Here is a 573299-nt window from a genome sequence, read left to right on the forward strand (position 1 = left end):
GAAAATCTTTATTATACTGGATGCGATCAAATGATATATAACTTAAAAGGGGAGGGTAGTTTTGGAGATCTTTATTGTTTGAAGGTTCTGATTAAACACTAGGTACTGCAGTATCAGTCTTAATTAGTACCTTTTAAACCATTTGGAAATCTTTGTTTTAATTTAACGTAGGAGCCCAAATTTGAAAACCGAGGAAGCATTTTCTGGAATGGTCCCATTCGAATTCCCCTCAATGTGGACGTTTAAGGTGTAGCGGGACCAGTAATGGAGAAGCCCCGTTATTCAAATGAGACCAAATCAACGTGATTGCCCTTCGATGCTGGAAAAGCGTGGGGTGGTGAAATTTCCGGCTCACAAGTTTAAGCTGATCCTACCTGCATGATCTCCCCGCAAACCATAAGACAGGCCACAAGCAATAAGACTTCATTCAGTCCCTGGAACCCATCGGGGTGTTGGTAGTGCTAAGGTTCAAAGGTCTCATCCACCCGTACTTTACAAGAAGTCCGACTATCTGCTTCAATAACATGATTGGGTGCTTGTTGCATACCCCCACCACCCTTTGTGTAAAGAAATGCTGCCGCCCCCCCCCCCCCAATGCACGCACCACCTTAGAACTGAAGCATCACTGAATAAGTAATAGAAAAACACTGGGCTTCTAGAATCAAGTGAAAAACATGGTTTCAACCAATTACAGTACCTCACCATTGCATAAAGCGGAATTTATTTGTCCAAATAATAAATAAAAAAATATTTTGTCCGATAAGGGGAAAAAACAGCCGGAATCTAAAGGAAAGACGGAAGTAAAAGATGTTGCTCTTTATTAAAAGCGTTGAAGTGCAGTGTTTTATTGTAATCCACAGTTCCCCCTCGCTCCTCAGTATCTCTTGTAAGTGGGCAGGGTTAAAACAGAAAAAAAAGACGTGCGCTCACACAGGACGACACAGGGAGCGATTTCAAGACGATAACTGATTGAGATGCTGACGCGCCGTGGATGGCAGATACACCTTTCCTTTAACCCCACCCCCCCCCAAAAGTATCTTCTGTAATCTGAGGATTATGTGAATTTTTTTTCACGTATTTTTGACGTAACCCTCACACGATCGTTGATCATTTTTCAGAATGGTTGACGAGAAGAAGAGTAAGAATACGTTTATTTCTCTTTGACTCTGAGAGCAAACGCCTTTGTTGGCTGGTACCCACACCCAGAAGCGAAGCCTGGGCCGACTCGACCCTAGATGTGCAGTTTTCCTCTACCGCCATCGGCGATCATAGTGCTCTCCCTAGGTCATTGTTGCAGTTTAACTACAGCTTTAATTAAAACACAATTGCCTGGCGAGGCGTAAGTGACTCTGGGTGGGGGTGAGCGGTGTTGGAGAGGGAGTGGACAACACGGCCTCGGTTTTTTTTTTTAGGGTGGGGGGAGACCCGGTACTAATCCTTTATTTTCATTGAGTTCAACGCGGCCAGCATTCTGGGGTCGGCCGCTCACTGATCTCCCCTTGACACCCTCTATTACCACATGAATGCGCGCCGGCCCCTCCGACAGAAGGCAAGAGATTTGCAATTCAAACTGCCCTGCACCAGTCCAAAACTGACACGGGGGCTCAACACGCACGGAGAGGGACTGGCGTGGGTGGTGGGGGGGTTGGAGAGGGTGAGACAGAAGAGGAAGGCGAGGAGGACAGCGAGATAAACATATCACAGAATCGCAAAGTTAGGACGTCCACAGACATCACGTTTTGAAAAGTTACAACACCGACTTGGTTTGCTTATATGTTTAGGCTACGAGGTAGCTTTCCATATTCTAGTTATTTTCAGATGACCCTGAAATATTTTCTGCATACTTCAACAAAAACGCTCAAATAAAAGTAAAGGCGTTAATAGTGGAGTGTGCAGAAAAGCGCTGTATAAGTAGGAGGAATTATTATAATCAATAATGAAAAATGTATTCAATCTCTTCCACGAAATATTACACGTGTGCATTGTAGTTGTTGAAAATTATTTTAAAATTCTAAAAATCCCCTTTTCCCCAATTATTAGTAATCTTCTAAACGCCTCCTAGCTATAACTTGCAGTTTATACATTTAATTCAATTAAACACATCTTGGCTGTGACGTGAACGGTACTTTACGTCATTTCCTCTATTTCGGTCGAAAACTTCCGGGATTCGGTGGTAATATGGCGGCGCCCATATCCTTACATCTGGAATTCGGGTGAGTCTTAATATGAGTTTCTAAACCCAGTATTGCTCATAGGACGTGTGTGCTCTGTGGTGCATGATTTATAAGTCTGGTGCATTTTTATAGATGCGTTTCCGTATCCCCTAACTAATTATCGTGTTGTTATCACTCTGCTGTTTGAAACTTACGTCTTTGATGTGCATGTGAGCGCGGTAGGAAAATCGTTTGAAATTGATTAATCTGGCACTTTCACTGTCTTGAGTATGGGATGGTTTCCCTTTTACAAACATAGTATGAAGGTATTTTGGAGAGTGGCCAATGACTGGTAGCTAAAGCATCAATGAAAGATTGATAATTCCGAGAAAAATTCACCTTCATGCCTCAGTTCGATTTGAAGGGGTTCATAAAATGTTCATAAATTAACATAAACATGTTCAGACGGGGGCAGTAGCTACATCCTGATTTTATTCTTACTTATTTAGTTGTGGAAATTGGGTATTATTGTCCACACGTGTACAGAAAATGAAATTTCATCGCTGTGGAATTGAAATGCGCATCACACTGCGTTTAGTATTCAGATGAGAATTGTGCCGGTTTTGAACGGGTAGGCTGGTGACAGTCGGCTTTATTGTGGATGTAACTTGTAGATCCTCAACAGAACTTGAGTTTCAAAGTCTTTCAGTTTCAGTATTTAAAAGTTCAAAAACCCTCCTCTGTAGCGTCATCAAATGCTTCACTACGACATTATCTTCTGTCTCACAGCTCAACGGTCGCATATTGCCGATTCAGAAAGTATGAGTTGGGGAATAAACTGTTTGTTGTCACGCTTAAGGTGCTCAAACCGGGCACTGTGCCTTATTTTAGCTCTGTATATAATAATAATTGCTTACACTTATATAGCGCTTTTCTGGACACTCCACTCAAAGCGCTTTACAGGTAATGGGGATCCCCTCCACCACCACCAGTGTGCCGCCCCACCTGGATGATGCGACAGCAGCCATAGTGCACCAGTATGCTCCCCACACACCAGCTCTCAGTGGGGAGGAGAGCACAGTAATGAAGCCAGTTCAGAGATGAGGATTATTAGGAGGCCATGATTGGTAAAGGCCAGGGAGAAATTTGGCCAGGACGCCGGGGTAACACCCCTGCTCTTTATGAGAAACGCCCTGGGATTTTTAGTGACCACAGAGAGTCAGGACCTCGGTTTTACGTCACATCTGAAGGACAGCGCCTGTTTACAGTACAGTGTCCCCGTCACTATACTGGGGCATTAGCACCCACTCAGACCGCAGGGTGTGTGCCCCCTACTGGCCCTACTAACGCCTCTTCCAGCAGCAACCTCAGTTTCTCCCAGGAGGTTTTCCATCCAGGTACTGACCAGGCTCACACCTGCTGAGCTCCAGTGGGCTGCCAGTTGTGAGTTGCAGGGTGATATGGCTGCTGGCTAGATCTGTTACAACTTAATTTATTTGAGCAGTTCTTATATTCAGTGTGACTTACATTTGTACAGTGTTGGACTGAAGCTGTCTACCAAATGTTGATTGTTCAGGGGTACAATAGTAGCTCCTCGCCCAGGATGTCAGCTTTACTGGTACAAGCTCAGAGCCCTGATCACAACTCCACTCTACTAACTATATATTATATGATTACCTCATGTTTTTTTATATTTAAATCATTATATTTTAAGCAGGTACTTAAATCCCGCTTGAGAAACAGAGCAGTTGGATTAGTTTTGCTGCTTTTCTACGCTCGAAGGTTTGGAAAAAGTGGAGGTATGTGTGCCAGAGATGAGCACTGTACCCCTGATCAGGGCACATCTTGGACTGCCTAAAGTAGTAATCTAGTCCAGGGCTAATACTGAAGTAACTGATAGCAGCACTACCACCATGAAGACTGATCATATCAGATCTTAGAAACTAATCAAGTCTGATTTGGTCAATACTGGGAAGCCAGCATGCTGCTGTAATTAATGTTTGTGGACCAGTAGGTGATGCTGTTTCCTGTGGCCCAGACTTAGCAAAAAAAGGAGGCGTTGCTCTTCAGATGAGATGTTAAAGTGCTTTGCTGCTACTTTGGTCGTGACTGCTTTGGTTATTAAAGATCTGTTCATAAAAGTGGTAGTGTTAAGGGAGTTCTTGATCAATTCCAGTCTGTATTGGCATGATTTGTCTTGCTTAATTTGTCTGAATTCGCCTATTAGAATTCCTTCCTTCCCCTGCTGTGTAAGGATCTGCTGGCCCATAATGGGTGCTGTGGGTTACCCACATGGGTGAATAGCTCCGGTGTTGGATGAAGTCGGTCTCCTCCTGTATGTTTAGTGTTTTGAGATCACTTGAGTTGAAAAGCTCTGTACAAATGGAATTTATTTTTATTAACTGATCCACTTCTGGGCTCATTGTAATCTAAGGACAAATTCACAATTTTACAGTCAAGCTAAGAGTCACGATAAGGATGGGGTTTTAAACCGTCCGAAGTTATTGCTGAATGAAGATGACATTTCTGACATTTGAAAGTTAGTATTGCAGCAATAATTTTGGAAGAAGTTATTAAATTATTTCATTCATTCATTATTACATCACTCATAAGCTAGTTTTAAGGACCATACGCATAAGTTTGTAAACCTGGCCTGAAAGGTAAACGCATTATACGGTGTATCTTCTAGTTTATATTTGTAGTATAATATTTTAGCCCACCTTTCACCTTCATATTGTGGACATTTGTTCTGGTGAGCTCTTGCGGTTGCATGTTATGTTAACAGTATCATCTTATTGTGCCCCAGACCACTATAGATTTTCAAATGACAATATATTTTATTATATAATATATATATGGGGTGGAGAGGTGGCACTGTGGCTCAGGATCTGCGCCTGTGGCTGGAAGGTTGCCGGTTCAAATCCCGCAGCCGGCAGAGGAATCCTACACTGTTGGGCCCCTGAGCAAGGCCCTTAACCCCAGCTGCTCCAGGGGCGCCGTATAAATGGCCGACCCTGCACTCTGACCCCCAGCTTCTCTCCCTGTCTGTGTGTCTCATGGAGAGCAAGCTGGGGTGTGTGAAAAAGACGAATTCCTAACGTAAGAAATTGTATATGGCTAATAAGGTGATCTTATCTTATTTGAAATTTCGACACAAAACATATTCTTAAAACCATTCTTTCTTTAATGTTTTTGACGGAAATTTCAGGGAAATTTCTTGGAGATGTTGTCTCAAGCAGTAAAATTGGCAGAGTATAATACTGTACTGAAGATGTTTTTAGCTGCTTTACTTTATTTTATGATCTCATATTTTGATATAAATGTGATAAAACAGCATCGTAAGAATACAAAAAAAATCTTATTTCCATTGACACTTTTATAGTGTGTTTTATTATGAGGGTACAGTAATCCTCTCTCTTTTATACAGTGTCCTGAAATTTGAACAGACAAAAAGATTTGTAGATGCAAAGCATAAGAATAGGTAACATGCTATGAATTGCCTTCACTATTTGTGGTTTAATTTCTATTGCTGTATTTCTTAAGATTTATTTAAATTAATAGCAAGATGTGTGTGGGTTGCATTATTTACTGTGTAAACAGTAGCCTTACTAGATATATCTATGTCATATATCAGCTTAAATCTTTAATGGATCCAAAAGTTGATTTCAAATGAGCTGTGTTCAATTAAGATCTGACCTTTGAAGATGTACCGGTGCGTAATCAAGGCAGATATGTTATGTGCACTGATGTTTCTTGTCAATAAAATCCTTTTTCCCGTCGTCAGTTTTGCTCTGTGTACGTTCCTTGACTTAATCTGGAAAAACAGGACTTAAAGGTAGAATTTGGCACATTAGCACATAGCATTCCTGGAACTCGCTGTTTCTGTCTGACTAATCCGTTTAATGTTTTGACTGAAATCTACTTTCAGACAGATTCCATCGAATAATGGCTGTGGTGTTTTTGTGAATAAAACCGACGTGTATTTCAACATCCACATTCAACGTTCCTTGTCCATCACAAGACAAGCTCCCAGTAAGGTGCATTTGCTGAGGTATGGTAGGATGCGTCACTTTGCAGCCAGCAAGACCAGATGCTTATCTCCCAGCCTGCATTTTAAAACAGTGACTTATCAACAGAGTGCAAAAAAAAAAAGAGCTATTCTTGAATATTTCTTGACCCGCTGACCAAGTGGCGATACCTCCAGTGTGTCATTGATTGTGCAGAATTAAGCTCCGAGCACTCTTAAAGTAATGGCAGTTTTAATTACCCCCTCTCCTTCACTCCCATTTAGAAGAAGATAAAAAGACAAGAAAGGAAGTGAACAAGCTCAATAGCTCCCCGGCCTTTCACGTCCCCTTCGCCATTGGTAACCCTGTCCCTCTCTTTGTATGCCACCCTCCTAAAACAAGCTGTTGTTTTCTGCACTACAAATAGGATTCTTTCAGGAGCATATCTGTTTTGGTCTTTCACCCTTCCTTCCATTATGTTAGCTCTAATTGAACTGTAGCACAAAAGACGAGGGTTAATCGTTAATGGCAAAGAGTGTTTAAATGACTGCTGACTGCCAGAGAATACTTAATGCTCTTTTTTTTGGGGGGGGTAGGATTTCAAAGGGCCTTTTATATACCACCAGCGCTGATAGTTTATATCGCTAAGAATAGGTGTGTACAGTAGTTTTGGAAAGACAAAGGGTCTTTCTGCATGCTACTCGGGGGCGAATCCGAAATCAGTCTTAAATCATTCCAGGGTTCTCCGCAGGCCCGTCAGAGTAGCGGTCGTTGCATAAGGGAAGTTTTCCAGGCGTCTGGGTGACACCAGCTAATTGAATTCCATTTGTCGTTTGCAAGCTTTTTTTAAAAAGGTGATTGGCCTTTTAAGCTGTTTAGAAAATGAATCCAATTGTGTGTTTATGGAGTATAATACAATTGCTTCGAATGGTTTCCCATTATGGGAATGGAGGTGGATGCTGCACATTGGTGGTGGTAGTGGGATTCCCCATTACCTGTAAAGCGCTTTGAGTGGAGTGTCCAGAAAAGCGCTATATAAGTGTAAACAATTATTATTATTATTATTATTATTATTATTATTATTATTATTATTATTATAAGACTACTGCAGGGATTATTGTGGTTATGATGGAGACTATTGCAGGTGGATGCCAGTGTTTTCTGATACTCCGGTCTCCCATGTTTTATTCCTTCATTGAAAGCGAGTGTGTGCTGAAACCTCGGTCTTCGCCGATTTTGTCACCTGACTAGATCTCCCTGCTCGACGGCTCAGGGGTGCTTGTCGGCGCTGAAGAGTGCTGCTCTGGTACACACAGGCAGTGGAGACAGTGGACTCCTGGTCCGCCTCACTGAGCAGCTCAGACAACAGCTCTTCTTTGCCGATATCATGGGTTTGGCAGCTGTGCCGATCTTTAAATATCTGGGGCACACAACTGCACAGTTTTCTCGAGATGTGAAGCGGTCTTTATTGGGCCCGCACCTGCTCGATGTGGTCTCACACTTGGACCCTTTCTTTTCAGACAGACAAAGATCGGCACTTATTGGACTCCTGATTTCTGTTTGAATAAGGCATGCCTGTTTTCTGTGCGAGCGAGGAACATCTGTGTGGGCTTGTATGGAGGAAAGCATCTCTTAACCCGTTCCTTGCGTGTGTGCGTGCAAATTGGGGAGCAATTTTGTTCCTCCCATAAAGCAAAATCAAAGGGGAGGGCTGTTTTCTAACACAATGACACTGATTTCAGGTTCTGCTGATATTGCGCTGGAGGCAGCTTGCAAACTGTACTCCCTCTGTCTCGTGTGCTGCGGTATTGCCTGTTTTAATGCTCGAGTGGCATGCTGCAAAATTCGTTTGCTCGAGATCAAATTGCCGTTTTGTTAGCGAAGCGGTTGTCGGTTTTAGTCTGTACTGCGTACCGTAATGTTGAATTTTCAGTCGGCTTCAAGAGAACCACACTGCAGTTTACATTGCCGAAAATAAAGTGACTTGGAATTACACGCTTATGCTGAAATCCTGTGTGTTTGAGAGAATTAAAGAGACGGACATTGACATTTTTTTAGCGGCCCTGAAAATAAAGAAAAAGTGTGTGTATGTGCTGGGGAGGTCTTTTAAAGTCCACCGAGCTGAGCGACAGAAGATACAAAATGGATCATTAATGCATTGCTGCATATCCAGTAATTGCAATAAGCATATTGAGTTAAAAGGCTTGGATTGCATTTTGCATGACAAAATGACCCATTACTTATAAGCTGTTCGCTCATCCGTTCACTTTTATGGGCGAGCTGGCCCAACCTCCGTTGTCTAGAATGGACCGTGTCGGAGTAATGCTATGACAAATAAAGGTTTTCCATGGATGCTACCATTCAGTGTGTTCATTAATGGAAATCCAGGAGTTGGGGGGATTTCATTATGGGCATTGGGCTACGGAGCTGTCTTTATTTGCTCTTTTCTTCCCCCCCATCTCCTCTTTTTTTTTTCCTCTCTCTTTCTTAATCCCAGCATCCTGCTTTTCCCCCCGCATCGGGGTCACAATGGAGATTATTGCTTAGCTGGCCAAAGGGGATTGATCTCCCCGTCTGACCCTGGGGGTCTCTCCTGAATGCAGGCGATTTACTCCGTACGTCCAAGACGGACCAGGGGGTGAGGGGGTGGTCCTGCAGGCCGGGACATTGGACTGCACATCAAACATTCCTGGGGGATCCGGTCACGGAGGTGGGATCTCTGCATTGTGCGTGGCTGCCATTAAAGGTCATGTCCAGCCCTGGCTGTAGGAGATCAGCTTAAAAGGGGGGGGAGGAGGGAGGAGTCCCCACAGTTCCCTTCCCACGATGTCGGTGCGGAGAGCTCGAGGACACACACCTTGATAGCTGAGCCCGCTTGATCCCTGGATCAAAATGAAAATTGGTCTTCAGGATAAAGGACCACCAACACAGGCGGGCCTTTGTCTGCGCACTGAGCCTCCAGTCCCGCCGAGGCCAGAATTCGTGTTCCTTTTCAAAAGCAGTTTGTAACTCCACAGAATATCAGCGGACATTCTAAGGTTCCTCAGTGATAAAGTGGGGGTACAAAGCGGGACAAACAGTAACAGATAAGAGCAGGCCATTTGGTTCAGTAGTCAGCGGACAATTGATTCGGGGTTTCTTATCTAGCTGTTCCTTGAAAACGCCAGGGCATTGGCTTCAGCAACGGGCTTCTTTCTGACTCGCACAAACCTTTATGTAAAGAAACGCCTCCTGTCCTCGGTTTAAAAGCACTTTTCCACCCATGTCCCCTGGTTGGTGTTTTCGCTGTTCGTAGGTCATGTACACTAGCCGGTTAGGCCATCTCATCGCAGACCAGAGGGGGACACGTGAACATCCTGTTCTCGTGCACTGTGCAGGGCCTGATGTCGACGATCACGCAGAAGGCTTTGAGTAAGAAGCAGTCTATGAAAACCCCCAGCCTGTGAGAATCGCCAGCACGAGCTGAACTTGATCGCGTGGTTTAACTTTTTGTTTTCACTGATTGGAAAAAAAAAAATGAAGAGAGATTCCATAATAATTTGCCCCTTGAGTATTATTCTAATACATTCCGGCTCTCCTTTTGAGAAAAAGAGGTGTGAATTTCAGACGTATCCCCAGGGCTCAGCATATGCAGTCCTGTTGCCGTGCTCGAATTATGTATGTATGTTTCATGTCCTGGTTTGTTTCAGAAGCAGTCTTGTACGCTTTGGAATCGCACAATTGGAAATTGCATTCGCCAGTCGTCCATAAATCCATTTTGTGTTTTCTTCTCAGGGGTGGCGCAGAGCTGCTGTTCGATGGGGTGAAGAACCATCACGTGACGCTGCCGAGCCAGTCTGAGCCCTGTGAGTAACGTTTCCTCGAGGTTCTGTTGGTAGAGTACTGACATGGTAACAACACATGTCGCGTCATGAAGGCGTTACTTGGAGATCTGTATGCGTCAGAAGCAGAGTACCTGTTTTGTGATTGTAACTGATTCTTTGAGCACATAATAGTGGTAAACACTAAGAGGTACTCCTGGGTCCTGGAAAATCAAAAAACCGAAAGACGAAAATATGTACTGTACTGGATACATTTAGTCATTAAATGTGTCCAGAACACCTATTTGTCCTGGGTTTGTCCAGTGGTATGTGCAGGGCTGTCTTCTTTTTTTCTTGTAACCCAGAGAGACAAGCAGAAGGCAGTCATTAGGCCACTTTAACTAATTTAATTGCTAAGATCCCCGACATCTTATCCAGCTGCATCTTGAAAGTTCCCCAGCTGTCAATTTCAACGACCTGTGCAGTGTAACCCTGCCCGTGCAAAGACACGCACCCCATTTTGGGTTCTGATTCCCACCCGTGACCCCGGTTCACTGATGCAGATAACTGACGTGGAAGTGCTCTCTCCCTTCCCGGCCCTTATCCACATCATCCAGGTGGGGGCTCCACATTGCTGGTGGTGGAGGAGAGTCCCCATTACCTGTAAAGCGCTCGGAGTGGAGTCTCCCGAAAAGCGTGATATAAGCGTAAGGAATTATTAACCCTTCAGCTCCTTTCAAGTCTGCAGTCTCAAGATAAAAACGGTCATCTTCCAAACTTTTTTTTTCTGGGTTGTTATTTTTCTGTCCACTTAAATGAAAGTGGAGAGCGCGGATATCTTCGGGCTGTATCTACCCACCAGCGTCCATCAGGAAATTAAGAGCTGGTCTTCAGGAAATGAGTCGCTTGAGTGTTGCTTCAAGCACAGACATGTATGTACGCGCTGATAAGAAGCCTCTTGCCGATGTGACAAAAAAACGACACATTTATGGACCTGATTGTTCCGCGAACGGGAGAGCGACTGTGTGCGAAGGATTTAGAAAGAAAGGCAGCTCTGTCCTATGTGGACAGCTCCGAGCGGCCTGTTTTTCCTTCTCTCGTTTCATCATTCTCAGCAAACACACTGACGCACAGCCCTGAAGTGGCAGATTGATTGGTGCTTGGAGGTAGAGTTATGCCTCGAACCAGACAGGAGCTGTAGCCTGTTCACACTATTTAGAACTTCGTATCACTGGGGTTAAAGGAAACTGTGAGGGTGGGGGGAAATGATTTTTGCGGGTTTCTCTTTCACGTAGCGCTTTGGATATTTTGTTGCACAAGCCGTGATCCTGTCCCTGAAGATCAAACTGTTGTGCTGTCGTAAATATGTGGCTACTTTTTTTTTAAAAGATGTGATCCCCCAGCTGGCCACCCGTACCCTACTGACGTCTGAATTTCGAGATCTCGGCTTGCATTTTTTTTTTGACAGCCTTTAGACTGCAGCCTCTTCCTCGAAGGGCTCCCGAAAAGGTGCAGCCGCATCTGAAATTTCTTTCTGGCTGTTCATTCCAAAAAAAGGTCCTTTGATTGCACAAGTGGTGCTGGGCACCAGCCATTTAGAAGGAGGTGCCCAGAAGCAAAATGCCGACATTCAGCAAAGCTCTGTTTGAGGGCACTGTGGGAAACTGTGGCCTGTCCACTCTTTCTGATGTCAGTGGAGCCAGGAGTGCCTTTTTATCTGCCTTCCTGTGGTAGGAGGTTTTTTTTGTCCCCAACACACACACAACAAAAAAAAAAACGCAGCTCATCAGATATTTTGCGCTGATGACTTCATTAAATATCGTCCCTTTGCCCCCCACGGCAGGTGTGCCAGCGGGGCAGGAGCAGAACATGGGGAGCGGGAGTGTGCGTGCCCTCTTCACCTCTGAAGCCGGAAAAAGAGCAAGGTTCTCGCTGCTTGGCAATGGGGAACAAACACACACACACACACCCACACAGACACAAATAATAATCATAAAAAAAAAAAGTTTGGAGCTCAACCCCCTTCCCCATCCACCCAACCCCTTTCCCCACTCTCCCTTTCCCAGCTTTTTTTCTTTTCCTGACCTCATTGAGATGCCTTTCACACGCTCTGCAGCGCCAGCTGTTCCTCTGTGCGGCCGCCCAACACAGGCACTGTTTGCCCATCTCAGGGACTCCGTCGCAAATCGTATTTAAAAAGGCGCTGCCGCCCCCCTCCTCCGTTTCCACCCAATTTAACAATAGGCCGCAGCTCCCTCCCAACATCTGTGAGCCCCCTTCTGCTGGCCCATTCTTCCCCTAACTGCTCCATTATTGCCAGGCATTCACTTGTAAATGGCGTCAGTGATACTGCTGATGGGTCTTTTATACACAGCTCCAGGGTCAGAGGAAAGGTAGGCATTGGGGGGGAGGTGTGTGGACGCATTCGGGCGCTTGGACGGTGCTGCGGGGACAATTGTGTCAAAGACTTAAATCCTTCTCGGAGCACTGGGAGGGCAAGCCAGCGGCCCTCTCTCTCTCTCTCTCTCTCTCTCTCCCCACTCCCCAGCTTCCCACACGCCGTCGGCAGTGAGCTTCGGCTCTGCCACCTCCGCCGGAGGCTTTTTTGCGCCCTTCCGTGCGGAGGTGGGCCGTGCGGAGCGCTCGGTGTTGCCCCGGCGGTCGCGGTGGGCCTTGTGTGGCCAGAGGCCTGCGGGCGGGAGGGGGTGGGGGGGGGGGCCCACGGTCTTGCTTGTGGTCTCCCTCGACCGCGAGGACGGGGGCTGGCCGACGTTAGCGCTGTGGAGCACATGGAAGGTGAAAGCGGGTTCTGTGATTCCGCGCTTCAAAAAAGGGGGCGATCAGGACAGATGTTGATCGCCTATCTTCAGTCCTTTGGGTTAGGTGTGTCCTTCTGTCTTCTTGCGTACACGGGGTGCTGCTAGTTGGCAATATTCCATCATGTGAAACAGCCCCTCCTAAACCATCCCAAGTTATTAATTTTCCCCCTTATAAGCCTGCCTCTTGATAACATCTGAAGGGTTCATCTCGAAGAACATGAGCGATGGACTTGGTTCTCAGTGGAAAAACGGTCACTCCCAGCTTCTATACATCTGCAGTTACGGGAGAAATAAACGTGCCAATGGCTCTCGTTAGAATTTTGCATGATCAGGCTCAACTCTCTAAATATATATATTTTTTTTTAATCCCAGATTCTAGTAAAAGGCACAAGCAGCGAATACGAAATGTATCGCCAAGAATAGTTTCATCTCACAAAAGCCTTTGGGGGAAAAATAGTGTCCATACGTGTTCTGATGCGGCAGTCTTGAATTATAGGAATTTAATTCTAATTTTTTTTTTAATTGAAAAGGGAAGAGGTTTTTAGCTTGTGGCTAGTGGGATTTGGAAGAGTAAAACGTAGCCTATTATGGGTTACTCAGATATTTTGCTTCTGCGCACGGTGCTTAGGCCTGGACACAGATCGCTGCCACACAGAATGAGAATATGAATTTATGTATCCATACCGTGAAAGGCCATTGTATTGGACTCATGGCTTTTTAACCTGGTGGGAAAGGGTGGCTGAGAAAGAGATTATCTGACATTTTACCTTCTGTCCTAACCCCCCCCCACCAACGAAACCACAGCACCCAACAAAAGAGGTCGCCTCCGTGGCGATGGGGTCTCCACGGCAACCCCTCGACAATGGGTGACCGCCAGGGGGAATGTGGGAAGGGGAACTGGGAGACTGACCTTGGCCGATCGCTGGACAGAATGGTCAGTGATAAATGACCGGCTGTTGATCGGGGGGCAGTTATCTTCCCTGGGAAATGAGGAGCACAGAGGGGAGTGTATGGCGGGCGGGGGGGAGGGTTGATGGTGGATGGTCTGCATAATTAGAGATGAGGTCTTTCTTTCCAACCTCTTGGTGATTAATGACCACCTCATGATTCCCCTTCCCCCCTCCCTTAGCAAAACTTCCTCCTGCCTTCTATAGATACCAGGCGAGAACCCCATTTTGAGAAAGAGAAAGGCGCGTGCCTGAAAAATAATAATAATAATAATAATAAAACCAGAGAAAATAACATTTCCAGATGTTCTTTCACTGTCGTGAAACCCGCCGGCTGTACAGCCATGGTCTCCCTCTTGCACCAGTGCTATCCCATCCTGCACTGCAGCCGCATGACGCATGCTGTTGGGCGGACCTGGCTGCTACAGTGCGCGGTGCGTGTCGGGAGCGCAGGACATTGCAGAGATGCTGGGGAGGGGGGGGGGGGGGGGAGAGAGAAAAATCACGCCCCGTCCCCTTGCGTCTGTGGAATGGGAAATGTGACGATGGCGGCGGGGTCCGGGAGTCGGAGCAAAAAAATGTTCCGATGACGAGCGTGGAAGAGGTTGTCCGGTTTTGACTCCGTTATGTTTCAAGCCTTAAAAAAAAAAAGGGCATTAATTGCTAGCTGCTGTGTGCTAAGCAGATGGACTGTTATTCTTAACTTCAACAGTACAATAACCTGAGCGAGCAACCCGCCAGATTTGCAGACAGCTTTTAAAACATAGCATAACCACATAAAGAGCCAGATACTTAGGATACAACAGGTCAATTCAGGCGTTCGGTATTTTCCTGGGTCAGTGGTATTACCCCAGGAAAAGCCTGATTTCATATTTCCGTTTAATATCCTCAGGACAGGCGGGATTGTGTGCTTTACGATGTTTTGCCTAAGTAAAAAAAAAATCAGAAAACATTGAAATGATACTTTTATCAAAACCGTGAAATTGAATATTTCTGCAAGAGCATTTCTTGCATTAGCTGAAGTATTATAAGGCAATTCAGAAGGGGAGCCCCCATAGTTTTAGTGTAGTGGAACAGCAGAAATGCCATTTGTCTCGGACAGAGCACTGAATACCTCTGGTCTCTTTTATGTGCCAGTACTGCATCAAGAAGGCCACCTTGAGAAGGTCTGAGTCGTTCCCAGTGACACATTTTTGAGAGAACAATTTGAAGTGAGGCCGAAATTTAGCCGACCGGTAGACTGCTCAAAGACTTGTAACTTTTCTTTGTAGTTCGAGCCTTGGAGCTGCATCAGCACGCGAAGGCTGCAGAGGAACAGGTAAAGGTTTCTTCCCTGCTGAAAAGAGCAGGAAAGAAACCCAGCGTTTCGGCTGTGGAGTCTTCTATGGCCTCACCTGAGGGAGGCTCCACAGCCGAATTGTAACTTTTGCCCCTCTCCGTTTGTGCTCTGCTGACTCTTCTGGAAGGCTGCCTTGATGCGATAAGAAAGGAGAAGCAGCCAATTGACCCATCTCGCTAGTTGGGTGGCTAGAGGCTCAACAGTCCAAGAGTCCCATCATTACAGTGCTTCTTAGCCTGGTACACAGGTCAGAGGTTGTCCAGTTTTGACGGCGTTATGTTTCAAGCCTTAAAAAAAAAAGGCATTAATTGTCTCAATTCTTTATTTGTCATTCTACTTACACAGGTGCATAGTAGAGTGAAAAGGGTTTCTCGTTAATCACCCAGGTGCAGTATATAAATAGAACAGAAGATAAGACAATAGGCAGTAACACAATACCAATAACAGTGTAATAACATAACAGATCATCAAAACCGTGCAAATACGCAAACAGAGAAAGAATACAACAGGACAAAAACAGTGCAAAAGTAACTAATACAGTTTTAAGTACAATTTCGGCCTACATTCAGTTGTCGGGTGTGTAGTGGTGTAGGAGTACAGTCATTGTGGCTACAGGAAGAAGCGAGGAGAGATCATAGTATGATGGGAGGGAGTGGGGCCGTCACCAGCTTGACGCCTCTCGGGAAGAAGCTGTTTTGGAGTCTAGTTAATTAATTAATTGCTAGCTGCTGTGTGCTAAGGAGATGTACTGTTATTCGTAACTTGCAACAGTACAATAAGTTGCGGACAGCTTTTAAAACATAGCATAACCACATAAAGAGCCAGATACTTAAGATACAACAGGTCAATTCAGGCGTTCGATATTTTCAGTGGAATCACCCCAGGAAGAGCCTGATTTCGTATTTCCTTTTAATATCCTTAGGCCAGGCGTGATTGTGTACAGTTGTACCCGAGCAGTAGTAGCTGTGCAGCTGTCCAGTGCACTGCTCATCTAGTACTGCCTAGGCTCCACCCCCTGCCCCGCCCCCTCCCTCCAGAGAGAGGCCACTGTACCCCCTGGGAATCCTCCGTGTCCGGATTACCAGGACGGATTATCAGTGCTGATCATCAGTTCCGCCCGTCCGTGTGACGTTCCCAGACCCCGAGCCGGGATTCGGAATGGGCTACCCCCCGTAATGCGATCGCTTACTAAATTTGTTTTTGTTTTGTTTTTTTTTGCACTGTTGTGTTTGACCACGGAGGTCAGTTGTAAGGTGTGGGGAGGGAGGGAATATCTCTGAGACTTCCCTTTTTTTAGCGCAGTTGCTTTTAACCCGCATAAAAGACCCAACCTTCTAAATTATAAATTAACTGGCGAAAGAAGAAGTGCAAATTTTAGCTTAAAAAATTGGCGCGTTAGATAGGCCTTTTGGTCTATCTAACATGTTTTAATGCTAACAGGTAATGGATCCAAGGATCTGACCCAGCCATTTCTTAAAGCCAGGGTGCCGGCTTCAATAACATTGCTGGGCTCCTCCGGATTCTTCCGTGTAAGGAAGAGCTTCATCATCACAGTCCTATTTGCTCTTCCCTGTCGTTTCCACTTGTGGCTTCTGGTTTGTCTTTCACTGTTGGTCTTGATGTACAATTGGCTTGATTTTATGTAAGATTGATTATTATAGGTAATAATGATTTTGCCTTTTTGGGCATTTTGATGACTAGGATTCAGTTTCCCGTGTCGCTGTCAATATTCAAGGCTAAAAAGATTCACTTTTTTTTTCCGTCCCGTCAGTGAAGGGCATTCCTAAAATCCCAGGCACGCACCTGGTCGAACTTCTCCGGGCCTGCGCCAGAGAAGACGTGTCTCAGTCTGGCGTGCATGAAAAGTTAAGCAGGAAAAGTGAAGCCTGAGAAACGAGGCACAGACCCAATTGAGAAATCCACTGACCGAGGGCAGCCGATGATGGCCGTGGCCCTGGTGTTAACCTTTATTGATCTCCCATGTGTGGAAATCCTTTTAGCTCACTGTCTCCTGCTCTTGTGCACGGCCACATGGTAACAAGACTATGAATGTCTCTCCATTGGAAAGTAGGGGGAGGGACGATGAGCACATTTGGAATGCTGTGGGGTTTTTTTCTGTCTAACTTGCTCAATGAAAATAAAAGGGACCACAAGCAGATGCAACAAGAAAAAGATCTATAAGAAGGTCTCATAACCTTTGATAAAGAGATATAGTTCCAAGTCCTCTTTACTGTATGATTCAGTCTTAATCATTCAGTGATAGTTTTTCAACTCAAACGGAATCAGCTGCTCACAATGCGTTGTGCCGTATGTGCTGTGACCCTACCTGATGATGCTCTGGTCTTTCTAGTTTAACATTGTTCTGCAGACGTCTTAGGATTGTAGGAAAGGTTCTGAAATGAGCGGAGGTGAGGAGGACATTTGACTCATCGTGCTCGTTTGGTTACTAGTAGCTTGTTGTCCTAAAGATCTCAGCCCAGTGCTTCTTGCATGCACCTTGTCCGAGCAGTCCAGTGGTTTTTTCAGGCTTTTGGACACCTGTATCAAGTCCTCTGTGTAATCTTCTTCATACAAGGCTGAATCCGTTAATGAATTTTTTGTGATTGCCCTTTGTTGATTTTTTTTTCCTTGAGCGGCCAGTATCCTTTTTTTTTTTATATATGACCACCAAAATTGTTGGCAGTCTCGTAAACGAGGCTCCTCGAGATCATCAGCCGATGGAGACCTATGGGAGGATAAAGGTGTCTGTAATTGCCTATCAGTCAGGTCATGCTGAGCTCAGGCAGAAAGAAGACGGGAAGAGACAGGTTCCTGCAGAGCCCGGAACGGAGGACTCAGGGTTAACAACATTATTAGGTGAGATAACAAGAAGGACTTTGAACTTGCACAGCTGTGGGAAATACACCCCCAGAGCTTGAATAGTCCCTGTTCTGTATTGGGATTTCCGCCAACAGCGAGTACTTATACAGTGTAGTACTGTATTTATTTTCCTGCTGTTGTGCTCATAGATTTTTTGTTTTCTGCCACAGCTAAATCCTTTCTGGAACTAGGATGATATTTAACATGGCAGCGTAATGTAGTATTTGTCTTAGCTATATTTAGGGGACGAATAAGTGCTGGGTGGCTGACTGTAAATTTAGGGATAATGAAAAGCAAATGGCACTCCCCAGGAATTGCTGTTCGTAGCGAGGGTTTAAGATAAGATCAGATCACTTTATTGGGCATATACAGTTTCTTGTTTTAGGAATCTTGTCTTTTCGCAGACCCCAGCTTGCTCTCCATGAGACGCACAGACAGGGAGAAAGAAGCTGGGGGTCAGAGCGCAGGGTCAGCCGTTTATACGGCGCCCCTGGAGCAGCTGGGGTTAAGGGCCTTGCTCAGGGGCCCAACGGAGTAGGATTCCTCTGCCGGCTGCGGGATTTGAACTGGCAAACCTTCCAGCCACAGGCGCAGATCCTGAGCCACAGGGCCACCGCTCCGCTCACGGCCACCGGCGTAATGCTCAGCTCCTTGTATTTGCGCACCCCGGAAATCGAAATGTAAGTCAAGAGAGGAGTGAAGGAACGCACCAAGGTAGCTGCTGGGGACGAGTGTAAGTCGCTAAACGGCAGAGGCCAGAACGACACCAATGACGGCTGTGAAGCTCTTGCCACTTTGCTCTCTCTCAACATTGCACGAGCCGCGCACAGAGGAAGAGACATCTGTCAGAAGTCAAAATGGACACAGCGCTGTGTTATCAAAGCATTCATTAGAAAGCGCTCCAGGTTGAGGCGATGGTTCATTAGCATGCAATTAAATACATAACACAGCTCTGAGTTTTACTATGTAGTGGTGCATCCCAGTGACAGAAACGCATTAATAATGAATTGTAGCGGGACTTGCTGCCTTAGACTTCCTATTCTGCTGTGGCAGTCGGATCTGTTTTCCCGCAACTCCTGTGGGTTGTGAGCAGGGACCGTACGGGACCCTAGATCGGCCCGCATAGGATTAACATGGGTCAGAGGTGGTGGGTTTTTTTTCCACCCCCTTTTGTGAAGTCAAAGTGAATGGGATTGCGATTCAGCGTCTGAAAATGAATTATAGAAGAAGGTCACCGAAAGCTGGGGTAGCGAACCGCAGACTGTGTAGAAGAAGGAGATTCGCACAAAGCACAGCCCAAACCCCCCCCCCCCCCCACCCCACCACCGCCTCTGCCTCCTTTTCTATTCATGACTGGGTTCTCAGTGCTGCTCTTACATAAATTCAGCTCCCCGTGTTCCACCCCTCTCGTAATGCCACAACGCAGCCAGATGTTCGTTTTTTAGGTTGGCGTAAGTCAGTCTAGGCTGGCACCAGCCTGCTCCGACGCCACCATGCGCCGCGAGAGGATAGGAGAGGGTGAGTGCTAGCCAGGGACCCGGACCGCGCTCCACCCCCCCTTAACACACACATCTCCCTCCTCTCCCTGAGCCGAGAACAGGAATCAATTGTGAGAGGGACAGCAGAAGGGGGCTGTCTCCCCTTCCTTCGTTCACGCCATTCCTTCTCTCTCCCTCTCTCCGTCTCTCTCTTTCCGTCCGCACCGCCGAGGAGCAAACTGGCTGGAACCGGCAGGAAAGGCTCGTGGCTGGTGGTGGTGGTGGTGGTGGTGGTGGTGGGGGGAGTTGGGGTAGGGGGGGGTGGGCACCCGCGGATGCAGGCAGCCGCAGTTTCAGCCTCACTCCTGCCTGCCAGTGCAGGGAGAGGGGGTGCTACACACACTGATGCGGATGCACTGGAGACGGGAGAGGGGGCCTGTCTGCGGTGTGCACATACGTTGCAAGGCCCCGACTCTGGCTTGTGCGCTCCACTCCGCCTGCTGCACGCTGATGGCTCTGCTGCAGGGCTCTCCGTGAGGCCGCCCCCCTCGTGTGCAGGTGCACCAACACGAGCGCTCAGAGTGTCGGCAATCAAGAACGTGCACCAAGTGCACCATTCTAGTGAGCCGGGCTGAAAACGACCTGGTTCTGCTGCATCAGGCTTCAAATCTAGTCTTGCTCGTTCTCGGTGCACTTCAGCCTGCAAATCCGTTCGCACAGCTTCTGAGAATCATTTTCTTGATGCGGCGTGATGGGTGGTGCCACCCTTTCATTTTGCACGTTCAGCTGTCGCTTGGAGGGGGGGGGGGGGGGGGACAGGGTTTATTTCCTCCTTCCCGAGGAAGAGGAGGGTGAGGATCCCCAGGGATGAGCAGTGGGACATCCACATGTGTCGACGCAGTGGGCGATTTAGCTAGGTTGCAGTCATTAGACGAGAATCATCCTTTCAAAAATGCAAAAAGACAGCACCTGGATTCTAATTCTGAATTAGGTTTCCTGTGATATAGCGATTCCAGACAACTTCCACATTCCTTATTTACTGACTGGTCGCCCTGCGCACTGATCCTGAGCTTTATGCTTTCTGTGCAGCCTCACGGAAGCTGGAGGAGAGAGTCTTCCCAGCCTTGAAAGGACAGGCTCTGATGATAGCGCCGCTGGTCTGTTTGAGGACACGTTCACTCTTCACAACATCCGCTAAATGTAGCATTGCACGAGTATCGTGCTTTTTGAGCGCTACAGACAGTCGCTCTCCATACTGCGTTTGGAAAGGGTCCCAGCCCACCTGTCTCTTCTTATTGCAAGTAGCTAAGTGATCCCAGCCTTTCCCTGAAGGAATGGCGGGGTATCAACTTCAACCACAGGGCATGCCACGCTCCAGACTCGTGCCTTCCCTGGGGTGAAGAAATGCCTCTTGTTCTCGGTTTTCAAAAATGTTTCGGCAATGCATTTTGTCTGGCTGCTCGTCTGTGAGAAACGTTGCCCGGAGAATGGGATGCCAGCTAGCACCTGACTGGGTCATCGCGAGGGACAGAGCCGCATCCTGAAAGTCAGAGGGTCAGCCCGCTGATCTGGACCGTCGCCTTCAGACTTTAAGGGCTACAGCCCAGGCAGTTTCCACACAGTCGGCAGAATGACTGCAGCTCACCTCCTGCGTGAAAATGATCGCCTTGCCTGCAGGCCATTAAGGTGTAACACGGACGGCTGAGAGATGCAGTTGCCGTCTTCTGTGGGCTACAGAGTATCTGAGGCAGCAGGGAGAGTGGAGAGAGACGGAAGACCACAGGTAGAGGTGTCGCGGTGAGCATTCTTGCTGACTGATGTGGTGTTCAAGTAAGCTGGAGAAAGTGTGACGAGGGGAGACACCTCCTTTAGCACAGGAACGCCTGTGATGCAGACTGCAGGCATCGCGCCGCTCGGAGAGCAACACGATCAGCTTATCTGAGTCCAATAGAACATCTGTGGGACCAATTCCCTAATGCCATCAACAGAATTAAACTGTCTGGCTTTGAAACTAGTTGATGGATAGAAAACAGAAAATACTAGTGTTCAAATCTGGGAGTTGTAATTAGTGGAGCACCACAGACATATGTATTAGGATCACTAAAAGACCTCCCTTTTTTATAAATGATCTAGGATCTCGTTTTAGCTGACTGTCCAGATGATACCAAAACAGTAGGTTTAACAAACACTATAAAAGTTGCAAAGAAAATTCAGAAGGATTTAGACATTTATTGTTGTGTGCTGAGAACAACAACTGTAAAGACAAAAGGGGAATCAGAGCTTGAATAAGGTCCCTTTGGGGAAAAAAACAAAGGTGTTAATATTGATTCATTTTCTTCATCTAGACAATGTGGGGAAACGATATAAACGGACAGTCACAGTTTTGAGTTATCATTGGCCTTCGGGATTTGAAAGTCCTGCCAGGAGAAAACTATGAACACTAAAACGGGGTTTCAAAGAGGAGGAGTGGAAGATTTCAAGTGAGCAAGTTGCTCTCCCAAAGAGGTGAAGATCTGAGCAGTGGGCTTCAATAAATGGGCTCTTCTTTTATTTAGACCCAAAAAAAAAACAATTTCAGGCCACGAAGGCGTAGAATATTAATAAAACGGATTTTAATCTAAAACTCTGCAATGTACTCTTCAGACCTCATTTAGTATAACGTGTTCTGCTTTTGTCACAGTGATACAGAAATGTGGTCTTTGCTGACCTGACATCAGTCCAGTGGAAAATAACCACATACCTTTCCAGGCTCAAAGAAATGTCCGTCATTGACAGGTTAAAAGAACCAAATCTTTTTAGTTCAGGCAGAGAAGATGATGATGGGACCTGATGGTTTTGAAATTGTTACCCCATCTTCTTCTAAGACAAGGCTGGGTGAGATCTTTGGATCAGTGACACAGGAATTGCCGCCACACATCCCACAGCAGTCTGACTGAGGCTGATCAGGGCTGTGTGTCACTGCGCTCCGGGGTTGTGTTAATACGCAGAGAAGTCGCAGCCAGCCTTTGTAATGTTTTCTGTTTCAGTGTTGTTTCAGATTTTCTGCTGTAAACTATCATTATTTTTCTTCTCCATTTCTTTATTTATTTTGTAATAATGTTCTCACACCTGAAGAAGGCTCCATGGCCGAAACATTGTTTTCTTTTCAGCATGGAATAAACCTATTACTTGTTCCTTATCATGTAAAAGTATTTGATATCTGAATTTAGCATATTTGATTACATTCATTAAACCTTGGTGTTGTGTTGCTTGTATAGTAATGGGCTATAAATGCATTGTTAATTTTAGATGCCCAATTGTGACTGTGTAATCCCTGTTTTTTTTACTATTGGAGTATATGTTTCCTTTTATAAGGTAATTAAAACTATTACACATGATGTGGAGCTTCTGAATCGTCTTTCAAAAGACTACGCAGTTTGGCTGTTAGTTTCATTTATTGGAACTTTGCATCAGTCAAGATGGAAGTAAATGAAAACTTGATTTCAAAATGCTTAGGCACCTGTTTCCCTTTCATAGCTAAGGGCTGTTACACAGAATTGTATTTTAATGATTTGTTGATCTACTTTGATTTAAAAAAAAAAATTTGGTGTCTTTGGAACATTTTTGTTGCTTAAATATTTCTCCTGGGTTTCAAGCTGTTTTTAACTTTTACCTTTCAATTTCTAAAGATGTTGAAGATTGCTGCTATATGTTTTTTTTATGTCTTTTGAAATACTTGAACAAACAGCTGATTGAAATCTTGTATTGAATTTTAAAGGGCACCATGGGAGACCCGAATGAGTAGCCTGGTGGGATGTTATGCACAGACGGTCTTTATTCTTTGAAGTGTTTTCTGTGTTTTATAGGGAACATGAAGCAGTTACTCCTGTGGATCAAGGGAAACCTGTTGAAAGAGAGGCCTGAACTCTTCATACAAGGGGATACAGTGTAAGTACATATAAAATGGTACAATTTAAAACCTGGATGGATGTTGTTTCATTTCTGATCTTTGCTGTATACATTTATCTTCCAGAACCAGTGCAATTCTTTCACGATTCCTACTTAATTTGTTACACAAAAGTGGCTCAAGAAATGTGTAATCCATCCCAATGCTGTTTCACAAGCAAAAAAACCTACTTCTGCCGGGCTTCCGAAACAGTGTTCCGACTTCAGATGCAGCGTCGATAGGGCTTTTGACAAAACTTTCAGTTCATTGGACTTTTTATGGGTCGCCTTGAATGAATTTCATTCCCTTGAATGAATACCGAATTTTGCAGTCGCCACCGAGTGTTAAAATCCAGGAGTTGAAATGAATTTGAAGTCTCTGCAGGAGAATATTTGTCCACGCACAATTCCAAACTGAGCTGTGATTATTTTTATTTCTGTGTGTTATTCACGTTGATTCTCCTTTTTCTATTATGCCGATGTGTCTGGGTGATCTGTCCCTCTTAAGCCCACGTTATCTTGCCTCTCTGGTGTGTGCACTAGGACAGAAACGGTGGAGTTGTAGCAGGAGCCTCGGCCTCTCTGTGGCCGAGGGTGACGCGGTTTCAGTGTCTGATTAAACAGCGGTTTTCCTGGAGAGGCCCCGGATTGTGTCCGTGTAGGAGGGATTTCCCCCTCTCCTGCTCGGAGACGCCCGCAGTGGGAATTCATCTCACCTCACTGACTCTCTTTCTCTCTCCTTCTGCCCTGTCCCCCCCCCCCCCCCACACACACACACATACACCGCCCACCCCTTAACCTTCAGCAAATGAAATGAAAAAAAAATGAAAATGCCACTTTACAGATTCTGCAAAAGGCAGAAGATGAGGCCGCGTTCAGTGATAACAGCTAAGAGATCTTGCGTGCTTCCAAGACACTTTCAAGACACTTTTTCCTTTTACATCCTGTAACTGTGCACTGCAGATACACCAAAGCTCACACAGTCCGAAGCCAAGCAGCAGACGATTACAGCATGTAGGAGATCAAACAGGATTTCCTTCAGCTCTGATCATTAGCCGATATCGCCTACCCCCTCCTTTTTTCCCCCTCTCCATTCTCTCTGCTTCGGTAGGAAGCTTGGCTCGAAATTAATAGAACAGATCAAATTGTCACAGCCAGTTTTTCTTTCTTCCTCCGCTGTGTAATTAAGTAATAGCACTCTGATGAACAGGCGTTGCCTTGCAGTAAGTGCTTAAAGAGTGGGAGAGCCAGAAAAGGGACATATTGGGTCAGACGGCAGCCCTGTGCTGGTTGATTATGGGGTTTTTGTAGCCAACGTTGTTTTTCTTGAGCATCGCTGTGTGTGATTGCATATATAAAATCTTCCCTGTTTTTCTGGTGTTTTTTAATTGCGTTGGATCCCATTAAAACATGTTTTTCTCCAACGCCCGAACGTGACTCGGAATTTACTACGCTTTTATAGCTGGGAGTTGAAAAATGAAGCCCAGCAGTTTTTGCTCAGTCAGGGGTTCCCTGCACCTCTCTGTCACTCTAAAGCAGAGCCTCCCTGATGTTATTACAAATGTGGTTTTTTTTTTTCAGCCTACTTAACCTAGATTAAATTGTTGCAAGGTTTCTTTCCTTTGCAGGCAAAGAAATCTTTGCCAAGATCAGGTTTTGTGCTGACAGTTATTGCCAAGACAGTATAAGTGCTGCTTTCAAGCCAGCTCTTCATAGATCCTGCAGTGGGCTTTTTCTGGGCTGGGATGGCACTAATGTGATGTGATGTTATGAGTCAGAAATCCTTTTGACGCTGCTCTGAACAACGCGATTTATTTTGATTTGTTTTTTTTTAAAAAAAAACCCAGCTACAGCTTTGAACGTACCTGGGTATCCTTGCAATTTCTAATAGGTTAGGAAAAAATGTCAACTTTTCCTGCGTAAAAGTTGACATTGCAGGTTGTCTGCAAGCTGCTATTTTTTTGTTCGTTTTCACCTCATACCCCCGATACTGTTGATGAAAGCAGACTGCGCAGCATTAAATTCCATTAAACAACAAAAGCGGTATCTGTTTACGATGCATGTCGGCTTAAAGAAATTATGCCGTGCTAAGACGTCTTATCATTTAATGATTCGGTTTTGTTTTCTTAAAGGCCCCTTGCACGAACCCCCTGCTAAGCCACTTCTTTTTTCAAGATTTTCCTGAAATCCGTGTAATATGCCCAATACCTTGATATTGGATTAAGAGATTATCATGCCTTCAGTCAGTTGCTGATGTACAATGCATTGTGCTTTTTTTTCTAGGAGACCTGGCATTCTGGTGCTCATTAACGATGCAGATTGGGAACTGATGGTTAGTACTCTTTCGCAGTTTTTACTTACACAAACGGCTTTCTTTTGCTAGTGACGTTATGTGCATCCCTACCAGAGCTCACAGAATTAGTCCAGGCTTGACTAGTTACCTCCCTGAGTCGGCTGCTGAGTTAATGTATCTGTCCAGTAAACACGTAAACTTTGAATAGCACCTTGAGTTTTGCAACGATGTTCAAGCTGTTACTTTCCTTTCTTGCTCAGTGAGCACTTTTGTCGGTATGGGCATGAGCAAAACAGCTTAAGGCAACGATAAGCGCTCTTGGCCCATTCTGTAACTTCAAAGGGGACCTACAAATTTGGAAGGAGAATTTCCGGGTCGAAGATATGAAATGAATAGATGTTAGATCTTAAGATGTGAATTTGGCGATCCCAAAACCCATCATGTTCACACTTTTGGCTCTGCATGTCGGGCCATTCGACACATCAAAGCTGCCACAGCGCTCTCAGTTGGTTGCAGCGTTTTCAAGTTTAATGATCACGGGCGCTGCTCTCGATAAATTAAATTGGAAAGATTTTGGAACTTCCTGTTACCGTGAAGGTATGCAGGAAATTAAGGGTTGAGATGTAGCCATCTGCTGTTTACGCACAGTACACGGTCCTGGGATAATTTATTTTGAATCTGTCGCTGATAAAATACAAAGCCACCTTCATTATTTCAGTTGTGCTCCTTTCTTACAGAATTTGAAGGACACTGCTGACATTATTTCTGTGTTTTATGCAGCTTGTTTTTTCTCTCGGCTAGGAGAATTAAAATCGCCAGACTTTGTCTCCGTCATCCACTTTTTAAATACTGTTTCTTCTGCTTAGTGAACTCATTTTTACCAGGGCCCAGTGTTCAAGCAGTGCCTAGCCTTCTTTGGCAAATGCCTATATGGCCAGACCAGAAGGCTCATTTGCTACTGCAGTAACATTACTGTTCAGATCCCTGCTTAACCCAGTCGGTCAGCACACCTTGGCCAGTGGGGTGAGTCACAGCTAGTTCCCTCATTGAGGAGACCTGCACTCTGCAGTGAGTTGCATATTCATTTATTTCTGCACAGAACCACCGGGCCCATATAACCTCAAGGGAGCTCTGTTGACTGGTTATTCCACTGCAAAATGACAAACCGTGTTGCTCCTCTCCCAAACTCTGCTGTATCAATAACAGCCAAGGTTGTTGTCATAGCAGAAACCACTATTGGTGGGGGGGGGGGGGGGGTTTGAGAAAAATTACTGATGTGCACAACATAAGATTGCGTTTTGATATGATTGTGATAGTGATATGCACAACCGTGTATATTTCGGATTTCTTTTTTCTATAGCAGAATAACACATCTCTAAGCATTTGTATTGGCTCCTATTTATTTTTTTTATGCTGGTAAATCTGTTTTTGTCTGATTGTGCGCCTGGTGTAGATTATGCAAAAGGACCGTAACTTTCTCTGTAGATTTCCGAAGAAATCTAAAAAATTTTTTTGTGTGTGTGTGTGTGCATATTCCTTCTGTAGGGTGAGATGGATTACAGACTTCAGCACCGGGATAATGTGGTGTTCATATCCACACTGCACGGGGGTTAGGAGAGACCCGCAGAGTTGGAGCACAAAGGATTCCTGACCCATTCGCCAGGCGGCTAGGCATCCCTGTGCTTTTGTGTCAAACTAAACGGGCACTTTCCTCGGGAAAGACCCTCTCCCTTTAAAGAGCGCTGTGGCCTTGCTCGTTAAATACATGAGTGATTTAACCCACTAAACGGCTGGATTAGGGAGGGGGGGACATTTTGGGAATTTCGTTCGGAGAGTACTGTAGGATTAAAGGAAAGTATCCCCATATTGTGATCTTTAAATCGAGTAACCCACTCCCTCCTCCCCCAGTGTTCAAGAACTGGTTTTCTCTAGGATCTTCCTGTACTGCAGAAATTTGGGATAATTCACTGTACAGTGACACCTGCATCATCATCATCCTTGAAATGTAATATTGTTCTAGATTTTTTGGCACAGGAAATTCTTCGTCTGCCTGAAAAAAATCGGTTTGGTAACATTTCGATTTTTTATGTTTGTACAACTATGTGACACAGTCGATACAAATGGACATAAATAATAATTTAATGTGTGTTAACAGGTTTTTCCTCTAATGCTGTTTACAGTGTGCATGAAAGAAGCTATGTAATATCTTTAGTACCCTATTTAAACCTAAACACTTAAATTACTCTTCTGTTAGTAAATTACATTTGAAAAAAAAACGATTTTCCTTTTCAGCTGTTATTTAATTGGTGCAGCTGGAGTGTTCACCTTAGAGAGTGTTTCCTTTCGAATTCCCTATTTTAAATACATGTAGAAAATAGCCATCGTTACTACAGGAAGGGTACCAGCGCAGAAAAGTCATGCGACTCTGTTTTTGGTTTCTGTCGGTATCTGACCCGGTCCTTTGAAAGTTTCAAATATAACCAAAATAAATTAAACGGAATGTGAAATAAATAAGAGCAGAGCACACGTTATATACACCTTGTAATACGACTTCTATCAATAAGTGTGTAGCCTTCCTAACGCAGTGCTAACTGAAGGACATTAATGAATTGTGGATATGTTTGTTTTTTATCAGACGAAATTTCACAAGTCTGTCCAGCTTGCGGTGGCTTGTCTTATTTTAATAAAGCGTCTGTGACAAATGTCGTGTCTGCGAATCACCTTTACGTAACGGAGCATCTTCTGAGCTCTTATTGATAGCCGCGTCTATTTTTATGATTGTGTTCTGTGTTTTTTTTAGCTCACGCCTGGAAAAGGATTCTCGCTTTTACGTTTATAGAAAATGCATACAGTACGAAGGCAGCAGACAGAAAAACGCACAGTATAGTGCTCACACCTAATATGTTAGAAGGATCTGGCTCATCAGAAAGGTTGCGCATGCCCGAGGTTAGATGGTTGGATTCATGAATCTGATTTATGTTACATTTTCTATAGGCTTACAACCTTAACCAATCACTGCGCAATGAAAGCCTACGTGCCTTGAACTTACTAGCAGGGATGCGTTTGCGAAAGCTTTTTTTTTTTGTCTTCCGGTCTTGTGTTGGTCCTTATATAACGGTGCTTTGGGAGAGCTATTCGAGAGAGAGGAAAAAAAAATGTCATCAATAGATGCGGGTTTTAAAACAGTGTTGTGGATTTATCACCAGGATGTAGGTGCGGCGTTTGAAACAGGCGTCTCACTGAGATTTGTCGAATGTGCATTGCACAGTGCGAAAATAAAAAACTTTCAATATGAGGGTTAAATAGTATACACCTGGTGACAAAGATATTCAAACAATTTGAGCTTCTGATTTATAGCTCTCAAGGGCTGTTTGAGAAATGCACCACCGATAAGCATTAATTGGCTGTCGAGAGAGCGCGTTAATGGCGGCCCGTTTTGCCTGTTTTTATTTATTAAGAGTTCAAACGGAACACTCTGTACCTGCCGCCCACCTTAGAGAATTCATTAGGACCACCTACGGGACCCCAGACAGGAGGGCGTAGTGGCGGAACTGACGTCCAGCCTCCGGATCTGCCTGCAGACAAGCGGTCGGCGGTCACACCAGGCCTGTCATTGCAAGGGACTGGATAAGAACTGGCTAGTAACAGTAATAATCCTAATGATAATTAAACACGCGGGGGGGAGGGGGGATTGGTAAGGAAGGACTATTCTCCCAGCCCGTGGACTGGCCCCGAATACTTCTCTTACAGAACTGTAACATGTGTGACTTATCAGTCTTGTCTGTCCTATAGCGCCCTTCGAAACCGTTTCCATAGAGGGCTGTTCCAGATGAGTTCTGCAGTAAACAACACAAAAACAGCTGAGCGTGTGGGCACGTATTACAGCAGCGTTTACAGTAAAGCTGAAGTATCCCCGAAATGTTTTGAAAAGCATGTTATAGCCCGACTAGATCGTTCCTTCTTTAAGTTCCATAGCGGTATCGATTAATCATCGACAATTAGTTGTTACATATTAATTAAACGTGAGGTGGGGAGGGAAACGAATTTGAGAGAGCCACGACACGTTTGTTTTCGTTTGGGAAAATCCCAGCAACCGGCTGGAGGAGACAGAAGAACACTTTGATTTGTAGTACTATATTAGTAAACCGCTTTTATTCGAATGATGCGATCGAATGGTCTTATTGGTTATTGGTTGCATTCCTCTTAATTCGAAATTAATTACCAAAGAGGTATTGAACCGGGAAAAAAAAACATTCTAGAAATAGCACTCGCATCCAAGGTTGCGAAATGTATTTGTGTTGGTGTGAACTCTGTCTAAATCGGAAGCCTTTTAACTTTTGTTGTTGTTTTTTTAATACCACACAGAAATCGCCATTAGCTCGACAGTCATTTTATCTAGCTTTAAGAATCCTTTCTTTTCTTAATTCGATAGATTTATCGTTTGTTGGTGGTCCTAAGCGGAATAGGAAAAAACATATTTATGACTCCAGGAGCAAAATTAAGCAGCGTCATTATATTATCCTAACGATAACGACATTATATTTACCCTGTAGCCAAATAAAATATTTAAGATAACAAAAGGAAAGATATCCAAGGCACTTTGGATATTCTTCATTCTTATGTAATTAAAGCCTTTTTCTGGTGTCGTTTCTTAATCAGTTTGGCTTGAGGTTATTTAATTAAATCATTTATTTTAATGTATAGGCTTTCTCCGTCACGCGAGCCCTTTATCGAAATCGGTGCGGCAATTTTGCGACGTGCGGTTTTAAGACAGCGCCGAGAAGATTCATCCTCGCTCACCTTTACAAATAGGTCTCCTTAAACCGTCAAAACGAACTAGCAGCTAGCGTTTCCAGACAGATTTTTTTTTTCCCCCCGAGAAATACGTTTATTTTTCACCGGGATCTGCGGGTGCGTCGTTTCTTTGCATGTTTATGCAGCGCAAAGAAAGAATGTCTGTAGAAAAAAAAAATAAACCACCTAGCCTTATTCAAACAGCACACCCGTGTAATGCAGACCTCATTCGAAAATGAAGGTAAAAGCCAGGAATCTCACGTGTAGGCCTGCATTTGTGCCGCCATACCTCTCATTAGTCGGTCGGGGTGCACTGTTAAAGAGCCAGAGCATCTGTGAGTTCTAAAAGGAAAAATATCTTAGCGTTGGCGGTTTTTCCCTTGTCTAAAGGCCAGCGAAAGACGGGCAGAGTTTTTCTCTTAACATATCGACTGGGCCCCACCTAACACGCTAGGACTTCCTAAAATGTTTGCATTTGTGTGCTAATCCCATTACAATTGTTCAATAAATTATCCATGAACGGATTAATGAGTATTATTATTATTATTATTATTATTATTCGAAATACTGAGAGGAGCCGCGTTTTTCAACGTTTGCTTTTTCGTGAACACTTCGAGATTGTGCCCTCGCCAGTTCGTGAGGACGCGCGAGTTCTTGACGGGACCCCCAGCGAAAACTTCACCTCCATCTCTCCGGCAAAAATTGGCTCCCGAGTTTCGTGAGAAATTCGGCTAGCAAAGGAGGCTGCCCAGCTGACCGCTAACAGCCTCCACAGTCCATCTTCGAATGAATGGTGTCGTTATTTCCGAGTGCCTTGCTTTGTATACCATTTTTCGCGGTGGTGAATTCCGTCAGTTTGGTTTTTAATAATTATTCTTGAGTTGTTGTTGTTGTTGTTTTGTTTTTGTTTTTTGTGTGTGTGTGTGGGCTTTGCATCATTCTTTGCATTCCCTAATCGGTTTATTGGTTTCGGTTATTGAGCAACTGTTCGGCAGCAATGCGACTTGAGCAAGCGCGGTTCGGTTTTGTTTTTATACGTTTATAAACGTCAGCCGTTTATTAATGCCGTCACGCGCGGTAGTTTATGGGCGCCGCAAGGTGCGCTCCTCGTGCCCGCCACGAGCCTGCCAGCAGGTGCTGCGGACGCACCGGGGGAAGGTTTCTCATGACGATGAGAGAAACTTTGCTTATTTCGTCATTTTGCTTAACACCATCACACTTTGATGACGATTATGCTGTTATTATTAGCCGTAATAATAATAATAATAATAATAATAATACAGTGGCACTTTTTTCCACTTGTAATCGCAGATGAAGAATGACCAAAACAGCCCTATTCGCCTCTAAAAGAGATTCGTCCGTTGCGTCCAGCCTATTCAAATATCTTTTTTTAAACAGCTCTACGAATATGTTTCCCCAAAGACGGACAAGGAACCTGCTTGCTTTTTGACCTGGCTCATTTTGAACCAGTTCCTGTGCACGTACACATCTGTCTTTGTGACTAGCAATAAAAATAATTCAGGTACGCCGTCGTGAGTTGTATTGGAAATCTTCACAGGATTCGCATGGGATATAAAAACTCGCGTCAAACTATATATTTAGCATCTGAAAAAAAAGACTCGCAGATTTTGTTTTAAAATGCTTCTCTTAGCCTTTAGACCTGTGTGATGAGGTGCTGTCATTTATTGTGATACATTATTACCGTATCGAATCATCGACGTGTTGTGTCGAATTTGTGTGTGTTTGTTTGGGGGGAAAGACGAGAGTTAAAAGATCTTGGTGTGAGGTTTTCGATTTTGTAACTTGCTGAGTCTGTAACATCCAACCGGATTAGTGCCTTAAGAAATTGTGCGTGACGGCTACAAAATAATAGGGAGACGGGTTGTGGCCTAACTGTTGTACACTTACAAACACGGCTCATCGTATATAGGCCTATGTATGAAGAAAACACTTTATAAAAAATGGCTTAGGGACACCTGCATGTTTTGGCGCAAACCTGCGGTGAATACTAGAATAACACCCCCTCCCCACAAACATAACCGAAAAGGAGAAACGCGTGGGGTGTTAAATGATTATATAGGCCAACCAACCCAACCCCAAGTTCTTTATAAACCTTAGCAACTGGGTTTTGAAGCTAAACGGTTTTAACACCATTCCGGACGTACTCACTTCTTTTTGAAATATTAATCAACATAATAACTACTAATTTAACCGGTAGAACTTGCATGCACTAAAATTCGAAGAAGGCGTTAAGACTCAGAAGGGGCTACAGCTAACCGCTCCTTCAAGAGAAATGATCTCGCAACGATTACAATTTAAGAGGTCTTTTTAGGGCAAACCCTTCGGCTTCAAAAATAGCTTTTTTTCCCCCCTTCCCCCCTATCCTCGAATGGTCACAGCCATCATGTTCACTGTACACAGTCTGTGTGAGAAGCTTTTTTAAGACGGATACAGTTCGACACCACCTGTTTCAGGCTTCGCCTGTGTTCGGGGAATTGGGGGGGGGGGAGTTGGGTTTTAGAGTTTTAATTCAAAATAAGGGTACAGGCTTATTTGTCATCTTTGCGTCTAAATAAACCGAGTAGTTGATGTATTTCTGCGCAATCTTTTTTTTTAATCAAGTAACGTTATCACTGGTATGGTACCGGCGCCGACGTGAGGCCTAAAAGACCGTCCTCTCCGCCTCTCGCCAGAGCCGGAGGCTCACACGACACCACCGTTCATTTTCGCTAATGGTGATTGTTTTCAAATGTCGGCCCCGAATTGAGGCATCGCCTCCGTATCTCGTACGGAAGACTAAAAGACGGGCGGAAGTAAAGAAATCGCGGTTTTTTCATATATATATATATTTAAAATATTTTTTTTTTCTGGCGACGAGTCGCCGTGTTTTCAACGTCGCAATCCGCGATTTTCGCTCGAGCAGGAGGAGCCCGGCGGGCGCGCGGCGGTTTATGGCGCAGTTTTTTAATGGCGGCCGCTGCCGCAGACCCGCAGCTCCGTGTCGCGCCGAGGAAGGGAGGTGAAAAACAGCGGCCTGTCCCGGAGGACAGCCGAGCCGCTCCACGCCAGCCTGATGACTGTGTGCCTTAGGCCCGTGCGCGGTTTAATTTAGCTCATGGCACGCCTTACTGACGGGAAAACATTCAGCTCAAAGTTGTGTAAGATTTTGCTGCTGTCCGGGTCCATCTTGCTGGAGTCTTCTTTCTGAAAACGCACTTCATTGAATGAAGTGCAATTCTCGAAGAGGGCACCGCGCCATTGGTGTAAAAATATCAAAGGCGATTTTTTATACCCGCGTTAAATGTTCCAATTACACAATTTCATCCTAGTTCAATACCGTATGAACAATAACGCCACCAATTCAGTGGTCTGTAAAAGTTAGGATCTTTCTGCCCATCTCCTAACAGGCTGTCAAGTCAAAATCTCCGCGAAGAAGTATTTTTTTTAACATATTAATAGGTTTAGTATTATAAAAACTTCTTCCCGTATGTGTCGGTTATTTAACAATATGTGCACCCTTCCGAAAGGGAGGGGATAACGTCCAGTCGGTTATAAATGCAAGTGTGTCAATGAGCAAGGCTGAGTTCACAAAATGTTTGCCAAACGTACACGTCGAAAGATGTCGTAACAGTTGTTCTTTGCACTAGAATGCATTCGTTTTGGGGGACGAGAGAAAGATCAGAGAGGGGGGAAAAAGTTCAACCTGAAAAAAATTTGACACAAGGCCCACCATTTTGCTGCCCACGTGGTTAGAAGAGCCCCTGTATCTAAGCTACCAGCCATTTGGCTCCCAAGTAACGTCACCCAACTGACAGCAGAGCACGCTTTTGACTGTGGCGCCGGTGGCTCGGATATGCAGATAGTTCTGCATATATTTACTCATTAAAAACTCGTTTGTAGTACAATTCTCATTTTTTATTTAAGTAAACAAAAAGGAATGTCAACGGGCGTAACACTTAAGTATCTTGCTTCACATTTCCCTCCCCCATCTACCAACAATTCCGTGAACAATGTAAAATATAAAAACCAAGTTTTGTTTCCCAATTTTTTTTTGTCAAACTGTGTCTTAGCCGAACTATATATATTGTTCCAAATATAACAGAATTTAAAAAAAAAACTACGAAGCTGGGTATTTATCAATCAACAACAGAATAGCGTATTTCCCCCCTCCAAAAAGTTGGATGGCTTGACATTATGGAACATCGAAATGAACAGAATATGCACGTAAATGGCATGTTAAATTCAGCGTTATTTTCTGAATGTCCATTAACCGCTCAAACACAGTGGAGAATGAGAAAAATAAAAAGGCCTTTTAAAAAACGCCTCAATTGATAACCATACAGGCGGATACCACTGAGGAAATTCTCTGCAACCCAATAAACACGTGCTGTGAACAGCTATTTAGGCTTTTTCCTTTATTATAGACAGTCGGCTAGCCTTGATTGTTTCCAAAAGGATTAACAAAACCCCGTTGAGTCCTTCATTTCCAGCTGTAACATATTCTATAATTATCCGTGTGCGTGTGTCAAATGTTTCTTTTTGCGGCTTTTTAATTCTCTTGGTCAGCGCAGGTTAATTTTGTTACTTTTCTTTTTCGAATTCGTCAAAAGAATTAGTTTTCACACGGATAATAAATGCGACCCTAATGAGTGAGAAAGATTCGAGTTCTCGCCATGAAACGCTGTATTTCCCAATGCTTTTGTAAGATGTGGTTGTCTAAAGTACTATGAATTACAACACTTTTCTGTTTCGAACGAAATGACCTGCAGATTCGGGGATATCGTGCTAATATACTCGTTTTTCATCTATATCATCGATATTTAGCGAAACGATTCTTCAATATACATATAGCCTGTTTCGAAAGTTGAAGAACATACCATAGGTGAACAAATCGTAAATGAATTATCCTAAATTAAACATCCTCGATTAAGAATAAATAACTTGTATTCCGAAAGTACAAAATAGATATGAAATGTATAAATATTTGATTATGTAACGCATAGTAATTACTCTTCATAAAGTATTGATGTTCAAACTAGCTCTTGAGGAATTTTTAATCCCTTAAAACATGTCCCAGTAAGTAGCCAACATCGTAAGTCCTTTGCGTTTTGTAACACTGCGAAAATATAAATCACTTGTAACTTTCTTCAGGTTTAAACGGGTTTCAAATCCATTTTTGTCTCTTTTTGCTGTAGCTTGAAAGCTACAACGTACGTGTTTCTGGCTGCCTGCAAAATTAAACAACATACAATCTTTTGATCGTTTGAGAACAATAAGAGCAATTTAAGTTGAATATGAACCTCCAGCAACAGATGTCCAGCCACAATTCTTGGATTTTACTTCAAAATTGCACAAGAATTGCGTTTGGACAATCAGTTTCTAGGATTCCAGTCTCAGAAATAAAGCATGTCCCATCCACAGCAGAAATCCTGAAATATTCAAGAGTAAATAAAAATAAAAAAACAAGTTAAATTTCCCCAGTGCAGGATCTAAATGTGCTGTCTAAAAGTACCAATAAGCAAATGTACATTTTTTCAAAATAGGCAGAATAACAACTATAATTCATACCACATTTAAGCAGCATCGTTATCTAGCGTTTAAACCCCTCAAACTAAAATGTAAAACTTATTTTTTTTGCTCCAATTCCTGTCACGACAGCTGTCCACGGTACGTCGATTTTCCACTGTGCATATCCTTTCCGTGCACCTACTAAATAATTTACTGTAGGCCTACATAGGTGGAAATTAAAATATCGACTTTTCAGCCGCGAATTTCTCAAACGTAAAATTAAGTTTTTAAAACAACCAGTTTAACAGGTCGTCCTCGCCTTTATGAAACCTACCACATCACCAATACAAGGCACGAGCTAATATTCAAACGGAGAGAGAAGATGTGTTTTTTGGGGGGGATTAAATAATAAATACTTTGATACAGTAACATTTAGACATTCCGAGCCTCTTCAACTGTTTCAGAATTGGAACCCGCATATTTTACGTCAGTGTGTCTCACAATTCTGTAAAAAAACAAAACAAAACAACTTTACAACGAGTTAAATATAGATTATATAAATAAAGATTAAAAAGGCGATTTATGTTATCCGCTCTTGCGTATTCACATTCTATCTCGAGAATAAAAGAGAAACTTAAGGAACAGTTGTCGACACTTGACTACAATCTTTGCTGTCCACCAGCACCGTTTAGTATGGCTTCAGTGCTATTTTGCATCAGTACACAATTAAGAAACAAGACTCTTAAAAAATAATAAAAATGAAATAAAAGACACGAGGCGTTCTTCAAAGTCCAGACTGTGGTGGATCGGCGGCTTTTCGCTATGTCTGCACCTGTGCTAAAAAACGTTCATTTTCCACATTGGCGAGATCGAGAGGGATGAAAGAATTTCAGTCCCCCGAGCAGTCCTGCTAGCTGCGATTCAAAAAGACCAAAAAAAAAAACGGAGAGAAAACAGTTGCGTCTTAGTGGCGAGTGTTAGGCTTAAGGTTTTTTTTTAATCAGAATGATCGTTCTTAGGCAGGAAAAGAGATTAAAAAAAATCTAAAAAAAAATAAAAATAAAACAACGATCGCCCTGCATTTCTTTTTCCAGATTCCCATGCCCTTATAGCTGTATCCTCACTCCTTTTGCTCGCAGGGAACAGAGAGGCAGAAAAAAAAATGGATAGGAGGTGGAAAAAGAGGTAATATTTATCAGGAGAAGACCCGGAGTCCGCAGAACCCGGCGCTGGCTGGATGGGACGCCTCTTTTGGAATAACACTGAGTCGCCGCTCTCTCCTCCGACGGCTTTTCTGTAGCTCCTCAAACAATAACTGTGTTGCTCTGGAGAGTCGAGGGAAGCGAATGGGGATGATCTTCGCTTGGTACTGAATTTGAATAACACCACGGGGTGATAAATGTCCATTGTGCTTTGGAAGTAATGAATCTCCACTGTCTTGCACAGCACACAAGCCAGCAGCTGCAAACCAGAAACCAGCAGCTTCTTAAAGACACAACAGCCTTTTTTTTCCCTTTTTTCCCCCCTATCCTACTCTCTCTCTCTCTCTCTCTCGCCTCTACAATCCATATACTGTGTGTTCAACGGCAAACGCCTTGTTAAAACTACATGACGTTTGTTTTCACCACTCGGAGAGGCAACAACTTGTGCAATGCCGTAACCAGGCACTTCTTAAAAAATGCACGTTTTTGTTTCTGTCCGAGGTGCACAGTTGTGTACGTTCACGTCAACAATTCAATGTAAAATAAGGAATCATTTTGTTTTCGATGTGCATACGAAAATGATACATTATTATTATTATTATTATTATTATTATTATTATTTTATTATTATTATTACTGGTATATTTCTTTCCCTGCAGTTACCTCTTCAACTTTGCACCTGCCAAGTTTCGATGTGTCGAAAGCAACGCCACCATTAGGCTGAATTTAACTATGGCTGAAGCAAAGACATTTTTGTACACACTCGGGCGCCCAGGGAGAGAAAATGCCCCAAAAATTGTAAAAAGCAAATTAGACGTGGGACTGATTCAAAGTCTCTTTCAGTGAATTGTACTATATGTTTTTGACCTTCGGTGGAATTTGCACGTAGTCCGGACTTGGATAACGCTCCAGGTTGAAGATTAGTTCTGCAACTGCTGACATCATTTTTTATTTGTTTATTTTTATTTTTAATTATTGACATTAATACTCCCATTCATTTTCCTTACTTTCTGAATGTTCCTAAAGACCGACAGGCTGTCGTTGGAATACTGTTAAGTGACATCAACTGGATATAGATATCCAACAGAACAGTTACAAAATGACATTCGGCACATCACAATTACACACAGAGATCATTTAACCTAACATGGGGGGGGGGGGGAGCTGACAAGATGTTGGCATTAAGTTCTGAAAAACCCACAAATTAATCTAATGGTGGACTTTATATGACCTGAACGAAATATCCCGAGAGTTCCAGTTTAATTGAATAAGTGTTCAATTGACACAGGAGGAGCAATTTTGAAAACCAGAGTTGAGAATGAATGCTTTGTGGATCTTCAGACGTTGCTGTTCGGCTTAGTATAAATGATTCACAGCGCTACTATAAAGTGTTTTAGCAAATATTTCACCGTTGAGTCTGGCGCTTCTTTGACGTCCATCATGAAAAGTAGTTAATTACAGACGTTATTGCGTTATCGACACTGAGGGTGGAAAAACAGGGACGAGTCAAGCAATTTGTCAAATAACTTTGGTTCCGCCGCCGAAATGAACATACTTTGTTGTGATCTAGGCACCGAAGCTTTCGGGTTTAGGATACCAGTGCACAGCAGCACAAACACGACAGGAGAGCGATGGATCTACCGAGGCCGTTTAGAAAACGTTACTCGCCGCTAAACCACCGCTAATCGCTGACTCGTTCCAACTCGAACCGCTTTCAGGCGTGAAGCGCGGCGCCACCTCGATTTCTACCCGCTTGCCTCCCAATCAGTACTGGTCCCAGAAACTGGTAGCTGAGCCCGAGCTGCACTATTTATGCAACCGGGAGAAAACTCAAGAGAACTGACGGAGCATCTGGCGCACGGTGAGTCGACTTTCCCCTTTAAGAAACCCTCCACAGTAACCAGGTCTAATTCGGGAGGCTGGGTCTGCGCCCCGTATCTCCGGCGCTGGCCATTTGCACTGATTAATTGAATCAAACGGCGGAATGATACTTCTTGCGCCCGCTGCAGTTTTTGCAGCCAACCCGTCACTGAGCCCTTTTTTCATTTCTCTGCGCACTGACCACCGATTAATCATCTCGCAGCGACCGCCTTCGATCCCGGACCCTCCTTCTTAAAGCCACCCCGCTCTCTCCTTTCACCCGTCTCGCTCTCAAAAGAAGGGGGCAGGTTAACCTTTGCTTTGCTCGGGGAGGAGGGGGGGGGATAACTTCCCAGCGCTGGTTTTCCCCATCGACTCGCTCCTTAAAGAGCTGCCGCCTTTTCTGCTCCGTGTCAGAATAATTTACCGAGGGGGAGCCTTAGATATATAGAGATTATGGCGATGTGACCCGCCTGACGCGTTAATAATACCAGATCCTGGGAACACAGCGATATGAAAAATCTCGATTAATCAAGTTCCAATTCATTCAGCATCTCAATGTGTTTTGTTTTTTTAGCCTGATACAGTCCCCCAAGCCCCCACATCATTGTTAAATTCTTCTTTATGAAGTTGTAACATTTTGGAATAACAAACTATCCCGTTTATTGGGTCTGTTGCCTAAATTACAGTGCATCGGCCAGGCTTTCGTTAATTGCAATTTGCCGCGTTCCTCTACCTAGAAGGAACCAGAAGGACATTTTCTTGAAAATGTGATGTGTGGTGTCGGAACTCCACAAATACCGACCAGTTCAAGAGTTCTGTTGCTGTGCCGAGAGTCTGTTCGGGCTGTTCCTCGTCATCAGTAAAGATCAGGAGTTTATAGATACCAAAACATAAAGGATCTTTTCATCGGGGATTTTGTTGTGATAGTATAGACAGACGACAATTCATCCCTGACAATGGGATGGGGGAAATGACAAGAACGAACTGTCACGGATCCTTACAGTAAACCATTTTTTTATTATTGTGCTGAGGGGATTAGGAAAGCGCTCTCAGTTGTCTCTATCTGCATTTAGTGTTCTCGTAAAACCTTTAAGGGGTGTCCGTCTCACTACTGCTCATCACCGACATACTAGTTTTTCTCCCAGAAGAAAAGGTGAGAATCCCCACTCCCTGGTGGTCAGTCCTTTGATGCTTTTCCATAGTGGACCGATCCCGGGCTATGGAACTGTTAATCGAAACAATTCTTGAAAGCCTCTTTCTTTTAAGTACCTCTACAGCACGTCCGATGAAAACCGGATTCGTGTGAATATCACTCATAATTTAGAAACTTGCCCGTTATCGCCTCCGTGGGCAGTCAGAACATCTCCAGTGAGGATCTCAAAGTTGTTGTTTTTTTGCTTTGGAGTACAGTGACGGGGTTTCTGAAAGAGATTTTCCCCCCACTGTGCCACGGAGACGAAGTCTTGGGAAATTAACGGGGGTTTATTTGGAACTAGAAAAGATGGACGAATTGCGCAACAGAGCACTTTGAAAGTTGCCCTGTAGGTATCGGGCATTGCAGATGTGTCACAGGGTCCTAAACAGATGAGCCTTCTTCCTTCTGCTTCTAGCTCTGCTTATTTACGCCAGTAAAATAAAAGTAGCAGCTTCTGATTTCACCAATGCTTAGCAGTCATGCTTAGAAGAGTGTGTCGCGACACCATATTTCTGATTCAAAATGATAACACTTCGAAACAACGATCTCTTAAGTTAAACGTCAATAAGCATAATGTAATCTGGGTTTGTTAAAGCCTGTCTCCGATTTCTTGGGGACATAGCGTTCTCATCCGTTCATTACTGATTTCGGATCACAGGCGTTCCCGTGAACGTTTGATAAATCGAATAAATCACTGTATTCTTTATTTGGCAATCATTTAATTTTAGGAGGTTGATTAAATAATGCACGAACAATCGTTTTAATGCATTAAGATCCCCAGTATACTCCAAGATGCTTTTCTGTAATCGAATACACCAGTTTGCCCCTTTCTGAAAACTGAAAAGAAGTCAGAAATGAGTGTCTGAACGCATGTAGAAGTGGTCAGCAACTTTTTCGAAGGCAGTCCTAAAAACTTCAAAGTGCAAATATTAAGCCAGAAGGGCGAACGGTAAGATCTGTCTTTAATGGCGATTCGGGTTTTTATGCTCTTCACTCAACCTGACATGAAATGGTATTTGTTTCAAAGGAATTTCAATTACTCGGCTCCCCAGATTCTCAAGAGCTCGCGTTTGTTTTCCCTTTCTTTGTTGTTTCCCTCCCGAACGCAACAATTGTGCTTTTCTCAACGCAACAATAATGCAATAATGTCTATTGTGTTCTGGGTAATGAATCTTTCACAGTCCTCACCAAGCACAGCTGCAAATGGAAACGTTACTCTTAAAGCCACCGTGTCTCACAGAAAGTGCTACATTTTTGGGGGGCAGTGTACTGTTAGAACAGTAGAACACTATGTTTGCAAGCCCAACGTTATTCCACGGTTTGAAAAACTGCATCACGAAACCCGTGGAAAGATTCACAGAGAGACATTTACGTGCACACAGCGTTTTCTAGCTTTATAGCTTTGTAATTCTGCAGTAAAATTTAAGGATATGTTCCCCCATGGACTAGAAGTTGTAACTATAAACTGAATATACAGTATATAGTACTTTTCTTCAAAACTGAGATCCTCTTAGAGACTCACAAGACACCCTAGCTTAAAACAGTAATCACAAACTACACAAACATTAACAGCTTCAGAGAGTGTGATTCCTGTGAGCCTTAATACGGGCTGTCACAAACTGCACAGTGATTCTGTTGTTTGAACACCTAGGCTGGCAAACGAAATGAGAATTTTTATCAAAGGCGCCCTTCGTACTTAACTTGACAACAGCTGCTAGAGCACCTGTGGTTAAGTTCAGCAACATCTTACCATCCTGAAAATTCCCGTCTGCCCCTGTTCTCCAGAATTAATGTTGCGCATATGTGTCGGTGTCAATGTTATCAGTGTAAGGCCAATGCAAAACGAGACCTAGAAAGGATGGTGCTCAGTGTTTTTCCAGTTTGGAGCGCATTTTATGTGCTAAGAAAATTATTCATTAATTGAGACTGATTTTATGCAAGTTATGAAATATTAATGGCATTACAGATAGTTGTTGAATTCTTAATACAGAAGTTTGCATGGGAACTGCTCTCTTGCCTTTACAGTGGATAATAACAGTAACTCACAAGTTAATAGGTCAGGACTAATTGCCAATGACAGTAAAAGTTGGTAAACGCCAGGACAAAGGACGCTAGTAATATTCACAAGAGGTTCTAACTGGCGTTTGTTATGTTTGTTGTCTTGTAATGAACAATTTGCATACTCTTGATTTCCCATCTCAACTCAAACAAGCAGAAGAAAGCAAAGTTGCTTCTTAAGTGAAAATATGAAGCTTGAACTTCTGCAGATGTTTCAGGTGGGTAGCTGCATCAGCGTGAAACACAGCCTTCTTCAGGTGTGAGCGGCTTCAGGTGGGTGAAGGCCTCGTGGCCGAAACGTTCTGTTTTCTTTCTTCTCTTTGCAGCAAGAAATAAACCTATTACTTGTTCCGTACCTGAAAAGGCTCAGTTGTGAATCTACAGAAAGCCAGCAGAGGCAACACTGAAAAAGCACATTCATTGGCTAGCGAATGCTCTTTCAGTAAGGCTAGGCTTTTAATTTTCCTAGTAGGATTGCTTTTTAATGGAAAATTGCAAACTCTTAGACATATCCCAGGTTTTCAGGTTCCAGACTGTGTCCGATCAACAGTCTGGGCAAAAGGCATCGGAGTCATTGTCCGGCGCAAGCCCGCCTTTCAGAAATCAATTTTTAACTTGGAAGATTTAAAGTTCCGTGGGCTGAAAAATTAAAAGCAGCAGGACTGGCAATAAAACAGAACTACTGAGGGATGAGTAACCGAAGAGAACAAAACAGCCAAGCTGTCCGTTAATAAGCCCGTCCTGAAGGGAGGCATTTCAAAGACTGTGTGTGTGATAGCTAATTTCACAATGCACTTTTAAGGTGCGAAGGATTATTAGACTTTCGGCTTTTCCGTAGCAACTATTTGGCAGAGCAGCAAGAGGGACTTGGAGGAGTTTTTTTGGAATTTGGAAAATCCCATGTGTGGGCAAATGGATTTCCTGATTGATAGATCCTCCCATGACCAGTAGTAGAACTTATTCTTATTCCCTCTTCTTACAGTAAAGACAGCTAGGATGGCACTGATTCAAAAGAGAGGGCAAATCCCCGTATGGTTTTTGTGACTATTGGATTGCGTTTTGTGAGCTCAATTGAGAATTATATTACATTAATTCAGTGTAGCTTTTGATCAACATGCAGGTATAGGATCGTGGTAACTGAGTCTCATTCACAGCTGAAACTAAGTATTGTTTAAAATAATTTCAGCATCCCTGCTGTATCTGAAGAATTCTGCGAACTACAGATAGTAGTGAGTGTTTGAGGTCTCAGGTCTCTGATGGCTGGGCATTAAAGGTTACTGAAGGAGATGGCTGGCAATGAAAAGCAATCTTTTCTGTTCCTTCGCCGGCTGTTTCTGATATCATCTGACTGAGAGGAGAAGTTTATGATACTTCACCGCCTGCCTACTTTGAAATTCGAAATATCCCCAATATTTCAAATCAGACGTTTCTGGTAAGAGAGGGTCCCCCATCCCTGGTCCCGGAGAGTTACGGACATCTCCGGTTTTTATTCCAAGCAAACATTCAGTTTCTTAATTGGACCTGTTATCGATTGGTCAAGGCTAACGTGATCTTTAGGCACAGATTGATGACACCTATAGGCTATAGCATTATTTTAAGGAACTGTCAGACACACAGGAAGCGAATTCCCCTGCACGTCAACCAATAAAATACTCCAAACAAACTCTTATACACAAGTATTCACCTTCAGTCCTAGAGACCCCCAAAATTTATAATCTCTTAAAAGGAGAAGCACCAATTATAAGCTTAATTGGCACGTTTAAGAGTTGGGCTGGAATGAGAATGTGCAAATACAGCCTTCTCCACAGCCAGAGTTACGCTGTCTTGAGGATCCATGGGGATGCATGTTGGAGTTCAGGAAGTGCCTCTGACTGACGATGACCAGTCTTACTAGCTGGGATGGAGTTGGCGAGGAAGCACAGGACAGTGCTGTGCAGAACCTGCCGGCAACTTCTCATCTCCTGCGGCTGTGAGCCCTGAGGATAGACAGACACTACCTGCAACTGGAGAGCAGGAGGTGGGCTAGAGTCTGTCTTCCAGTTGGCATTACGTCCCCTGTGTCTCAAAATCACAGGGCTTCTGGGAGAGCAGTGCAACTAGCAGTGTTTTAGGTGAACAAAAGTACTTGGTTGACTTTATTGGCAATATACAATTTCTTGTATTAGGGATTTGTCTTTTTGCAGACCCCAACTTGCTCTCCATGAGACACACAGACAGGGAGAGAAGCTTGGGGTCAGTGCGCAGGGTCAGCCATTTATACAGCGCCCCTGGAGCAGTTGGGGTTAAGGGCCTTGCTCAGGGGCCCAACGGAGTAGGATTCCTCTGCCGGCCACGGGATACGAACCAGCAACCTTCCAGCCACAGGCGCAGATCCTGAGCCACAGAGCCACCACACCGTTTAAAATAAAAGCGCATGTGTGCACAGATATTTATGAAGCAAAGCTTATAAGCGTACTTAGGGGAAGTTTCTGGTTGTGGCAGTTTTGGGGTGTTACGCTGTATTGTGTCACATCGGAGATGTGCAGAGAGGCAGCTGTTTGAAATTGAGAGTGGTTTATTAGTTCTGTGAGCAATAATGAACACTAGGGAGACCGAAGACTCTTCAAACCTCAAGGACTAATCAATAATACATTCTCTGGCAGCAGCATGCTATTATGCAGTGTCAATATGTTACTTTTTGCCCAGGGCTGTCCTCTATCAAAACTAGGATATAGATTTTCTTCTTATAATTGCAGACTCTAAGTAATATGTGATAACTGCCCCAATATAGGGGGTCATACATAAAGCTGATAGAAAAACCTGTGGGTGAAAAAATTCGTACAGCGATTTATTTAATATAACATAATTAAATGTGTAAAAGTGGATCAAATGACTGTAGGTCAGAATGAGAGGTGTGAACTGTGCATGGGGATGTATATGGTGTATATATGTATATAGGAGCTGAATGTTTGTGACTTTTAGATTTCGGCTTTGTATGCGACTGGCATACAAGGAGACAGACACTTTAGATGGAAAAAAAACAAAGTGAATAATGTTGACCCCTAACAGGTCAGAACATGTCAGTCGATGTAACAGATATTGTGACGTTTAAACTTTTTTTTTTTCAACAGGAACAAATAAGGGAACACAAATCCCACAGGCCCAAGCAAATCCAGGCCTGTAAACTATATTGTGAGTTACTCTAGTCCTTTCCCGGATGTTGCTTTAGACATTACTGCTGGGATGTGTGGAAGAGCTCTACGCAGTGAGTCAGGAAAAAGTGGGCATATCCTCCTCTGGCCTCATCTCGGCCTGGTTTGTTTTCGTCCCTCTTGACTTAGAGCAGAGACGCATTCCTTCGCTTCTGCAGGGAGGTTGCCAGGCAACTCCAGGGGGAAAAGCGCCCACAGTCCGAGGTGAAAGAAACTCAGGGTTGTCTGTCCTCATCCTCACTTAAAGTTGAAATCCCAGCTCTTTCCGTTTCGGCGAAGGCGATCTGGTTTTGGGCGACATGGCAGATCGAGGTGACAGTGCTCATCAGGGGGAGTAAGGACCAGTTTTGAGCCGTTGGGTTTCAATGCGTAGGTGACATGTAGGATATCAGGGCATATTCGAAAGAGATTTTTCACTGCACTGTTGACGTCTTTTTTCTGCAAATGAAAGAAAGGCTACTGGACCCAACAATCCTGTTTTGCTCGCTAGTCGTGCGTTGATCTGAAGATCTTGTCTTTCACTGAAAGAAACTAAGGTATTGGCTTTATCCTCCTAGCCAGATAACATGTTCCACACTCCCACAACACTCCTGATTTTGAATCATTGAGTGATTATCGACTAATTACATTCTCCTCCTAATCTCTGCTGAGGACTTCAGGGGCTGAGTTCTTTTAACAGGACACGCGTTTGGGCGCGGGAAGATACCAGTCCGTTCTCCTTCGGGCTGACTCCAGAGTAGCTGCAGACGTTTCATGACTGCCCTCATTCACCTCTCAGCGCAACCTGTTGCTAGGACACATGTGGCCCTGACGCTTGGGTGTTTTAAGGCACAGTGAAGGCTGAAGTGCCAACTTGAGTGTGAACGCACACACAGCGGCTACGACTGATCAGAACATGGACGGTAAACCAAAGAGAGGAAGCCATTCTGTTCATTTCCTTGGCTGTGCCACCTTGACTCAGGGATCTCCTCCAGGCATTTCGTGAAGTTATCGGCTTCAACAACATGGCCTGGAAAGGGTTTATTCTTCTCCCGGACAGCGTCATCCTTTGAGTAAAGACGTGTCTGCCGTTGTTCAGTCCAAATAAGTCAAACTAAGCAACAGACTTCATTTAAGCTTGACTGGCCTGTAATGCTAATCCATCAACATGCCGTACCTTAGCCTAACCTTATCCATCCACTGGATATATGAGACCCATTGGATGGAAACCTGGAAACCAATTCAAAAGACAATGCTTTGGATTCATTTGGAAACTTTGAAATGAACCGACAAACCGACAGCAGAGTTTTGAAGCAGAACATGAGTTCAATGTCTTGTCCCAGTTATCCAGACACTGAATTGTAAGCAAAGGTGCGATACATTGCTCTCTAGGGTGCACACAAAGTGGGCAGTGGCCACAGAGGGTAACAGGACAAGAGCCTCCTCCGCAGGGAAAGGACTTGTTTTTCTTGTGCGTTTACAAAGCGGATCCCGCACACAGTTCTCCTCGGATGTTTTATTCAGATCACATCAAATCAAAGTTTATTTATCAAATGCACAACAATACAGCGTGCAGCAGTAGTTGCTGGCACTGAAATGTCTTTTCTGCGAGCTCACAAAAATCACCAAAATCACAAAATTAAGGTTACATGATAATAGATAATAATGTAATAGAAATTGAATACAACTCAATATGAATAGAGCTGCTATGTGTCCTTGATGTATGCAATATTTTATGTCCAAGTAGTGCAGTTATGCTGAATACAATGAAAACTGTATGTCCATGTAGCCATTACAGGTGATTTGCTAAAGGAGCTGCAGGTTGGCTGTTTAGCAGTCTTACTGCCTGGAGGTAGAAGCTGTGCCGTAGTCTGTTGGACTTGGACCGAATGCTTCGGTACCGTTTACCAGACGGTAGGAGAGAGAACAGTTTGTGACTGAGATGACTGGGGTCCTTGAGAATGGACCTGGCCTTCTCAAGACACCTAGCTGAGTAGATATCCTGAATGTGTGGTAGCTCACAGCCGGTAATGAGCTGCACCACCCTCTGCAGTACTTTGGGATCCCGGGCGGGGCAGCTCCCATACCAGGCAGTGAGATGCTTTCGCGCAAAAGCACCACAGACAGAGGTATCCTCTGCTGTTTTTCCCCCCTCCTGTATAAAGCCACAGCGCTCAGCAGTGCGCTACGGCTGAAATATTTGCACAGGGCCCTGTCCTGAAAGCACCTCTCCGGTGCGGTATTTGGAAAATACTGTGAAGCAACAGCAGTCTCACTTTAGCTTCCCCGGGCGGGTCCCGCCCGTTCCCTGAAAACCTTCTCATCTCTCCGGGAGAGAACACGATTGCCCAGAATGAACTGTGTGTAAGGTGGTAGTTATCGATCACACGGCACCAACCATGAGGTCTTGGTTTTGGCCCAGAACCAAGCAGCTGGTCTCCTAGGGGTTAGCTCTTTGTGATGAAGAGTTGGGGGGGGGGAAGTGGGGAGGAGTGAGTGGATTTGAGGGGGGGGTCAAATCTCTTTTCTCTCTTTGTGTCCACTTTGGTCGCCGGCACACATCTGTAAACCAAGCGAGAGGGGGGGTGGGGGGGGACCCCCCACCAGGCCTGGGATCCTGCACCTCGATTCGGTCGTCCAGGGGAAATCATTTCGGAATAAATGCTGGAAGTGGCCTCGCCCTCTCCACCCCGGGCCCCCTCGCCTCACCTCGCTGCCCCCCGTTCGGCTGACCTCTGACCCCGCAGTGAAAAGTTATTGGAACTCCGGCTGAACTTTCACAGCCTTCTGCGGCTGGGAAAGTGCCCGGCTGCCGGGGAGGGGCTGCGAGGCGCTGGGGAGAGTTTAATCACCGGAGAAAAGAGAGGTGGCGGAGGGGGGTGGGGGGCGGAGGGGGCCTGACTTGAATGGAGACCCCTTTTGAGTCACGGCCCCTGTCCACAAGTGTGTCACTGACTCCATTGTCACACACAGTGTGGGTGTGGGAGGGTCTTCTGAAGCTCTCTGGTCCTCACGTGCTCACTCTCTCTCTCTCTCTCTCCCTCCCTCCTCTTTTTCCTCCTTCCTGCTTTCTCTGTCCGGTCCAGCAAGGGGCATTTTTGGACGAAATGCACCTGTTCACCTTTCCCCATCGCTGATCGACAGCGAGCGCGGCGGGGCGTCATCGATGAAACGCAGGAAGGGGGGGGGGGGCTCTCTCTTCTGCCTTTGCCCCCTCTCCACCTTGGGGATTCGGGAGGGGTCTTGTGTCCTTTTGCAGTGAAAGGACAAATCCAAGAAATCGCTTCCCGAAAACGGCTGAGTCTGACCGGCTGAGAATCCCACCAGCTGGTTTCGATTCTTTACACCTGAGGGCAGTTGCGTTCTGTAGTTTTTGAGCAGACGGTCACCCAAATGATGGAGGTTTCTCGTGCCGCTCGGAAGTGGCTTGGGATTCATGCGCAGTCTGGTCAGTTCTAAAGATGGAATTATTGTGTAAACCATGTTATCAAACCTCACACCGTTGTACAAACAGCACATATAGAAGCATGTCATTTAATACTTGTTACATTGGTATCGATGTGTCATATATGAAATTTAAGGTGGATTTGATCTCCTGTGCAGTGGCAGTGCTCCAGTTGACAATGTTCAGATAAACTGCTTTGAATGCATCAAACACATGAAGTGTTTTAAGACCAGTGGCCTGGTCTACATGGTCTATAGGTGGTCTTATGGTGGATTGTGTCAAATCCTTGCGTACCACATTCCTGTAAGTCTTAAAGGCACATTTCAATTGGCTTCTCTGCTTAATTGCTTCAATTAAATCAGTAAGGTCTACGATAGAATGAAAAGAGGAAACAACCACAGGCGAGGAACAGGGTTGCCTGTCTCTGCGTTAGAATAATCTGTTGCACATTAAAGCTGGGGGTATTCATCAATCCCATGTGTTATAGGGGCAGAAGAAACTTTTTGGATCATCTTGAATCTCCTCCTTAATAGAATTAGCATGAAACCATCTTGTGTCACGGTGTATCCTGATTAGAACAAGGGCTTTTACTACTAGGCCACAGACCACCTGGTTTCATAGATAATGTATGATCCTCAACACGTTAAGGCCTGGAAACAGCAGTGATAGAGGCCAGTTCAGTGACCAATTGATTCAAATAAAAACCATTAGGAGTCCAGGGTGAAATTTAAACCAGAAGACACGACGCCCCCTCCAGGAACATCTGACTGATGTTGCAATCCAAAATTACTTTCTAGAAACAATCTGAGAAAACATGCCTTACTGAAAGGTATAACAGCAGTGAATCGTGCGGGGTGTGAACAGGCAATTTTCTAACTGCGAGTCAAGGACCCGAACCACTACTGCACGCCACTGCTTTCTGAAGTTATTGATTAGAGATCACAAAGTTGTGCAGTGATACCATCAGCTCCTCGTCTAAAGAGAATTAACGCGCAATAGCGCCCTCTGGCGGGGGTGACCCAATACTGACGCTTACCAGTTTTTTTCCAGTTAAAACTTCTGTCCTTGCACAGAGTGCAAAGTGTGTTTTTGTCTTTACAATGTTTACAGATGTAGGGGAACGATACTCACGACAAGCCCTTGTTTTGAAAACAATATACAGTTTCCTATTTTCTGATGTCATTTTTCGATATCTGAACATTTCCTTTAAAAATATTAACGTGTATTTAATAACACGGATGCGAATTACCGGCTGTTTATTTATAAATGAACTCACAGGCACCTCTCGAAAACGTGATGTTTCCTAAAATGAGATACAACCTACAGGAATGTAGGCTAGTTGTAAACTAAAGACTTGGCAGTGATGTTTTATTTGTATGAACGCTTGACGAGCTTCGTGGAGCGAGAAATAACGTCCAGACATTTTACGTGTTTTCCTATATTTCCTTTATTGGGCGGCAAGTTGTGAATCCTGAAACAGATACATATTAATTCCATATCATTTCTGGGGGAAAAAATGCTGTTTCAAATACCCTGAATGTCTGATATTATAAGCTCAGAGAAAAAGTAAGACCGTCAAGTGATTGTCTCCTAATATATTCATTACTTTAACATGCCACTATGTTTGTCCACTTTACCATTTGTAATACCTATTTTCTACTTATCATATGACATGTCTCGATTTGTTTTGTTTTTTAAATGTTTGTGTCTTGTATTTTCCATATTGTTGTCTGCCCAGTGACTACAGATTAACTAGTTGATTTTTTGTCGTTTTAAGAAGCTGTGCGCCGACTTCCTTTCCTCAACGGGCGTGGTTCTTCGGAAGACATTTTTGAAGAGCGCATCTGCTAGAGCGGGTTTGGGAAAGCAGGTCATCTTTGGATATCTGAACATTTCCTCAAAAAAATATTTACGTGTATTTAATAACATGGATGCGAATTACCAGCTGTTTATTTCTAAATGAACTCACAGGCACCTCTCAAAAACGTTATGTTTCCCAATATGAGATACAACCTACAGAAGTGTGACAGCTATAGTATACAACAGCGTATTTGTGATTCGGTATTGATTATCTGAAGATCTGGGATTATTCTAGTATTTTTCTATTAGTATTACTAATAGCAATAGACTATAGCTGTGTTCAGTCTAAGTGCATTTTAAACCTCCGAGTTTTAAGTTCTCTCGTGCACAGAATTACCATTTGCTGGGAGACAATACATATCCTACCCAGATATATTCATACTTTTTATTACGGTAATAATTATTTGTGTAAACACCTCTCTTGATCTTGCTTTTGCCTCGTTTTATTTTAAATCACGTTGCGCCGATGTGTCATGAGAGGCGCTATAAGAAAAGATGATCTTTGATCATTTCCATTGCTATGCATACTGTTGGGACGTGTCAAACCTCTCTGTGTAGAATTATACAGGTGAATGGAAAGGTACACATGCAAGTTAGGTTTAGATTAGATTTACATAATTTTAGATATAGCAGTTTTTGTAGACGTGTGTGTTTATTTCGGGCCCCGATGTAGAAGTTAATCAGGATTTTATGAAGAACCGGGAATAAGCTGTAATAGGGAAATTCAGACTATTGCAGTCTCTTGTACAGCCCAACACCATCGAAAAGAAAAAAAAAACGTTTCTCTTGTGTACCCGAAATATATATATAGCTCATGCATTAACATACATATGATATTATTCAACATAAAATTATCCGCTGTGCACTTTTCCTCGTCTTGAACAGTACAACCCAAAAAGTTCCTGGCGTCCTCTTCCACTGTAGTTCTTGGCGGAGGTTTCCGAGTCAGAAAGTACAGTTCCGCCGGCCCAACACCTCAGCACCGCTGGACAGCTGCCACACCGGGCGATATCGCTGTTTCCACGACCAGACTTTGAGATAGTTAGATCCAGCCGGAAACTCACGTCGATTCTGGCGGTATATACCGCAGAAACTCTTGGACACCCCTCAAGTCCTGAAGGCTTGCCTTGTATCATTCGACATTGACGTCCATCACAACGCCCATATGGATGTCAAAGGAATATTATTTCGAACAGTCATCAGTACTACGAGTCGTGTTCATTGTAAATCTGTATTCAACATTTACGTTTTTGATCTATCCTGTCCGTAGCGCATAGACGTGCGCTTGGAAAATGCACTTTCTTCTGTGGTTTATGATATGCAGTCAATTATCGTGGCGACCGTAGATACGATTAGATTACCATCGGCAGCCGCCCGTGAAGCGATGGCATAGCTGACTCATCCAGACGGACGCCGATTTCTCACTCGGACAGCAGCTGGTCTAACATCACCCTTGACCTTCACTTAATTTACCCACACCAGCACGGGTCAGCTTGACTAGACAACCGTGACCCCACGTGGGCTCAGTGCCTGGGACAGCTGAAATCCCTATCCGGGAAGGTCGAAGCAATTATGCTGTAATTGCCTTGAAATCTAGACTTCAAACCCTCTCTTTCTCAGAAAGAAAGGGTTTTACTTAATTAGTGGCTGTGTCCGCTCCCTTTTCTGACTTGTCGTTTCTACATGTTCTTCCTTAGTAATTTAGTATCCTAATAACTGTTCTACACCTACTGTAAGGCACTTTGAGGTGCAACTGTCAAAGGCGCTGTATGAAATTGAGTTTTATATTACGACTATGTTTTTTTTTGTAATTATAAGTAACAGGGAATGAGAGGTGTGCTGGTACGACGCGTGTTGTTTCCATTTTTTTTGTTTATTAAATATTACGAGGTAGTCAAAAAATTATTGTACATGTTTAAAGAGAATTACGATGAAATTAAGAGTGAAAAAGTGAAAAACAAATTCAAAAAGAACCCCGACCCCCCCAACGGTACAGTCAAAGACGATGCGCGTTTTACGTATAATTTCGCTTCTTAACACATGAGGGGTGAATCAGCGTTATTCCGAGGTTTATCAGTGATATCGCCCTGCAACTCACAACTGGCAGCCGGTGAAGCTCAGCGGGTGTGAGCCTGGGTGGGAGACTTACTGGGAAAGCTGTTGTTGGAAGAGGTGTTAGTGGGGCCAGCAGGGAGCGCTCACCCTGTGGTCTGTGTGGGTCCTGATGCCCCTGTATAGTGACGGGGACACTATACTGTAAAAAGGCGCCGTAATTCGGAGGAGACGTAAAACCGAGGTCCTGACTCTCTGTGGTCATTAAAAATCCCAGGGCGTTTCTCGAAAAGAGTAGGGGTGTTAACCCGGTGTCCTGGTCAGATTTCCCCCTGGCCTTTACCAATCATGGCCTCCTAATAATCCCCATCCCCGAACTGGCTCCATCACTCTGCTCTCCTCCCCACTGAGAGCTGGTGTCTGGGGGGAGCGGACTGGCGCATCATCCAGGTGGGGCTGCACACTGGTGGAGGTGGAGGGGATCCCCATTACCTGTAAAGCGCTTCGAGTGGAGCGTCCAGAAAAGCGCTATGAAAGAGTGAATTGAATACAGTATTTGTTTTCCAAGACAGTTAATGAATAAACCCCTAAGGGCCGTTGTGTTTGTGTATCCGCTAGGTGGCGATGTGCTCATATATAAATTCTTAATTTACGAATAGACTCATATATGGTCGCTCTGAATTTTGTAATAAAAAATATGTTTGAAGCGATGTATGCTGTGGTGTGAGTATAAAACCGTATAAAAGCGGTTAATATTTTAATATTAATGTTTTTTTTCAAAAGGTAATGGGGATATAAAACCAACAACCAAGACATTGTCCGTTTCTCTAAATGTTTATTGAAAGAATGCAAAGAAGGGCCATTTCAGGTTTACGAGCAATTGATGGTACGAATCCGAGACATTCTGACATTCGGCACTGATTCTCGTTTAGCATAGCGTTGTTCATATTGACCAAAGAATGCAGAAAATATAATACGTGCACCCATGCTTATTTATTTTTATAGTAACCATTACACAATCTTTAAAAACAATACAGCATTCAGCTACAGTATTTACTCACCAATATTAATGCATAGGTTAACATAGATATGTAACAAGTGTTTTATTATAATACAATATAACCACCAGTAAATTTATTTACGTTTTGCATTTATGCAGACGTTATGGGAAACCAGTGCCGTCACTGGGCTTTACAGCTCCCTAGAAAGCCTTTTCTGGAATCTCTCGTTGTTTCTCTCTCAAATCGTAGTTAAAAGCTACATTCTACACACGATCCAAAAGGCGCCTGTCCAGTGCCGTGGGTCAACATCCCGGTGTCCTATCCAATCCGTTGAGGTTCCGTGAAGGGAAAGTCTGTAGAATGAGATATGTAACGTGTTTATGCTTTATACACATAGCAGGGATATTATTTCCACATTTTTGTGGACCCTTGGGTGTAATTTAGTGTCTGCTTTGCTATGGTTTAACTGCGAGTTTAAAAATAGTATTTTGTATAAGTATACCGTATATACAAACAGCAACTAGACTTCTACAAGGAGAAAACCCGTTCTGGCCTATTAACTTGAAAGTGTCGACTCTGCTTTCCGACTCGTTTGTTGATCCGGGTTTAAGAGCAGTTACAAAGGCTAAGAGGACCGTGTGGCTCGTCTGACAGATCCGAGTTAACTGATAGACCCCAGACCCCAGAATCTCATCCTGCTGTTTCAACATTCCTTTCCAAAAGTCCATTTTAATCTATCAATTTGTAAAGTAAATGTATAACAGGTCAAGAAGGACGCGGAGCACAAAGAAAGAAGACTCGCTTTTGATTTACAGCCCAGTTTAAGGCTACTTTTCGCGTATTTTCCACACAGTTTGGGGTCAGCGGACTTAAGACAGGTGGCTGCATCCGTTTAGATGTGTACCTGTTTGATTGAAATGACATGGAATAGCAGTGTCCGTGACTTGACGGAATTCGGCGGCTTCAACAACTCGGCTGGGCAGCCTGTTCCACACTCCTGCAACTCTTCGCGTAAAGACACGCTTGCAGCTCTCAGTTGTAAAACGCGCTTAACACGTAGTTTCCCCTGGGGCCCCCTGGTTGGCGTTTCACAGTTCATTCTGAAGAAGTCTGCTGGGTTGGTTTTGGCAATGCCTCTGACGATGTGAACATTTGGATCTCTCCCTCTTATGGTCTTCTCAGGTGAGGATTGTTCCTTCAGCCCGCCATTGCAGTATGTTAAAATATATAACATCCCTTGACATATGTCCTACTTCTAACTACATATCCTAACATGTGTTTGCCTTTTTATCGCTTTCCCAGATTGTCTGCAGAATGTTAATAACGTGTCATCATACACAGCCTTTTTCATCTTTTAGCTCAGTGTTGCGTTTACAATGGCCGATTTTGCTTAAATAGACCATTTGCTGGTAATTATTTATTTTTTTCAGTTTATGAGGTGCAGCATTTTTTTTCTCGCAATACTCGAGAGAGATTTTCACGCCGAGAAGCGTGACATCATCGGACTGTTTGTGGGTTCGGTGGGGGGAGTTAGGGAGCTCAGCGCCCGGGACGTGATGCCGGTCACACAAGTGGTACGTAGCAACACAAGTAAAAATCTGGACAGGATGTTCGAATTCGTACAAGAAAAAGTACGGAAAGCCCTTGTAATTTAAAACCGAGGAGCCGCACCGCGCACGGCAGCCGGAGTACACCAGTGAGAGAGGGGAAAAAAAAGTCAGGAATTTTGTCTGAGTGGAGAAGTGGTGACGCGGACAGCTGAGGGCGAGGAAGCGTTGCTTTTCAAGGGAGAAGAGCAGACGTGCGTTCGTGGGTACAATGTTGCCTTTCCTGCTTGTTTCGGCTTTGCTGGCTGGCGCACAAGGCTACTTTTCCGAAGAGAAACTTCACCAAGAATCGAAAATACAACCGCCGACCGTGGTCGTAGCCATCATTGCGCGTAACGCCGCGCACTCGCTGCCTTACTATCTGGGGGCGATAGAGAGACTGAGCTATCCCAAAGACCGAATCTCGATATGGTAGGTGGGTTTAGCATTGTTCTTGATGTACAGACGGACTGGAGGCCAGCCCCCCGAGCCATTGCAGGTTATACACACGCTCAATGTCGCCAGTAATCTTCTATTATTCCGCTTTCCTTAGTTTCTTCTGGCTCTTCGCTTCCAGAGTCATCACAGTCCTCCCCCCTCCCCCTCATTCTTTCCTTTTCTTAAAAAAAAAAAGTTCTTGCAGTCGGTTTTAAGATCTTAGCACGCCGCTGGTGTTGTGCATTTGATTTTTGGATCGGGGCAGTAGGGGGTCAATCTCTTGTCTTGTCAGCATGGTCAGAAACAGCGGACAACATCATCATGACACGAAGTTATGTGCTAATCAGACTCTGTAGTCAAAACTGGCTGTACGATTGTGAGCTGCATGCGTTTTATGGAATTAAACCACACCACGATAATCCCTACCATTCCAGGGCTATAATACCGCTCCGGAGAAGCAGAAATACACTGCGCGTTGCTAAGCGTGTCAGGCTGGAAATTCATTGTGGTGTCGGTGAGGAAAAAAGAGAATCCGTTTTTACCTTTCATTTCTAGTGACAGAAATAGAATTCGAGAGGAAGGCATGGTCTGTGCAAGTCAGGGTTCATTAAATCAAATCTGTTTGTACCGGCAGGACGTTTCACCCAGGCACTGCGAGTGCAGAACTTTGCTTAAGGTTATAATAGCCAAGCCCCACCCTGGCTTTGAAACCACAAGCTTGAGGTAGCAGGAGCTCCCAATACTTCAAGCTGTGGTTGGTCGCTTAGTGATTTCGGGCGAAGCATTTGTTTGCTGATGCTCTGAAACTACACAGAGCAGAATGTGTTTTGTTGTAGATATCGGTGTTTTTCACCGCTTTGAAACGACAATCTTAACTTCTCCCTTCGCTTACTTGAAACCTGTGCACTGTTTCACAGGGGGTATGCATCATCACCAACAACTGAAGCGTCGAGTTGGGGATAGTGGGCAAGCAGCGTTAAAATACGCTCACGGCGCGGTGCTTTTGCAGAGTAATCACCAAGAAACAACCGCTAATGATGCGATAATTGTTTTTTTTTCTTTCCGACTGATTCGCATCACGAAAGCCCATCAGAGCCAAGGAGAAAACAATGTAAGCGTTTAAACAGCATATTTACTCTAAGTCTTACCGTCAAGGCGTCGTAAACGCCTACCGTTCAATGTTTGAAGGTTAGGCAAAACCCTGTGTACGGTACGTGTGTCCGTAGTTTCACACGAAGGATAAAATGCGTTCCTAAGACCGCGTCATTTCTGCTTTTCACAGAAATGGTGGAAAAGGCTAGCGTGTAACCCAGGAATGCCCACTGACAGGGTGGTCTACTTCATGTATGCAAAAGACACTACACGTGGGTCCTTGAGAGCCGTTCATTTGCACAAAGAGGAGTGTGACGATGTTCTTCTGTTGTAAAAGACAGTGCTACTGTGCATGGGCTAATTACTGTTGTGTGTGTATATATATATGGGAAGATATGAATATATTAGGCAGTAAAGGAACAAGTAATAGGTTTATTTCAAGCTGAAAAGAAAACACAACGTTTCGGCCGTGGAGCCTTCTTCAATATCGTTCGTGTTTTGCAGCAAAATGATCAATTCAATTTATTTTTATATAGCGCCTTTCACAACCAGGTTGCCCCTGGTTTCTTTTTTTGCTGCCGCTAACGAATTCAATTTTGCTACACCGCGCCCCCTATTGCCTTCGCTGTGAAATGACACGTGTGTAGGAACACGATTAAAACCCTTCCGAGTGGAAGGTAGTCTGCAGGTGTGACAGCACACCGAAGCTTTTACTAACGTGTTTATGAGTCTTAAAGTGTCCGTCGTTTGTGACGTGCCTTTTCCATTGAGTGTACAAGTTATTAATTATCTGGAATTCTATTTTTTTCCAACGATGTCCTCATGACATACCTCAGTATGGTTTGTTATTTTGAGAATGCTGTGGAATGAGAAGACGCAGTTAATTGTGTCCGAAAAATAAGTCATTGAAAAAAACTGTCATTAAAAGGAGGTGAATAGTAGTTCTGTGGCTGGCTCTGTGGCTAAGGATCTGCGCCTGTGGCTGGAAGGTTGCCGGTTCAAATCCAGCGGCCGGCAGAGGAATCCTACCCTGTTGGGCTCCTGAGCAAGGCCCTTAACCCCAACTGCTCCAGGGGTGCTGTATAAATGGCTGACCCTGTGCTCTGACCCCAAGCTTCTCTACCTGTCTGTGTGTCTCATGGAGAGCAAGCTGGGGTCTGCGAAAAGACAATTCCTAATGCAAGAAATTGTAAAGGGTTAATAAAGTGATATTATTATTATTTCCACCTGCAGGGCGGCGACGGATCACAATATCGACAACACCACTGCTATCCTCAGGGAATGGCTGACCGTCATGCAAAAGTATTACCACTACGTGGAGTGGAGGCCGATGGACAAGCCCACGTGAGTCTGTTGGGCATAGCGCCCCCCCCCTACAGCTGCTAAAGCAAGTCTCAAAGTCGGTTTCTGGAGGCCTGGTGTCTTCTGGCGTTTGTCCCAGCTGAGGGCTGAGCCGAATAGCTGGTCTTTGAGTCTAATGAGCTGCAGTTTCACTCACCAGCCTCCGAGGTGTTTTAAAGTTTTTGCCTCTATCGCTCTATAGGATATGTGTTTTAAGAGAATAATTATTTGAATGAGTTGATTTGGCTGGTTGGAACCAATACCAGTACCTTCAGCAACTGAGTGTGAGACTCAAGTTGTAAGCTGAAATATTGCCGTGCCTTAAGCTTAACACGACTGGCATCTTAACCAATATGTTACAAGTTAAGGCACGGGGAGGAGAGGAGGGAGTTGAGATGTTCTCCATCAGTGGTATTTATGGAGCTCCTGTTTCAAAAGTGCAGCTGCGATTCTCCTTAGAAATACGGTGTTAAGTTTCCTCAGGTGAGAGTGCGACAAGAGAGCTCACTTTATACGAGCAGATGAAATCTGGGCAGCACGGATCTCCACCCGAATGAGCATTCTGCCTGGTGCATTGATTCAGCCTGATAGCCTCAGGACAACAGTATCTCATTAAGTGCATTCCATTGCCTCAGGAAGCATAATGGAGAGGAAACTGTGCTCACATGCCAATGGAAACCTCCAGCAAGTCTCGGCTTGGCTTAGTGTGAATTTATTTTTTTCTTCTGGAGTGAATTGTTGGAGTGGCCCTGTCAGCAATGCTGTGTTGTAATGCTGTTCTTAGACTCCACACACTGCATCTTTAAAAAGAGAGAGAGACAGAAGCTTGCACTGCAACCCCCCTCTTACCTGGGCTGTGCTTGTACGAGCCCTCCTGTGCTACCAGGATAAATGTTTGACGGCGATGCTTCTGTTAGAATGTGGTTCAAGCAGGTTAAGCTGGAGAGATGATGTGTTTTTGCAGTCACAGTGCTCAAAGGACCACCTCCCTTAAAGGCATGAGATGCACTCAAGTCCTTTTCCAGTTGATCTGTGAGGTCAGACCTCTTTCCCAGCAATGACTTTATAAAAGCTGGTGTGTGGGGAAGCGTTCTGGCGCACTATGGCTGCTTCATCATCAAGGTGGGGCTGCACATTGGTGGCGGTAGTGGGATTTCCCATTACCTGTAAAGCGCTTTGAGTGGAGGGTCCAGAAAAGCGCTATATAAGTGTAAGCAATTATTATTATTATAATTATAAAATATGCTTGCTAGCCTTAATGGGGCAACATACTGTAGATACTTTCTAAGACTGCAAACTCTCAAGCCTGTGATGTTTCAAAGATGGGTGCCGACACACTGTGCTGCTTTTCCTCCTTGTCTGCATTGTGCAGGTCGTACCCAGGGGAGATGGGACCCAAGCACTGGACCAATGGGAGGTATGAGTACCTCATGAAACTCAAGCAGGCCGCACTCAACTTTGCCAAGAGGCGTTGGGCTGACTACATTCTGGTAGGTGCCCCAAGAGCCCCGGTTTTTCCCATAAATATCTGAAACGCAAAGGCCTGGGACACCTCAGACAGTTACTTTTGATGTATTCAGTAGTCGCACAAGAGCTTATTTTCTGCTCCTCCTTGCTCTGTGAAAGACCCGTCAGTTCTGGAGATTTTGGAAACAAGAAGTGTATTTGGGCGGTAATGCAGTTACCAAAAAACAAAAGCAATTGTGTTGGTGAGAAAACAAGATTAAATGTGGATAGAAGAGATCTGATTTTTGTCCGGGGTTACTCATCATGTGACCCTTCCAATCCACTCCGTTACAGCATATAACTAAAGTCAGCTCCCTGACGATTTCTGTGATAATTAGTAAGACTGGTATGACTATTAAGGTGCTGGTGGCGTCAAAGTGCACTCATACCTCTGTATAAGAATGTTCGGTAAACAAATTTCCGCTAATCCAAACGTTAAGAATTTTTGTGCCTTGTTATAATAACGAAATTCCGCTAATCCGAGCTCTGAAGTTCGAAAGCGACCGATTTTGGCCGAGAACCTTCTGTGAACATCTGGATTGAGTGCCAGCGAACAGCCTCTGCTTGTGTCTGCGCGGATGACGGGCGTTGTGCTGAACGACGCCGTGAGGCAGCAGTGCTTTGTTTACGCTCGGAGTGCAAGTGTAGTTTTTGTGGTTGCTGCTCATCCTGGGGTCTTCGGGAAGAGAAAAGGATTCTTCAGTGGAATAGTCGACAACAGTATGCACATCGTTCTAGCCGCTCGCTTGGATAGCGACCTATTACTAAAGAATGAAAAATGTAAATATGAAATCATTACTTATTTTACAGCTGTTGTTGGCTTGTTTGAGTAGAGCTGCGTTGTTCACTAGCTAAGCTATAATGGTCTGTATGGTATTATATGTTTATGGTGGACTTGTCTTCGGCTCGGAACGGGGTGGAATTTTTTCCCGTGCGAAATAATGGAGTTTCTATTTCCGATTTATAATCTCCCGCCTTCCAAACGGATTTTCGGGAACAAATTCGGTTCGGATACCGGGGGGCATGAGTGTACTGTAATGCACCGCTGGAAGGGAAGGCCATTCCCTGACCTGCCTTTGTCCTGCTCCTCAGTATTGTGACACGGATAATATCCTGACCAACCCTGAGACCCTGAGTCTTCTTGTAGCCGAGAACATGTCGGTTGTTGCTCCCATGCTGGACTCCCAGACGGCCTATTCCAACTACTGGTGTGGCATTACCCCGCAGGTAAGGAGAGCCCCCCGCCACTGTCCGGTCCACTCCACAGGCACCTGCCCCATTTTCTGGGCACCTGATTTTCTCTGCGCCTGTCACGACTCTCTTCCTTCCCCTAGAGGGCGCTCCACCTTTCTGTCCTCTTCCTTGCTTCCCTGTGGCCGTTCCTGCGCGTCTGGTGGAGGTTGGCTATTTATTTCCGGTCTGCCCTGTCCTCCTCGCTCGGCATTGGGATCGGATGTCAGGAGGCTCGCTTCACCAGGTCGCCCCACGTCCGCTACCTGAGGGCTTATGTGTCGTCCCCGACTCCGCCCGATACCTCGAGTCCGGAGCGAACCCCTATCGTTTGCTCCGTTCCTGCCGCTTCCCATAGGGTCTTCCTATCTCGCTGGTCTCTCTCTGCGGATAGCCCCCGGCTTCCGTGACGGCGCCCTTATCTCGGGCGCGTCTGTCCGTCTTCAGGGCTATTACCGGCGCACGGCGGAATACTTCCCCACCAAGCACAGACACCGGAGCGGCTGTTTCCCAGTCCCCATGGTGCACTCCACCTTCCTGCTGGACCTGCGCAAGGAGGGCGTCAAGAAGCTGGCCTTCCACCCCCCCCACCCTGACTACTCCTGGCCCTTCGATGACATCATCGTCTTCGCCTTCTCCTGCCGCGTCTCAGGTACAGGGCGGTCTTGCTGGTTTGCGCCAGCGTCCCATTCAAAACCCGGCTGATGAGGTAAACGCCGTGGAATGAAGACACAGGATGTGTGCCATGTTGAATTTCCATATAGTTTTCCTACGGTTTTGTCAAGCTTTCACCATGCACTTACTCTGTTTTACTTGTACAATAACAAATAATAACAATTTCTTACAAGTACATAGCACTTTTCTGGACACTCCACTCAAAATGCTTTACAGGTAATGGGGAATCCCACTACCGCCACCAATGTGTAACCCCCCCACACCTGGGTGATGTGACGGCAGCCAAAGTGCGCCAGTCCATTCAACACACCAGCTCTCAGTGGGGAGGAGAGCAGAGTGATGGAGCCAGTTCAGAGATGGGGGATTATTAGGAGGCCATGATTGGTAAAGGCCAGGGGGAAGTTTGGTGAGGCCTCCAGATTGAACCATGCTTTCCCATGCCTCTCTGTGCATCGCCTCTCTCTTTGCTCTGGTTTTACGGGTGTCTGTTCTGACCCAGAAGTGCAGATGTACGTCTGTAACAAGGATCGCTACGGGTACTTGAATGTCCCCGCCAAGCCGCACCAAACTATCGAGGACGACCGCGTCAACTTCATTCACCTTCAGCTAGAGGCGATGAGTGAGTGTCAGCGACTTCCGTCGGCACAATTCTCTTTCTGGAAGTGAAATGTTTGATTCGTTTATTCAAGATTTCATTTGTTTCCTGCAGGCGATGGACCCCGCATGCATCCCTCCCAATATGTGTATCTACCTCCCAAACAAATGGACCGAATGGGGTTTGATGAAGTAAGAACCTTTCCCTTGGACACAGTAGTTTGTTTTTTCCAGCAGGCTGCTGCTTTGAATTTTAAACAGGGTGAAGGTTTTTGAGTGTCCACCTCCTCTTCTTGGGAGAAATGATTTCAGGGTTTAGCCAAAGACAGAGGTATGGTTTTTGCCATATGCGGTGAAATGTCTCATGCTGCAGCAATCTGAATAATTAACGAATGCCAAACATCCATCCACATAGGGCCTGATAAGATTCTGCTTGATAATAATGGGTTCCTTCACTGATTGGATTTGCAATCAGTCCCCCAGTCTGAAATAAGGAAAAAAGATGACATTGCTTCTCCCTAGATTTCTATGAAGGTGAATTAGCTCCTGTTGTGGATGGATGAAAAATGTTGGTATCCCTGTGTAAACGGCTGCCCTTCTGCAGGTGTACTTGATCAATCTTCGCCGCAGGCCGGACCGCCGAGAGAGGATGCTCTGGTCCCTGTACGAGCAAGAGATCGATGCCAAAGTCGTGGACGCAGTGGATGGAGGGTATCTGGTCTCCTCTTTCTGCTCTCTTGTATCAGTCGCCTGCTGGCTCTCTCCTTTCCTCCACCTCTCCCACTTCTTCTCCTGTTTCTTCCCTCCTTCTGAAAGCCCGGAGTGACGCAGCTTGGGCAGAGAGGTCAGCAAACAGACACATGTTTTGTCCAAGATCTACAAGACGAATTGGACACCGTCTCACGAGACAGTAACTCCCCCCCCCCGGCTTCCCTGACACGTGTCAGGCGGTCACAGGAAAACGCAAAGCTTGAATTGCTTCCGAAAGGTGGCCTATAATGCTATTGGCTTGGGACCTTTACAGATAAGATCACTTTATTGGCCATATACAGTTTCTTGCATTAGGAATTTGTCTTTTCGCAGACCCCAACTTGCTCTCCATGAGAGACACAGACAGGGAGAGAAGCTTAGGGTCAGAGCGCAGGGTCAGCCATTTATACGGCGCCCCTAGAGCAGTTGGGGTTAAGGGCCTGGCTCAGGGGCCCAACAGAGTAGGATTCCTCTGCCAGCCGCGGGATACGAACCGGCAACCTTCCGGCCACAGGCGCAGATCCTGAGCCACAGAGCCACCGCTCCGGCAGACCCCTCTGTTGATCAGTCCTGTTGATGACAAGTCGTAATCAACATACCGAGTTTACCAGTGTCTGTTCAAGTAAATGGCAGTGCACCTGCTACAAAAAAAAATAGATTTTCCTTACGTTGACTTTGTGAATTTGTTGTGGTTATGAGAGAGAAGTTTCTTTTGCTGTTCGGTGCAGTTTACAGTATTATTCACTAAACCCCAACGTGTTTTCAGTCACATTGAAGAAAGCAATGAGTTTTGGCTGAGGATACCAGTCACTGATTCTCCTTTTTATTTCAAAAATGTTATTTTTTTAAAATCTCGTTTCTGTGCCCCTGCAGCGCCCTGAACAGCAGTGACATCAAGCTCTTGGGAGTGGACCTCTTGCCGGGGTACTATGACCCTTTTTCGGGCCGGACTCTGACCAAGGGTGAAGTGGGCTGCTTCCTCAGCCATTACTACATCTGGAAGGAGGTGAGAGCCAGCTGTCACGCTGAAGAACACAAAACCTCATTTTCAGAGTGCACAACCCGCTATACAGCCAGCAGCCATATCGCTCTGCAGCTCTCAACTGGCAACCCACTAGAGCTCAGCAGGGTTGAGGCTGGCCAGTACCTGGATGGGAGACCTCCTGGGAATGCTATGGTTGCTGCTGGAAGTGGTGTTAGTTTTAGTAGGGGGTGCCCACCCTGCGGTCTGTGTGGGTCCTAATGCCCCGGTATAGTGATGGGGACACTATACTGTAGTGGGTGCTGTCTTTCGGATGAGACGTTAAACCGAGGTCCTGACTCTCAGTGGTTATTAAAGATCCCCGGGCGTTTCTCAAGAAGAGTAGGGAGTTATCCCAGTGACTAGGCCAAATTTCCCCCCTCAGCCTTTACCATGACCTCCAAATTGTCCCCATGTATGATTGGCTTGCACTGGCCCTGCGATGGACTGGCGTCCTGTCCAGGGTGTACCCTGCCTCTCACTTGTTGCTTGCCGGGTAGGCTCCGGCTTCCCACGACACCGTACAGTATGAAGCGGTTTGGCAAATGTCATGACTTGACAAACCTATAGGGGCAGTATGGTGGTGCAGTGGTTAGCATTGCTGCCTCACAGTGCCGAGAGCTTGGGTTCAATTCCAGACCTAGGGTGCCATCAGGGTGGAGTTTGTTTATTCTCCCTGTGTTCACATGGGTTTCCTTGAGATGCTCCAGATTAGTCCCACAGTCCAAAGACGTACTGGTTTACTGGTTAATTGGCCCTGGTGTAAGTGTGTGCATGTCTGTGCCCTTGTTTGTGCCTCTCTGCCCTGCAATGGACTGGCGTCCCATCCAGGGTGTATCCTGCCTTGCTCCCCTTGCTTGCTGGGATAGGTTTTGTCTCCCCTGTGACCCTAAATTGCAAGAAGAGGTCAGGCTGCTGTAGATTTTCTCACCAATGCAAAAGTGGACAACTCTGGCCTTGGAGGTCTGTTCGTCAAGCAGATCTTATGGGTCACTGTACAGCTTTGCATTTCTAACATCTGGGAAGAAACGTACACTTCTTCCGACTGACCACACAATTAGATCAATAGGTAACCAAGAGCTCAGATGAAAACGAGACCTTAAGTTCTCCAGTGCCATAGGCCATCCTAGATCACAGCACATTGCTCAAACCCAGTCCTCAAGGCCCAGAATCCAGAACCCGGAGGTATTCGACAGCTGGAGAACCTTTCCAAAAAAGGTTATGTTGATCCGTCCGAGCTAGTGCTCGGGTCAGTGAGGACATTAAGAGCCTAGGTGCAACACCACCCCACAGGGACTGTGGGCTCAGCGGTGCTACAGCTGTGATTGCGGTCCGATCCCTAGCCACGTCTCCGGCTATTACAGCCCTCACCGATCGTGCAAAGCTGAAGGCCAGACAAGGAGAGGTAAGACAAGGCCGCCATCGAACCACGGCTGCTGCGTTCGGGAGAAAGGGGATTGTGAAGCCCCCCCCCCCCTCCGGTGCATGTCTGGGGAGGACCACCGGGTGATAGACCAGAACGGAACAAGAGCACGTGAGAGCTGACGGGGACCTCTGCCACTCCCCCCAGATGGTCGACCAACAGCTGGACAAAGCCGTGGTGTTCGAGGATGATGTGCGTTTCCAGGGCAACTTCAAGAGGCGGCTCATGCGCATGATGGAGGAGATCGAGAAGGTGGAGCTGGACTGGGACCTCATGTGAGTCATGTCATGTCGCCACTAACGAGGCCTAATAAGCTCACTGGCCAGAATATTAGCCAATAACCTGTATTGGTTCATGAGGTATTTGCAGTCTAATTCCAGCTCGTTGTTGTAGGAGTAGCATTCCCTCAGTCCAGTCACACATTAAAAACATCACTTTATTGGCCCTTTACAATTTCTTGCATTAGGAATTCGTCTTTTCGCAGACCCCAGCTTGCTCTCCATGAGACACACAGACAGGGAGAGAAACTGGGGGTCAGAGCACAGGGTCAGCCATTGTACAGTGCCCCTGGAGCAGCTGGGGTTAAGGGCCTTGTTCAGGGGCCCAACGAAGTAGGATTCCTCTGCCGGCTGCGGGATTTGAACCGGCAACCTTCCAGCCACAGGCGCAGATCCTGAGCCACAGAGCCTCTGCTCTGCCCCGTGCATGCAGGGAGTCTATTCTTGTGACAAAGGGGGTTCCTAATATTTTGTGCCAGGGTGGGGAGTATATTATTCTCCCAAGACAGACGGTGCACTAAGACCTTGCTCTGTACATTTACAAGGTGAAAAAAAAATAGGTATGTTGGTAATTAAATTCACATGGAGAATTAGGTCTGAGTTGCGCGAAGATTGGACAACCCGTGGTTATAAAACAGCATGTGTATAAGCGTCGCTGTTTGCCGCGGCATTCAGTTCTCTGCTCGGTGAGCACTCAGTTTTCATTTTCCTTTTATTGAGAGGGTGGCACTTGAAAGAAAGCTGGTTGATTTTGCACAACACCAATAAAGGCTCTTGCGTAATTAGTGCATTTTAGGATGAGACTGAATAGGACGATTCGGGTTACTGCTGACCCAGCTGGGGCTGCCATCTGCCACTGGCTTTTCTCCTTCGTCTCCTTTCGCAGATACCTGGGCCGCAAGCAGGTGAACCCCACAGAGGAGCAGCCTGTGGAGAATGTGAGGAACCTGGTGGTGGCAGACTACTCCTACTGGACCCTCTCCTACGCCATCTCGCTGCAGGGCGCCCAGAAGCTCCTGAACGCCGAGCCGCTCTCCAAGATGCTGCCCGTGGATGAGTTCCTGCCCATCATGTACGACAAGCACCCCAAGTGAGTCCCACCCCGAAATTCTTGTTGTCTTTAATACTGCTGGGCTGTTGCAGAATTTTCACTCAGAGGCTTGCAGGTGGGCAACCTTCTTTTAATGGTAATGGATAATATGAGTTTACAGCCGGGCTCTATTCTGTCTGCCAGACTGAAGTCGAACACCAATCGGCAAGTGATGCTACTCTCCATATCTGGTCTCGTGTTCTTTTCATTGTGGTATATATCCCTCTGTGTTTCATCTACTTCCGTTCATGATGGGTCTCTCTCTCTCTCCTTGGCGTCACAGCCCACTGTGGGCCCTGGCCTGCTGCACCACATCTCGCCGATCATCTCGATCTAGGGCCTCCACCTGCGCACCCCCACTTTCCTCAGAGCACCCTCGGCGGCGTCGATCCATCGCTTTTGGGGCCCTTGTCTCTTCCTGCCTAGCCTTCCCTCTAGTATTTTTTTTAGGGCATCTGTCCTGGGACAGTCCCTGTACATGCCCCAGCCACCTAATCCGCTCCACTTTTACTTTTGCTGGCAATATCAGGATTGGGATACAAGATCTCCGGTTCTTGATTGGTCCGAATTCGTCATTGACAGTGCCGAATATCCTCCTTAGAATCCTCCCTTCCCATCTTCTCAAAAACTCCACGCCCCATACTACCAGGGTCCAGGCATTCTGACAGGCCGCAGGATCGTCCTATAAACGAGTACCTTGGCGTTTCGATGAACATTCTTTGACTTGGACGTGGGTCATGATTTTCTCGGATTGTGGTGTTCATTCTGTGACCTGCGGTAGAAAGTACCGTGCAAAATCTTATGGACTTCTCGGGCGGTGTGGTGGCTCTGTGGCTCAGGATCTGCGCCTGTGGCTGGAAGGTTGCCGGTTCGTATCCCGCGGCCGGCAGAGGAATCCTACTCCGTTGGGCCCCTGAGCAAGGCCCTTCGCCCCAGCTGCTCCAGGGACGCTGTATAAATGGCTGACCCTGCGCTCTGACCCTCCAGCTTCTCTCCCTGTCTGTGTCTCATGGAGAGCAAGCTGGGGTATGCGAAAAGACAAATTCCTCATGCAAGAAATTCTATATGGCTCATAAAGTGATCTTATCTTATCTTCTGCTCAGGTCAGTCACGGTATCAGGGTCTCATCTAAAAACACAAAGAGGGAGAGTAAAATAAAGGAATAAATTAGAGCAAATGAATTTGCTCGCAGCGTACTGCGACGTTAAATGTGCGACGTTACCTTCCAAGTGTAGGTCGTAGTTCGCTTTCAGAAAGCTCGCGCTCCATTCGCAGTCTGTGAGCAACAGCTGCTCCCGGATGTTCACAGTAAAGGTCAGGTATCCTTGAGCGGCGCTGTCTCGCTGTCTTTGTTACAATCGCCAACTCTGATTGCGCTGGGCCCGATGCCGTTCTGAAAGTGTTCGGCATTTTTGTACTTGGAGTTAAGGGGAGGGGGTTTATGCAGGAGGCAATTGAAATCTGTGCTTGAACGCTGAGGTCGATGGGAGTGGTTTTCCAGTGCTTGTATTGTAAGGTGTTTCAGGCTGTTCTTTTGCCAAGCAGATCCTGCCAGGGTAGATGCAGTTAGCACCCAGATCTCCCAGCATCCTCAGGAAACAGTAGAGCAAACGTTCCTCATATGTCTTGGTTTCTTTTTTGACGCTGAAAGCATTATTTACCACTTTACAGTTGCTCATGTTTTGTTTCCTGGTTTCTTGGATCTCATGCATGTTACGTTTTGACATTTGTGCTCTGCTGTTAACTTATTGGGCTTGATTGAGATCTCTGACCTGCTTTTCCCCCCCGGTATACCACCGTAAACATCTAACTATAATGCTGTGTGGATTTTTTTCAGTTCTGGAGAAGGAGATTGCTCGTCTGCGTGAAATTACCAGACAATCCAGTCACATGTTCCAAAGCAACACAACTTTTCCCGAGTGAATGATTTGGTTTGGCGTCCTGCCTCTGTAGACACTGTGTTCGATTTAAAGATTCTCTTCTTTCATCCTGACAATGAATACATTGCTCTGGCTGTTTGTAGCATAGTTTTTTTTCCCCATGTAAAAGCCATCTGCACGAATGACGCGCTGTATTGCAGGGAAACCGAGACAGATGTGTGAAAATATGAGAAAGGCAGGAGCAGCTTGGAGCTCTGTGAAGAGTCTTGTCTGATTTCCTCCAACTCTGACGAAGAGAGCAACATGGAAATATGATCATTGCTGCTGCATCTGTTTTTTAATTGTTGTAGTTGTTATCCTTTTTAGTGGGTGGGTGTAGTCCCGTCAGGTCAGCTGAAAAACTGTTAAAAACAACCCTGACCCGTACAGCTGTTTTTTATAGTGCCTGAGTCATATTCTTTTTAAAATATAGGGTACAAACTCCCTGAAATACATTGGACTGTGTTAAAAGAGTCAAGATATTTTAGAAAATGTGGAGTATCATTGTGGCCACAATACAGTTGAGACATTTCTCCACACAATTTTTCTTGGCATGTCATTTACCCCAACGTACAGTTGATCTTGCTAAGTTGGCGTGCAGGCCTTGAGTCCTGCTGTTGACTGATTTTGACTTTACTGCACATTCCTGATGTGGGGAGCTGATCTGTAACTTTTTTTTTAGGAAATTTTAAAAATCTGAAAAATATCGTGTGCCCGTTGAGACGTTTGATACATGAGTCCCCTACTTGTGAAGGGATCAACACCTACTGTATAATAAGTTGTCGATGTTAATCTGAAAGCTTTCAACGCCTTAAAGACATTTCACATTCACTATTTGCGATTGACGGATTGGGAAATGAAGGATATTATTATTTCTAAGAGCAAAAAGAAAAGCCCCAAATTGAGAAATTCGTGCACCTCTATAGTCCACAACCCGTATATTTGCGCCATCAGATCTGACTGACGTCACAACAGCTGTGTGTTGCAGTGGCAGTGTTCTGATCTTGAATTTGGAAGGCTGAGGGTCCGAATGTCCAGTAGGTCACTGTGACATTACCCTCAATTGGAAATAATAGATGGGTGCACATGCAAATCAACTGGATAAACCCAAGTATGTGAAAAATAATATAAAATACTGAAATGAGATGAGAAGCACAGAAGTGTCAATTATTCATTAACAAGTGCTAGTTATGAGAGACCTGAGCCGTGGTAGCTCAGATGGCAAGGGCATCTAGCTCTTGACAGGAAGGTCCTGGGTTCAATCCCAGGTAGGGGTGAGGGATGTAGCTCCAATTCCTTCCAGATGGCTCCCAGGTCCACTTGTACTCATTTGGAAAGCAGTCCCAGGGGTTAATCCTTCTGGCCAGCCGGAGCGTGATACTGACCACATCACCTCCACCTCCAGTGTCGGATGGTTGAGAAAAATGGTGGCCCTTGCTCCCTGTTTCCCCATGGGCCTTGATGGCCTGAAAAGGGGACCTACCTACCTTACATTACCTTAGTTATGAGAGACCTGCACTACAGTTAAACCATTGAAATATAAGCATAGCCTGAAGTGGGAGTTTTCAGTGTGAATGTTCTTCTTGCACAGAGAGATACTAAGGGATTTGTCAGGTTAGGCAAGGGAAGCTATGTATTGGCACCAATGCTCTACATTCCTGTAAATCATTCTGCAGATGTGTCGGAGATGGTGGGGCACTCTCTTAACCTTGGATGTTTAGTCACGACGGGCTTGTGACTAAGATTCACTTTAGAAGCGTTTTTTTTCAGAATTTGTAAGAAGTTATGCTCCTTACCTCTAAATTTATACTGAATATTAATGATAAGTTTAGATTTCAGCTGATCACTTTGTTTCCTAATATCCCTGGAAGCACCTCTACGTCTCCTGGCTGCTGTGCTTAATACTTGTTCATATGGGATATGCTCAGTATTTATGAGCTGAAAAGGTCAGGATATATGCATGAACATGCTAAGCAGAGTAAGAAAAATTAGTCTGTAGAGAAGAAGAGCCAGATTGACTTGATTCCAAGAGCAAATGCTATATAATGTTTAGTGTGTTGATCACTTGTTGCAGACAGGAAACTGAAATACATCTTTTTTTGCCATTTCTAGCTGTTAGGTGCTGAGGTCATTGTACAGCTATGTTTGGTCCCTGCTGCCAAAACACAGATCACTCCTGGAAAAAAAAAATACTTTCCAAGTTATTGAGACAGCAGGGAGAGTTCTGAACACCGAGCTAGAGGAGACTAAGAAACAGCTGGTGCAAGGTTTTTTTTAAAGTGTGTGAGCACAGATGTTGGGATTGGAGTAGAAATGTGCCTTTGATAAGGTCAGAGGGAGCCTTTATCTATCTACTCTACTATGAAAGAGTGAGCTTGCAGTCTGCGAGTAGCCCAAGAGTACAGCACCAGTCAAAAGTTTGAGTACGCCTCCTTGAAACCAGGTTTTCCATGATTATCTGTGATTATACCTGTCTATAAACACCTAATACTTAATTACAGGACGTGTGCTTATAATCTTAAGTGAACTGCATTGAAAATGTGAATTTTTCATTTGCAATAAAACGAACACCCAAAGCAAGTGGATTTCAGTCTGAAGCCCTGGCTAGTTAGTTAAAAGTCAGAAATGTGTAGAACGTGGTGTTAGAACACTAACAGAAGTTAAAAATTGTCTAGTGAGATGTTCTCACGGTTTACAAGCATGTTACCTCATTAACCTTTTGTCATCAATTATTGGTAAGCAGGTGAGGGTCCAAGATTACTATAAATATAGAGAAGTTTGCTCAGCATGCGAGGAAAAAAAGACAGTCTGTAATTACTTTAAGAAATGAGTGTCAGTCTTGAAGACAAATTGCAAACACTTTGCAAGTGTCAGTAACTGCTTTTTATAGACTCTTTTTTCCTTGCTTGCTGAGCAACTTTTGCCATGTTCATTCAGGAATGACAAACACAAATTTTGCCTGTGCTCCCTATATTTATAGTTTGCTTTGGGTGTTCATTTTGTTGAAAATGAAAAAATGAACATTTTCAATGCAGTTCACGTAAGATTATAAGCACACGTTATGTGTGCTTATAATCTTAAATATTAGGTGTTTATAGACACGTTTATACCGTTTAAAGCACAGATAATCAGGGAAAAACCTGGTTTCAAGGAGGTTGTACTCAAACTTTTGACTGGTACTGGTACTGTAGATCTCAGTATTTGGGACATGTATTTGACGTGCTGACTGGGACTGAAACAGACGCTGTTTTCTGTTTTCAGCGCTGTATTAAAGTGTTTTTACAGCACCTGCCACAAGGGGCTTTTTTTCCCCCTAGTTGTTAAATTTTGATTTAAATCGCTCTGGCGTACATGCCTTTTCGCCTCTAAATGTCTGTCTCAGGGGCAGTGCCGAAACTCTGGTTTGCTGCCATCGTGGTGCCAGATGTGATATCCATCAGCGGCTGCTGCAGTGTTCTGGAAGCGATTACAGGAGCGCTGTTCGGCATGTCCTCACCACTTCCTCTTCAATCCCCTCCCCTGCGCTCTCTTCCTGTTTGTCGCTTCTCCTTCCAGCTCCAGCGCTCTCTCTGCTGCCCCCTGGTGTCTCGAGTAATTATACTCCGCTAGTGTGTAACGTGCAGAGGAACCGGTAAATAAATCCCCGCTGAAAGGAAAAGAAAAGAGAGGGCTACGTTTCGGCTGTGGAGCCTTCTTCAGGGGCGGCACGGGAATAAACCTGGTCCGCTGCCTGCTCCAACGTAAGATAAGATCACTTTATTGGCCACATACAATTTCTTGCATTAGGAATTCATCTTTTTGCAGACCCCAGCTTGCTCTCCATGAGACACACAGACAGGGAGAGAAACTTGGGGTCAGAGCGCAGGGTCAGCCATTTATACGGCGCCCCTGGAGCAGTTGGGGTGAAGGGCCTTGCTCAGGGGCCCAACAGAGTAGGATTCCTCTGCCAGCCGCGGGATTTGAACCTGCAACCTCCCAGCCACAGGCACAGATCCTGAGCCACTGGGCCACTGCTCAGACTGCTGTCGTTTCCTCCTGGCAGTGAGAAGTACAAGGAGCATTTCCCCAACCGCAACCTGCAGGTGTACTCCACACGCCCTCTGCTGGTGCAGCCCTGCCACTACGCCGGGGACCCGCAGTGGGTGAGCGACACCGAGACTTCCACGCTGTGGGACGACGATTCGGTCCGGACGGACTGGCGGGGGTCCCACAAGACCCTGAAGGGCTCCCCACCCAGCGCTGGGCTCCAGAACGCCTACCGGGACGAACTCTAGCCACAAGGTGGGTGTCTGTGAACTGTGCCCTGCTGATGCCCAGTTGCAAACAGACGTATTAGTGCCTTATATAGGCAACAGGGGTGATGCACTAATTTAATAGGTTTATTCAGTCATAATTCTCTCTGTGAGGTGCTGGTGTGGATATTCCACGGTGTGAATACATCCAAACTCATTATAGAATGGAAAATGCAAAATAAAAAAGATTCAAAATCTGAATATTGTAACGGTGCGTACTTATAAATCAAGTCATGCTCTTCGATGTCTTTTGTAGGCAGCGGCGCTGGAGGTCTGCTTACTTGAACTGGGGGGTGATGAGCGACAGTACAATCTACAGGCTGTGGCTGTGAGTTTGGGACATTTCGTGGGCTCCCTCGTTGTGTGTGGGGGGGGGTCCTCTTTTATCAGCTGGACGGCTGGACACACTATTGCAACTGGGTTTGCTCCAGGAATGAAGACTCCACTCATGCCAGTCCTTTCGTGCGCGCCTGTGTATGTGTGTGTCTGCGCGCTTGTATAGGTGTGTGTGTGTGCGCATGTTTGTCGAACAATATTTTAAACTTTTTTTTTTCCGTGATAGCAGCTCATTCATCTGATCGGTGTGAAGATCAGCTCTTCAAGGGTGTGTAATATCACACACGTTTTTTTTTTGTGGCCGGTTCTGGACAAGCAGAAGCTATAGACGCATCTCCCAAATTGAACCTTTGTTTTCTATGAGCTAACTTTAAGCGCAGTGGGTGTTTCTGCTTTGCTGCTGGGAGAACACGCTCTCCGCCGGCTGCACACAGGCACCACAGAAGCACGCAACACTGACGAATACGGAGGTTCGACTCATCTCATTCTGTGAACTTCACTGTGCAGGCGAAACAAAACAGCGCCCCCCACTGGCTCCAGCCCCGCACCGACTGGAGATATTCGTGTTGCTGGCCTTCCGTGATGAGCCGTTGGCATTAACTTCCAAAACAATGAGCTCTGTCCCGAAGTGAATAATAAAGTGATATTTATTTCAAGGTTTAATGTAATGTGGTTGCGTCTGTTGTTGAGTGCACCATTTCTGTTCTCATTGAAGCAGTTTAAAAAAACAAGGCTTGTAATGAACGTAATTAGAACTTACTTTATTACTTTAAGAAATTCCTTAAAGAGTTACACTTCATTGTGGCCGTCGAGGTACAATTTATCTAACTTGTCCCTAAACCGTCAGGTCTTTCACAAGGGGTTTGAGCAGTAAGGTGTGAATAATAATAAAATAGAAGTAATTTTAAATCCAAATGTATGATTGAGGCAGCGTGGTTCCTATTACAAAGACAAACGTTTTCAAGGGATGAAACATGTCAACAATTGTTGAAGAATTTTAGTTGTTTTTTTTAGACTTTCGAATTTGATAGTCTTAATATTAGCGAGGTTAATGCCCGATTCGACGTCAGCTTTAGTTTTTGTCGATATCGGTTGGTCGTTGTTTTAAGTACATGCAGCATGTAAAATAGGAAGAAGAAATATTGCTTTTGAGCAATGAACCTGATATGATTTGTTAAGTTTTTATAGCAAACAGTTTGGTGCATTATGGGGAAAAACATTGCACTTGAAGACAAAATGTTTCGTGGAACGTCCCTCAACGTCATTTCCATTTACAAATAATAATTTTCGTCTAACTGATAATCTTTGCTTCCAAATGTCTGTTAAAAACGAGAGCCGTACTCTCCTATATCCGTCTCTTTAAATACACGCGGCTCTCTGGCACAAAACTTTAGAGCTTGTTGCTATGTACCTGACGTCATCCATAACAACGGGAGAGGCAGGTTTCCTAAAATCCAGAGCGCTCGCTGGGTCTTCTCCATGTAAAGAGAAGGAAAAAAAAAAAGTTTCCGAAACTTTTAAATCGCCACCGCGATGCCCCCGAAGAAGAAGGGAAAGAAAAGCGGAGAGCAGGCAAGTAAAAAGGAGAAGGATGGACCCGGTCCCGGAGCTGGGAGTCTGGAGGAGCCGCTGTCGGAGCTCAGTAAGGAGTTCTACCGGGTGCAGATCCGGGACCTGGAGGACAGGCTGGAGAGGTGAGCGACCGCTTTCACCCCGCTTTGCTGTTTAAATCTCCCGAAGCAACAACAGCAGAGCTACAATGGCTGATAAGCTGGAAAATGAGCAGAGTATTCAGCAGATATTAGGTCACTGTGCACGCTGAACGTAAGCATATGGCAGTGATAAACGATACTGGTAACAGATTTAGTAATAGTGCAGGGCTTATTATTTAGAATACCACACATCTCGTTTTTTTCTGTGTTTTTCGCTGGTGTAAACCACCGTCTGCACGTTGTTCGGATGGCTAGACGGTTAGACACAGCTTTCCCTGCAGCGAAGGAACAGTTTGAAAGTGGAGCTGACCGGTGGGATTTATACTGTGGTTGCCAACACTGAAGAAAGGCTAGAGAGCCGCTCTTTACTTAAATCCCATCGCTTCAAGCCCGAAAGTTTGACCGGTCAGACCCCTTGGAACATACAAGAACATATAAGATATATATATATAAGTCCAGATAAGGACTTACAGTTGTATTTGAGATTTTGTGCGTTAACCGAGTCTTTGTGTTTAACATCGCTGCTGTGTACCTTGGAACATATTACTATATTGTCATGTTATACAATATTGATTATATACTATATATTATATATCATATATAATGCTATTATTATTAGTTCCTTACACTTATCATGCTTTTCTATACACGCCACTCAAAGCACTGTACAGGTAAAGGGGAATCCCACTACCGCCACCGGTGTGCAGCCCCACCTGGATGATGTGACGGCAGCCAGAGTGCGCCAGTACGCTCCCCACACACCAGCTCTCAGTGGGGAGGAGAGCAGAGTGATGGAGCCAGTTCAGAGATTAGGGGATTATTAGGAGGCCATGACTGGTAAAGGCCTGGGGGAAATTTGGCCAGGATGCCGGGGAAACACCCCTACTCTTTTTGAGAAACACACTGGGTTTTTTATTGACCGCAGAGAGTCAGGACCTCAGTTTTACATCTCATCTGAAGGACGGCGCATTTTTACAGTACAGTGTCCCTGTCAGTATACTGAGGCACTAGGACCCACACAGATCACAGGGTGAGCGCCCCCTACTGATCCCACTAACACCTCTTCCAGCAGCAACCTTAGCTTTCCCAGGTGGTCTCCCATCCAGGTCCTGACCAGACTCACACCTGCTGAGCTCCAGTGGGGCTGCCAGTTAGGAGTTGCAGGGTGATATAGTTCCTAATGATAGGATGATGGCCTTCCCTCAATACCTGAATTTCTCCAGGCGCACCAGTGTCATTCGCACTGCAGCCTGGGAATGTGCAGTACAGGACGGTCTTCCTCCTTGTTGCCTCCGGTCCCCCGCAGGTATCAGCGCAAGTGTGACGAGCTGGAGGTGTGCGAGAAGGACTTCGGCTCCCGCTACGAGCGCCTCGCCAAGGACAAGAGGGAGATCGTGTCCTTCCTGAAGCGCACCCTGGACCAGAGGGCCGACGAGCTGGCCGACCTCACCGACCGGCTCCTGGGGCTGCAGCAGGCCAAGGAGGCGGAGAAGGACTCCTTCGAAGCTCAGCTGGCCCAGCTGCGCCACGAGTTCCAGGAAAGCAAGGACCAGCTGACCTCCGAGAACATGGTGCTAGGTGAGGGGGAGAGGTCCCTGGGCTCACACTGTGCACTGTCTCCCCCTGCTGGCTGTAACAAGCTAAGCAGTCTCTGTTCTCTGATGGTGTTGTGGGCAATTCTTCATCAGAGGAGCAGGACACAGTCTTGTGCAGATTCAGTTTTATCGAGCTCAATAATGACAGCAACATGCGCTGGGTCTGCCCCACAGAACAGACAAACTGCGAGGGTTTCCCAGCTCTTATATGCAGTCAGAAAGGAGTCTGTTTCACAAGCTGAGTGCTTGTCCTGTTCTTTGATATGGGGGGTGGAGTATGTGTCTTCCTATGATGCAAAATATGTGAATAGCAAATCAAAAAATGGCTTTGGGATCCTTTGAGATGAAAAGCCTTCTATAAAGTTAATCAGGTTACCTAGCTGTGGGTTGAGTCAAACTCCTGCAATGGAATGGAACCTGTGCAGTGTGAGATGCTGCCTGACCTCGGACCTACTGTACCCGCAGCGGGGAAGCTGGCCTCTCTGGAGGAGTTCAGGGTGCAGAAAGAGGAGCTGATGGCGCATCTGGCCAGCTTGGAGGAGCAGCTGATCAAGCAGAAGCAAGAGCACCAGGTTGTCATCTACAGCTTGGAGAGGAAGGCAGTGCTGGACAATGACAGGTCTCCGACATCCCACTCTCTCGCTGCACCTCGGTCTCGATTGCTTGCAGCTGTTGAACAGATGGCAGCAGCCTGTTGGCTTTGCTAGTTAGTTATCTGTGGCAGCTGGCTGTGAAGTTTCGTATTTGATAGCCAAGTCTATTATCTATGTCTGTAAATGCAAACCACACGTCGCGTGTCACAGTCGGTCAGCTCAGTGTTATTATTTTAGTTTTGCTGAAACGCCATAATTAATGGCAAAATGAATCAAACTTTAATCAAATCGGTTAATCAAACGGTTGTTGTCCTACAAGATTTCCAGGAACGTTTAAAATATTCTGGATATCTGGCACAAAGTACCATATTTCCCATCTTGCAAATACGTGTTCTGGCTACGTATTTTCTAGTAGTGGTGGAAACACTGGATCATGGTGTATCATCTTTTATAAAATGTGTTGTTACTATAAAAAAGGTCAGCTGTATGTCCTTGGTGACCAGTTTCCATTGCACCGCCAACCTGACTGATGGTCGGGTTGCTCACCGTCCCCCCCTGCAGGCTGAAGAAGGAGATGCTGGTGCGGGTGGCCGCCGTGGCCGCCGAGTTCCGGCGGGTGTCGGACCGGCAGATGGCGGAGACGACGAAGAGGATGATCCGGGAAAACGCGTCGGTGACGGCCCAGCTGGGGAAGCTGTCGGACAAGAGCCTGGAGCTGCTGGAGGAGAACCAGGCCTTGAGGGAGCAGCAGGGGCAGAGCAGGCAGGAGCTGGGCGTACTGGAGCTGGGTCAGAAGGAGCTGGCCAGGAAGAGTCTCAGCAATCAGAAGGTGCCCCCTTCGGCACAGCTGCTCGGGATAAGCTTCAGCTGGCTGCATCTAGTGCGGATCAGCTCCTTTCTTTTCCATCTCTCTCATCTTTCTTGACCTTAAACCACTGTGGCCCTGAATATCCACAAAGAATTAGATATTGAGTAAGTTACATGTATATAGACATTAGTGGGAAATGCTCTAGTTGCATTAATGTTGCACTGAGAAGCTGATCTGGACGGCATTTCTCATGCAAGAGGTAACATCTTCTCCGATATTAGTCCACCTTTTGTGGAACATGGCCGTCGTTTTTGTGCGTGGCAGCAATTGTAAATCGGAATAGTAGAATACCTAGGAAAGGTGTAAAAGCTTAAGTAGAACTGGGTTTTTCCACCTAAGTTTCAAGGCATCTTCAGAGCTTCCATCAAGTGTTTATCGAAGGAGTTTATTGCAGGAGTTTTACAGGACAACCTGTTTATTGAGTAAGAGCTTCCCTTGCCCTTGAGCTTTAACGCATCCACAGCAGGTACCCAAATCACATCGTTGGCAGCGACAGTCCTGCATGACCGTTCAAGACAGAGGTGCATGACTCCAGGCCTGGAGGGTCAAAGGTCACTTGGGTCTCTCCTGCAGTATCTAAAGGACTGAAGAAAGATTGGGATCCCAATTAAATCTCTAATTCTGGAAGCAAATTGGAGTGGGTTCACTCCTATTTGTAAATGCAATATCCTACATGTACATTTGGTAGGAGTAGCTCAGATGCAATGAAAACCTGCAGACACTGGCCCTTCCAGACTGCAGCTGAAGACGTGAAGAGCTTCACACTGGGTGGTCCAACTCTGGGCCTGTGACGTCTGCAGGTTTTCATTCTAACACTGCTCTTTATGGCTTAGAGCAGCTCAGTTTAGACACAAGTGGGCAAATTTAGCCACTCCTCCCAGCTCTTCAGGTCCTGCTGTGGTTTCAGTTAAAACAATCTGCAAACGGTGGCTTTCCAGGACCAAAGCTGGACGCTGCCTATATCAGCTCAGCAAAGTCTTTCTTCTAATCTTACAAAAGTCCTGCTGGAATGTGACCCTCAAGGGCTAAGACTTGAGACCCCAGTCTTGAAACTGCGGATCGGTCTTCTTACTGTAACGCCACCTCTGTCTGCCTCAGGTGGTGCTCATGCTGACAGAGAAGTGCAAACAGCAGCAGGCTGAGCTGGAGGAATATGCCAAGAGCCATAACGAGTACCTCCAACTGCAGGCTGAGCACAAGGCCCTTCAGCAAGATGTGGAAGCTCAGAGGTAGCAGATATCCTCCTTGCAATCTGCTTGAGGATTTCAACCCTAGAAGGATTGCTTTACAGGATCGCAAAACATTTTTCTTTGATTCCTTCCATATTGCATTTCTTATGATTGCAAATGTTTGTCATGGTGACGTTAGGTGGGGTCTGGAGTGAATTGTATTGCCTTTAAGTAACACTTCATGTTTTGGGCTATTGATTTTCTGCAAATGATTAGTTAATACTACCTCTTAAATGCTGACAACTATAATGACTTGATTTTAAAATGCATTAAATGGGCTTTCAGAGAAAGGGCCCGACTCCTAGTCTTACCTACCGATGACTGCCACTGGATTGTGTTTGTGAAGACAGGAGCTGGCCTTGGCGAGGGAGGAGAGGGAGAGGAAGAGGGTCGAGGCTGAGGAGCTGAGCAGACAGCTGGAGGATGAGAAGGAGATCAGGGCACAGCTGCAGGGAATCCTCCAGGAGGCTGCCCATGCCCTCCAGGAGGCCTTAATGGTAAGGAAGGAACGCATCTGTTTATTCAACGAGCAAAGCTGCACTCTCTGGAAAGTCATTCAGGTGTAACACTAAAAGAGTAATTATCTATCCCAGTGGTTCTCAAACCTTTTGGACCAAGTACCCCCTCTGATCAAACCAAAGCATCCAAGTACCACCTACAAGTCATCTTCTCATCTGAACCACAGACAATCTCAATGACCAACATGAGTGCACACACGCACACAGATCATTTGGATCCTACCACCTTATAGCCGTTTTCCAATGCTTCCCAACACCAGCAGGGCTGTCTGTGTCAGGTTCAGCAGCAGAGCTAGTGTCAGTGGCCGATGTATAATCCTCCTCGTTCTCAACAGGTGTGCGTGACCTATCAGAGCTGGCGTTGGTACTCTTGGCGTCTATTCCTTTCAGCCATGACATAATGCTTGGTTTTTGCGAGGTATTCATTTTTGATCGATTGTTCTGTCTATGAATGTGGCATTAAGCTGTGTCTCTGAAAGCTCCAGAGGAGTATGAACACTCAAGTATTAGTGCACGCTGTACCGACATAGGCTGCATTTGTGACACAGAAACTAATTTTATTAAAATAGAAATTATGGAAACCCGTCTCAAACTTTCTGAAACCAATTAAGTGAATTACAGATGAAAAATGTTTAATTACATTTTTAATTCCCAATTTTTCAGTGCACACAACAAATTTCCAGGGTCATCTGGCATACCACCTGAGGGCACTCCGCGTACAGTGGTACGCGTATCACGGTTTGAGAACCACTGACTCTATCCTCTTTCTTGTAAATTAGCTTCAAAGGGAGGGAAGTAAAATTTGCCTTGCTAGGAAATCACTAAATTTGAACAGGTTGTCAAGTCCCAAGCCTGCTACTGTTGAATGATGGCCAACACACTGTGCTGTGAGAGACAAAACGGTAAACAGGGGCATTATAAACTCTATGGGATTGTCAACAGACTTCTTTTACAGGTCAGTATGGAGGGATCAGAAATTCCCTGCGAAAGCTGGGGTTGATAAATGCTCTTGGCTTACAGGAGGCGCCCAGCAAGGAGGCAGATGCAGAGCTCGCCGCCCTTGTGCGCCGAAGTCAGATGATGCAGAAGCTCTTAACCCTGCTGGATAGCGCCGCCCTGCTGGGGATAGGACCCACCCTGCAGGAGTTCAGAAAGGATGCGGCCTGCTTCCGCGAATACAAAACCGGCCCCGAGAGGTACAGTACAGCCTTCCATCTCCGATGCAAAAGGGGCACCGTCTTCATAAAGGTCATTACGGTCGGAGGAGAAACATATGACAGTGAGTCACATCACTGGTGTGGAAACACAGTGTGTTTCAGGAGTAGCCTTTTCATTGACGAGGGTTAGAATAATAAAGTGAATGTCTTCTCTTCTGCAGGGCTGGCATTCTCTCTCCCTTGCTCAAGGCACCGAAACTCCTGCCCCACTACAGGATAGGGGACCTGGGGCTGGTGCCCCGGCCCAAGCAAAGCCTCAACACTGCCCTGTCCAAAGTAGGGCCACTATCCAGCAGCACCCGGCTCAACCTGCAGAGACATCCTCCTGGCCAGCCCACAGAGGTAACCATGAGATTCAGCGTGAGGCCCCACAGTGGGCAATCAGGCCGATTTAGTTTCTGGCTGCTGCTGAGAATTAAAACTGAGCTCTGACGCACGGCATGTAAAAACTGTGCTCAGGATGCTTAGGCCAGCCACTTATTCAAGGAAACCAGGATGACAGGACTGCGGTTGCTTGCATGTTTCCTGCACGGAAACTCGGAATTGCATTGAGCCAGCGGAGAAGGCGGATCTTGGCAGGGTGGTACACGTAAAAAAAAAAAGCAAAATGGAGTTTCTTTAATAAAAAAGGGCTTTTCTGTTAATCAGGTTCCTCTTTGAAAGAACCGAGTACCTCTGAGTACCTTGGTACTGTTGTCTTTGTGCACTGTCCATTCTGGTTTATTTTGTATTGTGTGCAATTCTTTACCATTTATAATTGCATTTCTTACTGACTGTATTTCTTGTGTTGTATTATTGTATTATTACGTTGTACTGTGCTTGGTTCATTGTGCCTGGCTACTGGTGCTGTTGCAATGCAATTAGGGGATTAATAAACTATCTCTGTTTTATACTCTCTCCATCTCAGGACACAGCTGCTCCAGCAGTTGCAGCAGCAGGGGGCGCTACAGTCCTCCTCCCTGAAACCAGCTTGCTACCTCCCCTCCTCAGGGCTAAATGACTGGAGCTCTGCCACCTTTCCCTTCCTTCCTGTGATCCAGTACTACTGAAACCCCTTCCACAGCCCCAGCTGTAGTGCCCAGGTATTTAAGTGTTGCCTCGCAACGTTAGCCCACTGTATAGCATTGAAGATTTAAACACTGTGAAAGGTTATAAATAATGAATAAAAAAAAGATATGGAAGCAAAGAATATTTTTGAATATTTCTCCAACTTTAACCTTAGAAGGCATTTATACTAAGAGACATTTCTCATCATTTTACAATTTTGTTCATCTCGGAAGACAAGTGAGACAGGCCAAAATAAGACGACAAAGTTTGAGCTTCCTGGGTTCAGATGACTTTGTAAAACAGCTTTAGATGTTTTTATTGTAGCCTGCCTCTTAAGTGTTCTCACTAAGTTTTTTTTCCCCCAGAATTCTTTCTTGGTTCATTCTGCTTTTTCTCATTTATGGTAATTTTGTATTGTTTCAATGTTTCAGATATAAAAATAATCATAGTATTGCAGTACATTAACAACAGAAGGCCTCATCACAACTACAAGGAGGTAGGATCGTTGCAATTGCAAAACCACAGATCATTATGATCAGAACAGTAGTATCATTATACTCTTTTCTCTAACTGTTCTTCATCAGGACTTTGTCTTCTTCTGTGCACAATGAGACCACAGTCTTCAATTGCTTTTTTCTGTACTACTGAGTCAGTATGTTTTCTTTTGCTCGATTTCTGCTTGCAACATTCCTTGCAGCCTTATACCACTATATCCAGGCCCACCAGCATCTCCACCATGGGTTTTGCAGTTCAGGTTTTCTCTGCGACACTGCCCCCTTGTGGTGGAGTTTTGAGCTGCAGCTGTGTGTCTGTTCTGTGCTCCGTGAGGTGTCTCAGGAGAAGGTCCACGCTCTGCTCCTGCACTGCCCTCAGTATTTCCTGTTCCTCCTTGGAAAACCTTCCCAAGACGTGGCGCTCCACAGACAGCTTGCCCACAGGCCGGCCAATACCAATTCTCAGCCGGGGCATCACCTCAAAAGCAAACACCGGTACTAAGTTACAGGGTCATTGCATCCACAGTGAAGACATCGTTTGATAAAGATCTGCTGTCGTTATTCTTTAGCTCTTGTAAGAGAGATGTATCAGAGTATGAATTCAAATCCTTCTAATTTGGGGAAAGCAAAACATCAATTTCTGTATCATGTTCTTTATTTTTGTGTTTAGTGTAGAATGAACTCCCTCACCTTAAATGGTAATTAAGTCATTTTCTTTTTTAGATCCTACTTTAGCACAGCTTGCTCACTGCCCTCTGGATGTAGGATACTATTTTTACCATGAACCATACTCATTTAAAAAGACAGTAATGTGGTTTTGTTTATTGTACACTACCTATGCATTCTGTTAAAAAGATGTTTATGCACATATGTGATCATAAGCCTCTGTGAAACTTCTGGGCTGGATCTGAAATGCTCGTCTACTTACATCAGTTTTCAGACACTCGATGCAAGAACGCACGCCGTTGTGACCCCTGCAAATCGAAAAAAAAAAACCCTGCTGATCTGGACACTCAAAATACTTTACAGTAGTGGGGATCCCACTACCGCCACCAGTGTGCAGCCCCACCTGGATGATGCGCCAGTACACACCAGCTCTCGGTGGGGAGGAGAGCAGAGTGATGGAGCCAGTTCAGAGATGGGGATTATTAGGAGGCCATGATTGGTAAAGGCCAGGGAGGAATTTGGTCAGGATACTAGAGTAACACCCCTACTCTTTTCGAGAAGCGCCCTGGGATTTTTAATGACCACAGAGAGTCAGGACCTCAGTTTTATGTCTCATCTGAAGGACGGTGCCTTTTTTTACAGGACAGTGTCCCCGTCACTATACTAGGGCATTAGGAACCACACAGACCCCTACTGAGCCTCACTAACACCTCTTCCAGCAGCAATCTTAGCTTTCCCAGGAGGTCTCCCATCCAGGTACTGGCCAGGCTCCCACCTGCTGAGCTCCAGTGGGGCTGCCAGCGGTGAGCTGCAGGGCGATATGGCTGCTGCTAACACACTGTGGAATATTCGCAGTCTACCACAAAGCAGGAACAGTGTTATGAATAGCTCTTACCTAGCGCTGCCCCCGTGTTTCATTGCAAATTTCCCCAGGGGCTTGTCCAGTTCGTCGTGTATTAGAAAAATATCTTCGGGCTGGATCTGAAACTTGGCCGCTGAACACAGAGATCAGATCAGATCAGATCAGAGCGTTACAACGCTCTCAATATTTTCATTGAAATTGAGCAGGACAGTATTTAAAAAGACACAAACTACAAGGGAATATGTTTCCAAGTAGCATTTATCCTCCTGTTGCTGCAGGCCGCTTTATCTCACCTGCCTTGGCCACACTGACGCCATTGATGTTCATGAGGAGTTTGGGTCTCAGCAGCACCAGCTGGCTCTGCCCAAGCTCGGACAGGATCACCTCTCCAGACACCTGCCTGTCACCCTTCCAGCGCTCGGCCACCCCCAGCCTGCTGGCCAGAGCTGCCAGCACCTCCATGCCCACACTGTGACGGGTGCCACCCATTCCAGGGTTGCCCAGACCCACCAGCTGCAAAAAAATCCAACGCCAGCAAATCTTAGCAGAGAAGTTATCCGCCTGAGCCCATAACACAGCAGACAGCTGCAAGACAGGTGTGGCAGTAAGGTGATACAAAATTCTAAAAAAGGTCATGAACCCCAAGGAGTTTTTCAGGATCGACAGTCAAACACAGACTAAAATGCACAAGTGGAAAAGGGGGGAGTGCACACATGATGGAGGGCAGGAGGCACTACTTTACACAAAGGATTGTAGGAGCCTGGAGCAAATTACCCCCCCCCCGCTCCTAAAGCTGACACGCAGGGAATCCTTCATAAAGTGGGTGTCAGAGACCCTCTGCCTCCTCTCATCTGTAACTTATCTCAGGAGTTCGCAAATTCCAAGAAATTGTTGTGCTCCTTGTTAAAAGATCTATAGGATTAGCACCCATAGCACAGCCAGTCAATCAGCTCAGAGCAACACTCTCGAGAAACAGTCTCATTCATATCTTTCTGGGGTGTGAGTCTTTGCCCTTTGGCTCTGCACGAAGCCCGAATTAGGGTTTATAATGGCATCAGTGTCGTCGGGTTCTTAATCTTCAAATTTAACGCCAGTGTTTTAGTGAAGGATCTTCACGTGCTTTTTGATTATCGAAAGTATGAGTCGAAGGAACACAATTATTGAAAGCCCACTTGTCAGAGGAGGTGGTTTGATCAACATTTATCGCATTTCAATACGGAATACACCATAGCCTTCCTGCAGTTGTAAATGTCCTGGAAAATGACATTCACGTTACCGTTCGACAGCTATTTATTAGTAGTATCTCGATACTCCAAAGTTCCCATTTAGAATTTGATTTTCTATACAATACTAACATTTAGTTTCGTTTATACTATACAACATCAAAAAGTATTTAACGAAGAGTATTTAAACGGTAAATTAGAAACAAATTTTACAGCCTACGTTCAATGACACTACAGCTTCACGGTCCATCCTTTTTCGTTGTGCTGCTTAACCTAGTGGGGACTGCGGACTACAGCTCGTGTTTACAAAAAAAATACAATCTACACAAATATCAGAATAGTGAAAAATGTTCTTTGATCTCACCAGTCTGCGGCGCATTTTAGGATTTAGAGACAAGTCCCTACTCAGTCTCGGTGAAAAAGGTTTATACAGTAAAACCAAGTTCATAAACCTTGTTATCCAGCGCCTCATGCTGAGTGAAAGGATAAGGTAAACCGGCTTAAATAAAAGTTGCAACAGAAGCTGCAATTTATGAGTAACGAACATGTGAATGACCCAGATTACTCACACCACTGTACCTCTAACCTGCATCATATTCTGTCGCATGATTATGACGTCTTTAGCAAGAGACGCGATGACTGGTATAGGGTTGTGAAAATACGGTACTCGCCGTAGTTTGAAGATTTAGAGAGAAAACCTGGAATCTTGTATTTCCAGATGCTTGTATAATCGTATTCGCAAAACAGAAGTTAGGTGCTGTATGGTGACACTGCAAAAAAGTAAATACAAAGGGCACATGGTTATATGGCGAAAATATGAGGTATGATGAGATGAAGCAAAATAGAAACGAGAATAGAAATGAGTCAGAAACAAATCCTTTAATAGAATTTATAACTGTTCTTACTTTCAGTAGCATCAGTCCTGGTTTGCCTTTTTGTTTTGTAAGACAAAGGGACGAATTCTACTGTGTAACCATCTCTCGACAGAGGAAGCGATATCAAGTGGACTTATTGAACTCAAAGGCTGTTTACTGTTCCACTCGAACACTCCACCAAATATTTGAACCTTTAATACCCACAATGATACATTTAATTAGAACTCCCTGATTGCTTTCAGTTCCTAATGGTTTGGAAGTTTCCTTTTATAGTGTAACGTATACGGCCAACATTGCAGGTTGTGCGAGCCGGTTTACCAGCGCGGTGACGTCACCGCCCTTCTCTGTGAATAGCAGGGACCACAGCTAATGGGAGTTTTCCGTTTAGCTCAACTGGCTGGGTCCCTGTTGTTACGCCGGAGGCCCGTGTTCGAGTCCCCGACGGTGGGGGGGGCGCATACCCATGTGAACCCGAGAGAGCTACAATATTTTAACTCATGCATTTCTCAAGAGACGCAAACGTTCCAGTCACCAAGATGAGGTCGGGCTTCTAACTGGGCAATTTCTTGATCCAATTTAAGATTCATTTAAATCAAGAGCTCATCTGAACACCAGCAGGTGTGGGGGTCTCCACAACTAGGACTGAGAAACTCTGGTCAGACAAACCACATTAATCCAGGGGCATTAGGACCTGGTGGGGCTGGTACATTCCTTCTGCTCCATCTGGTTGGGCAAGACACACCTGTGGTGATTTTACCTGACAAAACTTCCCTGTCAGGCCAGCCAGGCAAGCATAGCATCTGAGGCCTGTTGAGGGCTGTAAGGTTTTGCTGCCTTGAGTCTTCCAGTCCTACTTACAACCACTAAGTGAGACAAACTGGAAGTGTCTGTCAAACAACAGAGAATATCGGTACCTGTGTTGCCCAAGCAAATAGAATTTACTCCTGTAAGTATTAAAATGTTGCTTACTAGGTGGTTTGTGGTGGTGCTTTTACTTTTCCTTCTCTGTAGGCTTTCCTCACAACTGACTGGTTGTGGTGCACAACATTACATGAATGTAGCACAGATCCAAAGTTTCACATTGCAGGCATGCAAGTGGTGTGCACATGGTCTGGGGCTGTCATTACAAGCAAACTTAGATAATGGACATCTCTACAATGAGTTTATTTTCAGTAGGATGCTGGTTGGTGTGTGAATAACTGTCTCCTTAAATAATCTGTAAAAATGTAGTCTGGAAAGTACCAAGTGATCTGCAACTGGGGTCTCAAATTCCGGAGAACGTTTTCCAGGTTTTAAAAGATTGGACACTTAGATCAAGTTACTGGCCAATTAAACAAGTCATTCGTTAGGTAACTTTAGTCCTTCAGGGCATTTTTTTTCCCCGAATAATCACTACATGTGGCAGCATGGTGGCACAGTGATTAGCACGGCTGTCTCGCAGTGTTGGAGCCCTGGGTTAAATTCCACGCCTGGGGTACTATCTGTGTGGAGTTTGTATGTTCTCCCTGTGTTTGTGTGTCTCCATTGGGTGCTGCTGGTTAACTCCTGCAGTCCAGATATACTGGCAGTTTAACTGAGCACGTTCAGCAATGGACTGATCCATCCGCGGTGCAACAGGGAGCGCTACAGGAGGTCATTCTTGCCTTCTGCCATGAGACTGTACAACGCATCCACCTTGCGTCTGGGCAGAGGCAACAGTGACAGTGATCTGTTTCTGCCCTGAACAGTAAACTGCTACATCTGTTCTTATTCTTTTTCCCATTTACAACCGTTTTTGTGCAATATATGCCAGGGACCTGTGCAATACATTTATATTTATATTGTGCAATGTGACTTTTTTGTGTACTGTTCTGTTCTGGTTTGTTCTTTGTGTGTTCTGGACTGTGAGTAACTCTTCTTAGTGCACTTCTCACTGTACTGGTTGTATTGTATTATTATTATTATTATTATTATTATTATTGTATCATTCGTTACACTGTTGCTGTGTTAAGCTGCTGTTGCACTGCAATTTCCCTCACGGGATCAATAAAGTATCCATCTATCCATCTGTGTTTGGGGATAAGTTCACCTGGTGTGAACGTATATATGTTTGTTTTTTTTGTGTGTGTGTCTGCCTTGTGATGGGTTGGCATCCAGTCCGGGGTGTATCCTGCCTTGTGCCCGTTGCTTGCTGGGATAGACTCCAGTTCCCCTGAAACCCTGTACTGAATACAGCAGTTAGAAAATGGATGGATGGAAGGATGATCTCCAAATTTCTTATTAAATCACCTGCTTAACCATATTACAGTTAAATTATTCCAGTTCCATAGGAACTGAAGACTTAGTGACAATCTATCAATTTAACTGTATCTCGACAAGCGCAGGACTGGTGACCCCCTGGTCTATAATTTGGTATCATTCTGCAAGGATGTGTCAAGAATACATTTTTAAAACAATTTGGTGGTTCAAAGCAAAAGTAATTATGTTTTTTCCCACACCTGAAAGCAAAAGATTTATTAAACGTTTGACTTAATTCTCTTTTTGTGTTTTAAAACTAGAAAAAAAAAATAAGAAAATGTTGTACTGTCTCCTTTGAGAACTGTATAGCCCTTAAGTGGAGTTAATGAATCCATCTGTACTACAGCTAGCGATATTACAGTATAATTAATGTTTACCACATGCAGTACTTACTTGTCACAGAATTGTTCGGTCAGGTGGCATAACATGTTCAAGTGAACTCGTCGTTTTGGATATACGAAGAACTAAATAAATTAGTAATATGATTTGTGGGGGGGGGAAGGCTGAGGCAGCTCATGGTATAGAGAGATCTGTCTTTCTGAAGTGCTGCCGAGCCTTGAACATTTTCCACGCGCGCTCAAGAACAGTTCTGCGTGTTCGCTCACAGCACGGTGCCGATATACTGTGTCTTTGTTTTTGAATGTCGTGCCGTTTGTTATCGGGTGCGCCACATGCAAATTCGGAAAAATCAGAAGACTGACACCTCATAGTAGCTGTGTTTATTCACCAAAGCACCGGCCAAAGATTGACACAGGCTCTTGCTCCTCTTTCTGATAAATCTTTCTCTTGTGCCCTTTTCCCTTATTTACCTGGGAGATCCCTTGACTCCACCTGCTGGACCTTTTCTTCTTTAGCCCTGGTTGCCTGCACAGACCTTTCCTTTATGTAACATGACCCCATCTGTTGTGGAGTTGCCCGGTTCTGTTGTCTGAGAGATGGGTGATTGTTTGGCTTTCTTTCCATAATAGAGCAGGTGACACGAAACCTGCCCTTGTCGTCCGCTGCCTTGTTTGCTGCGATGTGATTTCACGGCCCTCCCCAGCACTCTGACACTGTAGAAGAACAAAGTCCTGTCAGCAGATCTGTTTTCCTTTGGTGTTCCGTTACCATGCGGGTGAAGTTGTGGGCGATCTGTTTGTCACGCACCGAGAGAGACGCGTTTGAGACATGTGGCTGTTAAGACAGCTCCTACAAAGCTGAAGTGATCTCATTATTAATTGACTTGACTGTTTTGCTGATCGAAAATGAAGCAACGATTTAAAATTAAAAATTCGGTACCCCTTTGCACGGCTGGTTGCGTACCAGTGCAATGCAAGTAAAGCATTTGACTTGGAGATACAGTAGCTGTGTCTGCACCTGAGATTCGAACCCACATCCCTGGAGTCAGGAGTCCATGCTGCCCTAACCTGTATTTCACGCTAATATTGGCTTGCATTGATAGTGACATATAAGTCTAACTCGCCAAACAGAAATTATGGAACTTTCTGATCGCGCACATGTTTCTGTCTTGGAGCCTCTATGGTAAGCTTTGATTAGTTTTATTTTTACTTGATTGCTTTAACGCTGCCAGCAGGTATATCACCCTGCAGCTCTCAACTGGCTTCCCACTGGAGCTCAGCAGGGTTGAGGCTGGTCAGTACCTGGGTGGGAGACCCCCTGGGAAGCTATGGTTGCTGCTGGAAGAGGTGTTAGTGGGGCCAGACCCTGCAGTCTGTGTGAGTCCCAATGCCCTAGTATAGTGGTGGGGACACTATACTGTTAAACCAAGGTGCTGACTCTCTGTGGTCATTAAAGATCCCCAGGCATTTCTCAATAAGAGTAGGGAGTTATCCCTGTGTCCGGGCCAAATTTCCCCCCTCAGCCTTTACCGTGGCCTCCAAATTGTCCCCATGTATGATTGACTTGCACTGGCCCTGCGATGGACTGGTGTCCTGTCCAGGGTGTACCCTGCCTTGGGCTCGTTGCTTGCCGGGTAGGCTCCGGGTTCCTGTGACACCGTACGGTATAAAGCGGTTTGGCAAATGACATGACGTGATTTAACATTTTTCAGGCCCATCACATTGACTCTATTAGATTTTGGTGTGGGTGGTGTGATGACATGGTAGATGCAGTTTCTGCTCCACAGCTCCTGGGCCCTGGGCTCCGGGTGTTCTGTGTGGGATTTGCGTGAGCTCCCTATGTCTGTGTGGGTTCTCTCAGGGTGAAATTGTCTATCAGTTTCCCAGACCTTTTTTAACGGTTTGGATTGTTTTGGACTCATTTAGTTTAGTTTGAGGAACATTTTTTTTTAAATTTGATGCTTGGAACTCTTCAGAGACAGATTGCAGGATTGCTCTGTTAAAGCCCTAGCTAGGGTTAGGGTTAGCATTTCCACACTCCTTAGACATTTTTATGCTAAATGCTGGATTTGGGGTCCCAATGGAACCTTAGGATGAGTGATATTTAACTCCTATCTCAAACTTTTTTTTCCAGAGACTTTTGGCCCCTTAGGTCTATAATGCTGCCCCTTGTAAACGTATTCGAAATCTGAGTCAGATCAAAAGTTTTAAGAAAATTTGTTCCACTCAAGTCCATTCGTTTCCCAAAGTTTCTTTCAACAGCTTTGATTGTTTTAGGCTCATACGTTTTGGTTTGTGGAAGGGTGAAAAATCTGGGTTTCTGTGTGTGTGTGTACTCAATGATGACTAGTATTCTGTCTGGGAACAAGTAATAGGTTTATTCCCTGCTGGAAAAAAAGAAGAAAGAAAACGCAACGTTTCGGCCATGGAGCCTTCTTCAGGTGTGAGAGAGACAAGGCAGTAGGCAAAGGTAATGTAGTGGGAGAACAAAGGCTGGGAGGGAGGAGGAACGAGAGGCGGGAGCAGGGGACAGAAAGAGAGGCCAATCAAGAGATGTGAAGTCAAAATGGGTGTAGAGAGGTGTGAAATGAAACCTCCAATGAATGTTGAAAATTTAGAAGAAAAGTAGTCTGTCGTTAAGAAAAGGGGGAAGGTGTGATCTTAGCTGCAGGATAATTTTGGTTTCGGTAGTCTTTCTGGTGTATGAGTTTGGAAAACCGTCTTTGAGAACACAGACAGAGAGATTAGAGTGGTAATCTGTCTGTTGCCTATATCCTTTCTTGAACTGCTGGGTTAGGCCCCAGCTTTCACTAGTATTGCATTGTGCCGGTTTGTTATTGAAAATACAGGGATGTGTGGACCTGAAACCGGAAATCTGGGTCATCTGGCAATCTTTCTCTTCTAATTGATTACCTTCAATTTTTTTTTTGCCCCTTCCAGAAAATTCTGGCCGAAAGGTCCCGGGACACACGCTGGGGGATTTGGAAATTCTCAAGGCTTTGCTGTGTCCACAGAGGCTCCTGCGTAGATGGCAGTGATTTCCAATGCAGCTGGTATGTTTCTGCGCAGACCTCTCCGACGTTTGTAGCTGCTCTCTGATACTGTCGGTAGCTGCAACTTTAAGAGTTTTCAATCCCTCAGGTGTTGATTTTGTAATTGTTATGTAAACACAGTCAGTGAGCCAACCACACTTTTGTGTGTACCAACCTGTGTTATGTTGAAATATAGTGCTTTAAAGACGGTTAATATTGAGCGGAGTGGTGGCTCTGTGGCTCAGGATCTGCGCCTCTGGCTGGAAGGTTGCCGGTTCAAATCCCGCAGCCGACAGAGGAATCCGACTCCGTTGGGCCCCTGAGCAAGGCCCTTAACCCCAGCTGCTCCAGGGGCGCCGTACAATGGCTGACCCTGCGCTCTGACCCCCAGCTTCTCTCCCTGTCTGTGTGTCTCATGGAGAGCAAGCTGGGGTCTGCGAAAAGACAAATTCCTAATGCAAGAAATTGTATACGGCCAATAAAGTGATCTTATCTTAATATTGAGCATCAGTAGGTTTATCTGTAAGTAGTGTATTTTGACTCCTTGGCAGGTCTGGGCAAGCAGCGTGTCACCCCTGAGAGAAGGGTAGCAGGTGTTCAGAGCGACATTCCCAAAGAGAGGCCCGGCTCAGGAGAGAGGAACGATGGGAGAGTTCAGCTCCCCAGCCAGCAGGAATCGGACTTCCTGCCCTCGGTGTGCCTGGCTGCCCTGCTCCTGCTCATCTTCTCCGTGGTCTCGTGCGTGTTCATCTTTTCGGACCCCGGCTCGCTCCCTTCCCCACAACCGCCTGCTGTGCCCAGGCCCCTGCGCCTGGCCTCCTCCTCCGACGGGCGCCTGGCTCACCTGCGCTTGCTGTTCCCAGGCCAGCGGGAGGCTCTGTGGCACGGCTTGGGCCTAGCCACCCGGGAAAGGCCTCTGAGCCACGCCTTGGTCCTGCTGGGCAGCTGGGAATCCCAGAACACTCTGCTCCATTTTACCAGGAGCCTCCTGTCTGCACTGGGCGGCTGCGGCGTGCCCACCAAAACTCTGCGGCTCGGATACCTGCCTGCGGGTCAACAGGTCTTGCCCACCCAATGGGGTGCCGCGTTTACGGTCGTCATGGAGACCATGAATGGAGTAGGAGGGGTCATGGTGGAGTTAAGGCGGGAAGGAGAGGGAAAGGCTGTTGCCTTGGTGACCACGGTTGTCATCCTTCCCGAGAGTTATAGTGCTGAAGAACAGAACCAGCTCTTAGAAGCCGGGGTCTCTGCGGTAGAAGAGTTTCTGCAAACCCTCAACCGCACAGCGCTGGGCAGTGCTGGGGGTCTCGGAACGGACAAGACTGTCTTAATTGTGGAACCAGAAGGATTTCCTGACAGCCTATTTGATTGCTAGGTGTGCGCAGGAAGTGTACAGAAAATTGCAGGTGCTTTTGAAGGAGATCTTCCAGAGGGTTTTATTTTTATAGATTTTTTTTATGAGCCTTGTTATATACATAAAATGTGATGAAGGTAAATTTTTTTTAGGGGGGGGACTTACCCCAGTATTTCTTATCTATCATTCCACTTTCTGTTGCTCTTCTCCCAACAAAGGTGGTCGATGAAATTCTGCATTCAAAGAGGTTGAGCTGGGGATCAGAGGACAGTCTGATGCATTTACCCTCACTCTAATCTTCGCATTACTGGTGTCTGCAGCAGGCTAAGATGATGAAATCACTATAGCTACCAGGGAAGTAAGTCAGGTCAGGGTGGGGTATGAGATCCAAACTGATTTGTTTTCTTCTGGGTATTGCTTATGGCAGTGAGAGACAGAACAGTCCTTGTCGCCTTAAAGATACACTGTGTATGAGTGCCCTGTGAAGACCTGGCATCACATCAGGACGTGCCCTGCCTTGCTTGCCAGTTTAGGCTCTGGTTCACCGTGACCCAGCATTGGACTAAGTTGAGTAGATTTCAACCAGATGCAATGTTCTCCGACTTTGGACACTGAACACGCATGAAAGGCAGGACAACCCTCAGAGACGCTGCACTTTTTCGCAAAACCAACGTCGCACTGTAAGTTGGCAATACGATGGTCTTTATTGCGGCAAAAACATGAATTCCAGTTTCAAGCTCAAACAGAGGTGAGCAATGCACAGTAAAAATGCAAAAAAAATTTGGTTTGGAATAGCATTATTATTTACGTAATGTATTCCAATGTTTTGATTGGCATTATTTATTATGGGAAAATTCAGCAGCTATCTATGGTATTTTGCAAGCAACCTGTTTTATTAAGGCTGATATGTTTGACGTGTGGATGTTCTTGCCCTCAAAACCTCTCAGCTTCCGACTTCGGAGACCTGGAGTTGGGCCTCCGTGAGGTCTACGCCTGTGGGCAGGGGGCGGCGTCGGCGATGGGCTGGCAGCGGTCTACCACGGCGTTGATCTCCCCGATTTTGACGCCATCGTACACCCCGGTAATGGATGTCCACTGGGTTTCTCCGGTGTGGTACGTTCGGCTCAGCCGCGCCGTGAAGGGAATGTCCGCCGTCATTTTCTTCCCTTCCATCCGGACGGCGCAGGAGAAGTTGGGAGGCACGTCGAGCGCGACGGAGATGGCGTGGCTGACCGACTCGACGAGCGTGGTGCCTTCGGCGAACTGGATGGTCTGCTCCTTGGTGAAGTCCACCCCATTGCCACTGATGATGGGGATTTTGGCACTGAGGCTCGACTGGGTGCCGTTCCTGGTCGCTCGCCCGATATCCCAGCTTTTCTCGATGGTACTGGTCTTCTCCAGCAGGACGGTCTTCTGCACGCTGTGGCACTCGTTGTTCGTGACCCTAGAAAACTGCAGGGTCTCGGGCGGGTGGTGGAACAACGCGATCTGGTCGACGCCGTACTCCACATGGGAGATGTGCTGGCTGTAGGCATCGGTGTTGATGGCGAGGACCTGGTAGCGCTTGTACCAGTACTCGTACCCTTCCCAGGGCAGGAAGAAGGCTTCGTGCTGGGGGACGACCTTTCCTAAGCCGTACTTGTTCTTCCCGACGTAGATCCCGGCCCTGGCGCAGGTCCTGACGGCGGTGGGAGGGACCGATCCGTAGGATCCCTCCTTCCACTCCAGAAACTCGAAATTGTCCTCGTTTACCAAAACCTCAAACTTGGAGGCAGAGTATTCCTTATCGGCGTAGGGATAAAAACAGTAAGGGCCCTTGTTGGCGTTGTAGAAGCCGGCCTCGCAGTTGAATTTGCAGACGTAGTCCAGACGTGACGCGTAGCCATTCCAGATGCCCACCGCCCCGTTAGGGAGGGAACCGTTCCAGCTGACCCACTTCAGGCTGACGTTGTCTCCGAAGATCGACACGGACTTCTCCCCCTCCTGGGGCACGAGCTCAGCTGGGGGTTCCAGCCGCTCTGACGCAGTGCTTGGGGCCAGCGGAGGAATGACATCTGCCAGATGAGGCTTCAGTAGGGGCTCTGAGAGAAGGAAAAGGTGCCTGTTAACTCCCAACCCCACTCGAGGGATGACTAAGAAGGAAAACCTAGAAATACAGATGAGGTACCACTTCCCGATCTCTCCGCTGATGTAGCGGAGCTCGTTTGGGCACGGTGACATCATCACCCTCCCTGCGCGTAGCAGGGACCTCAGCCGCCTGGGCTGGGGGAGGTCTCCTTTAGCCCGCTCGGCTGGCTCCCTGTGGCGTTACGCCAGAGACCCGGGTTCGCATCCCAGGTGTTGCGGGATGAACCGGTGGGGTGCAGCAGCGGAGGGCATGAGACGGTCACACGGACACACTGCAAACCGAGGGAATTGGAAATTACGGGCTGCCAAAATAAATAGACTTGACGCTTAAACGTAGCGGGTCTGAAATTCAAAGTGTTTTGCAGAACTGACAGCCTAGTGTGTGTCTCTTAATTGTTCCGGTGGGTTTGCGTGTCCTTTGATAGACTGGTGTGCCTTCCCCCTGTGCATCTAGGATTCTGAGATTACTGGGTGTTGTTTCACAGCTGTTTCTATCCCTTTCGAATCTAGAGATTGCAATCTAGATCCTAATCCAGCAGCCATTTCACCCTGAAACTCACTACTGGCAGCTCCACTGGAGCTCAGCAGGTGTGGGCCTGGTCAGTACCTGGATGGGAGACCTCCTGGGAAAGCTAAGGTTGCTGCTGAAAGAGGTGTTAGTGGGGCCAGCAGGGGGCGCTCACCCTGTAGTCTGTGCGAGTCCAAATGCCCCAGTATAGGGACGGGGACAGTATACTGTGAAAAGGCGCCGTCATTCGGATGAGACGTAAAACCCAGGTCCTGACTCTCTGTGGTCATTAAAAATCCCAGGGTGTTTCTCAAAAAGAGTAGGGGTGTTGTCCGGGCCAGATTTCCCATTAGCCCTCACCAATCATGGCCTCCTAATAATCCCCCTCTCTGAACTGGCTCCATCACTCTGCTCTCCTCCCCACTGAGAGCTGGTGTGTGGGGAGCAGACTGGCGCATCATCCAGGTGGGGCTGCACACTGGTGGTGGTGGAGGGGATCCCCATTACCTGTAAAGCACTTCGAGTGGAGTGTCCAGGAAATGTATAAGTGTATGGAATTATTATTATTACGTATGGATTACAATTCATTTGGAAAACCAGCTTTTACTCTTTTAACGGCATTAATGTTAGTCTTCACCTAAATTTAATGATTAAATTACTAATTCGCTTCATTAATCTGCTCTCCTCCCCACTGATAGCTGGTGTGTGGTGAGTGTTCTGGCGCACTATGGCTGCCGTCACATCATCCAGGTGGGGCTGCACATTGGTGGTGGTAGTGGGATTCCCCTTTACCTGTAAAGCGGTTTGAGTGGAGTGTCCAGAAAAGCGCTATATAAGTGTAATTATTATTATTAATGTAACGCATGGTAAGTACCACTAGAGGGCAAAACACGACACAACGGGTCGTTCTCAGTCCCTGCGTGACACGGGGCGCCGCTTCACAGATCCCCCTCCTGCAGCCCGAGAAACGTTTGATTTCTGCTGTAATTCGTTATCTGAACCCCGTGGGGGGGGGGGATGGAGCGCCTACTGTATGCTTATGGTGATGCATTTTATTATTGTGCTCAACAGATGAAACAATAAGTACACTACGTGTTAGTATTCAAACGCCGGTTAATATTATGTGATTACTAAGGACAAACCACTTTTAAAGAGCCTGGGAATGTATAGGAACATTGCTTACCGCGATCTCTTCTCCCAGCGTTTGTTTCCAGCTTGTTGGCCGTAAGGGGCGTTGAATGAGTGCGGGGTAAAGCGAGGTGGATCACCGCTAAAAGCGCTACCGTAGCTGGCCTCATCTGCAACGGAGAGTAAGAGGGTTTTGTACCGTACTGTAGACAGTCATCCACACTTTCCTTTTCTGAAACGCCGCTAAAACCCCGGCTTGCTTTTCCTTCTTCGTCTTTTCGCCGGAACTTATATTATATTACCGTTACTGTGAGGTGGTAACACTAGCTTCAATCTACACCCTAAAAAAATGACCAAGTGGACATCCCGAATGAGCATGACAGTCACAGAGCTGTCCGCACTTTGTAATTCGTACGATGTTCCGCGGATAAAGAAGAAATCTTCAGGGAGTTTTAAAATACATTTTAAAATCATATTCTGCTTATTGAACCCCAGCTCTTTAAACAGAAGAAAGCCCCCCCCAGAGCAATAATTCCCGAGAACCGTAAAGATCTTTTTTATTTTTTACCTTTCCCAGCTCCTGTTCAAGTGCAAAGATTTCATCGCCGCTCGGGTCTTATAAACCTCGCCTGATTACCCCCTCATAAATGCTGGCAGCAGGGTTCAAGGCTGGAAATCAGACCCTGACAGCACTACTTCATCTGGCAGCACAGGAGGGACAGGACCTGTGGGGAAAATACTGTACATTCCTGCATTTCATGGGGGAAAAAAAAACTTGGTAGTTGAAGTGCTTCCATCTTATTTCTATTCCTTTTTATCAATCGCATTTAAAGACGGACAAATGGTGAAGCCACTTTTTAGGAGGCAGTTGTGAACTTGATGAGATTTGTTAATATAAGTCGGAAAGCAACACATCCAGTAGGCTTGTAGGAAGCTTATTAGCATCTTTGTAAGAAATTAACCTTTCACCAGACCCACAGAGAGTATTATAAAGGATGTCTTAAACCCACGTCCATTGGCTTATTCCTGTTTCATGATTTTAGCTCACAGATTCTCAAATTCTGATTTTGCCAAGCTGGTTTGATCCAATACTTGACTGAGGAAGTAACGAGAATGGCATTTCTTTCTAAACATGCAGCATTCTGCAGCTATTTTGAAGGACATTCCAGTCGTTCTCCCAGCCAGTGGGAATGTTTTTGACTTTGCATAGCAGTGTGGCAAAGCGTGTTGGAGAGGCACAGGCGAAATGCACACGCTAAGTTGTTAATCTCAAAAGGTAGAACCTTGAGCTGTTGTTTTATAATAGGTAGCACCCGCTGGACCTAGTAATAAGGCATATACTGTATGAGGTCTAGATCTTGGAGCCTGATATCTGTTATCTTTCAGCTGACTTCAACATTGTGAATTCAGTCAAGGCTGGTAATGTGTGTGTGTGTGTATATAAGACTCTTGGGGAAAACTCCCGGCATAAACTAGTATCGGAGCATCAGGCATAAGAAATAAAGTGAGGTGGCCATTCTGCTCATGGTTTCTTGAAAGAGGGCAGTGTTTCAACTTTAACAATATGGCTGGGCAGCTTGTTCCAGACTCCCACAAGCCTTTGTGTAAAGAAGTGCTTCCTGTTCTTGGTTTCAAAAGTGTGTCCATGTAGTTTTCCGCTCGGGACTTCCGGTTCGTGTTTTGTCAGTGACCTTGAGGAGGTGGAATGCTGGGATTGGGGTTCCCATGATGCTCGGGTCGGGCTCTGTCTCCCAGATGTCGCTGGCTCAGGGGGGCTTGTTCAGGCAGTCAGCTGTTGGTTCCCAGGGAGGTCAGTGGGAGATCATGCAGTCTCCCTTTCCGTGCTGGAAGGAGGCTGTGGAGCTGCATGGTGTCGGTGGTCCTGACAGGTGGGCGTTATTGGGGCCGGAGCATGCTGGATACATCTGCTGGCTGTTTCAGTCTGAGTACGTCCTCCCCTGACTTCAAGTCTGCCATTCCTCTTTCCTGTAATCCTCAGAGTGCCTCAGACTTCCTCCATCTTCTTTGCCTCTGCCCCTATGTGTAGCTTTTTTCCTTCGCTAGGCCTTTGAATTGTTGCTGAGCTAACAACCACTCCTCCTTTAATAATACTGTACTTAAAAAGGATCAACCAAATCTATGATGTGTATCACGATCAGTGCTGAACGTGTAATGTCTGGAAATGTTTGAAAGCACAATGTAAATCCACATCTTTTCAGCAGGCAATGGATTTCTTTTTTTTATTTTTAATTTAAAAAAATCTGTTTTTGGAGCATAGTATTCATTTTTTTTTCTCAAATATATGAAAGTTCAGTTTTTTTCCATCCATCCATTCATTTTCTAGCTTAAATCGTCCAATTCAGGGTTGCAGGGGAGTCTATCCCAGCAAGCAATGGGCACAAGGCAGGGTACAACCTGGACATGATGCCAGTCCATCACAGGGCACAAACATTTTGGGCTGTGGGAGGAATCTGGAGGCGTTCCGTTTTTTTGAATTTCTTAATTCTGACCTATACAGCATACGCTGTTTCTGTCTCTGGCTGTATGAAGACACGTTTTATTATATATGCTTACTTACGATTCACCTCTGGGAAGTGTTAGCATGAATAATTTTCCTGTAGTTTTGTGAGAATACCGCACTCAAGATGTCTGGGAGTCGTAGTCTTAGGACTTGCTTATGAAAAGAGATCTCAAGAACAAATAGTTTGCGCATTTGTATAAATGTTGTCGCCAATTACCAAGCATAAGGAAATGCTGCTCAGAAGGTGAATCTCGTCACATTCAATGTTAGCCATGAATTTCAGCTGGCAGTGCAAGTATAAGTAGAAAAGTAATATGATTAATTTTGAATGATAGGAAGTAACATATAGACCAGAAAACAATTGTTTTGTTATGTTTTATGTTTGTCTATCTGCTATTTTTCTGGTGAAGTTTGCTCTGAGTGGAACACTGAAAACTAGCTCTGAAATGTTTCCAATATACTGATGTACAGCCCCTCATTATGCTTTCTTTCATAATCATAGTAGTAATAGTGGTGAGGAGGTAATGAGCAAAATGCTATGAGAATAGTTTAATTTCTTAAACTACAGAGAAACCCAAAGCAAAAAACCACACGCAAACAAAAGGGGGAGTTTCGAGATTTATTGTACAGATCTTTGTTACAATTGATCTAATTTCAGGATTCACCTTTTCGGATCACTTTTCTTATTCTGCCCTTGTTTGTTTTTTTTTCTACCTTGAGTTTAGAATACAGCAGTTGGGTATTATGCCAAACGATTGCGATTCGGGTTCTTGGGAACAGTTGCCTGCTATGAATTCTGGGTAGCATACTTGCGATCCATTAGAGGGGGCGGGAGAGCATTATCCGGTTTGTGGATCTAAGCAGATGGGCACGGTTGGGCGTCTGCGACGGGCTCACAGCGATCCACCACTGCTCTGAACTCCCCTATCTGCACGCCATCGTACTTGCCCGAGACGGAAGTCCAGTGCGTCTCTCCGTTGGCGTAGGTCCGGCTCAGCCGGGCGGTAAAGGGAATGTCGGCAGTGATCTTCTTCCCCTCCATTCTCACGGTGCACGAGTGGTTGGGCGGGATGCTGAGCTCCACGGAGACGGCGTGGCTGATGGACTCCACCAGGGTGGTGCCCCGGGAGAACTGGAGGGTCTTCTCGGCTGTGAACTCCACCGAGGCCGTGCCTATGAGCGGGATCTTGGCGCTGATGCTGGAAGTGATGCCGAGCAGCGTGGAGCGGCCGATGTTCCAGCTCGTCTCCACTTCGGTGGTCTTTTCAATGCGGACCGTCTTCTTCACCGTCTGGCACTCGTTGTTCGTGACGCTGGACAGCCTGAGGGTCTCGGGCGGGTGGTGGAACAGCTCGATCTGGTCGACGCCGTACTCCACGTGGGAGATGTGCTGGCTGTAGGCCTCCCTGTTGATGGCGAGGACCTGGTAGCGCTTGTACCAGTACTCGTACCCTTCCCAGGGCAGGAAGAAGGCTTCGTGCTGGGGGACGACCTTTCCTAAGCCATACTTGTTTTTCCCTACGTAGATCCCGATCCCGGCACAGGTCCTGACGGGGTTGGGAGGGACCGATCCGTAGGATCCCTCCTTCCACTCCAGAAACTCGAAATTGTCCTCGTTTACCAAAACCTCAAATTCTGAGGCATAGTACTCTTTCTCGCCGTAGGGGTAGAGACAGTAAGGGCCCTTGTTGGCGTTGTAGAAGCCGGCCTCGCAGCTGTACTTGCAGACGTAGTCCATGCGCGACGCGTAGCCATTCCAGATGCCCACTGCCCCGTTGGGGAGGGAACCGTTCCAGCTGACCCACTTCAGGCTGACGTTGTCTCCGAAGATTGACACGGACTTCTCCCCCTCCTGGGGCACGAGCTCGGCGGGGTTTTCTGGGTGACCCACCGCATTGTCGGTGGCAGGAGGAGGCTCTACGTCCTCCAGGTTAGGATTCAGAAAGGGCTCTGCAAGATGAGAACGTGTACATGTTCTTAATGATGTATATCTTAGTTTTCAGTGGAGAAATACGTGTAATACAGTAGTGCCGGCTGGCTCTAGTCTACTGCAAAGAGGAATAGGGCAAGGTTTAAAAATCACAGGCTTGTTTATTATACTGTAAGGGTGGCTGAGTGTTAATGTTCAATAGAATTTATAAGTGAGAAGTGAGAGATCATCCTGGTTTCTTACTTTTCTCTCCTCTTCCCTCTGGTACGCACTATAGGAGCATAAAGGCATGAACCTCCTGATTCAGAGACAGTTTCTTCCCACAGGCTGTCAGATTACTGACTGTTTCTCTGACTTGCTTTTTAGGTTTTATGTTATTTAACTTTTGTTGCTGCTGCTGTTCCGCGTTTATGTTTTGGTGACTCCTTAATGTCTTTGCATCAGAGCGTACACGCAAATAAGCATTTCATTGCTTGTGCCAAGAAGCAAAAAAATAAGTGAGCAAACAATGTGAGCTCCTACAGGTTTTAGGAAAGGTAATGCAGAAAGTCTCTTTAGAGGAGTCTGCTTTATAGCTTTGTGAAACGGTTTAACCTGATTAATACCCAAATACATATAAGCCTGTTTTATTGGTCAAAGTACATCTGTCTCACATAATGATGAGTCCTAATAAGGGTATCACAGCCATCCATGGCTGCTAACGATTAATAAAGTATGCAAACTAGAATTAAAATACATTCCTAATGTTGTGATGTATGCTTTCTCTTAAAGATACCATAGACCTGTGAGGTAGAATAACACGCTATATATAGATTTGCATGAAGTGCTCACTAAGGACAAATAAATCTGTCATTGTTCTCTGGATTTGCTTTTTATCATCTTCAACTTTTAATTTTAGAAAGTAAAACAAAAGGATATGCACAATTAGAAAAGTTCTATACCCCATTCCAGCCCATCTAAGAAAAAGCTCTGTGATCAGTAAGGAATGGTACTGTTTACCTTTCTTGGCTTGTATGGTCTTCTCCACAATCTCCTTCAGATTTTGGGGCACGTTGGGATCTGACTGGAGGCATGTTACACTCCCTTGCAAGAGAGCAAAGACAACTAAAACCGTCAGCTTCATCTGGAAGGAGCAAAGTCAGGAGAGATGGCAAAGAATTATCAGTATTTATCGGTGATCATTAGTGTCGGATCTACAAAGAGAAAAGGCAGGCATGGTTGCAAGTGGTAGAAAAGCAGAGACAAAATGCGCTGTAATCTTCGGTACGAACGTGTGGTGCTTTGAGCTGTATGTAACGAGGAACTAATTTGATGCCCCTTTGTCACAGCACACCTCTTTAAAATAACTAGATTTGCATAACCTTTTGTTTCTTGAAACAGAATATGTTTCGCAAGTCATTAAAAGCAGAGAAAACCTTCAGTTTGGTAAGGGTTTTGAACAATTCAAGGCTTTTGCCGACCGAGGACAGACTCCACGTGTGGACAAGACATGTAAGAATGAAGTCCTCTTACCTTGACAGCTCCGCTTCTAGTGCAGGAACTTTCACTCTTCCCCCAGCTTATATATCTTCTTTATTGCAGCTCATAAATCATACTTTCTTTTTAACTAGAAACCCTAGCGTGTGTCAGACGCACAGGAAATGATAGAAAATGGTACTTTTGCGACCAGCTCTTTTAACTTTGGGCTTTGCTTTCTGTGTGGTCATTTTTAAAACGTAAGAGGAACAGGTGTCAGGGAGGGTTTTAACCAGTTTTTAACTGGTTTAACCAAACTGGGGTTAAACAGGGGAGGACAGCGACGATCTCTGTCAAACGCGCCCCACGTTTTCTCCACACGCGTTGGCCCCACGTTGCCTGTAGTGAGGCTTCTCACAGTGCAGCATTTCAGCAGTGTCTCTTACCTTGTGGACAAGGCCAAGCCTCCATTTCTGAGAGAAAAACGATACTGTACCAGCAGTTCCTTTTCTGCGCGCACTGTTTAGTGGGCTCCACGCCACGATCATCTTGTTACTTCCATTCCTTGCTGTGTGTTCTGTGTCATTTTAGGGATTTTATTTTTGTTCGCCAAGTAGAAGTGTAATCATGAGAGATTTGTCATTCTTGGAGACAGTGTCATGGTGGGCTACCAAAAAAAACAATGTTTTTTAAGGCTAGAACAGCATTTAAAAAGGACAGACCATGCTGAATTCATGACCTATTCTGTTTCTTTTTTTTAAATACTGACTTCTTAACTCAGATGGCTGGCCGGCCCACACACGCAGTTGCCCAGCAAACTGGCTTGAATTATTGACAGAGAGAGAGAGAGCTGAATATGCCCGGAGGAAATTAAGGATTCTGGAGTGCTTGCTCTGGTCTTGAAAGTTTCCCGAAGGAAGCTTTACTGGAAGAGTGATTCGGTAAAATGAGCCCCCATCTGTGTGTGGGCAATAAAGGTGAAAAATCACCTTACAAGTGAAAAAAATGCATACAAGTGGGAAACTACTTAGGAATATTCACATGATATGATCTGTTCCTTTCAAGCTTCCTTCAATTAAAACTATAAATGAAACTGTGTACACTTTGCAGTAAATCAGGTGGCTCTGACTCAATTAAACATTGATGAATTACATGGGAATCTTTAGGTTGAGTTCTTTGGGTTTAGGTTTAGGTTTAGGTTGTGCACAAAATGCCTTTGAACAAAAAAAAATTTTGGATGTTTTCAAGGACAGAAAAGGCTCCCTTTTTCCCACAAGGTGTGCTGTTCAAAGCCTGTTCATGAGCTGATTTATATGCTGCATTTAAAAATGGATCTTGCTCTGCTCATAAGACAGAGCTGCCATTAAACCGTGGATATAGATTTGAGTCAAACGTTCTGGTAAATCATTACACTGTTATCATCCTGAAATTGTTGATGATTATTGATCAGCATAGATTTATTGCACTCTCACTATTGATAATGCATTCTGTGTCCCCATTGCACTTTGAAAGTTTTATAACAGCATTTAATAAATTTAGCTTCACTATTCATCAATTTGTTTATTTAGTCTTAATGAAAATGAGTATTGTTTGTGCAACTGTCACATAATAGGGCATACAGTGCATGTCTTAATAGTTTTTAGTGTGAAATAGCACGAAAGACTAAAACAGCAAAAGTTATGCACTGATTCCTGGTTTCTCTATATTTTTATATAGTTGATCAGCTGGAAACTGTGCATGAGTCTTTTGCATTTTACCATCTGTGGGTGCAATTTCACATTAAAGCTGCATGGGTGGTGCATGAAACACATGAACATAACCGGGAATATTTTAGATATATTTTCCAGGATTTTTAGTCTCCTTTGGTTTATTTGTTTGTGCAACAAATGGCTACATTTCCATCTGTAACAGTGTGAAATTACAGACCATTTGAGGTGTTCTAAAAAGAAAGGCAAAGTACTGCACTCTGAAGGTCATATTTCCTGATTAGCTCTCAAAGACAAGTTCTTTTTTTTATCGGGAAGATAAAAATGTACAAAGTAGTGGAATTGGCACAGGCAGTTGATCTATGGGGGATCATTATCTGATCTGCAGGTGGAGATGAATGTTATCAGGAATTAAACTTTGTACATGTCTCTCTCCTTGTTGCTTCAATTTTATTACACGATTTTTTAAAAAATAAGGGCAGATGATGGTCATTAAAGAATTTTGTATGGGATATCTGGGACTTTGGGATTTTGAAGGAACTCCTGCTTCCTGGGTTAGTTTCTTATGTTTTGGGCAAACTAAGTCTCAGTTACATTTGGCTCGCTGGCATTTCTGACAGTGTTTCTGACCTAAAAAATTAAATATTGAAAAGCAACCAGAATAACAGGCAAATCTGCCTTTATTCCAGCTGCACTGGAATTGTGCTATACTCAAAAAAGACATTATTAGCCTCTCTGTGATCGATTGCACTCATGATGCTTTTAATTTAAAGCTCGGTTTATGTTGTTCCTCGACATTATATTAGTTTATATACAGTTGAGTGCAAACGTTTGTGGTGCCAAATTATGTTTTGTTGATTTCCTAAGCGAACATGACGTCTGCAGCGAACAAACTTAAACTTGACATATTTCTGCAGATTTTAATGCACAGTTACTATTTATTTGCTGAATTTAACAGACTGAAAAATATAAAACCGTAACTGTGGCATTTGCAAACGTTTGGGCACCCTATCAGTCAGTACTTAGTAACGCCTCCTGTGGCAGAAATCACAGCCTCCAAACGTTTCTTGCAGCCAGCTAGCAGTCTTTCTATTCTTGTCATCGCCCGACTTAGATTCAAACCTAATGAGTCAATTACGTTCGGAGACCTTCCAAAAAAAAAAATAACACTAGTGGATCAACTGGATCCATTGGACCAAACTTTTGCACATGCCACATTTACTGTTTTATTTCTTTCAGGCTGTTAAATTCAGCAAATAAATAGGAACTGTGCATTACAAGTTGCAGAAATATGTCAAGTTTAAGGTTGTTCGCTGCAGAGGCTGTGTTCACTTCCTTTCACTTAGAAAATCAACAAAACATGTCATTTGGCCAGGGGCACCTGAGCTTTTGCATACAACTGTAGCTCAGTTAAAGTCATAACAGGCAAACTGTGCATCACCTAGTTCTGCTGTTATTACTACCACTTGCAACAATGCCTTGGGTTTATATCACATCCTACAGAAGGAGCATTCAAGGCAGTTAATATAACTGGCTCCTGTTCTCACATTGAGATTCAGTGAAAAGTAGTGCATTCCTTGAGCCTCTTAATCTTTATACATTGTGGGCAAAGCTTGATAATAAAACCTAGGTAATTTATAATAGGAACAGATAAACATACACTCTTTAATTGTACACAAGCTCCTGTGATTGCAGCTGTTTTACACTTAAAGAAATGTAGTTGTCAGTGCTTTTAAGCACTTGAAGACTTAAATGCCTAATAAACAAGCAGGTTACCCAATTTTACATTTCCACACCGTAAATGTTAAGGTTAGGTAATTCCACATAGGCTGGGTCAATACTTTGACCCTAACTGGTCCTCGCAGACTGAAGTTGTAAGAGGGAGTTCGTTCGCTGAATTAAAGTTTTGTGCTTTTGTGTTTGGTAGTACGGTATCGCCCTCTAGTGTTAGGAATGTTTTTAAAAGTTTCAAAATTATTTTGAAATCGGGATTTATGCTTCTTCTACCTAGTAACAATATGAAATTCATAAATAACTCATGAAAAACAAACATTTTCAGATATTTCAGATACCCCCGCCCCTTTTTGTGTTTCCTGTGTTGGAACATAACGCAAGAACAAAAACGACATTGCAACAGGTAGCTGGAGACGGTGCAGGTGTGTACAGTAAATACAATAGATTATTCAAACGTGAATTTTAGCTGGATATCACAAAAGTGGAGCAAATGCTATTTCATCCGAGCAAAAAGCTTTGCAACTCGTCCAATTTACTGTACGCGTTAAAATTTCCTCAAAGATGGTATTAAGTAGTGTAAGCAGAGGAAGAGAGATATGCAAGCCCAGGAAGAAAGTAGCTTTTGTGTGTTTTTATTTAAACACCAGAAATACAAAAAAGGAGACAAAATATTGAAATAGATACAGAAATAGTCACTTCACGGCCAGAGGAATTCACATGTACGAACTAAAAAATGATACTTTTTACATATTTCCTTTGAATGTCTTGCCTTTTGATTCTCTAAATTTCTAATAGAATTTAAATAAAGACGGAATTCAACTTTAAAAGCATGAATAGAGGGAGCAGTATTAGACCATTTACTTCTGGGGATAAAGTATTCAGCCAAAATAATGAACAGATCAATAATAAAAACATCCTTTATCCCAATCAGATCTAACAAAATATAAAATAATATCAAAATCTTTCAATTTAACATTTACCTTTAAATGTTGAACAATAACATTTTGCAGATCTATCCAAAACAGTTTTGTACATATGCAGTTAACTAACAGATGTAACAAAGATTCCTTCTCATTATTACAAAATAAGTAACCTTGTTCATGTTTAAATCTGTGTCAATTTAACAGGATAAAATCTATGAACTATCTTAAATGAAATTTCTTTAAATTTATTTGTAAGACAGTATTTATTAGCAATTGTCCAAACGGATTTCCAAATTATATACCTAAACATAGTGAGAGGTTTTGTGTGTCTTGATAGAAACATGCACTCCGGTGACGTTTCGGGCAGAGTTCAGTTCCGGGAGCTGGCTAATTCTGGGGGCCGAGACCGGATGTGAAGTTCTGATTGGATCTCTCTGAAAGGCAGGGTTGCTCTGCTCTACAAGTTCAGCAGCAGCTGTGGTTGCCGAGGGTAAACAAGGGGAGAGAGAGCTTAGATGAGTAAATGGAGTACAGGGTCTAGTGTGTCCATATATATAACTCTTGAGCGTAGACTCCTAAATACACCGCAAGAATCGTCTGGGACTTTTAATTAGACCTGGATTGCTGTGCTCTGATCCTTAAGAGCTGATATCCTGCTGCATTACCAGCCAGGAACAGCTGCTCAGTCATGGTGAAACAGCTGTTCCTGGATGCTAACTTTGACTTCAAATGTTGCAGAATCAGATTTATATTTAGACTTCCCCGCCTTGCACCGCCGTGAACAGATAAGTGGTGATGCATGCTCCTTACCGTGAGACATGGAAGTTGTTGTGATGTATCAGCGTTTTTAAATGAATATAGATCATTTTGTTTCAGGACAAAGGAACCTTACGCGGCCCAGCTTTTGTCCGATAGGTTCCAAAACAGGTGACGTTTTAAAACCATTGAAACAAAAACACCCCTTTCTCTCAGTCTTTTATTTGGACACTGCAGATCAAAGTATCCTATCTTCCAACTGCTCTCATTTTGCTTCATGACAGATGTTGCCTCTGTCGTTTCAGGCATGTGCGAGTGCACAATTCCGTCGTGCTCTGCTGCACTGCCGAGCTACAACTGCAGAGTCTCGGTCTAGTAGAGACAAGTCTAGGCAGCGCTCAAACGCGGTGTGGAGGAGAAGACTTGAGGGGAATATTTGAACCTGCGCTGTCAGATCAGAATGTCCCGGTTGTCATGTAGCTTTTATTTCAACACAAGCTTCCTGTATATGCAGACGGCAGTGACCGCCTATAGCTAGCCGGTCCTGGAGTGGCGCAATTGCGCAAGTTCCATGTCCAGCCTGATATGGTCAGTAAAAGGGTAACTCCTCTTAAGCAACTGATTTGTCAGAGGAAACCGTTTCGAGATTACAAGATTAATAATTTTTATTAATTCCGTTTGCTTATTCCTCTGACTGCCGATTTCACTTTCCCTGTAGCACACGTCATTTGGAATTTGGGAATGTTTTTTGGTTTAGAACGCGACTGTATTCTTCCGTCTTTACTATTTTTTACACTGCAGGACCGATGTGTCTGTGTTACATAATCTAGGAATAAACAGGTATTGTGACACGTCACATGTGCCAGTCCCTCTGCCAAAAATGGTGTTTTTGGTTAAAGGATGCGTGCTTTTAGTACAAAACGTCCGTTTGGCATTTTCTGTTCACGCTTTTCCGTTGTCTCTGATACATTTATCCGAAGAGAAAGTAAGTAGGAGTTTAAACTGAATACGAAATAAAATGTGGATCAGTTAAAAACGTGCAGTAAGTATAAACTCTAATTTGACAACGGGTTTGAGCTGTGCGCAGAATGGGAACTAACAATCCACAAATTAGTGGTTAATTATTAATAAACCTCTACTGGCACAGAAGTATTCGTAATCGGCACAATAGGAAATTTCCAGTGTTAATAAAAGACTAAATCGGACTTCTATTTTACAGTTAAACATATGGAATCATAGTTTCAGACACCCTTGCAAACCACACAGAGCGAACTTGATATCTGCCCGCATTTCATTTATCCACGTAAAAAGCGCAACCCCGCGTGTTCCTGCAGCTTTGTAATTAGTTAAATTGTGACAATGTGTGTCTCTACCCCTTTCCACCGATGTATCGGAATCGGTTTCAGTGTGGCGAGCTCTCCTGTCGGCGGAAATAACGTCTGCTTGCTGCTCCTCTCTATTTCGCCGCATGGAGTCTTGACATACACATATAGCCATTTTAACGGGACGCTACTGTGTTGCTTTGTTTTACACGTTTGTGGCGTGTTCTTCGCTTGCGACACGTTGTGTGAATGTAGAAGCGATCGCCAAGAGGAAGAAAGTAAGTTGGCGGGGGAGGGAGACCGTGTCATACAGCCATATGTAAAGACTTCAATTTCACATAAACTTCGCCAAGTCAGTGAAACTGGAGACCTCTCCGCCTGTTTCAAGACCGAATGGCACCGGTGCACCTGAATGTCTTTGTTATGCATGTATTTCTTGAGCGGATTTCCAGTGCTCTGCTGTCCTTTGGATGGTGGATGTCTATCCGATGTTGTCTGAATCTGTTGTTTTGCACGTGGCGTGTGTAATTTTGTAAATGACGTCTCCTGACGGTGGGCTCCGCAGTGAAGACTTAAGCAATACAGGCAAATAAGAATAAAATATCTCGGTGTTGTGTATTGGCGTATTATCGTTTATTAGTATTTATTTTATGCAGTGTTGCACTTAAAGGTCCACTGTAAAATCATCTCTCAGTACTGTACTTTATACGGGCTAGCCTGTTCAGACGTGTCCGCTTATGACGGGTTTTTAACTTCAATCTGACATTAACCGGAGAGAATACTTTTGTGTTGTTGTCAAACGGGGAAAAAGAGAACCGAGCACGGGGAAGGTTTTTCTAGCTCCCTAAAAATCACGTCGACACGACCGACGACTTCATAGCCTCGTTCGTGGTCGTCATCTTTTTGATGATACTTTGTGAATGTCCATTATTGCATTTCATGATCATTATATCCAGTCCACTTTTGATCGGAAACTATGGCATTGCCTAGCAGTTACGGACGTTCTGGACAATCGAACAGGGTCTGCAAATAATATTGGACTGATCCGTGTTCCTTTTCGCTTTAACTCCTTTTCAATACCTGGATCACAACAGTTCTTTGCCCAGTTGAGAGGCACTGATTGCCATAGTTTTTCTAAAGAAACTAAAAACTTTATCTTGTTAACTATGTCCACCTGCAAGATATTGCATGCAGCCATGACAAGAAGCCACCTGTGCTTCCTAACTTCCTCATGCAGCATTGTACATGCCTGTATTAACCAAGTGATAAGTTACACTACAATAGCTGGGCTAATGATGCTCTGGAAACCCCTGAACAAAATCTTTATATTTGCCCATGAAAATAAATTGATCCATTTTTCATTATTCATGTATTATTTTATTATGCACTAGAGATCTCAACTTGGCTTTCTGAGTGAGACTAAAGGGGATTTCCCATCGTCAAGCAAGCTTGATCAATTTCTGTTTTTGTGATCGTGTATAAACGGCGCAAGCTTGGCGTGCCTGAGAGGTACCACGTCTTGTTGTCCTCAGAGGTCTGAAAGTTGCTGCTGCTGACCTCTGACCCTTGGCCCCTGACCTCTGACGGCCTCTTGTCTTGTGTTCTAGTATAAGAAGTGTCCATGGCCTTTCTGGCAACAGCAGTGAGGAGGGCTGCCGCCTACAGGCCTTCCCTCCTGTCTCTGTGCCCCCCCGTCACGCGCTGCTACAGCAGCCCGGGAGAGAAGCCGACCGAGAAGAGTGTCCCTTACGAAAAAACCCTGAAACAGGAAGGGGGGGCAGCCAGCGGGCCCACAAGACCCCTGCCTAAGTCTGCAGATGCTGTTGTGATCGGAGGAGGAAGCCTGGGGTGCCAGACCGTGTACCACCTCGCGAAAATGGGCATGACCAATGTGGTGCTCCTGGAACGCGACCGCCTCACAGCTGGCACCACGTGGCACACGGCGGGTAAGAGCTGGCACCCCGTTCTCAAGTGCGAACAGGCCGTTGCTTCAAGGGGAACTGCAGTCCCGGTTCCTCTGACCGGTTGTTAAATTTCGGTAACAAAATAGTCATTGATGGTCTAGGATGTTTTTTTTTTTAGGCCTTCTGAATCGAGCACAAGATAGTGAACTTTGTGAAAGTCCTGGAAGCTGCCATGTTGTCACGAACCCCTGGTCTCGCCACAAGCGCGAGCTCCCACGCATTGTGCCCTTCCTGCTCACTAGTCACTGTACTGACTGATGTACTGTGATGCACGAGCGAATAAGTACAGGTTGTGCAGCAGACGTTTCACCACAGAAAGTTGTTTCTTTTCTTCTCTTTTCAGCATGGAATAAACCTATACTTGTGCCGACGTGGTTACCTACTTGAACTGCTTCATTTAATATTGTTCTTCTTGGTAAAAGGTTCTAATGCGATCTGCTTGCAAAGTTAATAGGGCGGAGCGGAGCGGTGGCTCTGTGGCTAAGGATCTGTGCCTGTGACTGGAAGGTTGCCGGTTCAAATCCCGCGGCCGGCAGAGGAATCCTACTCCGTTGGGCCCCTGAGCAAGGCCCTTAACCCTAACTGCTCCAGGGGCGCCGTACAATGGCAGACCCTGCGCTCTGACCCCCAGCTTCTCTCCCTGTCTGTGTCTCCATGGAGAGCAAGCTGGGGTCTGCGAAAAGACGAATTCCTAATGCAAGAAATTGTATAGGGCTAATAAAGAAACATTATTATTATTATTATTATTAATAAGTTCCATTTATCGGCAAAATCTCAAGGTCGAGAGCAATAATTCTATTGGATTAAACAAGATGTATTCACAAGCCTGCTTGTTTATAGTGTCATGGGGCTGCTTCACCTCACTGGAAGTTTGGTTGCCTCGTTCTGAATTGCAGAACATGGCACTGTGCATATTTGGAAATTTTAATCTATCTGTGGTGCAAATTGGAGGTTTTACAAGTTACTGTGTACATTTGACTCTTATTGCGGTGTTTAAAATTCCCACGTATTGCCCTCATCAGTGCTGATTCTTTCTAACCTCGGAATGTAAAAACAGCATTGCAGTTCCCCTTTAAGAAGCAGCTGGTTGTCAGTAACGGGGAGAATGTGGAGGGGTCGGCTGTGCACTGACTGCGAAGGGTCCCTCTGTGCAGGCCTGCTCTGGCAGCTGCGGCCCAGCGATGTAGAGGTGGAGCTCCTGGCCCACACCCGGCAGGTGGTGAGCTGCGACCTGGAGCAGGAGACCGGCCTTCACACAGGCTGGATCCAGAACGGAGGCCTCTTCATCGCCTCCAGCAAGCAGAGGCTGGACGAGTACAAGCGGCTCATGTCGGTACGGATGCTCCCACCGAGAATCGCCTTCACCCAATCCGGAACGGTGGGACTGGAATGGAGGAGGAGGACCAGCAAACGTGCTCTTCTGACACGCCCACCATTCAGACACGCTCGCCTTTTCACATGTACAAGCTCAGTGGGGTCATACAGGAGAGTTAGCACTGATTGGAGGAGGGGTGTGTCTCTCATTGTCTCACTGCAAGGAGCCCAGTTGCTGATTGGGGAATTCTGGTCACATGACCCAGATTCTAACCAGCAGTTTCCTGCTTCTGTTTCTTGATACTCTCAATTCCAACTGTGCTCTTGGCTTTGCAGTGTAACCCATAGATGATCTAGCCCTTTGCCCGTTAGGTCTGTTTTTCTTGCTTTCCATTAACATCTGGAAGCAGCGGCAGCTGAAAACATTTGGAGAGGTCTAATTAAGCAATGTTGTATTAATCCGTTAAGAATTTGACAGCTCAGTGGGACACACTGAAGTCTCCTGAGGTACTTGTGGTCATAACAGTGGTTTCATTTAATATTGAAGAAAAGAAACGCAACTTTTCGGCTGTGGTGCCTTCTTCAGCTTGACACCTGAAGAAGTCTCCACAGCCGAAACGTTGTTTCTTTTCTTCTCTTTTCAGCATGGAATAAACCTATACTTGTGCCGACGCGGTTACCTACTTGAACTGCTTCATTTAATATTGTTCTTCTTGGTAAAAGGTAGAGAAACACTGGACACAAACTGCAGGCACCTCTACGTTTGTTGTAGCAGTCATAAACATCTTGTAATTAACAGTGGCGTTTTCCTATAAATTGCTCTGTGTTACACGGAAGAACATTACAAATGCTGGGAGCAGACAAAAGCAGTTGGCCAGTCAGGTGGGCAAGTCTAGTGTGTTAGATTCTGCCTTGGAACTAGAGGAATTCAAAGTGTTGTTTTCCCCCCAAGATCAGAGTGTTTCAAGTGTTATCACCTGTGCTTCTGCCCACTGAGCCCCTGTGTTGGGTGGGTGTGGTGTTATTTTTGTATTTCCAGCTGGGGAAAGTGTACGGCATCGAATCTCATGTCCTGTCCCCTGCCGAGACCAAGGACCTGTATCCCCTGATGAATGTGGATGACCTATACGGCACGCTGTATGTTCCCAAAGATGGCACCATGGACCCAGCGGGCACCTGTACCACCCTGACCAGGGCAGCCAGCGCCAGGGGCGCATTAGTGAGCCTTTTTTTTTTGCTTGCCCTGCTCAGTTTAACCCCCTTTCAAGTGTCTGAAGTCTCCTTCTTTCCTGTTACTTGTACTTTCTCCTTGAATGCCATCGTCTGCAGTGTTGTTGGTTCTGTGTTCTGGTTCGATGCTGTTAGCTGCGCTGAAATCCAGTCCACCTCTGCATTGGCCCATGCAAAGCCAGCACTCGCCCATTTGCACAATTGGTGATTCTGTTAGTGTCCGTTTTAAGGGATCAATAGGCATCTTTTTGTTCGGACCAAAAAAGGAGAGGGAGCATGTGGCCAGCTGTTCCCCAGGCTGTGAGACAGTCAGTCTCTGGTGGTTCCTTCCTTAATCAGCATCTGTGCTGATGAGCACAACTGCCCTTCAATGCTTTGTGCTGTCAAGTACACAATAACCTTTTCTTTAAAGTCGTGGTGATTGCACACAGCAGACAAGAGAACAGACAAAATATAGATGATCAATTTGAGAAATAGTTTGGATTATTAGAGAAAGGCTTTAGCCATTGGCAGTGTAGTGTGATCCTCCGAGCCATTGGCTTCTAACTAGCAAATCAGCAAGATAGAGTAATAAAAGACCATGTTGTTAGTAACTGTTCTCATGAAGCTTTTAAATATAATATTCTTATGTCATCAGTGCCACTGGTGGCATAATAAAAAATCTTTGGAACTCCAGTAATCAGGAATCAGTCATAGAGAGACCCAAAGAAAGAGAACGGTACACACCAATAATCATTAGGTACGAAAAAGCCTCATTCCACCGAAATTATTCATCTTTTTGTTCTTAAGTTGTTCTTGGCACTCATCCCTGAAGTCCGCACAGTGCAATAACCAGCAGGGAAAATCCATTTTTTAATAGTACCCAAAGCGTTTGGGGGAAGTTGAGTGTTTCTTGTGTGTGCAATATTCAAAATACAGACAGGCGCCAAAAACATCTTCAGTGATCAGGTAAAAATGGCAACTGCTCCCTCTGTCTATCCCCTCTAAGCTCTATTTTACTCTAAACTCTATTTATCCCTCAGCTAACCTCTCACATTGGAGACATAGAGGTATTTCGAAAAATTGCTGTGATTTTGCTCAAAGTCTCGCGTAGCAAGGCAGGTAACTGCAGAATGAGAACCGGCTTTCACAGGCACTGGTAAGCAGGGAGGTTTGCTTGGATGAGGGTGTTGAAGGTATGATGTTCCCCTCCCTTCCTCACTGAATATACCACACTGCTCTGAATGAATGTGGCCAGTCTCCTTGTCCCGCTGGTCACAGGTGATCGAGAACTGCCCAGTGACGGGAATCCAGGTAGAGACGGACGATCTTGGGTTGAGGAAGGTGAAAGCTGTGGAGACACCTCATGGGACTATCGGCACTCCCTGTGTTGTCAACTGTGCAGGTAAGAATCACCCATTCTTGTGCCTCTGCATTCTGTAGGTTAATGGCCGAAATGTACTGAATAGGCTGTGTAGTTGTACTGTGCAACGCATCCTTGATCTGATTAATCCCGGCCTCAGCAGGAGTTATAATCATTCCTCTTTCATTTTATTGACACAATGCCTTGTGCTTTTTTGCAGCTCTTATCTGTATTCATTCTGTTCTGAAGTCTCTTGTGTGCTGTTCTTTTATAAGAAATCTATATCTTTCTGTCATTGGTTTGTGTAACTATTAGATCTCTTTACATGCATCTTCAGGCTGTTTTAGCTCTGATGGGTATGGGTGTGCGTTTGTTTTGTTTTTTTTGCAGATTTAGCAGTTTTTAGACAAATGCTTGATTGCTCATCTCTGAAGCAGTGCTCCAAAAGCCTGACTTGTCGGGCATTTTAAAGAAAAAATTCCTAATCTTGGTTTTACAAATATTCTAGGCTGGAGCGCACCTCATGAGTTTTTTTCAGGGCTTTCAGAAAGGTGTGAGGTCAGCGCTCAAATGATGTGCCTCAGAGGTTTGAAGGTGAACATTTTAAAACTAGTTCAAGTCGTATAAAATCCACAATTTTTTCACAGCTGTTTACACTGGTCATCTCTCGATGAAAGAACAGAGAGGAGATAGTTTTAGACCTGGACTGAGCTGGAAGATTTATTTCATGCCATCCGGGTGAACTGGATCTCTAAAAAAAAGCAGAGTAGAATTCTCAATATCTTCATTCCCTATACATTTCACAAGTAGGAGGCAACTCTACACTTTGGACCAGAATGTCTAAAAACTATTGGCCCAGTATAGTGAGAGGGACAACTGCTGTAGAATGTGCTGCTCTTTGAATGAGACATTAAGCTGAGTTTCTGGCTACTCGGTCATTAAAAATTCCATGGCAGTATTTGTAGATTCAGGGTTGTTAACCCTGGTGTTCGGGCTAAAGTCCACTCTGGGTTTGAGCAATCTGACCTCCCCTGAGTTTTGTCTCCGTTCACCTGGAGAAGCAGTTTGTTAAGACTCCCCCTGGCTGCTGTCCAGTGGGATTGCTGGTGCAGAATGGCCGCTGTGTGTCTCCCAGGTGGGGGCTGCTGGTGCAGAATGGCCGCTGTGTGTCGCCCAGGTGGGGGCTGCACCTCACTAGTGGAGGAAATGGGTCCCCATTTATTGTTAATCTAAAATGCTTTGGGATCCATTGGGATAAAGTTTCCTATATGAATGCAAGATTTGTTTCCATCATTCTTAACTGTATTTCATGATCGCATTTGGCAAACTGCTGGTGGAAATGATTGTGGCTATTTCAGAAATTAATGGACAGGACACCAAAATCGCATTGTTGATGGGTGAGATGGTTTCTTTTGCCTCTGATCATTTTGAAAAGGCCTTTTAAGACCAGGACTTTCTGCAGTACTCACTGGTAGGAGTCTCTCTGGGCCACAAGGTGGCAGACTGAACCAGCTGTTCAGTTGCTCTCTAAAGAGCATCAAGCGCAAGCAGAACACATTACAGCCCTGCTTTCCATTGCTCGTTCAGGCAGAAAGGTCCCGTTGTTGAGGAGAGGTTTTGAAATAAATGAGATAGATTTGCCCCCTTAGAGGGGGATAAGCAGATTTATTCTAGGGGTGCATTTTCAGAGATGTGGAGCATTTTCTGTGGGGGAAGGAGTTCCCCCACATGTGCCTCTGTCTTGTGGACCTGATGTGGATGAACCCTATGACTGTATGTGTGCCAGGCTGGTAAAGTGCCAGTCGTTAGAGCTCAGTGCGTCTTTGTTGTGGGCTGGGAGCTTCACCTCTTCTCTGCAGGAGCCAAAGCGTCAGCATAATAATAATGGGTTACAGTTATATAGCACTTTTCTGGACACTCCACTCAAAGCGCTTTATAGGTAATGGGGAATCCCACTACCGCCACCAGTGTGTGGCACCACCTGGATGATGTGATGCCAGTCTGCTCCCCACACACCAGCTCTCAGTGGGGAGGAGAGCAGAGTGATGGAGCCACTTCAGAGATGGGGATTAGTAGGAGGCCATGATTGGTAAATGCCAGTCGGAAATTTGGCCAGGGGGTGGGGGGATGACACCCATGGGGTGACCCCTTGTCCCCTTGATTTCGCAGGGGTCTGGGCGCGGAAGCTGGGCGGAATGGCGGGGGTGAACGTGCCTCTCATCGCCATGCATCACGCCTACGTGGTGACCGAGAGGATCGAGGGGATTCAGGTAACCAGAGCTCAGAGATCCTTTTACATTTTGTGCTAAAATTCCGCAAACGTCAGCTGGTGCTTACAGCTTGTCTTGCAGGGTCACCCTGTCTTTTGGTTTTCGTTCCGTCTTGCAACCTTAAGAACTTGATCTGCATCATCTGTTCATTTAATTGTCCACTGTTTCTGGTCTACGTATTATAAATGACCTAGCAAATGTGGTGAATTGCAGCACTTCATGACCAGCAGTGATCTACTGCTATAATAATAATAATAATTGCTTACACTTACATAGCACTTTTTCTGGACACTCCACTCAAAGCGCTTTACAGGTAATGGGGAATCCCACTGCCACCACCAATGTGCAGCATCCACCTATAGTCGGTTATGAAAGATTTTACGTATTGCACAGGGCAATGATGTCAGAGCTGCATTTTTTTTTGTTCTGCGGCGTGCTGTCTTTTTTTTTGTTAAATTTTGTCCTGGTCCCATTTTTAGCGTGACCCTGAAGTTAGTATTAATATCCAGATCATGGCTGAAATCTGAAATGCGTGGATGTATAAAGAGTGGACCAAGAGCAGCAGTAAATGTCGAATTTATTCGACTTGTGATCAGAACTTTGGTGTCTGTAGTCTTCTGATTAATTGATCAACAATGTTTAGAGCTAAATGTTTGAACTTCAGTGGCATTGAAAATGTCTATATTACTGTACAGTTTTTAGTAACTGTCTTTTATTTTACAAGGAGCTTAATGTCATTACATCATGTGCATATCTGCTGTTTATTTACTTGTCTGGCTTCAATAGGACTGTCTCTGCCAAGCCCTCTCTCATGCTGTCGGGTGCCAAAGGACTTCTGCTGGGCTTTTTTTTGAGAGTTTCACCCTGGATCTTATTCTAAAGACAGCTGTGATTGAGGGGATCGTGTCCAGCAGCACCATAACCTGAAATTGCAGTTGCTGATCCATTATGTAAACCCCATTTTTTTTCAGCCTCTTTTTTTGGGGTACGAACTGATTACTCAACCTTTCCTAGGAAGTGCAGTCAGACTGTGTTCTCCCGGTGGATGGTACTGTATGCTCTGTTGTTCCTCCTTTTGCAATTGGCAAAGGCGATCATTTCTGTTTTCAGGAGCGATGCCTACTGCGAGACGCAGCTGTGCCAATTGTTAGCGCGCAGAGTTATGTACCAGCAGGGGGCAGTCTGCCATTGCATTGAAGTGGGTGGCATATAGATCTAGAATCTACATTCATAGGAGACGTGTACTGATCTGTGTGGGAGAGAGTCTTTTGTGATGATTCTGTTTATGGATGGTTGCTTGTCAAGCTCAGTGCTCTAAAGGGGATTTTTTTAATCTTGTCCACTGTTGTTAGGTTGAAAGTGAGTGTTTTTTTTGATGATTGTTTTCCTACCAGCCCCCAGCAGATCGGAATGAAACCAGGTTAGAAAATCTTCTAGCATGTGGACAGCCAGTGCCCTCATGGCTCTGGTTGTGTTGCACTGTAATGGATGAAGCGTGAGGCTACATGCAGAGCCCTTCTAAAAACCACATGCTCCATTAACTCTGTAAATGCCAGAATTTCACTCAGTCCTGCGTTATTTGAGCCGAAACAAGAACACTATCTGGCGAGCGGGGCTGAGTGATGCATATTGGCTTGGATCGCCTTTGATTTCTTGATCTGTGAAACCTGGCTGATAGAAAATGCTTGGTTTCTTTTTAGTTTTTGTTTGCCTTGAAGCAGGTTTGTCGTATAGCTGGATGATCCTCAATGAAGCAGCTGCTACAAGGTCTTCGGGTTTTCATACCACCCAAGCTTTTAATGAGTTAATTTAAACAATAATGTATATTAATTTCAAGCTTTTAGTCATTGAGGCACTTGGGTTCACTTTAAAACCATACAGGCCTGTGGTTCCAATAGCAGGTTATGGTACGCCAGTTTAAGGGGCTGCAATTGCAACCTGCCTGCCACTAGAGGCTGCTAAAGGGCATCTAATTGCTGTAAAAACACACACTGGGTGTTAGTTTTTGCATTATTAGATTTTTGGTGATGGGTGTTGAAATGCACATTCATAAAGCTTCCTGCACCTACTTTGATGTTTTTATTTGCATGAAACTGCCCTAGGTAAAGGGGTAATGTGGGGTTGCTTAAAAACTATCTCTCATACCAGTAAGAGATGCCTAAATCCTTGTTGGAGGATGTTTGGAGGATGTATGTTTAGTGTTAGCATCTTAAGAATTCACAAAACCCTTTAATCTATTACGTGATATTTTGTGGATCTTCATTGTATCCCAAGGTCCAATTTGATTTTAATTATTTTAAGGGTTCCTTTCTAATCAAAACAGACCTGCCTGTAATAATCTGGCATTTTTGCGTTTTCCATGCTACATGCTTTTGGGATGGTAGATCAGGTGTAATCAAACACCAAGTGAATCTTTTTAAGTAAAACCCAGGTAGTGGTAGGCTGAAGATAAGAACAAGCTTCTTTACGTTGTGAAATGCTGTGCTGCTGTGGACAGAAATCTAATGAATGTTATAACTGGGGGGGAAAAAAATCTTTTTAAGGTGATGCGTGACTTTCACCTGCTCAGAGGCAAAACCAGTCTTATGTAGAAACTCTCTCTGAACACCCCTTGTTCCCAGACTCTTTTCCCTCTGCAGCCATTCCAGTTTTCTTTCCTGTTAGCTGCTTATTCTTATTGTGGCTTTTAGTGGCAAAGTGATAATACAAGTCAATCTTCTGCAATTAAAAATCCTTGTCTGCGATTGCAGTAATTACTCGCCCCTAATCAACCTCGTTTGACACCTCCAAATAATCGGATTAACTTCTTACCGTCTGTCCTGAGCATTGGCATACTGCACACCTGAAATCTTTGTCTGAAGTGAGCGCACGTCTCCGAGATCCTCACATTGTAATACGTCTTAAATTGTGACATTAAATTTGTTTAATGTTTGTGTTTGAAGCTTATATCCAGTGAATTCCCATAGCGAATTTCGGTCGGTTATTGCTATCAGAGATCATAATCTTTCAGGCCCAGCAAATATTTTTTTTTCTGCTCTCTCCACAGAACATGCCCAATGTCCGGGACCATGATGCATCTGTGTACCTCCGTCTCCAAGGCGATGCTCTCTCTGTTGGAGGTTACGAGCCAGATCCTATCTTCTGGAATGAGGCAAGTTGGAGTGTGTGACCCTCTCTGCCCAGAATCGGAAGCTTTGCTAAATTTCAATGTTAGGGCAGTCCCATATGTGGCTTTACAATTTAATTGCAAGCAATGCTTGGTTAAAAAAATTCTCCTCTCATCCCAGCTGATTTGACTCTGCTACCTGTTTATATTCGAAAAAACTCCAGCAAAACCTTCAGCACATCATCATCCTTAGTGTATCTTCCACCTGGGAGCCAAAACTGCACTAGACAGCCAGTTCTGATCGGTTATGACAGAGCAGGCAGGCCTTAAAAAATTAAGAACTCTGTGGGCACTTGAACCTGTCAGATCCAGTTGAAAGCAGTGGAATCTTTAGTGTCTGGTACTGAGAAAGCCTTTCTAAGTAGAGATTGATTTTACTTGTGTGTTCAACACCTACAGCCCATTTTGGCATCGCGTGATTTAACCTGAAAAGGCAGCCCTTAAAGAAAAAGAAAATCACTGTAGCAAAATAAAACGTGCTGCGTATTTATCTCGCTCTCTGTGAAAACTACAGCAAAATTGCTCGATCGAAGGCCTGTTGTGTGATGGGTAAATAAAAACTGAAACCCTCTTCTTATGCCAGTATTTGTGCGCTGAAAGCAGTGCAAAGGGCAGAAATGCGATGTGAGACCATATGCTTTATTTGAGAAAAGTAATTTTGAGAAACATTTATCTGAAAAGTGCTGGACAAATAAATCCTAAAATAGCGCCAAGTTATCCAGGCAAAATGCACTGATAGCTAGTGAACATTGTGAAATCTATAGAAAGTCACTTGTAAACATGTTTGAAAATGAGACCCAAAACTGCTGATCTCGGGCTATATTCCACAGCAGACAGGCTGGGCAGAGAGTAACTGCAGAGGGAGGTGTGTAATTGATCAGGTCAGCAGTAAAAGGGGGAAAGATCCCCACTATGATTTTAAACTAGGTGTTCCCATTCCTGGTTTTGGGGAACTTCCACACCTGCTGGGTTTTGTTCATCCTGAGCACTGAAATAATTGAACTCTTAACAGACCAGGTTTAACTACTTAAAATGAATTGTTTCATTTGAACTTTTTAATTTCTTCCAGTCCCTAAACACACAGGAGGTCGACTTTGAACTATTGAGGTTTGTGAGTAACTTCAAGTCTCCGAACCTTTGAGTAGGAAAAAATACCCAAGGCGCTAACCAAGGAACTTGTTTCAGTTTAGGGTTCATTGTCTAGGCAGCTGAGCTCTTTACGTAAAAACAGCAGGTGTGGGGGTCCCCAGTCCTGTTACTGTGTTAACGAATCGGCATGGCAAAGCTCCAGGCAAACCTGAATACTCCAGGGTTTGGGCAATCGCAGCAGAGCAAGGTGGCCATATTGAGAAACCTTCACAAATACCTGAAAAATGACTTTAGTAACATTCAGTAATGACTTGCACTCGGGTTCCCTGAAACCTGCTCTTTCAAGTCACTCATTCTGGGTCTACCAACGTAGCCGGTGTTTGTGAGACAGCCTGTGACCAGTTGGGGTTCATAGGACAGATGGAGCCGGTTCTCTAACAGTGATACAGTGGAGGATTAGACACGGAACTTGCCAATCTGATCCTGTCTGCTCTACAGGATTCTACACCCAATCATGACAGCACACAGCATGTTTTTTGGGGTTCGCTATGGTGATCCCCAGCCTGTGCTACCAAGTCGCGGAATTGGGGTATTGAGTGATTATGGATGCTCACGACGGTCGGTCTCGTCCTGAAGTCTGGATGAAGTCTCCTGATTGAGCTAGTTTTCGTCTTCCAGATCTCTTCCAAAGGCCTTGTGGGAGTGTTCATTTTGATCAGACTTTTCACCCTGGATAAAGATGAATCAATAGGTGGGGAAAAAAAAAGAGGCAAAAGTATCTTCGAACTTGCATAGTAAGAGCCCTCTAGACTGATTACCTACAGAAGGTCAAGCCTCACAATTAGACATTTTATCTCCGCACTCAACAGTATCCATACAAGCTAGTTTGAATTTTTTATGCATTCAGCATAACTGTCAACAGCCGCAGAATATCTGGCTGACTAATGGGGTTTATTGAACTGCCACTTGTCTGAAACTTCAGTTGCACCGGTCCAATGTAGGCCAAAACTGTCAGGGAGAGCAGAAAAGCAGTTCAAGGAGTCTGTTGGGATCACTCATGTGAAGTGACATCTCAGGATTCTAATGGCTGAGGTGTTGGAGATAAGGCTTTGAATGAATGAGGTGGGGGGGACATGTATCGTGTAGTTTGCCAAGGGCACACTTAAACCTAAAACGAATGAATCAGTAAAACTTGGTAAGAAACATCCCATCCTCACCCATCGTATTTTGTTATCGCTCCTGATGATCCATTTCAGGACAGGAAGGCAAAGGATCTGTGGTAGCACTGTGTTAGCATGTAAAACTACATTCATTACAGAATCCTGGCGGTTCGCCTGTTTCTCGGATCGAGTTAGAAAGGCTGTGATCCTTAATTTACAGGTTAAGGGTTGTTATGGGTGAAGCAGCAATTTTGAGGGCTCGGGTCACTTGACTGTAGGAAACATGCATTTCCAGCTCTCTGCATTTAACATGAAACTTCTTCCAGTCTCAAAATAGCCGACATTAAAGGATTAAAAAGTTTACTTTTGTTCTGGGATGGCCTTCCTGAGGGGGAGTGATTGACTGGTTTGATGGTGGGGGGGGAAAACACTGGTCTGTCAGCCAGAACGTGCGAGACTCTCTGGTTTCCAGTCCGAAATATATTGTCACTTGAGGGTGTGCTTACTGGGTTAGCTAGGGCACTGATCTGAAAGCACATCAGGCCAGCTAAACTTGGAAGAAGGATGTCACAGAAATATTGCTCTGTTCACGTACTGAACTGTTGACTTGCAGGTGTCGGATAAATTTGCCTTCAGCTTGTTCGATCTGGACTGGGACGTCTTCATGCAGCACATTGAAGGAGCCATCAACCGCATTCCTGCCTTGGAGAGTACTGGGATCAAATCGACGGTGTGCGGACCAGGTACCGGAGAGCCCAGCGGGGTGGGGGGGGGTGTATTTCTTCTTTCTGTTCCTCGAGGGGTTATTTTGAAAGTCGTCCATTTTTTATATTGCTCGTCCTCGGATAGTTTTATCTAAAAAAAAAGTGCCTGTCGCAGCTGGATCGTCACAGCCTGTCACAGATGAATCTTCTGCGCTGAGTACTAGCCTGGAAGTGTAAAAGGTTGTACAGTAGGTAAAAAATTAAGTTATATACAGTACCAGCGTAGGTAATAAGTTGTTGTGGGTGTGATTGTTAGATTTGGATCTGCAACAAACCACTGTCGGCAGATAAATTCAAGATTTAATCATAAATATTTTCACTTTACAAAATGCCTTTAAAAAATAAATGTACAGTATATAAGTACCCAGTGTGCTGTATACATTATTTTGCTTATTGGATAGGGTAAATGGTCTTAATGTGTATTTTGAAAATAGGTACCTAAAAGACCTCAAAAACAGTACATAAAACACTAATATTTGTAAATATTATAAGTATATACATATAAACATATTCCACTTATTTTAGAACCACAACCCATCTACATTCATATTTTACTTTGTTTTTCAGGGTACTTCAGTTATTTATTTTTACAGTCTGACTATAAAATAATTCAAGAGCTTTCTTCTTCCCCCCTATCGCTCACATGGTGATTTCTGAAATGTGCTGTATCGCTACCTTCTTGATAGGCATGACAGACCTGAAGTTAAGTAACAACTTGATTGATGTCGGTTTTCTTTCTGGAGTCGCCTTGAATTGGTCATTTTTAGTGTTCCAGAGATTTTAATATTTACTCTGAGCAGCTGCTTGCTGAACAACAATCCGTGTGCTTTGCATGCGTGTTCTTGCTAGCTGATACAAATGTATGTATATAGTACAGTCAGGACTTAATAATAATTCCTTACACTTATATAGTGCTTTTCTGGACACTCCACTCAAAGCGCTTTACAGGTAATGGGGACTCCCCTCCACCACCACCAGTGTGCAGCTCCACCTGGATGATGCGACAGCAGCCATAGTGCGCCAGTCCGCTCCCCACACACCAGGTCTCAGTGGGGAGGAGAGCAGAGTGATGAAGCCAGTTCAGAGATGGGAGTTATTAGGAGGCTGTGATGGGTAAAGGCCAGGGGGAAATTTGTCCAGGACACTGGGGTAAGAACCGTTCTCTTTTCGAGAAACACCCCGGGATTGTTAATGACCACAGTGAGACAGGACCTCGGTTTAACATCTCATCCGAAGGACGGCACCTTTTTTACAGTACAGTGTCCCAGTCACTATACTGGGGCATTAGGACCCACACAGACCGGATGAGCGCCCCCTACTGGCCCCACTTTCAACTCTGCCAGCAGCAAACCTCCATTTTTCCCAGGACGTCTCCCATCCAGGTACTGACCAGGCTCGCACCTGCTGAGCTTTAGTGGGATTGCCAGTTGTGCAGGGTGATACGGCTGCTAGCTAGTTTTATTCAGCACAGGCCTCTAGCGCAATACCTGCAATGTACAGTATTGTTCCAAAGGCCGTGTAGTTTGGTGTGTTTATTTCTTGGAGATGAAAGCAATTTCTCACAGGTCACGGTGTCTCCCCTACCTCGACAAGCTGTGTCCCCAGTGGTGGCGGCATAGATCCTTTTTCCAGCTGCTCTAGTGATAAGACAGAGCGCACAGATTCTTCCTAAATTTGCGTTTGACACATCCTAAAGGGCTTTCGAATGAAACAGCTTCTTACCTCATTGAACCGACACTTATTAAATTACTGTCTGTGCCCAGGACAGCGAAGCCCAGTGTTTTCAGACTTTTTCTCATAACAGAGGGAATTTTCCTGTTTGTAGGAACCTCTCTTTGACATTAAGTAGTGCTGACATTCTCTTTAGCCCTGAGTTATTTTTTAGCAGTGAAGATTTAATTACATGTTTGACTTTTATTGTGGACTGAACTGTAACATAGACTGTGTACATAATGTGTATATATATAGTATTTGGTTACATATGAGTTTGATACTTTTTACAGTACAGGATGCTAAGCCTACTAAATTTGATATGCATCTTATCAAATTGTTAGAATTTTGATGGAGGTCATATGGTAATAGCCTGTATTTTTTTTAACAATTTCCTACCTTATGCAAATAAAAAAATGTTAATAAAGCCAGGGTATTGGCTTCAAAAACATGGGTGGATAGCTTGTTCCATACTCCCTCCACCCATTGTGTAAAGTAGAGCTTTATATCCTTATTGGAGGAGCTGTTTCATGAAAGAAGCCAGGATATTGACTACAACAATGCAGCTGTGTACCTTGTTCCAGACTCTGATGGATGTGTCTTTTTGCTCACAGTTTGTGTTTACGTAGCTGAGTGATGTCTGAAATACCAGTGTTCAATAGCGTTAAAACAAGCAGACTAAGGGGCCTTAAAGATCAAAGGCTAGCGAAACACTACAGGATATCGGTATCTCAAGACACCACTGAGAAACAACCCTAAACATCATTGATATCAGTGCTAGAGTGTCGTTTGCATATTTAACGAATTACTGGTTCTGTGTCTAGCTGCTCTTAATATCAATATAGCCAAGAATCCTCTTCAAAAAAATTAGAAAGGGGGGAAAAAGCTGCAAACAGAAACTGCTGTTAAACACTTTTGTTTTGTTCAATAATGTTTTAGTGGTTCTTACTCACTCCCCAATACTTTTAGCAAGTAATGTGTGACATGACATTGGCCAGCGCCAAATCACACTGCGACTCACAACTGACAGCCCACTGAAGCTCAGCAGGTATGAGCCTGGTCAGTACCTGGATGGGAGACTCCTGGGGAAAACTAAGGTTGCTGCTAGAAGACGTGTTAGTGGGACCAGTAGGGGGCGCTCACCCTGCAGTTTATGTGGGTCCTAATGCCCCATTATAGTGACGGGGATGCTACTGTAAAAAGGTGCCGTTCTTCAGATGAGACTTAAAACCAAGGTCCAGACTCTCTGTGGTCATTAAAAATCCCAGGGCGTTTCTTGAAAAGAGTAGGGGTGTTACCCCGGTGTCCTGGCCAATTTTCCCATTGGCCCTTACCAGTCATGGCCTCCTAATAATCCCCATCTCTGAACTGGCTCCATCACTCTGCTCTCCTCCCCACTGAGAGCTGGTGTTTGGGGAGTGGAGCGCTACGTAAGTGTAAAGAATTATTATTAATAATTATTTTCCTGTTGCTCTCCTCCTTGCAGATGAAAGTCATCCGTCATTGTTTTGTTATAGTTTATATATGGCATTTACAGGGATTTTACCAAAGTTACAGGAGTTCTGCTAGAGGGCAGTATTCCAAGACGCACCTTTTTCCTTGTTAAGAGAAACGATTCTCATGTTTCATCTCCTTTGCATCTACTGTAAGTGTGGTCCCTTCGTCAACAGAACTAGATTTGAAGATGAAAGTCAAATTCCTTAGATCTCAGGCTCACGGTACAAAAGCATTGTGTGAGCGTTTGACTTTCTGCCACCCATCAAAGTCCAGGCAGATGTTTGAGATGTGCTTTTGAGCAAAGCGAGGAACGTGTCAAGGAGAATGACAGTTTTCGAGACTGTGGCCTCCTGCCTTTAGTGTTAGATTGTTAAATTAGGGGAACAAGAAAAAAAGAGACTTTGACTCGTTAATGAGGACAAGATGGTGGATTTGAATTCTATAGTGGTAGTCATCTGGTTCATATATAACATCACTTTATTAACCCTTTACAATTTTTTGCATTAGGAATTATCTTTTCGCATACCCCAGCTTGCTCTCCATGAGACACACAGACAGGGAGAGAGCCTGGGGTCAGAGCGTAGGGTCTGCCGTTGTATGGCACCCCTGGAGCAGTTGGGGTTAAGGGCCTTGCTCAGGAACGGAGGAACGGAGTAGGATTCCTCTGCTGGCTGCGGGATTTGAACTGGCAACCTTCTAGCCACAGGCGCAGATCCTTCGCCACAGAGCCACCGCTCCATATGGTACTGTCAGTTGAAGAACTCTCAACAGAAGAAGCAGGGCCAAAGAACTCAATGCAAATGAGGTGCAAGTAATTTTAGGTCTGAAACCAGAAAGCATTATTTTTACACAATGGATTTCTGGGTAGTTTGGAAGAAAATGTCAAGTCATGTTTCATGTGCTGCTGGATCATGGTGGTGTTCTCAGCTCATTAAGCTGCTGACAAGGTGGGCAGAAAGGCCTGGTGACATCTTTTACCTTGCTGCTGCTCCTGAAGTCAAACTGTCGCGCTAGCAGAAATCTGAAACCTAGAAAACCGTCTGGCTAAGGAACGTTCTGACATCTGCCTCCCTCCCCTTTTGCTTTTTCCTTGTCATAGGATAGGGGTTAATCAGCTCACGAATTGTTTCTGCAGCTGGGAAATTCCAAGTCAAAACACTGTGTACAATGTTAAAAGATGTACATCAGCTGGCCATGAGTTACAGATACACAAGTGTTGTACAACACACCATTGGTCATGTCATGTCATTTGTCAAACCTCTTTATACCGTATGGTGTCGCAGGAAGCCGGAGCCTACCCGGCAAGCAACGAGCGCAAGGCAGGGTACACCCTGGACAGGACGCCAGTCCATCGCAGGGCCAGTGCAAGCCGATCATACATGGGGACAATTTGGAGGCCACGGTAAATGCCGAGGGGGAAAATTTGGCCCGGACACGGGGATAACTCCCTACTCTTATCAAGAAATGCCTGGGGATCTTTAATGACCCCTGAGAGTCAGGACCTCAGTTTAACATCTCATCCGAAAGACAGCGCCCACTACAGTATAGTGTCCCCGGGCACTATACCAGGGCAATAGGATGCACACAGGCCGCAGGGTGGTCCCACTACCACCTCTTTCAGTAGCAACTATAGCTTCCCAGGAGGTCTAACAACCAGGTACTGACCAGACTCAGCCCTGCTGAGCGTCGGTGGGTAGCCAGTTGAGAGCTACAGGGTGATGTAGCTGCTGGCCCTTACACACCATTGGAATGAATTATTTTTATTTTAATAAATAACCGTAATTTCTGTTGCACATTTTAAATGAAATCTTTGCAGCAGGCTAGGTTTATTTCATTTTCTTAACTAGGATGGAAGCCTTCAACGTTCTGTAGGGCATTCTGTATTCAAGCCATTGACAGGCTAGTGTAATAACGTGTCCAAGATGAGTGCTGGGCTACATCCCAGAGGCCTGAAGAACACAAATCTACCACCTGCTGTATTATTAAAGAACTGCTAAGCTATAAGTAACTAAAACCACTTCTACTATCAAAGATCCTGCCACAGTATGACAGTTCCCAGAAGCATTACAGAATCGTGATCTTGTTCTTATAGAAAAGATGGCTCCACAGATTTGTAAGGGGCTTTTCACCAAGCTCTCGGATTTTTCTTAACAAAACAATCTCAGGCGTGCTGTACCTGATCTATCTGTGCTACGGTCGACGGCGTTTTTCTCCTCTTAGACTTTTAAGATGTAAAAGCTGTACATCAAAGCTGGTGTAATAGAGCTTTGGAGAGATCGAGAACTTGTCAGCTGGAGACTTGGCTGAAACCTAGCATTTTATTTAGAAGGAAAAAAAAACTTTTGATCATTTTCATTCACCAGAGTACCGGCTTCAGTAATGAACGTGGCTGTGTAGCTTGTTCCACACTCCCACAACTCTTAGTGTACAGAAGTGCCTCTTGTCTTCAGCTTTAATGCACTTCCATGTAGTTACAGTACCACTTGGTTGCTCTGGTTTGTGGGTCACTGTTTAATAGGTGTTGAATAGGTCTGTATCTGATGCTGCGCATGTGTATCTGTTGACTTATGGATGCTCCCGAATGTTAGGTGAATTGCAAAACACTTTTCTTACCAACGTGTCCACTGAGGTTGTCCGTTTCCTGCGTTTCCTGGGAAGTTTCAGTGTTCAGTCTGTGAGGGTATGCCTACCGTGCTGTTATTCACAGTCCCATGGTGAATTTGTCATGCCACGTTCCCACATTTACTGTGATTTTGCTTTTACTTCTGCTGTGGTTAAATCCATAGGAAAACCACCTACCCACTGAGTGATATTGTGGCGCCATATCATGACGGATACGAGCAGCCATCTCGAAGGGATGTTTGCTTCAGCATGAGGGTTTAGTCAGTAAGTCAAGCAAATCTGTGAATTCTATTCTAAATAAGGGCAGCTGGCAGTGCAGCGGTTAGCATTGCTGCCTCGAAACGCTGAGATCCTGGGGCCGAAGCTGGGCCTGGGATGCCAGCTGTGTGGAGTTTGCATGTTCTCCCCATGCTTGAGTGGGGTTCTCCCCCCCCCCCCCCCAAGTGCTTCGGTTTTCTTCCCACAGACCAAAGACGTGCTGGGAGGTTGAGTGGCTTCTGGGAAAACTGGGCGCTCTGCGATGGATTGGCGTTTCTGTCCCGCGTCAGTAATTATTTATAGCGCAGGTACCTTGGCTCAGGGAAAAACTGCGTCTTATCATGAGGAACAAGGGAAGGTTTATTTCAATCCCGAAGAAGGCTCCACAGCCAAAACGTTTTCTTTTTCTTCCCCCCCTCTTTCAGCGCAGAATAAACCTTTACTTGTTCCTTGGCAGCCTACCCATGCTGCCGCAGCTCCCTACTTGTCTTATGAGGGCATCCCCAACGTTGTGAAGTGGTGGTTAAGTGTGTGCATCTGCCAGGAGCGGATCCTGAAGAATTCAACAGCAGTGCCCCGTCGTGTGAAGCAGGCTTTGCCAGTTATTCACGCCAGCCGGTTTTTCTTGTGGTCTACCGGCGGTTAGCCGGGTGAAAGCATGTTAAACCTCTTCGACAGCGTACAAGTAGCGAAACCGACGACACCACAGTTGAAATTTCAGAACTGCCTGGCATCCCTCTCCAGGGTAAACCTTATGGGCGGTATTTTGAAGGGCACAGAGTTTCAGAGCTCCCATCCCCCTTGAATAAGGAACCGTGCCTCTGGTGGGGAAAAATGCTGCCTCATCCATCACCCTGATCTTTGCTTGTCGTGGTCACTGTTTTAGTTTGGGGACCATCAGATTTCTCACAAGGTCATCGGCCTGTTGTAGAAACACCAGGTTGCTGGGAAGCTGACCTCTGGTTTATTTGAGCAGGGTCACGAGCACTTCCTCCTCCTCCTCCTCCTCTTCGAGGTCGCCTTTGCTCTGCTGTCACTTGACTTTGTGTCGCCCAGAACCTCTTTTTTTTTTTTTTCCCTGCTCTCGCATGTCTTCCAAATAACCGCGATCGCGCCACCGTGCCTCTCGGCAAAACCAGAGGCGCGTTTGGGATCTTGTCTTCGGCCCTGCAGCAAGAAACTTCCAGTTTTTCTTTCAGACCTCTGCTGAAGAGAAAAAGATGTCTATTTCGAGCAGACTTTTTTTTTTGCCCTGGCTGTTGGTCTGCGATGCAGGTGGACTGGCCATTAAAAGTGAATGAGGAACCTTTAAGTCGAGAGAGCCGCTGCTCGTCTCCGGGGTCTGATCTATATCAGCTCTGCCTGGGAAGAAGGCCGGGGCACTCAGCCCCTCTTAATGGAACATGACAGCTACACAGGGCCACTTTCGCCACAGAGCCCTGCCTGGCTGACTGAGTTGTCTGCGAGAGGAAACTTGTAGAGATTCACAAACCTGCTCCCCAGAAAAAGACCAAGAAAACCCATCTTCCCATTCCCAGGTGCTGAAGGGGGGGGGGATACAGAGGATTTGATTTGGGGGGGGAAAAGTACAGTTTATTACTTAAATAAACACTTTTATGGTACTGCTGTTGCTGTACTGTAGCATGGCACAGGTGAAACAGGAGAATATAGGAATTATGCTAAAAACATATTCAAGTAGCCAGCAGCTATATCACCCTGTAGCTCTAAACTGGCTACCCACTGAAGTTCAGCGGGTGTGAGCCTGATCAGTACCTGGATGGGAGACTCCTGGGAAGCTATGGTTGCTGCTGGAAGAGGTGTTAGTGGGACCAGTGGGGGTCCTAATGCCCTGGTATAGTGGCAGGGACACGATATTGTAGTGGGCGCCATCTTTCGGATGAGATGTTAAACTGAGGTCCTAACTCTCAGGGGTCATTAAAGATCCCTGGGCGTTTATTGAGAAGAGTGGGGAGTTATCCCAGTGTCGGGGCCAAATTTCCCCCCTCGGCCTTTACCATGACCTCCAAATTGTCCCCATGGGCTTGCACTGGCCCTGCGATGGACTGGCGTCCTGTCCAGGGCGTACCCTGCCTTGCGCTCGCTGTTTGCTGGGTAGCCTCCGGCTTCCCGCGACACTGTACGGTATAGAGCGGTTTGGTAAATGACATGACGTATATCTGAGTAGCAGGGGTTGTGATAAAGCCTGCAGCAGAAGAGGTCAGATGTGGGAGTTCATGGAGTAGGTGTTGTGAAACGTTGAGAGAACTGGGGTGGCTGTTCCTTGCTCAACTTACTGAAGGCGATGCTCTCCTTTTGCAAAGCGTTTTCTTCACACTGACCGACGACGCCTGCCACTGGAAATTCTCAGCCCTGCTTAGGCAGATGTATATTTTTGTTCTCTGACCCTCCCTCTGGTCGAAGGCTCTGCTTCTTGAACCACATGCTCTGCTGAATTTCCATTCTACTGCTCATACCTGCAATTTGGTGTCGGAAGATGTTAGATCTGTGTTAGTATGGTTCTTCCCACGGTTGATACCCCCCGGCTCGCCTGACCCCTCCGTGGTGGCACAGAAATGACACGGTCTCGCCAGCGCGTCTGACCGCCGTTTCTGGCCAGTCTAAAATAACGATGGAGGGTTTGTAACAAATTTGGACGAAGCAGCAAAGGAACACCAGCTCGATATCTTATGCATTGCCTGTGAATGCTGAAGTCGATGTCTAATCCTAGCCCTCACCCAGATGTGATCAATTCTGGAGGGGGCTACATGTTACACTCGGGTGTTATTGGAATGGATCATTCATTTGTAGCCCTTATTTTAAGAGACCATGGTTTTCCTCCATTGTCTGGACTAACCCAAGCATCACTGTGCATCTAAAAAGCTGCACCAAGCACATTTATGCTTGCTTTCTGGGCTTCTGGATGGCAGTGGTTCAGTGGGAGAATGAGATCAGAAAGCCGAGTCATTGCCCTGTGTTGCACTTAAGACAAGATGAATAAAATATGTGCTTTTCCCAGTAAATTCAATTTCCCCTCTCTTGTGTTTTTTTTTTTTATCCTCCCATCTGAGAGAAAGATGTGCTTGCGGAGGTTTTTTTTTTTCTCCAGAGGAATAATGGAAAAGGCGTGTTACACATCTCGAACCGGGCTTTTTTCCCTTCGTTGGTTTCTGCGACTGTTCCCTTTATTTGATGGGTTTTGTGCACTTTTATGGCCCTGCGTCCTGGAGTTTGGAGAACGTGCGACGCGCCATTAACAGTTTTGGTTTTGAACTGGTTGTACTCTAAATTAATCTCGCGAGGCAACGAGTTAACAGCGGCGGATGTTCCACGTGGGACATGTGAAGATTGGATTGACATCTGTGCATTTATTATCTCGTTGCTGGATATGAATAGGATTTAAAAATGGTGTAAATAAATTAGGAGAAAAACTGCAAAACCTGTTTTCGAACATTACCGCTTTGACAGAACCCAATCTGGAAAAGCTAAAATAAGAATTTCTGTTTTGAGAATTGAGGTCCTATTTGGCTTTTTGCTTCCAAACACGAGAAAGGTGAAGGAGCGAGACTGGAACTCCAAGGGTTAATGGTACCTTGACGTATTTTTTTTTTCTCCCCCAGAATCCTTCACAGCCGACCACAAGCCCTTGATGGGCGAGGCTCCGGAGGTCAGAGGGTTCTTCCTGGGCTGCGGTTTCAACAGTGCAGGTAAGAATCAGAAGACTGATTCTGAGAAATATTTTAAAAGGAGGCTGCTTTTCTACTATCTGCTTCCCAGACAACTCGGATTAACTTTTAAACCTGTACTTACCAGCTTCACCCAGTGACACAATTTATATACAACATGGAGCACACAAACCAGATCCATTATTCAAGAATAATGCCAGTTATTTGACCTGGAAAATGCCAAAGGAGATGGTTTTCTTTGAAGCCCCCTAGTGGCAGGCTCATGGAAATGACGACAGTCCTTCTATGGGACTGGTACCCTAGCAGCCATCAACAAGTGAGACAAAGAGAGATGTTGGGGAAGGGGCAAATTATGTGAAATATGTTCACAGATATACAAATTTGTGAATGAGTTGGAAAGGGCAGGATACTGATGCAATGAGGAAAATTAAGAAACGGTTACAGCAATCAAGCCAAGAGATGATAAAATGCTATTTACGACAGACGGTGCTTGAGGACAGCTCTAAGCATCATCAAAGACCCCACACACCCCAGCTACAGACTGTATGACCTCTACCATCTGGAAAATGGTACCGGAGCATTCTGGCCCGGACTACCAGACTCAGAGACAGTTTTTACCCCCGTGCTGTCAAACTATTAAACTCCCAGCCTCTCTCTCCTATGATCTGAACCTCACAGTGCCTTCTTTCTTACCAACAACTCAAACACATTGAAATCTACCTCTACCCTACATGTCAAAAAGCCCAATCCCCATAATTTTCTATCCTTTATTTAATTCTGTTGATGCATGTTTTTGCACATCTTTTGTTATTTTTGCACATTGCCTGTTGTCTCTGTCTTTCTTTTATGATACAATTGTATTGTTGTTTTTTTGTACTACTTATCGTCTGAGAGCTAGCTAAATAGCATTTCGTTATACCATATACCTGTATAGGAGTATAATGACAATAAACTTGAACTTGAAGAGCTTAACCCAGTGTAGTCTTGCACTTTTTCATAACCCTTTAATTAGTAGAGTCCCAGGAGAATACTGTTGCTTTCATGGCTCTTGAGATAAGAGTCCAGTGAGCCCTAGGATCAGTTAGGGACCCTATTGTACCCAAGCACAAATGACAGAGCGTTCTGGGCTCTGGATTGCCAGAAACAGTCCCACAAGGCTTTGGAACAAAAGGCTCATTAGCAAACTGTAAAAACACTGCCTTGGAATGCAGATCGCTGGAGCATGTTGGATGATTGAGACGTGCAGAGAACCGATGCAGAAGTGGCGCTTTGCTGTTGCTGAAGACCTTGCCTTCGGTATTTTCACTCTCTTTGGGGGGGAAATGTCAAAGATCCGTTATACGAGTTGGGAGATCACCATAACGATGCACTTGGAAGAATTATGTTTTTCAGCCCTGATTTCGACACTTTTAAGTACTTAGTATTAATGTCTGCGCTTGACAAGCTTCGCCATTAAAAGGCATTTAATGAATTTTGCATTTTATTTCTTTCTGGTTCAGAGGTTGAAACGCTGACTTCTTGGTTATCCTTGAAGCCTGAATCTGTGAAGCCTCTTAGATTAACTGTTACATGACACGTGTGATCCTATAAATGTTTAAATGGCAGATATGAGTGATATTGTGCGCCGGAAATGGACTCAGAATCTTTTCTCTAATAGGGGTTGGTCCCTCTCTGAGTAGAGAAAGTACTTTGAGAGAGAGCTTTTTAACCTCGCCCTGAGGAAAACATAGTTTAGAACTAGATTTTATGAAATGACATATTTTCTTAGAGATTCTCATAATGTAGAAGGTTGCAAATTAAAGAAATTTGTAAAAAGTAAGAATTTGTGACAAAAAGGTACAGTAAACACAGTTCTGATTCTATCAAGCAGAATCATTTTTGGAGCACAAGGCTATAAATCTGAGTGGAATCTTTAAATTCTGGACTTTCCCAAGGACAGTCTAAACGGGAGAATGTGTAGCTCTGCAGAACTCTTCACGAGCACCGGAGACACTCGGACTTTCACAGTGAAGGATCTTGCTTTTATTCTTGTTGGCGCCACATCGCACAGCTCTTGCACGAGGGAAAGTATTCCCAGATTTTCCTTTAAGTCCATATGAACTCTGTTCTTATGAACAAACGCCTTGTACTCTTACACAGCCCCCTCCCCGTGTTCTTGAACCAGCTTGTAAGTAGCATTTGAAACCGAGAACAAAAAGCACTTATTTGCACAAAGGGTGGTGGGGGTGTGGAACAAGCTGCCTAGCCATGCCGTTGAAGCCAGTCCCCTGGCTGCTTCTTTGATTGAAACAGCTGGATGAGATCTATGGATCAGTTAGCTCTTTAACCAGATGGACTGAGCGGTGCCCTTATAAGATCACTTTATTGACCATACAATTTCTTGTATTAGGAATTTGTCTGTGGACTTACATGCGCTGTCCACTCCTGTTGTAATTGTCCTGTACTTGAAGATCTCTAGAACTCATCAGACTCTTGCTGCAGCTTCTGAGCAGGAGCTCAGACCTGCAGCTGTGTCTGTTGCTCTTGGAGCTGAGGATATTTAAGCTAGGTTATTGTGCTCATTTTAATAGCATAGTTTTGATGCAAGCTCGTCCAATCCTGCAGGGTTTCATTCCAGCTTGGCTCTTAATGACCTCCATCAGCTCCTTACTGTCTTAACTGGACCAGTTGAACAGCTTTTCCCAGCTCTCCATGTGCTGCTGCTTCCAGAGACTTGGAGAACCTGCAGAAACGCTGGCCCTCCAGGACCCGGACTGGACACCCCTGCTCTGAAGGTTACTCTTGGCAGGAAATTGCCTACTAGTGTGAATTTGTCGTCGGCTCATTCCAAACGCCGAGGCACAGGAGTGGAGCTGCTTTTCCGGCCTGAATTCTGCATTTTTTGTCTTTGCCTTCATCCCGAAAACAGTTCAGTTCCGGCCAAGCGTGCAGCCGAAGTGATGCACCGGACACGGCCAGCAGATTTGTAGCTGGAGGAGAGCAGGCTGTGTGTGGGGAGAGGGTCACTGAGACAGAATGACAGCGCAGGGGAGGGAAACAGCTCACTGCACTCGTCTCTCTCTCTCACACACACACACACACACACACACCAGGGGGACAGCCGCACATCAATGATGAGCAATACAGCAAAGGCTTCTGCCGAGTCTGAATATTCAAGAGAGTTTGTGTCTATTTTCAGCTACCCGCAGCTGTGTCGCAGCCTGTCTGTCTCCCTTTGCAGTTGGATATTTTTTGTTTTAAGAAAAGTTGAAGCAAAACTGCCCCCCCTTCCCCCCATCACCATCACCCCCTCATTTCTGTGGTGCTAAAAATGTCTGTCCAGAGTGGCTTGAATCGGACACTGCCGTCACTAGCGACTGCTTGAAAACCTGTCCCTCCTCGTCGTCTGGTGTGGAGATCCATGTAGAGAAAAATAAAAAGGTGTTCAATTAGAGCTGGTACTTTCATTTTTAGTGCAGTTTAGGCTCTAAGGATAACGGGGCGAGTCATATGGTATGGTTTTGGATTGTGTTTCGTTAAGGGGGTAGGGTTTCGGTTCCTTTTGTGAAACCAAGACTTACCAGTTCCAGTACATCCCTCCCTCCACCCTTTCCGATCCTTAATTTTCAGTCAGCTCAGTTTTACTGCTATGACTCCTACCCAACTCCAACTCCTGCCACAGGCTCTGGAGGTGGGTAGGAGGGGGCAGCCGCCTTTTCTGGACGTGTGCGGCATCTCCGCTGCCACTCTCGTAAAAGAGCAGGACAAAAAACAAACGCGTTCATCTGTCATCCAGCTTCCACCCCCTCCTCCTGCTGCCCACTCACCCCCCCCCCCCCCCCCCGTATCTCATTCCCTGTAGCGGAATTACTCATCCTAATCCCAGATCTGCCGTTCTGCATAGGCCGCCTTGAAATCGCCATGCTTTCGGACAGCCCCCGATAGCGGAGAGGCGTTGATCTGTCTGCCAGGAGCCTAAAACAGTTCCCAAAGCTCTGGAGTCTCTAGAACTCCGACTTTGGTCACACTTATAACATCCAACACAAATAATAGCTGCCTGTTTCTAAACAACCTGTACAGTATCGCCAAAATATCTGCCCTGTCCGTGGATTTTCAGTGGGTGTCAGTTTGGTTGTAACCCTAATCTGCACGCTAATTTTAAAGGTTTGTAGCTGGCGGCCGAATTTGCTTCTAAAATAGATCTGGTATTTATACAGTATGGTTAATATATCCCTGGTGCAATGTTTAAGGCTACCGAAGTGCAAGAAAGCAGACTGAAGTGATAGTGGGACCCTTCAATTTTAATTAGTCAAGAAAATTTATATAACCTCCGACGTTTTAATGAGCCTCTCCCCCCTGAATTATTGCAAAGCTATAAATACATTTCTGAAAGGCCCACACTGCTCATGGCAAACTCAAGTGGGATGTGGCTGCGTTTTATTGTGCGTTTTGTTTCACTTAGTGAACTTGTCCTCATCTCTCCCTGTCTAATTATTCATTTCCTGCGGTGCCATAAGACATATTACTCGAAATGTCTTTCTCTCGCTTCAGTGGGCTCGGTTCCTGGGCATCTGTCAGTCTGCCCTTACAGACCTTTTGAAACATCTCAGGGCGAATTTGGTCTCCGTCTGAGAGGAGCAGAGGCGTTCTGCACCGGCCAGAAGGAGATGCGTGGAGATAAAGGGGGACTGAAAACGGGAAGCACTCGGTCAACCAAAATTTGGCAAAGTGTCTGGAAACGCACGTTTGCAGACCGGCTTCACCTGCCCTGTAACCTTTTTTCACATTGCTGTTGCCGTTCCTGGTGCGACTCATGTTGTGCCTAATTTTGTCATTTTGCAGTGCAGAGTGTTTATCAATGAGGAAGAAGCTCTCCAGTACTATTTTACTGCTCGGAGTCTTTGCTTTGTGGCTTGGTTGTGTACTTATATGCATACAAAGATGGCCTCTATTGGTACGTTGAAAAGTCATTGTTCATCCTTAGTCTTACACATGGGAATATAATTCTGCTTAAAGCAGCTGGTAGTGTAACATTGTGTGTAGCATGCAAGAGCAGAATGGTTCATTGTTTCAAAGATAGGGGGTACTGATGACAGCTGAATTAGAAGCAGAAATAGAAATATATTTTGTTAATATTTTTGAGGTGTAAACTGCCTGGTTTGATTAGACCTTTTGGAATTATTATTAGACCCACTGTCTACGGTGGCTTCAGCAAGCAGCGCTTCTGGAAGTAATTTTCACAGTTCTAAAGAGAGGAGGTGTCTGGGGGACATAATGTAATCTCGCACCACCATGTTTGTTCATGGCACGAATCTGGCTGCTTGTGTCCTCTGTGCACGTCCTACAGTAAGGTGTGAAGAATGCGGTTTTCTACACCTGTTATTTCTGGAATAGTTACTTGACTCTGAGACTAAAAGGCTAGGCAAAACCCCCCAGTCTCTGAATATGCTTAGACTTTTAGAAAATCAGAAATACAGATCATCAGATTTCTTGTTCAAGGTTTTTAGGTGGTCACCCAATTCAAACACCTGCGTTTGTGAGTTAATTCTCTCATTATTTCACAGATACTCATTGCCCAACGGATATTTTCCCGTTTCATTTCACATGCAATGCAGGCTTCCAGAAACCAAGCCTAATTCACTTCAATCGTCATGCAAGCAACGCAGCAGAAACACTCCCAACACATTTGCTCCTGAAAGGAAGCTGTATAGTACAGTATGTATGGTTTAATTTGCACAAGAAATGAAACACATCTGTCTCATTGGCTGTTGATTAGGGTTTTGAAGGCAGGTCGAGCATTCTGTTATAAAGAACGGAAAGCTCTTTTTTTTATTATTGATGAAACGAAAAAAACACAAGAAATAATAAGTTTGAATTGGGCAATGGCATTAGAAGATTTTAATTGGCAGTGGATTTGATAGTCAATTGATGGAAATAGGTCATAGGTCACTGTCAATCCTGAAATGTGAAAATTCATTTAAAGTTCAATTAAAAAAATATAGGTAGATAACACTGCCAGCTACCTCTGGCTTTTTGTTTTCCTTGGTGAAAAAGTGTTCTTGATAACTATTCCTAAAAATAGGAGTACTAGTAATCTAAAAGTGTCGTTTTTTAATTTAACATTCAATTTTAAGTTAGGTGCAGTTTCTTTTGGAAGGAATGGCAAAAAGCACAGACAATACTGTGCTGGCGATGTTATTATGAAGTGGGGAAAAATTGTTTTAAATGACACGCGTTCATTGGTGGTATTGTGGATAGGATTGCTTTCACTGGTCCAGGGACCGACACCATCCTTGTGTGCCTGTCTGTGTGGAGCATGCATGTTTACCTTGTGTTGGCATGGAGATTCTACTTGTTAGGTTTCATTAGCTTATTTCAATTATTCCTCCCAGGATCTGATCCCTGATCCCCATGAGCAAGGCAGCTGGAGACCTCGATCTTAGTGCCTGAAATCGGCTGGTTAAACAGATGTATTGGTCACTGCATAATAAAAATAGTGATCTATGTATACTGGATACTGCATTATTGTGAAACTCTGGCCATCTTGGACTAGTGGGTTGTCTTGCATGTTTCTTTCAAAAAAGTTTGAGTTCCTCAGTTGGTTTTCTTATGTGTTTTATCTTCCCTAACTCTGTGCCCCGAGGTACCCTGTAATGCCTATTCTTTAGTGTGTCCCCTGGAGATAAGGAAATTTCTCTCCTTATTGCAAGACATTTCTGTCACAAGCTGGTTGCACAAACACCCTGAGCCCTTGTCTTTACCAGAGCTTGTTTCTCAAGACCCTGGTCGCACTCTCACCTTGACTCCTTTCTCTTCTTTCGAGTTTGTTGGCAGAAAGCTTTGCTTCTGCATGTCTCTCTCCTCTGCCCGTTAAACTCTCACCTTCCGTCCCAGAGAGCTGTGATTGACACCAGCTTTTTCACCAAAGCAGAAGGTTTCCCTGACAGCCAGGTCAACACTGGTCTTAATTAGTCAGATGGACAACCTCGTTTCTCAGTTTTCTCCCTTGTTTATTCCTCATAATGCAGGTATTCCATTTTGTATTTGCCACTTTGTGTTGATGGGATTTCCTCTGTGATATTATTATTATTATTTTATTATTAATAATAATAATAATAATAATTCCTTACACTTATATGGCACCTTTCTGGGCACTCCACTCAAAGAATCCCACTATCGCCACCAATGTGCAGCCCCACCTGGGTGATGTGACGGCAGCCAGAGTGCGCCAGTACACTCCCCACACACCAGCTCTCAGTGGGGAGGAGAACAGAGTGATGGAGCCAGTTCAGAGATGGGGGTTATTAGGAGGCCATGATTGATAAAGCCCAATGGGAAATTTAGCCAGGACGCTGGGGGTAACACTCCTACTCTTTTCGAGAAACGCCCTGGGATTTTTAATGACCACAGAGAGTCAGGACCTCGGTTTAACATCTCATCCGAAGGATGCATATAAGATGCCATACTGTGTCATTAGGACCCACACAGATCGCAGGGTGAGCGCCCCATAGTGGCCCCCTAATACCACTTCCAGCAGCAATCTTCGCTTTCCCAGGAGGTCTCCCATCCAGGTACTGGCCAGGCTCACACCTGCTGAACTCCAGTGGGGCTGCCAGCGGTGAGCTGCAGGGTGATATGGCTGCTGGCGAACGTAATCCTCACAAAGTGACTTGGAAAGGTCTTGAGGTTAGGATGGAGTGCGAGAGTGTGGAGCAAGGTGTTGAGGTCGGACTGACCGACAGTCCTGTCTCTTCCCCTCAGGCATGATGCTCGGAGGCGGCTGTGGGAAGGAGCTGGCTCACTGGATCATTCACGGCAGGCCGGAGAAGGACATGTACGGATATGACATCAGGTACTGCAGTTTTCCACACGGAGAGTCTTGGAACGAGTCGGGATATAACGCGAATGAGCAGCCTGAGAGCGTGCAGTGCCATTAAGCTCATGCACTTCCATGCCTTAAAGAACCAATAGGGAGCTGCGTCCGCATGCGAAGGCAGCAAATGAGCAAGTCAAGGTTTATTCCCCTGCTGAAAAGAGAAGAAAAGAAACAGAACGTTTCGGCTGTGGAGCCTTCTTCAGGTGTCAAGCTGACGAAGGTTTTGAAGGCTTACTTGTTCCTTTGAAGAACTAGTTAGCTAGCATTTCGGATTTGTTGCTCTAAAGGACACATTTTCTGCATTTTTTTTGCCAGGTGGATATATCTTCCCAACAGCGATTTGTAGTTTGTCGATAATTATATTGTCTATGTGGCCGATCCTGACAGTTTTGTATTTGACAGGCTTATGGCAAAAGTCCACTTACACGTAAAGGCTCAACAAAATGAATTTGAAATTGCTGCAATACACACTATTAAATAATAGTCTTACCTTCTATAGCATTGTCATACACTAATTTCCTTTACCTTATAGCAATAATAGCATAACCTGTGAAAGGGAATTTGAATTCTTGCTGTTGACCGCTTTCTGAGTGATTTACCAATCGGCTTTCAACCTCGTGAGCCAACCATTTCCTCCGCTGGAAATCGCATTGGTATGATATAACTGTATCGGAAGGGAAAATCGGGGTCGCTCGGCAAAATGATCGATTGCTGAAGGAGGACATGTCTACAGCAAAGATGTTCAATAGCGCCCCCTGCAGGGGCAGTTGAGATAAATAAGCTGCTGATTTAAAGTGATGCTTGGGGTGGGGAGGGGTGTAAGACTGTGGTTTCTATAACCTGCTCATTGGATCACGGGGACAGTGGCTCAGTCTGAACGTTGATCTATTAGCTAAGTGTTGCCATTAATAGTTAATTAATTGTTATAATTAATTAATTATTCAGGTGGGCAGCTGCATCAGCATGCATAGGCTGCAAAGGAACAAGTAATAGGTTTATTCTGTGCTGAAAATTCCATGCTCCACGGCCGAAACGTTGTGTTCTCTTTCTTCTTTTTTTTTCCAGCATGGAATAAACCTATTACTTGTTCCATTAATTAATTATGCCATTAATAGGTTGTTTTTAACAGTAATAAGGAAACTGATTAGATTTGCTGCTGCTTTTAAATTTGAAATTTTTCCAACCTGTTCTCTGTTCAGGGGAGCTCAGATTTTACAAAAACCTAATAAGGTGTTTGAAGTATGTGGCTTTGGCGGTCTGAACTCCTCCACCTCCTAGCCCTGTGCTTGTCTATAGTGTCTTCTGTAGGTAGTCATTGTTTTTCCTGTCTTTGCCGGTACGATCTGTAGCTGATTTATATTAATCACCAGTGCTTTACAACACCCACTTAGCTGTTACCCAGCTAGCGGTGTGCGAGATGCTAAACTGGGTTTCTAAAGATAAACCATAAGTGGAATGAGCCAAATATAAGCTTATGTAACTTTCAAATGTTATATAATGATTTTTTTTCTTTCTTGTTACCTTTTAAATGCTGACTGCCAGCGGGCATGTCTTATGGGGCGTCGGTATCGACTGACTGAACAGCCCCTTTTGACAACAGAATTCCTTCTGCCATGAAGCCTCAAGTTAAATGACAGGCAGGTTCAGAAAACAACAAAGCTTGCTTTATATCCTGCTGGCAGCTGTATCACCCTGCAGCTCACAACTGACTGGAGCTCAGCAGGCATGAGCCTGGTCAGTACCTGGATGGGAGACCACCTGGGAAAGCTAAGGCTGCTTCTGGAAGAAGTGTAAGTGGGGCCAGAAGGGGCGCTCACCCTGCGGTGTATGTGGGTCCTAATGCCCCAGTACAGTGACGGGGACACTATACTGTAAAAAGGCGCCATCCTTCAGATGAGATGTAAAACTGAGACCCTGACTCTCTGTGGTCATTAAAAATCCCAGGACGTTTCTCGAAAAGAGTAGGGGTGTAACCCTGCGTCCTGGCATTCCTATTAGCCTTTACCAATCATGGCCTCCTAATAATCCCCATCTCTGAACTGGCTTCATTACTCTGCTCTCCTCCCCACTGAGAGCTGGTGTGTGGGGAGTGTACTGGTGTACTATGGCTGCCGTCGCATCATCCAGGTGGGGCTGCACATTGGTGTTGGTAGTGGGATTCCCCATGACCTGTAAAGCGCTTTGAGTGGAGTGTCCAGAAAAGTGCTATAAAGGTGTAAGTAACTAATTAAAATCCTGGATTGTGAAGAGATGGGTTTAGGCTGTAAATGGCTTGATGAGGTGATAAAAATGCCTCGCTCCAAGGAGTTAGTTCAATTAGGGCCCTCCTGTCCTGACCCTGTGGGGCCATAGTCCAGCAGGGTTTACCTGTGATAAAGCAGGCAGGTGTGCTCAATGCTGTGGGCAAAGTTGCTCCCGTTCCTGAGATGGGGGAATAAGGAGGTGGGCTGTCCGTTTTGATTCCATTGTGGGGACCAGACGGGTAGGGGCAATTAAGAGTCAGTGTGCCCTGTCTTCCAGGCTCTTAGGAAGGTAGGTGGAAGCTGGCATGCCAAGAGGAAAGCCATGCAACCAGGGAGGCCAGTGAGACACCACACAGACACCCAGGCCAGGAAGTGAACCAGGAACCCTGGAGCTGGAGGACAACAGTACTAACCACCTCACTCATACTCCATGTCATCCCTAAAAAGGTCTCTTAAAAATAATAATTAATCATTCCTCCTAATTATGTACTAGTACTATCTCTAAGGACCCTAATCCACTTTGTTTTGGAAGGGACCATTTTTGGGACAGAGAGGTGGCACTGTGGCTAAGGATCTGCGCCTGTGGCTGGAAGGTTGCAGGTTCAAATCCCGCGGCCGGTAGAGGAATCCTACTCCGTTGGGCCCCTGAGCAAGGCCCTTCACCCCAACTGCTCCAGGGGTGCCATATAAATGGCTGACCCTGCGCTCTGACCCCAAGCTTCTCTGCATGTCTGTGTCTCAAGGAGAGCAAGCTGGGGTCTGCGAAAAGACAAATTCGTAATGCAAGAAATTGTATATGGCCAATAACGTGATCTTAATCTTAAACTTTTAAGGCATACCAGTCATTGGCAAAACCTTAAGCTCGGGGTGGACACCCCTGATTTCGACCAATAAGATTTATAAGGCACCTATTCAGAAAGCAAGGAGTGAAATTCCCTGCTCTCTTATTTTTTGTTTGCGAAAAGTGTGCAGATAAATACTCCCGAGCTCATGAGAGCAGGCAGTAGCTGAGAGGCAGGACGTAGGTGGAATAATATCTTCACGTTACAGGAGGTGGGAGACTGTGATGGGCCTCCTGTCACCGTCTCAAGACACGGCAGCTCAGATCGACAGCGTCTGCCTTTGCTATCTGTTCCCCGCATGTTGTGCACAGAATTAGCCAGGAGGTATTTTGCAAGCTGCTGCTTTTTTTTTTTTTTTTTTTTTTCCAGTGGTATAGAATCTGCCGGGCTATTTCTGTCTGCAAGTGTGTGGAAGTGAAGGAAGAAAAAAAAAGCATGTTATCTCCTTGAAATAAGGACCTTGAATGAGTGTGGTGAACTGGAAAGAAAGAGGAGGAGGAAAAAAAAGCAGTCAAGGACATGATGAGCAAGAGGTTGTGTGCGACAGGGGGACTCTGTCTGACATCCTGGAGAAACACACAGACGAGCTGTATCTTATCCCTTGTTACATGGATGGCTCACAGACCGGCTTCATGAAATTTCTGTTCCCTCGTGGTTTTGTGACAGTAAGGGCCAGTTCGGAGATGTTAACTTTGAAACATTCGCTCCCCCCTTTCCGATCTGTCCTCTGTATAGTGAGGGGTTGAAATTATGCTAGTATGTAATGAGGATTTTGGTGGATGTAGCTCTGACAGTCTATCCTCCAACTCGGAGCACAATACACGTCTATATTGGCTTCAGTAAAAAGTCGTATTTTTTTTTCCCCCAAGTGACATTTTTCACCGGCACAGAATCTGCCGTGCTATTTCGGTCTCCATGTGTGGTTTCCAAAACTCTTCGAGAGGAGGGGAAAAAAAAATCTCGGTCAAGGTGCTGTTCCCTGGCAGTTTTGTGACAGCCTGGGCCAATTTCATAAAGCACTTTGTCATGGTGGGGTGGTAGCCATATCACCTTGCAGCTCTCAACTGGCTACCCACTGGAGCTCAGCAGGTGTGAGCCTGGCCAGTATGGGAGATGGATGGGAGACCTCCTGGGCAAAACTAAGGCTGCTTCTGGAAGAGGTGTTAGTGGGACCAGTTGGGGGCGCTCACCCTGCAGTCTGTGTGGGTCCTCATGCCCCAGTATAGTGGAGGGGACACTATACTGTAGTGGGTGCTGTCTTTCGGATGAGATGTTAAACCGAGGTCCTGACTCTCAGGGGTCATTAAAGATCCCCAGGCATTTCTCGAGAAGAGTAGGGAGTTATCCTGATGTCCAGGCCAAATTTCCCCCCTCTGCCTTTAATATGGCCTCCAAATTGTCCCCATGTATGATTGGCTTGCACTGGCCCTGCGATGGACTGGCGTTCTGTCCAGGGTGTACCCTGCCTTGCGCTCGTTGCTTGCCAGTGATGGCTTCCCTCGACACCGTATGGTATAGAGCGGTTTGGCAAATGACATGACTTTAGGAAAACTGGAAACAAGGGTTCGATTATCAGCTGAAACTAAATAAGATTATACTCCAGCCGCTTGTGAGATTTTGCCCTCATAAGGGAGGGATCTTGGAGGTAAAGAGAAGGGCTTATGAGTAATGTGCAGATCTGGGGTTGCTGTCTTTCTTTTACTGATCAAAAATGCATTTTGTTAAATTTTTTATGCCTTTCGAGAAGCTCCTGCCTTCGAGTGCAAGTACCCGTCACCTGGCTGCATTTTTAACATTTCCTCTTGGAGATTCACACACGTTGACATTCCCTAGATGAATTAACACTCACAGATTTCTGGGTCATTGCTGGTACTTTGTGTTGGTTACTGTGATTGTACTAAGAGTGAATTGTGGACTGCTCACAGGTCAGGAGACTGTCAGTTGTGTAGTCACCTATGTCCTTTTGAAAGAAAACATCAGTAGAATACTCCATTAATTTGAGTGATATTGGGTCTGAACCCAGTATTTGAAAGTTCAGGATGCACATGACTGAGGAAGCTAAAAAAAGAATGATTCTGTCTCTTTTTGAAACTTTAATAAGATATCTTCTCTCGCTGTACCTGTGCATTATTATAAAAAAAAAACATTATTTGAGAATCCTTATCCAGGTGGATAATGGTTGTTGCTGGTGTTTGGATTTCATTAAAGGTTGCTTCTGTCTCAGTGATGAGAAAGGCTTATCATGCTGTTCAGTTTTAATAAAACTAGGTTTAAACTTGTTTAATAAGCTTTTCAGAAAGTCACACTGTTTTTTATCAAGTTATTTGGTGGCACTGTAATGTTTATAAGAAAAGTACTACAAGAAAACTCACAGTAAGAAATTTCCCCTATGTGTGACTTTGGGTTTAGAGTTTGTAACTGACATTAATGGAGACCTCATTAACAGACTTAATCCAGTAATTTGTGGAGATGTTAATAGAAGCCAGGATGAATTCTTCACCGACAGTTCAAATAAAAGGCAACTTCATTCTAAATGCTATAAATATCGAGCCACAACTTCTTTATTGAATTCCATCCAAGTGTTAGATGGGTGAAGTAATTCTTGGTGAATCGACAGTATTTTTCCCATTTGTTAAAATGGTTCATTATGTTGTCCTTCGGTAACTAAGAAACGTATACTGTAAGCAAAGATATCTGCAGCACATTTGAGTGAGGTCACGTCATCACAGTTGGTCCATTTAATAAATAAAAAATTGAAAATATTTTGAATTTTTGTAGGTCTCCCACACGCGTGGCTCTTAAAAAAAAAAAGTGTTAACTTAAAAAAAAAACGGCATGTAAAAGTATTAACAGCAATTTAATCAGTATTCACTGACACAATGAGTCATAGACTTACTGTGAGAAGGCAGTAAGCCAGAATGCACTAATAAATACAGTTTCAGAGTTGCAGGTTTTTAAGGAATGGATTTCCACACATTTGTTATCCTTGAGGGTGTCTCAGTCATGTCTCAGTCATGGGGTATTTCCTGCTACCAACAGCATTGGAATAGGTGCGTATTCAGTCATTCACCAATTTTGAAAGCCATCCATCCGTTTTCTCACCACTGTATCCCATTTGGGGTTGCTGGGGAGCCATAGCCTATCCCAGCAAGCAACGGGCGCAAGGTGGGGTACACCCTGGACTGGACGCACACCCACACACACTCGCACCAGGCCCCCTTTTTTCCAGAACTTTCTCAGGAAAGACAAATGAAACATTATTTTTTTTAAAGGCTCGTTTTTCCCTGATGGCATTTTGCAGTATTTTAAATGTTGTGGTATTTTCTAGTAGTTCTGCGCTTAAACCCCCCATAAGGTTGAATTTCACTTACAGTGCAGAAACAAAAGGGAAGGTGTTCAGTGTTTTCCAGGAAAATATGCCACTGGTTTTACTGGGAGCAAACGCTTACTGTATAAATGCGGTACATTTATCATACAGTTTTTATCAGGCTTGGTTATATTACTCCAAGAGCCTAATTTGTGATCCTTCAATTCCTTTCAATACATCTTTAATTTAACTATTTTTGATCATTTTCTTATTTCTGTCTAGTCCCTATTTTTTTTAAAGTCATCAGCAAGGCGCCCTGTTTCAGAGTGCACACTGCAGTGGGGTGCGAATTTAAAAAAAAAAAATGCAGCGTTTTGAAGGTTGCTGGATTTTCACCGCCTCTTCGGTAAGAATCTCCAAGGCGGGTGATGTTCTTGTCAAGTGGGAGAGTGTCTTTTACCGCAGTCTGTAGGTGTTCAGAAATTGTTCTGCTGAAAAGCCTGTGACAAGCCAGAAGCAAGAAAAAAAAAGTCTCGTGCACTGCACTGCACATAAAATTAGTTTTTAAGCATGAAGAAAATGGAGGAGGTGTTTGGACTTTGCCAGCTAAAAGTAGTAGCGATTGTTTTTGCATGCGAGTTCTTCAAGTGTTTTTTTTTATGTTTTCAGCTGCTGAAGTTTGAATTAATCAAAAGAATTGCAAAAAGGCAGTGTGCACTACTATACCTGCCTGTCAGGGCTCTTCTCGAATCTCTGGAAATTATTTGCTTTTCAGCCAGGAGATGTTTTGACAAATAATGAATCCCCAGCTCCATCAGGTCTAGATTGTGAGTAAAGCACTACACCCTGTTGTCTTCTTCAACAGTGCAACGCTGAGGAGAATGTTCTCGGTCAAAAAGGATTATTTAAAAATTATTTTTAAGTCTGCAGCAGGACTTTTTGTTTGGTTGTACAGACGGAAAGTAACACCAGACAATCGGAAGAAAAAATGCTTTTTTAAATTTTGTTCTGCAGCAGCCAGAGACAGAGACTCTCTGTTTTGGTTGCTGTTGGTCTGTGTAAAAACACATATGTATTCAGGGGGTAAAATGCAGCAGAATCATAAGAGAACTGCCTGTAGGGCAAGTCTTCTAGTTAGAAGTTTCATTTCCTCTTTAGGATTTGCTAAAATTATGCTATAGAAATTTGCTTTGGCTCTGCAAGCCAAGTGTTAAATTCCAGTTGCTTTTCTTCCTGCTTAATGAACAAAAACGTTGACTTAATGTTTCACCTACGTACTGGAATATTAGCAGCTGTCACAGTTCAGCGCTGCTTGAGTTTCTGCTATTCCCCCAGGAGTTTGGTCACATACTGTAGTTTCCTTTTTTAAAAAATAAAAAATGGAATCAATTTGGTGCCTGCGTGGTCAGTGTCCCTTCATTCTGCTATTTCTTTGCAGGCGGTTCCATCATTCTCTCACGGATAATAACCGCTGGATTCGGGAACGAAGTCATGAGTCCTATGCCAAAAACTATTCTGTGGTGTTCCCCTTCGATGAGCCTCTGGCCAGCAGGAACATGAGGAAAGACCCCTTGCACCAGGTACTCTCCTACACGCTGACCTTTCTTTTCAATGACTCGTTTGACAGAAAGATTTTTCCAAGTCTGCCTGTCTGTATGCCTGTATTAGTGCGTCTTAAAAGGAACGCCATTCAGGTTTAAAGTATATTTTGCAAGCAGCAGCTATGAACTGTTGGAACGTCAATATTAATGATGAAATTGGAACATAGGGGTAGTGTGGTGGCTCTGTGATCAAGGATCTGCGCCTGTGGCTGGAAGGTTGCTGGTTCAAATCCCGCGGCCGCAGAGGAATCCTACTCCGTTGGGCCCCTGAGCAAGGCCCTTAACTCCAACTGCTCTAAATGGCTGACCCTGCGGTCTGACCCCAAGCTTCTCTCCCTGTCTGTGTCTCATGGAGAGCAAGCTGGGGTCTGCGAGAAGACAAATTCCTAATGCAAGAAATTGTATATGGCCAATAAAGTGATCTTATAAGATTTGCAAAAGAAAGGAGGTGACATGATATAAAATTAAAAACCTAGTTAGACGGTTCTTCTTTTCAGCTTTGTAAAAGTTTGAGAGCTAATGAATATTTGCATTTCCATAATTCATGGCTCCTGCTTGCTCCTAAAACACCTTACCTCTGAAAGCTTTTCCGTGTACCGTAAGACACACACTCATATATACAGTATAAGCATTTCAGCAGTTAGTCAGCTGTGTTCTGCCGATGAGCCACAGAAGAGGTGAAATAACTAACTTATGCAGTATGGATCCATGAGCAGAAGAGGTCTTTTTGTCTAGATGCCTCTTTTTTTTTTAGTCTTGTGAGACAGTGACAGCTGATTGATATTTACAGTCCCGTATACAGTATATCTATCGGCCTGTTTATCTGTCTGCATACCCACATATACTGTACAACACAGGTTGACAAATTGATATTTATTGCTCTTTTGCTGTGCTTTAGACCACAGATCTCCAACGCTGATCCTGGAGAGCTGGATGTCTTTTAGTTACCTTTTCTACTGTGATCTTTCTGTTTCAAAACGATTGTCTTATTTAGTCCAGATTAATATTAGTTTGAGACAGTGATTAGATATTAAATATTTAATCCCTTCATATCCTCATTTTGTATAGGATGCTCGCAGTGAATTAATGTTTCTTGTCAGGTGAAAGTGCTTTTACAAGTAGGTATTTAAACAGTTCCCAAAAAAGGAATATCCCGTCACTGCGTTGACACTAATATGCAAACATTTAAAAAAAACTTAATAACCGTTCATTAATGATGCTTAAACCTGTCCTATTACAAATAACGCTTTTAGAAATGAAGGAAAATTAAATCGTTTTTCCTCCGAGTACCTTAGAGAGCACATGTCAACGTGAAAATAATGAAATTAAAAAATGCATGAGAATTTTGATTGTGGTCCATTAATACCGTCAATTTTATTCTTTCAATACCCTAGAAAAATCTTTTTTTCCCTGCCCTCGAGCACATTTACGGTATCCGCTGTGGCTTTGACAAGAGGCTCCCTCTGAGAAGTTAATTCCAGGAATAAAAGAGGATAACAGGCCTGGCAAAGACTGGGCCCCAAGTGGTTCAATCAGGGCTCCTTTTGCACTAGTTCCTATCCAGTTTGTTCAAATTTCCCTGAGCAGAGTTAATGTCAAATTGCACACAAGGAGACTTTATCAGAAGCTTAATTTCAGGGAATACAGTATGTTTCTTGACTTCCTCTTTCTCTCCTGCTTTCCTGTGGTTTGAATGGGATGACCTGTCTACTTTTAATCGTAGTCAGTTATCCCAGAATACCAGGCCTAGAGAAAGGGCTACAGTAGTGTTGGTTTTCTGCGTAGTTGGAACAGTAGCTTTCTCTGCAGTGGGGCTACTTATTAATGTCTTGTAATTTGTTAATAGGCCCAATCTATGGGCCTGTACTATTAGATTAAGGTCTAGTATATAATAATAGGTCTCTGTATCAATAGAAATATTTATTATATCTGCTTTGCAGCTCTTAGATCAATTTCGCCCATGTTTATGCAAGCCAGATAGACTGTCTCATGTAGCATTACATGGCCATTTCATTACATGGAGTTGCTGTCCTGGTGTGACATTGCACTTGCACAGTATTCCCACTAGACCTTTCTGATCAGCTGTCGTACGAAAACCTTTCCTTATTGTGCACCACGTAGCTAGTGAATGTGACTGAAGCTGTCGGGCCGAGTTTAGAACAGACATCTGCGCTTCACAATGATGCTAGATTAGGTCACAACACACCACCCTTAAGGAATCTGATTAGTCACTGCTCAGTCCTGAATGCTATAAGAAAGATGCTTGGATTTCTGGTGATTTTATCTTGGAGGCTGTCTTAGCTCAGTTCAGTTTCAGTATACTGGGGCACCTAATTAATAAATATGTCTGTGACTCCATTAACATACACTTTTGACATTCGGGATGTAAAACGTCTTTTGTCTGCAGTAAATCTGAAACAGCCCAGCTTTGAACAATATAAACAACCAAGGGGAAACTAACCAGATTAGAAATGAATTTGAAAAACAACCAAATTAGAAATTAATTTCTAATTTGCCAGGGCTTCAGATCCTTTAAGGATACGGCCCATATGAGGTCTTTGTTTTTCATCAGAGGTAGAAGAATTAGGAATTAGCCATTGGTTAAGGTGTGTGGATTAAACAGCCACTATATATCACACTATCCTGAATCCCATCTGTTTTTTAAAAAGAAAAAAAAAAACTACCTCTCTGCTTTGTGATTGTTCTGGTTTGGCGCAAAAAGGAAAAGACAATTGTTGATTGACACAGTTGATGGGTCATTGCTTTTTGATGCCAAATTTTTCATTTGCAGGCTCTTAAGAAAATGCATTAATTGCATCAATAAAGTCTAACAATGGAGTCCTGCAGCAGTGATAGGTCCAGACCTTCTGTTTATCTGTGTGCGTGAGTGTAGGTGGGTGTACAATTGTGTATCTGAACCTGTTGCTAAGCTACTGTTTAAAGTGTATTCTTTAGTGTTTCCAAAAATAAATTCTGGCTTGCTTCTCCAGTGCGAACAGACTGTTTTGAGTCTCTAGAAGCTCGTCTCCGAAGATCAGATGTCTCTCAAAGAAGTTACTCCCTTCTCACAAACACCTTAAGTGTCTTGTATATTTACCTTTCACAGGCTTTTAAGTATTCACATTTGGGGTTTTTAAAATGAGTATCTTTACGTAAGTAATTTTTATTAAAAAAAACCTTAAAATAATCTGACCTAAGAACAAAGCCTACTCTAGATTCCACTCAATAAAGATCTCTATTATTCAAAGTTTTTTTTTGTGTGAGGAAATTTTTAAAAGCTCTCCATAGCCTTTTTTTTAATTCTTCCACGTGTGAGCTTTTTAAGTTCAAGAAAGTCAAACCTGATGTCAAAATGATACTCTTACCATCCCAAATGACTGCTGTCACAGTACGTTACAGTTGGCTTTGAAATTCTCATCTGGCAGATGGATTAAATTTTTTATTTAACCCAGTCCGAGTTTTCCTTCTACCGCCAAAGAAGCATGCAGCACAATTACAGTTCGCCCTGCAACTCAAGTATACAGTAAATTGCACCAAGTGGAACTGAGGCATTTGGAGTCAGTGACCTTTAAAAAGGAACTGCAGTCCCAGTTTCTCAGACCAGTTATTACATCTTGGTAACAAAATAAATTCACTGACGTTATAGGAAAAAAAAAATACAAATTTCGAATTAAGCACAAAAATCGTGAAACTTGTGAACTTTGTGAAAGTACCGTGAGTCACCGAACTCGCATTTGAGTTCCCACAAATTACGACAATGCGGCCCTTCCTGCTCACTAGTCACTGTGATGCACGAGCGAATAAGTACAGGTTGTGCAGCAGACATTTCACCGCAGAAATGTTCCAAGGTGATCTGCAGGCAAAGTTGACAAGTAAGTTCCATTTATCAGCAAAACAAAGATGAGAGGATAAGGAAAAGAGCTGTATTCACAAGCCTGCTTGTTTACAATGTCACAGGGCCCCTTCACCTCACTGGAAGTTTTGTTGCCTCATTCTGAATCGCAGAACATGGTGCTGCGCATACAGAGCCTGGAAATTGCATCTATTTTGTGATGTAAATTGGAGGTTTTACGAGTTACTGTGTACATTCCACTTTAAGTGCGGTTTGAAATGCAGGGGATGATTTTTTTCAAAAAAGATGAGAACGTCACCAGAAAGAAATCTTTGAATTATAAAATGTAGGAAATCGTCAAATGGCAAAGCAGACGGGTATAGCTCTGGACTTTCCCTTTTTTGTCCGACTCTCAAAAATAAGCTCTTAAAAACGGCCCGGATTGGTAGCTTTCTTCAAGGAGCAGGGTGACAGCTTGGCAGTGCCCTGGGTTAAGGACATGAATAAGGACACACTGCAACGGAACGTAATTAACACTCAAAAGGAATGTTGCCAGCGGGTATAATTTATTGAAATAACTTCTGCCCCCACCCCGCCCCTCCACATCTTCTTTAATGAAGAGAGATTTTTTTAAATGCTTTCCAAGAGACCGGCAGTTCAGTCTCCCTGTGTCTCTCCTCCCCCCCCCCCCCCCCCCCCCTTTGGAATTTTAAGACTATTTCTTTGTCTTATTGAAAGAATTCCGCAAGATTAGGCCTCTGCTAGGCACACTAAGGGTTGCTTGCAAGGATCTGTTGGAAGATGAGAGATGGCAAAGACCGTATCCCACTAACAGGTGATCTGATGCATCCCGGCTCGTCCTCTGACGGATATAGATTTACATGCGGAGGAGAAAAGCCTGCTCATGCATTAGGCTGATTTTATGTCTTCCTTTCCCCCCCTGTGTCTAATTAGCCCTAATGGATGTAATGTGACATATGTAAAAAGGGGCCCAGCAGTAAATGGATGGTAGCTTTTTTTGTGCCCAGGTTGCTATGGCAATCTCATTTGTAATATTTGAATTGTAACAATACTGCGTTCTTTATTTTTAAAAGAAAAAAAATAAAAAAGTGCCGCTGAACGTGGAACTTTTAGGACCTCAAACCTGGCTGCTGACTTTTAGAATGAGATCCTTTTTAATAGTCCCTCATTTCCAGATTTGAAGCTGTGTCCGGTGAGCTGTAAGCAGTCTGGTACAATACCTTTTCAGCCGGAAAATATTACGGGACTGAAGGACCGTCTCTGGTCAGTTGCGAGGACAGATAAGCTTACTGACCGTAGAATAAACCCTTTGCTATTAAACACAGTTTCACGTACCAGCAAATTGGTAATTTCATGTTAGTTAATGCAATTCAGAGCATTGCCGTCAAAAATTAAACTTAAAGCTGACACCATAACAGCAGAACTAGAAACCAGAGAGGCTAGAAATAGCTGCACAAATAACAGCAATTTTTCTATTTGAAAGGCCATTAATTATATATATGTGTGTGTGTGTGTACATAAATAAAATCACTCTTGGTACTGAGTTGCATACTGTACAGTATGTGGATATCTGAAATGTTTTGTATCAAATGCTTTTTATTAAAATTCTTATTATTTTATTATCTTTTTATTATTTTAGCCAGTGCTCCAAGTGCAGCTTTGTTTCATACAGTATATCACTGTTATCTGAACATTTTTTGTCCTGACATACAGATATATGACCATATACTGTGCAGTGCATTGTCCTAAAGGGGAATGCTGTCTAATTTGCGCTAAAAATAATAAAATTGAAAGAAATTAATGACGCTAATCAACTCATTTGCATTTTGCATTTTATTAACAAATAAAACCAAAACGTATTAGGTAGTCTTGCCTGTTACTGTAGCTAAACCTAATACCAAGCTCCCTGAAAACACCATTCAACACAAACGTTCCAATTAACAGTATACTTGTCCAAAAACAAAAAGTCTGACCTTTTTGATATGTTCTCCTCAGTTTGGCTTGGATGCTTGGTCACTTTAGGTGAACATTTTTTTCCGGACATATACTGGATGGCCCTATACAGTGCACTGTCCTGAAGGGGAATTTTGTCGAATTTGCCCCAAAATCCAATGTTTGGAAGAAATTGATGACAATAATCAAAGTTCTAGCAGTTTGTGTTAAATGTAGAGGTATTTTTTAGAAATTAAACCATAATTTATTAGGTTTTCCAGACTTTTACCATAGCTAAACCTGATACCAGGCTCAGTGAGAACACCATTCAACACAACAGGTCCGATTAACAGTATAGTTGACCAAAAAGAAAATTGTGCCAGTTTGGATATGTTCTCTTGAGTTTGGCTTGGATGCTTGGTCACTTTAGGTTTATGTTTTCATGCAGTGAAGTATATTTTGTGCTGAAATGAGTGGAAGACTGTGGATCCTCTCAAGAAGGTCTGAACCCTAACCCTAACCCAAATCCCCAGCTAGGGTTAGGGTTAGGAATCCACAAAACGTAGACTGTTTTTGATGGTATTGCTGTGCTTTAGGACAGAAATGATATTTAGGAATGGTGTTATATCAATGTTATCTGAACATTTTTTTTCCGGACATATACTGGATGGCCCTATACAGTGCACTGTCCTGAAGGGGAATTTTGTTGAATTTGCCCCAAAATCCAAAGTTTGGCAGAAATTGAGGACACTAATCAAAGTTCTAGCAGTTTTTGTTAAATGTAGAGGTATTTTTTAGAAATTAAACATAATTTATTAGGTTTTCCAGCCTTTTACCTTAGCTAACCCTGATACCAGGCTCAGTGAGAACACCATTCAACACAACAGATCCGATTAACAGTATACTTGACCAAAAAGAAAATTGTGCCATTTTGGATATGTTCTCTTGAGTTTGGCTTGGATGCTTGGTCACTTTAGGTTTATGTTTTCATGCAGTGAAGTAAATTTTGTGCTGAAATGAGTGGAAGACTGTGGATCCTCTCAAGAAGGTCTGAACCCTAACCCTTACCCAAATCCCCAGCTAGGGTTAGGGTTAGGAATCCACAAAACGTAGACTGTTTTTGATGGTATTGCTGTGCTTTAGGACAGAAATGATATTTAGGAATGGTGTTATATCAATGTTATCTGAACATTTTTTTTCCGGACATATACTGGATGGCCCTATACAGTGCACTGTCCTGAAGGGGAATTTTGTCGAATTTGCCCCAAAATCCAAAGTTTGGAAGAAATTGATGACACTAATCAAAGTTCTAGCATTTTGTGTTAAATGTAGAGGTATTTTTTAGAAATTAAACCATAATTTATTAGGTTTTCCAGCCTTTTACCGTAGCTAAACCTGATACCAGGCTCAGTGAGAACACCATTCAACACAACAGTTCCGATTAGCAGTATACTTGTCCAAAAAGAAAATTCTGCCATTTTGTATATGTTCTCTTGAGTTTGGCTTGGATGCTTGGTCACTTTAGGTTTATGTTTTCATGCAGTGAAGTATATTTTGTGCTGAAATGAGTGGAAGACTGTGGATCCTCTCAAGAAGGTCTGAACCCTAACCCTAACCCAAATCCCCAGCTAGGGTTAGGGTTAGGAATCCACAAAACGTAGACTGTTTTTGATGGTATTGCTGTGCTTTAGGACAGAAATGATATTTAGGAATGGTGTTATATCAATGTTATCTGAACATTTTTTTTCCGGACATATACTGGATGGCCCTATACAGTGCACTGTCCTGAAGGGGAATTTTGTCGAATTTGCCCCAAAATCCAAAGTTTGGAAGAAATTGATGACACTAATCAAAGTTCTAGCATTTTGTATTAAATGTAGAGGTATTTTTTAGAAATTAAACCATAATTTATTAGGTTTTCCAGCCTTTTACCGTAGCTAAACCTGATAGCAGGTTCAGTGAGAACACCATTCAACACAACAGATCCGATTAGCAGTGTACTTGTCCAAAAAGAAAATTCTGCCATTTTGGATATGTTCTCTTGAGTTTGGCTTGGATGCTTGGTCACTTTAGGTTTATGTTTTCATGCAGTGAAGTATATTTTGTGCTGAAATGAGTGGAAGACTGTGGATCCTCTCAAGAAGGTCTGAACCCTAACCCTAACCCAAATCCCCAGCTAGGGTTAGGGTTAGGAATCCACAAAACGTAGACTGTTTTTGATGGTATTGCTTTGCTTTAGGACAGAAATGATATTTAGGAATGGTGTTATATCAATGTTATCTGAACATTTTTTTTCCGGACATGTACTGGATGGCCCTATACAGTGCACTGTCCTGAAGGGGAATTGTGTCGAATTTGCCCCAAAATCCAAAGTTTGGAAGAAATTGATGACACTAATCAAAGTTCTAGCATTTTGTATTAAATGTACAGGTATTTCTAGAAATTAAACCATAATTTATTAGGTTTTCCAGCCTTTTACCTTAGCTAACCCTGATACCAGGCTCAGTGAGAACACCATTCAACACAACAGATCCTATTAACAGTATACTTGTCCAAAAAGAATCTTCTGCCATTTTGGATATGTTCTCTTGAGTTTGGCTTGGATGCTTGGTCACTTTAGGTTTATTTTTTCTTGCAGTGAAGTATATTTTGTGCTGAAATGAGTGGAAGACTGTGGATCATCTCAAGAAGGTCTACACCCTAACCCTAACCCAAATCCCCAGCTAGGGTTAGGGTTAGGAATCCACAAAACGTAGACTGTTTTTGATGGTATTGCTGTGCTTTAGGACAGAAATGATATTTAGGAATGGTGTTATATCAATGTTATCTGAACATTTTTTTTCCGGACATATACTGGATGGCCCTATACAGTGCACTGTCCTGAAGGGGAATTTTGTCGAATTTGCCCCAAAATCCAAAGTTTGGAAGAAATTGATGACACTAATCAAAGTTCTAGCATTTTGTATTAAATGTAGAGGTATTTTTTAGAAATTAAACCATAATTTATTAGGTATTCCAGCCTTTTACCGTAGCTAAACCTGATACCAGGCTCAGTGAGAACACCATTCAACACAACAGATCCTATTAACAGTATACTTGTCCAAAAAGAAAATTCTGCCATTTTGTATATGTTCTCTTGAGTTTGGCTTGGATGCTTGGTCACTTTAGGTTTATGTTTTCATGCAGTGAAGTATATTTTGTGCTAAAATGAGTGGAAGACTGTGGATCCTCTCAAGAAGGTCTGAACCCTATCCCTAACCCAAATCCCCAGCTAGGGTTAGGGTTAGGAATCCACAAAACGTAGACTGTTTTTGATGGTATTGCTGTGCTTTAGGACAGAAATGATATTTAGGAATGGTGTTATATCAATGTTATCTGAACATTTTTTTTCCGGACATATACTGGATGGCCCTATACAGTGCACTGTCCTGAAGGGGAATTTTGTCGAATTTGCCCCAAAATCCAAAGTTTGGAAGAAATTGATGACACTAATCAAACTTCCAGCATTTTGTGTTAAATGTAGAGGTATTTTTTAGAAATTAAACCATAATTTATTAGGTTTTCCAGCCTTTTACCGTAGCTAAACCTGATAGCAGGTTCAGTGAGAACACCATTCAACACAACAGATCCGATTAGCAGTGTACTTGTCCAAAAAGAAAATTCTGCCATTTTGTATATGTTCTCTTGAGTTTGGCTTGGATGCTTGGTCACTTTAGGTTTATGTTTTCATGCAGTGAAGTATATTTTGTGCTAAAATGAGTGGAAGACTGTGGATCCTCTCAAGAAGGTCTGAACCCTATCCCTAACCCAAATCCCCAGCTAGGGTTAGGGTTAGGAATCCACAAAACGTAGACTGTTTTTGATGGTATTGCTGTGCTTTAGGACAGAAATGATATTTAGGAATGGTGTTATATCAATGTTATCTGAACATTTTTTTTCCGGACATATACTGGATGGCCCTATACAGTGCACTGTCCTGAAGGGGAATTTTGTCGAATTTGCCCCAAAATCCAAAGTTTGGAAGAAATTGATGACACTAATCAAACTTCCAGCATTTTGTGTTAAATGTAGAGGTATTTTTTAGAAATTAAACCATAATTTATTAGGTTTTCCAGCCTTTTACCGTAGCTAAACCTGATAGCAGGTTCAGTGAGAACACCATTCAACACAACAGATCCGATTAGCAGTGTACTTGTCCAAAAAGAAAATTCTGCCATTTTGGATATGTTCTCTTGAGTTTGGCTTGGATGCTTGGTCACTTTAGGTTTATGTTTTCATGCAGTGAAGTATATTTTGTGCTGAAATGAGTGGAAGACTGTGGATCCTCTCAAGAAGGTCTGAACCCTAACCCTAACCCAAATCCCCAGCTAGGGTTAGGGTTAGGAATCCACAAAACGTAGACTGTTTTTGATGGTATTGCTTTGCTTTAGGACAGAAATGATATTTAGGAATGGTGTTATATCAATGTTATCTGAACATTTTTTTTCCGGACATGTACTGGATGGCCCTATACAGTGCACTGTCCTGAAGGGGAATTGTGTCGAATTTGCCCCAAAATCCAAAGTTTGGAAGAAATTGATGACACTAATCAAACTTCCAGCATTTTGTGTTAAATGTAGAGGTATTTTTTAGAAATTAAACCATAATTTATTAGGTTTTCCAGCCTTTTACCGTAGCTAAACCTGATACCAGGCTCAGTGAGAACACCATTCAACACAACAGATCCGAATAGCAGTGTACTGGTCCAAAAAGAAAATTCTGCCATTTTGGATATGTTCTCTTGAGTTTGGCTTGGATGCTTGGTCACTTTAGGTTTATGTTTTCATGCAGTGAAGTATATTTTGTGCTGAAATGAGTGGAAGACTGTGGATCCTCTCAAGAAGGTCTGAACCCTAACCCTAACCCAAATCCCCAGCTAGGGTTAGGGTTAGGAATCCACAAAACGTAGACTGTTTTTGATGGTATTGTTGTGCTTTAGGACAGAAATGATATTTAGGAATGGTGTTATATCAATGTTATCTGAACATTTTTTTTCCGGACATGTACTGGATGGCCCTATACAGTGCACTGTCCTGAAGGGGAATTTTGTCAAATTTGCCCCAAAATCCAAAGTTTGGAAGAAATTGATGACACTAATCAAAGTTCTAGCATTTTGTATTAAATGTACAGGTATTTCTAGAAATTAAACCATAATTTATTAGGTTTTCCAGCCTTTTACCTTAGCTAACCCTGATACCAGGCTCAGTGAGAACACCATTCAACACAACAGATCCTATTAACAGTATACTTGTCCAAAAAGAATCTTCTGCCATTTTGGATATGTTCTCTTGAGTTTGGCTTGGATGCTTGGTCACTTTAGGTTTATTTTTTCTTGCAGTGAAGTATATTTTGTGCTGAAATGAGTGGAAGACTGTGGATCATCTCAAGAAGGTCTACACCCTAACCCTAACCCAAATCCCCAGCTAGGGTTAGGGTTAGGAATCCACAAAACGTAGACTGTTTTTGATGGTATTGTTGTGCCTTAGGACAGAAATGATATTTAGGAATGGTGTTATATCAATGTTATCTGAACATTTTTTTTCCGGACATGTACTGGATGGCCCTATACAGTGCACTGTCCTGAAGGGGAATTTTGTCGAATTTGCCCCAAAATCCAAAGTTTGGAAGAAACTGATGACAATAATCAAACTTCTAGCAGTTTGTGTTAAATGTACAGGTTTTTCTTAGAAATTAAACCATAATTTATTAGGTTTTCCAGCCTTTTACCTTAGCTAACCCTGATACCAGGCTCAGTGAGAACACCATTCAACACAACAGATCCGATTAACAGTATACTTGACCAAAAAGAAAATTGTGCCATTTTGGATATGTTCTCTTGAGTTTGGCTTGGATGCTTGGTCACTTTAGGTTTATGTTTTCATGCAGTGAAGTATATTTTGTGCTGAAATGAGTGGAAGACTGTGGATCCTCTCAAGAAGGTCTGAACCCTAACCCTAACCCAAATCCCCAGCTAGGGTTAGGGTTAGGAATCCACAAAACGTAGACTGTTTTTGATGGTATTGCTGTGCTTTAGGACAGAAATGATATTTAGGAATGGTGTTATATCAATGTTATCTGAACATTTTTTTTCCGGACATATACTGGATGGCCCTATACAGTGCACTGTCCTGAAGGGGAATTTTGTCGAATTTGCCCCAAAATCCAAAGTTTGGAAGAAATTGATGACACTAATCAAAGTTCTAGCATTTTGTATTAAATATACAGGTATTTCTTAGAAATTAAACCATAATTTATTAGGTTTTCCAGCCTTTTACCTTAGCTAACCCTGATACCAGGCTCAGTGAGAACACCATTCAACACAACAGATCCGATGAACAGTATACTTGACCAAAAAGAAAATTGTGCCATTTTGGATATGTTCTCTTGAGTTTGGCTTTGGGTGCTTGGTCACTTTAGGTTTATGTTTTCATGCAGTGAAGTATATTTTGTGCTGAAATGAGTGGAAGACTGTGGATCCTCTCAAGAAGGTCTGAACCCTAACCCTAACCCAAATCCCCAGCTAGGGTTAGGGTTAGGAATCCACAAAACGTAGACTGTTTTTGATGGTATTGCTGTGCTTTAGGACAGAAATGATATTTAGGAATGGTGTTATATCAATGTTATCTGAACATTTTTTTTCCGGACATATACTGGATGGCCCTATACAGTGCACTGTCCTGAAGGGGAATTTTGTCGAATTTGCCCCAAAATCCAAAGTTTGGAAGAAATTGATGACACTAATCAACGTTCTAGCATTTTGTATTAAATGTAGAGGTAGTTTTTAGAAATTAAACCATAATTTATTAGGTTTTCCAGCCTTTTACCTTAGCTAACCCTGATACCAGGCTCAGTGAGAACACCATTCAACACAACAGGTCCGATTAACAGTATACTTGTGCCAAAAAGAAAATTGTGCCATTTTGGATATGTTCTCTTGAGTTTGGCTTGGATGCTTGGTCACTTTAGGTTTATGTTTTCATGCAGTGAAGTATATTTTGTGCTGAAATGAGTGGAAGACTGTGGATCCTCTCAAGAAGGTCTGAACCCTAACCCTTACCCAAATCCCCAGCTAGGGTTACGGTTAGGAATCCACAAAACGTAGACTGTTTTTGATGGTATTGCTGTGCTTTAGGACAGAAATGATATTTAGGAATGGTTTTATATCAATGTTATCTGAACATTTTTTTTCCGTACATATACTGGATGGCCCTATACAGTGCACTGTCCTGAAGGGGAATTTTGTCGAATTTGCCCCAAAATCCAAAGTTTGGAAGAAACTGATGACACTAATCAAACTTCTAGCAGTTTGTGTTAAATGTACAGGTTTTTCTTAGAAATTAAACCATAATTTATTAGGTTTTCCAGCCTTTTACCTTAGCTAACCCTGATACCAGGCTCAGTGAGAACACCATTCAACACAACAGATCCGATTAACAGTATACTTGACCAAAAAGAAAATTGTGCCATTTGGGATATGTTCTCTGGAGTTTGACTTGGATGCTTGGTCACTTTAGGTTTATGTTTTCATGCAGTGAAGTATATTTTGTGCTGAAATGAGTGGAAGACTGTGGATCCTCTCAAGAAGGTCTGAACCCTAACCCTTACCGAAATCCCCAGCTAGGGTTAGGGTTAGGAATCCACAAAACGTAGACTGTTTTTGATGGTATTGCTGTGCTTTAGGACAGAAATGATATTTAGGAATGGTGTTATATCAATGTTATCTGAACATTTTTTTTCCGGACATATACTGGATGGCCCTGTACAGTGCACTGTCCTGAAGGGGAATTTTGTCGAATTTGCCCAAAATCCAAAGTTTGGAAGAAATTGATGACACTAATCAAAGTTCTAGCATTTTGTATTAAATGTAGAGGTAGTTTTTAGAAATTAAACCATAATTTATTAGGTTTTCCAGCCTTTTACCTTAGCTAACCCTGATACCAGGCTCAGTGAGAACACCATTCAACACAACAGATCCGATTAGCAGTGTATTTGACCAAAAAGAAAATTGTGCCATTTTGGATATGTTCTCTTGAGTTTGGCTTGGATGCTTGGTCACTTTAGGTTTATGTTTTCATGCAGTGAAGTATATTTTGTGCTGAAATGAGTGGAAGACTGTGGATCCTCTCAAGAAGGTCTGAACCCTAACCCTTACCGAAATCCCCAGCTAGGGTTAGGGTTAGGAATCCACAAAACGTAGACTGTTTTTGATGGTATTGCTGTGCTTTAGGACAGAAATGATATTTAGGAATGGTGTTATATCAATGTTATCTGAACATTTTTTTTCCAAACATATACTGGATGGCCCTATACAGTGCACTGTCCTGAAGGGGAATTTTGTCGAATTTGCCCCAAAATCCAAAGTTCAGAAGAAACTGATGACACTAATCAAAGTTATAGCAGTTTTTGTTAAATGTAGAGGTATTTTTTAGAAATTAAACCATAATTTATTAGTTTTTCCAGCCTTTTACCGTAGCTAAACCTGATACCAGGCTCAGTGAGAACACCATTCAACACAACAGGTCCGATTAACAGTATACTTGACCAAAAAGAAAATTGTGCCATTTTGGATATGTTCTCTTGAGTTTGGCTTGGATGCTTGGTCACTTTAGGTTTATGTTTTCATGCAGTGAAGTATATTTTGTGCTGAAATGAGTGGAAGACTGTGGATCCTCTCAAGAAGGTCTGAACCCTAACCCTTACCCAAATCCCCAGCTAGGGTTAGGGTTAGGAATCCACAAAACGTAGACTGTTTTTGATGGTGTTGCTGTGCTTTAGGACAGAAATGATATTTAGGAATGGTGTTATATCAATGTTATCTGAACATTTATTTTCCGGACATATACTGGATGGCCCTATACAGTGCACTGTCCTGAAGGGGAATTTTGTCGAATTTGCCCCAATATCCAAAGTTTTTAAGAAATTGATGACACTGATCAAAGTTCTAGCATTTTGTATTAAATGTAGAGGTAGTTTTTAGAAATTAAACCATAATTTATTAGGTTTTCCAGCCTTTTACCTTAGCTAACCCTGATACCAGGCTCAGTGAGAACACCATTCAACACAACAGGTCCGATTAACAGTATACTTGTGCCAAAAAGAAAATTGTGCCATTTTGGATATGTTCTCTTGAGTTTGGCTTGGATGCTTGGTCACTTTAGGTTTATGTTTTCATGCAGTGAAGTATATTTTGTGCTAAATTGAGTGGAAGACTGTGGATCCTTTCAAGAAGGTCTGAACCCTAACCCTTACACAAATCCCCAGCTAGGGTTAGGGTTAGGAATCCACAAAACGTATACTGTTTTTGATGGTGTTGCTGTGCTTTAGGACAGAAATGATATTTAGGAATGGTGTTATATCAATGTTATCTGAACATTTTTTTTCCGGACATATACTGGATGGCCCTATACAGTGCACTGTCCTGAAGGGGAATTTTGTCGAATTTGCCCCAAAATCCAAAGTTTGGAAGAAACTGATGACACTAATCAAAGTTCTAGCAGTTTTTGTTAAATGTAGAGGTATTTTTTAGAAATTAAACCATAATTTATTAGGTTTTCCAGCCTTTTACCGTAGCTAAACCTGATACCAGGCTCAGTGAGAACACCATTCAACACAACAGGTCCGATTAACAGTATACTTGACCAAAAAGAAAATTGTGCCATTTTGGATATGTTCTCTTGAGTTTGGCTTGGATGCTTGGTCACTTTAGGTTTATGTTTTCATACAGTGAAGTATATTTTGTGCTGAAATGAGTGGAAGACTGTGGATCCTCTCAAGAAGGTCTGAACCCTAACCCTTACCCAAATCCCCAGCTAGGGTTAGGGTTAGGAATCCACAAAACGTAGACTGTTTTTGATGGTATTGCTGTGCTTTAGGACAGAAATGATATTTAGGAATGGTTTTATATCAATGTTATCTGAACATTTTTTTTCCGTACATATACTGGATGGCCCTATACAGTGCACTGTCCTGAAGGGGAATTTTGTCGAATTTGCCCCAAAATCCAAAGTTTGGAAGAAACTGATGACACTAATCAAACTTCTAGCATTTTGTATTTAATGTAGAGGTAGTTTTTAGAAATTAAACCATAATTTATTAGGTTTTCCAGCCTTTTACCTTAGCTAACCCTGATACCAGGCTCAGTGAGAACACCATTCAACACAACAGATCCGATTAACAGTATACTTGACCAAAAAGAAAATTGTGCCATTTTGGATATGTTCTCTTGAGTTTGGCTTGGATGCTTGGTCACTTTAGGTTTATGTTTTCATGCAGTGAAGTATATTTTGTGCTGAAATGAGTGGAAGACTGTGGATCCTCTCAAGACGGTCTGAACCCTAACCCTTACCCAAATCCCCAGCTAGGGTTAGGGTTAGGAATCCACAAAACGTAGACTGTTTTTGATGGTATTGCTGTGCTTTAGGACAGAAATGATATTTAGGAATGGTGTTATATCAATGTTATCTGAACATTTTTTTTCCGGACATATACTGGATGGCCCTATACAGTGCACTGTCCTGAAGGGGAATTTTGTCGAATTTGCCCCAAAATCAAATGTTTGGTAGAAACTGATGACTCTAATCAAAGTTCTAGCATTTTGTATTAAATGTAGAGGTAGTTTTTAGAAATTAAACCATAATTTATTAGGTTTTCCAGCCTTTTACCTTAGCTAACCCTGATACCAGGCTCAGTGAGAACACCATTCAACACAACAGATCCGATTAGCAGTGTACTTGACCAAAAAGAAAATTCTGCCATTTTGGATATGTTCTCTTGAGTTTGGCTTGGATGCTTGGTCACTTTAGGTTTATGTTTTCATGCAGTGAAGTATATTTTGTGCTGAAATGAGTGGAAGACTGTGGATCCTCTCAAGAAGGTCTGAACCCTAACCCTTACCGAAATCCCCAGCTAGGGTTAGGGTTAGGAATCCACAAAACGTAGACTGTTTTTGATGGTATTGCTGTGCTTTAGGACAGAAATGATATTTAGGAATGGTGTTATATCAATGTTATCTGAACATTTTTTTTCCGGACATATACTGGATGGCCCTATAAAGTGCACTGTCCTGAAGGGAAATTGTGTCGAATTTGCCCCAAAATCCAAAGTTTGGAAGAAATTGATGACACTAATCAAGGTTCTAGCATTTTGTGTTAAATGTAGAGGTATTTTTTAGAAATTAAACCATAATTTATTAGGTTTTCCAGCCTTTTACCTTAGCTAACCCAGATACCAGGCTCAGTGAGAACACCATTCAACACAACAGATCCGATTAACAGTATACTTGACCAAAAAGAAAATTGTGCCATTTTGGATATGTTCTCTTGAGTTTGGCTTGGATGCTTGGTCACTTTAGGTTTATGTTTTCATGCAGTGAAGTATATTTTGTGCTGAAATGAGTGGAAGACTGTGGATCCTCTCAAGAAGGTCTGAACCCTAACCCTAACCCAAATCCCCAGCTAGGGTTAGGGTTAGGAATCCACAAAACGTAGACTGTTTTTGATGGTATTGCTGTGCTTTAGGACAGAAATGATATTTAGGAATGGTGTTATATCAATGTTATCTGAACATTTTTTTTTCCGGACATATACTGGATGGCCCTATACAGTGCACTGTCCTGAAGGGGAATTTTGTCGAATTTGCCCCAAAATCCAAAGTTTGGAAGAAATTGATGACACTAATCAAACTTCCAGCATTTTGTGTTAAATGTAGAGGTATTTTTTAGAAATTAAACCATAATTTATTAGGTTTTCCAGCCTTTTACCGTAGCTAAACCTGATACCAGGCTCAGTGAGAACACCATTCAACACAACAGATCCGAATAGCAGTGTACTGGTCCAAAAAGAAAATTCTGCCATTTTGGATATGTTCTCTTGAGTTTGGCTTGGATGCTTGGTCACTTTAGGTTTATGTTTTCATGCAGTGAAGTATATTTTGTGCTGAAATGAGTGGAAGACTGTGGATCATCTCAAGAAGGTCTACACCCTAACCCTAACCCAAATCCCCAGCTAGGGTTAGGGTTAGGAATCCACAAAACGTAGACTGTTTTTGATGGTATTGCTGTGCTGTAGGACAGAAATGATATTTAGGAATGGTGTTATATCAATGTTATCTGAACATTTTTTTTCCGGACATATACTGGATGGCCCTATACAGTGCACTGTCCTGAAGGGGAATTTTGTCGAATTTGCCCCAAAATCCAAAGTTTGGAAGAAATTGATGACACTAATCAAACTTCTAGCATTTTGTGTTGAATGTAGAGGTATTTTTTAGATATTAAACCATAATTTATTAGGTATTCCAGCCTTTTACCGTAGCTAAACCTGATACCAGGCTCAGTGAGAACACCATTCAACACAACAGGTCCGATTAACAGTATACTTGACCAAAAAGAAAATTGTGCCATTTTGGATATGTTCTCTTGAGTTTGGCTTGGATGCTTGGTCACTTTAGGTTTATGTTTTCATACAGTGAAGTATATTTTGTGCTGAAATGAGTGGAAGACTGTGGATCCTCTCAAGAAGGTCTGAACCCTAACCCTTACCCAAATCCCCAGCTAGGGTTAGGGTTAGGAATCCACAAAACGTAGACTGTTTTTGATGGTATTGCTGTGCTTTAGGACAGAAATGATGTTTAGGAATGGTTTTATATCAATGTTATCTGAACATTTTTTTTCCGTACATATACTGGATGGCCCTATACAGTGCACTGTCCTGAAGGGGAATTTTGTCGAATTTGCCCCAAAATCCAAAGTTTGGAAGAAATTGATGACACTAATCAAACTTCTAGCATTTTGTGTTAAATGTAGAGGTATTTTTTAGAAATTAAACCATAATTTATTAGGTTTTCCAGCCTTTTACTGTAGCTAAACCTGAACCAGGCTCAGTGAGAACACCATTCAACACAACAGATCCTTTTAACAGTATACTTGTCCAAAAAGAATCTTCGGCCATTTTGGATATGTTCTCTTGAGTTTGGCTTGGATGCTTGGTCACTTTAGGTTTATGTTTTCATGCAGTGAAGTATATTTTGTGCTGAAATGAGTGGAAGACTGTGGATCCTCTCAAGAAGGTCTGAACCCTAACCCTAACCCAAATCCCCAGCTAGGGTTAGGGTTAGGAATCCACAAAACGTAGACTGTTTTTGATGGTATTGCTGTGCTTTAGGACAGAAATGATATTTAGGAATGGTGTTATATCAATGTTATCTGAACATTTTTTTTCCGGACATATACTGGATGGCCCTATACAGTGCACTGTCCTGAAGGGGAATTTTGTCGAATTTGCCCCAAAATCCAAAGTTTGGAAGAAATTGATGACACTAATCAAAGTTCTAGCATTTTGTATTAAATATACAGGTATTTCTTAGAAATTAAACCATAATTTATTAGGTTTTCCAGCCTTTTACCTTAGCTAACCCAGATACCAGGCTCAGTGAGAACACCATTCAACACAACAGATCCGAATAGCAGTGTACTGGTCCAAAAAGAAAATTCTGCCATTTTGGATATGTTCTCTTGAGTTTGGCTTGGATGCTTGGTCACTTTAGGTTTATGTTTTCATGCAGTGAAGTATATTTTGTGCTGAAATGAGTGGAAGACTGTGGATCCTCTCAAGAAGGTCTGAACCCTAACCCTAACCCAAATCCCCAGCTAGGGTTAGGGTTAGGAATCCACAAAACGTAGACTGTTTTTGATGGTATTGCTGTGCTTTAGGACAGAAATGATATTTAGGAATGGTGTTATATCAATGTTATCTGAACATTTTTTTTCCGGACATATACTGGATGGCCCTATAAAGTGCACTGTCCTGAAGGGAAATTGTGTCGAATTTGCCCCAAAATCCAAAGTTTGGAAGAAATTGATGACACTAATCAAAGTTCTAGCATTTTGTATTAAATGTACAGGTATTTTTTAGAAATTAAACCATAATTTATTAGGTATTCCAGCCTTTTACCGTAGCTAAACCTGATACCAGGCTCAGTGAGAACACCATTCAACACAACAGATCCTTTTAACAGTATACTTGTCCAAAAAGAATCTTCGGCCATTTTGGATATGTTCTCTTGAGTTTGGCTTGGATGCTTGGTCACTTTAGGTTTATGTTTTCATGCAGTGAAGTATATTTTGTGCTGAAATGAGTGGAAGACTGTGGATCATCTCAAGAAGGTCTACACCCTAACCCTAACCCAAATCCCCAGCTAGGGTTAGGGTTAGGAATCCACAAAACGTAGACTGTTTTTGATGGTATTGCTGTGCTGTAGGACAGAAATGATATTTAGGAATGGTGTTATATCAATGTTATCTGAACATTTTTTTTCCGGACATATACTGGATGGCCCTATACAGTGCACTGTCCTGAAGGGGAATTTTGTCGAATTTGCCCCAAAATCCAAAGTTTGGAAGAAATTGATGACACTAATCAAACTTCTAGCATTTTGTGTTGAATGTAGAGGTATTTTTTAGATATTAAACCATAATTTATTAGGTATTCCAGCCTTTTACCGTAGCTAAACCTGATACCAGGCTCAGTGAGAACACCATTCAACACAACAGGTCCGATTAACAGTATACTTGACCAAAAAGAAAATTGTGCCATTTTGGATATGTTCTCTTGAGTTTGGCTTGGATGCTTGGTCACTTTAGGTTTATGTTTTCATACAGTGAAGTATATTTTGTGCTGAAATGAGTGGAAGACTGTGGATCCTCTCAAGAAGGTCTGAACCCTAACCCTTACCCAAATCCCCAGCTAGGGTTAGGGTTAGGAATCCACAAAACGTAGACTGTTTTTGATGGTATTGCTGTGCTTTAGGACAGAAATGATGTTTAGGAATGGTTTTATATCAATGTTATCTGAACATTTTTTTTCCGTACATATACTGGATGGCCCTATACAGTGCACTGTCCTGAAGGGGAATTTTGTCGAATTTGCCCCAAAATCCAAAGTTTGGAAGAAATTGATGACACTAATCAAACTTCTAGCATTTTGTGTTAAATGTAGAGGTATTTTTTAGAAATTAAACCATAATTTATTAGGTTTTCCAGCCTTTTACTGTAGCTAAACCTGAACCAGGCTCAGTGAGAACACCATTCAACACAACAGATCCTTTTAACAGTATACTTGTCCAAAAAGAATCTTCGGCCATTTTGGATATGTTCTCTTGAGTTTGGCTTGGATGCTTGGTCACTTTAGGTTTATGTTTTCATGCAGTGAAGTATATTTTGTGCTGAAATGAGTGGAAGACTGTGGATCCTCTCAAGAAGGTCTGAACCCTAACCCTAACCCAAATCCCCAGCTAGGGTTAGGGTTAGGAATCCACAAAACGTAGACTGTTTTTGATGGTATTGCTGTGCTTTAGGACAGAAATGATATTTAGGAATGGTGTTATATCAATGTTATCTGAACATTTTTTTTCCGGACATATACTGGATGGCCCTATACAGTGCACTGTCCTGAAGGGGAATTTTGTCGAATTTGCCCCAAAATCCAAAGTTTGGAAGAAATTGATGACACTAATCAAAGTTCTAGCATTTTGTATTAAATATACAGGTATTTCTTAGAAATTAAACCATAATTTATTAGGTTTTCCAGCCTTTTACCTTAGCTAACCCAGATACCAGGCTCAGTGAGAACACCATTCAACACAACAGATCCGAATAGCAGTGTACTGGTCCAAAAAGAAAATTCTGCCATTTTGGATATGTTCTCTTGAGTTTGGCTTGGATGCTTGGTCACTTTAGGTTTATGTTTTCATGCAGTGAAGTATATTTTGTGCTGAAATGAGTGGAAGACTGTGGATCCTCTCAAGAAGGTCTGAACCCTAACCCTAACCCAAATCCCCAGCTAGGGTTAGGGTTAGGAATCCACAAAACGTAGACTGTTTTTGATGGTATTGCTGTGCTTTAGGACAGAAATGATATTTAGGAATGGTGTTATATCAATGTTATCTGAACATTTTTTTTCCGGACATATACTGGATGGCCCTATAAAGTGCACTGTCCTGAAGGGAAATTGTGTCGAATTTGCCCCAAAATCCAAAGTTTGGAAGAAATTGATGACACTAATCAAAGTTCTAGCATTTTGTATTAAATGTACAGGTATTTTTTAGAAATTAAACCATAATTTATTAGGTATTCCAGCCTTTTACCGTAGCTAAACCTGATACCAGGCTCAGTGAGAACACCATTCAACACAACAGATCCTTTTAACAGTATACTTGTCCAAAAAGAATCTTCGGCCATTTTGGATATGTTCTCTTGAGTTTGGCTTGGATGCTTGGTCACTTTAGGTTTATGTTTTCATGCAGTGAAGTATATTTTGTGCTGAAATGAGTGGAAGACTGTGGATCATCTCAAGAAGGTCTACACCCTAACCCTAACCCAAATCCCCAGCTAGGGTTAGGGTTAGGAATCCACAAAACGTAGACTGTTTTTGATGGTATTGCTGTGCTGTAGGACAGAAATGATATTTAGGAATGGTGTTATATCAATGTTATCTGAACATTTTTTTTCCAGACATATACTGGATGGCCCTATACAGTGCACTGTCCTGAAGGGGAATTTTGTCGAATTTGCCCCAAAATCCAAAGTTTGGAAGAAATTGATGACACTAATCAAACTTCTAGCATTTTGTGTTAAATGTAGAGGTATTTTTTAGAAATTAAACCATAATTTATTAGGTTTTCCAGCCTTTTACCGTAGCTAAACCTGATACCAGGCTCAGTGAGAACACCATTCAACACAACAGATCCGAATAGCAGTGTACTGGTCCAAAAAGAAAATTCTGCCATTTTGGATATGTTCTCTTGAGTTTGGCTTGGATGCTTGGTCACTTTAGGTTTATGTTTTCATGCAGTGAAGTATATTTTGTGCTGAAATGAGTGGAAGACTGTGGATCATCTCAAGAAGGTCTACACCCTAACCCTAACCCAAATCCCCAGCTAGGGTTAGGGTTAGGAATCCACAAAACGTAGACTGTTTTTGATGGTATTGCTGTGCTGTAGGACAGAAATGATATTTAGGAATGGTGTTATATCAATGTTATCTGAACATTTTTTTTCCGGACATATACTGGATGGCCCTATACAGTGCACTGTCCTGAAGGGGAATTTTGTCGAATTTGCCCCAAAATCCAAAGTTTGGAAGAAATTGATGACACTAATCAAACTTCTAGCATTTTGTGTTGAATGTAGAGGTATTTTTTAGATATTAAACCATAATTTATTAGGTATTCCAGCCTTTTACCGTAGCTAAACCTGATACCAGGCTCAGTGAGAACACCATTCAACACAACAGGTCCGATTAACAGTATACTTGACCAAAAAGAAAATTGTGCCATTTTGGATATGTTCTCTTGAGTTTGGCTTGGATGCTTGGTCACTTTAGGTTTATGTTTTCATACAGTGAAGTATATTTTGTGCTGAAATGAGTGGAAGACTGTGGATCCTCTCAAGAAGGTCTGAACCCTAACCCTTACCCAAATCCCCAGCTAGGGTTAGGGTTAGGAATCCACAAAACGTAGACTGTTTTTGATGGTATTGCTGTGCTTTAGGACAGAAATGATGTTTAGGAATGGTTTTATATCAATGTTATCTGAACATTTTTTTTCCGTACATATACTGGATGGCCCTATACAGTGCACTGTCCTGAAGGGGAATTTTGTCGAATTTGCCCCAAAATCCAAAGTTTGGAAGAAATTGATGACACTAATCAAACTTCTAGCATTTTGTGTTAAATGTAGAGGTATTTTTTAGAAATTAAACCATAATTTATTAGGTTTTCCAGCCTTTTACTGTAGCTAAACCTGAGACCAGGCTCAGTGAGAACACCATTCAACACAACAGATCCTTTTAACAGTATACTTGTCCAAAAAGAATCTTCGGCCATTTTGGATATGTTCTCTTGAGTTTGGCTTGGATGCTTGGTCACTTTAGGTTTATGTTTTCATGCAGTGAAGTATATTTTGTGCTGAAATGAGTGGAAGACTGTGGATCCTCTCAAGAAGGTCTACACCCTAACCCTAACCCAAATCCCCAGCTAGGGTTAGGGTTAGGAATCCACAAAACGTAGACTGTTTTTGATGGTATTGCTGTGCTGTAGGACAGAAATGATATTTAGGAATGGTGTTATATCAATGTTATCTGAACATTTTTTTTCCGGACATATACTGGATGGCCCTATAAAGTGCACTGTCCTGAAGGGGAATTTTGTCGAATTTGCCCCAAAATCCAAAGTTTGGAAGAAAATGATGACACTAATCAAAGTTCTAGCATTTTGTATTAAATGTACAGGTATTTTTTAGAAATTAAACCATAATTTATTAGGTATTCCAGCCTTTTACCGTAGCTAAATCTGATACCAGGCTCAGTGAGAACACCATTCAACACAACAGATCCTATTAACAGTATACTTGTCCAAAAAGAATCTTCTGCCATTTTGGATATGTTCTCTTGAGTTTGGCTTGGATGCTTGGTCACTTTAGGTTTATGTTTTCATGCAGTGAAGTATATTTTGTGCTGAAATGAGTGGAAGACTGTGGATCCTCTCAAGAAGGTCTGAACCCTAACCCTAACCCAAATCCCCAGCTAGGGTTAGGGTTAGGAATCCACAAAACGTAGACTGTTTTTGATGGTATTGCTGTGCTTTAGGACAGAAATGATATTTAGGAATGGTGTTATATCAATGTTATCTGAACATTTTTTTTCCGGACATATACTGGATGGCCCTATACAGTGCACTGTCCTGAAGGGGAATTTTGTCAAATTTGCCCCCAAATCCAAAGTTTGGAAGAAATTGATGACACTAATCAAACTTCTAGCATTTTGTGTTAAATGTAGAGGTATTTTTTAGAAATTAAACCATAATTTATTAGGTTTTCCAGCCTTTTACCGTAGCTAAACCTGATACCAGGCTCAGTGAGAACACCATTCAACACAACAGATCCGATTAGCAGTGTACTTGTCCAAAAAGAAAATTCTGCCATTTTGGATATGTTCTCTTGAGTTTGGCTTGGATGCTTGGTCACTTTAGGTTTATGTTTTCATGCAGTGAAGTATATTTTGTGCTGAAATGAGTGGAAGACTGTGGATCCTCTCAAGAAGGTCTGAACCCTAACCCTAACCCAAATCCCCAGCTAGGGTTAGGGTTAGGAATCCACAAAACGTAGACTGTTTTTGATGGTATTGCTGTGCTTTAGGACAGAAATGATATTTAGGAATGGTGTTATATCAATGTTATCTGAACATTTTTTTTCCGGACATATACTGGATGGCCCTATACAGTGCACTGTCCTGAAGGGGAATTTTGTCGAATTTGCCCCAAAATCCAAAGTTTGGAAGAAATTGATGACACTAATCAAAGTTCTAGCATTTTGTATTAAATATACAGGTATTTCTTAGAAATTAAACCATAATTTATTAGGTTTTCCAGCCTTTTACCTTAGCTAACCCAGATACCAGGCTCAGTGAGAACACCATTCAACACAACAGATCCGATTAACAGTATACTTGACCAAAAAGAAAATTGTGCCATTTTGGATATGTTCTCTTGAGTTTGGCTTGGATGCTTGGTCACTTTAGGTTTATGTTTTCATGCAGTGAAGTATATTTTGTGCTGAAATGAGTGGAAGACTGTGGATCCTCTCAAGAAGGTCTGAACCCTAACCCTAACCCAAATCCCCAGCTAGGGTTAGGGTTAGGAATCCACAAAACGTAGACTGTTTTTGATGGTATTGCTGTGCTTTAGGACAGAAATGATATTTAGGAATGGTGTTATATCAATGTTATCTGAACATTTTTTTTCCGGACATATACTGGATGGCCCTATACAGTGCACTGTCCTGAAGGGGAATTTTGTCGAATTTGCCCCAAAATCCAAAGTTTGGAAGAAATTGATGACACTAATCAAAGTTCTAGCATTTTGTATTAAATATACAGGTATTTCTTAGAAATTAAACCATAATTTATTAGGTTTTCCAGCCTTTTACCTTAGCTAACCCTGATACCAGGCTCAGTGAGAACACCATTCAACACAACAGATCCGATGAACAGTATACTTGACCAAAAAGAAAATTGTGCCATTTTGGATATGTTCTCTTGAGTTTGGCTTTGGGTGCTTGGTCACTTTAGGTTTATGTTTTCATGCAGTGAAGTATATTTTGTGCTGAAATGAGTGGAAGACTGTGGATCCTCTCAAGAAGGTCTGAACCCTAACCCTAACCCAAATCCCCAGCTAGGGTTAGGGTTAGGAATCCACAAAACGTAGACTGTTTTTGATGGTATTGCTGTGCTTTAGGACAGAAATGATATTTAGGAATGGTGTTATATCAATGTTATCTGAACATTTTTTTTCCGTACATATACTGGATGGCCCTATACAGTGCACTGTCCTGAAGGGGAATTTTGTCGAATTTGCCCCAAAATCCAAAGTTTGGAAGAAATTGATGACACTAATCAAACTTCTAGCATTTTGTGTTAAATGTAGAGGTATTTTTTAGAAATTAAACCATAATTTATTAGGTTTTCCAGCCTTTTACTGTAGCTAAACCTGAGACCAGGCTCAGTGAGAACACCATTCAACACAACAGATCCTTTTAACAGTATACTTGTCCAAAAAGAATCTTCGGCCATTTTGGATATGTTCTCTTGAGTTTGGCTTGGATGCTTGGTCACTTTAGGTTTATGTTTTCATGCAGTGAAGTATATTTTGTGCTGAAATGAGTGGAAGACTGTGGATCCTCTCAAGAAGGTCTACACCCTAACCCTAACCCAAATCCCCAGCTAGGGTTAGGGTTAGGAATCCACAAAACGTAGACTGTTTTTGATGGTATTGCTGTGCTGTAGGACAGAAATGATATTTAGGAATGGTGTTATATCAATGTTATCTGAACATTTTTTTTCCGGACATATACTGGATGGCCCTATAAAGTGCACTGTCCTGAAGGGGAATTTTGTCGAATTTGCCCCAAAATCCAAAGTTTGGAAGAAAATGATGACACTAATCAAAGTTCTAGCATTTTGTATTAAATGTACAGGTATTTTTTAGAAATTAAACCATAATTTATTAGGTATTCCAGCCTTTTACCGTAGCTAAATCTGATACCAGGCTCAGTGAGAACACCATTCAACACAACAGATCCTATTAACAGTATACTTGTCCAAAAAGAATCTTCTGCCATTTTGGATATGTTCTCTTGAGTTTGGCTTGGATGCTTGGTCACTTTAGGTTTATGTTTTCATGCAGTGAAGTATATTTTGTGCTGAAATGAGTGGAAGACTGTGGATCCTCTCAAGAAGGTCTGAACCCTAACCCTAACCCAAATCCCCAGCTAGGGTTAGGGTTAGGAATCCACAAAACGTAGACTGTTTTTGATGGTATTGCTGTGCTTTAGGACAGAAATGATATTTAGGAATGGTGTTATATCAATGTTATCTGAACATTTTTTTTCCGGACATATACTGGATGGCCCTATACAGTGCACTGTCCTGAAGGGGAATTTTGTCAAATTTGCCCCCAAATCCAAAGTTTGGAAGAAATTGATGACACTAATCAAAGTTCTAGCATTTTGTATTAAATATACAGGTATTTCTTAGAAATTAAACCATAATTTATTAGGTTTTCCAGCCTTTTACCTTAGCTAACCCAGATACCAGGCTCAGTGAGAACACCATTCAACACAACAGATCCGAATAGCAGTGTACTGGTCCAAAAAGAAAATTCTGCCATTTTGGATATGTTCTCTTGAGTTTGGCTTGGATGCTTGGTCACTTTAGGTTTATGTTTTCATGCAGTGAAGTATATTTTGTGCTGAAATGAGTGGAAGACTGTGGATCCTCTCAAGAAGGTCTGAACCCTAACCCTAACCCAAATCCCCAGCTAGGGTTAGGGTTAGGAATCCACAAAACGTAGACTGTTTTTGATGGTATTGCTGTGCTTTAGGACAGAAATGATATTTAGGAATGGTGTTATATCAATGTTATCTGAACATTTTTTTTCCGGACATATACTGGATGGCCCTATACAGTGCACTGTCCTGAAGGGAAATTGTGTCGAATTTGCCCCAAAATCCAAAGTTTGGAAGAAATTGATGACACTAATCAAAGTTCTAGCATTTTGTATTAAATGTACAGGTATTTTTTAGAAATTAAACCATAATTTATTAGGTATTCCAGCCTTTTACCGTAGCTAAATCTGATACCAGGCTCAGTGAGAACACCATTCAACACAACAGATCCTTTTAACAGTATACTTGTCCAAAAAGAATCTTCGGCCATTTTGGATATGTTCTCTTGAGTTTGGCTTGGATGCTTGGTCACTTTAGGTTTATGTTTTCATGCAGTGAAGTATATTTTGTGCTGAAATGAGTGGAAGACTGTGGATCATCTCAAGAAGGTCTACACCCTAACCCTAACCCAAATCCCCAGCTAGGGTTAGGGTTAGGAATCCACAAAACGTAGACTGTTTTTGATGGTATTGCTGTGCTGTAGGACAGAAATGATATTTAGGAATGGTGTTATATCAATGTTATCTGAACATTTTTTTTCCAGACATATACTGGATGGCCCTATACAGTGCACTGTCCTGAAGGGGAATTTTGTCGAATTTGCCCCAAAATCCAAAGTTTGGAAGAAATTGATGACACTAATCAAACTTCTAGCATTTTGTGTTAAATGTAGAGGTATTTTTTAGAAATTAAACCATAATTTATTAGGTTTTCCAGCCTTTTACCTTAGCTAACCCAGATACCAGTCTCAGTGAGAACACCATTCAACACAACAGATCCGATTAACAGTATACTTGACCAAAAAGAAAATTGTGCCATTTTGGATATGTTCTCTTGAGTTTGGCTTGGATGCTTGGTCACTTTAGGTTTATGTTTTCATGCAGTGAAGTATATTTTGTGCTGAAATGAGTGGAAGACTGTGGATCCTCTCAAGAAGGTCTGAACCCTAACCCTAACCCAAATCCCCAGCTAGGGTTAGGGTTAGGAATCCACAAAACGTAGACTGTTTTTGATGGGATTGCTGTGCTTTAGGACAGAAATGATATTTAGGAATGGTGTTATATCAATGTTATCTGAACATTTTTTTTTCCGGACATATACTGGATGGCCCTATACAGTGCACTGTCCTGAAGGGGAATTTTGTCGAATTTGCCCCAAAATCCAAAGTTTGGAAGAAATTGATGACACTAATCAAACTTCCAGCATTTTGTGTTAAATGTAGAGGTATTTTTTAGAAATTAAACCATAATTTATTAGGTTTTCCAGCCTTTTACCGTAGCTAAACCTGATACCAGGCTCAGTGAGAACACCATTCAACACAACAGATCCGAATAGCAGTGTACTGGTCCAAAAAGAAAATTCTGCCATTTTGGATATGTTCTCTTGAGTTTGGCTTGGATGCTTGGTCACTTTAGGTTTATGTTTTCATGCAGTGAAGTATATTTTGTGCTGAAATGAGTGGAAGACTGTGGATCATCTCAAGAAGGTCTACACCCTAACCCTAACCCAAATCCCCAGCTAGGGTTAGGGTTAGGAATCCACAAAACGTAGACTGTTTTTGATGGTATTGCTGTGCTGTAGGACAGAAATGATATTTAGGAATGGTGTTATATCAATGTTATCTGAACATTTTTTTTCCGGACATATACTGGATGGCCCTATACAGTGCACTGTCCTGAAGGGGAATTTTGTCGAATTTGCCCCAAAATCCAAAGTTTGGAAGAAATTGATGACACTAATCAAACTTCTAGCATTTTGTGTTGAATGTAGAGGTATTTTTTAGAAATTAAACCATAATTTATTAGGTATTCCAGCCTTTTACCGTAGCTAAACCTGATACCAGGCTCAGTGAGAACACCATTCAACACAACAGGTCCGATTAACAGTATACTTGACCAAAAAGAAAATTGTGCCATTTTGGATATGTTCTCTTGAGTTTGGCTTGGATGCTTGGTCACTTTAGGTTTATGTTTTCATACAGTGAAGTATATTTTGTGCTGAAATGAGTGGAAGACTGTGGATCCTCTCAAGAAGGTCTGAACCCTAACCCTTACCCAAATCCCCAGCTAGGGTTAGGGTTAGGAATCCACAAAACGTAGACTGTTTTTGATGGTATTGCTGTGCTTTAGGACAGAAATGATGTTTAGGAATGGTTTTATATCAATGTTATCTGAACATTTTTTTTCCGTACATATACTGGATGGCCCTATACAGTGCACTGTCCTGAAGGGGTATTTTGTCGAATTTGCCCCAAAATCCAAAGTTTGGAAGAAATTGATGACACTAATCAAACTTCTAGCATTTTGTGTTAAATGTAGAGGTATTTTTTAGAAATTAAACCATAATTTATTAGGTTTTCCAGCCTTTTACTGTAGCTAAACCTGAGACCAGGCTCAGTGAGAACACCATTCAACACAACAGATCCTTTTAACAGTATACTTGTCCAAAAAGAATCTTCGGCCATTTTGGATATGTTCTCTTGAGTTTGGCTTGGATGCTTGGTCACTTTAGGTTTATGTTTTCATGCAGTGAAGTATATTTTGTGCTGAAATGAGTGGAAGACTGTGGATCCTCTCAAGAAGGTCTACACCCTAACCCTAACCCAAATCCCCAGCTAGGGTTAGGGTTAGGAATCCACAAAACGTAGACTGTTTTTGATGGTATTGCTGTGCTTTAGGACAGAAATGATATTTAGGAATGGTGTTATATCAATGTTATCTGAACATTTTTTTTCCGGACATATACTGGATGGCCCTGTACAGTGCACTGTCCTGAAGGGGAATTTTGTCGAATTTGCCCCAAAATCCAAAGTTTGGAAGAAATTGATGACACTAATCAAAGTTCTAGCATTTTGTATTAAATATACAGGTATTTCTTAGAAATTAAACCATAATTTATTAGGTTTTCCAGCCTTTTACCTTAGCTAACCCAGATACCAGGCTCAGTGAGAACACCATTCAACACAACAGATCCGATTAACAGTATACTTGACCAAAAAGAAAATTGTGCCATTTTGGATATGTTCTCTTGAGTTTGGCTTGGATGCTTGGTCACTTTAGGTTTATGTTTTCATGCAGTGAAGTATATTTTGTGCTGAAATGAGTGGAAGACTGTGGATCCTCTCAAGAAGGTCTGAACCCTAACCCTAACCCAAATCCCCAGCTAGGGTTAGGGTTAGGAATCCACAAAACGTAGACTGTTTTTGATGGTATTGCTGTGCTTTAGGACAGAAATGATATTTAGGAATGGTGTTATATCAATGTTATCTGAACATTTTTTTTCCGGACATATACTGGATGGCCCTATACAGTGCACTGTCCTGAAGGGGAATTTTGTCGAATTTGCCCCAAAATCCAAAGTTTGGAAGAAATTGATGACACTAATCAAACTTCCAGCATTTTGTGTTAAATGTAGAGGTATTTTTTAGAAATTAAACCATAATTTATTAGGTTTTCCAGCCTTTTACCGTAGCTAAACCTGATACCAGGCTCAGTGAGAACACCATTCAACACAACAGATCCGAATAGCAGTGTACTGGTCCAAAAAGAAAATTCTGCCATTTTGGATATGTTCTCTTGAGTTTGGCTTGGATGCTTGGTCACTTTAGGTTTATGTTTTCATGCAGTGAAGTATATTTTGTGCTGAAATGAGTGGAAGACTGTGGATCATCTCAAGAAGGTCTACACCCTAACCCTAACCCAAATCCCCAGCTAGGGTTAGGGTTAGGAATCCACAAAACGTAGACTGTTTTTGATGGTATTGCTGTGCTGTAGGACAGAAATGATATTTAGGAATGGTGTTATATCAATGTTATCTGAACATTTTTTTTCCAGACATATACTGGATGGCCCTATACAGTGCACTGTCCTGAAGGGGAATTTTGTCGAATTTGCCCCAAAATCCAAAGTTTGGAAGAAATTGATGACACTAATCAAACTTCTAGCATTTTGTGTTAAATGTAGAGGTATTTTTTAGAAATTAAACCATAATTTATTAGGTTTTCCAGCCTTTTACCTTAGCTAACCCAGATACCAGTCTCAGTGAGAACACCATTCAACACAACAGATCCGATTAACAGTATACTTGACCAAAAAGAAAATTGTGCCATTTTGGATATGTTCTCTTGAGTTTGGCTTGGATGCTTGGTCACTTTAGGTTTATGTTTTCATGCAGTGAAGTATATTTTGTGCTGAAATGAGTGGAAGACTGTGGATCCTCTCAAGAAGGTCTGAACCCTAACCCTAACCCAAATCCCCAGCTAGGGTTAGGGTTAGGAATCCACAAAACGTAGACTGTTTTTGATGGTATTGCTGTGCTTTAGGACAGAAATGATATTTAGGAATGGTGTTATATCAATGTTATCTGAACATTTTTTTTTCCGGACATATACTGGATGGCCCTATACAGTGCACTGTCCTGAAGGGGAATTTTGTCGAATTTGCCCCAAAATCCAAAGTTTGGAAGAAATTGATGACACTAATCAAACTTCCAGCATTTTGTGTTAAATGTAGAGGTATTTTTTAGAAATTAAACCATAATTTATTAGGTTTTCCAGCCTTTTACCGTAGCTAAACCTGATACCAGGCTCAGTGAGAACACCATTCAACACAACAGATCCGAATAGCAGTGTACTGGTCCAAAAAGAAAATTCTGCCATTTTGGATATGTTCTCTTGAGTTTGGCTTGGATGCTTGGTCACTTTAGGTTTATGTTTTCATGCAGTGAAGTATATTTTGTGCTGAAATGAGTGGAAGACTGTGGATCATCTCAAGAAGGTCTACACCCTAACCCTAACCCAAATCCCCAGCTAGGGTTAGGGTTAGGAATCCACAAAACGTAGACTGTTTTTGATGGTATTGCTGTGCTGTAGGACAGAAATGATATTTAGGAATGGTGTTATATCAATGTTATCTGAACATTTTTTTTCCGGACATATACTGGATGGCCCTATACAGTGCACTGTCCTGAAGGGGAATTTTGTCGAATTTGCCCCAAAATCCAAAGTTTGGAAGAAATTGATGACACTAATCAAACTTCTAGCATTTTGTGTTGAATGTAGAGGTATTTTTTAGAAATTAAACCATAATTTATTAGGTATTCCAGCCTTTTACCGTAGCTAAACCTGATACCAGGCTCAGTGAGAACACCATTCAACACAACAGGTCCGATTAACAGTATACTTGACCAAAAAGAAAATTGTGCCATTTTGGATATGTTCTCTTGAGTTTGGCTTGGATGCTTGGTCACTTTAGGTTTATGTTTTCATACAGTGAAGTATATTTTGTGCTGAAATGAGTGGAAGACTGTGGATCCTCTCAAGAAGGTCTGAACCCTAACCCTTACCCAAATCCCCAGCTAGGGTTAGGGTTAGGAATCCACAAAACGTAGACTGTTTTTGATGGTATTGCTGTGCTTTAGGACAGAAATGATGTTTAGGAATGGTTTTATATCAATGTTATCTGAACATTTTTTTTCCGTACATATACTGGATGGCCCTATACAGTGCACTGTCCTGAAGGGGTATTTTGTCGAATTTGCCCCAAAATCCAAAGTTTGGAAGAAATTGATGACACTAATCAAACTTCTAGCATTTTGTGTTAAATGTAGAGGTATTTTTTAGAAATTAAACCATAATTTATTAGGTTTTCCAGCCTTTTACTGTAGCTAAACCTGAGACCAGGCTCAGTGAGAACACCATTCAACACAACAGATCCTTTTAACAGTATACTTGTCCAAAAAGAATCTTCGGCCATTTTGGATATGTTCTCTTGAGTTTGGCTTGGATGCTTGGTCACTTTAGGTTTATGTTTTCATGCAGTGAAGTATATTTTGTGCTGAAATGAGTGGAAGACTGTGGATCCTCTCAAGAAGGTCTACACCCTAACCCTAACCCAAATCCCCAGCTAGGGTTAGGGTTAGGAATCCACAAAACGTAGACTGTTTTTGATGGTATTGCTGTGCTGTAGGACAGAAATGATATTTAGGAATGGTGTTATATCAATGTTATCTGAACATTTTTTTTCCGGACATATACTGGATGGCCCTATAAAGTGCACTGTCCTGAAGGGGAATTTTGTCGAATTTGCCCCAAAATCCAAAGTTTGGAAGAAAATGATGACACTAATCAAAGTTCTAGCATTTTGTATTAAATGTACAGGTATTTTTTAGAAATTAAACCATAATTTATTAGGTATTCCAGCCTTTTACCGTAGCTAAATCTGATACCAGGCTCAGTGAGAACACCATTCAACACAACAGATCCTATTAACAGTATACTTGTCCAAAAAGAATCTTCTGCCATTTTGGATATGTTCTCTTGAGTTTGGCTTGGATGCTTGGTCACTTTAGGTTTATGTTTTCATGCAGTGAAGTATATTTTGTGCTGAAATGAGTGGAAGACTGTGGATCCTCTCAAGAAGGTCTGAACCCTAACCCTAACCCAAATCCCCAGCTAGGGTTAGGGTTAGGAATCCACAAAACGTAGACTGTTTTTGATGGTATTGCTGTGCTTTAGGACAGAAATGATATTTAGGAATGGTGTTATATCAATGTTATCTGAACATTTTTTTTCCGGACATATACTGGATGGCCCTGTACAGTGCACTGTCCTGAAGGGGAATTTTGTCGAATTTGCCCCAAAATCCAAAGTTTGGAAGAAATTGATGACACTAATCAAAGTTCTAGCATTTTGTATTAAATATACAGGTATTTCTTAGAAATTAAACCATAATTTATTAGGTTTTCCAGCCTTTTACCTTAGCTAACCCAGATACCAGGCTCAGTGAGAACACCATTCAACACAACAGATCCGATTAACAGTATACTTGACCAAAAAGAAAATTGTGCCATTTTGGATATGTTCTCTTGAGTTTGGCTTGGATGCTTGGTCACTTTAGGTTTATGTTTTCATGCAGTGAAGTATATTTTGTGCTGAAATGAGTGGAAGACTGTGGATCCTCTCAAGAAGGTCTACACCCTAACCCTAACCCAAATCCCCAGCTAGGGTTAGGGTTAGGAATCCACAAAACGTAGACTGTTTTTGATGGTATTGCTGTGCTGTAGGACAGAAATGATATTTAGGAATGGTGTTATATCAATGTTATCTGAACATTTTTTTTCCGGACATATACTGGATGGCCCTATACAGTGCACTGTCCTGAAGGGGAATTTTGTCGAATTTGCCCCAAAATCCAAAGTTTGGAAGAAATTGATGACACTAATCAAACTTCTAGCATTTTGTGTTGAATGTAGAGGTATTTTTTAGATATTAAACCATAATTTATTAGGTATTCCAGCCTTTTACCGTAGCTAAACCTGATACCAGGCTCAGTGAGAACACCATTCAACACAACAGATCCTATTAACAGTATACTTGTCCAAAAAGAAAATTCTGCCATTTTGGATATGTTCTCTTGAGTTTGGCTTGGATGCTTGGTCACTTTAGGTTTATGTTTTCATGCAGTGAAGTATATTTTGTGCTGAAATGAGTGGAAGACTGTGGATCCTCTCAAGAAGGTCTGAACCCTAACCCTAACCCAAATCCCCAGCTAGGGTTAGGGTTAGGAATCCACAAAACGTAGACTGTTTTTGATGGTATTGCTGTGCTTTAGGACAGAAATGATATTTAGGAATGGTGTTATATCAATGTTATCTGAACATTTTTTTTCCGGACATATACTGGATGGCCCTATAAAGTGCACTGTCCTGAAGGGAAATTGTGTCGAATTTGCCCCAAAATCCAAAGTTTGGAAGAAATTGATGACACTAATCAAAGTTCTAGCATTTTGTATTAAATGTACAGGTATTTTTTAGAAATTAAACCATAATTTATTAGGTATTCCAGCCTTTTACCGTAGCTAAATCTGATACCAGGCTCAGTGAGAACACCATTCAACACAACAGATCCTTTTAACAGTATACTTGTCCAAAAAGAATCTTCGGCCATTTTGGATATGTTCTCTTGAGTTTGGCTTGGATGCTTGGTCACTTTAGGTTTATGTTTTCATGCAGTGAAGTATATTTTGTGCTGAAATGAGTGGAAGACTGTGGATCATCTCAAGAAGGTCTACACCCTAATCCTAACCCAAATCCCCAGCTAGGGTTAGGGTTAGGAATCCACAAAACGTAGACTGTTTTTGATGGTATTGCTGTGCTGTAGGACAGAAATGATATTTAGGAATGGTGTTATATCAATGTTATCTGAACATTTTTTTTCCAGACATATACTGGATGGCCCTATACAGTGCACTGTCCTGAAGGGGAATTTTGTCGAATTTGCCCCAAAATCCAAAGTTTGGAAGAAATTGATGACACTAATCAAACTTCTAGCATTTTGTGTTAAATGTAGAGGTATTTTTTAGAAATTAAACCATAATTTATTAGGTTTTCCAGCCTTTTACCTTAGCTAACCCAGATACCAGGCTCAGTGAGAACACCATTCAACACAACAGATCCGATTAACAGTATACTTGACCAAAAAGAAAATTGTGCCATTTTGGATATGTTCTCTTGAGTTTGGCTTGGATGCTTGGTCACTTTAGGTTTATGTTTTCATGCAGTGAAGTATATTTTGTGCTGAAATGAGTGGAAGACTGTGGATCCTCTCAAGAAGGTCTGAACCCTAACCCTAACCCAAATCCCCAGCTAGGGTTAGGGTTAGGAATCCACAAAACGTAGACTGTTTTTGATGGTATTGCTGTGCTTTAGGACAGAAATGATATTTAGGAATGGTGTTATATCAATGTTATCTGAACATTTTTTTTTCCGGACATATACTGGATGGCCCTATACAGTGCACTGTCCTGAAGGGGAATTTTGTCGAATTTGCCCCAAAATCCAAAGTTTGGAAGAAATTGATGACACTAATCAAACTTCCAGCATTTTGTGTTAAATGTAGAGGTATTTTTTAGAAATTAAACCATAATTTATTAGGTTTTCCAGCCTTTTACCGTAGCTAAACCTGATACCAGGCTCAGTGAGAACACCATTCAACACAACAGATCCGAATAGCAGTGTACTGGTCCAAAAAGAAAATTCTGCCATTTTGGATATGTTCTCTTGAGTTTGGCTTGGATGCTTGGTCACTTTAGGTTTATGTTTTCATGCAGTGAAGTATATTTTGTGCTGAAATGAGTGGAAGACTGTGGATCATCTCAAGAAGGTCTACACCCTAACCCTAACCCAAATCCCCAGCTAGGGTTAGGGTTAGGAATCCACAAAACGTAGACTGTTTTTGATGGTATTGCTGTGCTGTAGGACAGAAATGATATTTAGGAATGGTGTTATATCAATGTTATCTGAACATTTTTTTTCCGGACATATACTGGATGGCCCTATACAGTGCACTGTCCTGAAGGGGAATTTTGTCGAATTTGCCCCAAAATCCAAAGTTTGGAAGAAATTGATGACACTAATCAAACTTCTAGCATTTTGTGTTGAATGTAGAGGTATTTTTTAGATATTAAACCATAATTTATTAGGTATTCCAGCCTTTTACCGTAGCTAAACCTGATACCAGGCTCAGTGAGAACACCATTCAACACAACAGATCCGATTAACAGTATACTTGTCCAAAAAGAAAATTCTGCCATTTTGGATATGTTCTCTTGAGTTTGGCTTGGATGCTTGGTCACTTTAGGTTTATGTTTTCATGCAGTGAAGTATATTTTGTGCTGAAATGAGTGGAAGACTGTGGATCCTCTCAAGAAGGTCTGAACCCTAACCCTAACCCAAATCCCCAGCTAGGGTTAGGGTTAGGAATCCACAAAACGTAGACTGTTTTTGATGGTATTGCTGTGCTGTAGGACAGAAATGATATTTAGGAATGGTGTTATATCAATGTTATCTGAACATTTTTTTTCCGGACATATACTGGATGGCCCTATACAGTGCACTGTCCTGAAGGGGAATTTTGTCGAATTTGCCCCAGAATCCAAAGTTTGGACGAAATTGATGACACTAATCAAACTTCTAGCATTTTGTGTTAAATGTAGAGGTATTTTTTAGAAATTAAACCACAATTTATTAGGTTTTCCAGCCTTTTACCGTAGCTAAACCTGATAGCAGGCTCAGTGAGAACACCATTCAACACAACAGATCCGATTAGCAGTGTACTTGTCCAAAAAGAAAATTGTGCCGTTTTGGATATGTTCTCTTGAGTTTGGCTTGGATGCTTGGTCACTTTAGATTTATGTTTTCATGCAGTGAAGTATATTTTGTGCTGAAATGAGTGGAAGACTGTGGATCCTCTCAATAAGGTCTGAACCCTAACCCTAACCCAAATCCCCAGCTAGGGTTTGGGTTAGGAATCCACAAAACGTAGACTGTTTTTGATGGTATTGCTGTGCTTTAGGACAGAAATGATATTTAGGAATGGTGTTATAACAATGTTATCTGAACATTTTTTTTCCGGACATATACTGGATGGCCCTATACAGTGCACTGTCCTGAAGGGGAATTTTGTCGAATTTGCCCCAAAATCCAAAGTTTGGAAGAAATTGATGACACTAATCAAAGTTCTAGCATTTTGTATTAAATATAGAGGTATTTTTTAGAAATTAAACCATAATTTATTAGGTTTTCCAGCCTTTTACCGTAGCTAAACCTGATAGCAGGCTCAGTGAGAACACCATTCAACACAACAGATCCGATTAGCAGTGTACTTGTCCAAAAAGAAAATTGTGCCATTTTGGATATGTTCTCTTGAGTTTGGCTTGGATGCTTGGTCACTTTAGGTTTATGTTTTCATGCAGTGAAGTATATTTTGTGCTGAAATGAGTGGAAGACTGTGGATCCTCTCAAGAAGGTCTGAACCCTAACCCTAACCCAAATCCCCAGCTAGGGTTAGGGTTAGGAATCCACAAAACGTAGACTGTTTTTGATGGTATTGCTGTGCTTTAGGACAGAAATGATATTTAGGAATGGTGTTATATCAATGTTATCTGAACATTTTTTTTCCGGACATATACTGGATGGCCCTATACAGTGCACTGTCCTGAAGGGGAATTTTGTCGAATTTGCCCCAGAATCCAAAGTTTTGAAGAAAGTGATGACAATAATCAAACTTCTAGCATTTTGTGTTAAATGTAGAGGTATTTTTTAGAAATTAAACCATAATTTATTAGGTTTTCCAGCCTTTTACCGTAGCTAAACCTGATAGCAGGCTCAGTGAGAACACCATTCAACACAACAGATCCGATTAGCAGTATACTTGTCCAAAAAGAAAATTCTGCCATTTTGGATATGTTCTCTTGAGTTTGGCTTGGATGCTTGGTCACTTTAGGTTTATGTTTTCATGCAGTGAAGTATATTTTGTGCTGAAATGAGTGGAAGACTGTGGATCCTCTCAAGAAGGTCTGAACCCTAACCCTAACCCAAATCCCCAGCTAGGGTTAGGGTTAGGAATCCACAAAACGTAGACTGTTTTTGATGGTATTGCTGTGCTGTAGGACAGAAATGATATTTAGGAATGGTGTTATATCAATGTTATCTGAACATTTTTTTTCCGGACATATACTGGATGGCCCTATACAGTGCACTGTCCTGAAGGGGAATTTTGTCGAATTTGCCCCAGAATCCAAAGTTTGGAAGAAATTGATGACACTAATCAAACTTCTAGCATTTTGTGTTAAATGTAGAGGTATTTTTTAGAAATTAAACCACAATTTATTAGGTTTTCCAGCCTTTTACCGTAGCTAAACCTGATAGCAGGCTCAGTGAGAACACCATTCAACACAACAGATCCGATTAGCAGTGTACTTGTCCAAAAAGAAAATTGTGCCATTTTGGATATGTTCTCTTGAGTTTGGCTTGGATGCTTGGTCACTTTAGATTTATGTTTTCATGCAGTGAAGTATATTTTGTGCTGAAATGAGTGGAAGACTGTGGATCCTCTCAATAAGGTCTGAACCCTAACCCTAACCCAAATCCCCAGCTAGGGTTTGGGTTAGGAATCCACAAAACGTAGACTGTTTTTGATGGTATTGCTGTGCTTTAGGACAGAAATGATATTTAGGAATGGTGTTATAACAATGTTATCTGAACATTTTTTTTCCGGACATATACTGGATGGCCCTATACAGTGCACTGTCCTGAAGGGGAATTTTGTCGAATTTGCCCCAAAATCCAAAGTTTGGAAGAAATTGATGACACTAATCAAAGTTCTAGCATTTTGTATTAAATGTAGAGGTATTTTTTAGAAATTAAACCATAATTTATTAGGTTTTCCAGCCTTTTACCTTAGCTAACCCAGATACCAGGCTCAGTGAGAACACCATTCAACACAACAGATCCGATTAACAGTATACTTGACCAAAAAGAAAATTGTGCCATTTTGGATATGTTCTCTTGAGTTTGGCTTGGATGCTTGGTCACTTTAGGTTTATGTTTTCATGCAGTGAAGTATATTTTGTGCTGAAATGAGTGGAAGACTGTGGATCCTCTCAAGAAGGTCTGAACCCTAACCCTAACCCAAATCCCCAGCTAGGGTTAGGGTTAGGAATCCACAAAACGTAGACTGTTTTTGATGGTATTGCTGTGCTTTAGGACAGAAATGATATTTAGGAATGGTGTTATATCAATGTTATCTGAACATTTTTTTTTCCGGACATATACTGGATGGCCCTATACAGTGCACTGTCCTGAAGGGGAATTTTGTCGAATTTGCCCCAAAATCCAAAGTTTGGAAGAAATTGATGACACTAATCAAACTTCCAGCATTTTGTGTTAAATGTAGAGGTATTTTTTAGAAATTAAACCATAATTTATTAGGTTTTCCAGCCTTTTACCGTAGCTAAACCTGATACCAGGCTCAGTGAGAACACCATTCAACACAACAGATCCGAATAGCAGTGTACTGGTCCAAAAAGAAAATTCTGCCATTTTGGATATGTTCTCTTGAGTTTGGCTTGGATGCTTGGTCACTTTAGGTTTATGTTTTCATGCAGTGAAGTATATTTTGTGCTGAAATGAGTGGAAGACTGTGGATCATCTCAAGAAGGTCTACACCCTAACCCTAACCCAAATCCCCAGCTAGGGTTAGGGTTAGGAATCCACAAAACGTAGACTGTTTTTGATGGTATTGCTGTGCTGTAGGACAGAAATGATATTTAGGAATGGTGTTATATCAATGTTATCTGAACATTTTTTTTCCGGACATATACTGGATGGCCCTATACAGTGCACTGTCCTGAAGGGGAATTTTGTCGAATTTGCCCCAAAATCCAAAGTTTGGAAGAAATTGATGACACTAATCAAACTTCTAGCATTTTGTGTTGAATGTAGAGGTATTTTTTAGATATTAAACCATAATTTATTAGGTATTCCAGCCTTTTACCGTAGCTAAACCTGATACCAGGCTCAGTGAGAACACCATTCAACACAACAGATCCTATTAACAGTATACTTGTCCAAAAAGAAAATTCTGCCATTTTGGATATGTTCTCTTGAGTTTGGCTTGGATGCTTGGTCACTTTAGGTTTATGTTTTCATGCAGTGAAGTATATTTTGTGCTGAAATGAGTGGAAGACTGTGGATCCTCTCAAGAAGGTCTGAACCCTAACCCTAACCCAAATCCCCAGCTAGGGTTAGGGTTAGGAATCCACAAAACGTAGACTGTTTTTGATGGTATTGCTGTGCTGTAGGACAGAAATGATATTTAGGAATGGTGTTATATCAATGTTATCTGAACATTTTTTTTCCGGACATATACTGGATGGCCCTATACAGTGCACTGTCCTGAAGGGGAATTTTGTCGAATTTGCCCCAAAATCCAAAGTTTGGAAGAAATTGATGACACTAATCAAAGTTCTAGCATTTTGTATTAAATGTAGAGGTATTTTTTAGAAATTAAACCATAATTTATTAGGTTTTCCAGCCTTTTACCGTAGCTAAACCTGATAGCAGGCTCAGTGAGAACACCATTCAACACAACAGATCCGATTAGCAGTGTACTTGTCCAAAAAGAAAATTGTGCCATTTTGGATATGTTCTCTTGAGTTTGGCTTGGATGCTTGGTCACTTTAGGTTTATGTTTTCATGCAGTGAAGTATATTTTGTGCTGAAATGAGTGGAAGACTGTGGATCCTCTCAAGAAGGTCTGAACCCTAACCCTAACCCAAATCCCCAGCTAGGGTTAGGGTTAGGAATCCACAAAACGTAGACTGTTTTTGATGGTATTGCTGTGCTTTAGGACAGAAATGATATTTAGGAATGGTGTTATATCAATGTTATCTGAACATTTTTTTTCCGGACATATACTGGATGGCCCTATACAGTGCACTGTCCTGAAGGGGAATTTTGTCGAATTTGCCCCAGAATCCAAAGTTTGGAAGAAATTGATGACACTAATCAAACTTCTAGCATTTTGTGTTAAATGTAGAGGTATTTTTTAGAAATTAAACCACAATTTATTAGGTTTTCCAGCCTTTTACCGTAGCTAAACCTGATAGCAGGCTCAGTGAGAACACCATTCAACACAACAGATCCGATTAGCAGTGTACTTGTCCAAAAAGAAAATTGTGCCATTTTGGATATGTTCTCTTGAGTTTGGCTTGGATGCTTGGTCACTTTAGATTTATGTTTTCATGCAGTGAAGTATATTTTGTGCTGAAATGAGTGGAAGACTGTGGATCCTCTCAATAAGGTCTGAACCCTAACCCTAACCCAAATCCCCAGCTAGGGTTTGGGTTAGGAATCCACAAAACGTAGACTGTTTTTGATGGTATTGCTGTGCTTTAGGACAGAAATGATATTTAGGAATGGTGTTATAACAATGTTATCTGAACATTTTTTTTCCGGACATATACTGGATGGCCCTATACAGTGCACTGTCCTGAAGGGGAATTTTGTCGAATTTGCCCCAAAATCCAAAGTTTGGAAGAAATTGATGACACTAATCAAAGTTCTAGCATTTTGTATTAAATGTAGAGGTATTTTTTAGAAATTAAACCATAATTTATTAGGTTTTCCAGCCTTTTACCGTAGCTAAACCTGATAGCAGGCTCAGTGAGAACACCATTCAACACAACAGATCCGATTAGCAGTGTACTTGTCCAAAAAGAAAATTGTGCCATTTTGGATATGTTCTCTTGAGTTTGGCTTGGATGCTTGGTCACTTTAGGTTTATGTTTTCATGCAGTGAAGTATATTTTGTGCTGAAATGAGTGGAAGACTGTGGATCCTCTCAAGAAGGTCTGAACCCTAACCCTAACCCAAATCCCCAGCTAGGGTTAGGGTTAGGAATCCACAAAACGTAGACTGTTTTTGATGGTATTGCTGTGCTTTAGGACAGAAATGATATTTAGGAATGGTGTTATATCAATGTTATCTGAACATTTTTTTTCCGGACATATACTGGATGGCCCTATACAGTGCACTGTCCTGAAGGGGAATTTTGTCGAATTTGCCCCAGAATCCAAAGTTTGGAAGAAAGTGATGACAATAATCAAACTTCTAGCATTTTGTGTTAAATGTAGAGGTATTTTTTAGAAATTAAACCATAATTTATTAGGTTTTCCAGCCTTTTACCGTAGCTAAACCTGATAGCAGGCTCAGTGAGAACACCATTCAACACAACAGATCCGATTAGCAGTGTACTTGTCCAAAAAGAAAATTGTGCCATTTTGGATATGTTCTCTTGAGTTTTGCTTGGATGCTTGGTCACTTTAGGTTTATGTTTTCATGCAGTGAAGTATATTTTGTGCTGAAATGAGTGGAAGACTGTGGATCCTCTCAAGAAGGTCTGAACCCTAACCCTAACCCAAATCCCCAGCTAGGGTTTGGGTTAGGAATCCACAAAACGTAGACTATTTTTGATGGTATTGCTGTGCTTTAGGACAGAAATGATATTTAGGAATGGTGTTATATCAATGTTATCTGAAAATTTTTCTTCCGGACATATACTGGATCGCCCTATAAAGTGCACTGTCCTGAAGGGGAATTGTGTCGAATTTGCCCCAAAATCCAAAGTTTGGAAGAAATTGATGACACTAATCAAACTTCTAGCATTTTGTGTTAAATGTAGAGGTATTTTTTAGAAATTAAACCATAATTTATTAGGTTTTTCAGCCTTTTACCGTACCTAAACCTGATACCAGGCTCAGTGAGAACACCATTCAACACAACAGATCTGATTAGCAGTGTACTTGTCCATAAAGAAAATTCTGCCATTTTGGATATGTTTTCTTGAGTTTGGCTTGGATGCTTGGTCACTTTAGGTTTATGTTTTCATGCAGTGAAGTATATTTTGTGCTGAAATGAGTGGAAGACTGTGGATCCTCTCAAGAAGGTCTGAACCCTAACCCTAACCCAAATCCCCAGCTAGGGTTAGGGTTAGGAATCCACAAAACGTAGACTGTTTTTGATGGTATTGCTGTGCTTTAGGACAGAAATGATATTTAGGAATGGTGTTATATCAATGTTATCTGAACATTTTTTTTCCGGACATATACTGGATGGCCCTATACAGTGCACTGTCCTGAAGGGGAATTTTGTCGAATTTGCCCCAAAATCCAAAGTTTGGAAGAAATTGATGACACAAATCAAACTTCTAGCATTTTGTGTTAAATGTAGAGGTATTTTTTAGAAATTAAACCATAATTTATTAGGTTTTCCAGCCTTTTACCGTAGCTAAACCTGATACCAGGCTCAGTGAGAACACCATTCAACACAACAGATCCGATTAACAGTGTACTAGTCCAAAAAGAAAATTGTGCCATTTTGGATATGTTCTCTTGAGTTTGGCTTGGATGCTTGGTCACTTTAGGTTTATGTTTTCATGCAGTGAAGTATATTTTGTGCTGAAATGAGTGGAAGACTGTGGATCCTCTCAAGAAGGTCTGAACCCTAACCCTAACCCAAATCCCCAGCTAGGGTTAGGGTTAGGAATCCACAAAACGTAGACTGTTTTTGATGGTATTGCTGTGCTTTAGGACAGAAATGATATTTAGGAATGGTGTTATATCAATGTTATCTGAACATTTTTCTTCCGGACATATACTGGATCGCCCTATACAGTGCACTGTCCTGAAGGGGAATTGTGTCGAATTTGCCCCAAAATCCAAAGTTTGGAAGAAATTGATGACACTAATCAAACTTCTAGCATTTTGTGTTAAATGTAGAGGTATTTTTTAGAAATTAAACCATAATTTATTAGGTTTTCCAGCCTTTTACCGTACCTATACCCGATACCAGGCTCAGTGAGAACACCATTCAACACAACAGATCTGATTAGCAGTGTACTTGTCCATAAAGAAAATTCTGCCATTTTGGATATGTTTTCTTGAGTTTGGCTTGGATGCTTGGTCACTTGAGGTTTATGTTTTCATGCAGTGAAGTATATTTTGTGCTGAAATGAGTGGAAGACTGTGGATCCTCTCAAGAAGGTCTGAACCCTAACCCTAACCCAAATCCCCAGCTAGGGTTAGGGTTAGGAATCCACAAAACGTAGACTGTTTTTGATGGTATTGCTGTGCTGTAGGACAGAAATGATATTTAGGAATGGTGTTATAACAGTGTTATCTGAACATTTTTTTTCCGGACATATACTGGATGGCCCTATAAAGTGCACTGTCCTGAAGGGGAATTTTGTCGAATTTGCCCCAAAATCCAATGTTTGGAAGAAATTGATGACACAAATCAAACTTCTAGCATTTTGTGTTAAATGTAGAGGTATTTTTTAGAAATTAAACCATAATTTATTAGGTTTTCCAGCCTTTTACCGTAGCTAAACCTGATACCAGGCTCAGTGAGAACACCATTCAACACAACAGGTCCGATTAACAGTGTAGTTGTCCAAAAATAAAATTCTGCCATTTTGGATATGTTCTCTTGAGTTTGGCTTGGATGCTTGGTCACTTTAGGTTTATGTTTTCATGCAGTGAAGTATATTTTGTGCTGAAATGAGTGGAAGACTGTGGATCCTCTCAAGAAGGTCTGAACCCTAACCCTAACCCAAATCCCCAGCTAGGGTTAGGGTTAGGAATCCACAAAACGTAGACTGTTTTTGATGGTATTGCTGTGCTTTAGGACAGAAATGATATTTAGGAATGGTGTTATATCAATGTTATCTGAACATTTTTTTTCCGGACATATACTGGATGGCCCTGTACAGTGCACTGTCCTGAAGGGGAATTTTGTCGAATTTGCCCCAAAATCCAAAGTTTGGAAGAAATTGATGACACAAATCAAACTTCTAGCATTTTGTGTTAAATGTAGAGGTATTTTTTAGAAATTAAACCATAATTTATTAGGTTTTCCAGCCTTTTACCGTAGCTAAACCTGATAGCAGGCTCAGTGAGAACACCATTCAACACAACAGATCCGATTAGCAGTGTACTTGTCCAAAAAGAAAATTGTGCCATTTTGGATATGTTCTCTTGAGTTTGGCTTGGATGCTTGGTCACTTTAGATTTATGTTTTCATGCAGTGAAGTATATTTTGTGCTGAAATGAGTGGAAGACTGTGGATCCTCTCAAGAAGGTCTGAACCCTAACCCTAACCCAAATCCCCAGCTAGGGTTAGGGTTAGGAATCCACAAAACGTAGACTGTTTTTGATGGTATTGCTGTGCTTTAGGACAGAAATGATATTTAGGAATGGTGTTATATCAATGTTATCTGAACATTTTTCTTCCGGACATATACTGGATCGCCCTATACAGTGCACTGTCCTGAAGGGGAATTGTGTCGAATTTGCCCCAAAATCCAAAGTTTGGAAGAAATTGATGACACTAATCAAACTTCTAGCATTTTGTGTTAAATGTAGAGGTATTTTTTAGAAATTAAACCATAATTTATTAGGTTTTCCAGCCTTTTACCGTACCTATACCTGATACCAGGCTCAGTGAGAACACCATTCAACACAACAGATCTAATTAGCAGTGTACTTGTCCATAAAGAAAATTCTGCCATTTTGGATATGTTTTCTTGAGTTTGGCTTGGATGCTTGGTCACTTTAGGTTTATGTTTTCATGCAGTGAAGTATATTTTGTGCTGAAATGAGTGGAAGACTGTGGATCCTCTCAAGAAGGTCTGAACCCTAACCCTAACCCAAATCCCCAGCTAGGGTTAGGGTTAGGAATCCACAAAACGTAGACTGTTTTTGATGGTATTGCTGTGCTGTAGGACAGAAATGATATTTAGGAATGGTGTTATATCAATGTTATCTGAACATTTTTTTTCCGGACATATACTGGATGGCCCTATACAGTGCACTGTCCTGAAGGGGAATTTTGTCGAATTTGCCCCAAAATCCAAAGTTTGGAAGAAATTGATGACACTAATCAAACTTCCAGCATTTTGTGTTAAATGTAGAGGTATTTTTTAGAAATTAAACCATAACTTATTAGGTTTTCCAGCCTTTTACCGTAGCTAAACCTGATACCAGGCTCAGTGAGAGCACCATTCAACACAACAGATCCGATTAGCAGTGTACTGGTCCAAAAAGAAAATTCTGCCATTTTGGATATGTTCTCTTGAGTTTGGCTTGGATGCTTGGTCACTTTAGGTTTATGTTTTCATGCAGTGAAGTATATTTTGTGCTGAAATGAGTGGAAGACTGTGGATCCTCTCAAGAAGGTCTGAACCCTAAGCCTAACCCAAATCCCCAGCTAGGGTTAGGGTTAGGAATCCACAAAACGTAGACTGTTTTTGATGGCATTGCTGTGCTGTAGGACAGAAATGATATTTAGGAATGGTGTTATATCAATGTTATCTGAACATTTTTTTTCCGGACATATACTGGATGGCCCTATACAGTGCACTGTCCTGAAGGGGAATTTTGTCGAATTTGCCCAAAAATCCAAAGTTTGGAAGAAATTGAGGACACTAATCAAAGTTCTAGCATTTTGTGTTGAATGTAGAGGTATTTTTTAGAAGTTAAACCATAATTTATTAGGTTTTCCAGCCTTTTACCTTAGCTAACCCTGATACCAGACTCAGTGAAAAAACCATTCAACACAACAGATCCGATTAACAGTTACTTGACCATAAAGAAAATTGTGCCATTTTGGATATGTTCTCTTGAGTTTGGCTTGGATACTTGGTCACTTTAGGTTAATGTTTTCATGCAGTGAAGTATATTTTGTGCTGAAATGAGTGGAAGACTGTGGATCCTCTCAAGACGGTCTGAACCCTAACCCTAACCCAAATCCCCAGCTAGGGTTAGGTTTAAGAATCCACAAAACGTAGACTGTTTTTGATGGTATTGCTGTGCTTTAGGACAGAAATGATATTTAGGAATGGTGTTATATCAATGTTATCTGAACATTTTTTTTCCCGGACATATACTGGATGGCCCTATACAGTGAACTGTCCTGAAGGGGAATTTTGTCGAATTTGCCCCAAAATCCAAAGTTTGGAAGAAATTGATGACACTAATCAAACTTCCAGCATTTTGTGTTAAATGTAGAGGTATTTTTTAGAAATTAAACCATAATTTATTTGGTTTTCCAGCCTTTTACCGTAGCTAAACCTGATACCAGCCTCAGTGAGAACACCATTCAACACCACAGATCCGATTAGCAGTGTACTTGTCCAAAAAGAAAATTCTGCCATTTTGGATATGTTCTCTTGAGTTTGGCTTGGATGCTTGGTCACTTTAGATTTATGTTTTCATGCAGTGAAGTATATTTTGTGCTGAAATGAGTGGAAGACTGTGGATCCTCTCAAGAAGGTCTGAACCCTAACCCTAACCCAAATCCCCAGCTAGGGTTAGGGTTAGGAATCCACAAAACGTAGACTGTTTTTGATGGTATAGTTGTGCTTTAGGACAGAAATTATATTTAGGAATGGTGTTATATCAATGTTATCTGAACATTTTTTTTCCGGACATGTACTGGATGGCCCTATACAGTGCACTGTCCTGAAGGGGAATTTTGTCGAATTTGCCCAAAAATCCAAAGTTTGGAAGAAATTGATGACACTAATCAAACTTCTAGCATTTTGTGATAAATGTAGAGGTATTTTTTAGAAATTAATCCATTATTTATTTGGTTTTCCAGCCTTTTACCGTAGCTAAACCTGATTCCAGCCTCAGTGAGAACACCATTCAACACAACAGATCCGATTAGCAGTGTACTTGTCCAAAAAGAAAATTCTGCCATTTTGGATATGTTCTCTTGAGTTTGGCTTGGATGCTTGGTCACTTTAGATTTATGTTTTCATGCAGTGAAGTATATTTTGTGCTGAAATGAGTGGAAGACTGTGGATCCTCTCAAGAAGGTCTGAACCCTAACCCTAACCCAAATCCCCAGCTAGGGTTAGGGTTAGGAATCCACAAAACGTAGACTGTTTTTGATGGTATTGCTGTGCTTTAGGATAGAAATGATATTTAGGAATGGTGTTATATCAATGTTATCTGAACATTTTTTTTCCGGACATATACTCGATGGCCCTATACAGTGCACTGTCCTGAAGGGGAATTTTGTCGAATTTGCCCCAAAATCCAAAGTTTGGAAGAAGTTGATGACACTAATCAAACTTCTAGCATTTTGTGTTAAATGTAGAGGTATTTTTTAGAAATTAAACCATAATTTTTTAGGTTTTCCAGCCTTTTACCGTAGCTAAACCTGATTCCAGCCTCAGTGAGAACACCATTCAACACAACAGTTCCGATTAGCAGTATACTTGTCCAAAAAGAAAATTCTGCCATTTTGGATATGTTCTCTTGAGTTTGGCTTGGATGCTTGGTCACTTTAGATTTATGTTTTCATGCAGTGAAGTATATTTTGTGCTGAAATGAGTGGAAGACTGTGGATCCTTTCAAGAAGGTCTGAACCCTAACCCTAACCCAAATCCCCAGCTAGGGTTAGGGTTAGGAATCCACAAAACGTAGACTGTTTTTGATGGTATTGCTGTGCTTTAGGACAGAAATGATATTTAGGAATGGTGTTATATCAATGTTATCTGAACATTTTTTTTCCGGACATATTCTGGATGGCCCTATACAGTGCACTGTCCTGAAGGGGAATTTTGTCGAATTTGCCCCAAAATCCAAAGTTTGGAAGAAATTGATGACACTAATCAAAGTTCTAGCATTTTGTATTAAATGTACAGGTTTTTCTTAGAAACTAAACCATAATTTATTAGGTTTTCCAGCCTTTTAACTTAGCTAACCCTGATACCAGGCTCAGTGAGAACACCATTCAACACAACAGATCCGATTAACAGTATACTTGACCAAAAAGAAAATTCTGCCATTTTGGATATGTTCTCTTGAGTTTGGCTTGGATGCTTGGTCACTTTAGGTTTATGTTTTCATGCAGTGAAGTATATTTTGTGCTGAAATGAGTGGAAGACTGTGGATCCTCTCAAGAAGGTCTGAACCCTAAGCCTAACCCAAATCCCCAGCTAGGGTTAGGGTTAGGAATCTACAAAACGTAGACTGTTTTTGATGGTATTGCTGTGCTGTAGGACAGAAATGATATTTAGGAATGGTGTTATATCAATGTTATCTGAACATTTTTTTTCCGGACATATACTGGATGGCCCTATACAGTGCACTGTCCTGAAGGGGAATTTTGTCGTATTTGCCCCAAAATCCAAAGTTTGGAAGAAATTGATGACACTAATCAAACTTCCAGCATTTTGTGTTAAATGTAGAGGTATTTTTTAGAAATTAAACCATAATTTATTTGGTTTTCCAGCCTTTTACCGTAGCTAAACCTGATACCAGCCTCAGTGAGAACACCATTCAACACCACAGATCCGATTAGCAGTGTACTTGTCCAAAAAGAAAATTCAGCCATTTTGGATATGTTCTCTTGAGTTTGGCTTGGATGCTTGGTCACTTTAGATTTATGTTTTCATGCAGTGAAGTATATTTTGTGCTGAAATGAGTGGAAGACTGTGGATCCTCTCAAGAAGGTCTGAACCCTAACCCTAACCCAAATCCCCAGCTAGGGTTAGGGTTAGGAATCCACAAAACGTAGACTGTTTTTGATGGTATTGCTGTGCTTTAGGACAGAAATGACATTTAGGAATGGTGTTATATCAATGTTATCTGAATATTTTTTTTCCGGACATATACTGGATGGCCCTATACAGTGCACTGTCCTGAAGGGGAATTTTGTCGAATTTGCCCAAAAATCCAAAGTTTGGAAGAAATTGAGGACACTAATCAAAGTTCTAGCATTTTGTGTTGAATGTAGAGGTATTTTTTAGAAGTTAAACCATAATTTATTAGGTTTTCCAGCCTTTTACCTTAGCTAACCCTGATACCAGACTCAGTGAAAAAACCATTCAACACCACAGATCCGATTAGCAGTGTACTTGTCCAAAAAGAAAATTCTGCCATTTTGGATATGTTCTCTTGAGTTTGGCTTGGATGCTTGGTCACTTTAGATTTATGTTTTCATGCAGTGAAGTATATTTTGTGCTGAAATGAGTGGAAGACTGTGGATCCTCTCAAGAAGGTCTGAACCCTAACCCTAACCCAAATCCCCAGCTAGGGTTAGGGTTAGGAATCCACAAAACGTAGACTGTTTTTGATGGTATTGCTGTGCTTTAGGACAGAAATGATATTTAGGAATGGTGTTATATCAATGTTATCTGAACATTTTTTTTCCGGACATATACTGGATGGCCCTATACAGTGCACTGTCCTGAAGGGGAATTTTGTCGAATTTGCCCAAAAATCCAAAGTTTGGAAGAAATTGAGGACACTAATCAAAGTTCTAGCATTTTGTGTTGAATGTAGAGGTATTTTTTAGAAGTTAAACCATAATTTATTTGGTTTTCCAGCCTTTTACCGTAGCTAAACCTGATTCCAGCCTCAGTGAGAACACCATTCAACACAACAGATCCGATTAGCAGTGTACTTGTCCAAAAAGAAAATTCTGCCATTTTGGATATGTTCTCTTGAGTTTGGCTTGGATGCTTGGTCACTTTAGGTTTATGTTTTCATGCAGTGAAGTATATTTTGTGCTGAAATGAGTGGAAGACTGTGGATCCTCTCAAGAAGGTCTGAACCCTAAGCCTAACCCAAATCCCCAGCTAGGGTTAGGGTTAGGAATCTACAAAACGTAGACTGTTTTTGATGGTATTCCTGTGCTGTAGGACAGAAATGATATTTAGGAATGGTGTTATATCAATGTTATCTGAACATTTTTTTTCCGGACATATGCTGGATGGCCCTATACAGTGCACTGTCCTGAAGGGGAATTTTGTCGAATTTGCCCCAAAATCCAAAGTTTGGAAGAAATTGATGACACTAATCAAACTTCCAGCATTTTGTGTTAAATGTAGAGGTATTTTTTAGAAATTAAACCATAATTTATTTGGTTTTCCAGCCTTTTACCGTAGCTAAACCTGATTCCAGCCTCAGTGAGAACACCATTCAACACAACAGATCCGATTAGCAGTGTACTTGTCCAAAAAGAAAATTGTGCCATTTTGGATATGTTCTCTTGAGTTTGGCTTGGATGCTTGGTCACTTTAGGTTTATGTTTTCATGCAGTGAAGTATATTTTGTGCTGAAATGAGTGGAAGACTGTGGATCCTCTCAAGAAGGTCTGAACCCTAACCCTAACCCAAATCCCCAGCTAGGGTTAGGGTTAGGAATCCACAAAACGTAGACTGTTTTTGATGGTATTGCTGTGCTTTAGGACAGAAATGATATTTAGGAATGGTGTTATATCAATGTTATCTGAACATTTTTTTTCCGGACATATACTGGATGGCCCTATAAAGTGCACTGTCCTGAAGGGGAATTTTGTCGAATTTGCCCCAAAATCCAAAGTTTGGAAGAAATTGATGACACTAATCAAACTTCTAGCATTTTGTGTTAAATGTAGAGGTATTTTTTAGAAATTAAACCATAATTTATTAGGTTTTCCAGCCTTTTACCGTAGCTAAACCTGATACCAGGCTCAGTGAAAAAACCATTCAACACAACAGATCCGATTAGCAGTGTACTTGTCCAAAAAGAAAATTCTGCCATTTTGGATATGTTCTCTTGAGTTTGGCTTGGATACTTGGTCACTTTAGATTTATAGTTTCATGCAGTGAAGTATATTTTGTGCTGAAATGAGTGGAAGACTGTGGATCATCTCAAGAAGGTCTACACCCTAACCCTAACCCAAATCCCCAGCTAGGGTTAGGGTTAGGAATCCACAAAACGTAGACTGTTTTTGATGGTATTGCTGTGCTTTAGGACAGAAATGATATTTAGGAATGGTGTTATATCAATGTTATCTGAACATTTTTTTTCCAGACATATACTGGATGGCCCTATACAGTGCACTGTCCTGAAGGGGAATTTTGTCGAATTTGCCCAAAAATCCAAAGTTTGGAAGAAATTGATGACACTAATCAATCTTCTAGCATTTTGTGTTGAATGTAGAGGTATTTTTTAAAAGTTAAACCATAATTTATTAGGTTTTCCAGCCTTTTACCTTAGCTAACCCTGATACCAGGCTCAGTGAAAAAACCATTCAACACAACAGATCCGATTAACAGTTACTTGACCATAAAGAAAATTGTGCCATTTTGGATATGTTCTCTTGAGTTTGGCTTGGATACTTGGTCACTTTAGATTTATGTTTTCATGCAGTGAAGTATATTTTGTGCTGAAATGAGTGGAAGACTGTGGATAATCTCAAGAAGGTCTACACCCTAACCCTAACCCAAATCCCCAGCTAGGGTTAGGGTTAGGAATCCACAAAACGTAGACTGTTTTTGATGGTATTGCTGTGCTTTAGGACAGAAATGATATTTAGGAATGGTGTTATATCAATGTTATCTGAACATTTTTTTTCCGGACATATACTGGATGGCCCTATACAGTGCAATGTCCTGAAGGGGAATTTTGTCGAATTTGCCCCAAAATCCAAAGTTTGGAAGAAATTGATGACACTAATCAAACTTCTAGCATTTTGTGTTAAATGTAGAGGTATTTTTTAGAAATTAAACCATAATTTATTTGGTTTTCCAGCCTTTTACCGTAGCTAAACCTGATTCCAGCCTCAGTGAGAACACCATTCAATACAACAGATCCGATTAGCAGTGTACTTGTCCAAAAAGAAAATTCTGCCATTTTGGATATGTTCTCTTGACTTTGGCTTGGATGCTTGGTCACTTTAGGTTTATGTTTTCATGCAGTGAAGTATATTTTGTACTGAAATGAGTGGAAGACTGTGGATCCTCTCAAGAAGGTCTGAACCCTAACCCTAACCCAAATCCCCAGCTAGGGTTAGGGTTAGGAATCCACAAAACGTAGACTGTTTTTGATGGTATTCCTGTGCTGTAGGACAGAAATGATATTTAGGAATGGTGTTATATCAATGTTATCTGAACATTTTTTTTCCGGACATATACTGGATGGCCCTATACAGTGCACTGTCCTGAAGGGGAATTTTGTCGAATTTGCCCAAAATCCAAAGTTTGGAAGAAATTGATGACACTAATCAAAGTTCTAGCATTTTGTATTAAATGTACAGGTTTTTCTTAGAAATTAAACCATAATTTATTAGGTTTTCCAGCCTTTTACCTTAGCTAACCCTGATACCAGGCTCAGTGAGAACACCATTCAACACAACAGATCCGATTAACAGTATACTTGACCAAAAAGAAAATTCTGCCATTTTGGATATGTTCTCTTGAGTTTGGCTTGGATGCTTGGTCACTTTAGGTTTATGTTTTCATGCAGTGAAGTATATTTTGTGCTGAAATGAGTGGAAGACTGTGGATCCTCTCAAGAAGGTCTGAACCCTAACCCTAACCCAAATCCTCAGCTAGGGTTAGGGTTAGGAATCCACAAAACATAGACTGTTTTTGATGGTATTGCTGTGCTTTAGGACAGAAATGATATTTAGGAATGGTGTTATATCAATGTTATCTGAACATTTTTTTTCCGGACATATACTGGATGGCCCTATACAGTGCACTGTCCTGAAGGGGAATTTTGTCGAATTTGCCCCAAAATCCAAAGTTTGGAAGAAATTGATGACACTAATCAAACTTCCAGCATTTTGTGTTAAATGTAGAGGTATTTTTTAGAAATTAAACCATAATTTATTAGGTTTTCCAGCCTTTTACCGTAGCTAAACCTGATACCAGGCTCAGTGAGAACACCATTCAACACAACAGATCCGAATAGCAGTGTACTGGTCCAAAAAGAAAATTCTGCCATTTTGGATATGTTCTCTTGAGTTTGGCTTGGATGCTTGGTCACTTTAGGTTTATGTTTTCATGCAGTGAAGTATATTTTGTGCTGAAATGAGTGGAAGACTGTGGATCCTCTCAAGAAGGTCTGAACCCTAACCCTAACCCAAATCCCCAGCTAGGGTTAGGGTTAGGAATCCACAAAACGTAGACTGTTTTTCATGCTATTGCTGTGCTTTAGGACAGAAATGATATTTAGGAATGGTGTTATATCAATGTTATCTGAACATTTTTTTTCCGGACATATACTGGATGGCCCTATACAGTGCACTGTCCTGAAGGGGAATTTTGTCGAATTTGCCCCAAAATCCAAAGTTTGGAAGAAATTGATGACACTAATCAAACTTCTAGCATTTTGTGTTAAATGTAGAGGTATTTTTTAGAAATTAAACCATAATTTATTAGGAATTCCAGCCTTTTACCGTAGCTAAACCTGATACCAGGCTCAGTGAGAACACCATTCAACACAACAGATCCTATTAACAGTATACTTGTCCAAAAAGAAAATTCTGCCATTTTGGATATGTTCTCTTGAGTTTGGCTTGGATGCTTGGTCACTTTAGGTTTATGTTTTCATGCAGTGAAGTATATTTTGTGCTGAAATGAGTGGAAGACTGTGGATCCTCTCAAGAAGGTCTGAACCCTAACCCTAACCCAAATCCCCAGCTAGGGTTAGGGTTAGGAATCCACAAAACGTAGACTGTTTTTGATGGTATTGCTGTGCTTTAGGACAGAAATGATATTTAGGAATGGTGTTATATCAATGTTATCTGAACATTTTTTTTCCAGACATATACTGGATGGCCCTATACAGTGCACTGTCCTGAAGGGGAATTTTGTCGAATTTGCCCAAAAATCCAAAGTTTGGAAGAAATTGATGACACTAATCAAACTTCTAGCATTTTGTGTTGAATGTAGAGGTATTTTTTAGAAGTTAAACCATAATTTATCAGGTTTTCCAGCCTTTTACCTTAGCTAACCCTGATACCAGGCTCAGTGAAAAAACCATTCAACACAACAGATCCGATTAACAGTTACTTGACCATAAAGAAAATTGTGCCATTTTGGATATGTTCTCTTGAGTTTGGCTTGGATACTTGGTCACTTTAGATTTATGTTTTCATGCAGTGAAGTATATTTTGTGCTGAAATGAGTGGAAGACTGTGGATAATCTCAAGAAGGTCTACACCCTAACCCTAACCCAAATCCCCAGCTAGGGTTAGGGTTAGGAATCCACAAAACGTAGACTGTTTTTGATGGTATTGCTGTGCTTTAGGACAGAAATGATATTTAGGAATGGTGTTATATCAATGTTATCTGAACATTTTATTTTCCGGACATATACTGGATGGCCCTATACAGTGCACTGTCCTGAAAGGGGAATTTTGTCGAATTTGCCCCAAAATCCAAAGTTTGGAAGAAATTGATGACACTAATCAAACTTCCAGCATTTTGTGTTGAATGTAGAGGAATTTTTTAGATATTAAACCATAATTTATTAGGTTTTCCAGCCTTTTACCTTAGCTAACCCTGATACCAGGCTCAGTGAAAAAACCATTCAACACAACAGATCCGATTAACAGTATACTTGACCAAAAAGAAAATTCTGCCATTTTGGATATGTTCTCTTGAGTTTGGCTTGGATACTTGGTCACTTTAGATTTATGTTTTCATGCAGTGAAGTATATTTTGTGCTGAAATGAGTGGAAGACTGTGGATCCTCTCAAGAAGGTCTGAACCCTAACCCTAACCCAAATCCCCAGCTAGGGTTAGGGTTAGGAATCCACAAAACGTAGACTGTTTTTGATGGTATTGCTGTGCTTTAGGACAGAAATGATATTTAGGAATGGTGTTATATCAATGTTATCTGAACATTTTTTTTCCGGACATATACTGGATGGCCCTATACAGTGCAATGTCCTGAAGGGGAATTTTGTCGAATTTGCCCCAAAATCCAAAGTTTGGAAGAAATTGATGACACTAATCAAACTTCTAGCATTTTGTGTTAAATGTAGAGGTATTTTTTAGAAATTAAACCATAATTTATTTGGTTTTCCAGCCTTTTACCGTAGCTAAACCTGATTCCAGCCTCAGTGAGAACACCATTCAATACAACAGATCCGATTAGCAGTGTACTTGTCCAAAAAGAAAATTCTGCCATTTTGGATATGTTCTCTTGACTTTGGCTTGGATGCTTGGTCACTTTAGGTTTATGTTTTCATGCAGTGAAGTATATTTTGTACTGAAATGAGTGGAAGACTGTGGATCCTCTCAAGAAGGTCTGAACCCTAACCCTAACCCAAATCCCCAGCTAGGGTTAGGGTTAGGAATCCACAAAACGTAGACTGTTTTTGATGGTATTGCTGTGCTGTAGGACAGAAATGATATTTAGGAATGGTGTTATATCAATGTTATCTGAACATTTTTTTTCCGGACATATACTGGATGGCCCTATACAGTGCACTGTCCTGAAGGGGAATTTTGTCGAATTTGCCCAAAATCCAAAGTTTGGAAGAAATTGATGACACTAATCAAAGTTCTAGCATTTTGTATTAAATGTACAGGTTTTTCTTAGAAATTAAACCATAATTTATTAGGTTTTCCAGCCTTTTACCTTAGCTAACCCTGATACCAGGCTCAGTGAGAACACCATTCAACACAACAGATCCGATTAACAGTATACTTGACCAAAAAGAAAATTCTGCCATTTTGGATATGTTCTCTTGAGTTTGGCTTGGATGCTTGGTCACTTTAGGTTTATGTTTTCATGCAGTGAAGTATATTTTGTGCTGAAATGAGTGGAAGACTGTGGATCCTCTCAAGAAGGTCTGAACCCTAACCCTAACCCAAATCCCCAGCTAGGGTTAGGGTTAGGAATCAACAAAACATAGACTGTTTTTGATGGTATTGCTGTGCTTTAGGACAGAAATGATATTTAGGAATGGTGTTATATCAATGTTATCTGAACATTTTTTTTCCGGACATATACTGGATGGCCCTATACAGTGCACTGTCCTGAAGGGGAATTTTGTCGAATTTGCCCCAAAATCCAAAGTTTGGAAGAAATTGATGACACTAATCAAACTTCTAGCATTTTGTGTTAAATGTAGAGGTATTTTTTAGAAATTAAACCATAATTTATTAGGTATTCCAGCCTTTTACCGTAGCTAAACCTGATACCAGGCTCAGTGAGAACACCATTCAACACAACAGATCCTATTAACAGTATACTTGTCCAAAAAGAAAATTGTGCCATTTTGGATATGTTCTCTTGAGTTTGGCTTGGATGCTTGGTCACTTTAGGTTTATGTTTTCATGCAGTGAAGTATATTTTGTGCTGAAATGAGTGGAAGACTGTGGATCCTCTCAAGAAGGTCTGAACCCTAACCCTAACCCAAATCCCCAGCTAGGGTTAGGGTTAGGAATCCACAAAACGTAGACTGTTTTTGATGGTATTGCTGTGCTTTAGGACAGAAATGATATTTAGGAATGGTGTTATATCAATGTTATCTGAACATTTTATTTTCCGGACATATACTGGATGGCCCTATACAGTGCACTGTCCTGAAGGGGAATTTTGTCGAATTTGCCCCAAAATCCAAAGTTTGGAAGAAATTGATGACACTAATCAAACTTCCAGCATTTTGTGTTAAATGTAGAGGTATTTTTTAGAAATTAAACCATAATTTATTTGGTTTTCCAGCCTTTTACCGTAGCTAAACCTGATTCCAGCCTCAGTGAGAACACCATTCAATACAACAGATCCGATTAGCAGTGTACTTGTCCAAAAAGAAAATTCTGCCATTTTGGATATGTTCTCTTGACTTTGGCTTGGGTGCTTGGTCACTTTAGGTTTATGTTTTCATGCAGTGAAGTATATTTTGTACTGAAATGAGTGGAAGACTGTGGATCCTCTCAAGAAGGTCTGAACCCTAACCCTAACCCAAATCCCCAGCTAGGGTTAGGGTTAGGAATCCACAAAACGTAGACTGTTTTTGATGGTATTGCTGTGCTGTAGGACAGAAATGATATTTAGGAATGGTGTTATATCAATGTTATCTGAACATTTTTTTTCCGGACATATACTGGATGGCCCTATACAGTGCACTGTCCTGAAGGGGAATTTTGTCGAATTTGCCCAAAATCCAAAGTTTGGAAGAAATTGATGACACTAATCAAAGTTCTAGCATTTTGTATTAAATGTACAGGTTTTTCTTAGAAATTAAACCATAATTTATTAGGTTTTCCAGCCTTTTACCTTAGCTAACCCTGATACCAGGCTCAGTGAGAACACCATTCAACACAACAGATCCGATTAACAGTATACTTGACCAAAAAGAAAATTCTGCCATTTTGGATATGTTCTCTTGAGTTTGGCTTGGATGCTTGGTCACTTTAGGTTTATGTTTTCATGCAGTGAAGTATATTTTGTGCTGAAATGAGTGGAAGACTGTGGATCCTCTCAAGAAGGTCTGAACCCTAACCCTAACCCAAATCCCCAGCTAGGGTTAGGGTTAGGAATCAACAAAACATAGACTGTTTTTGATGGTATTGCTGTGCTTTAGGACAGAAATGATATTTAGGAATGGTGTTATATCAATGTTATCTGAACATTTTTTTTCCGGACATATACTGGATGGCCCTATACAGTGCACTGTCCTGAAGGGGAATTTTGTCGAATTTGCCCCAAAATCCAAAGTTTGGAAGAAATTGATGACACTAATCAAACTTCTAGCATTTTGTGTTAAATGTAGAGGTATTTTTTAGAAATTAAACCATAATTTATTAGGTATTCCAGCCTTTTACCGTAGCTAAACCTGATACCAGGCTCAGTGAGAACACCATTCAACACAACAGATCCTATTAACAGTATACTTGTCCAAAAAGAAAATTGTGCCATTTTGGATATGTTCTCTTGAGTTTGGCTTGGATGCTTGGTCACTTTAGGTTTATGTTTTCATGCAGTGAAGTATATTTTGTGCTGAAATGAGTGGAAGACTGTGGATCCTCTCAAGAAGGTCTGAACCCTAACCCTAACCCAAATCCCCAGCTAGGGTTAGGGTTAGGAATCCACAAAACGTAGACTGTTTTTGATGGTATTGCTGTGCTTTAGGACAGAAATGATATTTAGGAATGGTGTTATATCAATGTTATCTGAACATTTTATTTTCCGGACATATACTGGATGGCCCTATACAGTGCACTGTCCTGAAAGGGGAATTTTGTCGAATTTGCCCCAAAATCCAAAGTTTGGAAGAAATTGATGACACTAATCAAACTTCCAGCATTTTGTGTTGAATGTAGAGGTATTTTTTAGATATTAAACCATAATTTATTAGGTTTTCCAGCCTTTTACCTTAGCTAACCCTGATACCAGGCTCAGTGAAAAAACCATTCAACACAACAGATCCGATTAGCAGTGTACTTGTCCAAAAAGAAAATTCTGCCATTTTGGATATGTTCTCTTGAGTTTGGCTTGGATACTTGGTCACTTTAGATTTATGTTTTCATGCAGTGAAGTATATTTTGTGCTGAAATGAGTGGAAGACTGTGGATAATCTCAAGAAGGTCTACACCCTAACCCTAACCCAAATCCCCAGCTAGGGTTAGGGTTAGGAATCCACAAAACGTAGACTGTTTTTGATGGTATTGCTGTGCTTTAGGACAGAAATGATATTTAGGAATGGTGTTATATCAATGTTATCTGAACATTTTTTTTCCGGACATATACTGGATGGCCCTATACAGTGCACTGTCCTGAAGGGGAATTTTGTCGAATTTGCCCCAAAATCCAAAGTTTGGAAGAAATTGATGACACTAATCAAAGTTCTAGCATTTTGTATTAAATGTACAGGTTTTTCTTAGAAATTAAACCATAATTTATTAGGTTTTCCAGCCTTTTACCTTAGCTAACCCTGATACCAGGCTCAGTGAGAACACCATTCAACACAACAGATCCGATTAACAGTATACTTGACCAAAAAGAAAATTCTGCCATTTTGGATATGTTCTCTTGAGTTTGGCTTGGATGCTTGGTCACTTTAGGTTTATGTTTTCATGCAGTGAAGTATATTTTGTGCTGAAATGAGTGGAAGACTGTGGATCCTCTCAAGAAGGTCTGAACCCTAACCCTAACCCAAATCCCCAGCTAGGGTTAGGGTTAGGAATCCACAAAACGTAGACTGTTTTTCATGCTATTGCTGTGCTTTAGGACAGAAATGGTATTTAGCAATGGTGTTATATCAATGTTATCTGAACATTTTTTTTTCCAGACATATACTGGATGGCCCTATACAGTGCACTGTCCTGAAGGGGAATTTTGTCGAATTTGCCCAAAAATCCAAAGTTTGGAAGAAATTGATGACACTAATCAAACTTCTAGCATTTTGTGTTGAATGTAGAGGTATTTTTTAGAAGTTAAACCATAATTTATTAGGTTTTCCAGCCTTTTACCTTAGCTAACCCTGATACCAGGCTCAGTGAAAAAACCATTCAACACAACAGATCCGATTAACAGTTACTTGACCATAAAGATAATTGTGCCATTTTGGATAAGTTCTCTTGAGTTTGGCTTGGATACTTGGTCACTTTAGGTTTATGTTTTCATGCAGTGAAGTATATTTTGTGCTGAAATTAGTGGAAGACTGTGGATAATCTCAAGAAGGTCTGAACCCTAACCCTAACCCAAATCCCCAGCTAGGGTTAGGGTTAGGAATCCACAAAACGTAGACTGTTTTTCATGCTATTGCTGTGCTTTAGGACAGAAATGATATTTAGGAATAGTGTTATATCAATGTTATCTGAACATTTTTTTTCCGGACATATACTGGATGGCCCTATACAGTGCACTGTCCTGAAGGGGAATTTTGTCGAATTTGCCCCAAAATCCAAAGTTTGGAAGAAATTGATGACACTAATCAATCTTCCAGCATTTTGTGTTAAATGTAGAGGTATTTTTTAGAAATTAAACCATAATTTATTTGGTTTTCCAGCCTTTTACCGTAGCTAAACCTGATTCCAGCCTCAGTGAGAACACCATTCAATACAACAGATCCGATTAGCAGTGTACTTGTCCAAAAAGAAAATTCTGCCATTTTGGATATGTTCTCTTGACTTTGGCTTGGATGCTTGGTCACTTTAGGTTTATGTTTTCATGCAGTGAAGTATATTTTGTACTGAAATGAGTGGAAGACTGTGGATCCTCTCAAGAAGGTCTGAACCCTAACCCTAACCCAAATCCCCAGCTAGGGTTAGGGTTAGGAATCCACAAAACGTAGACTGTTTTTGATGGTATTGCTGTGCTGTAGGACAGAAATGATATTTAGGAATGGTGTTATATCAATGTTATCTGAACATTTTTTTTCCGGACATATACTGGATGGCCCTATACAGTGCACTGTCCTGAAGGGGAATTTTGTCGAATTTGCCCAAAATCCAAAGTTTGGAAGAAATTGATGACACTAATCAAACTTCCAGCATTTTGTGTTAAATGTAGAGGTATTTTTTAGAAATTAAACCATAATTTATTAGGTTTTCCAGCCTTTTACCGTAGCTAAACCTGATACCAGGCTCAGTGAGAACACCATTCAACACAACAGATCCTATTGACAGTATACTTGTCCAAAAAGAAAATTCTGCCATTTTTGATATGTTCTCTTGACTTTGGCTTGGATGCTTGGTCACTTTAGGTTTATGTTTTCATGCAGTGAAGTATATTTTGTGCTGAAATGAGTGGAAGACTGTGGATCCTCTCAAGAAGGTCTGAACCCTAACCCTAACCCAAATCCCCAGCTAGGGTTAGGGTTAGGAATCCACAAAACGTAGACTGTTTTTGATGGTATTGCTGTGCTTTAGGACAGAAATGATATTTAGGAATGGTGTTATATCAATGTTATCTGAACATTTTTTTTCTGGACATATCCTGGATGGCCCTATACAGTGCACTGTCCTGAAGGGGAATTTTGTCGAATTTGCCCCAAAATCCAAAGTTTGGAAGAAATTATGACACTAATCAAACTTCTAGCATTTTGTGTTAAATGTAGAGGTATTTTTTAGAAATTAAACCATAATTTATTAGGTATTCCAGCCTTTTACCGTAGCTAAACCTGATACCAGGCTCAGTGAGAACACCATTCAACACAACAGATCCTATTAACAGTATACTTGTCCAAAAAGAAAATTCTGCCATTTTGGATATGTTCTCTTGAGTTTGGCTTGGATGCTTGGTCACTTTAGGTTTATGTTTTCATGCAGTGAAGTATATTTTGTGCTGAAATGAGTGGAAGACTGTGGATCATCTCAAGAAGGTCTACACCCTAACCCTAACCCAAATCCCCAGCTAGGGTTAGGGTTAGGAATCCACAAAACGTAGACTGTTTTTGATGGTATTGCTGTGCTGTAGGACAGAAATGATATTTAGGAATGGTGTTATATCAATGTTATCTGAACATTATTTTTCCGGACATATACTGGATGGCCCTATACAGTGCACTGTCCTCAAAGGGAATTTTGTCGAATTTGCCCCAAAATCCAAAGTTTGGAAGAAATTGATGACACTAATCAAACTTCTAGCATTTTGTGTTGAATGTAGAGGTATTTTTTAGATATTAAACCATAATTTATTAGGTTTTCCAGCCTTTTACCTTAGCTAACCCTGATACCAGGCTCAGTGAAAAAACCATTCAACACAACAGATCCGATTAACAGTATACTTGACCATAAAGAAAATTCTGCCATTTTGGATATGTTCTCTTGAGTTTGGCTTGGATGCTTGGTCACTTTAGGTTTATGTTTTCATGCAGTGAAGTATATTTTGTGCTAAAATGAGTGGAAGACTGTGGATCCTCTCAGGAAGGTCTGAACCCTAACCCTAACCCAAATCCCCAGCTAGGGTTAGGGTTAGGAATCCACAAAACGTAGACTGTTTTTGATGGTATTGCTGTGCTGTAGGACAGAAATGATATTTAGGAATGGTGTTATATCAATGTTATCTGAACATTTTTTTTCCGGACATATACTGGATGGCCCTATACAGTGCACTGTCCTGAAGGGGAATTTTGTCGAATTTGCCCCAAAATCCAAAGTTTGGAAGAAATTGATGACACTAATCAAACTTCCAGCATTTTGTGTTAAATGTAGAGGTATTTTTTAGAAATTAAACCATAATTTATTAGGTTTTCCAGCCTTTTACCGTAGCTAAACCTGATACCAGGCTCAGTGAGAACACCATTCAACACAACAGATCCGAATAGCAGTGTACTGGTCCAAAAAGAAAATTCTGCCATTTTGGATATGTTCTCTTGAGTTTGGCTTGGATGCTTGGTCACTTTAGGTTTATGTTTTCATGCAGTGAAGTATATTTTGTGCTGAAATGAGTGGAAGACTGTGGATCCTCTCAAGAAGGTCTGAACCCTATCCCTAACCCAAATCCCCAGCTAGGGTTAGGGTTAGGAATCCACAAAACGTAGACTGTTTTTGATGGTATTGTTGTGCTTTAGGACAGAAATGATATTTAGGAATGGTGTTATATCAATGTTATCTGAACATTTTTTTTCCGGACATATACTGGATGGCCCTATACAGTGCACTGTCCTGAAGGGGAATTTTGTCGAATTTGCCCCAAAATCCAAAGTTTGGAAGAAATTGATGACACTAATCAAACTTCCAGCATTTTGTGTTAAATGTAGAGGTATTTTTTAGAAATTAAACCATAATTTATTAGGTTTTCCAGCCTTTTACCGTAGCTAAACCTGATACCAGGCTCAGTGAGAACACCATTCAACACAACAGATCCGAATAGCAGTGTACTGGTCCAAAAAGAGAATTCTGCCATTTTGGATATGTTCTCTTGACTTTGGCTTGGATGCTTGGTCACTTTAGGTTTATGTTTTCATGCAGTGAAGTATATTTTGTGCTGAAATGAGTGGAAGACTGTGGATCATCTCAAGAAGGTCTACACCCTAACCCTAACCCAAATCCCCAGCTAGGGTTAGGGTTAGGAATCCACAAAACGTAGACTGTTTTTGATGGTATTGCTGTGCTGTAGGACAGAAATGATATTTAGGAATGGTGTTATATCAATGTTATCTGAACATTATTTTTCCGGACATATACTGGATGGCCCTATACAGTGTACTGTCCTGAAGGGGAATTTTGTCGAATTTGCCCCAAAATCCAAAGTTTGGAAGAAATTGATGACACTAATCAAACTTCTAGCATTTTGTGTTGAATGTAGAGGTATTTTTTAGATATTAAACCATAATTTATTAGGTTTTCCAGCCTTTTACCGTAGCTAAACCTGATTCCAGCCTCAGTGAGAACACCATTCAATACAACAGATCCGATTAGCAGTGTACTTGTCCAAAAAGAAAATTCTGCCATTTTGGATATGTTCTCTTGACTTTGGCTTGGATGCTTGGTCACTTTAGGTTTATGTTTTCATGCAGTGAAGTATATTTTGTACTGAAATGAGTGGAAGACTGTGGATCCTCTCAAGAAGGTCTGAACCCTAACCCTAACCCAAATCCCCAGCTAGGGTTAGGGTTAGGAATCCACAAAACGTAGACTGTTTTTGATGGTATTGCTGTGCTGTAGGACAGAAATGATATTTAGGAATGGTGTTATATCAATGTTATCTGAACATTTTTTTTCCGGACATATACTGGATGGCCCTATACAGTGCACTGTCCTGAAGGGGAATTTTGTCGAATTTGCCCAAAATCCAAAGTTTGGAAGAAATTGATGACACTAATCAAAGTTCTAGCATTTTGTATTAAATGTACAGGTTTTTCTTAGAAATTAAACCATAATTTATTAGGTTTTCCAGCCTTTTACCTTAGCTAACCCTGATACCAGGCTCAGTGAGAACACCATTCAACACAACAGATCCGATTAACAGTATACTTGACCAAAAAGAAAATTCTGCCATTTTGGATATGTTCTCTTGAGTTTGGCTTGGATGCTTGGTCACTTTAGGTTTATGTTTTCATGCAGTGAAGTATATTTTGTGCTGAAATGAGTGGAAGACTGTGGATCCTCTCAAGAAGGTCTGAACCCTAACCCTAACCCAAATCCCCAGCTAGGGTTAGGGTTAGGAATCAACAAAACATAGACTGTTTTTGATGGTATTGCTGTGCTTTAGGACAGAAATGATATTTAGGAATGGTGTTATATCAATGTTATCTGAACATTTTTTTTCCGGACATATACTGGATGGCCCTATACAGTGCACTGTCCTGAAGGGGAATTTTGTCGAATTTGCCCCAAAATCCAAAGTTTGGAAGAAATTGATGACACTAATCAAACTTCTAGCATTTTGTGTTAAATGTAGAGGTATTTTTTAGAAATTAAACCATAATTTATTAGGTATTCCAGCCTTTTACCGTAGCTAAACCTGATACCAGGCTCAGTGAGAACACCATTCAACACAACAGATCCTATTAACAGTATACTTGTCCAAAAAGAAAATTCTGCCATTTTGGATATGTTCTCTTGAGTTTGGCTTGGATGCTTGGTCACTTTAGGTTTATGTTTTCATGCAGTGAAGTATATTTTGTGCTGAAATGAGTGGAAGACTGTGGATCCTCTCAAGAAGGTCTGAACCCTAACCCTAACCCAAATCCCCAGCTAGGGTTAGGGTTAGGAATCCACAAAACGTAGACTGTTTTTGATGGTATTGCTGTGCTTTAGGACAGAAATGATATTTAGGAATGGTGTTATATCAATGTTATCTGAACATTTTTTTTCCAGACATATACTGGATGGCCCTATACAGTGCACTGTCCTGAAGGGGAATTTTGTCGAATTTGCCCAAAAATCCAAAGTTTGGAAGAAATTGATGACACTAATCAAACTTCTAGCATTTTGTGTTGAATGTAGAGGTATTTTTTAGAAGTTAAACCATAATTTATTAGGTTTTCCAGCCTTTTACCTTAGCTAACCCTGATACCAGGCTCGGTGAAAAAACCATTCAACACAACAGATCCGATTAACAGTTACTTGACCATAAAGAAAATTGTGCCATTTTGGATATGTTCTCTTGAGTTTGGCTTGGATGCTTGGTCACTTTAGGTTTATGTTTTCATGCAGTGAAGTATATTTTGTACTGAAATGAGTGGAAGACTGTGGATCCTCTCAAGAAGGTCTGAACCCTAACCCTAACCCAAATCCCCAGCTAGGGTTAGGGTTAGGAATCCACAAAACGTAGACTGTTTTTGATGGTATTGCTGTGCTGTAGGACAGAAATGATATTTAGGAATGGTGTTATATCAATGTTATCTGAACATTTTTTTTCCGGACATATACTGGATGGCCCTATACAGTGCACTGTCCTGAAGGGGAATTTTGTCGAATTTGCCCAAAATCCAAAGTTTGGAAGAAATTGATGACACTAATCAAACTTCCAGCATTTTGTGTTAAATGTAGAGGTATTTTTTAGAAATTAAACCATAATTTATTAGGTTTTCCAGCCTTTTACCGTAGCTAAACCTGATACCAGGCTCAGTGAGAACACCATTCAACACAACAGATCCTATTGACAGTATACTTGTCCAAAAAGAAAATTCTGCCATTTTTGATATGTTCTCTTGACTTTGGCTTGGATGCTTGGTCACTTTAGGTTTATGTTTTCATGCAGTGAAGTATATTTTGTGCTGAAATGAGTGGAAGACTGTGGATCCTCTCAAGAAGGTCTGAACCCTAACCCTAACCCAAATCCCCAGCTAGGGTTAGGGTTAGGAATCCACAAAACGTAGACTGTTTTTGATGGTATTGCTGTGCTTTAGGACAGAAATGATATTTAGGAATGGTGTTATATCAATGTTATCTGAACATTTTTTTTCTGGACATATCCTGGATGGCCCTATACAGTGCACTGTCCTGAAGGGGAATTTTGTCGAATTTGCCCCAAAATCCAAAGTTTGGAAGAAATTATGACACTAATCAAACTTCTAGCATTTTGTGTTAAATGTAGAGGTATTTTTTAGAAATTAAACCATAATTTATTAGGTATTCCAGCCTTTTACCGTAGCTAAACCTGATACCAGGCTCAGTGAGAACACCATTCAACACAACAGATCCTATTAACAGTATACTTGTCCAAAAAGAAAATTCTGCCATTTTGGATATGTTCTCTTGAGTTTGGCTTGGATGCTTGGTCACTTTAGGTTTATGTTTTCATGCAGTGAAGTATATTTTGTGCTGAAATGAGTGGAAGACTGTGGATCATCTCAAGAAGGTCTACACCCTAACCCTAACCCAAATCCCCAGCTAGGGTTAGGGTTAGGAATCCACAAAACGTAGACTGTTTTTGATGGTATTGCTGTGCTGTAGGACAGAAATGATATTTAGGAATGGTGTTATATCAATGTTATCTGAACATTATTTTTCCGGACATATACTGGATGGCCCTATACAGTGCACTGTCCTCAAAGGGAATTTTGTCGAATTTGCCCCAAAATCCAAAGTTTGGAAGAAATTGATGACACTAATCAAACTTCTAGCATTTTGTGTTGAATGTAGAGGTATTTTTTAGATATTAAACCATAATTTATTAGGTTTTCCAGCCTTTTACCTTAGCTAACCCTGATACCAGGCTCAGTGAAAAAACCATTCAACACAACAGATCCGATTAACAGTATACTTGACCATAAAGAAAATTCTGCCATTTTGGATATGTTCTCTTGAGTTTGGCTTGGATGCTTGGTCACTTTAGGTTTATGTTTTCATGCAGTGAAGTATATTTTGTGCTAAAATGAGTGGAAGACTGTGGATCCTCTCAGGAAGGTCTGAACCCTAACCCTAACCCAAATCCCCAGCTAGGGTTAGGGTTAGGAATCCACAAAACGTAGACTGTTTTTGATGGTATTGCTGTGCTGTAGGACAGAAATGATATTTAGGAATGGTGTTATATCAATGTTATCTGAACATTTTTTTTCCGGACATATACTGGATGGCCCTATACAGTGCACTGTCCTGAAGGGGAATTTTGTCGAATTTGCCCCAAAATCCAAAGTTTGGAAGAAATTGATGACACTAATCAAACTTCCAGCATTTTGTGTTAAATGTAGAGGTATTTTTTAGAAATTAAACCATAATTTATTAGGTTTTCCAGCCTTTTACCGTAGCTAAACCTGATACCAGGCTCAGTGAGAACACCATTCAACACAACAGATCCGAATAGCAGTGTACTGGTCCAAAAAGAAAATTCTGCCATTTTGGATATGTTCTCTTGAGTTTGGCTTGGATGCTTGGTCACTTTAGGTTTATGTTTTCATGCAGTGAAGTATATTTTGTGCTGAAATGAGTGGAAGACTGTGGATCCTCTCAAGAAGGTCTGAACCCTATCCCTAACCCAAATCCCCAGCTAGGGTTAGGGTTAGGAATCCACAAAACGTAGACTGTTTTTGATGGTATTGTTGTGCTTTAGGACAGAAATGATATTTAGGAATGGTGTTATATCAATGTTATCTGAACATTTTTTTTCCGGACATATACTGGATGGCCCTATACAGTGCACTGTCCTGAAGGGGAATTTTGTCGAATTTGCCCCAAAATCCAAAGTTTGGAAGAAATTGATGACACTAATCAAACTTCCAGCATTTTGTGTTAAATGTAGAGGTATTTTTTAGAAATTAAACCATAATTTATTAGGTTTTCCAGCCTTTTACCGTAGCTAAACCTGATACCAGGCTCAGTGAGAACACCATTCAACACAACAGATCCGAATAGCAGTGTACTGGTCCAAAAAGAGAATTCTGCCATTTTGGATATGTTCTCTTGACTTTGGCTTGGATGCTTGGTCACTTTAGGTTTATGTTTTCATGCAGTGAAGTATATTTTGTGCTGAAATGAGTGGAAGACTGTGGATCATCTCAAGAAGGTCTACACCCTAACCCTAACCCAAATCCCCAGCTAGGGTTAGGGTTAGGAATCCACAAAACGTAGACTGTTTTTGATGGTATTGCTGTGCTGTAGGACAGAAATGATATTTAGGAATGGTGTTATATCAATGTTATCTGAACATTATTTTTCCGGACATATACTGGATGGCCCTATACAGTGTACTGTCCTGAAGGGGAATTTTGTCGAATTTGCCCCAAAATCCAAAGTTTGGAAGAAATTGATGACACTAATCAAACTTCTAGCATTTTGTGTTGAATGTAGAGGTATTTTTTAGATATTAAACCATAATTTATTAGGTTTTCCAGCCTTTTACCGTAGCTAAACCTGATTCCAGCCTCAGTGAGAACACCATTCAATACAACAGATCCGATTAGCAGTGTACTTGTCCAAAAAGAAAATTCTGCCATTTTGGATATGTTCTCTTGACTTTGGCTTGGATGCTTGGTCACTTTAGGTTTATGTTTTCATGCAGTGAAGTATATTTTGTACTGAAATGAGTGGAAGACTGTGGATCCTCTCAAGAAGGTCTGAACCCTAACCCTAACCCAAATCCCCAGCTAGGGTTAGGGTTAGGAATCCACAAAACGTAGACTGTTTTTGATGGTATTGCTGTGCTGTAGGACAGAAATGATATTTAGGAATGGTGTTATATCAATGTTATCTGAACATTTTTTTTCCGGACATATACTGGATGGCCCTATACAGTGCACTGTCCTGAAGGGGAATTTTGTCGAATTTGCCCAAAATCCAAAGTTTGGAAGAAATTGATGACACTAATCAAAGTTCTAGCATTTTGTATTAAATGTACAGGTTTTTCTTAGAAATTAAACCATAATTTATTAGGTTTTCCAGCCTTTTACCTTAGCTAACCCTGATACCAGGCTCAGTGAGAACACCATTCAACACAACAGATCCGATTAACAGTATACTTGACCAAAAAGAAAATTCTGCCATTTTGGATATGTTCTCTTGAGTTTGGCTTGGATGCTTGGTCACTTTAGGTTTATGTTTTCATGCAGTGAAGTATATTTTGTGCTGAAATGAGTGGAAGACTGTGGATCCTCTCAAGAAGGTCTGAACCCTAACCCTAACCCAAATCCCCAGCTAGGGTTAGGGTTAGGAATCAACAAAACATAGACTGTTTTTGATGGTATTGCTGTGCTTTAGGACAGAAATGATATTTAGGAATGGTGTTATATCAATGTTATCTGAACATTTTTTTTCCGGACATATACTGGATGGCCCTATACAGTGCACTGTCCTGAAGGGGAATTTTGTCGAATTTGCCCCAAAATCCAAAGTTTGGAAGAAATTGATGACACTAATCAAACTTCTAGCATTTTGTGTTAAATGTAGAGGTATTTTTTAGAAATTAAACCATAATTTATTAGGTATTCCAGCCTTTTACCGTAGCTAAACCTGATACCAGGCTCAGTGAGAACACCATTCAACACAACAGATCCTATTAACAGTATACTTGTCCAAAAAGAAAATTCTGCCATTTTGGATATGTTCTCTTGAGTTTGGCTTGGATGCTTGGTCACTTTAGGTTTATGTTTTCATGCAGTGAAGTATATTTTGTGCTGAAATGAGTGGAAGACTGTGGATCCTCTCAAGAAGGTCTGAACCCTAACCCTAACCCAAATCCCCAGCTAGGGTTAGGGTTAGGAATCCACAAAACGTAGACTGTTTTTGATGGTATTGCTGTGCTTTAGGACAGAAATGATATTTAGGAATGGTGTTATATCAATGTTATCTGAACATTTTTTTTCCAGACATATACTGGATGGCCCTATACAGTGCACTGTCCTGAAGGGGAATTTTGTCGAATTTGCCCAAAAATCCAAAGTTTGGAAGAAATTGATGACACTAATCAAACTTCTAGCATTTTGTGTTGAATGTAGAGGTATTTTTTAGAAGTTAAACCATAATTTATTAGGTTTTCCAGCCTTTTACCTTAGCTAACCCTGATACCAGGCTCGGTGAAAAAACCATTCAACACAACAGATCCGATTAACAGTTACTTGACCATAAAGAAAATTGTGCCATTTTGGATATGTTCTCTTGAGTTTGGCTTGGATACTTGGTCACTTTAGATTTATGTTTTCATGCAGTGAAGTATATTTTGTGCTGAAATGAGTGGAAGACTGTGGATAATCTCAAGAAGGTCTACACCCTAACCCTAACCCAAATCCCCAGCTAGGGTTAGGGTTAGGAATCCACAAAACGTAGACTGTTTTTGATGGTATTGCTGTGCTTTAGGACAGAAATGATATTTAGGAATGGTGTTATATCAATGTTATCTGAACATTTTTTTTCCGGACATATACTGGATGGCCCTATACAGTGCAATGTCCTGAAGGGGAATTTTGTCGAATTTGCCCCAAAATCCAAAGTTTGGAAGAAATTGATGACACTAATCAAACTTCTAGCATTTTGTATTAAATGTAGAGGTATTTTTTAGAAATTAAACCATAATTTATTTGGTTTTCCAGCCTTTTACCGTAGCTAAACCTGATTCCAGCCTCAGTGAGAACACCATTCAACACAACAGATCCGATTAGCAGTGTACTTGTCCAAAAAGAAAATTCTGCCATTTTGGATATGTTCTCTTGACTTTGGCTTGGATGCTTGGTCACTTTAGGTTTATGTTTTCATGCAGTGAAGTATATTTTGTACTGAAATGAGTGGAAGACTGTGGATCCTCTCAAGAAGGTCTGAACCCTAACCCTAACCCAAATCCCCAGCTAGGGTTAGGGTTAGGAATCCACAAAACGTAGACTGTTTTTGATGGTATTGCTGTGCTGTAGGACAGAAATGATATTTAGGAATGGTGTTATATCAATGTTATCTGAACATTTTTTTTCCGGACATATACTGGATGGCCCTATACAGTGCACTGTCCTGAAGGGGAATTTTGTCGAATTTGCCCAAAATCCAAAGTTTGGAAGAAATTGATGACACTAATCAAAGTTCTAGCATTTTGTATTAAATGTACAGGTTTTTCTTAGAAATTAAACCATAATTTATTAGGTTTTCCAGCCTTTTACCTTAGCTAACCCTGATACCAGGCTCAGTGAGAACACCATTCAACACAACAGATCCGATTAACAGTATACTTGACCAAAAAGAAAATTCTGCCATTTTGGATATGTTCTCTTGAGTTTGGCTTGGATGCTTGGTCACTTTAGGTTTATGTTTTCATGCAGTGAAGTATATTTTGTGCTGAAATGAGTGGAAGACTGTGGATCCTCTCAAGAAGGTCTGAACCCTAACCCTAACCCAAATCCCCAGCTAGGGTTAGGGTTAGGAATCCACAAAACGTAGACTGTTTTTCATGCTATTGCTGTGCTTTAGGACAGAAATGGTATTTAGCAATGGTGTTATATCAATGTTATCTGAACATTTTTTTTTCCAGACATATACTGGATGGCCCTATACAGTGCACTGTCCTGAAGGGGAATTTTGTCGAATTTGCCCAAAAATCCAAAGTTTGGAAGAAATTGATGACACTAATCAAACTTCTAGCATTTTGTGTTGAATGTAGAGGTATTTTTTAGAAGTTAAACCATAATTTATTAGGTTTTCCAGCCTTTTACCTTAGCTAACCCTGATACCAGGCTCAGTGAAAAAACCATTCAACACAACAGATCCGATTAACAGTTACTTGACCATAAAGAAAATTGTGCCATTTTGGATAAGTTCTCTTGAGTTTGGCTTGGATACTTGGTCACTTTAGGTTTATGTTTTCATGCAGTGAAGTATATTTTGTGCTGAAATTAGTGGAAGACTGTGGATAATCTCAAGAAGGTCTGAACCCTAACCCTAACCCAAATCCCCAGCTAGGGTTAGGGTTAGGAATCCACAAAACGTAGACTGTTTTTCATGCTATTGCTGTGCTTTAGGACAGAAATGATATTTAGGAATAGTGTTATATCAATGTTATCTGAACATTTTTTTTCCGGACATATACTGGATGGCCCTATACAGTGCACTGTCCTGAAGGGGAATTTTGTCGAATTTGCCCCAAAATCCAAAGTTTGGAAGAAATTGATGACACTAATCAATCTTCCAGCATTTTGTGTTAAATGTAGAGGTATTTTTTAGAAATTAAACCATAATTTATTTGGTTTTCCAGCCTTTTACCGTAGCTAAACCTGATTCCAGCCTCAGTGAGAACACCATTCAATACAACAGATCCGATTAGCAGTGTACTTGTCCAAAAAGAAAATTCTGCCATTTTGGATATGTTCTCTTGACTTTGGCTTGGATGCTTGGTCACTTTAGGTTTATGTTTTCATGCAGTGAAGTATATTTTGTACTGAAATGAGTGGAAGACTGTGGATCCTCTCAAGAAGGTCTGAACCCTAACCCTAACCCAAATCCCCAGCTAGGGTTAGGGTTAGGAATCCACAAAACGTAGACTGTTTTTGATGGTATTGCTGTGCTGTAGGACAGAAATGATATTTAGGAATGGTGTTATATCAATGTTATCTGAACATTTTTTTTCCGGACATATACTGGATGGCCCTATACAGTGCACTGTCCTGAAGGGGAATTTTGTCGAATTTGCCCAAAATCCAAAGTTTGGAAGAAATTGATGACACTAATCAAACTTCCAGCATTTTGTGTTAAATGTAGAGGTATTTTTTAGAAATTAAACCATAATTTATTAGGTTTTCCAGCCTTTTACCGTAGCTAAACCTGATACCAGGCTCAGTGAGAACACCATTCAACACAACAGATCCTATTGACAGTATACTTGTCCAAAAAGAAAATTCTGCCATTTTTGATATGTTCTCTTGACTTTGGCTTGGATGCTTGGTCACTTTAGGTTTATGTTTTCATGCAGTGAAGTATATTTTGTGCTGAAATGAGTGGAAGACTGTGGATCCTCTCAAGAAGGTCTGAACCCTAACCCTAACCCAAATCCCCAGCTAGGGTTAGGGTTAGGAATCCACAAAACGTAGACTGTTTTTGATGGTATTGCTGTGCTTTAGGACAGAAATGATATTTAGGAATGGTGTTATATCAATGTTATCTGAACATTTTTTTTCTGGACATATCCTGGATGGCCCTATACAGTGCACTGTCCTGAAGGGGAATTTTGTCGAATTTGCCCCAAAATCCAAAGTTTGGAAGAAATTATGACACTAATCAAACTTCTAGCATTTTGTGTTAAATGTAGAGGTATTTTTTAGAAATTAAACCATAATTTATTAGGTATTCCAGCCTTTTACCGTAGCTAAACCTGATACCAGGCTCAGTGAGAACACCATTCAACACAACAGATCCTATTAACAGTATACTTGTCCAAAAAGAAAATTCTGCCATTTTGGATATGTTCTCTTGAGTTTGGCTTGGATGCTTGGTCACTTTAGGTTTATGTTTTCATGCAGTGAAGTATATTTTGTGCTGAAATGAGTGGAAGACTGTGGATCATCTCAAGAAGGTCTACACCCTAACCCTAACCCAAATCCCCAGCTAGGGTTAGGGTTAGGAATCCACAAAACGTAGACTGTTTTTGATGGTATTGCTGTGCTGTAGGACAGAAATGATATTTAGGAATGGTGTTATATCAATGTTATCTGAACATTATTTTTCCGGACATATACTGGATGGCCCTATACAGTGCACTGTCCTCAAAGGGAATTTTGTCGAATTTGCCCCAAAATCCAAAGTTTGGAAGAAATTGATGACACTAATCAAACTTCTAGCATTTTGTGTTGAATGTAGAGGTATTTTTTAGATATTAAACCATAATTTATTAGGTTTTCCAGCCTTTTACCTTAGCTAACCCTGATACCAGGCTCAGTGAAAAAACCATTCAACACAACAGATCCGATTAACAGTATACTTGACCATAAAGAAAATTCTGCCATTTTGGATATGTTCTCTTGAGTTTGGCTTGGATGCTTGGTCACTTTAGGTTTATGTTTTCATGCAGTGAAGTATATTTTGTGCTAAAATGAGTGGAAGACTGTGGATCCTCTCAGGAAGGTCTGAACCCTAACCCTAACCCAAATCCCCAGCTAGGGTTAGGGTTAGGAATCCACAAAACGTAGACTGTTTTTGATGGTATTGCTGTGCTGTAGGACAGAAATGATATTTAGGAATGGTGTTATATCAATGTTATCTGAACATTTTTTTTCCGGACATATACTGGATGGCCCTATACAGTGCACTGTCCTGAAGGGGAATTTTGTCGAATTTGCCCCAAAATCCAAAGTTTGGAAGAAATTGATGACACTAATCAAACTTCCAGCATTTTGTGTTAAATGTAGAGGTATTTTTTAGAAATTAAACCATAATTTATTAGGTTTTCCAGCCTTTTACCGTAGCTAAACCTGATACCAGGCTCAGTGAGAACACCATTCAACACAACAGATCCGAATAGCAGTGTACTGGTCCAAAAAGAAAATTCTGCCATTTTGGATATGTTCTCTTGAGTTTGGCTTGGATGCTTGGTCACTTTAGGTTTATGTTTTCATGCAGTGAAGTATATTTTGTGCTGAAATGAGTGGAAGACTGTGGATCCTCTCAAGAAGGTCTGAACCCTATCCCTAACCCAAATCCCCAGCTAGGGTTAGGGTTAGGAATCCACAAAACGTAGACTGTTTTTGATGGTATTGTTATGCTTTAGGACAGAAATGATATTTAGGAATGGTGTTATATCAATGTTATCTGAACATTTTTTTTCCGGACATATACTGGATGGCCCTATACAGTGCACTGTCCTGAAGGGGAATTTTGTCGAATTTGCCCCAAAATCCAAAGTTTGGAAGAAATTGATGACACTAATCAAACTTCCAGCATTTTGTGTTAAATGTAGAGGTATTTTTTAGAAATTAAACCATAATTTATTAGGTTTTCCAGCCTTTTACCGTAGCTAAACCTGATACCAGGCTCAGTGAGAACACCATTCAACACAACAGATCCGAATAGCAGTGTACTGGTCCAAAAAGAGAATTCTGCCATTTTGGATATGTTCTCTTGACTTTGGCTTGGATGCTTGGTCACTTTAGGTTTATGTTTTCATGCAGTGAAGTATATTTTGTGCTGAAATGAGTGGAAGACTGTGGATCATCTCAAGAAGGTCTACACCCTAACCCTAACCCAAATCCCCAGCTAGGGTTAGGGTTAGGAATCCACAAAACGTAGACTGTTTTTGATGGTATTGCTGTGCTGTAGGACAGAAATGATATTTAGGAATGGTGTTATATCAATGTTATCTGAACATTATTTTTCCGGACATATACTGGATGGCCCTATACAGTGTACTGTCCTGAAGGGGAATTTTGTCGAATTTGCCCCAAAATCCAAAGTTTGGAAGAAATTGATGACACTAATCAAACTTCTAGCATTTTGTGTTGAATGTAGAGGTATTTTTTAGATATTAAACCATAATTTATTAGGTTTTCCAGCCTTTTACCGTAGCTAAACCTGATTCCAGCCTCAGTGAGAACACCATTCAATACAACAGATCCGATTAGCAGTGTACTTGTCCAAAAAGAAAATTCTGCCATTTTGGATATGTTCTCTTGACTTTGGCTTGGATGCTTGGTCACTTTAGGTTTATGTTTTCATGCAGTGAAGTATATTTTGTACTGAAATGAGTGGAAGACTGTGGATCCTCTCAAGAAGGTCTGAACCCTAACCCTAACCCAAATCCCCAGCTAGGGTTAGGGTTAGGAATCCACAAAACGTAGACTGTTTTTGATGGTATTGCTGTGCTGTAGGACAGAAATGATATTTAGGAATGGTGTTATATCAATGTTATCTGAACATTTTTTTTCCGGACATATACTGGATGGCCCTATACAGTGCACTGTCCTGAAGGGGAATTTTGTCGAATTTGCCCAAAATCCAAAGTTTGGAAGAAATTGATGACACTAATCAAAGTTCTAGCATTTTGTATTAAATGTACAGGTTTTTCTTAGAAATTAAACCATAATTTATTAGGTTTTCCAGCCTTTTACCTTAGCTAACCCTGATACCAGGCTCAGTGAGAACACCATTCAACACAACAGATCCGATTAACAGTATACTTGACCAAAAAGAAAATTCTGCCATTTTGGATATGTTCTCTTGAGTTTGGCTTGGATGCTTGGTCACTTTAGGTTTATGTTTTCATGCAGTGAAGTATATTTTGTGCTGAAATGAGTGGAAGACTGTGGATCCTCTCAAGAAGGTCTGAACCCTAACCCTAACCCAAATCCCCAGCTAGGGTTAGGGTTAGGAATCAACAAAACATAGACTGTTTTTGATGGTATTGCTGTGCTTTAGGACAGAAATGATATTTAGGAATGGTGTTATATCAATGTTATCTGAACATTTTTTTTCCGGACATATACTGGATGGCCCTATACAGTGCACTGTCCTGAAGGGGAATTTTGTCGAATTTGCCCCAAAATCCAAAGTTTGGAAGAAATTGATGACACTAATCAAACTTCTAGCATTTTGTGTTAAATGTAGAGGTATTTTTTAGAAATTAAACCATAATTTATTAGGTATTCCAGCCTTTTACCGTAGCTAAACCTGATACCAGGCTCAGTGAGAACACCATTCAACACAACAGATCCTATTAACAGTATACTTGTCCAAAAAGAAAATTGTGCCATTTTGGATATGTTCTCTTGAGTTTGGCTTGGATGCTTGGTCACTTTAGGTTTATGTTTTCATGCAGTGAAGTATATTTTGTGCTGAAATGAGTGGAAGACTGTGGATCCTCTCAAGAAGGTCTGAACCCTAACCCTAACCCAAATCCCCAGCTAGGGTTAGGGTTAGGAATCCACAAAACGTAGACTGTTTTTGATGGTATTGCTGTGCTTTAGGACAGAAATGATATTTAGGAATGGTGTTATATCAATGTTATCTGAACATTTTATTTTCCGGACATATACTGGATGGCCCTATACAGTGCACTGTCCTGAAAGGGGAATTTTGTCGAATTTGCCCCAAAATCCAAAGTTTGGAAGAAATTGATGACACTAATCAAACTTCCAGCATTTTGTGTTGAATGTAGAGGTATTTTTTAGATATTAAACCATAATTTATTAGGTTTTCCAGACTTTTACCTTAGCTAACCCTGATACCAGGCTCAGTGAAAAAACCATTCAACACAACAGATCCGATTAGCAGTGTACTTGTCCAAAAAGAAAATTCTGCCATTTTGGATATGTTCTCTTGACTTTGGCTTGGATGCTTGGTCACTTTAGGTTTATGTTTTCATGCAGTGAAGTATATTTTGTACTGAAATGAGTGGAAGACTGTGGATCCTCTCAAGAAGGTCTGAACCCTAACCCTAACCCAAATCCCCAGCTAGGGTTAGGGTTAGGAATCCACAAAACGTAGACTGTTTTTGATGGTATTGCTGTGCTGTAGGACAGAAATGATATTTAGGAATGGTGTTATATCAATGTTATCTGAACATTTTTTTTCCGGACATATACTGGATGGCCCTATACAGTGCACTGTCCTGAAGGGGAATTTTGTCGAATTTGCCCCAAAATCCAAAGTTTGGAAGAAATTGATGACACTAATCAAACTTCTAGCATTTTGTGTTAAATGTAGAGGTATTTTTTAGAAATTAAACCATAATTTATTAGGTATTCCAGCCTTTTACCGTAGCTAAAACTGATACCAGTCTCAGTGAGAACACCATTCAACACAACAGATCCTATTAACAGTATACTTGTCCAAAAAGAAAATTCTGCCATTTTGGATATGTTCTCTTGAGTTTGGCTTGGATGCTTGGTCACTTTAGGTTTATGTTTTCATGCAGTGAAGTATATTTTGTGCTGAAATGAGTGGAAGACTGTGGATCCTCTCAAGAAGGTCTGAACCCTAACCCTAACCCAAATCCCCAGCTAGGGTTAGGGTTAGGAATCCACAAAACGTAGACTGTTTTTGATGGTATTGCTGTGCTTTAGGACAGAAATGATATTTAGGAATGGTGTTATATCAATGTTATCTGAACATTTTTTTTCCAGACATATACTGGATGGCCCTATACAGTGCACTGTCCTGAAGGGGAATTTTGTCGAATTTGCCCAAAAATCCAAAGTTTGGAAGAAATTGATGACACTAATCAAACTTCTAGCATTTTGTGTTGAATGTAGAGGTATTTTTTAGAAGTTAAACCATAATTTATTAGGTTTTCCAGCCTTTTACCTTAGCTAACCCTGATACCAGGCTCGGTGAAAAAACCATTCAACACAACAGATCCGATTAACAGTTACTTGACCATAAAGAAAATTGTGCCATTTTGGATATGTTCTCTTGAGTTTGGCTTGGATACTTGGTCACTTTAGGTTTATGTTTTCATGCAGTGAAGTATATTTTGTACTGAAATGAGTGGAAGACTGTGGATCCTCTCAAGAAGGTCTGAACCCTAACCCTAACCCAAATCCCCAGCTAGGGTTAGGGTTAGGAATCCACAAAACGTAGACTGTTTTTGATGGTATTGCTGTGCTGTAGGACAGAAATGATATTTAGGAATGGTGTTATATCAATGTTATCTGAACATTTTTTTTCCGGACATATACTGGATGGCCCTATACAGTGCACTGTCCTGAAGGGGAATTTTGTCGAATTTGCCCAAAATCCAAAGTTTGGAAGAAATTGATGACACTAATCAAAGTTCTAGCATTTTGTATTAAATGTACAGGTTTTTCTTAGAAATTAAACCATAATTTATTAGGTTTTCCAGCCTTTTACCTTAGCTAACCCTTATACCAGGCTCAGTGAGAACACCATTCAACACAACAGATCCGATTAACAGTATACTTGACCAAAAAGAAAATTCTGCCATTTTGGATATGTTCTCTTGAGTTTGGCTTGGATGCTTGGTCACTTTAGGTTTATGTTTTCATGCAGTGAAGTATATTTTGTGCTGAAATGAGTGGAAGACTGTGGATCCTCTCAAGAAGGTCTGAACCCTAACCCTAACCCAAATCCCCAGCTAGGGTTAGGGTTAGGAATCCACAAAACGTAGACTGTTTTTCATGCTATTGCTGTGCTTTAGGACAGAAATGGTATTTAGCAATGGTGTTATATCAATGTTATCTGAACATTTTTTTTTCCAGACATATACTGGATGGCCCTATACAGTGCACTGTCCTGAAGGGGAATTTTGTCGAATTTGCCCAAAAATCCAAAGTTTGGAAGAAATTGATGACACTAATCAAACTTCTAGCATTTTGTGTTGAATGTAGAGGTATTTTTTAGAAGTGAAACCATAATTTATTAGGTTTTCCAGCCTTTTACCTTAGCTAACCCTGATACCAGGCTCAGTGAAAAAACCATTCAACACAACAGATCCGATTAACAGTTACTTGACCATAAAGAAAATTGTGCCATTTTGGATAAGTTCTCTTGAGTTTGGCTTGGATACTTGGTCACTTTAGGTTTATGTTTTCATGCAGTGAAGTATATTTTGTGCTGAAATTAGTGGAAGACTGTGGATAATCTCAAGAAGGTCTACACCCTAACCCTAACCCAAATCCCCAGCTAGGGTTAGGGTTATGAATCCACAAAACGTAGACTGTTTTTGATGGTATTGCTGTGCTTTAGGACAGAAATGATATTTAGGAATGGTGTTATATCAATGTTATCTGAACATTTTTTTTCCAGACATATACTGGATGGCCCTATACAGTGCACTGTCCTGAAGGGGAATTTTGTCGAATTTGCCCCAAAATCCAAAGTTTGGAAGAAATTGATGACACTAATCAAACTTCCAGCATTTTGTGTTAAATGTAGAGGTATTTTTTAGAAATTAAACCATAATTTATTAGGTTTTCCAGCCTTTTACCGTAGCTAAACCTGATACCAGGCTCAGTGAGAACACCATTCAACACAACAGATCCGAATAGCAGTGTACTGGTCCAAAAAGAAAATTCTGCCATTTTGGATATGTTCTCTTGAGTTTGGCTTGGATGCTTGGTCACTTTAGGTTTATGTTTTCATGCAGTGAAGTATATTTTGTGCTGAAATGAGTGGAAGACTGTGGATCCTCTCAAGAAGGTCTGAACCCTAACCCTAACCCAAATCCCCAGCTAGGGTTAGGGTTAGGAATCCACAAAACGTAGACTGTTTTTGATGGTATTGCTGTGCTGTAGGACAGAAATGATATTTAGGAATGGTGTTATATCAATGTTATCTGAACATTTTTTTTCCGGACATATACTGGATGGCCCTATACAGTGCACTGTCCTGAAGGGGAATTTTGTCGAATTTGCCCAAAATCCAAAGTTTGGAAGAAATTGATGACACTAATCAAACTTCCAGCATTTTGTGTTAAATGTAGAGGTATTTTTTAGAAATTAAACCATAATTTATTAGGTTTTCCAGCCTTTTACCGTAGCTAAACCTGATACCAGGCTCAGTGAGAACACCATTCAACACAACAGATCCTATTGACAGTATACTTGTCCAAAAAGAAAATTCTGCCATTTTGGATATGTTCTCTTGAGTTTGGCTTGGATGCTTGGTCACTTTAGGTTTATGTTTTCATGCAGTGAAGTATATTTTGTGCTGAAATGAGTGGAAGACTGTGGATCCTCTCAAGAAGGTCTGAACCCTAACCCTAACCCAACTCCCCAGCTAGGGTTAGGGTTAGGAATCCACAAAACGTAGACTGTTTTTGATGGTATTGCTGTGCTTTAGGACAGAAATGATATTTAGGAATGGTGTTATATCAATGTTATCTGAACATTTTTTTTCCGGACATATCCTGGATGGCCCTATACAGTGCACTGTCCTGAAGGGGAATTTTGTCGAATTTGCCCCAAAATCCAAAGTTTGGAAGAAATTATGACACTAATCAAACTTCTAGCATTTTGTGTTAAATGTAGAGGTATTTTTTAGAAATTAAACCATAATTTATTAGGTATTCCAGCCTTTTACCGTAGCTAAACCTGATACCAGGCTCAGTGAGAACACCATTCAACACAACAGATCCTATTAACAGTATACTTGTCCAAAAAGAAAATTCTGCCATTTTGGATATGTTCTCTTGAGTTTGGCTTGGATGCTTGGTCACTTTAGGTTTATGTTTTCATGCAGTGAAGTATATTTTGTGCTGAAATGAGTGGAAGACTGTGGATCATCTCAAGAAGGTCTACACCCTAACCCTAACCCAAATCCCCAGCTAGGGTTAGGGTTAGGAATCCACAAAACGTAGACTGTTTTTGATGGTATTGCTGTGCTGTAGGACAGAAATGATATTTAGGAATGGTGTTATATCAATGTTATCTGAACATTATTTTTCCGGACATATACTGGATGGCCCTATACAGTGCACTGTCCTGAAAGGGAATTTTGTCGAATTTGCCCCAAAATCCAAAGTTTGGAAGAAATTGATGACACTAATCAAACTTCTAGCATTTTGTGTTGAATGTAGAGGTATTTTTTAGATATTAAACCATAATTTATTAGGTTTTCCAGCCTTTTACCTTAGCTAACCCTGATACCAGGCTCAGTGAAAAAACCATTCAACACAACAGATCCGATTAACAGTATACTTGACCATAAAGAAAATTCTGCCATTTTGGATATGTTCTCTTGAGTTTGGCTTGGATGCTTGGTCACTTTAGGTTTATGTTTTCATGCAGTGAAGTATATTTTGTGCTAAAATGAGTGGAAGACTGTGGATCCTCTCAGGAAGGTCTGAACCCTAACCCTAACCCAAATCCCCAGCTAGGGTTAGGGTTAGGAATCCACAAAACGTAGACTGTTTTTGATGGTATTGCTGTGCTGTAGGACAGAAATGATATTTAGGAATGGTGTTATATCAATGTTATCTGAACATTTTTTTTCCGGACATATACTGGATGGCCCTATACAGTGCACTGTCCTGAAGGGGAATTTTGTCGAATTTGCCCCAAAATCCAAAGTTTGGAAGAAATTGATGACACTAATCAAACTTCTAGCATTTTGTGTTGAATGTAGAGGTATTTTTTAGATATTAAACCATAATTTATTAGGTTTTCCAGCCTTTTACCGTAGCTAAACCTGATACCAGGCTCAGTGAGAACACCATTCAACACAACAGATCCTATTAACAGTATACTTGTCCAAAAAGAAAATTCTGCCATTTTGGATATGTTCTCTTGAGTTTGGCTTGGATGCTTGGTCACTTTAGGTTTATGTTTTCATGCAGTGAAGTATATTTTGTGCTGAAATGAGTGGAAGACTGTGGATCCTCTCAAGAAGGTCTGAACCCTAACCCTAACCCAAATCCCCAGCTAGGGTTAGGGTTAGGAATCCACAAAACGTAGACTGTTTTTGATGGTATTGCTGTGCTGTAGGACAGAAATGATATTTAGGAATGGTGTTATATCAATGTTATCTGAACATTTTTTTTCCGGACATATACTGGATGGCCCTATACAGTGCACTGTCCTGAAGGGGAATTTTGTCGAATTTGCCCAAAATCCAAAGTTTGGAAGAAATTGATGACACTAATCAAACTTCCAGCATTTTGTGTTAAATGTAGAGGTATTTTTTAGAAATTAAACCATAATTTATTAGTTTTTCCAGCCTTTTACCGTAGCTAAACCTGATACCAGGCTCAGTGAGAACACCATTCAACACAACAGATCCTATTGACAGTATACTTGTCCAAAAAGAAAATTCTGCCATTTTGGATATGTTCTCTTGAGTTTGGCTTGGATGCTTGGTCACTTTAGGTTTATGTTTTCATGCAGTGAAGTATATTTTGTGCTGAAATGAGTGGAAGACTGTGGATCCTCTCAAGAAGGTCTGAACCCTAACCCTAACCCAACTCCCCAGCTAGGGTTAGGGTTAGGAATCCACAAAACGTAGACTGTTTTTCATGCTATTGCTGTGCTTTAGGACAGAAATGATATTTAGGAATGGTGTTATATCAATGTTATCTGAACATTTTTTTTCCGGACATATCCTGGATGGCCCTATACAGTGCACTGTCCTGAAGGGGAATTTTGTCGAATTTGCCCCAAAATCCAAAGTTTGGAAGAAATTATGACACTAATCAAACTTCTAGCATTTTGTGTTAAATGTAGAGGTATTTTTTAGAAATTAAACCATAATTTATTAGGTATTCCACCCTTTTACCGTAGCTAAACCTGATACCAGGCTCAGTGAGAACACCATTCAACACAACAGATCCTATTAACAGTATACTTGTCCAAAAAGAAAATTCTGCCATTTTGGATATGTTCTCTTGAGTTTGGCTTGGATGCTTGGTCACTTTAGGTTTATGTTTTCATGCAGTGAAGTATATTTTGTGCTGAAATGAGTGGAAGACTGTGGATCATCTCAAGAAGGTCTACACCCTAACCCTAACCCAAATCCCCAGCTAGGGTTAGGGTTAGGAATCCACAAAACGTAGACTGTTTTTGATGGTATTGCTGTGCTGTAGGACAGAAATGATATTTAGGAATGGTGTTATATCAATGTTATCTGAACATTATTTTTCCGGACATATACTGGATGGCCCTATACAGTGCACTGTCCTGAAAGGGAATTTTGTCGAATTTGCCCCAAAATCCAAAGTTTGGAAGAAATTGATGACACTAATCAAACTTCTAGCATTTTGTGTTGAATGTAGAGGTATTTTTTAGATATTAAACCATAATTTATTAGGTTTTCCAGCCTTTTACCTTAGCTAACCCTGATACCAGGCTCAGTGAAAAAACCATTCAACACAACAGATCCGATTAACAGTATACTTGACCATAAAGAAAATTCTGCCATTTTGGATATGTTCTCTTGAGTTTGGCTTGGATGCTTGGTCACTTTAGGTTTATGTTTTCATGCAGTGAAGTATATTTTGTGCTAAAATGAGTGGAAGACTGTGGATCCTCTCAGGAAGGTCTGAACCCTAACCCTAACCCAAATCCCCAGCTAGGGTTAGGGTTAGGAATCCACAAAACGTAGACTGTTTTTGATGGTATTGCTGTGCTGTAGGACAGAAATGATATTTAGGAATGGTGTTATATCAATGTTATCTGAACATTTTTTTTCCGGACATATACTGGATGGCCCTATACAGTGCACTGTCCTGAAGGGGAATTTTGTCGAATTTGCCCCAAAATCCAAAGTTTGGAAGAAATTGATGACACTAATCAAACTTCCAGCATTTTGTGTTAAATGTAGAGGTATTTTTTAGAAATTAAACCATAATTTATTAGGTTTTCCAGCCTTTTACCGTAGCTAAACCTGATACCAGGCTCAGTGAGAACACCATTCAACACAACAGATCCGAATAGCAGTGTACTGGTCCAAAAAGAAAATTCTGCCATTTTGGATATGTTCTCTTGAGTTTGGCTTGGATGCTTGGTCACTTTAGGTTTATGTTTTCATGCAGTGAAGTATATTTTGTGCTGAAATGAGTGGAAGACTGTGGATCCTCTCAAGAAGGTCTGAACCCTATCCCTAACCCAAATCCCCAGCTAGGGTTAGGGTTAGGAATCCACAAAACGTAGACTGTTTTTGATGGTATTGTTGTGCTTTAGGACAGAAATGATATTTAGGAATGGTGTTATATCAATGTTATCTGAACATTTTTTTTCCGGACATATACTGGATGGCCCTATACAGTGCACTGTCCTGAAGGGGAATTTTGTCGAATTTGCCCCAAAATCCAAAGTTTGGAAGAAATTGATGACACTAATCAAACTTCCAGCATTTTGTGTTAAATGTAGAGGTATTTTTTAGAAATTAAACCATAATTTATTAGGTTTTCCAGCCTTTTACCGTAGCTAAACCTGATACCAGGCTCAGTGAGAACACCATTCAACACAACAGATCCGAATAGCAGTGTACTGGTCCAAAAAGAGAATTCTGCCATTTTGGATATGTTCTCTTGACTTTGGCTTGGATGCTTGGTCACTTTAGGTTTATGTTTTCATGCAGTGAAGTATATTTTGTGCTGAAATGAGTGGAAGACTGTGGATCATCTCAAGAAGGTCTACACCCTAACCCTAACCCAAATCCCCAGCTAGGGTTAGGGTTAGGAATCCACAAAACGTAGACTGTTTTTGATGGTATTGCTGTGCTGTAGGACAGAAATGATATTTAGGAATGGTGTTATATCAATGTTATCTGAACATTATTTTTCCGGACATATACTGGATGGCCCTATACAGTGTACTGTCCTGAAGGGGAATTTTGTCGAATTTGCCCCAAAATCCAAAGTTTGGAAGAAATTGATGACACTAATCAAACTTCTAGCATTTTGTGTTGAATGTAGAGGTATTTTTTAGATATTAAACCATAATTTATTAGGTTTTCCAGCCTTTTACCGTAGCTAAACCTGATACCAGGCTCAGTGAGAACACCATTCAACACAACAGATCCTATTAACAGTATACTTGTCCAAAAAGAAAATTCTGCCATTTTGGATATGTTCTCTTGAGTTTGGCTTGGATGCTTGGTCACTTTAGGTTTATGTTTTCATGCAGTGAAGTATATTTTGTGCTGAAATGAGTGGAAGACTGTGGATCCTCTCAAGAAGGTCTGAACCCTAACCCTAACCCAAATCCCCAGCTAGGGTTAGGGTTAGGAATCCACAAAACGTAGACTGTTTTTGATGGTATTGCTGTGCTTTAGGACAGAAATGATATTTAGGAATGGTGTTATATCAATGTTATCTGAACATTTTTTTTCCGGACATATACAGGATGGCCCTATACAGTGCACTGTCCTGAAGGGGAATTTTGTCGAATTTGCCCCAAAATCCAAAGTTTGGAAGAAATTGATGACACTAATCAAACTTCCAGCATTTTGTGTTAAATGTAGAGGTATTTTTTAGAAATTAAACCATAATTTATTAGGTTTTCCAGCCTTTTACCATAGCTAAAGCTGATACCAGGCTCAGTGAGAACACCATTCAACACAACAGATCCGAATAGCAGTGTACTGGTCCAAAAAGAAAATTCTGCCATTTTGGATATGTTCTCTTGAGTTTGGCTTGGATGCTTGGTCACTTTAGGTTTATGTTTTCATGCAGTGAAGTATATTTTGTGCTGAAATGAGTGGAAGACTGTGGATCATCTCAAGAAGGTCTACACCCTAACCCTAACCCAAATCCCCAGCTAGGGTTAGGGTTAGGAATCCACAAAACGTAGACTGTTTTTGATGGTATTGTTGTGCTTTAGGACAGAAATGATATTTAGGAATGGTGTTATATCAATGTTATCTGAAAATTTTTTTTCCGGACATATACTGGATGGCCCTATACAGTGCACTGTCCTGAAGGGGAATTTTGTCGAATTTGCCCCAAAATCCAAAGTTTGGAAGAAATTGATGACACTAATCAAAGTTCTAGCATTTTGTATTAAATGTACAGGTTTTTCTTAGAATTAAACCATAATTTATTAGGTTTTCCAGCCTTTTACCTTAGCTAACCCTGATACCAGGCTCAGTGAGAACACCATTCAACACAACAGATCCGATTAACAGTATACTTGACCAAAAAGAAAATTCTGCCATTTTGGATATGTTCTCTTGAGTTTGGCTTGGATGCTTGGTCACTTTAGGTTTATGTTTTCATGCAGTGAAGTATATTTTGTGCTGAAATGAGTGGAAGACTGTGGATCCTCTCAAGAAGGTCTGAACCCTAACCCTAACCCAAATCCCCAGCTAGGGTTAGGGTTAGGAATCCACAAAACGTAGACTGTTTTTGATGGTATTGCTGTGCTTTAGGACAGAAATGATATTTAGGAATGGTGTTATATCAATGTTATCTGAACATTTTTTTTCCGGACATATACAGGATGGCCCTATACAGTGCACTGTCCTGAAGGGGAATTTTGTCGAATTTGCCCCAAAATCCAAAGTTTGGAAGAAATTGATGACACTAATCAAACTTCTAGCATTTTGTGTTAAATGTAGAGGTATTTTTTAGAAATTAAACCATAATTTATTAGGTATTCCAGCCTTTTACCGTAGCTAAACCTGATACCAGGCTCAGTGAGAACACCATTCAACACAACAGATCCTATTAACAGTATACTTGTCCAAAAAGAAAATTCTGCCATTTTGGATATTTTCTCTTGAGTTTGGCTTGGATGCTTGGTCACTTTAGGTTTATGTTTTCATGCAGTGAAGTATATTTTGTGCTAAAATGAGTGGAAGACTGTGGATCCTCTCAAGAAGGTCTGAACCCTAACCCTAACCCAAATCCCCAGCTAGGGTTAGGGTTAGGAATCCACAAAACGTAGACTGTTTTTGATGGTATTGCTGTGCTTTAGGACAGAAATGATATTTAGGAATGGTGTTATATCAATGTTATCTGAACATTTTATTTTCCGGACATATACTGGATGGCCCTATACAGTGCACTGTCCTGAAGGGGAATTTTGTCGAATTTGCCCCAAAATCCAAAGTTTGGAAGAAATTGATGACACTAATCAGACTTCCAGCATTTTGTGTTAAATGTAGAGGTATTTTTTAGAAATTAAACCATAATTTATTAGGTTTTCCAGCCTTTTACCGTAGCTAAAGCTGATACCAGGCTCAGTGAGAACACCATTCAACACAACAGATCCGAATAGCAGTGTACTGGTCCAAAAAGAAAATTCTGCCATTTTGGATATGTTCTCTTGAGTTTGGCTTGGATGCTTGGTCACTTTAGGTTTATGTTTTCATGCAGTGAAGTATATTTTGTGCTGAAATGAGTGGAAGACTGTGGATCCTCTCAAGAAGGTCTGAACCCTAACCCTAACCCAAATCCCCAGCTAGGGTTAGGGTTAGGAATCCACAAAACGTAGACTGTTTTTCATGCTATTGCTGTGCTTTAGGACAGAAATGATATTTAGGAATGGTGTTATATCAATGTTATCTGAACATTTTTTTTCCGGACATATACTGGATGGCCCTATACAGTGCACTGTCCTGAAGGGGAATTTTGTCGAATTTGCCCCAAAATCCAAAGTTTGGAAGAAATTGATGACACTAATCAAACTTCTAGCATTTTGTGTTAAATGTAGAGGTATTTTTTAGAAATTAAACCATAATTTATTAGGTATTCCAGCCTTTTACGGTAGCTAAAACTGATACCAGTCTCAGTGAGAACACCATTCAACACAACAGATCCTATTAACAGTATACTTGTCCAAAAAGAAATTTCTGCCATTTTGGATATGTTCTCTTGAGTTTGGCTTGGATGCTTGGTCACTTTAGGTTTATGTTTTCATGCAGTGAAGTATATTTTGTGCTGAAATGAGTGGAAGACTGTGGATCCTCTCAAGAAGGTCTGAACCCTAACCCTAACCCAAATCCCCAGCTAGGGTTAGGGTTAGGAATCCACAAAACGTAGACTGTTTTTGATGGTATTGCTGTGCTTTAGGACAGAAATGATATTTAGGAATGGTGTTATATCAATGTTATCTGAACATTTTATTTTCCGGACATATACTGGATGGCCCTATACAGTGCACTGTCCTGAAAGGGGAATTTTGTCGAATTTGCCCCAAAATCCAAAGTTTGGAAGAAATTGATGACACTAATCAAACTTCCAGCATTTTGTGTTGAATGTAGAGGTATTTTTTAGATATTAAACCATAATTTATTAGGTTTTCCAGACTTTTACCTTAGCTAACCCTGATACCAGGCTCAGTGAAAAAACCATTCAACACAACAGATCCGATTAGCAGTGTACTTGTCCAAAAAGAAAATTCTGCCATTTTGGATATGTTCTCTTGACTTTGGCTTGGATGCTTGGTCACTTTAGGTTTATGTTTTCATGCAGTGAAGTATATTTTGTACTGAAATGAGTGGAAGACTGTGGATCCTCTCAAGAAGGTCTGAACCCTAACCCTAACCCAAATCCCCAGCTAGGGTTAGGGTTAGGAATCCACAAAACGTAGACTGTTTTTGATGGTATTGCTGTGCTGTAGGACAGAAATGATATTTAGGAATGGTGTTATATCAATGTTATCTGAACATTTTTTTTCCGGACATATACTGGATGGCCCTATACAGTGCACTGTCCTGAAGGGGAATTTTGTCGAATTTGCCCCAAAATCCAAAGTTTGGAAGAAATTGATGACACTAATCAAAGTTCTAGCATTTTGTGTTAAATGTAGAGGTATTTTTTAGAAATTAAACCATAATTTATTAGGTATTCCAGCCTTTTACCGTAGCTAAAACTGATACCAGTCTCAGTGAGAACACCATTCAACACAACAGATCCTATTAACAGTATACTTGTCCAAAAAGAAAATTCTGCCATTTTGGATATGTTCTCTTGAGTTTGGCTTGGATGCTTGGTCACTTTAGGTTTATGTTTTCATGCAGTGAAGTATATTTTGTGCTGAAATGAGTGGAAGACTGTGGATCCTCTCAAGAAGGTCTGAACCCTAACCCTAACCCAAATCCCCAGCTAGGGTTAGGGTTAGGAATCCACAAAACGTAGACTGTTTTTGATGGTATTGCTGTGCTTTAGGACAGAAATGATATTTAGGAATGGTGTTATATCAATGTTATCTGAACATTTTTTTTCCAGACATATACTGGATGGCCCTATACAGTGCACTGTCCTGAAGAGGAATTTTGTCGAATTTGCCCAAAAATCCAAAGTTTGGAAGAAATTGATGACACTAATCAAACTTCTAGCATTTTGTGTTGAATGTAGAGGTATTTTTTAGAAGTTAAACCATAATTTATTAGGTTTTCCAGCCTTTTACCTTAGCTAACCCTGATACCAGGCTCGGTGAAAAAACCATTCAACACAACAGATCCGATTAACAGTTACTTGACCATAAAGAAAATTGTGCCATTTTGGATATGTTCTCTTGAGTTTGGCTTGGATACTTGGTCACTTTGGATTTATGTTTTCATGCAGTGAAGTATATTTTGTGCTGAAATGAGTGGAAGACTGTGGATAATCTCAAGAAGGTCTACACCCTAACCCTAACCCAAATCCCCAGCTAGGGTTAGGGTTAGGAATCCACAAAACGTAGACTGTTTTTGATGGTATTGCTGTGCTGTAGGACAGAAATGATATTTAGGAATGGTGTTATATCAATGTTATCTGAACATTTTTTTTCCGGACATATACTGGATGGCCCTATACAGTGCACTGTCCTGAAGGGGAATTTTGTCGAATTTGCCCCAAAATCCAAAGTTTGGAAGAAATTGATGACACTAATCAAACTTCTAGCATTTTGTGTTAAATGTACAGGTATTTTTTAGAAATTAAACCATAATTTATTAGGTTTTCCAGCCTTTTACCGTAGCTAACCCTGATACCAGGCTCAGTGAGAACACCATTCAACACAACAGATCCGATTAACAGTATACTTGACCAAAAAGAAAATTCTGCCATTTTGGATATGTTCTCTTGAGTTTGGCTTGGATGCTTGGTCACTTTAGGTTTATGTTTTCATGCAGTGAAGTATATTTTGTGCTGAAATGAGTGGAAGACTGTGGATCCTCTCAAGAAGGTCTGAACCCTAACCCTAACCCAAATCCCCAGCTAGGGTTAGGGTTAGGAATCCACAAAACGTAGACTGTTTTTCATGCTATTGCTGTGCTTTAGGACAGAAATGGTATTTAGCAATGGTGTTATATCAATGTTATCTGAACATTTTTTTTTCCAGACATATACTGGATGGCCCTATACAGTGCACTGTCCTGAAGGGGAATTTTGTCGAATTTGCCCCAAAATCCAAAGTTTGGAAGAAATTGATGACACTAATCAAACTTCTAGCATTTTGTGTTGAATGTAGAGGTATTTTTTAGAAGTTAAACCATAATTTATTAGGTTTTCCAGCCTTTTACCTTAGCTAACCCTGATACCAGGCTCAGTGAAAAAACCATTCAACACAACAGATCCGATTAACAGTTACTTGACCATAAAGAAAATTGTGCCATTTTGGATATGTTCTCTTGAGTTTGGCTTGGATACTTGGTCACTTTAGGTTTATGTTTTCATGCAGTGAAGTATATTTTGTGCTGAAATTAGTGGAAGACTGTGGATAATCTCAAGAAGGTCTACACCCTAACCCTAACCCAAATCCCCAGCTAGGGTTAGGGTTATGAATCCACAAAACGTAGACTGTTTTTGATGGTATTGCTGTGCTTTAGGACAGAAATGATATTTAGGAATGGTGTTATATCAATGTTATCTGAACATTTTTTTTCCGGACATATACAGGATGGCCCTATACAGTGCAATGTCCTGAAGGGGAATTTTGTCGAATTTGCCCCAAAATCCAAAGTTTGGAAGAAATTGATGACACTAATCAAACTTCCAGCATTTTGTGTTAAATGTAGAGGTATTTTTTAGAAATTAAACCATAATTTATTAGGTTTTCCAGCCTTTTACCGTAGCTAAACCTGATACCAGGCTCAGTGAGAACACCATTCAACACAACAGATCCGAATAGCAGTGTACTGGTCCAAAAAGAAAATTCTGCCATTTTGGATATGTTCTCTTGAGTTTGGCTTGGATGCTTGGTCACTTTAGGTTTATGTTTTCATGCAGTGAAGTATATTTTGTGCTGAAATGAGTGGAAGACTGTGGATCCTCTCAAGAAGGTCTGAACCCTAACCCTAACCCAAATCCCCAGCTAGGGTTAGGGTTAGGAATCCACAAAACGTAGACTGTTTTTCATGCTATTGCTGTGCTTTAGGACAGAAATGATATTTAGGAATGGTGTTATATCAATGTTATCTGAACATTTTTTTTCCGGACATATACTGGATGGCCCTATACAGTGCACTGTCCTGAAGGGGAATTTTGTCGAATTTGCCCAAAATCCAAAGTTTGGAAGAAATTGATGACACTAATCAAACTTCCAGCATTTTGTGTTAAATGTAGAGGTATTTTTTAGAAATTAAACCATAATTTATTAGGTTTTCCAGCCTTTTACCGTAGCTAAACCTGATACCAGGCTCAGTGAGAACACCATTCAACACAACAGATCCTATTGACAGTATACTTGTCCAAAAAGAAAATTCTGCCATTTTGGATATGTTCTCTTGAGTTTGGCTTGGATGCTTGGTCACTTTAGGTTTATGTTTTCATGCAGTGAAGTATATTTTGTGCTGAAATGAGTGGAAGACTGTGGATCCTCTCAAGAAGGTCTGAACCCTAACCCTAACCCAAATCCCCAGCTAGGGTTAGGGTTAGGAATCCACAAAACGTAGACTGTTTTTGATGGTATTGCTGTGCTTTAGGACAGAAATGATATTTAGGAATGGTGTTATATCAATGTTATCTGAACATTTTTTTTCCGGACATATACTGGATGGCCCTATACAGTGCACTGTCCTGAAGGGGAATTTTGTCGAATTTGCCCCAAAATCCAAAGTTTGGAAGAAATTGATGACACTAATCAAACTTCTAGCATTTTGTGTTAAATGTAGAGGTATTTTTTAGAAATTAAACCATAATTTATTAGGTATTCCAGCCTTTTACCGTAGCTAAAACTGATACCAGTCTCAGTGAGAACACCATTCAACACAACAGATCCTATTAACAGTATACTTGTCCAAAAAGAAAATTCTGCCATTTTGGATATGTTCTCTTGAGTTTGGCTTGGATGCTTGGTCACTTTAGGTTTATGTTTTCATGCAGTGAAGTATATTTTGTGCTGAAATGAGTGGAAGACTGTGGATCCTCTCAAGAAGGTCTGAACCCTAACCCTAACCCAAATCCCCAGCTAGGGTTAGGGTTAGGAATCCACAAAACGTAGACTGTTTTTGATGGTATTGCTGTGCTTTAGGACAGAAATGATATTTAGGAATGGTGTTATATCAATGTTATCTGAACATTTTTTTTCCAGACATATACTGGATGGCCCTATACAGTGCACTGTCCTGAAGGGGAATTTTGTCGAATTTGCCCAAAAATCCAAAGTTTGGAAGAAATTGATGACACTAATCAAACTTCTAGCATTTTGTGTTGAATGTAGAGGTATTTTTTAGAAGTTAAACCATAATTTATTAGGTTTTCCAGCCTTTTACCTTAGCTAACCCTGATACCAGGCTCGGTGAAAAAACCATTCAACACAACAGATCCGATTAACAGTTACTTGACCATAAAGAAAATTGTGCCATTTTGGATATGTTCTCTTGAGTTTGGCTTGGATACTTGGTCACTTTGGATTTATGTTTTCATGCAGTGAAGTATATTTTGTGCTGAAATGAGTGGAAGACTGTGGATAATCTCAAGAAGGTCTACACCCTAACCCTAACCCAAATCCCCAGCTAGGGTTAGGGTTAGGAATCCACAAAACGTAGACTGTTTTTGATGGTATTGCTGTGCTGTAGGACAGAAATGATATTTAGGAATGGTGTTATATCAATGTTATCTGAACATTTTTTTTCCGGACATATACTGGATGGCCCTATACAGTGCACTGTCCTGAAGGGGAATTTTGTCGAATTTGCCCCAAAATCCAAAGTTTGGAAGAAATTGATGACACTAATCAAACTTCTAGCATTTTGTGTTAAATGTACAGGTATTTTTTAGAAATTAAACCATAATTTATTAGGTTTTCCAGCCTTTTACCGTAGCTAACCCTGATACCAGGCTCAGTGAGAACACCATTCAACACAACAGATCCGATTAACAGTATACTTGACCAAAAAGAAAATTCTGCCATTTTGGATATGTTCTCTTGAGTTTGGCTTGGATGCTTGGTCACTTTAGGTTTATGTTTTCATGCAGTGAAGTATATTTTGTGCTGAAATGAGTGGAAGACTGTGGATCCTCTCAAGAAGGTCTGAACCCTAACCCTAACCCAAATCCCCAGCTAGGGTTAGGGTTAGGAATCCACAAAACGTAGACTGTTTTTCATGCTATTGCTGTGCTTTAGGACAGAAATGGTATTTAGCAATGGTGTTATATCAATGTTATCTGAACATTTTTTTTTCCAGACATATACTGGATGGCCCTATACAGTGCACTGTCCTGAAGGGGAATTTTGTCGAATTTGCCCAAAAATCCAAAGTTTGGAAGAAATTGATGACACTAATCAAACTTCTAGCATTTTGTGTTGAATGTAGAGGTATTTTTTAGAAGTTAAACCATAATTTATTAGGTTTTCCAGCCTTTTACCTTAGCTAACCCTGATACCAGGCTCAGTGAAAAAACCATTCAACACAACAGATCCGATTAACAGTTACTTGACCATAAAGAAAATTGTGCCATTTTGGATATGTTCTCTTGAGTTTGGCTTGGATACTTGGTCACTTTAGGTTTATGTTTTCATGCAGTGAAGTATATTTTGTGCTGAAATTAGTGGAAGACTGTGGATAATCTCAAGAAGGTCTACACCCTAACCCTAACCCAAATCCCCAGCTAGGGTTAGGGTTATGAATCCACAAAACGTAGACTGTTTTTGATGGTATTGCTGTGCTTTAGGACAGAAATGATATTTAGGAATGGTGTTATATCAATGTTATCTGAACATTTTTTTTCCGGACATATACAGGATGGCCCTATACAGTGCAATGTCCTGAAGGGGAATTTTGTCGAATTTGCCCCAAAATCCAAAGTTTGGAAGAAATTGATGACACTAATCAAACTTCCAGCATTTTGTGTTAAATGTAGAGGTATTTTTTAGAAATTAAACCATAATTTATTAGGTTTTCCAGCCTTTTACCGTAGCTAAACCTGATACCAGGCTCAGTGAGAACACCATTCAACACAACAGATCCGAATAGCAGTGTACTGGTCCAAAAAGAAAATTCTGCCATTTTGGATATGTTCTCTTGAGTTTGGCTTGGATGCTTGGTCACTTTAGGTTTATGTTTTCATGCAGTGAAGTATATTTTGTGCTGAAATGAGTGGAAGACTGTGGATCCTCTCAAGAAGGTCTGAACCCTAACCCTAACCCAAATCCCCAGCTAGGGTTAGGGTTAGGAATCCACAAAACGTAGACTGTTTTTCATGCTATTGCTGTGCTTTAGGACAGAAATGATATTTAGGAATGGTGTTATATCAATGTTATCTGAACATTTTTTTTCCGGACATATACTGGATGGCCCTATACAGTGCACTGTCCTGAAGGGGAATTTTGTCGAATTTGCCCAAAATCCAAAGTTTGGAAGAAATTGATGACACTAATCAAACTTCCAGCATTTTGTGTTAAATGTAGAGGTATTTTTTAGAAATTAAACCATAATTTATTAGGTTTTCCAGCCTTTTACCGTAGCTAAACCTGATACCAGGCTCAGTGAGAACACCATTCAACACAACAGATCCTATTGACAGTATACTTGTCCAAAAAGAAAATTCTGCCATTTTGGATATGTTCTCTTGAGTTTGGCTTGGATGCTTGGTCACTTTAGGTTTATGTTTTCATGCAGTGAAGTATATTTTGTGCTGAAATGAGTGGAAGACTGTGGATCCTCTCAAGAAGGTCTGAACCCTAACCCTAACCCAAATCCCCAGCTAGGGTTAGGGTTAGGAATCCACAAAACGTAGACTGTTTTTGATGGTATTGCTGTGCTTTAGGACAGAAATGATATTTAGGAATGGTGTTATATCAATGTTATCTGAACATTTTTTTTCCGGACATATCCTGGATGGCCCTATACAGTGCACTGTCCTGAAGGGGAATTTTGTCGAATTTGCCCCAAAATCCAAAGTTTGGAAGAAATTATGACACTAATCAAACTTCTAGCATTTTGTGTTAAATGTAGAGGTATTTTTTAGAAATTAAACCATAATTTATTAGGTATTCCAGCCTTTTACCGTAGCTAAACCTGATACCAGGCTCAGTGAGAACACCATTCAACACAACAGATCCTATTAACAGTATACTTGTCCAAAAAGAAAATTCTGCCATTTTGGATATGTTCTCTTGAGTTTGGCTTGGATGCCTGGTCACTTTAGGTTTATGTTTTCATGCAGTGAAGTATATTTTGTGCTGAAATGAGTGGAAGACTGTGGATCATCTCAAGAAGGTCTACACCCTAACCCTAACCCAAATCCCCAGCTAGGGTTAGGGTTAGGAATCCACAAAACGTAGACTGTTTTTGATGGTATTGCTGTGCTGTAGGACAGAAATGATATTTAGGAATGGTGTTATATCAATGTTATCTGAACATTATTTTTCCGGACATATACTGGATGGCCCTATACAGTGCACTGTCCTGAAAGGGAATTTTGTCGAATTTGCCCCAAAATCCAAAGTTTGGAAGAAATTGATGACACTAATCAAACTTCCAGCATTTTGTGTTAAATGTAGAGGTATTTTTTAGAAATTAAACCATAATTTATTAGGTTTTCCAGCCTTTTACCGTAGCTAAACCTGATACCAGGCTCAGTGAGAACACCATTCAACACAACAGATCCGAATAGCAGTGTACTGGTCCAAAAAGAAAATTCTGCCATTTTGGATATGTTCTCTTGAGTTTGGCTTGGATGCTTGGTCACTTTAGGTTTATGTTTTCATGCAGTGAAGTATATTTTGTGCTGAAATGAGTGGAAGACTGTGGATCCTCTCAAGAAGGTCTGAACCCTATCCCTAACCCAAATCCCCAGCTAGGGTTAGGGTTAGGAATCCACAAAACGTAGACTGTTTTTGATGGTATTGTTGTGCTTTAGGACAGAAATGATATTTAGGAATGGTGTTATATCAATGTTATCTGAACATTTTTTTTCCGGACATATACTGGATGGCCCTATACAGTGCACTGTCCTGAAGGGGAATTTTGTCGAATTTGCCCCAAAATCCAAAGTTTGGAAGAAATTGATGACACTAATCAAACTTCCAGCATTTTGTGTTAAATGTAGAGGTATTTTTTAGAAATTAAACCATAATTTATTAGGTTTTCCAGCCTTTTACCGTAGCTAAACCTGATACCAGGCTCAGTGAGAACACCATTCAACACAACAGATCCGAATAGCAGTGTACTGGTCCAAAAAGAGAATTCTGCCATTTTGGATATGTTCTCTTGACTTTGGCTTGGATGCTTGGTCACTTTAGGTTTATGTTTTCATGCAGTGAAGTATATTTTGTGCTGAAATGAGTGGAAGACTGTGGATCATCTCAAGAAGGTCTACACCCTAACCCTAACCCAAATCCCCAGCTAGGGTTAGGGTTAGGAATCCACAAAACGTAGACTGTTTTTGATGGTATTGCTGTGCTGTAGGACAGAAATGATATTTAGGAATGGTGTTATATCAATGTTATCTGAACATTATTTTTCCGGACATATACTGGATGGCCCTATACAGTGCACTGTCCTGAAGGGGAATTTTGTCGAATTTGCCCCAAAATCCAAAGTTTGGAAGAAATTGATGACACTAATCAAACTTCTAGCATTTTGTGTTGAATGTAGAGGTATTTTTTAGATATTAAACCATAATTTATTAGGTTTTCCAGCCTTTTACCGTAGCTAAACCTGATACCAGGCTCAGTGAGAACACCATTCAACACAACAGATCCTATTAACAGTATACTTGTCCAAAAAGAAAATTCTGCCATTTTGGATATGTTCTCTTGAGTTTGGCTTGGATGCTTGGTCACTTTAGGTTTATGTTTTCATGCAGTGAAGTATATTTTGTGCTGAAATGAGTGGAAGACTGTGGATCCTCTCAAGAAGGTCTGAACCCTAACCCTAACCCAAATCCCCAGCTAGGGTTAGGGTTAGGAATCCACAAAACGTAGACTGTTTTTGATGGTATTGCTGTGCTTTAGGACAGAAATGATATTTAGGAATGGTGTTATATCAATGTTATCTGAACATTTTTTTTCCGGACATATACAGGATGGCCCTATACAGTGCACTGTCCTGAAGGGGAATTTTGTCGAATTTGCCCCAAAATCCAAAGTTTGGAAGAAATTGATGACACTAATCAAACTTCCAGCATTTTGTGTTAAATGTAGAGGTATTTTTTAGAAATTAAACCATAATTTATTAGGTTTTCCAGCCTTTTACCATAGCTAAAGCTGATACCAGGCTCAGTGAGAACACCATTCAACACAACAGATCCGAATAGCAGTGTACTGGTCCAAAAAGAAAATTCTGCCATTTTGGATATGTTCTCTTGAGTTTGGCTTGGATGCTTGGTCACTTTAGGTTTATGTTTTCATGCAGTGAAGTATATTTTGTGCTGAAATGAGTGGAAGACTGTGGATCATCTCAAGAAGGTCTACACCCTAACCCTAACCCAAATCCCCAGCTAGGGTTAGGGTTAGGAATCCACAAAACGTAGACTGTTTTTGATGGTATTGTTGTGCTTTAGGACAGAAATGATATTTAGGAATGGTGTTATATCAATGTTATCTGAAAATTTTTTTTCCGGACATATACTGGATGGCCCTATACAGTGCACTGTCCTGAAGGGGAATTTTGTCAAATTTGCCCCAAAATCCAAAGTTTGGAAGAAATTGATGACACTAATCAAAGTTCTAGCATTTTGTATTAAATGTACAGGTTTTTCTTAGAATTAAACCATAATTTATTAGGTTTTCCAGCCTTTTACCTTAGCTAACCCTGATACCAGGCTCAGTGAGAACACCATTCAACACAACAGATCCGATTAACAGTATACTTGACCAAAAAGAAAATTCTGCCATTTTGGATATGTTCTCTTGAGTTTGGCTTGGATGCTTGGTCACTTTAGGTTTATGTTTTCATGCAGTGAAGTATATTTTGTGCTGAAATGAGTGGAAGACTGTGGATCCTCTCAAGAAGGTCTGAACCCTAACCCTAACCCAAATCCCCAGCTAGGGTTAGGGTTAGGAATCCACAAAACGTAGACTGTTTTTGATGGTATTGCTGTGCTTTAGGACAGAAATGATATTTAGGAATGGTGTTATATCAATGTTATCTGAACATTTTTTTTCCGGACATATACAGGATGGCCCTATACAGTGCACTGTCCTGAAGGGGAATTTTGTCGAATTTGCCCCAAAATCCAAAGTTTGGAAGAAATTGATGACACTAATCAAACTTCTAGCATTTTGTGTTAAATGTAGAGGTATTTTTTAGAAATTAAACCATAATTTATTAGGTATTCCAGCCTTTTACCGTAGCTAACCCTGATACCAGCCTCAGTGAGAACACCATTCAACACAACAGATCCTATTAACAGTATACTTGTCCAAAAAGAAAATTCTGCCATTTTGGATATTTTCTCTTGAGTTTGGCTTGGATGCTTGGTCACTTTAGGTTTATGTTTTCATGCAGTGAAGTATATTTTGTGCTAAAATGAGTGGAACACTGTGGATCCTCTCAAGAAGGTCTGAACCCTAACCCTAACCCAAATCCCCAGCTAGGGTTAGGGTTAGGAATCCACAAAACGTAGACTGTTTTTGATGGTATTGCTGTGCTTTAGGACAGAAATGATATTTAGGAATGGTGTTATATCAATGTTATCTGAACATTTTATTTTCCGGACATATACTGGATGGCCCTATACAGTGCACTGTCCTGAAGGGGAATTTTGTCGAATTTGCCCCAAAATCCAAAGTTTGGAAGAAATTGATGACACTAATCAAACTTCCAGCATTTTGTGTTAAATGTAGAGGTATTTTTTAGAAATTAAACCATAATTTATTAGGTTTTCCAGCCTTTTACCGTAGCTAAAGCTGATACCAGGCTCAGTGAGAACACCATTCAACACAACAGATCCGAATAGCAGTGTACTGGTCCAAAAAGAAAATTCTGCCATTTTGGATATGTTCTCTTGAGTTTGGCTTGGATGCTTGGTCACTTTAGGTTTATGTTTTCATGCAGTGAAGTATATTTTGTGCTGAAATGAGTGGAAGACTGTGGATCATCTCAAGAAGGTCTACACCCTAACCCTAACCCAAATCCCCAGCTAGGGTTAGGCTTAGGAATCCACAAAATGTAGACTGTTTTTGATGGTATTGCTGTGCTGTAGGACAGAAATGATATTTAGGAATGGTGTTATATCAATGTTATCTGAACATTATTTTTCCGGACATATACTGGATGGCCCTATACAGTGCACTGTCCTGAAGGGGAATTTTGTCGAATTTGCCCCAAAATCCAAAGTTTGGAAGAAATTGATGACACTAATCAAACTTCTAGCATTTTGTGTTGAATGTAGAGGTATTTTTTAGATATTAAACCATAATTTATTAGGTTTTCCAGCCTTTTACCGTCGCTAAACCTGATACCAGCCTCAGTGAGAACACCATTCAACACAACAGGTCCGATTAGCAGTGTACTTGTCCAAAAAGAAAATTGTGCCATTTTGGATATGTTCTCTTGAGTTTGGCTTGGATGCTTGGTCACTTTAGATTTATGTTTTCATGCAGTGAAGTATATTTTGTGCTGAAATGAGTGGAAGACTGTGGATCCTCTCAAGAAGGTCTGAACCCTAACCCTAACCCAAATCCCCAGCTAGAGTTAGGGTTAGGAATCCACAAAACGTAGACTGTTTTTGATGATATTGCTGTGCTTTAGGACAGAAATGATATTTAGGAATGGTGTTATATCAATGTTATCTGAACATTTTTTTTCCGGACATATACTGGATGGCCCTATACAGTGCACTGTCCTGAAGGGGAATTTTGTCAAATTTGCCCCAAAATCCAAAGTTTGGAAGAAATTGATGACACTAATCAAAGTTCTAGCATTTTGTATTAAATGTACAGGTTTTTCTTAGAAATTAAACCATAATTTATTAGGTTTTCCAGCCTTTTACCTTAGCTAACCCTGATACCAGGCTCAGTGAGAACACCATTCAACACAACAGATCCGATTAACAGTATACTTGACCAAAAAGAAAATTCTGCCATTTTGGATATGTTCTCTTGAGTTTGGCTTGGATGCTTGGTCACTTTAGGTTTATGTTTTCATGCAGTGAAGTATATTTTGTGCTGAAATGAGTGGAAGACTGTGGATCCTCTCAAGAAGGTCTGAACCCTAACCCTAAACCAAATCCCCAGCTAGGGTTAGGGTTAGGAATCCACAAAACGTAGACTGTTTTTGATTGTATTGCTGTGCTTTAGGACAGAAATGATATTTAGGAATAGTGTTAAATCAATGTTATCTGAACATTTTTTTTCCGGACATATACTGGATGGCCCTATAAAGTGCACTGTCCTGAAGGGGAATTTTGTCGAATTTGCCCCAAAATCCAAAGTTTGGAAGAAATTGATGACACTAATCAAATTTCTAGCATTTTGTGTTAAATGTAGAGGTATTTTTTAGAAATTAAACCATAATTTATTAGGTTTTCCAGCCTTTAACTGTAGCTAAACCTGATACCAGGCTCAGTGAGAACACCATTCAACACAACAGATCCGATTAGCAGTATACTTGTCCAAAAAGAAAATTCTGCCATTTTGTAAATGTTCTCTTGAGTTTGGCTTGGATGCTTGGTCACTTTAGGTTTATGTTTTCATGCAGTGAAGTATATTTTGTGCTGAAATGAGTGGAAGACTGTGGATCCTCTCAAGAAGGTCTGAACCCTAACCCTAACCCAAATCCCCAGCTAGGGTTAGGGTTAGGAATCCACAAAACGTAGACTGTTTTTGATGGTATTGCTGTGCTTTAGGACAGAAATGATATTTAGGAATGGTGTTATATCAATGTTATCTGAACATTTTTTTTCCGGACATATACTGGATGGCCCTATACAGTGCACTGTCCTGAAGGGGTATTTTGTCGAATTTGCCCCAAAATCCAAAGTTTGGAAGAAATTGATGACACTAATCAAAGTTCTAGCATTTTGTGTTAAATGTAGAGGTATTTTTTAGAAATTAAACCATAATTTATTAGGTTTTCCAGCCTTTTACCGTAGCTAAACCTGATACCAGGCTCAGTGAGAACACCATTCAACACAACAGATCCGATTAGCAGTGTACTTGTCCAAAAATAAAATTCTGCCATTTTGGATATGTTCTCTTGAGTTTGGCTTGGATGCTTGGTCACTTTAGGTTTATGTTTTCATGCAGTGAAGTATATTTTGTGCTGAAATGAGTGGAAGACTGTGGATCCTCTCAAGAAGGTCTGAACCCTAACCCTAACCCAAATCCCCAGCTAGGGTTAGGGTTAGGAATCCACAAAACGTAGACTGTTTTTGATGGTATTGCTGTGCTTTAGGACAGAAATGATATTTAGGAATGGTGTTATATCAATGTTATCTGAACATTTTTTTTCCGGACATATACTGGATGGCCCTATACAGTGCACTGTCCTGAAGGGGTATTTTGTCGAATTTGCCCCAAAATCCAAAGTTTGGAAGAAATTGATGACACTAATCAAATTTCTATCATTTTGTGTTAAATGTAGAGGTATTTTTTAGAAATTAAACCATAATTTATTAGGTTTTCCAGCCTTTTACCGTAGCTAAACCTGATACCAGGCTCAGTGAGAACACCATTCAACACAACAGATCCGATTAGCAGTGTACTTGTCCAAAAATAAAATTCTGCCATTTTGGATATGTTCTCTTGAGTTTGGCTTGGATGCTTGGTCACTTTAGGTTTATGTTTTCATGCAGTGAAGTATATTTTGTGCTGAAATGAGTGGAAGACTGTGGATCCTCTCAAGAAGGTCTGAACCCTAACCCTAACCCAAATCCCCAGCTAGGGTTAGGGTTAGGAATCCACAAAACGTAGACTGTTTTTGATGGTATAGTTGTGCTTTAGGACAGAAATGATATTTAGGAATGGTGTTATATCAATGTTATCTGAACATTTTTTTTCCGGACATATACTGGATGGCCCTATACAGTGCACTGTCCTGAAGGGGAATTTTGTCGAATTTGCCCCACAATCCAAAGTTTGGAAAAATTGATGACACTAATCAAACTTCCAGCATTTTGTGTTAAATGTAGAGGTATTTTGTAGAAATTAAACCATAATTTATTAGGTTTTCCAGCCTTTTACCGTAGCTAAACCTGATACCAGGCTCAGTGAGAACACCATTCAACACAACAGATCCGAATAGCAGTGTACTGGTCCAAAAAGAAAATTCTGCCATTTTGGATATGTTCTCTTGAGTTTGGCTTGGATGCTTGGTCACTTTAGGTTTATGTTTTCATGCAGTGAAGTATATTTTGTGCTGAAATGAGTGGAAGACTGTGGATCATCTCAAGAAGGTCTACACCCTAACCCTAACCCAAATCCCCAGCTAGGGTTAGGGTTAGGAATCCACAAAACGTAGACTGTTTTTGATGGTATTGCTGTGCTGTAGGACAGAAATGATATTTAGGAATGGTGTTATATCAATGTTATCTGAACATTTTTTTTCCGGACATATACTGGATGGCCCTATACAGTGCACTGTCCTGAAGGGGAATTTTGTCGAATTTGCCCCAAAATCCAAAGTTTGGAAGAAATTGATGACACTAATCAAACTTCCAGCATTTTGTGTTAAATGTAGAGGTATTTTTTAGAAATTAAACCATAATTTATTAGGTTTTCCAGCCTTTTACCGTAGCTAAACCTGATACCAGGCTCAGTGAGAGCACCATTCAACACAACAGATCCGATTAGCAGTGTACTGGTCCAAAAAGAAAATTCTGCCATTTTGGATATGTTCTCTTGAGTTTGGCTTGGATGCTTGGTCACTTTAGGTTTATGTTTTCATGCAGTGAAGTATATTTTGTGCTGAAATGAGTGGAAGACTGTGGATCATCTCAAGAAGGTCTACACCCTAACCCTAACCCAAATCCCCAGCTAGGGTTAGGGTTAGGAATCCACAAAACGTAGACTGTTTTTGATGGTATTGCTGTGCTGTAGGACAGAAATGATATTTAGGAATGGTGTTATATCAATGTTATCTGAACATTTTTTTTCCGGACATATACTGGATGGCCCTATACAGTGCACTGTCCTGAAGGGGAATTTTGTCGAATTTGCCCCAAAATCCAAAGTTTGGAAGAAATTGATGACACTAATCAAACTTCCAGCATTTTGTGTTAAATGTAGAGGTATTTTTTAGAAATTAAACCATAATTTATTAGGTTTTCCAGCCTTTTACCGTAGCTAAACCTGATACCAGGCTCAGTGAGAGCACCATTCAACACAACAGATCCGATTAGCAGTGTACTGGTCCAAAAAGAAAATTCTGCCATTTTGGATATGTTCTCTTGAGTTTGGCTTGGATGCTTGGTCACTTTAGGTTTATGTTTTCATGCAGTGAAGTATATTTTGTGCTGAAATGAGTGGAAGACTGTGGATCATCTCAAGAAGGTCTACACCCAAACCCTAACCCAAATCCCCAGCTAGGGTTAGGGTTAGGAATCCACAGAACGTAGACTGTTTTTGATGGTATTGCTGTGCTTTAGGACAGAAATGATATTTAGGAATGGTGTTATATCAATGTTATCTGAACATTTTTTTTCCGGACATGTACTGGATGGCCCTATACAGTGCACTGTCCTGAAGGGGAATTTTGTCAAATTTGCCCCAAAATCCAAAGTTTGGAAGAAATTGATGACACTAATCAAAGTTCTAGCATTTTGTATTAAATGTACAGGTATTTCTTAGAAATTAAACCATAATTTATTAGGTTTTCCAGCCTTTTACCTTAGCTAACCCTGATACCAGGCTCAGTGAGAACACCATTCAACACAACAGATCCGATTAACAGTATACTTGACCAAAAAGAAAATTGTGCCATTTTGGATATGTTCTCTTGAGTTTGGCTTGGATGCTTGGTCACTTGAGGTTTATGTTTTCATGCAGTGAAGTATATTTTGTGCTGAAATGAGTGGAAGACTGTGGATCCTCTCAAGAAGGTCTGAACCCTAACCCTAACCCAAATCCCCAGCTAGGGTTAGGGTTAGGAATCTACAAAACGTAGACTGTTTTTGATGGTATTGCTGTGCTGTAGGACAGAAATGATATTTAGGAATGGTGTTATATCAATGTTATCTGAACATTTTTTTTCCGGACATATACTGCATGGCCCTATACAGTGCACTGTCCTGAAGGGGAATTTTGTCAAATTTGCCCCAAAATCCAAAGTTTGGAAGAAATTGATGACACTAATCAAACTTCCAGCATTTTGTGTTAAATGTAGAGGTATTTTTTAGAAATTAAACCATAATTTATTTGGTTTTCCAGCCTTTTACCGTAGCTAAACCTGATACCAGCCTCAGTGAGAACACCATTCAACACAACAGATCCGATTAGCAGTGTACTTCTTCAAAAAGAAAATTCTGCCATTTTGGATATGTTCTCTTGAGTTTGGCTTGGATGCTTGGTCACTTTAGATTTATGTTTTCATGCAGTGAAGTATATTTTGTGCTGAAATGAGTGGAAGACTGTGGATCCTCTCAAGAAGGTCTGAACCCTATCCCTAACCCAAATCCCCAGCTAGGGTTAGGGTTAGGAATCCACAAAACGTAGACCGTTTTTGATGGTATAGTTGTGCTTTAGGACAGAAATGATATTTAGGAATGGTGTTATATCAATGTTATCTGAACATTTTTTTTCCGGACATGTACTGGATGGCCCTATACAGAGCACTGTCCTGAAGGGGAATTTTGTCAAATTTGCCCCAAAATCCAAAGTTTGGAAGAAATTGATGACACTAATCAAAGTTCTAGCATTTTGTATTAAATGTACAGGTATTTCTTAGAAATTAAACCATAATTTATTAGGTTTTCCAGCCTTTTACCTTAGCTAACCCTGATACCAGCCTCAGTGAGAACACCATTCAACACAACAGATCCGATTAGCAGTGTACTTGTTCAAAAAGAAAATTCTGCCATTTTGGATATGTTCTCTTGAGTTTGGCTTGGATGCTTGGTCACTTTAGATTTATGTTTTCATACAGTGAAGTATATTTTGTGCTGAAATGAGTGGAAGACTGTGGATCCTCTCAAGAAGGTCTGAACCCTAACCCTAACCCAAATCCCCAGCTAGGGTTAGGGTTAGGAATCCACAAAACGTAGACCGTTTTTGATGGTATAGTTGTGCTTTAGGACAGAAATGATATTTAGGAATGGTGTTATATCAATGTTATCTGAACATTTTTTTTCCGGACATGTACTGGATGGCCCTATACAGTGCACTGTTCTGAAGGGGAATTTTGTCAAATTTGCCCCAAAATCCAAAGTTTGGAAGAAATTGATGACACTAATCAAAGTTCTAGCATTTTGTATTAAATGTACAGGTATTTCTTAGAAATTAAACCATAATTTATTAGGTTTTCCAGCCTTTTACCTTAGCTAACCCTGATACCAGGCTCAGTGAGAACACCATTCAACACAACAGATCCGATTAACAGTATACTTGACCAAAAAGAAAATTGTGCCATTTTGGATATGTTCTCTTGAGTTTGGCTTGGATGCTTGGTCACTTGAGGTTTATGTTTTCATGCAGTGAAGTATATTTTGTGCTGAAATGAGTGGAAGACTGTGGATCCTCTCAAGAAGGTCTGAACCCTAACCCTAACCCAAATCCCCAGCTAGGGTTAGGGTTAGGAATCCACAAAACGTAGACTGTTTTTGATGGTATTGCTGTGCTTTAGGACAGAAATGATATTTAGGAATGGTGTTATATCAATGTTATCTGAACATTTTTTTTCCGGACATATACTGGATGGCCCTATACAGTGCAATGTCCTGAAGGGGAATTTTGTCGAATTTGCCCCAAAATCCAATGTTTGGAAGAAATTGATGACACTAATCAAACTTCTAGCATTTTGTGTTAAATGTAGAGGTATTTTTTAGAAATTATACCATAATTTATTTGGTTTTCCAGCCTTTTACCGTAGCTAAACCTGATTCCAGCCTCAGTGAGAACACCATTCAACACAACAGATCCGATTAGCAGTGTACTTGTCCAAAAAGAAAATTCTTCCATTTTGGATATGTTCTCTTGAGTTTGGCTTGGATGCTTGGTCACTTTAGATTTATGTTTTCATGCAGTGAAGTATATTTTGTGCTGAAATGAGTGGAAGACTGTGGATCCTCTCAAGAATGTCTGAACCCTAACCCTAACCCAAATCCCCAGCTAGGGTTAGCGTTAGGAATCCACAAAACGTAGACTGTTTTTGATGGTATTGCTGTGCTTTAGGACAGAAATGATATTTAGGAATGGTGTTATATCAATGTTATCTGAACATTTTTTTTCCGGACATATACTGGATGGCCCTATACAGTGCACTGTCCTGAAGGGGAATTTTGTCGAATTTGCCCAAAAATCCAAAGTTTGGAAGAAATTGAGGACACTAATCAAAGTTCTAGCATTTTGTATTAAATGTACAGGTTTTTCTTAGAAATTAAACCATAATTTATTAGGTTTTCCAGCCTTTTACCTTAGCTAACCCTGATACCAGGCTCAGTGAGAACACCATTCAACACAACAGATCCGATTAACAGTATACTTGACCAAAAAGAAAATTGTGCCATTTTGGATATGTTCTCTTGAGTTTGGCTTGGATGCTTGGTCACTTTAGATTTATGTTTTCATGCAGTGAAGTATATTTTGTGCTGAAATGAGTGGAAGACTGTGGATCCTCTCAAGAAGGTCTGAACCCTAACCCTAACCCAAATCCCCAGCTAGGGTTAGGGTTAGGAATCCACAAAACGTAGACTGTTTTTGATGGTATTGCTGTGCTTTAGGACAGAAATGATATTTAGGAATGGTGTTATATCAATGTTATCTGAACATTTTTTTTCCGGACTTATACTGGATGGCCCTATACAGTGCACTGTCCTGAAGGGGAATTTTGTCGAATTTGCCCCAAAATCCAAAGTTTGGAAGAAATTGATGACACTAATCAAACTTCCAGCATTTTGTGTTAAATGTAGAGGTATTTTTTAGAAATTAAACCATAATTTATTAGGTTTTCCAGCCTTTTACCGTAGCTAAACCTGATACCAGGCTCAGTGAGAGCACCATTCAACACAACAGATCCGATTAGCAGTGTACTGGTCCAAAAAGAAAATTCTGCCATTTTGGATATGTTCTCTTGAGTTTGGCTTGGATGCTTGGTCACTTTAGGTTTATGTTTTCATGCAGTGAAGTATATTTTGTGCTGAAATGAGTGGAAGACTGTGGATCATCTCAAGAAGGTCTACACCCTAACCCTAACCCAAATCCCCAGCTAGGGTTAGGGTTAGGAATCCACAAAACGTAGACTGTTTTTGATGGTATTGCTGTGCTGTAGGACAGAAATGATATTTAGGAATGGTGTTATATCAATGTTATCTGAACATTTTTTTTCCGGACATATACTGGATGGCCCTATACAGTGCACTGTCCTGAAGGGGAATTTTGTCGAATTTGCCCCAAAATCCAAAGTTTGGAAGAAATTGATGACACTAATCAAACTTCCAGCATTTTGTGTTAAATGTAGAGGTATTTTTTAGAAATTAAACCATAATTTATTAGGTTTTCCAGCCTTTTACCGTAGCTAAACCTGATACCAGGCTCAGTGAGAGCACCATTCAACACAACAGATCCGATTAGCAGTGTACTGGTCCAAAAAGAAAATTCTGCCATTTTGGATATGTTCTCTTGAGTTTGGCTTGGATGCTTGGTCACTTTAGGTTTATGTTTTCATGCAGTGAAGTATATTTTGTGCTGAAATGAGTGGAAGACTGTGGATCATCTCAAGAAGGTCTACACCCAAACCCTAACCCAAATCCCCAGCTAGGGTTAGGGTTAGGAATCCACAGAACGTAGACTGTTTTTGATGGTATTGCTGTGCTTTAGGACAGAAATGATATTTAGGAATGGTGTTATATCAATGTTATCTGAACATTTTTTTTCCGGACATGTACTGGATGGCCCTATACAGTGCACTGTCCTGAAGGGGAATTTTGTCAAATTTGCCCCAAAATCCAAAGTTTGGAAGAAATTGATGACACTAATCAAAGTTCTAGCATTTTGTATTAAATGTACAGGTATTTCTTAGAAATTAAACCATAATTTATTAGGTTTTCCAGCCTTTTACCTTAGCTAACCCTGATACCAGGCTCAGTGAGAACACCATTCAACACAACAGATCCGATTAACAGTATACTTGACCAAAAAGAAAATTGTGCCATTTTGGATATGTTCTCTTGAGTTTGGCTTGGATGCTTGGTCACTTGAGGTTTATGTTTTCATGCAGTGAAGTATATTTTGTGCTGAAATGAGTGGAAGACTGTGGATCCTCTCAAGAAGGTCTGAACCCTAACCCTAACCCAAATCCCCGGCTAGGGTTAGGGTTAGGAATCCACAAAACGTAGACTGTTTTTGATGGTATTGCTGTGCTTTAGGACAGAAATGATATTTAGGAATGGTGTTATATCAATGTTATCTGAACATTTTTTTTCCAGACATATACTGGATGGCCCTATACAGTGCACTGTCCTGAAGGGGAATTTTGTCGAATTTGCCCAAAAATCCAAAGTTTGGAAGAAATTGATGACACTAATCAAACTTCTAGCATTTTGTGTTGAATGTAGAGGTATTTTTTAGAAGTTAAACCATAATTTATTAGGTTTTCCAGCCTTTTACCTTAGCTAACCCTGATACCAGGCTCAGTGAAAAAACCATTCAACACAACAGATCCGATTAACAGTTACTTGACCATAAAGAAAATTGTGCCATTTTGGATATGTTCTCTTGAGTTTGGCTTGGATACTTGGTCATTTTAGATTTATGTTTTCATGCAGTGAAGTATATTTTGTGCTGAAATGAGTGGAAGACTGTGGATAATCTCAAGAAGGTCTACACCCTAACCCTAACCCAAATCCCCAGCTAGGGTTAGGGTTAGGAATCCACAAAACGTAGCCTGTTTTTGATGGTATTGCTGTGCTTTAGGACAGAAATGATATTTAGGAATGGTGTTATATCAATGTTATCTGAACATTTTTTTTCCGGACATATACTGGATGGCCCTATACAGTGCACTGTCCTGAAGGGGAATTTTGTCGAATTTGCCCCAAAATCCAAAGTTTGGAAGAAATGATGACACTAATCAAACTTCCAGCATTTTCTGTTAAATGTAGAGGTATTTTTTAGAAATTAAACCATAATTTATTAGGTTTTCCAGCCTTTTACCGTAGCTAAACCTGATACCAGGCTCAATGAGAGCACCATTCAACACAACAGATCCGATTAGCAGTGTACTGGTCCAAAAAGAAAATTCTGCCATTTTGGATATGTTCTCTTGAGTTTGGCTTGGATGCTTGGTCACTTTAGGTTTATGTTTTCATGCAGTGAAGTATATTTTGTGCTGAAATGAGTGGAAGACTGTGGATCATCTCAAGAAGGTCTACACCCAAACCCTAACCCAAATCCCCAGCTAGGGTTAGGGTTAGGAATCCACAGAACGTAGACTGTTTTTGATGGTATTGCTGTGCTTTAGGACAGAAATGATATTTAGGAATGGTGTTATATCAATGTTATCTGAACATTTTTTTTCCGGACATGTACTGGATGGCCCTATACAGTGCACTGTCCTGAAGGGGAATTTTGTCAAATTTGCCCCAAAATCCAAAGTTTGGAAGAAATTGATGACACTAATCAAACTTCCAGCATTTTGTGTTAAATGTAGAGGTATTTTTTAGAAATTAAACCATAATTTATTTGGTTTTCCAGCCTTTTACCGTAGCTAAACCTGATACCAGCCTCAGTGAGAACACCATTCAACACAACAGATCCGATTAGCAGTGTACTTCTTCAAAAAGAAAATTCTGCCATTTTGGATATGTTCTCTTGAGTTTGGCTTGGATGCTTGGTCACTTTAGATTTATGTTTTCATGCAGTGAAGTATATTTTGTGCTGAAATGAGTGGAAGACTGTGGATCCTCTCAAGAAGGTCTGAACCCTATCCCTAACCCAAATCCCCAGCTAGGGTTAGGGTTAGGAATCCACAAAACGTAGACCGTTTTTGATGGTATAGTTGTGCTTTAGGACAGAAATGATATTTAGGAATGGTGTTATATCAATGTTATCTGAACATTTTTTTTCCGGACATGTACTGGATGGCCCTATACAGAGCACTGTCCTGAAGGGGAATTTTGTCAAATTTGCCCCAAAATCCAAAGTTTGGAAGAAATTGATGACACTAATCAAAGTTCTAGCATTTTGTATTAAATGTACAGGTATTTCTTAGAAATTAAACCATAATTTATTAGGTTTTCCAGCCTTTTACCTTAGCTAACCCTGATACCAGCCTCAGTGAGAACACCATTCAACACAACAGATCCGATTAGCAGTGTACTTGTTCAAAAAGAAAATTCTGCCATTTTGGATATGTTCTCTTGAGTTTGGCTTGGATGCTTGGTCACTTTAGATTTATGTTTTCATACAGTGAAGTATATTTTGTGCTGAAATGAGTGGAAGACTGTGGATCCTCTCAAGAAGGTCTGAACCCTAACCCTAACCCAAATCCCCAGCTAGGGTTAGGGTTAGGAATCCACAAAACGTAGACCGTTTTTGATGGTATAGTTGTGCTTTAGGACAGAAATGATATTTAGGAATGGTGTTATATCAATGTTATCTGAACATTTTTTTTCCGGACATGTACTGGATGGCCCTATACAGTGCACTGTTCTGAAGGGGAATTTTGTCAAATTTGCCCCAAAATCCAAAGTTTGGAAGAAATTGATGACACTAATCAAAGTTCTAGCATTTTGTATTAAATGTACAGGTATTTCTTAGAAATTAAACCATAATTTATTAGGTTTTCCAGCCTTTTACCTTAGCTAACCCTGATACCAGGCTCAGTGAGAACACCATTCAACACAACAGATCCGATTAACAGTATACTTGACCAAAAAGAAAATTGTGCCATTTTGGATATGTTCTCTTGAGTTTGGCTTGGATGCTTGGTCACTTGAGGTTTATGTTTTCATGCAGTGAAGTATATTTTGTGCTGAAATGAGTGGAAGACTGTGGATCCTCTCAAGAAGGTCTGAACCCTAACCCTAACCCAAATCCCCAGCTAGGGTTAGGGTTAGGAATCCACAAAACGTAGACTGTTTTTGATGGTATTGCTGTGCTTTAGGACAGAAATGATATTTAGGAATGGTGTTATATCAATGTTATCTGAACATTTTTTTTCCGGACATATACTGGATGGCCCTATACAGTGCAATGTCCTGAAGGGGAATTTTGTCGAATTTGCCCCAAAATCCAATGTTTGGAAGAAATTGATGACACTAATCAAACTTCTAGCATTTTGTGTTAAATGTAGAGGTATTTTTTAGAAATTATACCATAATTTATTTGGTTTTCCAGCCTTTTACCGTAGCTAAACCTGATTCCAGCCTCAGTGAGAACACCATTCAACACAACAGATCCGATTAGCAGTGTACTTGTCCAAAAAGAAAATTCTTCCATTTTGGATATGTTCTCTTGAGTTTGGCTTGGATGCTTGGTCACTTTAGATTTATGTTTTCATGCAGTGAAGTATATTTTGTGCTGAAATGAGTGGAAGACTGTGGATCCTCTCAAGAATGTCTGAACCCTAACCCTAACCCAAATCCCCAGCTAGGGTTAGCGTTAGGAATCCACAAAACGTAGACTGTTTTTGATGGTATTGCTGTGCTTTAGGACAGAAATGATATTTAGGAATGGTGTTATATCAATGTTATCTGAACATTTTTTTTCCGGACATATACTGGATGGCCCTATACAGTGCACTGTCCTGAAGGGGAATTTTGTCGAATTTGCCCAAAAATCCAAAGTTTGGAAGAAATTGAGGACACTAATCAAAGTTCTAGCTTTTTGTATTAAATGTACAGGTTTTTCTTAGAAATTAAACCATAATTTATTAGGTTTTCCAGCCTTTTACCTTAGCTAACCCTGATACCAGGCTCAGTGAGAACACCATTCAACACAACAGATCCGATTAACAGTATACTTGACCAAAAAGAAAATTGTGCCATTTTGGATATGTTCTCTTGAGTTTGGCTTGGATGCTTGGTCACTTTAGATTTATGTTTTCATGCAGTGAAGTATATTTTGTGCTGAAATGAGTGGAAGACTGTGGATCCTCTCAAGAAGGTCTGAACCCTAACCCTAACCCAAATCCCCAGCTAGGGTTAGGGTTAGGAATCCACAAAACGTAGACTGTTTTTGATGGTATTGCTGTGCTTTAGGACAGAAATGATATTTAGGAATGGTGTTATATCAATGTTATCTGAACATTTTTTTTCCGGACTTATACTGGATGGCCCTATACAGTGCACTGTCCTGAAGGGGAATTTTGTCGAATTTGCCCCAAAATCCAAAGTTTGGAAGAAATTGATGACACTAATCAAACTTCCAGCATTTTGTGTTAAATGTAGAGGTATTTTTTAGAAATTAAACCATAATTTATTAGGTTTTCCAGCCTTTTACCGTAGCTAAACCTGATACCAGGCTCAGTGAGAGCACCATTCAACACAACAGATCCGATTAGCAGTGTACTGGTCCAAAAAGAAAATTCTGCCATTTTGGATATGTTCTCTTGAGTTTGGCTTGGATGCTTGGTCACTTTAGGTTTATGTTTTCATGCAGTGAAGTATATTTTGTGCTGAAATGAGTGGAAGACTGTGGATCATCTCAAGAAGGTCTACACCCTAACCCTAACCCAAATCCCCAGCTAGGGTTAGGGTTAGGAATCCACAAAACGTAGACTGTTTTTGATGGTATTGCTGTGCTGTAGGACAGAAATGATATTTAGGAATGGTGTTATATCAATGTTATCTGAACATTTTTTTTCCGGACATATACTGGATGGCCCTATACAGTGCACTGTCCTGAAGGGGAATTTTGTCGAATTTGCCCCAAAATCCAAAGTTTGGAAGAAATTGATGACACTAATCAAACTTCCAGCATTTTGTGTTAAATGTAGAGGTATTTTTTAGAAATTAAACCATAATTTATTAGGTTTTCCAGCCTTTTACCGTAGCTAAACCTGATACCAGGCTCAGTGAGAGCACCATTCAACACAACAGATCCGATTAGCAGTGTACTGGTCCAAAAAGAAAATTCTGCCATTTTGGATATGTTCTCTTGAGTTTGGCTTGGATGCTTGGTCACTTTAGGTTTATGTTTTCATGCAGTGAAGTATATTTTGTGCTGAAATGAGTGGAAGACTGTGGATCATCTCAAGAAGGTCTACACCCAAACCCTAACCCAAATCCCCAGCTAGGGTTAGGGTTAGGAATCCACAGAACGTAGACTGTTTTTGATGGTATTGCTGTGCTTTAGGACAGAAATGATATTTAGGAATGGTGTTATATCAATGTTATCTGAACATTTTTTTTCCGGACATGTACTGGATGGCCCTATACAGTGCACTGTCCTGAAGGGGAATTTTGTCAAATTTGCCCCAAAATCCAAAGTTTGGAAGAAATTGATGACACTAATCAAAGTTCTAGCATTTTGTATTAAATGTACAGGTATTTCTTAGAAATTAAACCATAATTTATTAGGTTTTCCAGCCTTTTACCTTAGCTAACCCTGATACCAGGCTCAGTGAGAACACCATTCAACACAACAGATCCGATTAACAGTATACTTGACCAAAAAGAAAATTGTGCCATTTTGGATATGTTCTCTTGAGTTTGGCTTGGATGCTTGGTCACTTGAGGTTTATGTTTTCATGCAGTGAAGTATATTTTGTGCTGAAATGAGTGGAAGACTGTGGATCCTCTCAAGAAGGTCTGAACCCTAACCCTAACCCAAATCCCCGGCTAGGGTTAGGGTTAGGAATCCACAAAACGTAGACTGTTTTTGATGGTATTGCTGTGCTTTAGGACAGAAATGATATTTAGGAATGGTGTTATATCAATGTTATCTGAACATTTTTTTTCCAGACATATACTGGATGGCCCTATACAGTGCACTGTCCTGAAGGGGAATTTTGTCGAATTTGCCCAAAAATCCAAAGTTTGGAAGAAATTGATGACACTAATCAAACTTCTAGCATTTTGTGTTGAATGTAGAGGTATTTTTTAGAAGTTAAACCATAATTTATTAGGTTTTCCAGCCTTTTACCTTAGCTAACCCTGATACCAGGCTCAGTGAAAAAACCATTCAACACAACAGATCCGATTAACAGTTACTTGACCATAAAGAAAATTGTGCCATTTTGGATATGTTCTCTTGAGTTTGGCTTGGATACTTGGTCATTTTAGATTTATGTTTTCATGCAGTGAAGTATATTTTGTGCTGAAATGAGTGGAAGACTGTGGATAATCTCAAGAAGGTCTACACCCTAACCCTAACCCAAATCCCCAGCTAGGGTTAGGGTTAGGAATCCACAAAACGTAGCCTGTTTTTGATGGTATTGCTGTGCTTTAGGACAGAAATGATATTTAGGAATGGTGTTATATCAATGTTATCTGAACATTTTTTTTCCGGACATATACTGGATGGCCCTATACAGTGCACTGTCCTGAAGGGGAATTTTGTCGAATTTGCCCCAAAATCCAAAGTTTGGAAGAAATGATGACACTAATCAAACTTCCAGCATTTTCTGTTAAATGTAGAGGTATTTTTTAGAAATTAAACCATAATTTATTAGGTTTTCCAGCCTTTTACCGTAGCTAAACCTGATACCAGGCTCAGTGAGAGCACCATTCAACACAACAGATCCGATTAGCAGTGTACTGGTCCAAAAAGAAAATTCTGCCATTTTGGATATGTTCTCTTGAGTTTGGCTTGGATGCTTGGTCACTTTAGGTTTATGTTTTCATGCAGTGAAGTATATTTTGTGCTGAAATGAGTGGAAGACTGTGGATCATCTCAAGAAGGTCTACACCCAAACCCTAACCCAAATCCCCAGCTAGGGTTAGGGTTAGGAATCCACAGAACGTAGACTGTTTTTGATGGTATTGCTGTGCTTTAGGACAGAAATGATATTTAGGAATGGTGTTATATCAATGTTATCTGAACATTTTTTTTCCGGACATGTACTGGATGGCCCTATACAGTGCACTGTCCTGAAGGGGAATTTTGTCAAATTTGCCCCAAAATCCAAAGTTTGGAAGAAATTGATGACACTAATCAAAGTTCTAGCATTTTGTATTAAATGTACAGGTATTTCTTAGAAATTAAACCATAATTTATTAGGTTTTCCAGCCTTTTACCTTAGCTAACCCTGATACCAGGCTCAGTGAGAACACCATTCAACACAACAGATCCGATTAACAGTATACTTGACCAAAAAGAAAATTGTGCCATTTTGGATATGTTCTCTTGAGTTTGGCTTGGATGCTTGGTCACTTGAGGTTTATGTTTTCATGCAGTGAAGTATATTTTGTGCTGAAATGAGTGGAAGACTGTGGATCCTCTCAAGAAGGTCTGAACCCTAACCCTAACCCAAATCCCCAGCTAGGGTTAGGGTTAGGAATCTACAAAACGTAGACTGTTTTTGATGGTATTGCTGTGCTGTAGGACAGAAATGATATTTAGGAATGGTGTTATATCAATGTTATCTGAACATTTTTTTTCCGGACATATACTGCATGGCCCTATACAGTGCACTGTCCTGAAGGGGAATTTTGTCAAATTTGCCCCAAAATCCAAAGTTTGGAAGAAATTGATGACACTAATCAAACTTCCAGCATTTTGTGTTAAATGTAGAGGTATTTTTTAGAAATTAAACCATAATTTATTTGGTTTTCCAGCCTTTTACCGTAGCTAAACCTGATACCAGCCTCAGTGAGAACACCATTCAACACAACAGATCCGATTAGCAGTGTACTTCTTCAAAAAGAAAATTCTGCCATTTTGGATATGTTCTCTTGAGTTTGGCTTGGATGCTTGGTCACTTTAGATTTATGTTTTCATGCAGTGAAGTATATTTTGTGCTGAAATGAGTGGAAGACTGTGGATCCTCTCAAGAAGGTCTGAACCCTATCCCTAACCCAAATCCCCAGCTAGGGTTAGGGTTAGGAATCCACAAAACGTAGACCGTTTTTGATGGTATAGTTGTGCTTTAGGACAGAAATGATATTTAGGAATGGTGTTATATCAATGTTATCTGAACATTTTTTTTCCGGACATGTACTGGATGGCCCTATACAGTGCACTGTCCTGAAGGGGAATTTTGTCAAATTTGCCCCAAAATCCAAAGTTTGGAAGAAATTGATGACACTAATCAAAGTTCTAGCATTTTGTATTAAATGTACAGGTATTTCTTAGAAATTAAACCATAATTTATTAGGTTTTCCAGCCTTTTACCTTAGCTAACCCTGATACCAGCCTCAGTTAGAACACCATTCAACACAACAGATCCGATTAGCAGTGTACTTGTTCAAAAAGAAAATTCTGCCATTTTGGATATGTTCTCTTGAGTTTGGCTTGGATGCTTGGTCACTTTAGATTTATGTTTTCATACAGTGAAGTATATTTTGTGCTGAAATGAGTGGAAGACTGTGGATCCTCTCAAGAAGGTCTGAACCCTAACCCTAACCCAAATCCCCAGCTAGGGTTAGGGTTAGGAATCCACAAAACGTAGACCGTTTTTGATGGTATAGTTGTGCTTTAGGACAGAAATGATATTTAGGAATGGTGTTATATCAATGTTATCTGAACATTTTTTTTCCGGACATGTACTGGATGGCCCTATACAGTGCACTGTTCTGAAGGGGAATTTTGTCAAATTTGCCCCAAAATCCAAAGTTTGGAAGAAATTGATGACACTAATCAAAGTTCTAGCATTTTGTATTAAATGTACAGGTATTTCTTAGAAATTAAACCATAATTTATTAGGTTTTCCAGCCTTTTACCGTAGCTAACCCTGATACCAGGCTCAGTGAGAGCACCATTCAACTCAACAGATCCGATTAGCAGTGTACTGGTCCAAAAAGAAAATTCTGCCATTTTGGATATGTTCTCTTGAGTTTGGCTTGGATGCTTGGTCACTTTAGATTTATGTTTTCATGCAGTGAAGTATATTTTGTGCTGAAATGAGTGGAAGACTGTGGATCCTCTCAAGAAGGTCTGAACCCTATCCCTAACCCAAATCCCCAGCTAGGGTTAGGGTTAGGAATCCACAAAACGTAGACCGTTTTTGATGGTATAGTTGTGCTTTAGGACAGAAATGATATTTAGGAATGGTGTTATATCAATGTTATCTGAACATTTTTTTTCCGGACATGTACTGGATGGCCCTATACAGTGCACTGTCCTGAAGGGGAATTTTGTCAAATTTGCCCCAAAATCCAAAGTTTGGAAGAAATTGATGACACTAATCAAAGTTCTAGCATTTTGTATTAAATGTACAGGTATTTCTTAGAAATTAAACCATAATTTATTAGGTTTTCCAGCCTTTTACCTTAGCTAACCCTGATACCAGCCTCAGTGAGAACACCATTCAACACAACAGATCCGATTAGCAGTGTACTTGTTCAAAAAGAAAATTCTGCCATTTTGGATATGTTCTCTTGAGTTTGGCTTGGATGCTTGGTCACTTTAGATTTATGTTTTCATACAGTGAAGTATATTTTGTGCTGAAATGAGTGGAAGACTGTGGATCCTCTCAAGAAGGTCTGAACCCTAACCCTAACCCAAATCCCCAGCTAGGGTTAGGGTTAGGAATCCACAAAACGTAGACCGTTTTTGATGGTATAGTTGTGCTTTAGGACAGAAATGATATTTAGGAATGGTGTTATATCAATGTTATCTGAACATTTTTTTTCCGGACATGTACTGGATGGCCCTATACAGTGCACTGTTCTGAAGGGGAATTTTGTCAAATTTGCCCCAAAATCCAAAGTTTGGAAGAAATTGATGACACTAATCAAAGTTCTAGCATTTTGTATTAAATGTACAGGTATTTCTTAGAAATTAAACCATAATTTATTAGGTTTTCCAGCCTTTTACCTTAGCTAACCCTGATACCAGGCTCAGTGAGAGCACCATTCAACTCAACAGATCCGATTAGCAGTGTACTGGTCCAAAAAGAAAATTCTGCCATTTTGGATATGTTCTCTTGAGTTTGGCTTGGATGCTTGGTCACTTTAGGTTTATGTTTTCATGCAGTGAAGTATATTTTGTGCTGAAATGAGTGGAAGACTGTGGATCATCTCAAGATGGTCTACACCCTAACCCTAACCCAAATCCCCAGATAGGGTTAGGGTTAGGAATCCACAAAACGTAGACTGTTTTTGATGGTATTGCTGTGCTGTAGGACAGAAATGATATTAAGGAATGGTGTTATATCAATGTTATCTGAACATTTTTTTTCCAGACATATACTGGATGGCCCTATACAGTGCACTGTCCTGAAGGGGAATTTTGTCGAATTTGCCCCAAAATCCAAAGTTTGGAAGAAATTGATGACACTAATCAAACTTCTAGCATTTTGTGTTGAATGTAGAGGTATTTTTTAGAAGTTAAACCATAATTTATTAGGTTTTCCAGCCTTTTACCTTAGCTAAACCTGATTCCAGCCTCAGTGAGAATACCATTCAACACAACAGATCCGATTAGCAGTGTACTTGTCCAAAAAGAAAATTCTGCCATTTTGGATATGTTCTCTTGAGTTTGGCTTGGATGCTTGGTCACTTTAGGTTTATGTTTTCATGCAGTGAAGTATATTTTGTGCTAAAATGAGTGGAAGACTGTGGATCCTCTCAAGAAGGTCTGAACCCTAACCCTAACCCAAATCCCCAGCTAGGGTTAGGGTTAGGAATCCACAAAACGTAGACTGTTTTTGATGGTATTGCTGTGCTGTAGGACAGAAATGATATTTAGGAATGGTGTTATATCAATGTTATCTGAACATTTTTTTTCCGGACATATACTGGATGGCCCTATACAGTGCACTGTCCTGAAGGGGAATTTTGTCGAATTTGCCCAAAATCCAAAGTTTGGAAGAAATTGATGACACTAATCAAAGTTCTAGCATTTTGTATTAAATGTACAGGTTTTTCTTAGACATTAAACCATAATTTATTAGGTTTTCCAGCCTTTTACCTTAGCTAACCCTGATACCAGGCTCAGTGAGAACACCATTCAACACAACAGATCCGATTAACAGTATACTTGACCAAAAAGAAAATTCTGCCATTTTGGATATGTTCTCTTGAGTTTGGCTTGGATGCTTGGTCACTTTAGGTTTATGTTTTCATGCAGTGAAGTATATTTTGTGCTGAAATGAGTGGAAGACTGTGGATCCTCTCAAGAAGGTCTGAACCCTAACCCTAACCCAAATCCCCAGCTAGGGTTAGGGTTAGGAATCCACAAAACGTAGACTGTTTTTGATGGTATTGCTGTGCTTTAGGACAGAAATGATATTTAGGAATGGTGTTATATCAATGTTATCTGAACATTTTTTTTCCGGACATATACTGGATGGCCCTATACAGTGCACTGTCCTGAAGGGGAATTTTGTCGAATTTGCCCCAAAATCCAAAGTTTGGAAGAAATTGATGACACTAATCAAACTTCTAGCATTTTGTGTTGAATGTAGAGGTATTTTTTAGATATTAAACCATAATTTATTAGGTTTTCCAGCCTTTTACCTTAGCTAACCCTGATACCAGGCTCAGTGAGAACACCATTCAACACAACAGATCCGATTAACAGTATACTTGACCAAAAAGAAAATTGTGCCATTTTGGATATGTTCTCTTGAGTTTGGCTTGGATGCTTGGTCACTTTAGGTTAATGTTTTCATGCAGTGAAGTATATTTTGTGCTGAAATGAGTGGAAGACTGTGGATCCTCTCAAGAAGGTCTGAACCCTAACCCTAACCCAAATCCCCAGCTAGGGTTAGGGTTAGGAATCCACAAAACGTAGACTGTTTTTGATGGTATTGCTGTGCTTTAGGACAGAAATGATATTTAGGAATGGTGTTATATCAATGTTATCTGAACATTTTTTTTCCAGACATGTACTGGATGGCCCTATACAGTGCACTGTCCTGAAGGGGAATTTTGTCGAATTTGCCCCAGAATCCAAAGTTTGGAAGAAATTGATGACACTAATCAAAGTTCTAGCATTTTGTATTAAATGTACAGGTATTTTTTAGAAATTAAACCATAATTTATTAGGTATTCCAGCCTTTTACCGTAGATAAATCTGATACCAAGCTCGGTGAAAACACCATTCAACACAACAGATCCTATTAACAGTATACTTGTCCAAAAAGAATCTTCTGCCATTTTGGATATGTTCTCTTGAGTTTGGCTTGGTTGCTTGGTCACTTTAGATTTATGTTTTCATGCAGTGAAGTATATTTTGTGCTGAAATGAGTGGAAGACTGTGGATCCTCTCAAGAAGGTCTGAACCCTAACCCAAACCCAAATCCCCAGCTAGGGTTAGGGTTAGGAATCCACAAAACGTAGACTGTTTTTGATGGTATTGCTGTGCTGTAGGACAGAAATGATATTTAGGAATGGTGTTATATCAATGTTATCTGAACATTTTTTTTCCGGACATATACTGGATGGCCCTATACAGTGCACTGTCCTGAAGGGGAATTTTGTCGAATTTGCCCAAAATCCAAAGTTTGGAAGAAATTGATGACACTAATCAAAGTTCTAGCATTTTGTATTAAATGTACAGGTTTTTCTTAGAAATTAAACCATAATTTATTAGGTTTTCCAGCCTTTTACCTTAGCTAACCCTGATACCAGGCTCAGTGAGAACACCATTCAACACAACAGATCCGATTAACAGTATACTTGACCAAAAAGAAAATTCTGCCATTTTGGATATGTTCTCTTGAGTTTGGCTTGGATGCTTGGTCACTTTAGATTTATGTTTTCATGCAGTGAAGTATATTTTGTGCTGAAATGAGTGGAAGACTGTGGATCATCTCAAGAAGGTCTACACCCTAACCCTAACCCAAATCCCCAGCTAGGGTTAGGGTTAGGAATCCACAAAACGTAGACTGTTTTTGATGGTATTGCTGTGCTGTAGGACAGAAATGATATTTAGGAATGGTGTTATATCAATGTTATCTGAACATTTATTTTCCAGACATATACTGGATGGCCCTATACAGTGCACTGTCCTGAAGGGGAATTTTGTCGAATTTGCCCAAAAATCCAAAGTTTGGAAGAAATTGATGACACTAATCAAACTTCTAGCATTTTGTGTTGAATGTAGAGGTATTTTTTAGAAGTTAAACCATAATTTATTAGGTTTTCCAGCCTTTTACCTTAGCTAACCCTGATACCAGGCTCAGTGAAAAAACCATTCAACACAACAGATCCGATTAACAGTTACTTGACCATAAAGAAAATTGTGCCATTTTGGATATGTTCTCTTGAGTTTGGCTTGGATACTTGGTCACTTTAGGTTTATGTTTTCATGCAGTGAAGTATATTTTGTGCTGAAATGAGTGGAAGACTGTGGATAATCTCAAGAAGGTCTACACCCTAACCCTAACCCAAATCCCCAGCTAGGGTTAGGGTTAGGAATCCACAAAACGTAGACTGTTTTTGATGGTATTGCTGTGCTTTAGGACAGAAATGATATTTAGGAATGGTGTTATATCAATGTTATCTTAACATTTTTTTTCCGGACATATACTGGATGGCCCTATACAGTGCACTGTCCTGAAGGGGAATTTTGTCGAATCTGCCCCAAAATCCAAAGTTTGGAAGAAATTGATGACACTAATCAAAGTTCTAGCATTTTGTGTTAAATGTACAGATGCAGCCATTCAAAATGCGCGGGCGATACCGCATTATTTTGCGGTACGCTGTACGCAGTCTACCGCAAGCTACCGGTAAATACCGTGAGTTACCGTAAATTCTCCTATAATACGACAAGCAAAATAATAGTATCCGGAATTTCCGCAAGGTGGAGCTAATAAAGCTCAACCTCTCATGTTTGAGCTGTGGCCATCAAAGTCTTTAACGAAGATATTACTAATAGTATTAATAATGAATGACCTTGGACAAGCTGTAAGTGTAAACTCAAAGTATTGCCCTGGTCAACATTCTTTTTTTCATTGACCGTCTTTGTAAAAGTAACACCACAGCATTTCGCAATCACGCATTTGTTTCCAATCATGCAAAGTACAGTGATTCACCATGCCTTTCACATGCTCATAAAAGAGATTGATTTAGGAACATAAACATATTACCGTATGCAAACTGTACTGTATACAGTATGTATATGTATATTTAATGTCTTAACTGTGCCCGTTTAAGTATTGAATATTCATATCTAATTTTACCACTGAAGGGAAATCTTAGTAGCTGAGCATAAAAAGAATAGGAGCATACTGCAACGCGTGTGAAGGCCATAAACGATATTAATTTTGGAACATAAACATACAGTATATGGCTGGTCTCGGTACTTTAAAGAAAACATACACGAAACATGGTTTCATTATGACCAGAATCGGTCTTGAGATATTTTTTACTTGATTTACAGTATTTTAGAGGTATGTCTTAACACCGATACTACAGTGCTTAAGTACTGCTCACGTATATGTTTCTAGGTTTATATTATGCATTTCATACGGTCAAATTACTTTTGAGCAACTAATAAGAAGCGCGAAACGGTATGCGTTTTACTTTCGTTTTGTGCTGGGACCCGTGGATTGATTAGAGATATCAAGTACATACAAGTCATTTTTTAAATGTTGTAGTTCGTCTTGAAAAAATGTTACGAGTACATCATCTATCAACAATTACACAGGTTCTGTTTCCATATTGCGGATTTTGGTTACGTAATATTATTTTCTAGATTTCACGTTGTGAATATATGATTTGGGCAAACAGAGCCGCAAAGAAGTACATTATGGGTTGTTGTTTTTTTTTTGCAGTTTTATCTAGAACAAGCGATGCTTAAACCTTTGTCTGATTCTTGTGAAACTATCCACACGACAGTTACAGTACCTAGGAGTTGACTTCAGTGATGTCACTGATGGGATGTTTCTAAAAATCCATCCTCTGTAAAACGTCTTCTCTAGTTGTCCTGCATATGTATTCGCTAATGAAGCTGTGTGTTCTGAGCCTGGATCTCTACATTTCTGTATGAACCAGCTTAGAGGGCTAAAGACAGCTTGTGTTTAAATTGAGTGTAAGGCAATTTATGCTTCTAAAGTCATGGTCAGCATTTATTATTGTACTGTGCTGTAAACTTGTTCTGTGCCAAGTCACATTATTTTATAGCGTTTTTATAGCGTTATCAAATCTGGTGGCGCTGTGTTAGTTTCCTGACTCCCATGTCACATGGTCTGTGATTGAAACCTGTAATACCGGTTTAATTCGTCACAGCCAGCACTCCGGTTGTAAAGTAGAAGCAGGCGAGATTTCCAGCGAAAAACACCTCCCCCTTCTTCAGGTGTGAGGGTCTTCTGCTCAGAATGAAACGCTAAAATGTAATGTAGGCTCTGAATGGGTTCAATTATGATTTGGGCTTGATTAAGGTCGCTGCCTTTCATCTAAAACCCTACTTGAATCCTTCTAAACTAAAAATCAGTGTTAGTGAGTTCTAAATAAAGAGGTATCCAGGTAACAGTGAAACGGGCGGACAGTCTGGGGAGATCGCCCGTTTTCCATGTAAATAGTTCCCTGGTTCCGCACCCCTTGGTGTTTCTCTCGCTCTCTCTCGGGTCACCTGATCATTAGCTCGAAAGATTTGAGTGCTTTGTGTATATTCTAATGGTAGTGGGGGCAGGGTGTGTGGGAACAGGTTTGGTTGAAATTGCATTGGAGATCTATGTTCTTCACACCTGAAACATTTTCTCTGAAAGCATTTTCTTCGCAGTTTAACCGATCTTGTTACAGCATGTTACAGTTTACTATTATTAACCATATTAATTTTAAGTGCTTAATGTAAAATCTTGTAAAAATATATTTTCATTGTTCAAATATACATTAAGTCTGACTATCATATAATAAGTTAAATACAAAACTAAAGAAAAAATAGGGTTAAATATAATTCAAAATATTTTGCTAACAATGTTAACTGTTTATGAATAATAAAATGTATTAACTAAGGAGTAGGATGGCACAGTTGTTAGTATGTTTTTTGTTTTGTTTCTTTTTCATAAATACAACAGTAGTACCTGATGTCTCAGTGGCTTTCAAAATTAAATTATGCATGCAAACCTGTGAACTAGAAAGATAACTAAGATATCCATCCATCATATTCCATAATATCCATGAAATATATGGCGCTAAAATATGTGTGACGCAGTGGTGGCCTGACACGGTGAGGTGCCCTGGCAGCTGTATGATGCAGTGGTGGCCTGGCACGGTGAGGTGCGCTTGCAGCTATGTGACGCAGTGGTGGCCTGGCACGGTGAGGTGCGCTGGCAGCTGTGTGATGCAGTGGTGGTCGGGTATGTAGAGGTGCACTGGCAGCTGTGTGTTGTGACGCAGTGGTGGCCTGGCACGGTGAGGTGCGCTGGCAGCTGTGTGATGCAGTGGTGGCCTGGCACGGTGAGGTGCGCTGGCAGGTGGGTGATGCAGTGGTGGCCTGGCACCGTGAGGTGCGCTGGCAGCTGTGTGGTGTGACGCAGTGGTGGCCTGGCACGGTGAAGTGCGCTGGCAGCTGTGTGGTGTGATGCAGTGGTGGCCTGGCACGGTGAAGTGCGCTGGCAGCTGTGTGGTGTGACGCAGTGGTGGCCTGGCACGGTGAGGTGCGCTGGCAGCTGTGTGATGCAGTGGTGGCCTGGCACGGTGAGGTGCGCTGGCAGCTGGGTGATGCAGTGGTGGCCTGGCACGGTGAGGTGCGCTGGCAGCTGTGTGTTGTGACGCAGTGGTGGAAATGTTCACCATGTTTCACCATGCTGAAAATGTTTGTACCAGACTTTTTTGAGGCCTGTTTAATTGTGTCTGAAGTCTGATGTTGTAAATTTTATTGTTAAAAAGATCCATGAAAATGTCACTACTAAAGTTAGCTGGTACTGTTGGTATTGTAAGTGGCAAGTAGAGCTCATATTTTAGATTTTGTGTAGTTGCTAGCGTTGAACTGTGTGTTGGATGCACATGAATATATTCATTATATGCCAGCGCACCTCACCGTGCCAGGCCACCACTGCGTCACACCACACAGCTGCCAGCGCACCTCACCATACCAGGCCACCACTGCGTCACACCACACAGCTGCCAGCGCACTTCACCGTGCCAGGCCACCACTGCGTCACACCACACAGCTGCCAGCGCACCTCACCGTACCAGGCCACCACTGCGTCACACCACACAGCTGCCAGCGCACTTCACCGTGCCAGGCCACCACTGCGTCACACCACACAGCTGCCAGCGCACTTCACCGTGCCAGGCCACCACTGCGTCACACCACACAGCTGCCAGCGCACCTCACGGTGCCAGGCCACCACTGCATCACCCACCTGCCAGCGCACCTTACCGTGCCCGGCCACCACTGCATCACACAGCTGCCAGCGCACTTCACCGTGCCAGGCCACAACTGCGCCACACCACACAGCTGTCAGCGCACCTCACCATGCCAGGCCACCACTGCATCACACAGCTGCCAGCGCACCTCACCGTGCCAGGCCACCACTGCGTCACAACACACAGCTGCCAGTGCACCTCTACATACCCGACCACCACTGCATCACACAGCTGCCAGCGCACCTCACCGTGCCAGGCCACCACTGCATCACATAGCTGCAAGCGCACCTCACCGTGCCAGGCCACCACTGCATCATACAGCTGCCAGGGCACCTCACCGTGTCAGGCCACCACTGCGTAACACCACATAGCTGCCAGCGCACCTCACCATGCCAGGCCATCACTGAGTCAGAGATTAAATAAAACCTCACTCGCACCAAACAAATTTATATTTCTAAATATCACAACATGATCGAATTTAAGTCATTTTAATAACAATGAATAGTCACCTAGGCGTTACAATATAAACATTTATATTGATTTAAATAACGTTTTGATTTAAATCGCAAATGCGGGTTTAAATATATGTGTTTTTTGATTCACAATCAGACAAATGCAACATAAATTGATATCTTTGTCTTCTAAGTATCTTAATAAACTTTCAGCATAGCTTTCTCCCCGTTTAGATTTATTTTGGGATCAAACGTGGAAAGATTAGATTGTAATCGTTTTTATTTTTTAAATACATTTTAGAAAAGTGTAATCTATACTAAAAAGCTGTACACCACCTGCTATAAAGATACATATTGTAATACTTTCGGGTTCGGATAGGACAGACACAAGAACTCAGACTTGCGGAGTTAAAGCAAGTTAAAGCCTTGATTTTATATATCACCTTTAAAAGTGGCATCTCAAAGCAAAGTAAATACCCAACACTGATTGTACCCATCTGTCATGCTAATAAAGCAGCTTGAATTGAATTGAGGGGGGGGGGGGGGGGTGTATATTTGCTTTGTGTATAAAGTACATTGTGAATGTTTTCACAGCCTTCACTTTGTCGTTTTTATGCCATTTTTTGACCACGCACGAATATTCCTATGTCCGTATCTTCGCAAGGGAATCAGTGCGAATTTTAATACTAATTAAATGACCGCGGGCACTTTCCACCCCCTCTACATTCTCAGAGTAGAACAGACTAACCTTCTAATGAAAGACGGTCCACCCCCCACGGACAGGAAAAGTGCCCACAGGCACTTAAACTTAATATGGTCAGTAACAGTAAACAGTAACATGGTCAGAAGGAGCACGTACAAACGTTTCCGAAATAACCACATGTAAGACTCTGATGCTTAAAATGTTTAGGGAGAAAGTGGAATACTGGTGTGTATTTTTTCTTTAAACTACCAATACCAGCCATATACAGTCTGTAACGTAGGGATTTCTATATGTCTTTATTTAGTGGTTACATTAGTGACAAAGGCTAAACTTTTAGCTTCAGTAACGTGTACATATCTCCCCTTTTTATAAAACGACATGGTTAAAAACTGTTCCAGAGCCACTGTTGTTTCATCAGTGAAAAGTACATCATGAAATGCCTCTCCCTGTTCAATCCACTGGAAAAAAGAAAAGGAGCATAAAGCTTTTGATGGTCATAAACGATATTCATTTAGGAGCAGCATCAGAGGTATGTTTTTAACTGCACTGCATTGGAGAGAATACCATAGTGTGTTTTTTTTTTTTACTCCCTGGCGGAAACTGGCTTCCAGAAGAATCAGTATGGCTCAGATTAAATAAAACTTCACTCGCACCAAACAAATGTATATTTCTAAATATCACAACATGATCGAATTTAAGTCATTTTAATAACAATGAATAGTCACCTATGCGTTACAATATAAACATTTATATTGATTTAAATCGCGTTTAAATCACCTTTATTTAAAACCCATAAATAAAGCTGATACTGTTTAGACTTTTAATTATTTAAAACTGTATTAAAGCAGCACGATACACAATGCAACGTAAATTGCTATCTTTGTCTTCTGTGTAATAATGTTCACCTCTCTGTCCAGCAAATTTACAATAGTAATAATAATGAACTTTATTGTATATGGCGCCTTTAAAGGTGGCTCCTCAAAGCGCTTTACAGGTTAAAAACAATACTGTTAGGCTGGGAAAACGATTTTTTTTTAAGAAATACAAAATGAGATATAATGATATGTTCCGGCTTAGACATTAACGAAGAGCATAACGCGTGTACTGTATACACTCCAAGTACAACCCCCCTCTCTGCAGGAGTGCTGGCTGTGACGAATTGAACCGGTTTCACGGGTATTTTCAAAGTAGGAGGCGAGATTTCCAGCGAAAGACACCCCCCCCCCTCAAAAACCCAGTAAGTACAGTACTTACTAGTTAAAGGCTAGGCTCCTCAATGAAATCGCTTTAACATGCTAATGCGTTGGTGTAACAGTCCGGGCGTGGCAAGCTTCTAATTTCAACCCGACTACGGCGAAAGGAACCCTTCTTTCATTAGAAGACAATGAACATATTTTAGCCCTGAATGAATTAATAGCAAACATGGTTTACATAAAAGACATTTTTCCAAGAAAGTTTAGCCTTTGTCACTAATGAAACCACTAAATGAAGACATAAATATAAAAATCTTAAGATTTTTAAAATACATGACTTTGCTAAAATTTATTTGAAAATAAAAACAATTACAACCGCCAGGGGAGGGAGAGAACAGGGGAGGGATGTTGGTTTTGCATAAGGGGCGGGGCTATGGAAATTAGGTCTGTTTGGGAATGTGTAGTTACATGTTCTGGCTGTTTGTGAATTATCGTTGTTGAGTATGGAGTGTTGAGGTATTGATTTTGTGTAATGCTTTATGTTGAAAATTGAGGTGGATTTTGTTTATGATAAATAGGATAAACTGGGATGTGAGGAAGGTTTGGTTTTGCATAAGGGGCGGGATTATGATAATTGGAGGACTTTGCGAGAGTAAAATGGTTTGATATATTTGATTTTGTATTGTGGTTGTTATCTATGTTTTTGGTTGGTATTATGTTTATATGGTTGTTTTTGTTGGTTGGTTGTTATTATGGTTATTAATAATACGATCTATAGTTGAAATCTGAGCCTAAATAAAAAGAAAAAGCAAGTGATTAGGTTTATGAGCAATCTAATTACTTATTCGTTTAAAACGCTATATAAAATAAAGTTTATTATTAATTTGCTGGACAGAGCGGTGAACATTATTATGCATAAGACAAAGATAACGATCCTGATCAGTTTAGAAATCTGTGTACGCTGTAAGGTTTTTACTTCTTAAACTTTTAAAATACACGTTTTGAATGGAAAGAAATCCTCTTCCTGGTACAGTATGTATAGCAAACCAGCACGTCTTTTTTCTCCAATCAGAGGGGTGTCAGATGGTGTCAGCCAATCACCATTCTGAAGCCCTACCATAATCTCTGGTATGGGGAGACCCCAGAATTCTGTCCCATAGTTTAGACAGATGATAGATACTTTTATTGATCCCGTGAGGGAAATAAAGTAAATCATTTTCATTTTAGGAAATTATTAAACGCTCGGTTAAAAGCAAAGGAGATTGTCTGTTATAGTGGACATAAAAACAAGAGTTCGCTGGCATTATATCCTGGAAGACACAGACCGGCGCCAGACCGGTAAAATGCCTGATGAACTAGGGATTGGACAGTTTCCAAGTGCTTGTACAATCGATGGAAATGTTCAAATAAATGTGCAAAAGAAATAAACAAAATAATCATTTATTTCTTTATCATATTGGGTAGCTAATGTCCTCTCTTTGCTAGTTAGTGGCTGTGTTTCTGCATTGGGTAGCAACGGGTGACTGTTCTCAGGCGGAAGATGTAAACAGCTTAATGTTCGTGTTAAATAATTTTTTTAAATTAAAATTCATTCTATACAGCAATCGCATATTTGGGTACCGTTTCATAAAACTTTCATGCTTAAAATGTTTAGGGAGAAATGGAAGACTGGTGTGTATTTTTTCTTTAAACTACCAAGACCAGCCATACACAGTACAGTTTACATACATACAGTAATGTTTATGTTCCTAAATTAATATCGTTTATGACCTTCAGATGCGTTATGCTCCTCTTCTTTTTATGCTCAGCTACTAAAATTTCCCTTTAGTGGTAAAATCCATATAAATATTCAAAACTAAGCGGATTAAAATGTGCACAGTAAAGACATTAAATGATTAAATCTTTGCACTACCAACCAATGCACCACGAGTGCCCCTGTCGGTCATTTTGGCCAGCCAATCACTTACCGCGGTGCCCTCCGGTGCCCTGCGGTGGCTTGTGGGTAGGTTACTGTACCGCGGGTTTTTACCGCGCATTTTGAATGGCTGCATCTGTAGAGGTATTTTTTAGAAATTAAACCATAATTTATTTGGTATTCCAGCCTTTTACCGTAGCTAAACCTGATTCCAGCCTCAGTGAGAACACCATTCAACACAACAGATCCGATTAGCAGTGTACTTGTCCAAAAAGAAAATTCTGCCATTTTGGATATGTTCTCTTGAGTTTGGCTTGGATGCTTGGTCACTTTAGATTTATGTTTTCATGCAGTGAAGTATATTTTGTGCTGAAATGAGTGGAAGACTGTGGATCATCTCAAGAAGGTCTACACCCTAACCCTAACCCAAATCCCCAGCTAGGGTTAGGTTTAGGAATCCACAAAACGTAGACTGTTTTTGATGGTATTGCTGTGCTTTAGGACAGAAATGATATTTAGGAATGGTGTTATATCAATGTTATCTGAACATTTTTTTTCCGGACATATACTGGATGGCCCTATACAGTGCAATGTCCTGAAGGGGAATTTTGTCGAATTTGCCCCAAAATCCAAAGTTTGGAAGAAATTGATGACACTAATCAAACTTCTAGCATTTTGTGTTAAATGTAGAGGTATTTTTTAGAAATTAAACCATAATTTATTTGGTTTTCCAGCCTTTTACCGTAGCTAAACCTGATTCCAGCCTCAGTGAGAACACCATTCAACACAACAGATCCGATTAGCAGTGTACTTGTCCAAAAAGAAAATTCTGCCATTTTGGATATGTTCTCTTGAGTTTGGCTTGGATGCTTGGTCACTTTAGATTTATGTTTTCATGCAGTGAAGTATATTTTGTGCTGAAATGAGTGGAAGACTGTGGATCATCTCAAGAAGGTCTACACCCTAACCCTAACCCAAATCCCCAGCTAGGGTTAGGTTTAGGAATCCACAAAACGTAGACTGTTTTTGATGGTATTGCTGTGCTTTAGGACAGAAATGATATTTAGGAATGGTGTTATATCAATGTTATCTGAACATTTTTTTTCCGGACATATACTGGATGGCCCTATACAGTGCAATGTCCTGAAGGGGAATTTTGTCGAATTTGCCCCAAAATCCAAAGTTTGGAAGAAATTGATGACACTAATCAAACTTCTAGCATTTTGTGTTAAATGTAGAGGTATTTTTTAGAAATTAAACCATAATTTATTTGGTTTTCCAGCCTTTTACCGTAGCTAAACCTGATTCCAGCCTCAGTGAGAACACCATTCAACACAACAGATCCGATTAGCAGTGTACTTGTCCAAAAATAAAATTCTGCCATTTTGGATATGTTTTCTTGAGTTTGGCTTGGTTGCTTGGTCACTTTAGATTTATGTTTTCATGCAGTGAAGTATATTTTGTGCTGAAATGAGTGGAAGACTGTGGATCCTCTCAAGAAGGTCTGAACCCTAACCCAAACCCAAATCCCCAGCTAGGGTTAGGGTTAGGAATCCACAAAACGTAGACTGTTTTTGATGGTATTGCTGTGCTGTAGGACAGAAATGATATTTAGGAATGGTGTTATATCAATGTTATCTGAACATTTTTTTTCCGGACATATACTGGATGGCCCTATACAGTGCACTGTCCTGAAGGGGAATTTTGTCGAATTTGCCCAAAATCCAAAGTTTGGAAGAAATTGATGACACTAATCAAAGTTCTAGCATTTTGTATTAAATGTACAGGTTTTTCTTAGAAATTAAACCATAATTTATTAGGTTTTCCAGCCTTTTACCTTAGCTAACCCTGATACCAGGCTCAGTGAGAACACCATTCAACACAACAGATCCGATTAACAGTATACTTGACCAAAAAGAAAATTCTGCCATTTTGGATATGTTCTCTTGAGTTTGGCTTGGATGCTTGGTCACTTTAGATTTATGTTTTCATGCAGTGAAGTATATTTTGTGCTGAAATGAGTGGAAGACTGTGGATCATCTCAAGAAGGTCTACACCCTAACCCTAACCCAAATCCCCAGCTAGGGTTAGGGTTAGGAATCCACAAAACGTAGACTGTTTTTGATGGTATTGCTGTGCTGTAGGACAGAAATGATATTTAGGAATGGTGTTATATCAATGTTATCTGAACATTTTTTTTCCAGACATATACTGGATGGCCCTATACAGTGCACTGTCCTGAAGGGGAATTTTGTCGAATTTGCCCAAAAATCCAAAGTTTGGAAGAAATTGATGACACTAATCAAACTTCTAGCATTTTGTGTTGAATGTAGAGGTATTTTTTAGAAGTTAAACCATAATTTATTAGGTTTTCCAGCCTTTTACCTTAGCTAACCCTGATACCAGGCTCAGTGAAAAAACCATTCAACACAACAGATCCGATTAACAGTTACTTGACCATAAAGAAAATTGTGCCATTTTGGATATGTTCTCTTGAGTTTGGCTTGGATACTTGGTCACTTTAGATTTATATTTTCATGCAGTGAAGTATATTTTGTGCTGAAATGAGTGGAAGACTGTGGATAATCTCAAGAAGGTCTACACCCTAACCCTAACCCAAATCCCCAGCTAGGGTTAGGGTTAGGAATCCACAAAACGTAGAATGTTTTTGATGGTATTGCTGTGCTTTAGGACAGAAATGATATTTAGGAATGGTGTTATATCAATGTTATCTGAACATTTTTTTTCCGGACATATACTGGATGGCCCTATACAGTGCAATGTCCTGAAGGGGAATTTTGTCGAATTTGCCCCAATATCCAAAGTTTGGAAGAAATTGATGACACTAATCAAACTTCTAGCATTTTGTATTAAATGTACAGGTTTTTCTTAGAAATTAAACCATAATTTATTAGGTTTTCCAGCCTTTTACCTTAGCTAACCCTGATACCAGGCTCAGTGAGAACACCATTCAACACAACAGATCCGATTACCAGTGTACTTGTCCAAAAAGAAAATTGTGCCATTTTGGATATGTTCTCTTGAGTTTGGCTTGGATGCTTGGTCACTTTAGATTTATGTTTTCATGCAGTGAAGTATATTTTGTGCTGAAATGAGTGGAAGACTGTGGATCATCTCAAGAAGGTCTACACCCTAACCCTAACCCAAATCCCCAGCTAGGGTTAGGGTTAGGAATCCACAAAACGTAGACTGTTTTTGATGGTATTGCTGTGCTGTTGACAGAAATGATATTTAGGAATGGTGTTATATCAATGTTATCTGAACATTTTTTTTCCGGACATATACTGGATGGCCCTATACAGTGCACTGTCCTGAAGGGGAATTTTGTCGAATTTGCCCCAAAATCCAAAGTTTGGAAGAAATTGATGACACTAATCAAACTTCTAGCATTTTGTGTTGAATGTAGAGGTATTTTTTAGATATTAAACCATAATTTATTAGGTTTTCCAGCCTTTTACCGTAGCTAAACCTGATACCAGGCTCAGTGAGAACACCATTCAACACAACAGATCCTATTAACAGTATACTTGTCCAAAAAGAAAATTCCTCCATTTTGGATATGTTCTCTTGAGTTTGGCTTGGATGCTTGGTCACTTTAGGTTTATGTTTTCATGCAGTGAAGTATATTTTGTGCTGAAATGAGTGGAAGACTGTGGATCCTCTCAAGAAGGTCTGAACCCTAACCCTAACCCAAATCCCCAGCTAGGGTTAGGGTTAGGAATCTACAAAACGTAGACTGTTTTTGATGGTATTGCTGTGCTTTAGGACAGAAATGTTATTTAGGAATGGTTTTATATCAATGTTATCTGAACATTTTATTTTCCGGACATATACTGGATGGCCCTATACAGTGCACTGTCTTGAAGGGGAATTTTGTCGAATTTGCCCCAAAATCCAAAGTTTGGAAGAAATTGATGACACTAATCAAACTTCCAGCATTTTGTGTTAAATGTAGAGGTATTTTTTAGAAATTAAACCATAATTTATTAGGTTTTCCAGCCTTTTACCGTAGCTAAAGCTGATACCAGGCTCAGTGAGAACACCATTCAACACAACAGATCCGAATAGCAGTGTACTGGTCCAAAAAGAAAATTCTGCCATTTTGGATATGTTCTCTTGAGTTTGGCTTGGATGCTAAGTCACTTTAGGTTTATGTTTTCATGCAGTGAAGTATATTTTGTGCTGAAATGAGTGGAAGACTGTGGATCATCTCAAGAAGGTCTACACCCTAACCCTAACCCAAATCCCCAGCTAGGGTTAGGGTTAGGAATCCACAAAACGTAGACTGTTTTTGATGGTATTGCTGTGCTGTAGGACAGAAATGATATTTAGGAATGGTGTTATATCAATGTTATCTGAACATTATTTTTCCGGACATATACTGGATGGCCCTATACAGTGCACTGTCCTGAAGGGGAATTTTATCAAATTTGCCCCAAAATCCAAAGTTTGGAAGAAATTGATGACACTAATCAAAGTTCTAGCATTTTGTATTAAATGTATAGGTTTTTCTTGGAAAGTAAACCATAATTTATTAGGTTTTCCAGCCTTTTACCTTAGCTAACCCTGATACCAGGCTCAGTGAGAACACCATTCAACACAACAGATCCGATTAACAGTATACTTGACCAAAAAGAAAATTGTGCCATTTTGGATATGTTCTCTTGAGTTTGGCTTGGATGCTTGGTCACTTTAGGTTTATGTTTTCATGCAGTGAAGTATATTTTGTGCTGAAATGAGTGGAAGACTGTGGATCCTCTCAAGAAGGTCTGAACCCTAACCCTAAACCAAATCCCCAGCTAGGGTTAGGGTTAGGAATCCACAAAACGTAGACTGTTTTTGATTGTATTGCTGTGCTTTAGGACAGAAATGATATTTAGGAATGGTGTTATATCAATGTTATCTGAACATTTTTTTTCCGGACATATACTGGATGGCCCTATAAAGTGCACTGTCCTGAAGGGGAATTTTGTCGAATTTGCCCCAAAATCCAAAGTTTGGAAGAAATTGATGACACTAATCAAACTTCTAGCATTTTGTGTTAAATGTAGAGGTATTTTTTAGAAATTAAACCATAATTTATTAGGTTTTCCAGCCTTTTACCGTAGCTAAACCTGATACCAGGCTCAGTGAGAACACCATTCAACACAACAGTTCCGATTAGCAGTATACTTGTCCAAAAAGAAAATTCTGCCATTTTGGATATGTTCTCTTGAGTTTGGCTTGGATGCTTGGTCACTTTAGGTTTATGTTTTCATGCAGTGAAGTATATTTTGTGCTGAAATGAGTGGAAGACTGTGGATCCTCTCAAGAAGGTCTGAACCCTAACCCTAACCCAAATCCCCAGCTAGGGTTAGGGTTAGGAATCCACAAAACGTAGACTGTTTTTGATGGTATTGCTGTGCTTTAGGACAGAAATGATATTTTAGGAATGGTGTTATATCAATGTTATCTGAACATTTTTTTTCCGGACATATACAGGATGGCCCTATACAGTGCACTGTCCTGAAGGTGAATTTTGTCGAATTTGCCCCAAAATCCAAAGTTTGGAAGAAATTGATGACACTAATCAAACTTCTAGCATTTTGTGTTAAATGTAGAGGTATTTTTTAGAAATTAAACCATAATTTATTAGGTTTTCCAGCCTTTTACCGTAGCTAAACCTGATACCAGCCTCAGTGAGAACACCATTCAACACAACAGATCCGATTAGCAGTGTACTTGTCCAAAAAGAAAATTGTGCCATTTTGGATATGTTCTCTTGAGTTTGGCTTGGATGCTTGGTCACTTTAGATTTATATTTCATGCAGTGAAGTATATTTTGTGCTGAAATGAGTGGAAGACTGTGGATCCTCTCAAGAAGGTCTGAACCCTAACCCTAACCCAAATCCCCAGCTAGGGTTAGGGTTAGGAATCCACAAAACGTAGACTGTTTTTGATGGTATTGTTGTGCTTTAGGACAGAAATGATATTTAGGAATGGTGTTATATCAATGTTATCTGAACATTTTTTTTCCTGACATATACTGGATGGCCCTATACAGTGCACTGTCCTGAAGGGGAATTTTGTCGAATTTGCCCCAAAATCCAAAGTTTGGAAGAAATTGATGACACTAATCAAACTTCTAGCATTTTGTGTTAAATGTAGAGGTATTTTTTAAAAATTAAACCATAATTTATTAGGTTTTCCAGCCTTTTACCGTAGCTAAACCTGATAGCAGGCTCAATGAGAACACCATTCAACACAACAGATCCGATTAGCAGTGTACTTGTCCAAAAAGAAAATTGTGCCATTTTGGATATGTTCTCTTGAGTTTGGCTTGGATGCTTGGTCACTTTAGGTTTATGTTTTCATGCAGTGAAGTATATTTTGTGCTGAAATGAGTGGAAGACTGTGGATCATCTCAAGAAGGTCTACACCCTAACCCTAACCCAAATCCCCAGCTAGGGTTAGGGTTAGGAATCCACAAAACGTAGACTGTTTTTGATGGTATTGCTGTGCTGTAGGACAGAAATGATATTTAGGAATGGTGTTATATCAATGTTATCTGAACATTATTTTTCCGGACATATACTGGATGGCCCTATACAGTGCACTGTCCTGAAGGTGAATTTTGTCGAATTTGCCCCAAAATCCAAAGTTTGGAAGAAATTGATGACACTAATCAAACTTCTAGCATTTTGTGTTAAATGTAGAGGTATTTTTTAGAAATTAAACCATAATTTATTAGGTTTTCCAGCCTTTTACCGTAGCTAAACCTGATACCAGCCTCAGTGAGAACACCATTCAACACAACAGATCCGATTAGCAGTGTACTTGTCCAAAAAGAAAATTGTGCCATTTTGGATATGTTCTCTTGAGTTTGGCTTGGATGCTTGGTCACTTTAGGTTTATGTTTTCATGCAGTGAAGTATATTTTGTGCTGAAATGAGTGGAAGACTGTGGATCATCTCAAGAAGGTCTACACCCTAACCCTAACCCAAATCCCCAGCTAGGGTTAGGGTTAGGAATCCACAAAACGTAGACTGTTTTTGATGGTATTGCTGTGCTGTAGGACAGAAATGATATTTAGGAATGGTGTTATATCAATGTTATCTGAACATTATTTTTCCGGACATATACTGGATGGCCCTATACAGTGCACTGTCCTGAAGGGGAATTTTATCAAATTTGCCCAAAAATCCAAAGTTTGGAAGAAATTGATGACACTAATCAAAGTTCTAGCATTTTGTATTAAATGTACAGGTTTTTCTTAGAAAGTAAACCATAATTTATTAGGTTTTCCAGCCTTTTACCTTAGCTAACCCTGATACCAGGCTCAGTGAGAACACCATTCAACACAACAGATCCAATTAACAGTATACTTGACCAAAAAGAAAATTGTGCCATTTTGGATATGTTCTCTTGAGTTTGGCTTGGATGCTTGGTCACTTTAGGTTTATGTTTTCATGCAGTGAAGTATATTTTGTGCTGAAATGAGTGGAAGACTGTGGATCCTCTCAAGAAGGTCTGAACCCTAACCCTAAACCAAATCCCCAGCTAGGGTTAGGGTTAGGAATCCACAAAACGTAGACTGTTTTTGATTGTATTGCTGTGCTTTAGGACAGAAATGATATTTAGGAATGGTGTTATATCAATGTTATCTGAACATTTTTTTTCCGGACATATACTGGATGGCCCTATAAAGTGCACTGTCCTGAAGGGGAATTTTGTCGAATTTGCCCCAAAATCCAAAGTTTGGAAGAAATTGATGACACTAATCAAACTTCTAGCATTTTGTGTTAAATGTAGAGGTATTTTTTAGAAATTAAACCATAATTTATTAGGTTTTCCAGCCTTTTACCGTAGCTAAACCTGATACCAGGCTCAGTGAGAACACCATTCAACACAACAGTTCCGATTAGCAGTATACTTGTCCAAAAAGAAAATTCTGCCATTTTGGATATGTTCTCTTGAGTTTGGCTTGGATGCTTGGTCACTTTAGGTTTATGTTTTCATGCAGTGAAGTATATTTTGTGCTGAAATGAGTGGAAGACTGTGGATCCTCTCAAGAAGGTCTGAACCCTAACCCTAACCCAAATCCCCAGCTAGGGTTAGGGTTAGGAATCCACAAAACGTAGACTGTTTTTGATGGTATTGCTGTGCTTTAGGACAGAAATGATATTTAGGAATGGTGTTATATCAATGTTATCTGAACATTTTTTTTCCGGACATATACAGGATGGCCCTATACAGTGCACTGTCCTGAAGGGGAATTTTGTCGAATTTGCCCCAAAATCCAAAGTTTGGAAGAAATTGATGACACTAATCAAACTTCTAGCATTTTGTGTTAAATGTAGAGGTATTTTTTAGAAATTAAACCATAATTTATTAGGTTTTCCAGCCTTTTACCGTAGCTAAACCTGATACCAGCCTCAGTGAGAACACCATTCAACACAACAGATCCGATTAGCAGTGTACTTGTCCAAAAAGAAAATTGTGCCATTTTGGATATGTTCTCTTGAGTTTGGCTTGGATGCTTGGTCACTTTAGATTTATATTTCATGCAGTGAAGTATATTTTGTGCTGAAATGAGTGGAAGACTGTGGATCCTCTCAAGAAGGTCTGAACCCTAACCCTAACCCAAATCCCCAGCTAGGGTTAGGGTTAGGAATCCACAAAACGTAGACTGTTTTTGATGGTATTGTTGTGCTTTAGGACAGAAATGATATTTAGGAATGGTGTTATATCAATGTTATCTGAACATTTTTTTTCCGGACATATCCTGGATTGGCCTATACAGTGCACTGTCCTGAAGGGGAATTTTGTCGAATTTGCCCCAAAATCCAAAGTTTGGAAGAAATTGATGACACTAATCAAACTTCTAGCATTTTGTGTTAAATGTAGAGGTATTTTTTAGAAATTAAACCATAATTTATTAGGTTTTCCAGCCTTTTACCGTAGCTAAACCTGATACCAGGCTCAGTGAGAACACCATTCAACACAACAGTTCCGATTAGCAGTATACTTGTCCAAAAAGAAAATTCTGCCATTTTGTATATGTTCTCTTGAGTTTGGCTTGGATGCTTGGTCACTTTAGGTTTATGTTTTCATGCAGTGAAGTATATTTTGTGCTGAAATGAGTGGAAGACTGTGGATCCTCTCAAGAAGGTCTGAACCCTAACCCTAACCCAAATCCCCAGCTAGGGTTAGGGTTAGGAATCCACAAAACGTAGACTTTTTTTGATGGTATTGCTGTGCTTTAGGACAGAAATGATATTTAGGAATGGTGTTATATCAATGTTATCTGAACATTTTTTTTCCGGACATATACTGGATGGCCCTATACAGTGCACTGTCCTGAAGGGGTATTTTGTCGAATTTGCCCCAAAATCCAAAGTTTAGAAGAAATTGATGACACTAATCAAATTTCTAGCATTTTGTGTTAAATGTAGAGGTATTTTTTAGAAATTAAACCATAATTTATTAGGTTTTCCAGCCTTTAACTGTACCTAAACCTGATACCAGGCTCAGTGAGAACACCATTCAACACAACAGTTCCGATTAGCAGTATACTTGTCCAAAAAGAAAATTCTGCCATTTTGTATATGTTCTCTTGAGTTTGGCTTGGATGCTTGGTCACTTTAGGTTTATGTTTTCATGCAGTGAAGTATATTTTGTGCTGAAATGAGTGGAAGACTGTGGATCCTCTCAAGAAGGTCTGAACCCTAACCCTAACCCAAATCCCCAGCTAGGGTTAGGGTTAGGAATCCACAAAACGTGGACTGTTTTTGATGGTATTGCTGTGCTTTAGGACAGAAATGATATTTAGGAATGGTGTTATATCAATGTTATCTGAACATTTTTTTTCCGGACATGTACTGGATGGCCCTATACAGTGCACTGTCCTGAAGGGGTATTTTGTCGAATTTGCCCCAAAATCCAAAGTTTAGAAGAAATTGATGACAGTAATCAAATTTCTAGCATTTTGTGTTAAATGTAGAGGTATTTTTTAGAAATTCAACCATAATTTATTAGGTTTTCCAGCCTTTTACCGTAGCTAAACCTGATAGCAGGCTCAATGAGAACACCATTCAACACAACAGATCCGAATAGCAGTGTACTTGTCCAAAAATAAAATTCTGCCATTTTGGATATGTTCTCTTGAGTTTGGCTTGGATGCTTGGTCACTTTAGGTTTATGTTTTCATGCAGTGAAGTATATTTTGTGCTGAAATGAGTGGAAGACTGTGGATCCTCTCAAGAAGGTCTGAACCCTAACCCTAACCCAAATCCCCAGCTAGGGTTAGGGTTAGGAATCCACAAAACGTAGACTGTTTTTGATGGTATTGCTGTGCTGTAGGACAGAAATGATATTTAGGAATGGTGTTATATCAATGTTATCTGAACATTTTTTTTCCGGACATATACTGGATGGCCCTATACAGTGCACTGTCCTGAAGGGGAATTTTGTCGAATTTGCCACAAAATCCAAAGTTTGGAAGAAATTGATGACACTAATCAAACTTCTAGCATTTTGTGTTAAATGTAGAGGTATTTTTTAGAAATTAAACCATAATTTATTAGGTTTTCCAGCCTTTTACCGTAGCTAAACCTGATACCAGGCTCAGTGAAAACACCATTCAACACAACAGATCCGATTAGCAGTGTACTGGTCCAAAAAGAAAATTCTGCCATTTTGGATATGTTCTCTTGAGTTTGGCTTGGATGCTTGGTCACTTTAGGTTTATGTTTTCATGCAGTGAAGTATATTTTGTGCTGAAATGAGTGGAAGACTGTGGATCCTCTCAAGAAGGTCTGAACCCTAACCCTAACCCAAATCCCCAGCTAGGGTTAGGGTTAGGAATCCACAAAACGTAGACTGTTTTTGATGGTATTGCTGTGCTTTAGGACAGAAATGATATTTAGGAATGGTGTTATATCAATGTTATCTGAACATTTTTTTCTGGACATATATTGGATGGCCCTATACAGTGCACTGTCCTGAAGCGGAATTTTGTCTAATTTGCCCAAAAATCAAACGTTTGGAAGAAATTGATGACACTAATCAAAGTTCTAACATTTTGTGTTAAATGTTGAGCTATTTTTTTTAAATTAAACCATAATTTATTAGGTTTTCCAGCCTTTTACCATAGCTAAACCTGATACCAGGCTCAGTGAGAACACCATTCAACACAACAAATGTGATTAACAAAATTCTGCCATTTTTTATATGATCTCTTCAGTTTGGCTTCGGTGCTTTGTCACTTTAGGTTTATGTTTTGATTGAGTGAAGTGTATTTTCCTCTTAAATGAGTGAAACTCCTCCTCTCAGAAAGTCCTTAGGTCCTAACCTTAATCCTTAGCTAGGGTTAGGGTTAGGACTTCCACAAAACCTAGATAATTATTCATGGTATTGATGTGCTTTAGTACAGAAATGATATTTAGAAATGGTATTATAGTACAGTATAGTGTATTTTTATTTTTTCATGTGTTATAGAATTTGCGTTCTTGAAAAAGCTTGAGTCTCTCACATTGGGTCTTAGTACCAGCTCAGGTGGGAATGGAAACAGTGCAGTATTTTCTTTATATCAGCTCTCACAGATAAGTCCACACGTTCACAAGAGACTTACAGGAAGGCACACATTACTCCTTGCCAGTCAGATTTAAGTCGTGTGTCATCACTAGTGGAAACCTAGTCACTGAGTGACACATCCTGGGCGTGATCCAGCAACTTTCTAGCCGTCCCGATATCTTATCTTGCAAAACTTTTTGTCAGGATAAGGTTTTTGACAAACCTGCAACTGGACTTTGATGTTAGTCTTGGGCTGGCTAGCTTGTTTAGTGCAATGTCAGTTTTAAATGCATTTGTGTTTGAGCCAAGTGATGTATACTGTATGCATCCTTGAAAGCATTATTGCTTTGAGCTTCGTGCTGATTCTTATTTCAGAGGAAAAATGTATAGCTATATTTAAAGAAGTACAGTTCTATCAGTCACATCCAGTGAACCAAGATTTAATAACGATAGTTGTCCTCACATTTTTCTTATGCTTATCTAGTTCTGTCTCATATCATTTTTTCTGCTCGTCAGTTGTAGGAAATTGTGATCATGTGCTTTCTTCTTACACCAGGAAAAATCTACTGGTTATTTTCAGGTTCCAGGTTTCAGGTTGACTGATGGTTAAAAGTGGTATGACTGTCCATACATTTTAAAGCTGATGTTGTAGAGATGAGGGGTGATTTTGCTGCCAGATCACTCGTACTAATCGCCCAACAAAGTCATGCCCCCCTGGACTAATTCAGTCCGAAACACAAAGTCTGCTGGTATGATGTTCTCTGTCTGAGCTGTGTGTGGTTCATATCCTCAGCACCAATTCACTTGTAAAAATTGTCCAGCAGACCAGTGTTGACAGCTGCCTTCAGCCAAGAATCAGACAAGAAGGATAGAATGTGTATATAACCTTCCTTGATTGTCACATGCATCAGATGTGGTATTTCTTATGATCCTAGCATGCTTTCAAAGACGAAGCTCACTCATCCAGCCTCTGCCCTCATCCTAGACACCAGACTGTGTCGTTGTTGTGCACACAGCCAGCCCAATCCCTCTCTGGTAAGGTGTTGTTGAGTTGTCCTAGAAAGAGCTACGGTATAAAAACAAACAAACATAGTCTCTTTCTTGTTTCTGTTATAAGGCTAAATGGTCACTTTTGGATCATATGCACATTTTTGTAATACTTTGTAGAAATTGTCATTTGTTCATTTTGCTTATTTTCCCTCCCAACTGCTTTTTTTTCTTTGTTCAGAAAATCAAAATGTGTCAGAGATATGTATCAGGGATATCAGATGTTGAAAAGAGAATGGATTGAGTTCTGATTGGTTCTTTTCCAAAATTTATACAGTATATTGGGGGGGGGGGGGGCTCAAAAATGCCATAATAAAATTCATTTTGAGTTAGTAATAGTAAAGTTAATTATTAAATAATAAATTTTAGTCTGGTCAGATGACAAAGTAGTGGATCTGTGCGTCTGTGAGGTGGACATCAATCTTTTTGCATTAAAGTACTTCGATCCATCTACAAGTGCAAATATTTAATTTGCAAAGTGCAGGATGTTTCACAGGCTTGGACTTATCAGAAAGTCTTTAAAGTACAGTAGGTGTCTGATGTTGTGCGTTTTTCAAAAATAGAAAGGGTGTAAGCCCATGGGAGAAGTGTCATATAGAATCCTTTAACCAAATGCAGAAACTTAATCTTTAGTTAAAGTCAAGGATCTTGTTAGAGCTGTGTACCCAACTGTGCTTATACTGTACAGTAGTTAATGATCGGTTCCTATTTCATCCACTGCTTTATTAATAGAGAAGGATGGAGCTGAAATATTAAAGTCACTTTAAAGATCCTTATGGCTGTTTAGGCAAGTGTTATTTAAGGGAACCGTGGACTTGAAATGTTTTACAGTACATCTCATTAAAACTGGCAGGAGGTCCCAGTAAATTTCTTGCGACAGAACTGGGCCAGATGTGAGGTAGAAATATTGCACCAGTGCTATATAGAGCAAGACAGTGCATGTATGTTTAAGTGCAAGGATGGGTAATGTAAGAGCAAATCTGCATTTTTAATGGGATTCATAACTCTGGTGCTCCGCAATCACTGTACAGTAGGGTCTTGACATCTGCAAATTGAACATCCGCTGATGTGCTTTGGCGCGGTTTGATCTGGCCGACTGGGTCTCGGAAGGAAGAGGAGTAGAGTGGAATGAAACCGAGCTGAAGGCTGTTAACCGCAGCTTTCAAATGAGCTGCGCCACAGACTAGGATCGCGAGATGATTTTAGCTGATGAACACCCCTCTGCCCACTGCCCAAGTACCAACTACCCAGCATCCACACCAAACGAGGTCATGTTTTTGAATTGCAATGAACTCTCTCGGTCCTGTGTCTACAGCATCAGAAATGACAGACTGGAGATGATTTTACAGCTGGGGAGCTTTACAGCAGAGATAAAGGGCAGGCATCCACTGCTCACGGAGGAGGAATTCATGTTTACTAAAGTGGATTACTGTGATTGTTGTTGTCGTTAGTTTAAATTGATCAATGTTAAAGCCAATGCATTTGTACTTGAATTATCATCTTAGGGAGGATAACATAATGTACGGTATTTCGTTTCACCATGCAGTGTATACTGCAGTATGTGATGGTATGGGGGTGAACTTGGTTATATGCAAATTTACGATGGTTCTCTGCCATGAATTCTACGAATGTTGAGACCCCCCAGTAGGTGATTTCCCCTCCCAGTAGTTTGTGCAGCAGTTTTCAATGCTCAGTTTCGCACTGATAATCATTTATCGATGGCTGCCCCAATTCACACAACAGATATCGTAGATTAATAATAATAATAAGGTGATCTTCATTCCTTAAACTTACATAGCACTTTTTGGGGCATTTCACTCAAAGCACTTTACAGGTAATGGGGATCCCCTCCACTACCAGTGTGCAGCCCCACCTGGATGTTGCGACGGCAGCCAGAGTGCACCAGTCCGCTCCCCACACACCAGCTCTCAGTGGGGAGGAGAGCAGAAGTGATGGAGCCAGTTCAGAGATGGGGATTATTAGGAGGCCATGACTGGTAAAGGTCAATGGGAAATTTGGCCAGGGCACCAGGGTAACACCCCTCCTCTTTTTGAGAAACGCCCTGGGATTTTTAATGACCACAGAGAGTCAGGACCTCGGTTTAACATCTCATTGAAAGGACGGCATCTTTTTTTTTTACAGTATAGTGTCCCGTCACTATACTGGGGCATTAGGACCCACACAGACCGCAGGGTGAGCGCCCCCTGCTGGCCCCACTAACACCTCTTCCAGCAGCAGCTTTAGTTTTTCCCAGGAGGTCTCCCATCCAGGTACTGGGCAGGCTCACACCTGCTGAGCGCTCAGTGGGACTGCCAGGTGTGAGTTGTAGGGTGATATAGCTGCATGTTATATATACTGTACCTGTACATATAGGAGGTTAAAAGCCTCCCACTTTTCTGTGATGCTGAACTGTGAAGCTCGCACACTTCTAGAGCAGCCTCCTCCAAGGGGAGGTGGCCTTCTTCCCTGTGACATCACACAGCAGTGTCACCGGGTTCCAGCGGCCCTCAGTCACTCAGCCACTTAAACATCTGGGTCATGTTTCGAGTGACAGCCTTTTCCCATTGAGACTTTATTGGAGTTTTAATGCAGCTCGTCACTGATTTCATGCTCTCCAGACACTCAAAGGTCACCGCAGGATGTCATGAGCACAAAGGCCAGCTGTGACCTTAACATGACCCTACACTACATGAGTAGTGAGCAGCCATCTACTCTTGGGTATTTAAAGCCGTACTCTTGGCTTAAAGTGACATCTTGTTTAACATCCATAGTGCACTGAGATGTGATAATCTGATTTATTTGCTGTGAGAAATCAGAAATCCGTCAGAAATCCCCAGTGATATATTTGTGGCATGTTTTTTGAAGACCTATTTTTCCAAAATATCCTTCTCTGTGTACGATGTACGTTTTCCACATGCTTAGATGCTCCTTGTGGAGTCCTACCACTGTATAAATCTGATCATTTTCTTTGGCATTTTGTGGAGCAGGATGGCTTCTGAACGTTTTTGGTTGGCAAGGACCTCTTTCCATTCCCCTGTTGTCTCTTGCTCGACATCCGCCTCTTAAAAGCGGTCTCGGAAATCTATACTGCATCTCCTCTTCCATCCTGCAGGAGCTGCTGTCTCAGGGCTGCGTCTTCCAGGAGAGGCATGGCTGGGAGCGCCCAGGCTGGTTTAATCGTGAAGCCCCTGCCCCGGTAAGCACATCTCCAGCACATTCCTTCATTCTCGGCAGACAGTTCTCCTTTCCTCTTGAGATATTCCACCACAATCCACTCCAAGACACTCCAGGTTACTGTGCATCAGGCCCTCCCTGTTTTAGTCACATCGTAACACGTTAAAAGCCAAGACAACCAGAACTGAAGCATAGAGTTGTAGCTGTTGGTCTTCTTTACCCTGTTGTGATAGGTGGTAACTATGCAACAGTATGGAATTCAGCAGTGGAAGTGCTTGATTCCTCTTATGACATCCACTGAGATACGTCAGTGCTCACTGATCTTATACTGGGGGCATAGACAGGCACTGGTCCACACAATGGCACCAGATCTGTGGCTTGGTTGGCCTTTGAAATGGTAGTGCAGTTGGCAGTTCTGAAAGCCTGACTCTCTTGTGTTGGCCGTGACGACAGGTTTTGGACTACGATTACTACGGGGCCTACGACGTTTCCAAAAACCACCACTACAAGTACAAGGACCTCCTGGGGAAAGAGTATACATTTGATTTCCCACCTCATCATGACGTGGTGAGTGCGAGCTACCGGTGCAGCTTGTGGGCAAAAATACAATCCCAGGTCTCCCCTTTTAGTTTGCACCCTATTTAGGGCTTATTGAATAACTATAATAATTCCTTACACTTATATAGTGCTTTTCTGGACACTCCACTCAAAGTGCTTTACAGGTAATGGGGAATCCCACTAACACCACCAATGTGCAGCCCCATGTGGATGATGTTACGGCAGCCAGAGTGCACTAGAACACTCACCACACACCAGCTATCAGTCAGGAGGAAAACAGAGTGATGAAGCCAGTTTATAGATGGGGGTTATCAGGAGGCCGTGACTGGTAAAGGCCGGGGGGATAAATTTAGCCAGGACACCCCTACTGTTTTCAAGAAACACCATGGGATTTTAAATGACCATGGAGAGTCAGGATCTCGGTTTAACATCTCATCCAAAGGACGGCACCTTTTTTTAACAGTATAGTGTCTCTGTCACTGTACTGCGGCATTAGGACCCACACAGACTGCAGGGTGAGCGACCCCTGCTGGCCCCACTAACACCTCTTCCAACAGCAACCTTAGTTTTTCCCAGGAGCCTCCCATCCAGGTACTGACCAGGCTCACAGCTGCTGAACTTCAAATCTACTGGATTGATTTTGTCACCTTGTGTAATCCTCTGTGTTCATGACTAAAATGAATCAGTATTTATCCTGTCTGTGTATTCCTCATAATTTGGTCACAATTTTTTTGGTCACAAAAGCTAACCTCCTCTTGGTTTCAGATCAAGAATGAGTGCCTGACGTGCAGGAACGCTGTGGCTGTGTTCAACATGTCTTACTTTGGCAAATTCTTCCTGCTGGGGCCTGATGCCAAGAAAGCAGCAGACTGGCTCTTTTCAGCGGAGGTTTATAAACCTGTGGGTGAGTTGCAGGTCCAGCACGACAGGAAAATGGGGAAAAAAAAAAATCACATTTTTCAAGGAGAATTTGCTTCTTGGTTCATGAAAATTGTGTTTCTAACAGCTCGGTGGAGCCATGACTTGCAAAGTGCATTCTAATCGAAATGAAAAACTGAGGTACTGTTTTTTTTTTGTATTTGTAAAACTAGTGCTGATATGCACAGTTTATAAATGAAATGTCATTTTCCCACTGGCAGGTCTTTCCTTTGTGCCACGTGCACCTTGTGTTATCAATTTCCTTCCGCGCCTAATTTCAAAATTCCATAGATCTTTCATACCGCTTCCTTCTGCGGATTTTGCAGCTCGTAAACCCATTTGAACGGTGGAGGAAATAAATGTTTGAATGCATCCCTAACATGAGTCAGTGTTTGGGGAAATAAAGACCTCACTCCCCAGGTGTGAACTGTTTGAGATTAGTGAGGGAACATATCTGAGTTATTAAGAATTAGTAGGGTTAAAAGAAACGGTATTTTACCCTACATACAGTAGAACTCCTCACGGTTTGGCGAGACGCACTGTTGTAATCTTTCCCGTCTTTTGCTAAGTGAACCGTGCCCCGACTTCCGAAAGTGAAATTTTAATATTCAGTGAGCCCAATTTGTTACAGATGAATTCAGTAAAAAGTTACATGCTGTTCGTTAATTGAGTAGCCACTTGCCTTTGGTTAAAGTGACATCGGCCAGTTAGGGTGATGCATAATTCAGTGATAGTCATTTCTTTCCTTGCTCGGCTGAGTTGTGGGGAAATTCAGACATAAAATCCGAGCTTTGAAAGAATAGAATAATATTGTGTGGTAACTCGTGGTGTATACGTGTGCTTTTCCTGAGGACTTTTAATGACAGAATGTCTTGGCGAGACTTGACGGTCCTTGTTCAGCAAAATGTGGTCTCGCATTTGAAAACTAAAACCTAGTGAAACAAAAACCTTCATCCTGCATCTTTTCTAGGGCCTTGAATGCAAATGAGGGGTCTGAATAATCTATTCAGGACACCTGCAAGCAGTTAGCATAAATCCAGAGTGGCAGAGGGTAGCTGTAGGATCAGGGCACAGGGCACACAGCTCTACAGAAAGCAGAGTGCCCATAGAAGAAGTGTGTCTCAGCCAGCTGGGAAGCCACCTGTCAGGTAAATCCCTGTGTTGGCTGATCCCTTTAGTTCAGTCCTGCAGCACAACCAATTTACATAGGAAAGCTGCAAGCAACTTGAATTGCATATGCACAGAACGCGCCCCAGTCTAACAGTGCTCTTACCCCAGTCTAGAGGTCTATAAAAGCACTCGTAGTGCTTTGTGACAAAGAGCCATCAGTATACCAGATGCAGGCCACCAGACGTGTTAAGGTAGGTAGGTCCCCTTTTCAGGCCATCAGGGCCCATGGGGGAACGGGGGGCAAGGGCCACTATTTTTCTTGACCATGTGACACTGGAGGTGGAGGTGATGTGGTCAGCATCACACTCCGGCCGGCCTATTACCCCCAGAAGGATTAACCCCCGGTACTCATTTGGAATGCAGGCTGAGTGGACCTGGGAGTTGTCTGTAAGGAATTAGAGCTACATCTTTCCCCCCTACCTGGGATTGAAGCTATCAGACGCCCTTGCTGTCTGAGCTGCTATGGCTCCACAGAAGTGTTAAGGATAGTTTCAAATCTCTGGATACCACAGTACCGGACATACTGTACTGATAAACTTTGGGGATGTTATGCGATTGTCAGTTTGGAAGTGGCTTCTCAGAGCTGTGGGAGTATGGAGCAGGGGGAGCTCGAATGTTTCTGCACTGTGAGGCTTTGCTGATGGAGGGGATACAACACCAACTCTGGCCTCTAGGCACTTGCTTTTTTTTAGGCTAGTTTTATTCCGACGTTGTAGGAAAACAAAGTCCTCTGATCTCCTCCTCAGGCTCCACGGTCTACACCTGCATGCTGAACAAAAGGGGAGGTGTGGAGAGTGACCTGACAGTCAGCCGGATCGAGTCAGGCAGCCCAGGCTCTGCTGTGGCTCCGTCTTTTCAAGGTCAGTCTCCCTGTAGCCGTGCTGTGTCTCTCCCGACACTGGGTTTGCTCCAAAAGTCCACGGCCCGCAGTCCAGAATGGGATGGGATTTTTCAGAAGGGACGTAGGGGGTCCTGGCCGATGTCATATCCCTGTAGTTTTCTGTCAGACTGCCAGCTTTCCTCTTCCAAAGAATACGCCGGTGGTGTGCGTGCCTCAGACATTAAAAAAGGCAAATGAATCTTTCTGGTACTTTCACAGACAGCCACGATGCAGTCTGGGATTTATAAAGTCATGAATATGTGACAGGCAACTAATATTTATTCCATGAACTGTGTTAAATGAGGGGTAAACTGCGCTTGTGCACACTCACAAAATAAACATGAAATATAGGTAGTGTTTTCTGTTATTGACTAAGAACCTGCTGTTTTTCTACAGAGCTTTCATTAATAATCAAAATTCATGTACTGTGAAGACAGTTGTGTTTGCTTTTCTAAATGGGGGATTGAAAGTACGACCTGTTTGAGGTACAGTAAATGAATCAGAAAGGCAGGCCATTTGTTATATCGCCAACACACATTTGTTCCCGTACTTAATGCAGTAAACAGCAAGAAAATGTTGTGATGACTTCCATTCTCTACAGAAGTGTACATTTCAAGGAATGGTTTAGTCATTTCAGGCCTTGTTGTGGCGTTTTCAAGCAAAGTTGCTTCATAATGGAAACACTGTTCCCATCATTTTATCCTATAAAGTCATTTGAAAGTGACAAATGAGAAACCTTTTATTCACATTCTCCCTAATCCACTGTAAACTCATGCCAGTTTTGAGTTGGCTGTTTGCCATTGTCTACCTACAGTTGCCGAGTGTGTGCTGTGTGGAGTACGGTTGCCATCTTGTTGTCCATTCTGAAACCCAGTTAAGAAAATTACCACAAACTAAAAAAAAACATGTAACGCCATAAATACCAGAGAAAGAAATGGTTTGCACATTTCTGTGAATTCTAGCACCATGGTCATCTGTGCTGTTCTCTGCCTCTTCTTTAAAACGGCAGGTGGTTGGTGGCCACAAGATCTGCTTAGACTTCTTAAATATCAGAGCCAAGGATGTTAAAAACCCTTCCACAGGTCCCGGTGGGTAAATGTGCTCACCGGAGTATAGGTTGAGTTCTGTGGTCTAGGTGCTGCAAGTTCAAGCTTGGATTGTACCACTAGTCTATTAGCTGTAGGACTCTCGACAGACTGGATTCACCCTGCTCTGGGTGACACTGGGTGCTTGCAGGAACATTGTACTCTTGGTTATGGAGGCACTCCCTCTCCAGGCAGTGTTAATTCTCCTCTAGGGGGCTGTGGTTCCTATGACTGGAGTGGCTGGAAAGTGGGCAGGTCAGAGGAGTCTTCACTTTCTCAGCCTTTTCCTGTGTGCGGATGTGTGGTTTGCACAAGCTGTGAGCTGAGAGAGAACTGGGGGGAAAAAAAATAGAAGTGCCAATCAAGAAGACTGCCAATCATTCTGTGCCCGCTGACATCAATTTCATAGTTTGTGCTACACGACCATCTTTTTTTTTTCCTCTTTTGCAACACTCCTGGAATATGCAGGTTTTCTCATTTAGAGTGTGAATCGCCAAAACCAAAAAGTTACGAAGCTGACAAAGTAGACAGCAGTTTGGAATCTGGAATCTGCACAGGTGGGAGATTGTGTTAGTCTCGGCATTCAAAGTTTCCCAGAAAACAACCTGTTAAAGCACAGCATGAAAGGGGTCCTCAGTCTAATGAACTCTACCCAGGTGAAACTGTAACTGGGCACTACAGTGCCTGTGCAAGAACCCTCTATGGTGAATGTCAGTGCGATCTTCCCCATCTTCTTTACTGAAAAGAATGGAGGATTTCTTTTTTTAAAAAAACAGCCATCAAGCTGTTCAAGCTGCAAAGCTCCTTGGAGAGCTTTGCAATATTAAACAGGTTGTTATGGTAACTGATTTTTATTCAGAGTGCTGATAAGGCAGAAGAGTGACCTCGGTTTAACAGAAAACAAGAGATCTGCTGGATGCGTACCTGCCTGAATGTGCGTAGGTAGTGCTCTCCATCCTCCCCCTCTTATCTTTTTATCCTGCTTGAGAACATTTCTATTTTCTCTCCAAAACCCAGGGCTGTTGTTTATTTTTCAGAAGTCTTCTTCACGAGGCTCAGTGTAGCCGACGTAACATTTTTGAGATGTACACATTGATCCTTTCCCGGATTCAGATTGACACACCCAAAGAAGCATCCGCAGCCGAAACGTTGGGTGTCATTTCTTCTCTTTTCAGCAGGGAATAAACCTTTGCTTGTTCCTTCGAATGGACTGTTTTTCTTAAATGGATTCGTCATGGCTGCAGACACAAAGACAACGAGCACGCCCTCCGATTCAAGCCCTGCTGAGCCGTCTGCCGGTTCTCAAGCTGTGAGGCCCTCAGCAGAGTCGTTATCGAATGGAGGACGGTTGTAGCTCTCCGTACAGTGGCGCAAGATACACCAGAACCCGACAAGCCACAAGAAACATTCAAATGTCACGTCAAGCCAGGGTCATCCGTTGACTTGAACCTTCCGAATCCCAGCGGCACTTGGCAAGTCTTCCACTGGCCTGAAGTGTCGGGCTTTTTTCTGTCTGCTCCTCTCTTCTCTCCCATGATTTATCTCCCTCTTGAGTGAAAAAGACAGTTGGGCAGGGGTGGGAGTGTCCCACTTCACTCCACGTGTCACATCCTGTCCCAGCCTCCCCATTTCCTGTGTCATCAACTCCCACCACAAACTGCCCTTGTGTCTCAGTTCACAGCTGCTTCCTCGTTTTGATCCAAATTTGTCCACTTCTTTTTCCACTGAAAGAATTTAAGAAAGTCCGAACTGGACTTTTGTCTACCATCTGTGAAATTATGAATGGTTTGCAACATTACTTAGACCAGAAGCTATATTGCTTAACCTGCCCCTCTGAATGATTAACTTTATATAATGTTTTTTTTTTACATATACAGTATTGTATCTTTTATCTGTATCCATAGAGCCAAAGTTACATTACCTTTGTGCTGGCCCTGCTGTGCCTCTCAGTGTTGGCTTCAGAGCAAAGATGATTTCACATATTGCTTTATGTGCACAAACAGAAGATAAAGCATTGACAGTAAACCGTAAATTAACTTTGCTTCCTGCTTTTTCCTTCCCATTAGCTTCCTTATGTCTCAAAGATCTCATTAATGAGCACATAAGTTGACAGATTGCGGTTTAATGAGCAGCCAAAGCCCTCCACCTCCAGCTCCCCAGCAATCACCTTGTGTCTCCCTAATGAAATAACGAGCTCTGAAGCAGCTCACTTTCAATTCACTCATAAGTTCACCTCTGTTCTCAACGATGGGCTATAAAGTTTTTGTGTGCTCTACAAGCTAGAAGTGTCTTGTTCTATACTGTCATGCACGATGCTCCTGTTTCCCACTCCTGGACTGTCTCTGTGCCTGTGCTGCTCTTGTTTTGACTGAGCTCGTTTGACTAATTAAGCTCGTTGAACCTCTGAGTGAACTATTTGCTTTAAGAAATTCAGCTGGATTCTTTATTCATACTGGGAGTGGAGAGATGGGTTTGGAAGTTGGATTAGGAGTTAGGATTTGGAAATGGGTTTCCTCTGCTTTGTCTGTTGTGTTAACAAACCTTTCTGGGTCCTGTGGTTCTGATCTTGCCCTCTCATACAGATGGAGGCTGGTCTGGCTGCAGCTAAAAATATTCTGGATCCTCCACAAGGGGTTCCAAATACCTACTTTTTGACAGTAGCCAAATGGTGTCCTTTTCTGAGGCTCACAGTTTTGCCCTGTCAAGAACATACATTTCCTTTTGTATCTTCATGAAGCTTCGAGCCTGTTCAGAGCATGGACACATGCTCTGGGCTCGTCCTGTATGGCTACAAATGATGCCACTCACACAAGAGTGTCAATTCTGAAGCTGACAAGCACAAAGCTTTGATTTCTGTGGAAGGTTCGTAATAAAGTGGGGGTTATTAAAAAGTGAAAACTTGAAGCTTTGCGTTCAAAGACAAATATCACGTCGGGGCTAGATGAAAACTGGGGACCTGGAGGACTCTGTGTCATCAGAGCTGCTGATCTTGAAATGAAGTGTTAATGTCAGGTCCTTGCTACCTGGTCAGTGAAGATCTAATGGTTATGATATGGGTTGTAAGAGGAGGAATGCTAACCCTTGTGTCCTGGCTAAATTTCACTCTAGGCTTGAACAATCTGATCTCCCAAATTTCCCTCATTAATTAATCGATGAAACTGTGTCTCACTCTTCCTCTTGGTCTGTTGGTGCAGAACGGTGCGAGATGCGTCCTCCTCCATTTGAAGAGCCATTTGTTGTGGCTTTTCTTGTTGTGTGAAAAGCACTATATTAATACAAGGGATTAGTCTTCTTATTAATGAATTCAAGTCTTAATAATCCACTTAAAAGCAATAGTGGGAAACATGAACATAAACATTAGTTTCATATCCAATTGGAAAACAATCACCTCTGTGGAAGGCATCAGCTTCTCTGCTAATCTTGGGTAAACGAACTTTGGGTATCTCTTAAAGATCTAAAATATATATGCATAAGTAAAAACGTCATAAAAAGTGCAACTAGCCAACCAAGCAGTCTAATAAGGGGCGGAAGGGCTAATAGAAGCTAATGTTCAGCTTGAAAGGGTTTTATTGGAGGAAATGAATTAGATTTGGATTGCCAGGCTCCATCTGTGAGGGGTGATGTTGTCATTTAGCGCACTTTTTCATAGTCCAGTAGACACAAATGTGAAATATGAGGGCTCCGCCTCCTAGAACCCCTAATATATGGCTGCACGTGTGTGCGTGCGCTGTGAATGTGGGGTGGGCTGTGTCTGAGCATGTGAACAAGTGTAGCAGCTGTGCTGGCAATGTGTCACAACGAGTTCTCCGTGAAGCACAGGGAACCAGGGATAGTAATCATCTGATGGGGCGTGCCACATAAAAAACAATACTCATTTGGCATTTAAGCAGTTCAGACTACTCTCTGTCCTGATCAGTTTTTCTGCAAATTTTTCAGGAATTCTGGATTAGGATGCACCAAACATAGGCTCTGCTTTGAGTGCCGCATTTACACTGTGTGAATCAGCAGTCACAGCAGAGTACTGCACAGTAAACTATGGTGAAATCGGAGTATGAGCGCAGGAAATCTTGATTCTGACATTTTTAAAGCAAGGTAAGTGCATTAACTGAAACCTGGGGGAGACTTGGAAGTACAGATGTACCTTTGAGAACTGCCCTAGGATATAATCCCATTTCCTTTCTTAACCTTGTTAATCAGTACATCATAATGCACATCTCCGAGGCAGGAAAACAACCTAAAACTAAGTGATGTAGATACAAGACTTACGGTATATGAGGATGAAGCGACAGTGTATTAAAGTCTTTTTAAAGCAGGTTTTATTCAGTGGTGTTGATGCATGTCTTGACACTGGGGTTGACATCATGCTGTGAAGAAGTGCACTGTGGGATTTTAATTGTTCGTATTGGTAAGCTGGCAGCACAGTCTGCTTCCTGAAACAGATATGCCCATTCCAGAACTGGAAGCTGCTTCTCTTCACAGACACGAGTGAGGTTACTTGAAAGGCCTGAATTTAAGAATTTAGCGAGAGGTCCTGGCAATGTTCGCAAAACTGTGAGTGAAGAGTGATTTCATCAGGGAAATATATTTTTAAATTGCCGGCTAAATTGGTTACCGGCTATTCTTTTAATATTTATTTTTATAAATATTTTAATGGTTTGTTAGAGAGTGTGCAATTCAATTACAGTTGTATTAAATCTCTTATTGAAGGCATTAAATATCTTAGTTCCAGATTTTTGCTGGAATATCTCAGGAGATGAGTCGAGTCCCAAAGGGATGCCTGTGAGCCTGTTGGTTTTACTTTAGTGAGTTAATAATTTAAGGGACAGGATCCTTCACATACAGTCTGTGCCCATTAGTATTTTTCTAATAGAACTTTTTCAAGCATCTCCTATTTAAAAACAGGGCCTTAGTTTTCAGGAGCACTGCGGTTGCCTGCCTCTCTGTATCTGCCTGTTAAAGCTGTTCATCATCGAAAAGAGCTGCAGTACACTGAGCCTCATCGAGGAAAAGATGGATGTGTGTCAAGGGCTGGCTAGCTTTTCAGCATTGATTCCAAAGACGACAAAAACATGTAGGCTTAATCTTGTCAACGCAGAGTTAATAACAGTAGCCCAGGTGCCTTTAGGGCAAACATTATCCAATCCTCTGGGAACCACTCTTCTTTCTTCCTCTGCTTTAGTGAACCTGCCTAATTGAGCAGCCTTAATGACACATCTGAGTTGGAATACCAGTCAATGGAAAAAGGGACAGTGTTTCACTTATGAATATTCTATTCAGTGTTCATTTGCACTATTTTAAAAGCTTTCCTAGGTTTTATGTCACTCTTAGACCATGCAGTTGATTTTTACCTTCCCCCTCAGTGCTTTACTGTGCTTATACTGTGGTTTCACTCTGCTTTCTTTCCCTTGTCTCTATCCATGGTGTGGCACTTGTTGTAAACTTGCTTCAGCGTCTTCCTTGATGCTAAATTGAAGGTTGATAGAGGGAGTGAATGTAGTAGCTCTCTCTTTCTCACTTTTAGCTTGGCACAGCATCCTGAGGAACTGAGCGACGCGCTCTTGTAGTTCACACACGTTTAGTGGCACCGAAAATAGAAAATATTCACTTTAGCCATTCATCTGCATTATTTCCTCTTCAGCCTCCATTTGTTATTCAGCCACAGAGACGTAACTAACAGAAAGAGGTGCCTTGATTTACAGCTCTGTATGTGACATGGAGAAAAAAAACAAGTACATGGTATAGTCACCGCATACTGAACTATCTACACCCTTTCTTATAGCTCTTAAAGTCATGCAATGTCTAAGTTAGCATGTCCCAAAAAGCATGATGAAAATGTATAGTCCATATGAGGAATGCTTTAGTGGAAAGTGGTCCATCTTAACCACAAGAACTGTGATGGATCTTGGGTAGTTTACACTGCTGTCACAAGGATGGAATCAAAGGGGAGAGACGTGGTTTAGTTGTGCAGTTTGCTTATGGATACAGAAATGGGTAGGAGTGTGGAACTAAGTGCCCAGTACCTCCTGCCTCATCAGCCACCCGTGGGTCATTACGATCACGCCAGCAGTAAGGTAGTCTGGCTCACTCCAGAGCTGCATAGGAGAAGCATGCTGGGAATGATAGAAGTCAGCCCAAGTGGATTTCTCAAAGACTCAATCCCTCATGAACTTGGGGATGCCTGGTTAATCATTCATGACCCCAGAGCTGGAAATGAGCACAGTCCAAATAAATATTAAGGTCTTGACTGGGAGCAGGGTGCACTTACCCTGGGGTGTCTCGATTGTAGTCCCAGAAACCTGGTTACTGCAAATGCAGGATAGAATGGGTCTCCATATCTGATGGAGAGGAACTGATTTGCAAACACACAGAGTTAAAAAAAAACATGCAGGAGAACGCCGGTCCAGTCCCTCGTTAACACGAGGAAAAACTGGGCCTACGGTGCTGGCCCTCGCCTGATCTCCAGAAACACGTACAGTGGATATCAAAAGTCTACCCACCCTTATTGAAATTTCAACTTTTGTTGATGGAAAGGCTGAAGTCGAGACAAATCACATCGGACCATTTGTCACCTTTAATAAGATCAACAATATTTAAGTGAAAAAACAAATGGATCTTTTTTTAGGAAAAAAAATAAAAAAATAAAAAATCAATGCCATGGTTGCATAAGTGTGCCCACTCTTTAGTACTTAATTGAAGCATCTTTCACTTTGATTGTAGCAGCAAGTGTACTAGCACACCTGGATTTTGCAATTTTGCAAGAAGACACATTCAGTCTCCCAAAACCATGTGGGAAATTGTCTTATGGTCTGATGAGACCACGGTAGAACTTTTTGGCCTTAAAAGAGATATGTTTCAAGATATCATCAATCAAGGTAATTGAGATATTTTGGCTGCCCTTGTAGTCCCAGCAGTCCCGGCTTCTAGATGATGAGCCACAGCTGGGCAGGCCCTATAAATGCACACTGGACACCCCCCAGTGGGACGAGCATGGACACCCCCGGAAGGGGAAGTTTTATACCAACAGTCCCAGAGGGGGTTGCACCCACATAAGGCCGTCGTTATTTTTCTTTTCTTTTTGCCCGTCCTGTCACATATTTTCACCGGGGCAGGCACACCGTTTTCACACACTAAGTTCTTGTTTTGATCTTGCCTCGAGCATCCTGCTCTTCCAGACTGGACCCCGATAAATAGGGTAAGCCCAGCCTGGAGGTCGCGATGCATAGCAGTACCCCTTTCTTTTTGCCTTGTTGTTTATTTTTCCACCCTTTTTTGTGTTATTTTCAGTCCCCTCTAACCTCACACCGGCACCTCCGCCCCCCCTCACCCGGGACGTTGACTTCGTCCTGCTACACCACTAAAAGTATCACCTTATGCCCACTGTGGGGTTGGCTCAGTTTCGTGAAACCCTTGCAGTGGCCACAGAGGCTGACAAATGCAGGAACGCGCTCCTCTTGCGTCCCAGATGTCCTAAACCCTGGCCTTCTCTCCCTCTTCCCTCACCTCCACAGGAGACGGCTTCTACTTGGCGATCGGGGGTGGAGTGGCACAGCACAACTGGTGCCACATTCAGAACGTGCTGCACGACATGAAGTTCCAGTGCCAGCTTCTGGACTGCTCAGAGGACCTGGGCATGATCAGCATCCAGGGCCCGCAGAGGTGAGAGCACGGACTCTTTCCTACTTTAATATCTCAATCAATCACTTCACCGCTGTAAACCAGGAGAACGGGAGGCCGACGAGCAGCGCTCTGGAATGTGCTCTCGATGGGTTCTGCACAGGCATTGGTGCTGGCTGGAGGAGGGTTTAGGCTTTCCATGGAAGCGCTGCAAACTCACAGGGCTCAGAAGTTGCCAAAAACATCTTCACCCCCAATAACGTATACGACAGAACATCCCTATCCCTGGCTATCTTTACATTGCTGCTTTCTCACCAGCACATCCAGAATCTAGCTGCACAAAGGCTCTGGGCATGTTAAGGCTAGTTGGTTCTGTGTTTAAGTATTCATAGACCTTTGATACATTGCTGTGTAACAGCTGGGAAGGACAGTGGCAGTGCATCACGAGGAAAGGCAGATTTTCTGCTGCTGCTATGTCGGGGTGGCCAGTCCTGATCCTGCAGAGCCCCAGTCCAGCAGGTCTTAGGAGTCACCCTTACATCATCCATTCCTGAAGACCAGGAGTCCATGAGTTTCCATCAATCTAATTTGATTTGAAAGATCTTAAATTCCTTACTTGAACAGATCATCACCGTTCTAAGCAGGCCGAGTGGAATTGCTCTAAGTGTTCAGAAGTTAAGGAATTAAGGTCAATCTCATGTGTAGGACCTGCTGGATTGTGACACCCCAGGACTAGGGTTGTCCATTCATGCACTGTACTGTCACTGGCTGCCCAGCAGCCCTGTTGAGTCCCTCGTTCACTCTCTGGACATGCTGATTAAGTGGTTGACCCAGCACTGAGAGCACAGGGATATCTCCACCTTTTCATCTCAAGAGGATGGCAGGCCCTACTACAGTATATACTGTGCATGTTTAATATTTTACATGCTGTATATAATATATACAGTATATGGCAGACCTACTGCAGGTGGTTTTGAGTTTTGATTACTAAAGTCTGGAGCTTTTGCTGTTGGTAAAGGTCACATTAGTGGCTATAAGAAGGTCTCTCTTCCTTTGGGTCTCCCAGTGCAGCTGTCTGGTGGACCATTTTGCTCATTTCATATTGCCACTCAGTAACGGTGGCTTAAAAGAGTGAATTCAATTGACTCTCCAGTAGGTACTTGTCATATACAGTGAATGCCATATGGTAAGCAGGTTTCTTTAAAGCCAAGCGGCTCTTACCGCCATGCATATCAAAAGCGCTGGCCGCTCATGCAAGGGATATATTCAACCTTTCTTCTATTCAATCATTCTTCCTTTCCCCACTTCTCAGGGTCTGAAAAGACGTTCATTTCCTTATTGAACACCGACGCAGTGGCCTCGCAGTCAGATCCCGGGTGCTCCATCTGTCTTAGCACGTGCCAGCGGGAAAGCGAAAGGCATGCATATTAATGATCTTCAAAGAGCGTTAACGAGATAAAGACTCGATTTGTAGCCTTGCGAAGGCAAATGGTTAAACACTCCCCACTGGGGAGCACAGGAAAGGCTCTCTTTGGAAAGGCACAGAGGGTAGTTAGCAGGAGGGCATGAAATGAAGGTGTTTCTTTGATGTGTGGGCACCAGCAAGAAAGGAGACTGACTTCCCTGTATCCCTGCTAATAGAAATAGCATGAAACAGGCCTATTCCTCTGGAGGTCACGGAACCAATTCAGCTGCTGAAATCCTTCTCCTTAACTGTCGGATGTCCCCCGTCTAAGCTGCGATGCAGTTGGATGGTCCTGACCTCTTCAGTGCCCTCGCGTAACCTTGTCACATCCTGCCCGGCTTTCTGCAAGAAAGCGCTGACGTTGATGCATTCCATATATATCAATGGCTCCTCCGGTGTGATGGTAAAAATCTTTCCGGCCTCTCTGCATCCCCGAGCAATGCAGTTTTTTACATCCGCGTGGAGGGCATTTCGCAGTGATGGAAAGGGTGTTTTGGACAGTCGGATGCATTCGAAACAATAATAGAAGAAAGCAGAAATGTCAGACCCCATGTTTTGACACATGTTTTGCTTTTAGCTGTTGGCATTGATCTTCACATTTAAAGGCACCGTGCCTTGTCAAGACTGTGGATGCATTTTATGTGAAATTGCACTGCTTGTTTGCAGCAATAAGTTAAGAAAATGGTTTTTGAAGATGCAAATTTTTTTTTGCAAATCAAGGCTCTGGAGACTTCTTTTGAATTACTCCTCTTGCATCTTCACCTACTAATAATCCTGTTGTTGCTGCTGCCACTATTAGTAAGGGATCATTGACATGATTTGTCTTTGAAAGGAAAATTTAGCAAAAATGACACTTCAACAATCTTTTTATCGAAATATTTATTCTCATTTGCCAAGACCCCCACCACAAAAAAGCAGATGGAAGCAGATGGGTGTTCTCTTCAGTCATTTGCTGTATACAGGTGAAAAAATGTTTCTCTCCTGGAATTCTAGCCTTTACAATTGCTGCACAAATATTTAGTCACAAAGTCCTTAAAATTCCTTCAAGTCGGCCTTGGCTTTGCACTGTGAGCTGACTGCGTTTCATCTTCTTGTTTGCTGTTGTCACTGCCAGTGGAACTCTTAAACAAGCCTGTAAATATATTTAATGAGTTTTTACATGACTTCTTCCCTCTGTAAAGTGGAGCCCCAGATTGTACGATTCCAAGGCAGACATGAATAAATGCATTTGCATTTGCACACAGAGCAGTGCTTACTTGAACACGGAGATGCCATACTGAATAATTCCTGCACACAGCCATTGCAGCGGAATTTGCATCGTTTGGCAGGGGTATGGTTCATACAAGTGGTGGTGGATTTGGAAACAAAATGTATTTACATTGGGTTGCTGTAAGTGGAGCACTAATAAGCCCAAAGCTCCACTTATTATTTTACAAGAGAATGCACCTGACAAGCTAATTCTAATGGGCTTCCATTTTTTTACTTAAGGCTGATTTTTTGAGGCAAAATTCGAGACCACTAGTCTCCCTGTCCTTCCACAGTTTTTAACTTGCCCTCTCCTGATCCGTTCATGTTTTTAGTTTTTATTTTACTCAACCCAGCTCCTGGGAAAGTTAAGTGCAGTCAATCCACAGCCTGTTTTTGCCTGGGTTTGTCGTGCTTATCAAAAGAAAACAGGACCGAAACAGTACATGCTACCAAAGCTGTTCCTGTGATTACAGTCTGGCAAACCTTGAGGAAGATCGCAGTGTGCTCAGACTCGCTCTCTCGACTGCTGTCAAAAAAAGGAGCAATCCACCTGAATTGTATGTCATCCTATTATTAAAAACCAAAATGCATTAAAAAACGCTGACCAGAATTGAGTGCATTTGCCACCTAGCTTCTATTACCATTCCTGTGCATGCTTTACTGTGATTTAACTGCACTGAAACTATTCCGACCACATATGTTATATGAAGTTCCATAGCATAGATCCTGGCCAATAGCTGAGATTGCTGCCAACTTCAGAGGGAAAGAGAGCATGCCAGGGATGTTATTGCACACTGATGGCTCTCGCCTGGTTTAAGCTCAGTATCAGGGGGGCAGGACGTCATCTGAGCTGTGTGAATGAGCTTTCTGATGTGTGCCTGAGATGGTGGTTTAATTATGAGGTCCATATGCTACACACTATACACTCTCAGTTTCCAGAAATAAATCTCTACCCCCTTGTTAAAATGGTCCTGGAACCCTTACACCATTTAAACTTGTCAAAAACCATTCAATTGAGGCCCATCAGCCTGAACTGAAAAGGTCAACGTTTCGCACACGTGCATAATGGATTTAATTATGAAAAGGCTTTTTAATCTTGCAAATTCATTGAAAGGGGTGGCGCGCAGGGTCAGTTAATCAGCCTTTTCTTTTGCTTTCCCCCAGGCCATTACTCAACATGTTCTGGGAACACTCACGCCCCAGTAATCAGACACGTATTCCTGCTGGGGGAACCGTGTAGAGGTTACCTGCAGGGTAGCCATGAGTGGGATTTATAACCATTGTAAAACCACTAACATTTTAAAAGGATATCACACCTTGGAGTGCTTGCGTGTATACTGGGGCGGCTGTTTGTCAACTCAAGAAACAGTTACAGTGTATCTGAAAGACAATGCTCTTGTTTTTTAATATGCTGTGTCAGTGACGCATTCCTTTTCCAAATGATCATTTATCCATCGACTGCTTACCTCTTAGACCGTCTGTTTTCCTCCTTCTTCTTCTTCTCTGTTGCTGCAAAGATGTGATCACGCGGTCTAAACAAAACCAGCAGTGTCCACAAAGGAGTGGGCGACACTTTGTAATCGGATTAAATCTCCTCGCCCCGGATTCTGGTGGCAGTTTTCCAGCCGCGGAGACTGCCGAATTTCAGTCGTAGAACAGGCCCCCTTCGTGGGGAACAAAGCCTGTAATCCAAAACATTTTCCGTTGACCTCACTCTGTCAATATCCTTGACAAGTTTGGCACGGAAGAAAAAATTCAATAGCCATTTCATTTGTTCACATACTTACAGTAGTGTCTGTGCGACGAAGTGCAACTGGAATGACAGGTGTCTCAATCGAAGGATGTAAATAGATATGCTGTAGCTGTCGAGCAAAAGGAAGGGGCTTCTGCCTGATCATGCCCAGGCCTCTGTGTGGTGTAAATGTTGTTGGTCATGATTTATCCCATTTAAACATGCGGTGCTTCAAACGGTTTCGGCAACAGGACGAGGAGAAAAGGCATCTGGGTAAAAACGGATGCTTTGGGGGTTGTGTGTGTTGCTTTCACCAGGGTAATTCGCAGCAGACAGCGAGCGGCCCGCAGTGTTGACAGGCTGCTGTGCTCCTCAGGCCGGGAAGGAATCCTTTGCATGTATTGATTTGCATTTACACTGAAACGCCACAGCCTGCCGGGATCCAGCTCCGTTCCAAAACTGAAGGGTTGATTGATTATCCTATTAAATCAGCCTTACTGGGGGTAGGAGGGGGGCTTCATTTTACAGCATTCAAATCTGGACAGGAAGCGTTAGCAACAGCCTGAACTGAGACCAACAGCCTCAATAATAGAACAGGCTGCAGTGTTGCACCTTTTCGCAGGAGCTAACCTGACTGTGCTTTGGATTGGCTTCACGAAGCCAGACGGATATTTAATCATTTAAAGGAGAAACTGTCAAATTCCGTGTGCATGACTGCTCTGCCCAAACTTAAGAGAAATGTGATGAACGTCGTCTCGAGAACCAGATGGCCTGTTTTAAATGTTTAACACTTAACAGTTCGAACAGCTTCTCCCGTGAGATGCTTCTATATTGCATGTGCGGTGTGCGTGGCCTCCTGTGAAGAGGTTGGTTTTTTTTAATACCCTTGCACGACCTTCCAGTACTGGCTAGGTGAAGCATGAAAACCCAAATAATACCAGAAGGAATAGTCTCTGGACTGAAGGGGCTCTGTGCTCTTGTTTTTGGGGTGGGGGCAACATCACTAGTGAAAAATCTTGGCGTTGGTTCAGGCCTTTTGATCTTTTGTGGGCTTGTCTCCTCAGCCGAGCTGTCCTGCAGGAGGTCCTGGACGCTGACCTGAGCAATGAGGCCTTCCCTTTCTCAACACACAAGCTGGTGAGGGCAGCAGGACACCAGGTAGGTGAAAGGGCTTCCAAGCCGACCGCTGTGCCGGCTGCCCAGTTCCGTCACGATTTTCCAAAGCTTCGGCTTCAGGGTCACTCTGCACGCTCGTTGGCGTTGCACCTTTTCGATTCTGAAACGATGGCTGGCTCTCCCACCGTTGGGCGAGGTCTTTTGGCTGCAGCACTGTGGGTGCGCTCCTGCCCCTTTCCTCATCCATGCGAGGGGGGGGGGGGGGGAAGCGTTCCTGTTGCGGAGTGCGTCATGGCTTGGAATTGTGGGCCATGGCCTGCTGTTGCCTAGGATACACAGGCGGGGGGGGCGAGGTGCTCTTCGAGGTGTCTGAGGTAATGGGGTGAGAGGTGTGCTGAGGGGGCTCCACAAATGCTCTGACGTTCCACCTGCAGGTTTCTGTCTCGGGGGGGCAGGTGGAGGGGAGGATTGTATCCTGAGAATATTTTCTGCAGCTGGAGGGCAGAGATCCCCTTGGGAATGGTTCTCATTTCCTGTGGTTTCCTGTGTCCAGCTCCTCCTTTTCCGTTATGATAAACATCCCAACCAGTTCCGGATTGTTTAAAAATATGGGGGACTTCTTTACAGTGGCGGGACAGGGGGTGGGGGCTAGTTGTTGAACCCATCTCTGCTGATATGTTGGGAGCTGACACTTTCAGTGTCTGCAAAGGAACAAGTAATAGGTTTGTTCCACGCTCAAAAGAGAAGTGTACCATTCCTGTACCATTCCATTCCTTTCTTCTCTTTTGAGCGCAGAATAAACCTTTACTTGTTCCTTTGCAGCCTACGCACGCTGACACAGCTCCCGATTTGAGCTACTTTCATTACCTGCTTTGCTAACTGGACGTTTCCTATCGATGGTGCCTCACAGCAGGGACACAATTGGTTCTTTGTTCTAAATGAAAGCCCATGAGCTGGAACTCTATTGGAGAACCAGTCTGCGGCCCTGGAGACTGGAGGTGCACCTGCACTGGAGTGCTTGGTATAAAATTCAAATTTGATTTTAATTAAAATTTTATACAAAGAAGGAGGAAAGCAGGTTCTTTGTCTCTGCTGCTGCTGCTGCTGCTGCTGCTGTTCCTCTGTGTGCCACTATGGGAGGTAAATGGGAAAAGACTGGCATTCAAAGAAGTGTCATTGAAATTAATTCTCTTCTTATTACTGCAATTATTATTATTATTTAGAAGGCATTTGTAGAGGTTAAGGAGGTGGCAGTGCAATTCAAGTTTGGAAGAGACGGAGAGCTAGACACAGTTAAGTGCTTAGTTTAGGCTGGTTTTGGTAATGATTCGACACCACCAATACGTAGTCAAAGACTAATTAAAACAGAAGCTTTAAGGGCATCAAGTTGACAATCGTGAAAATTGATTTTTATTTTGCACTCTATACACACAGTGGTAATTATAAGCTGGTGTGGGTCCCGGCCTTTTTTTTGCGATATGATTTATTGATCCTTTGGTGTTGCATGCTGTGGCTTGTTAACAGTGCTGATATTTAACCCATTGGAAGAAAAAATAGGAGCAGTTGACTGTAAACACTAGACTGAAGAAAAGCACAGAGTCTAGACTTCTGTGACAGACGTAGGAAGGGAAAAGGTTTTTATGGGGTGGCTGCTTTTTTGGCCTCTAACTTGTCAGATATAAAGACAATGACGTTTTTTTCCAAACCTGTGCAACACTCTAAGCAACACCCTGAGGAGCAGTCTGTTAGGACACGAGTGTGTTACCTACACCATGCTTAGTGGAAATGGATATATGGAGAGGCAGTCTGAAGGTTGAAAAATGACAAGTCCCAGGTAACCTTGGAGAGGGGGAGGCGGGCTGTAGAGTCTGAATTATTGATGAGCCGGAAGACATCAGGTTTCCAGTACTTTGCAAGTGCCAGAGAGAGAGGCTGGGGCAGGTGATGAGTTTTAATCTGGGCTGACATTGCAGGGAGTGAGTTTGTTGCTCCTTCGTTCTGTTACAACTTTGACAAAAGACACGTTTTTCACAAGGCCCTCAACCTCTCTTACAGCACCCATGTTACTTGCTGTTGAATGCAAAACACTCAACTCAAAACGCTTTACAGGTAATGCGGAATCCCACTACCACCACCAGTGTGCAGCCCCACCTGGATGATGCGACGGCAGCCATAGTGCACCAGTACGCTCCCCACACACCAACTCTCAGTGGGGAGGAGAGCAGAGTGATGAAGCCAGTTCAGAGATGGGGATTATTAGGAGGCCATGACTGGTAAATTTGGCCAGAACCCCAAGGTTACACCCCTACTCTTTTTGATAAATGCCCTGGGCTTTTTAATGACAACAGAGAGTCAGGACCTCGGTTTTATGTCTCATCCGGAGGACAGCACCTTTTTGCAGTGAAGTGTCCCCATCACTATACTGGGGCATTAGCACCCTCACAGGTGCCCCCTGCTGGCCCCACTAACACCTCTTCCAGCAGCATTCTTAGTTTTTCCCAGGAGGTCTCCCATCCAGGTACTGGCCAGACTCACAGCTGCTGAGCGTCAGTGGGGCAGCTAGTTGAGAGCTGCAGGGTATGATAATAACCACTGTCTTAGGTATAACAGGGCATGGATTCTTGTGATTTAATGCATGAGCAAGCCTGGGGTCTTGGGGCTGACCAGTGGAAGGAATCCAGGGTTTTTACTGCACTGGTCCTCTATGTCGGTCTCAGTGGTCCACAGAACCACTCTAGGAAAGCTTTGCCCCTTCTTCTGATAAACCAGAGCCAGCATAAAGTACTGGTTTTCAGGAACTTCCAGATGAGGTAAGGAAATCATTCTTCTTGCGATGGGCAGATGGCATCCTGAAAGAGTTTCCATTGAGGCCATTCCATTGCTGCTATCACTGGCTTGCTTTCGCTGGCACAAAGGCGGTGGAATTAAACGTGTCCGTATCTGCACTGCCTCTCTCTGCCCATTTGCACTTTGACAGTTTGTTTTATATCCGGCTTCCTGTAGGAATGCAAATTGCGAGAGTTGTCGCAATATCAGTTTTACTGATTTTTATTTTTTTTGTATCCTGCACGTTCCTCTGTAACACTGATGTGAGTCAGTGTAATTTGTCATTTTATAGAATACATTAACCCGGTAGGTTATAGATTAGTCTGTGTTTCCTAATATAGGAACCGCTTTTAGTTTTGCAAGCAGCTTGAAGTTATTGATGGCCATGATAAGCAGAGGTTTTCAGTATCATCGTTTTGGAGGGCTGGTGTGTATGTGTGTGTGTCTCTGGGTGTAGCTAAGGTTATTCCCTGCACTATTAAAATCCCCAGCTGAGTACTGTTGTGGCTGAGGATGGGATGGCCTGTTAACAGCACGTGGAAGATCGCACAGTGAGACTCGGAAATCGACTGCTTTAGGCTGTTATCCTCCACCTCAGTGGGGGAAAAAGCTATCACTTCCTAAAGATGTAGAGAAAAATCATTGGGGTTTTTTTTTTGTCCATTTATATTTCATTTGTTCTTTCATTTGGTTTTCAATCCCAATTCCGTGCTTCGAAGTCTTTAAAAGTTTTTTTTGCTGCAATTCCACAACCTACAGGACCGAAAGTGCTTTTGAGTAGGCAGTCAAAACGAAATTTAGTAACATCAGGGCGCTGTGAGATCAGATCATATAATCCTGTGCTGCTTTATATTTCTGTTCAACTATTATAGTTAAGATCCAGTGTAATATGACATATTGGTTTTTTTTATTTTATTAGGCTGATTTTTGTGGGAGTATGGATTAGGTAGGATATTGATTGTTTCTCTTATGGTACTGAAGAGAACATTTATTTCCATATGCAAAATAAAATCAATACATCTGTGTTTTCATCCTGGCAGCAGGCAAAGGAATGGTACACTGTAAAACAAATTAAAATTACAACTCCATGAGGGTCTGGCCTATTATCAGATATCTTTGGTTTTCAATTTGAAACCTCATTTTATCCAGTTCTAGCAATTAACAGCTTTTCTGATGAATTCCCTGCAGGGAACGTTTGGTGTGATTATCTAGAGAGTTTTGGGGAATACTTCGTGCAGGTCAGACATCCTCTTGCTCATCTCCAGCTAGTCACAGACCCAGCTAAACAAATTCTTTAGCACTGGACAGCTTTCCATTAGAATTAAAGCCATCCCAATAATGTACTTTTTTAGTACAGTATTCAAGTGCTCTCTTTTGGCAGAAGATGCACTTTTTCATTATTTAGTGGGTTGTGGAGCAGCAGAAAGCCATAAAGACTGTGCTCAGTGACATTTCTGTGAGCTGAGAGGAGAGGTGCCTTGATCTATGCACTTCGGCACATTCTAGAGGCAGGGCAGTGTGGATAGGGGATCATTGTGCAGTTCTGAGAGGCAGAGCTTTCAGCTGGGTGACCTACAGTATAACCTCCTGCTCATTGGTTTGAGAGAGCCAGTACTAAAATAGTGATATACAGTAGTGTCTGTTGACATTGACAATGGGCTGCACCATTGCCTAGAGAAACTGAGAGACAGCCCATTGCAAATGTGCACCAGTAAAGGAGAGCTCATATGCATGCAGCAGTAAAAGAGAACTCATATGCAGTACAAGCAGCAGTAAAAGAGAGCTCATACACCGTACATGCACCAGTAAAGGAGAGATCATATGCATTCAGCAGTAAAAGAGACCTCACACACAGTACAGTACAGGTACATGCACCAGTATAGGAGAGATCATATGCATGCAGCAGTAAAACCAAGAGCTCATATACAGTACATGCACCACTGAAGGAGAGCTCGTATGTTTTTGTGAGACAGCGAAAGCATGGTGGTTGGCGTTGCTGCCTCACAACTCTTGGATCGTGGGTTTGATTTCAGCCTGGGGCACCTTCTGTGTGAAGTAAGCATGTTCCTCCCATGACCGCTTGGGTTATCTGGTTTCTTTTCCTCCAACCTCCCAAAGACATGCTGGCTGAGCTCATTGATGTCTCTGTATTGTCCCTGTGTGCTTGTGTGTGTGCCCTACGCCCTTCATGACCCAGTGATGGAGAGATGATGTTAATATATTTATCACTGTATTACCTAGTGGCTCCAACAAATACCTCAATCTGCAAATACATAAGATGGATGAAGCAATAGGATTCAACATTTTAACAAGATACACAACGCATTTTTAGGCTGCGAGGTGTCTACTGTACTCATTCAGTATGTTTACATCCGTTAAAGTTAAGCAACTGGGAGTGCTTGAGATTTGTGTTATTATTGTCATCACATTCTTGTATCAAACCCCTTTATGCAAGAAAAGAAGGCTCTGAGTTCATGTGCTAGTGAAAGGATTTATAATGCAAAAATATATGTAAATGTATAATATATAAATATAAAAATGTTTTACTTGCCAAGGACTTTAAATGTCCTTTAAATATCATAATGCTGGATTTCTGTTTATGTGGGCTGCCAGTCTGCTTAAAACCATGGCTAGTCTAGAACTGCACATTTCGTATTACTTAGAAACATCGTTGCCTTTTCCTTTGCCAAAACGTGTTCATGCCCCTCTTTATGCATTTGTAAGCTACTTCCACAAGGATATAACTATATTGATGGCACCTCAGTTTCTGTGGTTACACCAGAGCTTTCTGATTGACCAGCAAAGAAGTGGCTGATATTTCTGTAGCTTCGTTTCCTTTTAAAAGTGTAAGGTCTCCTGCGTGTCTCGGACATGAAGGGGTACTGAGCCAGTTATCTTTAGCTCAAACCCTGGTCATGGCACTAGCCGACTGTGACTGTAATTCCTCCAGCAGCACTGCACAGCTGGCTCGGCTTGGCTCATGGGAAGGGGGGTTGGTTTTGGACTTGTTGATCAGGGTCCGTTCGGTTCCCAGCAAGACGCCAACCTTTGCCTCTTCCCGGGCACGTCCGGAGTCTCAAAGAAGAAGGAGCCTCTCTTCCAGCTGGTGCTGGAGCTCCTGTACGTCGCTATAGATCTTGGGAGTTGACAAGTGCCTGGATGGGGGCAGGTCCTGCCTCTTTGCTTATGAGTAACTGGGATTGTCACTGAGAATCGAGGCTCAAAGACACAGTGGGTGACCCCAGATTAGGAGAGTTCATCAGGTTTTGTGCTGACTTTAAAATCCTCATGCTCACCCATAAGGCTCTGCCTGCCTTGGCACCTCAGTAGCTATCTGAGCTACTGTCGCCCCACTCCCCACCTCTTAGACTTTGTTCGTCTGACTCTGGTCTCCTGTCTGTCCCCCAGACCATGATAGGGCCATCTCCTGCTGTGCCCCAAAGCTCTGGAACTCTGTCCGTAAGGATATCAAAGAGTCACCTTTCCTGATCTCCTTCAAAACCTGCTTCTTCAGAAGGGCTTTCATTTGACTGGATCTGATTCTGCCCCTTTGCTTTCCATATATATTCCAAACTGTGTAATTCTGCTGCCTCCTACCCTATCTTGTTCTGTAAAGTGCTTTGAGAAGCCGCTTTTAAAGGCGCTATATAAAATGACATGTATTATTAAAATTATTAAATCTCAATGAGAGACATTTTTGGACCCCTTGCATGTGAATTTCCTTAATGCATCAAGATGCATAAATTTAGATACTCTGCATTGCACAGAAAGCAATTCAGTGATGCAGAATCAGGTGTTGGCAGTGCGGAGCTTTGGTGCTGACATGGCGTCATGTTTAAGCGGTTATCTCCAGAAAGGGAGTGTAGTGGGAGCTGAATTTGTCAGTCTCTCCTGCATGTTCCAGGGCAGGGAGGGAGGGGGGAGGAGGAAAACGGCAGGCAAAAGGGAGACAAAGCAGTATAAATCAGGAGCAGTCCCATCTGTCGCCCGGCAGAGATGTGCAGAGGCAAGATGTGAAATCGATAGCAGGTGGATTTACGCAGAGCCGACTCCTACGCGGGGTTGTAAAACACCAGCAGAGCTGCCAGCCTCCTGCTCGCCAAGCCTGGGGAGAGCAGACCCATCGATCGCCATCTGCTCGCTCGCCAGCTGGCCGTAACTCACTGGACGGACGCAAGTCCCGCCCTGGCACAGCGCTCAGACAGGATATCCTGAGGCAGAGAACCGGGAGCTGGGAAGACTAGTTCCCTCCAGACCGGCAGTTGCTGTGCTCCTGATTCGATTCCGACCCCCCCCCCGGCTGTCTGTGGATCTTGTTCTCTGTGTCTTGTGAACAATGGTTTTCCTTATTTTTGAAAGCAGAAAAGCCAAAAAAAAAAACCACCCAAAAACATCCTTAAAGAAAGCATTGGAGTGAATTCCAATGCAGTTTCAATGAAGTATATAGTTCATCTTGAATCTTTACGCAGTCTTATTTAGTGTATAAGTTATTTATGGAAAAACAACCGAACTGCACACCCTATACGCTAGAGTTCATACACGAATGCATAAAATGAAGAAAGAAAACCTGAAAGCTGTCAGCTCACTCTCAAAGCTGCCCTGGCTTGGAAAACAGATCTCCTGCTTCCATACCATTTAATCCAGCTGGAGCTCTCAAGTTAACTATGTCCCGAAAGAGCAATGCAGTATAGTTGCAGAGAGTTCCATCCAGAGGTTAAGGATAACGCCTATCCCTGTTCCCTGTGCGTCTACACCCACCCCCCTCCCCTGTAGAGACCCCCGGTGCTGGCCTGGACTGCGCTGGGTGTGAGCTGTTGGGCTCTCTCAGGCCTCGGAACACTAGCAAGGTTGAGCAGCCTGCCTGTGAAAGAGGGATAAGTAAAACTGTCTTGATGTTTTGGGAAAAGCCTTTTGTTGTTTGATGGGGGATAACTTGGCCAGACCAGGACGCAAAAGTCCCTGATGAGTCTAAGTGCCTGTAGATTTTTCTATTGCGTTAAGCGACCTGAGAACACAAGCCTTCTCCTTGTTAATGCCTCTGGAACCCAATCGTTTCCTCGCAAGTGCCAAAGGTCAGAAAAGAACCTGTTGCCCTTTATTGCAATGTAGTTTGAATGTGGTTCATCCCGAATCTTTATGAAGTCAGTGAGTACTTATATCGTCACCAAATGGGGGAGTTATGAAAATGTCGAACGACAGGAATGGACTGAGTGGCTTAGTCAATAACTAAACTAAATAATCATGACCGCCAAACGGTAAGGGTTTCTCAGAGAAGTTGCCCGAGTTGTTGATATCGTCAGAGGCACGTGAAGTTCTTATTCTCTGGCACAGTTTTGGTAAAAATAGAGATATAATTCAGACACACCTGGTTGAACAAATATTTATTAACAGTGACAATACAAACACTACATACAACACACAAGTTTTCCTCTGCGCAGTATGTACACACATGGTGTGCCAGAGACCATGTCTAGACCACCCAGAAAACCAACAGACTGCTATCAAGTTTTTGAATAATGCCTACAGAGGCCAAAATAAGAGACAAGCTACCTTCTGAACTAAATAGAATACAAGCTACAATTAAATTTCTCTCTCTGCAAACCCAGATGCCAAAAATAAGCTGGAGCCTATCTCCCTGTTCTCAGCTGCACCCAGTAAGCAGGAGAGGCCATTTTAACTGAGAGATTCTTCACTCAGGAGATCCAGGTTTCCTACAAACAATAGCAAGCTCTCTTAGCAAGATTCAAATACTTGGCTCCCATTGGGTCTTTCTGGATGACCTCCAACAAGAACCTCTTGCCGGTATGTTCCGTCTCCTCCCGTCTCCTCTGTCTTACTTTTTCGATCTGATCTTGATCTGATCTTGTAGGGTGTCTTTCTGGACGGTTGATTGACATAATCATTGACCAAGAACCTTAATAACTAATGTAAACAAAGGATCACAAAATCTGGACCCCCCTACATCTCCACAAACACCCCCCCCTCTGTTTTGAAGCTAGAAATGTTGACACTCCCAGGTGTCACACACTTTATCTAGACTATTAGAGACACTTCCTAGTCACCTGAGACTGTAACAGTATATTTCTTATCACACACCTGAAGAAGGCTCCACGGCCGAAATGTGTTTTTTCTCTCTTCTTTTTTTCAGCATGGAATAAACCTATTACTTGTTCCTTTGCAGCCTACGCATGCTGACGCAGCTACCCACCTGAACTACATTTCTTATTTAGTCATTCTTAAGCCCTTTATTAAACACATTAGTGTTGTTTAAAAATCAGAACAAAATAGATGTTCCCCTACGAACTTCATAAACCTCTGGTCTGTCACACCCTCTCACCTTCTGCATGTCCAGATATCCAGTCAGCATACAATATATACTGTATTTGTGTTCAGCCAATAAACTTTTTGAAGGGATCTGTACTCTTAGTGCAGCAACACCACACAGGTCAAATGTTGGCACTCCCTTCCTTAAGCACCTAGTTTAGGACTTGGAGAATCTCCTCAAATTGGTTTAATTTAATAAAGGATTTTGACCATTTGGATAACCCTCTCTTCAAATCCTTCTGGTGCAATCGCCTTCTGCATTGATGTGCATGTTTTGTTCGGGGTTTTTTTAAATACTGGGACTGTGTACCTAAGAACAATGAGTAATGGCTCATTCTCAGTCCCCTGCGGCATTGGAATTTTTCCCTGTAATAAAAGGGAAAGCCCATTATGAATAAGTATGATGGTGAAGAATCACCTTAACCCACCAGTGGTGATATGGTAGTAAATCACTAGTTATAATAAAGCACGTTTCACTAGTTCATGCAGACTTTCGGTAAGTCAGCTGTTACAGTGCAACGTGAAGACTTTCCCCAGTTGCCCTGTCCCTGGATCACACACCTCATGCAGCCTGGCTAATCTGGACACAGTACTGTTGGGATCAAAACATTCTTACCCTCTGTCTCCATCTGCATCTCTGCAGAACAGACTACCTCTGGGAGAATTCCAGAAACCGTTTGAGTGTGCACTGGAGGGGAACAGAATGTTCTTGTTTTTAAATAGGAAGCAATAAGCTTGGGATTTGATGTGGGTGGACAGCGGATTTCTGTGAATGTTATGCAAGAAACATTGAAATTAATTCTGGAAGCAGGTTAAATCTTCATTATTTACAGTCCCTACAGATGACAGACCGCACTTGTGTTGAAAAGGCTTGTTATTTCCAAGTTACTGTTATATTTATTTTTTACAGTACTGTATGTCTCAGTGTAGTCCCCAGTCTCAAATTTTCTAGCCCCCCTTAACTCCTTTATTTAGAGTTGCAGGAGCTCTGTCACCGAGAATGACACATAATCGTTTACATTGAGAGGGGGGACAAAAGAGATCATGTGGAAGAACAGTTACGAACACTTGTTAAAGAATCGTGTCTTCTGCTTCACTGAGATGCTGTAGAAGGCTGAATTTGTTTTTCTTCTTGCAACAAGCATAGCAAAGCTGAATTGCTTTTTGAGCAGAATCAAAGCAGCAAAGAATTGCACAGGTTAAACTGCTCGATGATCGTTAACTCCGGGTTTAAATTTGGCCCTTTCGTCCGAACAAAATAACATATTAAAAGGTCTTTGGTGAACCCATCCCAATAAACCTGCTTCAGTTTGATTGTGTGTTTACCCAGATTGCACCATGTGAATGAGGTCAACACTATAGATTAAGATGTATAATAGTTATGGTATTGACTTTTTACAACATATCCCATTTCTGTGTATTTTTAACTGTTTATGCATAACTCCTAGACAGTTTGTGCTGCGTACTTGTACAGTAAGTTGGTGGTTGGTACAGCCTCCAGTCTGATCTATCATTGTCCCGAACGCTGAACTTGGGTTGCAGGGCGCTGTAGATTTCTCTCTGAATTGTGCACACAGGAGTGCTTCGTGAGGTTGCAAGAAAGACCAATTTCAAAGCTTTTCAAATAATACCCCCAATTCAAAATCTGCTCCCAGTTGCCAGAGGAGACGCTCAAAATAAAATCGAGGTGCACGACCCCTCACATGGCGAGAAAACTATTCTTTAGTGATCTAGGGTGCTCGCATAGTGAGCATTACCAAAATATATCAAGGGGTGTGTAACCAATCAATAATCTCTTTACTATAAATTAAGGCTCTATAGAACATTAATAAAGCATCGATAAAAATATACAGTAGTGTTAGTGCTCCTCATAACATCAGCTTCAACCTAATCTCATCGCTACTGAATATCTATGGATCTTTTATTTTTAGTAAATTGGTGATTAATAAAAGGTCTGTTGAACTTAAATGTCCCATTTAATAGAGTAGTACCCTAGAGACCCATCCAACTGGACATCATTCTGGTTTCTGCAGTGGTCAGTCGCCTGAGAGTGCAAGATTCCCTCTGAATGGGACAGTTAACCATCATTACATTCTTCCCAATAATGCTGGTACCCATTGCTGGGTAGCCTGAAGCAAGTAAGGAGACGTGTCTTGCTCAAGGGGTACAATATCAGTGTCTCCAGACTCCCAACTGGAAGGATTTCCTGTTGAAGTCCTAATGACCGCTCTGTGCTGCCCTCTAAAGTGCTCTGAAGCATATGCAGTGCTGTGATTTGTGTGCATGAGCGAACACCACTCCCATGGTCCCTTGTGACTGCTGGCCTACAGGAAGACTGATCTGGCCCACTTTTAGAGCTAAAGAGATTGGTATGGCTCAGACACCTTGTCTTTCAAAAGCGTGATCCCGAAAAAAAACAACCCTCCAGTGAACTGAGAGAGATTAGCGGAGCACGGGAGCGTGGGTGGACCTCTTCAGGAGTCTCTAAAAATAGGGCAGGAAGTTCAGCGGGAGCCTGAAACGCAAACAGCGAGCAGGTAGATGAGAAAAAGTGTAACTCGGCCCCTTTCGGTCTTCAAGTGGGGCATTCTGTGGCAAAACGAGTTATGCTGGGGAAGGAGAAGACGCGGAGGAGGGACGTGGAACTCTGTGCTACCACGTAGAATGCTTATGTCCTTTCCTGAGGCTGTTGCGAAGTGTCAGCCCCAGCAGCAAAGCAAAGGCGTTGCATTCAGTGCCTTGAGGATGAAGCCGGCTCCTTTGACTTTGGGGGAATTTTGTGTTTTCTTGAAACTGCTAGTGGGAAGAGTGGCGCCCAATACACTCGGTCAAGAGGCTCTTGTAGACCCGGACCCTACTAGAAGAATCGGTGAGCTGTATGTTTTTATTTGTGGTTTCAAACTCTACCCTTCACTTTGAAAGCAAGATATAGGTAAGTCAAAAGTTTTCCCACAAATATTGAATTGGCCTTCACATTAGGAAGAGCTGTGTTTTTTGTTTGTTGAAAACCCCTGACTATCTCTCTTAGGTCCACCAAGGCCTCTAGTGACTCGGTAACGCATGGACACGTGCACAAGCAGTCCTGTCCAACTGATCTGACAAGCATCAGGCTGGAACACTGCCAGCGCATTCTCTAGAACTGTATTTCCAGACTTGGAAAACTGATGCACTTCTGTTTTGTGTTTTCTTGAATTTGCTAGTGGGAAGAGTGGCGCCCAATACACTCGGATTCTGGTATTCTTTGTATACAAGGAATACAATTGTTGTCAATACAAAGATTCTCACCTGCGACACACGATCATTTTGTGTTGTACCAACTAAAGATGGTTAGAGCTGTCCGATATCTCACATTTCATCTTCGCTGTAAGTTTGTGTACTCTGCTCAAATCACTGTATTTCAGATGCTCACAGCTACTTTCAAAGCATATTTGAGTCTGGTGGCGACAACAGTCATCATTGACATCACAGCAGGCATAGCCTGGATTTGCATAGCCAGCATTATGAAGAATTTTGTAATTGTCGGATAATAATAATAATAAACTTTATTTTATATAGCGCCTTTAAAGGTGGCTTCTCAAAGCGCTTTACAGAATGACAACAACACTTAATAAAAAGAATACACAAGATAAAACACAATTACAATATACAGAGGAGACCGTGGATGGTGGTACTAAGAAAAGCAGAGGGCTGAAGAAGTTAATTAAAGGCTCTTCTAAAGAAGAGGGTTTTGAGTCTGGATTTGAAGGAGTTTAGAGAAGGTGACTCTCTGATATCCTTTGGCAGAGAGTTCCAGAGCTTGGGGGCATAACAGGAGAAGGCCCTGTCACCCATACAATGTAGACGGGCTTGGGGGACCGTAAGGAGAGCAGAATAATATGGAATAAGTTCCATCTTTTGGACAGAAATGTGCCCATTTTGACAGGTACGATAGGCCTGGTAGGAGTGGCCTAGCAAGTGCACGTATCATCATTCCTGTGACCGTGCTGGGTCTCATGATACATGCACAGTGTGAACAGTGTTGATGCAGTAATGCAACGAGCATTTTTTTAAATGGCTGTCTCCCAAGGTGTGTGCTGATCCTCGTAGGTAAAACCTGAGATAAACCAGTTTTTTTTGTTAATTAAAAAACAGATCTGCTGAAGACTCATTCGTCAGGTTACACTCAAGTTTTCATCTTAAATGAGTTGAATTCCTCTGTGGTAGAGAATTCAGTTTCATTATGCACATCAGTTTTTCTTTATTCAATGGTAGAACATCAGCACTATTTCCACTGGCAGAAGCTGGTATTTCCATTGGGTGAGATGTCATCTCTCAGCCTGAACCGAGGTGGTAAAACCAGCAGAAGCAGCCTCCTTGCCCTCTCAGTGCTGTAACTTTAACCACTCCAAAATCTGACACCAGGCAGAAGACATTTGTCGCTGAGCAACCTCACGATTTTCCTCAAAGGGCCGGCCAAAAATTGAGAGCAAAGACGACTGCCGGGTGTGAAGACCTGTGTCCTTGCTGTCGGCAGGTTCGGGCCATGCGCCTCTCCTTCGTGGGCGAGATGGGCTGGGAGCTGCACATGCCCGCGCAGGCCTGCGTCCCCGTGTACCGGGCCGTGATGGCGGCCGGTGCCAAGCATGGGATCTGTGACGCCGGGTACAGGGCCATCGACTCGCTGAGCATCGAGAAAGGTAAGGGGCCCAGCGGAGTGAGTTCCGCCCTTCATTGTGATCTGGGCGCCTGGCGCGCGCAGCTCCTCATGAGCAGCAGGTGGCGCCACTGCAGCAAATGCTCAAAGGAGCCCTGGGCAACGACATCACTGGAACACACAATAATACTAATTACAATAATTCCATACACTTACATAGGGCTTTTCTGGACACTCCACTCACAGTGCTTTACAGGTAATGGGGAATCCCATTGCCACCACCAATGTGAAGCCCCAACCTGGATGATACGACAGCAGCCAAAGTACACCCGTACACCCACCATACACCAGCTCTCAGTGGGGAGAAGAAAAAAGTGAAGCCAGTATAAAGATGGGGATTATTAGGAGGCCATGATTGGTAAAGGCCCGGGGGAAGTTCAGCCAGGATGCTGGGATAACACGCCTACACTTTTCAAGAAATGGCCTGGCAGTTTTGTCTTACTCTAGGACAGCGGTTCCCTAACCTGCTCCTGGTGGCCCATACACCTGCTGGTTCCTTTTTCTAACCAAGGCCTCCTTAAATTCTTTGTAGATTTAATAATAGGACTCTCAGTTACAGATGCAGCCATTCAAAATGCGCGGGCGATACCGCATTATTTTCCGGTACGCTGTACGCAGTCTACCGCAAGCTACCGGTAAATACCGCGAGTTACCGGTAAATACCGCTAGCAAAATAATAGTATCCGGAATTTCCGCTAGGTGGAGCTAATAAAGCTCAACCTCTCATGTTTGAGCTGTAGCCATCAAAGTCTTTAACGAAGATATTAATAATAGTATTAATAATAAATGACCTTGGACAAGCTGTAAACTCAAAGTATTGCCCTGGTCCACATTCTTTTTTTCATTGACCGTCTTTGTAAAAGTAACGCCACAGCATTTCGCAATCACGCATTTTTTTCCAATCATGCAAAGTACAGTGATTCACCATGCCTTTCACATGCTCATAAAAGAGATTGATTTAGGGACATAAACATATTACCGTATGCAAACTGTACTGTATACAGTATGTATATGTATATTTAATGTCTTAACTGTGCCCGTTTAAGTATTGAATATTCATATCTAATTTTACCACTGAAGGGAAATCTTAGTAGCTGAGCATAAAAACAATAGGAGCATACTGCAACGCGTGTGAAGGCCATAAACGATATTAATTTTGGAACATAAACATACAGTATATGGCTGGTCTCGGTACTTTAAAGAAAACATACACGAAACATGGTTTCATTATGACCAGAATCTTGAGATATTTTTAACTTGATTTACAGTATTTGAGAGGTATGTCTTAACACCGATACTACAGTGCTTAAGTACTACTCACGTATATGTTTCTAGGTTTATATTATGCATTTCATACGGTCAAATTACTTTTGAGCAACTAATAAGAAGCGCGAAACGGTATGCGTTTTACTTTCGTTTCGTGCTGGGACCCGTGGATTGATTAGAGATATCAAGTACATACAAGTCATTTTTTAAATGTTGTAGTTCGTCTTGAAAAAATGTTACGAGTACATCATCTATCAACAATTACACAGGTTCTGTTTCCATATTGCGGATTTTGGTTACGTAATATTATTTTCTAGATTTCACGTTGTGAATATATGATTTGGGCAAACAGAGCCGCAAAGAAGTACATTATGGGTTGTTGTTTTTTTTTGCAGTTTTATCTAGAACAAGCGATGCTTAAACCTTTGTCTGATTCTTGTGAAACTATCCACACGACAGTTACAGTACCTAGGAGTTGACTTCAGTGATGTCACTGATGGGATGTTTCTAAAAATCCATCCTCTGTAAAACGTCTTCTCTGGTTGTCCTGCATATGTATTCGCTAATGAAGCTGTGTGTTCTGAGCCTGGATCTCTACATTTCTGTATGAACCACCTTAGAGGGCTAAAGACAGCTTGTGTTTAAATTGAGTGTAAGGCAATTTATGCTTCTAAAGTCATGGTCAGCATTTTTGTACTGTGCTGTAAACTTGTTCTGTGCCTAGTCACATTATTTTATAGCGTTTTCATAGCGTTATCAAATCTGGTGGCGCTGTGTTAGTTTCCTGACTCCCATGTCACATGGTCTGTGATTGTAACCTGTAATACCGGTTTAATTCGTCACAGCCAGCACTCCGGTTGTAAAGTAGAAGCAGGCGAGATTTCCAGCGAAAAACACCTCCCCCTTCTTCAGGTGTGAGGGTCTTCTGCTCAGAATGAAACGCTAAAATGTAATGTAGGCTCTGAATGGGTTCTGACTTGCTTTAACAAAATATGTTTACAAATCCTTTCACCTGGCATTTTCGTAGTTAGAAATTATGGAACGCTCTGTTAAAAGCAAGGGAGTTTTTATGTCCGTTGCAGTTCTTTTGCAACATGAATATAATTATATCGTTATTAATTTCTTGAGATACGCGATTCCATATTATATTCCCTTTTAATCAAATTCTAAAAGTATGCTTGTTGACTCCGGTATCGCGTTAGTTAAAGACTTCGATGCTTAAAATGTTTAGGAGAAATGGAATACTGGTGTGTATGTTTTCTTTAAAGTACCGAGACCAGCCATATACTGTATGTTTAAGTTCCAAAATTAATATCGTTTATGGACTTCACACGCGTTGCAGTATGCTCCTATTCTTTTTATGCTCAGGCACTAAGTAAAAGGAGATGCTTCATATTGCTTGACTAATTTTAAAAACTAAGTTAGAAATGCAGACGCTCCCTCGGTGCGCTGCTCTGGTGCGCCGGCTCTTACACAGTGCCTGTCTGCCGTAAGCGTTACAATATACATACCCAACACTGCTTGTACCCATCTGTCATGCAAATAAAACACCTTGAATTGAATTGAATTGAGGGGAGAGGGGGGAATACTAAAGGCAATACTGGCTCAATACCCTCGATGGGCTTTGACGTGCTAATGCGTTGGTTTAACAGTCCGGGTGTGGCAGGCTTCCAATGTCAACTCGACTCGATTGGAAGACAATGAACGTATTTTGTGATATTTAGAAATATAAATTTGTTTGGTGCGAGTGAGGTTTTATTTAATCTCTGACCAAGGGAAACGTTTCATTTTTTCAAAGAAATGTTTGTTAAAAAATAAAGTCATAGTTCTATGGGATTCAATCACAGACCATGTGACAAGGGAGTCAGGAAACTACTCTAACACACAGCGCCACCGGATTTAATAACGCAATAAAAACGCTATAAAATAATGTGACTAGGCACAGAAAAAGTTTACAGCACAGTACAATAATAAATGCTGACCATGACTTTAGAAGCATAAATTACCTTACACTCAATTTAAACACAAGCTGTCTTTCTGTATGAACCTCTAAGCTGGTTCATACAGAAAATGTAGAAATGCATTAGCCTGATTATGATTAAAAAACACATAATTAAACACGCGTTTGCGATTTAAATCAGAACACGATTTAAATCAATATAAATGTTTATATTGTAACGCATACTGTCCAGCCTCCATTTCTCTATAAAAATTTACTCTGTTGCACACACACACACAATAGAAGGAGGAACCGCTGTCAGAAGGGAAGATATGTTCAAAATATCGCAAATATCGTTCATGTTGCGATATTTTGAAATATAAAAGTCAATTTATTGTCCATAATATCGCTATTCTATTTTTTCGAAGAAATGTTTGTTAAAAGAAAAGTCCGGCACCAGCTGGATTCGATCACACAACCTCCCAGTTGCTAGTCACGCACCTAGACCAGTCGGCTAGAAGACAGCTCGCATGAGCAAGCAGGCGAAAAAGCCCTACACAGCCCTGTCGCAGCACACGAATACCGTTATTAAATTCTTTAGATACGCGATTCCATATTATATTCCCTTTTAATCAAATTCTAAAAGTATGCTTGTTGACTCCGGTATCATGTTAGTTAAAGACTTCAAAGCTTAAAATGTTTAGGGAGAAATGGAATACTGGTGTGTATTTTTTTCTTTAAAGTACCAAGACCAGCTACAGTATATACTGTATGTTTATGTTCCAAAATTAATATCGTTTATGGCCTTCACACGCGTTACAGTATGCTCCTATTCTTTTTATGCTCAGCTACTAAGATTTCCCTTCAGTGGTAAAATTCAATATCTACAACGGGCACAGCAAAGACGTTTTTACTGTAAGTCTTTCTACGACAGACCAACGGACCACGAGTGCCCCTGTCGGTCAACCAATCACGTACTGCGGTGCCACGCGTCATCTTGCGTCATACTGAGCGACGTCACCTGCGGTACGTGTCTGTGACGCGCACTTTGAATGGCTGCATCTGTAACTTCAATTAAGTATTCAAGCTCAGCAGGAATGAAAACCAGCAGGTGTGTGGTCCTCCAGACTGGGAGCCCTTGGTCTAGGAGACCTGCATAATGATTCTGCAGCTGATTAGGATCATATCTCTATTGCCCTAACCAGGGTGTGACCTGTAGAGCATTTTCTTCAGCTAATTAACCCTGATGCTTCCTAAAATATTACAGATAAAAATTGGAAGGATCTAAACAGGCTTTCCAAAGTTGCTTTGAAATATCGATCATGTAGTGAGAAAAAAAGACAGTTGCAGATACGTCTTTGCTGTCATATTGTTCCTAGACGAGGAGCTGAAATGTATGTAGCCATTCCCCAGGCTCTTGTAGACTCAGACCCTACTAGAAGAACTGTTTATTTGTGGTTTCAAACTCTACCCTTCACTTTGAAAGCTAAGATATCAGTCAGTCAAAAGTTTTCCCACAAATATTGAATTGGCCTTCACATTAGGAACAGCTGTGTTTTTGTTTGTTTAAAACCCCTGACTATCTCTTTTAAGTCCACCAAGGCCTCTAGTGACTCGGTAACACATGGACATGTGCACAAGCAGTCCTGTCCAACTGATCTGACAAGCATCAGGCTGGAACACTGCCAGCGCATTCTCTAAAACCGCATTTCCAGACTTGGAAAACTGATGCACTTCTGTTTGCTTCTCTACCTTTGAAGCTGATACAATTGACAAGGGCTGACCGTGTTAAACCATGTGTTAAACCATGTGTAAAAAATGTGATGTCACAGAAAACTAAGTCAAACCACTTCTTGCTTAAAATAAGTGTAACCTGAAAACTTCAGAGCAGTCAGTTTGTATTAGCACCAACGTTATCTGCATTCTGTCTGGAATTGCTGGTATGACCTCTTGCTCAGACAGTACGAAATATCCACAGAGACGGGTTCTCGCTTCAGAGAACCATTCTGACTTCATCGCTATTTGTCTGGGGATCATTTTCATATTTCTAACCTTTGTGCTTTCATTTAAAGGAGAACTGCAGTCCCCGTTTCTCAGCCAGGTTATTAAATCTCTGTAACAAAACTAATTCATTAACGGTATAAAAAAAGTTTACAAATTTTCAATTAAGCACAAAATTGGGAGCTTCGTGAAAGTGCAGGATAGTCCCCAAATCCCCGAATCGTCATGTACATAAAGAGTAAGACCATCCCTTCTTTGCTGTGTAGATGTGTTTTCATACTTCCCATATTATTGATAGGATTTATTTAATTGGACAACATTAACCTTTACACCAGTGCAGAAGTAATTAGTAGATGTTGAAATGCAAGCAGTGCAAACTATAAAATAAACGTCAGGATGTGTGTCGACTCCCGTCTTGGTAATGCCTCTAAGTTTTTGGGCCTAATGCCTTTCAAAACAAGGTTAATAATTCTCTGTGTTTTGTACTGAATAATTAGATTTACAATTTTATATTTAAATTTATATGTTCCGAGCTCTCCTGAATTTGGGGCTTCAAAACAAACTTCCAAAAGTCATTTTTTGTTCAAACGCCACTATTTTCAGTAGAAAAGCCAGATGTCCCGAGTTCTGAAACCAGGTGTTTCAGGCAGGTCTTGGATCGGCAGAGTTGAAGTGGATCCACAGTGCTTTTTCTTCTAGAACTGTTCAGTAAGAGTGAGGGTGTTTACTGGCCAGTAAAAGACCGAAGCTGACAGTGGGAGAGAGAGAGAGTCTATTTATTCTTTTTTTTTAAATAGGAAAAATGTAAAAAGTTTGGATGAAATATTTAAAGTCCGTGTGGGTGTAATTTCCTCACGAATACTACAGCCCGCAGCGCTGAGAATAAAACACGGCTGTAGGATGTAGGAGCTGCAGTAGAACAGACCAGGTACTGAGAATGAGTCACTCACAGTTACTGACAGAACCCTCCCACTCATAGCTCTACAGAAGAGGCTTGGTACACTCATTGAACACAATATTAGGAGCCACCACCCCCAGATAATGTATGAACAGAAACAGCAGCTTCAAAAAGATATGGCATTGAATATTCCTCAGGGTTTTGAGATCTTTCCAGCCATGTCCGGTTCGGCTCCAAGACTGCAGTTGTGGTGGTGAGGGCAATGGATTGCTGGGATTGTTCTCACCAGGGCAAAAGATGGCGGTCTATCATCTCAGGGTCTACTAATAAATTTAACTGGGTAGGGTTTCCTAATAATTTGGCCAGTGGATGTGTGTTGCTTCCTCTGCCAAGCTACGAGAGACATCTTCAGGTTATACAGTAGTGCCTTATGTACCCAGCAATCTTCCTAGTTTAGTTTTGACTAGGAAGAAGTCCTACGTCTTCCATTAACTCTTGTATACACCCCATCAGTATTTTGGGTAATAAAACTACAAGACCCACTTCCCTTTAATAAGAGGGTAGACAATTTGCTTTAAACGATTTGTCACTTTTTTGGCCTTGGAGTAAAAGGACTTGGTTCAGACTGGGTTCAAAGTGACCATTTAAAGACTGAATGAAATAGCAGTCTTAAAAGAAAGCCATCTCCACATCCCTTTAATGAATTACAGTATTAAGATCTATTACACTGGCTGTTTTCTACGAGACGTCCATTGATACCAGGGTTCGACATATGATTCCTGCTCATGCAAAACGTGGTCCGAGAATCATGGAGTCTCAGGTGTTCATCTTGGATGAAGAGTCAATTCAGTTCTGTTGACCACCAGTGTCAAGGACACTACGTCACAGAAAGACATCCGAAACCCAAATTATCCTGAAACTAGGTTCCCCCCTTCTCTCAACGACTGCCTCGTTTCCTTCTGATCATTTGCAGGTTTCACCTTCACTTCTCTCGAGTTTGGACCACCTGGGCGGCCTCTCAACCTCCCCCCTGCTCCCACCTCCTCCACTCTCCCGGCTTTTGTTCTCCTATGTGATATAATCTCTGCTGACTCCCCTGTCTTTCTCGCACTCGAAAAAGGCTCCACAGCTGAAACGTTGCGTTTCCCTTTCTTCTTTTTCCAGCAGGGAAACCTTTGCTTGTTCCTGCTAGGTTACAGTAATCCACAGAGCTCAGTCAGTCCTTCAATGATTGTAAAGATCTGGCGTCTCCTCTCGCCTCCCCCCCCGCAGGGTACCGGCACTGGCACGCCGACCTGCGCCCAGACGACACCCCCCTGGAGGCGGGCTTGGCCTTCACCTGCAAGCTGAAGGGCTCCGTCCCCTTCCTGGGCAGACGGGCTCTGGAGGAGCAGAAGGCCGAGGGATTGCGGCGAAGAATCGTCTGCTTCACCATCAACGAGTTGAGTCCTGGGGACAGAGGAGGGGAGGGGTGAGGGCAAGTTATCTGCTCACGTTCAGTACCTCTCATCCCACAATTTGTCCTTGCAGATTCTGCAGGGTGACTTTCACTTACAATCCTGACCCACCAACCCCTTGTCACAAGCTCCCAGCCTGGATCGTTTCTTACTTTTCTTTTGTCATCTATGCCTACACAGATCTGGGATCCTGTCATTGTGTTTTGTACTGGGTAGGAACGTTAGGAGGCTGGCATGAAGGCACAGCGATTGGCATTGCTATCTCTGGAGCTGGGGCCCTGGGTTCGATTCCTGGGGTTCAGTTCCTCCAGTCTGCTTGGAGTCTGTAGAAGGATGGTTCTCTCCATGCTCGCATGGGTTTCCTCTGGGTGCTCCAGAGTCCAGAGGCACGTTGGTACTTCTGTAAAATTGGCCCTGGTGTGAGAGTGTGTTTGTGTCTGGGTGTGATGGACTGGTGTATCTTGCCTTGCACCTATTGCTTGCCAGGTTAGGCTCTGGCTAACCTTGTGACCCTCTCCTGGATAAGCTATTAAGAGAATAGATAGAGGGAACCTTTAATACTGATGTAAACGGTCAACCTGCTTCTGGAGAGCCCTGCTAGTTTTCATTCCAGCTAAACTCTCCCTTATGTAATTGAACTGTTAATTGACTTAATATTAGGGATTATTTGAACCCCTGCTATCAGTTTCTGAATAGGTTGGATGTCTCCTTTTGAGCTACTACTAAATAACTGTAGCTATCATAATGGAAACTGGTCAGACTTGCACAGGTTCCAGCAACTTGTTGGTTCAGTTTAGGATTTAATTTTTTTTTTAAAAAAGATCTGGACCAAGACAAAAACCAGCAACATAAGCCGTCTCAGTTTTCAGAGTATAAAGGTTTTACCAGTGGAAATGCTGTGATCTAGCAGCACAGAAAAAACAACAGCTAAATGTTTAATCAAGCCCACAAACTCTAGGAGGTTAATAAAAGTCTCTTGAGTGCACTGATGCAACAGATTTTCGGTTTGAAATGTCTTTATGATCCTGGCAGACTGTTTTTTTTCCATTTTTATTGGTTTTACACAAAGCCGGTCCGCTTAACTCACGTTAGCTTTGCTTACAAAGGGGATGCAAATGTTTGCTTAAGATTTGTTTTCCCTTCATGACAACAGTAATAAAGCCACCGGCACAGATGACAACTTGGCGGGATTTTTGGCATTGCTGCAAGCGGATTCCGGGAATTATTGTCAGCAAGCTCAACTGGGAAGTCGATCCCTTATCAGCTGAAAATGGAGTCTGTTTACTTGTGGAGAAATCCAAGGAAAAAAAGTGTAAATATTATTGTACGGCTGACATTACAGGTTGTTTGAGCCGGCTCGCCAGCGCGGTGACGTCGCCGCCCTTCCCTGTGAATACCGGGGACCTCAGCCGGCGGGCTGATGGGAGATCTCCCTTTAGCTCAGCTGGCTGAGTGCCTGTTGAGTGGCGCTGGAGGCCCGGGTTCGAGTCCCCAGCGGTGGGGGGCCGACCTGAGGCGGCAGTGGCGAGGGCGCATACCCACATGAACCCGAGAGCACTACGTTATGTTATAATTCAGGGCAGCAATGCAACACGGATAACGTCAGCAGTGCCCATCGATATTCCTGTTCAGGTCACTGATGATGCTGTGATTGTGTTGGGAAGTATTGCTAGGGACAACAATCATCACTCTCCCCCCTCCCTTCCCCCTGGTAAGCATTACAGGAGCATGAAGGCCGGAGCGTCCAGATTCAGAGACAGTTTCTTCCCACAAGCAGCAAGATTCCTGAACCCCTACCCCTACCACTGACTGAAACTGATCTTTTTTTTTCCTCTTCTCACACTGCTTGTCCAACTTGCTTTTTTTTCCAAAGTTGTATGTTATTTAACTTGCTGCTGTTCTGTGTTTCTTTTGGGGTTCCCTTAACATCTTTGTACCTGCAAATAAGCATTTAATCACACTTGTGCACAAGGCACATCAACTGAACTGAACAGTGGCGTATATTGATCAGATCAATTCTGTTCATTCAGGATTTGACACTGGCTTAGACCCATAGAATGTGTAGACGGTTGCCTTGCACCCTGGGAGATCTGCTACAGAATTGGGAATTGTGCAGCGTCATCTCCAAGCAAGCTTCATACAGGAGCTCTCTTTCTCTTCCATTTTTCCCAGGAAAGTTCCCATGTTTGGTCTGGAAGCGATCTTCAGGAACGGGGAGCCGGTTGGTCACCTGCGCAGAGCCGATTACGGTTTTGCCATTGACAAGACCCTTGGCTACGGATATATCCGGGACCCGGAGGGCGGTGTTGTGAGTATCGTCTCCCAAAATCGCCGTGCACAGTAGCGCTTGCCTGTTCTCAATTTTAGTTTGTGCTCTCCCTTGGTTTGTATTTGTGTCCTGTGGGTTCGTGTTCCCCTAGACGGTGGAAATGTGAGCCAGCACTGTTTAACGATGAGTTATTGATAGGGCTCATTGCTTGACGTGCTGTCTCGGCATTTCAGCATCGTGAATATCACTCTTCATTTTGCTGTGCAATTCTGCAGGCAGCTCATGACTTTGCAGAGGGCTTAATGTCTTGGGACAAGAAGCTTTCCAGGGATAATAAACAAAAAATTGAATGTCAGATCATAGTGCCAGTCAGCTACTTTCAATTGGTATTTATCAACCAGGAGATGAGAGTATTGGGAAGGATGGGCATGATCTTATAGAGCAGGAAGGATGAATGAATTATCATTCTGGAAGGGAGCATTTCCTTCCTTTACCAGCACGTCTGGAACACAGGTCACAGGAGACTGGCCGATCTCTCTCGTGAGGAGGTTGTCGGGTCGATGACAGTGTGTTTTTCTATTTGAAGAATCAGCTGTTATTTGTGTTAAAGGGGAACTGCAGTCCCCTTTTTTTCCACAGACCAGTTATTGCATCTCGACAACAAAATAAATTCATTGACGTTATAGGAAAATGTTACAAACTCGCGAGAATTGCAGTGTGATGCGGCCCTTCCTGCTTACTAGTCACTGTGACGCCTAATGTACTGCGCGAGTGAATGAGTACGGGTTTTGCAGCAGACATCACTGCAGAAATGTTCCAATGTGATCTGCATGCAGAGTTAACAAGTAAGTAGTATTTGTCGGCAAAACGGTCTCCAAGTTGAGAGCAATATTTCTGTTGGATTAAAAGAGATGTGTTCATAAGCCAGCTTGTTTACAGTGTAATAGGGCTGCTTCACCTCACTGGATGTTTTGTTGCCTCATTCTGAATCGCAGAACATCACCTGGAATTTGCATCTATTTTGTGATGTAAATTGGAGGTTTTACAAGTTACTGTGTCAATTTTACTTTTGATTGCTTTCGTTACTTTATTTCTAACCCCGAAATACGAAAATACGTAGCATTGCAGTTACCCTTTAAAAGAAGACTTTGGTGTGGGATTCTTCTGAATAAAACACACCAAGAGACAATTCGGTTAAAAAGTTAAAAAGAGTTTACTGTGCGCAGAAGCTTTATTGTCGTAGCGGAGATCTGTACCAGAGACCCAGGAAGACGCCTGGATCAGCAGCTCTTGAAGACGCAGGTCCACGCTGTACCGTTCTGACAGAGAAAGCAATCTCGCGTCAGGCTTGTGGTGTGATCGGGGGGGAAGACGCCGGCTCTATGAACAGTGACAGGCGTGGAGATTTCCTCAGACAGGAGAGGTCATGGAAATGTTGCTCTTTATCCACAGCAGCAGCATTGCAACAGCTTCATATACAGTACTGTGGCTTGAGAAAGACCTCAAGAGAACATTAGGGCCTTCTGCTGACAACCTACAGTATGTCTATGTAAAGTCCCAGTTCTCTAGGGAAATTTCTGTAGAGAGTGATGCAGTGATTGGCACTTCTGCCATGCAGAGCTGGGGTCCTGGGTTCAATTTCTGGGGTGCTATCTGTGTAGAGTTTGTATGTTCTCCCCATGTTCGCGTAGGTGTCTTCTGGGTGTCATATTTCCAGTGTTCTACCACAGCTCAAAGGTATACTGGCAGTTTAATTGGTTTCTGGGAAAATTGGTCCTGGTGTGTGAGTGTGTGCGTGTCTGCCTTCCTTGTCTCTCTGCCTGCCTTGCGATGGACTGGCGTCCCGCCCAGGGTGTACCCTGCCTTGTGCCCATTACCTGCCAGGACAGACTCCAGCTTCCAAGCAACCCTAAACTGGAAGAGGTAGTTAGCAAGCAGATGCATGGGTGGACATTTCTATAGAAATACTGAGGTCATTAACCTGAAGGGCCGGCAAAGAGGACATGGGAAACAAAGAGAATTCAACACTTCCATTGCTGAAAAGGGAGACGATGCTCCTGAAAGTGTGGGGATTTCACAATCCGCATGGACAGTCAGTCTCTTGAGAAAGTGGAACTTGAGCATTGTTACATTTTTCCGGTGTTTGTGCATCTGTCAGAAAAACATCCTGGAAAGTGTGAGTCATGCAACTGCTTCAGCTAATCTAATTAGGGGCAAGAGAATAAAACTTAGAAAACTCGCTCACCCTGTTTTGTTTTGGTTTTTTTCCCCCTCACATTTATCTGCAATAGTAGGTTGGTTAGATAATGCTGGCTATTTTCAGAACGCAGTTAAAAAAAACCCAAGAAGACCTGTTGAAAGCTGCTGTGGGCTGGGCTGGCTAGGCTGTGACAGCTTCTCAGGTTAAATGTGGAACAGGTGGGAGCTTTCTGTGCTGGCAGAGGTGAATGGAGACCACTTTTATTACACGCTCAAGTTTGGGACAAGATGACACAGAGCAGTGGCAGGTCAGCAGAGAGAGAGAGAGAGAGAGAGAGAGAGGGAGGAGTGAAGGTCAGAGGTTTGCAGTGCCTTCAGGACTTCTTAATGCTGTATCTTATCTAAAGGGTGCACATTGCATGTTCAGCCAGGCTGCTTCATGTTAATGTTGCCTGCTAGGACTCCCAAACGGGTACGGGTACATTTGTGTTCTATGATCTTTACGTTAACCCACCGATCATTCATTCTGTCCTCGAAATAGGTATTTGCGGGATTTAAGCTGCTCACGCCTGGTCTGATTTGTGTTTTTCGGTCCGTTTTTTTGAGTGGATTTAATTCTTCTATCTGTGGAATGAAACTGCGAGTTAGAATTGTTCTTTTCGGCTGCGTGGTCGGCGCTGAGACCTCAGTGGACAAGTGCAAAGCGGTCTTCAGGTGCTCCGGCACTTTTGGAATCCTCAACCTTTAAAGGGTTTGAAATGGTTTTAATGGAGGTGTCGATTATTACCATAACGACAAAGGGAAATGAAGCAGTGGGTGCACATCACAAGTTCAGCCCAACTAGCCCGTTTGCTAGTTAGTAGCTAATCGATCCAATGTCCTCAAGCATCATGCTGATCTTATTTGCATTGCCAAGTCACACAGTGGGTTTGATCTGCAGTCTCAGGCACATCACTGGGCACTTCAAGCTGAGCTAATGGAAAACCCATTATGTCAAAAGGCCCACCCCCATCTTGAGAGCACAAAGGATAGACAGGAATTGACATCACCACACCGGGCTCATCATACAGCAGACAAACTAACCTGCTTTCAACGTTTAGATGTGTGCTGTCACTATCTTTTTCATTTCAAGTGTTTATGCTAATTTGCTTCTTTTTGCTAACTGTTCCCCTTGCCAAAACAATGTACTCAGCTGTTTGAAGTATCACAGATATAATTGACTGTTAGTCAAGTATTCCCTTTTTCCAGTGGGAAGCTGAAAGCCTCCTCTTTCCTACAGTGACTGCATTGTATGATTTAAAAGCTTTTAAAAAAGATTATGGCTAATTTATCTATAACTGTCGCTATAACTGCAAGCATTAAAGGTGGCATAAACAAGACATTGCCTTCCTCCTCTTCCTTTTTTTAATTAAATAAATCAGTGGAGACCTGCTGTACAGAAGACAAAACAATGAAACGGAAGATCACTCCATAAAACATCGATAACAATAGCAATTGTGCAGCTTTTAGGCTGAGAAAATGTTATCATGCAGAGGAACACAGCGTCAGATATGGAGGTAGATAGCTCTTGCTCACCTTTACAGGTTGTTCATTGGCAAAGGCAAATTGAAAAGTTTGAGCCCCAGGAAGGCAGTGGCTCTTGGGAGTTTCTGTGTAATAGAAGTAGCAATAGAATCGGAGGAGGGTAGTACAGAGAATTGCATGGAATTATTACGGCAGGAAGACATTTTTTTCCCCCATTAAAGATCGAAGGGCATAAAACCAGTTACAAATGAGATTAGACCATTCAGGATCATCTGTTCTTAATTAACTATGAAAGGGAGACATGTACATTATGGTGTTTTGTGCACAGTGGTCATATTAAACCACAAGAAGTAAGGAAGGTTCATAACACGCTAAGTTACACTAAGCCCAGGACACAACTCCCTCAGTCTCTATTGCTGTCTCAGCAACTGGTAGCCGGGAGTCTGCTCGATTTGAGCTGCAGCACTGATGCAGGATGGGAAACTGCTCTCAGGACTCGGGTGCTGTGTGTGTTAGTTTATGACTCTTCGGGGCCCCTCGCAGGCTGGGGTGAAATAAGATGGGTGTTTGTTGGGAGTGGGGGTAGTTTTAGAGGCCGTGAGGCGGGGGACGATCTGCACCTGCAGGGGTTTTGAAACGAATCCTTTCCCCCGGCCCGTTTCAGGTCTCTCCCGACTTTATACGGAACGGGCACTTCGCTCTGGAGCGGATGGGGGTGACCTATGAGGCCGTGGCACACTTGAAGTCTCCCTTCGACCCGGAGAACAAGAGAGTGAAAGGGATCTACTGAGGCTCCGACTCGGCCTCCGACAAGGATGTGCAGCCGGAAGTCTGAAAACTGTTCCCTCCCTGAGATGAGACCACCATCTTCACTGCGCTTTGGCCTGGCCTGAAAATGATTAGAACCTACAAGGAGCTACCTGGTCCACCTTATCTCCAGTTTTTCCAGTTTCCCCCCATTCCCCCATTTACAACAACTGGCATATTTTCTGCTGTGGGCAAACTGCCTACTCCACAGTTAATCCATTGGTGGTGGTGGGGGGGGGTACTTGTGTTTTGCTCCAAGGGCAAAATATTTAGCTTCATTAATGAGAGACTTAAGAGTCAAAATGGTGCGAAACTGTTAAATGAGCATACAGTATGTCCATGTCTTACTTCACCTACTTCGGTTGGTTGTGATTTATGTTTAAAATGAGTATTAGGAAAATTGTGTGGATGTTGTAAGTAAAAACATATCCCCCATAGGTACGTTCAGCACGGTTTGCTTAGTCGAAATATTTCTTAGGTTTCTTGGGCTTGTATTTAGAATTGTCCCAGGGTTTAGAGCACTTACTGTACCTAAATCTCTGTTTGCTCTGTGAACTCAGACATCCATAGTAGGCAAATTGCTTTCAAAAGTGTAAAAAGGGGAACCAATGAGCAATTAAAATACTGCAGGAAACTGTGAATGTGTAAATACCTTTAATTATTGATCTTTAACGTTATATATATATATACTCTGTGGTCCATATTTTGTACATCCCATCTTGTTAGGGATTATTAGTCTCCAGCCTGATAAGAGAGAGACAATTAATGCAGTTGTCTGAGTGAAGGAGTGCTGCTTCTTTTTCTCCCCCGTTTAGAGGAGAATCCAACTCGTGTTTGTGTTGCAAAACGCACAGATCACCTGGGAGACATTACTGACGCCCTTGCTTGTTTACATGTTAAATGACCTGAAGGCCTTCCTCCTGGGGAGCGAACCGTGCAGAGAATCCTGGAGGTGCAGGTCGGAGCTGGTGTCTCATGCAGGGAGTGCTTCAGTAAACCAGCGCAGTGTGTTGGAGGATAGATTATAACCACATTCTCCATCTGCCTCTGGCTACACCCACTTACTACTGTGCTCTGTGTTGATGCTTGAGATAAGACTCTAGAGCTTTCTTTGTCCCATTTTCCTTAACCTCCGGTGGGTCACCATGCAGGGAGCAGCTCCCTGATCTTATCTAGTGTCCGTTGCAAATGACTTCCTCCACTTCAAAGCCTTTGACGAGCTCAACAAATGGGCCCTGATATATTATACGTGAAGGAAATGCTGTCAGCTCTGCAGGATGTTAACTCTTCTCCATCATGGGGCCACCTGATAAGAAGGCACATCATGTAAAAGAACAGAATGGCTTCCTATCTGGTTGAAGCCTTTTTGTGGTTTTACATTGCAATATCCCTCTATGTGTCCACATGCCTTTTAAGCACTTTTGCTCTACTTTCATAAATGTAAATGTGTGTTTCAAATTATGTACAGTATAGTATAGTACTGCATTGGAATTTGCTGTGTTTGGTAAAAACGCCGTATTTTTGCAGGGAGTTATGGAATTCTAAATCTCGATCAGTAGCTGAATCGAGGCCCCCTCCTATAGCCTGGGCTAAATACAGGAATAGAAAGCACAGACGTCGCTGGAGAGCCTGGTGCACATTTTGTGAATCAGCCAAGAGTCGAAGACTCGCCGGACCCCTACGTGAGCTGGGCTCGCCCCATCTTATCATATTCTCCCCTTTTCCACGTGATCAATAATGACTCCTGTGGCTCTCCGGCTCAAGTCACAAGGTTCAGCCCTGAATCCAGCTGCCATCGCCTTGATCGGTGGACACAGGCCCTTGGTCTTTCCCAATCTCCAGGGAACCATCGTTTTCACAGAGGAAGGAGGGAGGGTCTGAATCGCCATGGAGGATACGTTTACAGGTTTGAAATCGGGTCTGGGTTAGAAAATCAGGAGGTACATTTGAGTCAGGGAAAAATGGCACATAATGGTAATTGGTAAGTTTGTGCATTAAAGTTTGCCAACTAGCGCTTTTCCATTCTCCACATCTAGTACTTGTACCTAGAGCAAGAAAGGCCTTGACTGACTTAAGACGTCCAACAGCTGCATATTAAACACCAGATACTTCATGACAGTGTCTGACAGAGCCCTCTTCCCTCTGTGTAATGGAAATCCCTCACTAAGCGCTGCGTGTGCAATTTGCGAATGGCGGATGAGTGGAAGTTTTTGATTTATTCCAAGCCCCGGATCTTCCGTCAGGGCTTTGGCAGTTCGCTTTAAACCAAAGGCAGCAATTGCTTCCCAAAATGGAGCCGAGTCTCTTGACGGTAATTGCTAGCAAAAAGACATCTCGCCGCCCTCGCATACGTTAGCTGCTGTTTCTATATCCCTGTGCTGGTGAAAGAAATTTGTGGTGAGGTCTTCGGAGCATAATATTTTGAATGGTCCAATCTCAGCAGTGGTGATCGAAGATTCCTGGTGTGGGCACCAGATTCCTGGTTTGTATCATGACTTTGGGTGCAACGCTGTATCATCTTCTGTATAATGCTGTTATTACTGTTACAAAAACCAGCCTCACGCACAGCGTCATACATTTTTTTTTTAGGCAGATTCTTCTTCTTCTTGTGGGTCAGTTACTCAAGTGTTTCAATAACACTTAATCCATATTCCCCTGCTGGTTTGACAGGTTTTAGCAAGACCTTTGAGCTGAAGAAACCAGCCGTGGACAGAACCCACCAGAAGAGGGTTATTTTTCCAACTAGAAGTCAATCCAGGGGAGTTGTCTAGCCCCCTGTGTTTTTCTGAAAAAGGCTTTGGACTGGGATAACCCTCTCCAGGAATTATGATAACGAATGGACAGATAGTATTCATTTAAATAATATAATAATAATGTATACATTTATTGAAATCAGGTTTTGATGTACAATACATGTCGATTGTGCATGCGGCAGTATTTTGAGAATAGGAAAAAACAGGAAATAACTTATTTTCAAATAACAGTTAGACCCTACAGTGATATACAGTAGGGTTGTGTGACCTGGTCTTGCAGAAGGGCACTGTTTAATGGGGAACTTTACATAGCGAGGCAGAACCTGTCAACGTGTACAAATGCAGCAAATCGAGACAATTAGAGGCAGGAGAAGCTCTTGGCAGTATAGAGATTTGGAAGGACTGTGAAAAAAGGTGGTCCACTAGCCAGAGCTCACCTCTGGAGAAACAGCATCTCGGAGAACACAAGCGAACCACCGTGTTAACAACACACAGACAAGGAGAAACCTGTGGGAATATTTTTATCTGACTTTCCGGTCCCCCCCCCCCCCCCCCAAAAAAAACAAGTTCTTTCACTGGGAAGCAGTGAGTGGAGAACAGATGATGTCTCGAACTTGAAACTGTGCTTGTTCTGCCTCCAGTGTGTGTGTGTGTGTGTGTTGAGCCTCTCTGCTCTGATCCAGCGTGTGTGACCTGGTGCTGCATACTGCTGTAAAGAGTGATGAATCCTATCTGACAGGCACTGGAATCCAGGCTTCATACTGATGTTCCTATAAAGAAGCAACAAGTAGACAAGACAACTAGGCAGCCCTGGTCCTGGAATATCACATTTGGCTCTGGTTTTCATCATGGCAGATCTTAATGACTTAACCGCACCAATTAAGTGGATAAGAAGTCCAATCTTTACCATCTTAGCCCCTTAATTAGATGCTGATTCGAAGCTACACCACAGACCTGCAGGAACTCAGTACTGCAGGACCACATTTTTTTCTACTGCTGAATTGACACCTACTGGTTGGAGTGTTTCCTCAGAACCTTCAACTGCGTGATTAAGTCAGTTTCGGCATTTTCACGAAGAGGGTGTTGGAATACGTTCCCGACGTCTCTCAGAAAGCCCCTGTAGGAAAGGATTGATCCCAACCAACCCCCCCACCAACCCCACTCCGCCCCCTAGCTGCAGTTTAATCTGGAGTCTTTCGGCCTCTTCCAGCAGCACCAGGTCTCCAACAGGGGTCAGGGCTGACTGCGCATCTGGACCTCGATGGCCTTGCTGGGCTGGGCCGGGGGCTGGCTGCTCGTCTCGCAGCGGTAGTGGGGTTTGGGGAGTTCGGCCGTGATCCGGGGTAGTTCCTGTCTCTCCCATTCTCCCTGGAATACGGAAAGGCAGGGCTTTAATTCCAGCCACTTGGTGCAGCACGCTTACCTTTTGTGCAGAAACTCAACAATAATGCAGGGGATAGGGATGGAGTAATAGCCAGCACATCTTTTGTTTCCAGCTGGAATTGGTCCGCCCTTCGTGAATGAACTATGAACCAAATTTGAGTCTTGTCCCGTTCGTAAGACCCTCCTCTTAAGGACGCTCCAGCCCTTCCTTGTTTTTTACTCATCTCCCGAACCTGCTCCCTGTTCCAGCCCCCTTTTCAGTTCCCCTTAAAAGCCAGACGCTCACTCTGTTCCAGGCTCTGCATTGGTTTCCGTACCAGGCAAGTCTGGGACCTGGAAGCGCCTGGTCCCATCAGGTTTTTAGTTCCTGTTCCTGTTCCTGTGCCGGTCCCGACCCGATTCCTGTTTTTAATCCCGTTTGCCTTGGATGGACTGCCCGGTTTTGGACTTTTGCCTCGTCTCGGATTCCCCCTTGGACTCGCTTCTGGACTGTTTGCCTCAGCCACACCTCCCCCGAACAGCAGCGCACCACGGACACGCCCCCTGTTTTCATTCTCGACTCCCGCATGCTTTTCCTCACTCATCCCCGGATTGTGTCGTCTGCATAGGGTCCGGAAAGAACGCCTCCGTTACAAGTCTTCATGAACCACTTGGGTTAATAAAGTATAATCAAAGCAAATAAGCATAGGAGAACATGGATAGAGGAGGCCATTCATGCTCATTTGGGTTGATCGAAGCTCACATGCAGCTATTACCCAAAGGATCTCAGGGACACTGGTTTTGATGACCTACAACCTTTCTGTGTAAAGAAGTGCTTCCTGTTTTCAGTCTTGAATGTGCCCATAGATCCTACTTTCACTCATAATGCTGACGCAGTCCTGTGGCTAGACTTGATCAATACCTCGCAGTCCTAATTCTGGAGGGGAGGGGGGGTGCTGATGTGTCTGCAGATTTTCTAGGTCTCTTTAAGGCAGCTGCACCTGAATGTTAAATTGGTCCAATTAAGCCAGGAAGGAGCTGATTCAGCTTGTTAAGAGCAGAGCTGGAATGAAAACCTTCAGTAACACCAGGCCAACCGGTATCAAGACAGGTCACCCATACTCGAATTTGTAGCCTTGTGTTTTGTTTTTATTCTTGAGTTTTTTTTTTCCTCACTGTATATGCATGACATGTCTTGGGGGGCCAGACTGGTATAAAATCTGTACAGTGGAGCATTGCATGTAAAAATTGTGCCGTATCATCCAGTACAGCTGCGGCCTATTAAATATGATATTATTACCCTTCCTTTTGTGGGCACAAGCTTGTACAATTACAAGGATATTGTAACCCACAGGCCAATTTGCTTGACAAGAATGAATGATATTCAAGTGCAATAGTAACATATTAAACATTCAGTAGATGTAATCTGTTTCTGGTTTTTTTTAAGGTTTAAGCCTTTTTGCAGGCAGACCTAAATCATTTGAACTTATGAACTGGAACATGCCCAGAAGGAACACAGAAAATCTATTTTGAAAGTGAAGCAGGTTTTTTTTTTTTTACAGAGGACAGCCAAATTAAATTCCCATTAAATAAAATGAATTCAGAAGGAGAACAGAACAAGGACACCTGTAATGAGGGTGATTCTCCAAATGTGGTTCTTTGTGAATGGTTGATCCAGATTACATTGTGATTTTATTGATTGTGTGTGTGTGTGATTCTCCAAGGAAACATTTAGAAATCCAAATTGGAGAAAAGTTTGAAAATAAGAGGAAGTATGTGATGGAGTGTCTCATAAAAGATCAGGTATTTTATTATATGTGTTGTGTGAAGGTCTTTTTTCCCCATAAAAATGAAAAAGAATGCCAGGAATTTAGGTGTGTTAGTTTTGAAATCATCAATGATTTTATTTTAACTTGGACTCCATTCGGGTCAAGTGGCTGTAGCAGTGGTTAATCCCCATCTCCAAAGGAAAAAGGCAACTGTAAAGTACACTAGGTTTGAACTGTGGAGCCTTCTGCAGGACTGCACAGGAGAGGGAGTGAGCGATGGGGTGGGACACTCCTCCAGTGTTTGGAACAGTGAGACTGAATCCAAGGGGTACTGTGAAAGGCTTTGCAAAGAATCAGCTGAATGAGTTTTGGAAGGATTTCCGAAGAGATTAGCCAGTGACATCTAGAGCCAGGAGGAAGTGTGAACGCCAGATTTAAAAAATGGCCAAGCAGCAATCTTCCCAGCCCAGTGCTGCAGTGCTCTTAGAAGCAGGGGAGCATGCCTGCTATCTCTGCTATCTAACTTTGCCATGCGTGTATATAATCAGTTCTTCAAATAAAGGGGGTGCACCTCCTGCACAAGGAGATACCAGGCGATCCCCCCCTTTTTAACATAAGTATCTCTGTTGATGGAGTCGTTGATGGAGTCTGCTAGCAGAATCTGTACGTCACTCTGTACCCATACAGTGGTAGGAGCTGTGAACTCCTGCTGAATTCACATGCTAAACTCTCACCTTCACGCTTGCTGTAGCACAGATGCTTCTCCCTCCCTGTACTGAACTCCCATCTTCTGTTCTAAACTCCTGATGGGGACAGAATGTTTATACTTAACTCCTGATGAGAAAGGAATGTTTTAAGTGCCTTCTGAGTCCTAGAGTTTCTTCAGAAAGCCACCTCAAAGACAGGAGGGGAAGGGTGTAGAGAAAAGTATATATAAGCTGTGTAGAGCCATATCCCCTTGGAGCTACTATAACTCCTATGGTCCTTATTGCGGTTCCTTGTATGCATACAATAAAGCTTGTCTTGACGAACGGACACTTCAGGCTCGAATCTCTTGGTTTCTTCACTGTTTAGAATTTACACAACCTGAGAGGATAAAATATTTCGAGGCAGAACCCAGGAGGGAAGGGGTCCTTCATGAGAGCAGAGCTAAAGAGAGGACCGTTCAATGCTTTTGCAATCAGCTCTCAGGTTCAGCCCCTACAACATGCCCCCGATTGTGGTGTACAGCTGGGGGGAGGGCACAGAATTAAGTAGGGAGTACTCACAGGGAACATGACGGCAGACGACTTGTTGCAGTGCATGGAGATGGGCGCTGTGTTGTACAAGGACTTCAGGACATCTTTGCTGAACTGGTCCCAGCGCAGGGCGGCAAACTGTTCAGTCACTGTGGCCGGGTTACAGCTGCACGTCTCCTTGCCCTGGAATCTGGCGCAGCAGGACACAGTGAGGGGCGCAGCACGACCACCTGGCCAGGTAATGTTTTGAGACGGGCTGGGGCGTTTAACATTAAAGTGCAAAATATTAACACGTCACAGCTGAAAATGCTGCCTAAATATCTGTTACAGCAGGGTTCAACTGCTCACTTAATTCTCAGGAAGGAGGGTTTTTTTTAACTCATATTTGTTCCTCACTGAAGATGCCTTTTCCGAGCAGCATACTTTTCGTAGAATATTCTCTTCACAGAGGGCATTGCTTTCAAGTATAAATTCATCTCCAGATTGCAGGCCCACATTAAGCCACAACTCGGACAGAGAAAAGAGATGATAATGTGCACCTGACATGTTTAAACTTCTAAATGGATAAATGCATTTGCGGACAAAAGTGCCTTAAATTAGTGAACTCGCCAGGATGCCTTCACTATAATTTGTCAGGATGTTCAGTACACATCCAAGAGGCGATGCTGACAGATGTGTATATCTGAATAAAACATTTATTGCACTTACTGTAGAGTCGCACTAAATATTGCAATCATTAGTGACTTACTGGCTTCTGCTGGGTGGTAGTCATACCTTTTCTGAAAGGTCTTTTCTGAAGGCATCTCATTGTAGTTTTATTGCATGTCTAATTAAATATTGCTACCCGTCTTCAAACGTCCACACTGGGTTTAACCAAGTCTACAGTAAAGTAGCCACCCAGGAGGTTTCCATTTGGCCCGCTGGCAACTGCTGCACATACCTGTTAATAAAGCTAAAATACTTCTGCAGGTAATCCTCATCCACATGGCTCTTGCAGAGCTCCAGGTCCGTACGTGGATAATAGTGAATGTAATTCACACACATCTCCTCCTCGATCCCAAAGCCTCCCTGTGGCAACAGAAGAAATGTTCTAAAATACATATTTTTCGCTTCAAAATTTCTCTCGATTGTGCAACATGCACCATTGTCTATAAGAGGGACGGGAGAACCTTCGTAACGGCTTGTAAGGAAAGCAGGATCGAGACTTCACAGCCAAGATGCCCACGCCTACCACCTGTAATCCACACCTTTTGCCGACGTTTGCTACAGACCCTTTCTTCAATTTTTTTAATCCTTGTTTTTTTAATCGATTTTTCGATCCTTGTCCTGGAAGACAGAGGGGGTCTGCAGGATTTCAGTCCAGCTCGGCACTTCACCTACATCGGCCTTTGATGGGTTCATCTGGACCAAGCTCACAACCTCTCTTTCTCTATGGGCCGGCACATTTAAGAGAAAATTAAAGAAAACCTGTTGACACACCCACAAGAACTTGACCACTCCTGAATGAGGATGACAGCCAGTAGACTCTGGAAAACATTTATGTTTCATATCAGAAAAACATGGCTGTATCAAGATAATACTGCTAAAATTTTAGAGAAGACTTGAAACTCTCCAACTTTTTAGCAATAGAAAACTAAAGCAAAAGCAGATGTTGATTCTAAAGGAGAATATGGTGGCTCTGTGGCTAAGGATCTGCGCCTGTGGCTGGAAGGTTGCCGGTTCATATCCTGTGGCCGGCAGAGGAATCCTATTCTGTTGGGACCCTGAGCAAGGCCCTTAACCCCAACTGCTCCAGGGGCGCTGTATAAATGGCTGACCCTGTGCTCTGACCCCAAGCTTCTCTCCCTGTCTGTGCATCTCATGGAGAGCAAATTGGGGTATGCGAAAAGACACATTCCTAATACAAGAAATTGTATATGGCCACTAAAGTGATCTTATCTTAACTCATTCAATCCACATCATTTCAGTAAATTGGTGCAACCAGTGCCTCTGTTGGATTGATTATGCCCATTATCTGATCCGATTACTGCACCATTCTCCAGTGGAGCGGATTGTAGCTCCAATTCTGTTCCTGAAGGGCCGGTGTGTCTATGGGGTTTCAGTCCAGCTGAGCTTGTAACGATCTCGATCAGCTCGTGTCTTAACTGGACCAAATGAACAGGCTCTTTCAGCTCTTCAGGTGACCCAGCCTTACAGAGACAAACGTGCAGACCCCAGGCCTCAAGAAGCAGAATTTGTTATAGAGTAAAGGGTTCTGCTCATTCTGGAGAAGCCTAGCCCAGCCCATCAACTGAGAGATGTAACCATTAAATCAGCAGTTTCTAAGGTTTTGGAATGCTGTGTGAATTAAGTCATTTAGTGATCATTTTGACCAGCAGTCAGGTCATCTTACAGCTGAAATAAAATGCTTGAGTTCACTGAATTCACTGAATTGCTTCCCACATCTTTGACAAACAAAACATTTAAATCGAGGTACAAAACCCCTACTGGATTGCAGTATGCATTGTCCTTCCCCTGAAACGAGGTCTTTCCTGGTAACCCTTCAATCATCATTTTCTTAAATCAGAAAAACTCCAGCCCTGGTCCTGGAGAGCCCCCAACCCAGCTATTCTTAAGGGTCTTCCTAAATCCCCACTTCTGAAATGATTTGAAACACTTGTCTTAGCAATTGATCTATTAAGGAAATAGTTTCAATAAAGGGATCACTGGTCTTTGAGAGTTAATGGACACTCTGCTTTTTGTTCCAAATAGTCTCTAAATGACTTGATTGAACACCAGTTGTTTAACAACCTGCAGTTGTTTGCTACAGGTGAATGTTAATACATGATTTAAAGGCTACCTATAAGGACTACTGGACTGTGGTTCTCTAGGAGTAGTGTTGGAGACACGTGAGCTTGAGGTTTGTATTCCCAGTCTCTTGAAACAAGTAATTACATTCATGTATAAGTGCAGAGAAGATCTGAGTTTCATTCGATGAGTGTATGACTCTACGTAATTAAATCTCTGAGGCCTACCTCTGGTGTTTAAGTTGAATGATAATAGTAATGGTTTTTCTATCTGACATTTTTAGCTTTTCTTTCCACCTTTACACCAGGAAAGGGGGGAGCAACATTATTTCATACTGAAGGAATGTTGTTTATGCATTCAAACATTCTATGAACTCTGATTTTAGTTCCTTTGGCTGTAAATCAATGTTACCTTGTTGTTTTATTTTGTTAAATTGTGAAATTAGTGATTTTTTTTCAATCTCTATAGACTTGACCTCGATCTGTGGTGAGTATTGCACTTGAGTGTGGATGTTTTATGTAAGTGCACATCTATTGATGGAATTTTTTGTTACTCAGATTTCTGGTGTCGTCATAATATAGTAATGCTGCACACGTTTACTTCTTGAAAGAAAAAAATCCTTTGGGGAATACATGCATTGTCTACAGGACTATAAGATATTATCTGCTTTGCATCTGAGCTCAACACAAACTCATCCTGACTTCATGATCCGTTCATGTTGTCAATGGAATGTTGTTGGTCTAACAGTCGGTGGTAGTGCTGTACAGGCAATAATTATAGCTGTTCCCCCTCCACCCCTGAGGATCTAATGATTATCACCTTCCCAAAACTGAATTGGTCCCCACTTCTCAAACTGGCTTCCCTTTCAAAACCAAGACGTGTCAGCTGGAGGGTTAAAGCTTTGTGAAACAGCAACTGTCAGTCAAAAGGCCTGGCGAGGAGATGTTTCATTGCAGTGTGTATCCCAGAAACCTTGCCTGAAGGCACATTGACACGCCGTGTTGGAGAAGTGACGGTCCTCTTAATTAATAATTGTACTAACTATTTCCATATCTTGTTCCTGCCGAAAAATAACGGCTGGGTTGGGGGTTTTTTTCTGGATGTGGGACAGCACTGGGATGGGGTTGTTTTTGCTTCTGACGTTTCTCTGGGATTAACGGTAAGAACGATAGTAGCATTACTAGTAACTTGGGCCGCTTCCAATTTAGAATGTAATTAACACCTCAAGAGGCCTGGCGTTTTTATAACGGTTTGTAGAAATCTCCAGGCCACGGACAGCTAGGTCTGCCTAACACTTAGTAAAATGAGTCTGAGCAAGAGTAGATCAAACACTTGCTGAAATTAGCCTTACAGTGAATTACTGTAGTACAATGCTCTGGTTTCATAAGGCAGTGAAAATGTCAGATTGATATTTCTTTTACCATTATTGCACCTTTTTTTTTAAGTGGAGTTCTTTGAATTTATCATAATCTAACAAGTTCAGCCCTCAAGGCTCCTGTGACCATGAAGCTGTACATCATGTGCTTAATTTCACCAAACATTTTTGAACCAGGCCTGCACCTGCTGTGTCGGACGGCACAGCGCTAAACTAAACTAATGAGCCTGGAACTCGAAAGTTCTGTTTCTTGTTCCATTCTGCTGGGATTGAAAAGACCGAGTGGAGGGTCAGATTCACTTAGCATGACCATCACCAGTGCAGACAATTACAGAGCGTGTTGAAAACTCAGGACGGGCTGATATCAGCCAGCTACCAACACTAACGTCTTTTTATTCTTGTACCATTTCGCAATCCATTTCTGCAATTATACATGCAGCAGCACATGCTTTCTTTGAACCAGCGTATTGCAACAACAGTTAAGTGTTCCTGATGTTCTTTTCAAAGGAATTTCTTCATTGGCCCTCTTTCTCACCATAAATTCATCTGGCCCTTTTGTATTATAAATTTGGGTTTGCCGATTTTATTCCTTATCGTGTAGCTACTGAGTGAGGATTTGACCATTAAGAATTGGCTGTCCAGCAGGAATGCCTAGGGTGTGGCCTGTAGGGTCTATATAGGCCCTGTGGCAGGGCTGGCAGTCCTTTCTCAAGCTCTGCAGTGCATGATTGGATAGGAAGAGAGCAGTACGTATTTTAAAACCAGGGCTGCGTTTAAATGCCCTTTGACTGAACTCACCACTGTGGCTCTGTCCCTGTCCGCCGTGTTGTAAACGCATTTAGTCAAAAGGACATCGCCCTGTGGAAATACAAACAGGAGACAAAGGTATTGAACTGAAAAGATCGCATTTCAGGTGGCTGATTCCTCCCTTCCTGTGATTAGTCACAGTCTGTCATAAAGGGTTTTCTGTCTATATATTTCTAATGCTATAAGCTGAATCCTTTGTTGAGGATTGAAGGGTGACTAGATCTGTAGCATTAAAATTGTTTCAAGAACTTGAATTGTCAGCCATTAACTTTCGTTTACTAGCCTACTAGTTAACAAGATGAACTATAAAGAAAACTAATAGTCAAAGTTTTGTTGGTCACAAGATTAAGAGGAAGCCGATTATGAACAGCTGGTGTACCTACAGTATCACATGTATGGATTCATAAGACTTTCAGGTAGAGTTATGGCTGCAGTTCAAGTCAAGTGGCGATGGTATTAAGCATTTCCCTGACATTTGAGCTATAGTGGGATACTTACAGGCAACACCTTCACCATCTTTTTTAGAGTCCGGATGATCTGCAATAATGAAAAGATTCGTTACGTTTCGTGACTGGTGTCCCCGAATGCAATGACTAGAAATGGCTGTTGAATATTTGCATATTTATGTCCTTTTCTAACAAGCAAACAAATCTATAGGAATCGACTGTCATGTTGCGCTATCCACTTTTCACACCTCTGCCTGCTGTCTAGAGTAACAAGTAACTTAATTGGGATTTTCAAAATTACAGAAATGGCGCTTGATGTGAGCCAAAAGTCCAGATGGACAGTGCTAACGTTTGTCTGTTAGCTGTTGTAAATAACATGGGGGGGGAGTCTTTCATTTTAATCAATGTTGTTCGATGTGCGTTTGGTTTGCACGTTGCTTAGTGCTCGAGGAGATTACTGTACAGTATATGGCATGGCAACAGTTAAATGAAAATAAATTTGACCTGGCCTTACAGGGGTTTTCTTAATTAACGGGATGATGTTAAATATTATTATTTTTTATATTTAATTGTTAAACCATATTAATTACAGTTAACAATAATACCTTACTTTTATAGCGCTTTTCTGGACACTCCACTCAAAGCGCTTTACAGGTCATGGGGAATCCCACTACCACCACCAGTGTGCAGCCCCACTTGGATGCTGCGCCAGTCCGCTCCCCACACACCAGCTCTCAGTGGGGAGGAGAGCAGAGTGATGGAGCCAGTTCGGGGATGGGGATTATTAGGAGGCCGTGATTGATAAAGGCCAGGGGGAAATTTGGCCAGGACACCGGGGTAACACCCCTACTCTTTTCGAGAAACATCCTGGGATTTTTAATGACCACAGAGAGTCAGGACCTTGGTTTCACGTCTCACCCGAAAGACGGCATGTTTAGTGTAGTGTCCCCATCGCTGTACTGGGGCATTAGAGTGCAGGGTGAGCGCCCCCTGCTGGTCCCACTAACACCTCTTCCAGCAGCAACCGCAGCTTTCCCAGGAGGTCTCCCATCCAGGTACTGGCCAGACTCACACCTGCTGAGCTCCAGTGGGGCTGCCAGCTGTGAGTTGCAGGGTGATATGTCTGCTGGCTAATACTGATTCAGTCATTATGAAGCACTGCAGTGGAATTGTGGGGGATACCAGCGTGCAGCTCATCGGCCCCCCCCATTGCCCCGACCCACCTGGTAATGGGTGCTGAAATGGTTGTCCTCCTGCAGGATCTCCACCTCCCTGCCCTGCCGCACCAGCGCCGTCCGTACGCTGCGCCCGGTCAGGTGTGTGTGCAGCTGGGAGGCGAAGACCTTGATCCCTCCTGGGGAGAGGGCCTGCGAAGTTCAAGGGGAAACCGTGACCGCCGGTAATCGCGAGCATTTCAAAACGTGCAGGGAGCAGGCAGAGCCCAGGGACCGCTCCCAGCTGCTGCAAGTACTTTCATATCCCGATTCTCTCGTATTAATCGTTTTGAAAACCATCTACTTCTAGAACTAGGCATTTTACCCTTCACACATCATTTATTTTCTAGGCCTTCGCTCTACAATCCGATCTCTAACGCAAAACGGGACCCCAAAACTTGGTTTCTTGGCTGTCGGCACGTTCCACGTTTCCGAATGAGGAGCACGACCCAGATTTCAAATCCCGACCCAAACCTTCTCCTTCGGGAAAGGCTTCTACTTCAGTGATGTCTGTGCCTTCCTCTTTTTGCCCCTTTTCCCACACTCAAAACCCCCGTTTTGTTTTTATCTCTCATCGTTGTTTTTCCTCCCGTAAAGCTCTTTGAGAAGCTACCGTTTAGGACGCTATATAAAATGAAGTGTGTCATTATTATGACCTCACGAGGAATGACAACACCTCAAAATCGAAGCGTAACGGACTATTCTGGAGCGAATATTTGGCTGAACCCACTTGGCTGAGGGCCGACCTCCTGGCCAGAGGACGAGGAGGCCAGGACCCTTCCCCCCCGGCAGGGTAACCAAGGGGCCTCTGCAGAGGTGGAGTTGGGGTGCAGGTGGGATGCAGAAGTCGCACGCGAGGGAGAGAGATATCGCATTTGGTATTTATAGTGTTCGGAGGAGGAAGGATGAAGGGAGTGATTGCTAATCGCTGACAGCTGGGAATGATTGAGAAAGCTTGTTGTCATCCCTCCCGCACTTTAGTTAAATAAACTCCATGATGGGGATTGCCACTGACGTTTGAAGGACAAGAAGAGGTTCCGTTCCGGCTTTGTCCTCTGCAAGCTGGCCGGGTTCTCGAACCCGGATCTGTGCCGCAGTCAGTGAGGTGAAACCGGTCGGGACGGGGGTCTCTGCAGGGCCTGATACTTACGGTCTGTGTGCATTTGGCAGTGCAGTAGCCCGTGAGCTCGAAGCTCTCCTCGTGGGGAGGGATGGCCATCACTGGCGTGTAGACCAGGCCCAGCTCCATTATTCCAGCGTCGTACTTCCTCAGCGTCGGAGTGTAGTAGAGCCGTATCCCAGAAGAGTCCAGCCTCCCTGCAGGGAGAGACTTACTCTGATTCGCCAGAACATCCGGGACCCCCCCCACCCCAGCCCATTTGCTAGCTCGTTTGGTACATACTGCCCATAGGGCTGCTTCAGTCTGGTGCCTGGGGAGCCCCAGCCCGGCGGATTTTGTAGGTAGCTTACAGTATTAAACCTCTGGTTTTCCGAAAGCTTGGTTCAAGTTAACGGGTAGTCTGCATTTCTCAAACCCGTTATTACAATTTGGGTAACAAAATTAAAATTACTGACAGTATAGGAAAAAGCAAATGTACAAATTTTGAATTAAGCCCCAAGTTGCGAACTTTGTGGAAGCTCTGCAAGTGCTGTTGTCGCAATGCCAAAGTGTGAGAGAGTGAGTTCTCACGAATGGCACCATGAAGCGGCCCTTCCTGCTCACTAGTCACTGTAATGACTGATGTTCTGTGATGTGCAGCAGATATTTCACTGCAGAAAGTTTCCAATGTGATCTGCGCGCAGAGTTAACAAGTAAGTTCCACGTATCTGGCAAAGTTGCGAGCGATATTTCTTTTGGATTAAAAGCGCCGTTTACAATGTCATCGGGCCGCTTCACCTCACCAGACGTTGCGTATCATCTATTTTTGTGGTGTGAATTGGAGGCTTCACAAGTTGCCATAAACGTTTTATTTTTATTGTGGTTTGAAATGCACTCGTCAATGTTGATTCTAACCCCGAAATATGAAAATACCACTGTAGTTCCCCTGCAAGGAGGTCATTCTTTTAGCTCATTTACAGATCATTTGGAATGAAAAGCTGCAGCTTGCAATAACCAGGATCTCCTCCCCTGCTTAAACGACTTACTGTACGTCAGTGGGGAAAACTAAAAACAAGCACTTGAGCAAGATCTACAGTACATAGCTGGACTGGGGCTTTCCTGTAACCAGAGATGGTGATCCTGCTGTCCATTAATGCACTCGGACCACTGTGGATTCTGGGCATCCTTCTTCAGCTGAAATTTGTATGGTCCTCTGCGTATCACATGGTCTGTTCTACCCTGCGCACTTTCCTGTTGGTAACGTTTTTCTGCGTTTGGAAGCCACCCTAAATGTATCTGAGAGACCTCTGTCTGTCTTGACAGTTCCACAGCCTTCACTGTTGATGCCCCTGACATCTCGGAGATGACCAGTCTTTTCCCATCTGCGTCATCCAGTTCTACTTTCGTTTTCTGTGTTACTGGTGCTGATCCTTGCCTGAGGTCACCTGATACAGGCATGTGACTCAAATGAGGCTGGGAGAAGCGCCTCTATTTGAAGTATGGAGAAGGTTGAGGCAGAGAGGGTCCTAATATTGTGGCCAACCAGTGCATAACATTCCACTCCATACATAGTGTAGGAGAGAATTTTGTAAAGCCCGATTACTCCGAGTCTTGGCTGCTTTCTTCTAAGGATAACAAATTGCTGAAGTCCCCAGAAGGCAAGAGAAGAGAATTTTTAAGTGACAAGTAAAGGTTTTTACCGTGCTGAGAGGAAATGCAACGTTTCACCTGTGGAGCCTTTTCCTCGAGTGTGAGAAAGAGAGAGAGGAAAGTCAGCAGCTGATGACTTTCCTCTCTTTCTCGCACTCGAAGAAGGCTCCACAGCCGAAATGTCGCGTTCCTTCGCTGCATACGCATGCTGACGCAGCTCCCTCCCTGAATTTTTAAGTGTTCGGGGATGTCGCACGCAGGGACTGTACCTGTGAGCAGCAGTGGATTGTGGTAGTGAACCTCCAGCCGGAGAAATCGTGAGGATCCTGTCCCGCCCAGAGCCAGGCCGGCGTCGTCAGGGTAGTAAAACGCCTGAAAGCACAGGTGTCGTTTTCCACAAGGACAATAACAGGAAGGCCGGTTCTGAGGGCGTTGCCTGTTAGCGATGTTAATCATCCTCTGCGTCAGTTAAAGAAAAATACTTAGGTAGTGTGGCAGTATCATACAGTATGCATGGTTACCTGAATGAGCTCTTGTTAGAGGTCCTGTAATGTACTTGAAAGGTACTGTAGCTGATCTACTCTAAAGCGTTCCTTTAGATGAAAAGCGAGAGTCTTAAACGCGTACTGTACACAAGGCTATGGTTTACTGCGGGATGATACTGTATAAAACCCACCAAGTCTCTTTTCTCTGGCTTGTTAACAGTACTCGGCTTTATTATCGACAAACGGGAGCAGAATGAATCGATGGAGGAAAACGTGCAGGCTTACAGCTTTGTTAACAAATTGAATTGACAATCACGTTGCTGCGCAGACTTGAGATCCAGCAGGGGAGACAAAGGTGACTTTTGAAATAATAGAATCGTTACTTATAGTTACAGTCGCAAGATGTGTGAAAGTCGCTACCCTATAATTTGTTTTTCAAAGGCTGAAAGGTAGAAACTAGACACATGCGAGGACAGTGTGTGCTTTTGTGCAAATCGCTGTATGAATTTTTTTTTTCGAATTTCAACATTGTCGGCCTGATGCGTAAAGTACTGGATGCTGTTTATCAGGAAATGTGCTGGGAATTACTGCATCTCACTCGAGAATCGGAGCTCTATATTAGTGTTTTTTTTAGCTATTTTATTGCGACAATGAGTTATTTTTATACAATGTATTTCAGTGTCACTGTACGACCCTTGCAAAGCTGTTAAAGTTGGAAACTCTCATTTCTAGTATGCAGGATTTTCGTCGCGAATAAAACTTTTTCAACCCTTCACCGATAATGAAGGGATTCCAAATTATACATCTTCATTCCCAAACTAAAGCCCCGCCCGGCCGTATTTTTTAATCTGTCATCACACCTATTTACAACGGTTTTTAGTTAAAATGTTTTAATAATGATTACGCCTAATCCAGTATTTGTAGTATATTGTTATCCAATCTGTGCACACTTGCGTTTGTCTGTAATGGAGTGTCTTGGTTTCTTGAGAGCTACGGTATATCGGGACTTTTACTGCGTGTGCCTTCTCTTCCTCAAAAATATCTACACATACAGTGCTCATTGCTTATTCTTTAGGAGGAAAAGCAAGGTTTTCGGCATCTGGGGCATTGCAACTAGAGATAAACGAGTTCGTGAGATTTTGTTCCATCCTCATACGTCTCTAAATTCCCAGAGCCAACGTTTTTAAGCGTAAACGACAAAGCAGTGACAAACAAAAGTCGGAAAGGAACGACTGTGCACGGCTCCTTGGTTGCTGTCTGATCAGGCAGTAATATACTCAAGTATCTATCTGAATTGAGAAATCACATTTCCTCACCTCTGGTGGGTTTATACAGCAGGGATTATTTATGTAACCGTTCTTGTGGGCCTTCTCCGCTGGTAAATGTTTTGCTAAGATTCAAATGTACATTTTTTTTTATCTCCCCCCTTTTTAAAAAGCTAACAGTTCCACACATTTCAATCTTTTAATCTCATCGTTTCAGCCTGGGTTGGCCAACCAGCGGAAAACGCGATTTGCATTTCAGAAGTATTTCAGCCTTCCTTGATAATCCCAGCTGCGTCTGTTAAAAGAAAGGCGTTTTTTATATTTATAGCTAGAATTACCAGCCGTGTTTTGTTTCTGACTGATATTTACAAAATAGCGTGTTAACCCTTTATTGATTTTGAAAGCATCTATCCATGTAGTCTAGTAGTAGTATGTAGTCGAGTGTTGCACCATTAAAATGTTAATAGAACTGTACTGAATATAGTCAGGTTAACACCGCGAACTTTCAAAACCTCATTAAAGCTAATTTATTTTCCCAGTTTCAGTATTTTTCTGGGGATAAAATCCAATTTTTTTTGTTTTAAAAGAATTAACATCAGACCTAATGATGTCGCAGTCTTGTGTTTTCCTTTACGCTCGGATTGACTATCTATGAGCAAGCGAAGCGACACGAGTCAAAGACCGTCTTCCTTTTCTAACTTTGCGTTTTCTGGGCGAACAATATGTTCCTCCTACTGGAACTCTTTATATTTCTAAAAAGGTTTGGGATCAGATAAAGTCCCATAAAAATAAGCGACCTTTTATGTAATGAAAATGTTTACCTTTGTTCATCTTTTTAAAAAATACTGTTAACTAGCTACAGTACGATGCCAATTCGAGTGACTTGGAAAATCGATGTCCGGATCAATCGAAAATAGTAACTTTTACTCGTTCCTTGCAGGAAAAAATCGTCTGCAACAGTTTTTGTAGCGCCTTCGGGCATTGTTTTGGAAAGTGGCAGCGCATACTAGAGATTACATTACAAGTTATATTCTGCACACCGAACTGAAAGCACTAATACTATAACGAGTCTATATTATCCTCCTCGATATCTGAATTCTAAGATAAGCACGTGATTTGCTGACTAAAACATATCGATTGCTGCGTACCCAATGCGCAATCTTTTTAAATCCAGGAGAGAAATACAGTATGTGTGAAAACTGGCTTACTGAAGCAATAATCCAAATAAGACCTTAATGTGAATAAGCGCCTCTTGGACTTGAGGAGCACATGCAACATTTAAACAAGGCCAAATCTTCCTTATCTGTCCTGAAATCTTATACTATACATCTTCAGATTTACATATGTCTGCCCAAGGACACTGTCTTTATCAGCTTGTTTTTTAATCCGCATTAGAGGAGCCCTTAATATTTCTCATGTTTCCAATCTCACTCTAGATGCGGAGCACAGTGCTGACCCTTCCACATTAAAGCTCAAATAGTAAGGAACTGTCTACGCCGTTCAATCTGCAGCCTCTGATAAGTTGCTGTCAAGTGACCAATAAAATATCTCCTTTCTTTACTTTTTTGAGCACAGAAAAGCCCTTTCAAACCCATGGAAATCTAACTAGACCTTCGTGTTCTGCTTTGAACAAAAAGACAGCTGTCACCGTATTAACTTTTGTTACTATTGCTATTATTCTAGCAAAAAAAACACCTTTTGATCTTCTGAGGGGTGTCTGAATGTCCTTCCAAAATTGCAATCACAAGAGATACTGTTACAAAAAATGATGAGGACACAGAATTCACACTGAACAATCTACAGTATGTCCAGAATTCAGACCAGGTTTAGTGTAAGTGGTCACGTTACTCCTATCCTGGAGTCCCTGTACTGGCTTCCTGTCAGGTTTCATGTTGATTCAAAAATCCTCCTGCTCGCCTATAAGGCACTGCATGGCTCGGCACCTCAGTACCTGTCTGAGCTATTATCACCCTACTCCCCACCTCACAGCCTTCGCTCACAACCTCTAATTCTGATCTCCGGTCTGTACCCCAAGCCCGACTACACTCTATAGGTGACAGGGCCTTCTCCTGCTGCGCCCCAAAGCACTCTATCCCAGAGGATATCAGAGAGTCGCCTTCTCTAAACTCCTTCAAATCCAAACTCGAAACCTTCTTCTTTAGAAGGGCCTTTATTTAACTGGTTCTGTTCCTTACCCCTCTGCTCCTACTGTATCCAGTACCCCCCCCCCCCATCTACTGTCTCCTCTCATTGTGCATTTTCAATGCATATATTTTGTTGTCCCGTAAAGTGCTTTGAGAAGCCACTTCCAAAGCTGCTATATACAAATAAAGTTTATTAGTATTCCGATCTACATCAGCGCTCCAGTCCCTCTCGTGCGTAGCTTCCTGCAGCTCGGATTCGCCCCTGGGAGATGTATGGAGGGAGTGTACCTGCGCGCCCATGGCCCAGGCTGCCAGGACGTGGCGGCAGTAGTTGATGCTCCGGGGTTTCATCTTGGAGTCGCAGGGGCCGCTGTACTGGGGGACGGAGTCGAACTGCGGGGCGCACTCGAACACCTCGATATGGTGAACGATGGCTTCGTTCCCGGGGGTGATCACGGATTCGTACTGAGGGCAGAGCGGAAATAAGTACATGGCTTATTGTCTCTGCAGTGGGGGCACAGTGGAGCTTACTTACTCCATAGTGTCTGGCAACGCTGGCACATGACATGCCTGCCTGCACCATGCCAATGGCCCTCTCCCTTGCTTCTGGTTGACAATCAAGGCACTATGGAAAGCACAGGAAACTAAGTGTGGCCTTTTTCATGCAGTGACCTAAGCTTTGAATTGAATTGAGGCCTTTCTTAAAGGTGACCTGATCAGGCACTGTTCCACCCAGACCTCGTTGGGTAAAAGTGCGCCTAACGAGCTTTCGTGTGATTGGCAAGTTGCAATGCCTCACTGCACCAGCTGTATTGCTGGTCAGAGGGCTTAAAACAAATTGGCAACTTTTTTTGGGACAGTGCATAAGCTATAAGTCTAGTATTCTCATTCCAGAAAATGGCACATTTTTTTTTTCCCATCCATATATAATACACCTCTTCCCCCCCGCCTATTGGAGAGCGAGTAAGGTCTCTGAGATTAGTGAACTGGACTTTACCATGACAATGTGGTTTTTCGGCATGTGTGCTGGCAGCTCGTAGATGTGGCACCAGTACGTGGTCTCCTGGCTGGGAATGGTCACGCTGGGCGCAAGGACCTCCAGGGTGCGGACATCAGGAGGCAGCCTGGGAGCTGGGATGTCGGGCCTGAGGAGCTGCACGCGCTGGACTCCACAGCTAGCCAGAGAGTGGTTGAGCATCTGCAGGGAGGTGACCGGTCGGTCCAGCACACCGTACAGGAGGTGCACCGTGCCCTCCTACGGCACATTGAGAAGGGGGCAAAAGGTCAAAGGTCAGGACCCACAATTCCGTATTTGTCAGCCATCTTGCCCAGAGACTTTAAAATGATTAAGGCAGAGTGAGAATTTTAGGTAAGGTACATTGTGCATTAAGAGGTAAGACCATGTGGAAGAGTATTGAAGCTTGCACAGAAAAACTGGGCTGTACAAATAAAACCTCTGGAAGACGGGACTTGATAAACAAAGGGTGAGAAGGAACAGTCTATATTTAATGCACCGCTGATGCTGTGTGCTGAGCTTCCCTCGTGGTTGGCACATGGAAACAAGGTGCTATTGCCACCTTGGTTAAATTGGCAACCAGCCAGGTTCTTCACCTCACTCTCACCCGTGCCTGAGCCCTTTCTGCAAAGTGGAAGCCCAGCTGAGCAATGTGATTGGAGAGCAACAGAAGCCTTTTGGATGCTTGGCCTGCTGTATGGATTTGACTATCATGGAGGTATTTCCCTCATCTTGGATCACCCCTAAAGAAGTGAACGATTGCCCACACCATGACTTACTAAATGCAAACTGCCTTGGAGGAGCTCCAGAAGGTATGAGATTAAGACATTTCTTTTCACTGAAGTGTGCATGCACACATCTTTTATGTGGTTAATATGGTGACAACCGTTTGTGTGAGCAGAGTTAGTAAGAGTCAGGAGGCTGATGTGCTTGACTTTTAACCCCACCCCACCCCCATATTTATTGAGGGTGTACCTCAATGAGATAGTCTTTGGGGTCACAGGTGCTAAAAGGCCTCTTGAAAAGCAGGTAGAATCCTTCTGGAGCCCTGTGGGTTTCTAGCAGCTCGTAGTTCTGCTTCTCGTCCAATCTTATGTTTCCCTGAGCATCGCTCCAGGCATCCTGAGGAGAGAGAGAGAGAGAATGAAATCTGAAACGAATCCTTCAGTTTCTGTAGCGAACTACTGAAATTCTGGTTACAATGTAGAACAGCATGAATTGACACACTAGCACTTAAGTGATGGACAACCCCTATATAATGGTCAGTAAGGTATTAATTTCCGCTGATCTCTAAGAAATATCTAATGATATTATAAGTCATGTATTAGGCACCACTCAGCAAGCTGTGTTTCACTAAGAAAGCAGTAATGCCTGGCTTGCAAGTGACTTTTACTCTCACGTGATACTGAATTTCTGAATCCGGGAGCCATCTGTGTGCACTGCAGGACAGCCACAGGACCAGATCATGATGATATCTCACCCTGGAGTTTCAAGGCCAGAGAGTACAGTGTACGTTTCGTGCCTGTTTCAAATGCACCACTTGAGCACTCTTCTCTGCATTGAGGAGGACAACGAGACTGAGATTTCACAAAAGCCCGTATCCCACTGAGACCCTCCAAAGAATTGCTTTAAAGCACTTGTCCAAGACTGTTTTCTTGATTGATTGATTGTTTTCTAAACCTCTTTATCAAGTATGGGCCCCACAGTCTAGACCCCTAAGCAACAGGTACACGGCAGGATACACTGTGGACGGAATGCCAGTCTATTTCAGGGCAGACGCAGACACACACACACTCACATCGGGGCCAATTTTACAATTAACCCACCAGTATGTTTTTGGACTGTGGCAGGAAACCGAAACGCCCAGAGGAAACCAATGCAAACACTGGGAGAACATGCAAACTCCACACAGACAGCACCCCAGCTCCATGAGGTAGCAATGCTAACCCCTACGCCACTGTGCCACCCATAATCACCCCAGATATGCCTATAGTTAATTCCAGATTTCATGCCCTACACACCTCATTAGAACACAGCTGGTCCTGACAGCTGCTTCGTTCACACTCTTCGAAGACTGTGCTCTTTCATTTTTCTTTTGAGGGGAAAGAAAGAGAGGGAACTTTGTTTGGATTGTAGAAAAGCACCAAAGATGTGCTTTGGTGGAAAAGGATGCACTTACATAATGTATCGCATTGGTTGACTTCTTCTTTTCTGTGGCGAATTAAATAAGATTCGAAATATTTTTGCCCACGATAGCAGCTCAGGAGCCATAATGAGCAGAATAAAGATGTTAAGCTTTCTCCATTAACCAGAGCCACATTTCGTCAATATTAATGAGTTTTTCCTACAAAAGATCCTCGTCAGCTTAATTATAATTATGATTTCTAAGTAGACCCGTCTGAGGATTTCAGGGGGCTTTAAAAGAGCTAAAAAAAAAACCTCTGAACCTCTGAACAGTGTGAAGTAAAGTAGAAGGTAAATGCAGTTTCAACCCCTTGCCTGCATTAACACTGTTAATATGTGCTGGTGTGATACACTAGTGAATCCCAGGAAATACTGTATATCAGATCATATTCCATGATTCTGACTTTTTTACTGAACATTCACTGTCATCCAGTCCAATTTACTTAAACATCACATACAGTATTGTATACACAGTGGTTCAGGTACAAACCCATTATGTCTAACTGAACCACAGCTATTCAGAAAAGCTCCGTTAGGTATCTTGCAAAACGCAACTAATGCAGGAAGACAGCACCGAACTCCCTGTAGTACACTGGGGTAAAATTAGAGTACAACACTGAAATCGTGGAAAATGTATAGAGCATAATGGTAGAATGATAGTAAACGTTATTACACAAATAAACCATCTTCCCCAGTTAATACCTTTACATAAAGCACAAACCAACAGCACAGTTTAGAACAGAGTATACAGATTTCGGAAGTTGATTAAATGGCTGTGGGTTTGGTTAATTGATTATTCATGACTGCTGATGAGAAAATGTGTCTTTAAACACAAAATGACCACTTTAGTGAGAGTGTTGACTGGCCGTGAGGTGATTTAATTGGTTGAGTGTCAGGTCCTCGGAAAATCCCGAAAGAAAAACATATAAAGGAACCGATATTCCTAGCTTATCTAGCTGTACTGGATGTTGGAGGATGAAATAAGCCAGGGCACTTTTACTCGTCTTCTGGGATGATCACAGACAGTGTTTTCTAACTTGGCAAGACATTACAGCCAAGCTCTGTCCATTCATGATTCAGGCTTAGATTTGGAAGACCACGGATCCCAACATCTGTAACCAGATGCAACCGATCTCTGGTTGTGGTATTTGAGGGCCACCTGGCTTCACCTGGCGCTAAACTGATCAGGTCCTGGAACCTCGCCTGTGGGCTCACCCTGATACGACAACATGTGTGAAACTGGCCATCTTGTGAGCTGACAGTGTGGCAGTGGTGTTGAGAATTCCTCGTTTTCCAGACTTGAGCCCCACTGAGTGTTTGAGAAATGTACTAACGTGACCTCTGGCACTTAGGGCTCGGAGACCATGCTTGCCCATGTTCTAGAGCAGGAATGAGACAGAATTCCACACAGCACGTGTCCCAGATTGTCAGCTAGGATTGCTTCCACAAGTGACCAGACACAGGCTGTGACCTTGGCAGTAGACCACCCCATTGATCAACCCTCTTGATGACCAATACGAATCAAATATGATAAATTGACCCGAGCCGCGTCCATCTGTTAAAATGTCCGTTCACCTGCTGCCCAGAGAAATAATTTTCCTCGTAAGACAGTAGCTGTGTGCTTTCTGCAGTTCTAAGTGATAAGTTTCGGATGATGTTCGGTATAAACTTCTCTCTGCCTTTTTAAACAGGCAGGTGGGAAGGAAAGGTCTGAAAACAGTCTCTGCATTTTCAGAAAAAAAAAGTGTCACTGAGTCAGGAAAAGGTTGAAAATAAAGTATAAATTTAAAACGATTTCGCTTAGCATATTTGTGAATCCGATGTTTCAGACATTCAAAATCCTGGCAACGGTGTTCAGTTCTTCAGCCCTATCTGTCTTTGTGTTGGAAGGTTAATTATGATGACTACTGTAGTTTCCTATTACAGAAGTGAATATCAGTGCTCACCTTTCCTAGTCATGTCTTTTAGAACACTACATGTAGTAGCTGAACCAGAAGGCAGAAGCTTGCAAATACCCTAGGTTTAGATCTACCACGGGAAAAAATACATCTGAAGGTACTTCGCAAGACCAGCTTCCACTGATGTTTCAGCTTCACAGTCTCAGTCCTGTTGTCCTGTCTACTGTGGAACTAGAGTTCTAGCCTGTGCATTTCCGTCATCCAGAAAAGGCTTAATTCATTCCGTTCTCCACCTATCCACCACACAATCACGCAGAAGCATGACAAACGCTAGTTTCGCCTAATGCATTTTCCATTCTCAGACGAACGCAGTTTTAATTGCGTTTTTTTATTATTCTACAAGAAGCCCCGTTTGTCTGGATGCCCCAAGTTTCCCCGTGGGCTTTGTAATTAAGTGCATTCGTTGAAAGACCTGCGGTTTTTCCTGCTACCTATCAGTCAGAGAAATGCCGGGATATTTGGTGCATTGAAAAAACATTACCCCCTCCCCTCAAGGCCAAAGTGTGGCGCTTACCCCGAAGTAGGACTTGAACCCGTCGCTCCACAGCACAGCCAGGTCGGCATTCAGAAACTCTCCCCGGTCCGACATCCCGAAGAGGACTCCGTAGCGGAGGTCTTTGACCAGGAGCTTGAAGCACAGCTCCTGCAGGGGGTAGCTGACGTTCCAGGAGAGTTGCAGGTTACCCTGGGGGTCCAAGGGCACCTGATAAGGGAAGGAGTCGCCCCCCGAGCCGGCTGCCTGATAGGACGCCACCAGGATGAGGACCAGCGTCCCGAGCATGGTAAAGTACATCACCGCCACCTCGCTCGCCCTGAACTTAAAGCACCAAGCGTTCATCTTATCGCCTACACCGTCGCAAACGCAGTGTTGTGCATCTGATTGTTTTTTTGGGGGGGGACTTTCTCAGTCTCTGCCTCGCCCTGTTCGCTTTCTCTCTGCCATTTAAATGCTCCCTGCCAGAGCAGCTGGTTGTCTGGTGTGGCCTAATTGGGTTAGTTTTGTTGACTCAATTCGATTGTTTGCAAAGCCCTCTGGTCAAACACTTCTCCACATATCTGCTTGTCTTTAATTGGGGCCCTTAATTGATCATGGACATTATCAATGAGCATTGGATCCGCCTAAATGAATTTTATTGCCTAGTTAATCTTTGCTGGAGTTCTGTGGGGCACTATATGCTCCCAGGCAACTTGATGCTGTCTGTTTTGTGAAATTCAGCTCCCATAAAGTTCAAGTGTCTTATATCACTGTGTCTAGACCAGAATCCATAGACTGTTAGGAAGGAGGGTTTCGGGGGGTCTGGAATACAAAGAGTTTTGGACTGCATTTAACAGTGAGTGTTTTGCCAGAAGGAGCTGTTACTTTAGCAGCTGGAGATTCTATATTTATGGCCAGCAGCCATATCACTCTGCAACTCACAGCTGGCAGCCCCACTGAAGCTAAGAAGGTGTGAGCCTGGTCAGTACCTGCATTGGAGACCTCCTGGGAAAAACTAAGGTTGCTGCTGGAAGCAGTGTTAGTGGGGCCAGCAGGGGGCGCTCTCACCCTGCGGTCTATGTGGGTCCTAACGCCCCAGTATAGTGACGGGGACACTATACTGTAAACAGGCGCTGTCCTTCGGATGAGACGTAAAACCGAGGTCCTGACTCTCTGGGGTCATTAAAAATCCCAGGGTGTTTCTTGAAAAGAGTAGGGGTGTAACCCCGGCATCCTGGCCAAATTTCCCATTGGCCCTTACCAATCATGGCCTCCTAATAATCCCCATCTATGAACTGGCTTCATTACTCTGCTCTCCTCCCCACTGAGAGCTGGTGTGTGGTGAGCGTTCTGGCACACTATGGCTGCCGTCACATCATCCAGGTGGGGGCTGCACATTGGTGGTGGTGGAGGGGATCCCCATTACTTGTAAAGCGCTTTGAGTGGAGTGTCCAGAAAAGCGCTATATAAGTGTAAGCTATTATTATAATAATAATATTTAAAAGCTGCCATCCCCAAAGGATGACCTCCCTGCTTTATGCCAAAACAAGTATGATCTTTAACTCCAAAGCTCAGGGCTTCATGCAAGACTATTTAAATTATTTTAAGAGCAATAACATAAGACAGATTAGCAATGAGGACAGCATCTTTTTCAGTTGGTTGCTCGTGGCTTAATGATCCAAGAACTCCGTCAAGCTGTTTTTATATGATCCCACCAATCCAGTTCCAACAGCATACGGATTTCTTCATCATATTGACTACAGCACACGAATGTCCTTCAGGATATTGATACCTGAGTTAAATCCCCAAGCAATCGTCTCTGTTCAGAGCTGAGAAGATTTAGTTTCTGTCATCTGCTCAAATATGACATTACCTGGTTTATACAGAACCTAGGAAGAAGGTGTAACTCAGTTAAGCAACTAATGAGCTCAGTTCCATAATTAAGAGGTCAGGTGGAATGATCATGTGAGAAGACGTTTGTGTCCCTTTCATGGAGCACTGTACAGGAGCCCGTGTTTGAAGGGTGGCCCCAACTCTCTCCATAAACCGGGCTTCTTGAATCATGAACTTTTCCGAAGCTTTAATTTTCAAATGAAAATTCCAGAACTTTTTTTTTCTACACTAGAAAACAGACCTGGGGACAATTTAATATTTTGTCAAACGAACTTTTTTTTAACCAAGTAGGCATGAATAGAAAAGACAAATATGTTTTAATACAATGGGTCGAGACTGGTTATTGATACCAACTACAGTAGTTGAATTACTCTCTGTTCTAAAAACATTAATGTCGGTAATTAGAAAGCTTTCAGCTATATCCCAGATCTAATAACACAGTAATTCTTAAAAATATTGGCAATTCCAGAAAACATGGCCATTTTATAAGAGAATCTGGAAATGACTCTCCTTTTTAAGTGGAATATAACAAATTGTAGGAGGTTTTAAAATGTAAAATACTATTTGTTCAACATTTCAAACTTTATCTTCTCTTTCCCTAGCACAGGAACTTGACAATTTAGAGACACCCGTTATCCTAGCCAGAATGTCATTGGGAAGGTGGAGGAAACTAGGGCACATGGAGAAAAGTGTCAATGAGAGAACATACAAACTCCACACGGAAGGTATCATGTCCTGGTATGATATGGGAACCTAGATCCCAAGAAATTATTCAGTAGAGCGAATAGCCACACCACTATGTCACTGGAACTTTGCTTATCCCAGTTATCATAGAGTGCTGACACCAAAAGACCACTTGTTATAAAACAGGAGCTTGGTTGATGAGCTGTCTAATCCAGCCGGTTGTGCTATTTTGTTTTTAAAAGTTCTAGTGAGGAGCTGCATCAGCCTGCACAGGTGGCAAAGGAGCAATTCAAGGTTAATTCCATGCTAGAAAATAAAAAAACAAACAGTTTCTGCTCAATCCACTGTATGCGTGTCAGGCACGAAAAGGATGAAGTCCTATTTTATAGTCGGGCAGATCCAGTTCACAGCCTGATTAAAATATAGCCTTGATAGGGCTATAAGTCTGCATTTTTTTTCTGTGCACAACCTGTTTCATTTGTACTGATTCAATTACTGGAGTCTGACATCGTTTCCCACAGATTGTACATAGGTAAATTCTGCAAGTGGAACACCACCAAGCACAAAATGGAGCAGACAAAAACACAGTCATGGCACGTGCCCCAGAGGACAAAAGCTCGCATTGGGGGCTAGCATAACGCTAGCACTGACGCATTTTTGAAAGGACAAACAGATTCAGCGGTTGATGGTGTTCGCCTGAACACAGCAGGTCTCAATATCTGCTTTCCAGCAACTGGTTTTATGAAGCTTTCTGGAATATTGTTCTGTAAAAGTAACCCTTATCACGTTTGTATTAATCTAAAAGGAAATGATTTAGTCTCTTTTTGATCATTGTGAGGTAGAGACTCTTTTCTGTAGAAATCGAATAAATCCATCTACCTGGAAAACAAGCACGAAATAAATTATTGCCGTATTCAGTAGGAAGTTAGTTCTGTTCTCTGGGACAGTGGAAGAGCACTGCAGGTTGTGCAGGTTTGTTTTGTGTGAGCTATGATTAATCACTTTATTGTTTAGCTAAGAACACAAAAACCCTTCTACCGCTGAGTGGGTGTTTCAGTGTCAACAGCTAATTGTTTTTTCGCAAAATGCCACTCACTTATTGTTTCATGTTAATGGAAATAGGGGTTGCTAATAAGGTCATAAAAACGGTCTTGTAGAAAGATCTATGGGAGTCTGTACATGTAAAGACACTTAGAGTACAAAATGTTTCTTCAGGGGAGGTGATTGAGGAAAGAAACTCAGGAAAGCCAACTTCCAGCAAAATGATCGGATTCTTTTGTTTTATGTGACGACAGTTGCACATAAACATCGGCAATGGTATGACAGCCATGTAAAAGAAAACAATTCAATTTTGGCCTGTCTCTGTATTAATACAAGATGTTCTTTCCACAATGCTTGTACCTTCCTTGGGAGAACTCCTCCAGGAGTTCAGTGTCTGGTTTCTTTTGTAATTGAAATATTTCCTTCTATCATTCTGAAATGTTTTTGATTGGCTCAAACCTAACATTCTATCTCCATTAACTCTCGATTGCAGCATTGGGGGGGGAATTACATTAATAATGACAAATTGTGTAATCTCACGCCCCACACTCTCCCTCGCAAACGGCGTTGCATTCCCAAACGCACTGTTTCACTATCTCACTCCTAATTGAACCCATCACATTCCCACATGCACCAGATTCCACAAATTCTCACTCCCAGACCACATCCCTTTCCTTTCAGTATTTGAAGTTCCCTCACACACCAGCCCTTGCTCACTAGTGAGAAGCCTCCAGTAGGACTCTCTTGTGCGCATTTCTAAACCTTTTGGCTGATCTCCTGGTCCCTAACTTTGCTCTTGCCTTTTGGATTTCGTTTTTGGATTGTCATTTTTGGATTTCCCTCGTTACTGGATTCTTTGCCTCCCTTTATGACCAAGCTCCTGGATTACGTCTTTTGGTTTGTCCCTGTGCTACTCCGCATCCTGCGAGATTCAGGGTTAGACATGAGGATCCTCCTCTTCTACCAATTGGTTTCCTGACATGTAAGAGACCATGCAAGGTGTATGAGGGTCGGTAGTCTGAACCACAAACTACAGTGAAGAGCACACACATTCTCTGAGTTTCGTTTCCACATATGAGCTGAGACCACAGACCGATAAGATTAGACTTCTCAGTTCTAATGCAGGAATCAAACAGTGAGAGCAGCTTTCATTTCCTTTTAGTTACTGGACAAAAGATTCAAGAATTCAAATCAGGAGTGTCGAACGGGGCTCGACATGGATGATGATTATTATTAAATAATTCCTAATGCTTGTATAGCGCTTTTCTGGACACTCCACTCAAAGTGCTTTACACGTAATGGGGATCCCACTACCACCACCAGTGTGCAGCCCCACCTGGATGATGCGCCAGTCCGCTCCCCACACACCAGCTCTCAGTGGGGAGGAGAGCAGAGAGATGGAGCCAGTTCAGAGATGGGGATTATTAGGAGGACATGATTGGTAAAGGCCAGGGGGAAAAGTTGGCCAGGACGCCGGGGTAACACCCCTACTCTTTTCAAGAAACGCCCTGGGATTTTTAATGACCACAGGGAGTCAGGACCTTGGTTTTACGTCTCATCCAAAGGATGGCGTCTGTTTACAGTATAGTGTCCCCATCACTATACTGGGGCATTAGGACCCCTGTGGACCGCAGGGTGAGCGCCCCCCGCTGGCCCCACTAACACCTCCCCCCCCCGTTTAAATCTGTTGTTCCTTACTTCTTTTTCCAGCTTCACCTAACACCTGTACAAATCATGCGATTGTCACATACTTTTCACATACACATACATTAACCCCCGGGAAAATCAATAGACTCTTTCAATGACGGGCACCGCGCGGGTGACCTAAGGACTTTTCATTGCCAGAAAAAAATAAACTCCCTTGATAGTCCTGCTGAAAACAGGTGGAGCAGGTGGAACGTGCAGTTTGTTCCCCTGCTCCAATACTCGCATAACTGCAGAGGAAAGTGAGCCTCCTGGGGAAAAATGGAATGGGATTTGGCAGGGAATATTTCTGATGTACTGGGGCCAGTAGGGGGCGCTCACCCTGCGGCCTGTGTGGGTCCTAATGCCCCAGTATTGTGACGGGGACACTACACTGTAAAAAGGCGCCGTCCTTCAGATGGGACGTAAAACTGAGGTCCTGACTCTCTGTGGTCATTAAAAATCCCACAGTGTCCAGAAAAGCGCTATATAAGTGTAAGCAATTATTATTATTATTATTATTGTACCGTGGGGGTACAATCGTTTTTTGAGAGGCTCCAAAATGAAAGCTTTCACTCCTGCTGCTGCTGCTGCTGCTGCTGCACGATTTTGTTCCCCTTCCAGCGTGATGTTTAAACTGACGTTTTAAAACAAAAAAAGTCCCCAGCGAAGATTAGACAACTTGAATTGAAAGGGCCGGGCAGGAGGAGGGGTGGGGGAAGAAAGACAAGAGGATAACAAACAGTAGTTGTCTTTTTGTGAGGCAGCCACTTACAGCGAAAGATCACAAAGGCAGCTCCATCGAAAGATTTTGACAACTTTTACGCGGCGTCTAATACAGGAGTTTCATATCAATTACCCCTGTTTTGTAGAGGAGGCCCCCGGGGGGGGGGAAGTTTGTAGAGGGCGTGCAATCGTGGTCACCACGGGGAGAAAAACGATCTACTTGATTTTTTTCTTTCTTAAAGTGAGGCATCAGAGCTAATGAAATTATCCGTGCAGCTGGCGGCAGCTGACGGGATTTATACCTCTTTTAACGTGACAATATGTTCGCGTTTTATTGCCCGGCCTCAGGGGGCTCTGACATGCGTGGCCCAAACAAAATGCGTCAGTGCCACAGAAGGAAATTGAATAAAGGGGGCAGGGAGAATTGGGGGGGGGGGGGGGTAGAGACTAACGCCAGAGCACACGTCTGGTTCGTTCACAGCAGATACACTTGCGCGCGGAGGAGCAGACAGACAAGCCCGATAGCCTCAAGGCCCTCCCTGACATTCTCCATCCCGGAAAATTCGGTTATTGTGCGTCTCTGCTTAATGCCTTCCATTCCAATTTCCCTCGTCCCTGATTCGGTTAGACAGAGGCTGGCCTCAGAGGGACACTTGCTCGCTCTCTCTCTCTCTCTCACACACACACACTCATTCATTGGCGTTTTAAACGTAGGCATGTTGCGTGCAGACACAGCTGTTTCTTCCCCTCGATTCTCATCCCGGTTTTAGTTCTCTTTCCATACTCCCCTATAACCGGATTCCACTCGTGGGGAGGAAAAAAAAAAATCTATTGAAAATGCCATTTGAGCTCCAGGATAGGTCATGTTGTTTGGCTAGTTGCTATCTTAGTGGGGGGGATATTGACAGGAATAGGTGCTGGCACACCTAGTCTCCTGATCTTTAGAATAAGCACGTTTCTTGTGGACGTGCTTGGTGCTACTCTACGGTACCTACCAGTACCATTTTCTCCAAACTGCGTTTAATCTGGTTTGTATGAATTCATTTCAGTTCTGATTAGATTGAATAGCCCAGGGCATAAGAAAAGGTCAGGAGTGCAAAGAGGCTGTTCAGTCAGCCGTGCTTGTCTGGCTGCAAGTAAATAATTGATCCCCGGACTAAAACCGTCTGTTTCTTGAAGGAGCACCCCCCCCATGCCACAAGGAATAATCCAGGGCAAATTATTTATTTTTTTTCCTGAAAGGACTAATAGAAAGGTGTCACAAGTCAGTAGAGCTGAAACCAACCCTGTTGTATCCAGGAGCCTTCATCTTTCGGAAGAAGAGTGCAGGGGGGAATTTGTTCATTCATGCCTGCACATGTCCTCTATGAAACGGACTCCAGCAAGCCCGAGTCTACAGTCCGAGTCCCCTGACTGTATGAAAGCAGCCTGGTGTATTATTGACGTTGCCCGCTCAGATGTGCGGCCTCACTCTCTGTCGGGAGTGGTCTGCTGTGCGTGCGGCTGGACAGGCGCTACCCGTTAAAGAAAGGCATTCCTCTCAGAGGTGCTTTAACTGTGTGCATGGCATTTTGGTGTCGCTGTTGTTTCTTCTCATGTTAGTGAATGAAAGGGGTGTGGCATTGCGGGGGGCGTGTCCAGTGTGGAGGCGTTGCCCTTCTGCCAGGGCTCCGCCTCCACACAGGACACGCCCCCCCCACCCGTTTGCCCTTGTAGTCCCAGCAGTCCCGGCTTCTAGATGATGAGCCACAGCTGGGCGGGTCCTGTAAAGGCACACTGGACACCCCCGAAAGGAGGGAGTTTTCACCGACCACCGACAGTCCCGGAGGGGGTCGCACCCACGTAAGGTTCTCTTTTTCTTTTGCCTGTCCCATCATGCACTTGCACCGGGACGTCTTTCATGCGTCTCTTCACCACCCTGATCAGCCCACGGTCGTTTTTAACTGAACCAGTTGAACAGCCTCTAGTTCTTCCCAGAACTAGTGGAGTCGAATTGCATAGCGGCTGACCCTTGTCCTGACGATGCTGGTGTTTTAGAGCTCTTTACAGCTGGGAAATCCTAAGCAGTTCACTGAATCGGCAAATCCTAAATAAAGTATATTCGAAAGATGCACACTTTTTTTTCTAAGAAGACGCGTCGGCACCAAGGTATGTGGCGAACATTCAGACCATTCCTTCCCCTAGAGGAACTTAACTCAAGAGGGCACTTGCAGCTGCTCTCAGACTGACTGCTGATAACAGTCTTTTATTGCAGGGAATGATTCGAGATCTTTTTTTTGGGGGGGGGCATACCCCCTGGTCACAAGAAACGTTTTCCAGTAGCAGCAGTGCAGTGGCAGTATTGTAGCCTATGAGGTTTGGTCGAGACGCGATTATTACTATGTGGAAAAACTCTAGCCCCTGGTCAGGATACCAGTCCTTTGCAGGACTCTCCCTTAAGCACAAGGAGGGGGTGGGTGTGGGGGCAGGCTATGGAGACGCAGTTATTGAATTAGCCAGCTTGCTTATGGGGAAGTGGGACCCAGGAGCCAGAAAGCCCCTGAAGGGGAATGGTAAGGACGTACAGAAATCTGGGGGTCCCAATATTGCTAGCAGCCTTTATATTGCAGGAGGCTAATGGCAAAGGCAAACTCAGATTCACTCATCTTCAGGTCCTGGGGCTAGTATAGCTTATCCTGATGAGTGGGGGGGAAATAGTGCTAGCGATGAAGCCCACAGCAGTCTAGAAGGAACTTTGTTTAAAAATGCACAAATACCGTTCTTCTTCGATGCTATTTAAACATTGACGCAAGCCAGCGACTGGAAGGATGATTCCTTTTTTTTCTTGTCTCGCAGGAGAATGTTTCAACATTGAGAACTGATTCAATTTAGGTCAGTTGCTCAATTTTTCACTGATTGGTGATCTTCTTTGACTCTAGAGGCATAAGACAATTACCATACTTATTATCTGGGCTGGTGAGTGGTGGGGGGGGGGGCGTGTGGTGGTGGTTGTGCACCCAGCAAGGTTACACATTACCAAGAAGCAAGGCTATATAATATCAGTCCTATTTCTAATACAACAGACCGAAAGAAAGGCAAATACTGGTTGGAAAACTGGTGTTTCTCTCACCAATCTGATAATAAACACTTTCATCCCTTGGCAGTGGAGTCCTAGAGAAAGTCTCTATTGCAGAATTGATAAGATTCATAGGTTATGGCACAAAATCCAGTTACACCCTTGACTAACAATCATTTTTCACTGCTGACCACTTGCAGGAGGGCAGAAGCCCTGGAATTTCTGGTAGGAGTTTGTTTTGGGTTGGGATCAGTGCTGCCAGGAACAGATTCCCGACATCCAAGTCGAGAATCTCAGAGGCTGTCCTTCTCCTGCATCCTTCACCAGGTGTGACCTGCAGGAAGCAGAAACCAGCTTAAACCTTGACTTTTTACACATTGGATCCAAAAACCTTTCTTACTTGTGCTTTTTTTTTTTTTGGTACCTGATTAATGGGGAAATACTTGCAAAACAGAGTAGAGGAGGCCAAGGTTCGGAAGTGCGTTTCCAGCTGCGAACAAGAAGCGCTTGTTTGCACAAAGGGTGGCGGGAGTGGGGGACAAGCTGCTGCCCAGCCGTCCTGCTCAAGCCAATACCCCCGGCTTCTTTGAAGAAATGGACCCTGAGCTCAATCAGTTACCGACCACCACATGGGCCAGCTGGCCTGAGCCTCCTCCCATCTGTCACCGTTCCTATGCCTGGATCTGGATAGTGTGGGGGAGCTCTCTTTGAGGCTCTGTCCTGCACAGAACGCTCTAGCATTCCTCGGGCCAAGAAAACCCGGCGCAAGATTTTTTTACTTCATTCGCTAAGGCACGGGAGCCTGGCTCCTGACTTCAAACAGGACATCGAAACCTAGTGTAAGGGTATTGAGCAGTGATTCAGCCTTCCCTTGAGCCGGGCTAGTGAATCTAATTGCGCACCTTAGTCATGCCTGGCTTAGCTTAGCTGCAAATCATCCTCACTGACAATGATGAAGCATATTAGCATCATAATAGATGGCCTGGGCTCTCTCTTGGGTCTGTGTCCCAGTGGAATAGGATAAGTAGGCGCTGGGAGTGCTGGGAAGCTGTATGGTGAAACTGTAAAATAGCCCATGCTGCTCCAATACTAAGGATGGAGAGATGAAGCACTCTTGCACTCTTGGGAGTTTATAAAGACAAGTGGAGCTTCAGCTTTGAGCTGAGAAGCTCTGGTGTACAATACCAGTGGTTCAAGCAAGACAGCGCAAAGCCCTTTCGAAATGGGAGTGTTACTCAGGAGACCAGGAGAAAAATCTATTCGTTTCTGCCTTCTGCCCGGGAGAGAACACGAACGACTTTCAGCTCAGCAGGCGCGCTTGGAAGAGCCGAGAGACATCCGTGTCGCTGCGGTTCAGAGACTGAATCTTTCGTTGCGTGAGTCATGCTCAGGGAAGCGTCCGGCACAATGATTTCGTCCTTATAAAGATGGGTTGGAAAACATTTTATTTGGTATCGTTTTCTGTCCATCACAGTCCTTTATGACCCTGCTTTTCCTCAGCAATAAAAAGTACTGTATATTTCATCGATACACACTGGAGAAGCAACTCTCTTTTGTCTATCTCTCCCCTGGATTAGGAGACTCTATTTTCACCATTTGTGTGCTTTATTTTTTTTTTCCAATTTTGAGTGTGACATTAAAAGAAACTGGACTTTGTTTGCCCATGCTTTGCTGTTTTTGCATTAGGAAAAGCACTGCATTTAGGAATGCTTACTTTTGGCGTAGTGGTATAGGGGTGAGTAGAAATGAAATTAATTCTGTTTCTGGAGGGGTGTATGTACTGTAGCTGCAGATGATCACACATCTTTCGCATTTACCTGAGCCATTCACAAAAAAATAACACCCCCTTATTCTGATTGGTAGCCATTGAAGACATCTCGAAAGCACACTCCGTCTGAACTATCGATTAAAAAAAAAGCAATAAATTAAGGTCATTTACACTATTGGTCTTTGTATGACCGTTGAACTTTGATCAAATAAATCTTAAGATTAAAATACTGCTATAGATAACGACAATACTAGTAATGACAGCCGGCCAGCACTTAAGAATTTATTTGTGTTGTGACGAACTTTGAATTCGTTTTATAAAGTGATGTACCGAAAGTGTGCCAAGGTATATACACGGTGAATAAAAAAAAGTACGTGCAAAACTTAAATCATCCTGCCTGAAAGCATTTTCACGCTCTTGTATGACTCCAAGAATGTGGTATTAACCGAACAGAAATTATATCTGAATTTCTGTTGAAAAGGATCAAATCTGATAAAAACCGAGTTAATTACTCATCTTACGGTTGATAAAAATGATACCTCTATTATGTTAATCGAGTTCTACCCCCTGGCTAATATCCATATTGCTGCATATCTGACAGGCTTATTATTAATGTGTGTTCTGGAGATAATAAAGGAAACACACACGTGGCATTGAAGCGCTTTTCCCTACCAGGTGGATATAATGAAAATGAAATTAAAAACTGGTTTCTCGGTGAGTCTGACAGCCACTTAAACCCCTTTCTCGGGGAAGAACAACACCCGAGAATTAAGTGTATTGAAAATGTTAATTGCTTTATTCATAGTTAGATTTGGCTTAACTCGCTCGGCTGAAGACCAGACCCCTGGACTATAGGACGGCGAGGCACTCTGAAATCGCAGAGTGGGCAGAATGGACGCAAAACACGAGCGCGAGTGAATAAACGCTTACGTGGGGTGGGGGTACGGTTTTTGCCTCAGGAAATGACGTCAGACATGATGAGGAGACACACCAGCGATGATGAGACCTGAGTTTGGCTGGCGTTATCCCTCCCGAACTTTGGTTGTAATCTCCGTAAGTCAGCACCGGTTCTTAATATCTTCAGCAAACATCATTTAGCGCTCTCTTGTTGCGTGTGGGAAAAGAAAATGAAGCATTTGGGCTGTGTTTGTTTTTTTTTTGCCCAGTGAGCAAAAGCAATCCTTAGCAGAGCAGAAACTTTGCAGGAGGCGGTGACGTTTTGAATTTTGCTCAAATGGGCCTTCTGAACCACTCCATATTGAATGCTCAAAATCTGTTTGTTGAATTGTTTCTCGCCCAGAATGGTAAAAACGTAGAGTTGTCCCTTTCGACTTTGTTTATTGACAGCGCACATTGATACAAAGGTTCCCCCCGACCTGTCATCAAACAAAACTGTGATTTAAACCATGAACCTATGCACTATCCTTAACATGCATGTTACTGTCTCGCTGGGCTACAACTTGACGCTTCTTGCCCTGCGGTGCCCATGTGCTTCCCAGATGCCGTATTTACAGTGAGTCACAATACCCTTGCGACACCGCAAAAGGCGGAAATCGAAGAAACAGCACGGCACTATAGAGTGACGCCATCAGTTCCCGTACTTCGCTGTTCGATTTTTCTCTCAGTATTCCTGTCTCATAAGGGCCAGGCAGTTTTGTCTATCACTGGGTACGTAAAAGAGCGAAGTCGGCGCCGGCTGGAGCCCCTTGGGGAGTTGGATCGGGTGCTAACTGTAGGGGCTGCTCTACTGATGAATTTTTCCTCCCCGGTTCCAGCCAGTTCCTGGCCTCCCTCATCTTTCTCTGCCGGTTCCCTGCTCCTCCGACGCACTTTTCCTATCCAGAGTTGAAGTACCGGTTTGAGGAGAGATGAAGAAAGATGGGGTTGGTCGGGAAAACCGCATTACCGCGGTTTGAATCTTGAGCGCGTCAGCGAAAGTGGAACGTGGCTTCTCCGAGTAAATGGGGAGACGATCTGCAGCATTTGTCACCTGACAAGAAGCACCTGAGGTCTCTATTGCACGCTAATCAAAACGCATGGACGGCCTCTTCAATAACTCACAGAAATTGGATTTTAAATTCTGATCCATCGTGGCCGCACTAGGGTTTGAGATTCAAAATGACATTTAACAGGCTCGGTTGTCGGAATTCTGCTTGTTGCCTCCGACAGAGATTTTCCTGAACAGTAAATAGTCCCTTATGCAGTAGCAAAAAAAACCTCCACATTTGGATAATTATTTTCTGAAAAATCACAGAAATTTTCTGAAAAATGTATTCGGTGCTTAGAATATGGTCAAATAAACGTAAAAATAAAAAAACACATTGACCTCAGAAATAACCTTTATTTTTTTTTTACATTTTGTGTGTGTAGTGTCCTTTCGAAACTGAAATTCTGAATCAAATTCAAACCTTTTTAATATGACCTTGTGCTCTATGTACCATAGATTATTTCTACTAAAACCTTACAAAAAATGTGACCTACCAAATTATCATCTAACATAAACACGTCTTGTGAAAACAGTAAAACTGTAAGAAGGGTTATTTTTCTCAGTACCTACTGAATCCTGTATCATCTACCTTACGCTTATCTCAGTAGATGCAGCTTTAAAAGATGAAATGATTAATTTTCTGTATATGTCTAAATTCCCAAGACTACTTCTGATGTCTAATCGTGTTGGGTGAGGGCTGTGACACTAGGAGAAGTTTTTTTAAAAAACTACAAGCCAGTAATACATTTCTAAGATGTAATAGCTCGGTTGGTGACTAATTTCATCAAGAATCATGTACAGTAAGTGTACCTCTATACGTTATAGGGAAAAGTCATCCACTTGCGTTCCATTAACTTAAAAAGATGTGGTCACCAGGAATGGGAGCACAAAATATCAAAACACGATAAAATTAAAAATACACGTGTAATGTAGTAAATTGAATTGGTGAAAATGAAGGCTGGTCATTTGTACATTGGGCTCCTGGCTTTATATTAACATGCTCTCAGACATAATTGAGCAAATTTAATTCTAAATGAAAGTTCTGAAAAATGTATGAACTATTTTCATTGCTTGAGCGGGGGGGGGAATATTCCACGTGACCTGAAGGATGATCTGTGCTCAGCTGCGGCAGATCTGTCGGGATCTTTAATTGAGAAATAAAAAAAAATGTAATTATCAGGGCTTATATATATATATGATATGTCGTGGGCAGCGTGTGGTACGTTATCATCTGCTTTGGTTGACATTTTAATTTATGTGATTTATTCCCTCCTGGAGATCACAGTTGAAGAGGAAACACTGTGGCGCGCACATCGTTTGGGGTCTCTTTGTTAAAACGATGTCGTGTTAAAAGGTGCGCGGCGCCCAACTAGAGATGAACATCGTGCGTTAAAAGTCTCAGCCCTGACGCAACCAAATCTGCTTTTGTTTTAACCATTTCTCCCGTTGAGGCGTCGATTTGATTTTAAAAAAAAAACAACGAGATGGACAGAAAAGCTGCCCATGACGAAAAAGTGAAAACCACTATTGGAAGTAATGCCGACTTTTTTTTTTTGTAAATCGCTCAGATCTGAGCAGCTCTAATGATCTTAATTCAGACTTGAGATGTGTGTGTGTGTGTATATATATAGGCAACGTGGAGCCTTGTTACCGGTGACTCATTCTTGCAATTTCATCTTAGCGCCCTGAGAAAACTAGACAAAGCAGAGGGGCCATGAGATCACTACGTCGTGTCGCTGTGAGGGTCAATATCGCCCAGGAGCGAGGTCTCTAGAGATGGCGACTCGCAATGAGGAGCCTGGGGCGCGCTCCGAGATTCGTGCTCCGCTCGGCTGCAGGAACGCGCACCCTGTAGGACCGAGCGCCTGAGCAAAAGTTTCGAACACTACAAATCGAGTGGTAGGTGCACCGATCCCCCCCCGACAGCGGCAGTTCTCAAGGTGTAAGCATGTGCTCTCGCGAACTTAAAGCAGCAGCAACGCTCATGTTCATAACCTCATAAACGGAAACGGAGACGCGGAGCTGCGACGCGATAGCACACGGACATGCTCAAACCGTAGAGGCATTCTCGGCTCGGGAAGCATGACCGGCCAGCGGCGGTGCCAGGACTCCGCGCAGAGCTGCGTAGGTCCGAGTTCCTCCGTTTTCCCTGTCGCACACGGTAGACCCGGTGCACAACCCGAGGCTGCGTGAATGCCCTCAAAACAAAAACGCCCGCAAAAAAAGTAAAGAGCTACCACTGACCGGTTTTGCGCAACTTCCATTTCAACCTTCTCCCCGACATTCCGCGGCGTGGGAGAGTTTTATTTTGCCGGCGATTGAATTCCCGAAGGCGAGCCGGAGCCGGGGCGGACGGCGGCCGCGCGCGCGCGCGGGGAGCCCGGCAGTTCTCGCCGCTCGGAGAGGCGGGGGCGCGCCGGCGCGGCCCGCGGAGGAGAGGCGGGGGCGCGCACCGGAGCTCCCGCCGCCGTGTCGGGTCTCTCTCATTAGAGCGAGGAGCGGCGAGGGGACCAGCAGACGGACGGGCGACGGTGCATCGGCGAGAGGCTGCTGTGATTTGGCTTTCGTGGCTGGGGGGGGTGGGGGGAGCTCCGAAGGCACGCTGCACTTCCTATCCGTGTGTGGTTTGTTGTTTTGGTTTGGGTTTTTTTTTTGAACGCAGGGACGCATCTCATCCAAAGCAGTTTCTGGACCGTGCATCAGAATCGGCACCCCTATCATTAAGAGCGGATTAGATTTTTTTTTCCATAAAGCCTTAATTTAGCGCGATGGGACACCACTGGACGTGAGGTTTCGAAGATTTATACTACATCTAAAGTATTTTTGACGAGCACTTTAATTTAGATCTTATTATAGCCAGCAGCAGCAGCAGCAGCAGCTAATTGAATTGCGCCTACTGTCTCATTTTAGGTCATTTTTAAGAAGAATTACAACTCCGGACATCACCAAGACAGTTTTAAAGTCTCCGATCATTTGTCCTGACGTATACTCGACGAAACTGGATTATTTGTCAAAGATTATTTCTAAATGTGACATGCATTGAATAAGAAGTTTCCCCTGAAGACGTGAAATGGACACGAGCGGTAGAGGACAAATATCTGTTACATAATTTTTTTTTTTAAACTGGTGGGAGTTTTCTTTTGGGTAAGGAGGTGGCGGGGGGGGGGGGGAGAAGCATACCAGTTCGAGCCAGACGTTTCCCGAAAGAGGGACAAACGCTCAGATCGTGTCATTCGCTCTCGCCCACCCTCACCAAAGCACAAGCCGGGGCAGAAGATGGGATCTCGCTTCTCCGTGGGTAGCAACGTGTCGCGTGTCCGCGGACCACACCGGAGCTCCGGCTTGGCGTAACCCAGACAAACCCCGTCCCGTCCCGTCCCGTCCCGTCCCGCCGACGTTTGCGTTTCGAGGCCCGAAGTTTGGGGAGAGGGGGGGAAAAAGAAAGTCGTTGCGAGCAGCTGTCTGCGTCTCCAGTCTTGCCCGGGCGAGAGCTGTGTTCTCTCTCTCTCCCCCCCCCCCCCAGAGAAACTGTATAAATCAGCATTAGGCGCTGCTGCCATTTGGGGATCACGTGCTGGCTCTCCTGATGCTCGGAGCTCGGAGACCGAAGACCACCACGGATGAGATCAGGGACCTTTCTAATGTTTCTAAAGGTAAGAAAAAATCCCCCCCGCTGGACTTGTGCTGTTCATGGTGGTGGGGGGGGGTTAGCTTTGCCGATTCGGACCGGCGCGGCGCCGAGAGCGCAGGAGAAGCAGTTTCAGCGAAATACGCTGAGGCTCGTCGCTGCCCGTCTTCACCTCCTGTCCTTCAGGGTGAGACGAGGGGGGGTTGGGTTGGTTTGGGGGGGGGGGGGGGGGGAGAAAAGCCCCCGCTGTCCTCCCGACATGCCTTTCCTCACTAGCACCCCGTGGCTCGGCACTTGCTGATCGGCGGTGTGTTAACGTGATTGTTTTAGACACAATGCACCTGGGAGAGGGGCTCGGTCTTCCACGAACTAGCCCGCTTAGGTGACCGGACACAAAAGGAGCCGATTTTCCACGGACCCAAAAATGTGCCTTTATCTGCACAGCAGCCGATGAGAAGTACTGCAAGGTTGCTATTTCAGGAGAGTAGCTCAACCCAGGCGTTCGTCGTCGTCAGACTGCACGTTGTTTTGTTTTTGTTTTTTTTGGTCGGTGGTGTCGTGAAACAAACGGTTTCACTTTTTAAATAAGTTTTGGGTTGTTTTCTTTTTTTTTTAATTGAGAGGCTAAAGCGAGCAGACTCCCGTTCGGTCGCCTAGTCGGTGAAGTCCCCGAGCCTTCTACGTCACTCAGTTTGACACGAAGGTCGCTGTCCGTGGTGCTGAAGTGCTTCAGCGCCATTAATTGGCTGGAAGGAGCTGTATGGCGGTGTATTACTGCTTCTTGTACGACGCGAGGTACACGGCTGTGGGCGTGGATGTGTGTGCGCTCAGGTTTGTTGCCAGAATAGTGGTCCCTGTCCGTAGCCTTGCCCCTTTGTCCCTGACAGTGTCCACACTAACCGTAGCAAAACAAAATGTGCACGCTGGCCGTTTTCACAATGTGCTACTAAATACCCCTTTCCAGTAGAATAGCATTCAGCTGTTATTGCTGACTTCTGGTGATGGGCTCTTATGCTTTTCGTGCGCCGTATGCAATAAGGTATGACAATGGACAGCATGCATGTCCTCCGTTAGTTTGAAGGTAGCTGCAGTCTGGGAAGGAGGCTTTGGTAATTATTTGGGAAAGGATAGTCCTGTGCACGCATGGAAGATCTTGGGCCAGGGTGTGACTGCTATACCTTTTGCATTACCACTAAATCGCAGCTGCACGGGGGATTGCTTTGTGACAATCAGAATAACGCGAGCCTGCAATAATTATAGAGGTATTGTGAGGCCCTCTCCTCGATTGACTTCGTATAAGTTTGTTCATCTTTGGAACTCTAGTAAGTTGAAGCCCCCTCAAAACAAGTTTCAGTAAGAACTGTGCAGAAGTGAACTCTTGCCTCTGCAGGATAGGATCGGTAGATTTGTGAAAAGGGTTGTTTGGAAGAAGAGAGCGGATGTGAGCTTTTGAAGAAATGACAAAAACAAATTTTTCCAAAGTCTTGGCTGGGAACGTCCCCTGCTTCATTTCCCCGCAGGGTGTAGTTCTTACTCATTGCTGTATCAGTCTTTGGTTTCCTGGCCAGGAGGTACCCGTTTCAGAGTCTTGATCCATCTGATTTAATGAGCAGATGAATGTTTAAAAGGATTATTGCAACTGAGATGCAGTGTAAACATGTTGCAATCGGGAATCATGCTAGGTCAGCATCTCTGATACTGTGCTCTTTTTTTGATGTATAATGTATGTAAAGTGTCTGGAGAAGATTCTGTATCGAAAGGTGCTATATAAGAATAGAATTGCTCAATGGCAATCCGCAGTCCAGTCGAGAATAAAATCAAGTGAGATAGCAAGGATGTCTGTACAGTGTAAATTCATCTAGAAGAACACAGTCATAGTGCTTTATGTCTTATGTTTTTCACGCGTGGGTGTGTTGATGAAATTACCATTTCAAGGGTACTTCTAGAGTAGACAAGGAAAAGGCCTCATAGCACAACGTACACATTCGATGACTGGAGAGGTAAAAACGGGAACATCAGTTGATGCTTTTGTGATTCATCCTGCATTGACACTGCAGTTCCAGCAGCACATTACAACTCGCCAAGATGAGGTGTCTCACCTAAACATCATTTATAATTGGCAGCCGGTACAATTGTGCACCACGATGGCGTAAACCCCACTGAGTTTTCCTTAAGGTCTTTTAAAAGAGCCTCTCGCTGAGCCTCGAATTATTTTCCTAATGCGTATTTCGGCAAACGCGTGACCCAGAGACGAAAGCGGTGAATCTCTGGTCAGGTCTGTAGCACTACTGTCTTTATTTTATTTTTTTTTCACTTCAATCTGACCCTTCCTGTATGCGGAGTGTGATTTTTTGCTTTTCCTTCGTCGGACAGGAGAGCAGACTGTAGCCTGCGTGCAATGTGCAGAAGTGCTCCGCACTGTCAATTTAAGCTGTTAGCACAGTGGAGATGGAGAGCATGGCTGAAACACTGACAGTGGAGTGAGTTACTCAGTGTAGACCCTGTCTCCATGGACATTCCTGGTGTTCAGTCTGCGCAATCCAGGAAAGGGCCAGATCGGCTTCTCTCGAAGACTGGTGCTTTGCTGTGGGGAGTTTGAACACACTTGGGGTGTCTTGGGGGACGGGTCTCCCTGTAGCAGTCTCACTGATCACTGTGGGGCCTGGCATAGCAGCAGGTAGCAAAGGGATCTAGCCCTAGTGAGGGGAAAATATCTGATTCCAAAACAAACACACTTAATTTTATTTCAGTAGACTTGAGAAATAAAAAAGCTTGGGGGAAAGGTTCGTTTTAGCTGTGGGATAAATACATTTTGTTCTTCCTGAGTTTATAATAATAATTCATTACACTTTTATGGTGCTTTTCTGGACACTCCACTCAAAGCGCTTTACAGGTAATGGGGATCCCCTCCACCACCACCAGTGTGCAGCCCCACCTGGATGATGTGATGATGTGATGACCAGTACTGATGAGTGTACTGGTCATGATGTGATGACCAGTACACTCGCCACACACCAGCTATCAGTGGGGAGGAGAGCAGAGAAATGAAGTCAGTTCAGAGATGGGGATTATTAGGAGGCCATGATTGGTAAAGGCCAATGGGAAATGTGGTCAGGACACCGGGGTAACACCCCTACTTTTTCCAAGAAACACCCCGGGATTTTTAATGACCACAGAGAGTCAGGACCTCGGTTATATGTCTCATCCGAAGGCTGGTGCCTTTTTACAGTATAGTGTCCTCATTTCTATACTGGGGCATTAGGGCCCGCACAGAACACAGGGTGAGTGCCCCCCTACTGGCCCCACTAACACCCTTTCCAGCAGCAACCTCAGTTTTTCCCCGGAGGTCTCCCATCCAGGTACTGACCAGGCTCACACCTGCTGAGCTCCAGTGGTTTTCCACTTGTGAGTTGCAGATTGACATGGCTGCTGGCACCATGCTTTATCCCCTCGTAAGGCTGGCTGTTGGGACCTCCTAAGGCCTGAGGAGGACTTTACAAAGAAACAAATCAAAAGCCTTCATGGTTGTTAATGCTGCACCAGACTTTTAAACAGAGTGGCTACTGTCACTCCTAGTCTGCTGACTGTGACTCTATTCAGCAATACACAGACAGCTCTTACATGGAACAGAACCCCGTGTACCAATCCACATGTGCCATAAATGAATAATCATCCATTAACATCAATTCCGTAGTCCAGTTAAATCCTAATTAATGCAGCAGCTAGATGAAATACTGCCTGTAGAGAGTCTTTGGTATGACTCGCCCAGAACGCCCTCAGTATAGCCAGGAATGAGCTAGGGAGCTGCTGCAAGAGTGCAGTGAGGGATTAGAGAGAGAGATGCACCGAGACAAGTCCTGGGTGCACGACTTGCATACACCACTGGGAGGAAGTGTGTGAGATGAGGACCTAACCTTCCTCCCAAATTTCTGTTATTATCTGCATTAATCTAGAGATTATTAACAAAGGGGAAAAAAATTAATACTCTATAGGAGCCTCATCTGGCCACTACAGAGTCCTTGGTGTTACCAAAGAGCCCCAGTCTAGTAGGATTTGTTGGGCAATATTAAATTCCTAGCTTCTGAAGGAACACTTTCACTGAAATCAGTTAAGCAGGTAATTTGTAACATCTCAAGATCATCAAATCTAGATACCCTTCAGCCTACAGTATATAAGGTCCTATTAATTGCACAGATTATTTGCTTATTTCATCAATAACTTCTAGGTGATCCTAGTCTTTAGAAGCAGATGATCTATAGGAATAGCTGCACAGGACATCGCCCAGACCAGGGTTGGAGAGCTCTCTCCAAAGCCGTTGGTTAACTGTAGAAATGACATGGGGGGGTTGGAGTATAAAAGGTAGGTTTAAATTGTGAAGCTCAGTGCAGAGTTATTTTTGATTTGGTAAAGGGAGCATTATTATAAAGCTGGAGGGCAGTATCTTTGAGCTTGCAGCTGCGACTGCAACTGAAAGAATGAAACCGTATTCTTCGGGCTGGCACAGTAAAGGGGTTTGGCCACAAAGGAGCCATCAGGTTTGGCAGTAACAGGAATCAAATTAATAAGACTAAGATGTACAGGAGTAAGAGCAAATACTGGCTGGGTTCAGCTGGTGCTTTCATGGCTATCATCAGGCCACATTTAGGGGTTCATGAGGCTGTGTGAAAAAGAGACAGGCTGTTATAGATAGAGCCAGTGTGGTCCAGTTTCTAGAAACCGGCTCTTTAAATCATCAGGAAAACCCATCTTTTTATCTCCCCTTAGTCACTGGTGTGTCACTAACTGCCGTGAAGCTGGACAGAGAGAAATTTGGCGAGCAGCTGCAGAGCCACACTTCCAGGTCTGTGTTAGGGGCTGCTTTCACCCTAACAAGGTCAGAGCTGAAGTCATCATGTTCCAAGTCATAGCGCCCTTCCTCTGGCTTCCAAAAATGCTTTGAAATGCTTTGTTCCCAGTTTATTTTTACCTCTTTCTCCACCACCCCCCCTCCTCTGTCCACTGCAAATGCTAAAGCTTAATAATTTTTTCCTCTTCCAAATCAGAAAGCCCTTAAGGGTCTGTTGGCTGGCAGCAGTGAGGTGTGGAGAAGCAACTACGTGGACAGCTGTCGACGGGCGGAAGACAATATGGATTTGGAATTGAAAAGCTGTATTCTCCAGTTTTCTGCAATTTCAAATCGAAACGGGGTCATTGTTGTGCTCGCTGCAGGACCAGAAATCAAATACCATTTAGAGGCTGTGTCTTTTCTTGCCTTTTAACAAAGCAGGAAAGAAATCCGTGTTTCACAGCGGCACGCTAAGTTCTCAAGGCCTCTGTATTTAAGAGTGTTTTTATATAATGTTAGGGGAAGGTCAGTAGAGTTTCTCACGAATCGTCCCTCCATTGCAGCGTTCTCAAGCTTGTCCCGAACTCCCGGAGATCCGATGTTTACGAAATCGAAGAGAGGCATTGAGGCTTGTTTAAGTTACACTTCAGCTAGTGCGCAGAGTAATTCCCGCAACTTTGCTTACTTTATGTATAATTTACACTGACAAAATATGCGGAATTATTGATGTCACTTCAACTTTGTGGTGTTCTCTCTCAGAGGAAATAAGCAGGTGATAATGTGTCAGTTCACGCTTTATGCACACAGCCTGTTTGAACTGCTGTTTGAAGGTGGCAAACATGCTCAAGTGAGAGCTGACTCTTTTAGTTTATGTGGGGGTTTCAGACGCTCCAGATCCAGTCCTGGAGTCTTGACAGCTCACTCCTCGCACAGAATCAAAACGCACAGCCCTCGCCTCTCAGTTCGTCAAAAGCAAAACGACAAAACGAGTGGATCGCCATGTTTGTCTGAAAGTGACAGCAAAGGCCTGTAGTGTATCGTTGGACGGATATTTTACTGCTTGCAAGTGTGCAAAATTGAAACTCATTTGTTTCACTTAAGGCAACACGGTTCTGTTCTGCAAGGTAGTGTGAGCTGACCTGGAACTAAAGAGTTTAAAGGCCCTGCGGACTGGCCTGTCTAAGAGCCAGACCGTGTGCTACTGCTGATTGTATCCCATGCTTTTGGGTCCTGGATGACCTCCTGTTCCTCCCCTGAAAGCCTGTGAGGTTCTGGCACTGGGCTGGACTCTTCTGCTGCTCCGATTTCGGGGTCTTGTGGTAGGGTGTTGTCATGGAGACCTGGCGACGCCCCCCTTTTCAGAGCGCACAGAGATGGAGAGTGGATTATCTTGGCGTAGAGGGATCTGGAATGGGCATCCCTTTTCACCTGGGGTTGGGAGGTGGGGGATCTTAATTTAAAAAAAGCAAACTGAGATTAAACTGCAGTGTGGAGGTGGAGCCGTGGTGTCTAGCAGCACAGCACCTGGCTCTGAATCCCGAAGCAGAGTTACAGCATATCCCGTTCAATCGGGAGCGTGGAGTAGTTTATTCGAGGGTATCAGCACATCGGACTACAGAAAAGAACCCGCATCTCTTTAATGATGTCCAATGCGAACAGCAACGTTTCCCTCGCCTCGTGCCCTGTGCCAGCTTGACGTTCCCAGCTGATCCATCATCCAGCATAGTGAAGCATCAATCTCAGCAGCCTGACAGGATGGCTGAGGCCTTCCCCCCCCCTCCCCCCCCACCGTCTTTGTTGTTATGTTAACACGGGCTGCGAGTTCCGCGAAAGTTATTTACAAATGGCAATTTTGTAAGCGCTGACAGCTGCTGTCTGTTGAAATGAAGCTGCTCATCCATAATAAGGCGCAATCATAAAATCTTTAGCAGCGCTAAGAGGAAGTAAGTGGGGTAGATCGCGTGAGCCTGTACCTGATTTGTCTTGTGTGTGTGTGTGTGTGTGTGTGTGTGTGTGTGTGTGTGTGTGTGTGTGTGTGTGTGTGTGTGTGTGTCAAGGGGAATGTGGGTGGAAGAGAAGGGGAACTTGTTCTGCATCTTGCAAAGACGTCAAGCTCCCATCATGCCCCCGTCTTGACATTGAATTTTGTGCCGGGCAAATGAAGACAGCTGGGGAAAGCTCGAGGCGCACATTTTCGCGGTTTCATTCGGGATAAGGAGCTGCGCGGCATCAGATGTGGCGTATTTGTTTTTTGTTGTTGGGGGGGTGACAAATTCATGAATGGAAGTAGCCCAGGCTTGTGGATTTGCGTTCTAGGCAGTAATGATAATGAAGGGGATTTCCGGAGTGGCTTGATCTACAAGAAAGCGAGTTTAAAAGCATCCATTGAGCGCTCCAGGATTCTCAGGTTTTACTGTGGGCTAATGTTGCCTGAGATGCCCTGAGCAGAGATGCCTGGTTTTAATTGAGTTTTACTGCACGGTGGTGACCATATAACGCTCCTTAAAGGGCCAGCGAGAACTTTGCCACTGCGTTTCCTTATGCTTAATGACACCCCTTTGTGTGCTTTGCTGCTTTTGGGGGGGATCAGTTTAGCACGGATTGAGAAATAGCCCAATCGGGTGCTGAGCCAGGGCGAGGGCATTCAGACTGCCTGCACCAAGCTCTTTTTGTTGTGCTGACTAACATCAACGTTGTGCACAGCATTTTAACCACCCTACCTCACCCAGCAAACCTCAAACGTATCCATATAGTTTAGGGAGAGGAAGAGAGGGTTCTTAATCCTCAAAAGCCAAGCTCTGGACAGCAGTCAATCAAGGAAACACCCAGGATTTCATAATAGAAAGGAAGGAAAGTGAAGCCGGAACCACTCGAATGGGTATTAATTAATGTTAATGATTAAAAATTTGACGATATGCTTGGTAGCCAGGTCAAGCAATGTGTTGTATTCAAGTAATGTATATTGTGTATATATACATTATATACTATATATTGTAATTGTGTTTTATCTTGTGTATTCTTCTTATTTGTTGTTATTGTCATCCTGTAAAGCGCTTTGAGAAGCCACCTTTAAAGGCGCTATATAAAATAAAGTTTATTATTATTATTATTAATGTACTCTGGACTGCGCACATTTTAGAGTAGGGGTGAACGCTTCCAGCCTCTCTTATGCTGGTGTAACTGTTTCCGCAGTAGAGATCAGCAGATAAAGATTGACGGATCTAGATTTACTGGGGGTGGCGGATGGAGGAAAAGCAATTAACAAGGCCGTTTAAAAAAAAAAAAAGAAGAAAACGGGAGCATAAAGTAATTAGCCGTAATTAAAGCTTCCGTGGCTGTGGATAATAGGCAGAGGGACAGATAATTTAATTTTCTAAACAATGCACACATGACGGACGGTTTCCTTTACCTGTGTGCTCAGCAGTTGCCTGTGCCTTTCAGTGTAGTTGTCATCCCTTGAGGATCTCCTCTCTGCTCAAAACATGAAGTGACAGGAGCCCCCCCCCCCCAAAAAAAAATGGCCTTCAAAACCCCCTCCCCCCAATACGCCACCTCGCAAATCTAAATCCGAGTTGGTGCTGTTCCTTTTTTAATGTCAAACCTGAGAAAAACACTTCTTAATCTCCTTGTCTACTCCAAGCTGCCCTTGATAAATGGGAGTCCATTATTTCTTTTTTCTTTTGATCCTTCGGATTGATTTCCTGCCTTTTGGGTTTTTAAATTGGTCACCTGCAGATGATTTTAAAGCCGCTCACCGGTTCTGCATTGTGTCAGTATTGTATCATTTCATCAGTAAAACAGCCGATGGCGGGACGTTTCTGTTTCTAAACATTATGAGTAGCTGACGGGATCATAATCCTCTGTTGGGTTGCTGTATAGGGAGCCTTGAGTGAACAAATAATTGTGCACATACAGTAAGACATCACTCCTTAAAGAAGCCTAAAATAGCTTTGGCTATTGTTAAACTGCCCTACAGGAACTTCTGGGTAACAAAACAGACTCGACGGGTAAGCCAGTAATGGATCTTTTCTGCCTTATGTAACCCTTCGACAACTACAGGCAGAGAAAGATTTTTTTTTCTGGAGTGAAAGTTTGTGAAGGAGAAATTACGTAAGATATCCAAGAGAAAACGCATCAGGCATCCATCCTCAGTCTGTGTCTCGGCTCAATGAGCTTTCTGTGACATGCAATTTTTTTCCCCATTAAAATATTCTGTCACATTTCTTCCAGTGTCGTGAGTTGTGATCATATATTCAGCTTTTTTTTTTGTGGGAACTCCAGAGAGTGATCTGTGGCTGAAAAGCAATGCAGGACATTTATTGTTTATTGTTCTTTCATTTCAAGCCTGCAAAAAAACCTTAGTGAAGAGGTATAACTAGGATTGAGACAAAGTGGTATGAAGATCAGTCGTTCGATGGCGGTAGAGCTCTGGGAAGAGATCTGTGAGCCGCGCTGGCTGAGAGTGATATTAAGCTGCAAGATTTTGGATTTTTGTAATAATAATAATTGCTTACACTTTTATATAGCGCTTTTCTGGACAGTCCACTCAAAGCGCTTTACAGGTAATGGGGAATCAGTGTGCAGCCCCACCTGGATGATGTGATGGCAGCCATAGTGCGCCAGAATGCTCACCACACACCAGCTCTCAGTGGGGAGGAGAGCAGAGTGATGGAGCCAGTTCAGAGATGGGGATTATTAGGAGGCCATGATTGGTAAGGGGCAATGGGAAATTTGGCCAGGACACCGGGGTGACACCCCTACTATTTGAGAGAAGCCCTGGGTTTTTTAATGACCACAGAGAGACAGGACCTCGGTTTTACATCTCATCTGAAAGACGGCGCCTGTTTCCAGTATAGTGTCCCAGTCACTATACAGGGGCATTAGGACCCACATGGACCGCAGGGTGAGCGTAGCCATGCTGCCCTGTGCTGGGGGGCAGTATAGCATAGTGGGTAAGTCTCTGGTTTTCTAGTTCGTGGATTGTAGATTCCAATCCTCAGTGCAGACAATTATACCTTGAGTGAGGCACTTTGTATCCAGCTGTATAAATGGGTACCAGCATAGCTATGGGTAATGCTCAGGGATGGACCAGCATCCCATCCTGGGAGGGAGCAACACGCTCTCTTGTCTGCTTAATGCTACAGAAACCAAATTGAGCTCTGGCCCCATCAGCCGCTGTGATATGAGCTCGGATATGGGTTATCTACTTTCATGTTGGTCATCTGTTGAAGGTTTTTTTTTGTTGTTGTTGGTCTTAATTCCATTGAAAAACCATTTAATTTCATTAGCAATGTGCACCGCATTTCATAATTGCCATAACCCTACAACTAATGGCACAGGAAAATCAATGACTTATTCCTCCCTACCACTCTTGCGATATGTATGTGAGGGTTTTTTTTGTACTCCTGTGAATGCCAAATTTAAATAATCACATACCTGTAATTGTTTCATGTCCGGAAGTGTATGCCTGCATCCTGAATGCACTTAAAAAAAACAGCAGCCGTGAACAGGATGAACAAACAGATAATGGATATTCAAGCTGTTGGAGAGCAGGTTACATTTCTGCAGCAGACAGACAGGGCTCTTGCCGGTTCATCTTGTAGTTCAGCCTAAAGGTTCATAACTTTTCCAAGAGTCGAGGGACACTGTGTGTGGTCACTAATCCAGTCTCGGAGAGTTTGGTGCCCAAGAGCAGCGCAGATTTCTGAAGAACAAGTCTAATGTGACTATAGAAAGGAGACGCGCGTTTTGGCCAGGGGCGTCACCCCAAAAGGGAGACATCGCCTGCTCCAGCGTGCTCAGTGCGGAACGAGCCGTTACCCTCGTGCAAAGTCGAGGGCACCCGCTCGGATTCTGCCTTTCTCATCTTCTGCCAGTTGTAAGCAGGGTCATACGTCTGCTTGAGAAGACCCTGGTGGAATTGGCTGGCCCCCACCTGCCGTTCTGAAGCACAGGCGGTTCGCTCTTGGGGACACGTGCTGGAGCACACAGTCTTAAGCGATACAGAGGAAGGAGAAATATCCACTCCGAGCAAAAAGGCACGACGGCGCGCTGAGAGGTCAAAAATGCGCCCCAGCAGAGCCAAGGGTCGAGATTCTTTCCATGCTGCTGAAAAACGTAAGTCGCTTCAGTGTGGTTCAGAACCCCAGGGAGGGGCGGTGGCATAATTCATAATTTAAATGTTTTTTGGCGTTTTTTTTTCAGTGAACGGCTTTCCATTTCCAAATACTTGACTCGGGCCACATTCAGAGCTGTTCCGACACAAGAGGCTACAGCAGGAGGCCCACCAGAACATTATGCTCTAAATAACAATCCTTGTTACACTTACATAGCGGTTTTCTGGACACTCTACTCAAAGCGCTTTACAGGTAATGGGGATCCCCTCCACCCCCACCAGGAAAGGAGTAAAGCAAAATGTCAGCCCTAAATCTAAAAATATCCAGCCTCTCTTCCTCTTTGACTTGAAACCAGTAAGCCATCCGTTGCACTGACAGCCCCTTCTGAGAACGGCAACATGTGCCAAATGTTTGTTATTTAATAAAATGAAACTGACAAGGACAGACAGGAAAGACGAGATCTGACCAGTGGTAAAGCTGAATTATCAGAAACGACGTTCCCCCGAAGACATCAGGGTAACTGAGCAGAGTTCCTGTACCAGCTGATATCACAACTGCAATCCCAGTTGCAGGCAAATTAATGGACTTGAACAAAAAGGGCTTTGCGCACCACCACGGGGAAAACTGAAGACGCATTCGTAAAGGTCCTGAGCTAGTTTCCCCTCATATTGTGTTTTTTTTAAAAGAAATCATGCTAAATAAAGCATCATAGCCAGCAGCCATCTCACCCTGCTGCTCACAGCCGGCAGCCCGCTGAAGCTCAGCAGGTGTGAGCCTAGATGGGAGACCTCCTGGGAAAGCTAAGGCTGCTGCTGGGAGAGGTGTTAGTGGGGCCAGTAGGGGGCGCTCACCCTGCAGTCTGTATGGATCCTAATGCCTCAGAATAGTGATGGGGACACTATACTGTAAAAAGGCGCCGTCCTTCGGATAAGACGTAAAACCAGGACGTTTTTCTCGAAAAGAGTAAGGAGTTATCTCAGTGTCCTGGCCAAATTTCCCCCTGGCCTTTACCAATCATGGCCTCCTAATAATCCCCATCTCTGAACTGGCTCTGTCACTCTGCTCTCCTCCCCACTGAGAGCTGGTGTGTGGGGAGTGTACTGGCGCACTATGGTTGCCGTCGCATCATTCTGGTGGGGGCTGCACGTTGGTGGTGGTAGTGGGATTCCCCATGACCTGTAAAGCACTTTGAGTGGAGTGTCCAGAAAAGCGTTATATGAGTGTAAGGAATTATTATTATAAACTCAGTAAGATGTGAGAACAGAATTTCTTTATCCCACAGCTAAAATGAACTAAGCAAAAAAAAAAGAAGCCTTTTCATGTAGCAAATTTACAGCAAGAAGATTAAATTTGTTTGTTTTGGAATCAGATATTTTTTTGTTGGCACACGTACAGGAACAAATCCCTGTTGCCTCTGGTATAGTATTTCTGGACGGAAATGTCCAGACCACAGATGAGCAACAACAGTAATGCCCAGATGTTGTAATTGCAAGGCTAATTTGTCCAAAACTGATCTATTTAACAAAGCTGCTCACTTTGAGAGCTGATTTCAGACTGGAATGTGCTGAGATTTATCCCTCACGCTCACAGAAGGTGCTTCGCCTGTGCAAACAGCCATGAATTATGAGTGTCTCTTTTTTTCCCTTAGTGTTGAAATAATTTTGAAAATAATTTGAGCGTTCTTACTTTGATACAACACAGCATCAAGTTGCAAAAAAATCCAGAAAATGATTTGCTATTCGCAAGTCATTATGTCATCTTATGCTGGGACATTCTGTGGGGAGTCTTGCAGTGTTTTGGGTTAATTGTCTCACAATTGCATATCTGTCTGTGCGGGCATGTGTAGGTGTGTATTTTATCATTCCATCAAAGATGTAGTCCTGCATTACTCTCTTTGCTTCTGTAATACACAGGCGCTGTTGTGGATGTTACCAAAGATAATTGACTTTTTGAAAAATATTTTATTTTATATTATTTTGTTTGCCTTGTTCTGCGGTGTTATGGTACAGACTAACTACAGGATGAAAAGGTCTATTAGACTTTGAAATGTATTGATGAAAGCAAATTCCAGCTGTGATGGCTCTCTTTTAAAAAAATGTAGTTGTGCCATAATCATTTTGTTGTCCTTGCTCAAGCTATTCCTAATTGTTGCGATTTATCATTTATTTGGCTGACCCTTGTTGAAATGTGAACAGTGTTGCCATCCAAGTCTCAAAAGTGACTTTGATAATGTGTGAAGAGGTTTGAATAACATTGTGCCCCTTACACAAGGATTGAGACATAATGTGTAGCCTAAACAAATTCATCTCAGATTTATGGGCTGTCTCATCAAGCACTGTTTCGCAAAGTGTCATGAATCCCAATGCAGAAACCACCCCACCCATGGTTTCATCTGTTGTGTGACCAATGGTGGACACATCCCATCTCTGAACTGGCTTCATTACTCTGCTCTCCTCCCCACTGAGAGCTGGTGTGTGGGCAGCAGGTGCATCATCCAGGTGGGGCTGCACATTGGTGGTGGTAGTGGGATCCCAATTACCTGTAAAAGCACTTTGAGTGGAGTGTCCAGAAAAGCGCAATTACAAAGTGTAAGCTATTATTATTATTATTGTTATTATATCTCTTGACTAGTCTCTGGTTAAACAAATCCATTTCTCAATGTGATGTGGCTAACACAAATTGGGGAATAGGAACAGCTGTGAGTTTTGTGATAGACTCGGGCACCCTCCTGGGTGTGCAGCCCTTAGTGTTTTCAATCCCTTCTGTAGGAATTGTTTTTATCAGGGGTGTCAAAGATGAGGTTGAAATGTATCCCTCCATAATTCTCTGGATTATTCTTTGGGTTAATTCAATTTGTGCCAGTCAATTAATTCTTTTACGTGCTCATACTCGGCACTTGTCATTAATCTGTTTCAGCCCTCCTGCTGTTAAAGATAATGAAAGGGAATTTACAAGGGCATGGTTTGAATGTAGTTCCCAGACCAGTCTTTCTCATTGCAAACAGCAACGATCTCTCATGATGATTCAAATAATTAGAAAATTACAGAAAGTTTTCTTACCCAATCAATGCATTTATTTTTAGATGGAGTATTTTATTTGTGTGTGTGTGTGTGTATATATATATACCTAATTATTTTATAACTGTAATTTTCCTTATACACAATATGGTGTTCCTTATAACATATGGTTCAGTCAATTGGTTTTATCTAGTGTGATTTTTGTGATTATAATTGTGATAGTTCAAGATGTAGGAGCAAACATGTGCAGTTCATTCATTCCTTCTGGTAGGTTTTGTTGCTAGTAGTTCAGAGGTCCCAGAATCTCATCCAGCCATTACCTGAGCTGCTTCAGTAACTTCTTTTGCAAAGAAGTGCTTCCTGATCCCAATCCTTAATGCTTTTATGCCCTCTGGTTTTGTTGTTCAGTGTTGAATCTGATTTTGTCGATGCCTTTGAGTAATTATCATAATTGGATCCGGTCCTCTCGTAAGTCTTCTCTGTACAAAACGGAAAAGGTTCAGTACTTTTAGCCTGTCGATGTTGGACACTGTCCTAAGCCTGGGAATACAGTATATTTGGTTGCTCTTCTCCGAGTTGTTTCCAGATCAGCAAAATCTGTTTTGTGACATGGAGATCCTAATTCACAATATTCTAATCGCTATCTCGTTGATTTCGTTTTACTTTCTGATGGAAACGGTTATAAATTCTGAACTTTTAATTATGCATCCTAGCAGATGATGCGTCAACATGGACAACTAAGCATGCCGAAGTGCTTTTGAATGTCCTTTGTATCCTCCATGTTGTTTTGCTAATTGTTCCCTTTCTGTATGTCCATTGTAGCTCAATGGCATTTGAGCTACAGTGCAATGGACATGCAAATCTTTCACAGAGTTTAAAAATGGCACTGCTGGATTCTGGTTTGCTTCCCCTGCCTGCTTAGTGTCTGGCTTCAACATTAATGACCTTATGAGTTAGCTGCACTTTTTTTTTTTTTGCAAGTCTTGAACAGCTGAAGGATTAAAGCTCAAGTATAAAACCTGCTGGACTCTGGAGCTGTAGAACTCCATTAAAATCAGCTATCGCTAACTCAAGACCAGATGAACACTGGCTACAAAGCATCAATAAATATCTGTATTGATGCTCAGACTGGCTGTTGTATTTGTTATTTGTCAAAAAAACGTATGCCTTGACATCAGACATATTTAACATGCATCGCACAATCTTCTTTGCATTAGAAAAGGATTCCCTTTGGTTGGCAAGTTTTATTATGTTTAATACTCAGGTGGTCCGCCTTCCTGGAATCTAATCCAGCTGAGCTGCAAGAGTATGAATCGGTGGCAGAGGAGGGGAAAATGAACTTCTCATCTTCTGTTGTCATGGGAACTGTATGTCGTATTGTTTCCAGACTGCACCTGCTCCTGTGTCCTTCATTCGCTTCACAATAACACACCGTACCTGTTGGGGAAAGTTGATGTGTAAACATGGGTCAAGTGAAGAAAGAACCGTATTTGGAAAACAACCAGAGCCACAACCCCTTCACCTTCTCACATGAGGGAGAAACACAGCAGCGCACAGTTCAAGTTCACGTTTGTTTGCCACTCAAGCCATATACAAGTATACAGTGGAAATATCGTTCGTCCTGGTCCACGGTGCAGATACAGACAAGACACTGACACAGGCATTGTAGACAGGATACACACAGTGCAAAGTGCAGATTGTGCAAATACACAATACAATCTACACAACACACTGGGGGGATTTAAACCCGGTTTCTGGAATTGGGGTGGGTGCAATGAGATTTCAGGGTGTTGAGGAGCCTGACGGCCTACAGGAAGAAGCTGTTAAGAGTCTGGTGGAGCAGGCCCGTACACTGGGATATCTTTTCCCAGATGGTAGGAGGGGAAAGAGCTTATGGGAGGGATGGGAGGGGGTCATCTACTATACTGGAGGCCCTGGGTGTGCAGCGTTGGCGAGAGGTACAGGCATAATTTTCATGGAAACGTGTTAAAGTCCGAATCCTGCACAAAGGAAATACACAGACAGCAGCAGGAAGTACCAAAACCAGATGCGTTGTCCATGGTTTTTCTTCACAGAGGAGAATGGGGAATCTCTATATGGCCAATGTACGAAGGGTAAGGAGTAGACGGCATATTGCATATTGCATCAGTGAAGAACTTGAGGCTTGTGGGAACTAGAATGAGCTGTGTTGCCACAGCCGATGCTGGCTTCTCCCAAGGAATGGATGGATGGGATCCTCGGATCAATTGGTTCTTGGCAACAACGTGAGCTGATCGGGCAGCAAATAGACACCGCCAGCGCTGCTGTGTTCAGGAGCAGCACGGCTGTGTTGAGGACCCGATCGCGCCTTCTGTTCCTCCCTGGCCTTGCCGGTGCCCTCCGATCGGCGAGAGCCCAGGCGCCCGTTTTGAGCTCCTGGCGTTCCCGGGACGACGCGAGGAGGCTGGCTTAAAATCCCGCGGCGCCCGGCGAAGATTGCACTCTCTCTCTCTCTCTCCAGCTTCCGGTCGCGGCCGCGTCGGTCCGCTTCCCCAGCGCGAAGTGCTGGCGATCCCGGGGCCACCGCGCGCCAAGGCGAACGCGAACAAGCCACTGGGGGACCTGGAGTTTAATAAGGAAATGGGGTGGTTGGCATCAAGCATGCAAAGTTTTATGATGTAGAGCTCAGCAGCCCTTTAACTGCACGCTGCCACTGATGACTGCGATCCGCTCTGATGGTTCCAAGATGACAGTACATAGGCGTGGTAAAGGTAGGAGAAGGTTATGATCACTCTCATTTTATTTGTATATTAGCCAGTTTATATTCTTTAATCTTATTACTGGGTGGTGTGAAGGAATACATCGCCCTTGAGCTCCTCCACAGCTGCAGGCCTTTCCGCTGGTCTAGGACGATTGATCAGCTGCTTTTCCGTCCCGGCGAACGGCATCATTTTGAGCCTGACCGTGTTGGGGGGGGGGGTTATTGGAGGAGGCTGGCAGGTGGATGGGTGCCCATTTCGTGTCGTCTTGGAACCCGATCTCAAACGGGCGCCTGGGCACCGCTGCTAGGGCGACAGCGGGGAGGACCAGAAGGGCCGATCACGTCTTCGCCCGAAACTGGGCGCGGGGAGCTCCGCTTCTGGCCCCACACTACAGAAAAAGCTCCAGATCTCCTCGCCGATTCCCAGTTCTAGTAGTCTTAGAAGGGAGGGCTGGTGCTTGAAATAGTTTTTTTTTTGCAAAGCTCCAGATCTCTCATAGGTTCTCGATCAGGTGAGCCAGACTGGACTGCTGGGCCGCACTGACCTCTGACCTCTCCTTGCTCCCGTTGACAGGGCATGGCGTTGATTGAACAGTCCAGTTCAGCTGCAACTTTTTACGTCTCCCCCCCCCCCCCCCCCTTTTCCAAACATTTTTCTCACAATTCGATTCAGGAAGTCGCGCAACTCTTCGTGGCAGGCACGTGAGCGTAGCTTTACACGGTGGAGAATAACGCAAAGACTGAAGCGGGTCCCGCTGTTGGCAAGGTGCTGAAAGTGAGCTCTTTACAGTACCTCCTGCGCAGTCACGGAGGGGCGGAAAGTGCAGGGAACGCGAGCGTCCCATCTGTTATTCTGTGCACAAGCAAAAGCCGTTTCCTCCACAGTGTAATTAATGGGAGGGCATGCATTATTTACTGCTCTGTACTGCAAATCTGCACAGTTTACACAGCGGCAGTGTAAATGACAGGGGGCCTGTGTTGTGTCTGCTTCACTAATGGGCGCCTGTTCTTTTTTTTTTAATATGGCCATGAGCCTTCTGTGCATGCGGTGTGGCAGGGTACATAATGGATGAAGTTGAAGTCGGCTTACGGATTCTAGCGCTACACCGAAAACGAGGCTTCATCAATCAATGAAGTGTTTGCGTGTTCCAGAAAAAAAACAAAACTTCTTGGCGTCGCACTGAAGTGTCAATGGAATAAGAGCTGTGTGAATTCCCGACGCGTCTGCCACTGGGTGCAGAACTGCTGGCTTCTCGGGATGTTGGCTGAGCGGTTTTCCGCCTGGCAGGGAGTCTATCAGCAAGGCTGTTGCCGTTGGCGTGCGCTTGTCCCTCCCTGCTGTGGCTGTCAGCCTCGGATCCCGCTTGTCACCGAGACGGATGACTTTCAGTAATTCACCCCTGTCCTGCGGAACTGAGCGAGGAGAGCTGCAGGATTAATTCAGGCCTGCGAGAGTGCTGGGGTCAGATTTTTACAGCAGTAGCTGTAGAGAGAGGAATGATTTTAACAGTAGTGTCGTTGGTGAAAGTGCAGTACCGTGATCAATATTGTCAACGGCAGCAGTATTTTGATGATTATTAAGTAGCAGTAGCAGAAGCTGTAGTGCGATTAATCAGAAGCAGTAGTTTATAGGTGGGTTTTGACATCTTACTTCAAAGGAGTGGAAAGACATAACTTTTACCATGTGCTTCAAAATAGGATGGTGTTCATTTGCTTTGGTTTTACATTCAATGTTTCACTTACATGTACATCTGGTCACTTCAGGTGGGGGTGGGGGGGGGGCTGATTGAATTTGCCAAGAGCGTTTCAGACAGGCGATGGACCTCCAGGGTCACAAGCTGAACGCCTCCATTTCTAGATCGCTGGGTGTTCCCAGCCTGGCAGTAGCTGGAATAATTGAGCAAGGTTGGTGTCTGGGTGGGGAAATGATGATGTGTGCTTGTCATGTTGCGTGCCAGTGGAGAAATTTCTCAGAGCTGCAGTCCAATATAAAAACTGATATAGGACAGCTGTCCCAGCCAGCATGGAGACATGCAAGTTCTGTTGGAGACCTCCCACTGGTACAGTACTAGGGCGTTTGGCTATAAACGACATAGTTAAATTTGTCACCTTCTGATTAATTCAGTTTGATTTCAGTTCAGTTCAGTTCAAGTTTTATTGAACCGTTTGGGGGAAATTTTGTTTCCACTTCCAACATAACACTAGGACAAAATCTGATGAACCAACACCAACAGTGTTGAAGCAAGATATGAGAGAAGATAGTCACAATACAATGACGATCTTTTTCCGGACTGGAGAGCTATTTATTCAGTTTTTTGCACGCGTGAATCAGGCGGTGGGCCCCGTTATTAACTCCAAAGAGCTGAATGTCCGTCTAACCCCCAGGCATTTGCCTGCCAGCATCACGCAGGCTGCCTTCCCAGGGAGATGGATAATTTATCAATCAAATCCTAGCAACGACCAAGTCGGAGCCGAATCCTTTTTCCTTGGGCACTCGGGGGAAAGAGAAGGCCTGACTCGCTGACAGAAATACTGGATTGCACTTAGATCGGGCTGGCGTGAGTTACATAAATCTGTCAGACCCATCTCCGCAATTTACAAGGGGATTAAAATTTCCGCTGGGTGATGAATTGGTGTCTTGTGCGGCCGACAGCGCATGTTAATTATTTCTGTGCAGTGGGTTTGAGCGCAGCGCGTCAACCCAGAGGTCTTGACGCTGCTGTGTTTGTGGGGAAAGAGAGCACAAGCTTCCTCTCTGCTTCTGAGGGCATCCGCATGACATCCTGAAAAATAAGAAAATGACACAGGGCTGTCCGCATATGGTCTACAGGTTTAGTCAGTCGAATCCTGTTCTTTCATTCATTCATTTGGTCATTGCATTGCATTTGGAATTGCAGTGACTTTAAACACATCAATCTAATCTTTTTCCTTCACAAGAATCTGTAGCCCAACAGAAAAATTGGTTAGGTTTATCAAGCTACCCAAATAGAATCCTGTGGTATTTTCTCTGGATACAAAGATGAGGAAATTTCATCCAGCTCCAGGTACTATACAGTAGGTACCTTCAGGGGCTTATACACCTGGCAAACAGTGGCCCAAGAGATGTCAAACACAGCAAAGGATACAAAGGCTTGCATGCACGTTTCTTCATGACAATAATTTAGTTTGTGGGGATTTCGCTTTTGATATTTTAAGGGTTGTACCACATAGAAAGGACATGTTATAGGACATCCGTCCTTCGGATGAGACGTAAAACCGAGGTCCTGACTCTCTGTGGTCATTAAAAATCCCAGGGTGTTTCTCGAAAAGAGTAGGGTTGTAACCCCGGCGTCCTGGCCAAATTTCCCATTGGCCCTTACCAATCATGGCCTCCTAATAATCCCCCCTCTATGAATTGGCTTCATTACTCTGCTCTCCTCCCCACTGATAGCTGATGTATGAGGAGCGTTCTGGCGCACTATGGCTGCCGTCGCATCATCCAGGTGGGGCTGCACACTGGTGGTGGAGGGGAGTCCCCATTACCTGTAAAGCGCTTTGAGTGGAGTGTCCAGAAAAGCGCTAGATAAGTGTAAGCTATTATTCTTCTTCTTATTATTATTATTATTATTATTATTATTATTATTATTATTATTAAATTATAGCTCCTGGAGGAGGGAGTGCTGCACAGTGGAAGCTGGGCCTGCTAAAAGATTCCAGTTGTGTGTAAAATAAATGAAAGACATGAATGGGAAAAGTAACGTATGAGACCATTATACAGTTTAAATAATGGAGAAAATATAGCACAAGCACAGACTGATATAGTCTGCGATCAGTGCCAAGGCTGTGCCAGCTGTAGTAGTCATAAATAATAACAAATAATTCCTTATACTTATATAGCTGCCAGTTGTGAGTTGGGGGAAAAATGTTTTGAGCTGTAGAGGGGCAAACGGTTTCAACCCATAAACCAGCACAAGCACACACTGAATACTGGAACTAGAGGCTGTTCGTAATTCCTTCGCAGGCACAAGACCTCTTTTCCCTCGAACAGCAGAAAAGTGAACTCTGTTCATCTGCACAATAAATTAATACAGGGATGAATGTTCTAATGATAATTACACCTGGGGGAATTTTTTTTTTGACATTTCTTTGATTGCAAACCTGGAAAATGTCAAAATATCTTGAAATCGATTGCCACTACAAATTCATTGAGCCCTGTTTTTACAGAGGTCCGTGCATGAAGTTGTGTTTTTAATACTGTTACAGAAAGCAATTGTGCCACGTGTTAGTGGCATGTGTCGGTAGAAGGCGTATTGCAAGGAGTAATTTAGCTGACTCTCTGAGCATGCTGACTGCGCAGAACAGCACTAAACTACAATGAGCTAGAATATGATAACGCTTCTATCACCTCTCTTGATACAGCTCTGCTCTGGCCTTATACATGCAATGAGTGGAACATGCATTCCAATATGTTTTGGGGTTGAAGCAGCCTGTTAATGATGAGTTAATAGTGCTGGGAAAGGCCACTGCTGGCAGCTACAACGTTTTGTTTTCATGTGCACAGACCGAGTTCTCCGATATGTAATTCCGAAAATGGCTTTTAAGTTCACTATGAGAGGATTCAGCCCAATGGTGTTACATTAGTGCTGACCAACAGAAGTTCCAAGTTATTACAAAGTGCTCTGATCTCTTTCCCACTGATCGCTGGTGTGTGGTGTGCATATTGCATCATCCAGGTGGGGCTGAACACTTGTTATTATAATTATTATTGCTGATGGTGGTTTCCCTTAAAAAAATAATTCCCAATCAGTCACTGTATTTTCTTAATGCAGCAATATAGCTCTTATAGGCTGTATCTAAGGAGCCTTTGACTTCAGGTACAGTGTAGCAGATTTGTTAGTAAAAGGTTCTCCTTCAAGCCTCAGCTCCACTGCTCATTCACTGTGTCTCACTGTGTCTCTGCCTGAGCGCCCTCCTTAACCTTCCTTGGCTGGGTCCTTCTGGGATGTAGCGCCCAGGGAACTCCTGAACAAGACTCAGCAGGGCCGGTTCTTGATTCGGGATTCGCCCCTTAGTGGACAGCAGGTCACTCTGGGCAAAAGTATCCATTCACTAAGTATTAGTAGCATTAGTGTCCGGCTCACAGTTCTTGCCAAGTTTGGCCCCCGATCACATCTGGATCAGAGTAGTCGCCCCTGCTTCCAGGTCTGCTCTGCCTTGTTCATGTACAGTAAGAGACTTGCAGCAGAGGTGTTCAACGCTGCTTGATTCACTGTTCTTGATGACCTTGTCCCCAAGAAGTGGGATTTCGTCTCAGTTCTGGTCTTTTTAATAACTTGTCCCCTTGGTTTTGTCTCAGGACACCAGCCTTCCCTTTAATGCGAGCCAATTCAAAATGGGAGATGAGTTCATTTTTCCATCCCCTCGACTTCCATTTGGGGATGAACCCAGTCTTTACACAAGACCCAGCATGGGTGACTGTCCGGTATTTATGAAATATATTGCATTTCAGGTGCAGGCAAACATTATGCATAGAGACGCATGTATAGGTCATCTGAGGGCTGGCAAAGAGTCTGATATGTAATCCATTGTGGTTTTACAGCTTGTCTTGGCTAGGACTCAGTTTTTGGAGCCTCTGTAAAATAAAGCAGACGTATTTCATGGTTTTGTTTTTGGTTTGGGTTTTTTTTTGCGCAGAATCCCCGCATTCAAATCGAAAAACATTTAAAAGAACAGAATTTACGGTCTCCACCCAGTTGTTTCCAGGCCTGGGAGTTCGTTGCGGAAGCCAGGAGAAATTATGGAAATGTGGAAGGTGCATAATTCCCCTTTGAGATACTGCTCGCATAAAAGGCAGGTTAGGCCCGCTGTAACTTTTGTGTCGCTGTCAGAGGGTTTTGCTTTTCCTCTGAATCTCGAGCTGGGCTGCTCATGTCTTATGGAGGGTTTTGAATTATGAGTGCACAGTGGAGCAATTACTGTAGGGCCCCGTGCAGGGCTCTAAGAAGACTGGCTGTGCAAGAATCTATATAAATTATCTTTTAAATTGCATTGTAGTGCTTAATGAATGGTGGCCTCATTGGTATGCAGCAAGAGTGACTCCCTTTGCTGGCGGTGCTATTTCAGGCTGGATGTGATTTCTGCCACTTGAAGTGTTGCCAGTTTCTTCAACCTGATACTTTTCACATCATACGGGCGGCTGCATTTGCAGGATTTGGAAGCCAGTGTTACAGTGGAAGTGGAAGACAAAAGTGACTCCCCCCCTCGAAAAAGCATTTTGTTTCTGTACAAAAAACCAGCCTAGAAACCTAAGCAGGCTGAGAAACCCTTTTCATGTCAAAAGTGAGCCTTGGAATGATGTAGCTGTCATGGTTTAATAATCAGGTACATTCAGAACGACTTCTGTCGTAAAGGAGGACAATGGACAGACACTATCAGTCCTAATTCAGGAATCGGGAAATGCAGGAAAGGATTTTGCCTTGTGGTTACCAATGAGTATGGACAGTGGTGTCAAATCAGGGATGTTTTCAAGATCGGGCAAGAATCCATATGTGAAACCTGCCCAAAAATACACCTCCAGTGCACTGAACTTTTGTTTTGCAACTTAACAAAGCAGCAACAGGAGATTTTTTTAAAAATCTCTGTGAATATACTGTATATAGGTACCTTTTGTCCTTACATTACATACAAAATCCACAAAGACATTAACAGATTCAACACAGGGGGCTTCTCCAGAATCAACAGTAAAACACGGTCTAGAGGCCACAGCATGCATGGGCACCTCTTTGCACAAAGTGTAGTGGGGGTTGGGAACAGGTTGCCCAGCCACGCCATTGAAGTCAACATATCCATACTTCAAAAAAAAGTCTGGATGAGAGCCTCGGATTAGTTCCTAGCAAACGAACAATGGGTGATCAGATGGGAGGAATGTCCTCTTCTCCTTTCTTGTGCGCTTATGTACAATTTCTTGCATTAGGAATTCATCTTTGCGCAGACCCCAGCTTGCTCTCCATGAGACACGCAGACAGGGAGAGAGAAGCTGGGGGTCAGAGCGCAGGGTCAGCCATTTATACAGCACCCCTGGAGCAGCTGGGGTTAAGGGCCTGGCTCAGGGGCCCAACGGAATAGGATTCCTCTGCCGGCTGCGGGATTTGAACCTGCAACCTTCCAGCCACAGGCGCAGATCCTGAGCCACAGAGCCACCGCTCCGCCCCGTCCTTTTTTAGACTGAGTGCATTAGGTCATGAAAAGAGCAACTCCACAGGCAGAAGGAATACTCCATTTCCTCTTGAGTGCCACCCACGGTCTTAGCTTATGTACGTTTGCAGACATAAGAGTATTACAAGGTAACAGTGTTGACTCATTTGAGTAAATGGATTTATTCACCTATGATAGGCAGTGATACCTCTTCCGAATTTTGCTCATCCTAGCAAGCAATAGTAAAGATATTTTAGTGAGTTCACTCGAGAGCCGTGATCAGAATGGGGGGGAAAATAATAAGTATCTTATTAAAGTAAACGGACTGAAACCAGGACACGGCTCTAAGCCTGTCTGCCCTGTGTACTCGAGGCCTGATGGTCCTCACTGCGACAGTTGTCGTCTCCTTCGTTCGTGGACCTGTCCTGTCGCTAGTCACTCCCATGATGCCCGTTCCACCCGAAAGACTACAACGAGAAGTGACAGGGCAGTTTGAGTCCTTATTTGAAATATTTACGCGGATCAGTCAGCAGACATTTGGCTCCGTTTATACGGGCCGGGACGGACGCGTTAGTTATTTCAGCCTTTAATTTGAAAATCGGCTATAGACTGTGGATCTGGACAGGGTTTTCTGATCCAAAGGGGAGAGCTTGGGGGAGGGTTCTCGTTGTCCCTTTAATCAAAGCTGGCAGGGGTAATTAAACCAATTCATTAGAGCATCAGGCTAAAAAAAACTCCTTACTCTTGTATAGTGCTTTTCTGGACGCTCCACTCAAAGCACTTTACAGGTAATGGGGAATCCCACTATCACCACCAATGTGTAACCCCCACCGGGATGATGCGATGGCAGCCGGAGTGCACCAGTACGCTCCCCACACACCAGCTCTCAGTGGGGAGGAGAGCAGAGGAATGAAGCCAGTTCAGAGAGGGGGATTATTAGGGAGCCCTGGTTATTAAAGGCCAGTGTGAAATTTGGCCAGGATGCCAAGGTAACACCCCTACTCTTTTTAAGAAATGCCCTGGGATTTTTAATGACCACAGAGAGTCAGGATCTCAGATCTCGGATCTCGGTTTTTACGTCTCATCCGGGGCATTAGGACCCCCGCAGACTGCAGGGTGAGCGCCCCCTACTGGCCCCACTAACACCTCTTCCAGCAGCAACCTTAGTTTTTCCCAGGGAGTCTTCCATCCAGGTACTGACCAGGCTCACACCTGCTGAGCTCCAGTGGGTTTCCAGTTGTGAGTTGCAGGGTGATATGGCAGTTGGCTATTATTTGTGCTTAGCTAAATGTCCCTCGGAGCACAGAAAGGTGAGGATAATCATTGTAATGACACACAAGGATTAAAAGAATGTATCCTTGTCTTGTGCGAGTTTGACAGTATTCCCATTGATCGCTTGAATATACAACTGCCTATCAGAGCTTTTTCCTGCAAAGTTTAGCTCAGTCCAGTGTGAGATTATATGAGCTAGTGGTGGCACAAAAAAGGTCAGATGTGTTAAGTTCAGTTCCTTTTCCCCAGAAGAAGTGCAAGAGCGACAGTTAAGAACAGATGCGTGTTAATTAATCTTCAACTCATGGATCCTTGGGTGCCAGCTTTAAGAGCTTGGCCATTGGCAGTTTGTTCTTTACACTTAGACTTGATTAGGGCATGGTGTATATCTTAAGCTGTCTTTTTCTCACTAGTGGTGTGGACAGCCTAATGAAGCTTCATTCCAAAACAGTGAGAGTAGAGGCACGGACGCTTAAGGGTCTTTCACATCCCAGTAAAGATGGCAATAAATCGTCTGCGCGTAACATCCTTCAGAAGATGGCACGTATTGGATGTAGTGACGTGACTTCAAAGAACCACAAGGAATCCTTGACTCTTTCTGACATCCCACTGCATTCAGCCCTCGACAGTCCCATACCGTGTTTGCAGGTGGTGTAATGGGTAGAGCTTTTTCTCCACGGTTTACAACGCCCTGGGTTCAATGCTAGGCTTAGGTGCCTTGTGTGTCAAGTTGACATCCTTCCCCATGTTTATGTGGGTTTCCTCTTGGTGATCCAGTTTCTTATCGTCTCTCAAAAACGCATGGGGTGGTTTTGATGGGCTGAACTGCCCATAGAAAGATGAGGCAGGCTGGCTGCTTCCTGCTTTATACCCCAAATCGAGTGTGTCAGGAGGCAGATGTCATCCCCTGCCAATCCTAACCATCGTCCTTTCAGATCCTTCTGCACACAGATCTTTTGCTCATTCATTAAATAGATACACTTGGCGTTTCTGCGATTTCCTCGTCATGCATTATCATGCTTGTCCTCATTTAATTTCCTGGTATGGACTCTAGGCTGCCCTACATTGTACCTAAGCCCTGCATCGTCTTCATGAATGCATTAACCTTTCAATGAATTGAGTTGAGAGGTTGACTTGAAATTTCCCAAATGGTAGTTTGGTAATGAGGCCCGTTTTTTGTCAGTCATGCATGGAAGTATTGTCTTCCAGGTTCTGCATTATTAAATCTGCAGGTAATGAGAAGGCGGTGATTTTTATAGTTCAAACTTGCAGTCGGTTTTAAAAAGGGAAAGACGAGTGAGAGGAAATCGATAAGGACTTAAAATGCTCTCCCGGGGTTTTTTTTTTTTCCTTTCTAGTTTTGTCCCACTGCCAGCTAAGTTGATCTGTCAGTGCAAGTGGGTCTGTGCACATGTGATGCATGAGGACCCGAGGAATTTCATCAGGCTGGGGAAATCATTTCACTGGCTTCTTTTTGCAAATGTTTTTCAATGTTTTCTTTCAGAGAGGAGATAATAATATTATTATTATTATTATTATTATTATTAACTTACACTTATATAGCGCTTTTCTGGACACTCCACTCAAAGCGTTTTACAGGTAATAGGGATCCCCTCCAGTACCACCAGTGTTCAGCCCCACCTGGATGATGCACCAGTCCGCTCCCCCCACACACCAGCTCTCAGTGGGGAGGAGAGCAGAGTGATGGAGCCAGTTCAGAGATGGGGATTATTAGGAGGCCATGATTGGTAAAGGCCAGGGGGAAATTTGGCCAAGACGCCGGGGTAACACCCCTACTCTTTTCGAGGAACGCCCTGGGATTTTTAATGACCACAGAGAGTCAGGACCTCGGTTTTATGTCTCATCCAAAGGACAGCGCCCGTTTACAGTATAGTGTCCCCGTCACTATACTGGGGCATTATGACCCACATGGACTGCAGGGTGAGCGCCCTCTGCTGGCCCCACTAACACCTCTTCCAGCAGCAACCTTAGTTTTCTCCACTATGCTTATACCATCCAGGTATTAAATAGTCTGAGATACTGAGGCAATGATACAGCTAGGATCTATCAGCTCCCATTGGTGCAGAACCGTTTTGCAGAGCACTGACTGATTCACTGGCTCAGGTCAAACCTAAGATCACCACAACCAGGCCTTAACTTTAACCCATTCTGCCTAATGACACTTGAAGGTCTTGAGCTAATACCGGGGCTTGTCTTCTTTATAAAGCTTCCATGGGAAACCGGGCTTACAGTGTTTGTCCTCGGCATTATTTTACTTGAGACACGTCGGTTATTTCGCGTTGAAAGGTCTGCAGGCCTATAGAGAAACGAAAAAGAAGCCTGGAATCGTTCAGGGAAGATCCAAGGAGCTGTGCCTTATGCCAAAACATCTACTGAAAATGAACACCAAGTAACAATACAAATATATTTCCCTGCTGTGTGAGCCATCTCTGCATCTGCTAAAAGATACAGCTGTATCCGATTGGTCTGAATGCTTATTCAGCACAGCCTGGGTTTTTTTTTTAAGAAGGGTGTTTGTAAGAAGGGCATAAGGATTTCTTTAAATAGAAATAGTACATTGCTTTCTGTTTATGTTGCCATCCCTGAAGCTAAAAACTCATCATTTATGTACTTTACAAATTAATGTACCTTCTTAATACAGTAGATTGGCTTTTAGAGGCTAAAACAATGTAGTGAGGTACCTACCCACTAAAGGTACTGTAAGGATATCATTTTTTTTTATATGAATAATGAATAAAGATTCTGGCTCTGTATTCTTAGTGGCTTGCTTTCTTCAGTCTCTGATTTAAATGAAAACAAATCTGCACTCAGGTTAAACTTAATTAAGCCAGAAAGTTCAATTGAGTGTAGTGCAAAATACTGTTCTCTGCTGTTACATTTGTGGGGACACCAGGGCAATAATTCCGTGTTCATCGTGCATGGCCGAATAAGACTGGTGTTCTCGGAGGTTGTCATCTGTAAACTCCTGATTTTCTTCATGGCTTGAATGAGGCAGTCCTGCTGCCGTACCTCGGTAAATAATTAATGTAGGCTCATCGTGGCAACAAATTTTTATGAGAATGATCTAATTAAGGCTTTCACTGGGGGTTAACAGAACTGAGGTGTAACGTGTCTGCCAGCTGTAATTTCATCTGACTGATGAATTCCAGAGTCAGGCAAACAAACCTGTGACCTCCACGCACAGCGAGACTGACAGGCTGCCTCTCCACTATGCTGATACGATCAAGGTGTTCTGCTGGTTTTTGTTTTTCCTGACATAGGCTTTAATTTTTCAATCATCCATTTCCTTGCTCAGCAGTTTCCCCCCCCCCTTCTGTCCCAGCTGTACGAGGGAAGCAGGATGCCGAGCCTGGAGTTGCATTGAAATTCCAGTTTTGGACTGGAAAAGTGTCGACTCTCCCAGTGTTAAGCTCAGGCTCCACAGAAAAGGCGGTGCATTTTTCCCCCAATGTTCTGTTTTTTAAGTAAAAGTAAAAACAGTTTCCTTGTGTGGAAAGACAACACAGTTGGGCAGACTGGAGCACATAATAGCTTAACAGACTTTGCGCTGTCCTACAGCTTGGGTTTTTGTGAGCAGAAGTGCATGTTGCGGAAAATGTTTTTTTAGATCCGCCGCACAAAGTATCATTTTGATTATAATAAGCTACAGTTCGTCCTTAAAATGTTTAGGTTCTGCATTTTTTTTTATTCTGAATTTTGAAAAGTGCAGACCCTGCAGTTTGAGGTGTGTTTTGTGCACCAACATGGTCTCCATGTTCAGTGCTTTGACAGTGCGCCCTCTTGTGGTACAAGGTGGCCAGTGCCTTACTGTGTTCGTGAGTTCATGTTTGGGGAAATTCCGGGTTTTAAAGGTTCAGTTCATGTTACAAGGTCTGTGTTTCTTCAGACTTTTGTTCGGGGGGCTCAAGCATACCCGTTTGCCTGCTCCTCTTGAGGACCAGCTGTTGCAGAAATATAAAATTGACGTGCAAGCTTCCTGCGTGATTCTGGAATAGCGGCATAATGAGAATCGCATGGTTGTTGGATTTTTTTTTTTGAAAGGGGAACGGCATGTTGGAGCACGCTGATCTCAAAGATGGAGATATTTAGAACCGGTATTTTAAAAGATGTCGTGTTAGAATCCTGCACCGATGCAGACAAACGGTAGTTCAGGCGGGTAGCTGCGTCCGCATGCGTGGGCTGCAAAAGAAGAAGTACAGGTTTATTCCACGTTGGGGGGGAAAAAAAGAAGAAAAGAAATGTTTCAGCTGTGGGGCCTTCTTCAGGTGCGAGAAGGTGTGCGAGACACCCGAAGAAGGCTCCACAGCCGAAACGTTGTTTCTTTTCTTCTCTTTTCAGCAGGGAATAAACCCTTTACTTGCTCCTTTTCAGCCTTCACATGCTGACGCAGCCGCCCACTGGAACTTTATTTATATCTGGACTCCTATAAAAATAAATACTATACATTGACTATATAAAAATACATCATATACTGACTTCTCTTTGTTTAACAGTATTATTTGCTCATTCATTGTTGATGGGGAAGATGGGTTGAAGATCTCCTAGACGTTTTACCAGACGTAACATGTCAGATACCGCAGGTACACCTCAGGGTTAATTCAGTCCCAGATTAAAAAAGTGCAGGCCTTGTATGTGTGTCTTCAGCATCTCGCCTCATCAGTCTGTTCTGAGCCCCTCTTAGCTGGCTCCCGGGGGGAGAGCTATAACGGCTGTTTTATCTCAACAGGGACCATAATGCGTCCGTGATCGGGGACACAAATTGGATATTTATGTTTTGCGGGCCTTTCCCGAATGTGATGGTTTTATAAATAACCCGGTATTATGAAGGATAGGCCCTTGAAGCACAAGTGGTTTCTGAAGTTTGATCCAAATTGATGTGTTGTATCGAATGTAAACACTACAAATGTGTAATTACACCTGTTACCATAAAAAAAGGATTTGTACAGATGATTCATTAAATAATTTATTTTGTCATTTGCTCTACCTTTTAATTCAGCAGAAAAAATATAGCTGTAACTCGCTGCTAATAAATATTTTTAATGAAAAGACCTCTCCCTTCATGACTGATGTGTTAGTTTGTTAAATGCTGTTACAGTAAATAGGGTATTGTTTCAAAATTGTATCCCGAGCCTACACACCAGTCTTTGCCCACAGGACACCTACTGGGCAAGACCGGTTTGTCTTGAAGGGCTATCTCGCTGCATAACCATTTTCCGAAGTGAAATATATTGTATGAGGTGTCCACAGAGCCTGACGGCCTGCTTTCTCTGTGTGGTTGTGCCTGCAGGCTGTTAATGGAGAAGAGATCGAATGACAGCCGGGACAGTGGTCATCACAGGCGGAATTTTAGCAACAGTTATCTTACTGTGCATCATAGCAGTGCTGTGCTATTGCAGGTTGCAGGTAAGTGTTGCACACTTTGCAGAAACATCATCTTTGTTGTAGCTTCCTTTGACTTTGGTTATAGGTCATTTCTTGCTAAGGAAAGACAAACACTACATACAAGATATGTATATATTTTCACCACTACCAGCCCTAACACAATGTACAATCCACCACACATAATTGCTTTTTTACAATACAAAAATCTTCTTTGCGTCAGAAGAGAGATTTTAATTTTAATTCGTCATCATTCATGCCAATAAAGCGATTTTAATTTGAAATCTCTTTCGTGAGCCAAAGAAACATGTCTGCACAGTGTTGACAAAGCCATAACAATGTGCAAAACCTTAACAGACATTCAGGACAGTGACACTATATTTATTTGAGACTCTAACTTTCCATTCCTCAGGCTGTGATGAGAGCTCATATCATGTCACAGTACTAGCATCCTCTATTCTGATTCCTCCCCCATGAGGCTTGATACCTCTTCTGTATCTGGCAGGTGTGCGAATTCTGGGAACTGATTTGTTATTTTAGAGAAGAATGTCTAACCCCTGAGTATTTCTTGCAGTAGCAGAAAGTGCAGCTCTGCATCTCACTGCAGGTGGTGGGAACACGATCAGTCTTCTGGGTAGCCGGGTCTACTTGTGTCATCCAGCTGAGAGCATAAATAAATTAGTGATATTCTGGTCAACATTCTCAGGATAGCCTGAGTAGCTGGAAAAGTGGTGTCCCAGAATTGTGCACAATCTTATATAGAGTTGCTTCATAGAGTGAAGAACTGAAACTAAGATTGAGTTGTGACTAATGGATTAAACTCGAGTTGTCAAACATTTGGTCAGTGGGTCAAGTTGGCCCCGCAAAACCCATTAGTCCAGCCCACTTGACAGTTGCAATCAGAGGTATTAGCTAGGATTGAATTTGTGTATCTTTTAAGTCTGAGTAGCCTAAATGTGGCGCAGAGGCTATTAACGGCTTTGATGTATCAGTCTTACAAACGCAGCCTTTCCTTTGGTCCTCTGCCTCTATCATGACCTGTTCACGCACATTCTCCATCAGCCAGCGGACCTGCATGGGGTTCACTAAAATGGCACCATGTGATTCATTTCATTATCTCAAAAGATAATAACGCAAAACTAAATTTGGTATTGTGTTACCAAAGCATATGAAATTAATGTTGTATAAAAATAATGGAGAAGTCATTTCTGTTTCTTCTTAAAAGAAAATCGAAAGCTGATTTGATGTGTACTGATAGATATTGCCCAAGAGCAGTAGTTGTAGAAATTTGCCGTTTTCATTTCATCAATATCTAAAAAATAATGCTGACAGTTTTTGGTGCTTTAACCCTGCCTTCTGCCAGTTCTATTTCAGTTAAAAACCCTAAAAGCCACTCTAATAAGGAAGATGTGCTGCTTCTGACTTGTAATCACAGGTGTTCCATTTGTCTTGTCATACCCTCAAACAAGATAACTAAGTGATGCTGATCAGACCAGAGCCTAGATAACTAGCATTTCAGTCCTGCAGCTTATGGATGATATACATGTACACCTATCCCTCAGTTTGCTAAGATTCTTAAAGGGAACAATTTAAAATACTCCTAGAAATGGGACAATGCATGTTCCCATGAACAATGACAGTAACTACTAGGAGGAGCTGCTATGCTGGCAGGTCAAGAAGGCACTGTATGCCCCCTGGCAGACACGGGGGATGTTAGTTCCCTCTGGAGTATATTGGCATTGTCATAAGTTCCCCAGAATGCAACTCAAACTTCATTGCTCAAAGTCACACAGTTTGCACAGTATAGTTGTCTGTTAATGTAGTCCCATTATATTTGTAAGAACCCTGTATATTTAGGCAGCTGTATACTACTAGCATGTTTGTCTGGATTGTTCTGATTGTTAGCCTAGAGATGTGTTACCTTTGTTTCCAAAGAAGTTCATATAAAGCGATCACCACACTGTTTTAGTGCAATGTGTACTGCATGCATGCACTGTTTTATCATGAGGCCAGTGCTAGCTGGAAGCCGAGTGGCCAAAAGCTTTTTTAAGGACACAATGTTCTTCGATACTGTGCACATTTTCTCTAATTTAATTTGGTTCCTAGCCAAATTACTGCATGGTCTTTAATTACCTCCCCCCCCCCTCCCCCCCAGCTGCTCTGAGGAAAGCAGAGACAATTGGGTTGCCAGCCTAGTTTCTGTCAGGCTGCCAAGATCTGGCAAATGGAAAATTCATAACCGAAGTGAAAACGAATCTGAATGACTTGGGTGGGCTTGCGGAGAAGCTCGGATACACCCCAGGCCAAAATACTGGCACCTTTGCCAACCAAGGATACCTCGAAATGGGTTTCCTAGTGGGCAATGTTCTGAAATGTCCAAAGGTGTCTTTATAAAACTGAAGCTAAACTCCTGCCCTTTATTCACAGGCATGAACGGGTCCTGTTCCCGAAAACTTAGATGGTCATTAAAAATCCCAGGGCATTTCTCGAAAAAGAGTAGGGGTGTAACCCCGGCGTCCTGGTCAAATTTCCCCTTGGCCCTTATCGATCATGGCCTCCTAATAATCCCCATCTCTGAACTGGCTCCATCACTCTGCTCTCCTCCCCACTGAGAGCTGGTGTGTGGGGAGTGTACTGGTGCACTCTGGCTGCCGTCCCATCTTCCAGGTGGGGGCTGCACACTGGTGGTGGTGGAGGGGAGTCCCCATTACCTGTAAAGCGCTTTGAGTGGAGTCTCCAGAAAAGCGCTATATAAGTGTAAGCAATTATTATTAATATTATTATTATTATTATTATTATTATTAAAGATCTGTTTTTCTCAACCTCTGCCATTTTCAATGCAAATCGTGGAAATATCAAATTGATATGAACCCCTTTTAAATTAGTTTTCATTTTCGGGGCTTGGTGCACTAAGCCTAAACAGCCCAAGAAAGAACAAATAACTTCAGTCGTTTATTAGTCATTCATGAGCCCCAAAGGAAATGATCCTCGTTTAATAATTTGAACCCGCGCATTAAAACCGATCAATCCAGGTGAAACCCGCCCTCGCTTGCAGCTGGTGTCCTCATCCTCTCCTGTGCAGAGCCCACGCCGGCCAGACGGGCTCTTTGTGAAATGTCTGTCTCTCTGAAGGGAAAGTCCTGCTCTGTCCCTCTCTCAAAGTGTCCCTCTCTCTCTCCCCTCTCCCCCGCCTCGCTCGGCCGGCCAGTACTACTGCTGTAAGAAGGAGGAGTCCGAGGAAGATGAGGAGGAGCCGGACTTCGCCATGCACTCCCATCTCCCGCCCGTTCACTGCAACCAAAATGTAGTGGCGGCGACGGCCGCCGCCACCGCCAACGGCCCCGCCCTCTTCACCCCGCCCCCGGCGCGGAAGCTCGTCCGCTCGCGGACTTACTGCCCCAACTGCACGCACTACGAGCTGCCCTTCTACCTGCACCACCCGGACGGCCTGCGGAACGGCGGCGAGCGGGTCAGCTACCGGACGGTCCAGCAGGAGGACCTGGACCTGCCCCTGGACTTGCCCAGCATGCACAAGCTCAACCTGGCGCGCTCCGTCACCATGAAGGAGGTCTTCACCCGCAGCCGAAGCATCAGCACGGATGTGTAGGACCCCCCTCCCCCTGCGGGGAAGATGGGGTTCCAGTTTAGAGGGCGACTTGACCCCCCCACCCCAACACACGTACACACACACACACACACACGCACACACACGCACAGAGAGACACAGCCACACGAGCCACCCATCGGGAAAGTTTTTCCAACAGCTGTTCCTGGGCCGCCTCTCGCGCACTTCAGACAGCTGAAAGCCTGTAAGCCTGTAAGGTTCCTCCTGCTCTTGTCCTCCTTGTCCCCATTGGCCTCCTCCTCCTCCTCCATCCAGAAGCCAGGAGTGCTCAACTTCCTGAACGGGGCACGGGAAGAAGACGAGGAGAGTGGGCGCGAGATAAGCCTTTCTTGAACGGCCTGCTGCATTGATTTCTGGGAATTGTGCACTCCTGTGGGTGGATTCTCTCCCTCTCCCCCCCCCCCCACCCCACCCCCAGCATGTCCTCTTTGCTGCTACAAAAACACAAGTCTCAGGTGATTAAGGGAAAGGGAGGCATTATGAGCTTTCTGCCATGAATCGACACACAGACCGACCCATTTCAAACATGTATAGTCCCTCTACTCCTTCCCTGCTCTCCGAACCACACACTCCCGAACGATGTTGCTCCAACCCTCTGCGCTGAGCGTCACCTCCCGTCTCCCTCCCAGCACCTCCCTGTCCATCTTCATCTTACTTCGGGGAATCGAACTGAGGACATTGGACCACTTGGGTCCAGAAGGACAGGTGGAGGCAGTTTTCCTCCTGTTTTCCCAACGTACCTGTATACTTAATCCAGATTTTTCAGAGGCATGGTCTGTGTATATTTCTACAGTATGTGGGGAAAAATGTATTACTTTAAGGGCTTATCAAATGTGAACACAGGTGTTCTTGCCATTTTGTTATTTTTGCTGGTGCGGACTTGTCAGTTGTTTGCCCCCCCCCCCCCCCCCCGCTTTCCTGCAGTTTAAGGTGGACAGTAAGGTAGGGATGGGGTTGGATCATCTGTGTCGCTCACTCTCCCTCTGCACAGCAACAGAGCATCGCTGCCAAGGACCCATTATGTGCAATGCCAGGTCTGGGCTCCGGACCGAGCCAGACGCGTTTTCCAAATGGAGGATCGGAAAGGGGAGAAGCAGGAAAACCTTCTAGCCCGAGCTTGTGGGCGTGGGGTTCTCACTTGAGTTATTTTGTTCAGACATGGAGTTGGCAATAATCAGCGTTGAACATGTGGCTTAGCCAGACAGAACTGAAAAACCTTCTCCAGATCTAGGATTGGAGGGGAAAGGGCTTAGCTTACTGGGCGTTTGGAAGATGTTGGCTAAAACATAGATGTTACCTAATGGGCCTGTAAGAAATTCGAGATCCTTTTGAGGCCTGATTCACCCAGCTCATCTACCTTGGATCCTTCTAGTCCTACACAGTAGGACCTGTAGTCGTCTAACCTTTTAAACAGAAAAGCACCATGGCAATGGGGAACACAAAATACAGATGGCTAGACGTGATTTCAGAATAAAAAAAAGGAGACAATAACTTGTTTGATAGATCGGCCGAGGAGTCCAAAAGGATAAGAACAGAGGTGGGCACTCACCCATCCGTACGAAAGGTTTTTATGGGAACTTTTCAATTAGCAGCAGTTTAAGACCTACAAAGACGGGTGCTTTGCCTTCTAAACAAAATAATGAGTTTAGACATTAAGATCAGGGGTGGGATGGAAATTGGGGAGCCCTGCGGACTTTGATGGCTGGAAAATGGCGTTGGGCTGGGCCAGCCAGCTGAAACGCCTCGAGCCCTTTGGCTGTAAAGGGCACCTCCGCCTCTCCCAGGACTCCGTTCGCTGGGCTGACAGGGTGTGAAGGGAAACGGGGAAGAAGAGTTTTTTGTTAAAAACAAAATTCTCCCTTGTCCAAATGAGCAAAGCAGTTCTAAAGGCCAAACCACATGCCGAAGCTCTGACAATTGTCAGTCAAACCGGCTTCCAAAGAAGAAAAATGGAACCCAGTACATCCATGTGGTGAAGTTTTCTGCTCTGGAAGAATGGGGGAAAATTGCCCACTTTTAAGAAACCGCCAGGACAGCGGTGTTTCTGGAGAGGAGTCAAGGTCTTTTTTTTTTTCTCCTCTGTTGCCCAGCTTCACAAGAGCCGTCACCCCCAGCTCTGCCCTGGGCTAGATAAAGTCCGCTCCACAGCCTCCTCCCTTTTGGATGGGACACTGGTCAGTATCAGGGGATGCTGGCGAGTGTATGGCGTTCACTAGCCCGAGAGACACGACGGCACTCCAGTATTTTTTAGGGAGGGGGGGGGGGGGATGTTTTAAGCCTGTCATTTTCCTTTGACTTTCTCAAGACTTGGTCGAAATGTTACTTTAAAAAAACAAAAACTGACCACAAACTAAAGTCATAGCGTTTTGCGCACGGTACAGGAGAAGGGGCGGTTTTTCGTTTTGTATGACGGATGACGGGAGCGGACGTCGACTTCCTCATCCTCTCTCGCTCGGTCGCCAGAGAGCCACAGGAAAACTTTATCAGCCTCCTGGTGGTCCGTAGTTTTCACCTTGTACAGCCCCACCGTTTCCATTTTTTTTCTACCGTTTTTGTTCAGCTGCGGCAACTGTTTCACTCCAAGCAAGTGGACTTCAATCATTTATCGTTTTCCTTGGGGCTTTCGGTGTATATTTTCTCTTGAGCACCCTCTTTTGTTTTTGCATTAGCAGATCACACAACGCTACTATATTGACGCTGGTTCCTTTTGATGTCTAATACAGAAATTAAAATCGTAGGGGAAACCATAGTTATATCACATTGTTCGGCTTTCTTTACTGTTTTCGCTGGGTGTTTCTTTCTGTGGGTGTTTGTGTTCCTGGGCAATTCTGTTCCTTCTTCAATACTGGCCTATTCCATGCTTTCGATTAATGCCGAAATGTTACAGAAATGACTGGAAAATTTAAGATCAATGAACACATTGTTGATAATAAAATACGGTAAAAATCAATGCTGAAAGTTTTAGAACTCTTTTTTCCCCCCCTCCTTGTTTTACAAACAACGATAGAAAAAAATTAATTTCCAGAATATTTTGCTCAAATGGCCTCCTTTGAGAGGGAAATCTGTTTTTGCTGCTGGTTGGAAAGGACAGAGAAAAGCTAATACTCGGTATTAAAAAAATCGGTAGGTGAATTGCCCACTTTCTCAAGAGTATCCGAAGCAATATTGTCTTTGAAAACTAACTTTTCAGTTGTGAAGAACAAAATACAATTAAAAATAGAAACATTAGATATCGAGGGCTACTTAAATCAAGTCCTGCATTTTTATAAAGTCCTACTGAAATTTTGTTCCTATTCACAAGATGTCAGGGAACAAAAAAAGTGTTTAAAGCCATGTTTATGTTAATCAGAATATAGTGTTTCAATACAAAGAACAGTTTTCCTTTACCTGTTTTTTTTTAATTTGAGTTGTTGATGTGCACTGTCAGCATAAAGTACAGTAATGTGATTTGGAATTTGTCTAAGACCGTGATAACACTGAGTTAAATAATGCCAAGTTAAATAAACAGCACTTTTTAAAAGACAAAGTACTGGAGTAACCCCACGCTGGTTATTATACGAAATGTCCTATTTTTAAAGTAGTTTATGTTTTGCTGAATTTGCTAGTGTGAGAAAAACAACATTTTGACCTCCCAGTCAGAAAAAAACACTGACAGCACACAAAGCTCTTCACCTAAAGGCACATAATTTATTTTGAAATCCAAAAGCAACTTACTATCCAAGAAATTCATTCAAAACAAGGTTTTAAAGAGATTAAGTTGTTATCCAGTAAAAGCAACAAATACAAAAGGATACATTTTTTTTTCTTCTTTAGGAAATAGACAGGATAATCATTCAGAACATTCTTGTAGCAGATAGCACAGCTTTTTTGGGAGAGGCACGTGAAGGTTTTATAAAACTGAAAGAGGTTTTAAGAGGTTTAAGAACTGAAAGCTAATATGCTGATTGCATTTTACATGCATTTGTAATGTAGTCATTTTACATTATCAGCATCATTCATTCAAGACACACACTGCAGAGATCCTACGAAAACTGCTGTACCAAGTAAGTAATCCATAGCAAATGCAATTATGTAAAAGGTCTTGGTATTACTTGTGAAAGAAGTGAAATATATTTTTTTTAATTTTGCTGCCTTTTACTCTTAAAATACTCTTTTTTCAATTATGTTGTTTCTATTTTATATCAAGTCTCCGGTGGATAAAATTAAGACTCACCATAGCATAGGTTTAGTTTTAGCATACTTTTAACTTTTAAACACAGCTGAGAAGTTCATTTTTTTATTACGATTTGGATATGAAAGGTGCTTTGAAATGATCTCTCTATCATGAGAATAAGCAAAAAAATGTAACTCCAGCAATGCAAATGCTTTCAAGTAATTTTAACACAGGAATAAGTGTATGGGAAAAGGAGCATTTAAAACAAAGCATTAAAACATTTAAATGGAGAATAACTTGAGCAAAAGTGGTTTTACGGACTGAACCTGTGTTTTTAACATACAGTACAATTTCATCGACAGAGGTATCGTTCTGTATTGCACAACAAGATTGGTCTTATATTTGAAGTAAAACCTACTTTCTGGTCTGAAATAATAATAATAAAAAAAAACAAACAATACAATAATATTAATAAATATTTTAAACATGCAATACACTGCACAGAACAATAATTTATCTCGTCCCTCCTCAGAAACGGAAGGTTGTCTTTGTGTATTATTGTCACTAACTTTTTTTTTTTGTCTTTTACACAAACGAGACTTAGCAACAGCTGTAAGAGAAGCTGGGGAGTTTAAAAAGCACCCAGCACGTTATCATCTTCAACCAATGCCTCAAAATTCAAGCGCCTATTGCAGATGTACAGTAAACCCTGATCTGGTCCTCAGCTAATGCTTAGACAGCCCCCAGAAAGTCTATCACAGGGCTTTTAATGGAGAAGAATGCCCTGGCGTCAGAGTACAGTGTTTTGACGTGATCTCGAAACCAGCGCAGCATTATCGCGAGAAAGCTCTGGGCTAAGTATTGTAGTCTGGGGGGGGGACCAGAAAAAAAATGTTGTTGTGTTTTTTCTGCTGCTGTTTAATTGTGAGGTACCAGGCTGCTGTTTTTGTTTTCTGGTTTGTAATGGTTGTTCTCAACTTGCGTCGCAGGCAGCCCAGATCCGTTAAGGATCCAGCCTCAGACAGTGTTAACCGTAGCCTGACTTTCCTCTGGAATATTACGCCCGGGAATATGCCTTCTGTGGGGAAGGCATTGGAGAAGGAGAAGGCATTCAGGAATGCTGTGAAGGCTGTACAACACCAAGGTGTGGAACCCGAGGCAGGTGAGGTTTGCTGTGTCAATGTTTCTTTGGACCCAAGTGGGCATTCTTTTACACGGAGCCGGCCAAGCCAACAGGCAAATCGTCAGAAAAAGACCTGAAAGAATTTGCATGGTGTGGTAAAGGCCTATACTCAGTAGAAATACCTGCATTCATTGATTTCTTGCCTTTCCCTGCTTATTTTAAATTATTAATACTACTGCTCATTTTAGTGCATTTCTGCTTTTAGGCTGCCACTGCTGAGTGGGGCCTGTAGAAAAAGAAGCAGGAAACGGCTGAGAATCAACTTCGTAGGCTCTGAACCTGAACAATGGCCTGGAATGGACTGGTATTTTGATTGCTTGTAGGGAAACCGCCAGGCAGAGGCGTGAGATTTATACCGGGTGGGGGAGGGGGACCTGCGGCGTCAGAGTTCAGTGCCGGCATGCTGAGCTGGTTGGGTGAAAGTGTTGCTGGGAATGCCAGACTGAACCTCAGAGTGGGCAGGGCGGGTTTCTCGGCCTTCCGGAGTCCTGGGCTCCCAGCCTGTGGCCAACCCCCACCGCATGAGGTCCGACCGACGCGGGTTGGCCCGCGCCAGCAGGTGCCTCTGAGGTCCGGGCGGAAAGCTCGAGAAAAGCACAGGGTTTTGGTTGATTGATAGTTTTTTGGGGGGGCGACAGCACATGCAGGTTCTCCGGGGTCCTGCCTGCGGCGAGGTGGGCGCGGGTGCGAGGCGGAGCCGGGGTTAGGGGGCGTGGCCAGCACGGCAGGAGTGGCAGCAGGCCTTGCTGTAGTACCAGTGACTGCACAGGTTGACCTTGAGGGCCAGCGAGCAGTTGGTTGAGGGCCGGTCCTGGCAGTTCTCATCTAGAAAACAACAAGGGAGCACAGTTCTTGACTGGACCCATTGCAACCTGGGACATTGTTTTTCTACATTAGAGCAAAACTCCAGCTCATCTCCTGGTTGCATGTCCAAAGCCCAAATCTGACAGCTTGAGCCAGGATCAAATACCACTTTTGCAACCTCTGTTTTTTTTGCCATGTTTTTTTGTTCTGCAGCTTACTTTTTATTATTTTTTTTCTTTCCATTCGCAAGCCCACCAACAAACACAAGCGGCAAAGATGTCTAAAACATTCTTGTGTACATACGCTTATAGATATAGATGTTATTGATCACCAATCATATTACAAACAAAACTAGCGAGAAAAATAAAAAAAAACAAAAGATATACAGATGAGCTTGATAATATTGCTGTGACCTACTGGAATCTTAATTTTACATAATTACTTTCATATTTCTGTTAACCTGGGGGAAGAACTGTTTTGATACCTTTGGTTACTGTTTCAATTTTCTTCGTGCCATGTTTTGCAAAAAATAAAAACCAAAGCAAACATCTGGACAGCTTGTTTGCTGGTGCTCCCAACCTTAGCTACTTTGCACTGTGCAAACAAGGTTAGATTAGAACGCATCGTCTACAAGATATCCCTGAAATTGGGCTCTGTGTTTCCTTGCTGAAAATAATGAAGACTAAATGCTGGTGTGACATCTAACAGTGGTTTAAAGCTGGACGTCTTGCACATCTACACCTAGAACACACTGGGGCAATTCGGAGTAATAGAGATGTACCTGGTGGCTCTGTTGGACAGGGCTGCAGGGCACAGGTCTGCTTGGCAACAGGTTTGGTTAGGGGGTCGCACCCCCGCACGATGTCCCTGCCCTGATAGCACTTGACATCCCTCATCCTCACGCCCACGCCACACGTTTTGGTGCACTGCAATTGGAGCAAACAACATTTCCCATGGGTCACCTCCTCCTGGCGGTCATTCCTTGTTAAAGCGCTCTGACTGAGGGATCCACTGTGCCCGAAGCAGACAGGGAGGTGTGACCCTCGTGCATTCCCTGGGCTCACATGGGTTTCTTCAGGGTGTCTGGAGACCTCCGCTCTTTGGGTTGGACTGGTATTCGAAATAATCGGTTCCCCTCCAAGGCCCTGGCGTCCCATCATAGTCCTGTCTGTGCCCTGTGTCTCCAGGACTGGCTACATGTCTTTACTGGCATGGGATCAAGGCACCATGCTTCTGCTGAAGAGGCAGTTCCCTCCTCTAGTGGGGCCTGAGCCGACATCTTTATGCATGCAGATATTCTCTGTTTATCCATCCTGCCGAGGTTATCCCTTAGAACTCCAGCATGCAAAAGGTGCTGGAGTTTGCACTGCTAATACTGCAAATTCACAGCCCCTGCAACAGGCCTCTTAGTCACAAAGCTAAGAATAACCTGAGTGATTCATCCTCCCCATAGCCTCCACTGCCTAATAATAATAATAATAATAATAATAATAATTCCGTACATTTATAGAGCGCTTTTCTGGACTCTCCACTCAAAGTGCTTTACAGGTAATGGGGATCCCACTACCACCACCAATGAGTAGCCCCACCTGGATGGTATGACAGCAGCCAGAGTGCGCCAGTCCGCTCCCCACTCACCAGCTCTCAGTGGGGAAGAGAGCAGAGTGATGGAGCCAGTTCAGAGATGGGGATCACTCCCCTGAGATGGGGCCCACGCCCCTACTCTCCCACTGGGAGGCGGAGCAGTGGCTCTGTGGCTCAGGATCTGCGCCTGTGGCTGGAAGGTTGCCGGTTCAAATCCCCCAGCCGGCAGAGGAATCCTACTCTGTTGGGCATTTTTACATATAAAAATATTACATCATAATATTACATATCCCTGTCACTATACTAGAGCATTAGGACCCACACAGACCGCAGGGTGAGCACCCCCTACTGGCCCCTCTGATACCTCTTCCAGCAGTAACCTTAGCTTTCCCAGGAGGTCTCCCATCCAGGTACTGGCCAGACTCACATCAGCTGAGCTTCAGCTACAGCATACTGCTGGTATCCCCCAGATTCCAGATCAAGACGGCTGGATTATAGGGCTCTGTTTGTGCTTTGAGCCTGCAGGACCTCTGTTTTCGAAAGAGGCTCGTGAGGGATGTGCGCGGTTTGTCTGCTGACCTCAGACCAGGGGGTGGTGTACCACTTGAAGCAGGGCCTCTCGAAGCAGGTGTTCTCCTCCACGGGCTTGCTGGCGGCGTCGCAGTCCTCCAGCTCGTGGATCTTGAACTTGCCCGCGCCGATGCCCACGCACTGCACCACCCGTCTCTTCACCCCTCGCCCACAGGTGGTGTTGCACTGTGGGAATTGTGGGTGCGCATCACTACAGTGGCAGATCTCTCCAAATCCCATCATGCTCTTATGTTTGACCCCAGAACTTCAATACAGAAGATGAGCTAAGAATCCCATGGAGTGGCATTGTGATCCGTTCCATTTCATACCAACTGCTTCGATGAAGCAGAAGAACAAATTCTGTAAGCAGCTGGTGGGTGGTGGGTTTGAGTGCTGTAGACCTTACTGATGTGCCTTGAGCCAGGTACTTTGCACCCAGCTGCATGAATGGGGACCTGCATTTGCCTAGTGTAGGTTGCGCAATGGAGTAGTCTCCCATCTAGGGTTATGAGTGAAGAGGGATGGGGGTTATGGGGGGGGGGGAGGGAGTCACGCGCCCTCAATTCGCTTAACGTCGTGGAAGCCGGGATGAGCTCTGGGCTGGTGCGTCATGCACAGGCGATCATCAGGTGCTTGCTAGTGCTGATCTAGTTGAACTAGGACAGAAAGTGTGAGAAAGACACCACCCAGTGTGGGTGCCTACTGTATGTAGTACAGCTCAGAAATCCCGAAACCGCTGGGTGTCTTATCTCCAGACGATGTTGACAGCGTTGTTTGATGGGGGGAAAATTCCCATCCAGACCCCTCTCCATCGCAGCCTAGAGCCGTGGAGGCCCGCCTTACCCTCTCCCAGTCCTGTGCCAGCCAGTGAGCCGGGCAGTCCTTCTCACCACAGGGGTGGATCGCCAGCGGCTTGTTTTCCGGAGTGCACTGGGACTCGGGCACCACTCTGCCCTCCGGCGTCTTGCAGTACACGTGCCGGGTCATCTTGCCCTGGCCGCAGGAACCTGAGCACTGGGCACACACAGACAGCAGGAGACTGAGACACGGGGGAGAACAGAGGACAGGGCAGGACGCAGCAGCGCAGAGACGTCCTCCGACGGCAAGACCTTCCGTTACGGAGCCGGAGGAGACGAGGTCGCAAAGCAGGGAAACGGAGGGATGGCCGATGACAAAGGGTACAGCATTGCTGTCCCAGAGCAGGGAAAAACGGAAGCAGCCATCAGGAAGGCCTGATCATTCCCCAAGGGCAGCCTGTAACTTTGCAGAGCCTGCCAGCGCTGTAGAAGAAATACAACAGCCATGCCACCGACACAGAGGTAAGATAAGAAATATCTACCGTCAAGATGCATGTTAAGAAATCAATATGGGGCCCATCCAGTTGCTACACTTATTAAGTTGGAAAAGGTGAATCTTTATCCTATCTAAGAAGGTCACAACATGTGGCCTCCACATTCAGACCTCAGTGGGCTGTGACCTCACTTCCTGTGCCGCCCCCCCTCCGAAGTTTACCCACCGGCCCCCACTCAGATGCTGTCCACTGTCTCTCGCAGGGCGGTCCTGTGCAGTTCTTGCTGGCGGGCGGGCGGCTCGCCGGGTCGCACGGCTTCTTCTCGTCTGAGCACCTCACCTCCCTGGTCACGATCCCTCTCTTGCCGCATTTGGCGGGACACTGGACGGGAGCAGGCTGGTTAGAAAACAGCGCCCTCTGGAGGCCAGGAGGACCGCACAAACACTCACCGTCGTCCCCTGGGCCTTAGTCTCTCGCCCCAGTGAAGGATCCAGGGAAGGCACCTTCTGATCTCCTCCAAAAGAGGAGAGGAGATTCCTAGGAAATCTTTTATTACAATCGATAAACAAAATAAAAATGGCATTCACCTGAATCTGCTTTTGGAGTTCCCTATTTCTCAAAGGATAAAGGCAGAATGTCTGAAACCAAACACACTGTACAGCATCTAGGGAAAAAGGACCAGCATCACAAAGCCTTAGGCGATGTTTTTGTGGAGCGATGCTGAAATTTTGTACAGACTACAAGCAAACTACAATTCCATCCTTTTCTTTTTCCATGCCTATTTTGGGTACCCATTGGTGGAGTTGCAGCACTCTGGGTAAATTCTCAATGGTCCAAACTCGGCATCCATACATGCAATTGAATTCCCAACCCCCGGAACCAGGACCGAATTTTGGTGTTCGTGGGCCCTAGGCACTTTCACTCCGAAATGTGCAAAAAGAGGGGTCAACGTCAATTGAATGACGTTAACGGACATGATGCACTTTCAGCTATTCTAATCCTAAACCGCGTGATTGATGGAGCGAGTCCAGCGACCATCACTTCGAGACTTCTAGTTTCTAGAAGAGCTGCTAGATAGCGTACGGTTATTGATTCGGAGCGCCTAGAGTCGATCGCAAGCATGTTGTTCCAGCTCGTTTCTCGTTAGTCACTAGTGTTTCCCTCCTTCGTAGGCCCTAGGCACTGTGCCCACAGTTCCTCATGGGAAATCCGGCACTGCCCAGAACCTTGTCCCCCCGACTCCTGCGAAAGTGTTGGGGTACCCCGACCAGCTCCCCACCTCGGTCCACTCTGCCACCTCCCACTGGGGCCCGCAGGCGGGGCTCTTGCAGGCCCGGCGCTCGGGGGGCCTCTCCAGTTCCGCCAGGGTACAGAGGTCGCTGTACACTGAGCTGTCCAGGCCGGGGGACAGCATCTTCCAGCAGCGCACCAGCCGGAACTGGAAGCCCTCCCCGCAGGTCCTGGAACACTCGCTCCAGCTGCTGGCCTCCCACCTGCCGGGACGGATCGGGAGACTCGATTAATCCAAGCAAGTGTTTATTTAGGAATAATGGCTGCCTCGCATTGCCGGGGCCCTCAGGTTCAATTCCAGACCCGGGGGTGCTGTCTGTGTGGAGTTTGTGTGTTCTCCCCCACATTCATGTGGGTTTTCCTCCCGCAGTCCCTAAACATGCTGGTATGCTAATTGGCTTCTGAGAAAATTGACCCTGGTGTGGGTGTGCATCCCATCCAGGGTGTAGCCCGCCTTGCTCGCTGGGATAGGCTCCAGCTCCCTTGTGATCCTGATATGAATAAATCTGAAGATGGATGGATAATATTGACATCTATTCTCACATTCTTCTCTGGTCTGTGATGCACTGACACATGCGACAGGTAATTCCATGTTATTCTAATGGTAATAAGCATGATTAATAAATACGATTCTGATAATTAATAATTTATCTATTATTCCAATACTTAATAACTCTTCTAATAGTTAATGCACATTATTCTAATGTTCATAAACTCGCTTTTGCGATCTATGTTCGCTTCTAAAACCAGACTGTGGCACGTTATTTGAAAGTCCAGTAACCTACAGGGGAAAATGGAAGCTCAAGAAAAGTGACAAAGATCACAAAGTTAACCATCTGACACAGGAAAGTGAAATGCAGAGACCCAAGAGGGCAGTGAGGGGGATTTCAAAACTATCAGGCACATTTCTTTCCCGACAGATGGCACGGCGGACTGAGGTTTTCAAATTCCAGGCGTCCTGAAACATTACATCAACACAACAGATGCAAACACTTAAGTCATTATAATGCAACTGCTGCCTTTTAATAGCTATTGCAGCTTTTCAGCACTAGAGGTCATGTTTAACATTAATAATGCCAGACAGCCAGGCTTGGACTCTCTGACGGTGCACATCTTACACAGTGGTGGCTCATCAGCAATCCCATTCCTGTTGAATCCTTAAGCTAATTTGTGTTTTTTAGCCGGAACAAAAGCGGGACATAACAGGGAACGATATTTGCTTTGGCAAATCCGGAAAAGCCACCGATTGGCTAAATTACAGTATTTCCTCGGTTCTTGATATTACTCTTAAAATATTTCCTGAAAACAAGCAGAAAGTAGGTGTTTCTGTAGTCTTCCCCATATGTACATTATGTCCTGCACGGGCATTGGTATTAAGTAGCTGAAGTGTTACAAAGGGAGACCAAGCTGTTTCCATGAGGAAACACCTATGACATGTGAGGGTGGCCGTTACAGTTGCTGTAGATTATCGTAACCTAAAGGTCAAAGGTCATTTTGACCTCAGAACCGGTTCTGGTGGTTGTCCGCCTTTTCTTGTTAGAGAAGAGAGTGGGCGCAAGTAGGCTGCACTGGTGTTTGAGAAGTTGCCCTTAACTGTTCTTTAACTTACAGTAAAGTGTTGAAGTTCATTAAAGTGTGCTTATTTAAAAGTCACCACAGTGGCGTTGTAATAATAATTTTCTATCTCGTCATGTTTCTAGTTCAGGTGGGTAGCTGCGTCAGCATGCGTGGGCTGCAAAGGAGCAAGGTTTATCCCATGCTGAAAAGAGAAGAAAGAAAACACAACGTTTCGGCAGTGGAGCCTTCTTCAGGGTGTGTCTTCTTCAGGTGTGTGGTAGGTTAACCTACCATTAACCTACCAGAATGTCTTTGGACTGTGGGAGGAAACCGGAGCACCCGGAGGAAACCCTCATGAACACAGGGAGAACATACAGACTCCATGCAGACAGCACCCCAGGAATTGAACCCAGGGCCCCAGTGTTGCGAGGCAGCAATTTAACCAGAAGGAACAAGTAATAGGTTTATTCCATGCTGAAAAAAAGAAGAAAGAGAACACAACGTTTCGGCCGTGGAGCCTTCTTCTTCTTCACACCTGAAGAAGGCTCCACGGCCGAAACGTTGTGTTCTCTTTCTTCTTTTTTTCAGCATGGAATAAACCTATTACTTGTTCCTTTGCAGCCTATGCATGCTGACGCAGCTACCCACCTGAATTTAACCAGAATACCACTGTGCTGTCCCTGTTTCCTAACTTGCTCTAGTTAAAGGCATGTTATTTCAAACAGCAAACTGAGTCAATGTTTCAATGTTGAACCAGGGAGGCAACAAGCAATTTTCCTAAACAACTCTGAATGGGGGGAGAATGGGGATGAATAGTTTAAGTAGTGATATATTTCACAAATTGATATGCATATATAGTCGCATTTCTAAGAGTAAAGCCATAATCTTAGCATGGATATACCGCAATGTTAGAAATGGGGTGTGCTGTTTTCTGAGCAGTCCAGATGTAAAAAAAAGACATTTTTAAAAAAACGTGCGTGGCCATTTTTTTAGAGAAATTCAAAGGCTTTGAAAGGACTACACATACTGCAATCTTTTTGAGCCCGGACTTTTTTGAACAACTGATTTTGCAGCAGATTGCAGCATTGTAATTTTAACACCCAGTCTTTAAGAGCCCATGATTAAAAGTGTTAATATCTACAACTGTTGTTACTGCTGCTTATTAAATGCTGAGTTTTCACATTACGTTTAGCCTGGACCAGCTCCACTCCTTTTAGATTTACTGTACACATTTTGTAAAGTCCAGTATGGATTTAATATTGGTCACTTAAAAGAAAAGTTAAGAGGATGAGTGGATTAACTCACAGGGACCCAACCTTTAGGGGCTCCTGAAAACTCTTCTGCCCAAATAACAAGTCTAGCATGAGATTATAGTACAGTCCGAGACGTTCTCTTGGCCCCCACATGTGTTGCGACATGCAGTTTATTCGTTGCGTGATAGCTGTCATGTTTATGTCACGTCAGGGAAAAATACCTGCTACAGTTTAAAATGCGCATACAAGGCAGACAGTATGGGTGGACATTACTTAAGCCGGAGTACTAAAGGAAAAATGTAAACAGTAAAAGGCTAAAGAAACGGCTTTGCTTCGGAAGATAAAGACAAGAAACTATTACTTCAAGATCAAGATATTGATTTTGTCCAAGACATGGACAACGCAGGAGCAACGTATGACATAGCGGATGGTGACGTCAGTTCCGGCCCATATCGGAAGGGCGGGAAATGGCTGATGGGAAGGTGTGTTGTTTGGTAAACACAGCGGTTAGTACCCCGCTGGGATGCCGGTGAACAGGTTAAGTAAGAATAAAAGCTGCACCTTGAGGTAAAAGTGACGAAGGTTTTTGGAATTTCATAAAAAAGTATCGTTATCTGCTAGTGCATGATGTCTAAGGAACTTGTTACGTCTCCACAACGGTGAGTCTGTTTCCCAGGGACTATCCTGTAGATGATATTTGGAGATATATTTAATTACTATTTCGTTTAAGCTGTCGCGCTGTCCGAAAACAAATGTTCACCAAAAAAAAAAAAACGCGAGCCTCTGGGGACCTGTTTAAAGACCGCTTGCTGGCCACAGACGTCGTGAGAGACGTCGCTTCAGCCGATGGCGACGACGTCGATCGGAATTTTGCTCTTGAGAAGTGAGACGTTCTTTCTGACTGGTGTTGCGACGCTTGAAAACGGGGCCAGGATGCAGACGAACTCGGGTCCGCAGTGCATCGCCTGACCCTGAATGCGTGGTCCCTGATGACGATTGAATCTGACCTGGAGTTGGCCAGGACGTCGTTTAAGATGTTTTCAGCCCTCAGAACAACGAAGGCGCATGTCTGTCACAGGTAAGACATGCTTCTCTGTATCCTTGGTTTCGAAATGCCTCGATGGTATTTTAAACGTACATGCAATGCACGTATTCCAATACAGTAATTTTTTTTATTAAAGATGCGAGTGGTACTCATTCTCAGGTATTGAAAATGACCGTGATTGAATGTAGAGTGTGCTTACTGATGTCGTGTATGGAGTGCTGTTAACTAAATCAGGTTATTGCTAGTTGCTGTTGGGTCTGTGTGTTTATTTTCGCTGTCGGTTTCAGAATGCAAAGTGGCATTTATTCGCTGCCACGGTCGATTTCTGCATCTGTTGAACTTGAAAAGATTCCTGATTTTGTAGCAATCCATTAAGTTGCATGAATGCTCATATGTGTGGTTTTCTGTGGTAAATCCGAGTTCTCTTTGAATGTTACTGTAATGACTTAACGAGTGCCGTCTTTGTAGTAATGAATTTTGGTATAATTCATTTTTTTCCCTGAGCTTGGGTGAAATACAATTTACTGGCATCCCAGGGGCCAATACATTTTAACCCCCCCCCCCATCATGGCTAGCTCTGTGCACTTAATGAAGAAGGTGTGGTATCACGTGATCCTGCATTAAGTCAAGTCGCGGTTTAAATGCAAAGATCATTTCAGAACAAATACAAATTAACAAACATCAAACTACACCCCATTGTAGTTCGCAAATATTTTGAACTTCAGTTGCAAAACAAAATTGTACAGGTATCAAAAGTGTTGAAAAAGTCTAAATCCAAGCTCCAGGGCGGAGCTGTGCCTCTGTGGCTCAGGATCTGTGCCTGTGGCTGGGAGGTTGCCGGTTCGTATCCCGCGGCCGGCAGAGGAATCCTACTCCGTTGGGCCCCTGAGCCAGGCCCTTCACCCCAACTGCTCCAGGGGAGCCGTGTAAATGGCTGACCCTGCGCTCTGACCCCCAGCTTCTCTCCCTGTCTGTGTGTCTCATGGAGAGCAAGCTGGGGTCTGCGAAAAGACCCATTCCTAATGCAGTAAATTGTATATAGCTAATTAAGTGATCTTATCTTCTTATCTCTTAAAAAATACAATATATACATCCTGGAAACCGAAGAAAGAGAAACAGTAATAATTGCATAGTTCAAAGGCTGATGAGAGGTTTAAATGAATGTTTTGCAGTATTTCATAGCAATTAAGCCTTTCTGTTTTTTTCCCGTTTAAAATAACTGCCACTTGGGGTTTGCATCTGAATGCACACTTGGTATTCGCGGTTTCACTTTTTCCCTCCTCTCAAAGCGGCAAATGTCATGGCAGCACTGCCCGTGTCAGTAGCTGAGTTTGATCATCCTTTGAGTGCCCAGGACCAGAATACAGTGGGAGGATCTGATCCTGATCGGTACTACCTCCCAGATTCGGAGGCGTTGACATGATGTCATTTTGTAGCCGGCTACCGGTGCATCCGATCCAGATCAGAAATGGCCGTGTGTAAATGCGGCCGTTGTCCCGGCTTGCATCAAAGTTCTGCACTTCTCCGGCACGACAGGCGAATCAGAAACGCGCGTTTTAGTGTTCTCCTTACCTGGGCTGGCACTCTCTCCCGATGCAGAAATCGTGAACCGGCTCCGGGCGGGTGAGGGCATCGCAGTACACGTCGTCCACTTCAGCGCCATCGTACCTCACACACATGGCGTATGACGTAGCCACACCTGTAAGCCGGGTCAAGCAGGGGGAAAAGTCAGGGCACCAGCTGAAATCATGGCTTTCCTCTTGCGTCCAGCAAGCCCAGTAAGCCATTCGCCACCAAACAAACGAAACAGGTTGAATCCCTTTGCAGGCGTTCTTAAAGCTTTAAAATGTGGATGCTCCCAGGGAAGAAGAAACATTTGCAGCTCAGAGGGCAAAAGCAAGTCAGGTGGATTGAAAAACATATTTCGTTAATTTCTTTGTTGGTTTTTAAAGAAGATGGAGTCCCACAGGGAGGGTCCTTCATCAGACAGTTCTTAGGAAGGCCCAAGCTATCCTCTTGCTTTGCTAGGAGCCGAGAGTGTGTGAGAGTGCGAAGAGGGTCTCGCGATGTACCTATAGAGCAGGTTAGACTGCAGGGCTCCTGGGAAGACAGCTTCCACCTGTACATGTCCGCCGCGCTCAGGCCAAAGTTCTTCTGCAGGAACTTCTGGTTAGTCCTGCCAACACAGAGCAAACATTCCTGGGAGGGCCAATCGAGTGTGAGCCCAGGTAACCTATGGCAATGGACTTGTCTTCTTTTTTTTTTCCACTTGAACATGGATTCAAAAAAATAACCCTGTTCCTTCTGGTAGCTTGAAGCAAGCGAGACATACTGTACGTTTCTGGGGGGGACGCAAAAATGATACACTGTAGGAGCACGCAACAGAATCAGGAGGTAGCTCCGGCCTGTACACCTGACGAGAATTGTGTGTACACCTGAAACCAGCCACTTCATGTCAAACCTAACAGCTTTTGAGCATTAACGAGTGTACTGATAATAAGTGATTGTGTATTGAATCATACATTTATATGAGTTAGTGTTACTCAAGAAGAAAGGAAAGTCGAGTTGCGTTTCCCTACAGTAGAAGGAACATCTTTGCGCAGATACATTTTTTATGAATAGTATCATTAAAAAAACTCTTTAAGTGTAGGTGGTCATTTATTTAAACCTTTAAATCTGGTCCTTCACGGGAGTTTTTTTTATTTAAAAAATAATTGCTCCTCTGTGTGCGTTACTGGAGCTGTCATTCTGTCTTGTTGTTGAGCCAAGTCCAGACACACATTAGTGTCTTGTGGTAGTCACTAACAGAAGGCACTCTTGCCTTAAAAGTTATGGTTTTTACTGAATTTCCTTATGTTCTTTGCCAGGGATGGAATTCTTAATTGGGTTTAATTGACATCCTGTTCCACACAGTAAAATCGGTTTAAGTTCTCACATCATGCCAGTGACTGAAGGGCCTGGCTGTATATATTTTGTTTCCTTATTTGAAGTTATATTTTTATAACTTCATAGGCCACATTCATAAAACATTTAGCTCCGCTATAAGTCAACACCTGTTTCCTCCTAATGAGAAAACGGTGAAAAAGTTTAAAAAGGACGTAAATCTCTCAAGATAAATATTTAAGTTTCTAAAATAAATGTAGATGTTTTTCTAGTCATTTTGCAATATTAATTTGCGTTTCCTGCTTCAAAAAAGGGTGGTCAAATGAAGGCGCTGTAAAAGTTTTATGAATTGTGTGCCTGTACCTCATCATCTTTCCTGGATATGAAATGCAAGGGAATTTCTGGCGGGTGTAAAATAATTTAGAGCCATTAGATTCATCGGTTAGCCCCTGTTCTTAAAAACTCAAGTTACATCCAGCTCCAGCAAGCAGGATGACCAGTGGAAAAGGTACAGATGACGTATTAATAATACATATACCATACTCTCTGTTAGGTGCTTTTGCTTTTTTTTAATCTATTAAAAAACCTGTCTCTTCTGGATCTTTCCAAGTGTCCTAAAAAAAAAAAGCTTGTGGTTTCTTTTATTTGCGCTGGCGAGAGCCGAGAGAGGAGCACTGCTTTCAAGCAGCGCAGACAAGCCAAATGACTACTCTGCGGCCCTGCATGAATTATGGATCTAATGGAATGCAAACCCACCAGCCATTATCTTGGCTGCCTGCTCCGCAGCCTTCGGATGTCTTATAGCACTCAGAAAAATGTAGCCCAAGCCTGCAGTGGATTCCTGTTCCCGACCTGAGCTCTGCGTGGCCAGAACAAGACAGCCTTTGCAGTCCCAGACTTTGCTAGTCTGTAGTAAAAACAGGGTGCACCAGGGCTGCTGTAGACTCCAGCCACTGGAGCCAGAGTGGCACAGTAGACATCTCTGACACCTGTCCTTTCTTCATTGTTCTGGTGATCATTAAAAACGGGGATTTGTAAATACGAAGATGCCTAAAGCCAGGCCTCCAGATCATATCATGATCTCGGCGCGACTGGGTTGTGTTACAGTCAGAAACTTCTGTTCATAACAGTCAGCACCCTGTTGTTTGTCCAGAAAGGCGTGTGTATGGTAGGTGTCCTGATTGAAAAACCAGTACTTGAAAACATCTGTCTTCGCAAACCAGAAGAATCCCCAGTTCCTGTATGACACAGTGAATTTATCACTGTTCTGTAGCTACTGAATAAATCTATATCTGAATAAAGCCGCCATGAACACTCCTTCGTGCGTCAGAGGTGTCTTGAGTCACTGACCTTCGTGAGGCCAAAACACTCCCTCTCTTGGCCCAGCGGAATCGGGGGTTTCATAATTAAAAATACCACAGGCTCTGTCTTGTATTAAAAATTGGAAAATATATTTACACTTTTGAAATAACACATTCTTACTTTACAAGCAGTTTGCAAAATAACTCCTTGTATCTTCATTTTTTTTAAGCCTACCTTATGTACAGTACAGATGTACGGGGTTAGTCAAAATGTCGTCGACGCCAATTATTTTATTATAGTTTTGTTTTCTCCCCCACAGAAGGTGAAGGATTGTAAGGTAACTGTAAGAAACTTTGCTATTTATGCTTTCGTTTGAAACCTTTTGTTGTCACAGTAGCCCATGTAATTAATTTGTAATAAACTGTCAAAGGTGTCGACAGCATTTTGACTAACCCTGTATAACCATATGTACTATCCAGTCACCCAAATTATGTCCCCATTAAGGTGGCTGCTTTGTAATATGTGGGAGTTAAGGGCATTAACCCCTATCATCCTCTTGGCTTCACAGTGGTGGTTACATATTATATCGAAAACAACACAGATTGCAGGAAATTTCATTACAAAAGCATCGGGCACTTTTATTATGCTATGCTTAATAAAAGGTAATGCAAATAACTGGAGCTGGTGATCCTGAGTGTATTTCTTTTAGTGCATGAAGTTACCGGCAGGAGCTTTTCCATCGGCCTAGAATGTGCTGCTTAATTGGGTGCATGTTTTTAGATTTGCTTTGATTTGGGGGGGGGTGCTGTGGTTTTCTAGGTATCCGGTGTGGTCCCAGACAGCGTCGCTGTGGCTCTGCCACTGGGGGGCTGCTCAGTTTAACAGGAGGTGAGTTGGCCCAGGGTGCTGTAGAGCCGGTGTCGGCCACAATGGCCAGTTTTCAGACGGATTATTTTACTGAAGTTGGCCGCGCCGCGTTTTTCTATTGGGAAGGAATCCCTCAGGCCTGTGAGTGGAGTGTACCTACTGTACAGCAATTCTTCTTGGTGGGAAATTGAATCTAGGAGTTTTAAAAAAAAAAAAAAAGACTTTCAACTCCGCTGTTTTTGGAACCTGGAACAAGCTGTGGGCAGGGGCCGTGCGGGCTGTTCATTACGATTAAGTGTGTGATCCAATATGGAGAAAGAGCCGTGCATTAGGAGGCTTGCTTTCGGGAGCCATCTGGGTGGCTGTCAATTCACTCATGGCGCGGTGTGTTAATTGCTCCTGTGGTTAAAGCCCAGGCAGGCAGGAGCTTGGATTTTTCCTGCCTTATCGCAATCACGCTCGCCAAAGGAGTCAAGCGACTGCACGGTGCCAATTATACATGATCTTTGAATTGGGGGAATTTGCTAACCGGCTAAATAGTCCCAGGCTTTCAGGAATTGCCGACCTAATGGCTACCTGTAATTCCTGCTGGATTAAAGCAGCTCGGGCCGCCTACTTTACCTGGTCTTTTGAGTTCGGTTGCCCGTGGGTTGGCCCGGAAGCGTGGTCCTGTTGGCGAAGGGGGGGTCCCCGCTGTCGTTGCCGCGGCCCCCCGCCGTCAGCTCCTGCAGCGTCCCGTTGAGGAAGCGCGGGGCCCCGCTCTCTGCGCCGTCGTAGTCGGCCTCGGAGGAGTCCGGCCCCCCCCCCCCCGCGGCGAAGAGCCGGTTCGTGGTCATGTTCGCCACCAGCTTCTTGGAGCCCGGGGGGCCGCCCGCCAGCATGTTCCAGATGAGGTTCTGCGAGTCCGGCACCAGCTCTGCGGATGTGGACTCGGACGGCTCGAAGAGGAGGTCCCCCACGCTGTTGGGTCTGCTGCCGTTCAGCTCTGCACGGCGGAGAGGGTGAGGAATTGAGAGAGGATTAGGCCAGAGCCACTCCGCTATGGCAGACATCTGAGACAACCCCATCCCTTCATGCAATATTGATCCCTGAAATTATCAACTGAATAATTAAGGTGCTGGGTTGGGTAACCCTGGATTAAGCTTCACATCCTCTCCAGTATTGTCATCTTCCATTCTGTGTCAAAGGGTAAAATAATGCACACAGAGACATGGCATCTTCCTTTGTAGTGGACTTGCGAAGAGCAGGTGGCAGAGATCAGGTCAGTGGTCTTGATGTGAAATATTGAAACCCAATTCCCCGTGGAACAAGCCTCTCTTGCTCAAAATGGATTATCCGAGTTCTGCGAAAAGGACTTGTAGCAAGGAGGAAATTTGGTGTCCATGCAAAGTCTCTTCTCTGCCTTCTCGCCTGGCCTTATGAAGATGGTAACTACGGAAAGTCTTTGAATTCAGTGGATGCGTTATTTACATCACTTTTACAAACAGTCGTTACTTTGCTAAGCTGCTCCTTGTTTCTTAAATAGATATCAATGTGGATCGTGCAATAGGGTTTCAAGGATGTTACTTGATTGTTTGTCGATGTGTGAATGGAACAAGTCCGATTTCCCACAGTATTGCACCTTGCTGTCTTCTGCAACCAAGCTGTCATAGTCCTGCTGTTGAAAAGCACCTGAGTCACGCAAAAGCCAGTGATGCTTTTTTTCTTAGGTCAAACAGCCCAGGTTCACAGACTTCCAACATCAGCTCCACAAAGTTAGCTACTTCAGCGTAGGAGTCTGCGGTGCTGAAATTAGACTTTTAACCCAAGTTAGAAACCTTGGTGTTGCTTTGGCAGTGGCGGGCAGTGCGTGGTCTTCTTTTTAAACAGGTGCGGATAAGATCGGCACAGAAGGCCGCCTTCCCTTGTGCCGGGTCTGTGCACAAGTGGGGCAGGGCCAGGCTTTCTCCATTACAGGGAGCGCTCTCTCACTTCCATAACCTCCGCTCTGCTAGGCACCGAAACACTCTCTGGGCCCCATTACAGGACGTGTTTGAGATCCACGGATTTACAAACCAGAAAATGCGATTCCCTCTGAATTTTTCATCCGTCGGCCCCTCTTTGTATATATCCCCATGAATAAAGCATGCCTCCATAGGGGCTGCAAGTGTGCTTTTTAGAAAAACCCACGAGTTGGGCTTTTTGTTTTTAACAGAGATTTGTCTAGTGAACCATTCCCAGATCCTTCTCTCCTTTTCCCATTGCTTCCCCCCCCCATTCCGAGCTTTAGGGAAAGACCTGGGGTTGAAGGGAAGAGGCCAGGTCGAAAGCTGCTTGTGACACCCCCTCTGCTTGGTTTTGAAGGGGAGCAGGGAGGAGGCCGGCACGAAACGCTCCATGCATTTCAGGTTTTTTTTCCTCAACCATTTCTGTTGGAATTGTCCAGATGGAGAACCTTCTGAGACAGAGGAGTCGTGCGCACAGTTATATTTTTGAGAGCTTGGCAAATTAGGCATTAACGGGGTAAGAAGTAAAGAATAATAAGTCGATCATTTGATAGACATGCGCTCCCTGACACACACTTATCTGGGTTGCATTTGCCAGTTCTGAATGTGGACTGTTCTTGCGGAATTTCTTCCCTGCCGGGCACCGAAACACTCTCCGGCCCCCATTAGAGGATGTGTTTGTGATCCACGGAGAAAATGTGATTCCCTCTGACTTTCCCCCCCCATCCACCAGCTCCTCCTTGCTCATGTCCCCGTGAATAAAGCATGCAGTCTACCTGTGTAGTGCGGCTTGGCCTGCGCTCCCTGCTCGCAGTCGATGGCCTCCTCGTACACCTCGTTGGTCTCCTGTCCCTTGCTCTCGGTGGTGGCCCCCAGGCTGGGCCCCTTGTCCAGCACCTGGTTCCCGCTCTCCCCCTGCTCCTTTGTGCCTTTGGCGCTGGCGTTGTGGGGCAGCAGGGCGTCGGCCTCCGCAGAGGGGTAGCCCTTGCTCTTTCCTCCCAGGCCCTGGCCGTCTGCCCCGGGGAAGAAGAGGGACTGGGGGGCGGGATCGTTGGGGTCCCGAAGCACGGTGTACTCGTAGGTGATGTAGGGGGTCCTGCCGTTCTGATTCCACACCTGCAATGCAGAAAGACCTTGGTGCTCCTGCACACTAATGATACTCATGAACGAGTTGAGCACTGTTTAGAGGGTAGATAAGATAAGATCACTTTATTGGCCATGTACAATTTCCTGCATTAGGAATGTGTCTTTTCGCAGACCCCAACTTGCTCTCCATGAGACACACAGACAGGGAGAGAAGCTGGGGGTCAGAGCGCAGGGTCAGCCATTTATATGGCGGCCCTGGAGCAGCTGGGGTTAAGGGCCTTGCTCAGGGGCCCAACGCAGTAGGATTCCTCTGCCAGCCACGGGATACGAACCGGCAACCTTCCAGCCACAGGCGCAGATCCTGAGCCACAGAGCCGACGCTCCCCTACGCCATATCTGTTTTCCAATTACTCGTTCCTGCATCAGCCGTTATTACAGGGGTCCCCTGAATTCCGAGTCATAACTTAGAGCAGAACAAAGCTCTTTTGTTTTCCTCCAGTCAGTGCCGGAATCTACAGTGCGGTTTTTCATCGATTATGACCACATTGCTCCTTTTGCTTTGCTTACAAATAACGTCAGCACTGTTGAAACCTTAGAACTGAATATCCACCTGATTATTACATCTGCCGATTTACATCTCCTATGGAAAATAAAGAAGACGAGAAAGACCACCACCTTGGCATATCTTTTGAATACTGCATAGCAAAGGGGCCTTGTGAAAAGTCCCAGTTTAGTGCACGTGTAACATGCTCTGATATATTTTTACTCAACATGTCCTGCTCGTGATCAGATCTCTACAAATGCCATGGGAGGGGATGATGGTGGGAGCAGCACAGAACTTTGGTGATGTGGCCCGAGAGCTCAGATTCAGTTGCATACAGACCAGCACGTTCACCGCCTGGTCGATGGGGCCCTTCGCCACTATGTACTCGATTCCGGTCTCGTACACGTCCGTGGGCCTCCGGTACTTGAATATGGTCCCGGCGGCGTGAAAGTTCTGCGGGCTGTCCACCTTGTAGGCCCCATTGAAGAAGAAGTTCCCAGCCTGATCGGTCACCGCTGTGAAGCGAAGAGGGGAGAGGTCACGTTCAACGACCTGAAGGTGCCATGTGGGGCCTGGGATGTCGCTGGACAGCTGGGACCATGGTAGCCGCTCAGCTGGCATTACAGGGTGAGAGCTGAGTCAGCTGTGGGCCTTCCCACACAACCGCGACTCCTGTGACTTGCTAGGCCCTTCCCAGCTCATGGGGAGGTCAGCGAGATGTGCCGCTGGCCTAGCCTGTGAGGCGCTGCACAGCTTGCAGTCTGAACCGTCCGCCATTGGCCACCCACGTGATCGGTGAGGTCATTGCAAGCTTTGTTCCAAAACGCAGAGCTGATACCGTCTGCCGTTTTCCACCCTGTGAACCCCAGCGTGCCCACGGTTCGCGTCCACTGGACGAGTGATGTGTCAGGTTCTAACAACACTTGACTCCCACATCTCATCAGGATATGGGAGTTTCTTGTGCACAGAAAGCCCAGACTCAAAACTAAGCCACTGGGGACTCTCTGACGGGGAGACTTTCAAATTTAAAGGCTTGGGAAGCTCAAGAAAAACGTCAATGTTCATTTTTTTGGGGGTTTCGAAAAATGAAACGCAGTCACAGGGATTTTTGTGTACAGTGTAGGTTTCGACGGCAATCGGCTACACTGTGACTTGTAAAATCGGAAACGTCTCTAAAAATCATTTTGGGGATTTTGATAATAGTCTGTGATTACCAGAGCAGGAGTGTACATTACAAGCCTATTTTCAGAAAGGCAATAATGTCCTACCAGAGGGAGCAGTGATATGTGAGAGACATCAGAATAAGGGACCTGGGGAGCTAATAAAAAGAGCCTAATCTATGCACCAGCCTGGTCAAATTATTAAGATTATTGCAAATAGAGCTCTCCACCTCATCGCTCAAAACCCATAAAAGAAGAAACTTCTTCTATTCCCAGTCTATTTTTATATATTATGTCTGTGAGTCACATAGTTTAATCCAGTATGATGTGTTACTGGTCCACAGTCTGTCATCATGGCTGGATCTCTGGAATGTACATTAACAGACACGCTGGAAGTTTACATCTGCTTTCCCTGCTTTGTGCTGTACTGACCTGTCAAAGCCTAGCCGTGTAGGAAAAGGCCGTGCTTTAGCAATGCGAAGTGGAGCTAGTTTTGAAATACCGCTCTGTCTCTTTGCCCTACTGCCCTGTAATTACAATTTATGGCTACCTTTAGTCATGTCCTGAAGTGGGTTTGGGTTGTAATTTCATGGCGCTGAACGGCGCACATGTGGACCACAGAAGACCTTCATTTTGCTGTCTACTTATTGGTGACAGTGGACTCATTGGGAGTGGCACTAAACTCTGGGCCTAGCCATTTCTGCTGCTTTCTGCGCAAGTGTTGCATGTCTGGGAGGGTTGTTAGTATTGGTCATCCTGTTTACCAGTTCTAGTTTGGAGATCTCGCCAGGATAAGAAAGAAGCCAGACTGTGATAACAGCCGAGATGTTTGTGAGGGGAGCAGGGTGTATTCGTGCCGGGCCCTGAGGGAGAGGTAAAGGCTCAAGAATGAGCCCTGTGTTCTGTTAATGGAGATGGAAGTGTGTTCTCCACATGGGACGGCCCAGTGCAACAGCAGCTCTGCCGCAGGAATTGGTGCATAAGGCACGGATTCTCCCTCTCGGTAGCACACAGCTGTATCTGTGTGGAGCTGGAGGGGCAGGGGGTGGGGAGGGGGGTGGTTTCCACCGCGAGCAAGCGCCGTCAGGAAGTACCCACCCAAAATATCAGCAGACTTCTTCCTTTCTATGATCTGGATGTCCCATGAGCCCTCGGGGATCTGAGTTATGAAGGAGTAACCTGAGCAGGCAGAAACAAAAGCATGTTTTTTTTACTTCCCATAGACGGTATATCCTTTTTTTTTTGCCCGTTTTCTAGAGGCCCCGTGTGCTTGAAGACTTCTCTAGTTGTGAAAACAACCCCAGGACATCAGGAGCATGTTTCCTACAGCAACATCCATGCTACTGCCATTCCATTGGATTGGGACTTACATTTACCTTATAAAAGCCCTATAATTTCAGGTTAGAATATCAGCATAGGTTAGCAACAGAGTACTGTTTTGCTCAGTGCTGTTTTTTTGTGTTTTAAGGTATTAATTCTTAACCTAAACTTAATGTCATATACCCGCAGCCTGCAACAACTAATGATGGACTGCATCATGTCTAATGCTAAAAAAATACATAGATTTTGTTTTTAATATTTGGCAATAACAGGGAGTATTCTCAGCCCCGCTGTGTGGTTCCACACAAAGGACCGCATTGATCTAGTGTTTTTGCGCCACACCGAGTTTCCCACACTTATTTTTGGAAAAGGAAGAACAAACTCTTAATGTGTATTTTTCATTTTGGAACATTTGAACTGTCTGGAGTTGCTCTTAAATTAGCATTGTGAAAGATTTATGTGGCGCCTTTCAACTGAGTGTTGATGTTTTAGTTTGGGGAAAAAAAAGGTGTACACACCACTGGGTAGGTACCATTTTAGGACTGTGTTCCTAAGTACATGGCAGCAAATGATCAAAGTTAGAAACTGCTGTGCATCTTCCCAGGAGCAGTATTCTGCACCATTTGGAAGCCTCGGGCTTTTCTTCATTTCTGCAGGGAGTCAGGAAGTGGGAGATGATCCTTACCCAGATTGGAAGTTCCTCTCCGGAAGTTCCCAGTGACCCGGATGCAGCTGCTCCCATTTCCCCGACACACTCCGCACTTATCCAGAGTGTGCGGAGAGAACAGCACCCCGTCACACCCAATGGGCTGCAACACAGCACAGGAAGGCAGTGGTGTAAACGACGCTGCGGTGAGATGCTCGCTCCCAAACTTGCTGGGGTGTACTTGAGGGCTCCCGTTTGCCGGTTTTAAGAACTTATCAGCTCTCATCAACCCCGTTTAACTAATTATTGGCTTAAAACAGTTTTTCCCAGTTCTCAAGGTGATGCTGATTTAATGAGGCTCATAAACATTTGCGGACTTCCAGGTTGGGCATCCCGAACCTGGAGGAATTCTAAGTAGCAGCAGCTGATGAGCCCTGTTTACTCCAATGAAAGTTTGTGAAATTTATTGAAGTATTTTCTCCCCTTTACTGTGATTTCTACGACTGTTTTACTGCGGTTGTGTTGTAATGCACATTGTAAGTCTATGGTAGAAAATTACAATGAGATGAAATTAAATCAGAGAAAATACTATGACAAATACTGTGGTTATCCATCACAAGGATGGTAACTAATGGATTCGGTTCATTATTGGTTACAGTTGCCCCTGTGCCAGGTTTGAGTTATAATTGGTTTCTGAGCAACATGGTTCCTTGATTTCTGATGCTTCTATAACTGTATTATAGCATTAGAGAGAAGTACCAGAAGCATACCTACCTACTTATGTACTGTTACAAATTCTAGTGCAGTCTACATAAACAGAGTTGTGTTAGTTGGTTTTTTTAATTCAATTAATGCATCTATACAGGTGACTTTCAGCTGTCTTCTGAGTTTTGCAGAATGCATTATGACCCATGCAGGGCTGTGGTTGAAACTGAGCCCTCCATGACAGTACCAGGTTACGTTTCAGGATGTGGGAATGTTTTTCCATCCTGCGGTGAGGTTCAGGCTGAACCTTTCCCACTCTAAATCCCCCTGCATCATTGAGAAAACCCTTTTGCTATCTCTTCACTCTGCTCTTTTCCACAAACATTAGTGGCTAATTCGATCCGTTATGACTCCAAATGGGTGACGTGATGTCTCGGCGATGCCTGGATGCTATGTCAGGGCTTGAGGAGCGCTGGGGAGGGGGGTTCGATTCTTCCAATGTTCCAAAGGTGTCGGAAGAAGTGAAAACCTGGTGACTGTTCACCAACCTCACACCTGCCGTCGACGCAGACCCCCCTGTAGTCGCTGTACTTGCAGGACGTCCCGTCTCGGGCAAGCACCATCAGCTGCCTCTGGCCGTCCGCTGTGGTGCAGTGCAGGTCACAGGGGTTGCTGGAGATGTGCACATAATCATCTGCACAGACAGCAAAACAAGACTCCCATCTAGTGTGTAGCAACGGTGTGTTGAGTCCAGCAGGACCCCAGATTCCCAGGATACCAGTCTGGGCTCGGGATAAACCCACTGTGCCCACGTCCCTGTAGCAGTCCTCATCTTACAATGCCAATCCTGAAAGCCCCCTGCTGACCGTGATGAATTAGGAGCAGTATCTGTGTACTTGGACGTTTTAACGTCCCTTTGAAGATTGACTGCAGTCAGTCTGCTCAATGATTTTTGTAGTTTTACCGTTATTTTACCTTGTTGATAGTGTTTAATTTAAAAAAAAATTGCCAGCAGCCATATCACCCTGCAACTCACAGCTGGCAGCCCCACTGGAGCTCAGCAGGTGTGGGCCTGGCCAGTACCTGGTTGGGACACCTCCTGGGAAAGCTATGCTTGCTGCTGGAAGAGCTGTTAGAGAGGCCAGCAAGGGGTGCTCATCCTGCGGTCTGTGTGGGTCCTAATGCCCCAGTATGGTGACGGGGACACTATACTGTAAAAAGGCACGGTCATTCGGATGAGACGTAAAACCGAGGTCCTGACTCTCTGTGGTCATTAAAAATCTCACGGCCTATCTCAAAAACAGTAGGGGTGTAACCCAGGCATCCTGACCAAATTTCCCCCTGGTCTTTACCCATCATGGCCTCCTAATAATCCCCATCTCTGAACTGGCTCCATCACTCTGCTCTCCTCCCCACTGAAAGCTGGTGTGTGGGGAGCGGACTGGCGCACTCTGGCTGCCGTTGCATCATCCAGGTGGGGCTGCACACTGGTGGTGGAGGGGATCCCCATTACCTGTAAAGTGCTTTGAGTGGAGTGTCCAGAAAAGCGCCATATAAGTGTAAGCTATTATTATTATTAAAAGGCATGATCCACCCATGAAAGAGCCTGAATGCAGTGGGAGTTTTATCTCTATCCATGCAGCAGCAGTTTCTCACCTTTTTAACAGTCTGTTGTAGGAATGTAATGTAACTTGGCAGGTCAGTGATTGCTGCATTGCATTTTCCTCTCAGGCTTCTACTTTAATGTGAAGAGGTCAGTACAGCTCAATGTACTCAAATTCTGTCTAGAATGTTTTAATATACTTTAAGATAAGGGTCTTCAAAAAAAGTCCAGGAGAGCTCTCTTAATTAATTGCCCTAAATTCATTCCTTTTTTAAATTGGCTACACCTGTAGATTATTGGTCAATTAAATATTTCGGTTAAGAAAACTTTGGTCCTTAAGAATTGAAGGGTATTGAGATTGATTACATTAAGTAATAAGTTCAGATTATGAAAGTTACAAACCACCTGCTTAATTGATTGTGATATACAGTAACTGCTCCGTGTCTTTAGACACGGGTGATATAATGGTGACTTTTGAAACCTGTTGGATTGGAGATCTTCAGAACAAGGGTTGTAGATTCTGCCACAAAGCACTCACACCCGTTTGATTTGGTGGTGTTTTGGTAGTGCTACTTTTCCTCATAAGCAATGAGAGATGTGTTCTGTCAGTTTCTTCAAAATAAAATGGTTAATTAGTTCTTCTGTTATTGTTTTAAGGTGCAATATGGTTGTAAATCTTTGAACTAGTGAAATGTATTTTCTTTCATGTGAGGAGAAAACCTTATAGAATGCAACTTTTCTTTTTAGAGCTCAGAGGAGAGATCTGCTCAATAATTAGAAACAGTTAGAAAACAGCAGTAAGTGTAGGCAGTAGCGGGGAAAATGGGAGATTACCAGGGTACAGAGGTTTCCAGTGGTAGCTCCGGCCGTTGTAAACCTGCGAGTTGAAAGATGAGCACTGTTCTTCTCTGAAACTGCGGGCGGATGGAGGGCAGTCCTGAAACAAACAGACCAGACATCTATCTTTTCCCCCAGAAGACCACATCACGTTCTGCGTTTCGACAGAGTAGATTCACTCAAATAAGACACTCTTGATACCTTCCCGATTGCGGCATAAGGGTTAACATGACCTTCTGTATCTTACAGGGTGTTTGGCAAGATTCTCGTAGGATTTATTTCTCCTGCATTAAGGCAAATTTAAGTTCCATAACAACTACGTATAGCTTTCCAGCATTGGTGACTAAACGTCTCATATCAGCCTGGACTTCATTATCTCAGAGCATAAGAATGTTTGTAAACAACAGCAGGCCGTGTAGCTCATCAGGTTTTCAGGAGCCAGTTGATCCAAGCTTTTCATCCCATCATTTGCTTTTTTTTCCACTTTCTGTGGATTGCTGTACAGTAATTGCATGGTGTAGTTGCATGCTGTCATTTTACAATTTACTTACATTGCAGAGGTGTTCGGCATACTATAAAGTATCCTAATCAGCAAACTATAAGTGTCTGTTATCTTTAAAGTAAGAAGTTTCCCTTCGTAGTATCATGACCGTTGAGGCAAAGTAAGATTTACTAAAAAACTGATTTGATTATTTTCCATCTGAGATCTGGTACGACTTGCCCATTCTTTTTTACTATAAGTCCCCTCTTGTGGTTCATTTGATGTTTAGACTTGAGATAAACTACATGTACATTTCTTCAGACATACTGATACTACGTTTATACATTTCAGCCCTGCAAGTCTAGTCTGCCACAGATTGGACGCAATGCCCTGGGGAGCGCTGTGATTGCGATAAAATGTTTAGATAAAGGAGGGGGGAAAAAGGACCTGTGCTCTAAGGTCTGCAGGCTTCCTCATGCGTAAATTGCCGACTGTTGGAATTTTGTGGGATGCAGTTTTCAGTCATGTATTGCGGGAGACTCTGCAGAGCCCCTCTGCTGCTGCTCTTTGATGCCGAGAGTCCGCCGTCGGTGTGCGTGGCTGTGAGTGCAGTACGGTGATTACACACCAGTGCGTTCAACTTGGTCCCTGGCTGCCCAGAGGCTTAGGGAGCGTAAACAAAGACATTGAAAGTCTGCCACAAGACACTAAAGGAATAAGATATTGCTTATTATTGCTAGTTATTGCTGCTGTGGAAATGCAGTGGTGGGCACCCCAAGTTGTGCACTTCTGTAGGGTAGCAGGCTTCCTGATCACAGGGGATCTGAGTTTTAAATCTACATCCTAGCAACCCGATGCCTTTTGTTCCCTTTTCCAGGGTCAGGAGCCAATATTTCGGTACAAATTTCACTCCACCCAGGAACCTGAAAATATTGCATTGATGCTGTCTTTTTTTAATGAACAGAAGTCCTGCAGGTCCTCAAGGATTTCCACTGTCGCATGCACCTGCAGAATCTGTAACATCATTTACTGGGCACCTGGCATAATGGCTCGATAATGGTTTAGTTTTAAATCCATGAGGCGGTTTTTCGGGTTGGGAAGCATCAAGCTCGCCTCCCCCAGCACCTGAAGGATGGAACTGATGCTTTCAACGAAAATGCACAGGCACCCCATTGTGATCACTGAAATTTCACCCCGATCCAAGTTCCTTTCTGCTTGCAAAGTTTGGTCACTGCACAGAAGACAGAGTTAATGCCGTCTCGGTAGTTTCAAGAATTCTTTCGGTTCAGAGCGGGGTGGGGGCAGGTGGCGATTGCCGCCCCAGAAAACGTGACGTCGGCTTTATACGGAGAGAGGGAGAGTCACACACACACACGCTTCCGTTCGAAGGATCTCTCTCGTCCCCCTGATGCTGCGAAGCCTTAACCCCCCGACTCTTGTGGAGCAGCAATCGGAGCAGCTTTCAGCGTTATCGGGGTGCAGCGCACACGCAGTGCGAGGCTCTTGCTGGGATTTTTGCTGAAAAGGAAAAATGTTGGGGGGGAAAAACGTAACGAGAGGTGGGGGGTGGTCAGCCTTCCCGAAAGCACAGCTTCGGCTCGGCTCCACATTAAGTGAGGCTCTCGTCTCTCAAGAGTTAAAAAGAGGGAACGGGAGGGGGTTTATGTAACATTTGGCTGCAGGTGCGCTCTTGCACCTGCTGACTCATTTTCTCTGCAGAGCCCAGCTTAAGTACTCTAACCCCCACACACACACACCCTTCCCCCAGCCGCCTGCCGCCGCCTTTCTCAGCCCTTATACGCATGCTGCAGCTGCAGGAGGTGCATTCCTCTCCTGCCCCCTCCCTGGCCGAGAGGGAGAGGGGCCCTGTCTGTGCAACACGCAGTGCCCTGGCCGCCAGCCACAGCTGGGACTGGGCAGCAGAGAACTCGGGCCTGTTCGGTGAGGGGAGGTGAACCAAACACAACCTTTGGAAGGTAACCAACATTTTTTCTTAACCTCCGATTTCTGTTCTGCGCTTCAGGCTTCACCTTGTCAGACTCACGCGGCTTTGCCCAAGATGACGGGACCGCTTTGAAGACCGACCAGGCTTGTGGCACAGCTTTGTAGTGCACAAACAGAATGTTTAAGCCGTCGTTTCAGTCTCCTTTCAAAGAACAAGTTGTACCTTTGCAGGTGGCTTGAAGATAAGGGTAGCCAGGCCGCTAGACAGCATAGTACTACAGCCTGGTTTCCCAGAAAAATGTTTTTTTTTTTGTTAAGCTCACCACTCAGGAAGATGCACATACACCAAAGTGAAATGCACCCTGTTTTTTTTTCCTGTTAGGTAGTAAAAATTCAACGATTCATTTGGACAAAGTTGAGAACCAGGAGGCTGGTTGTTGGCAGCCCTGTGGCAGTTGACAGTCAAAAGAAGCATGAACGGTAGTTTGCCGTTATAGTGTCAAGTCATCAATTCTGGAACCACAGTTCACTCACCAATGCTGGATCAACCTCATGAGGCCAAGATGTTACCAGTATCAACTGGAGGTTATCCAAAAACATACTGGGTGAGTTAATTGACGTCTGGGAAACCTGACCCAGGTGTGCGTGTTTATGTGTGCCCTGCGACAGACTGGTGTCCCATCCAGGGTGTAGCCTGCCTTGCGCCTGTTTGACGTGGGGGCAAGATTCTCCCAGCACCCTAAATGGATGAAGTGGTTAGAAAATGGATACATGAATGGCTGAGTTATGGCCCCTTGTTTGACAGGGGACGTCATGTGTTCACAGGTCTGGCTGGTTTCGTGAACCATGCGTTTGCCAGAAAAGACAACCCACCACTGAAAGGTTCAGCAGCGCGCTGAGGGTCAACCGGGGGCGATTTGTGGTGCCTGATCGTCCTCACCTTGATGTTGCAGAGGTGGTATCTCTTTGAGGTGCCAGTGCAGGTCATGTTCTCCTTTCCCACAGCGGTTTTCTTCCTTTGGATAAAATTAAAAGGGAAGAGATGGCTAAATTCCTCATTGATTTTTAGACGTCTCTTATTTTTCATTATAACTGAAACCGGGGAAAAAAGGGGGGCGCGGGGTACACTTCCACCGCCGCACCACTAAACGGCATCCGTCAGTATTTCTGGAAGGAAAACATCGCAAAATTACTGGATGATGAGATGAAATAAGCAATGTCATTGTGTTTGTGAAAGGTGTCTAAACCTCATTGAAATGTGCATGTTTTTATTCATTTTGATTTGGTTTTAAGATTGCAGAATTTACTCGGCAAGTTTTTCATTCGTATTATTGTTGTTGTCCTCCTTTGGTTAACTCAGTGCTCTGTTTCTTGGACGGTACATTACAGTGGATCAAAGCTCTTGCGCATCATGACTGTGTGATGACTGCTGTACCTGGGTTCCTACGAGCCTGGCTCTGGGGGGGAAACCGGTCAACAGATTTTGTAGATCTTCTTAAATCACCAGTAGCCGAAAGCTCAGGAAGAGGTCTCTTCTTTCGGGAAGAGAAAATGACTTTAAATGTAGCCTTGATTGGCTGGATCTGAAACCTGGTGGTGATCGGTGAGTTAAGGGGACCTGGACCAGGCCAGCGGGAGTCCCGAGGTGCATGGCGGCCCGTGCAGAGGCCCGTACCTCTGCTTGAGACAGTGTCTCTCCTGGGACTTGACCCCTCCGCCGCAGGTGCGCGTGCAGGCCGTCCACTTCGCCCACTCCCCCCACCAGTAGGCCGTCACCTCCGAGTCGTCCTCCAGGCTGTTTGAGGCCGGGGTGTCCTCCTGCAACACGGGCACCGCCGCCGCGCGTCAGTGCTGCCCCGCTGGGCTCGGCTCCCCCTGCCAGGCCTAGCGAGGCCTTCACCTCTCGAGAAGAGCCAAACCAGTGTGGAGTAGAGTGGGAGTAGAGTGGGAGTAGAGTGGGAGTAGAGTGGGAGTAGCAGTGGGAGTAGCAGTGGGAGTAGCAGTGGGAGTAGCAGTGGGAGCAGCAGTGGGAGCAGCAGTAGTTTATCGCCATATGTACGCATACATTGGAATTCTTAATCGCGGTGATCTCTCGGGACGCACACAGTGCAACAGACAACACCACACAATGTAGAAGACGGGAACAATAAATATGTTGTGGCAACATAATTAAATATGTAGTAGTGAGACCAGAAGAAAACAAAATGCTTAATGGTGTATAACGTGCGTAGTGCAGATGTGTATTAAGGCCCTGCAGTTAGCTGTTCTTGAGTCTAGTGGTCCTTGCCTTAACAGGGCGGTACCGCTTGCCAGAGGATCAGGGGCAGAACAGTCTGTTGTGTTCTCTGTTTGTGAACAGCGCCGGCGATCTCGGCACGCGAGGCCAGTGTTCGTTTTACTCGGTCAGAACACCAGCATCGCGTGGCTGTCCAGAGGGCGGTACTGCACCGCCAGCGATCATGAATAATTCCAAATGTCATTTATTTCGCACCTATGCAAAGAGCTGCAAACGGAAGAGCTGTGGCACCCTGCAAATGGCTCAGTGCTGTTCATCAACTCTGCATCTGTGGCTGGAAGGTTGCCAGTTCAAATCCCGCAGCCGGCAGAGGAGTCCTACTCTGTTGGGCCCCTGAGCAAGGCCCTTAACCCCAGCTGTTCCAGTGGCGCCATATAAATGGCTGACCCTGCGCTCTGACCCCAAGCTTCTCTCCCTGTTTGGGGTATGTGAAAAAGACAAAGTCCTAATACAAGAAATTGTATATAGCCAATAAAGTGATCTAAATCTAAATATGTGCCTTGCAATGAGCAGGTGTCCCCAGTGGTATACTGGTGTGGTATCTCTTTGTACCCCGTGCCTACTGGGTCAAGGCTCTGTCCTCACTATGGCCCTTTTTGAGTAATGGCTTAATCATGGATGGCTAGACAACATTGTACTCCGTAAATGGCAGAATAATCTTATTTCACATACACAGCGAGTCTGCAGTGGTCGGCTGTGAAGGGTTGAGGGTCGATGGCCACAGACGAGGTGACCTGTCTGATAAATGTCAAATAAAAGCGTGGCTCCGTACCTGTCCTCCAGTGGCCGAGAGGTTTCCCAGGGAGAGAGTGAGAGTCAGCACTCCCAGCAGGACCAGGCAGGTCTCTGGAAAACGGGCCCATTGACAGACGCACATCCTGAAGACAAGGGGGAAGAGGGGAGTGATTGCCAAGGGTGCTGAGTCAGAGGGGGAGGTTCTTTTAAAGAGATTCTGGGTACCCTCCAGCCCAATCCCTTTCGGCTCCCATCGTGATTTCATCTTTTCTTTATTCCTTTTTTTATGTACGATCAACGTCTCTGCGGCCAGCTTGTGTGTCTCTCATTCGGTCGTGAGCAAACCACTGCCAGATGAGCCTTCAAATAATGATTTTTAAGGATAAGGCCATTCCAAGCTGGTTGCGTGTATAATAAAGAACCCTAATACTTGTAAGTTGAAACACAAATCTCTATTTGTTAATCGTCTTGGCTCACTGATAACGACTCCTCTGTGCACGCGCATGTATGTGAAGGTGGCGCGAGCTGGTGTTGGTAAAATGAGACGCCCCGGGTCTCTCGGGCGAGGTCAGCGTCCCTGAAGCAAGGGAGAGAGGCTTGTGACGGGCTTGACTCTCATTTGTGGAGATCAGACACTCGTGATGTGCATGGCACAGCTGTTAAAATCCCGAGTTGAGTTGGCTAGCATACGCAAACCAATGAGAGTGATGCTTATCAGTGGTTGACTTAGCAGCAGGAAGTTAATGGTCCCATAGTAAAACTAGTACAATATTATGGCTCTGAGGGTCTTTGCAGAATGATCAAGCTTCAGTTTCCACATGGCAAGGAACCAGTCTTCCTCATATTGTGTCCGACGATGATAAGGGCTGTGCAGATTCTAATTTTGGCACTAGGAGGTATGTCAGTAGTATCCAGTCTGGGGTCTTCCAAAGAGTAAGGCTGTTGTGTTTGATCTTTTTGCTTTGGAACCTCAGTAAGAAAAAAAATCCTATTTTTATAAAACAAAAAAAAAATCTTACTTCAGAGGTTCCCACCTAAGACTCCCCTAAAGCAAAACCGCTCACCCCTAAGTCGCTCCGAGTTGCAGTGTGGAAATTCAGTGCTCTGGCACAGGAGAGAGCAGTCAATGTGTATTTGCTGTTGCCATCTTATTTAAAGTAGCTATTATCTAGAATGATTGTGTTTTTATATTGGGTGTCCTTACAGAGAGAGTCGACCTGGGAAGAAAGAAAAGGCTGGAAGCTCCTGTATTAGATCAGGCAGGTTGGAAAATTTCTACACAAACCGAGTGCTCAAAAAAAAACAACAATTTATAATTCCTTTTCAAATCCAAGACCTGGACAAATAATTTGATTACTGTGTTGCACTTATAGTCTTAAAAGTAAAAAAAGAAGGGCAGAAAATAAACTCCTTTAGTGGTAAAAAATTTGAAGCATGTGTGGTGTCAGTCCCCTTTAAATTTCTACAATATCTAGGCAGTCAAGGGAACTTTTTACTGGGAGGTTCAAATCTGTGAGAGCCTCCCAGACCACTCCATTAATTTCCTTGTCAGCTTCAATTGTGTTTGATCCTTCACAGTAGCAGAAGAGGCACACATACTGAAGTTTCACCCTGTCTGATTGCTGTAGGCTTCCCGACTGTTTGTATAGACTGTGACATCACTGTCTCTCTGGTTTTAATCTTAAATCCGCAGATACAAGAAGATAGTTATAAGGGTTTGGTCCAGGCTCCTTAGCTACAAATCTTTGTGTGTCATTTTCTGGAGCAGGTTATGCGAAAGATTAAAGACCTTGATTGTACAGAATCCCAAGCACTCATCTAGATGGTTTAATTCTGAACCTGAGCTGTGAGCCCCATGCAATTTCGAGACTTAAGACTTCTTGGCTCATTGAGAGTGTGACTGCAAACGCTGGGCAGTAGGTCTCCAGATAATCAAGTTCCCTGCGTTGGGGATGTCCTCCCAGATTGCTTCAGAATCTGCGTCGGTAATGCAGGTCTTTGAGTGTCATTTTCCCTGGTGTAAAGTACCTCAAGGGTCATTTTCTGTCCAAGGTGCTATTCAGTCCCTTGGCCAAAGTATTAGTAATGTTAGGAACTCCTGATGATCGGGAGTCCTCTGTGGTAGGAACTGTGTGGTTTGAAGCATTCCATCATCTTCCCTGGCCTAAAGCAACCCCCACATCTCCATCCCCTAGTAGACCTGGAAAGGTGGGACCTGTACGTGCAACACAAAACCTCCGCAGAGGGCCATTCTGCTGGCAGAACGAAATAGGTTTGAGCCCCCGATATTTCAGAACCTTTTAAGATACACGGGCGTCCTCGTCCTCAGGCTGTCTCTACTGCTCGCAGGGGCCAGAGTGCCTTATTTGATGGCGGCTGGTCCTGATATTTAAAAGACCGAGAACAAGCAATGTCAGACATCACAGAAAAATTAAGAGGGGCTGCTGTAGTTCGCTGTGAAGAAACACGGAGCTGGACTTCTGTAGGGTTGTTATTTCCTGCGGAAAACTTGGACGCAGGTACACAATAGGCCCTTAGCTGATCCGTCATCTGACCTGGGCTGCGTCACTGTGGATAAGTGCCACATACTTCTAAATGCCTGCTGTTTCAAAGTCTTAAAAATACACTTCAAATGAGAAAAGAAACATACTTCTCTAGATGCAGAATGGCTTGTATAACAAAAATTGTGCTAAAGTTGCTGCCTGGGGTATTACTGAGTTATTATGAACAAATATTAGCACGGATAGACAATTCTGCAAGGCTTTCTGAGATGTCTTGAATGACTCACTTATTTTTGTCGTCTTGTAACAAATGAGTTTTTTTTTTCAACCAGAAATCGCATATGGATTCTCTTTTGCTCTTTAGGAACAACTTTTGATGTCTCGGTCTGTTGTGTAAATTAAAACAAAAGGATCCTTTTGCGAACGATCCTGGCGGCAGAACGCGATACGTAATTCTACAACAAATTAGCTACCTTTGCATTTCATATATCGACTTAGATTTGGCTTTGAAAGCTGGTCAGGGTTGGCGGATTTGGGGGCTTAGCTTAAAAAGTTCCAGGAGGGGGAGGGGTTAAGGTTTTCTTGAAATATTAAGGCCCTGTGACCATTTTCACAGATGGGGCTTTATTTGTTCAGGAAGGTAAGAATGGGTCCATAGACTGTTGAAGATCTTGTGTCTGCTTCTGAAGACACAATGGTTTATTGCAAGAGATATATAAGCATACAGATGGTTCATCACCCTCTTCCCTCTCACAAACTCCCACCTCCTCCTCCTCCTCCCCAGACACACATTTTTCGTTAGGTAGGCTTCTTAAAATAAGCAAACAGATCGTCTAGCTCTATTTGCAGTCTGGGTTTTCCGGGCATTAAATATTGGTGACAGGTGTCTTAAACTTCCCCGAGGAACACCTGGAGTTCATTAAACTCCCAGACACAGCTGGAGGATCGCCAGCTGCAAAACACAGGCTTTTACAGACAGTTCAGACTGTCCTGGGCCCTGGCTGCCTCTCGCAACAGAGACACTAGTTTTTCTCTCAGGATTCTCGGGCCGCGGCCCCAGCATCCACCCCACCCCCCTGCACCCCTTGGTCAGACGCAGCAGGAATTTATAATAAACAGAGCCCTCTTTAATCTGCCCCCCGCCCCCCACCCCCCAGGCCTTGAGGGATTCAGCTTGGATCCCCCTGTGTTTCTCTCGGAGGGACTTCATTTTCAGACACGGAGAGCACAGTGTCCTGCGAAGCTGCAGAAAGCACCCAAACGCTTTTCAGTTTTTTAACCCCTTTCCTTTTCCAGTTTTCACAGTTTTACGGGATCGTGCTTCCTTCTTGCCTGCATACCTGTGCCCTCCTCGGTTTTGATCAAATACAGGTGATCAAAACGACTCTATTTTGGTATGTCTTTGAATGCAGCAGAAGGTTGGGGGCTGACCGTTTTTTCTACCCTCACAACCCCCTGATATCTGTAAAAGTGGTTTGATTTGCTTATCAAGAGATGGAGCATTAGAAATATGATGGTGGCTTTATACCCTTGGATGGTCTATTGCAGTTCAGACAATTTTGTGGAACAAAGGGAAGCTCTTGAAAACGTGATCCCCAACTAAGAAAGAAGAAATGCCAAAAGCACTAAAACTGATACTGCCGAACATCTGAGAAGTTATCCTAGAGTTTAACAGGGCTTGTAGAGTATAATGAGCCGATCACACTGGGGACCACAGTGAGTGATGTCAAAGAAATTTCAGATCCCCTGGATCATGGGACCAGTTCTTGAATTAAAACGGGTTCGATTCTGTGGTTGAAAATGAAAGAAGACGCATTTGGAGAGGGTCTTAATGTCTGGCGCAACAGTGGAAGGCAAGCTTTTCCTCCCCTTATAGATCAGGCAAGGAGTATGGTTTCAGGCATCTGTTTAGCTGATTAAATTCTGCTTTTGGCAAAACTAGCTGCACCCCCTGGTTGGCAGTTTCCAGGAGAGGATACAGAGTAAATTTGCCTCATTCCTGAAGCCTCACTGTACTGCCGTCCCCAAGATCTGGGCAGAGCTTCTTGAATCAATGGAGGTATCCCGTTTGCTACGTCGGTTTTTATCCTAAAGACCTGCATGCTATCCTGTGTCTCTGCTGTACTCCAACTGTACAAGCTTGATCGCTAACTCCCCTTCTTTCAGGTAATGGACTTATATGCTGGCACAAGAATGCTAGATTTCTATGTCCCAGTATCTGCTCTTGAAAGGCTAATGCCTTCACTATGCAAAAGGTCCATTGATGTCCTTCAGTTTTTGCAGGAATTAATGCTTGGGGCCCGGGGTTCAATTCCTGACCAGGGATGCTGTCTGTGTGGAGTTTGCATGTTCTCCCGGTGTTCGTATGGGTTTCCTCCAGGTGCCCTGGTTTCCTCCCACAGTCCAAAGACATGCTGGCAGGTTAATTGGCTTCTGAGAAACTTTCCCCTGGTGCGAGTATGTGCGTCTTTGTGTTTGTGTGTCTCTGTGCCCTGTATTGGACTAGCGTCCTGTCCAGAGCGTACCCTGCCTTGTGCCTGTTGTTTGCTGGGATAGGCTGCACCTCCCCTGTAACCCTGAACTGAAAGACGCAGTTATAAAATGGAGGATAATTGCTTACACACTTGAATAACGCTTTTCTGGACACTCCACTCCACAAGCGCTGAGGCTGATGGACTGTCATGCTTGTGACATCTTACCGTTATCCCAGCTGTGTAAGTGACCTTCTATTTCTGTTGCGATAGACCTGTTTTCCTTTTGAAAACTGGGCAAAACTCCTTCCTCCTCTTTACCTGAAGGTTACCACAGCATAGAGCTGACCTCCTCATTGAAAGTAATGACAGCGGGCATTTGACTAGTCGGTAGTAGACAACTGACAAAGGTCTCCCTGGGGGTTCATGGAGGAGTAGATGTACTGTCTCAGCTGAAGCCTCCATTACCTTTACTTTAGAACCGTGCTTCTGAAACTGATCAAGTATTCACTATGCGCCTACAGATTTCTTTCGTTAACTCATACTGCAAAGATCCCCCCACACTTTGAATTTCCTAGTGTGCTGTTCATGCACCTTTATGTTTGAAGGAAACTAGATGGCATTCTGTTCTTAATGTGGCGAGCTGGTTGAATTGAAGAGATCGATCGTAGTCCGATCTGGAGTTCCCCGGGGACCATGTGTCAGAGCCATCCTGCGTTTTATGGATCTGCATTTCCTTGCATTGATTTCTCCCCTTTTCCTCCTGTTTTGTTCTGAACTGGAAGTCTCGGGGCACACTCCTGCATCGTTGTCCGCCCAGCAAAACAGGGTTCTTGTTTTTGCTTGCGATGCCCCCATTTGTTTTAAGTTTACAGTGGTTTGTGAGCCCAGCGTCCTCGTTAAGCGAATTGTTCACTCTGGCAGCGTTCATCATGAGCAGCCCTGATGCTGACTCAATAGCCCAGACCTCTTAAAGGCGTAGAGGGTATAATCATTTTATTTCATAGGCTTCCTGCATTCCACGACTTGTCAAAGAGGTGTACAATTAAACAATGTGAGTTATTACATCATTTTATATTACATCCTTTTACTATATCATTATTTTATCGTTATATTATATCATTTTATATTATTGGCTGCACAAACCATATATACTATAAAACAATGTCTTAGTGGCGGTTTGTTGGGTGAAAACTGGTTGGATGGTGCTCAAAGTCTCGAAATTTCAACTATTATCAACCCATTTCCAGGCAGTGGAGTTCAGCAAACATTTTTCAAGTCCTCAAGTGCAATCGGGTTGCTTTGCTCTCTGGAGGAAATGGTCCGCTGTCCCATTCCTACCGTTCGATACACAGATCTTTTTGTGACCAAAGCCCAAGTGTTTCCTGTTTATCTCGATGTTGTGTTGGGATACTCATCTGGAAAGTCGGGGATATTTTGCGATTTCTGTTTGTTTAGCCTTTGCATTCTTGGTCTCCTTTGTTTCAGAAGACGCGTTCGAAACGGTAAAACATTGCGCATCTGAGTTTTATTCATAATGTCTGAAGCTGCCTTTCTTCAGTCACCTTCAGTAAAAGCTCAAGCAGTGTTTAAGGCTGGTGAAATCACGCTAGAGGGATCTTGTGTATGTTCTTAGGCCACGTGATTTATCATTGCATCAGTGGCACACCATTGCAGCAAACAATGCTGACTGGATTATTTCATTTTATATATTAATTCTTTGTGTCCATGTTTTTCCACTTGTACAGAATATTCCAGTTCTGTAATTTTCCTATTAATATAGTAGGATATACTAATAGGAAACTATATTAGTATAGTAGAAATAAAAAACTTTATTCCTAGTAGAATAAAGTATTTGGTATCTCACTAAATACCTTGAGACTGTATCGCAAGTGCTTTTTTCCCCTCAGTCAGTGCTCTGAAATGTGACCATCTGCAGTAGGAAAGATCTGCCACTTACCAAAGAAACTGGAAACATTCAAATTTGACATTTCAAATCATTTCATGTGATTCTTTTTTTCCAGTTCATGAAATAAGAAAAATATGTGTAATCCCACTAAGTATATACATACAAAAGAATTGTTTCTGTAAGGGAAAAGACTATCACTACACAGTGTTGGCACTTTTTTGACCTGTTGCTCAACACAAGATATTTTCAAAGTCGGATTCGGTTGCAGAGCAAGTGCACAGTCTGCATCTGCTCTTTAGTGCGCTCGCAGATGGCATTTTCATTTTAGTCCAGCTTTTCCCATCTCCTTATCTTCACCTACTTCATTGCAATCATTCACTTGCTGTGTCTAAATGTTTCTGCTGTATCCTGCGTTTTCCCAGCATGCACCACTGACAGAAGGATATTAAAGCAGCATTTAGCTGGAGATTCTAGCAGACTTTTTAAGAGCTGCATAAAAGGAGTCAATTAAATGCCTGCTTTTGTTCAACACTTACAATGCATGCACATATAACGTTTCTGCAATCCATTTATTTTGCAAGCTGGGAAATTAGCGTACGTAAACATGGATCAAAACACAGCTCTTGTTCCCATCCAGTTCACAAAATGCCCATTTTTTCAAACAGAGTAGCAAACACTTTTATTAAGCTCTGCTCACTATTTCACAGTTGAAGTTTGTGAGCCACCCAGAGGTGATCTCTGTGAGCCCCATGGGTGCTGTCTGTTCAGAAAGATACACAAGGAAGCATGAGGCTGTGAAAAAGCCAGCCAGAGATCAGTTTTGCCCCAGTATGAAGCCTTAATTTCCTGTATGCTAATATTTCATCCCTGGGTTTAAAATCTGATCTCGGCGCAACCTCAAACATTTTTTTCCCCCCCTTTGCTTTATGAAATCACAGATCATTGATTGATTGGTGAAGTCCTGTTCCTGGTGAGCAAGAGCTACAGAAAAGACACAGGCTGTAGAATCTAAATATTTACTCACCTATACTGCAGGCTGTAGGTTGTCGGAGAAAATCGGAGCTTGGCTGAGCCGCAGGGTTGCCTTTGTCCGTTTGCTCAGAAGGTGTCTTCTCTGTGTCTGTGCCCAGCAAGCTGTTGAAGTGCAAGGTGCAGCCCTGCATCCCTCTCTCCCCTCCCAGGAATAGCAGGAAAGAAAGTGGCAGCATGCACAAGCAACGCCTATAAAAAACATAAACTCCCCGTGCCAAAACAAAGGAGTTGCTGATTTCTTGGAGTGGAGCAGAGCCCTAGTGACTTTCCCAGCCAAGCCCTCTCCAGCTTCGAGAGCAGCTCACAGACAGACAGGGAGGAAGTCGCCGTTTCCCAATGAAAACCCAGTCAGGCAGCCACTTGACTCCCCCCTCTGCCTCTTGCTCTGAGACCCGCAGCCTGCAGCCTCCTGGTCCCTAATCTTCCCCTGTCAAATCTCCTCCTAAATCTCAAGTACCAGCGCAAGCCCGCACCCTCCCTTCCATCCCTTCCCCTGCTGTTTTAATACCACAGCCTCCTCTGGCCAAGAGCTGCGTTTATTGCTGTTTATTCACCACGCTTGGCTTTTTCTCAAGCTCTTTGAGCCGCACAGACAGGTTGATGTTGATAGCAGTTTTTTTTTTTGTTTTATTTCAGCTGTTATTCCAAAGGCAGGACTTACAGAAAGCCCTCGTGCGGATCTCAGAGACGCGCATAGTCGCGCCTCTGAACCGCATTTCCAGGAGTGCGACTGAGCGCGAGGGCAAACTCTTTGAACTCGGAAAAGCCACGTTTTTTGGGGGGTCAGGCCGCGTTTTGGAAACCGTCTGCTCAAATGCGTCGGCTCCCCGGGCCGCTCCGAGAATCCGCTCTCACCCTTGTTTGCTTTTTGATTTTTCAGAGGCTCGCCCGATCTAATAAGGGCGCAGATGCAGGTCTCCCGGAGGCGGCGTGGCCGGTGATGGGTCGCAGGGCGGAGGCGGAGGGCACTGCTGGCTCCGGACCCGGGTGCTGGCGCTCCTGGAAACCGAAGAAGAGGTAGGGGAGACCGTTAGCTGACCCGACACAAGCTAGAATCCGCTTTGCAGTGCTCCCTCTTACATGTGCACATTTTCAAGCTTCTTGTGTCCGGTCAGCTCACTTGAAGCTCGGGCTTGAGTTCTGCGCCCCATTAGTCGCCGGTTCGAGCCCCATTCACTAACTGATCGTGACCAGCGTTCTCCAAGTAGCAGTACAGAGGTGCCACTGTCGAGGACTGGGATTATTTAAGCAGGAAAATCCAATCTCGGAAACAGCGACTCTTTGACCTTCCCAGGTGCCTGCAGGCTTGCAGTGATATGAGCGAGAGGCTCACAATTGGCAGTAATGCTCCTGTATGGAGTTTGCAATGTGTCAGAAGACAAAGGGCTGTGTAGGTGGAGCACGTCTGCGTGTCTCCCATGTATTAACAAGAATTGTTGCTGCAAAGCCAAGACACAATTTTAAATTAGTTTAGAGTATTATTAAAAAAATTAATTGGCGATTCCAAGTTGGCGTAGAAGAAATCTGACTTCACAATGTTCAAAAAAAAATGGAATTTAAAACGCACACACAGTTTATTAATAAAAAGGGTTCCCTCCCCTTGTGCAAAAAACAAAAAAGTTTTTTTTTTTGAATGCATCTGCACATTCCTCTTTGAATATGAAGTTCTTCATGAATTTCAAATCGGCTTTTACGCGTTCCAACTTTGGAATCGCCAGATGTTAATCGGGCTGGGTCGCTGCGCTTGTGGCCCTTGTGCAAGGGCTGGAGGTCTGACGTGGTTGTGTGTGCTGTCCTCTGAAGTGTGCCCCGGTGGAGCCCACAGTCATTGACAGGAGGCAGCCCTTGCAGGCACGTTCCACAGGGGGGCACTAAAGCCCACCCATCTTAGAAACACTCCTAAGCTCCAATGCACAATTGGCTGAATGTCCCAATTGACAAACAACAGATAGTATAACCCAGACTCGAACCCCGGATCAGTTACATTCATTGGTTGAGTCATGCAGGAGTGCCATCACTGTAATTCTGGATCTTTTAGATTGAATTAATCTCTTTTTGTTTCCCCCCTCCTGTGTGCTTGAAAAAAATGTTTCGATCTTTTCCAGCACAAAAGCGATCACGTTTTGCAAGTGTGAGTTCAAAGCCAAACTGACAACATTGACTTTACATGGATAAAAAAAAATGCTTTCTCTAAAATCGACATTTGAAGAAAAACATGCTCTTAATATTTTACTATACTGGTTATGTTTGATACACAAAAAACTGTGATTCACCATTAATGAAAATTCAGCTTCTGACCAATTTCTGAGTGTACAGATTGGGTTGGATTGGATGCTGTAGGTATAGATTAGTTTGGCTACTCAGTGTGGTTCAGGCACCCAGAAGTATACAGAAGTGCAGTCAGTATCCAACTTGTAGCCACAAACACCTTGGCTCATTAACGTGTGCACGTTTGATGTTCAGTGCCTCTATAGTTTAATGTTATATCAGTACTTTTTAAGGTCAGAATTCAACCAAACAGAGATGGCCAGCGTCTTAAAAAATTATTGCCATCTAGCCTTTTACAAAAAATCAGAAGAAATTAGATTTGTCTCTGATCCCAACCAATGTATTTTACTGAAGTTTTACAGACATGGGTTGCTGTGTATGTTACAGTTATCTTATTCATTTTTAAAAGCACGGTAAGACCTACTTAATACCCATTTGCATGAGAAGAGTGTAACAGACTGCCATCCGTGATCAGTAAGGATAAAGGTTACATTCCGAGAATGCTATAATCCATCCAGCCATCTCCTAAACCACTTCAACCAATTCCGGGCAAGCAGTGGGCACGTTCCCAGATACTCCCTGGACGGTATGCTAGTCCGTTATGGGACACACCCAGACACACCAGGGCGAATTTGACCCAAACCCAGATTAACCTACCTGTATGTCTTTGGACTGGGAAAGAAAGTCCCTAATGTATGATATATTTTTAACTAACCCATATTCGTGCATCTTTCATTGCTGATGCAGGTCATTTATGCTGCAGGACTGGGTCCTGACCACACGGGCAACAGCTGTTACCCCAGTTAGAAAAGAGAGCAGTCGTGAGATGCAGCTCTCGTGGTGAGTCGCTGGCGTGTGGTCGGGATTCCTTTCATAGCCAAGGCTGTTGGCTACTTGCGTGCCCTTGCTACATTTTACCCGTGCACCTCGTGCTTCTCATCTGTCTCGTTCTTGGACAGGCCCAAAGGGTTCTGCGCAGCGTTGCTACAGCTGGTCACGGAGGTCACCGAGCGCTGCTGCTCTTCATCTGCAACGTTCCACAACCCCCGTTCGCGTTTCAAACAAATCATCCCTCGCACGCGCGCTGTACTTCCTAAATGGAGAGGAAGATGCACCTCAAAGGACGTTTGTCTTGAGGCCTTCGTTCCACACTTGGATATCGTGTCCAGCCAGACTCCTCACCATCTGCATTGCTCTGGGAAAGTAGAAGAGTCTGCTGTTCTTCTGCACAATTTCCCTTGCACACAGTTATCCTGAAATAACGCTGCTTTTTAAGGTGGGAATTTGTCGTACGGCTTCTTCAGGAAGGAAACTTCTGGTGTGCCGCTGAAATGTCACGCCAGTTGGCTTTTCCTGCTTCTGACGGAAAGTGCTTTTCAGTTCTGCTAAAATTTGCAAACATGAAAGAAAATGCGACAGGAATGACGGGGTTTAGATTAGATCGCCTTTGAGGATAACGTAAACTGTTAGTGACCCTTGGCTGTAGACCAGTTTTAACTGCCCTTTGACCAGCAACCCTTGAAAGTACAATTACGATTGATGGTCTTGGAGAGTGGAGAAAGAAATTCCCTTTCACCTTCCCCACTGCTTTCTCTGCCAGGGATCCATTCGAGCACTTAAAATTAGCTCATCCCGGCTTTCGACCCCAGCAGATACTTGTGTCCACATTCCAGTGCTCAAAGACGCACAACTTTGTAAACAGAATTAGAAACTCCCTTTCTGCTGCTTTCGTCTTCCCAGCCGAGCTCACAAGTGACGTAGGTGTGGTCTTCCTGGGAGATCGTATTACGCAGCAACGAATTCTGCATTTCGGACAGAGGGGCCCTTTGTTTCTGTGCTGGTTGTGCTCGCAGGAACAGGTGGGACAGCTGACCAGGACAGCGAAAGGCCCAGTCACAGACAGCTGCAGTGCTCCAGGCACCAGCAGACCCTCCTCGCCTTCGAGGATTGGAAGAACTCCAAACTGTTTTCAAAACGACAGATTTTGTAGGTGCAAAAACAATTGACATTTTATTGAGGCTGTGTCAGGGTTTGAAACGTTCCATTTGAAAAATGGCCATAGTTATTGCTTTGTTACAGCATCCCTGGTAGTTCCACAACTTCTCTTAAAAGCTGTTGAAAAGCTTTTCTAGTACATTGACAGTCCCTAAATCGATCCGTGTTGTGGCCATGTGCTGCCTCTGCCTTCGCTAGTGGGATGGCTTCATTCTGCAGTAGATGTTGGCTTCTCCTGAGGTTTTAAAATGTGTGCGGATCAACCAGAGCTCTTCCCAGCTACGTTTCTTTTCACTCCATAAGCATCCTGACCTCACCGAGCTACGCAGTGGGTTCTGGCAAGAGCTTAATCCATCCCAGATGTTTTCCTGCTTCACTCTTACCTGTGGGAGCTATGAATCCAATTGTGTATCCACTGAGAATCCCCAACTAAGACACAAAACTTGGCGCATCTGGTACTCGGAGCTTGTGTTGTGAGTCTTAACGCAGAATCCTGCGGAGAAATGGAAGGAACATATCCATTACTTTTCATGTACAGTGAGCTAACAACTTCAAGTCCGTTCAAATTGAAAAAGCACTACTGGGCAATGCAGAAAAGACCAGGCTGGGGTTTCACACATGCTCCTTAATGGAAGTGACTTATCTCAGGCAGACGGCCCCATCAGTATAAAACATCAACAACAAATGATCAAAACACCTTTTAGAAAATTTGCAATATTTTTGATAATAGAAATGTATATATTGTGTAACCATCAAGCATCCCGGTATAAGTATAGCTTTTTCATGTACACCTATTTCCTCTGCTTTCAAAACTCAGTTTATCTGTTCTGAGTTCTGGAATTCCTAAGCTGAAAAATCTTTAAAGGGAGTGCTCGATGCTGGCAGCCTACAAACAGCTGCTTCATCCCTGATGGCACTGCATATAAGGGATCAGACATTTAAATTTTAAAGGGCTCCCTGACACAGCTGTTGTAGCCCACTCACTGACATCCCAGAAGAAGCCCGTCCCCAGTCTTCAGTTTCTCTCCAGTGCTTCATCCATTGAGCACTCTGTAGAAAGCCTTGTCAAGACCCGAGGTGCTGTAATTCACCCAGGATGGGTTCGGTTATTGCCAAGATGTTGCTGCCCACTGTCAGCAGTCTTGCCTTTATGCCCGCCATCAGCGTGGCCGCCAAGCGTGGGTTCCACATGGAGGCGATGGTTTATTTCTTCACCATGTTCTTCGCTGCGGTAAGGATCCCTTTGTCTGCCCTGACTGTGAGTTGTGAAAGCGGGCATGCCTCGCTCGTGGTCAGCTCTAGCTCGAGTTGGTCCGCAAAAGTGATGGATTCTATATAAAACTATTCTAATTGAGCTCTACTGTGATTGTGATGTTGTGATTGGTTGCGCCCCTGATATTTCTGATTTACCCTGGTACGAATCGGTCTTTTGGGGGGGGGAATGGGCACGCTGTGGGCTTTTAAGATGTGTTAAATCAGAACTGCAAAAATATTATTCTCTGTATTAATCATCATTGTTGCGATCGTAATATGTTCTAAAGAATCAAAATGAATTGTAAGTATAGTCATTGGGGATTATAAATGAGTGACTCCTGACCCTAGCTTTCTTTCAGTGTTCTTTAGGGGTATAAAATAGGGTGGGTCTAAAGTCAGAGAGCCATTTGCGGTTATTTTAGAACGTTCACTGTGGTTTCCTAATTCTTTTGGAAGCAACAGACTGTACCTTAAAGATGAAGAAAAGAGCTTGAGTGCAAAACTCCCCAGAACCTTTTAACTGTTGGTTCTTCGTGCCCAGATGCGAATGATATTCCACTGTATATCTTGGAACTTAACAGGACAGCCTTCGGTAAAGGTTCTGAAGCAAACCTCTGACCTCTGTTGCTTCTCTGCGCCTTGAAACATACGTAGCTGAAGTCAACCCAAGCAGTTTAAGATGCAGACAAGCTGCATTGGGGGTTTTTCCTAGAAGGAACAGCTGACCTGGGCCAGTGTTGGAATGGAATGCGTTAGTGACAGGTGTGAAAGAAACAGCCTATTTCAGCTTTGTGTTCATTGACTTTTAGACCACAGTTAGATCTACTAGAGCAACAGCTTCACCATTAGCAATGTTCAGGGGCAGCATAGAGCAGTGGATCGAGCACTAGATCCTACTTAGAATTATTCAGTGGCATAAATGGGCATTGTCCCTGGGACATGTTTATCTGGAAAATATCCCTGCGATGTCCAGAAAAATAAAAATGAAGGTGCAGCACCAGTACATATTAACGGCTCATGTATTGCAAGAATGAATGAAAATGAAGAAAAAGTCACAACGACGTTTGGTCAGCCTGATAAGCAGTCAGCTGTGTTGGTGTTGAGCCTGCATGTCTTGTTATTCTTGACACCAGTTATATCCTCGTCCAAAAGTACTTTACCCAGTTCACACAGCAGCAAAAACGGGGTAACAGCACCGTGTAGAGAATTAGGAACATCCAGGGACTCCTCACAGTTCCAGTCATGGGAAGGTTTGCTTTTGCTTGCAAAGTACCCATCTAGCTGTGTACATTGGTTGTATGATAAAGGAATTGTTGCTATTTTTGGGGGGATAAAATTGTTCTCATATGAGATGAATGAGCCATAAAGGACCTTGTATTGTTTCTTTTTTACTTTCTTCATCTCTGATGATGGTTCTTCATATGCACACCTTGTGCCTTCTTTTTAAGATCTACCATGCATGCGATGGCCCAGGATTGACCATCCTGTGCTTTATGAAGTACGAGATACTGGAATACTTCAGTGTCTATGGGACAGCCATCGCAATGTGGGTTACTCTTATAGGTAAGTGCGTCTTGCTCACGTCCAACTTGGTATGATTTAAAATAGGACTATAAAACTGTATTTTCCCTTGAACAGAGCAATGTCATTTAAATAATTCGGCATTATTTACTGATATTTATAGTTGTATTCACAGAACAGGGGATACAGCTTTTAAATCCAACTAAATGAGCCATCCAGGTATTAACATCAGACTGGAATGAAGTAGGGTTTTAGTGACCCCTGCTGGCGACCTGAGAAGGCACAAAAGAAGATAACTCCCCTTGCGAGTGGGTCTGACCCATACTGTAGTGTGCTTGCCCAAGGTGGTGACAACCCATCTTTGAGTCCCAGTACCTGTATTTCCATGTTCATATGGAAAACGCAGAGCTGTGTGTTCTAGGTGTGAATTTAAAATCTGTTTGATCTGTGAAGCTCTGGGAGACTTTGACGAGCCCAAGAGATCGTCTCTCACCATGTTTGGGATCCTCACGAGTGCAGTCCGCATCTACCAAGACCGCTGGGGCTATGGAGTTTACTCCGGACCCATTGGGACAGCTGTACTGATGATTACGGTCAAATGGGTATGAAAGCATTTCTGTACTGATCCTTGATTGCCAGCACCTTTCATGGACGAACCTCAAAACAACCTTTTCATAGCTAAACATCATCTAAAGTTTTAACAATCATCTCCGTTATAACAATAGAATACGTCTGTTGAAAATAGAAATCATTAACCAAGAAATATTTTATTATTTGTAAGGTATGCTGCTGCGATACAAAGAGATGTCTTTTTTTTTCTTTTCTTTTCTGTTACAAAAGAGTTTATAAAACATTATGGTAGCTAAACACAGTTCATTTTTTCCCTCCTCAATAAATATTTCCACATGTTTAATGTTTTCTGTCATCGACACCTCTTTTAATTATTTTAGCAGCCTTTTTTGAGACGTGCCTGAAAAATGTGTGACCTGAAATCCATTATCTCACCACTTGTCAAATAGAGCCCTGCCAGAGCTCATTAGCCCAGTTTATTTCTGTATGTGAAGTAAAAAGATACTTGGCGCCTTTCGCTCTTGTTTATGAAAATAACTGCTTGCGTTGTGCTTTTCATAACGTTTTGGTGAGCTTGAGTCTATAAAATCTGTCTCCGTACCTCAATCCCTGATGAAAAATGTCTGCAATTAAACAGGAAAAGAAACTACTACCAAAAAAATAATTGCATTCTATTATTCTATTATCTTTTTTTTTAATATCTATTTGTAGATAACATTATGGCTGATTAAGTATTAGGTACCACGAATAAATAGTGCACAAACTGCAGTGTTTTGTCTTCCAAGTGCTGAAACATCTTGCTTAGACATCTCATTTCTAGTTTCTTTTTTTTTAAATGTAGGAATTGTCAGTTCTGTTATTTTGTAAGTATGCAATCCGGACCTGCCACTAGCTTAGGACTTGACCTTATGGCTCCTCCTGCCGTAGTGTAAGAGAAGGTTGCGAGACTGTGGCTGCCTGACAGGTGAGTTTGCAGCAATTGGAGGAGTGGGGAGTATCGGCTGCTGATGTCACTTCCTGCTTGCAGGGTTTGCCGTTTTGCTGGGAGCCAAGAGGCCCCCAGCTACTGACATGCCCCAGGTTCAAACTGGAAACATCCGGACCGGATCTTGGGGCTTGACCTGTGGTCTCCCTGATTTAAGACACCTGGGAGTTACAGGTGGCCCCTTTGTGAAGTCAGTTCTTTGTCCAGCCAGTAGGTGTGCAGAGGGCCTTCTGTATGACCATCATTATCTTCAGTGTCTCCAGTGTATTGTCTGGAAATAAAAAGCCTCCCATATTATACCATATAAGACAGGAAAGAAACTTGGTTACCTGAAACGTTGCTTCTGGTTTTCCCCCAGTGGAGCATAACAAAACAGTCCTGCTGGCAGGAAGGAAAGGGAAGAAGAGCTGGAATAGCCAAGCAGCTGGCTCTTTGGAAACTCTCGAGTGTTGTCTTTATTTTTGTTTCCCAGCTCCAGAAGATGAAGGAAAAAAAAGGCCTGTATCCAGAGAAGAGTGTCTACACCCAGCAAGTGGGTCCAGGGTTCTGTTTCGGGGCGCTGGCCCTCATGCTCAAGTTCTACTTCGAGGTACAGCGAGCTCACTTCTTTCCCAAACAGCTTCCCAGGTTTTCTCAGTCGGCCCTGTTCCATATAGCCTTCTCTCCTGTAATAGTGTCCCGCAGTGACACCTTTCCCGTTTGCTCAGAGAAACTGGTGAAAAAGTCTACATGAACACTATTCTAATTAATTTACACCTTTTTCAGTTTTACTTTACAAGTCAGTATAAGACTCTTGAAGCTCTCCTTAAAATATGCCTTACTTAATGCTCTCTAAAGGGAGGCTGTGGATTTCGGAATTCAAATCCCTGAAGGGTTTTTTTTTTCTTGGTTGGTTTTTATAAACATCCTAGTTTCATCCGAATTTTTTTTTTCCGTGCTTGTTGGCAGATGACTTCAAATGAAGCTTTGTTTTTTGTTCTGGCTTGCTTTGGGTTTTGCTACGTATTTATAAGAAACAAACACCACAGTTAACCTATAAATTGAACTCTCAATAAAAGGTGTGGTTGTCTTGCGCTTTGTAAGAAAGATATCATTTTAGGTGCTTATTATTATTATTATTTTAGAATAATTGTTGTGTTTTATAATAATTTGTGGTATTGTTTTCAATGTACAACGAGATGAATTTGTGTGACAGAGACTGATTCCTTAGCCAAGAGAGTTCAACATGGTAAATTTTGTGCCTGGAGATGGCAAGTCCAGACAAGATGGCAGCTCTTGTCTGAACTACATTACCCAGGAGGCTGTGGGGGGGGGGGGAACCTGCCACTCTCAGTCACCTGACTGGTTGGGAGAAGACGGCTGGTCAGCTTATGTTTTATACAAAATCAGGAAGCAGGGGGTTTCCAGCGGTTGCTCACCTGGATCACCCTTTCTCCCACTGCTGCAGTGCATCACAGTGGATCCGCCCTCTGTCTCCAGATGGCCGGTGCAGAACGATCCCATAGAATTAATCAGCTACGTGTGTCCTTTTTTTTCTTGGCTTTGGCTTTTCAAGGTTTGCATCTTCGTGTTTTACCATTGTTTTGCATTTGGCTCTTAAATCACCTGCTTCCCCCCCCCAACAAACCCCACGTCTCAGTCGCTGTGTGCTCTCCTCTTTCGGCAGGAGTGGGACTACGCCTACGTCCACAGCTTCTACCACCTGGCTTTGGCCATAGCGTTCATCCTCATCCTGCCGAAGAGCAACCGGCTGGGAGGAAACGGCAGAAATGCAGCTAAGCTGGACTGCTACACCCTCTGCTGCTGTGTATGAAGTCCTTTTTTTTTATCACCACGGGACAGGAGTTGATCCTCCTGTATTGAGAACCCTAGGCACAGCTTGTGCTTCGCAAAAACACCTGCCTGTATCTCACTTAGGTTTAAAATATTCTTCAAGGGATTTATTGCTCTTATTCAACTGATCCATTCAAACTGTGGGTCGGATGTCTCGATGAGCCTGTTTATTCCGAAGTGGGACAAACCGATGGCATAAATGCTATGGTTGACCTTTGTTTTTTTCATATTTGTTTCTCGTAACGATTAAAGGAAAAGATTTATCATCTTCAGCTGAAGTACAAGAGACAAAGGCCTGCATTAAATCACAAGGCTGACCAGCTTGCTAGTCCTTATTCCAGGCGCAGTGTTTGGTGGCAGGTTTCCACTGAGCAGATGCAAGTAGTCTCCGGTAAAAGGAAAACAACCATCAATTGTTGACCTGTCTGGAATTTGCGATGGGTGGATGAGTTGGATTTCTGCTTTTTTCCAGACGTAATGTAACTTATGGAGAAGGAATATTTCGTTTTCAGGGTGCTACACGTTGAAAATATAGTATCATGTTCCAAAACGAGGCTGGTTTGTACTGCAGGCAAATGTGTCACCAGCTGCAGTTTAGAATGTGTTTTTTTTACCACACACACCCGGTAAGCCAGGGCAAGATTTTAACCAGTAACCAGTCGTCTTTAGGGCTGGAACTGAGAACTCGTCATATAAACACCCAGGATGGGTATAAATGGGTACAGATAGGTATGTGTGGATGAGTACTTTGGATAAATGCATCAGGCAAATTAACATTAATGGCTTGGATCCATCATCGTCGGAATACCCGCAGATCAGCAACATCATTGTAACTGCTGGCTCTCCAGTCACCAGCTCAGACCATAAAAATAATGAAACCACGAAGCAGCTCCTGCCAGTACAGTAGACTTCCGTCTCTAGCACCAGCTCTGATCCAGATCTGGCCCCCTTGACTCGAAAGCTGGGCGGCATGCCTCCCAACTCTTGAGCCGTCACCCCTGGGCCGATGGACGTTGGCGGTGTACGCCAGTGATGGGTGCCAGCCGTTACCCGTGTTGCTGTGTGTTTCAGGTCACCAAGCCAGCAGTGAAAGACAAGGTTCGTTCAATTTGGAAGCCGTCCATCAAAGGTCCCTGGATGAGAGCCTGTGACCGGGGCCTCCCACTGCACCATCCCCAGCCAGCATCCAAATAAGTAGCCGCAGACTCCAGGAAATGGAAGGTTGGAGGGTTAGAGGGCAAGAGCAGACTCTGGCCCTGCCGTAGCAGAGTCAGCGCGCTGGGCGGCAAGTCCGAGAGAGCGACAGTATCCCAGCTGAAATCAGTCAGCTGTCTGGGGCCTCCTCCGTACTCTACAAGGCTCAGTACCGCATGTTAAATTACACTCGTCCCTTCGTGAAAGAGCATTCAAAGACCAGTGCTTCCTTTTGAAATAAAAGGAGAACCTCATTGAAAGACCTTATTTTAAACTGGCCAGAATACAGCGCCCAGTTAAGCTTGGCAACGTGTCTTTGGCACCAAAAGAAAGAGGGCACTCTGGAGCCCTGCAGAATCTGCCTTTGGATGCTCTTGTACCGAGGAACTTGGGGGAAAAAAAAGAAATTATTTTAAAGTGATTAAAGTTGAAACCTGCACCCTGAAATGAGGATGCATGATTCCCCCTCCCGCCCCCCAAACAGTGCTGGTATGTGTTATTGTCAGGGCAAGAACCTTAAAAAACATTTCTTTTTTCAAAATAAATAACAGATTTTCACCGTGTTGTAAAATAAATGAGCACTCGGCAATAAACTGCTGGATGCAAGCCATCTCCGTGTTTTCGAACTTGTGACATGCACACGGTAAAAGAAATACTTAAATATTTTATTCCAAATCCCAGGCTGATTGTCAAACATTCGTTTGCAGTGTTTTGCAAAGCCCTGTTTGTGAAATTGAATCCTCTCCAGTTCTTTAGTCATAAAACCTATTATTCCAAAAGCGCTTTAAGACCTCCAAAAATGTACTTATTAATATTTTCGTGCCAAAGCCTTGTACTGTAGGTGTGAATGTAAGCGTATTACCCATGACCTGATTTTTCTATTGTATATAACAGGTATATAATATCGTTTTTGGCTTTGTAAAATACCGTAATGTAAATATTAATTTATTATTAAGACTTGTATTGGTTTTGTAATCTAAATAATGTAAAACATTAAAATTGCTACCAGTGAAGTTGAATGCAGCCTTGTGTGATATTTCACTGCATGCTTACAATTTCTGTTCAAATTAATTCATGTTACATACCAGAAGACAAAAGTTTGAACAGCTGAATAATTCTGAGAGTGCTAGAAAGCACAGAGAAGTACTCCTAGGTAACTTCTTTAAACTGCAAAGAGTTATACTCATTCTTTAAAACGTAAAAGTAATCAGTCTCCAAAACTCATTTGATTTCTAAAGTCAACTTATTGAAACCTATTTTGACATGTCTCCAGGAGATGTGAAACTTGGGCCAACCCCGAAATGCACCACGTTGAAAATTGAAAAGAATGTTTGCTGTGTTCTATCGAAGGTTAAGTTCCCGACGCATCAGACCGCCATTGGTTAGGAGCTGTTTTAAATCAATACAAAGAAATGGATTCTGCAGCAGCTTCGAGCAGATGTTCTCCCAAGTCTTGTAGTGTGACCTTCTTGTGTTTTGTGTATATATTACAGAATTTGGACTGAACTGATGCAACCTGGGAGGGAGCAAGTGAGTGTTTCAGTGCAGTGGTGCGCTGTAGAGAAACAGTTTTTGGAAACGAAAATACAGGGGGTTCTTCATGGGGACATTTAGGGCGTGACAGCTGGTTAGTGTACACCTCCTGGCGATTGGCTATGGGCTGAAGCATTGGTGATTTAAGAGTAGACACTGTTGTCAGTAAGGGTGGCAAGGAATCACTGTGGGGTACACAGTGTTCCTCAGGAAGGTGGAATGGCAACATTCGATATTAGTGTAAATGATTTACCACCCCATTCGTGTAATCCCTGCCCTGCGAAGAGGGGCATTCAAGCGGGCTGGTTTTATTTTTATTTTTTTACTGCCACGACCCCTCCCTCAACTGGCTGTTAACAGTTCCGTTTGCGTTCTGTGTTGACGTCTGGGTGGAAACCTCTTGGATTTTAACAGCCCGGCCTGACAAGAGAAGCAGCCCCTTTCAAAAAAAAAAGAGAAAACCCTGCAGCATCGCTCTTTCTAGGAATGAAAGCACACACTGCACAACCGGGAGTGTTCATCTGTTTCGCTTTGGGGGGGGGGGGGGGGGTTTCGAGGTGCATAGCCGAGCGCTTGCTGGGGATCCTGTGTGGAAAATGCAGCCTGCGCTCTGCTTGTAATTGAACAGGATATCCTCTGCAAAAAAATAAGGTCAGATAATGGCACCTCTTATTCCCCGTCCCAGGCACTTGCTAAAGACTGCAGACACGTGCAGCAGGACTTAGACAAAACAGTCTCCAGCTTTAACGTGAACTCTCGGGTCCACAAAGGGCTTTTTGATTCCCAGCCAGTCCCCTCGGGCTCCTTTCGTGGAAGACGAAGGTGTTTTTGTCTGGGGGAGTCTGGCGGCCTCGTGACTCGCTGCTGAAAAAGGATGTTCTCTCTCTCTCTCTCTCGGGCCCTGCTGTTTTTCTCATTTCAGAGCCGGGGGCTGAAACGCGAGACTTTTATTGCCTAGTGGTTGCGGCGACGTTCTCTGCCTCCCCCTTCGCCCTTCCCGGGCCGGAGTCTGGGCAGGAGCCGCCACCCGCGAGCTCGGACCTGCGGCGCAGGGCGCGGATCACGTGACCGCCCAGCGCCGGGCCGAGACCCGAGAAGTTTGAAGGTGTATTTCTGGCACTTGGTAGATGTTAAAAAATGTGGGCTTCCTGCTGAATCACAAGCAGCTCTGGTCTTATTTTCTCCCCACTGCTCTTATTTAGGGTGGAAGCAGCCTAGTATAAAATGGGAGAAAGACCCCCCCCCCCCCCCCAGCTAGATAGTGGCCCTGTGACTTACAAGACCAATTTGTTGGAGCCCCAGATCTTATCCACAAGTCCGGTTGAGAATCGGCTCAAGTTGTTCGGCTGCTGCCTTAGTTCAAGGCAACTGACAGTTAATGGACTGCACAGTATCAGCAAATAAAACAGTCCCGAGTGCAGAGTGGCAAGGTCAGCTACTGAAACTGCAATGATGAATTGTACAGTCTGGGCCATTGTTGTCCAGTCTTGGTCCTAGGGGTGGCCAGTGTGTCTGCAGGTTTCTTTCAGCGTCTCCGTTACATTGGTCCAGATAAGCCCAGCAACCAGCTGGTTTAGCTTGTAAAAAGTGGGCGGAGCGGGGCGGGGGCTCTGTGGCTCAGGATCTGCGCCTGTGGCTGGGAGGTTGCCGGTTCAAATCCCGCAGCCGGCAGAGGAATCCTACTCTGCTGGACCCCTGAGCCAGGCCCTTAACCCGAACTGCTCCAGGGGCGCCGTATAAATGGCTGACCCTGCGCTCTGACCCCCAGCTTCTCTCCCTGTCTGTGTCTCATGGAGAGCAAGCTGGGGTCTGCAAAAAGACTCATTCCTAATGCAAGAAATTGTATAGGGCTGATGTTAAAAGCCGCAGCACAGACAGCTGCATTGGTCAGCCTCGATCTGACCATCGGAGCCCAAACAGGTGAGTCTTGATCAGAGGGAAGACTTGGGGGAGGGACTGCACAGTAGCATTTTAGAATGTAGAGTGATTTTCACACTGGGAGCTGAGCAGTCACAAGGGTGGGCCATGTCCTTGCTGTACCGAAATAAACTTGAACGAACTGATCAAGACTGGTGACAAGATTACGAGCGCATCCTTGGTCTCAATAACATGTTTGGGGGGGGGGGGGGGGACACGCGCGAAATGAAATTACTGCCAGGGCCGGCCCTGTTGTACAGTATATCCTGCTCTGACTCATCTTTGCTTTGATTCCTGGTGCCTTCGATACTATTATCTGTTGGGCAGAACTAAAATCTGCTGTTATGTTTTATTTGAACTTATAAAACACCCCATGCCAGTAAGCGCAAAGATTTAGTGGGGCTTCGAGGCACAATTCCGATATGTGGCCGCCTTCATCTTTACATCTACAGCTATGTGTCCTGGAGAATTGTTGAGGGGAGATGATTTTGACCTAAACTGACCCAGAAAAAAAAAAAGGATGTTCTGTTAAACCCTGTATTTCCGATGTTGGTCAGATTACAGGTTGAGTAGAGTAGCTGTTGCATTTGTACGTTTTAAAACACAGTATCAGATGTGGGGCAGCACAGTGCTACACAAATGGCCTCACAGTGTTGGGGCCCTGGCTTCAGTTCTGGAACTTGAGTGGCTATCCGTGTGGAGTTCGCGTGTTCCCCCTGTGTTTGTTGGAGTTTCCTCCCACAGTGGTTAATCGGCTTCTGGAAAAAATTGGCCCTGGTGTCTCTGTGTCTGTGTGTGTCCTGTTATGGCCTGGCATCCCGTCCAGGGTGTATCCCAGCCTGCCCACATTACCCTCTAGGACAGTACCTGGCTCCCCCGTGACACGGTATTGAATAGAGCTGTAAGAAAATGGATGGATGTCAAATATCTATCCACTATCCAATATCTTGATATCCTCTCGATAGGTATGCATTTTCCTCAGCCTCGACACTTTCAATCGTGTGACGAGTCCCGTGGCAAAGCGATCGTGGTTCTGTGGCGCCACCTGCTGACGGCTTAAAGCTAGCGCTACAACGACTTGTCTGTTTTTAATTTTTCAGTGTTTTTTCTGAGCGCATGAATTTTTTTCCTTTGTAGATAATTAAGAAAAAACCTAAATCATACTTAAGTATGGATATCTATTATGAAACGTTAAGTACATGACCAGTTGGCAGTACTAGTGGTGTTTATTATTATTATTATTATTATTGTTGTTGTTGTTGTTGTTTTTGTTTTTCTATTGTTTTTGTACTAGAAGTCCTAAATAATGATGAAAGTCGTCATTACTTTCACAGCTGCCGAAAAAGAGTCGATGGGATTGGTTCTTCGCTTTCTGTGTCGGCTAGCCTTCGTGCGGTTTGTCCTAGTGGGGTATCCGTTCACAGGTCTGTCTCCGTGTTCCGGGTTCATCGAGAGCGGGGGGTTTGAGTAGCGAGAAGCCGCCTCCGTCTGGGGGTTTGTGCTGGAAATCAAAAACGGTTCATTGAAGGCAGAAGATCGTTGTTATTACTGCTCCCTCTGCAGCGCTATGGATTCAGAAGAGATGTCTACTCCAGATGTCAAGAAGCTGTCTAATGACACCACTCCGAGGAGAACGGTTTGTGGTTTGTCAGCTGGAGGAAAGCGCAGAAGGTAGGTAATATGTTACACTACTGGTTTAAATTTGTTTTCTAGTTAGTTAGTAGGTTGCGACACGGTGGAGTCGCGATTAGGCCCTGGGCTCTTACACTGAAACTCCATCGGTGAGTTCAAGTTCATACAATCTGAAGTTAAGGGTATTTATGGCCTCTGCTGTTAATAGAGCGGTAGAGGTGCTTATTGCCACAACTACACGTACATTGGGATTCTTAGGAGCAAGTAATCGGTTTATTCCATGCTGGAAAGAGAGCATGGAATTTCTCTTTTCAGCAGGGAATAAACCTATTACTTGCTCCTTTGCAGCCTATGCAAGCTGACGCAGCCGCCCACCTGAACAACATTGGGGTTCTTAATCGCGCAATATAGACAGTACATTACAAACATCAATAAAAACAACCAGTAACCATATATATATGTAGTACTGGAAAAAGACCCACGGTAGACCGTGTAAAAAGTGCAGAGGTGGGTTGAGTCGGAGTCTGAGGCGTTGCAGGTAGCTGTTAAGGATGCACACCGCAGTGGAGTAGAAGCTGTTCTCTGAAGCTTTTTTGCGACAGCGGATGGTGTGGATCTCACCGACTGATGGTCAGTCACATCCTATAATCCTCTGTGCCGTTGCCACAACACTTTGTAGCGCGGCTCTGTCATGCATGGTAGTGTTACTGTGCCATAAAGTGATGCCACTAGGGAGTCAGCCGGTTATTTTCAAGAAATAAGTTTTCTGACCGTGGAAGGAGAGTTTAGATGCATCTGCCCGCACTACATAATTGATGATCACTCGTGCTGTGGGTTTTATGTACTGCAGCTGTGAGCTGTCTGGCCTCAAACGCCCGCACTTGACTCTGTGAACCCTTTTTTTTTTTTACTGGGTTTTAAATTTCTCAAAACAAGAACAGAACTACGCCAATCAGTGCAACCCCTTCATCGGTGGTGCTGTGCTCACTTTCACCCAGAGGATGCCTCGGCAGAATCAGAAGTAATTAAGAGAATCTTTCTCCCCTGGTTTTGAGTTCTTCTCAGTGTACCTCAGAAGGAATGTTGTGTTTTGACAAGGAATTCTGTATTGCTGAAGTGTTTTAAGAGCTACTGCTGAGGTAGCTTTTGGAATAATGTGCTGCACGTTTTCCTAAGGGTTAAGTGGTTTGTGTTTATATCAAGCGGTATTGTGAAATCGTTTTAATACCCTGTTTTCATTTCCTTTGCTGTGGGTAAATATAGTGTTTGTGTATCTGCCAGCTGACAGTCGGATTGACGTTTTTAAAATTCAAATTGTGAATTAACCAACAATAAAATAATACTATTGACTGGCAGGTGAATATCCTCTGCTTTAAAAATATGATTTAAACATTTTATAGCCATTTGTTTTCCCTATGAAGGTACAACTATAGTTTCAGAATCCAGTATACGGTCCTGAACATGCAAACGTATTTTAATTGCATTACGATCTGAGTAGGAATAAAATCTGGTCTGTAATATATTTGTTAAACTTTGTTTAGGACACCCTTTGCAGCATCAGAGAGGCTGAACTCGGCTTTTAAATCGCCTGTAAGTAATCCTCCTTTATTTGCAATTTCTTAAAGAAAACGTTTTTTTTACAGTTACCGTTTCGTAACACGATCTCTAACTGCATTGTCCTTTTTTTTAACTGCAATGTCCGCTCCTGTCCACTAGTCGGCGATGTTTCTTAGTTCAAACGTGAGAGTCAGGGTGAGATGTGAAGTTTCAAGTCAGTAATTTAGTGGCAGACTAATCCAGCTTTTTAAAGAGCCTTCCACGGTACCGTTTCCTAAATAACACATATGGCTGAAGGAGGAATGCTGTTTCTCTAGTGCAGAGTCCAACCCCTGAATTGAATTCTGACCAATTAGGGTTACTAAAAAAGGATTCATTAAAAATCTAAAACATTATTCCCCCTCCTCATTCATCTTTTACTTTGTCAAAGGATAATATCTGCTGTGGATTTTGAATTGTTGTATACTGATAAGACTGAAAATGTTATTTTTTTTTCCAATCCTGATTTTGAATCCTTGCATGTTATTTAAGTTAAGTTTACAGTCCATACTTCCTTAAGAATTGGGAAACTTCCCTTATTTTATGTTATATCGTTTTAAAGGCTTATATACTAAATACCTCCTGTATAACACATGGATACCTTTCTGCTTAACCACTCTATCGACTTCAGTGCATTTGGCTGGTCTCTTAAGGGTCAACACCCTAAAGTCAGAGAACGCTTAAGTGGAAAGCTAAGGGGGACTTTAAATATTTTATGCGACTGTGTAGGACTGGAGAGCTCTGGTTTAGTGCATTACTGAGCTGTATAAGAGCATTGGTACTGTAGCTCATTTCCTTTGGCATCCAAGTGATTGTGCGGTGGGCATCTGTCTCTGTCTCTCTGGACTCAGCTGCAGAGTCAGTCCACTGTCCGCTGTCCGGCAGCCGGCCAGTCCAGCGTGGAAGAGGAGGTGGAGGACCTGAAGAAGAGGCTACAGGAGCTGGATTCTGAAATAGCTCAGTTGCAGACCGAGTGAGCGGACTTGTGTTCGGGATTTGAGGCACAGAGAATTTGGGATTTGATGTTGATCAAGAATGAAAAATCTATATATTGTATAGTATATATCCCAAATGTAGTCTTTATAATGAGGGATGTTACTTTAAAACTCCAAAGCACTAGTGAGACCTCATTTAATATATTGTACATAACTTTAATATTGTGATCACTGTTTTACAGGGGGGAGATATTGATGCTCTGGGATCAGTCTGGGGAGAAGCAACCAGATATTTCACTGTTCTAAATCTGTTACACTGGTAGACCAAGGGAACTAACTCTCTTTAGTCTTGAGCCGAAAGAAAAAAACTGATTTAAATCAGAAAACAACAGAAGTGAGTTCCTTTTTTGGGGGGGGGGGGGGGGGTGTCTGGCAAAAGAGCTTTCTCTTTCTGGTCTATTTTTTTGTTGTTGTTGTTGTTGTTGTTGTTCCTCACACAGTTTCTTTCTGGTGTTGCTGCTCTCCAGGGGGCTGACTGTGGAGGAGCTGGACAGACACATTGACCTGCTCCACGAGTACAACGACATCAAGGACAATGGGCAGATGCTGCTGGGCAGACTGGGTGAGATCCATTTTCCCAATAAAAAGCCCTTTACAGGCAATGCGGATCCCACTACTGCCACCAGTGTGCAGCCCTCTAACTGGATGATGCGCCAGTCCCCACACACCAGCTCTCAGTGGGGAGGAGAGCAGAGTGATGAAGCGTGGGTGCGTGCCGATCTCCAGTCTTTTTCAGGAGCGTAGCCTCTGGAGCTGAGCCAGCGATTCCAGAACCGGTGGGACAAATCAAGACAGAGCAGCATTCAGGAAAAAGCCTGGCACGACTGCAGCAGATAATTAAGAGACCTGTCCCTCTCCTTTTGCACATTTCAAGGTGAAAATCCATTCAGGGCGGAACAGCTTTCTGCACATCTGCTGTTTTCAGCGCACGTTTGTCCCCGAGAACCGTCCCCTCACAGTGACTCTCGTCACATCTTGTGCAAGATGTTAGGTTTTACATCCAAGTGCCGAGCGGCGTCTTAAGGCGGCTCTCTAGGTTAACTCTGGAGCTGGGGTTTTCAGATCACGGTGCCACAAGGCAGGGATGGCATTCGATTCTGTAAAAACAAAATGTGTAACGAGAAATCTGTTGCTTTTCCCCCCCCCCCTCTCTTTCTGAAGCGCTCTCTGTAATTCGGGTCTCTCCATCACAGGCAGAAAGGATTTACATGTCTCCTTGAAGGACCTCAGGCTGTTTTAATCAACATGCGGGAATGTAAGATGGGTTATAAACAACAGGAGCCGTTCATCCCGTCTGGCTTGTCTGGGTACTAATAGTAAATTGATCCCTGGGTCTCATCCAGCCATTCCTTGAGAGAAGCCAGGGTATGGGCTTTAACATCATGGCTGGGGGCGCCTGTTTCATACCCCCACCACCCTTTGTGTAAAGACGTCCCTCCAGGTCTGGGTTATAAATGCCCTTCCACGTAGTCTTTTGCTCATATCCACTTCAACAACATGGCTGACCACCATTTAGAAGTGTCTTTTTTTTTTTAAGAGGTCTGTTTTCCCAGAGTGGAGGTGTTGATTGCCCTACAGTATGTACATGCACACTGGAATTATTTTTTTTGCCGCGTTCTCTCGGGACGTGCACAGTCCAGCCGATGATGCATGGAATAAATAGTGATAATACTGTATGTGCAATAAACCAGAACAATAAATGTGGTAGTGAGCAAAAATACATGGTAGTCCAAGTCAAACAAGTCAAAAGCGCAGGGTACAGGGGTGCATTGAGTCTGAGGCAGTGCAGTTAGCTGTTGAGGATGCGTACTGCAGTGGGGTAGAAGCTGTTCTTAAGCCTGGTGCTCTGTGCTTTAACAGTGAGGTACCGCTTGCCAGAGCGCAGAGGGGAGAACGGTCTGTGGCTGGGATCCTAAATGATGGATCTGGCTTTATTGCGACAGCGGGTGGTGTGACTCTCACAGATTGATGGTAAAGCACAACCTATAACCCTCTCTGCCGTTGCCACAGCCCCTGGTGGTGCATCATTGTCGCATACGGTAGTATTACTGGACCATGCCGCGATGCCACCAGTGAGGGGCACGGTCTATGGATAGGTGACCCGCTCTGTGGCTGTGCAGCACCCCCCAAAGATCTGAACGCTCGGCTGACCCTTCTCGTGTTGCCTCCCGCAGCGACGGTGCGAGGAGTGACCACGAAGGACCTGTACGGGGAGTTTGGTTTGGACCTGGGTGACTGAGGCTCCTCTGGCAGGACGGCGGTCCTTCATCGCCCGCCCCCCCCAGCACCACCACCACCACCACCATGCTGCCTTCCACTAAACTTTCGCCGGATCACGGGGGAGCATCTGTTTAAAGATCACCTTGGTATGTGCAAACTGGCAACAAATAAGGCCTGTTGACACCACGGAGAGCCCCCCCCACCCTGCAGTGCCCCCCGCCCCGGACTCGAACCCCCACACGTAATGCGAATAGCTTAATAAAGTTTATTGAAATGCATGCACTTGCGTGGATTGAAATCAGGGCGGTGCCGATGCCTGGTATCGTTTTGCGGAGCAGGGTGAGCCCCTCTGCAGGGCGATTTCCACTCTGCCAGCGCTCAGAAGTCTGCTTCCTTATCCCTCTGAGCTCCATCTGAGTTCTCCCCTGTTTCTGCCAAGTCCTTTTGGGGCGGAGCGGGGGATCTGTGGCTCAGGATCTGCTCCTGTGGCTTGGGAGGTTGCCGGTTCGAATCCCGCAGCCGGCAGAGGAATCCTACTCCGTTGGGCCCCTGAGCGAGGCCCTTAACCCCAGCTGCTCCAGGGGTGCTTTATAAATGGCTGACCCTGCGCTCTGACCCCCAGCTTCTCTCCCTGTCTGTGTGTCTCAAGGAGAGCAAGCTGGGGTCTGCGAAAAGACACATTCCTAATGCAAGAAATTGTAAAGGGTTAATAAAGCGGTATTATTATTATTATTATTATTATTATTATTATTATTTTACAAGAACCGAAATCACGGCAAATGTCGCGGGGCCTGTTTCGGGAGCGTTCTAGGTTCCTGCCATGCCAGTGGTATGGATTTGACGTTTTTGTTCCGTTCGGGTGCGGATTTCTGGGATCAGGCGGGCGCTCCCTCTGGCGGGACGCCTCACCACAGCCCTTGGCGAGCTGGAGTCGCGACGTTCTCAGCTTAATTTTCAAAAAGGGGGGAATCTTGCCCGAACCCGTTTGGTGGGGTTCATGCGAGAGGTTGTTGCTGGTGTATAATGTTACACGACAGGTTTTGGGGACGTTGGGGAGGTGTCGGCGTTCAATTTGCATTTGTAAAGCTGTTATTTCCGAAGTAAATTAGAACAAGGTCCTGGTTGATTTTAATATACAGTGATTTTATGTTGACCGTGACTGAATTTCAGAGCCACTGGCGTAATGAGAGTCAACTGGTAGCACGTTGTGTCTTTACTATGTGGGGAGCACTATTTCTGGAAAGGGTCTCTTATTTAAAAACAAAATAGATCTGGGGAAAACACGACTGGATTGGATCCCTGCTAACGTTAATGAAACGGATCTTCCCCTGATCATCTGTCCGTTTGACTCCTTGGCTCCACACGATGCCAGCTCTCTGTGGTGACGGCTGACGACAGTCACAGACCTCATCTGCGCTGTAATCAAAACGCAGAGGATGAAGGTCACCCCGATACGCTCGTGGCCAGCACGAGCGAGCTGGAGGAAAGTTATAAACAGAGAATGAACTTCGAACTGCGACGAAACTCTAAATCCCGGCAACTCAGAAGAGCTGGGAATTGATAGGAATATCTTCCCCCCCCACGTATTTCTTCTGGGAGGGGGCGTTTTCTTGGAATGGCTCGCAGAGGGATTGCGTACCCGCTGAAACCTGCTTTAATCCCTCGGAACCAGAGTTCAGTACTCCAGAGCGCCGCGTTTACAGGTGTACCTTCGCCCACCCTGTCTGCTGCCCCGTCGGCAGCGGACACACCTCCGCGTCTTTGTGCGTCAACCTGTCTGTCCAACTCCCCCAGCTCCTGAGGAATGTCAGGAATGCGGGCGCAGAGACGTGTCCTGCAGTCTTGGTATTCCGGGGTGTGTGAGTGAGTGAGGCGCTCACTAAGGGCAGTCTGGCCGGCAGGAAGTTGGGTCACCAAAGGCCTGCTGGGAAGCAACCGTGAGCTAAAGTGGACAGGCTGCTCTGCTAGACACTGTTGTTGAAGCCTTAAACGGAGGGTCACAGGCTAGATCCCTGAATCGCTTCAAATCGAAGGTTTTGGTCTGGTTTTCACTTCAAGAAGGATAGGTAGGGGGTGATGCTTGTCTGCTGGGAACCTGAGTTCGTCTGTTGGGGGGGGTTCGATTGTGCATTTTGACAACCCCCCTCCTCCACGTGCGAGATGTGCAAAATCCCATTCCCTGGTGTCCTCTTTCCTTTAATTATAATAATGGCTTACACTTATATAGCGCTTTTCTGGGCACTCCACTCAAAGCGCTTTACAGGTAATGGGGATCCCCTCCACCACCACCAGTGTGCAGCCCCACCTGGATGATGCGCCAGTCCGCTCCCCACACACCAGCTCTCAGTGGGGAGTAGAGCAGAGTGATGGAGCCAGTTCAGAGATGGGGATTATTAGGAGGCCATGATTGGTAAAGGCCAGGGGGAAATTTGGTCAGGACAGCAGGGTAACACCCCTACTCTTTTCGAGAAACGCCCTGGGGTTTTTAATCACCGCAGAAAGTCAGGACCTCGGTTTTACGTTTTATCCGAAGGACGGCGCCTTTTTACAGTATAGTGTCCCCGTCACTATACTGGGGCATTAGGACCTACATGGACCGCAGGGTGAGCGCCCCCTACTGGCCCCACTAACACCTCTTGCAGCAGCAGCCTTAGTTTTTCCCAGGAGGTCTCCCATCCAGGTAATGACCAGGCTCACACCTGCTTCTCAAAAAGATTAGATTGTTAATGTCCCGTCCAAAATTTGACTTTACCGGTCACGGCCTCCTAATAACCCCCATCTCTGAACTGGCTCCATCACTCTGCTCTCCTCCCCACTGAGAGCTGGTGTGTGGGGAGCGGACTGGCGCATCATCCAGGTGGGGCTGCACACTGATGGTGGTGGAGGTGATCCCCCTTACCTGTAAAGCGCTTTAAGTGGAGTGTCCAGAAAAGCGCTATATAAGTGTAAGGAATTAATTATTGTTGTTGTTAATAATAATAATAATATTATTATTATTATTATTATTATTATTATTATTATTAAGACCTGTTCCATTGTTGGGGTGCCCATCCTTTGTGTTTCTTTCACCTTTCTCTGTGAGCTGCGCTTCACTCCAGACAGCCACGCCGAAGTCTGATCTTGCCGGCGCAGATCACGCTCTCCAGAACCACGGCCCCTGGTCGCCGCCAGTCCGAAGCGTGGAGCCGGCGGCAGCGGACATTGCGCGGCGCTGGGGGTTTAAAAGGCGGGGCCTGTTCCTGGCGAGCCCGCCCCAGCCCGCTGCAGACAATACGGCCGCCGCCGATTGGGTTGGCCGGGGTGCCCGTCAGTCAAGCGCACGCATGGAGCGCCGCTGCAGGTAGCGCGTAGGGGAGGGGCTGAGAAAACTGAAAGGTCAGCGAGGGATGTTGTACAGGTACAGAGGCGCGGACTGAAAGGAGAGAGAGAGAGAAAGAGAAAGACCGACGGCCTGAGGGACATGGGGGCAAAGTCGAGCTGACGCGGAGCGCGGTCTTGCCCGGGACGCGAGAAGAGCGGCGGGTCGCCCGGTTTCCCCTCCTGGAGTCGGGGTGTCATGCACAGCCGGGAGAGGACGATCTAAGCGGATCGAGGTGGTTTGGGACGGACCGGGTTCCGATCTGCCGCTCGCAGAAAGTTTGGAGGCTTGCTCGTGGCGGGGGGGAGGATTTCATTGAGAAATAACAGGTATGTCTCCCCAGCCCGTCTCTCGATGCGCAGTTTCCGGGTCCTCCATTGCCTTAATCTAGGCTATTCATAGCGCCGGCTTCCCCGTCTGTCGTTTAACAACCTTGCCCGTTTGACTGCTGTTGAGGATGCGTTTAAGCTTCTTAGCCCGGGAAATGGCTTAATTCACGCGTCTATTTACATCTCCCACTTCACGCACCGCGGCCAGCCCAGGGAAACGTAGGCGTGTGGGGCGAAAACAGACGATGCTGACGGCGGTGTCCTGCGGTAGCGATGCGCACCTTTGTGGCTTAGAAGCCTGGGACCCTGGTGGATTCATTCCAGGCGTGATGCCTCCTCCTCTTTCAGCGCCGGGAGCGGCGACGGCTTGTCCCGGTGCTCGTCGTGTTGCCCGTTTTCATGGCGACGAAGTGACCTGCGCGACACGCGTCGGGGGAAAAAAAAAAAACCGAAAGGGACCGATGGTGGGGTGGTTTTTTTTTGTGGATGCGATGTAAAAAAAAAAAAGGCAGAAAAGCCGGCAGCCTCACGCACTGCGGTTAAACCCCTTTCACGCTTTTGACCCCTGGAAGGGGTGACTGCTCGCTTTCGCGGCCGAGTCCGCTGCCTGGTTTCAATCCACCGATGACTGCGGGATTGTTCCTAGGTGAGGTGAGGTTATCTCCCCCCCCCCACCCCCTACATATACACACACTTAAATGTTGACCGGAATGTCCGTAGGGGACACCTTGAGGTTGGCTTTGCTGCTAATTGCGGTCATACCCCCCCCTCCGCGCTGACCGCCTGCCTTCCTCTGCGATCCGCACCGGTCAGCGCGGAGAGAGGGGTGGACGCGCAAAGGCGCTGGGCATTGTTTCAGAGGAAACACTCCCCTAGGCTCGGTCAAACAAAGTTTCGTTCCTAAACCCTTTTTTTTTTTTCCCGATCTCGCTTGAGCTCCAAACTAGATACAGGCGCCGCTTTTTGGTAATCTCCGTGCATAATCAAGGGTCGTAGCTCGCTGTTCTCCTCAATCTCCTCCCCGCCCCGGTCCACCTCCTTTTCCTGGCCACCGGTGGTCTCCCCTGCAGGTGCGCAGGCGACGGGCTCCGCCTGCGAAAGTCAGCCGGGAAGGTGCAGGGTGTGAACCGAGCCGCTCCGGCGGGCTGTGATTCGCCCGGGCGCTCCTGTTGAAGCGTACTGGGCAACAGAACAGCCGTGGCGCCTTTCAAGTGCCTGTACACGGAGGATAAAGCTGTTTATTTACCAGCCCCAACTGACGTTTTCTTATGGTCTTTTAACGTGATGCTGCACGTTTACAGCACTCCAAATTAAAGCTCTTAGAATAAAGGAAAGCAACAAAATCTTTCAAATTTAAATGTGTTTTTTTAGATGTATTACATATAGTTATCAAAAGCTTTTCTTTTGCAATGGACGCCTTGCAAAAATAACTGAAGGTGTCTGTTGAGGTGGGGCATTTGTATAGAAACGGAGGGTGTTTTTTGTAAGGACTTCATTTTAATGGAAGGCCTTTATTCTCAAGAGAGTCCGGGATCCGGGAGTCCAGTTGGTCCAGGTCAACCTCATCGTTGTAACTTTATCACGGTGAGAAGCACGTTGAAGTTATTTTTGAATTTCACAAGTAACTTGTTCCGTTCAAGTCCGGACCTTCACGTCAGAAGTGTACCCTGATTTTTGTTTGAAATCAGTTTGTTCTCTAACTTTGGCTGCGTGATCTAACAGATCACCTGATTACTTGAACCAGATCTTTAGATATCGATGACTTATGACCTGTAAAACCTTCTGGACTGGGGCTGTCCAGGACCAGGGATGAAGACTCCCCTGATCTGTTCTGTTAGAGGACAGATAACAAACAGTAGAGTCATATTTGTCTGCCTTTAAAGTAAAATACATATATGCAAGTGCAGCAGTGAGTTCTACCAGACCCTGGAGATTCCGAGTAGAAGCTGTTGCCTTTTCAGCATATTCACAACGAGGCGTGACGGTCTCTGCTCTAGTTTAGTTTACAGGTACTTTGACTAAATGGGACAGTATTTGTCATTAACTTTATCCAAAGCATTTTGTATTGGTGCCTCTTTTTTTGCAGGCGAGCTCTTTACTGGAGCTGTCGCAGGGCAGGATCTCGATCAGCAGATAGCTACAGAGCCCCAAGTCTGCCCTGCGTTCGCCGCCCCTCTCCCCCCAGCTCCCTGCTATAATGCTGTCCTTTCTGACGGAGAGCAGCACTCTTTAATAATGGACTAAAGAGCTCTAATTTATCCAGCATGACTCCGCTCATGTGAGAGAGACGAAATTGCATGTAGTCGTCACACAAAAAAAAGTTGCGCTTGGAATAAAAACCAAGTTTGCTTGCCTTAATCTTATTTGAAGTCCCATGTATCGTTCATGTAGCAGAGGCAGAAAGGCCCCTCCTGTCTCTACCCGCAGATTACGTCTAAAAAGACATTGAAGCCGTGCAATGCGGTTGTTTTCAGAGCTGGGGAGCTCAGGAATTTTTCAGTTTCACTTTTTTTGGGGGAGCGCGGTGCCTTGTGCTGCTGCTGCCTCGAAGCTCTTGGCTTCCGGTTGACGTTCTAGTCCGGCACCTTCTGTGCGGAGTTCGCATGGCGCCTGTATCCGGGTGGGTCTCTGTCAGAGGCTCAGGCTGCCTGCTAGTTGTCTCCAGACATGCCGTCTCGGTTGATTGGCCTCTGTGAGTCATTTTGTGTGTGTGTGTGTCCACCCAGTAGTGGACTGATCTCATCCAGCATCTGCTGTCCACCCATTGTCTGTCCAGTGAGCATCTGGCTCACCGCCACCCTGTAATGGACTGTTCGTTTATTGAAATTAGCGGGGTGGGGGGGGGGCAGTGTTTGAATTTTGCACTAGAGCTCACGAGAGCAGATGAACCTACCTGCTTTGATGTGGCTGTAGTGGTGAGTGAGAGACCGAACATCAAGATGGGGGGGGGGGGAATTTAAGCAGGGTGGCGGTGGATGCGTTTGTTACTTCTGCGCCAGACGGGGCTTGAAGGTGAAGGCATCTCTCCCCCAAGGGGAGAGCTTGTAAAATTCCACGCAAGAAGGCTGCCAGACCCACATCCAACCCAAGGCCGCAGAGTCAGGTGGCAGCAAAACTCACCCCTGTGTGCCACCGTGCGGCCCGTACTGATGCCATGGGTCTGGACACAGTGCGGGCAGCTGGTCATCTCCGCGTGTCTGCCAGGGGGATCACAGTTCAGGGGCAGGACTGTAGGAGGCCGCGGGCACAGTGCTAAACCGCCCCCTGTCTTGCTTGCAGGTGCCAGGATGCTGCGCTTGGCGCTGTGCGCGGCCGTGCTCTTCCTCTTGAGGCTGGTCCTCGGCCTTCCCTGGGTCCAGGTGCTGCCCGGCCTCCTCATCTTCTACCTGGGCTCGGGGGGCTGGAAGTTCATCCGCATCTTCGCGAAGACCGTGAGGAGAGACTTGCAGTGAGTGCCGGCCGGCCAGCCCTCGGCTCTCTAGGACAGGAGCGTGTGGGTTCCAGCTCAAACGTGCTAGGAGAATGGGCGTCCATGTGCATTGAGCTCTTTTGAAATTAAGAGATCCAGGCAGATCTGTTGGCGGGGGGGGTTTGAGCAGCGAAAATGCATTTATAAAGAAGCATGATCTGCCCCCAGATAGAGAGACTGCAGTTTGTAAAAAAACCTCAGTGGCTCAGACTGCTGTGGAGAATTGTCATTGTCCAGTATTCGGAAACAATCACAAGTCTTGCTTATTCCTCAACCTTTATACCGGTGTTAATGGACGCCTTTAGAGCAGGGATCTGTAACGCTGGTTCTGAGCAGCTCCAAGCTGTGCGTACTTGTCCAGTAGGCTGCCATAAATCACCAGTTTCATTTTTGTTTTCTTCAAGGGAGCTTTGCTCCTTGAGGGGCTGCAGTGCCTGTTGAGTTGAGCTCAGAGTGATCTCTTCATTTATCTTAATTGAGCAGATCACCTGTGCAGGCATTCGCAGTCAGAGTGTGCCTGATCTTGAGAGATTGGTGGTTGAGTTGAGCTCAAAGTGATCTCTTCATTTATCTTAATTGAGCAGATCACCTGTGCAGGCATTCGCAGTCAGAGTGTGCCTGATCTTGAGAGATTGGTGGTTGAGTTGAGCTCAGAGTGATCTCTTCATTTATCTTAAGTGAGCAGATCACCTGTGCAGGCATTTGCAGTCAGATTGTGCCTGATCTTGAGAGATTGGTGGTTGAGTTGAGCTCAGAGTGATCTCTTCATTTATCTTAATTGAGCAGATCACCTGTGCAGGCATTCGCAGTCAGAGTGTGCCTCATCTTGAGAGATTGGTGGTTGAGTTGAGCTCAGAGTGATCTCTTCATTTATCTTAATTGAGCAGATCACCTGTGCAGGCATTCGCAGTCAGATTGTGCCTGATCTTGAGAGATTGGTGGTTGAGTTGAGCTCAGAGTGATCTCTTCATTTATCTTAATTGAGCAGATCACCTGTGCAGGCATTTGCAGTCAGATTGTGCCTGATCTTGAGAGATTGGTGGTTGAGTTTAGCTCAAAGTGATCTCTTCATTTATCTTAATTGAGCAGATCACCTGTGCAGGCATTCGTAGTCAGAGTGTGCCTGATCTTGAGAGATTGGTGGTTGAGTTGAGCTCAAAGTGATCTCTTCATTTATCTTAATTGAGCAGATCACCTGTGCAGGCATTCGCAGTCAGAGTGTGCCTGATCTTGAGAGATTGGTGGTTGAGTTTAGCTCAGAGTGATCTCTTCATTTATCTTAAGTGAGCAGATCACCTGTGCAGGCATTCGCAGTCAGAGTGTGCCTGATCTTGAGAGATTGGTGGTTGAGTTGAGCTCAGAGTGATCTCTTCATTTATCTTAAGTGAGCAGATCACCTGTGCAGGCATTCGCAGTCAGAGTGTGCCTGATCTTGAGAGATTGGTGGTTGAGTTGAGCTCAGAGTGATCTCTTCATTTATCTTAATTGAGCAGATCACCTGTGCAGGCATTCACAGTCAGATTGTGCCTGATCTTGAGAGATTGGTGGTTGAGTTGAGCTCAGAGTGATCTCTTCATTTATCTTAAGTGAGCAGATCACCTGTGCAGGCATTTGCAGTCAGATTGTGCCTGATCTTGAGAGATTGGTGGTTGAGTTGAGCTCAGAGTGATCTCTTCATTTATCTTAATTGAGCAGATCACCTGTGCAGGCATTCGCAGTCAGAGTGTGCCTGATCTTGAGAGATTGGTGGTTGAGTTTAGCTCAGAGTGATCTCTTCATTTATCTTAATTGAGCAGATCACCTGTGCAGGCATTCGCAGTCAGAGTGTGCCTGATCTTGAGAGATTGGTGGTTGAGTTTAGCTCAGAGTGATCTCTTCATTTATCTTAAGTGAGCAGATCACCTGTGCAGGCATTTGCAGTCAGAGTGTGCCTGATCTTGAGAGATTGGTGGTTGAGTTGAGCTCAGAGTGATCTCTTCATTTATCTTAATTGAGCAGATCACCTGTGCAGGCATTCGCAGTCAGAGTGTGCCTGATCTTGAGAGATTGGTGGTTGAGTTTAGCTCAGAGTGATCTCTTCATTTATCTTAAGTGAGCAGATCACCTGTGCAGGCATTTGCAGTCAGATTGTGCCTGATCTTGAGAGATTGGTGGTTGAGTTGAGCTCAGAGTGATCTCTTCATTTATCTTAATTGAGCAGATCACCTGTGCAGGCATTCGCAGTCAGAGTGTGCCTGATCTTGAGAGATTGGTGGTTGAGTTGAGCTCAGAGTGATCTCTTCATTTATCTTAAGTGAGCAGATCACCTGTGCAGGCATTCGCAGTCAGAGTGTGCCTGATCTTGAGAGATTGGTGGTTGAGTTTAGCTCAGAGTGATCTCTTCATTTATCTTAAGTGAGCAGATCACCTGTGCAGGCATTCGCAGTCAGATTGTGCCTGATCTTGAGAGATTGGTGGTTGAGTTGAGCTCAGAGTGATCTCTTCATTTATCTTAATTGAGCAGATCACCTGTGCAGGCATTCGCAGTCAGAGTGTGCCTGATCTTGAGAGATTGGTGGTTGAGTTGAGCTCAGAGTGATCTCTTCATTTATCTTAATTGAGCAGATCACCTGTGCAGGCATTCGTAGTCAGATTGTGCCTGATCTTGAGAGATTGGTGGTTGAGTTTAGCTCAAAGTGATCTCTTCATTTATCTTAATTGAGCAGATCACCTGTGCAGGCATTTGCAGTCAGATTGTGCCTGATCTTGAGAGATTGGTGGTTGAGTTTAGCTCAAAGTGATCTCTTCATTTATCTTAATTGAGCAGATCACCTGTGCAGGCATTTGCAGTCAGAGTGTGCCTGATCTTGAGAGATTGGTGGTTGAGTTTAGCTCAGAGTGATCTCTTCATTTATCTTAAGTGAGCAGATCACCTGTGCAGGCATTCGCAGTCAGAGTGTGCCTGATCTTGAGAGATTGGTGGTTTACTAAGGCACAATCTGCTGAATTGAACAGGATTGGAGACCCCCCTGTTGATGGGAACATAAAGGTAAATCAGTCACCTTTGAGTGGAACCCTAATGTAACCCCAAAAGAATAAGATAGAAGTGGGAGGCTTTGTTTTTAATTAAATACGAGAGAGCCTTCAGGACTGCAGAGTTCAAAACTCCAGTAAAGTCCTTTACTGAGCTCTGATTATGCCTCCGGCGGTAATGGCCAACAGATCGCCCGCGATAAATCTAAAAACGGGAATTTGCAGAACCGCACAGAACCGTGCATTGCAACATCAGTCACTGGAGTTTCGCTGTACGCAAGAAGAATCTGCCCCAGCGGCTGAAGTGATTCAGACCTCTGCAAGGCAGCCCCGGCCGTTTGAGAGTTGGCTTTCGGTTAAAAGGAAATATGTGCTTCCGGCTTCCTCAGCGGGTCTCTGCTGGGTGGGTTCCGTTGCTGCAGTTTCTGTGCAGCAGGTTCTCCTGAAAGCAGGAAAGTCTGCACATTCCGGAAATACGAGGAAACAGAGAAGTGGTGGGAGGGGCCCAGCTTTCTTCACAAAGAGCTACAACTGTGCAGACTGTGAGTTTCGTGTTTCCCCTGATATTCTCTTGCATTGGTACACATTGGTATGCATTGCATACCAATGATGCATTGGTGTTCTTTAATTAGACAAAGGGGGTAATTTCGCTGATTTTGTTTTTTTTAAAAAAGGATTTTACCTGTCAAACAAGTACTTTGCTGGGGGGACAGAGAGAAGCTGCAGGATCTTTCGGCGGCGATCGAGCCCAGCCTCGTGCTGCTGTTGCCAGACTAGAAACAAGTAATCAACCCAGCTGAGCCACGCCTGGCTTTGAGACTCGCCGTCTCCTCACTCCAAGATCAGCCGTTCCCCAGCTCCTGGAGGCACGCTGCTGCCTTCTGGTTTGAGCTCCGTGTTAATTCAGAGGCTCATTGATTTCACTTCTTTGTTCCTGGGGGCCGGCTTGTTAATCTCCGAGCTCAGAAGGGGCTGTGTGTTTGGTACCCGCCCTCTACCAAGTTCCGAGATTTTAGATTTTTGTCGCCGATGATTTTGTAAATTAATTGAGCCACTCGCCATCTTTATCCTTTCCCAGTCAGATGGTTCCAGATCTGCCCCTCAGTCAGGTGTGCCGCCTGAAATGCACCCGATTGCACGTCTGCAGAAGGAACAGCTGCTCTTTATTGGCGTGTCAGATAGGGTCATTGTTGCCTGTGTCTGTTTAGCAGCGATAGTCCACTAGTAAGAGCTGAGTCAGTCAAAAAGGCCAACAAGCGGAGGAGAAGATAAGATAAGATCACTTTATCGGCCCTATACAATTTCTTGCATTAGGGATTTGTCTTTTCGCACACCCCAGCTTGCTCTCCATGAGACACACAGACAGGGAGAGAAGCTGGGGGTCAGAGCGCAGGGTCGGCCATTTATACGGCGCCCCTGGAGCAGCTGGGGTGAAGGGCCTTGCTCAGGGGCCCAACGGAGTAGGATTCCTCTGCCGGCTGTGGGATTTGAACCGGCAACCTCCCGAATACTCGCAATCCTCCAGCTTCATCGGAGCTCAGCCAGACAAAGAAAACAAGTGTGGGTTAAGTTATGGCACTGAAAACCGGCTGGGAATGAAACCCAGAACTAGGAATCCAGGTTTGATAGGATAGCGACTTTAGTGTCTCTACAGGAAGTGGCTCACTGGAGCCAGGGGTTTGTAAATCCTGGAAAGGTGCTATGCTGCTTCTAGAATTGAAGTGTTTAAGAGCAGAAAGAAGAGCAGCCCTTATCTAATTAATTCCTTTGGCGATTTTCTGCACCATCGGCTTCACTGATGCTGTGATTGGATTAGTGCTCAATTCACCACCCGAGAGCTGCAGTTGGGTCCGTTCGTTCTGCCCGTGCGGGGGTGGGGGGCGCCTCTCGTCCACCGTCTCCTGACGCCTCTCCGCCCCCCCCCCCCCCTCCTCCTCCCCGCAGCGCGGCGCTCGTCCTGCTGACCGTGAAGTTCCACGTGCGCCGGCACCTCCGCCAGGGCAACACCGTGCCCCGCATCTTCGCGGAGACAGTGCGGCGCCACGGGCCCAAGACGGCCCTGGTCTTCGAGGGCACGGGGGAGGCCTGGACCTTCCGGCAGCTGGACGACTACTCCAGCCGCGTGGCCAGCCTGCTGTGGGCGCGGGGCTACCGCGCCGGCGACGTGGTGGCGCTGTTCATGGAGAACCGCTGCCAGTACGTGGGCCTGTGGCTGGGCATGGCCAAGATCGGCGTGGAGGCGGCGCTCATCAACTTCAACCTGCGGCTGGATGCCCTGGTGCACTGCGTGGCCGTCTCCAACGCCCGGGCCCTGGTCTTCGGCGGGGAGCTGACGGACGGTGAGGGGCAGGGCGGGGGTGGAGAGGGGGGCGGCTGTGTTGGCGATCATTGTGCGTGAGGGCGAGGAGGAGGGTCAGTGCGGGCGAGAGAGGGCGAGGAGGAGGGTCAGTGCGGGCGAGAGAGGGCGAGGAGGAGGGTCAGTGCGGGCGAGAGAGAGTGAGGGTGAGGAGGAGGGTCAGTGCGGGCGAGAGAGTGAGTGAGGGCGAGGAGGAGGGTCAGTGCGGGCGAGAGAGAGTGAGGGTGAGGAGGAGGGTCAGTGCGGGCGAGAGAGTGAGTGAGGGCGAGGAGGAGGGTCAGTGCGGGCGAGAGAGGGTGAGGGTGAGGAGGAGGGTCAGTGCAGGCGAGAGAGAGGGTGAGGAGGAGGGTCAGTGCGGGCGAGAGAGAGAGAGGGCGAGGAGGAGGGTCAGTGCGGGCGAGAGAGGGTGAGGAGGAGGGTCAGTGCGGGCAAAAGAGAGGGTGAGGAGGAGGGTCAGTGCGGGCGAGAGTGAGGGCGAGGAGGAGGGTCAGTGCGGGCGAGAGAGAGAGTGAGGGCGAGGAGGAGGGTCAGTGCGGGCGAGAGAGAGAGTGAGGGCGAGGAGGAGGGTCAGTGCGGGCGAGAGTGAGGGCGAGGAGGAGGGTCAGTGCGGGCAAAAGAGAGGGTGAGGAGGAGGGTCAGTGCGGGCGAGAGTGAGGGCGAGGAGGAGGGTCAGTGCGGGCGAGAGAGAGAGTGAGGGCGAGGAGGAGGGTCAGTGCGGGCAAGAGAGGGTGAGGAGGAGGGTCGGTGCGGGCGAGAGAGAGAGTGAGGGCGAGGAGGAGGGTCAGTGCGGGCGAGAGAGTGAGTGAGGGCGAGGAGGAGGGTCAGTGCGGGCGAGAGAGGGTGAGGAGGAGGGTCAGTGTGGGCGAGAGAGTGAGTGAGGGCGAGGAGGAGGGTCAGTGCGGGCGAGAGAGAGTGAGGGTGAGGAGGAGGGTCAGTGCGGGCGAGAGAGGGCGAGGAGGAGGGTCAGTGCGGGCGAGAGAGAGTGAGGGTGAGGAGGAGGGTCAGTGCGGGCGAGAGAGGGTGAGGAGGAGGGTCAGTGCGGGCGAGAGAGTGAGTGAGGGTGAGGAGGAGGGTCAGTGCGGGCGAGAGAGGGCGAGGAGGAGGGTCAGTGCGGGCGAGAGAGAGTGAGTGAGGGTGAGGAGGAGGGTCAGTGCGGGCGAGAGAGGGTGAGGAGGAGGGTCAGTGCGGGCGAGAGAGGGCGAGGAGGAGGGTCAGTGCGGGCGAGAGAGGGTGAGGAGGAGGGTCAGTGCGGGCGAGAGAGGGCGAGGAGGAGGGTCAGTGCGGGCGAGAGAGTGAGTGAGGGCGAGGAGGAGGGTCAGTGCGGGCGAGAGAGAGTGAGGGTGAGGAGGAGGGTCAGTGCAGGCGAGAGAGGGCGAGGAGGAGGGTCAGTGCGGGCGAGAGAGTGAGTGAGGGCGAGGAGGAGGGTCAGTGCGGGCGAGAGAGGGCGAGGAGGAGGGTCAGTGCGGGCGAGAGAGGGTGAGGAGGAGGGTCAGTGCGGGCGAGAGAGTGAGTGAGGGCGAGGAGGAGGGTCAGTGCGGGGGAGAGAGAGAGAGAGGGTGAGGAGGAGGGTCAGTGCGGGCGAGAGAGAGAGGGTGAGGAGGAGGGTCAGTGCGGGCGAGAGAGAGAGAGAGAGGGCGAGGAGGAGGGTCAGTGCGGGCGAGAGAGTGAGTGAGGGCGAGGAGGAGGGTCAGTGCGGGCGAGAGAGGGCGAGGAGGAGGGTCAGTGCGGGCGAGAGAGAGTGAGTGAGGGTGAGGAGGAGGGTCAGTGCGGGCGAGAGAGTGAGTGAGGGCGAGGAGGAGGGTCAGTGCGGGCGAGAGAGGGCGAGGAGGAGGGTCAGTGCGGGCGAGAGAGAGTGAGTGAGGGTGAGGAGGAGGGTCAGTGCGGGCGAGAGAGGGTGAGGAGGAGGGTCAGTGCGGGCGAGAGAGGGCGAGGAGGAGGGTCAGTGCGGGCGAGAGAGAGGGTGAGGAGGAGGGTCAGTGCGGGCGAGAGAGGGTGAGGAGGAGGGTCAGTGCGGGCGAGAGAGTGAGTGAGGGCGAGGAGGAGGGTCAGTGCAGGCGAGAGAGGGCGAGGAGGAGGGTCAGTGCGGGTGAGAGAGAGTGAGGGTGAGGAGGAGGGTCAGTGCGGGCGAGAGAGAGAGAGGGGGTGAGGGTCAGGGTCAGGGTCAGTGCGGGCGAGAGAGAGTGAGGGTGAGGAGGAGGATGAGTGTGTGTGAGCGAGCTCAGAGTTACACTATTTGAAGCCACAGACTACAGGATATTGCAGTGCAGTTTCTTTTCCCCTTGGTAACAGAGCAGCGTGTGGGTGAGCAACTGATCACCAGAAGCAGAGGTCTTGTTTCCTGCTGAAAGAGGAAGTTGTGTGGATGTTGTTGTCACTTGGGCAGGATTTTGTGCTTTCAAACAGGGATATCCCGCCAAAGAGGGTGCCTGTATCCGCAGCTTCACAGACCAGTTCAGCCAGCCACTATAAAAGGGTTAACTGGACTTATTCAAGAATCCCACCCAGCTCTTTCGGTGTTGGTACTTTAAAAAGACCCAGATGGAACAGCCTTCTGAGATCAGAACTGGATAAATCTGAACTCAGCTATCATGAACATCCAACGTCCATTTACTTCAGTGCAGGTGATGAAGACGATTCTGCTAATGAACAGAACCCACAACAAACTTCTGGTCAAGCAAGCTGGGCCAGATGGCCTCCATTCATCATCAGGCGAGCTTAATGTTTGAGGCAGCTGGAAGAACCTTTACAGTCTGTCACAGTGGGCTCAATCTGATCTCAGGCCTCTGCGGCTTGTTCAGTTTCAGAGTTAACTGTGTTTGCTGTGGCTCTGCTGTTCAGGACCCCAGGTCTGAGGTGGCCACGTCTCTGCCTGTTTTGTTTTCAGCTGTGCGGGAGGTCCACAGCTCCATGGGGAAGACAGTGAAGATGTTCTGCTCGGGGGACTGGGACCCCCAGAAGGTCCCTGAGGGGACAGAGTGCCTGGAGCCCCTTTTGGAGGCATCCCCCCCTCACCCACCCAGCGCGCCCCAACGCGGCTTCGTAGGTGAGCTTCTGCGTGCTACAGGAAGGGTGCACCATATTTTTTTTTTAAATTCCTCTAGTTTTTTCTGTTTCTAGAATTTCTTTATTTTCCCAGGCTTGACAAAGTTTTCTCTTGTATATAATTGATCCGATAGGCAAGTCATTCCATCAGGTAAGTAAACTGGTTGTCCTGGGCTGAAGGGAGGTTAGATTTCGGTCCCAGGATCTTAATTCATAACCAATCGGGAGCGTGATTTGATCGCATTTTAAATTGATCCAAGTCTTTGGAAATCAACGATTCTGTGGTTTGCCTATAAAAACTGTGCAATATGTTTATGACTGTGTTAAACGTTAAAAACCTTCATTAAAGAACATTCTTATGTGCGTTTTGGTGTGATCATATCCCCGTCTCATTATAGAGCTTAATTGAACGGGGGGGGAAAAAATTCTGCTTCTCGCAGTTTCGTAAGACGGGTAACAAGATGTTTCCTCTGCCCTCTCGCAGATCGCCTCTTCTACATCTACACCTCGGGCACGACGGGCATGCCCAAGGCGGCGATTGTGGTGCACAGCAGGTGAGCCAGCGGTAGATGAGATGTTCTGCTGTGGCTTAGCCAGTGAGCCACTCTGCTGTGCTGGGCAAACTGGACACTGAAAGCAAAGTGCTGGTCTTTCTTTCAAAATGAATGCATGGCTCTTGGAAATCGTGGCCTCGGCTGAAATTCTGGAGGTTTGCAAACGCACAGCCCCGAGCTCCCACTGGTGTAATGTGTTGAACTGCTTAACTGAAGTGGGTTGTTGCAATGCTTCTCTTCAGCCTCACAGCTCTTTAAGTTTATTTCGAAAATAATAAAAATAAACCTTATTTATAGAGCACCTTGCATACAAATAGCAGCTCGAAGTGCTGCACAAACCAAGCAAAAAAATACAATCTTAAAATTGAGAGAGAGAGACTTTCAGTTGTCAAGGAAAACACAGTAATACAGTACAGCCACATACATGTCCATTTATGCTTAAAAAAAAGGAAACAAATAAAAATAAGGAAAGTGGTAATGGAATAAGAACAATAAAAGATAAAACAGAAAGATAAATAGAAAGAACAAAGATTAAAAAGGTATGTTTGCACATGTTTTTTAAAACAATGTACCGAGCTTGCCTGCCTGATGAAAAGTGGCAGTGAGTTCCATAATTTAGGAGCATAAAATATCGAAATAGTCCACGTTTATGTTTTTTAAATCAAGACGATTTGAATTAATTTGAAAACTCGGGCTGGGTCAGAAAGCAGAAGACACGCGGGGCCTACAGGAGTCTGAGCCACCTGCTGTAGAAAATTGCTGACTGACCCCACGTGTCCTCAAGATTCGTGTTCCCTCCTCACTCTGTCCTTTCTGCTTCCTTTTTGTGGGGCACATGTCTGAGACGATACCGACGTCTTACATGGTGCCCGTGATTGAATTTATTATTCAGAGCATCTGGGTGAAATGTAGCAAGAAGGCACCTGCATAGCCAAACACAGTTTCTTATGCTTGTCAAGGGCAGGACAGGACAGGACTTGCAAAAAAATAAAAAATTTGGGGCGGTGCGGTGGCACTGTGGCTCAGGATCTGCGCCTGTGGCTGGGAGGTTGCCGGTTCAAATCCCGCGGCCGGCAGAGGAATCCTACTCCGTTGGGCCTCTGAGCAAGGCCCTTAACCCCAGCTGCTCCAGGGGCGCCGTGTAAATGGCTGACCCTGCGCTCTGACCCCCAGCTTCTCTCCCTGTCTGTGTGTCTCAGGGAGAGCAAGCTGGGGTCTGCGAAAAGACACATTCCTAATGCAGTAAATTGTACAGGGCTGATAAAGTGATCTCTTACTGAGTCTTTAGAGCTGGTACATTTGAAAGATTGATTTCGTGAGTCTTTTTGAAGCCTCCAGGTGGACATCAGGAGTCTGACTGGGTCTCCGTCTCTATTCCAGGTACTATCGGATGGCAGCGCTGGTTTACTACGGCTTCAGGATGCGCTCTGATGATGTCCTGTATGACTGCTTACCCCTCTACCACTCTGCAGGTAACAGACAGGGGCTTGCAGTGAGCTGTGGTTACCTCATGTTCTTTAACTGAAGTGCAGTTTTCGTGAGATGCAACACGGTAGCATTCTCACCAGTCATAGTTAAAACCCTGTGCCCTACAGCTTCAGCCATCCTTGATTTGGACATTTTGAAAGAGTGACAGATATAATTATAATCATTTCTGGACACTCCGCTCAAAGTGCTTTACAGGTCATGGGGAATCCCACTACCACCACCAGTGTGCAGCCCCACCTGGATGCTGCGCCAGTCCGCTCCCCACACACCAGCTCTCAGTGGGGAGGAGAGCAGAGTGATGGAGCCAGTTCAGAGATGGGGATTATTAGGAGGCCATGACTGGTAAAGGCCAAGGGGAAATTTGGCCAGATAGGAGCCATGTCCCTCTGCTTTGAGCGGATCATAACTTTTAGGGAGCCTTGCTACTAAAATATTGTACATGCAGCAAAATGCCACATGGAAGCTAACAAGCTCTTGTTAACTGCAGACCAATGTGTCTTTTTTATATTTGTAAGTGGCCTCCAGTATTAGAGAGTAATCATAGGACTAATCCAAAGCAACACGGACCAGCATGTGATATGTCCCTTGATTCCTAACTAGTACCAGACCCGGTGTTCTCCGAGGTCTGTGCTATGAGGGTAAGAAGCCTGATGCTAAGTGACTTCACCAGAAGCATGTTTGCTGGCACGCATGGCTCAGGTGCCCCCTTGAAAGCAGCAGCACACCTGGCTCATGTGGTGATTCACGGGGGCTGGTTATGCTGAGGCGCAGTTTGGGCCCCGGGAAGCTCATGAACAGCTGTTCACATCCCAGGCAGAGCTGCGCCACCTGCTGTGGGCGGAGCATTCCCGTATTACCGTGAACACAGTGGGGCCGCTGCTGTGAGCGTTGCTGGAGGTGGACCGATCCTCAGTCAGGGGTGTCGTCTGAAATGTACTGTATCGCAGTGATTGTATAGAAACGAGCGAGCGCTCTTGAGAATGTCCTTGCGGCTTCTCTGGCCCTCCAGGGAACATCGTGGGGGTGGGGCAGTGCCTGCTGCACGGCATGACGGTGGTCATCAGGAAGAAGTTCTCCGCGTCCCGCTTCTGGGACGACTGCGTGAAGTACAACTGCACGGTGAGTGCCTCCACGCCGCCGGCTCCGGGCACGGGGCCTCGTCCCACTCCGGGTTTTCACGATAACTTACTCACACCAGACCGTTTGCTTAGTTCATTCGGCCCCTGCTGACATCCAGATTGACTCCCGTTAGATACCGCAACCCACCTCAGGCTCCGTGTGAACGTCTCGGTTACCCACACTGAATCTGGGCTGGGCTGGTCCCCCGAAAAACCGAAAGGTCTCGACACAGACAAAATGTTTTCCGTTTCTGTCTTCGGTTTTCCCAAGTTTGTGGTGTGTGACACTCTGAGCTGTGTGCTCTGTGTGACACTCTGAGCTGTGTGGTGTGTGTGGTGTGTGACACTCTGAGCTGTGTGCTCTGTGTGACACTCTGAGCTGTGTGGTGTGTGACACTCTGAGCTGTGTGGTGTGTGTGGTGTGTGACACTCTGAGCTGTGTGCTCTGTGTGACACTCTGAGCTGTGTGCTCTGTGTGACACTCTGAGCTGTGTGGTGTGTGACACTCTGAGCTGTGTGATGTGTGACACTCTGAGCTGTGTGGTGTGTGACACTCTGAGCTGTGTGGTTGGTGTGGTGTGTGACACTCTGAGCTGTGTGGTGTGTGACACTCTGAGCTGTGCGGTCTGTGTGGTGTGTGACACTCGGAGCTGTGTGGTCTGTGTGGTGTGTGTGGTGTGTGACACTCTGAGCTGTGTGGTGTGTGACACTCTGAGCTGTGTGGTGTGTGACACTCTGAGCTGTGTGGTGTGTGACACTCTGAGCTGTGCGGTCTGTGTGGTGTGTGACACTCTGAGCTGTGCGGTCTGTGTGGTGTGTGACACTCGGAGCTGTGTGGTCTGTGTGGTGTGTGTGGTGTGTGACACTCTGAGCTGTGTGGTGTGTGACACTCTGAGCTGTGCGGTCTGTGTGGTGTGTGACACTCGGAGCTGTGTGGTCTGTGTGGTGTGTGTGGTGTGTGACACTCTGAGCTGTGTGGTGTGTGACACTCTGAGCTGTGCAGTCTGTGTGGTGTGTGACACTCTGAGCTGTGTGGTGTGTGACACTCTGAGCTGTGCGGTCTGTGTGGTGTGTGACACTCGGAGCTGTGTGGTCTGTGTGGTGTGTGTGGTGTGTGACACTCTGAGCTGTGTGGTGTGTGACACTCTGAGCTGTGCGGTCTGTGTGGTGTGTGACACTCGGAGCTGTGTGGTCTGTGTGGTGTGTGTGGTGTGTGACACTCTGAGCTGTGTGGTGTGTGACACTCTGAGCTGTGTGGTGTGTGACACTCTGAGCTGTGCAGTCTGTGTGGTGTGTGACACTCCGCGCTGTGTGGCTCCTGGCGTTCACAGGCCCGTGTTTGCTATGCCCCAGATTGTGCAGTACATCGGGGAGATCTGCCGCTACCTGCTGAACCAGCCGGTCAGGGAGTCGGAGAGGCAGCACCGCGTGCGCATGGCCCTGGGCAACGGGCTGCGCCAGTCCATCTGGGAGGAGTTCACCTCCCGCTTCAGCGTGCCCCAGGTGGCAGAGTTCTACGGGGCCACCGAGTGCAACTGCAGCCTGGGCAACTTCGACAACAAGGTACTGCAGTCGGGGGCGTCAGCAGCAGGGCCTGCTTGGAAGGGCGGATGGCGGCATGCTGGGAAGGAGGCATGATGGCGTGTTCTTCCCAAGTGGTTTCAGATCTACGGGCCTGTCTCCTTTTCCTTTCTGCCCCCAGAGCTTTAGCCTCGGTGAAACACGGACTCACGTCCGGTATGAAATTATCAGCCCTCCGCGGAAGACCGCTTGACTCTAAGCTATCGAATGACTTTGCACACTCGCTTGTCCTCATACAGTACCGTATCGTGTCTTGATGCTGCGTCACGGCTCTGTATTTGCCCCACTGCTGCAAAGTGAAACACAGGTGGTTGTTTTTTTTCTGGGATTCTGTATTTTGCGTGCTTGTGCTTTCTCTGGCCCTGGGAGGAACTGCGGGCCTGTGTGGTCAGGGCTCTAGATTCAGAAGTTAGAAGGTTGTGGGTTCGAGTGTCCCATGACAGCGGTACTTGACCACAGTTGCTCCAGTGCACCTGGCTGTATAAATGGGTACCAGCTTTGGCAGGGGCAACTCGAGGGCATGACACATGTCACAAGCTATAGGGCCCCGGAGGTCTCCTGGCTCAGACTTGGACTTTCCTTTGGCATGAAAAGCCCTATTATTGTCAGTTTCATTTTCCATAAAACTTTTTTGTTGGGTTTTTTTTTTTGGGGTGGAATGGTTAAAATCAGGGGGGGGACTGGTGGTGTGACAGTTAAGAGCTGCCACCACATAGCCCTTGGGTTCAGGATTGATTTGACACTGCCGAGCCTTCTGTGCGGAGTCTGCACGTTCTCTTTGTGCTCATGAGGGCTGTGTCTCTGGGAGCTCCAGTTGCCTGCCACTTTCCACAGGTAAATTGGCGTTGCTGATGGTGTGTGTGTGTGTGTGCTCCCGGGAATGGACTGGTATCCTGTCCAGGGTGTAGTCCTGCCCTGAGCTCCTAGGATAAGATCCGGTTGGCCTTGACCCTCGGCAGCATTAATTGGCTTTCTGATATGTGTGGTTACGACCTGCAGCATTCCCAGATGGTGCAGATGGTGGGTTTCTGATCGCCATGCCTTCTTTGTGTCTGTCGGAAGGTGGGCGCCTGCGGCTTCAACAGCCGGATCCTGCCCTTTGTCTACCCCACCAGGCTGGTGAAGGTGGACGAGGAGACCATGGAGCTGATCCGCAGGCCTGATGGCGTCTGTATTCCCTGCAAGCCAGGTACTGGCGCCTGGCTTCTCGCGCCTCGGCCGCAACATCTTCCTGAACGCTTTGAGCCCAACATGGCGGCGCTCTGGAACCAACAGTGAAACACGAACTGGAGGCCACAAGTGGAAACAACATGAATTGGACATTTAAAAAGGAGAAGGGGGGGGGTGCTTCTTTACACAAAGGGTGGTGGGTGTGTGGAACAAGCTGGCTAGCCATGTTGTTTAAGCCAGTATGCTGGGATCGCTATTTAAGAACCAAGCTATAGCAGAAGGCAACATGTGGGGTGACCTCCTAGCTGGCTCACGTACACAAAGTAATCTCTCTCTCTCACTCCGCAGGAGAACCAGGGCAGCTGGTAGGCAGAATCATTCAGAACGACCCGCTGCGGCGGTTCGATGGCTACGTCAGCGAGTCCGCCACCAGCAAGAAGATCGCCCGGGACGTCTTCAAGAAGGGGGACAGCGCGTACCTCTCGGGTGTGTAGCGGGGCGCGTAGCTGGAATCGGTCACAGGGATGGTCCTGCCGGCTCCGTGCACTGCCCTGGGCTTCCCTTTCGAGCCCCCAGTCTTCCCAGCTGTGGAAATCCCTTGCTCAGACGCAGTTCTGCGCCCGGAAAACCCTGTGATGGACTGGCGTCCCGTCCCAGATCGTACCCTGCCTTGGCTCCAGCTCCCCTGCGACCATGAAGTGGAAAAAAGTGGTTAGAAAATAGAGGGGTGGATTATTGCATCTGTCATTTTGGAAGGGGAGACGTCCTGGTTCTGCTGGCAGCTGATCAGGGTAACAGGGGCTGTGAGCAGCTAACCCCAAACTCCGCAGATACCCGTATTTCCCAGTCACTGGGGGTTGTTTGGATTGGCAGGGCTGGCAGGCTGAACTGCAGAGTTCTTTCCCCACTGTCCCCAATCCCGACTTTGCCCGACTGGACCCCTTTATGTTACTGGAGCCGTCCGAGTGCAGCGTGTTGCTCAAGAGACCAGCAGCTGTGCCTCCCCTGGGATTTGAACCCACAACCTCCGAGTCGCAAGCCCCTGTGCCGTTATGGCCACCCTACAGCTCTGCCCTTTGTTGGCTGTGGAACACAGCGCGGGGAACGGTTGATTTGTTATCCTTGGGGGAAGCTCTTGTGTCCTCGGTCGCGACGCACGGCAAGAAACGTCCAGACTTCCTCCCGGTATTGTGGGGGGGCTGATTCCTTTCCTTTCTCCCCACCCGCAGGCGACGTGCTCATCATGGACGAGTTCGGGTACATGTACTTCAAGGACCGCACGGGGGACACCTTCCGCTGGAAGGGCGAGAACGTGTCCACCACGGAGGTGGAGGGCACCCTGAGCCGCATCCTGGACATGACGGACGTGGTGGTCTACGGCGTGGCAGTGCCAGGTAGCTCGTCCACCGCTTGACCCGGCTCCTGCAGAACGGGCTTCCTGTGGGCCCTCCTGTCGCTCCCACCCCCCCCCCCCCCCTCCAAACAGCACAAACGATGAAACCCACCTCGGTCGTTATATCTCAGGAACGACGGCAGCACAAACACTGCTTTCCACGGCAGGAACGCGGCACTACCGAATGAAACCGGTTCGGTTCTCCGGTGCCGCAGCAGGGGGGGCTGAGTGACGTCACGCGCCCGAAAAAGAAGGCGGTATGTCTCAGGACCGAAAGCAGCTGGGGGGCGGAACGGTGCCTCTGTGGCTCAGGATCTGCGCCTGTGGCTGGGAGGTTGCCAGTTCGTATCCGGCGGCCGGCAGAGGAATCCTACTCCGCTGGGCCCCTGAGCAAGGCCCTTAACCCAGGCTGCTCCAGGGACGCTGTATAAATGGCTGACCCTGCGCTCTGACCCCCAGCTTCTCTCCCTGTCTGTGTGTCTCATGGAGAGCAAGCTGGAGTCTGCGAAAAGACACATTCTTAATGCATGAAATTGTATAGGGCTGATAAAGTGATCTTGTCTTACTTTCAACGGCTAAAACCGGCACAAACGCAGCACTGACGAATGAGGTGGGCTTCTTCGTTTGTGCTGTTTGTAGGGGGCCAACTTCACGCAGCTCATTCCTGTGGGCTGCCCAGAATTAGGGCTCTGGGACTCACTTCCCGGAGGGCTGCTGTCTTCGGGCTTTACAGTACGTCCTACCTGAGCTGTCCATCGAACCATCAACCAAATTATTTTCTATGGTAGACGTGTGTAGGGTTTTTCTTCGGTTTTTCTTGTCCTGCATCGCATTGCATTAGCCTGTGCAGTGACTAGTGAGCAGGAAGGGCCACATCACATGACGGTTCCTGGGAGCCCTCACTCCCGCCCATAGCGGCACCTGGGGGTGGCGGCAACATGCCGACTTGCAGTACTTTTTACAACAAAGTTCACGATTCTGTGCTCGATTTGGAATTCGTTCAGTGTTTTCTAGACCGTCAAGGATTTGTTCCCGAGGTTTAATAACCGGTCTGAGAAACTGGGACTGCGGTCCCTCTTTCAAGGAGGCCAGAGGGCCCGCTTCCTTCAAAGGCCTCGATGTTCTGCCTCTCAGGCGCTGAAGGGAAGGCCGGCATGGCCGCGATTGCGGACCCCCACAACGGGACGGATCTGGAGAAGTTTGGGAGGAAGCTGGAGAGGGCGCTGCCCCCCTACGCGCGGCCCGTTTTCCTCCGGCTCCTGCCGGAGGTCAACAAGACAGGTGGGTGACACGTCGGCCTGGAAGCCTTTGGATCGATGTGCACAGCGGGGAGCAGGTACGAACTTCCCAACCCGCGCCGGTGTGCTTTTTTTCGGAACGTAGCTCCCCGCAGGCTCCTGGCCGGAGGAGGCAGGGAATCGGCCTCAGCAGCGTGGCCTGACGGCTTGTGCCACACTCCCACAACCCTTTGTGTAAAGGGGTGGCTCTTGTTTTAAGTTAACCGATTTGAGCATGAGAGAGAGTCAGGGTAATTCCAAGGACAGGTGAACCAGAAACCAGGACTGAAACTTAAGAATTTGCCTCCGAAGAGCATACTTTTGGGAGAATTTGTCACAAATCAGCCAGTTGATTGGCCCATTAACCTTGGTTTAGTTTCTATAACACTCTGAAGAGTGCTAGATGAGTGCAGTGTGCTGGTTTATGTTAGTTGACGTCCCTGTCTGTTTGCCCAGTGCTGTTCTGATCGAAGTGGTGATCTGTCTCTTTGCAGGGACATACAAGTTCCAGAAGACCGAAATGAAGAGGGAGGGCTTTAACCCCAACGCGGTCTCCGACAGACTGTATTTCCTGGAGCCTAGCCAAGGGAAATACGTCCCATTGGACGAGGAGCTGTATCAGAACATCCTATCAGGAAAGCAGAAACTGTGATGTCGAGGACTGAGATCTCCGACACCTCAGAACCTGATGCTGCAGATCAGACCCTCTGCACCAGGAGCAGAGGGGGGGTGGGAGGGGGGGGGGAATAAAGATATATAATTCAATCCTTAATATTTTGGAAGAACGGAGACGGATGCTGATTCTGGGGCTGAAATAGATGCGCACAGAGGATCAAAAGGGGCAGAACTTGCAGATCTGACTCTCAAACAACGTAAATAAATCTTCCTTTGTTTCTCTGGCTGGCGTGAAATGAAACCCTTTCTCTCTTACCTGGGGAAAAGCCGCCTGCTGATCCGGTATATTCAGGTTTCTCAGCGGGGTTTGCTGTCGGTTAACTGTCAGGCCCTGCAGAGTCGGTTTTTTTTTGTACCCATTTTTAAAGCGACATACCACAGCTGTAACTGTTAGGTATTTCCGAAAGCACATGCAGATTTTATTTTTTTAATTTTGTCATCGTTTTTATATTTAAGATTTTTAAATATATTTTGAAGAATGTTAACCGCTGCTTTTCAGTGTATGCTTAGCAGGTGTTGCAAGGCCACGGCAAGGCGTTTGAGTTTTAAACAGAATGTTGCGAGAAATAAATGGTGTTGACTTACCAAATCCAAACGGAATTTATTCCATTTGAATTTTGTTGTTAGGTGTGGCACATATTACATTATCTGACCAAGTGCATTTTCCAATCTACGCCTTACGTTCTGTTAAGGCTGCTGTACGATCTGATTGCTAGGTGTGTGCCGGGTTCATTTTAAACTCTTATTTCAGTTTAAATTCTAAAGATGAGTCCTAGCTGAATGACAGGAAGTGTCAGGGAGGAAGGCAATTAGACTTGCACAAAGTGAGAAGCACAATGATGATCATCCCTAGAGGTGTGTGCAACACCTATATACTTCCCCCAGTTTCTTCTTAGCCCATCTTGAGACATCCGTTCACGGCTTATGTGTGCTGCTATACTTCTGCGCAGCAAATATGCAAATATGCTGCATCAGCGAGGCTTAATTAACAGGAAAGCACAAACAGAATTGCTCCTTCCAAAGTTTAAAAATAGCCCAAGCCCTTTGCAACTGCCAAAGCTTGCAAAGACAGACTAAACACTCGATACAGGATGCATCTGGAGAGTAATAAAAAAAAAACCCTGCAAATGACAAGTATGGAAGATTGGAAGAAAAAAAAGATTTGAATGAAAAACACCACTTTTTTTTTCTTATTTTTTTAAGAGCGCAGGTTTCTTTAACAAACAGGCCGGAGTCACAGATCAGGCAGGCTTCGGGAATTTTACACGTATGGTTGAAAGGGTTACATTCGCTCAGCCAGAAGGCGGACACGCTGCTCGGATGCGTGAGGGACATGTCCACCCAATTCATGCTTTTTTAAATCGTTTGTGTTTCTGCGTGATCTTTGTGAAAATGCAGTCTGGTGCAGAAGGGCAGGGCCGCATTCCCCGCCCGACTGATCCAGTGGTCTCGGTGCTATAAATGTGAAAATCCCCAGCCTCTTTGCCGAGGACGAACCCAAAGAACACTGATCCATCTGCGTCTGAGCTCTCTCGGTGAAATATCCAGGGTGGAGGAAAAGAGGGTGAAAAATAACAGTTGTCTTTTTTTTTTTTCCCCCGCCAGCATGAATGAGGAGCAAAGCAAAGCGCTGTGCCTTAACTTCTGGAGCGCCTGTGCTGGGTCTGGGCCAGATTCTGCAGAAATTGCTGGCCTGCGAGTAGAGAGACGGGACAATAGTCAGTCTTTCTCCCAGGACAGACAATAACCAGCAGTTTGGACACCCCAGAGGAAGAATTTTTTTTATTCCACTCATCCTCTCAAGAAGTCTGGATAAAGGAGTGGCTTGTATAGGCTGCGAGGCACACTGCTCTGATGTGTGGTGGGCTCGAGAGACCCCTTTCAGTGTATAATTCATGGCTGGGGGGTCAAAGGGCAAAGGTCAGATTTGTCAGTCATCGTTGCTTTTTTTTCTAGGTTTGATTGTTGTTCTGTTTTCTAGCACCCAGCAGGGCGGTCTCAAAGTCTGGGTTTTGTGTTGTCATTACGATCCCGTAAGATGATCTAAGGTTGTTTTGGATTAGATCCGATTGAACGCTAGGAGTAAAAAAAAAAAGGTGATCCGAGCGACGGATTTAAAAGCAGCTCAGTGTGCCTTTTCCCTCTGGTCCACATTCCAGTTTTACACGCTGGGTGAAGGTGTAACGTCCACTTTGTCGCCTACACGTCCAGTGCAGTCTTGGGCACACTCTTCGGCTGTGGGTTTCATCGGTGAATTTCTGAAATGTGATGTGCAGCTGTCCCAGTTTTTAGGTGCAATAATAAACAGATCGCTGATAAAAGATATGGCAAGACGATGTTCATTTTTAAAACCCATAACCCATTGGTTCTTTAAATTGTCATTGTGTCATCTTTTGCAAAAAGCTTTTAAATGCTACCTTTTTTGCACCTCAATGAAATACGAGCAAAATGGGATAACTGTACTGGTAATTAGTCCCCTGAGACTGTTTATATACCCACATCGCTTACAATGAAAGCACTGCGGAGAGCTTTCTGCCAGCACTGAGCTGTTAAACACAGATCCAGACTACTCGATCGATAAGGACCCTATGCTATTGTTCATAAGGACAGGGGCATTAGAGTCAGTGTCCTGGTTAAATTTCCTTGTGGAGTTTAAGAAACCTGGCCTACCTAAAGTTACCTCTTTATTCACCTGGTGAAGCAACGTCTCACCTTTCCTGATCTGCTCGCTACTGGTGCAGAATGGCCACTGTGTGTCTCCCAGGTGGGGCTGCTGGTGCAGAATGGCTGCTGTGTGTCTCGTAGGTGGGGGTGCTGGTGCAGAATGGCCTCTGTGTGTCTCCCAGGTGGGGCTGCTGGTGCAGAATGGCCTCTGTGTGTCTCCCAGGTGGGGCTGCTGGTGCAGAATGGCCTCTGTGTGTCTCCCAGGTGGGGCTGCTGGTACAGAATGGCTCTGTGTGTCACTCAGTTGGGGTTCTGCACATCACTGGTGGAGGATGTAGGTCCCTCCTGTATGTCAAACACAGCAGCTTTGCTCAGGTAAAGTTGTTTGTTTGCCTTTGAAGACTTGCAAGCAGCTAAACACTGCTTACAAAAAGGGGAAGAACTTTTAAAAGAGCTGTGAATCCCAGACTGCTTCTGTAGGCCAAAGTTTCCGACCATCTGTGGTTTTACCTGTCCTTACTACAGGGGTGTAACCCCGGCATCCTGGCCAAATTTCCCATTGGCCCTTACCAATCATGGCCTCCTAATAACCCCCATCTCTGAACTGACTCCATCACTCTGCCCTCCTCCCCACTGAGAGCTGGTGTGTGGGGAGCGGACTGTTGCACTACGGCTGTCGTTGCATCATCCAGGTGGGGCTGCACACTGGTGGTGGTGGTGGAGGGGATCCCCATTACCTGTAAAGCGCTTTGAGTGGAGTGTCCAGAAAGTGCTATATAAGTGTAAGCAATTATTATTATTATTATTATTATTATTATTATTACAGTCTGAGAGAGTGCAGTTCCCAAGGAGCATGCAGTGAACACACAAACAAGGAAAAGGCAGCACTCGTCTGTGTGTTTTCAGCGCTGAAAAAACACCGGCTGTAAGTCCAGCACTAACGCAACAGGCCGTCTGGGAGTCCATGATCCCATGCAATCATGCTGGTGAACCACAGCGAGCAGCTCATTGCCTTGTGGCATCTTGGGTTCAAAAATAACCACCTGGGGCCAGGAAGCAAAGCTGTCTTTTATTGGCAAGGCTGGGGGGGGTGGTGGGATGGTGCCGCTTTCCTGGGGCGCCTAGCAGAACGTGGGGCCCACGCCTTCGCTGAACTTCCTCCAGCGGTAAGGCCGCCCCTCCTCGCCAGCCGGGGGTTTCTCGGGCTGCGCCGGGGCCGGGGGGGACAAGCGGGGCCCCCTGTGGCGGAGGGAGGCCCGGTGGCGCAGTGCCCCCTTCACCGCCGTGTTCGCCTGCAGCGGCCGCAACACAGGGAGACAAACAGAAGAGCTGTCAGTAACCCAGCCCTGTCTGCAAGCTCAACGCACCTGGCTGTGGCTGAACTTCCCAGCCTGACCCAAGAAGTACCTGGTCTACACTTCAGTCGTATGGACACCTGACCATTTAGGGGGGACAACTTCCAATCAAGACCTCAAGCTTCCCAGAAATGAGACGGAAGCGAACGTTTCAAGAGGAACAGCCTGCTGCAGAGAAATCTCCCTTTTCGCCAGGTATGCTTGAAATTGAGCCCACAGCAGGTATTCATGAATACAGGGGCTCTCGGTCTTAAGTCTGGGGTCCCCTGTGCGTGCTGGTTCGTGCTCCAGCTGGGCCCTTTCTCAGCCTCAAACTGATCTGCCTGCTGGTTTAGACTTTTTGTTTCTGCACTCTGTCCTTGGTTTCCAAAATACTCGGTGTAAAGTGCATTATTTCCAGCCCCTTCAGCACGCAGCACTTTGTGCAGTCTCGTCTCAACGTGTAACTTAAGGATCTGCTCCCGTAGTTGTGACTAATCGCTAGTCACAGGATAGACCCCCAGAGGGATGACTCTGCAACAGATGCTCCCACAGCGAGTCTGGCTTTTTCGTTCTGCTTACAGTAATTCCGCGTGCTTACAGCGGAGCTCTCACTCCTGGAGGAGGACAGTCCTGAATTATCAGCTCTAATTAGCCCATTACAAATCTCCCTGTGCTTTTCAAGAGCACTTTAAAAAAAAACACCTCAAATAGAAAATTGAAACAAATTAGCCTGTACTTAAGTTGGATCAAAAACCAGCGGACACAATATTTTCCCCCAGAAGACCTGCTGCCCTAAAGTTATGATCATGCTGTAAACATGTAAACACTGACATGGAGAAATCAACACCCTGTCCACATAGGTCTTCTCCTACTGAACATGTCCTTTCCCAACAGTCTGCACTTCAGCACCTTTTCCCAACTGCCTGATCCAATTTAGTGTCTCCACATGGGCTGCCAGAGCCTGCCCTGGTAGGGTGAGGCACACCAGCGCAGGGTACAGCCGCAGACACAAACACTCTCAAACCAAGGCCCGTTTTCCCTGAAGGCAAGCGTGGCTGTAGGCTGGGGGGAGGAAACCCACGCGAACATGGGGAGAACATGCAAACTCCACCCAGACAGCACCCCAGGTCCGGAATTGAACCCTGGGCACCAGCTTTGTGAGGCAGCGATGTCACCGTGCCACCTCCTGCCACCCTGTTTCCCGGTGCGTCTCAAAGTTTAAACAAGCTGCCCCCGAATATCAGGGCACTGCTTGTCCTGCCACTCACCCTCCTCCTGGTTCACGCACCTTTCTCGTGCTGGCGACAATTTCCTGGTACAGGTCCTTCTGCGCCACACAGGGCCGGACCCCGATCCCGCTGTCCTCAGACTCCTCCCCTGGCTTGGCCTCCGGAGAAGACTTCGGCAGGTTCCTTTCCAGGCTGTGGGGAAAGCGAGAGGACTGTTCGTTCTTTAGAGCAGCACGACGTATTAAGATTAAGATCACTTTATCGGCCATATACAAGGTTACAAGTTCGATTTCTTGCATTAGGAATGTGTCTTTTTGCAGACCCCAGCTTGCTCTCCATGAGACACACAGGCAGGGAGAGAAGCTGGGGGTCAGAGTGCATTTATACGGCGCACCTGGAGCAGCTGGGGTTAAGGGCCTTGCTCAGGGGCCCAACAGAGTAGGATTCCTCTGCCGCCCGCGGGATTCGAACCAGCAACCTCCCAGCCACAGGCGCAGATCCTGAGCCACAGAGCCACCGCACCGCCCCGTAGTGGAAAGAGCGATCAAGTTCGGACTGTGTGTGCACAGCCCCCCCCCTTGAATCCATGGACTTGCTCCTGTCCTCCCCCAGATCACCCGGAGACGGAGAAAAGCTTACTCCCTGCAGGGCCCGACTCTGTCCGAGCAAGTCTTCCGGCTAGCGCGGTGACAGTCCTGGCTGCACACCGACCAGTGTGAGGAGCTCTGGGGCAGGAGGCAAGTGGGGATCTCCGTTCGGGAGGCGAACGGCACACATGTGCGCCCCACGGAGCCACTTACCGTGGCAGAGAGGCCTGTCTGCTGCTCTCCAGCCGGGCCCTGGCGATTCCCGCAGACTCGCTGGACAGGATGTCAGGGATGGGGCAACAGGGGAAGAGACTCGAGAGCAGGGCCAAGACCTGGGCAACACAAGCTTTCATGAACCACCGGAAACACACTCCTCACCCACACCACCCGCTCCTCGGAACTGAAGCCCTGGTTATTACTTTTAATAATAACTGCTTACACTTCTATAGCGCTTTTCTGGATGCTCCACTCAAAGTGCTTTACAGGTCATGGGGAATCCCACTACCGCCACCAGTGTGCAGCCCCACCTGGATGATGCGCCAGTCCGCTCCCCACACACCAGCTCTCAGTGGGGAGGAGAGCAGAGTGATGGAGCCAGTTCAGAGATGGAGATTATTAGGAGGCCATGTCTGGGAAAGGCCAGGGGGGATATCTGGCCAGGACACTGAAGTTAACACTCCCACTCGTTTCCAGAAACGCCTTGTGATCTTTAATGAGCACAGAGAGTCAGGACCTTGGTTTGACGTCTCATCCAAAGGACAGCGCCTTTTTACAAGATAGTGTCCCTCTCACTACACTGGGGGGCATTAGAATCCACATAGACGTGAGCGCCCCCTACTGGCCCCACTAACACTCTCCAGCAGCAGCCTTAGTTTTTCCCAGGAGGTCTCCCACCCAGGTACTGGCCAGGCTCACACCTGCTGAGCTCCAGTGGGGCTGCCAGCTGTGAAATGCAGGGTGATATGGCTGCTGGCTGTAAAAGAGTTAATGAACGAGGGCAGCATAGCAGAATGGGTCAGTCTCTCGACCCATGGCTGACAGGTTGTGGGTTCGAGTCTTCACTGCAGACGCAGCTATTGTACCTGGAGTGAGGTGTTTACCCCCAGTATCTCCTGTCCACCCAGCTGTATAAATGGAGACCAGATAGAGGGAGTCACGCACTCTCTAGTTCACTTATTCCTACAGAACACAGGATGAGCGCTGGCACAATGAGCTGCTGTGGCTCAGATATGAAGATTACTTAACAAGTCAGCAGACAGCATTTATCCGAGAGAGATGCCACAAAGTCCTGATGAAGTGCCCAATTTTTCCAATATTATTTTTATGTTCTCAAGAGCATCTGCTGGATGACGCAGGAGCCCCTGTTCACGTCCATCTTACTAAGATAGTGTATACTGAGCTCTTTCTAGAACAGCTCTAAAGCAGCCTGCAGTTAATGGGGGACTGTTTTACAAGCACATGCCTGGTTTCAGATTAGTGCCCTACAGCTGGGCATGCTTACATGCTGGGTGAGACAAATCATAAATTGAGTCATACTTTAATTTCTCTGCGTTGCGGTCTCTCTAGCGCTGGGACACTTGACTCAATCCCGGACATGGGGTGCTGCCTGTGTGGAGTTTGCATGTTCTTCCTATGTTCATGTGGGTTTCCTCTGGGTGCTCTGGTTTCTTTACACAGTTTAAAGACATGTTGACTGACTTCTGGAGAAATTGGCCCTGGTGTGAGTGTGTGCCCTGCAATGTACTGGTGTCCTGTCCAGGGTGTACCCTGCCTTGCGCCCATTGCCTGCTGGGATAGACTCCTGCTTCCCCCCCACGACCCTGAATGGGGAAGAAGATGCTAGAAAATGAAAGGAAGAAAGGTTACAAACAAGAGGTCATTTTGACCCATGTAGCTCCATACTCCCACAACTCTCTGTGTACAGAAGAGTTGCACCTATTCTTTCTGGAATATTCCTAAACTTGATTTCCCCATTCCAGAAAGAAAAGAGAAGTCTGAGCAGAGCATCCCATCCTAAGATTTCACGAGTGCTGGGTTTCAAGCTGTGGCTCTGCAGGCTCGCCTGGTCGTTGCTGGGGTCCAGCAGGAGGGAGGCGATGGCGTCCTCTTTTGCCCCTTCCTCGTCCCCCAGCCTCAGACGAGCCTTCCCTCGGTTCTCGAAGTACTGGGACACTCCGGGGTTGTACCGGATAGCGAGCGAGAATCTGTCCGCCGCTGCCTGGTCCTTTCTGCAAAAAAACACAGAGGCAAAAATAAATCTAAGAAACTGCAGTGACAGCATCTTCCAGCAGAGGGGGCTATGTCCAACATGATGTAGAACAGGACCCAGCTCCTGGACAGCTGCAATCACATTAGCCCTACAGATAAACCATGCACCAACTGCTTTTAGAGATTATGGATACTTGTGAGTTATTATTCCAGGAAGCAGATATTTAAAGGAACTCTCTTGTATTGCAAATCAATCTATGCTTTGTGATGTGTATGAAACATGCAAGAACTTCTTCCTTTATTGTTTTTTGTATACGCTAAATGTTTTATGTCTTAAAACTGGAATGTAGACTTAAATATGGATGCCTTTGTGTTATGTGGCAGAAGGGTCCTCTGATTGTGTTCCAAATGATCTCTAAATCCTTTATTATAACACATGACCTGTTCAAGTGGTCACAGATATTAGTGCCAGAGCTCAGAAACTGATGGTTGCCTATACAAACTGCTGGCCCAGAGCTCTGCAGGATGAGGACAGGAAACCCCGGCTGTGGAAGCAAGAGGTCTGCCTCTGTCTTATCCGTGCTGAAGGTGGGGGTCTGCTTGCCTGTCCTGGTACTCCAGGAGTCCCAGCGAGTTGTGCACCAGGGCCAGGCGGCTCCACACAGCCCGGTCCTCCGGGTCCATCTCCTCAGCCTGCTGGTAGTCAGCCAAGGCAAATGTCCACTCCCCCTGCTTGAAGAAGCAGTCTGCCGAGAGAGGGGACATCACACTGAGGGCCACATTCCCTAAAACAGCCCCATCCGAACCCTGCGCGTAATCCGTTACCTTGATCTCACGCTCTTCTCCCCAGAGGATCCCAAAGGAACTTGAAACCGCCCCCAAGCAGACCCATCGCATACAATCATCATTCTAGTTTAGCAGCGCTATTTTTATATTTCGGGGCTCAGACAGAATCGGCATTGCCGAGTGCCTTTCAAACCACAGTAAAAGTCAAATGGACACAGTAACACATAAAACCTGCAATTTACATCACAAAACGGACTCAATTTCCAGGTGTGTGCAGCGCCATATTGTGCGATTCAGAACGAGACAACACGGCCTCCGGTGATGTGTCGCCGCCCTATTGCACTGCGAACAAGCAGGCTAGTGAATACATAATCCAGAATCCATAATGTCTGCTGCACAACCCTTACTTATTTGCTTGTACATCACAGGGACTAGCGAGCGGGAAGGGCCACATCGCATTGCCACTACACAAAGTTCACAAGTGTGTGTGTGCTTGATTCGAATGAGTTTATTTTGTTACAGAGATTTAATAACCCGTCTGAGAATTTGGGAATTTGGGACTGCAGTTTCCCTTCAAATATATTAATATGTATATCATGTATAAATATTTCAGTGTGTTGTTTAGGGATCGCAGTCAGGAGAATTCGGCCCAGAAACAAGCTCCACTACCCCTCTGCCGGCTTCCTTCCTCCCTTACCCCCACGGTTGATGTACAGGCCCTTCTCCCGTTTCTCCTCCTCGATGGCCTTGCTCAGCAGCAGCTCGGCCTCCTGGTAGAAGCGCCGGGAGAAGCAGTGGACGGCGAAGTCGTTGTAGGTCAGCGCCAGCTGCCTGCGGGCCTCGGCCTGCTCCCCTCTTTACCAGTCATGGCCTCCTAATAACCCCCATCTCTGAACTGGCTCCATCTCTCTGCTCTCCTCCCCACTGAGAGCTGGTGTGTGGGGAGCGGACTGGCTGCCGTCGCATCATCCAGGTGGGGGGGGGGGGGGGGGGGGTAACACATTGGTGGTGCAAGTGGGATTTCCCATTACCTGTAAAGCACTTTGAGTGCTTTTTATTATAAGTGTAAGGAATTGTTGTTATTATTATTATTATTATATGGGCAGTGGTGGGGCTCTCCTACCTGAAGAGGTAATAGTGGCTCTGCTCCGGGTTGTGCTCCACGGCTGTGTTGATCTTCTGCAGGGCCTCCCGGAGCTGGCCCCCCACTGCCCGGGACACGGCCTGCTCCCGAGCCCCCTCCGCCACCCCCTGCAGCTCCGACAGCAAGCGCCAGGCCTCCTGGTACTCCGGCGCCACCGCCAGGGCGGCCTTGACATCGCGGTAGCACAGAGTCGCCTGGAAGAAAGAGGCAGAGCTCAGCGCCTCGGAATGACAGTGGAGGCCACGGCCGTAAGGCGGGGGGGGGGGATCGGCGACCTGGCTGAAGTGTCTGTGCAGTCTGGCCCTCAGAACGAAGAGGTCAGGGTTGCTGGCGTCCGTCTCCAGCCAGCCGCTCACCAGCCGCAGGCAGTCTCCGTGCTGGCCCAGAGCCGCCAGGCAGGCCAGACTGCAAGACAAGGAGCGCGCCGTGAGCGCGCCGTGGGCCGCAGGATCAAAAATCAGAGGGCCACCAGGCCTGGACCGGGTATCAGGGTAAGAGACATCTTAATGTGACCCCCCCCCCCAGAGGTGTCCTGATGTTTTCGGGGTTGTTTTACCCCATTAAAAAAAACAACAACAGAATTGTATTTCCTGCGGCATCCTGCATGACCGCCACATCCCAGAGTGCTTTGCAGGTTCCCATCTTCCTTCAGAGGCAGATACAACCAAACTCGTTGGCTTCCTCTGTTCATCAAAGCCTTTCTGCACTTTTATGCTATACCACGTCCAAATTACAGCCGATACCATCTAAAAAGAGGAGGGCAGGGAACAAATGTATACATTTCGACAAAATCAGTGAATAAATAGATGTGTTTATGGTTTTTTTTCCCCACATGAACACTAGAAGTTGTGCCCACCTCCTTACCGGATCCTTGCATCAATCTCTGGATTCCTAAGCCTGTCCCGTAAGGCATACTGACCTCCTCATGTGATAAGACCTGTTGTCAGGTATCAGCTCAGAAGCCTTGGCGAAAGACTCCAGGGCGTCGAGGTACAGTCCCTGGTCAAACAAACACTGGCCCTGTGAGGACAGCGATAGCAGACACATCAGAAAATTAAAAGTGGCGCGGAGTGGGGCAACTGCTGAAGTTCTCCACCTTGCCCAATTAAAATTAAACTTTATATCTGCAGAGCCATTTCGGCCATATTTCCGGCAAGATACTGGTTTATCCTGGAATTGTAGACGGCACTGGCAAAAGAAGTGCAAGGTCAATGCTTTGTGCTCTTGCAGTTTGATGTCTGCAAAGTGAAAGGGATCAGCAGTTCCAATCTACACAAACTCATCACGCCTGCCGCCGCGCTGGACATTTCCCCGGTTGGAGGAACTGAACCTCTTCGGTCCTGAGCGGAGAAGACCCTGGGGTCCGCCCGATCCGAGTGTTTAAAATCCCGTCGGCCCGGCCAATTTCTTCGAAACAAACAGTGGGACGCAAACCAGAGGGCATCAGGCTTGATTTACGTGGAAGCGCATTTAAACCTGAGAACGATACCAATAAGGACGCCTGGGTTTCCGCACTGAAACCCTGACTTCCTTCAACAAATAGCTAAACAACATCCTTGGAGAGAGATAAGAGGCCATATATAATTTCTTGCATTAGGAATTTGTCTTTTTTCGCAGAACCCAGCTTGCTCTCCATGAGACACACAGACAGGGAGAGAAGCTGGGGGTCAGAGGGCAGGGTCAGCCATTTATACGGCGCCCCTGGAGCAGCTGGGGTTAAGGGCCTTGCTCAGGGGCCCAACGGAGTAGGATTCCACTCCTCCACCCAACTACTACCTGCCAAATGAATCTAGATGGGGCAAATGGCCTCCTCTCATTTGTAACTGTCCTTGAGTCCTCCTTCCCCGAGGTGCGCAGCGCCCTGTCTCACCTGCAGGTAGAAGATGAAGCCCAGGCGGCAGCGAAAGGCCTCAGACTCTGGCTCCAGGGACCAGGCCCTCCGGTAGTTGAGGGCGGCAGACTGGAAGTCGCACAGCTGCAGGTAGGACTCCGCTCTGCACACAAACAGCCGCGTCTGCGGCGGGGCAACAGCACAGTCAAGGAGGGGGATAACCCGCCCGCGACTCATACACTCCATACCCCACCTGACTGCTCTGCGCCACCTGGAAACACCCAAGTAATAGCAGGAGGTTGCCTTCAATAAAAGCATCTCCGAATAGGCACCAGGTCCACGAGTGAACCCTCAATATGTTCATTCAGATGATTGTTGATGGAGGGCTCAATGCGTTTCTGCTTCACGCATGTTTGGGCCACTACCATAAAGTCTGCACAGACACAAGGCAAAGTAAATGCGATCTTGTCCCACACTCAGGAGCCAGCTTTTCTGACTGTTATTTCATTAGGGTTTAGTTGACCTGTCGTTTAACAACCTATCACAATCAAAATCAGACACCTAAGTGACACTTGCGCATTGGCAGAAGACGTCCCCCGCCCCCGCCCCCCAAATTCAGAAATGGACAGAATTGTAACTCGGAAAACCTGTCCTTCCACAAGAAAACCACAAACCCCACTGTCTGCGTCCGCTACACTTCTGTCCGTTTACCTGCTCTGGCTGCAGGCTGATGGCTTTCGAGAAGGAGGTCACAGCCTGAGCCCACTGGGCTCCGGACATGGCCTCCAGCCCCTTGTCGTAGCTGTGGCACAAGACACAGAGGTTAACAGCTTTACGACACATTGACATTCCTTGAAGATCTAAGTGCTTTATCTTCAATCTGTCCTACTTGATATTGAGTCCTCCTTGAATTGATTCACTCTGCGCTCTCCTGTTTTCCTGTGAAAAAGGAGCATAGTGAGCTCACTTTTAGTGAGCAAATGCCAGGCTCCCCCACTGTTCATGGGGATCACGATCAACACTGCTACAAGCAAAGGGAAACCGTTGGGGGTGTTTGTTCCAGACTATCACAAGCCTTTGTGTAAAGAATCACATCATGTTCTCAGTTTTAAGCACATGTCTCTTTATTCTCCACTTACAATATAATAATAACCATGATCCTTCTTATATAGGGAGTGGTTTTTCTGGACACTCCACTCAAAGCGCTTTACAGGTGATGGGGATCCCACTACCGCCACCAATGTGCAGCCCCCACCTGGGTGATGCGCCAATCCGCTCCCCACACACCAGCTCTCAGTGGGGAGGAGATGAGGATTATTAGCAGGCCATGATTGATAAAGATCAATGGGAAATTTGGCCAGGACACCAGGGTAAGACCCCTACACTTTTCGAGAAACGCCCTGGGATTTTAATGACCACATAGAGTCCGGACCTTGGTTTTCTTTTATCTGAATGACAGCGCCTGTTTACAGTATAGTGTCCCCGTCACTATACTGGGGCATTAGGACCCGCACAGACCGCAGGGTGAGTGCCCCCTACTGGCCCCACTAACACTCCAGCAACAACCTCAGTTTTTCCCAGGAGGGAAACCTAACCCTTACCTGTCAGGGGTGCAGCCCAGGAGCAGAAATATTAAAATCATACATGATGTTCGGCCCAACACATTGTACAGCTGTCATGAATTAGTAAGAGCTCATTCAGAATGTTGTGTTACCATATGTAGGGTTAGCTACAGTTTCCCCACAACATAATCAACTGCCCCCGTATCTTATACTGAAACCTATGGTTATACAAGGTTCCCCACTCATCTAGACTCTACAGTAGGGTACTGCCACTAGCGACCGGAATCATCTAGATAAGATCACTTTATTGGCCATATAGAATTTCTTGTATTAGGAATTTGTCTTTTCGCAGACCCCAGCTTGCTCTCTATGAGACATACAGACAGGGGGAGAAGCTGGGGGTCAGAGCGCAGGGTCAGCCATTGTACAGCGCCCCTGGAGCAGTTGGGGTTAAGGGCCTTGCTCAGGGGCCCAACAGAGTAGGATTCCTCTGCCGGCCGCAGGATTCGAACTGGCAACCTCCCAGCCACAGGCACAGATCCTGAGCCACAGAGCCACCGCTCCACCCTACTGGGGAGCTGTAAATGTACCCAAATTTCAGAGTGGCGATTCCACAGTCTGCAATCAGCCTGAGCTGGACTCACTGCTCTGCAGCTCTCCGTCGGATGATGGAGTCTCCGTGCAGCTCCGGGCGCTCCCGCCTGCTCTCCGGCGGGTCGAACAGCCGGCTGGAGGTGAAGATCCACCTCAGAGACCTCACCCGGGCCTCTCGCAGCTTCTCCTCCGTGACGGCGGTGGGGAACAGGCTGCCAGCGCTAACTTCCTGCGGGCGGGCGGACAGACACCGGCCGGGCGGTCAGAGCTCCGTCCCGCAAGCCCCTGACGTCAGGGGATCACTGCTCTTTGTAGCTCGCATTACAAGTAATTTCACCACCGAATCGCGATAGGTTTAAACTGTCTCTTGGTGCTGGCTGGTTGAAATTCAGTCAGAAGGATTAAGAATAATTGCTTACACTTTTAAAGCGCTGTACAGGTCATGGGGATCCCCTCCACCACCACCAGTGTGCGGCCCCACCTGGATGATGCACCAGCACGCTCCCCACATAATGCAATGAAGGATGTTTAATGCATTGAAAAGTTTTTTTTCTTAAAACTACTTTTAACACTCGGAATACTTTGTTAGCCCCGAAAAAAAAAAACCACCATCTGCACTTTAAGATAGTCGGTGCTTACGTGCCGCCCAGATCAGATGTCCCCGTTGTTGTTGTTGTTTTTTACTTTACCTTTTCGACTCAATCGGAATTGGAGTCTTAATTTGTTTTTGTTTTTTTTTGCCTGTGCTTAGTCATTTTTTTGCCCCACCAGCGCCCGTTAAGAGTCGTCTACTTTTATTTTTCCAGATCGCCAAGCTTGTGCGTCTCGGAAAACAAGCGCAACCCGCTTCTGACTCTTCCGATTTCCTTCTCCGGGAACAATTTTTACTTTCCCTGCTCCGTCGGTACTGGGCGGTTTACCTCTTGAATTTTATCGGAGGTCTCGGTCGTCCCTTCTCTCGCTTTGAGATCCATCGTCCCGCAAGCTCGGTCCTGAGAGTGATTTCCCAACGTTAATTAAAACGGCTGAATTATTTTCGTTTGCCCGATTACACGTGTTGGCAAACGCTCAGATATTTAGAGATTCTTGAACAAAAAAAATCTGCAATATCGTCAGACCGACTGCAGGCGATTCAGACACAAATGACGCGTCGACTCCGGTAATAAATAAGTCCGTTTGGCACCTGCAGCCTATGGCGGTGATAACGAAGATTAAAACAGATGTAGAAAACGCGAGATTCAGATTCAGCTCGGCAGAATCCCCTTCATCTTTAGCCCTCCACGCAAAACTACAAGCACGAAAGGAGATGGGGGGGGGCATGGCTTGAGCCTCAGCCCACGGGCAAACTTTCCTGTCACCAAGGAGACCGAGTCCAAGAGCGGACTTTACTGTGTGTCCGCACTGCCCCTAGCGGTCACGACCCCGCACTGCAGGCCTGTGAAGCACTACTCTGTATACGCGTATTATTATTATTAATAATAATAATAATAATAATAATAATAATAATGAGTAGTTCAGGTGGGTAGCTGCGTCAGCATGCGTAGGCTACAAAGGACAAGTAATTCAATTCAACTTTATTTCCCATTCTGCTTACACAGGTGCATAGTATAGTGAAAAGTGTTTCTCATTAGTCTCTCAGGTGCGGTATATAAATAGAACAGAAGACAAGACAATAGACAGAAATACAACAACAATAACAGGTTTATTCCATGCTGAAAAGAGAAAAAGAAAATTATTATTATCATCAATAATAATAACAACGATGATAATAATATATGAGCAAAGTCTGGGATTAATTATTAACTAATCTTAATAAGATACATACGATTGTTCATGCATAATTAAGAACTAAAGCTAAAACAGAACTGGACCCCCAGGCACGAAAAATACATCCGTAAAACTCTCGCCGGATCTAAACCATTCCAGGCGCTACATTTCTGTAGCTTTAATAAACATTTCTTTGGTGTTTTACTTCCACCAATAGTCGATTCAAGGTTTTGCTTTTCAATATTTCCGCATTTCGGTGTAACAAAAAAACAATGGAGTCAAAGGCATATTTAAAAATGTTTTATAAATGATCAAGAGAAACGCCACTTGACTCAATACTGCGTGCGTGTACCAAAACCCAATGAAAGTCAAGACTCTAAGCATCCAGCGTAACTTTGCCTTGTGTGCTGTTCGTAGAAACAGGCAGGGGTCTTTGATGTGTTATTTCTAAATTAACCCACCAAATATGTAGACGTACGGCAAAGTATTTACCCTTAGTTCTGCAGTCGGGGATTTGAAACAGACGACCACCGGGTTTCCTAAATACACCGGGTGCTAAGAAATATAAAGTAATCTAGCACTCCGAGTCTTTGTTGACCTTTGACTCATTCGTAGTACCCCCAATCTGATAATAGACATTGATAAAGTTTATATTAGGCGTTGTTATCATCGTGGAGATGTTACTGAAAGACCGTGATCTAGCAGAAAGGAAGCTGAGCCGAACCGACTTTAGAACTACAGATTGCCGTAAAGCAGGGCGCCCCTTTGCGCTGCGCTTTACGGCTGAGGGGGCGTGGTGGCTAGTTCTGTTTTGCGACATCAGATGACCGAGTCAGCTGATTTCTTTCCAGCAACAGGGAAGTGGGAGTTATAGGTATGTCTGCGCCCCGGTGCGATTGAACTTTTTTAGGGGCTGTAGGTTGAGGGAGGGGGTGCTAACGCTACTTTTCGGAGGAGCAGACAGGTTGCCGGAGAAAGGGCAACCGACAATCTAGAGGCGGTGAGCACCTGGTGGGGCCCGTGTGTCTGTCATCCCAGGGAAAAAATCACGTCAGTGGGCGACATGTTCGGGGGGGAAGACGACGACGGGGATTTTCTGTCTCCCACGGGCGGGTGAGTAATTGAACGGGACCTTATTCTTTTTTAAAAAAAATAATTTCAGCAATTTGCATTTGTTTCCACAATCGCCCGGTAGGTACACGAAGCTGGGTAGCTGCGTGTAAATAGAGAATTTACTGCAACAAAAGTATTCCTTTTTTGTTTTCTTAATTTGGTGCGCTCTCCAAAGTGCGGAATTTAAATATACGACGAGAGAAACGCATAGAGCACTGGAAAGTGCATCATTTATTGAAGACGGTCGGGCTCGGGTATGTATACCGCAGGACGCAATGCTTAAAAAAAAAAAAACAAACAAAACACGAGTCTTATCCTCCATTCATTTCTGTCCGTCGCAGTTACGTTTTGAATGAAGTTCCTGTGTTTGAGCAACGCTATAGCTGACACCTGTGCAGAGGAGCCTGTTCACAGAGCCGGCGTGGAGTTTGTCGCCCAAGCAGTGCCCGTTTGAAATGTGCCGGTGAGCCTGGGCTGGGTTCAGGGCGCTGTGACTTCTCTTGCATCTCCCCTGCCCAGGGGGGCAAGGACTGGATTTGCATGTGGGGGGGGGGGGCGGGTTTTAAAACCCTATTATGGAAATATGGAGGGTCCTGGGGGGGCGCGAATTCTTCCTCATGCGATCGAAAAACGATCCGCCGTTCCTTTCGTGCACAACTTCCTCAAGTCACTATATTTCACTTCTCGTATTGCAGAGGATTCAAAAGTCACTTTGACAGGCAACAGGTCTCAGAGTCGCTCGCGGAGTGGAGACCAGCGCGGACGGATCCCCTGCATCCTGCCGGGTGTCTTGCTGGGCGCTCAAATGTTTCTGTATGAAGTGATTTTTTTTTCTCCTCTCGGAGCATGTGGTGTTGAAATTTACCTGCCTGTCCCTCTGCGCTGCGTGTTTAATGCATTAAGAGCGATCACCGTTCCCAGGTTCATTAGAGCGCTGCCGGACTGGTCCCGTTTAATTTCCCATTAGCTTGCAGCGGCAGGCGCAGATGGTCTCTAACTATTCCATCCAGAAGGCTCTTTAATCACGGAGGGGGGGAAGCCTTTGATTGGCAGGCATGCCTCCGATTAAAAGCTGAAAGTGGCTTCCACTGAAGGGAAGAGGGGGCGTCTGGACGGGCGAGGAGTGACATTGCTTCTCAACTAATTGCAGCGCAGATTAAAGTTGGCGCATCGCACCGCCTAAACGAATCCCTCGTTCTGCAGGAGGAATTGGTGCTTTCTGGGCGCCCGGCGTATTTGAAGATGTTGGATGTGAAGTGTTGGATCCGGGTTCTGTTGTTGGCGCCTGATGTGAGCATGCAACTTTTTCTACTGTAAAGTCCCGAGCTAGTGGCTTGATTTTCGTTGGCGTTGTTGGACACGTCCGTGTTTACAGAGAGCGCCGCCTCAATTAAAAACGAAGCATCGTGAGAGCCTCCAGTTCATTGGATACTAGCCGCTTATAGACCCCTTTTTGCCAGTAAACCCCACGACTCCGGTAAACGAAGCTGGAGCTTTCTTTATTGCGAGGAAGAGAGGAGGACAGAGGTAACCCCGACTCTCACCCGCTTTCCTAAGAGCAGCAACGGACTTTTATTCTAAAAGATGATTGCAAATTTTCCCAAACAAAAACGGCACATTTCTGATGGGTCAGTAGTAGTTTCTTACCAAATGAGCTGTGAACAAGGTCAGAAAGTTAGGTCGCCCTAAGACCCTATTCCCTTGTATGTTAATCACGCATAGGATACACCTGAAGAAACCTCAGCCCACTCGGACTGTACCAAACGGTGAACAGTTCTTGAGGACCTAATTGTTAACTCCTAACGGGTATCGATTCCTTCACGATGAAATGAGCTAGATGGATCTCGTCTGTCACTTTTTCTATCCGTGATAAGGCTCCCACGAAGGAGACACTAGTGCCTGTAACGGCTTCTTAGCTCCGAGTGCAGAGCTGAACACATACTGTCTCTTTACAGAACACACTAGCGCCACAGAATCGCAGTGTGCCTGGCTTGCTAGATAACCACAACAGAGCAGTCTAGTTCCGTCTCTGTAGACTTCAGTTCCCACTTGGTTCTTAAACAGCTTAATGGGATCTTTGCTGGCTTAATTTATAGCCAGCAGCCATATCGCCCTGCAGTTCACCGCTGGCAGCCCAGTGAAGCTCAGCGGGTGTGAGCCTGGCCAGTACCTGGATGGGAGACCACCTGGGAAAAACTAAGGCTGCCGCTGGAAGAGGTGTTAGTGGGACCAGTAGGGGGCGCTCACCCTGTGGTCAGTGTGGTTCCTAATGCCTTAGTATAGTGATGAGTACACAATACTGTAAAAACGTGCCGTCCTTCGGATGAGACGTAAAACCGAGGTCCTGACTCTCTGTGATCATTAAAAATCCCAGGGCATTTCTCGAAAAGAGTAGGGGTGTTACGCCGGCGTCCTGGCCCAATTTCCCCCTGGTCTTTACCAATCATGGCCTCCTAATAACCCCCATCTCTGAACTGGCTCCATCACTCTGCTCTGAGAGCAGGTGTGTGGGGAGCGGACTGGAGCACTCTGGCGTGTCTAGAAAAGCACTAAATAAGTGTAACCAATTATTGTTAATTATTATTAATAAAGAGGCCCCAGGTCTTCTGGTGCTGCTGTTTTAAAGAGAACTGGAAAGCCTGCAGACAGACTCTAGATTCGGGATGGGGCTGTCCCGTTCCAGTCGCTAGGAGTCCTAAGAAGTGTGCAAGGATAAGCAGTGTTGCCCACCTCTGGCCACCCCCCACCCGATTCCCCTGGACCACTGTGCCAATGCTTTCGGTCCAAAGCACAGCCAGTAAGCACTTGAGACAGGAGGCCTGTAATAATAATAATTCCTTACACTTATATAGCACTTTTCTGGACACCCCACTCAAAGTGCCTTACAGGTGATGGGGAATCCCACTGCCGCCACCAGTGTGCAGCCCCACCTGGATGCTGCGCCAGTCCGCTCCCCACACACCAGCTCTCAGTGGGGAGGAGAGCAGAGTGATGAAGCCAGTTCAGAGATGGGGATGATTAGGAGGATGTGATTGGTAAAGATCAATGGGAATTTGGCTGGGACACCCAAGTAACGCCCCTACTCTTTTCTAGAAGTGCCCTGGGATTTTTAGTGACCACAGAGAGTCGGGATCTTGGTTTTACGTCTCACCCAAAGGACAGTGTCCTTTTACGGTGTAGTGTTCCCGTCCCTATACTGGGGCATTAGGACGCACACAGACTGCAGGGTGAGCGCCCCCTGCTGGCCCCACTCACACCTCTTCCTTAGCTTTCCCAGGAGGTCTCCCATCCAGGTACTGACCAGACTCACACCTGCTGAGCTCCAGTGGGGCTGCCAGCTGTGAGCTGCAGGGTGATATAGCTGCTGGAAAAGTACTGTACTGTCCTCAAAGCAGTCAAGGAAGGGAGAAAGCGTTGCTCAATCCTCTAGCTTGATTGTCCTTTTTTTTTGCTTTAGTCTATTGTCCTAGTCTATTCAACGGGCGGTGCGGGGGCTCTGTGGCTCAGGATCGGCGCCTGTGGCTGGAAATTTGCCGGTTCGTATCCCGCGGCCGGCAGAGGAATCCAACTCCGCTGGGCCCCTGAGCAAGGCCCTTCACCCAACTGCTCCAGGGGCGCTGTATAAATGGCTGACCCTGCGCTCTGACCCCCAGCTTCTCTCTCCCTGTCTGTGTGTCTCATGGAGAGCAAGCTGGGGTCTGCGAAAAGACAAATTCCTAATGCAAGAAATTGTATATGGCCAATAAAGTGTGTTCTTTTCCGTTTGTTCGGTGCTATCCCCTTCGTCCAACAGCAGTGCTGGTGGTGACTCCGATAAGGCAGGCTGCCAGGGATGGGGCTCTCGCTGTCGGTCAGGGAGGGAGGGGCCCAGCCTGCTAATTCCACTCACATGTTCCCAGCTAAGGCAGAGGGTCCCTTGTGCTCCTGCTCTTGCTGGGGTTTGCAGGTCTGCAGCCTGTCTCCCGTCTCGAAAAGAGAAGCAGAGCTGAGATTCAGCAGGGGCGTGTGTTGGGAGGGGGAGATGGGGGGGGGGGGGGTTGTCCTGCCTGTCCTGCGGTTTGCTCGCGGCCGGCCCTGTGTTCCTTGAGTTTTGGTGCTGAAAGTGTCACGTGGGTGCGATCTAGGAGCGCTCAGTGGCCCAGAGAGAGAGAGAGAGAGAGCCGGGGAACCAGAGACAGGAGAGTGACTCCCTGAGGAGCAGCTCTCCTCCCTCGTCACTGCTCCCCCAGACGGAGGAGTTGGTGTGGGACCAGTTGGGACGCCGTCATGTCAGCGCTGTGGGACAATGACTACCTGTGGCAGGAGGTCCAAGGGTCAGTATCAAGCCTGCTCCACCTTTCCGTTTGAGAGCGGCCCAGAGCAGGTGGTGGACGTGGAGGCCAGCGCGTGACCGTCCGCTCTGGGATCTGGCGGCCGCAAGGCAGGAGCTATCAAAAGCCCCGGAGATGGGTTTTGTGCCGTGTCGAGTCGCGTGCGGGCAGTCCTGGTTCAGTTCTGCTCGCCGGACGAGTGACCGTGAGTAACCGGCCTGTGGGAGCTTGTGCGCTCTCAAGAGGCCTCTCCGCCAGCCAGGCGGTGTCTCTTGAAGTGCACGGTGTCGGTGTCCGAGCGTCAGTTCTGAGAGTCTAAGCGCAATCAAAACGAAAGAGAAAACATCTTGCTTGTTATTTATGTAGGGAAGTCAAGCAAAGGGAACACCTTTGTAAGTTTCGCATTACCTCTTTTGGATCGCACTTATTTTTTTTCCGTGTTCCGATCCTTGATCTGAAAGACTTGTCTGGCGCAGAAACTAATCGATAATCTTAGCCGCTTCTGTAAATCCCCAAATTGGTAAGAGCATTGCAGACATTATTTGGCACAGTGGTTACGAGAACAATTTCCATAAGCCAACATGCACGCCCCTGTTTCTAAATCTATGTGCTCTTCATTTGGGAATTAACAAAAGCGCTCGGTCCATCTTAATTTGGTAACCCATGAGAGACAGCTTAATAAGTTCATTGTCATGGATGACTTCAGTTCTGCTACATGTTCCCATATGATGTGTGTTTTCGTGAATCCAGGTACATTGTAAGATGTGGTTACTGGTGATAGTTACCTGGTTCATTATTAGGTAATAGTACGGGTGAGATAACAGTTAAACATTAGTCCATTGTTGCATAGTGACATTAAAGATGCAGCAGATAAGTCTGGAAACCCAAGAGTGTATTGAAGCCTCTTACAATAATGTTAGTTAGTCAGCTGCAGCACTGGATTATCCATATTACTTCATCAATTCAGAGGTGGAGAAATAACATTTTAAGAAATAACTTTTAAGCTGTTTTGTGGTTAGGTTATGTGTTATGTTAACCAGGCTGTGGCTTAAAAGGCAAAGATTTATTACAGAGCTATAACCGCAAAGCACAAGTTCTTACAACTGCATTGGAACCCTGCCCTCTCTGCAGGAGGAAAGAGAAAAGATCTCTGCCTTTTTTTTTTTGGAGACTATACAAACAAGGGTGTATATACATGAACACACACACAGATTTCTGCCTTTTTAGAGTACGATCCAAGAACTGTTGAGCCCAAAACAGTTTTTTTTGTCCCTAAAGACAAACTGCATACACCACAAGGTCGGTCTTTTCCCCCTATTCATCTCTTTTAATTGCATTCTGTGCATTTTTGGGGAAATTAGATTACTTTTGGATAAGGGGCGGTAGTCATTATCAGCCAAGCACAAAAACAATGGCGGGATTATCTCTGTGCCACGCGGCCATTCAGGACGAGAGTCGGATTGATTCGACGCGCCAGCATGCAGTTTCGGAGTTGAATGCAGACCTCTCTCAAATCAACTGCCACTCCATTGCAGTCTCTGCCTTAACCATTTCTTGACCTTTAGCCTTTCCCTTGTAATGGAGGCCAGCGATGTCGTAGTGACGATCTGAGGCCTGCTGTAGGATTCCACCAGCCGGTCTCTACTCTGCAGAGTCTGGGGCACGTGAGCTTTTCCATATGCATAAATACTGTAAAGACCAAATAAGCTCCATTTTGCACGCTCCTTTCCATTTCTGTCACCTCTCACAAACGCTGCACACCCAGGGCCTCCAGTAAAGTAGATGACCCCTCCCATCCCTCCCATAAGCTCTTTGCCCTCCTACCATCTGGGAAAAGATATCCCAGTGTACGGGCCAGCTCCACCAGACTCTTAACAGCTTCTTCCTGCAGGCTGTCAGGCTCCTCAACACCCTGGAATCTCATTGCACCCACTCCAATTCCAGAAACTGGGTTTAAATCCCCCTCAGTGGGTTGTGTAGATTGTATTATGTATTTGCCTTGTAATTTGCACTATCTGCACTTTGCACTGTGTGTATCCTGTCTACAATGCCTGTGTCAGTGTCCTGTCTGCATCTGCACCGTGGACCAGGAGGAACGATGTTTCGGTCCGCTGTATACTTGTATATGGCTGGAATGACAAACAAACGTGAACATGAACTTAATAGGTTTGAGTGACAGCTGCCAGTTCCTCATTGAAGAACCTGAATGCTGCTATGTCTCTCCTAGCTTTGCTGTTCCAGAAAAGAGGAGTAGTGACCCTTTGATTGGTTTATTTTGGAGGGGGGGGGTTCCAGTCTTTTAAAACTGTGTGTGTGTGATTTCAGGGCTAAGCTGGCCTCTCTGTTTGGAATGGACCAGGCAGCCATTCGGGGGAATGAATCTTTCCAGTATACAGCCCCTAAACAGCCCAAGAAAGCTTCTGCTCATGCAGGTAAGAGGAAGAGGCTGAGCTCTCTCACGGGATAAACACTTCTTTAATCGACTCTCATCCCCTACATGCTGTAGGCTCTAAATGTTTCTCGACAACACATATACTGTGTGTGGAGAGAATGCTGGTCTCTGATTGGTCAGTCCAGCACTGGAACAGTGATGTCAAGGTGGCGTAACATCACCAATAACCTGTTGTGGCCCCTGCCTGCCAGCATACAAGTGTTACAGGTATCAATTTGCAGGGATGTTTTCCCTAAAACTGCGGTCTAGTTTAGATTTGTGTTTTCCATGTGCTTTCATCAGGATCTCCAATTTCCTTCCACTGCCCAGGTGATAATAATAATAATTCCTTACACTTATAGACCACTTTTGGACACTCTACTCAAAGCACTTTAAAGTAAAGGGGAATCCCACTACCGCCACCAATGATACTTCTGGAGGTTTGGGTACACTCAACCTGCTATCTCATTCCCATCCACCCCATCTGTGACTTTATCTCTGCACAAAGCACACTTTCTTTCGTGATTCCTTCATTAATCTACAGATCCACCTGTTTTATAGATTTATAAATGGGCATCAAGAAGCCTTGTTCTCGCCATTTGCAAAAGGCCCATCCATTATGGAAAAATGCCTCTGATTTGTAGCATGGAAAAACAATGTAATGGTGATATGTGCTTTTATTAAAATGATATTTTGTGCAAGGTTTACATTTTCTGTGGTGGTTACCAAATATTTCGCCTCTGGAGACAAATGCCACACCTAGACAGCCCTGTTCCTGAAATACTTTTGAAAGAGATCTTGTCGTTTTTTTTACTATCTGTCTTTTCAAGCATCCTGACTTCATTTCTGCCCCTTAAACTATTTTCCGGTTCTGTTTCGTTTTTGAAGGCCCGCCCTCTCAAAAGCCAGCCCCTCCCCCGGAAGCTCCTGCCGTCTTATTGGCTACTGCCGTGCTTGCCTTCCGCTAGTGAGTGCCAATCAAAACTGTGAAGGTCATGCTAAATTGCCATCTTTCTGTGCAATTGCTAGATAGGATCATTTAACCCAGGACAAGAAATGCTTGGCTTTTATAATGGCTTTATTACAATATTGTAAAATATTATTATAACAACTGTAGAATCTCAAAACACCTCAAAGACCTTCAAATGTCTTCTCTTGTGGTGGACATTAGATCTAGGAGAGCTCCAGGAGAAATGCAGTTCTCTTCAGATTAACCAATCGCCTGACTGCTACTTTAGCCTTATAAATCTGTAGACCATCTGTATAAATTGCTAATGTAAAGGCTGTTTTTCTCTGTTTGGCTAGATTTGCCTTGGGGGGGGTGCATTAGTAACTTTGCTTGGGACAGGTGTTGGTTTGCTCCCTAGCTGACCGGTCTGCTTCTCCGTCTGTCTGTGTGGGCAGTGTGAACGGGCAGTACGTGAAACAGGGGAAGCTGGGAGCTGCAGTCCTGGGAAATCACGCGAACCGAGAGGTAAGAGGAGTCTGCCGCCCTGGACGGCGTGTTCAGGACTGGCTCACTTCTTCAGCAACCAGGGTGTCCCAAACGCCCCGCTGAAGTTTGAGTTCAAGGAGTGAGCACCAGCGTTTGTGTAATGTTTGGAGCTGTTTAATAATTCTCTGCAACAGAGCTATCTGATTGTTTATCAGTATTATCAGAAGCAGAGTTTGATTGCAAAGCATGTGGAGGAGTTCACACTCCCTTACAGTTTAAACCTGGTTTAAGTGTTGTGTCAGTTGGTGACTAGCTGAGCAACAATGCCCTGGAATCTCTCGGTGAATGACCAGAGGAGATCTTTGAATTAATTAACAGCTATCAAAAGGGCTGTTGTCACTTGTAACCTTTCTCATCTTCTACCGCAGTCTGCTTCTTGTACTGTGTAAGGTGTGTTCTGTGTGGCCTGTGATGTCTGGTCTGCCCTTCGCTGAGTAAATGACTCGCATGACTCTCTCTCTCTCCCTGTGCTCCTGCAAGTATAAGATCCTGCTGTACGCCAGCCAGCAGAAACAAGTGACCTCGGCCAGGATCCATCCCGGTTTCACCCTCACGGTGAGAGTCGGGGTGTGAGGGAGTTCGTGTGTGCGTGTGTGTGTCCTGTTGAATGGGGGGGGGGGGGGGGGGGGTGTCCGTTACAGTAGCAGACCTATAGCTGCAGCCATGGGTTTATGGTTTAGGAATAGTCTTAAAACTAAGAAAAATAAGAATAAGAATGATAATTCCTTACACATATATATTTTCTGGACACTCCACTCAAAGTGCTTTACAGGTAATGGGGAATCCCACTACCAACACCAATGTGCAGCCCCCACCTGGATGATGTGCCAGTCCGCTCCCCACACACCAGCTCTCAGTGGGGAGGAGAGCAGAGTGATGGAGCCAGTTCAGAGATGGGGATTATTAGGAGGCCATGATTGGTAAAGGCCAATGGGAAATTTGGCCAGGACACCCCTACTCTTTTTGAGAAATGCCCTGGGATTGTTAATGACAAAAGAGAGTCAGGATCTTTGTTTTACATCTTATCTGAAGGGGCCTTTTTTACAGTGGAACGTCACCCTCATTATATTGGGACATTAGGACCCACACAGACCATTGGCCCCACTAACACCTCTTCCAGCAGCAACCATAGTTTTTCCCAGGAGGTCTCACATCCAGGTACCAGCCAGGCTCACACCTGCTGAGCTTCAGTGGGGCTGCCAGACATGAGTTATAGGGCGATGTAGGTGCTGGCAAAAGAGAAAAAATTGCCAGTTGGCAGGTTGCGTAGTCTAACACGAGGTGAAAAACAGTGAGGAGCAACATTGCACTGGAAATGTTCTGAAATATAAATCCTAGAGGGATTATGGGATCTCTGCTTAGTGAAAGGTTAACCAGGAAGAGGATATTAGCTGTTAGACACACTCTCATCTTGATGTGGTTGAAAATCAACAACAGTAGTACGACGCTGTACAAAGTCCAATGCTTTCCTCTCTTTCACAGGTGCATCCCGGTAATTATGGGTCTTTTTACGATGACCAGCGGCAGAACTGGTCTGTGATGTTTGAGTCGGAGAAGGCAGCGATGGACTTCTGTAAGGAGGTGAGAGATGGGGAAAGGAGAGAGAGGCAGGACGTAGGGGCGAAAGAGAGATGGAGAATGGTAGGAAAGGAAGGAAAGAGGTGAGGAGAGGAAGTGCAAGGTCAGTCTGAAGACGCAGTCTGAAGTTGACGCTGCCAGCGGTATCTGAGCTCCGTTTCTCTCTGTAGGTGTGTGTGGCTAAGGGAAACAGCGCCCCCTCTCTGGATTCTGTGGTGATACAGGACCTGGTGCTAGGGGAGGGGCAGGCCGTGGAGACGGGGGACTCTCTGGAAGTGGCGTACACAGGCTGGCTGCTGCAGAACCACGCCATCGGGCAGGTATGACCAACACGGAGACGCGCAGAAAGTGCCACACAAAACAGTCGTGCTGTGGGTTCCTGAAAGCCCTCTTTAAGGCTCGACACTGAGATGAATAACATAATCTGCGTCTTAGATGGTTCTGTTGAAAAGTGGCATCTTTCACAGCTCTGTTTACCTGTGGGGACTCTTAAATTAGCACAACGAAAGCTTCCTGGACAGCCTTTTCAGCACACCAAGCGGTGGTGAATTTGAGTGTGCTGCATGAGTGCGGTGAGGGCTAAAGTGCGCTGACTGGTCCCTGTGCCCCTATAGGTGTTCGACTCCAACGTGAACAAGGACAAGCTGCTGCGTCTGAAGCTGGGGGCTGGAAAGGTCATCAAGGTGAGAGAGAGTGATACTCTGGCCCTTGGGGTTGGTCATCAAGGTTAGAGTGAGTGATACTCTGGCCCTTGGGGTTGGTCATCAAGGTGAGAGAGAGTGATACTCCTGGCCCTTGGGGTTGGTCATCAAGGTGAGAGAGAGTGATACTCCTGGCCCTTGGGGAGGTCATCAAGGTGAGAGAGAGTGATACTCTGGCCCTTGGGGTTGGTCATCAAGGTGAGAGAGAGTGATACTCCTGGCCCTTGGAAAGGCCATCAAGGTGGGAGAGAGTGATACTCCAGGCCTTGATGAGTCTCCATCACTCCTTGAGGTCTAAAATGATGAAGTTCTAGTTCTTAAAAAGCCCGATTAAGAGATGATTGGCGAGATAAGCGCAGACTGGCTCCGGTTAACTCGGAAGCTCTGCCTGGGCGCTGTGATTAGTAATTGTGTGCTGTCATGTGGAGAAAAGGGATAAAAGATTGTAACTCTTCAGCTGTATTGGAATAAACAGCCTAGATATCAAGACTGCCTCTTAGTTTTCCGCATTTAAAACCTTCTGAAAGTGGATGAGGGAACCTCACTCTGCTTCCCCTGTCTCATCCCCTCTTTTTCTCCTGCCCTCTGTCCGGATGCTGTCTGCCCCAGGGCTGGGAAGAAGGAATGGTTGGGATGAAGAAGGGAGGACGCCGTCTTCTGTGTGTGCCGCCCAGCCTGGCGTACGGTGCCCAGGGCATCCCGAGCAGGATTCCTGCGGACAGCACCCTCGTCTTTGAGACCGAGATCCGCAGGGTAGGGCCAGGACTCTTTCGGTACCAGTGTCTAATTACGAGTGGAAGCACTTGAGTCAGTTTGAACTGCAATAACTAGGCCCTCCTGTACAGTACCTGCCCAGCTGAGATAAACAATGCCTGAAAATAATATAATAATAATTCTTTGCACTTATATAGTGCTTTTCTGGACACTCCACTCAAAGCGCTTTACAGGTCATGGGGAATCCCACTACTAACACCAATGTGCAGCCCCACCTGGATGACGCGACAGCAGCCAGAGTGCGCCAGAACGCTCACCACACACCAGCTCTCAGTGGGGAGGAGAGCAGAGTGATGCAGCCAGTTCAGAGATGGAGATTATTAGGAGGCCATGATTGTTAAAGGCCAGGGGGAAATTTGGCCAGGACGCCGGGGTAACACCTCTACTCTTTTCAAAAGACACCCTGGGATTTTTAATGACCACAGAGAGTCTGGACCTCGGTTTTACGTCTCATCCGAAGGACGGTGCCTTTTTACAGTATAGTGTTCCTGTCACTATACTGGGGCAGTAGGACCCACACAGACTGCAGGGTGAGTGCCCCCTACTGGCCCCACTGACACCTCTTCCAGCAGCAACCTTTTTCCCAAGAGGTCTCCATCCAGGTACTGGCCAGGCTCACACCTGCTGATCTTCAGTGGGGCTGCCAGCTGTGAGTTGCAGGTTGGTGTGGCCGCTGGCTTGAGACAAGAAAATAATGTTTGATTGAGACAGCTCCCTGGTTCCAATGAGTTAGACTCTTGGGCTCCATTGCTCTATCCTGCCGGGAGAGGCTGATGCCCTGCACTCTGGCTTGAGTCTGGGGCTGCAAGTGTGCAGTGTTGGTCAGGGCTCAGCTGTCAGTGAACCTGGTCAGTACCTGGATGGGAGACCTCCTGGGAAAAACTAAGGTTGCTGCTGGAAGAGGTGTTAGTGGGACCAGCAGGGGGCACTCACCCTGCGGTCCATGTGGGTCCTAATGCCCCAGTATAGTGACGGGGACACTATACTGTAAACAGGCACCGTCCTTCGGATGAGACGTAAAACCGAGGTCCTGACTCTCTGTGGTTATTAAAAATCCCAGGGTGTTTCTCGAAAAGAGTAGGGGTGTAACCCCGGCGTCCTGGCCAAATTTCCCATAGGCCCTTACCAATCATGGCCTCCTAATAATCCCCATCTATGAATTGGCTTCATTACTCTGCTCTCCTCCCCACTGAGAGCTAGTGTGTGGTGAGCGTTCTGGCACACTATGGCTGCCGTCACATCATCCAGGTGGGGGCTGCACATTGGTGGTGGTGGAGGGGATCCCCATTACCTGTAAAGCGCTTTGAGTGGAGTGTCCAGAAAAGCGCTAGATAAGTGTAAGCAATTAATAATGATAATAATATTATAACAGGAGGGTTGTGGGTGGGGCAGTCCTGCTGTACCCTTGAGCAAGTTAGTCCACTCAGATTGGGTTGTTTACCTGCTGAGCTTCAGTGGGCAGCCAGTGGGGAGTTGCAGGGTGATGGGGCTGCAGGCTGTGGAAGTTCTGGAACGTTATGGAAGTTCCAAGCAGATTCGTTTTTATTATTTTTATCAGCGAAATGGAAATCTGTTGGGTTGTTATTTTTCCCTCCGGTGTGACGACTTTCGGATTGCGTTTTGTCGCAGGTGAAGTTCGCGAAGGACGCCGGGACTGACCGGCTCGGTGCTGGGTCCCGGGACTCGGCGGCCCCTTCGCCCGCCCCCAGCGTGGATAGCCTGGGCTCCGAAACCCACCTGCAGCCCCTCGCCTCAACCCCGCCCAAGCCTGGGTAGGAGACAGCTTCTGCTCACCTGTGCTGTCTGGTTAAAAACTCCGCATGTATAGATATTTGATCTCTTTTTAGGCTTTTTGAGCTGTACATTTCTTGTACAAATTGTGCCAAAGAAGTACAAAGGAAGATAGATTTCCGTTATTTTCAATTATTGTTAATGACATAAAATAACAAAAATGCAATATTTCACACCAGGGGTTGGTCTCTGTTACTGACCTTGCGGCTCCTAAAAACCTAAAACTGCCAGAATTGCTTTACTGTGTATTTTGATCTGTTAAATAATTCCTGTGCATTGGAATAAGTTAGACACATCCGGGACCATGTTATTAATGGCCTGCGTGAGTCTGAAGCTTTTTCATCTTGGTTGTGCGGTATCTATCACAAGGCTGTAAGCGGAGCGGGGGCTCTGTGGCTGGGAGGTTGCCGGTTCAAATCCCGCAGCCGGCAGAGGAATCCTACTCCGTTGGGCCCCTGAGCAAGGCCCTTAACCCCAGCTGCTCCAGGGGCGCCGTATAAATGGCTGACCCTGCGCTCTGACCCCCAGCTTCTCTCTCCCTGTCTGTGTGTCTCATGGAGAGCAAGCTGGGGTCTGCGAAAAAAGAAATTCCTAATGCAAGAAATTGTATAGGGCTGGTAAAGTGATCTTATCTCATCTCTTCGGCGTGTGCTGAAATGCACTGCAGGGATCTTGAGGGTGTGGTGCGTAACCATGGCTACCTTTCAGTGCCTGTAGACAAGGGATCCCAGAATCCATCAGTTTGTTTTCTGTTTTGAGGGATGAACAGTTCTACACCATGGTGGGAGTATGGAATAAAGTACCCAGCCATGTTGTTTAAAAAAAAACGATACCCTGACTTCTTTCAAGAAATGGTCGGATGAGATCCTCCAGTCCAGTGAGCTCCTCCTACCCAAAAGAGTTAGACAGGCCAAAGGACCTTCTCACGTTTGTAACCTGTCCTCACGTTCTTAAAATGTGAAAATTGAAATTGTTATGGTAAAAATTCCATTTTTTTTTTAGATTCTGTGGTCTCAAGTTTGGGGGGGGGGGGCTCCTGTGCTAGATTACAGACACGTTCATTTCCCTTTTCAGTTTTCGCCTCCAACGACGCCCCCTCTGTCTTCCTCTCTCTTCTTGCAGAGATCTGCCGCTGCGCGCCAAGTCCAACTCCCTCAGCGAACAGCTGACGGTGAGAGTCTTCCCCCCTGCGTCCCGTTTCCTCCCAGGCTGGGGGAAATCTGGGAACTGGCTCGCCGCCGCCGCCCCCTGTGTCAGGATTCCTGCCACCGTCTCCTAAAACCCCTCCAGAGCCAGACCTGGAACTCCCCCAAGCAGGAAACGCTGGTTCAGAGGTCTTGCCCGATCGGTTCTAGAGTTTCGATAGCCATAAATAACTGCAGGTTATTCCTGGTTTGTCATGTCTGAAAGGGACTTGCAGTCCAGTGGGTCTGCGTTTTACGCGAGTTTAAAATGCGCGTTTTTGTTGTAAAATAACGCCCTGTACCCTTAAGTATATTTTTGTTTAAATTATGCAGCGCGAGTCAAAATAACGTGCGCCGCTTGGTTACGCTGTTGGCGAGCGAGTGTCATGTTGGAAATGCTGGTCCACAGTGATGCTGTGGTTGAAAATTTATATCTCTCTCACATTTTCTCTCTCTCTCTCTCAAATTCCCTCTACAGTAAACATAACTGATGCTTTCTACTATTTTATGTATTTTTATGTATACATGTCTGTGTGAACTGTGTTTTTGTTTTGTACGTGTTACAAGTTGATGTACTGAAGGTATTTAGTCGATGGCACGTCCCATCATTCTCCTCTGTAGGGTGTAAGTAGGGTCAAGCTTGCGCGCACGGAACGCAACTATAGCATTTGCCATTATTTTAAATAGGAAAACGTAGTTGAAATTACCCTAAATTTACAATACCCTCGCGTAAATTGGGGAACCCTCTGTACTTTCTGGCCCAATACAAGGTATCTGGTGGGGCGTGATGCTTCTGGTGAGGTACGGTGCAGCAGACAGTGCTGCCCTCTACGGTCTTGCTGTGCCTGGAGTTCCTCAGTGCTCAACGTCAGTGTTGTCTTTGTGTTAACCCCCACTCAAACTGTGTCCCCCCACCAACACCGGCCCGCAGAACCCAGACGCCACCAAGGCCAAGCTGATCTCCCGCATGGCGAAGATGGGCCAGCCGATGCTACCCTTCCTCACGGGGGCAGTGTCCTCCCAGCCAGACTCCAGCGACTCGGAGATGGAGGTAAAGGCTTTTTTTGGGGGGGGGGGTTGGTTAGAGTGCGGGTGGGTGATTTCAAAACCCAAAGCAGCAGCAACAGCAGCAGCTTCTGTTCTAACAACTAACTGATCAGAGATGCCAACAAAAGTCTCTGCCAGTCCTGCCACGTTTATGTGGCTATGTGTAAGTGTGCTGAGAGGTTAGACGCTTCTAGAGTTGCAGATGTGTTTCTTTAACTGACAATAGTGTCTTAACCACAACTTGTGGATTAATGTGGATTCCGTAAACATTAAAAGAGGCATGAGCTGTCAAATAGCGTTTATTACTTAATAAACCGGTGGATTAGTGTTTCAAGCACGTTGCTATCGGCTAAGTCTGCAGCTGCTCATGCCAGTTTCAGTGGGATTGTGTGTGTACTCCCCTGACTGGAACTGTAGTCTGAGAGGTGCACTCGTTTTAATGCCTATGGCTGTACATAACCATCATCATCATCATCATCATCCTTGTGTTTGAAGGACCCCAGTATGTCTCGCGTGAAAGAGCACCCCAGTACCGCTGCCCCACAGCCTGTAGCAATGGCAGCTGGACCTCCAGCCTCTGTGCAAGGTGAGCTGGCTCCTGGCCTCCCTCCCACCATCGCACGCCTGCCCCGCCCCCCTGCCGCCACCATCGCACGCCTGCCCCGCCCCCCTGCCACCACCATCGCACGCCTGCCCCGCCCCTGTCTCCTCCCCTGTTGTCCTCCTCTGCACTCATGTTTCACTGATTCTGAACTTTTCTTTCTCTCATAAAAGATTAAACCACCTAACTCCAGTGAATCCAATTACACTTGTGAATGCTAAAAATCTCATCTTAGAGCATCAGAGGGTACTCTGTTTTTCAGGGAAATGATCAGCAATCAGGAAACACTTTATAGCCCGTGTTCTGATTTCCTGTATTTGATTTCTCTTTGGTTATAAATCGATTTAAGAACAGCCACTTAACATGAAGCGTTGCCACACATAAACGATCATAAACATACGATTCACCTTTCCTCCAACAAAGAAGTAATCGCCACGCTCTGCTCGGTCTCCCTCACAGTGTCTCCACATCCTCTTCCTGGAGTTCCAGCATCCTCTGCTGCCCTGCTGCCCATCTCCATGACGACAGCACATCCTCAACCGGTCATGCCAGGCTCCGCCCATGCCTTCCAGGTGCACCGTTATGGAGAAAAAAAAAGGCATTATAAAGAAAGGAGGACAAATGTGACCTTTTTGCTGTAGAAGGATGACTCTTCCACCCTTATCTCATGTTCTGTCTTTTTTCCTGCAGTCATACCCCTATGCCCAGTCATCTGTGAGCCCCTCCCAGCTGCAGGCTGTGTACCCAGCTCAGACTGTGCCCTATCAAGGTAGGACACTTGGCATGCTGCACCCCTGCACAGACCATGTAGAAGGTCCTGCATTCCGAAAAAAACAAATGCCCAGACCAGTTATTCCAAATACACACATAGCGGTAATATAGCTGCACAATTTATATACACTTTAGATATGATACAGGTGAGAATAATAATAATAACACATGAAAATGTACTCAGACATCCTTGTGCTTTATCATTCATTTACATGGATCCACCTTGCATACCTGAGCAAACATTTGTAAGGCCTGCAGCAATTAGAATGGCGAAAGGGAATAGATCAGAAGGGCTACAATAGAAGAGACTCATAGGTGACCTTTAGCGGCGGCGTCTCTGCAGCCCCTGGTGACATCACTTCTTTCCTGATGACGGAGGCCCGGCAGTACAACACCGAAATCCGTCTGGCCGTGGGGAAGGTGGCGGACAAGGTAGACCAGCTGGCATCTAAGGTCAGTGTGGGGTCGTGCACTTCTTAATCCTGTGCGTGGGGTTGGGGGGGGGGAGGATGGGGTTTTGTCAGTACCTTTCTACCAAGATGGGCACTTGTTTGACCTTTGACCTTTGACCCTCGTCGCCCGGCAGGTGGATGACATGCAGAAGCAGGGGGGCGTGTCCCTTGGGCTCTCGTCTATGTCCATGGAAACTGCCATGATTATGCACAACATCCAGAGGATCATCCAGGTGAGCTCCCTCGCGATATCAGTGTGCCAATTAAAAGCATCTGCTTAACACACAGAGACTTTTTGAAAGCAGTTTCCACTCTGTTCCAAAGCTGCAGTGAGCTCTCTGCATCGTGAATCAGTCTCAGTTACAGCCTTTTCCTTCTCTTCTGGCATACTAAAAGTGAGAAATAAGAGAAGGCCAATCACCCTACCTCGTTTAGTTCCTAGTCGCTCAGTGTCCTAACAATCATACTGTCCCTTTGGTAAAGGGTCCCACTGGCTCCGTGTCAGTCAGATGGCTGGTGGGTTGGGTCTCCTGCTCCTGCCCTCTCTGAGCCCAGACCTTTCTTCAACTCTCTCTCCTGGTGTCCCCTGCAGGAGAACGAGTGTCTGAAAAAAGAGGTGTTTGAGAAGAGTGCCCGCATCGAAGAGCAGAACAGGAAAATCGGGGAGCTCCTCAACCAAAACCAGAGGTCAGACAGACGTGCTGACATGGCTGCACAATGTCATCAGCGCTTGCCTCTTCAAGCAGTTACAAATGCACTTTGTCTCTACATAAGATCACTTTATCAGCCCTATACAATTTCTTGTATTGGGAACCTGTCTTTTCACATACCCCAACTTGCTCTCCATGAGACACACAGGCAGGGAGAGAGAAGCTTGGGGTCAGAGCGCAGGGACAGCCATTTTAAAGGCGCCCCTGGAGCAGTTGGGGTTAAAGACCTTACTTAGGGGCCCAACGGAGTAGGATTCCTCTGCCGGCTGCAGGATACGAACCAGCAACCTTCCGGCCACAAGCGCAGATCCTGAGCCATAGGGCCACCGCACCGCCACCTATGTGGTGTACCCTGGTATTTACTGATTCCTAGGTAGGGCTGTACTTGTTTCTGCATGTTCTCGTCATCTCTAGTGCCGGCATGCCCTTCTGCAGGCCTTGTTGGCGTTTGCCTGCTGTCCTCTCGGTGTAACCTGTATCCTGTTGGCCCCATGCAACTCCCTGGCCTCTCTCTCGCTCGCTCACAGGTACGTGGAGCAGAGTAACCTGCTGATGGAGCAGAGGAACGACTCTCTGAAAAACACCAGCGAGCAGAACCAGGCCCGGGTGCTCCAGGCCGAGCAGGACAAGGTACCAGTGCTGGATCCCGCACAGACTCGGTGCTCTGCACAGCACTCATAAGCACTCAGCACTCCCGTTGAATGAGGGCTGCGTTCAGTCTTAAAGATGGGAATGGAGTTAAGCATTGAGATCATCTTTGGTGATTTTTTTTTTTAGTGGTCTGGGTAAGGTTTTCGATTGAATTAGGGAAATTCTTAGAATTGGTGGTGAGTTTAAAGATGGGGCTTAATATTAAGACAACATTTGGTATTCGGCTGTTTTTTATAAATAAGCTTGGGTGAAGGGTCAGGATAAGCTCCGAGATGGGATTTGACTTATAGGTTAGCACTGAAACACATGAGTTGTTGCTTTTTGTCTCTGGAGACGCGGGGCTTCCTGTAATGACTTCTTTGCTCTCGCGATTCGTGAAGTTGATAACCCCTGCTGTTCCTCTGGGCTCTAGTGATGATTAACCAGCCTGTTTGATTGCTCTGTGGGCTTCTATTACTGTCTGCTCTTTCTTCCCAGCATGCACTGCCACAGGAGCTTGGGTGGGACCAGGTGAGCCTCCTTTGCTTCCTTTCCTCCCCTCTCCTCCTCTCATGCCCCCCGAGTCTCACTTGCTCCCACTTCACCATGCTTCTGCTTCCTCATTCATTTCCTCTTCCTGCCTTTGATTACATTGTGCAGTGCCTTGTCCCCCTGCGTGTGGTTTGGAGTTTCTCAGTCTGCCCCGCCAGCTCCCTGCCCATCTCCCTGCCAATGGCGCGAAGGGGTCTCAGCTTCTCTCTCCCTCTCCTAGGTGCGGGTGACAGAGGAGCTGTCAGCCGCCACGGCGCGGGTGTCCCAGCTGCAGCTGGAGGTGACCTCCCACCAGCAGAGGGATATGGAGCTACGCAGCCAGCTGAGCGCCGCCCTGCAGGATGCAGAGAAGTACAGCGCCCAGATCAGCACACTACAGGCACAGCTGGCAGGTACGGCGGAGTTCAGTGCCTCCATTCAGAGCCTCCATTCAGAGCCACTAAGGCCCATCGTACCTAGTCTGACCCCACTGCAGGGTTAAATCAGCCATTTAATTCATAGGGAATTCCCAAAGCGGTGATCTTGCAGGAACAACAGTGCGGTCAACGAAAGCATGACGACCACAGTCACTTCAATTTGTCACCATTCTCAAACTGTTTTTGTGAGCTGTGCTCTGGCTTTATAAGATAAGAAATAGATCACTTTATTGGCCATATACAATTTCTTGCATTAGGAATTCGTCTTTTCACAAACCCCAGCTTGCTCTCCATGAGACACACAGACAGGGAGAGAGAAGCTGGGGGTCAGAGCGCAGGGTCAGCCATTTATATGGCACCCCTGGAGCACCCCAACGGAGTAGGATTCCTCTGCCGGCTGTGGGATACGAACCGGCAACTCTCCAGCCACAGGCGCAGATCCTGAGCCACAGAGCCACCGCACCGCCACCGAGAGTGGTGTACTCTGGTATTTACTGATTCCTAGGTAGGGCTGTACTTGTGGTGCCGGTGACTGAGATACTTGTTCCTGCATGTTCTCGCCATCTCTAGTGCCGCCACGCCCTTCTGCAGGCCTTGTTGGCGTTTGCCTGCTGTCCTCTCGGTGTAACCTGTATCCTGTTGGCCCCACGCACCCCCCTGGCTTGTTAACGTGTCAGCTCGTCTAAAATCCTTTTCCCCGAGCTTTTGTGCTCCGGTGTCAGGAGCTGCATTCCGGTTAAACAAACGGGCCAGCATCGCTCAACGTGACCTGGTAGTACGCAGAAGCCTTGTTAGCGCCATCGCTGGTTTAGCGCTGAACGGGTCTTCTGCGACCTGTCCGTCTCGGGAGGGCGGAAGACGGCCAGGGCAGTGACCGCGAGCTCCTGCTTTGCCCCCCCCCCGCAGAGCTGGGGGAGACTAGCGCGCGCGCTCAGGCGCAGTACCGCGCGGAGAAACAGCGACGCAAGGACCTGGAGGTCCGAGCCGCCAACCAGGAGGAGGAGCTGCAGGACCTGCGGGCCGAGAAGGAGGGGCTGGACAGGGTGAGTTGGCTGTCTCGCAGACGTTTGTGTTTCTACACAGTGGGCACTTTCGTCCGAAGCAGCTTAACTGGTATTACAGGTTGGTTGAAGTACCTTGCTCAAGGGTACAACAGCGCTGTCTTACATCGCATTCGAACCCCCAACCGGTTACGAGTCCAGAACCCTAACCTCTGCTGTCCTGCAGTCTCCTCTGCAGAGACCCTCTGTCCTCCACACCCCTGTCACTACACGGGTGATAACCTCTCATTAACTCACGTCCTCCATTCCTTCAATTATCTCTGATCGGCTGGATTAAAATCCCAACACCAATAAACCAGTTTGGGTACTTTAGGATTTGTAAGAAGATTGTATTCAGTTTATTTAAAAAAAAATCTGTTTTGCATGCCCTGATTTATGCAAGGTATGATAAGCATCCCGTAGACCTCTTTTGAATGAACATTGAAATGTGACCTAGAAAGACACAAGTGAAAAAGCCGTAGAAGTGCTTAGGAAGTTGAGAACAGGACGCATATCTTTGTACAACAGGAGGTGGTAATAATTCCTTAGCCTCTTCTGGACACCCCACTGACAGTGCTTTACATGTAATGGGGGATCCCACTACCGCCACCAGTGTGCAGCCCCATCTGGGTGATGCGCCAGTCCGCTCTCCACACACCAGCTCTCAGTGGGGAGGAGAGCAGAGGGATGAAGCCAGTTCAGAGATGGGGATTATTAGGAGGCCATGATTGGTAAAGGTCAGGGAAAAATTTGGGCAGGATGACGGGGTAACATCCCGACTCTTTTTTAGAAACTCCCTGGGATTTTTAATGACCAAGGCAGGACCTTGGTTTTACATTTCATCTGAAGGACGGTGCCTTTTTACAGTATAGCATCTCCATCACTATACTGGGGCATTAGGACTCACACAGACCGCAGGGTGAGCGCCCCCTACTGGCCCCACTAACACCTCTTCCAACAGCAGCCCTAGCTTTCCCAGGAGGTCTCCCATCCGGGTACTGGCCAGGGTGATATTGCTGCTGGCGGAGGAGGTGGGAGTGTGGAACGAGTTCCACAGCCACGTCGTAGAAGCCGATACTCTGTGGCTTCTTTCAAGAAACCACGGGATGAGATCCTGGGATGAGGATTCCAAACTTCCAGACAGTAGATCAGGAGGGCTGAACGCCTCCTCTCCGTTTGTTACTGTCCTGAAGCCTGGAGTGTTGCTCCCACGCCAGGGTCTCTGCCCGCGTGCTCGTGCCCCAGTGTGTGAGGGCTGACCGCGTGTCCCTGCCCTCAGGCGCTGGCGGACAGGAAGAGGAAGTGGGCAGAGGAGAGGCGGCGGCAGGAGGAAGAGCTGGAGGAGGCGCGGCGCTCCAACCAGCAGGAGCTGGACTACCTGCGGGCCCAACTGAGACGGGCCAGAACCAGCACCGACCAGGCCACTGCGGAGCAGGTACAGCTCTGCAGGGGGAGGGAGGGAGGGAGAGACAAGGTGGAATACAGAGGGAAAGGACATTTGGAGAGGGAAGTATAGTGATCTCTGCTGTTTCCAAAACAAATTGGTAAACGGGGGGAATGATGTCTGTATAATGCGAAACTCGCGTTGGCTTGTACGCGATTTCATCCCCGACAGGTTCACGTCTTGCGTCGCGGAGTAACGCGGCGGTCCGCGGTGGGATACACGGGATGCTCAGTTGTCCCAGGGGCTGTGGCTTGGAAGTGCTAATCGGGGAGGTGCTCCTCAATTTTCGCGCTGTTTTCTCGAACGCATCTGCACTGCCAGAAATATGAGCGGACAAGGTGACAGGAATGTGTCTAAGAAGCGTGCTGGGGATAAAATGTCAGGTGGCGAACATCACTTCCTAAATTTACTGTAGTATTTCTTTATGATGAATTGAACATGTATCTAAACTGTGCTAACATTTTGATTAGGATAATGATTAAATTTGGTGAAGCTCGGGTTAGGCATGCGGTTAGGTTTGGAGCGGTCTGCTGCCCCTGACCCTGTTTTTCCCATAAGCCCTCTTGTTTTTATGGCACGGTTGTGCGTAACGTGAGGTTTAACAGGAACGCGTCTGTCGCGTTATAGCAGAGGCGCCTGTATTGCCTAGAGGGGATAGGGAGTGCAGCCCGCAGAGAGGGAGAGAGGGTGCCTCCTGTACAGCGATACAGTGTAAAGACAGGAGGGTAGAACCGATGGGGGGGGGGGGGTACGGCACCAAGCAGGAGCAGCCCAGAGGCTCACCAGGCCAGCCCCCAACGCAGGTGGGAAGGAGTCACTGCACCGTCTCGGCAAGGACTTGCACCAGGAACTAGCAGGGCGCCTGCCTGTGTTTAGATGGCCCAGCTGCAGACGGACCTGGAGGCCGAGTGGCAGGCCAAGTGCGATCGCCAGCTGGCCGCGGCCAGGGAGCAGCACGGGCGCCAGCTGGCGGAGCTGACGGAGCAGAGGGACGGCCTGGAACAGAAACTGGCCCAGCTGCAGGACAAGGTGAGCGACCGCGGGCGGGCAGGCAGACTTGTCGCTAGCGCCCGGGGCGGAAGGATGATTTTATTCGTACCGGGACAAAAACAATATGCAGAAATGCAGCAGTCTGAAGGGCTGAATGGATTTAAGCGAATATTTGAAACCTGAGTTGCAATCTTGTTGCCCTAGCTGTCCGCACTCAAGCAGGCCCGAGACTCAGGGGAGCAGCAGCTGCTGAAGCAGCAGGAGACGGGAGAGGAGCTGCAGGCCCTGAGAGATGAGGTAGGGCACGCCCACTGTCTCCAGGGGGAGGGGCAGGGGACCGCTAAGACCTGGGTCTAATACTTCCTGTGCGAGCTCCTGTCTCATCACTCTCTCAGTACTCCGGCTGAGACCTGCGTCTAACACTTCCTGTCCGACCCTCTCTCTCCTCGCTCTCCCAGTACTCTGGCTGAGACCTGCGTCTAACACTTCCTGTCCCACCCTCTCTCTCCTCTCTCTGCCAGTACTCCGGCTGAGACCTGCGTCTAACACTTCCTGTCCCACCCTCTCTCTCTCCTCGCTCTCCCAGTACTCCGGCTGAGACCTGCGTCTAACACTTCTTGTCCGACCCTCTCTCTCCTCGCTCTCCCAGTACTCCGGCTGAGACCTGCATCTAACACTTCCTGTCCCACCCTCTCTCTCCTCTCTCTGCCAGTACTCCCGCTGAGACCTGCGTCTAACACTTCCTGTCCGACCCTCTCTCTCCTCTCTCTCCCAGTACTCCAGCTGAGACCTGCGTCTAACACTTCCTGTCCCACCCTCTCTCTCCTCTCTCTCCCGGTACTCCGGCTGAGACCTGCGTCTAACACTTCCTGTCCGACCCTCTCTCTCCTCGCTCTCCCAGTACTCCGGCTGAGACCTGCGTCTAACACTTCCTGTCCCACCCTCTCTCTCCTCTCTCTGCCAGTACTCCGGCTGAGACCTGCGTCTAACACTTCCTGTCCCACCCTTTCTCTCTCCTCGCTCTCCCAGTACTCCGGCTGAGACCTGCGTCTAACACTTCTTGTCCGACCCTCTCTCTCCTCGCTCTCCCAGTACTCCGGCTGAGACCTGCGTCTAACACTTCCTGTCCCACCCTCTCTCTCCTCTCTCTGCCAGTACTCCCGCTGAGACCTGCGTCTAACACTTCCTGTCCGACCCTCTCTCTCCTCTCTCTCCCAGTACTCCGGCTGAGACCTGCGTTTAACACTTCCTGTCCCACCCTCTCTCTCCTCGCTCTCCCAGTACTCCGGCTGAGACCTGCGTCTAACACTTCCTGTCCCACCCTCTCTCTCCTCTCTCTGCCAGTACTCCGGCTGAGACCTGCGTCTAACACTTCCTGTCCGACCCTCTCTCTCCTCTCTCTCCCAGTACTCCGGCTGAGACCTGCGTCTAACACTTCCTGTCCCACCCTCTCTCTCCTCTCTCTCCCAGTACTTCGGCTGAGACCTGCATCTAACACTTCTTATCCGACCCTCTCTCTCCTCTCTCTCCCAGTACTCCGGCTGAGACCTGCGTCTAACACTTCCTGTCCCACCCTCTCTCTCCTCTCTCTGCCAGTACTCCGGCTGAGACCTGCGTCTAACACTTCCTGTCCCACCCTCTCTCTCCTCGCTCTCCCAGTACTCCGGCTGAGACCTGCGTCTAACACTTCCTGTCCGACCCGCTCTCTCCTCTCTCTCAGTACTCCGGCTGAGACCTGCGTCTAACACTTCCTGTCCGACCCGCTCTCTCCTCTCTCCCAGTACTCCGGCTGAGACCTGCGTCTAACACTTCTTATCCGACCCTCTCTCTCCTCTCTCTCCCAGTACTCCGGCTGAGACCTGCGTCTAACACTTCTTATCCGACCCTCTCTCTCCTCTCTCTCCCAGTACTCCGGTTGAGTCCTGCGTCTAACACTTCTTATCCGACCCTCTCTCTCCTCGCTCTCCCAGTACTCCGGCTGAGACCTGCGTCTAACACTTCCTGTCCGACCCTCTCTCTCCTCTCTCTCCCAGTACTCCCGCTGAGACCTGCGTCTAACACTTCTTATCCGACCCGCTCTCTCCTCTCTCTCAGTACTCCGGCTGAGACCTGCGTCTAACACTTCCTGTCCGACCCGCTCTCTCCTCTCTCCCAGTACTCCGGCTGAGACCTGCGTCTAACACTTCCTGTCCGACCCGCTCTCTCCTCTCTCCCAGTACTCCGGCTGAGACCTGCGTCTAACACTTCTTATCCGACCCTCTCTCTCCTCTCTCTCCCAGTACTCCGGCTGAGACCTGCGTCTAACACTTCCTGTCCGACCCTCTCTCTCCTCTCTCTCCCAGTACTCCAGCTTGCAGGAGAGCACCGTGGCGATGAGGCAGCGGCTGGAGGCCCGCGTGGCCAGCCTGGAGAAGAAGCTGGTGGAACAGACCCAGCTGGACACCGCTGGGGAGGTGAGGGGACCGGACGGGCCTGTGTTACTCTTGACCTTCGCGAATTCACTCAGTCGCGGTTCAGTCTGGCCGAGTCTGGGGTCTTGACAAAAGAAGAGCAGAGCTGGATGAAACTGAGCCAAAGGCTCTAATTTAAAGGAAATATTGAATTGAATTAACCTGTATTGCCCCTCAAGAGCTCCTAAACATAAGGTTTAAAACAATAATACAGTACAACAACAGTACAAGTTAGTCTTAACCGCAACTTTTAAATTTGCTGCACAATAGACTAGGATCATGAGACAAATCTAGTGAGTGGATGGGCTTCTCCCTGCTCCCTGCCTCCACATCTCCGCTTGGTCGTATTGTAATCCTGTAATGAACGCTGCAGGCTCTGTGTCAGCAGTGCGGGGAATGACAGGCTGCAGATGACTTTGTCAGACAGCCCGGACAGTAGCTTCGTTGCCTGTTTTCATTACAGTGGGGTGTGCTAATCACGGAGGCAGAGAGAGAAACAGAAATGTGCGTTATTATTTTTCACTGATTACTACACGTTTATGATTACCGTTGTGTCTTTTAGCCAATGAATGTTATTTAAATTAGCTTAAAGCCAGTAAATTAGTACTTTATCATTTATCTCTCGTTATCATACAAGGGAGGGTTACTTATAACTTTTAACTGACAGTGCTTTACAGGTAATGGGGAATCCCACTACCACCACCAATGTGCAGCCTCACCTGTTACATGTATAGTTACATGCTGCAGCATGTATATGTTGCAGCATATACATGCTGTCGCAATATGCCGTACATTATGCGACAGCTTTGGGGTGGACTTGGTCATGTGTGAAGTTGGCAGTTTGCGACGGTCTGTGCACTGACCCATCGCGAATGTCAAGACCTTACTGTACCATCACACACAGAATGACACACAGGTTGTACAGAGCACACAGCTGCACACAGGGCATACCGAGGGCATCCGAGCTGGGCAGTCCCTTGTTTAAAAAAACAGGAAGGGCTCAACAGAGCAAGTTGAGCTCTATGACCTAGACTTTGCAGGTGGAAGCCTGGTGTGATCTAGTGAAAGCCTGACCCCGACGCTCTGTGTACAGGTGAAGAGGGTGATGAATGGGGTGTTCCAGTCACTGCGGGGCCAGTTCGACCTGCAGGAAACGTACACAGGAGGCGCCGTTCTGGGGGTTCTGGTCAACACCATCAAGGTAGGCCTGCCCAGCACCTCCTAGACCCCACCCCTCCCCTCTCCCCCTCTTTTCGCAGGATAGGGTGATGAAGAAAGGGACACGTATTAAGAGGCACACTTACTGCTGACTTCTGAGCTGCCATGAGGCAGACTCATTTACAGGGGAACTGCAGTCCTAATTTCTCAGACCGGTTATTGAATCTCATTAAAATAATATCATTGACATTATAGAGAAATGTTACGAATTTGAGCACAAATAAGCACAAAACTGCTAACTTTGTGAAAGAACTGCAAGTCGCCATGTTGTTGCAAACTCACATTTGAGTTCACACGGATTGCAACGTGATTTGGCCCTTCCTGCTCACTAGTCACTGTGATGACTAATATACTGTGATGCACAATCAAATAAGTACAGGTTTGTGCAGCAGACATTTTACTGTTCCAACGTGATCCAGAGTTAACAAGTAAGCAGTACTGTATTTGTCAGCAAAATAATGAGAGCAATATTTCTATTGGATTAAAAGAGGATACGGTACGTTCACAAACCTGCTCGTTTACAATTATAAGGCCGCATCACATCACCAGAAGTTTTGTTGCCTCGTTCTGAATTGCAGAATATGGCGCTGGGCAGACCTGGAAGGTTTGTCTTTTAGGTGATGTAAATTGGAGGTTTTTCAAGTTAATGTGTACGTTTTACTCTTAATGCGGTTTGAAACGCACTTAACAATGCTGATTCTTTCAAACCCAGAAATAAAAAATCAAATTGAAATAAATATAAAATGTATATTATTAATCATGTATATAAAAATAGAACAGCGTTGCAGTTCCCCTGTCCTGTGGTTAGTCCTACAGTCTGTGTTGCAGGATGTGCACTATTCATGTGCAGCATGAAGTGGAAATCTAATAAGTAAATTGATTCTTAAAAATGTAGAGAGCTTTGAAAAAAATATATTGGTGCTTTTAGATAATATATTTCAAGGATGTAACTGCTGTGCTACAGTACATGCAGAATTTTAGAAAACAGTTTGTCAACAAAGTACACTGTTTAGGTTAGTTTAGAAGACAATGTACCAAAACAATATATGCTGTCTGGGTCATTAGAATTAGCTGAAAGTAACTGATAAGCTTTGAATAACAAATCTAGTTTTTCTTCTCTCGCTCTATGATGTAATCTGTTTTCTCTTAGAGAAAGGGGAAGTTTTAGAAGGGACCAAGTGCTGAACTTTTTTACAGCTCAACGTCTTATAAAAACCCTGTACTGCTTGTAACAAATTGAGTCTCTGGTTGCACTTTGCGAAGTGGCAGCAGGGCTCCCAATATTGCAATATTGAAATAAAGACCTTACTCAGGTGAGAACTCTCTCTTGTGGCTTCCTTGATAGTTATATTTCCATGACAAGCAAGTACATTGGGAATGGAAAAAGTGCTTTTTAAAAAAAAAATCCCTCTTGGAATCATCTTGTATTTGTACATAAACTCTTTTCAGCATAGCCTTCCTGCTTTTGCCATTTGCGAGGAGAGTTGTGATCCGATTTTCCATTTGCCCAGAGCGTGACCCTGCAGCTGCTGACCAAGACCGAGGAGGCCGCATCATCGGGTAAAAGCGAGAGTGAGGGTGAGCAGGAAGAGGAAGTGCAGCCGCCCAACGAGGCGCCCAGAGAGGAAGTGCAACGGAATGGGCAGAAGCAGGAAGAGGCGGAACCGAAACAGGAAGTGCAGGAAAGAGAAGGCGAAACGCACCAACCAGACAGGAGGCTGGAAGGGGAGAATCCTGGGCGGGCGGAGGAGGTCCCGAAACAAGGAACGGCCCAGCAGCAGGAGGAGGAGGAGGAGGAGGAAGAGGAGGAGCTCACAGGGGGGCGGAAAGGAAAGGAGTCGGGAGAGGCAATCGGTTGGCAGCCAAAGGAAGAAAATGTCACCCCGTCACGAGGGCAGGATCTCGGGGAGGGAGCGGAGGACAAGCGGTTTGCGGAAAGCCCGCCTCCTTTGCCTGCTCCAGGCCGGGAGTCGGAGGGCGAGGTCACAGGAGAGGCACCCGAAGCCACAGCAGATCTGGGGCAGCAGGGGGCAGCACTGCGTCCCTCCCAGGGACCCCCTACACGGCCTGCGCCACATCCAGACCCCCTGCAGCAGGACGATGGAGAGACTGGAAGTCCAGCCAAGGACAGTGCCAGGTGAGGTTAGACGAGACGAGCTCTCCCTGGCGGGAGTAAATAGCTCTGCGACTGATGGGCCGAGTGGCGCCACCTTCTGGATTTGGGCCTGTACAGCGCCATTCCCGGGTTGTTTTATCGTACCTACATCCAGTATTTGCAGAGGACAGGGTTCACAGCTATGACGTCCTTTAAAAGCTGTAGAGAGGGGGAAAAAAGCTTTGACAAAGACCGTAACTAATATATTTATGCATGATGCTCCGTGCAATAATTAGCCTTCAGAAAGCAACCAGTGTGGATGTTTACAGTAGGTTATCAAAAGCAGTATATATACATCGCACCAACCTGCATGTATATAACGATAACTTCATGCTCTTATACTTTCTCTCCACCCTTCTCTTTCTGAATCACTGATCTCTTCACCTCTCTCTCTCTCTCTCTCTCCCTCCTTCGTCCTGCTCTGTCACGTGCAGGACACTCGTGGGAGAGGCCGAGGGGGACCGGGAGGAAGACGTCCCTTTCCAAAGAAAGGCGCCAACAAACCCACCGCCCCCGCCCCCCGAGGATGAGGAGGACGAGCTGGTGAGGAAGGGGTGATGGTCCCCGGGCTGTGGAGGGTAGCTGCAGGGGTTTGGGGGTGTTTGAAAGGATCATGTGTTGTACTGTGATCTGAAGCTGGATGGATCCTTGTAGGCCTCTCTCCTCTTGGCTTGTTCAGGGATATAAGAATATTACAGTACAGCTCAGTGGGCAGAAAGAGGCTTATTTCCTTAAAGGGGGAACTGCAGCACTATTTTTATATTTCAGGGTTAGAAGGAATTGGCATTGATGAGTGCATTTCAAACCACAGTGAAAGTAAAATGCATGCGGTAACTTATAAAACCTCCAATTTACATCACAAAATAGATTAAATTTCCAGGTGGGCACAGCTCCATGTTCTGCGATTCAGATCGGGGCAACAAAACTTCCGGTGAGGCGACGCAGCCCTGTGACAGTGTAAACAAGCAGGCTTGTGAATACAGCTCTTTTAGAAAAGAAGTATTGCTCTCAACGTCAAGATGGTTTTGCTTATAAATGGAACTAACTTGTTAACTCTGCCTGCAGATCACATTGGAAACGTTCTGCAGTGGAATGTCGGCTGCACAACCTGCACTTATCCGCTCGTACATCCCAGTACAGTAGTCAGTTTGGTGACTAGTGAGCAGGAAGGGCCAGCTCACGGCGCGATTCTCGCAAACTCTTGCTCTCACCCGTGGCAAGACCAGGGGTTTTGTGACCACACTGCGATTTACAGTGCTGTCGCCTAGTTCAGGATTTTGTGGTTGGTAAAATTTTGCGACATCGTCATTTTATGACGAACAGTCCGAGAAATTGGGACTGCAGTTCCCCTTTTAAATGAAGAGAATTTTTTTTCTCTTATATAAAGCTGTCCGTAGGGAAGCCTGTTAGCGCCGCAGAGGAAAGACAAATTGACATTTAAACCAGATGCTTATTAAACGTATTCATTTTTGGCATTGACGGGCTTCCGCACTTTTGATTGGACGATGCAGGAAGCGGCTACTGATTGGCTACTGTATGTCGTGACTGGTTTTGCAGAGCCTCAAGGGTCGCCCTCCCCCAGCTCCTCTGTTCGACGACGAGGAGGACGAGGACGATGACCTCAACTGGATGAGCTGAAGGAGCAGGAAGTGACCCGCGGCCCGGCGATCTGACAGCCTTTGCCCCCCGCCCTGGAATCACGCGACACTGGCGGAAGACGCCGGGCGTCCGGACTGAATATCGAACTGCTCGCCGCACACCCCCCCCACAGGAGCCCTGTCGGAACACCCCGCTGGGATGAACTCGACCACGGATCACCTCTCCCCTTCTTTCCGGGACGGAAAGCTGTGCGCCCGGACAGTCCATGGAAACCGACAGGGTAACGCTGAAGATGGCCAAGAGGGTAAAACGGTTTAACCACTGTGAACAGAAATTGGTGTGGGGGGGGGGGGAGTGGGGTCGGGGGGGTTGAATCAAGACAAAGACGATGAGATGCAAAACAGGATCATGGGGGATGTGACTTGTGCAAAGCGGACAGCCCCCAGAGCGCAGGCAGGGATTGGAGGCCTGGCTGGCTACTCCCCCCGCCTGCCGGCAAATCATCCCTCCTTAGTTAAAAAAAAAAACACCCAGCGAACCGGGCGGCACTTAAAACTGTTTTAAGCCCTACAGCCAATAAATCACTTCTGTAACGAACCTGTGGTCCAGTCTGTGGCTTTTGTCTTTAAAATAACGGGGGGTTGGTGGGGGAGACTGAACTATTCAGAACAGAGGGTGTGAACTGAGAGTTGCTCGCTCGTGCTGGGGGTCAACTTGTCGGGAGTTCGGGATGAAGGCAGCCCCGATTTATCTCGCTTCTTCACCAGCCCGGATCTTCAGATTCGAGGCGCCGGGGGGGGCTACGTCCCCCTGCAGGGGAAGCAGCGGCTTTTTAAGACGGAGGATCAACATACCCGAGAGGTACTCGACTCTCTGACGATACGAACGGCAGCATCAGCCCAACCCGGTTTGAAATGAGCTCCGTTTCGGGAGTGTCCGATATCCCCCTCTGGATAAGATAAGACTTTATTGATCCCGAAGGGAAATTGATGTGTCGCAGCAGTCCAGCCCAAGACGAGCAAAAAAACAGACATCAGAATAGACGAAAAATTAAAATCCGTACAGCAATACAAAATAAATCTCAAATAAATACATAGGAGTGTGACAAAGTGACTCTGTGGGTCTAGTCTGCTCCTTTTTGTTCTTGGCCGAATTTTCAACCAACTCCTTCCTTTTGTCTGCACAAATCTTTCACTCCCCCCCCAGCCCTCCGGTTAGGGTTAGGACAAATTTGGTGCCCAGAAGTGGGCTTCGGGAGGTATTAAGGTTGAATGAGGTCAGACAAAAGTTCCTGCTTTTTTGATCTTTCATTGGGACCAACGAGAGTCATTTCATGAACTCGCATGCCATTCAGTTAGGCCAGCGATTTCCAAACTGCAGGCTTCACCTTTTATTTCATCACTTGGCTGTTTTTCTCCCGTCTTCTCCAAGCATGGCCACATCTTACGGAACCCTAGAAAACCTCTTGCCCTGCAGATACCAACTGCTAATTACACAGCACACCAAGACTGCCAGCAAGACCTGCAGCCCGTGGGTTACTGATATTACGCACAAGGCAGAGCCTTTGAAATTCTTGGCTTCTATTAAAAAAAAAAGACTGGCCGTCCCAGGTTTTGTAACAGTGGGCGTGTTGAAATACTGTAGTTGTGTCCCAAGAGATGATGGATTTTAAATTGTTTCTGGGAATCTGGCAAGAAGATGAAGCACCAAGCATAGAATTGCTATCGTCATTTATATAGAAGAACAGGCATGACAAATACAATCACATGAGGTGTCAAAATTCGGCTTGAAACAATTCACATTCTGCCCCTACAGCCTCACAGCATTTTGTCTTATGTGGTAAAGGGAAAGTTACAGCAGGACACATTTGCATTGAAAATCCCTTTGAGTTTCAACTATGCCAACACCCAAGGGGGTGTGTGATTTAAAGCACAACTGTTCAACAAAGCGTTCTGGGCTGATGCCATCAACGCCGCTTGCATCTTTAATTTAACATCACAATGACAGTGCTTTATGCTGCGATTTTATACAGTACATGTACATGTGTAGTAACAGAAACCATGCAGGATTCAAGGCAAAAAATGGCAATAAATAAGGGCACTTTGCTGAAAGGCTACTGTACCTCCTGCACATCCTGTGTGTCAGGGCAGGATTTGGAAACATTCTACCTGCAATTCCATGGTGCACCTTAAAAACAGGAGTATTGGATTCTGGTCCTGGAGTCTCTCGTGTTTGTTTTTTTTCCAACCTGAGCTCTTGGTCTGATAAATTAACGTTAAAAGTGTCATACTTATAACCTGGCTCTGAACGTTTTGAGTCATCGTCTGTAAATGATCTTTAGTAACGTCCTGTACAGGTCTAAGATGGTCGATTTTCTAGACAAATCATCTGTCTTGGGGTCATGGGGGGGAGCCAGAGCCTATCCTGGGGAGCAGTGGACAGAAAATGGGGTACGCCCTGGATGGGACCCCAGTCCATCAGAGGCCACACAGACAGAAACACACACGCACTCCCGCCAGGGCCAGGTTTTTTTCCCAGGAGCCAGTTCACCTACCAGCGTATCTTTGGCCAGTGGTAGGAAACCAGGGGTAAGCCACATGAACACGGGGAGAACATGTAAGCTCCACACGTACAGCACCCCCTGCCACATCCGGAACTGAACTTGGGGCTAGAGCTCTGCTACGGTTTTTCCACATACGACTTCAGGCTTCGGGGCCGGGTTGGTTCGGCGTTGTTTTCTAATGATGAATTATTATTTTATGTTTCACATTTATTTTTTATTAGAAGAAATTTGTTATTCATTTTGCGCGTGCTCTCTCTCGTACATGTGTGTAACAGAGCCTAGCTAGCTAACCGTTCACAGTGGATGAAATAAAACGAAAACTCGCAAAGGGAGAACTACTCGAAATGCCCAATGAGTCGGGGAGACCTAAATACCAGAGCAGAGCACTGTAAAAACGCGTCTGTGAGAATCCCTCTGCATGCGTGCATGTGTGCGTGTGTCCACTCGCTCGGGGAGTGACCGGGTTCAGGTTCCAAATTTGGCAGTACCAGTCGGGCTCCGTCAGGTCTCGCGTACGGGATTCGATTTCATGCCTGTGCAGACCTCTACTTGAGGCCCCAGTGCTGTGAGGCAGCAGTGCTCACCCCCGAAGTGTAAGAAAATAAGTTTAATTGACCACTCAGGTTGGAAGATGCGCTAACTGGACTCCAGGCCCTCCAGGAGGTGGGTTTGACACCCCTGTGTTAAAGGCCAGGTGGGAAAGAGCTCGCTGGAAGACACAGAGGAGCCTCACTGGGAGGAGTCCAGGGGGGGAGGAGAAAACCGGCCCTAATGCACCAGCACTGCTTCCACTACTTCCTGCTTCCTGGCCCCTCTCACCCCTGGACGTACAAGTGTTTGGTCGGGCGACACACGAAGCGTGAAACGTGCACAGCGGGGGAAGGGGGGGGGGGGGAGCTCCAGGCGGCCGTGGAGGGTGGCGCCCCCCCCCCTTAGCCGCGGTAGATGCGGACGCGCTGGGCGATCTCGCCACGGCACAGCGGGCAGGAGAGCAGAGCGTCGCTGCATCCCTGACAGCAGCAGACGTGACCGCAGGGCAGGAAGATGGTCTGCGACTGAGAGAGAGAGAGGGAAACGCGTCAGCCCAGACTGTATCCAACCACCTGGAGACAGAATCTCTCCCGAGATTCCTCCCAAGAGCCTTACCTCCTTCTCCATACACACCACGCACTCCGAGCTCCCCGGACTCTCATCCAGACTGGGAGCACTAGGAACCAATATTTCTGGGGACGGTGGGCGGCTGGGGACCTCTGGGGAACTGGGCACTGAGGGCCCTGCTACCTCTTCCTTTTGTGCATCTTTGTATGGGCCTGTAAGGAGAGAGCAAGAACAAAACTCTGATCTTCACGTTGCAGATTTGGTTAAAGACCAAGATGTGTCATGTTTTCATAGAGCGATCACATGGCTCGGCTTATTATTATTAGCTTTGCTGACGCAGCTCCCCAGCCTATCGTATGGCTATGTTACCTCACTGGAAGTTTGGTCACCTCGTTCTCGAGTCACAGAATATGGTGCTGTGCAGACCTGGAAATTTCGTCTTTTTTTGTGATGTAACTCGGAGGTTCGACAAGTTACTGTGCCCATTTTACTTTCACTGTGGTTTGAAATGCACTCCTCAATGCAAACTCTTTCTTTGAAGGGGAACAGCAACGCTATTTTTTTACATTTCGGGGTCATAATGAAACGGCAACGATGAAGTACATTTCAAACCACAATGAAACTAACAAAAGAGGCAAAGTTTGAATGTATGTGCCGCTGCAATATTGCCATCATTGTCTGCGCTTCAGAACAAGGCAGCACAACTGCTGCTGATGCTAAAGCAGCCCTATTGCACTGTAAACATGCTTTTTCCCATTCAAAAGAGCAACGTGCCAGACAACTAAAATACACTCATAAGAATTCGCGCTGTTAGGAGATCTGGATTCTTGTTTGCTTATAGCAACTAGCGAGCAGGAAGGGTGTGGCATGAACGGGAGTTTCGCCCTCTGCCTGCAACAACATGGTGGCTATCCAGCACTTTCACAAAGTTCCAATTTGACACTTGATTGGGAAAGGTTGTCAAATTTTGCAATACTGTCCATTTGTTTGGTTGTTGAGATCTGATCACCAGTGTGGGGAATTGGGCTGTAGTTCCCCTTTAAGCCCTACGTTGCTTTAAGAACTCTGTACAGAGGGGGGGTCAGTCCTTCAGTACCTGCAGTGGGTGCTCCTGCCCGATCCTTAGCCCAGTTCAGCAGTGCCCTCTGTATCCCCATTTCACTGATGCCCATCTGCACACAGGGAGAGAGCAGGTGACAGGAGCACTCTTAATACCACACACCGACACCACTCCTCGCCAAACGCAATTTACTCAGCCACACGCTCGCCCTGGTGCGAGCCGTATTTCCTGCACCTATGCCGGTTCTACATGCACACGCGCCGCCCCTCAAGCGAATCCGCACCTTCTGCAGGTCCGCGGGGGTCATGTGTCGCAGCATCTCCGCGGTCACGCGGTGGTGGGCCAGCAAGGGCAGGTACTGCTGGGCGGAGAGCTTGCACAGCAGATCCACCAGATCCTGCTCCACCCCGGCCTCCTTCGGGAGAGAGGGAGGAGCAGGAGTTAGAGAGGGGAGGGAGAGGGGCGCGGGGGAGAAAGGGAGGAAGAGATGGGCCTTGCCTGCATGCGGAGAGACAGCGGCTTGGCATCCAGGAGTCTCTGGTACTGGATGAGCCAGTAATTCTCTTGCGTGGCTTCGCTCTTCAGCTCCATCTCCACCTGGGACACGGGGGGGATGAGATAGGAAGACGTTATAGCCGGCCCCACTCCCTGCCGCGTTGTTTCCATGCATGGTCTTTCCAGTTGCCCACTCTTTACTTGAAGGCCTGCTCCAGCTCCTCTTGGACCCCACACAGCCCCCCCCCCCCCCCAGTGCTTGTGCACCACACCCATTCTGCCTCTTCAGGTCGTGCCCTGCAGTCTTAGTACTGCCTGCCAGATCCTGACATTCCCCTTGTGGTGACACACTAACGGCCCAGTACCACTGGAGCTGCACCGGCTACAGTTTTTAAAGATTCCCTTGCATCAGTGACCCCTGCAACTTTCCAGATTTTTGTGAGAGGGCGAGCGGCAGAAGCAGAGACATTGCTTCTACAATGCACACTGATGTTCCCCGCAATGCACTGTAAAGCGTACAGGGTGTACAGCTCGACACTGTGTTTTTGCTGTTCTCATTGCCCCCCCCCCGAGCTAAAAGGGGAACCTGTGCTAGCAACGCCAAAACTGGGCTTTGAAAGAAACATACCTGCTGATTCCAGAGGGGGAAAAAAAAACAAAACCTTACTGATCCCGCCTCCCGTAAACACTGGCTCCTCCCCCTCTGTAGGTCAGACCTGCCTGTCCACAGCCCAGACTCCTCCCCCCCGCCACAGACCCCACCCCCTGCCATGAGACTCCGCCCCCTCCTCGCTCACCAGAATCTGCTGCAGTTCCGTCTCACGCTGGTCCCTCTGCTTGAGCAGCTGCTGCAGGAGATCACTGAGCGCAGTGCGCTGTTCACTCAGCACCTCCTGTGCACACAGAGACAGACAGGTCACAGGCAGGGCCCACGTGGGCAGATGAAAACATTAGGACACAAGAAAGTCTACAACATGAGGAGGCCGCAGGACCATCTGGCCTGTTTTGGTAAGGTTAGTAGCTATATGATCCCAGGATCACATCCAGCTGTTTCTTGAAGGAAGCCAGGGTCCCAGCTTCAACCACATGGCTAGGCAGCTTGTTCCTGACTCGCACAATTCATTCCATACTCCCATGATCCCACAAACACACACACAGATACAGACAGAGCTAGAGAGTGAGAATTGAGTGTGTCAGTACTGAACGAGAGGGATAGATCAAACCGGGCAAGTCTGTCTCTGGGTTCAGGGGACAGTGTTACACTGGGGGAGTGTGTTCTCTTGTGTCCTAGTCAGGTATCATTCTGCAGAGATGATCAACTCTTACAGTTATGGTTCACTGCTGGAAAGGTAAGGGCACGCTTGTTATTTACTGCCTGAGCTCTCTTCTGCAAGATCAAAAGGGGAGTGAGTATTTCTCCAGTGTAACTTACTGACAACTGACTGTATTTCTGTTGCTGCTTACATTCTGTTCATTGTTCAGTGCACAGGTGATGGGGAAAACACACACAGCATGCCGTACTCGTACACGTGCAAGACTACTGAAACAGGAGCCAGGACACACACAGGTATTGGTATCGTAATTAATATTCTTCTGTGCTGTGTTGCTCCAAGGGGCTGAGGTGACCCGGAAAGATGGGCTGAACATGGCGTGTTCCACTGGGGAGGGTGAGGCACAGTGAGAGGAGGAACAAGGGAGAGAGTGATGTCAGAGAGGAGGAACAAGGGATAGAGTGATGTCACAGAGGAGGAACAAGGGATAGAGTGATGTCACAGAAGCGGGGCATATTAACAATATAAAAATAGAGAGTGGAGAGAAGAAAGGAGTAAATGTTCAAAAAATTAAAAATGGACAATCCTGCAATAATCTGAAAAATATGACATCAGAAGTAAACAAGATGCTCTCTTATGTCCTCGTCTGTCATAACTGGGCCAGGTGTATAAACCTAGGACGGGTATCTGTAGGAATACCCATCCATTACTTTTACACTGTCTTTTTTATATTTTACAGCCAGTGCTCTAACTCTGAAAGGCTTCTTTACATCAAAGTCATGAGTCAGAACACATGGCAACTGTTTCATGCTCAGAAGTCAAAATTAAACAAGCAATGACAGTTCTAGATGGGAATGCATGCCTTGCCTTTGTGAGTCCAGCTCCCATTCCCTGAATTCCCTAGGCCAGAACTGAGAATTCCTCCTGGCACTACTCCTGCTTCTCGCCGATCCCAGAGAACACGGAGCACTCTGGGTACAGGAAGTAGCGTGTGCTGCGTGGGGAGAACTACGGGAAAGCTCTGGTCTTCTGATTGGTGCTCTTAGCTGTCAGTCATGCGCACTACTTCTGCCCCTAGTCCTCTGCCCAGCAACGATTTTTTGTTATTGGTCAAGAACGTACCTGCATATTCTCAGTGTCCAGATCTCGCCTCTTAACCTCCAGCTTTGTCAACTGCATTAACTCAGCTTCTATTAACCTAATCTAGAAACATGAAAATACAGTGTGTGAACTGTAAGCACTGACATTGGGGTGTGCTGTCACAGCAGACTTTTAATATCAGTTTCACTCAGTTAAATACCAGAAAAAAAAAACGTCTCTTTCTTTCTTTTAGCCATTAAATTCTGGTTTCATTTTTTTTTAATCTAAAGCACAATTGTTCTGTGATCTTTATAGAAAGCAAGCCTCTAACTAATGTGAAAGCATAAAGCTACAAACCAAATACAACAATATAAACTATTTTATTGTATGCATCCTCGTTTAGAAATTGATTATGTATTGAACAGGAACTGCACACCTAAGAACAGGGTTGGGTTTTTTTTTTGCAGTAACACATCATGGCCAACAGGGGGCAGTGTTACGCTGCACTGTGCCCAGCAGGGGACCATTGGCCCTAGGGGAAATGCACAATCAAGACCCTGTGTCTACAGTTTCTACAGTACACAGCACCCGGGATGTCTCCTCCTGGCCACGGAGGAAGCTCATCGGAAGAAAGGGACAGGGGGGGATTGGCTGGCTGGGGAGCTGATGGAATGCAAAAAAATGTGTCAGTTCACAAAGCGGGGACACTCAACAACGAAACTGAAAACGTCAGTGGATGATGGCTGGAGGCGAGAGTCTCGTCAGGATGCCGCTCTTAGCAGAAGACCGAGGATGAGCATGGTTCATGAGTTTCGGTACGCTCAAGTTACAGCCCCATCCAACATCCGACAGCTTCCAAAATCCACCCTACAGGTGAGACTTTCACCCTTCCTAACAGTGTAAATGTGCTTATGGGCTGCCATTAGTTACACACAGCCCCCAGAACTCAACTGTAAGGATTGTGATTACAGTGAATGTTACGCTCACAGATTGAATGTGGAAGACTGGAGTAGGGGATACTGGAAATTGAACATCTAGGATGCCAAATGTCAATATAGAGTAAATTGATGCAGAACGTTTCTAATTAGACACAGGGTTGGCCAAATCCGTACCGCTAAAAAGGAACGACGTCTTTTTCATGTCAAATGTTAATTCCCGTCGCTCAACACTATCTTGCATGTGACGTTAAATAACTTTGGAGACGCATATGGGAATGCTCTTTGACCCCACCCCTTCGCTCCTATTGGAGGGTAAGGTGTATTGTGGGAAAACTCCACCTGCACCTCGCGTGCTATTGGGAGCCGGTGTGTGACCACGCCCACCTGATTCCGCAGGAAGCAGTGCATGCTGTCCTTCTGAAGCTGCAGTGTCTCAAACGCTGCCTTCTGCATCTCCTCCTGCGGGGGGAGACAAAGAGCACATTTTCACAGCACGGAAATGGCCTGCCCCCGCGAGATCAACAGGCGGGTGACCTGTGCATTCCGCGTTGGCTGTCCTGGCTGGAAAAAGCAGGTTTTCTCCTTTTCCTCTCTGAGGAGTTGGAAGTGCTTACTGTGACAACACCTGTCCTAACTTAGCAACCAGCGTATATAAACACAGGGAGAGGTTTTCCTTTGGATTTAGATGTGCAGCATTTGTGTACTGGCATAGCTAACCTACAGCTGCCACGCAATCAGCATTCAGTCACCTCCTGACAACAGAGTCATCGAAGAGGTGTGGTATGCTTTGAGCTCATCTTGGGAGCCAGAGCAGAAGAGTTAGTTGGAAAGCTTGCACACAAAGAGAAAGCCCGTCATCCCATATTTATGTCCGCACGTCTTCAGTACCTGTAGCACATCCAGCTGTTTCCCAGACCCAAGGGGAACACATGTACAGCAAATGGGTGTAAATTTGGGTGTAAACAGACAGCAGGAGCAAGCACTCTTGGGTATGATATCATTTGAGAATGGAGGTCAGGGAGTCTGGAAGATGACCAAATATGCACTCTTTTACCTACCTTCAGTTATGTTGCCTTTGCAGTCATTATGGTAAACAAGTCATGTACGTGCACTTTAGGTATACAGGTAAGGTATATCATTTTATAGCTATGATGCCTCTGTGGAAACTGTTAAACCTTCAGGTTTCATAACAATAACAACAAAAACAATAATAATTCATGATAACTTATATAGTGCTTTTCTGGACACTCCACTCAAAGCACTTTACAGGTAATGGGGAATCCCACTACCGCCACCAGTGTGCAGCCCCCCACCTGGTTGATGGTTTGGAGGCAGTTTGCAGGGTAGCAATCACCCCACGTGAAGCAATGGGGGGTGACAGCCAGTTAGGGTGCCTCTACAGCTGCTGAAATGGAATATGTTCTGTAATCTCTATGTATCCTATGTTGTGGGACAGTAAACCCACCACATAGCAGGGCATCTGAGTGCGAGCTTCAGCATGCCCGCCGAGGAGGAGGGCGAGTGAGTGGCCTGGTTTAGATGCTGGCAGGGGCGGGGAGCTTACCTCCTGCAGGATGTGGCTGATGGCTCTGTTTTTGTCCAGCTGCTGGAGTGACAGCACCTGTTCGAACTTCCTGTCCAGGGACTCCAGGCTGCGGAGAAAGAGAGGAAGGAATCGCTGAGTCACAGACCTCCCCTCCTGCGGGCTCCTGCACTCTTAATTATCGCAATCCACGTCCCCCGAGGCCCCTGGGCACTCCAGTCTGCGCTTGTGGTTCGTCTCTCTCGTATCGATCCCAGGGTTCCAACAGATCCGTTGTGAAATTCCCTTCGCCCAACCCCCATTCCCCGAATCCTTCCTTCTCACCTGCTGCAGGTCTGGGACACCAGTGTCCTCCGGCGAGCCTCACACACTTCCTGGATCATCCTGAGGGAGCAGCTCTCCGACAGCATCTTCTGCATGGCCGCTGGACAGATGGGGAAGGGGAGGAGACAGCTGCTTCCATTTACCATTCATCATTTTCCAAGGAAGTGCACATCATGCATGCATCCACAGGGTATGGACTCTGCTCTGGCCACGCTTGAGATAAGAACGATATCATGCCAAGAGAATCATCTGTGCGGGATTTAGGATACACGAGCTGGAGCGTCCGACCTATCGACTTGGTGAAGCGCAGGAGGGAGATCAGTGTTCGTCTGGGAGCAGCAGCTCAATTCAAGTCAAGCGGCTTCGCTGTCCCAATACCAAGCACGCCACATTCCATATCAGAATCCTGCTCCTGCATTCCCCACCCCCCCTCTCACCTGCCACTTCCTTCCTGCGCAGAGACTCCGCCTCTTCCTGTGTGATGGCCATCAGGCGCTCCACGCGCATCCTGCCAAAGCCGGTGAAAAGCCGGTGTCAATCAAGCAGAGCACGTAACCAGCCGACCCCTTCCTGTCATTTTTGATCCACTTCTTTGGCCACCACCCGAAGCGGCGAGAGACCATCACTCACCGGTCTTCCTCCAGGGCCTGCAGAAACTCCGCGCTCTTCCTCTGTCTGAAACACAGGAAGTGGCACGTGTCCGAGGGATTGAGCCCTGTCTTCAAAATCCAGACCAAAAAGCTGATCTTTAATTGGCACCCTAGTCCTGGAGGTTCACACAGGGCACCCCAGCCATGATTAAGAACACTCATTTAAGCAACTGTAAAACAGTAATATTCTCTAAACTGCCCAATCGAACATGCTGCCTGTAATCGGCTGGGGTTTAATTTCCCGTGGACTTTAGGAGTCGTTTACTTAAGGGCTAGCTCAATATTTCAATGAAGGGAGCACTGATCCACGAGAGCTGCAGGATATTCAGAGTTTTGTTCCAGACGATCTCTAAATCGCTTAATTGAACATGTCGGCCGCCATCGGCTGTCATTAATTTCCCCAGGCCTGTAGGGACTGCTAATCTAACACCAGGCCAAACGAGGCTCTCAAGCACCAGGGGTGGAGACCCCAGTTTGACCGGAAGAGCATCCTCGTTCCTCTGCAACGTGGGCCGAGCGCACCCCACCCACCGCCCCCCCCCCCCGCGCCCCTCACCTCTTGTTCTCCAGCAGCAGCCTGGTGATGCGCCCGGTGACGCTCGACTCCGCCAGCCTCACCTGCGCCAGCAGGCGCTGCCGGTCCACTTCCAGAGCCTTCTGCTGGTGCCAGAGCCCCTGTTCCAGCCGCTGCTGCTCCTGTGGGTTCAGATTAATAATAATTATAATAATAACTGCTTACACTTCTATAGCGCTTTTCTGGACTCTCCACTCAAAGTGCTTTACAGGTCATGGGGAATCCCACTGCCACCACCAGTGTGCAGCCCCACCTGGATGCTGCGCCAGTCCGCTCCCCACACACCAGCTCTCAGTGGGGAGGAGAGCAGAGTGATGGAGCCAGTTCAGAGATGGGGATGATTAGGAGGCCATGACTGGTAAAGGCCAGGGGGGAAATTTGGCCAGGACGCCGGGGTTACACCCCTACTCTTTTCGAGAAACGCCCTGGGATTTTAATGACCACAGAGAGTCAGGACCTCGGTTTTAAGTTTCATCTGAAGGACGGCGCCTGTTTACAGTATAGTGTCCCCGTCACTATACTGGGGCATTAGGACCCACACAAACCGCAGGGTGAGCGCCCCCTACTGGTCCCACTAACACCTCTTCCAGCAGCAGCCTTAGTTTTTCCCAGGAGGCCTCCCACCCAGGTACTGGCCAGGCTCACACCTCCAGTGGGCCAGTAGTGAGTTATAGGCCAGTTCACCAAGATGGCTCCAGGGGGCATCATAACCATCAGTGGTTTTGCAAATAAGACAGTGGCCGGCTGCATCGCCACCCGCCCGATCCGACCCCGACATCCGCTGCTCGTCACCTGCTTGACCGACTGCAGCATGTCCTCCTTGCGGGAGCTGTTCTGCAGCACCAGCTCGGTCTGTTCCCGCTGCTCCTCCTCCAGCCGGCGCTCGAACTCCAGCTTCTCCATCTGCTTCCGCTCCTGAGAGAGAGAGAGACACGGCAGGGCGAGGTCAGGGGGAGGGGTGCGTCGCCGCCGCCGCCGCCGCCCTGGTGGCCGCCCTGGGGATAGCAGCTTGCGGACACAGTGATCACGATGGGCTCACGGGGAAGGGGAACGGAAGAGGCTGGCAATTCACGTCCCAATTAAGTTCTGATTTGTTTCGTTTTCGAATGTGTCCCTTTTTACGATATCCAACATAGATTTTGGAAATGTGCATCCACTAGAGCGCATTTGAAACAGAATTTGGCCTGGAGCAAGGGGTAAGGAGATAGACACACAGGGTTAGATGGGGGCAGAAGGCCCTGAGGGTGACAGACTAACACCCCCTACCTTCATGCCCCTGTCCACTGAGATACACATGGGAACTGACTAACTGATGAACACACAGGGCGAGAGAGACCCGTCTATGTGGAGTCTGCATGTTGATCCTGAGTTCACAAGGGTCAGGCCAGGAGCTCCCAAACTGACAAAGACACGCCGGATCGGCTGCTGTGAATTGTCCCTTTCTGGGGGGGAAGTTCCAAGGAGATTGCTTGCTATAGGTCTACAGAGGGCTAGGGTTAGAGATGTCCTCCTCTCATCTGTATCTGGGTACAGACATGGAGGAGCCCTGCAGGAAAACTGTACAAGAACAAGGAACTAAAAGGGCAATCTTACCTTTCTCTTCTCATAGTCCTGGAACTTATTCTGCAAAAGAAAGTTGGAGAAGAAACAGCGTTTCTACCAATTGACAAGCCGAGTTCTCGAACTATTCTATTCATTCATCTTCCAACCCTCCCCAATCAGAGACGCTCCTCAGACCTTAAAATACTTTACTGTCTAGAGATGCACTCCTGCCCCCTGCAGGTTCTCTAAGTACCTTGACTGCAAGCAGCTCTGTTCGGCATCCTGGTGATTGCCTGTCAGTGTTGCCAGGGCTGGGCTCCTCGTTTACATGTGTAATAATAAAATAATAATAATTGCCTACACTTACATAGCACTTTTCTGGACACTCCACTCAAAGCGCTTTACAGGTCATGGGGAATCCCACCGCCACCACCAATGTGCAGCCCCCACTTGGATGATGTGATGGCAGCCAGAGTGTGCCAGTCCACTACCCACACATCAGCTTTCAGTGGGGAGGAGAGCAGAGTGATGGAGCCAGTTCAGAGATGGGGGTTATTAGGAGGCCATGACTGGTAAAGGCCAGGGGGAAATTTGGCCAGGACACCGGGGTTATACCCCTACTCTTTTCGAGAAACGCCCTGGGATTTTTAATGACCACAGGGAGTCAGGACCTCGGTTTTATGTCTCATTGGAAGCAAGGCGCCTTTTTACAGTATAGTGTCCCCGTCACTATACTGTGGCTTTAGGACCCACACAGACCACAGGGTGAGCGCCCCCTACTGGTCCCACTAGCACCTCTTCCAGCAGCAGCCTCAGTTTTTCCCAGGAGGTCTCCCATCCAGGTACTGGCCAGGATCACACCTGCTGAGTTTCAGTGGGGCTGCCAGTGGTGAGAGTTACAGGGTGACCTGGCTGCTGGCTTTTCATCCCAGAGTAAGTCTCATATAGGAAGGGCCCCACTCCCCCCAGGGGGAGGAATGAGAAAAGGGGGAGCTGCAGGGTTGTTCAAGCCCAGGCAGGACACCAAGTTTGACCCTGCTGCTCCTGCCAGCGGGGGTGTCCATACCTCCCAGGCAGTGTCGGTGTGTGGGGTGACCTCTCCATCGACGCAGTCACCGGACGGGACCCCCCCCTCGCTCTCCAGCACGGGCAGCAGGTACTGGGACGGGGGGCAGTACTCCATCCCCAGCTCTGGAGAAGAAGACAGGCCAGAGGCCACAAGGTCAGACAGCCCTGCCTGCCCCCTGCTGGTGACACTGGGAGGCCGACAGGCTGGTGTGGGGAAACCCCCCCCCGTCCACCGTCCCCCGTCCCCTCGCTCTCACCCGCGCACAGGAAGCGCTGCGTGGCCTCGGTGCCGGCGGAGCACACGGCGGAGGGCGGGAAGGTCATGGACGCCGCGTCCAGGGTCAGACACTGCCAGACAGGAGAGGAACGCCCCCCGTTAACCGATGAATGCTCCCAGGGAACAAACCCCGCCCCCAGCCTTTTCCGGCTCGGGGAAAGAGGGATGCTGTTGAACTGGCAATCCAATCCCAGTCCAAAAGTTCCAATCCCAGTGGTCACTTCACGACCCTCCACCCAGTTACCTCCCTCTCCCCTCCCCTTCCTTCCCCTCCCTCTCCCTGTCCCTCCCATCCCTCCTCCTCCTCCCCTTCCTTCCCATCCCTCTCACTGTCCCCTCCCATCCCTCCTCCTCCCCTTCCTTCCCATCCCTCTCCCTGTCCCCTCCCATCCCTCCCCTTCCTTCCCCTCCTTCTCCCCTCCCATCCCTCCCTCTCCCTGTCCCCTCCCATCCATCCCTCTCCCTGTCCCCTCCCATCCCTCCCCTTCCTTCCCCTCCCTCTCCCTGTCCCCTCCCATCCCTCTTCCCTCCCCTCCTCACCTCCAACGTGCGGATTTTGGCCAGAGCAGTGGGCAGTCTTGTCACGTTGTTCTCGCTGATGTCCAGGGTGCGCAGGCTGCCCATCCAGCCCACGGTGGACGGCAGCTCAGTCAGGGCGTTCCCTGGGGCGACAAAGCTCTCCTGCACTGACTGCCACAAATACCAGGCCCACAGAGCTCCCTGCGCCTTCCACACTGTGCTGCTGGGTGCCCCTCTACCATAAACCTCTCGGGTCGAGCCCGTAACATGTGCAACTATTTTTGCTTTTGCACAACCGGAAATAAAGGACTGTCAAACGGGTCAGGTCCGTCACTCGAGAAACAGCTGCAGAGCGGAAGCAGACTTTGACCTCTGAACCCTCACCTTTCACATTGAGCGTCTGCAGCTGGAGCAGGTCCCCAATGGATTCTGGGAGTGAATGGAGGTGGTTCCTCTCCAAGTTGAGCACCTGAGGGGTAGACACAGGGGACAGCCTGACCTTGTGTGCCCAGAACTCCCACTACCAGTCCCATATTAATAACACGGGACATTAGACCTACAGCACTGCCTGCTTGTTTACAGTGTCATAGGGCCGCTTCACCTCCTTGGTGAGGCCCTTCCTGCTCACTAGTTACTGTAATGATTAATGCACTGTGATGTATGAGCGAATAAATTGGTTGTGCAGCAGACATTTCACCGCAGAAATGTTCCAACGTGATCTGCAGGCAGAGTTAACAACTAAGTAGTATTTGCCCGCAAAACCGTCTCGAAATCGAGAGCAATATGTCTACCGGATTAAAAGAGGTACAGTTCATTCACGAGCCTGCTCGTTTCCAATAATAAGGCCGCGTCGCCTCACCAGAAGTTGTGTTGCCTCGGTTCTGAATCACAGAACATGGCGCTGCGCTGACCTGGAAACTTAATTTATTTTGTGATATAAATTGGGGGGGGGTTTTACAAGTTGCTGCTATTGTGGTGTGAAATGCACTCCTCAGTGCTGGTTTTTCCTAACCCCGAAAAATAAAAATAGCCTTGCAGTTCCCCTTCAACAGTTCTCAGACTTTGTATCTGCTTATTTCTTTGTGACTTAAGTCCCTCATAAGTGGGTCACTCTAAACTGTGGGGCTTGTATTGATGGTAGGGTTACGTTGGCCGTTCAAACATTAAGCAAAAGTTTTTTCCTGTTGGAATGGAAAAAACGCCAGTTAGTCTCCTGCCATGTACTGACGCTTGTATTGATTTCCGTCAGGGCCCACTGACCTGGAGTGCCTTCAGCTGCCCGATCTCATCAGGAAGCGATGTCAGCTTGTTCTCGTGCAGATCTAGCACCTGGGACCCAGAGAACAGACAGTTGAGTCACAGCGCAGCAGCGAAGAGCCAGACCTCTCCTGCACAGACAGTGGTGGCAGAGCAATGACTTGAAGCCACTGGACTGAATGTGGTTGGCCTGTCAGCTTCCTGCGGTCCATGTGGGTCCTAATGCCCCAGTATAGTGACGGGGACACTATACTGTAAAACAGGCGCCGTCCTCCGGATGAGACGTAAAACCGAGGTCCTGACTCTCTGTGGTCATTAAAAATCCCAGGGCGTTTCTCGAAAAGAGTAGGGCTGTAACCCCGGCATCCTGGCCAAATTTCCCCCTGGCCTTTACCAATCATGGCCTCCTAATAACCCCCATCTCTGAACTGGCTCCATCACTCTGCTCTCCTCCCCACTGAGAGCTGGTGTGTGTGGGGAGCGCTCTGGTGCATCATCCAAGTGGG

At 44.4% G+C, this 573299-nt stretch overlaps 18 protein-coding genes across 31 annotated transcripts in view; 11 read left to right on the forward strand and 7 right to left on the reverse strand.

The window, feature by feature from the left end:
- Positions 1-2101: 2101 nt before the first annotated feature.
- urm1 (ubiquitin related modifier 1) lies at positions 2102-28321 on the forward strand. 2 transcript variants are annotated; one of them, XM_088940590.1, is made up of 5 exons: positions 2102-2213; positions 9935-10005; positions 23248-23329; positions 25610-25658; positions 27165-28321. In XM_088940590.1, exons 1-5 carry the CDS (start codon positions 2179-2181, stop codon positions 27231-27233), a joined length of 306 nt encoding a protein of 101 aa, XP_088796716.1. In that variant the 5' UTR covers positions 2102-2178; the 3' UTR covers positions 27234-28321. The 2 variants fall into 2 exon arrangements, with proteins under 2 accessions (XP_088796716.1, XP_088796717.1); XM_088940591.1 differs by lacking the exons at positions 23248-23329; positions 25610-25658; positions 27165-28321 and adding exons at positions 11804-11885; positions 20492-23235 and having other exon boundaries at positions 2161-2213.
- A 27124-nt stretch (positions 28322-55445) lies between these two features.
- On the forward strand, positions 55446-73997 carry cercam (cerebral endothelial cell adhesion molecule). 2 transcript variants are annotated; one of them, XR_016094749.1, is made up of 14 exons: positions 55446-55785; positions 58117-58227; positions 59597-59714; positions 60823-60957; positions 61408-61612; positions 62135-62254; positions 62345-62421; positions 62834-62940; positions 63853-63985; positions 65571-65698; positions 66588-66791; positions 72753-72991; positions 73259-73330; positions 73568-73997. XR_016094749.1 is itself a non-coding variant. In XM_088940589.1 (13 exons), the coding sequence occupies exons 1-12, from the start codon at positions 55586-55588 to the stop codon at positions 72982-72984; spliced, it is 1770 nt and encodes a 589-aa protein (XP_088796715.1). In that variant the 5' UTR covers positions 55446-55585; the 3' UTR covers positions 72985-72991; positions 73259-73997. The 2 variants fall into 2 exon arrangements, 1 of the variants encoding a protein (XP_088796715.1); XM_088940589.1 differs by having other exon boundaries at positions 73259-73997.
- Positions 73998-74871: 874 nt separating this feature from the next.
- Positions 74872-82081, forward strand: cfap157 (cilia and flagella associated protein 157). The gene is made up of 9 exons (XM_088940592.1): positions 74872-75032; positions 76357-76628; positions 77111-77264; positions 77800-78067; positions 79205-79335; positions 79682-79832; positions 80874-81049; positions 81232-81412; positions 81978-82081. Exons 1-9 carry the CDS (start codon positions 74872-74874, stop codon positions 82068-82070), a joined length of 1587 nt encoding a protein of 528 aa, XP_088796718.1. The 3' UTR covers positions 82071-82081.
- Positions 82082-82287: 206 nt separating this feature from the next.
- Positions 82288-85924, reverse strand: ptrh1 (peptidyl-tRNA hydrolase 1 homolog). Its single transcript, XM_088940593.1, has 5 exons — positions 85727-85924; positions 84433-84652; positions 84173-84272; positions 83540-83585; positions 82288-83089 (listed from the first exon to the last, which is right to left on the reverse strand). The coding sequence occupies exons 1-5, from the start codon at positions 85907-85909 to the stop codon at positions 82868-82870; spliced, it is 771 nt and encodes a 256-aa protein (XP_088796719.1). The 5' UTR covers positions 85910-85924; the 3' UTR covers positions 82288-82867.
- Positions 85925-91880: 5956 nt separating this feature from the next.
- LOC148816211 (uncharacterized) lies at positions 91881-93259 on the forward strand. Its single transcript, XM_088940206.1, has 2 exons — positions 91881-91905; positions 92436-93259. The coding sequence occupies exons 1-2, from the start codon at positions 91881-91883 to the stop codon at positions 93257-93259; spliced, it is 849 nt and encodes a 282-aa protein (XP_088796332.1).
- A 624-nt stretch (positions 93260-93883) lies between these two features.
- LOC148816212 (natterin-3-like) lies at positions 93884-97334 on the reverse strand. The gene is made up of 2 exons (XM_088940640.1): positions 97057-97334; positions 93884-95319 (listed from the first exon to the last, which is right to left on the reverse strand). The coding sequence occupies exons 1-2, from the start codon at positions 97169-97171 to the stop codon at positions 94226-94228; spliced, it is 1209 nt and encodes a 402-aa protein (XP_088796766.1). The 5' UTR covers positions 97172-97334; the 3' UTR covers positions 93884-94225.
- Positions 97335-100128: 2794 nt separating this feature from the next.
- On the reverse strand, positions 100129-102979 carry LOC148816213 (natterin-3-like). Its single transcript, XM_088904573.1, has 3 exons — positions 102965-102979; positions 102452-102575; positions 100129-101472 (listed from the first exon to the last, which is right to left on the reverse strand). Exons 2-3 carry the CDS (start codon positions 102573-102575, stop codon positions 100379-100381), a joined length of 1218 nt encoding a protein of 405 aa, XP_088760699.1. The 5' UTR covers positions 102965-102979; the 3' UTR covers positions 100129-100378.
- Positions 101555-343979, forward strand: sardh (sarcosine dehydrogenase). Of its 8 annotated transcripts, none has more exons than XM_088904570.1 (21): positions 101555-101716; positions 110956-111294; positions 112467-112645; positions 113666-113845; positions 115117-115240; positions 117368-117468; positions 120515-120619; positions 123497-123626; positions 133352-133438; positions 141158-141248; positions 149103-149244; positions 297292-297375; positions 297807-297920; positions 298677-298815; positions 300746-300859; positions 309473-309620; positions 315088-315181; positions 328803-328965; positions 336359-336527; positions 338716-338851; positions 343200-343979. In XM_088904570.1, exons 2-21 carry the CDS (start codon positions 110970-110972, stop codon positions 343323-343325), a joined length of 2751 nt encoding a protein of 916 aa, XP_088760696.1. In that variant the 5' UTR covers positions 101555-101716; positions 110956-110969; the 3' UTR covers positions 343326-343979. The 8 variants fall into 8 exon arrangements, with proteins under 8 accessions (XP_088760696.1, XP_088760693.1, XP_088760695.1 ...); XM_088904567.1 differs by lacking the exon at positions 101555-101716 and adding an exon at positions 108054-108197; XM_088904569.1 differs by lacking the exon at positions 101555-101716 and adding an exon at positions 108848-108866.
- A 2217-nt stretch (positions 343980-346196) lies between these two features.
- On the reverse strand, positions 346197-369731 carry dbh (dopamine beta-hydroxylase (dopamine beta-monooxygenase)). The gene is made up of 12 exons (XM_088940617.1): positions 369408-369731; positions 365727-365873; positions 364734-364991; positions 364025-364201; positions 360112-360214; positions 358244-358410; positions 357103-357246; positions 355932-355970; positions 355425-355484; positions 351405-351532; positions 350495-350654; positions 346197-347463 (listed from the first exon to the last, which is right to left on the reverse strand). Exons 1-12 carry the CDS (start codon positions 369729-369731, stop codon positions 347329-347331), a joined length of 1842 nt encoding a protein of 613 aa, XP_088796743.1. The 3' UTR covers positions 346197-347328.
- Positions 369732-384671: 14940 nt separating this feature from the next.
- Positions 384672-422951, forward strand: fam163ba (family with sequence similarity 163 member B, genome duplicate a). Of its 3 annotated transcripts, none has more exons than XM_088940785.1 (3): positions 384672-385858; positions 416285-416400; positions 419585-422951. In XM_088940785.1, exons 2-3 carry the CDS (start codon positions 416308-416310, stop codon positions 419981-419983), a joined length of 492 nt encoding a protein of 163 aa, XP_088796911.1. In that variant the 5' UTR covers positions 384672-385858; positions 416285-416307; the 3' UTR covers positions 419984-422951. The 3 variants fall into 3 exon arrangements, with proteins under 3 accessions (XP_088796911.1, XP_088796912.1, XP_088796913.1); XM_088940786.1 differs by lacking the exon at positions 384672-385858 and adding an exon at positions 396656-396775 and having other exon boundaries at positions 419585-420411; XM_088940787.1 differs by lacking the exon at positions 384672-385858 and adding an exon at positions 402470-402541 and having other exon boundaries at positions 419585-420411.
- A 719-nt stretch (positions 422952-423670) lies between these two features.
- Positions 423671-463558, reverse strand: adamtsl2 (ADAMTS like 2). The gene is made up of 19 exons (XM_088940635.1): positions 463031-463558; positions 455163-455268; positions 453770-453912; positions 453035-453110; positions 449667-449769; positions 447778-447923; positions 446564-446687; positions 445657-445737; positions 443738-443913; positions 442545-442884; positions 440405-440768; positions 436804-436907; positions 436304-436430; positions 430866-431079; positions 429812-429967; positions 429139-429309; positions 428305-428481; positions 426923-427067; positions 423671-426162 (listed from the first exon to the last, which is right to left on the reverse strand). The coding sequence occupies exons 2-19, from the start codon at positions 455265-455267 to the stop codon at positions 426041-426043; spliced, it is 2874 nt and encodes a 957-aa protein (XP_088796761.1). The 5' UTR covers position 455268; positions 463031-463558; the 3' UTR covers positions 423671-426040.
- On the forward strand, positions 449837-466544 carry LOC148816218 (uncharacterized). Its single transcript, XM_088940634.1, has 3 exons — positions 449837-452699; positions 463919-464055; positions 466054-466544. Exons 1-3 carry the CDS (start codon positions 452631-452633, stop codon positions 466148-466150), a joined length of 303 nt encoding a protein of 100 aa, XP_088796760.1. The 5' UTR covers positions 449837-452630; the 3' UTR covers positions 466151-466544.
- Positions 466545-467634: 1090 nt separating this feature from the next.
- On the forward strand, positions 467635-475666 carry mymk (myomaker, myoblast fusion factor). Its single transcript, XM_088940636.1, has 6 exons — positions 467635-468532; positions 470004-470118; positions 470530-470678; positions 472104-472220; positions 473298-473438; positions 474536-475666. The coding sequence occupies exons 1-6, from the start codon at positions 468398-468400 to the stop codon at positions 474656-474658; spliced, it is 780 nt and encodes a 259-aa protein (XP_088796762.1). The 5' UTR covers positions 467635-468397; the 3' UTR covers positions 474659-475666.
- Positions 475667-479562: 3896 nt separating this feature from the next.
- On the forward strand, positions 479563-484782 carry swi5 (SWI5 homologous recombination repair protein). The gene is made up of 5 exons (XM_088904560.1): positions 479563-479779; positions 481282-481330; positions 482188-482309; positions 482799-482893; positions 484506-484782. Exons 1-5 carry the CDS (start codon positions 479676-479678, stop codon positions 484568-484570), a joined length of 435 nt encoding a protein of 144 aa, XP_088760686.1. The 5' UTR covers positions 479563-479675; the 3' UTR covers positions 484571-484782.
- A 3160-nt stretch (positions 484783-487942) lies between these two features.
- slc27a4 (solute carrier family 27 member 4) lies at positions 487943-511694 on the forward strand. The gene is made up of 13 exons (XM_088940750.1): positions 487943-488238; positions 491518-491686; positions 496664-497058; positions 499960-500118; positions 500602-500671; positions 502052-502143; positions 503169-503278; positions 504631-504840; positions 505921-506047; positions 506377-506514; positions 507258-507422; positions 508556-508702; positions 509193-511694. Exons 2-13 carry the CDS (start codon positions 491526-491528, stop codon positions 509348-509350), a joined length of 1932 nt encoding a protein of 643 aa, XP_088796876.1. The 5' UTR covers positions 487943-488238; positions 491518-491525; the 3' UTR covers positions 509351-511694.
- Positions 511695-513158: 1464 nt separating this feature from the next.
- ttc16 (tetratricopeptide repeat domain 16) lies at positions 513159-524305 on the reverse strand. Its single transcript, XM_088940207.1, has 13 exons — positions 524236-524305; positions 523366-523544; positions 521871-521961; positions 521199-521342; positions 520248-520348; positions 519604-519733; positions 519308-519522; positions 518882-519039; positions 518003-518144; positions 517253-517418; positions 515404-515522; positions 514663-514795; positions 513159-513329 (listed from the first exon to the last, which is right to left on the reverse strand). Exons 1-13 carry the CDS (start codon positions 524287-524289, stop codon positions 513159-513161), a joined length of 1803 nt encoding a protein of 600 aa, XP_088796333.1. The 5' UTR covers positions 524290-524305.
- Positions 524306-525920: 1615 nt separating this feature from the next.
- fkbp15b (FKBP prolyl isomerase family member 15b) lies at positions 525921-557131 on the forward strand. The gene is made up of 29 exons (XM_088940672.1): positions 525921-526195; positions 532831-532937; positions 533825-533903; positions 534341-534410; positions 534912-534986; positions 535914-536012; positions 536180-536329; positions 536624-536692; positions 537320-537463; positions 539114-539256; positions 540398-540446; positions 541391-541510; positions 542002-542092; positions 542567-542679; positions 542798-542876; positions 543222-543331; positions 543465-543563; positions 543923-544017; positions 544568-544670; positions 545443-545614; positions 546545-546681; positions 547958-548113; positions 548999-549151; positions 549317-549409; positions 551455-551565; positions 552656-552763; positions 554292-554917; positions 555370-555478; positions 556493-557131. The coding sequence occupies exons 1-29, from the start codon at positions 526146-526148 to the stop codon at positions 556571-556573; spliced, it is 3591 nt and encodes a 1196-aa protein (XP_088796798.1). The 5' UTR covers positions 525921-526145; the 3' UTR covers positions 556574-557131.
- Positions 557132-558249: 1118 nt separating this feature from the next.
- The window catches only part of lrsam1 (leucine rich repeat and sterile alpha motif containing 1), an 18763-nt gene continuing 3713 nt past the window's right edge, over positions 558250-573299 (reverse strand). For all 3 annotated transcript variants that reach the window (XM_088940673.1, XM_088940674.1, XM_088940675.1), the window contains exons 6-25: positions 572797-572865; positions 571921-572005; positions 571558-571679; positions 570998-571088; positions 570739-570863; positions 569724-569753; positions 568923-569045; positions 568113-568252; positions 567537-567581; positions 567344-567414; positions 566907-567006; positions 566604-566691; positions 565424-565498; positions 564144-564224; positions 562548-562643; positions 561754-561852; positions 561539-561670; positions 561292-561367; positions 560244-560407; positions 558250-560152 (exon numbers count right to left, since the gene is read on the reverse strand). In XM_088940673.1, coding sequence (XP_088796799.1) covers positions 560030-560152; positions 560244-560407; positions 561292-561367; positions 561539-561670; positions 561754-561852; positions 562548-562643; positions 564144-564224; positions 565424-565498; positions 566604-566691; positions 566907-567006; positions 567344-567414; positions 567537-567581; positions 568113-568252; positions 568923-569045; positions 569724-569753; positions 570739-570863; positions 570998-571088; positions 571558-571679; positions 571921-572005; positions 572797-572865 — 1935 coding nt within the window. In that variant the 3' untranslated portion in view covers positions 558250-560029. The remainder of the gene's footprint in view (positions 560153-560243; positions 560408-561291; positions 561368-561538; positions 561671-561753; positions 561853-562547; positions 562644-564143; positions 564225-565423; positions 565499-566603; positions 566692-566906; positions 567007-567343; positions 567415-567536; positions 567582-568112; positions 568253-568922; positions 569046-569723; positions 569754-570738; positions 570864-570997; positions 571089-571557; positions 571680-571920; positions 572006-572796; positions 572866-573299) is intronic.

The sequence above is a fragment of the Atractosteus spatula genome, chromosome 23 (genome assembly GCF_055471065.1).
Source record: "Atractosteus spatula isolate fAtrSpa1 chromosome 23, fAtrSpa1.hap1, whole genome shotgun sequence".
Lineage (NCBI taxonomy): Eukaryota > Metazoa > Chordata > Actinopteri > Semionotiformes > Lepisosteidae > Atractosteus > Atractosteus spatula.

Bases quoted from the DNA above. Each gene is read 5' to 3' on its own strand.
- LOC148816211 (XM_088940206.1), top strand. From the start codon at position 91,881: ATGGCAGTGATTTCCAATGCAGCTG. The intron at 91,906-92,435 runs GTATGTTTCTGC...ACTCCTTGGCAG, and splicing joins AGTGATTTCCAATGCAGCTG to GTCTGGGCAAGCAGCGTGTC.
- ptrh1 (XM_088940593.1), bottom strand. From the start codon at position 85,909: ATGTTCGTTACTCATAAATTGCAGCTTCTGTTGCAACTTTTATTTAAG. The intron at 84,653-85,726 runs GTGAGATCAAAG...ATTTTTTTGCAG, and splicing joins CTAAAATGCGCCGCAGACTG to CTGGTGGGTCTGGGCAACCC. The intron at 83,090-83,539 runs GTAAGTAGACGA...TTTGCTTTTGAG, and splicing joins TCGAGTGTCTGAAAACTGAT to GTGATGCCCCGGCTGAGAAT.
- urm1 (XM_088940590.1), top strand. From the start codon at position 2,179: ATGGCGGCGCCCATATCCTTACATCTGGAATTCGG. The intron at 23,330-25,609 runs GTAAGTACATAT...TTTTTTTTCTAG, and splicing joins TTCATACAAGGGGATACAGT to GAGACCTGGCATTCTGGTGC. The intron at 25,659-27,164 runs GTTAGTACTCTT...TTCCTTCTGTAG, and splicing joins ATGCAGATTGGGAACTGATG to GGTGAGATGGATTACAGACT.
- ttc16 (XM_088940207.1), bottom strand. From the start codon at position 524,289: ATGGATCTCAAAGCGAGAGAAGGGACGACCGAGACCTCCGATAAAATT. The intron at 519,734-520,247 runs GTCAGTATGCCT...CTTGTCTTGCAG, and splicing joins AGGTCTTATCACATGAGGAG to TCTGGCCTGCCTGGCGGCTC. The intron at 513,330-514,662 runs GTGCGTGAACCA...CGGCCGCTGCAG, and splicing joins TTGTCGCCAGCACGAGAAAG to GCGAACACGGCGGTGAAGGG.
- LOC148816213 (XM_088904573.1), bottom strand. From the start codon at position 102,575: ATGAAGCTGACGGTTTTAGTTGTCTTTGCTCTCTTGCAAGGGAGTGTA. The intron at 101,473-102,451 runs GTAAACAGTACC...CTCATCTTGCAG, and splicing joins GACCATACAAGCCAAGAAAG to AGCCCTTTCTGAATCCTAAC.
- fkbp15b (XM_088940672.1), top strand. From the start codon at position 526,146: ATGTTCGGGGGGGAAGACGACGACGGGGATTTTCTGTCTCCCACGGGC. The intron at 534,987-535,913 runs GTGAGAGTCGGG...TCTCTTTCACAG, and splicing joins ATCCCGGTTTCACCCTCACG to GTGCATCCCGGTAATTATGG. The intron at 546,682-547,957 runs GTGAGTTGGCTG...CCCTGCCCTCAG, and splicing joins AGAAGGAGGGGCTGGACAGG to GCGCTGGCGGACAGGAAGAG.
- LOC148816212 (XM_088940640.1), bottom strand. From the start codon at position 97,171: ATGAGGCCAGCTACGGTAGCGCTTTTAGCGGTGATCCACCTCGCTTTA. The intron at 95,320-97,056 runs GTAAGCAATGTT...TCCTTCTCTCAG, and splicing joins CGCTGGGAGAAGAGATCGCG to AGCCCCTACTGAAGCCTCAT.
- cercam (XM_088940589.1), top strand. From the start codon at position 55,586: ATGTTGCCTTTCCTGCTTGTTTCGGCTTTGCTGGCTGGCGCACAAGGC. The intron at 58,228-59,596 runs GTGAGTCTGTTG...TGCATTGTGCAG, and splicing joins AGGCCGATGGACAAGCCCAC to GTCGTACCCAGGGGAGATGG. The intron at 59,715-60,822 runs GTAGGTGCCCCA...CCTGCTCCTCAG, and splicing joins GTTGGGCTGACTACATTCTG to TATTGTGACACGGATAATAT.
- fam163ba (XM_088940785.1), top strand. From the start codon at position 416,308: ATGACAGCCGGGACAGTGGTCATCACAGGCGGAATTTTAGCAACAGTT. The intron at 416,401-419,584 runs GTAAGTGTTGCA...TCGGCCGGCCAG, and splicing joins TGTGCTATTGCAGGTTGCAG to TACTACTGCTGTAAGAAGGA.
- cfap157 (XM_088940592.1), top strand. From the start codon at position 74,872: ATGCCCCCGAAGAAGAAGGGAAAGAAAAGCGGAGAGCAGGCAAGTAAA. The intron at 77,265-77,799 runs GTCTCCGACATC...CCCCCCCTGCAG, and splicing joins GCAGTGCTGGACAATGACAG to GCTGAAGAAGGAGATGCTGG. The intron at 81,413-81,977 runs GTAACCATGAGA...TCTCCATCTCAG, and splicing joins CTCCTGGCCAGCCCACAGAG to GACACAGCTGCTCCAGCAGT.
- LOC148816218 (XM_088940634.1), top strand. From the start codon at position 452,631: ATGCTGGATCAACCTCATGAGGCCAAGATGTTACCAGTATCAACTGGA. The intron at 452,700-463,918 runs GTGAGTTAATTG...TTGATTTTTCAG, and splicing joins GTTATCCAAAAACATACTGG to AGGCTCGCCCGATCTAATAA. The intron at 464,056-466,053 runs GTAGGGGAGACC...TTGCTGATGCAG, and splicing joins TCCTGGAAACCGAAGAAGAG to GTCATTTATGCTGCAGGACT.
- sardh (XM_088904570.1), top strand. From the start codon at position 110,970: ATGGCCTTTCTGGCAACAGCAGTGAGGAGGGCTGCCGCCTACAGGCCT. The intron at 117,469-120,514 runs GTAACCAGAGCT...CTCTCTCCACAG, and splicing joins AGAGGATCGAGGGGATTCAG to AACATGCCCAATGTCCGGGA. The intron at 297,376-297,806 runs GTAAGCACATCT...CCGTGACGACAG, and splicing joins ATCGTGAAGCCCCTGCCCCG to GTTTTGGACTACGATTACTA.
- swi5 (XM_088904560.1), top strand. From the start codon at position 479,676: ATGGATTCAGAAGAGATGTCTACTCCAGATGTCAAGAAGCTGTCTAAT. The intron at 481,331-482,187 runs GTAAGTAATCCT...CTCTGGACTCAG, and splicing joins ACTCGGCTTTTAAATCGCCT to CTGCAGAGTCAGTCCACTGT. The intron at 482,894-484,505 runs GTGAGATCCATT...TGCCTCCCGCAG, and splicing joins GATGCTGCTGGGCAGACTGG to CGACGGTGCGAGGAGTGACC.
- adamtsl2 (XM_088940635.1), bottom strand. From the start codon at position 455,267: ATGTGCGTCTGTCAATGGGCCCGTTTTCCAGAGACCTGCCTGGTCCTG. The intron at 453,111-453,769 runs GTACGGGCCTCT...TTTTATCCAAAG, and splicing joins AGACACTGTCTCAAGCAGAG to GAAGAAAACCGCTGTGGGAA. The intron at 426,163-426,922 runs GTACATCTCTAT...GTTGTTTTCTAG, and splicing joins CTGTCCAACAGAGCCACCAG to ATGAGAACTGCCAGGACCGG.
- dbh (XM_088940617.1), bottom strand. From the start codon at position 369,731: ATGAACGCTTGGTGCTTTAAGTTCAGGGCGAGCGAGGTGGCGGTGATG. The intron at 358,411-360,111 runs GTACAGTCCCTG...CTCTCCCTGCAG, and splicing joins CAATCCACTGCTGCTCACAG to GGAGGCTGGACTCTTCTGGG. The intron at 351,533-355,424 runs GTGAGTTCAGTC...CTGTTGCCACAG, and splicing joins ACAGGGACAGAGCCACAGTG to GGAGGCTTTGGGATCGAGGA.
- slc27a4 (XM_088940750.1), top strand. From the start codon at position 491,526: ATGCTGCGCTTGGCGCTGTGCGCGGCCGTGCTCTTCCTCTTGAGGCTG. The intron at 503,279-504,630 runs GTGAGTGCCTCC...GCTATGCCCCAG, and splicing joins GCGTGAAGTACAACTGCACG to ATTGTGCAGTACATCGGGGA. The intron at 508,703-509,192 runs GTGGGTGACACG...GTCTCTTTGCAG, and splicing joins GCCGGAGGTCAACAAGACAG to GGACATACAAGTTCCAGAAG.
- mymk (XM_088940636.1), top strand. From the start codon at position 468,398: ATGGGTTCGGTTATTGCCAAGATGTTGCTGCCCACTGTCAGCAGTCTT. The intron at 468,533-470,003 runs GTAAGGATCCCT...CTTCTTTTTAAG, and splicing joins TCACCATGTTCTTCGCTGCG to ATCTACCATGCATGCGATGG. The intron at 473,439-474,535 runs GTATGAAGTCCT...TGTGTGTTTCAG, and splicing joins GCTACACCCTCTGCTGCTGT to GTCACCAAGCCAGCAGTGAA.